Source organism: Narcine bancroftii, chromosome 5 (genome assembly GCF_036971445.1).
Source record: "Narcine bancroftii isolate sNarBan1 chromosome 5, sNarBan1.hap1, whole genome shotgun sequence".
NCBI lineage: Eukaryota > Metazoa > Chordata > Chondrichthyes > Torpediniformes > Narcinidae > Narcine > Narcine bancroftii.
The window spans coordinates 222,903,933-223,451,535 of NC_091473.1; the positions used below are offsets into that span (position 1 = coordinate 222,903,933).

The 547,603-nt window shown below is 40.8% G+C and overlaps 4 protein-coding genes, 3 long non-coding RNA genes and 1 other non-coding gene across 27 annotated transcripts; 4 read left to right on the forward strand and 4 right to left on the reverse strand.

Moving 5' to 3' along the window:
* The first annotated feature begins 2,155 nt into the window (after positions 1-2,155).
* On the forward strand, positions 2,156-53,673 carry slc5a8l (solute carrier family 5 member 8, like). 2 transcript variants are annotated; one of them, XM_069941425.1, is made up of 15 exons: positions 2,156-2,735; positions 20,085-20,150; positions 21,793-21,844; positions 23,621-23,688; positions 30,226-30,380; positions 31,652-31,792; positions 34,766-34,895; positions 35,956-36,044; positions 36,180-36,289; positions 39,728-39,795; positions 41,561-41,647; positions 42,555-42,757; positions 44,996-45,099; positions 46,596-46,690; positions 49,661-53,670. In XM_069941425.1, the coding sequence occupies exons 1-15, from the start codon at positions 2,382-2,384 to the stop codon at positions 49,775-49,777; spliced, it is 1,839 nt and encodes a 612-aa protein (XP_069797526.1). In that variant the 5' UTR covers positions 2,156-2,381; the 3' UTR covers positions 49,778-53,670. The 2 variants fall into 2 exon arrangements, with proteins under 2 accessions (XP_069797526.1, XP_069797527.1); XM_069941426.1 differs by lacking the exon at positions 46,596-46,690 and having other exon boundaries at positions 49,661-53,673.
* LOC138764950 (uncharacterized) lies at positions 26,355-67,743 on the reverse strand. Of its 3 annotated transcripts, XR_011358380.1 has the most exons (5): positions 67,172-67,743; positions 64,547-64,640; positions 63,592-63,726; positions 34,776-34,901; positions 26,355-26,965 (listed from the first exon to the last, which is right to left on the reverse strand). It is a non-coding gene; the product is annotated as an uncharacterized lncRNA (long non-coding RNA). The 3 variants fall into 3 exon arrangements; XR_011358378.1 differs by lacking the exon at positions 26,355-26,965 and having other exon boundaries at positions 31,883-34,901; positions 67,172-67,722; XR_011358381.1 differs by lacking the exons at positions 26,355-26,965; positions 34,776-34,901 and adding an exon at positions 53,869-54,486 and having other exon boundaries at positions 67,172-67,728.
* Positions 67,744-74,348: 6,605 nt separating this feature from the next.
* Positions 74,349-104,829, forward strand: LOC138764948 (uncharacterized). 9 transcript variants are annotated; one of them, XR_011358376.1, is made up of 5 exons: positions 85,375-86,329; positions 91,609-92,188; positions 92,659-92,823; positions 97,540-97,707; positions 103,759-104,829. XR_011358376.1 is itself a non-coding variant. In XM_069941439.1 (5 exons), exons 2-4 carry the CDS (start codon positions 91,660-91,662, stop codon positions 103,602-103,604), a joined length of 768 nt encoding a protein of 255 aa, XP_069797540.1. In that variant the 5' UTR covers positions 85,377-86,329; positions 91,609-91,659; the 3' UTR covers positions 103,605-103,635; positions 103,759-104,829. The 9 variants fall into 9 exon arrangements, 7 of the variants coding, with proteins under 7 accessions (XP_069797536.1, XP_069797539.1, XP_069797537.1 ...); XM_069941439.1 differs by lacking the exon at positions 92,659-92,823 and adding an exon at positions 103,534-103,635 and having other exon boundaries at positions 85,377-86,329; XM_069941435.1 differs by lacking the exons at positions 85,375-86,329; positions 92,659-92,823 and adding an exon at positions 74,349-74,547.
* A 15,297-nt stretch (positions 104,830-120,126) lies between these two features.
* On the reverse strand, positions 120,127-328,006 carry sycp1 (synaptonemal complex protein 1). 4 transcript variants are annotated; one of them, XM_069941421.1, is made up of 32 exons: positions 327,854-328,005; positions 323,132-323,273; positions 320,168-320,252; positions 311,964-312,019; positions 302,020-302,184; positions 299,516-299,583; positions 293,615-293,688; positions 288,082-288,140; positions 278,558-278,627; positions 261,209-261,282; positions 258,841-258,949; positions 247,807-247,901; positions 246,238-246,422; positions 245,901-245,968; positions 244,054-244,115; positions 243,812-243,928; positions 236,631-236,735; positions 228,429-228,532; positions 221,190-221,307; positions 212,931-213,001; positions 210,921-211,002; positions 203,921-203,983; positions 193,345-193,407; positions 185,075-185,137; positions 178,809-178,925; positions 168,296-168,406; positions 165,816-165,908; positions 164,300-164,374; positions 154,857-155,051; positions 151,607-151,756; positions 145,204-145,290; positions 120,127-120,997 (listed from the first exon to the last, which is right to left on the reverse strand). In XM_069941421.1, exons 2-32 carry the CDS (start codon positions 323,261-323,263, stop codon positions 120,857-120,859), a joined length of 3,057 nt encoding a protein of 1,018 aa, XP_069797522.1. In that variant the 5' UTR covers positions 323,264-323,273; positions 327,854-328,005; the 3' UTR covers positions 120,127-120,856. The 4 variants fall into 4 exon arrangements, with proteins under 4 accessions (XP_069797522.1, XP_069797524.1, XP_069797525.1 ...); XM_069941422.1 differs by lacking the exon at positions 120,127-120,997 and adding an exon at positions 132,678-132,976 and having other exon boundaries at positions 327,854-328,006; XM_069941423.1 differs by lacking the exon at positions 145,204-145,290 and having other exon boundaries at positions 327,854-328,006.
* On the reverse strand, positions 194,650-194,753 carry LOC138765608 (U6 spliceosomal RNA). Its single transcript, XR_011358598.1, has one exon. It is a non-coding gene; the product is annotated as a U6 spliceosomal RNA (small nuclear RNA).
* Positions 303,363-319,648, forward strand: LOC138764952 (uncharacterized). Of its 2 annotated transcripts, XR_011358384.1 has the most exons (5): positions 303,363-303,588; positions 310,808-311,094; positions 316,770-316,856; positions 317,738-317,939; positions 318,082-319,648. It is a non-coding gene; the product is annotated as an uncharacterized lncRNA (long non-coding RNA). The 2 variants fall into 2 exon arrangements; XR_011358383.1 differs by lacking the exon at positions 310,808-311,094.
* Positions 327,987-471,411, forward strand: LOC138764951 (uncharacterized). The gene is made up of 6 exons (XR_011358382.1): positions 327,987-328,159; positions 332,357-332,499; positions 350,234-350,386; positions 378,871-378,989; positions 379,987-380,196; positions 471,324-471,411. It is a non-coding gene; the product is annotated as an uncharacterized lncRNA (long non-coding RNA).
* Positions 330,725-470,253, reverse strand: LOC138764947 (bile acid receptor-like). 5 transcript variants are annotated; one of them, XM_069941431.1, is made up of 13 exons: positions 469,910-470,253; positions 469,520-469,602; positions 468,535-468,575; positions 383,128-383,256; positions 372,691-373,053; positions 367,006-367,146; positions 358,742-358,881; positions 347,543-347,647; positions 345,807-345,906; positions 343,764-343,892; positions 333,898-334,026; positions 332,704-332,817; positions 330,725-331,471 (listed from the first exon to the last, which is right to left on the reverse strand). In XM_069941431.1, the coding sequence occupies exons 4-13, from the start codon at positions 383,222-383,224 to the stop codon at positions 331,233-331,235; spliced, it is 1,557 nt and encodes a 518-aa protein (XP_069797532.1). In that variant the 5' UTR covers positions 383,225-383,256; positions 468,535-468,575; positions 469,520-469,602; positions 469,910-470,253; the 3' UTR covers positions 330,725-331,232. The 5 variants fall into 5 exon arrangements, with proteins under 5 accessions (XP_069797532.1, XP_069797529.1, XP_069797533.1 ...); XM_069941428.1 differs by lacking the exon at positions 469,520-469,602; XM_069941432.1 differs by lacking the exon at positions 468,535-468,575.
* Positions 471,412-547,603: the final 76,192 nt, after the last annotated feature.

Consider the following 547,603-nt stretch of genomic DNA (forward strand, 5'->3'; position numbering starts at 1 on the left):
AAAGGAACGGTGAATGCATAAACCAAAGAGAAAAATTAAGGTTAAGGGTGGGGAAATGACAGGTGCTTCAAGTACAGTTCATTCTGAAGTTGGAGCGCACACCATGAATTCATGTGGGAGAAAGGGATAGGAAGATATCGCTTTAGCAAAGAGTGGTGGAAGGAGCTTGAAACCAGCAAGGACCTCCTAATCGATACCCTGTTTCTGTGGTCTTGCATTTTGCAATATGAATCAGAAAAGACAGTCAGTCTGCGCTCCAGGCAATGGTAGAGTGGGAATATTCAAAGTAATTAAGATAATTAGGTGGGTCGGTAAGTTACAGAATCATCCTTTTCAGTGGTTATGAAGGCAGCAGTTGGGAAATGGAATCAGATGATGCTGACTCGGGAAGGGCAATTCCAAAGACAAAAGCTTGAGCAGAAAAAGAATTGCTGGAGGAACGCAGCAGGTCAAACAGCTTAAGTGGGTGGAAATGGTCAGTAGACACTTTGATCAAGGAAGATATAGAATAGGTCAATTGTCATATATAAAGGAGGAAAGAAGCTGGAGAGCAGCCCAGAAGTGATATAGGGCAGAGGCATTGGAGGTGGAGAATCCATTGGGAAGGGAAGGCGTGGAAAAAGTTAGAGGGACAGAAAGAATACTGTAATAGTTGATCCTGTGTAAAAGATAACTCCCCCACGTTTTGGCCAAAAAATTGTGTATTTTCCATATCATTTATTCAGGTGCTTTGGTGTTCGGTGTGGACAATCCTGATCTCTAACCCTCCCAACAGTAGTTGCTGCCTCCCCTGTTCTCCTTCGGTAAAGGCTCCATCTTAGAGCTGAGACTACGGTCGATGTTAAGTTCATGATTATATATTGGGGGGGAGGGGGGAAATACTGAAGTGGTTTCTGTTGCCTTTTTCATTTGCAGTGTTCATACTGGGCGGGTAACCCTGGACATTGATCAGCAGATTCTTCTGTCCAGTGTTTTAGTTTTACAACCATAAATTCCAATTTATAGAATCTGCTTGTAAAAATCTATCCACCATCTGCAAAGCATGGCTTCATGCGACCCTGATTAAGAGGCTAAACTATAGGCTATCTGACGGAAGGAGCATCTTATACCTCCTTTTACTGAACAATTTCACACCACCAACACTGACACTTTCTGTATATCACATGTAAAAGTTGACCCACCCCCTTCCTGCCATCAGAGCTCCTGATGCCCCGACCACCGACCCTTGCCCTGGCCGTCTGCCCATCTGAGTTCCCGATGCCCTGAATGCGGACTTACCATCTGGTCCCAATGCCTTGAACGATGCAGGTAATTACCGAGGTCCAAAGTAGTATCCATGTAAAAGTCGACACTCCAAATTTGACCCAAAAAATTGCTCCCAAAACTCAACTATTACACAAGTATACACAGTAAAGTACAGGAGTAGGTCAAAAAGATAAAATCAGATGAGGTGGGGGGGGGGGGGTTACCAAAAATTACAAAAATTGATATTCATGTTGTTAGGTTTAAGACTGTCCAGGAGGATAATGTTGCATTGTTCCTCAAGTTTAAATTGAGTTTCATCCTGACAATAGATATGGCAAAGGACAGATACTTCACCACAGGAATGGTTGGAAAGTTGGAATGGTTGGTAACAAGAAGGTCACGTTTAGATCCACAATGTGTGGGCATTTGAAGAAGCAGTCACCCAACCTGTATTTGGTCTTGCCAACATAGAGGAGGCCACACTGAGTACACCGAGTGCAGTTGATTAGGTTGGACGATGTGCTCTTCAAGCTTTGGTTCACCTGGGAGGCCTGTTTGTGGCCCTGGATGGAGGGAAGAAGGGAAGATGTGGGGACAGTGTGTTTACATGGGTGAGGTAATAAGGATGTGCCCCGCACTTCCAGATCCATTGTTGTGATTTCTGAACAATATTCCCAAATATTTGTACGGAATAAGCAACAGTGAGCCAGATAACACCATCTTAATGACAATGTAATGATTATAATTAGAGAGGAGGTTAATTATTCACTCCAGTCAACAGTTTGGAAGATTAAACCAGCTATGAATCAATGCCAGGACAATGGTTTTATTGTAAACAGTTTCAGAAGGAAGTGCGATGACCAATCATTCCACAGTATAAAGGTTCACTTTGTACAGTTTCAACTCTGTCAGTAATGAGTTACCTCTGTCTCTGTCTGTCTCTTTAGGTTTGGCTGCAGTTCTTTTTCCATTTTACCTGTCATGAGGTCCTTTCACTTTCAACAAATCAAACTTCATAAAATTTCCTTTTGAGATTGCTTTGTTTCTTGTTTCTCTCTTTTTCAATAATTACTGAAGAGAAGAGAGCTTCATTTTAGTTGATTTTTGTTGATCTCTGACTTTGCTCCTGCTTGTAAATGTCCATTTACTTCCAGCCCGTGGCGCGGTTCTCCGCTTGGGATTACGTGGTGTTTATTCTCATGCTGCTCGTGTCTGTGTCCATTGGGGTCTATCATGCGTTTAAAGCCAGAGCCCAGCAGTCCAACAACGAGTTCTTGCTGGGAGGTAGGCAAATGAGAGCAGTGCCTGTAGCAATGTCACTTACTGCCAGCTTCATGTCAGCGGTTACAGTGATTGGGACTCCAGCAGAGGTTTACCGCTACGGGGCCATGTTCTTGATCTTCTGCATCAGCTATTCATTAGTTGCCATTGTGAGTGCTGAAATCTTCCTCCCCATATTCTACAGACTCAACATCACCAGCACATATGAGGTAGGTCAAAGTCTCGAGCTATTGAAATTCTCCTCTGCGTTTGATTACCTGTACCACTTAGAGTTATTATACCATTTAATACTGCTTTGAACTGGAACTCATCCAAGACTTTGCTCCATGTATTTAATTCATACAAAGTCCTCCTCTGTTTATGGCTTCATTGTATTTCTTGCCAAGTTAATTCACTGATGTCTCAACTTCAAAATTCAACCACTTGTTTTTAAATTCCTCTGCATTCTTACCACGCCTTGTAAAAAAATCTTCCCCTCCATTTCAACTTCAAGTTCGTTTATTATCACCCGATTGGACAAGTACAGCCTGATGAAACGGCATTCTCTCGTCCTCAGTGCAAAAACATGCAAACACATGTTTGCTTGAATTTAATTCATCACATTTTTAGTTGTTTTTCGTGGTTTGTCTGTGTTTTAAGTATCAATATATAGTATCAATGTTTATTGACAAAACAGATATGGTTATCAGGTTTCTATTATTTGGCTCAGAAATGAGTCCATTTTCAAATGTCTAAAAAAGAGTTATAGCTAAAACACAAGTAATTTCCAGAGGAAATGAATTTGGCACTTAACACTCAGAAAACTAAGGAGATGATTGTGGACTTCAGACACGCTGGAAGCCACAATGATGTCCCTATTTACATCAATGGAATTGTGGGGGAACATGTATCAAGCTTTAAATTTCTTACCTGGTCCCTGAACTCCTCCTTCCTGATCAAAAAAGCAGAACAGCGCCTTCATTTCCCTGCAGAGCATGAAGAAAGTTCACCTTTGTCCCAGGATACTGATGGATTTTTACCGCTGTACCAATGAGAGCAGACTTACCTACAGCAGCTTGGTGTGGTGAGGCAATCCTCTCATATCGGACTATAAAGCACTTCAGTGGGTGGTGAAAACTACCCAACAGATTATTGGCATTCAATTGTCCACCATTGAGAACATCTATCTAGAACATTGTCTGGGTAGGTGAAGAACATCATCAAAGATGCATCGCACCCAAACTATGGACTTTTTACTCTTCTCCCATCCGGTAGGCGCTACAGGAGCCTTCACTCTTGAACCAGCAGGCCCTGCTGAACCTTAAATCACAGCACTGAGTGGTCCTGCACTCACATTGTACTGTCAATACTTTTATAATTGTTTGCTTGCTGAATGCGGTAGTTTTTATTTGCACATAGTTATTTGTGTATAGTGTTACAAACTTTCATTAGTACTAACACAGGAACAGCAATGGTAAATTCAAAATAATAATTTTTATTAAACTATTAATCACATAACAGTTCTCACTTAACTCTAAACTTTCTTAACTCTAAGCTTAAACCTCACTCTGTGCAAATGTCATTGTATAAATGTGTGAGATCAAATTTTAAACCGTTGCAGTTTAAAACTCAATTCTGAAAAGTCAGTTTTAAGGTCCATTATTTTAAAGTCATGTTGAACTTGAAGGTCTGTTAAATTGTACTTCAGAAGTGATTACGAAGCATCAAGCTTTTTTTAAATTGTTGCTTAAAGCAGAAATGAAGTGCATATTAAGATTGATTCAGTCCTTAGACTGTTCAAACTCACAAATCTTGCTGCCCAAATAAAGCCACTTTACCTCAAAGTCTTCTCATTAGTTTTCTCTCTCTCTCACACACACACGCGCACACACACACACACACACGCACACACACACACATGCACACACACACACATGCGCGCACACACACACACACGCACACGCATGCGCACGCACACACACGCGCACGCACGCACACACGCGCATGCACACACACGTTGGCCAATGATTCCACAAAGAACCATTGAACCTGCTGCATCTCTTCTTCACTTTGCCAGAATCTCAACCTGAGGTTCTGGGACATGCCCCTGTAGTACTTGTGATGGTACAGCACCGGCCTACTGCAGGGGGCAACCTCTGTACCTGCAGGAGTGTAAGGGGACAGGTCAACACCTGGCCGGCTGTCAATCAGTTGGCCTGAATGGATCAAGCCCCACCCGGTCGGGTGTCAATCACCCTCTGGGATATAAGCCTAGCCGGCCTCCCGAGGTCTCACACAGAGTTGCTGCACCCACAGCCAGCCTGGCTCTGTGGAAGTCTCTGTTGTAAGTCTTGACCTTGAGTGTGTTTGATTCTGTCGAACAGCACACCACAATTTAGTCCACAAAATTTTCCCACGGCTGCCATGGAAAAACTCCTGAGCGCAGGGAGCCTCGAGGTTGACCCACGCCACTTGGAAGCCCAGATGCGCTTCGAAATCTGCCAGCACGTGGTTGAGGCAATCATTGAAGCACACGAGGACGACATCCTGGACTCTGATCGGAAGAAGTATGTCCTACTCTGGTCAAAGCTGGGTCCCTGCGCCTTCCAGGTAACCAAAGGCTGCTCCACGTACTCCACGGACACGCTCGCGAACTTGAACAAGCCCCCCATGAATGTGGTCTGTGCAAGGTAACTCCTCAACACCCGAGTCCAGCAATCCGGGGAGACGGCTGAAACTTACCTGGGACACTTGCGAGAGTTGGCCCGACTGTGTCTGGCTGAACCGGGGGTAGGTGTACAGGAGGTCGAGATGCTGATCCAGGATGCCTTCGTCCGAGGGCTATGCTCGAGGGCCATCAGGCAGAAGCTGCTGGAAGACAACATCTATGCACTAACCAGGACTGTGAAAGTGGTCCAAACCCTGGAAGCAGCAGCCCTGCACGTCGAAGCCTTCGATTCCAGGTTCCCCAAGGCTCCCTCCTGGCCCTCTCACACTGCAGCTGCAGCCCCAGGCTGAGCTGGGGAGGAGAATGTTGCTGCGGGAGGCGCCTGGCGCCCCTGTAAGTTCTGTGGGTCAGATCGACGATTGCGCCAAAACTGCCCAACTAGGAACCAGTATTGTTCCCGATGCGGCAAGAAAGGCCACTTTGCAGAAGTATGCCTCTCTAAACCTGCCGGCAGCTCAGCAGCCCTCTATGACCTCCCTACCTCCCCCGCGTACTGGGCGGGGCCATTGTCCCCTTCCCCGACTTCGACCACACAACATCCAACCCTGCCAGTGACCATTACAGCGTGTGCCACGAGCATCTGCATCAGCCCCCGCCCTCGCTGGTGCTGCTCACTGAGACCTCCAGTATCGTAACTTCCGGCTCACGGTGTGATGTCACTTCCAGCTGACGTAACGACGTCACTGCCACCGGCCGTGATGACATCACTTCCCCCAGCGCAGTGGATACGGCTGGGAAAGGAGGCCAGCCACGCAGCAACTCCCCACGTGCCGCCGCCATCTTGGACCAGGCAGCACCCGACACAGAGCGCTCCTGACGATGTTGAGAACAATGTGGTCAACATGGGCAATGGCCAGGCTGCCCTCCCCAAGCCTCCAGGTGCCATCAGCTGCTGCAAACAACACCCAGCGACCGACAGCAATGTGGTCAACACAGTCGATGACCAGGCCACCCTCCCGACATTCCCCACGTCTCCGGAGGCCATCGGCTACCGCATGCTGCATCTCACGACTGATGTCAACGTGGTCAACACAGGCGATGACCAGGTCGCCCTATCGACGGTTACCATCCCTCCGGATAGCGGCGACTCCGACTCCGAGATGGTCCTGGACACCACCATGCTGAACCAGGGACATCCCCATGATCTCGGGTGCTCGATGATGGACATGTGAGTCAATGGGCAGGTAACAAAATGCCTGTTGGACAGTGGCAGGACCGAGAGCTTCATTCACCTGAGCGTGGCCCACTCCCTAAGGTTAAAGGTCCACCCCACCACCAGCTCGATCGCCCTCACCACCAAGGATAAGACTATTGGTACCCTCGGGTGCTGCTCGGTCGATATAACGGTGGAAGGGGAGACTTACACAGGATTCAGGCTCCTGGTCATGCCCAAACTCTGCGCACCACTCCACCTGGGCCTGAATTTCCAGTGCCACCAGCAGAGTGTCACACTTGCCTTCGGGGGGCCCCAACTCCACTCACATTACACAGCAAGCCAACCTACCATCCCCGGCCAACCTGAGGCCTCTCCATACTGCGCATCACCCCACCGGCACTCCTTCCACATCTTGCGCTAGGCTGCAAGCTGATCGCTGCCAGAAGTAAGCGGTATTGCGATGCAGACAGGGACTTCATCAAGGCGGAGATGCAGCGACTCCTGGCGGAAGGCGTTATAGAGCCCAGTAACAGCCCTTGGAGAGCCCAAGTCCTGGTGGTCAAAGGGGGAAGTAAGCCGAGGATGGTCGTGGATTACAGCCAAACCATTAATTGGTACACCCAGCTGGATGCCTACCCCCTGCCGAGGATTGCTGACATGGTCAATGAGATAGCCTGCTACCAGGTTTTCTCTACGATTGACCTGAAGTTGGTTTATCATCAAATTCCTATCCACCCGAAAGGCAAGCCCTACTCCACCTTTGAGGCAGACAGGCACCTGAACCAGTTCCGCTGGGTTCCTTTTGGGGTCACGAACGTGATCTCTGTCTTCCAGCAGGAGATGGATCACATAGTAGACTGGCACAAGCTGAAGGCGGCGGTCCTATATCTGGATAACGTCACTATCTGCAGCCGTGACCAGCAGGATCACGATGCTAAACTGGAAAATTTCCTCCAGACGGCCGCAGAGGTGAACCTCACTTACAACAAGGAGAAGTGTGTGTTCAGCACCACCCGCCTCGCCATCCTGGGGTACATCGTGGCCCATCGAGTCGTCACCCCAGATCCTGAAAGGATGCGCCCATTAATGGAGTTGCCCCCGCCCCCCCCCCCCCCACCCCGCAGGTGCCTGGGCCTGTTCTCTTATTACTTGCAGCGGGTCCTTCGCTTCTCAGACAAGGTCCACCCACTGGCCCAAGCCACAACTTTTCCCCTCCCACCTGAGGAGCAGGCAGCCTTCACCCACATCAGGCAAGATCGCGGACGCCACGATGCAGGCTGTGGATGAGGACTCCCCCTTCCAGGTGGAGAGTGATGCCTACGAGGTGGCCCTTGCTGCTACCCTCAACCAAGGTGGTTTCCCCGTCGCCTTCTTCTCCAGGACCCTCCATGGCTCCGAGCTACGGCACTCCACCATTGAAAAGGAGGCCCAGGTGATTGTGAAAGCGGTCTGCCACTGGTGCCACTACCTGGCTGGCAGGAAATTCATTCTCCTCACGGACCAGCGGGCCGTGGCGTTTATTTTTAACACTACCCACAAGAGCAAGATCAAGAATGATAAGATCCTGCGCTAGAGAGTCGAGCTGGCAACCTACAGCTATGACATCCAGTACCGCCCTGGGAAGTTTAACGACTCCCCTGATGCCCTCTCTCTCACCTGCGCGTCTATGCTTGTCGACAGGTTGCAGGCATTGCATGAGTCCCTCTGCCATCCGGGCGTCACCCAGTTGTACCATTTTATTAAGTCCCAAAACCTTCCGTCCACCATCAGGGACGTCAGGGACAGGACCGAGGCCTGTCGGGTCTGTGCGGAGTGTAAACCAGTTTCATGAGCAAGGAGCTGTGCCAGTACCTGATGTTGAGGGGCATCGCGACCAGTTGCATGACAAGCTATAACTCGAGAGGCAACGGGCAAGTGGAATGCAAGAATGGGGTGGTCTGGAAGGCAGTCCTCCTGGCTCTCAGGTCAAAAGGGTGGACCGTTGAGTAATGGCAGGATGCCCTGCCCGAGGCGCTCCATGCCATTCGGTCACTGTTGGGCACGGCTACCAACGAGTCCCCTCACAAATGTCTGTTCTCATTCCCCTAGAGGTCGGCGACTGGAATGTCACTCCCAGCTTGGCTCACATCCCCGGGACCGGTGCTTCTGGGTAAGCATGTACGGACACACAAGGCCGAAGCCCTGGTAGAGCAGGTTTTCCTCCTTCTTGCAAACCACAACTACACTTACGTTAGGTTTGGCAGTGGCAGGGAGGACACCGTCTCAACCAGGGACCTGGCACCAGCAGGAGCACCCACCACACCACGCCACCCTCCAACCCAGGACAACGCTGACCGGGCATACATCCCCATCCCCAGGCAGCTATGGGGCACGCAGGGCCTCCTTGACCTCCAGGGGCCTGCTTCAGCCTTAGGAGACTAACCCACCCCCCCCACCCATCCAATACGACCCACATACGTCGACCCCGGCCCCCCTGGCCACCCCTCCGCGCAGCACCACACCAGCCACACACACCCCGGCTGCCAGCCGCCCCCCCCCACATTCCCTCTGACCAGTGACCAGGAGCCAGTCCTACGACGGTCACAGAGACCCCGGCAGCCGCTGAGGCATCTCAACCTGTAAATATTTTATGTGTATAGTGGGAGTGATTCCTTGTAACTGCCCCTCCCCCCCAACCCTGGGACAATTTTAAAGAAGATCGTGAATGTGGTGGTACACCACCGGCCTACTGCAGGGGGCAACCTCTGTACCTGCAGGTGTGTAAGGGGACAGGACAACCCCTGGCCGGCTGTCAATCAGTCGGCCTGAATGGATCAAGCCCCACCTGGTCAGGTGTCAATCACCCTCCAGGATATAAGCCTGCGCCGGCCTCCCGAGGCCTCACACAGAGTTGCTGCAGCTAGAGCCAGCCTGGTTTCGTGGAAGTCTTTGTGGATTAAAACTTGTTGTACAGTCTTTATCTTGTGTGTGTCTGATTCTGTCTAACAGCGCACCATAGTACTTCTCATCCTTTCACCACTGATGCTCTTTGACCCATTCCTGCCTGTTATTCTTGAAGCATCCCCAGCCCTCGCATGTCCAGCAAAGCACCCTGGATTGATGAGGGCAGGTAAACCACATTTTTCAGGTCAATGACCTTTTCCATAATAGATCTGGTTCTATGCTGGTCTTGCTCCAGCAGATGTGTTGGGGCTGTGAAGTGGAGTGAGAAGCCATAGAAGTAGACCTTTACTTCCTGGGACAAGGTCAGGCAGAGAGCATGCCCTGAGGATGAAGGTGTCACATTGACCTTCATGAACTTCAGGTTGCTGGAAGGGTCTGGTTACTCATGAGAGCCCTGATGAGCATGAATGCAGGCCGTATTTGTCTCCACACATGGGATGCCAGTAATGCTGATGTATCCAACCTTGGGGAAGATGCCATTCATATGTTCGGAGAACTCCTTGATCCACTATGGGTGATGATGAACCTCCTGCAAAGATTGTGTGTAATAAAGGATGATATGCTGAAACCCAAGCTTGTTCTGTGGGAAGGGTTATGGTGTTACTCCCTTTATGAGGGGACATCAAGGGGGAGAAGCCACGGGTACAGTCAGCAAGGGGTGGGCCAGCCATACACATACGAACAGTATTAACAGTGGTTTCACCACAAAGGCGTACTGGGAAACAAAATGCGAGTCCTCCCTTCCTTATGGTATGTTTTCTAAGTCAAAAAAAAAACCACCCTGGATCTGGACAAAGGGAGTTGGAATTAAAAGTAAAAGCATAATGCTGGAGAAACTCAGTAGGGCCAGGCTACTTTATTTAGATCAGGATTAGTTTGTTACTTTACATTATATATATTTTCTACTGTTTTTATTATTTGAACAATAGAGCTGTGGGGAATCAATGACTGTTTATGATGTATATCCATTTGATTCATAATCTGTAACCGCACATTCTATATATAATAAAAACTCAGCAGGTCAAACAGTGTTACTGAATATCACCAAGATAAAGGTACATAACCAATGTTCTGGGCTTGAGCTGCCTACATTTTTTCATACCTTGATGAAGTGCTGAAGTCTGTTACGATGGTTATGTATCTTTATCTTTGATATAAAGGACACTGTTTGACCTTCTGAGTTTCTCCAGCATTGTTTTTACTTCAATCACAGTGGCTGCAGACTTTCAGGTTTTACTTCTTCTTGGAATTACCTGTCATTCAACTCTGAGTGCATTTAACATCAATCCAAAAATAGAATCTGCTGGGGTCAGGAAATTAGACTATTCAGTTTCAGAACTATGCACAGGCTACTTTCCAGAGAACACGAGATGTGCTTAAGCTCCAGGGGACCTGTTTTCCAAAACTCACCTGCTGAGATATTCATTCAATGAGTGGCTCAGTGCTATTGCCACTGGCAGTGCTCCATACTGAAGGCTAGCTCAAGAGGCAAAAACTTTTCATCTGCCTATTCCCACAAGGTCCTCAGTAACATACTACTCTTCAACCCCCTGCTAAACCTGTTCTCCCCAAGATTGGTGCCACAGAGAAGCTCTCAATCCTGGGGGTGGCCCCTCGGTGGGGGTTACTGCAGTCAATTTGACTCTCAACGTCCTCACCTCAGGAGTCTTCCACGCTCCAGCAGCTGGCATTTGCCACGGTTCTCAATTTGCTGCTCACCCCACCATCAAGGACATTGCCCAGGCTCTGGATTCACAGAGAGTGAATGTATAGATTTCATCCTCTGATTATCATCTCACACAGTATCTGCAATGTGCACTGCCATTTCTTACAATCCCATTAACAAGCAGATAATGCAGCAAAAACTTTCCATCGGCAAAGGACCAATCTCCACAAGTTTATGAGTGACATACTACTCTTCAAACCCTTGCAAAATCCATTTGGGCACCTGCCTACATTTTGTCCATACCTTGTTGAAGGACTCAAGCCTAAAACGTTGATTATGTATCTTTATCTTTGCTCTATAAAGTATCGCCTTCCCAAGATCGTGTTATATGGCGAGCTCTCCACTGGCCACCGTGACAGAGGTGCACCAAAGAAAAGGTACAAGGACTGCCTAAAGAAATCTCTTGGTGCCTGCCACATTGACCACCGCCAGTGGGCTGATAACGCCTCAAACCGTGCATCTTGGCGCCTCACAGTTTGGCGGGCAGCAACCTCCTTTGAAGAAGACCACAGAGCCCACCTCACTGACAAAAGGCAAAGGAGGAAAAACCCAACACCCAACCCCAACCAACCAATTTTCCCTTGCAACCGCTGCAATCGTGTCTGCCTGTCCCGCATCGGACTTGTCAGCCACAAACGAGCCTGCAGCTGACGTGGACTTTTTACCCCCTCCATAAATCTTCGTCCGCGAAGCCAAGCCAAAGAAAGATAAAGTATACTTTTTGACCTGCGAGTTTTCCAGTATTGTGTTTTTACTTCAACCAGACCTGCAGATTCATTAGAACAGTTGAAAGGAGAGCAGGAGTAGACTGTTTTTCTCCCTGATTGAACTCCAGTTTTTAATACAAACTCAGATCTTTGCCTCAACTGGGAGGGGTGTTGGGGACACTGGACAATGGGGAGGGAAGAGGTGTGAGAGCAAGTGTTGCATGTCCTGCGGTTGTAGGCGAAAGTACCAGTGGTCTTGGAGAGGTGGAAAAGGGAAGTACAGAAATAGTGAAACCTTGCAGAAGGTGGAAAGGGGTGGAGAGGGGTAGATGTGTCTGATGGTGGGGTCTAGTTGCAGCTGGAGGAAATGGATTTCCAGCATTAACCACAGATTTTTCAATTTCTTTAATATCCAAATATGTATTCATCAATATCTTGAATACATTCAACAACTAAGCCTTCACAGTCCTAATAAATCCGAAAGATTCAATATTTGCCAGTTGAAAGAGTTTCCTCTTTGCAGTCCTGAATGATTGACCTCTTGAGACTGTGATTAGACACAACCAGCAGGGGGAGTTGCATCAGTGGGAGAAAAGAATGGTCAATGTTTTGAGCTGAAACTCTTCAATGGCACTGAGGGAAGTTAAAACAGGAACAGTGTAAACAGAACATGGTGAGGATGGAGTGGGGCAGTGAAGCAGGGGCCCCCATCACAGGCTGGAAAAAGGTGTATTGTTTAGAGAACATCTACACTCTGTCTGCAATGGTCCCTGAGTTCCCGGGTGCATGCCTGTCTGTACAAAGTGAAGATAGGAAAGTTTAGGGGAGACATCAGGTGTAAGTTTATTGCACAGAGAATTGTGGGGGTCTGGAATGGATTGTCAGAGGTGGTGGTGGTAGGTATGGAGGCTGGAACAAGAGGGGCATTCAAGCACATGGATGAAAGAAAAATAGAGGGTTATAAGGAAGGGAGGGTTTCATTTTTTGGGGGGCAGCTATATATAAAGATCGGCAAAACACCTGAACTGTGCTGTACTGTTCTATGTCCTATGCGACATCCCCTTCCCATTTCCACACTATCCTTTCTGTCCTGGGTCTTCTCTACTTCCAGGTAAGTGGAGGAACACCATCTCATATTCCACCTGGGAAGTTTGGTATGGACATAGAATTTTTCAGTTTCGAGTAATGAGTTCCCTCTCTTCTTCTGTACCTCTTCAGCTCTTCCCACCTCCCCCTCCCCCTTTTGTTCCCCTTCCTAACCACTGCTACCCCTTCAACCCTCCTCTTTGGTTCTATCACCCACATTCTCATCTCCTCTCTGGCTTAATCCACTCTCTCCACTCCTCCCCCTTTCCTTCTGGTTCCAATTGATCTCTCTTTACGCCATCATTGTCTCCTTCTTTACCAGCTCTGGCAGCCTTTGTCTTCTCATCACCCATCCCACCCTGTATGACACATCTTCCTCCAGCTGAACTATTTGCTTTTCTTGCCTTTCCCTTTGTCTGGCCTCTTCATCTGTCAATCATGTTGAACCACTGCCTGGTTCACCCATCCCATGTAGAACCTCTGCCTCACCCCTCCCACCTTGACCTCTTTATACTGTTCCTGAACACTTTCCTAAGTGCTGATTAAACATTTCAGCTTGTGGTGCGCTGTGAGACAGAATCTAGACACACATAAGGTAAAGACTGTACAACAGGCTTTAATCCACAAACTTCCACAGATCTAGGCTGGCTCTGGCTGCAGCAACTCTGTGTGAGGCCTCAGGTGGCCAGCACATGCTTATATCCCGGAGGGTGATTGACACCCTACCGCATGGGGCTTGATCCATTCAGGCCGACTGATTGACAGCCGGCCAGGTACAGAGGTTGCCCCCTGCAGTAGGCTGGTAGTGTACCATCACATTCACCCCCTTCTTTAAAATTGTCCCGGGGGGGGACAGTAACAAGGAATCGCACCCACTATACACATAAAATATTTACAGGTTGAGACGACTTGGCGACCGCCGGGGTCTCTATGACTGTCGTAGGACTGGCTCCTGGTCTCTGGTCAGAGGGGATGTGGGGGGGCTGGCGGCAGGGGTGTGTGTGGCTGGTGTGGTGCCGCATGGAGGGGTGGCCAGGGGGGCCGGGGACGACGTATGCGGGGGGGGGTGGGTTTGTTTCCTAAGGCTGAAGTAGGACCCTGGAGGTCAAGGAGGCCCTGCGTGCCCCATAGCTGACTGGGGAGGGAATGTATGCCCGGTCAGCGTTGACCTGGGTTGGAGGGTGACGTAGTGTGGTGGGTGCTTCTGCTGATCCCAGGTCCCTGGTTGAAACAGTGTCCTCCCTGCCACTGCCAAACCTAACGTAAGTGTAGTTGTTTGCATGAATGAGGAAAACCTGCTTTACCAGGGCTTCGGCCTTGTGTGTCCACACATGCTTACTCAGAAGCACTGGTCCCACGGACGTGAGCCATGCTGGGAGTGACATTCCAGTCGCCGACCTCCTGGGGAATGAGAACAGACGTTCGTGAGGGGTCTCGTTGGTAGCCATGCACGGCAGTGACCGAATGGCATGGAGCGCCTCAGGCAGGGCATCCTGCCAGTACTCAATGGCCCACCCTTTTGACCTGAGAGCCAGGAGGTCTGCCTTCCAGACCATCCCATTCTTGCGTTCCACTTGCCCATTGCATGTGGGGTTATAGATTGTCGTGCGACTGGTCGCGATGCCCCTCGCCGTCAGGTACTGGCGTAGCTCCTTGCTCATGAAACTAGACCCCCGGTTGCTGTGGATTAAGGTGGGGTAGCTAAACATGGGGAAAATCTGCCCCAAGGCCCTGATGACGATGGTAGTGGAGGTGTCCGGACAAGGGATGGCGAAAGGGAAGCGTGAGTACTTGTCCATTACCGTGAGGAAGGATCCCTTTGAAGTCCATGTCGAGACGCTCGAAAGGCCGAGTAGCCTTTACAATGTGGGCCTGGGGGGGCGGCGGAAGAAGCAGGGTTTAAATTCCGCACAGACCCGACAGGCCTCGCTCCTGTCCCTGACGTCCCTGATGGTGTATGGCAGATTTCGGGACTTAATGAAATGGTACAACTGGGTGATGCCCGGATGGCAGAGGAACTCATGAAATGCCTGCAACCTGTTGTCAAGCATAGACACGCAGGTGAGAGAGAGGGCATCAGGGGAGTCGTTAAACTTCCCGGGGCGGTACTGGATGTCGTAGCTGAAGGTTGCGAGCTCAACTCTCCAGCGCAGGATTTGTTGTTCTTGATCTTGCTCTTGTGGGTAGTGTTAAACATAAACGCCACGGCCCGCTGGTCCGTGAGGAGCGTGAATCTCCTGCCAGCCAGGTAGTGGGGCCAGTGGGGGACCGCTTCCACAATCGCCTGGGCCTCCTTTCCAATGGTGGAGTGCCCTAGCTCGGAGCCGTGGAAGGTTCTGGAGAAGAAGACGACGGGGTGACCCCCCTTGGTTGAGGGTAGCAGCGAGGGCCACCTCGTAGGCATCGCTCTCCACCTGGAAGGGGGAGTCCTCATCCACAGCCTGCATCGTGGCATCCACGATGTCTTGGCTGATGTGGGTGAAGACTCCCTGCGCCTCAGGCGGGAGGGAAAAAGTTGTGGCTTGGGCCAGTGAGCGGATCTTGTCCGAGAAGCAAGGGACCCACTGAGAGTAATAAGAGAACAGGCCCAGGCACCTGCGGAGGGCCTATAGCGTTGCGGGGGGGGGGTCGGGGGCAACTCCATTAATGGGCGCATCCTTTCAGGATCTGGGGCGACGACTCCATGGGCCACAATGTACCCCAGGATGGCGAGGCGAGTGGTGCTGAACACACACTTCTCCTTGTTGTAAGTGAGGTTCACCTCTGCGGCCGTCTGGAGGAAATTTTCCAGGTTAGTGTCATGGTCCTGCTGGTCACGGCCGCAGATAGTGACGTTATCCAGATATGAGAACGTCGCTTTCAGTTTGTGCATGTCTACCATGCGATCCATTTCCCACTGGAAGACGGAGACCCCGTTTGAGACCCCAAAAGGAACCGGGCGGAACTGTTACAGGCGCCTGTCCGCCTCAAAGGCGGAGTAGGGCTTGCCCTTCGGGTGGATGGGGATTTGTTGATACGCTGACTTCAGGTCAATCGTGGAGAAAACCCGGTACCGGGCTATCTCATTGACCATGTCGGCGATCCTCAGCAGGGGGTAGGCATCCAGCTGGGTGTACCAATTAATGGTCTGGCTGTAATCCACAACCATCCTCGGCTTACTTCCCCCTTTGACCACCAGGACTTGGGCTCTCCAAGGGCTGTGACTGGGCTCTATAATGCCTTCCGCCAGGAGTCACCGCACCTCCTCCTCGATGAAGTCCCTGTCTGCAACGCAATAACTCCTACTTCTGGTGGCAATCGACTTGCTTCCTAGCGCAAGATGTGGAAGGAGTGCCGATGGGGTGATGCGCAGTGTGGAGAGGTCTCAGGTTGGCCAGGGTTGGTAGGTTGGCTTCCTGTGCAATGTGAGTGGAGGTTGGGGCGCCCCCGAAGGCAAGTGTGACACTCTGCAGGTGGTGCTGGAAATCCAGGCCCAGGAGGAGTGGTGCGCAGAGTTTGGGCATGACCAGGAGCCTGATTCCTGTGTAAGTCTCCCCTCCCACCGTTATATCGACCGAGCAGCACCCGAGGGTACCAATAGTCTTATCCTTGGTGGTGAGGGCGATCGAGCTGGTGGTGGGGTGGACCTTTAACCTTAGGGAGTGGGCCACACTCAGGTGAATGAAGCTCTTGGTCCTGCCACTGTCCAACAGGCACTTTGTTACCTGCCCGTTGACTCGCACGTCCATCATCGAGCACCCGAGATCGTGGGGGATGTCCCTGGTTCAGCCTGGTGGCGGCCAGGACCATCTCGGAGTCGGAGTCGCCGCTAACCGGAGGGATGGGGAGCGTCAATAGTGCGATCTGGTCATCGCCCATGTTGACCATGTTGACATCGGTCATGAGGTGTAGCATGCGGTAGCCGATGGCCTCCGGAGGCATGGGGAGCATCAGTAGGGCGGCCTGGTCATCGCCTGTGTTGACCAAATTGACGTCGATCGTTGGGTGTAGCGTGCAGCAGCTGCTGGCACCCGGAGGCATGGGGAGTGTCGGTATGGCGGCCTGGTCATCGCCCGTGTTGACCACGCCGTTCTCAACATCGTTGGGCCCTCTTTGTTGGGTGCTGCCTGGCCTAGGATGGCAGTGGCATGTGGGGAGCCGCTGCGTACCTGGCCTCATTCCCTAGCCATGTCCGCTGTACCAGTGGAAGTGACATCATCACGGCCGGCAGCAGTGACGTCGTTACGTCAGCAGGAAGTGACATCACGCCGTTAGCTGGAAGTAATGTCACCGTAGTTCTAAGTGAGCAGCGCCGGCGAGGGCTGGTGCTAGAGCAGACGCTCGTGGCACACGCTGTGACAGTCACTGGCGGTGCTGGATGTTGCGCAGTCGAAGTCGGGGAAGGGGGAAGTCGTCACGGGGACAATGGTGCTGCCTGGCATGTGCATGTGGTGGGGTCCGTGGGGGAGGTAGGGAGGTCATAGAGGGCTGCTGAGCTGCCGGCAGGTTTAGAGAGGCACACTTTTGCAAAGTGGCCTTTCTTGCCGCATCGGGAACAATACTGGTTCCTAGCTGGGCAGTTTTGGTGCGATTGTCGATCTGACCCACACCAGGACCCACAGTACTTGTAGGGGCACTGGGTGCCTGCCGCAGCGACATTCTCCTCCCCAGCTCGGCCTGGGGTTGCAGCTGCAGTGTGAGAGGGCCATGAGGGAGCCTGGGGGAACCTGGAATCGAAGGCTTCGACGTGCAGGGCTGCTGCTTCCAGGGTTTGGACCACTTTCACAGTCCTGGTTAGGGCATAGATGTTGTCTTCCAGCAGCTTCTGCTGGATGACCCTCGAGCGTAGCGCTCGGATGAAGGCATCCCGGATCAGCCTCTTGACCTCCTGTACATCTACCCCGGGTTCAGCCAGACATGGTTGGTCCAACTCGCAAGTGTCCCAGGTAAGACTCAGCCGTCTCCCCGGTTTGCTGGACTCTGGTCTTGAGGAGGTACCTTGCACAGACCACATTCATGGGGGGCTTGTACAAGTTCTCGAGTGTGTCCATTGCGCTCTTGTATGTGGAGCTGCCTTTGGTTACCTGGAAGGCACGGAGACCCAGCTTTGACCGGAGTAGGACCAACCTCTTCCGATCGGAGTCCAGGATGTCGCCTTCGTGTGCTTTGATGATTGCCTCGACCGCGTGCTGCCAGATCTCAAAGCGCGTCTGGGCTTCCAAGTGGCGTGGGTCGACCTCGAGGCTCCCTACGCTCAGGAGTTTTCCATGGCAGCTGTGGGAAAATTTTGTGGATTAAATTGTGGTGCGCTGTTAGACAGAATCAGACACACACAAGGTAAATACTGTACAACAGGCTTTAATTCACAAAGACTTCCACAGAGCCAGGCTGGCTGTGGGTGCAGCAACTCTGAGTGAGGCCTCGGGAGGCGGCGCAGGCTTATATCCCGGAGGGTGATTGACACCCGACCGGGTGGGGCTTGAACCATTCAGGCCGACTGAATGGCAGCCGGCCAGGTGTTGACCTGTCTCCTTACACTCCTGCAGGTACAGAGGTTGCCCCCTGCAGTAGGCCGGTGGTGTACCATCACACAGCTTGAAATGTCAACCATTCTTTTTCTCCACTGATGCTGCTCAACCTGCTGAATTTCTCCAGTATATGAGGTAAAGATACACTACCGATATTTCTGGCCTGAGCCTTTCTTTAAGCAAAAAGCAGGCAGGTGTCTCAATAAAGACTGAGAGAGAAAGGTGGAGTGGAAAGTGTCCAATCCAACAAACAAAAGGTGTTAACTGGATATGATAAGAGGAAAGGTGAGAATTAATTTTGGTGCTGTGAAAGGAGACAGAGGGGAAAGGGAAGAAAGAAAGAGATAGAACTAGAGGAAAGGAGACAGGAGGACAAAGATGGGGAGGTGTGGATTAAACAGAAACTAGAGAAGTCGATGTCAATGCCATCCGGTTGAAGCGTGCCCAGATGGAAGATGAGGTGTTGTTCTTCCAATTTGCAGGTGGTCTCAGTCTGGCAGTGCATGGACAGACATGTCAGCAAGTGAATAGAACAGGGAATTGAAATGGGTGGCCACTGGAAGATCCATTTACTGCAATCACTGTGTCTTCAGACTTCAGTGTTTCCCTCTAACGGATAGTGTTTGGTTTCAATAAAAATGTATCTGCTTCCATGGGATCACTGGTCTTCATTAGCAGAACACTGAATGCAAGAGCAAGGAGTTTATGCTCCTACAGACCCCCGCTGGAGTACTATTTCAGTTCTGGTCACCACATTATATGTGTGAAGGGTATGACAGTGTTGAACTGGATGAGGAAGAGATTCACAAGATGTGCACTTGGAATGAACGTTTCAGTTATAAGGAGAGACTGGAATGGCTAGGCCTGTTCTCCCTGGATCAGGGAAGTCTAACATGAGCCTGTGCAATAATTAGCTTTTTGAATGAATAACACAATTGGTTGGTATGGACAAGATGACTGAAGGGACTGATTCTGTTTTGCATGATTCCATTGGACTCAAGAATGGAGAACAAATAGCCATATCCCTTCAATGAATACATAAATATGAGGTTCAAACCCTCCCTTAATGGCAGGCTAGTCATTCCAAAGTTGGCACCAAGTTATGGAAAAGAAAATTAGGATAGATGGTCAAAAATTTAGTCAAGAGATAAAGCAGAAGAGGTCTCGAGACAGAGTTGTCAGTGGTGAAGCAATTAAGACCAAGGGCAGAACTGCGCCAGCATTCTCCTCTCTGGGTTCTAGCAGGCTGGAGCCGATTGTAGAGATGGGGAAGGGTAAAGTCATGGCCTCACTGCAGAATGCCTGAGTACCCACAGCCACATGGCTCCTGCCCTTTCACTGATGCTAGCCTCATTCAACTTGGAAGGCCCTTTGGCCCTCCATGTCTTTTCTGTCAAGTATCCATCAATATGTATGTGTGTTAAGTCAGATTGTGTGTTTGCATGTTTTTGCTCTGTAGACTGGAGAATGCTGTTTTGTTGGGTTGTACTTGACAGGTGGTCAATGGATGATAATAAATTTGAACTTGAATTTAACAGCACTTGATGCATAGCCAACTGGACATGATGAGCTGCAAATCTCACATATGAGCTGACCATGCCAACACACCAGCTGCATGATGGTGGCAAGGCAGACAATGGATGCCAGTTAATCACATGTTGCAGCACACACACTCATTGTTTGTGTCAATCAAATGCAGTCACTAAATGTTCATTATTGCTTTCAGTATTTAGGGATGAGATACAACAAAGCAGCTCGGTACATTGGGACCTCTTTCTACATTATTCTAACAGTGAGTACCATGCCTGATCTCCTGTCCATTTACTTCTGACTGACCATGGGTGCAAATTGTTCGGCCCTCTCACAAGATCAAGGGTTGGAGTCTGCTCCTCCTGGCCTTTAGCTGTTTCATTGCCCATCACCATCCATGACCAGATGTAGTTGGACTGAAATGCTTTGATTTGATCTGTTGGTTGTGAGATTGCTTTAATTATGTATTGCATGCCATTTTTGACTTTCACCATGTGTATAGCCCTGATCTGCAATTTCATTAAAAGTTGACACCTCATTTTTAGGCCTGCCCATTGCCTCCAAATGTGTTCTTCTACACTCCTCACTGAGACAGGGTAGACATCCAGACTTATTGTTTATGGTGGAGTAAGAGATACGTCAGGTTGTGGTGAAATGCATCTCTGCTATGTGAGATGCCCAATTGTGAGCTGCCAGGTCTGTTCTGATCTATCCCACTTCACATCTGACATAACAGAAGGTGTCCTCAGTCTGAAGATTAGACTTTCTCTCCACTAGGGGTGTAGGGTGGTCACCGTACTAATGCCAATTATGGGCAGGTAGATTGTGAAGACAAGGTCAGGTATGTTCACCTGCCACAGATCTGGTCTGGAGTCTATGCCCTTCTGATCTCAGCCAGCAATGGTGCCACCCAACTAGTCTTGGTGATGGGCTTTGCAGCTTACCACCTGGTACTGTCTGACCTGCTGAGTTTCCCCAGCATTCTGCAGAATTTTGTGTTTTACTTATGCTTTAAACTTTATTCTGCATTGTTTCATCCCCTTCTGTCCAGTCTCTCTTTGCCTATAAGTCCGTGCGTTTCTCAATCTTTCAATCTGCTCTTAATGTCAGGATGTCTTCCCAATTTTCTTTCTCTTTTAATTCATGTTTTCACATTATCTCACATTTCCTTCTTTGTTTTCCACACCCCTGTGAGCTGCTGGCACCTGCTTTATTTCTCTCATTGTTTTCAAGAACTCTATGTTCTTGCTACCATCAGTATTCCTTCCAAGTGTTGTTGAACATATCAATTTAGAGAGGATGTTTGGTGGTACTTCGGAGGAATTTTCCTTGCCAGTGTTTGACCTGGTGGCCTAAGATAACTGAAGATCATGTTTGTGAACTCCCAGGACTAATCTTCTCTATGTGTACACCATTGTGTCACTACCTTAGGTGGTTCTGTGCTGCCACTGGGTCAGGATGTGACCAGGGAAGGTATTATCTGTGATTTGATTCATCTGTGGGAGTCAGCTCTTCAACCAGTGCCCAGATCTTTGTGGAGGTAACTCTGTGCTAGAATTGCATGCCAGGTTGTGCCCTCTATTTTATCCTTCCTCTGTTTTGGATGGTGGAGAGTATGTCAGTCGGCGGTCCAAAGACGTCTCTCACACTCAATAGCCCATAGGATAAAAACTAAGATAAAGAGAAAGAGGCAAGCTGAGATTCATTGCCTTCCAAAGAGCAAATAAGGAGACACCTGCAGGTAGTAGCCAACTCCTTGTGTTTCATTCAGATCACCCACCTTGAGCCTGTGTCACAATCTAGCAAGGCCTCATTATCTGAGTAAAGTAGATGAAGCCACTGTTGTAGTATTAAATACAGCTATAGGCGAAAGTATTGATTAAAGATATCACGTTTTGTTGCAGGTTCTCTACACTGGCATCGTCATTTATGCTCCCGCATTAGCGTTAAATCAGAGTAAGTACTGATTTACCGTTAAATGTACTGGTCAGATTTACTGGGCGGCACAGTTTGTGATTAATACAACGCTATTACAGCGCCAGCGACCTGGGTTTGAATCCAATGCTGTAAGGATTTTGTACGCTCTCCCTGTGACCCGCATGGGTTTCCCCCGGGTGCCCCAGTTTCCACCCACCCTCCAAAATGTACAGTATTGGTAGATTAGGTGTAATTGGGCAGTGCATATTGTAGAGCTCGTCGAAAGAATCAAAGACTTGTTGATCCAAACCAAGGCTTTTATTAGCAAAAGACAGGAGCTCTTCACAGGTGGCCAACCAGTCCGGAATGATCTGACCTGGCAAGGGACACAACCCTTTAAGGCCCAGACAGTAGGCGTGGCTTAGCTCTCAGCCAATCGCTGTAAGCACAGTCTAGATACTGTAACTATATACACTATATACATTGGTGATAGATCTGTACTATCACACCTATCTCATGGTCGAGAAAGTTTTCTGCTGTTTTGCATTGTTGAAATAAAAATAAAATGAAAGCACCTCTAAACACATCTACTGGCCAATACTGTGCAATCGAGTCTGACAGCGGCTGCTCGGTCTCTCTGGTGCAATGAGCCTCAACAGCCTCCACATTGCTGCATCTTGCGCTCCAAGTGGGAATTGGAAAAGAGACTGAAGAATTTAGGGTAAGCTCGAATGTGAAAAGAAGATGTCCTCAGTGAGGGTTAGTGACTCCCATAATTCACAGAAGCACAATTACATTTCTTTTTTTAAGTACACTTTTAAATTTTAATATTACATCACAGTCGAAGCTGATTTCAGCCCAATTACACCCAATTACCATACTTTTTGGAGGATGGGTGGAAACCGGAGTGTGATTGTACAGATTCTATCACCAATTGAAATTGATGTTAATGCCATCTAGTTGGAGAATGCCCAGACATCTGGTTGGAGAGTGCCATGGCATTAACATCGACTTCTCCGGTTTCTGCTAACCTGCCTGGATACTCTCCACTGGATGTCATTAATATCTATTTCTTTGATTTTTGCTAGCCATTCTAGCAAAAATGAATGGCTAGAATGGCTAGCAAAAGCCATTCTCCCTCCTTCCCATTCCCTCTGTCTTCTTTCTTCCAGCTCTCCACCCCCTTCCCTTTCCATTCACAGAGCCATCCCCCTCCCCGTTTGTGCCCTATCTCCCTTATCCACCTATTACCTCCTGCCTGTGGGTCCATGCTCCTCTCCCTGCCGCCCCCACCACCATTTTGTTCAGGCACCTGCCAACATTTTGTTCATACCATGATGAAGGGCTCAGGCCCAAAATGTTGGCTATGTATCTTTATCTTTGCTACATAGAAGGACACTGTCTGACCTGCTGAGTTTCCCCAGCATTCTGCAGAATTTTGTGTTTTACTTATGCTTTAAACTTTATTCTGCATTGTTTCATCCCCTTCTGTCCAGTCTCTCTTTGCCTATAAGTCCGTGCATTTCTCAATCTTTCAATCTGCTCTTAATGTCAGGATGTCTTCCCAATTTTCTTTCTCTTTTAATTCATGTTTTCACATTATCTCACATTTCCTTCTTTGTTTTCCACACCCCTGTGAGCTGCTGGCACCTGCTTTATTTCTCTCATTGTTTTCAATTTACTGCTTGCCTCTGGGATGATCACCATTAAACCTATTCATTTATGAGCATATTTAGTTTTACTAAGTGAAGGGATTACAGTAGTAAAGTAGATTCATTCCTTGCATTAAATTAGAATACCTTTTATTTTTACCAGTAACTGGATTTGATCTCTGGGGAGTTCTTGTTGCAACAGGTCTTGTCTGCACTTTTTACTGTACTCTGGTAAGTTTACTCCTTTTAGATGTAAGCGTGTATGTGAATGTGCCCTTTGTCTGGTGGTGCAGGTGGGCAATTGTGTTGTTGGAATGTAACACCATGTGTGGATGCTCTGCTATTTTTCTGCACGTAGCATTGGTCACAGACTTTGGGACAAGTGTTTTAATACAAGTGTGCTAATAATGTCCCAGGTTTTCGTTGTTTCAGATATGATAGAGCGGGAGGGATGAATGGGGGAGAAATGGCATTGCTTGTCAGGAAAATATCACAGATGTGCTCAGACAGGACTAGAGGACTCATCTACTGGGGCTATCTGGATGGAGCTGAGGAATGGGAAAGGTATGATCATATTAATGGGGTTGTATTATAGACTACCCAATAGTCGACAAGAATTGGAGGAGCAAACCTGTAGAGAGATGGCAGACAGCTGCAGGCAACATAAGGTTATGATAGTAGGAAGATCCTCTGCAGCTGCATCAGGCCTGGACAGAGTGGATAACTCCAGAGCTAATTATGATAAAGGCCCAACCTTCCAGCTTGCTTAGACTTTGGTACCGAAAGGTTCCCTACCTCTGCCAGGACAGTTGGTCTGGCTGACGCCATCGAAGATGACAAAGGGAAAATAAATATTTAAATGTTGAAACTACATGATTAACACAGTCAGTTGTTATTACTAATTTTGCAATATTCACGTTGAATTGCTTGCATTGGTAAGAAGTTGAAAAATATGAAGGATAATAATGATGAATTTACTGTCATCGACACACAATGTACACATGCACCAAAATTCTTACTTGCTGCAGCTGAATGGGCACATTATAATTTAAAAATGCATACTAATGACTTAATTGAATGAGAAAGAAAATAAATGCACTAAATTGGAATATGCACAGTTATCCAAGAGCAAAAAAAAAGACTTAGTCATAGTATAGGTAATTTTAGGTTAGTTTTTACCATTTTCTTTTTCTAAACTGACACATAATCCGATAATGAGAAATAGGTTGAGAATATGGGCTCAATTTAGAAAATGTTTTGGATAGAACAGTTTTTCTCTTGCTCGTCCTATTTCAGCCATCTGTGTTAGATGCAGGCTTTAAAGAATGGTATAGATTAGGAATCAAAAGTTATAAAGATCTTTTAATTTGAGATTTCTTTGTCTCTTTTGAACAATTCTCATCTAAATTTAATCTTTCTAATAGATTTTGTTTTAGACATTTTGTTCAGTCCAAGCTTTCTGATTTTCCTCAAAACTCATATTCTAATATTCTTGATTTATTCTTTAATTTACAGTTCATTCATGGTAGATTAAGATCATCTATTTATAACAACTTATTAGATTTAAAATCAGCCTCAATGGCTGGCATTAGAAATGATTGGGAACGTGATTTGAACATTACATTTTTAGATGAAGATTGATACACGAATCTCAGCTTGATTAATGATTCTTCATTTTGTGCAAGGCACTGCTTGTTACAATTTAATGTTGGACACAGAACACATATGTCAAAACTTACATTATCTAATTTTTATGCAGATGTTGATCCACTATGTGAGAAGTGTAAAATTTTTGAAGCTTCATTGATCCATGTGTTTTGGGAGTGCCCCAATTTAGGAAGAGTTTGGGAAAACATTTTTCAAACTTTATCAATGATTTTATGCCCTTTAATTGTCTGGTCTGGTTTCTCTTGTGAACCGGATATACCTCTGTCTGCTTCCAAGGAGAAAGTTTTAGCTTTTAGCTTTAGCTTTTATCATATTGATAGCCAGATGAGCAATTTTAATGAAATGAAAAGATGACTCTTCACCTACACAGTGGTCACATAATGCAATATCCTATTTAAGCATGGAGAAAATTAGATACAACATTATAGGTAGAAAGTTTCAATTTGAAAAGATGTGGGGAACATTCAAAGAATACGTCCATCATGACTGGAAGATTTAAGAAGTTTGGATGTTCTGGTGATTCACTGTCTAGTGTCTGAAGGTCACTATTTGATCCATATCTTAACATCCTTTTCTACAAGGTCACCTTGATGAAGGGGAGGGAGAGATTAGATTTAGTTGTAGGGTTTTTGTTTCTTTTTATTCTTTTTTTAGATTAACTTGTTGAATATGGGTTTAATTATGGCTGTCTTAGATCATATCATTAAATTATACAAAATTTACCCTTTGTTTAGATCAAAAGATTATCTAATGTAGTTTTATTTATTTTCTATCCAGAATTATTTTTTAAGAAATATTGTTAAATAAACAAATATGGATAGGTTTTCGATTTATATTTACATTAATTTGTGGTTATGCATATGATATGACTTGTTATTGGTTTAATTAGAAGACATTATATGTAGGATTTATATGTTAAACAAAAAAATTTTAAAAAAATAATAGTATAGACAGTCCTTTAGTGGTGTTGGCGCAGTCTCTGAATAGTGTAACAAGGGGACGTTCAAGATTCTGATGGCTGTTGGAAAGAAACTGTTTTGGTTTTCAGGCTTCTGTTCCTTTGTTTGAAGGCAGCAGGGAGAACAGGTTGTGACCAGGGTAAGGGGGTCCTTTATTGATGTTGGCTGCTTTCTTAAGGTTGCACCTCACATAGGTGCATGCAATGGATGGGACGAAAGAGCCTGCGATGGACCTGGACTGTTTGTTACCTTCTGAAGCCTCCTGCTTTCCTGAACAGTTGAATACCCAAACCAGGCTGTGATGCAATCAGTCAGTTCAAGATTCAAGATTCCTTTATTGTCATGTAATAAAACAAGTGTAATATTAGATGAAATTGGATTTCGTCTGCCATAAAGCAGAAAAAGATTCGCCATCAGCAGAAATTGCCTGGCACCCCTTTCAATCAGAGAAAGAGACGCAAAAGACCCTTCAGGGTCACTGAGTGTCCGTGGATTCATCTCCAGTGCTCCTGTAGGCTCTGCAGCCACATGGACTTCAGTGCAAACGATCAGCAAACCGGGCTCCAGGTCCAAACCTCTGACATGATCAGGAAGCCTACAGCGCCCAAGGCCCCTCAGGAGCCCTTCCTGCCCTCACTTCTAATAAGCAGTCTCAAGCTAGTCTCCAGCAGTCTGCTGTCTGGTGTGAGTCATTTGACTGCAAGTTGCCAGCAGCCTGCTGCCTGCGTGCTCTTCAGCCGCAGGGCCCCCTCATTGGTCTGTCACTGTGGTCACCTTCCCATAAAGTTGTCTTTTCTGCTTCTCCTTCACAAAAAGTGGGTTGGTTTCCCTGTTTTCTGGTGCCCTGCCCGGTCCTCTGCTTTCCACTCTCCACAGTACACCTGTAAATGTTTGAAAGAGTGTTTAATCACATGCCAAATCTCCTCAGACCTCCTAGAAAATGGAGAGATTGATTTACCTAATTCACAAATGCCCCAATGTGCTGGCTTCAAAAAAGGTCTTCTGAATTAGAAATTCCCAAGAACTCTGAGTCAGCCAGGAATGTGGTGTCAATGCAGAGGTACATGTACTTGACTTTCGAGGTGTGTTTGCTGTATGGTATGTGCGCATTGTGTAATGGTCTGTAAATTAAGCTCTCAATTGTTGTTGGTGAAATACCACATTTGTGAATTATGGTTACAAAGGTTATTGTGCTTACAAAGTGATTGAGGTCATGAATTTCTTCCAGTTTGAAGGATGGATGGTAGGTACTTTTAAGGATGATTTCTTTTGCCACCTCTTCTCTTCAGATTTTGGAACCCTGCTAAAATTAATGTATGAATTTGCTGTGCTCTGATTCATAGACCATTAAACTCAAACTCATACTCATCTAAAGGATGTGAAGGTCCGTATCAGTAAAGCAGAGAAATGCTTTGTCTCCTAAAGCTCACACAGGAGTGGTCTGATATCCTAATTTAACAACTGGTCCATTCTGTCAATTGGCACTTGAGTGAAGTAAAAGGCCTCAGTAGCTGTGCACCAAGGAGAAATGCATCAACATTTCACTTGGAACTTTGTTCAGTTCCAACTTTGACTCAAGTTTAGCTCCAACTCCACCTACGAACTTGTTGATGCACCACCATTCTTGGGCAAATAATTGGACATGATGAGTCAGAATACAGGATGGCAGAATAAACATCGTCACCAGGAACAAGGGGTTTATGTTGATTTCAGGAAGGAGAGGCTGAGGGATCACACACCTGTCCACACTGATGGGAAGGAGGTGGAGCCAGAACCTTCAAGTTCCTGGGAGTCCATAACTCAGAAGACTTGGAGCCAGAACACCAAAACAACCAATGACTCTATTTCTAAGGCGCAGGAGTAGATTTGGCATGTCTTCAGATACTTCATCAATCTTCTCCATGTGCACCAGGTGAATTATAGTGATTGCTTGCATCACAGCCTGGTTTGGGAATTCAAGTGCCCAGGAATGAAGGAGGCTCCAGCAGATAGTAAGATCCATCGCAGGGCCTGACCTGCTATCCATTGCAGACATCTACGTGAGGCGCTGCCTCAAGAAGGCAGCCAGCATCATAAAGGACTGGAAAATCATAAGGCACAAACTGGTTGTGGTCGCAGGATGTTCCGATCAATTACCTTGACAATGGGTGGGAGAAATGCATGCTGAAGTCAGTAGAGAAAAGCAGGAACAGAATGGTAGAACTGGGTATAAGAAGATATCCAGTAAAACAAAGTGAAACACAAGGAGTGAGAAAGCTTCTGAACCTTTTCTATCCATGTACTTAGCTAAATGTCTTTTGAATGTTGAAATTATATTCACCCTCTCACTTTCTCTGGCAGTTCATTCCTCACAGCCACCACTCTTTGTGAGAAAGAAATACTTCTCAGATCCCCTTCAAATCTTTCCCCTCTCACTTTAAATGTATGCCCTCTAGTTTTGAACACACCTATCCTGGGAAAAAAGACCATGACTATTTTATGTATCCATGCCCATCTACAAGGTCATCCTTCAGCCTCCTATGCTCCAGGGAGAAAAGTCTCAGCCTATCCAACTCAAGCCTGAGAACTGGTAATATCCTCATGAAACTTTTCTACATTATTTCCAGCTTCATGACATTTTACAGCCGGGTGACAGTCTGTGCACCATATTCTTAAGCATCGTCTAACCAATGTCTTGTAACTTGACATCCCAACTTAATCCCCTGACCAATGAAGGCAAGTGTGCCAAATGACTTCTTCACCACCCTGTCTATCTGCATTACCACTTGCACATGAACTCCAAGGTTTCTCTAGACTACAGCACTCTTCAGGGGTCTCACTATTCACTGTGAAAGTCCTACCCTGGTTTAATTTACCAAAGTGCATCTCCTCGTACTTGGCTGAGTTGACCAAAATTGTGCTCTCTGAAACTCTCAAATGGTCGATAAAAGATTGATCAGAATGTTCACATGTTCATCCAATTGGAAGGTTGTGAATCGACCAATTAGAAAAGCCTAATGTATCAAGAAGTCCCTGAAGTGTGCTTTCCTGATTCTCTCCTGTGCCATTGAGTGAATGCAGTCACAGGTGATGAAAATAAATAGATTAAAATTAATTTAATATTGTCATGTACATTGAGATACAGTAAAAAGCGTGCCATTCAAAAACTGGCAGAGTAGCCACACTCTGGTGCCAATTTACAAAAAAAAAGAAAGAGAAAAAGGAAAAACAAAAGAAAAAGGAGAAACAAAGGGGGAAAAGAAAGTCACTTCGGAGATGGTGAGTAGTTGTGGATCATACCACCTCCTCCGATGGCTACTCTTGTCACCCAACTCCAGCATCCAGCGGCCTGGCCTCCATGCAACCTCCTCATCCTTCATTGCACCACCACGGTCCTGGTCCTGATTCCCTGAAGCTGTTTTTGGCCTGGCCAACAGCCACTGAGTTCCAGATGGATCCTTCCTTATCCAGCTATGGTGGCTCAGCCCCCTGCGCTCCGTACCATCCACAGGCAGCAGGCTTCTTCGCCTCAATCCTGGTTGATGTGGCCCCAATGGAAGCATTTACCGGACTCTTCCAGTCACCTCTCATTTCCCAAATAACTTCACCTCTCACACAGAACCTACCTGCAAGCGGTGGAATGCCACAAGTTTGATAATATGTTTGTAACCATGCATTTGCGTTAGCCTCTGCAGCTAAATTACGTCATCTATAATTTGGGTTGGTTACAGAAAGGGGAAGGTTTTGCTAGAGAGATAACCTCAGAATATCAAAGGAATACATATAGAATATCATGTCAATAATATAAATAATAAACACTAACCATTGTTACATGTGTCGTTCTCTATCAGATGAAAAATAGTTGGCTACTAGGCACAAGTGCTGGAGAAACTCAGCAGGTCCCACAATGTCCATCGGAGGTAAATCAGAATCAGAATTTATTGTCATGAACAAGTCACATGTCAAGAAAAAGAACAAATATATAACCAACATTTTGGACCCAGCTCTTCATCAAGTTATTGGCGCTAATGGACCTGCTGAGTTTCTCCAGCACTTCTGTGTATTTACTGCAATCACACCACCTACAGACTTTTTTGTTTCACTGAATTGTTGGGTCCCAGATTTGGTAAACATCTTTCTGACTCTGTCTTGTGTTTTGTAGGGTGGTCTGAAGGCAGTGGTGTGGACTGATGTGTTCCAGATGGTGATAATGATCTCGGGCTTTTTGGCTGTGATAATCCGAGGTTCGGTTGTCCAAGGCGGATTTGCACAGATCTGGAATATCTCATACCATGGAGGGAGACTCAACTTCTGGGAGTAAGACTCTGATAATGATCGCTGGTTGGGGAATAAAAGGATGGGAGCTCAAGACAAGCCTGTATCCACCAGGAGTGAAATAGAGAGAGAAACGATTTTGGTAATCTTGACGCATCTGGATGTAAAAGAGTTAAGCGGTGTTCCACGTATGTATGTGGAAATAAAATAGGGATGCACAAATCTCAAAGGGACGGGAATACAATTCACTGAATCAGAAAACATTGGGGTGGATGCATCAAAACAAAGTAGATTAGCTCAGTGGGACAATTAGGTTGGCATGGATAAGTTGGATCAAAGGGTTCATTTTGTGCTGTACAACTCTATGATTCTGTGACTGTAGGAGGTTCATCGAGATTAACACAACACCAGAAGACAGTTAATTCAATGAATGAGAGACAGAGTATTGACTGTGCCACTGGTTACACCCATAAGTCACATAGAACATGCATAGGCCCTTCAGCCCATGATATGGCTGACCAATGTAAACCTACTCAACAACAATGTCATTTGTCTCTACTCACACCCATAACCCTCTATTTTTCTCACATCCTATCTTAGAGTCTTTTGAGGGAGGTGGATTGAAGAGATGATCAAGATTCAGATAGGAGATTTTTGAGACTGGTCCAAGTCATTGGGGTGGGGGCTGAGGAGCATGGAGAATATGGGTTCATTGGAGAGAGGATCAAACCCTGCAGGTCAGACAGTCTAAAATAGTTTTGCTATGTGTGGATAGGGGTTGATTGAGGCTCTGCAGGAGAGGTTGATGGAAATGGCGATGGATCAGAGAGAGGATCAAGGCCCTAGATTGATGAAGAGCTGAGGAGAGGGAATGGTCAAAAAGGGGATTTAGAAGGGTGGGAATGCTGGTCAAGGACTTTAAGCTTTAGGAAATAGCAATTCGATATCCATTCCCTTAAAACAACAAAGTGGTGGCAATGATTTCAGTCTGGGGATGGCCCAGTGATGCTCGTTCAATCCTGATCTCCAGTGCTGTCTGTGTGGCATTTACACATTCAACTTGTGAACACATTGGTTTCCTCCTGGTGCTCCACTTTCCATTCACACCACAAATACACATGGGTTGGAAAGTTCCTCAACTGTTGTAAATTGCCCCTTGTGTAGGAGAGTGGTTAGAATTTGGGGGTAGTTAATGAAAATAATAAATGGGAGAAGGGTCGGATTAGTGTTAATGGTCAGTTCTGGACCAGTTTCAAGCATCCTTGGTCTAAAATTACTCCAAATAATGGCTCTTCACTATTGTCTCTTCGTAGCTTCGACCCTGATCCATTAAGGCGCCACACATTCTGGACCATTGTGGTTGGTGGGAGCTTTATGTGGACAGCAATCTATGGAATCAATCAATCTCAGGTGCAGCGGTATATCTCATGCAGAAGCATGGGTGAGGCCAAACTGTGAGTAGCAGCTGGATCAGTTGAACTTAAGGTTCCTTTTATTGTCATGTAATAATACATAAAATGCAATATACATGATATACCTCAGCTTTTACCTGCTATAAAGCAAAGAAAGAGTCACCATGAGGATTTCCCAGCACCCCAATCAATAGCAGAAAGTGAAGCAAAAGACACCTGTTCAATCCGGCAGCAACCCAAGCTCCAGGTCTACACTTCCGATATGACCAGGAAGCGTTCAGCACTCAAGGCCCTTCTTACTCTCCAATTCCTGCACCTGGTTTCCACTAGCCGGTCTCCAGCAACCTGCAGCTTGTGTAGGTCCTTCAATCGGAAGTCGTCAGCAGTCCGCAGCCTGTGTGAGAACTTTCACTGGAAGTCGCCAATAGCCTGTGTGAGTCATTCATCCATTGAGTTCCTTGATGCTCCACTGCCAATAGTAACCTTCCTTGTAGGGTCATCTTCTATGCTTCTTCTTCTCAAAGGTATATCCTCCCTGTTTCTGGTGCCCTGCACTGGTCCAGTTCTTACCCGAAATCAACATCTCATGGTATACTGACCAGCACAGGTGCTGCCATCTTATTGTAGGCACAGACCTCAGTGGTTGCAAGATTTTTAAAAAAAGCATTGTCAGTTCCTTTTACAGGCCAGTTAAAGCCAGAATTCTCCGGAAATATTGGACATATTATAGATTATTAGGAAATGTATGATATAAAAACAATGGAAAAAGCAATGGACTAACCACATGTAATATTAGATATGAATGTAATGAACTCACATAATATGTAAAATCGGATATTTTAGGAAAGAGTAAACAAACACACAATGTGCTGTTGACAATCACCATGTATCCCACAGGAGAACAATTCAAAAGCACCATTTCCCAACCACCCCTGCTCCACATCCACTTCCCTAAAAATATTCCTATCCACAATACTGGAGGTGCGCAAAACGTTACCCCATCGACTGAATACATCTGTTATGATTTCCATAGAAGTTGAGGGACAGGCCAAAGTTTACTCTCATGGATTTTCCAGAACCCATTTCTAAATCTTGATTTACTTTTGTGATAAATTGCAGAACACACACGGAGATTATTTTGGGGTTTATACTGTGCAAGTGATTCAGCAACAGTGCCTTTCATCAGTTCTTCATCCACATTTTATTGGTGACCGTTTCTCTCGTTATACAACTTGCTTAGAAATGTTCCTTTGTGTTTAGCCGAATGCAGAGTATAGCATGGAACAGGGCTAACTCATCCATGCTGAATAACTTGAGATTTGCCTGCATTTTATCCCTACCTTTCTAAACCCTTCCTATCCACATGGTAATTTTACTGCTTCTGTGACTTTCTCTGGCAGCTTGTTGCAGATACGGACCAACCTTGAGTTTAAAAAGTTGCCCCTAAGGTTCCTCTTCAATCTCTCTCCTCTCACTTTGAATCTATGCCCTTTACTTCAAGAATCGTTGCAAAAAGACCATGACTGTTCACTTTATCCATGCACCTCATGTTGTTATAAACCTCTGTGTCACCTCTCTGCCTCCTTCCCCAAAGGGAATAATGATCCTTCCTATCCAACCTCTCCCAATTGCTTAAGCCTCCATTCTTGAAAACGTCTTCTTCACCCTTTCCAAATTAATGACATCCTTCCTGTTGCTGGGCAGCCAGAACTGCACACAATACTCTAATGTCTGATTTACGAATAACTCGCACATACAAACTGACAAGCCAACTGGAAGTAGAATGCCATCAATTTCCGGTTCGAGGGTTGGTTGAGTCAGCATCATGAGAGAGTATGGTGCATGATTCTCTCGCACGATGCTGCCATTGTCCGGCATCGCGAGAGAGCAGCATACCGCATATCACAAGCACGGGAACAGATTTGAAATTGAAAAGTACGGATTCGAACAATGCACCTGTACTGTACTGTATACTCTTATTTTGTCTGGTTGCAAGTGATTTGTGAACCAAGAGTTTCTCCTTGGGTTAAAGGCAGCTAGAAGTGAACAGATGCTTCTTCGCAGCTGATTCCACCTCCATGTTTCACGTGGCAAAAATCCTAATGCACCTGTACTCCAGTAGTAAACCCCCTCTCCAGCACCAGAATCAAACCCTGACTCTCCAGCACCAGGCCCATCCTCTCCAGCAGTAGCCATCTTCCCATCATCTTCTCCTATATCATCCAATTATGCACTGTGTTATTATGTTTAAGATGCAGTATATTTGGAAGTTTTTATTAAGAATTTTACATGCATAGAAAAGTAAAATATATACTATACATGCTGTATACTAAGATAAACATTTGACTAACTGACACTAAATGAGGACTATATATAATTGTTCTGACTTAAATACAAATTCGAGTTAAAAACATATCTAGGTAATGGAACTCATTTTTAACCCGGAGACTGTCTATATTTAAATTTAAATTTCAAGTTGTTATCTCTGGGATCCTGCAATAAGTCCCATTGTGATAAACAAGTATTGTGTTTGAATGAGTGACACCTAGCCAGCATAAAACAATACACAGGATGAACTCAGTGGATCGAGCAGCATCCGTGGCAGCAAAATAATGGACAATGCTTCAGACCAGAACAAGGGTTCCGGCTTGCAACGCTGAGCATTCTCATTCGAATATTGTGCTGTCTGTAAGGAGTTTGTACGTTCTCCCCATGTCTGTGTGGGTTTTCCCTGGAGAACTTTGGATTCCTCCCACTGTTCGAAACGTGCCAGGGGTATAGGTTAATTGGGTGTAAATTGGGCGGCATGGACTTGTGGGCCAAAATGGCCCATTACTGTGCTGTATGTCTAAATTTTTTTTTAAATTCTCCCACTGATGCTACTTGATCCACTGACTGTTCCTCCAACAGATTATTTTTGTGCCACATCTGTAGTCTCTCCCTACATTTGCGGTTTGTTCATCTTCCACTTACTGAAGGTGCCATTTCTCAGCCAGATTGTTTGAATTTTAACAGATCTCTCTACCTCAACATGGTTGGCCTTTGGATGACGGCTCTGTGTGCTGTGCTGAGTGGTCTGACCATGTACTCCATTTACCACAAGTGCGACCCATTGACAGCAAAGGCGGTCAGAGCACCAGATCAGGTAAATCTGCAGGAATGAAGCATGGACCAGTGAATGTCGGGAAGAGCAAGGAAAGAAACAAACATGTTTTGCAACCACTTGTACCTGATCACCCTGTACAGAAATACACATGCCCAATTGGAACAAGCTCATTTCTAATGTCCAGGACACCCTTCTTGCTTGTACAAATCAAGGGGATAAATGCATGTTCCAGGACCTGGGACAAATTCATCTTGCACTGGGCAGAACTTGTCCCTGGCATTCTCCTTTAGTTGACACAAGTCATCGAATTATACCGCACACCCTTTTGCTTAATTTGTCCATGTTGACTAAAATGCCAACCTCAGCTAGTCTCATTGCCTGCACTTGGTCAATATCTTTCCAAATCTTTCCTATCCATGCACTTGTCCAAACACCTTTTAAACATTGCAATTTTACCTGTCTCTACCACTTCCTCTTGCAGCTTCAAATTCCCATCATCTGTGAGGAAAAACCTGCCCTGCAGATCCCCAACTCAACCCTCAGATCCCATCTGCAAAGCCTAGTTTTGTTTCGGTGGAGCGAAGAGGAATGGGTCAACAAAACTCCATTCATAATGTCAGCAGAAGTTTTTCTCCACCTCCCCTCCCAATGTATCTTGCTTCCCCTCTTAATTTTTCCCAATCCAGGATGTGTATGTGGGCTAGAAATGTTTGGGAGGAAGCAGAATTCCTGGTATAGCCAGACCATAGACAATATTCCTGCATAATTTTCTGTACCACCAAGGAGGGATAGAGCCCAGTGAGTGACATGATTAGCGAAGCAGTTAGTGCAACGCTATTACAGTGCCAGTGACCCAGGTTGGAATCTGGCACCATCTGTAAGGAGTTTGTATGTTCTCTCCACATCTGTGTAGGTTTCCTTTGGGTGCACCAGTTTCCTCCCTCCCTTCAAAACATATAGGGGTTGTAGGTTAATTGGGGTATTTGGGCAGCACTGGCACATGGGCCAGAGGCCTATTACTACGATGTATGTCTAAATTTAAATTTAAAAGCTGTGAGTCACTGTAAAGTCTCTGATTATGATATGTTCTTGTGCTTAGTTGCTTCCATATCTGGTGATGGATTTTCTAGGGGATTATCCCGGTGTCCCAGGACTCTTTGTTGCAGCTGTATACAGTGGAACTTTGAGGTATATCTTTCTCCATCAATTTCAATGGCCTGATTCTGACCCAGTGTCAACACGCTGACTCCTATCTAGTGATCTCTTTCTGCTACCATGTCCTGCTGTATCCTGGCACTGATTCTTCCCCTTTGATCACTCCAGTACAGTCTCCTCCAGTATCAATGCATTGACTGCTGTCACAGTGGAGGATTTCCTCAAGCCTAACCTCGTCTTGTCAGATCAGAAGCTGACCTGGATCACAAAAGGACTCAGTAAGTGAGATATTATGGTTGCTGATAACCTAAACCATGTCGAATTGACCATGTATGAACTGTAGGTCAGTACTTTGTCAAACTTCTTAACCAGGAATATCTTATCTCCCCCCCTCTCTCAAGCTATGAACTCTTAAACTCACCTGTTCGTTATTTACTTGTATTTTCTGCAAGATATGGGTTAAAGTTCTTAAAACGCCCATTTCTTTTGGACAGCCATATAAATATGGTCACAACTAGTTTGTACAACCTTTCTTTTGGGACATAATCAGTAAGTGGGATTTATTGTTAATTATACTTGATCACTGGTGAATCAGTTCAAAATGCAATCTGAGGCTGTTATTGCCATGCTCTGATTGATGCAGAAGGTTGCATCATGTACCAGAAGAGGTCAGTATGCCTCAAAGGAGTAACAGGAATTCAATGTTCAACAGGAGGATTTACATTTGTTAGTCCCTTGAACAACCATCCTAAATAGGTTTACTGCCAATGAATTAAGGAAGCCTATGAAGGGGAGCACAGTGGCACATTTAATACAGTCACAGACTCATTGCTCCAGAAATCCAGGCTCATTTCTGACTGAGGGTCCTGTCTGTGTGGAGTTTGCATGTCCTCCCTATAATGCCTGGGTTCCCTATGGGTGCTTCAGTTTCCTCCCAAGACATGTAGGTTGGTAGGTTAATTGGGCCGTCATAAATATCCTCTGGTCTGTGGATGAGTGGCGGAATCTAGGACAAGGGTTGATGGGAATGTGAGGAAAGTCAAAGTGGGTAGTTTGGTGGAAACGAGTGTTTGATGGCCTAGTGCAGACTCAGTGGGCTGATGGGCTGTATCTCTCTGACTCCAGAATGTTGTGCTTCATTCTCCCAAGTTTGAAGTCATAAGCAATGGAGTCACAGTTAAAACGTACAAGTCCCACTCTTGAGGATTCCTCTTCTGCATGAACAAGCAGAGTCTCCTTGCTGTGTGATTGGCATATTTCATAATTAGTGGAGTAAGATAGCTGTTGGAATAAAATGTAAAGTAAACTGGAAAGGGTGCAGGAAAGATTCACAAGAATGTTACTGGGACTGGTGGACTTAAATTCTAAAGAGAGGCTGGACAGATTGGGACTTTTCTTCTTGGAGTGAGATTTATAAAATCATGAATGGCTTAGAAATGCCATGGCATCCAAACTTCAAAAATTATTATAGAGCTGCACAATTAAGATACCTATCAGATTTTTATCAAACAAGGGAAAAACCAGACTGGACGAGATTAGAATTAGATAAAATAGGGGAAAAGATACCTGAACACATATTATATAAATGGGACGAAAAATTGGTACAACATTGAACTTCTCCAGTATTACATCATCTCCTCAATATTTGGAAGAAGATTCATGTAGAAAGAAATAAAACAAATTATCAATTACCAAAACTAATATTGACGCAAAATAAGCTACTCCCTTTTACAATAGACAACCTTTCCTTTAGAAAATGGGAAAAAAAAGGGATTAAAAGAATAGAAAATTGTTTTTCAGGAAGTAGATTCTTATCCTTTGAACAAATGAGAGATAAGTACAATATAACTGGAGATACAGCGCTGGCATATTACCAACTGAGATCCTACTTGAAAGATAAATTAGGAAGCAATTTGAGTTTACCAGAGGGAAGTAACCTTGAATATGTGATTACAGATACAATGTTAATCAAAAGATTTATAACAAATATGTATATTAAACTGCAAGAAAAGGAGAATGAGGAAACAAATGGTAAAACTAAACAAAAATGGGAACAAGATTTAAATATAAAGATAAAAAAGGAAACATGGGAGAAATTATGTTCTGGAACGATGAGAAATACAATAAATACGAGGCTACGTATGATACAATATAATTGGTTACACAGACTATACATTACACCGCAAAAGTTAAATAAATGGGACCCAACAGTATCTGATAGATGTTTTCGATGTAAAAAAGAAATGGGAACAACAATTCATGCAATCTGGACATGTGAGAGAGTAGAAAAATTTTGGGATGATCTCAATCAGATATTAAATAAAATAACAGAAAACAATATACCAAAGAATCCAGAGATCTTTCTCCTAAGCAACATAAAAAACAAAGAATTTGGAATTGATTTGGAGGATGCACAAAAAAGATTTGTTAAGATAGCCCTAGCCGTAGCAAAAAAATGTATTATGTCAACCTGGAAATTGGAAGATAATTTGAAAATACAACAATGGTATATAGAAATGAATAAATGTATTCCATTAGAAAAAATAACATATAGTTTAAGAAATAATATTGAAATATTCGAACAAGTATGGGAGCCTTACATTAAATACAATAGCGAAAACCTACCGGGGACAAACATTACCTAAGTTGATGGAAGGAGAAGGAAAGAAAAGAATGGACTCAGTAGAATTTCTGGTGTATTTTTGTTGAATGACAACATTGACTGACTGGCTTAATGCAACCTAGATTGTATACCTAAAATGGATGAGAGGGGGGGGGGGGTGGGGGGGTGGCTTGGGAGGAGGGAAGGGGGGGGAGAAAAAGTCACTGTATATGTGTGAAAAAGAAAAAGTGTATATCATGGCTAATGTGATTTATGGTGTGAAAAATAAAAAATTTTAAAAAAAAAGAAATGCCATGGCATCTAAAACTAAGGTAAAGGGAAAAGATTTAAAAGGGCCGAGGATGGTGGATATATGGAATGAGCAGCCAGAGGAAATGGTAGAGGTGGGGACAATTGTAATTTTAAAAAAGACATTTGGACAGGTAGATGGATAGGAAAGGTTCAGAGAGATATTGGCCAAACACAAACAAGTTGGACTAGCTTGGGTAGACAAGATGGTTGTCATGGTCAAGTTAGGCCAAAGGGGCTGTCTCTATGCTGTAAAACTCCACAATTCTATGACTGTGATTGAATAACTGCGGTTTTCAGGGGCTGTGTAATTACAATAAATGCAGGGGCAAGTCAGCATACACAATTGTACTCTTTTTAGCGATGTACAAACCAGTCTTGTATAATTGACATCCCTGAAGGCAACTTATCTCGCCTGAGAGAGTCAGTGATGCAGCAGGGCCTTCAATCACCAGTGTCCTTCAGTCCGTGCCCATGTCTAGATTTGCATTACCCTTTCCTTGATGTGCTACACTATGTGTTGTGCTGACTCTCTCCTGGTCTTCTCGGGAGGCGACAAAGGCACATCCCTTATTTCAGCAATCACGAGCTTGCCCCACAAAGTAAGGGTAGGGACTGGGAAGACAAGAAGTGCAAGCATCCAATTCAAAATCCCTTTCTTTTACTCTTGATTCATGGACCTTAACAGTGGATTGAGTGCCATCTGCTTTTCTAAGAACGTTTCATATCAGTGGTCTTGAGTCTGGACAGGCTGGCTTTACCAGAGTGATGCACTTCTACATCAGTCACTTGTATACTTCCGTAGGTCTCATGTTTGGACTCATCTGCATAGGAATGGCTGCATTATCATCCTTGATGGGAAGTGTGCTTCAGGTAAGGCTCGCCTGCATTACAAAGGTCTTTAAACATTTCTGCTGATGAATTTTAGTGTTTGCAACCAAGGAGATTGTTGAATGCCACTGGTGAATGGACCATCCTTTCATTTCAGGGAAGCAGTTATCAGTATCAGGCTAAGAATGTTATCTTAAGGTTAGCAAGGCTAAGGCTTTTCTCTTTGGAGCTACAAAGGATGAGAGGTGACTTAATAGACGTCTACAAGATTCTGAAAGGCATATATAAGGTAGACAGCCAGAACCATTTTCCCAGGGATGGAGTATCAAACACTAGAGGACATAGAATATGACACCACAGTACAGACCTTTTGGCCCTCGATGCTGCGCTGATCTATATATTCCTATATATATTCCCTTCCTACTTCATAACCCTCGAGTCCCGTAAACGTCCCATCTCTATAAAGTGAAGGGAGGAATGTTTATGGGAGACATAAGGGGTAAATATTTTACACAGTGTTGTGGGTGACTGGAATGCATTACCAATGGTGGTGGTGGAGGCTGGAACAATAGGGGCATTTAAAAGGCTCTTAGACAGGCACATGGAAAGAAGAAAAATAAAAGGTTATGATGTAGAGAGAGTTTAGCTTTTTTTAGTAGGTATATATGGGTCAGCGCAACATCATGGGCTGAAGGGCCTGTACTGTGCTGTAATGTTCTATGTAATGTACAATTATTTCACTCTCCAATGATATATCTTTGCTATTCCCTCCCCCATAAGACACGTTGTCCAATCCAGGAAACATCCGTTAATCTCCTTTACACCCTCTCTAAAGGTTCCACAACCTTCCTGTAATGAGGCAACCAAAACTGAACACAATATTCCAAATGTAGTTTAACCAATAGAGTTTTATAGAGCTGCAACATCTCATGTCGCTTGAACTCATTCCCCCAACTAATGAAGCCCAGCAGACCATAAGCCTTCTTAACATTCCTATCAAGCTGCATAGCAATCTTGAGAAATCTCTGGATTTGGTCCCAGCACCCCCTGCCATTAACCAGGTTTGACCTTCCAAACTACATCACCTCACATTTATCCAGATTGAACTCCATCTGCCAATCTGCCCAACTCTGCATCCTGTGGTCATATCCTGTTGCAGCTTATAACACCATCTACACTATCCACAACATCTCCAAACCGTGTCACAATTCCCAGAGCATCACAACCATTTTATTGCTGCACGCTCAATCCCCCAAATAGCACAACCAGCACTGTTTTTTAATTGCTGTTACACATTCCCCAGAGCATCACAACTCTCTCTCCAAACCACAACTATTTTCAATCCGATAAACTTTCCCTGGGGCAAGACAACCATTCTGATTCTATACACCCACCACAAAACTAAAATCAGTTCTTTTAATTAGAAACACATTTTAGATTTTTTTAAAATGAAGGATTCTGGTCATTCTCTCCCACTGATATTGCTTGACCCACTGAGTTCCTCCAGTAGATTGCTTACATGCTCGAGATCTGTAGTCTCACATCTGTCCTCAAATATCCCCAGCGATTTCAATACAATTCAGAAGAGTGCAATTTGATTAATAGTTATTTGGATTTTTTTTAAAGTCCTCCGACTCTTGACTTCCCTGCCATTTGTCATTTGCATGAGTAATTGTGAGATTTGACATTGCTGCCTCTCGGCAGGTGGATCTCAATGTTAAGAAAGAAGCAGAAAAATCTGACACATTCGCCAATTGGTAGCCTCTGTCCCACATGAAATGTAACAACATCTTTCCTTGTTTTCCAGGCTGCCCTCACTATTTTTGGGATTGTTGGCGGACCACTGCTTGGCTTCTTCCTGCTAGGAATGCTATTCCCTTGCGCTAATTCAGTTGTAAGTATTTTGGAGAAACCTGGTGCCTGTTGTTTTAGATATCAAATTGCTTTAAATTTTCCACCTGGATCGTGCAATTTTAGAAAGATTTGTGACATTCTGGCTGAACGATTACACCAGTGGTGAAGCTAATGGAGCCTTAAGGACTCCAACAAATGCTGCGGTTACTTCTGATCACCCCTTCCCATCCAGGTACAGTGGTTTTATGGGTCATTACTGTTTAAGAAAGAAATTGGGCAGATACATGAATAGGATGGGCTTAGAGGGATATCGGCCCATCGCAGGCAGGTGGGAATGGTGTGGGTAGGATATTCTGGGTAAGTTGGGCCTAAGGACCTGTTTCCATGCTGTGGGTGACTGTGGCCTGCAGGCCTTCGGTGTTGGAGAGAGGAGGATGACAGTAAAATCATGGAAGAGAGTGACCTCCTCCCATCCAAGAACACTGTTACAATTTCTACACCTCTAACTCTGAGCTCTTAACTATTCTGAGTTGGAAACACATTACTGGTTCTTCACTGTCACTGGATCTAAACTCTGGAAAGATCTTCTTAACAGCAACAGTACTATGGGAAGGTCAGCAGATGGTCAGCAATAGGTCATGAAGGTTGTTAACAATAAAAAGGGCAATTATGAATTGGGCAGGGACTCCAAGCTCCTGAGAATGAATTTTTAAAAAGAGTTAATTCTTTCAGATGCCAAGAATTTAAGTTTCAGATTTCCCTTCTTCTAGTTCAATTTTCTCTTTTAAGATGTCACTTCTCGAAACCAAGCTGATCAACCCTAAAATCTCCTCATGTGGTTCAGCTCCAAATATTGACAATGCTTCTGGGTAAGGCCCCTGTATGCTTAGCAATGCTGAAGGAGCTATATAAATGAAAGTTAACTCTGTGTTTGCACTTTCTCCCAGGGTGCAATATCTGGCCTCTTTGTCAGCTTGGTGCTGACACTATGGGTTGGAATTGGTGGGCAGGTCTACCCACCGCTGGCTGAGAAAACACGGCCATTACCACTCAGTATAGATGGGTGTGTGTTCAATGCCACTGAGCCCACAGAGTCTGTGACTGAAAGCACCTGGATGACAACGAGTCAAGTGATGGAGCCAGATTTGAGGTAATGCCACATGTTGTTAGGGCAAGCTGACATATTTTGACCTTACTTCTAAAATCACATTCTATTTTCAATCTTCATTCCCATTCTAATTTCTCTTTTCTATGATTAAGTTTCACCTCGTGCTCAGAAACTGGGTTTACAGGAAGAAGGGTTTGGATGTTTCCTGTTTCCCCATGCATTTTAAGCTCGGTGCTGGGGACATTTATGCTCGTGCTTTTCCTCTCACCAAACAGATGCTGCTGGAATAAGTGATCATACTGATATCAAAATATCTTCTTCCAGTGTGAGTGCCAACTCCATCTGCCCTTCCCCTTTGACAGTAGGCCTCCCAAACTATGCAAGATTTATCTGAGTTCTGCTGGTTTTAGATCCCAAACTTTGGATCTGGTCCGGTGTTGATTGGTTCCCATTCCAGCATACAGGTCAATTCCAGAACCCACTGGTTTCAGATGCTTGTCTGTGGACATATACCACTACCTGCTGGTTTAACATCCTACACAGAGTTGGTTTCAAATGACAGACCATGGATGAGTACCAATCATGCTTGGTTTTGCATCCTATGCATGGACCAACTCAAAGTTTCAGGTCTGAGACTAGCATTGATCAAGCTGGTATACCATCATACTAATGGCTCAGTCCAGAACTTGCTGGTTTCTGACCCTCATCCTTCTGGTTTAGGAATTAAATGTTCTAGGTTGCAGAAGGTAGCCAGATGCTTCCCAGGCTCCGACTTCCTCTCTTTAAGGGTTAAAATGAATTGCACGTTGCAAGCAGCTAGAAATGTTTTTGAATTCCATGAGTATGTCTCCATAGTAACAGTTTTTAGCCAAGGTCTTTTTATGTGTGTTTAATATAAACAAGTTGGTTTTGAATTTGCCTTTGTACTGGATAGAACTAAGGCAAAAATGTAGATGTTCCAGATAAATACTTTGAACATTCTTTTGAACGTTCTTTTGAAAGTATCAAAGTATTAATATTTTATTGTCCATTTTATTAACTGTTTTAAATAAAGTTTAATTGTTTTAATAATTGAAATAAACAATGGAAAAACTCAATGGTACTTCAGAACGGACTATTCATTTTAACGAGTCAAACAAAAATGTCTGCTTGCTGCCCAAGCGATTATAAAGGGAAATGGTCAAGATAACACCATCCATTACAGACATTTATGCAAGTTGCTGCCTCAAGAAGGCAGCCAACCTCATAAATGACCCCAATCACCCTGGTCACAACCTCTTCTCACTGTTACCTTCAGGTAGAAGGTACTGAAGCCAGAAAACCAGTAACTCTAGGTTCAAGAACAGTTTCTTTCCAACAGCTCTTGAACCTCCCCTTGTAACACTAATGGCTGAGATATCACAAAAGGCCTGTCTGCACTGTTGCAAATCACTTTTTTCCACAAGGATAACTGTGAATATTTATATTTTAAATATTAAATAAATTATAAATAAACATTTTTATTGTCTCTTTTAATTTATTTCAATTAGTATAGCTTTTCTTTGCAAGTACCTGTTTGGCTGCAGCGGTAAGAATTTTGGTGCATTGGTACATAGAACAATCTCATTATTATCATCAAGATTCAAGACTGAAGATTTCTTTATTGTTTTGTACCTAATGGACAGAATTTATCAACTCTAGTTGACAACTTTAGTTTCCACTCACCTGGTACCCCCAATAATATAAGAAAGAAAGAAAGAGAAGCAAAAGGAAGTCCCTTCAGAGACACCGAGGGATGCCGGATTCACCTCCCAGGCTCCCGCAACCTCTGCAGCTGCAAGACCTTCTGTCCCTCCCACAGTGAACCCGGTTCTTCACTCAAAATCACTGCCAGAACCATTACCCCTCTAAATATTCCTGCTGGAGCTGTTTGTTCTGTCTCAGCAGTGCTCTGGTGAGAAATTGGCCTATACAAGCAAAGTTGTATATTGAATAGCAAGCAGCAGGAACCAATGACCATTAGCAAAAAAAAAAGGCCAAAGAATTCAGCAGCTCAAGCAGTATTTGTGAGACAAAGAGTTTGTTGACATCTCATGCCACAGTCCTGAGTTAGGACTGCAATCTCCCTTGACTCCTGAGACCCATTTGCTTGATTTGGATTTGATCCAAGCTTCTTTATTTCGGAGAATATTTTGGACAAATTACTCTTCATAGTCTCCTTTATTTTTGTTCACATTTCCAACACAGTCTTTGCTAATGAAGAACACCATTCTAAAAATCAACTCCCTTTTTAAATTTCAGACCAGGAATTGCCAACACCTGGTATTCGCTCTCCTATCTCTACTTGAGCCCATTTGCAACTATGATTGTCTTGATCCTTGGGACCATCATCAGCTTGTTGACAGGTTGGTACATTGTATGCAAACAACTTTTGATTTTAAAAGGGCATAACTAAACTTTAATCTCTGTTTGAATGTGTTCATAAAATGACCAACAAAAATTCAGAGATAGGGAGGAATAAGAAGGATGGGAAGGAACACAGGCTGGCAGGCCAGCTGAATATACATGGGAGAAGGAAGAAAAGAAAGGATCTGATGGGGGAAGGGGCAGAGGGCTAAGAAAGGTGCTCTCTAATCAGAGGAAGGAAGGGGTGGGGAAGATTCTCAGTATCTCTGATGAAGGGTCTATTTCTTTCCATGGATGCTGCCTGACCTTTGGAGTCACCTCAGCACTCTGTATATTCAGCATCTGCAGAGTTCTTGTTTACCTTTGGAAAATGGGGGGAAACTTTTTATGATACAGGAAGTGACTATGGTCTGCCACTCACTGTCTGTAAGAGAAACAGGGTTAATCAAAGCTTTCTAGCGGGAATAGGAATGGAACTTACAATCTGGTACATTGGAAAATTAGTGAATGGGATCAACAATTGGTCAGCAAAAAGCTAGCATAGAGGGATGGGCCAACTGGTCTTCTGAACTGCAGAGATTTAATTACTCTGATTCCACATGAGCCATTCTTTGATCCAAAACAACCAACCATAAGTAACTGTTATCACTCAGTCCAGAAGAATGCATGTTTAATTTATACACACTGAAACTGATTTTGTTTTGTGAGATAATTTTAGTAAAGGTAGTTTCCTTTCAATATTAGTTCAATAAGACACCAATTTCATTAAAAATCAGTATTTTCACTGATGTCACAATGTCATTGTAAAAGTGAAGGGCAATTATATATAGGAATGTCTTCCCTAAAAGATCATACTCCTATAAAGGTTAAAAAAGTTCCTATTTTAGAAATCTGTGGGGGAAACATAGCAGGTCTCGCAGCATCCCTTGGGTAACTAACGTTTCGGTCCTGGGCCCTTCATCAGGTATGTCAGATATCTGATGAAGAATCCAAACCCCAAACGTTAATTACCCTTTTCTTCCTATGGATGCTACGTGACCTGCTGAGATTCTCCAGCACTCATCCCCAGTGTCTGCATACTGTCTTGCTTAACCCCTGTGATAGTACAGGATACCATCACCAATGTATATATTTGTATATATTTACATATAGAAGTAGTGATTGGCTGAGAGTGTTGCCACGCCTACTGGCAGGTCATAAAGGGCTGCTCCTAACCAGACCCGGGTCAGTCTGGACTGGTCGACCTCAATGGAATACCCAGTCTTTTGCTAATAAAAGCCTTGGTTTGAGTCAACAAGTCTTTGAGCCATTTGACGCACTCCAACCCCTACTTCAGATATCTTCACAAAGTAATACTCCAACCAACTGCTTTTCTGTGATAAAGTACCTCATCAATTTTCCTGTGGAAAATAGTTCATTGCCCTGAGCAGTATGGCTGAGTTCTCCACTCTTTGCAAGCTTCACGCAAAAGACTGATGTGCTCTGATTTTTGCAGGAAGAGGCAAGAACAAGGTAGACAAGGAGGTCCTGATCACGAAAAGGGATCTGATGTGCTGTTTTTGCTTTAACCACACGGGTGATCACTCGGAGGTATGGATTGAAGCTGTGGGGATGAATTATGCTATTTTCAGGGAGTTATAATCTATACTAGATATTCGATTGGCATCACTGAACAACACTTTTTTTCAGAAGTTTGCTTCCAGAAAAATAAATTAGGGATTATGATAGACAACTTCAAACTTCAACTGACCTAAAAATGTTTTTCCGCTGATTTTCATTGGCACTCAGCATCTGATGCCTGTCGTGTTAATGTCCAACAATAGTTGGCCAGCATTGATATATTCCAGTTGCCCTGATACTGCTTTTCCATGGTCGCAATGTCCTGGTGAAACCTTTCACCATGTTCATCAATGACTGCACCAAGATCAGCCGGGAAGACGTCCAAGAGTGAATGCAGAAAATGAATTTTCAATTATATGTTGCACTTTATGGTTTTGCATGCTTGAAGGAGACTTAAAATATGACAGTAAATCTCAAAAATAGGTTATATCTAAAAAACAGTATGCGATAGGAAAATATTAAGGCAATTTTCATGACAAGCAACCCAAAATCCATAAAATATACGCAAACGTGTTCAGGAAGCAAAATCTTCATTGTCCAGTAATATTCGACCCTGAATTGCCTGACTTTGCTGCTGCCTGGAGTTCTCATTGACCTCGGTCTACAGTATTTAACTCAGGGAAGAGGGGAGGTGCAGGCTGCAACACTGCTACTCCTCATTAAGTAAACTAGATTCTGTAAGATAACCAATGTTGCCAGAAAATGATGTTGGTGATAGCCAAGTAGGAGGAAGTTAATGCAGACCATAAATGCCTGGATTGGCCAAATGTGGTGCATTCATGCTCCTGCAATCGACATTCAGTCAGCTGCTTATCCGCACTTAGATCTTAACATAATAGGAACTAGAAGAGACTATTCAGCCCCTCAAGCCTCCTGTATAACTCAATCTCCTGCCTCAAAACCATTTTCCTGCTCTCACTCCACTTCCCTTAATTCCTCTAATATTCTGACATCTATTGAATTCTTTTTTTAATGCAACTAATGACAGCCTTCCAGGGTAGAGAATCCCACAGATGCCCTCCCAATTAAGATATTTCTATCATTGCACAGCTAATGATCTATCCTTATCTGGAGACTATGAACTTTAATTCTTGGTTCCTCAGACAAAAGAACCATCCTTTTGAACCTAAAAGAATTTCACAAGTTTGATACAGATACCTCTATGAACAGAACAAGAAAAGCTAAAACCATTAAAAAAGTTTAAATCTAAATCAAAACAGAATGAGGAAATATCTTTAAATTAGTAAAAGGTAAATGTTTTCTGATAAAATACCAGGAATGTTGATGTTTCATGAAAGATGTTGAAGATGAATTTTTGGGTGGGATTGTGATAGTGAAGCCCTGGGATCTCAATTAGAGCTGAAAATGGGCAAAGAGAAGGCATCAGTGCTGTAGCCTGGGTGGCAGAGTGGCACATCATGGCCTCATAGTGCTGGAGATCCAGGTTCAATCCTGGCATCTGGTGTTGTTTGTGTGAAGTTTGCACATACTCCCTATGGCTGCTTGACTTTCCCATGGAATGAGAAAGTGGGTTGGGAGGAGTAAGCAAAGTTGCTATGAACAGATTTAGATGGGTTAAATAACTGGGCAAGGAAGAGACAAGATTATAACAAAGGGAATTCCAAATTTATCCACGTTGTTGAGGTGAATTAGAATATTTTTAGCAATAGAAAATTAGAATATTCTTTAAACTGAGGGGAAAATAGTTCAGGAGTTACCTCAGTGTGTTGTTTCATGAAATGTTGAAAGCTAAAATGGAGATGGAGGCAACAGCAATGAAGGTGGAATTATTTGTTGGCCTTCAGTGCAGAGCTTGAGGAATTCAGGAAGTTGGATGGTTGCTGCAGTAATACTGGGCTGAATGTGATCAGACCGAGGGCACTTTCTGCAGATTAGACCTTGTACATAACAGAGTATAGTTGGTGTACTGCATTTATTCCTGAGATTATCCACTGAGGAGAGACTGAGTTGAATAAAACGATAATCGTATTTTAGAAGACTGATACGTGATCTTATATCAATCATATAAGACCCTGATGATTAATTCTTGACCTAAAATGTTAATTCTCTCCACCTGAAATGTTAATTCCTATCTGACATTCAATAAATTTGTCTTGCTTGAGATTCTGAAGAGGGACTGGTGGGATAGATGGTCAATGAAAAGCTACTTTCTACAACCTCCGTACATTTTGAAGGGAAGGAGGAAACCGGAGCACCCAGGGGAAACCCACACAGACATGGGGAGAACGTATAAACTCCTTAGGGACGGCACCGGATGGTTGCCACATTATTCATCCCCAAGGGCTGTGAATCGTCAGATATTGAAAATGTTTTAAGGCCAAGCTCAATAGACTTTTGGACATTAAATTCTAAAGTAGGGGGATTGACCATGTAAATAGACCTAAAGGAGAAAGCCTGCCATGATCTTCTTGAATGGTGAGTGTACTCTTGTTGTGACTCTGCCACCCGCAGGCAGCATGAGGTACTGCAGAGCTTCCTGCATTTTGACGTTTTGCCCTGCAATTCCCAATCAGCAGCCTTAACCTCAGAAGTTGGTCACCAGAAAACCCTCAGACAGCACATGAATTGGATTTTTGCTGAAGCAATTGCTAGGGGAAGAACCTCAGAAAATTCTCAGTCATCCATATTCAACAGGGCATATTGCAAATGGATGGAAACAATTTCTAGCCATCCAGCCTTCCTGAGTTGGCTCTGGAGCAGGAACTCAGTGGGTCCAGCAGCACCAGTGGGAGAAAAAGAATGTGCTGTTCAAGAATCCTTTTGGTTCCTCTCCCACCAACGCTGCTTGACCTGCCGAGTTCGTCCAGCAGATTGCTGTTTTTAGCTCCAGATTCCACCATATGCAGTCCCTCGTATGCATGGGCTCTGTACAGGTCTGTGACCTTGATCCTTCAGTCTATTCCCTTTCCATCCTCATAGGTCAAGGAGAAGACAGACAAGACAGAAGAAAAGGGCCAGGAAAATCTCGGCTTTACTCATCAGGAGCTCAACTGTTCAAAAAAAGAGGATCATGTTGTATCCACAACATATTTCTAAATATATGCACCACCTCCAACACAATTATGTGGCATTAAATGTTGTCCATGCTTTGGGAATTTTATTTCCTCTCATATGAGTCTGATGAGTGACATGTCTTCAAGATATTTCCTTAAATGGCCTTCCATTGGAAGTTCTGCACTGCAATTCACATTATGTCCCTTCACAGCCCCTCCACTTCCTTTAACTTTGACTATCCTGATGCCTGCGAGTAAAAAGTTGGCAAAGATATTTTGCACACAAATATTAAACCATGAGACCACCAGACTTAGGAGGCGAAGATATTTTGGACACAAATATTAGACCATGAGACCACCAGACATAGAAGCAGAAATAGGCTATTCAGTCCATCAAGTCTGCCCCACCATTTAATCATGAACTGATGCATTTTCCCACTCAGCCCCACTGCCGATCTTCTCCTCATGAACTTTAATGCCCTGGTTAATCAAGAACCGGTCAATCTCTGCCTTAAATACACACAATGACCTGCCCTCCACATCCACCTCGGGCAAGAAATTCCACAGATTTACCACCCTCTGGCTAAAGAAATTTCTCGACATCTCTGCATTATGTGGATGCCCTTCAAACGTGAAGTTGTGCCCTCTTGTCCTAGACTCTACCACCTCGGGAAACAACCTGTCTACATCGCCTACGGCCATGCCTTTCAACATTTAAAATATTTCAATGAGATCCAGCCTCAATCTCCTAAATTCCAACTACTAAAGGCCAAGACTTGTCAAATGCTCTTCATATGATAATCCTTTCAATCCTGATACCATCCTTGTGAATCTCCTTTGAATCTTCTCCAATGTTAACAAATCCTTTCTTAAATGAGGAGTGCAAAACTGCTCACAATACTCCAAGTGAGGTCTCACCAGTGCCTTAAAAAGCCTCAACATTACATCCCTGCTCTTATATTCTATTCCTCTTGAAATGAATGCCAGCGTTGTATTTGCTTTCTTCACAACCAAATCAACCTGCAAGTTTATCTTTAGGTTATCCTGCACGAGGACTCCCTTGTCCCTTTGCATCTGGATATTTTCCAATTTTCTCCCTATTGAAGGAGAATTAACTTTGGTTGTCAACTTTAAGCACATGAGCACAATTTGCACTCAACTCATCTTCATGCACTTTCATGTGTTGTGTGAGGATGAATTCATCCAAAGGCTGTACGCATGTGCACGTTTATTGCAAGACTAACAATTTCCTCAGCATTGTCCAATGTACACCAAATCTTTACTTCAGAGGCACATGTGTGTTCATTTTTAAGTTTTTATTTCATAAACTGATATGCTAAATTTAAACTATTTATTAAAATCATAAATAGTGACCAGATGTTACATTAGATTCTATTATATTGGAGCTCTTTGCAAAATATCAGTTCATGGGCACTGAAGCTTTGACACATTCAATACAAACCAGACATAGAACTGTTCAAACTTGAATGAGTTTCTGCTCGATTTAATTTGCTTATCTCACCACAACATAAAATAACCCAAAGAGCACAATCAGACAACATTTTGAAGTGTGATTTTGTTTTAAATAAAGAGATTCTTTGATAAATTTGAATGGAGATGTTTCAGTTTAATTTAATATGATAATATTAAATATCTGATTTCAGATTACTGAAACTAATTTCTAAAATATAATTATTAATTACCTTTGGCTAGTTAATTTCATGGTAAATTAACAACATACATTGAAAGACATAAAAACTGGTCTTAATGTATTTTAAATTATTTTAAGAGCCTCCTACAACCTGAAGTGGACAAAGTTAGTGGAATCTGATTGTGATTTAATATCCTGGTGCTCCGTATTTTAACAGGCGTAAAGGTTTACAGAAATTCAGATGACATGAGGTGGAACTATGTGTTCAACTAATTCGGCAGATATGTAGACAAAACCCCAAGCACAAACTGTTGGAATTTCCAGAACTTTATTCCTGTATTAGGCTCAGTACCAGCAACAAATCTGAGAGACAGCCCATCTCTTTGGTTTTAGCTAGCTCAGCACAGCAGGATTCCAGGAAAAGCAGGGGTTTCAAGGGATTGCATTCCCAATGACTGGAACGTGTTATCTACATTCCTGCTTTCAGTTGATGTGGGGGAAACACCATCAGCTCCTCCCTCTGTGATATACAGTGGAGGTCTGTATATATTAGGTGAGACAGAGCTCTTTGCAGCTTCCAGGACAGGGACCAGTTTGTCAAATTCATCAGTCACTGCTGAGTATGTGATTCATGATCCATCAGTTCGCCACTGTATTCCACACACAAACCTCCCACACCCAGACCCCCCACACCCAGAACCCACCCCCCCCCCCCACACCTGGACCACTCACACACCCAAACCAACACACACTTGATCCAACCCACACCCAGACCTCACCCACACACAGATCCTTGTGGTCTCCACCTAAATCAAACCCAGAACAAAAACCTCTGCTCAGAATCCACCCCAGACCCAATAACTCTTCCCATCAAACCAGAACCCCCTTCCTTCCCAGAGCTAAGCTTACCGTCTGCTCACTCATGACCATGTGCGCCTTGTCCTCACCCTGCTGATGATGCTCATGGACACCAGATCCTGTTCCTGGTTTTGGGGTATACCATGGGTTACAGCCAGATGACATTAATATCGATTTCTCTGGCTTTTGTTAACCTCCCCGCCCCTTCTTCCTCTCTCCCCTTTCCCTATCTCTCCACTTTGTCTCCTTTCGCACAAACATGATAAACTCTTATCATATCCAATTAACACCTTTTGTGGGTCTGGATTCCTCCCCCACTGTTTGAATTCTGAGACTTTCTGAAATTTCCTGCTTCTGGCTTATTCCTTGAGGATGGGCTTAGGCCCGAAACGCCGGCAATATATTTTTGACTCCTGTAGCCAGTGAAAAGGCCGGCTGACTTCCTCCAGCATTTCAGTGTGTTTTTACTGCAATCACAGCATTTGCAGACTTTCGAGTTTTACTAACACCAAGGAAAAAAAAAATCAAGACGACCATAGCTGCCCAAGACCAACACGGATATGGCTTGTTGTTCATCCTTTGGCTATTGTTGGAATCTAGGGGTTAAAACATTATGAAATAAATGATTAATTAATAAGTTTATATCTACTGCATGGTTCAGGGGAAAAGAGGAATGTGATTAAGTGGCAATCACAGCATGGAGCAAAGTTGGCTGTGCAAAATTGTCTGCTCCCAAATACAGGGAGAGGAAATGCATAAAACGATTTAGGAGGAATGCTCAAACTGAAGGAGGTGGTGAGTAGCACAGGAGACACAGGCCAGACCAGAACAAAGAATGTCCTGCAAGAAACAAAGGGAATGGAAAACCAGTCTAGGAAGAAGATTAAGGCATGAGGAGGTGTTAAAGAGAACAGCAGAAATTGGCCAGACAGGGACAGAATGGTGATTAGAAATATCTGGGGATGAATTAATTTCTGATCCAATCAACAGGATAGTCTGGCCTGGAGGATTAAGATGGGAGTGCTACACCCCAGATATCTCAAAACAGGAGATGACTTATGATAACCCTTATGCAAAAAGATCTAGCAAAGGAAGACAACTTTTGTTCTGTATGATAATGAAATCTAGCAAAGGAAGCCAACTTTTGTTCTGTATGATAAGGTTTATCTATATAAACTGAGCCAACTGGACAATAGGGGTCAGTCTTGGGGAGTAGCTCACTGTGCAGGTGACCTATGAACTAACGATTGACCCAGAGCTCTGTTAAGTTTTATTCTTGTGCTGTGTAATAAACTGACTGTTGAACCGAATACCTTCTCCTATCACTTCATTCAAAGAACACGCTGGACTCAGACCACACATAGACTAAATTAAGAGTAAGGTAAAGCCAGAGTCCGACACTATCCATTCAACATGAGAAAGTATTCCATCTGTTACAGGTCATCTGTCTAGTCGTAGGATTATAAGTAATGAGGGTTTATGGTCACATGCACAAGTACAAATTACAGATGTACCAACGTTCTATTTCCTGCAGCCACACAGCTGTGTAAGATGCAATAATTAAGGGACAGTGATGCGCCATGAGACAGAGAATAGATAATAAATATATCGAAATCAGGGTAAGGTTATTGTTATGAATGTGTCATGAAATGCGTTGTTTTTCGACAGCAGTAACTACAGGTGGAAAACTGTCTATAAATTACAGTTACAGAAATACAGTGTTTAAAAAAGAGAAAAAAATGTGAGGTGGTGTCTATACGTTCATTGTCTGTTCAGAAATCTGATGGCAGAGGGGAAGAAGTTGTCACTTCTTCAGGCTCCTGTACCTCCTTCCTGATGGTGGTAGTGAGAAAAGGACATGATAAGAGGCTGTTTTCTTGAGTCACCACCTCCTAAAGATGCCCTTAATGGAGTGAAGACTAATGGTGCTGGCTGAGTTTACAACCCTCTGTAGACTTTTCCTGTCCTGAGCGTTGGCTCCTCCATACCAGACGGTGATGCAACCAGTCAAAATTCACTCCATGGTCCACCTGTAGAAACTTGCAAGGGATTTTGGTGACCTACCAACTCTCCTCAAATAATGAAATAAAGCTGCTGGCGAGCCACCTTCATGATTACGTCAACATGTTGGATAGGTCTTCAGAGATGTTGACACCCCAGGGATTTGAAATTCTTTATCTTCTCCACTGCTGATCCCTTGATGATGGCTAGTTTGTGTTCTCCTGGTATCCCCCTCCTGAAGTCTTTAGTTTTGCGAACGTTGAGTGCAAGGTTGTATAAAAAGATAAATAAATGTTAACAGTTACAGTTAGTGAAAAAAAGTAATGTTTTAATTGTGCAGACAGATCTTTTTGTGGTCCCAGAGTAGTTTATGATTAGGGTTGGGGTAATCCAGAGAAGTTAAAAAGCCTGACAGCTGTTGGATAAACATGGTTCTTGATCCTGGAGTTGCTGGTTTTTGAGCTTCTGTACCTTCATCCTGAGGAAAGCAGTGAGAAGAGGTTTGTGGCCAGAGTGGTAGGGGTTCTTTATGATGATGGCTGCCTTCTTGAGGCAGAGCCCCACATAGGTGTGTTTAATGGATGGGAGATCAGGGCCTGAGCTGGATTTAACTTGGGTTTACCACTTTCTGCAACCTTCTGTGTTCATGCGCACTCGAGCTTCCAAACCAGTCCACGATGCAACCAATCTATATAACTTCCATTGTATTCAAGGACAGGCTAAATCTCCTCAGAGTTCTGAGTAAATAGAGGTATTGGTATGCCTTCTTAATGATTACCTCAATGTGTTGGCTCCAGAAGAGGTCCTACCATATCAGGACTCCCAGCAACTTGAAGGTACAGATTTAACCCTTTCCAATGCTGCATGCTAATGAAGACAGGGGCATGGTCTCTCAGTTTCCCCTTCCTGAAATCAACAATTGGTGATGTTTGAGAGCAAGATTGTTCTTCTGGCACCACCCAAACAGGTTCTCAATCTCCCTCCTGTACCCTGACTCATCATTTCCTGCTATTCAACCAACAATAGTGGTGCCGTCAGTAATTTTGTAGATTGAATTGGAGCTGAACTTGCCTATGCAGTCATGGGTGTACGAGGTATAGGGTAGGTGAATGATGGTCAATGAGGAGGAGAAGAGGTTGTCAACCCACACTCCCAATGAGATTATATTGTGATAATTACAGTAATTCATTTTGGAACCAATCAACAGTTCTATTGCTTCACCCTCCAGTGACCTCAGAACCTAACCTAAAGTTAGAATCTTACAGGAGTGGCAGCCATGAAATTCACAGGAAAAAACAGCTCTAACAGTCTCAGAAAATAATTAAAATGTTGGAAATCTGAAACAAATGCTGGAAATACTCAACAGGTTAAGCAGCATCCATGGAGAGAGAAACACTTTCAGGGTCTGGGTATTGCATGAAGTATTTGTTTCCCCTTCCATGGATGCTGCCTGACCTGAGTGTTTTCAGCATTTTCTGGTTTTGTTTCATGTAGCCTTGTTAGTTATAAAGTTGACAGGAACTGAATGGTGAAAAGAGAGAGTGTTTTAGATCTCACTGGTGTAACTATTATTTTAAGTCATGTACTGGACTGGGAGATGGAGGGGGGAGGTAGTTTGGTGAAATCCTTGTTAGATTAGCTGAACTCCTCAGAGAGGTGTGTTCAGTTCAATACTTCCCTTGAGATAAGAAAAAGCAGGAACCAAGTGACGTATCATAAGGGAAAATGAGTAACCAGATCTGTCGGCACTCCTGACACAACACATTGTTTACAATACCAGCCAACTGTGAATATTTGTTATTTACTTTTCTTTCTCTTCCTTTTATATGTATTATCATTTTGTGGCAGCACATGAGTCAATTATACTTGTTGTTAGGGTGTTTTATGTAAATGGGAAGTTACACCAAGTAAGACTTTCATTTTATATATGACAATCACTCTCATTCATTCAAAATAGATCATAGAACATGCAACAGTGCATCACAGGAATAGGTCCTTTGGCTCAAGATGTCTGTGCGGACAGTGATGCCAATTTCATCTGCTCGCACATGGGCTATACCCCTTCATTCCCTGCCTGTCTAAATGCCTCTTAAATGGAGCTATTGTACCTGATTCCACCACTTCACCTGATTGTCCATTCCAGGCAACCGGCTCTCTCTGTGTAAGAACCTACTCCACACACCTCCTTTACCTCTTCCCCCTCTTTAGTCTTTAGTTTTTGACATTTCCACATCTTTCTCACCTGTCTACCCTATCAAAGTTGAGAGGTGACCTGCACTTACGCCAGGTCATCTCTCAGTCTCTGCGCTCCAGAAAAGACAGCCCAAGTTCATCCAACCCTCTCCTTAAAACCAACACTTTTTTCTTTTGTAACTTTTTTAATACTCCCCCCAAATAATCAAAGCCTTCCTCTAAACGAGGAAAACTTGCATATCTAATATACATAGGAAACGTTAGATGGCACTCAGAGACCAGACAACGCTACTTAGGAGCTCCAAACACCCTAATTCGTTAATTATGGGAATACTCCGTGAATGGGGCCCATGTCTTGTAAAAGTTCACCTTTACCTCTTTCACATTATGTCTGATTTTTTTTCTAAACTTAGAAGAACATGATCTCCTGTAACTATTGAGTATGAGTAGGTGGGGTACTGTCTTTCATCAGAACTGTCCGTCCAGCTATCAATGAGGTAAAAGCTCAAATTCGCTTCTGAGATGAAGTCAACGATATTTCCTCCTTTTGAGAAAAACCAAGCAGAGCGATTAAAGGGCATGGTTCTGATTTGACCTTAAAAAAGAACTGACTGTTAACCAGGAAGAGATAAATCAATCTTTCCAAAATTTTTATACATCCTTATATAGTACAGAATCCCCTCAAGACCTTAGTAATATGTTTAATTTTTTAGAACATTTGAAATTCCCAAAAGTATTACCTCAAGATAACTTAGAATTAAGTAAACCCATTACAGATTCGGAGATCAATAATACTATTTTCTCACTGAACTCGGGGAAAGCACCAGGTCCCGATGGATATTCTGTGGAATTTTATAAAGCTTTTTCTTCTACTCTCTCTCCCTGGCTGATTAAGATGTTTGATGAATCTATCACATTGGGTAAACTACCACAATCATTTTACAGAGCTACGATTTCTCTAATCTTGAAAAAAAATAAAGACCCGACCGAATGTTCTTCTTATAGACCTATTTCTTTGTTGAATGTTGATTCTAAGATCTTCTCTAAAATTCTAGCGACAAGGCTAGAGAAGATATTACCATATATTATCTCTGAAGACCAGACTGGATTCATTAAAAATCGTTATTCCTCCTTTAATATTAGAAGATTGATGAATATTATTTACACTCCTTCACATAAGTCTTCAGAATGTGTTATTTCACTAGATGCTGAGAAGGCCTTCGATAGAGTAGAATGGCCTTATTTATTTACAGTTCTTGAAAAATTTAATTTTAGTCCGATATTTATATCTTGGATTAAACTTCTTTATAATTCCCCAGTTGCCTCGGTTTTTACTAATACCCAAAGATCACCATATTTTCGATTATTTCGGGGCACCAGGCAAGGGTGCCCCCTTAGCCCTTTATTATTTAACTTAGCTTTAGAACCTTTGGCAATTGCTATCAGAGAAGCACCCAATATTACTGGTATTATTCATTGCAGGGATATTCATAAAGTATCACTATATGCAGATGATTTATTGTTATATATTTCCAATCCTGAAAATTCTATTCCTGCAGTTTTATCTTTATTAGCCCAATTTAGTAATTTTTCGGGATATAAACTGAATTTAAATAAAAGTGAATTATTCCCTTTTAATGGATGGGTCCCTATTTATGATAGTTTACCTTTTAAAATAGCTAGAGACCATTTTATATATTTAGGGATTAAGATTACTAAAAAACATAAAGATTTGTTTAGGACTATTTTTTTCCCTCTATTGGACCTGATCGGCAGTTTACTTACCAATTGGTCACCATTATCCCTATCCATGATAGGCCGAATTAATGCTATTAAGATGATGATCTTACCTAAATTTTTATATATATTCCAAGCTATACCTATTTTTGTTCCTAAATCTTTTTTTGATAAGGTCGATTCTAAATTGTCCTCGTATATCTGGCAAAACAAGAATCCTAGATTGGGGAAAAAATATTTACAGAAATCTAAACTAGAGGGAGGGTTGGCATTACCCAACTTTAGAATTTATTACTGGGCAATTAATATTAGTTACTTAAGGTATTGGTTGAATTATTCAGAATTATCTCTAAATCCCCATTGGGTAAATTTAGAAATTAAACCGATACAAAATTTTTCAATTAGCTCTATTTTGGGAGCTGCTCTCCCTTTTACTCTTACTAAATTATATAAACAAATTGATAATCCAATGGCTAAACATACACTACGTATATGGTTTCAATTCCGGAGATTTTTTGGCCTAAGTCATTTTATCTTGGAAACTCCTATTGTACTAAATTTCCTTTTTCATCCCTCTCTAATTGATCAAGCTTATTTACTCTGGAAAGTTAAAGGTATAACATGCTTTTCGGATTTATTCTTGGATAACTCTTTCATGTCATTTGAACAATTATCCATGAAATATGATTTACCTCGATCTCATTTCTTTCGATATTTGCAGATTAGGAGTTTCTTAGTTTCGACTTTACCCTCTTTTCCCAATCGGGAGACTACGACTGTTTTAGAGGATATACTATATTCAAAATTCCCTCCAAAAGGTGTGATATCTAAATTATATAATATAATTACAAAAATAAATTCTGGGACTTTTGAAAAGTTTAAAAATGATTGGGAAAGAGAACTCAACCTTCATATTTCTAATGAAAATTGGAATAAAATTCTGCAACTAGTAAACTCTTCTTCTCTATGTGCAAAACATTCACTAATACAGTTTAAAGTTGTTCATAGAGCTCATATGTCTAAAGATAAACTCCATCGCTTTTATTCTCTTATCGATCCTATATGTGATAAATGTCAATTGGAAATAGCTTCCCTTACACATATGTTTTGGTCCTGTCCCTCTTTACAGAATTATTGGAAGGAAATTTTTTCCATTATATCTACTGTTTTGAATATTGATTTACAACCACATCCCATTACTGCAATTTTTGGATTACCTATGATAGATTTGACTTATTTATCTCTTCCTGCGGATCGTATGATTGCTTTTCTTACACTAATGGCTAGAAGATCTATACTATTAAATTGGAAAGAGGTAAATCCTCCCACTGTTTTCCAAAGGTTTACCCAAACTGTACTATGTTTAAATTTAGAGAAAATTAGAAACTCTGTCTATGAATCCCCTTCTAAGTTTGAGTTAACCTGGCGACCATTTATTCAATATTTTCATTTGTGGTGAGTTGATCTGGCTCTGTTTTCTTTCTATGATTATGTATGATAATTGGGCTGTAAGGTGAGATCGGAGTGATCGGCGTGGTTTAGCTATATCTGTAGGTTTTTTTTAAAGATTTTTTAAAGTTTTTTTTAATTCAGATTTGTTTTTTATTCTTTTTTGGGGTTTTTTTTCTCTTTTTTCATATATTGTTATTAATTATATCTTTTTTTAGAGATAGTTCACACCCTAAACTGATCAAAATTTTTTTTTATGATATATTTTTATTCTGTAATATTATTGTTTAATATCTCTGTATTAATTCATTACTTACTATGTATTTTTTTATATCTCTTTGAACTGTATGTGTTTATAAATTATAATAATAATAAAAAGATTGAAAAAGAAAAGAAAAAAGATTGATAAAATTTGAAAGCAATTTTTCCAAAAATTTTCTAAACGAGGGCAAGTCCAAAACATGTGTATCAATGAAGCCTCGAAAATTTTACATTTATCACATAGTGGATCAATATCAGAATAAAAGCAAGATCACAACTTTTGAAAAAGTTGCTCCATCTACAACCTTAAAGTGCACAAAATGAGGATTCATTAATCAAATTTTGAACAAACTCCCAGTCCTCATCTGGAAGTGACAGATCCAAATCACTCTTAATCTTAACTCGAGAAGCTGTTAAGTGACAGGGTCTTTCTTACCTTTTTCTTTTTCTAAAGTAACAAGTAATCTGATATTGAGACATAGGCTGAGAATATGGGCATAATTTAACATTGTTTTTTGGAATCAATCTTTTATCTCGAGCCAGTCCTATTATAATTAATCAGCAATTTTTTTTAACCTTTTTTTATCAGATGCAGGTTTCAGAGAGTGGTATAGACTGAGGATTAATAATTTTGAAGATCTTTTTATTCAATATAATTTTGCTTCTTTTGAACAATTGAGGCTAAAAATTTAAATTTAACTAATAGTCATTTTTTTTTCAGATATCTATAAGTTCGCAAAGCAGGACGTCAAGCGCTGAAGAGCCATATAACACGATCTTGGGAAGGCGATGGTCCTCCATTCTGGAGACGTGACCCATCCAGCGCAGCTGGATCTTCAGCAGCGTGGACTCGATGCTGTCGACCTCTGCCATCTCGAGTACTTCGACGTTAGGGGTGTAAGCGCTCCAATGGATGTTGAGGATGGAGCGGAGACAACGCTGGTGGAAGCGTTCTAGGAGCCGTAGGTGGTGCCGGTAGAGGACCCATGATTCGGAGCCGAACAGGAGTGTGGGTATGACAACGGCTCTGTATACGCTTATGTTTGTGAGGTTTTTCAGTTGGTTGTTTTTCCAGACTCTTTTGTGTAGTCTTCCAAAGGCGCTATTTGCCTTGGCGAGTCTGTTGTCTATCTCATTGTCGATCCTTGCATCTGATGAAATGGTGCAGCCGAGATAGGTAAACTGGTTGACCGTTTTGAGTTTTGTGTGCCCGATGGAGATGTGGGGGGGCTGGTAGTCATGGTGGGGAGCTGGCTGATGGAGGACCTCAGTTTTCTTCAGGCTGACTTCCAGGCCAAACCGTGCATCTTGGCGCCTCACAGTTTGGCGGGCAGCAACCTCCTTTGAAGAAGACCGCAGAGCCCACCTCACTGACAAAAGGCAAAGGAGGAAAAACCCAACACCCAACCCCAACCAACCAATTTTCCCCTGCAACCGCTGCAACCGTGTCTGCCTGTCCCGCATCGGACTTGTCAGCCACAAACGAGCCTGCAGCTGACGTGGACTTTTTACCCCCTCCATAAATCTTTGTCCGCAAAGCCAAGCCAAAGAAGATCTATAAGTCAGACATTTTGTTCAGTCCAAACTCTCTGAATTTCTATGGATTTCTGAAACAAATATTCTTGATTCAATTTTCCCATAGCGGCTCAATATCAATTATTTATTGTAATTTGATGGATTAGAGAAAAATAACGCCGTCTAATCCAGCAAACGTGGATTTGTTTTTCCGCCTCTCTCCTAAAAACCTCTGCATCATTTCTGTAAAGTGGCAACCAGAACTGGCAATAGTCCAAATGTGACCAAAGTTCCATGCAGCTGCAACATGGCTTCCTGACTTGTATACTCACTCCCCCCAGTGTTGGAGCTAAGTCCACCGTACAACACTACTTGTGTTGTCGCTTTCAGCAGTCATGTACCCCAAGATTCCTCTGCACATCAGTGCTCTGAAGCAGCCATTCTTAATCTGTTTCAGCTATGCCCACCCTTGGACTCTGCTCAAAGTTTATGGGTCTCCTTCCCTGTAAAGTAGTCAAGTTTTAGTTTCTTTCATACTTCTCACCTACCGACTACATTAAAAAAAAATATATATATTTTGTGTGAGGTGAAATTAAAACAAGACTTTTACTTGAATGTGTTGTGGCCCCAGTTGGGGGGGGGGGGGGGGGGTTGTATGGTCCCTGCTGAGAATGGCTGCTCTAAATAGTCCTGCCATTTACTGTCTACTTTACTCTACTTCCCCATGGATTGTTACCTTGTTGTGGTGAAGAGCTTGTGTGGACCTGTGATCCCAAGAGCGATGCCATCTGGAGCTATGCTCCCGATAGGGTCACCCATGGCGGTAATGTTGAGAATGATGTCCCTGACAAAGAGTACTCCAACTAAGTCCTCAACAGTTGAACAGGCAGACAAAGTTACTCTGAACTCAACAGCTGTGAAATTGGATGAAGGCTGGAACAAATCTATCAGCTCCAATCATTGTGGTTTTTCATGTCATTGGAACTAGTTGGTTGATTTGTGAAGTATCGTGTGCTTCTTGGAGTGCAATATCAAGTACACGTTAAACAAATACACGCACAAGCATCTTTACTCTGCGGATCAACGGAACAAAGGCCAGCATTTTCAACTATGAGGGATCGCCATGATAACTTTCCTCTTACATTTGACCTCCATGGTTGACATAACGCCTTTACAGTGCCAGCAATCGGGACCGGGATTCAAATTCTGCATTGACTGTAAGGAGTTTGTGTGTTCTCCCCATGTCTGCATGGGTTCCCTCGGGGGCTCTGGTTTCTTCCTACCGTTTGAAGTGTATTGGGGGGTGTCGGTTAATTGGGTGTAAATTGAGCGGCACAGACCTGTGGGCCGAAATGGCCTGTTACCGTGCTGCATGTCTATATTTAAAATTTAAATCTGCAACACCTCGCTTAAATGATCTTTTTCCTAATGTATTCTTAGACAATCATTCTCACTGAGCCATCTGTAAACTCATCAGCCCATCTACATTTTTGTCCAAATCATTTAGATATCTATCATAACACAGAGGTGCCAGCACTGATTCCTGTGGAACATGAATAGTCACATGCCTCCTGTCAGAATACCACCCTTCACCACTACCCTCTGTCTTCCAAGGCCAAGCCAGTTTTGAATTCAATCCACCAAGTATTCAAGGATCCCATGTACTTCAATCTTCTGGACCATGAAGGACCCTGTCAAATGTAGAGCACTGATTTACATTAAGTGAAAATCATTTTAAAAAATGCAGATGCTGGAAACCGTAGATAAAAACAGAAAAGAATGAAAACACCCAGCAGATAAGGCAGTATCCATGCCAACAGGAGAGTCACATCAGATTTGGGCCACACCAACCTTCTTAGAATGGCACCAGGTCTGAAGCAATTGATGTCATGAAAGGAACCTAGCTCCAATTTGCATTAAAGATTGACTGATTGTTGACCTTGGAATACTTTGTTTGAAACTGTCTTTATAAAATGTCCATTGTCAGTATCACTCACTGTTCTGATTGAAACTGAATCCTTTGCAGCCTGGTTGGAAATGATCCACCAAGATGACAAATGTTCCGATGTTGTATGAAAGGACTTGCTTCTTTTCTACTAATTTAAGTGTTTAAGTTTCTATGCCAACCTCGACAAAATTTTGAACGTATGATTCAAGCTTTAATTGGAGCCATTAAACAAAGTACTTCTTACCAGTTATGAAGATGTGGCCATAACCTCAGTTACAATCTGGTTTTAAAACCATTGAGCTGCAGCTAGAAGTTGTTCTTCATGTGAAGGTAATTAATTCTCTTCAGTTATATTCAGTCCGATGGAAATCCAAGGCACCTGAAGAAGGAACAGCAGCATATTAAAACTTGCTGGGTTTACTACTGCACATGTGCTAGCTGTGTCTGACTTGCTTTTACCCGTTTGTTATTTTATCATTTAACAACTATTGATCTGAGTTAACATTGGAAGAAATAAGGACCTAAACCATTGCATCCTAGAGAACAGCACAGTGATGCAGTAATTAGTGTTGCCTCACTGTTCCAGACATTTGAGTTCAGTTCTGACCACTGTTGTGGCGATGTGGAGTAAAACACGAATGTCCGCAATTGAAGTAAAAACACAAAGCTGGAGAAAGGCAGCTGGTCGAAGAGTGTACTTAATATAGCAATGATAAAGATACATAACCAATATTTCAGGCTAGAGCATGTTGTCTGAATAAAATGCTGGTGGTGGGGGAGGAGCAGAGGGATGAGCACAGGCCCACTGGCAGGAGGTAATAGGTAAGGGAGAGTAGGCAAAAGAGAAAACAAGGGGAGGAGGGGTGGCTCTGTGAATGGAGAGGGAAGGGGGTGGAGAGCTGGAGGAAAGAAGACAGGAATACAAAAGGTAGGTAGAATGTGGAGTGGGCTACCGAAATTGGAGAGGTCAAGGTTAATGCCGTGGGGGTGTGTGTGTGTGTGTGTGTGTGTGTGTGTGTGTGTGTGTGTGTGTGTGTGTGTGTGTGTGTGTGTGTGTGTGTGTGTGTGTGTGTGTGTGTGTGTGTGTGTGAACCTGCACACTCTGTCTGCGACCATGTGGGTTTTGCTTGGGCAATCCCAAGGATGTGTCGGTGGATAAATAAGTTGCAATGGTACAGGAAAATAAGAAGGGGACTGACCTGGTGGACAACAGTGCATTACCCCCAGGTGAGCAGCGCATTCTAAGCTAGCCTTGAGTGGGAACATCATTAGAAAAATGTGAATGCAGGAGATCTGAAATAAAAACAGAAAAGTTTGAAAACACCCAGCAGACAAGGCAGTATCCATGCCAACAGGAGAGCCACATCAGACGTGGGCTGCACCAACCCACTTACAATGGCACCAGCTAAAGCTATTGATGTTGTGAACGTAACCTAGCTCCAATTTGTGTGAACATCTGACTGATTGTTGCCGGTGGCACACACCTCCATGACCTCCGGAGAGTGATCCTATGGAAAGTGACTGGCCCAGATGGAGTCCCTGCACGTGTCCTCTGTGCCTGTGCAGACCAACAGCTGGGTGTATTCACAGCCTCTCTCTCTGTTAGGCTAAAGTGTACACCAGCATTAAGAAGGCCATTCTCAACCTGTTGTCAAAATATTTAAAATTTAGTCATACATTACAGTAACAAGCCTTTTTGGCCCACAAGCCTATGCTTCCATCAGTCTGTCTGGTGTAAAAAGTTCGAGTCGACCACCAATGTCCAATAGCACCATAGATCCATTGTGCTGCAGCACTTTATAAAGGCCCCTCGGAAGGTTGCTGCAGGCGTGTAGCGTGGGATGAACAGAGATGTAAGAAGTAGAGTCGAGAGCAGCAGGAACATGTGTAGTTGGTGATCCATGATGAGTTGCTGGAACTGGAGCCAGGGAACCCATCTTGTTTCTTAGTTCTTGTAATTCCACTGTAACCGAGGATCTATCTTTGGCTGGAGAAGGAGAGATGTCTGCGGGTACTAGGAGTGGAGTGCCATAAATTAATTCTGCTGAAGACGTCTCCAGTTCATCCTTGGATGAAGCCTGCACACGTGAACATTACTAAACCTGTGCATGTGTCACCTCCCAAACACCGGGGACGCCCTCCTAAAATACCCAAAGTTGTGACATTGCAGCCGTGCAACAATTCTGGGGGCGGTGGTGATGTGGCGGACTGAGCGGCCGCACAGCTGGACAGTCAGAATCGCTGCACCGAGCAGCCGGCACAGAATGGAGCGGGCTCCCCTTCTTTGCCCAGGAGAAGCCCACACTTGCAGTCCTGCTTGGGTTGATGGAGCGCATTTCTTCCCTGCTGGCATGTTGCCAGAGAGACCTTGACTCTGCAGCGCACTAACTTCATTCCCCTTTTTGAGGCGCACTGATATCACTCCCCTTTTTGAGGTGCGCTGACATCACTCCATTAGCCTGTGGGTGGTACACTGTAGTATGGTGTAATTGCGTACTGTAAAGTCTCGCCAGGTTTGACCACAAGGTTGAAGTAAACTGAGCTCCCCTGTCAGAGGTTAAATGGACTGGTACTCTGAATCGAGCAACCCAGGTTGTGAGAAAAGTCTGAGCACACGTTTCAGCCGTAATGTCCGTCATTGGTGTAGTTTCCAGCCAGCAGGTTAAACAGTCTACCATTGTTAGTATATACTGATGATCTCTGGACACGGCAGCAGGCCAACAATGTCTATGTGTATATGCTGAAGCTTTTGAGTTGTAGGTGGAAATTGTTGAAGCAGTGCTCGAGTGTGCTGGCAGGAGAGGCATGTTCATGCCCAGTGAGTGACCTGTTTCCTTAAGCCATGCCAGATATATTTTGAGGACATAAGCTTGACGGTTGTGCAGACAGATGGATGGGACAGGCTGTGAATGTGGTAGAAAAGTTTCCTCTGCCAAGACAGTGGGATGATTGGTCGTGGTGGCCGGTTGAAGTATCACAAAGTACGTTCATCTGGTTGGGGCCCAATGTAATGTCGGCTAGAGCTAAATTGGGGAAGGGTTTGTTAGTGTAGGTCACATAAAAACACTTTAAAACAAATCTTATTAAAATACTGGAGCTCTGCTAATGCTAGACATGTTGGGCCCTCAGAACCTTTGCAAAAGCTTTGGAGAGTGCAATAGATGAAAGAGCTTGTTGGAGCTGTAGAGTCTGGAGGGGAACCACTCACTGTTCTCCAATGGCTTTTTCTTCCTCAGTAGCTTGTAGAGTACCATAGAACTGGCAGCTGCATTGACTTGACTGTCCAAGGAGACCTGTTGAAACTTTGCCACAGGAGGTGGTGCTACCCTGTGAAGTCTGTCTGTCTCCTTTGCCATTTCCCTCGGTTTGGAGAAGTCAGCAGAAGAGAGCAACAGGAAGATGTCATGAGGGAGCCGTTCCAAGAAGGCTGCCTTGAACATTAAGCAGCTGAAATGGCCGTCTGCTAACGCAAGCATTTCATTCAACAGTTCTTTTTATTTTGAAAATTTTATATGAATTTTACAAAACCAAAAAATATACGAAGTATAATCTAGAACTATCCCCGACTACCCCACCTCCTCCCCCCTCCCATCTATCCCACCCCCTACAACCCTCCCCCCCTTTAGAGCTTATTTTTTTAAAAAACACAGTAATATCAGGTTATAACAGTTATATGGTGTTCTGACATCCTTCTGTCCCCCAAATCATTGAGTGGAGTAAGCGTGTGCCTCTTTCCAGGTCAAACATGCCGAAAGTCGTGAGGAGTTTTGCCTTAAAGCAATGATTTGATCCTCCTTGGGCGGGATGTTGATAAAATCATCTACCTTGGCAGCAGAATCTTCATCTAATGAGGCAACTACATGCCTGAATTTGGTGGCTTCATTTGTTCTGTTCCTAATGTGGGACTGGGCCTCAGCCTGCTGGAACCATGGATATGGTCAGTTTCACAGCCACCGTGTGCAGCGCAGTAGTGGCATCCATTCTGCAGGCTTTCTCACGATGTTTCACTGTTGGGGCTTAAAAGACGTTGAGGACATGTCGGAGTCACCAATTTAGTGGAACTAACTGCAGAGCTCAAGAAACAACAGCTACCAGAGAAGAGTCGACTACCAACTGGTTTTTATTTTAAACAATCGCACACCTCACAAAAGGGAGTGATGTCAGCGCCTCATAAAGGGGAGTGATGTCAGCGCCTCACAAAGGGGAGTGAAATTAGTGCACTACACAGTCATTGTCTCTCTGGCAACATGCCAGCAGGGAAGCAATGCACTCCGTCAACCCATGCAGATCTGCAAACATGGGCTTCACCTGGGCAAAAAAGGGGAGCCCACACCGTTCTGTGCCGGCAGCTTGGTGCGGTGATTCTGCCTGTCCAGCTGTCCGGCTGCTCGGTCCGCCACACCCTTCATTAGTACCCGTAGATTCGCCTCCAGTGCTCCTGCAGCCTTTGCGCCCTCATAGACTCCAATCCATTGGCAACCTGAGCTCCAGGTCCAAACCTCCAATACGATCAGGAAGCTATCCGCGCCCGAGGCCCTTCAGAAGCCCCTTGCTCTCAGCACCCTCTTGAATCCCAGTTCCGATACCTGTTTCTTACGAACCAATCTCCAGCAATTTGCAATCTGTATGGGTCCTTTGACCGCAAGTCACCAACAGCCTGCAGCCTGTGTGGACCCTTCTGCCACTGAGTCCCTTACTGTTCTGATGCCGTGATCTCTGTCCTGTAGGGTTGTCTCCTCTGCTTCTACTTCTCAACAGTGGGGAGGGAGAAATGTTCACCCATTTCTGGTGCTCTGTGCTGGTCCACTGCTCTCCTGGAGTCTGCAACTCCTCATAGTACACTGCTCAGAACAGGCACCACCATCTTGGGCACAGACCCCAAGGCTGTAGGATGTTGAAAAAAACATGTCATCTCCTCTAATATAGTGTTTAAATGTCACTGCGGTGGGGACAGTGACACCTTTAAGCTCCTAGGGGTAAACATCTCCAGTGACTTACACTGGTCCACCACCTCCTCTACTTCCTCAGGAGTGAGAAAATTTGGCTTGTCACCTGCATTGCTTAACAACCTCAACGAATGCAACATTGACAGTAGTGTGTGATGATGCGTCGCTGCGAGGTACGGAAACTGCTCCATCCAAGACCACAGGAAACCACACAGGGTTGTGAAGGTGGATCAGGGCATCACACAAACCCCTCCATCCTCTTAGACTTTGGGCCTTGTCCGACACTAGTGGCTGGTCTCCCTGATTTGACAAGCTCACTCACTCAGGAATCATTTGGATAAACCTGCGCATTTAAGGACTCATGGTCATTTAAACAGAAAAATGGCAGAAATTCTGTCCGGAGTCATAGCATTTATCCACCAAGGTGAAGGGAGGAAAGCTGAGGGAAGATGTCAGGGGAACGTTTTTACACCGAGTGTAGTGGGCACTTGGAAAGCATTGCCAGAGGTGATGGTGGAGGCTGGTGCAAAAGGAATTTTAAAATACTTAGTCAGGCACGTGGATACAAGAAAAATAGAGGGTTATGGGTGAAAGCTATAGAAGGTTTAGTGTGTTGAGTAAGTTTCTATTAGTCAGCACAACTGAAAGGCCTGTACTGTGCTGTAATGTTTTGCTCTTAAAATTCAGGCTTTGCCCACACAAACTTACCCACTTCAAGCCACAATACCATATATCTTGGGCCAACACTAACCCTTAGCCAACATCCATTCAGTCCTAGGAATACAAGCCAAATCAAAATGCCAGGAAAAATAACCTCTGGCTTGTCACAGTGGAACTAACAATAATACTCCTTGCAGAGTGAGATGAGACCAATCTTGTCCTACCAGTTCAAGCTGGTGTGGGCAACCAGTGATCATTACAAGTCAATCAGTACATTCAGCTTTTTTTTAAAACAAACATCAACGACAGGGATCTCCCAGTGGCCAATCATTTCAATTCTGTGCTCCCACCCCTGCGCTGACATGTCTGTCCATGGCCTCATGCACTACCAAACCAAGGCCACCTGTAAATTGGAGGAGCAACATCAAATATTCCGTCCGGGTACTCTCCAACTGGTTTCTGCTAGAATACTCCCCATCCTCCTTCTCTTCCCCATCCCTCTGACTTTTTCTCCAGCTCTCCATCCCCTTCCCTCTCTATTCACAGAGTCATACCCCCTCCCACTGTTTGCTATTGTGTTCTCCCTCCCTTACCCACCTATTAACTCCAGCCTGTGCTCCAACTCCTGCCCCTTCCCCCACCTACCATTTTATTCAGGTGCCTGCCTACATTTTGCCCATATCCTGATGAAGGGCTCAAGCCCGAAACATTGGTCATGTATCTTTATCTTTGCTGTATAAAGTACACTGTTTGATCTATTGAGCTTCTCCAGCATTGTGTTTTTACTTCAATCACGGCATTTACACACTTTCGTGTTTTACTCCTTTATTCAAATAGAACAAGTTGTTGCAATTAAACATATAGTAGATCTCATTGGTTTAAAGTGTGTATACTTCCTCACTGGGTGATCGCTAGCTGATATTGAGAAGTTTATTATTGTGTGTAACAGTTCTGTTAATTTGGATCGTGACTCTCCCTTGAGTAATAAAAATGGGTTCACCTTTGAACTGATTTTCTAATATTAGGCAAGAATGTATCCAAAGTTTTTCTGCTTTGGGAACCTGTTTCAACTTATCCAAGGAATGCCCCCATTCTGGAACCATTGCTAAACTGGTAGCTACACATTCCATAATTGTAACACACGCTCAAGGGTAATTTGTGAAGTGCTTGTGAAACACAGGGAGAAGAAGACCCATTCGCCTCACCCTTGTAGAGGGGATGCACTTTTGCCATGAGTCAGTCAGTGGAAGAAGCAGGCAGGGCAGGGATCAGGTGGACAGACAAGGATCAGGTGGTTTGAGATAGGGAAATGAGGACACCACTTGGAGGTGTGCATCTGGGAATTGAGAGCCCCTTAGGCTTTCGCATCAGAGAACAGAGAAGGTAGAATCCCCATTCATGGGAGTCCTCCAGATCAGGCCTGCCTCCACAAAAGGTGAAGGCACAGCTGAATCTTGCCCAGGTCTTGTCAAAATCCACAATGCATGGCCTTTCCCATCTCTGCAGTTCCTCAGCTGCCTCAGAATGTATGAGAATAGGAGCAGGAGAAGGCCATTCAGCCCCTGAAGTCTGTCCAGTCATTCAATATGATCATGGCTGGTCTCAAAGTGAAAGTTCAAATTCAAACCAGAATTTCTAATTATCGATAATGTAAATTGTACTCAAGAAAAAGATACCTTTACAAAAAGGAGAAATGTAAACAAACTGACTGGGAAAATATGAAAAAATAAATATTCGGTTGTGGCAGATGATATTTGTGCTCATACGCCATCATGTTGAAATAATGAGAAGAATTTTTGATGCACTTCTGTTGTCTGGCCCCTCAACTTGAAACTGTATTCATATCCATCCTGATCACTGCAGTCATGGGTGGGCCCCTGTTCCTCCCACCCCTGACCACAACTAATCCCCAACCCCCCCCCCCCCCCCCAATCTGCGAATTGGCACCAACCCCATTCCCCAACCCAGCCACTCACCTCTCTCACCCTCCCTGAGCACAGGCAACAGGTGACAAATTTCCTCAGGGGTGTCATCAGTGCAGCAAGTAGCCAATCACAACTCTTGTTCCATTCAGTTGCATGTCAAGCAAATCTCTTGTGCTGCCTGAATGAATTTCCAGGGACGACATCTTTCTCTAATTGTTTTAGACATGAGGCAGTGAACACAACTCCATTACACAGTTCCCAACAAAGAGCTGAGATTGGTCAAGTGCCAGGTTCATGTGACAGTCATGGTTGCCCCTGGTGAGAGCGAAGGTTGCCAGAAGCATGTGTGTACTGAGGCAGGGTAAGAGCATAAGTCTGCTTATATAAAAAGCAAGGGAACACAGGAGGTTCCCATCCTGAAGAGATGAGAGGTGTTGCCTGTTCAAAACAACAGAATGACAAATGAAGATGTTGTTGAGGCAGGGTCTTTTTCAAGGAGGGTTTTTTGGTACTGGGCTGACAGAGTACCAGTGTCCGACAAAATCACCACAGGACCTTAGCAACCGAGCTTTGCTAAATGTCATAGAAAGTCAGAAAACCGCAGATGCTGAACAGTGAACACTCAGCAGTTTTTGCTTATTCCTGACGGAGGGTGCAGGCCCAAAATGTTGGTTACCCTGCACTTTCCATGAACGCTGCATGACCTGCTGAATTTCTCCAGCACTTTTGTGCATTGCACTCGACACCAACATTTGCACATATTCTTGTTTAAGAACACTCGGCAGGTCAGGCAGGCAGTACAATGTGTTACCATGGTGCCCAGAGATTTGCTAGAGTTAACCCGTGCTTGGAAGCAAGAATTCATTCAGCTACACCCATGAAAAATCTGAGAAAAATGAATGCTCCATTTACTTCAAAAATCCTTAATTAGTTTTTATTAATTAGACTGAAATAGTTATTAAATACAATAAACATCAATTAATCTACGTCCATTGCTCTGAACATCGAAAATAAGTGAGAAAACTTTTGTGTCCACAATGATAGCAGGATTCATGAGGTTGATAGGATAGTTAAGAAGTCCTATGGAATGCTGGGCTTCATTAGTAAGGGGATTGAGTTCAAGAGTCAAGAGGACATGTTGCAACTCTCCAAATCTCGGGTGAGACCACACTTAGAATATTGTGTTCAGTTCTGATCATGTCATTACAGGAAGGATGTGGAAGCTATGGAGAGGGTGCAGAGGAGATTTACCAGGATGGTACTAGGATCGGAAATTAAGTCTTATGAGGCAAGGTTAGCAGAGCTGGGACTTTTCTCTGGAGTGTAGAAGGATGAGAGGAGATTTAATAAAGGTCTACAAGTTTATGAGAGGCATAGATAGGATGGACAGCCAGCGCCTTTTTCTCAGGGCAGGACCTGTACAAAGTGAAGGGAGGAAAGTTTAGGGGAGACATCAGGGGTAAGTTTTTTTTTTAAACGCAGAGTTGGAATGCCTCGCTCGGGATAGTGGTGGAGGCTGAAACATTAGGGGCATTTAAAAAACTTTTAAACAGGCACAAGGATGGAAGAAAAATAGAGGGTTAAGGGGTAGAGAGGGTTTAGTACTTTTTTTTAAAAGAAATCTATGGGCTGATACAACGTCAAGAGCCAAGAGGCCTGTACTGTGCTGTAGTGTTCTATGTTCTGAAAACTGCAGGCGCTAGTCTTGAGTGAACAGAGAGGTTGGAGGGACACAGTAAGTAGGCAGCATCTGTGGAAACAAATAGTCCATCAATTAAGCAAATAAAGAGGCACTGGGGGAACTCAACATCTCGATAAGGGGACCTGACCCGAAATGTTGACCAACCATTTCTCTCCATAGATGCTGCCTGACATGCTGAGTCCAACCAGTATGTTCATTTATTCTAGTGTAGGCATTGGTTTTAAAGAAATAAAGCAGAAGGTGTTGGGAATGCTGAGCAGGTGAGGCCCACCCCTGACATGAAAGGCCCCAAGCCTGTCAATGTTTAAAATGCTTGTTCACAATGATTGTTTGACAGCAGGCACAATCAAATAAACGCTGCAGTACTGAGACAAAACATAATTCCTTGCTTCCTGTCTTGTTGTCATTAGGAGTGCATCAATGACACAGCAGCGGGTCCTTCATTCACCCCAATCAGTGCTGCAGCAGACAACTTTGTTCCTTTCACATGTCAAATATCATAAACCATCAGCTGTTGTCTTTCTATATCCCCCTGGATCTTTCTCCCCCTGCACTTTCCTCATCCATCCCCTATCCCACTCCTTGCCATTATCATCCTTTCTGATTTTTCCCTGCCTGATCCTGAATGATCAATCCTCAGTGGAGGCCTCAGCTTCATTCCCACTATGTCCCCAGTACTCATATACATTCTTCATCCTGGAACCTTAATTCTGTTTCTCTCCCCTCAGATGCAGTCCTACCTGCTGATTATTTCCTGCAACTACAGTTTTCACTGAGACAAGGGATGCAAATAACAAGACAGAAGATGAGGGTCTGAGACATTAAGCTTCACTGGGAAAGTGCAATAGGTCAAAGCAATGTGATCAAAGTGGGAGAATTAAACAGACATGTTACCATAAACTCAGGGACAACAAGAAGCTGTAGAAGCTGAGTCTTGAGCAAACAATGAGAAGCTTGCAGTGACTCAACAGATCAGGCAGGATTCACAGCGAGAAATGGCCCATCAGCATTTTGGGGTTTTGAGACGGAGATGGGAAGGGGAGATGGCAGGAATTTTTAAAAAAAGAGGAGGGGAAGGGCTAGGATAAGCCCAAGAGGTGGGGGGCATACTGGAAGAGGTGGAGTGTGAAGACAGATTGGGGAGTGGGAAGACAGGTTGGGGAGTGGGGATGGTGACTGGGGATGAGGAGTGGAAAACCAAGACTGGAACAGGGAGAATGGGAACAAATAAAGGACAGATGGAAACAGTGGAACTGGATCTGGGTGTGGATTAGCCCAAGATGGAAAATTCAGTGGAACCCTAACCCTAAACTCAGGGTTTGATCTTTATGGGCATGGCAATGCCAGAGAGGCAACACTGAATTGTTTTTCCAGTGTACTATGAGGTGAGCATTTTGGCTGTTTCACTGCCTTTAGTTTCTAAAGGTATCGGGAATACTTTCTTCAGATTATATCTTTCCTCTTGCCGTATCAGATCAGTGCCCTGAAGTAGTATTGGAAAACCAGTGTTAAATATGTCTTATTCTTTCCCAGCTAAATATGTGCTTTCTTTATTACATTTCTTTCACCCCTAGTCATCTTGTTTTCTTAGAAAACACAAATGAACTGATACTTGGCGTTTCCATTGTGAAGGTGACTTAACCAACACCCTAAAGTTTCACCCCAGGTAGGTCACTGCCTTTCCAGTGCTGTTGGTGAAACTTTAATTCCAGGGCCCACCCTTTTGATGACGTAGAAACCTTTTGGGGCTGGCTGCTCCCGCTCCCTCTCCATAAGCCTCAAGGGAATGAGAACAATGAAAAGCCCTGGAAATTACAGCAAAGCAGGACTGGTTATTTTCCAGTAGTGAGACTGGGTGCCAGTCAATCTATAGGTGATTCAACAATCAGCAACTTTGACACTTAACAAATTCACCAAAAACTAGGCAGCAAAAGATTGTTCAAAACTTTACCCACTCTGCAAGTAAGGTAGGAGCTGTGTGGAATCTCTTTTAACTTCCAGTATTTTGTCCGATGCAATTACAATTGGCAGTGCCCGCTTGTCCGCCCTTCACTAGAGTGGCCACAAAGGCCATGCTATTTTAGAGTTAGATAAGGATAAGAGGCTTTCAGATTTAGGTGCTCAATGACTTGGGAAGTTCAATAATATAGCTTTTGAATTTTTTTTCTGGCTCATTCAATACAGTTGCTAGATTTGGAAGGTGCTGGGGGAGGGGATGGGGAAAAATTTCAAAGAGGTTGCAAATCAGACTTATTGAAAGCTTTAAAGATGAGTGTATAAAGTGGAAATGCTAGTAGTCGTTTAACACAATCTGGTGGAGGAGCTCAGATTGTGTTAAAGAATGGTCAATGTTTTGAGCAGAAACCCTTTATAAAGACTGGTTTTGATTCTGTCCTCTGCAGTTTCCTGTGTGTCTCTTGTGTCTGTAGCTGGAAAGGTTTCTTATCCAACACTGGGCGTTACACTCTCACTCTGAAGGTTTACAGTGGTTCTTTTCAGTATTAATATTGCTACTCAGTTAATAATTTACATGGAAAACAGATCAGAGGAAAGTGACTTTACACGGCAGATACATCTGTCATGAAATGGAAAGGTGATACTTAGTGAGAAATAATTGGTGTATGAATTTGTCCCAGAATTTTATTCCCCTGCAACTTTAGTGGAAATTCTCTCTTTGCACCTTCGGATTGTGTGAATAGTACAGCTGGTAGAGTCACTGCCACATGGCACCAGAGAGCCAGGTTCATTCCCCACTCTGGTGCTAGTTGTGTGGAGTTTGCATGTTCTCCCTGTGATCATGTAGATTTCCCTCAGGTGCTCTAGTTTTCTCCTACATCCAAAAATGGTTAGATAATTGTCTTCTGTAAATAGCCTTGAGAGAGAGAGAGAGAGAGAGAGAGAGAGTGTGAGAGAGAGTGTGAGTGATAGAATCTGGGAGAAGTTGATGTAAATGTGGGGAGAATAAAAAAGGGATTCATGTAAACACATAAAATTTCAACCTGTGATCTACAAGTCAATTTACAACCCTCTCAGGAGTGTACTTAAACATTGACTGTTTGAAATATTTTTGTTTTGAGAATTTAAGCACATTACTCGGTATAATTTGTGACAGAGAGCTCACACCAAATTAGACCGATAATAGTGACAAAGCCATTTGTGCTGGCCCTGGGTGCATGTTCTTGTACATGTTTTGCCATGTAATTAGAAGCAGGTTGGATTAGTTAAAATGCACACACCCAGAGCAAGTAACAACGTGATCAGTTAGAAAAATGTGAGTTACTGCGATTGCAATAACTGGCAATAGAAGTTATAAAATATTTAAAGTTAATTATTCTTCCATTCATACAGTTAAAATAGTGGAGTAACTTGAATATGTAGAAAGGTTACTGTATATTTTCTGCATATTGCACTGCAGATTTGGCTGGCTTGTGGATCTGTTCATGGTTTCAATGTTAAAATCTTTGGTAACTTTTGGCTTTTCTGCTTCTTTTGGACAAGGTGTTACTTGCAATCATCGAATGCAGAAAAGGAAATCATACTTCAGCATGCAGAGAACAAAAACATTGATAAGAGTTGTCGCTGTAACTCATTGCTCTATGAAAGAGGGGCAGTGACACATTGGTTTGTTTTTAAATTTAGAGATACAGGCCCTTCTAGCCCACAAGCCCACACTCCCCAAATACACCCTTGTGACCAATTAACCCAGTGGTTCTCAACCTGTTTCTTTCCACTCACATACCACTTTAAGTAATCCCTATGCCAAAGGTGCTCTGTGATTAGTAAGGGATTGCTTAAGGTGGTGTGTGGGTGGAAAGAAAAAGTTTGTTTTAATCGTACCCAATTGACTCATTGTGTGCACGGTTTCATAACTCCAAAGGAAATGGGCCAATGACAATTTTTCTCAATGACAATTTCAATAACAATTGGGTCTAGAGCAGTAATTCTCAACTTTCCTTTCCCAATGACATCCCACCTTAAGCAATCCCTTACTAATCTCAGAGCACCGATGGCAGAGGGATTACTTAAAGTGGTATGTGAGTGGAAAGAAAAAGGTTGAGAACCACTGAATGAACCCATTAACCCTGTACATCTTTGGAACATGGGAAGAAACTGGAGCACCTGGAAGAAACCCATGTGGACGTGGGGAGAACATATAAACATCATATAAGTAGCTGCAAATTCGAATCCAAGTCGCTGGTGCTGCAATAGCTTTGCACTAACCATTATGCTAACCCTGCCACTCCAGACATTCTTGAATATTTAATTCCCAACCTGATGCCTATAACTGTCTCGGCAATAGCTACTAGATAATGTAATTTTCATCTATTTGTGCTATTAAACATCCACCTTGCAATGAATGCTGCATGCATTCAGATGAAGAGCCTACAGCTTAGGCTTCATATCACTTATCCCTACTCAGATCTAATGGGAGCCTCACTTATACCAGACCAACGATGGTCACACAGCAACTCATGCCAGCCCTCATTTGTATTCTGTCCCTTACTGATAGGCTCCAATTATCATTGCAGAATTTCCCATCCTTCTCCATCACTCCTTTATCGTCAATGGCAGAAAGTGCCACATTCAGTTGCCAGCTCAATGCTGTTGTCATAAATTTAAATAAATTTTACCCAAATAGAGATGGGTTGGGGTGGTATATGGGGCAGCCGGCAACAATGCCCAGAGCCCTTCTCCTGGCTCCACTTTAGAACTGTGAAACTTTTGGGTTGCTACAACCTCTCCCTCTCCTTCCTGCACCTCTGAAGATACAGCACATCTGGTGCAATTGGATGTTTTAACAGGTGAACAAGAGACTTGTGGCAAAGGAGTGGCGCAGTCCACTAATCCTAGCTCCAACCTGCTGATACAAGTGATCAATTTTGCATGGTCCTCTTGCTGCTTGTAACTACAACTATAAAGGTACAATTCACTGGAATTATAACCCCAATTATAACTGCAACCCAAATATTCCTATGTCTTTCCCTCTGCCATCAGATTCCTGAATGAACAGTGAATCATAGACATCACTTTTCTTTCTCTTGCACTATTTTAATTTATTTTATAAGGTGGTTTTTATAAATGATTGCACTGTGATACTGCAACAAAACAATGAATTTCGTGACATGTTCATAACAATAAATTCTAATTCTGATGTCTCAGGATTTTCAAGAAGACTTTTACAATTATATGTGCAGGGTAAACCAGCCACTCTCTATGGGGGTCCTGGGGATCACAGCACATTTAAGTAAAAGCCTTGTTTTCTTTTCACCTCATAAAACATTATTTTTAAAAATGTTTTTAAGTAGTCGATAGGAGAGAAGTATGGAAAAAACCAAAATTTGACTGCTTCACAGGGAAGGGGACCCAGACACTTTGACCAGTGTCCTGGGTGGGGGAGATAGCTGAAAAAAATTTGAGAATGGCTGTTAAATGGACAAACCTTCTATTAGTGTCAATTATTACGGTCTTAAAGAGTTCCCACAGTAAGACACCAGTCATAGAATGGCACGGTTAGAGCAATGCCTCTACAGCGCCAGCGATTGGGGTTCCAATCCCGCACAGTCTGTCAGGAGTTTTTATGTTTTCTCCACGTCTGCGTGGGTTTTCCTCGGGGCTCCGGTTTCCTCCCACTGTTTAAAATGTACCCGGGGTGTAGGTCAATTGGGTAAAATTGGGCGGCACAGACTCGTGGGCCAAAATGGCTGTATATTTTAAATTTAAATAGAGAAAAACACACATGCACAGGACAAATGGTTGCAATAATGTATCAGACAGGAATGACAACTGTCACATGAGCTACATGAGAAAACTGAAAATGAACAGACTTACATCTTTAAAAAAAATAAGTGAATCATTTATTCCAACTTCAGTTGCATGATAACAGTTGTTTAGCAACTGGGATTTATGCCAAAAATGTGTTAATTATTAATTTGGGGATATGCAAAGTTAAATATCACATGTTGCTTCTGAGTAAACACAATGTTTTGTCACTTCTAACGATGGACAATAACATATTGGTACATCAATGTGATTCAATACCATCTGTGTTAAAACAATTCTTGCAATGTTCAGTTCAGTCATAAGACAATCCCCATAATCTGATATTTCAAGCAACTGGCAGCCTCAAGCAATAGGCAAAAAAAATCTCTTCTTGGCCTTTTGGCTAAGATCAATTGAAGCAATGGGCTTAAAAAAAGCGGAAAATACTGGTAGATAAAAAATACAAAAAATCGGCACCCCCTAATGGTCAGTTCACCAATCCACGCAATATGCAATCTCAAGCAACTGGGAAATTCACTAACCCAGCATCTACCAATCCCCATTGGTGCCGGATACCCAGGGTTCTACTGTAATATGAAAAATAAGCAAAACAGACAGGATTTGGCCTGAGTCTGTGGCACCTTGGGTCAGAAAGACATGCTTAAGCTGCACTCCAGAGGCTTCCACGCATAACCTGGGTTGGTGGGGTTTTACTGTCAGCACGGATTCAGATTGCAGGTAGCTGCTGAAGGGTTGGGCAAAAGAGATGGTTAGAAGAGGAAGAGGTCAGGCAGCAGGCAAGTTGGATCAGTGTAAAGCTGCAGAGGGAGCCCGTGTGACTGCTAGGTTCATTACTAGAAGAGGTCCTTCCAGAGGGGGTTGCCAGCACAGGACTCCACAGACCAATGGAAATGATGACCGGCTGACAAGCATTGGAAGGCCTCCTTCTGCATTTGTGTTACTCATGGATCCAGAAGGAACGATGTGGGTTTTGTGGGAGGATGGTGTGAGTGCACAGTTTTCTTTTGTGAAAGACATCACCAGGAATCGAGTTGCTCATGCTCGTAAATGGAGTTAAATAAGAAAGTCTGCAGATGCTGAGGTCGAGTGCAATACACAAATGTGTGGGAGAAGCACAGCATCTTTATCTCCTTTCCTCCAGCTCTCCACCCCCTTCCCTTCCATCAGAGAGCTACCCTCTCACCTCTCACATTTGTTCTCTTCTTGTCTCCCACCAGTCTCCACCCATGATCTCTCACCTGTGCTTCCACTGCTGCCCCCCGCCCCCCCGCCCCTTTATTCAGGCATCTGCCTGTTTTTGCTCTGATAATGCCTTTGTTTATACAACGCCAAGCCTGAAACATAGGTTATCCTTCCTTGCTAGCCGAATACCCATCTTCCTCTCTCTCCTCCATCCCTCTGTCTTCTTTCCTCCAGCTCTCCACCCCCTTCCCTCTTCATTCACAGTCATCTCCCCCTTATTTGCTGGTGTGTCCTTCCTCCCTTATCCATCAATTACCTCTGGCCTGTGCTCCCCCACCCTGCTCCTCCCCCACTATTTTGCTTGGACGCCTGCTTATATTTTGTTCATACCTTGATGAAGGGTTCAAGCCCGAAACATTGGTTATGTATCTTTATCTTTGCTCAATAAAGTGCACTGTTTGACCTGCTGAGTTTCTCCAGCACATTTGAGTATTGCACATAAATGGAGCATTGTGTAACCGGGTCTCAGGTAACCACCTTTCTCCCTGATTTACAACTGAAGAAAAGGTGGGGGGGTGGCACCCACCCTTCCAAGGCGAGCAATAAAACAAGGAGAATGGCTCCGGATGAAAGTAACAACAGAAACGTAATGAGCTGGGATTTCATTTCATGGCAATAGGCCAACTTTTCTGGAACAAAATCACCTGCGGGATTAAAGATGAATATCCTTTGAAACAGATGCCAGTGTTGAAAGTTAATATGCAGTAATCGTAAAAGTGAATGCAACTCTGGAATTCTCTCAGTAGCTTGGGCTTCTCCAGTCTTGTCTCAAGCAAATGGTATGGGAGTTCACTGGTATATTAGCAGAGTGCTTTGTTTGTCTGTTTTGAAGGCAACAATAACCCTCAGTTAATCCCATCCACAGAATTTGATAGATTTTTCCACCTTCATATAGTTTTGTATTCATGCTTCAGTTTTAAATATTTGGCAGAGGAGAGACAATATTTTTATTTGGGGAAAACACAAAAATGCTGGGGGATCTCAGCAGGTCTCATAGCGTCAGTAGGATGTACAGATATATAACCAATGTTTCGGACCTGAGCCCTTCATCAAGGTACGAGGGAAAAGCCAGCAGGTGCCTGAATAAAAAAGGCTGGGGGAGAAGGGAAGGAAGGGCAGGAAACAAAAGGTGATAATTGGACATGGATAGGACAGGAGAGGAAAAGTGAAAATTGATTGGAGGAAGGGGTGGCTCTAAGAATGCAAATCTTGAGGAAAGGAGACAGAGGGAAAGGGAGAGTTACAGACCGAGAGGAATGCAGAAATAGCATTAGCAGAAGGAGAGAGACGGAGGTGGGGTGGGGGGGGGGGTGGGTGCGAATGGAAACTGGAGAAGTTGACATTAATGCCATCTGGTTGGAGGGTGCCCGGGCAGAATATGAGGTGTTGTTCCTCCAATTTATGGATGGTCCCAGTCTGGCAGTGCATGAGACCATAGACAGACATGGGAATGGAGAATCTAGGACGTAGGAATCCTTTATCTCAGATTTCCCTTAATCTTCTAAAAATAATCCCCACAGCTGGACCTGCTGTCTCAGAACTCCAGAGTCCCACGTTCAATCCTGACCTCGGGTGCTATCGGTGCAGAGGTGACTCCAGGTGCTCTGATCTCCTCCCACATCCCAAAGATGGGCTGGTTGGTTAATTGGCTACCATAAAATACCTCTTGGAGTAGGTTAATGGAAAAAAAGAAGCATATGTGTAAGAGTGAGAATAGGTTGAGGGGTATAGAGGAGCAAGGAGAATGGGAATGAAATGATGGGATTGATCCCCTGGATGTTACAAAGGATCCATTAAGAGGAGCAGCCTCCTTCTGTGTGTTCTCAGTGTAAGGCCTGATGGCCAAAGTAATTAGGCTATTTTCCACCAAGTAGCGGGATCGTTCAAGTTTATTGTCACATGTACTGAGATGCAGTGAGAAAGTTTGTTTTGCGAGCAGTCCAGCTGGTCAATTTATACATATTATGGCAATAAAAACACAGTACAGCGTGCAGAATTACAGATAAAGAGCAGTTCAAATGGTCCAAAGATCATCTTGAAGATCTCCCCATTTTCAAATCGCTGTGCCAGCTCTCTGAAATATACTGGGTCGAGGGAACTGATGGCATTTGCTGTACTGAGTAGCACACATGTTCCATCCAATGTGGCTTGCCCAGTTAGTCCTAGATCCATATTCAGATTTGAGCTAATAATAAGAGGCTGCAGAATCTCAGCCAACCTGGCAGCATCTTTGGAGGGAAATAGTCAGTCAACGCTGACTGACCATATCTCTCTGGGGACCCTGCCTGACCTGCTGAGTTCCATCAATCTCTCATTGTTTACTCATTGATTCTTGTATTTGCATAGAACATGATACATTACAGCACAGGTCCTTCAGCCCACAATATAAAGCTATCCCAAAACAATCTAACCCTTCCTTACCCCACACCCATAACCCTCTATTTTCCTTACATCTATGTGCCCATCTAAGACTCTTCTTAGTGTCCCTATTGTACCAGCCTCCATAACCACCCCGGTAATGCATTCCAGGTACCCACCACTCTCTGTATTAAAAAAACTTACCTATGACGTCTCCCCTAAACTTTCTTTCACTCACCTTAATCAGATCTCCTCTGGTACTTGCTATCATCACCCCAGTTCTCGTGTTTCTTGGCATTCAGGTTTGTCTGGCTTTAGTGGGGGTTATTTTAGAGAAGGAGCTGATACACAAGAAGGCACAGAATCACTGAAAGGCAAAACCCTTAATCGAGTCTGATAAGGGGTTTGGGCTCAAAATCTTTTTATCCCACTTTGCTACTCGACCCAGAGTTCCTCCAGCAGAGCGTGTTCTGCCAAAGCACCTTGCCAGCTATTGCCTACCCAACAGCTCCTCCTTACACTTGGCTATCTCCCTCTAATCTTTCAGTCCAGACCTTCTGGCTCTCTTCAGCAGTTTGTTTTTGCTTGCTCACAAAATCATAGAATGGTTACAGAGCACAGAAACAGACCATCTTGTCCACCATACTGACACTAGTTCTCTAGGTTGAGCAAACTCTTAATTCCCTTATCCAAATCACCCCCCACCCAAACGAACACACACACACACACACACACACACACACACACACACACACACACACACACACACACACACACACACACACACACACACACACACACACACACACACACACTCCATTTTCATAATCCCAAAACTTTTTCTGCACCACATCTTTATTCAATTCCCTCTTGAAGGCCTAAGTGGAATCTGCCTCTACCTAGAATCTAATAAACACTGCAGAAACAGAGCTTTTCCTCACATTATTCTTAATTGATCTTATGGCCTGGTTTGTAAATTCAAGTGCCTAGGAAAGCAGAAGGTGGCCAACCCAGTAAAATCCATCATGGGCACCGAATTCCCATCCATTGTCTCAAGAAGGGAGCCAACAACAAAAGGATCTCTGCCACTGTGGTCACAACCTTTTCTCGCTACTCCCACCCCCCCCCCCCCTCCGCCAAACTCTAGGTTTAAGAAGTTTTTATCCAACAGCTATCAAGCCCTTGATCCTCGCAATACTACCACCAAAACATCTGTTCTAATTATTGGAATGTCACTTTTTCTTGAACTACCTGCAACTGGGAATACTTATCTATCCTTTTAGATTTACTTTCTATTTTTCTGTCTTGTCATATTGTGGTAATCTTGACTATTGTAGTTGGTGTATCATATGTATCTGTGTGGCTGCAGCAAGAGAGTATCTCAGTGTATGACAATAAATTCTCATTACTCATTAATTCCTGTGACCTTTCCTCCTTGATCTCTCCATCAGAACGAACATCCTGGCACTCTCCACACTATTGAGTTTAAATATTTGTAACAGATCTCCCTCCACACGTCTGACATATTAAGCAGCCCCACTAATCTGACCTTGTAACTGTCGTCTTCATCCAAGGAACCATTCTTGTAAATCTTTTCTGGATCCTTGACAATACTTTTACATCCAATCCAATTTAAAAATTCGCGGGCGAGAATTCAGGATGCAGATCGAGAATCTGGTTGGGTGGTGTCAGAGTGAGGAACTTATTGTGGATTTTAGGAAGGATTCACCGAGTGACCATTCTTCATTGACGGGCCAGCTTTGGAGAGAGTTCGCAGCTTCGAGTTCCTGGTATTCCATATAGTGGAGGACCTCTCCTGAAGTCAGCACATTGATCAACAGTGAAGAAGACATACCAAATCCTCTACTCTCTGAGGAGTCTGAAGAGATTTGGCATGTCATTGTAACCCTGCACACTGTACTGTGTTAACTGCTGTGCTGTGTATGTGCTGACGAGACGGACTGCTTGCAATACCATCGTTCTCACTGTATCTCTGAACACGTGGCAATAAGTGAGGTCGAACCAGTGTTCCACCAAGGTTAAGTGAAACATTCATATTCTGCTTCTTTCGGTCAGGCTCAGAACTGTCTACCGTTAATGAATTCTTTTCTCTTCGTGACATTAACAAGCTTATTCTTAATTGATCTTATGGCCTGGTTTGTAAATTCAAGTGCCTAGAAAAGCAGAAGGTGGCCAACCCAGTAAAATCCATCATGGGCACCGAATTCCCATCCATTGTCTCATTTTATTTTAATGCTTACAAGCAGGGAGCCAAAAAGTATCGGGTTTGCCTGGTTAGTGCCCCACTCACGCTGCAGGTTGAAAGGGTCTGATCCACTCAGGGTTGTCCCAATCCAACCGGTTCCCTGCCCTACCTCAGAGGTCGTCAGGGAACTCAGTAATACTCACCTAGGTCGCGTCCTCCTGTGGCTTGAAACCGAAAATGGCCGACCCGGTTGTTCCAGTGACATCAGCGCTTACTGGTGTCACAGGGAACCCCCTGGTAAAGTGCCTGCCATGATTGGGAGGGGGAGAGAGAGGTTGCTGCAGCGGGGCCAGGGGGTGTGCCACGATCAGCGGGAGAGGGGTTGCTGCCACAGGGAAGGGCAGAGCAGTCGCTGCCGAGGGGGCAGAGGGGTCAGCTGCTGTGGGGTGGGGGGGGGCAGCGCGATTGAAGGTGAGAGGGAGAATGACAGCTGGTGGGTGGGGGAGAGACCAACAGCTGGTGGGGAAGAGAGACCAACAGCTGGTGAGGGGGGTGGGCGACTGACAGGTGGTGGGGGGGCAACTGACAGGTGATGGGGGGCGACTGACAGGTGGTGGGGGGCGACTGACAGGTGGTGGGGGGCGACTGACAGGTGGTGGGGGGCGACTGACAGGTGGTGGGGGGGTGACTGACAGGTGGTGGGGGGGGCGACTGACAGGTGGTGGGGGGGCGACTGACAGCTGGTGGGGGGGATGGGGGAGAGAAGTCAGTGTGACACATCACTTACCGCATCATAGTGGGATCGGAATCCTGCTTAAATCTCCGGGTTGGCGATTTACTGGGGCTATTCCCCCCTCAGCTTTAAAGGTCCTGGCAGCACCTTTGCCCCACTAAGCGCACCTGGGTGCCAGGAGGGCTACCCAGGTGCTGCAGTTTAAAAACGCCCAATGAAACATGTTGCTTTCAGAGACGTCTGTTTTGACCCTACGGGAAAGTTAGGAGAACCCAACCCCCACCCCCTCTCCATCAACTCAATAGCTAGACTGCCCCAACCTGGGAAAGCCAAGGGAGGAAGTGGGGTAGGGATCCCTGCCAGCCAAGTCTTCCTGGAGGTAAAACCGTCCGTTCCCGAGGGGCGGCGCCTAAAGGTTTGTATCTGGCCGAAAAGAAATATTTTGGAAAGTAAAATGGAGGATTCCAAATGAAGTGTAATTAAAAATAGTTACCAAGAAAAATGGGAAGTCCTATTCTTCTCGGACTTGGAGAACCGGTGTTTAGTCCCTGGTCCCAGAGACGGGGCAGCAGGAGAGGTTTCCAAGGGACAGGGATTCTGCTCGGAGGGTAGTTAAAGATAAAGGAGGCAAGTGCTGCTTTGATGTGTCTCACCGAGCAGCGGAAGGTGGCAAACCCCCTCGCCCGTGAGCTGCGTCTGGGAAGGCGGAGGGAGTGCAGTCACTCCGGGGCGGCTGCTGGTAGACAGGGAGTCCGAGCGCTGCGGCTCATACAAGAGTGGACGGCACAACCCGTCCTTTTCGGCAAACACCAGGCGCCATCTGAGAGTTCAGGGAAGATTATCCGGCGCGCCCCAGAATCGCAGCAAGACTTCAAAGTTTAGGCGGACACTTTTGGAGACGAGGTTGCAATGGCAACAATGTAAGACCGGAGTGGATTGGAAGTGAGTGGCGCTGCAGTTTGGACGGAGTGACCACTGAGGTCAACAATCAGTGGCCAAAAATAATGGACCGGCAGAAAAGTTGCCCTCTGCTCTCTGAGTGAAGGGGTGGAGACTTGGCGCAAGCTGGCTGCCCGGGGAGGGGGTTATCATCCTGTGCAACACGGAGAGCGAGTTTCCGAGTAATTGCGATGATCACTCCAGCAGCGCTGGCCAGTTTGGCTGAATTTTGTTCGCTAAAACTCACCGTCTCTTGGCTGAGAGCAAGAACGGCCCCGCTTTGATTGCGAAAAGGGCCCGTTCGGAGCTTGACTCGGAAACGGTGGAAGCCGATGAAACTGCCCCCGGGCTGCGGCGGTCCGGAGGGCGACACAGTGGGTCCAGTCAACGAGGCGAAAAACTCCACGGTAGGTCAGGCAGCATCTGTGGAGGAAGAAAACCAGCTCACCTCGCACCTTTCTCACAAGTGGGACAGAGAGAGTTTTAAAAGGTGATTTTTTAAGATTGAGGAAAAGATGATGAATAATGAAAGTAAAAACTCAACGATGGTGAGAAACACAGCAGGTCTGTACTTTATTAGCAAAGATGAAGACCGACGTTTGGAGCTCAAGCTCAACCCGGAACCGTCGGTGATGTATCTTTATCATTTGCTCATATCAAGTTTGATCTGCTGAGTGGTGTTTTTCCAAAGGACACTGAACTATCTGATGGGGCGAGATCAGGTCAAAGGGTCTTTGTGTTTGGTTGATAAGAGCAGTTTTTTTTGGGGGGGGGGGAGTTTTTAAAGATTTTTTTATTGTGACAAATAGAAACAGATTTTAGACTAAGGATTTAAAATTTCTAAGTTTATGCGGTCCTTTTATCAATTATTTTTGTAATTTATAAGATTACTTGGATCTTGTACTTACCAAATCACTTCAGAAGGGAAGGAGTTAGAATTTGTAGTTTAGTATAATAGTTACTTTAAAAAAAACTTTTTCAATTAGCCATATGTTGTAATTGTTTAAGTGTTTACTTTTTTCTTGACTTATGATATTGAGTTTCTATATAGGAATAGTTTTATTTTCTTATATAACTTTTATTCTGTCTATTCCTTTATATATTACCTTTGATTAATGGTGTCTACTTATGAACTATTTCTGTAAAATCCAATAAAAATATTGAAAAAGGAATGAACAATTTTGGGCAGATTTGGTAGCAGTTTACCAATATGTTGAGCAGCATTGATGCCCAATAGATCTGTGCTATGAATGGAGAGAGAGAGCAAATGAGCCAAAATCACAGATGGATGACAAACAGAATCACGAGTCCTGCTGCCTCTCCTACGATGGAGTTGCGCGTTCAGATATTTTAGCAGTAAAAGTCTATGAGCCCAAAAGAGGATTTGACCGATGCTACTGCTGACATGGGTTTGTCTTTGTAAAATGCTGAAGCTGGAGAAACTCCAGCAAAGGTAAAAATACATAACCGACATTTTGGTCGAGCCCTTTGTCAAGGTATGGAAAATTGTTGACAGGCGTCTGAACAAAAGAGTGGGAGGAGGGGTGGTCATAAAGGGAGGTGATGATAGGTGGAGAAGGGAGCCGCAGAGCCCCCTCACTGGTCCGCCACCGTGGTCACTGTCCCCACGGGTTATCTCCTCCGCTTCTCTCTCAAATGAGGGGGTGATCTTCCTGTCTTCTGGTGCCCAACTCCAGCCCTCTGCTTCCCCAGAGTCTGCAGCCCCTCATGGCTGCTGCAGATTAATAGGTGCCGCCATCTTGGGTGCAGACCCGTGGTCACGGGATTACAAATAAAATCACCGAGATAGGGAAAAGATGGTTGACAGAACAGGTGGGGCATCTAGTTAAGAGGAAGAAGGAAGCATGCATTAGATGTAGGATGCTAATGAGAATTATACAGTAGCCAGAAAGGAACTTAAGAAAGGATTTGGGAGAGCTTAAAGGGGGCACGAGAAGGCCTTGATATGTAGGATTAAGGAGAACCTTAAGGCATTCAATGTGCACGCGAAGAACAGAAGAATAACGAGAGTGGAGGTAGGGATACTTAAGGGTAATGGAGGCAACAGGTGCCTGGAGGCGGAAGAGATTGAGAGGTCTGAAATGACCAGAGAAAAGGACCTTGGTCAAGGTGAAGTCAGAATAGAAGAAACTTGTGTGCTGGACCATGTTGAGATTAGGAAAGAAGTGCTGGACCCCAGGTTTTTGTGGGAATTGAGTGAAGATAGCTGGGGTGTTCACTGGACAGCAAATTTTTTCAAAAGGTTTGCTCCCTGGAAAAAAAAATTGGGAATTATTATAGACAACTTCAAGCTGAACACAAAGATAATTTCAGATTTTCTATGTCACGTAAAATGTTGGAGAAACATTAAATTAACTTTGAACTGAATTTAGCATGTTTAAGCACATAATGTAGCCAAGCTATCAGGATGACTGCACATGTTGCTCAACAAATGTGAGGAGCCCAGCATTTGTCTTGGACGCTAAGCTTACAACTGAAGTAGAGCTCAAAGGCTTTCTTAATAAGTGCAGTCATGCTGCGACTTTGAGTCTTAAGCATATACTCACCACAAATGTAATAGAATGTTGCGACATTGATGAGACATTTCTGCTGTATTGAAGCTTCCTGAAGAAAATGAATGCTATTGTTAAGTACAGTCATTATAATTTGTTAAGTATACTTGCCTGAAGAACACGTGTTCAATCTATATCAATGTAATGCACAGCCTCTGTATATTTGAGCTGCTTTTATTAGCCAGTCTGCAACTATCCTGAATAAGCATGCCCAGGCCTAAGACAAAATTTGCATAGCGCATGCACTGAGTGTATGACCAGGCATGTTTGGACTGACCAAAACATCTTGCTTTGTGAGCAATATACTAGTAGACTTAAAATACATCAGAAAATCACAAAAAATAGGTTATATCTAAAAGATGGTACTTGATAGGAAAACTTTAAGGTGATTCTTTTAATCAGCAATCCAAAATCCATAAAATTCAGGAAGCAAAATCTTTGTTGTCCAGTGTGATCTTTGTGTCCTACTTGGCAGGATCTATGAGCATTTGGAGAAGTACATTGTTCTCAGGATAGTCAGCATGGCTTTGTGATAGGAAGGTCATTCTTCATGAGCCTAATTGAGTTTTTTGATGAGCTAACAAAAGAAATTGATGAAGGGAAGGCTGTGGATGAGGTGAATGTGGATTTTAGTGAGGCATTTGACAAAGGGCCCCATGAGAGACCCGTTTAGAAAGTCATGAGGCATGGGATCCATGAAACCTTGGCTGCGTGGGTCCAGAATTGGCTTGTCCGTAGATAGTAGAGTAGTAGAGATGGAAAGTATTCTGCCTGGAGAACAGTGAGTAGTGGAGTTCTTCAGGGATTTGTTCTGGGACCATGTTTTGTGAGATTTTTTAATGACCTAGATGAAGAAGTGGAAGGATGGGTCAGTAAGTTTGCAGATGATATGAAGGTTGGAGGAGTTGTGAATAATGTTGAAGGTTGTCATTAGGTTACAAAAGACAGGATGCAGATTTCAGCGGAAAAGTAACGGATGGAATTCAATCTGGATAAATGTGGGGTGATGCATTTTGGAAGGTCAAACCTGAAGGCTGAGTTAATGATCAGATAATTAACAGTGTGGAAAAACAGAGGAACCTTGGGTCCAAATCCTTGCATTTCTCAAGGAAAGAAGGCCTATGGGATGCTGGCTACATGATTAAGGGGATTGAGTTCTAGAGTTGAGAGGTCATGTTGCAGTTCTACAAATCTCTGGTGAGGTGAAATATTGTGTTCAGTTCTGGTCCCCTCATTACAATAAGAATGTGGAACCTATGGAGAGGGTTCAGAGGAGATTTACCAGGATGTTGCCTGGATTGGAATAGGTCTTCTGAGGCAAGTTTAGCAGAGCTGGGAGCGAAGAAGGGTGACTTAATAGAGGTTGACAAGATTCTGAGAGGCATTGATAAGGTAGACAGCCAGTACCTGTTTCCTAGTGCAGGACCTGTAAACACGAGAGGACCTGAGTATAAAATGAAGGGAGGAAAGTTTATGGGAGATGTCAGGGATAAGGTTTTTTTTTTAAACACAGAGTTGTGGGTGCCTGGAATGTCTTGCCAGGGTAATAGTGGAGGCTGAAACATTATGGGTGTTTAAGAGACACTTGGGCAGACTCGTGGATGAAAGAAACATATAGGGTTACGTGGGAAAGGCTTAGTTCTTTTGGTAGGTATAAATTCTGTATGCCAAAGGGCCTGTACTGTGCAATAGTGTTCTATGTTTTAGAATGGTAGTTAATGCCAACAGAGCCCAAACACTTCACAGGGCATGTAAAAAGAAAGTGGATAGGAACCTGTAAGACAAGGCTATTTGGAGCCAAGAAAGTTAATGTGGAAATAAAGAAGCAGAACAAGGCTAGTAAATATAAGGAGTCAATTCTACCAGTCTTTGGCAGTAGGAGTGCAATACCAGCAAGGTGGTGAAAGTAATGGTTGGGGAGAAAATTGATAAGGAACTGGAACAGATGAGTCTGCTAATTGTGAATGTCATTTGGTCAAGCTGTTGTGACGTGACGCAGGAAGTGGAGATGAAGAATAGAGAACTTTGTCCATTTCAGTTCCAGCCACTTGATACTAACCCTCAATGAAGAACAAAGTGAAGTTCACCAAAAGTGGAGACACAGAGGAGACTGCAGAGGCTGGAATCTGGAGCAAAAATAAATCTGCTGGAGAAACTCAGTGGGTCAAGTAGCTTGAGTGAGAGGAATAGAACTGTTAAAATTTGGAGTCAGAACCCTTCATCTTGAGGCATTGAGATTCTAACCTGTAAACGTCAATAATTCCTGAATCTCCCAACACTGCTCAAATGGTTAAGTCCCTCCAGCAAATTGTTTTTCACCAGAAGTGATTTGCTTTCAACAAATCTGCACTGACTTCCAATTATTCCCATATATTTTCTCAGCAACTCTTTCCTGGATTGATTTTTTTTAAAGTTTACTCACTGCTAATGTTGGGCAATGGGTGAACTGCAGTTGATACATTTTCAGAATATCACTGATGTTTGCAATCCTTCAAATATTGGTCAACACTTCCACATCAAATCAGGTTGGGTAGGTTGTGGCTGGGCTTCTGCAATTTCCATCCTGTTTGCTCAGAAAACAGTCTGCATCCTGAGTCTCTTTGACTTTCAATCAATGTGTTAACTACTTCTCTTTGTCAATCTTTACCCAATTTCCAGTGTCCTCCATTTGATGAGAGGCAAAAAATTGCTGGAGGAACCCAACAGGGCAGACAGCAACGATGGATAGAAATGGTTCATCACTGGTTTGGGTCTGGATACTTTATCAAGACTCAGAGAAAATGGAGTGAAATACGAACATCTGCAGATAATGTGATTCTAAAAACTCAGAAATGCTAAAGGAACTCAGCAGGTCTCGTAGCATCAAGGGATGCCTTGACAAAGGGCTCAGTCCCGAAACGTTGGTTACATATTATTTACCTCTTGACCTCCTATGGGTGCTGCAAGACCCGCTGAGTTCCTCCAGCAGTACATTGTCTGCTCAAGATTCCATCATCTGCAGCTTTTGTATTCTCCATTTTATTGAAGACAGTTTTAAAGCAATCACCAGAACTTCATCCTTCTCTTTCCACAGGAGAATTTTCATTTTGGTCACTCATGGCCTGTGCCTTTTACTTGATTATCTCTTTGATATAAATTTATCCAAAAAATGGATGACTTTCCTTTTATGTTATTATCAATTCTTTGCATTTTACAGGAATAAACTGCAAATCACCAGCGACTGTGCACAAAAAGCAGCAGGAAGAACATGCAGCCCAGAAACGGGCCTATTGAATTGTACATTCTATTTATTCTCTGCATTGTCCTCTTAATCAGTGATGTCAATGCAGCCGGAGATATTGTGACTTCCAAATCAACTGCAACTGTTAACACAACTGCTACTTATCTTGGTCACTTTGGAAAAGAAATCAACCAGTCAGAGACAACATTTGCCTCTGCATCTGTGCAGAACACAATAGGTAACAGCACAACGACCACTGTCTCCTCTGGGGGTACAGTTGCCATGCCAACCACTGTGCTTAATAGTTCTCAGATTTCTGTGACTCCAAAGGGCTCAGTTCAAACAACAACTCCCAGCAACGTTTCAAGTTACAGCACACCTGAGTCACCAACAACTCCAACAAGAGCGACAGTCAGCCAAGTTACGACAAAAGTAACATCTGCACCAAAGCCCACGCAGGCGGAATCCCCTGTAACGAGCAGAGAGTCAAGCAGCACTGATGTCACAAAGCCTACCACTGCTTCACTGTATACAATAATAACCACTACAACTTCAGGTAAGGCCTCATTAATGACAGAAGTTCAAGGAAATCAAATATTCAAAAGGACAAATATTTCAGGACCGAGGATAATTTCTGTAAAAGCATGAATAATTTTCCAAGATAAATATACTTGGAGCATTCCTAATGTAACATATAGAGGAAGATAATTTTAGCATTTTAAATATTATTTCTGATCTCTTTTGTGCTTTCTGCATTAGAAATTGGTGCCATTTTTGCAAGCAAAGATGTTGCTATTAAGATTAATGATTGAGTAAGTTACTTAATCATGTCTTTCATTCTTTTGTCCTGTCTGACTGCAGTAATCTGGGCTTTAGAATTACCATTTCAGAAAAAAGAGAGGTATTTCCCCCCTTGGTCCCATTGCTCATAGAGAAAAGCGTCAAATTAATGTGTTTCGCCAATTCCATTCTGATGCTCATGTCTAATTTCCTTTGTCTCCTGCCTCACCTGCTGGTGAATGAGAGGCCTATGATCAAACATCAAAAAAATAATTTTCTGGAGGAGAAACACAAAAGTGGGAGATGATGGAATCTTCAGCAGACAATGAATCTCTGGGAGAACTTAGCAAGACAGACAGCATCCATGGATGGAAATGAAAAAAACACACAAATGCTGGAGAAACTCAGCAGGTCAAAAAGTGCCTTTAAATAGCAAAAGTGAAAATACATCACCATCCTCCGCCCCCCTCCTCCTCCGCCCCCCTCCTCCTCCGCCCCCCCATCCTCCTCCGCCCCCCCATCCTCCTCCGCCCCCCCATCCTCCTCCGCCCCCCCATCCTCCTCCGCCCCCCCATCCTCCTCCGCCCCCCCATCCTCCTCCGCCCCCCCATCCTCCTCCGCCCCCCCATCCTCCTCCGCCCCCCCATCCTCCTCCGCCCCCCCATCCTCCTCCGCCCCCCCATCCTCCTCCGCCCCCCCATCCTCCTCCGCCCCCCCATCCTCCTCCGCCCCCCCATCCTCCTCCGCCCCCCCATCCTCCTCCGCCCCCCCATCCTCCTCCGCCCCCCCATCCTCCTCCGCCCCCCCATCCTCCTCCGCCCCCCCATCCTCCTCCGCCCCCCCATCCTCCTCCGCCCCCCCATCCTCCTCCGCCCCCCCATCCTCCTCCGCCCCCCCATCCTCCTCCGCCCCCCCATCCTCCTCCGCCCCCCCATCCTCCTCCGCCCCCCCATCCTCCTCCGCCCCCCCATCCTCCTCCGCCCCCCCATCCTCCTCCGACCCCCATCCTCCTCCGCCCCCCCATCCTCCTCCGCCCCCCCATCCTCCTCCGCCCCCCCATCCTCCTCCGCCCCCCCATCCTCCTCCGCCCCCCCATCCTCCTCCGCCCCCCCATCCTCCTCCGCCCCCCCATCCTCCTCCGCCCCCCCATCCTCCTCCGCCCCCCCATCCTCCTCCGCCCCCCCATCCTCCTCCGCCCCCCCATCCTCCTCCGCCCCCCCATCCTCCTCCGCCCCCCCATCCTCCTCCGCCCCCCCATCCTCCTCCGCCCCCCCATCCTCCTCCGCCCCCCCATCCTCCTCCGCCCCCCCATCCTCCTCCGCCCCCCCATCCTCCTCCGCCCCCCCATCCTCCTCCGCCCCCCCATCCTCCTCCGCCCCCCCATCCTCCTCCGCCCCCCCATCCTCCTCCGCCCCCCCATCCTCCTCCGCCCCCCCATCCTCCTCCGCCCCCCCATCCTCCTCCGCCCCCCCATCCTCCTCCGCCCCCCCATCCTCCTCCGCCCCCCCATCCTCCTCCGCCCCCCCATCCTCCTCCGCCCCCCCCATCCTCCTCCGCCCCCCCCATCCTCCTCCGCCCCCCCATCCTCCTCCGCCCCCCCATCCTCCTCCGCCCCCCCATCCTCCTCCGCCCCCCCATCCTCCTCCGCCCCCCCATCCTCCTCCGCCCCCCCATCCTCCTCCGCCCCCCCATCCTCCTCCGCCCCCCCTCCTCCTCTGCCCCCCCCCCATCTCTGACTCTCTCTTTCCCTCTTGCTTCTCTGTCTCTTATTTTCTCAGTTACAGTACTGTAGAACGCTGACCTGTGAGTTGGTTGTAATGTAAAGCTAAATTTCTCAGCAATATCTCTTTTCAACTTTATTAAATTGAAAGTTGTTTTTTTTTCTGTGATTGAATTACGATAATGACTGTATCTGGAAAATTTAACTAAAAAAAAAACAAACACTTCCTGTCATATGCCAGCAACATGATCACACCAGGAACATGAGGAAAGATATTATTCACATATACTTCCCAAGCAGTGTAAATTGTGGAGCTCTGCAGGAAATGCATTACTTTGGGGGGCATCTGGATTTTAGCATGGTGAAACAGCAACTCATACAGTCATCAGTCACCCCTGGGTTCGCAGTGGCTGATTCCTGCAGCATTTACAAAATTACTAAAATACTAAACAATATTCAAGATTCCTTTTTTTAAAAAATTTAGACATCTAGCATGGTAACATGCCCTTCTGATCCATAAGCCTGTGCCGCCCAAATACCCCAATGATCCAACAACCCCTGAACATTTATTATCACAAAATATGTAATATTATATAAAATTTCCTTTTTTCCTGCCATGAGGGAAGCAAAGAGTCACCATAAGCATTTCTTGGAACCCATTACAGTAAAGAGACAATTGGGTGTCTGTGTATTTGCTTCTCCCCTACATTGTGAATACTCACCCAACAAGATCTCAATTACCAACATGGGCTCTGGCATTCTCTTCCTCCGCCCCCACCCAACCTCAATCAGCATACCTATTGACTCTCAATTTTCCCTTCAGCCAGTCTTCCAGCCATTCAACAATTTTGCTGAAGGAATGCACACACACTCTCGGTGGGGGGCACACTTGTGGGCAGTATCATTGATCCCTCACCACATCATACCACCCCTCCAACACCAGCATTGTTTTGGTGTCACTAAATCTTGCACCCACCCTATTTTCTCCTGGCCAGCATAGTGGTTAGCAAAACACCATTACAGTACCAACAACCCAGGCATGAATCTGGCACTGACTGCAAGGAGGTTGTATGTTCTCCCTGTGACCTGCATGGGTTTTCTCCCACCCTGCAAAACATGTGGAGTTGATCGATTAAATGGATGGCACAGGTTTCAATGGCTGTAATTGGCTTCCACCGTGTTACGAATAAATTTTAAAAAATAGGAATGGTGCTAATACAATTCTTTGATCCACTTGGCATCCCACCCCTACACCAGTGATGTTGTGTCCTCCCAGGGTCATAAGCAAGTCCTCACTGAGCCACTTGTGACCAGGACTCTTGTCCTCAGTTGCAAATTAACATTGATTTGGCTGAACAACAAATAAAATAATTGATGCCCCTTCATGTCAACATTGGTGCTAGGGATTTCTTAGCCTTTTGGTCTAGTTTTGGTGTTAGCTCTGCCCCCAGAAAGGGATCACTTAACAGCAGAACAGTAGCTTTATTTTCATTAGAGCATGTCAAACAAATCAAGTGTCATGATGGTGGAAACTTGTTCGCTCCACCTCACCTCGTACAGACTGCCTGGTTCAAATTCAGCCTGCCACAGAAGGTATCCCAAGAGTCCTGTGTGGTCCAAAGATTCACCATGATAATGTTGTTAAAGTCATTGGAAACAGTTAATTATCTTTTTAATGTGTTAGCCTTCTTGCCTGTTAACTGGGAAGCTAAACTATTATGTAGTGTGGATGTTTCTTTGTCCTGGTCCTCTGGAGATTGAATGTCAGAGTCTTTCCTGTCTGTCAATCTCATGGAACGCAGAAAGTGGCCCTTCAGTCCAACTTGTCCATGCTGACCAAGGTGCTTTCCTGAGCTAAACTCTTCTTCATGCTGCTTCTTTTATTTTATTTCCCTAGGAACCTTTCTTATCCATGAACGTGTGTATCCCCTTCTCCCACTTTCTCTGACAGCTTGCTCTGTGTGGGAAAAACCCCCTCCTCAGGTTGCCTTTAAACCTTTCCCCTTGCACCTTCAATCCATGCCCTCCAGCTTTAGATTCTCCTCCCCAGCCACTCAACTTGTATGAGCCCCTCATGATTTTATAAATATCTGTAAGTTTACTCTTCGGTTTCTCTCACTCCTGGTCCCAGGCTATCCATTTCCTCCTTATAACTCCAGCCCTCAGGCCAGGTAGCATTCTTGTGAATCTTTTCAACACCTTAATGTCAAACTTCCTTCCTGAAGTAAGGTAGCCAGAAATGTACCCAATACTCCAGGTGAGGTGCAATCAATCTCTTAAACAACTGTAACATGGTGTCCCAATTCTTGTGTTCAATGCCATCTGATGAAGATGAGTGTCCTGTATTCCTTCCTTACTACCTTGAATACGTGCCATGACATCCTGCACCCTTCGCTATGCTGTCTTACAATTCCTCAAGCTGACCACCATTTGCAAGACGGGCTGTGAAGAGGGTGTGATAGGGCTGATTCAGTAGAACCCCATCTACTATGTGTGAATAGAGTACACAAAGACTGCAAATACTGGTATCTTGATCTGAAAAAGGAATCACTGGAGGGACTCAGTGGGTCAGGGAGCATCCATGGGTCGAAATGGTCAGTCAGTGTTTCAGGTTGGGATCCTTTATCGAGATTCTGCATGAACACTTTGCCAAAGCAAAGCCTGATTTGATACATGTTGTGGAGTACCTTGGTAATGGAAAGAATTGATTAATTTGCACAAAGTGAAAAAAATAACAAAGAGTGTTACACAGTACACAAAAGTGCTGGAGAAATTCAGCAGGTCATGCATTCATAGAACAACAGCTTATATTCTGTATGGGCACTTTCCAACCGATGGTATCAGTATCGACCTCCAAGTTCTGTTAACCTCATCCCTCAGTGTCCCTCTTTCCCTCCTGTGTCTCCCTTCCTCCAGCTTCCCACCCCTTTCCCTTCCTTATCCTCTCGAAGTGATATCCTTCTTAGCCCTCTGCCTTCTCCCCTATCACTTCTCAGCTACTTTCTCTTCCACCCATATCCACCTCTTACCCATAAGCCTGTGCTCCTCCCCCCCCTTCTCTCCCCAATCCTGGCCACCTTCTTGCTCAACCATCTGCCTGAATTTTGGCCCTCCTCACAAAGGGCTCAGCCCAATACATCAACTGCCTTTTAATTTCTATGGATGGTGTGTGACATGGAACATAGAACATTATATCACAGTGCAGGCCTTTCACCCCATGATGTTGTGTGGACCTATGTAAATCTACCCCATGACAATCTAATCCTCTCCCATAATGCACTACTTTTCTGACATCTATGTGCCTATCCAAGACCTGCTAACTTTCTCTAGCACTTTGTGTACTGCACTAGATTCCAGCTTCTACAGATTTTCTTGTTTACCAACAAAGAGTGTCATTGTTTTTCCAGGCTTGGTTTCACCTCTAAAAAAGGAAGAAGTAATTCTGACCATCTGCTTGAGCACCATTCTTGGTGTGATAATTCTAACTGTTGTGATGTATAATGTCAACAAATGCAAGCGTCGAAGGGCACAGTATTCACACCATCCTCTCTATTCCAACTCGCAAGAGGACCCAGGTGTGTACATTAACTGCTCAATCTAATTGATGTAAATTGGAGGTTTTGCTTATGTTAGCAAACAATCCAAACTAAGAATTTAATCCAGAAAATGCTGGAAGCACTCTGCAGGTTGAGTAGCATCTGTGGAAAGAGGAACAGTTTACATTTCAGGTCCAGAACCCTTTCTCAGAACTCACCTTACTCGAGTGTGTCAGGCATTTTCTGTTTTAATGTCTGATTTTTCAGCATTTGATTTTTTTTTGTTGTCAGTCTTTGGTTTAGGCTTTGTGCAAAATCTGTCATTATTTGTTACAACTCTGGCCTTTAACCAAAACCAAAGTTTCTGTAAATTAATTGACACATGTTCTTTGCACCTTTTCTTTTAGGACTATACACAGAAGTACTGGAGGAACTTAGCAGGTCACAGCATACATGGAAAGCAATAGGCCATTGACCTGCGTGATCTGCTGAGCTTGTCCAGCACTTCTGTGTATTGTTCAAGTTTTCTAGCATCTTCAGACTCCTAGTTTACATCCATCTTCATTCTACACTCGGTGACCGATCTTCCTGGATTCTTTATCAGGAGCTTGTAGCGGCTCACCGGAACCTTAATCGAACTGGCTTGGGAGGTTTTGAGTGATGTCATGATGTAACAATGTGATGATGCCATTTGGAATGTGCGGGGTTTTAAAAAGCTGCGTGTGATTGAGTAAACTACTTTTACTAAACTTCAACTACATCTGATTATTTTCTCATTCTTCATTTTGCACTGCAACGGAGCTACTACATTGGTGACGACGTTGGGCCCAAACAGATTTTGGACCCAACATTGTCAACGCAGTGGGTTTGCTCAAACTATCTGTCTTTTGGACCACTCAACCTCAAGTTTGGTTTGGGCAGGCTGAGGAGCAGTTCCACATTCGCAAGATAGAAGTGGATGCCACTAAGTACTATCATGTGGTAAGCACCCTTGACCGGGACATGGCCAGTCGAGCAGTGGATTTCCTTTGGGATCCACCAGCTCTCGGCAAGTAGGAGGCTCTAAAAGCCCTCTTTCTCTGGATTTGCGGTCTCTCGACACGAACGAGCTGCACAGCTCCTCCATATCAATGGCCTGGGGACCATGCCCCTTCGGAATTGATGAACAACATGTTGGCACTGGCAGACGACTGTAGACTTTGGTTGCCCTTAAGCAGTTGTTTTTAGAGCATATGCCAGAAGACATCCGCCTTGTGTTGGTTGACGAGGACTTTGATAACCCTTGACAGTGGCTACCCATGCAGACATTCTGTGGTGCGCAAAAGGCCCACAGATATAAGTGTTGCGTCACACCCAGAGGCCCAGGCTCCCCGAGTACTGGCGACGAGGGCACATGTTCCCCTGGACAAGCATGACTCTGTGACAATTACTCTGGCGACTGGCCACCGTAACAGCCAACTCTACGTCTGGGACAAACTCTCCAAGTGCAAATTTCTAGTCGACGTGGGTGCTGAGGTTAGTGTTCTTCCTCCTTTGGGCTTTGACACCCATATCAGGAGCATGGGTCTGGCGCTCACTGCAGTAAATAACAGTTCAAATCGTACACAGATTTATACCTCTGAAATTTGGCAACAGTAGTTTCACATGGAAGTTTATTCTTGCTCCTGTGTCCCAGCCATTGCTGAGTGCCGAATGCCTCAGAGCCCACTCATTGATGGTGGATTTAAAAGGCCGCCAGTTGATGAACACCACAATGTTCCAGACTTTTCACCTTGGAAAAGCCAAACTACCTGCCCTGCTCCTAGATGCCATGGAGTACTCGAACAATGAATTTGCCAAACTTCTTGTGGAATTTCTGGACATTGCCACTCCCCAGTTCTCCACGGCCGCACCCAAACATGGTGTCGCACATCACATCCTCATCCAAGGACCTTTTCTACGTGCCCGAGCCTGCCGCCTGACAAGTTGCAGCTTGCAAAACTAGAATTCCACAAAATGGAGGAATTTGGACTTATACGCAGGTCTGATAGCCCATGGGCTTTCCCGCTACATATGGTGCCCAAAGCCACGGGAGGCTGGAGACATTGTGGGGATTACAGACGTCTCAATGATGCTACCACTGCAGACCACTACCTGTGCCCCATATATGGGACTTTACAGCTAATCTTCATGGGGCCAGGATATTTTTAAAAAATTGATTTGGTGCATGGGTACCACCAAATACCTGCAAACCCAGAGGATGTGCCCAAAACTGCCATCATAACACCATTCGGCATCTTCGAACTGATGGACACAATGGGGTGTGGCATTATCTTTTCATATACTTGGACAACATACCCATTGCCAGCCAGTCACACAAAGAGCACCTGCAGCATCTGCGTTTACTCTGCCGCCGCCTACAGGAGTTCAGGCTAACTGTGAATGCTGCCAAATCCAAATTCAGGCAGTTCTCTATCGCGTTCTTGGGACTTCAGATCTGGCAAGGTGGAAGCCATCCTCAAATTCTCCAGAAATTTGTGGGGAAGGTCAATTTCTATTTTTGCTTTCTACCCTCTGCAGGTGATATTATGAAACCCCTCTTCAGCCTCATGTCCAATGATGCCAAAGAACTCGAGTGAGCAAAGGAGATGATGGTAGCATTCCAGCAGACCAAAGACATCTTAGTGAAGGCAACATTGCTGGTCCATCCACAAATGGATGCACCAACCGCCTGATGCACCAGTAGGTGGGGTCTTGGAACAGTACACCAATGGACAATGGAAGCCTCTAGCGTTTTTTAGTAGGCACCTTTGCCCTCCATAAAGAAAATACAGCACATTTGATAGGCAACTGCTGGCGCTGTACCTAGCAGTCAGACACTTCTAATTTTTGGAAGGCAGGGACTTCGGGGTTTTTACTGACCACAAACTGCTAACATTTGCCTTCGCAAAGGCATAAGATCCCTGGTCAGCCCGCCAGCAACACCACCTATCTTAAGTATCCAAGTTTTCAACCAGGATTAAACATATCTCTAGTAAGAGTAATGTGGTGGCTGATGGCCTGTCCCGCTCCTCTGTTCAAGCAGTATGTGCCCTCTCTCTGGGTGTAGACAATATGGCACTTGCCAAAGCACAGCACCAGGGTGATGAACACATGGCTTATCGAACTGCTATCACAAGCCTGCAACTTGAGGATGTAGCCTTTGGTCAGCCTCACCTTATCGTCCCTGCTGCATGGAGATGCTGCATTTTCGATGCTATTCATGGTCTATCCCACCCTGTCATTCGAGCAATGGTCTGCCTGATAGCCGACAAGTTTGTATGGCATGGACTCAAAAAGCAGGACATGTACTGGTCACAGACATGCACGAACTGCCAATCTGCAAAAGTGCTAAAGCACTTGAAGGCACCGCTTCAGCCTTTCCAGCCACCGCAGCGCAGATTCAACCACATGCATGTCGACATTGTCAGCCTGCTTCTGGTGTCGCGAGGGTCTAGGTCAGTGGTTCGCAACCTTTTTCTTTCCACTCATGTACCACTTTAAGTATTTCCTATGCCATAGATGCTCTGTGATTAGTAAGGGATTGCTTAAAGTAGTATATGGGTGGAAAGAAAAATGTTGAAAACCACTGTTTTAATCGTACCTAATTGACTCGTTATGTGCACGGTTTCATAATGCCAAAGGAAATGGGGCAATAACAATTTTTCTCAAGCAAAATATTTCAGTAACAATTGGGTCTGGTGCAGTGATTCTCAACCTTCTCACATCCCACCTTAAGCAATCCCTTACTAATCACAGAGCACCGAAGGAGTCTGGAAAAACAACCACCTGAAGAAACACACAAAGATCAGCGTGTACAGAGCCGTTGTCATACCCATGCTCCTGTTCGGCTCCGAATCATGGGTCCTCTACCGACATCACCTATGGCTCCTAGAACGCTTCCATCAGCGCTGTCTCCATTCCATCCTCAACATTCATTGGAATGACTTCATCACCAACATTGAAGTACTCGAGCTGGCAGAGTCCGCAAGCATCGAATCCATGCTGCTGAAGACCCAACTGCGCTGGGTGGGTCAGGTCTCCAGAATGGAGGACCATCGCCTTCCCAAGGTCGTGTTCTATGGCGAGTTCTCCACTGGCCACCGAGAGAGGTGCACCAAAGAAGAGGTACAAGGACTGCTTAAAGAAATCTCTTGGTGCCTGCCACATTGACCACTGCCAGTGGGCTGATATCGCCTCCAACCGTGCATCTTGGCGCCTCACAGTTCAGCGGGCAGCAACCTCCTTTGAAGAAGACCGCAGAGCCCACCTCACTGACAAAAGACAAAGGAGGAAAAACCCAACACCCAACCCCAACCAACCAATTTTCCCTTGCAACTGCTGCAACCGTGTCTGCCTGTCCCGCATCGGACTTGTCAGTCACCAACGAGCCTGCAGCAGACGTGGACATACCCCTCCATAAATCTTTGTCCGCGAAGCCAAGCCAAAGAAGAAGAAAAAGAATGTGAGTGGAAAGAAAAAGGTTGAGAACCACTGACTTACTGTTTCCAACCTTTTTAAATCCTCATTCTTAAACTTTACATTTAATTGGATTAATGACTGTAACTGTCTTTTACATGGCTACAAGGAGTAAAGCTACCTGAAAAAAAGAGACCCTCCTGCGTCTTTGGAGTCTATCATCGATTTGCTTGAACAACATAGAAAAGAATGCTGAAGAATTACAACAATTCAGAAATGAATTTAGAATTGAATTTTACCTTTTGGGTGCACTAATCTACATCCCTTGCGTTTCAGGAAATGACGTACCCTTGCAGTAATTTATAATAGCATATACCATGCTAACATTTCAAAATATAATAAAACCTCCAATTATCTGGCAAGTCCAGGATATTATTGTTGGGGTGGCAGATTTTCTGGACAATTGGATGCTTCCAGGTATTACATAGAATTATAATATTCTGGTGAACCAGATAAATTCAAAGGGAGTTTGGGAATCTGAACCGTAATGAGTGGGAAAGGAGCATGGAGCCATGACTGGAGGGGAGTGGTTTCTAGACACTGAACCATTGGTTTTTTAAGATTTGTTGGCAATGATGAGGGTTTAACTATTATTTATCGTCAGAGTTAATAAATATTTCATGGAATTTTATAGCTACAGACTCAAGTAATAATCTTTATGTCAATACCTGTTGAATAAAATAGAAGAGATATTGCATACTGGAAAATTGCAAATCTGTTTTGAAGTTGTTCTGTAAAACTGTATTGATTCTTCCAAAAATCCTCTCAGTCAAGGTGATCCTTCACAGTGAGATTTATTCTGTTGCAATTCTTCAAAGCCATAATTATCAGTGGGATCTGTGGGCTCATTCACTGGTGAACTGCTAGCATCCCAACCATTTTGGAGATGAGAAGCACAGTAGTTTTGAATTGACCTAGGGAACCAAGCGCAATTACTAACAACCTTGAGGTAGCTGATTGGATGTAGGCTGATATTGAGAGCCTAGGAATGGAAGAAGTAAAGAAGAAATAGGGATAGGAGGATGGGGAAAATGGATTTGAAAATGGGGAGTGTAGAGTTCCAGATTCCTGCTCATTTTTGATCTTTAAAATGAGTGGTTTTCCAGGACTTATTTGCAATGTAAAACTGGAACTTGTCAATGACTGGTCAGTGCAGGCTCAAAAAAAAAAAATCCTTCGTACAAGTAAGGATCCAGATTACACATTTGGGGTGGTCAATGCCTGAAGAAGCAACCTGTTGTCTAGGTATAGGTTACCCAGTCCTCAAACCTCCAGGATTTAAAACTTAATCTCCAGGCATGGCTGCAATCTGATCTGGAGAAAATCTGCAGTTTTAAAAATGAAATAGTTTTCATTTTCTTTTAATAGTTTCAATTTGTAAACGTGAAGAAGAAACTCATGAGCAAAATCTTTGGGCTGTGCGGTTGGAGACCATGTGATGAATTTGTGGTACCAGAGTGAAAGTGGCAGGTAGCCAATCGGTGGACACTCTCTTGTCATCATTAATGTTGCTTTTAGAAAGTTAAAGTTGATAGGTACTTCATGCATGTAACACAGCTTCTGATGTATCAATGCCTATTTTCTCTTATATAGGTTTTCCAAATGACACCTTGGTGATTTCAGGAGGTCTTTATGATGAAACCCGTGTTTATAATCCAAACATGACCATCCTTGAAGAAGATGATGAGCTTCATGTTGACTATCCTGCATTTACCTCGAAGTATAGCCAATTTAAACTGGAATTTTTACCAGAAGAGAGGGAGACAACAGGTCAAGCTTCTTCGTTTACCACATTCCAACCGGAAACATAATCTCATGACGATTTTGTGTGCTAACTCTACTGTTTATCCAATTTTTCACCAATTTCAATAACAATAAAACAAATGAACAAAAGGCAGCCTTTTATAGGTTATGCCTGTGGTGTCATAATAGAATTTCCAAACTATTTATCGAGCTGTGTGCATCTGAGTTCCAGAATGTCTAAAGATGTGTCCGGTGACACAGAGAACAAATGTGAAATTCCTTTTTAAAGAGTATATGTGAAGAAAATGAACATGACTGCACGACACAGACTCAGTTGGCAAAATGGATATTCTCCAGATTTTTTTTAAAAATGGCTATAGTTGAGAAAGTTATTTTTAAATTCATCCTCTGTGCTGTTAATTTTGTTAAATAAATCTTCCAATGGAAATCATTTTCCTTGTTTGCTGGTGTTTTTTTTTGGTCCTCTCACTAGCAAATGTATACATGATATTATAAAAGTACTCACTGAGGAATATCTCATTCCTTGTTTTATAAACCTGTATTGTAAATAATACAAAGTCTTAAATTCAGAAATATAACTTTTCTGGATATGTTGATTTGCCTTAGAACAAATCTAGTCAATGATGTTCTTTCAGCTGTGATCTTGTGTGCTTGTCTTGGTGTTTTCTAATTACCATTCAGAATGAGAGGTTGTCACTTTGTGATAGTACAGATTCTATCACCAATGTGTATGTACAGATTGTAGTGTAGGATGACTGTGATTGGCTGAGAGCGTAGCCACACCTTCTGGCAGGTCTTAAAGGGTTGCTCCTAGCCAGACCAGGTCATTCTGGACTGGTCGACCTACATGTGATATGCTTCAGTCTTCCAGTTAATAAAAGCCTTGGTTTGGATCAACAAGCCTTTGATTCTTTTGACACGCTCTACAATTTTATTAACTAGAAAGTTTTAAAGGGATGGAGCATATACTACACCTGAAACGCCTTGACATCGACCCACAGTCGGCTACAGTCTTGAATGACTTTAAGCACTGGGTGAGGTGCTTCAAAACATACTTACAACTCTCTGACCCTGCCGTGAGAGAGGACAGCCATCGACTACTAATATTGATAACTATGGTGTCCTCGAGAGTCTACCAGAGCATCCAGGACGCGACCACTTATGCCGCAGCCATGAAGGTGCTGAAAGGGCTCTATGAGCGACCGGTGAACAGGGTCTACGCCTGGTACAAACTAGCGACAAGGAGGCAACAGCCCGGTGAGTCCTGTAGAACTTATATTCAGCATTAAGGGCAATGGGCAGGGTCTTTGCCTGCACATACAGAACTGCTGTGGAGACCACAGACTCTCTCATTCGCAATGCCTATGTGGCCAGGGTCTGATCGAATGAGGTGAGGCAGTGCCTGCTAGAGCACGGGGGAGAAAACCTAGAGGACGTGATCTGGATCGCAGAAACAATGGAGGATGCGGTCTTAGGTATGGACATGTACTCTCAGGGGTGGACTCCACGCTCTGATGTGAGTAGGATGCCCTCCCTCAACCCTACTACTCCCCGGCAGACGGCCTGTCAGCTGCCACTATGCTGACCGATGAGACCCCAAAGTGCTATTTCTGCAGGAGGGACAAGCACTGCAGGTCCCAGTGTCCAGTGAGAAAAGCCAGGTGCCAGTAGTGCCTTAAAAACGGCTACTTGGCAGTAGTCTGTCACTCCAAAATGGCCACCATCAAACACAGTGCCTCGTGTGAAGCCCAACAGCCACCCTCCCATTCAAACATTTCTTCCTCTGAGCTCTCGTCCAATGAGAGCAAGGGCTCCACTGTGCGGCAGCGCCTGACGTCACAGGACAGACGCCGATTGTGGAAGGTACAATCCACCCTCGCTGCAGTGACGTTGGCCTGCTTCACCCTCCCTCATGAAGCAACATCCAACCAGACCCCAGCCCCGACTTCAACAGCCGCCGCCGCTACCGACCAGGGACCAATCGCCACCATCACCGCTGAGGCTGCCACTACCGACTAGGGATCTGCCACCGCTGCTGACCAAGGACACGCCACACCCACTGCTGCTACCGACCGGAGACCCGCCACCACTGAGGCAGCCGACCAGGTACCCGCTGATGCGACCAATGCTACTGACCAGGTACACTCCATCTGCTCCCTCCTATGCACAGCGACCAATGCCACCCCCCATGAAAGGATGTTCTCTTTCCTGAGGAAATCCAAATTAGGAACAACCATACTAGCATGGCTCATGGTTCCCGGGCCGGTCCTCCAGAAACGCCACATCCGGTATTCAAAGAATGACCCCTTGGTTGACCGAGTGACTGCTCCATGCGAGCCTGCATTATGTCTACATTTAGTACCCGGACAGGTAGGAGGACACAGTCTCGGTAAGGGACCTAGCCCAAGCCAGATCAGGCCAGACTGTCGACAATGTCGTTGGGGAATTGAGTGAAGTAGTGGCTGGACCCAACAAGCCTGCCAGTGACACGACTCCAGCGACCCCAATCCTGGCACCACAGCGGTCACGCCGGATGGTCAGGCCCCCTGACCGGTACAGCCCCTAACCTCCACCGGGCCCTTTGTTCTTTTTTTTTTTACAGCCCTCCATCCACCCCGAGGTCAGTTCTCAAAGAAGGGGTGAATGTGATGGTACAGATTCTATCACCAATATGTATATGTGCAGATTATAGTGGAAGATGACTGTGATTGGCTGAGAGCGTAGCCACACCTTCTGGCAGGTCTTAAAGGGTTGCTCCTAGCCAGACTAGGTCATTCTGGACTGGTCGACCTACATGTGATACGCTCCAGTCTTCTAGTTAATAAAAGCCTTGGATTGGATCAACAAGCTTTTGATTCTTTCGACGTGCTCTACAGATCTGCCTTTGGCAATATGTCAACTGTACTAGTTCCGTAGCTCTGGTGGCTTTATGCATCATGGAAGGATTTAACTTGGGAACAGATATTATTTGCATGGAGGAAATAATGAATATGTCTTTTGTTAGGTCTGCTTTGTTCATGAATGAGTGAGACAAACACCAGGCTGAGTCGAAATCAGGGTTCTTTGTTCTTTATTACCGGATTGTAACACTTGCGACCAACCAGGTTAGTCGGAGAATGCATTCTGCCGTTATCAGCAAAATGGTGATTTTTTATACCCTTGGATACATGCTTAGAACATCATCATATCATTACTTGTCCAATGACTAAAACTGTTGCTATCCTTTCCCTGCTAGCTTCCTGCCTCTCAATCCATCAATGTCTCTCTTATCTTGTAAGTACAAGGATGCATTTACATCTTGTTACAGCCCTGTACAGGGCAGGGTAACTCCTTACACATTCCCATCTCATGATGTTTTACCTTACACTTTGAAAAGTAACTTGTCTGAAATAAGGATTAATTTATTCTGAAACTAAGTCGAATTCGCGGTCTCTTGAGTCTTCATAATGGAGAGCCAAATTGAACCACATTTGGCAGAAGATTGAAACTGGATAATAAGGGGTGAGTGAGTTTGGAAAGAAGGGTTTGGAAATAAATGCACTGGGTAGATCAGGAGAGTGAAAGGAATGGAGGGGGCAGGGGTGGTGGGGAAGGTGCTGTGGGTTACTTGAACTTAAAAAATTCAACATTCATGCTGTGATGTACTGTTCAGTTGTATTACGAGTTCCTCTATTCTGAATCATTCAGGCCCACTTCCTTTTCAACCCTAACTTCAGCCTCCAGTTACCCATTCTTTTCTCGACCTGACTTAATATGCTCATCATCCACACACTCATTCCACTGGTCCCCTCCCCCTCCCATCTCTAAATGTTTCTGTATGACATACCATCCTGCCTCTGTCCATTTCTATTCATCACCTTACCAAATTCCATCATCTGTGGCCTTTTATTGTCTCCATTTATCACCTTCCAGCTTCATTTGCCATCTCTATCCTCTTTCCCACCTGGCTCCATCTGCCTATTATCCACCTATCACTTGTCAGCTTCTGCTAACCTCCCTCCCCTCCCACCACCTCTTCCTCACCTCTTTATACTTGCTATCTTCCCTTTACACCCCATTCTGCTGGATTGCAAATAAAATGACGACTATCTGTGGCAGCTTGCTTTTTCGTTTTTCTTATTTATGAATCCAAGTTAATTATATTTGAGATGTATTCAAGAAAAGACATCAATGATGGCAATTAAGAAAGGTTCAGCAGATACCAGGAAATGAAGTTATTAAAAAGGAAATAAAATCTATAATAGGAATGTTTTAATTTATATTTGTATTTCAATCCAATGTTAAACTGAAATTCTATTGCAATCGATTTTAAAGTTAAAGTTTTATTTTTATAAATACCTGACATGTTAGGTTTTGCTGAATAATTGTTAAAGATAACAATTTTGTCCAATCTAGCACCTACTATTAGTCAATTCCTGCAATTTATCTTTATTTCAATGTATCAAAATATTATCTAAAATTGCTCTTCCATAAACTGTTGCAAGCCTCTCTGGGCGCTGCCTGTCCTTGTATTATTATCATATTTAATGAAAGGCATCTCATTGTTTAAGTTAAACTACATTGGCTGTAGATTTTGATTGCTTTGTTTGAATGTCAAATTGCTTCCTAACTTGGTGTACAATGCAAATTTTTTTAAAATGCAAATCAGATCTGTTACCATCAGGGTAAGTATGATCTGAGTGTAAGGCTAGGAGCAAAATAAAACACATTATAGTATGTGAATGCCAAGTAAAGTTTTGATAGAGACTGAGTGACTTAGAGGTATACAGGTGTACCCTAGTTTACGAAACAAGAGTGTTCCGACAGAACCTTTCACAAGCCGAAATGGTGTAAAGCAAAGAAGTGATTACCCTTGATTCTGTGGGAAATTTTTCTGAGCATTCCCAGAGCCAGAAAATAACCTACCAAATAACAAAACTTGTTCTCACCCTCCATAACTTCTCCTTTGACTCATTCCACTTTCTCCAAGTCAAATCTAAAATAACACTAAATAACATTAAAAGCAGAAATGATATAAGTAACACAGCCTATAAAGTATAAATAATGTATGTACAGTGTAGTTAGGTTAAATCTTCGGATGCAGGAGAAAGGAAGAGCTGCTCAGGGTGCATGTGCAGCCTCTATAATGGCTCTAAAGAGCAGCATCAGTGATCTAAGAACAGAGACTGTTTTTCCCCAGATCATCAACCAGCCTCCTAATATTGGATTGCACTGTGATGTTAATATCTATCTGAATGTCATCACCTCCAGATCAATTCAAGTGTTGGTTGTGGCTGATCTATTTCTGCTCAGCATAGCATTAAAAGGCAATTGTTTGTAGTCTAACTAAGTAAAAGGGATTTCCTGCACTTTTTCTTTTGCAGAGAATGTGGATGTGAATGGATGCACATCCATGCATTGTGGAATTTAACAATGTTTGTGCAGTAATAAACTGCAATTGTGTAACACTAAACTTCCTTTTGGAACTCAAAGCTTTTCAAGTATTTCAAAGCTAAATTCATGAATTCTAAAGTCACACAGAATCTCCTTTTGGCAATACCAGATAGCCAGGAAAATCTTGTATTAATTCTTAATCTTCGTTTCCCACATTTCAGGATGATATATCTTTGAAGGACTATCCTATCCTTCGTATGGCTTTTGATAACACTGCCTGCTGCAGCTGAATGCCACTACCAAAAACAAAGCCCCACCAGCAGTGGGTTTGCCTCATCAAAATGCCACTTTTTTCCCCAAAGCTGCTTATAAGATAATTTTTAAAAAAATCTAAAACCTGCAGTTCAAAGAGAGGTAATTTGGATCACTATGTCTGTGCCCTTTGAAAAAGAGGTACACATTCTGGTTCTATCTTCCAACATTAGTCCCGTAGTTCTACAGATCATGGCTTTTCAAGTGCACATTCAAATGCTACTTAAATATGAGGAGGGCTTCTGTCTCTAAAAATCAAGGCAGTGAGGCTCTATTACCTTCTGGATTAAAATATTTTCCTTATTTCTCATCTTATCCCTTTACCAATTACTTTAAATTTATGTCCCTTGGTTGTTGCTTAATCTCTATCAGAACTTTACTTGACATCCAGATGCTCTAACACAGAGCTGACACACGTATCATTGCACCAAGCCTCATACCAACAACACGCAGTTTGCACATACTTCCCCTTTCCAGCAAGGAAAATATGCTTGTCCTTCTATTGTTTTCTCCCTTCAGCCTTCTTTTTCACTGCTAAAACCTTGTAAATTCCCTCTCTGGATGAATTACAATATTCATGCAATATGGTGAACTGAATAATATGCTGGATTCAAGCTCTGGCCTAATATTGCAAACATTGCCAGGATTATTACACTTCCATTCCCCATAGCAGTCTCAAAGCCCTTCTTTCTCAACAATGATCAAACTAGTTTTCCTTCACACTACCCTCCTCCACCTGGCAAAACTTGTTCTCACCCTCCATAACTTCTCCTTTGACTCATTCCACTTTCTCCAAGTCAAAGGCGTTGTTACAAGCCCAGAGGACCCCAAAACCCAGCAGCAATAGATATTCACTAAGACAAATGATGCTTTTAATTATCTTTAAACATGAAAACAGAATCACACTTTAACTTAACACTATTAACTAATATCCTGCCTTTTCCAAAGCAGGAAAGGGCTTTGGCAAATACTAGAGCGCATCGGATGTCCCCCAAAGTTCCTCAACATGATTATCCAACTGCACGAAAACCAACAAGGTCGGGTCAGATACAGCAATGAGCTCTCTGAACCCTTCTCCATTAACAATGGCGTGAAGCAAGGCTGTGTTCTCGCACCAACCCTCTTTTCAATCTTCTTCAGCATGATGCTGAACCAAGCCATGAAAGACCCCAACAATGAAGACGCTGTTTACATCCGGTACCGCACGGATGGCAGTCTCTTCAATCTGAGGCGCCTGCAAGCTCACACCAAGACACAAGAGAAACTTGTCCGTGAACTACTCTTTGCAGATGATGCCGCTTTAGTTGCCCATTCAGAGCCAGCTCTTCAGCGCTTGACGTCCTGCTTTGCGGAAACTGCCAAAATGTTTGGCCTGGAAGTCAGCCTGAAGAAAACTGAGGTCCTCCATCAGCCAGCTCCCCACCATGACTACCAGCCCCCCCACATCTCCATCGGGCACACAAAACTCAAAACGGTCAACCAGTTTACCTATCTCGGCTGCACCATTTCATCAGATGCAAGGATCGACAATGAGATAGACAACAGACTCGCCAAGGCAAATAGCGCCTTTGGAAGACTACACAAAAGAGTCTGGAAAAACAACCAACTGAAAAACCTCACAAAGATAAGCGTATACAGAGCCGTTGTCATACCCACACTCCTGTTCGGCTCCGAATCATGGGTCCTCTACCGGCACCACCTACGGCTCCTAGAACGCTTCCACCAGCGTTGTCTCCGCTCCATCCTCAACATCCATTGGAGCGCTCACACCCCTAACGTCGAGGTACTCGAGATGGCAGAGGTTGACAGCATCGAGTCCACGCTGCTGAAGATCCAGCTGCGCTGGATGGGTCACGTCTCCAGAATGGAGGACCATCGCCTTCCCAAGATCATATTATATGGCGAGCTCTCCACTGGCCACCGTGACAGAGGTGCACCAAAGAAAAGGTACAAGGACTGCCTAAAGAAATCTCTTGGTGCCTGCCACATTGACCACCGCCAGTGGGCTGATAACGCCTCAAACCGTGCATCTTGGCGCCTCACAGTTTGGCGGGCAGCAACCTCCTTTGAAGAAGACCGCAGAGCCCACCTCACTGACAAAAGGCAAAGGAGGAAAAACCCAACACCCAACCCCAACCAACCAATTTTCCCTTGCAACCGCTGCAATCGTGTCTGCCTGTCCCGCATCGGACTGGTCAGCCACAAACGAGCCTGCAGCTGACGTGGACTTTTTACCCCCTCCATAAATCTTCGTCCGCGAAGCCAAGCCAAAGAAAGATTAACTAATATAACTTAACTCCTTTCTAATTCTAAGCACACGTAAGTTCAGAAAAGTTCTTTGATTCACAGTCCAATCTCCCTTCTCATTCCTCCAAGTTTACTGGTTGCAGGCAATTCTTATACTGTGCACAGAATTTTACATTTATAAAGTTCACCAGGCTTTGGTGCTTGAAAGGTAAATGGTTATGGCTCAGGAATGTTCTTGTCGGTTTTCAGAGAGAGATTTGTTGTTTGCTGGACACCGACAACTGGTTCCTTTTAATTAGCCACTTCAGTGTCTTGCTGAAGAAACTTGCCCCATCAGGGTTTTCCAGATGATAACCTTTTTCTTTCAGGAAACCACAGAGTTCCTTTTTGTTTCACTTATTCCAAGTGAAACATTAGATAGCCAGTCGTCTCCTCTTGCATGAACCACAACGGCTTTGGCCAGGTCGAACTACGAAGGCCATCTTCCAAATGGGGATTTCCACAAGCTTGCCAGCTTGTCCTGTTCCAGTCCCAGGTGCTGCTGCTGACTGTAAAAGTGCAGAACTGATCTCTCTCTCTCTCTCTCTCTCTCTCTCTCTCTCTCTCTCTCTCTCTCTCTCTCTCTCTCTCTCTCTCTCTCTCCTCCAAGTTTTTTCATCTGTTGCCAAAAAACCTATCTATAATCTGTCACAGTGTAGCCATGGGTACATGCATGAGTTGCAGCTATTCCTGTCATTTTGTTGACTATGTGGAACAATTCATGCTACAAGCCTACACAGGCAAGGCTCCTCAACTCTTCCTCCGCTCCAGTGACAACTATATTGCTGCTGCATCATGCACCCACAATGAGCTCGTCAACTTTATCCATGTTTCTGCTTTCATCCCAATCTTAAATTTAATTAGTCCATATATGGTCACTCTCCGTTTTCTCTATCTCTCTGTCTCCATCTCAGGAGACAAACCTTTTTACAAACATTTCTACAAACTCACCAACTTCCACAATTACCTTGAGTACACCTCTTCATACCGTATCCCCTATAAGAATTCTATTCTTTTCTCTAAATTCCTCTTCCATGCCAGATCATCTCAGATGTCTTCCTTCTTCAAAAAATATGGCTTCCCTTCAATCTCTATCAACTCAGCCCTCACTCACATATGCTCCATTTCCTGCGCATCTTCTCTGGCCCCTTCCGCCCCAAGGTTCAACAAGGACAGGAATTCCCCTTGTCCTCACCTACCACCCCACAGCCCCTGTGGCCAACATTTCCTCCACATCATATGCCTTCAGAAGGGACCACTTCCTCTGAGACTTCCTTGTCCACTCCTCCCTCCCTATTAATCGTCTTCCTGGCACCAACCTCTAGTGCTGCACCTACACACATACCTCCTCCATCAACTTCTCTGGTTTCTGTTAGGCCACTTCCCTGTCTCCCTCTTTCCCCATCACTATGTCTCCTTCCCTCTCACTCTCCATCCATTCCCTCTCCATTCAGAGATCTATTCCCTTCCTCTATCATTTAGTTCTTTTTCAATATTTTTATTAAAATTGAAATTCCACATTGAAAAATAGAGTACATAAAGATACATATTAAAAGTAAAAAAATAATACATTATTCTTCATTCATACCATTTTTATCCAAGGTACTCTGCATTCTCAATTAAACAAATTATATTATAGTCATATTTTATTATAAAAATAACACCTAAGCCCAAAAACTACCAAAAATGAAGCTGTTTGGCAAAAAGAGGGAAAAAACTTATCAGAATAATAAATTGCCTTATTAGTCAACACCTCTGATTAATATCAAAGATTTTGAACGTAATTCAAAAAGTGTCCCCACATTGTTTGAAAATTTAAATTCACATAAGAAATTGAACATCTAATTTTCTCTAAATTTAAACATGACATAATGTCACCTTGCCATTGAGCATTAGTAGGCGGAGTAACGTCCTTCCATTTGATCAACACTGCCTGCCTAGCCATAAGAGAAATAAAGGCTAATACATGCAAGTCAGATGCCGTTAAAGTTATGCCACTCTCTCCAATAGTATCAAGCAAGGGAGTTAAAGGATTAGGCTTAAAATTAACTTTAAAAAGTACAAAAAAAGTTTGAAATATTTCATTCCAGTATTTCTCAAGACTCTGGCATGTCCAAAACATATGAATTAGTGAACCATCTCCATTATTGCATCTATCAAAACAAAGAGATACATCCGCACAAAAGTAAGCTAGTTTGACTTTGGACACGTAAGCCCTATGGACTACTTTAAATTGTAAGAGGGAGGGGTGAGTATGTAAAAATGAAGTATTAACCAATTTAAAATTACATTCCAAGTTTCCTCAGAAATTAAAAGCTGTAGGTTTTGTTCCCAGGCTTTTAAAATTTTATCTCAGGGAGCCTCTCTTATTCCCATCTAAATGTTAGATATTGAACCATTATAAAAAGGTTGTAAATTAAAAATTACATGTATTAAATTCTTATCAGTGCTCATAGGGAATGTATGTAATTGAGGTCGCAAAAAATCTCTAATCTGTAAATAACAAAAAAAAAGTATTTGGTAAGCTATAATTAAACTGACAGTTGTTCAAAAGAAACAAGACCCGTCGATAAATAAACCTTTAAAATGCCTAACCTATACCATTCTTTAAAAGCTATGTCAATCATGGAAGGTTTAAAGAAAAAATTAGGACTAGAAAGAGAAAATCTCAGTAAACCAAAATGTTTTCTAAATTGTATCCAGGTCCTCAAAGTATGTTTAACCACCGGGTTGTCAGTTACTTTATTTAAAGGCGTGGGAAGTGAGGATCCAAGAAGAGAAATAACAGAAAATTTTGTAACTGAATTAGATTCCAAAGTGACCCATATTGGACAGTCTTCACGGTTAAAATATGACCAAAACGTAAAATTTCGTATATTGACTGCCCCATAATAGAACCTAAAGTTTGGTAAGGCTAAACCTCCATTCTTTTTAAATTTTTGTAGATGGATTTTATTTAGGTGAGGGTGTTTGTTCTTCCATATATAAGAAGATAAGACTGAATCAAGGGAATAAGAAAAAGACAGGAATAAAAACAGCAAAGCCTGAAAAAGTTATATAAATTTAGGTAATATTTTAATGGAGTTGATTCGACCAACCAACGATAAAGAAAGAGGTGATGATCCCCTAGCATTTTTCAGCTTTTTTTCTCGTGATGCAGACTCACAGAGAGCGTAGGGTTCAACCATCAGTCCGAATGCTGTCAGTTTAGAACAGGCTATAAAAGCCTGTTAAAGAAGCTGACAATGGTTTATTTTAAAATCCCATGACTGTGGGGTCTGGCCCAAGATGGCAATGTCTATGATTAGCAGCAGCCATGAGGGCTGGCATACTCCAGAAAAGCAGAGGACTGGCACAGGGTACTAGAAAAAGGGAAGAACATTTTTGTTAGTGAAGGAGAAGTAAAGGAGATGACCCATAGGACAGTGACCTTGGTGGTAATCAGTAAGGGACTTGGAGGCTGAAGATCACACAGGAGGGGTGTGGTGACTTGAGGTGAGGTACCCATGTGGGATGCTGGCTGATGGTGACTGTGGTTAAGGGACTCACATCAGATTGCTGGAGACTGGCTGAAAGGGTACTAGAACTGGGGTGTGGAGGGTGCTGGAGGCTTCCTGATCGTGTCAGGTGTGCATTTGGAGTTTGGGTTGCTAATGGTTTGGACTTAAGGCTTTGTAGCTGCAGAGGCTGTGGGAGCTAGAGGCGAAGCCATGGACATTCAGTGGTTTGGGATGGGGGGCTCTCTTTTGCTTCTCTTTGTTCGACTGTAAGGGGCTCTGGGTAATTTTTGCTGATAGTTGAATCTTTGTCTGCCCTACAGTAGACTAAAGGAAATTCCGTGTAATATCACATTTTCTATTTTATTACATGACAATAAAAAAATACAGGCACCTGCAGTGCTCTTCCTGCAGGTACACAGGTTTCCCCCTACAGTAGGCTAGTGGTGTAGTCACACAACTTTCTTTATGTAGCAAAGAAAAATGTACATAACCAATGTTTTGCCCCTGAGCCCTTCATAAAGGTACGAGCAAAATACGGCAACACCTGACCGGTTGTCAATCAGCTAACCTGAATGGACCAAACCCCACCTGGTTGGCTGCCAATCATCCTCCGGGATATAAGCTATATCCAGCCCCTTGAGGTCAGTCTCAGAGCCAGCACAGCTACTCTCACAGCCAGATCTGTGGAAGTTAGTGTGGAATAAAGCCTGTTGAACAGTCTTTATGTTTTGTGTCTGCTTTTCTGCTCTATAGCGCATCACAATTTATTCCACACAAAATTTGAAGCTGTAATGGAGAAGCTCCTGAGTGCCAGGAACCTCGAAGTCAGCCAACGTCATCCAGAAGTACAGGCATGCTTAGAAATCTGGAAGCACACAGTCGAAGCGATCACTGAGGCACATGCCGAAGATATCCTTGACTCCGAGGGGTCTGCTGTCATCAGAGACTGTGCTATATATGAGTCGGCCGTAGAAGGCTTGGAGGCCCACTACGAGGCCCCAAAATGACGTGCTGGTGAGGCACCGACTCTATCAACATCGACAGCATCCAGATGAGTCACTGGACAATTATGTTCTTGAACTGTGGGTCCTGACCAGAAAATGCCACTACGAAGCGGCAACGACTTGGGGGAGAGAGGAAGAACAAATCGGGGATACCCTCGTGGCAGGAGTGAGGTCAAGGTATGTGAGGCAGCGACTGCTAGTGTTTGGGAAGAAAGACTTGGCCAGGACCCTGGAACCAGCAAAAGCACTCGAGCAGGCCCAATTGGGAGCTGACGACCTCACAGGAGAAAGCAGCACCTTTTCAGAGGACTAGATCATTGGGAAACTGGTGACCCCTGTGGCTATGCACAACCAGGGATGCTACTTCTATGAACAGGCACAGCACCCCCATGCCCGATGCCCTGCGAAGAACTCCATGTGCTCAGGATGCAGTAAGCGAGGGCGCTGGGTGAAGGTTTGCCGGGCTAAAGGGAACCCAAAGAGAGTGACTGCATGAGCAACCCCCGAATCATTGCTCGACCTGTGCCCAAGTCCCGAACTGCCAGCCTCAGTTTTTCCGTTCTGCTCATTGCCAGCCTCTTGCTGCACCTTGTGGCGGGACCCGTTATCAGAAGTGAAGCATCGCGGGAAGCCACAGTGGTTATCTTGCTGCACCTCAAGGTCGACGCCACCTAGTCTTTCGTCGGATCAAGATGGAGAGCAGCCAAATTTCCACACCTCATGGTCAATGTCATCTTGTCTGCCCGTGGGCCAAGAGAAGAGAGTCAATATCAGTATTGGGATCAATGGGGTTTCCAAAGCGCTGGCATCAGTTGTCCAGGATAAGGCAATACCTCAGCAATTGAATAACTCGACGATGGAGGTGAGGGTAAATGGACATTTGACTGACTGCTTAGTAGACACTGGCTCCACTGAGAGCTTTATAAACTCTGCGACGGCTCTGCGACACAACTTAAGAGTGTACCAAATGGACTATTGTATATTCCTAGCTTCACACTCTGTGACAACCCAGGGATATTGTATAGTATATCTAACTGTAAAAGGGGGGGTGGGGGCGAGGGGATTTTGAAAGTTCTGATTGTATGTACTGAAGGATTTATTTGCTCCTGTGTTGGTGGGCCTGGACTGGACTTCCTGTGTCACCTTAAAAGAGTGATCATGGAGTACTCTGTCCACTTCCTCCAATCACAGTGCAGAATGGAAGGTCCCAAAAGCTGTATGCCACATGCAGTCGCTCCACCCTAAATATCAATTTCACCCTGCCCCTGCGTTACTGAACCGGACTCCCGATTGCAACCCAATAGCTACAAAGAGCAGGCAATACAGTGCGGGGGATCAGGAATTCATTAGAGCCGAGACACAGTGGCTGCTCAAAGAGAACATCATTGAGCCTAGCAACAGCCCATGAAAAGCTCAGGTGGTAGTCATGAAAGGCAAAGAAATGTCCAGGCTAGTAAATGACTATAGCCAAACAATTAATCATTTCACACTCCTGGACGCATACTTCCTCCCTCAAATTTCGGACATGGTAAACAAAATTGCGCAGTATCGGGTCTATTTGCTACATTCGGAGTTACATCACAAAGGCCACCTTGCATGTAGTGAATGAGAATGCATCCTTCCAGGTGGAAAGCAATGCCTCTGGCATAGCACTGGCCACTACCCTTAACCAGGTGGGCAGGCTGGTTGCCTTTTTCTCCCACACCCTACAAGGCCATGAGTTTCAGAAGCCATTAGTGGAAAAAGAGGCTCAAGTCATTGAAGAGACCATCAGGCACTGCAGGCATTACCTGGCCGGCAGAAAACTTACACTGCTCACCAACCAGCAATCAGTGGCATTTATGTTTAATAATGCAAAAAGGGGAAAATAAAGAATGATAAAATCACTGGGGGAGGATCAAACTCTCCACCTATAATTATGACATAGCATACAGACCAGGTACTCTCAGTGAACCTCCAGATGCCCTATCAAGAGGAAGCTGTGCCTCTGCACACACTGGCCTGTTGTGGTCACTGCACGAATAGCTTTGCCACCCAGGCATCACTCGCATGGCTCATTTTATCAAAGTATGCAATCTGCCCTACTCGATTGAGGATATCAGGGAAATGACTAGGTCCTGCCATGTCTGCACAGAGTGCAAGTCGCAATTCTACTGCCCTGGAAAAGCACACCTGATAAAGGTATTCCGCCCCTTTGAACGACTCAGTGTCGATTTCAAGGGTCCCCTTCCTTCCACCACAGAAACATGTACTTTCTCAATGTTATTGAAGAGTATTCAAGTTTTCTGTTTACTATCCCCTGCCTAGACATGACCACCACCATGGTCATCAGGGCCTTGCATTCTATTTTCACCCTGTTCGGGTATCCCAGCTATATCATAGCAACCAGAGCTCATAATTTATGAGCGAAGAGCTACGCCAGTACCTGCTCGTAAGGGGCATTGCCTCATGCAGGACGACTAGCTACAATCCACGGGGGAACAGACAAGTTGAAAAAGAGAACACGACTGTATGGAAGGCTGTGAAATTGGCTCTCCGGTCCAAAGGCCTTCCAGACTCATGCTAGCAAGTCCTGCCCACGGTGCTTCACTCCTTAAGGTTGCTCATCTGCACGGCAGCCAACACAACTCCTCACGAACTTATGTTTACGTTCCAGAGGAAATCTACATCTGGGACTACTCTCCTGGTTTGGCTAATGGCGCCATCGCCAGTCCTGCTGAGAAAGCACATGAGGAGGAGCAAGACAGACCCCCTGATCAAGAGGATGCACCTGCTGCATGCCAAACCAATGTACACCTTCGTGGAATACCCTGATGGCAAAGAGGACACCGTCTTGATCAGAAACCTGGCACCTGCTGGAACTGAGGATCTGATGCCTCAAGCGAGCCAGGAACTACCAAGTACCTGACTCAGGGTCCCAGAGGACACTGCTCAGGAAGTGGTTCAATCCACCCCACGACCTGAGTCAGAGCCCTCGAGACCCACTGGCCCTGTACTACAGAGGGTCTAGGAAGTCTGAAGTCTTCCAGTACTGCAGCGCTCGAACAGAATTACCAGACCCCCTGACAGACTTAACGTAAATATTTGTAGACTATTAGTTTTATTTTAACGAATGGTCTCTGTTTTTCCACCCACAGTCTCAGTTCTGAAGGAAGGGGTGAATGCAGTGAACTGGAATTCACTGTCTATGTATTATTCTAATGGCTGGCTCCTCCCTTGACTCCACCCTCACCTACCCCAATATAAACCCTGGTTTTCCCACCTTACCTCAGATTCACCTGAGGACTATTGTGTCTATCGGCCATTGATTGTAATTATGTTAGGGTTAAAAATGAGGCCAGAAGTGCTGGGAGTAGCCACAATCGAGATCAGCGACCCAGTGTGTAGAAACAGATCTGATGATCTCGCTCATTGTGGTAGATTTGCTATTGCTATGGTACTATAATTTAAGTACAACATTCTACTTGGTGTTATTTTGCAAACTTGTTTTGTTTCATCCAGTGCATGGCTTCACACTTCACTGTATTTAAATACACCTACCATGATTAACCTTTGTTTCTTTTTAAAAAAATATTTTTATGATTGAATGAAGTGACTGAACTCTTGTTTGAACAGACAGTGGAATAACATAATTGGTGTTAGTATATTTTACAATGTAAAAAATGGAAACATTTGAAATAAATTTTGTTTATTAATATCAACAATATCTTGCTACAGTAAAAACATATTTTAAGAACAGGAATAAAGGTTTCTTTAACATATTTTGTGTTGTTACCTTTGCTCTATAGGTTAACAATTTTTTCAAACTGAATATAATTTCAATAAGTAAAACATAAAATAAATTAATTTTGAATTGAAATTTAACTTAACTATGCTCTATAGCAGAAACCCTCTATTAATAGAAAAGTGAGGTGCACAACCAACATGTCCAATTACAAAGAGTAACAATTAGTCAACTGGCAAATTATATTTATGTTCTAGACTTAACACTAAGTTGTGACATATCTTTACAAGACAGAAGACTACTGCCCTTGCTACAAGGATGCATCCTTTATTCAAGCTATATTCCTGATTTACCCAATTTTGCTTACCTCTTCAACTAGTAATGTGGAGTCTAGTTGCAAAAGGAATGAAAATTAGCTGCCATCTAAATGTTGTCATCATTTGAAAAAAATTAAGTAAATCAATGAAGACAAAGCATATGTTAAATGGTTTATGTCATGTTGTGCTATAATGAGACAAAATACTACAATTTCTCCTTCCAGCATATGGTGCTAGAAAACTCAGTAGATAGAAGATTACTTTTATGCAGATTTGAACAATTGCCTGTGAAGTAATTGTTCCCCTTTAAACATTACAAAGGATTTGAAATACTTAAAATAAAAACAAGATATTTTTGGGAAGCCTGAAGAAATCATAAATAAAATAAAGCAAATTATTATCGAAATAAACTCAATGCATTTTCTCTGCTGCTTTCATTCTTTTTTTCCTACTTTCTTTGGTGACACTTTCCCACCCTGCTTCTCGCATCTTCTTAACAGCAGCCATTTTGAGAACATTGCCGTAAGTTTTAAGCTTTGCTGGGCTGCACAACTGAAAATAAAAATGTAATTAGGGAAAAAAAATAATTGAAATATCTCTATCAGCACACGGTTAGTAATAAATTCAATTTATAGAAATAATATGTGATGTCATTTATTATGCCAGTGCGTCAAGTTGATCTTTTGATAAAAACTGATATGAAGCACAAATTGCTGAAATTTCTAATGAGAAATGATCATTAAAGAAAACCATGGGCTTAACAGACCACGAATTTCCTTCTATTATCTCTTCTGCATCTGATGTGTTAATCAACAATGGAACACAGACATATCCAGTGGTGTCAAATAGCGTGGAAATTTTGCCAATGTGGGTACAGGCACGTGTGATGCCTGCTTACCCTTCATTAAAATGTATCTGCCTGATCAGTTCCAAATCTGAATGGTCTAGTACAGGAACCCACGTCTAATGTGATCTCAGTTAGATGCTCAAAAGATTTTGGATATTATGAATAATGTTTATTTTTGAAATAAATAAAAGAAGCCCTTTGGTCTGCCAAAAGTTTGTTGATCTTCCAGTGTAATAATGGAAAGGTGCAATTGATATATTCCAGGCTGCAGGAGTATGAGCTAATGGTGCACTAAAGCTCAGTGCAGCCAAGGCAAAGGTTTTGTAGGGAAGCACTGCAGTTCAAGGTCCCTCTATCACTGGATTTTAAGGGCCTGGGTCCCAATTGATAGCTTCACAAACATCTGAAGTTTGTTATATCCTGGGGCCATGTGAGTGGTGCTATGTACGTAAAATGTGCTAACACATCCAATATCAAAACCAATTATACTATGGATTTATTGGACTTGTATACATTTAAAAATCATTTATTTTTGAAATAACAGAAAGCCTCATGCCTACATAGTTTCTGTAAAATCCCTCTTCCACACCCAACACCTCATTCTTCCACAATGAGATCACAAACTTGAACCTTGTATCTACACTCTCAACAACTGATTGCAATGCCAACTGCCCTCACCAATCTGAGTGGTCCCATATCCTTTTCCAACTGAATCAAAACCCTTCCTCCTCCAGACTTTTCTGCTCTGTGATCCCTCCCCCATGACCCAAAACTACAACAAGACTTCTTCTGTATTAGTCATTTTTCACCACATGAATTGTTTAAAGCATGTTTTACAGTCCATACATTTTGGAGTTCATGCACTATGGAATTTAGCAACGTCGGATATTTAAAAATGTATCCACTGACACCAATAATTTAGCATCTATTATGTATGCTTTGTTTGCCTTATCCAGATTTTTTTTCATCTGGAACTCTATTTGTCCCTTTTCTGCCATCTGACCAGTCCATTGAAATCTTTCTGCGTTCAATAGCTTTCTTCCACATTATCAGTCACACAGTGAGTTTTTGTATAATTTTAAATATGGTATGTATTACCAATAGCAGAAAACAAAGCACCAAGATGTTGGGGGCACTGAAGTCTTCTGGTTACTAAAGCATCAGATGACCATTATCCTTTCCTTCCTGCCACTCTAATCAACTAATTTTGGATTGTTTTCCATTTTCTTGGATCCAATGGGCCTTTATTTTTGGTGCCAATCTGCTGCCTTGGACCATGTCAAAAGCCTGATAAAATTTCTGAACCTTTATAACCATTCCCATATAATTGGTGCATCAAAATGCTAGAATTGTCTACATTATATGACATCACCATAAAGACTGCTGTACTTAAAGAAAACACTGACACTCTCTTGTGACTCTTGTAGAATCAGCAGTATGTGGTGGGCTATTGACTGTTTTGTTTAAAGATTCATAACTGCAAAATTCTAATAACCGGGGCATTCTGCTTCAAAGAAGACTCTTCCACTTATATTATAGTGAAAGGAGCACACAAAGGAAAACAGTTGGTTCCTGGATTTAATTTGGTGGTCACATATGGAGCAGGTGGAGGGTATGGTCATCAAAAGGGAGAGAACTTTATTCAGATGGAGGGTTGTGGGAGGCAGCATTTGGATTTTTGGAGTTGTGCCAAGGTTGATAGGTAAGAAGCAAGAGGTGGGATTATAAATGGATTGCAGGGCATTGGTTTTTTCAACTGGGATTGTAGGAAGGTGTGGCGGGTGGTGGGGGTGGGGGGGGGGGTTGGTGGGGATTGATTCAACGTATGTGCTTAATTTAAAGCAGAGCTAGTTGAATCTTGATATTGGACTTCTTGGCCTGGAACTTTCCTGGCAATTCCCTTTTATGGTTGCAGTGAACTGGAATTCACTGTCTATGTATTGTTCAGATGGCTGGCTCCTCCCTTGGCTCCACCCTCACCTACCTGATTTTCCCGCCTTACCTCAGATTCACCTGAGGACTATTGTGTCTATCACCATTGATTGTAAGCTATTAAAAGTCTGTTTATACTCCTCACTTGTCTCTGAGTGGAATCAGTCACATTATAATTTTAATAGCTTAACTTTGAAGCAGGATGGAAGTCCTGTTGAAGCCAGGCATGCTCCAGGTCGACCCTCTGTCCCCTGAAACCCTAGAGGAATTCACCTACTGGCTGGAATGTTTCCAGTCCTGACAACCACACAAGACGTCTTCAACTCTGATAGTCTCTGGAGATCTGTACTTCTCTCTCAAGTCAGCCCCAAGGGGTTTGCTATCATTAGAGTCTGTGCTACATACGAGTCGGCCATACAAGGTCCCAGAATGATGTGCTGGCAAGGCACCGACGCTCTCAATGTCGCCAGCTTCCGGGTGTGTCGCTTGTCCATTACGTCCTTGAACTGTGGGAGTGTCTAGAAAATGCCACTACGAAGTGGCCACGGCCCAGGTGAGAGGAGTGAGGTTGAGGAATGTGAGGCAGTAACTACTAGAGTTTGGGAAGAAAGACAGCCAACACCTTGGAGCTGGTGAAAGCAATTGAACAGGCCAATTGGGAGTGACAATGTCATGGGCGAAAGTGGCGCCTTTTCAAAGGACCAGGCCATTGGAGCGCTGGTGACCCCTGCAACCCCAGCGCTGACTACTGTGGCCACACACGACTGGGAATGTTACTTCTGTGGACAGGCACAGCACCCGCGCCTGATGCCCCCGAAGGACTCTGTGTACTCAGGATGTGGTAAGCGAGGGTAGTGGGTGAAGGTCTGCTGGGCTAAAGGGACCCCAAAGAGGGCGACAGCGTGCAACTCCCGAATCATTGTTCGACCCATGCCAAAGCCCTGAAGTACCTGCCTCAGCCTCTCCATGCTGTTGGCCACCAGCATTTTGGTGCACCTCGTGGCGAGACCTGCCAACACAAGTAAAGCATAGCGGGAAGTTACGGTAGCCATCTTGCTACCCTTGTGGTCGACTTCATCTTGTCTTCCCGTGGGCCAAGAGGAGGGAGTCGACATCTGCTTGGGGAGTGACAGGGTTTCCAGAGCACTAGCATTGGTCCTGCCGGATCAGGAAATACCTCACCAATTGAATAACTCGATGATGGAGGTGAGGGTAAACGGTCAGTTGACTGATTGATTAGTAGACACTGGCTCCACTGAGAGCTTTATAAATTCTGCGACGGCTCTGCAATATAACTTAAGAGTGTACCCAATGAACTATTGTATTTTCCTAGCTTCGCACTCTGTGATGACCCAGGGATATTGTACAGTATATCTAACTGTAAAAGGGGGGGGAGGGAATTTTGAAAGTTCTGATTGTATGTACTGAAGGATTTGTGTGCTCCTGTGTTGGTGGGCCTGGACTTCCTGTGTCACCTTAAAAGCATGATCATGGAGTACTCTGCCCACTTCCTCCAATCACAGTGCAGAATGGAAGGTCCCAAAAGCTGTATGCCACATGCAGTCTCTCCACTCTAAATATCAATTTCACCCTGCCCCAACGTTTCTGAACCGGACTCCTGATTGCCACCTAATAGCTACAAAGAGCAGGCAATACAATGCGGGGGATCAGGAATTTATTAGAGCCAAGACACAGTGGCTGCTCAAAGAGAACATCATTGAGCCTAGCAACAGCCCATGAAGAGCTCAGGTAGTCGAGAAAGGCGAAGAAAAGTCCAGGCTAAGTAATTGACTATAGCCAAACAATTAATCATTTCACACTCCTGGACACATACTTCCTCCCTCAAATTTCAGACATGGTAAACAAAATTGCGCAGTATCGGGTCTATTCAACCATCAACCTGAAAGCTGCATACCAGTTACCGATCCATTCCGAGGACCACCCCTACACAGCATTTGAGGCAAACTGATGGCTCTATCAGTCTGTAGGGTCTCTTTTGGCAGAGACAGATAGACAAAATTTTCGATGAGTGCGAGTTGAAGGCCACCTTTCCTTATCTCAACAACATCACCATTTGTGGACACTCTTTGGAAGGCCATGATGCCAATCCCCAGAGGTTTTTCCACACAACCAAGCCCTGAGCCTCATGTACAACTCCAGTAAGTGCGTGTTCCAGACTAAACGTCAAGCAATCCCGGGCTATCAGGCATTATTGACTCTGACCCAGATTGAATGCCCCATGCTAGCCCTCCCAATCCCGAAGACCATAAAGGCCTTAAGGAAGTGCCTGGGCTTCTTCTCCTACTACGCCCAGTGGGTCTCTCACTACGCAGATAAGGTCCACCCCCTCTTAAAGTCCACCTCTTTCCCATTATCGACTGAAGTCCAGGAGGCTTTCGACTACGTTTGGAACTACAACTGTGCATGTGGTGGATGATAATGCATCCTTCCTGGTGGAAAGTGATAGCTCTGACCACCTATCCTTAACCAGGCTGGCACACCGGTTCCCTTTTTCTCCCGAACCTTATAAGGCCACGAGCTTCAGAAACAATCAGTGGAGAAAGAGGCTCAATCCATTGTAGAGGCCATCAGGCACAGGAGGCATTACCTGGCCGGCAGAAAATTTACACTGCTCACTGACCAGCGATCAGTGGCATTTATGTTTAATAATGCAAAAAGGGAAAAAATAAATAACGGTAAGATTGTTAGGTGGAGGATCGAACTCTCCACCTATAATTATGACATAGCATACAGGCCAGGTACACTCAATGAACCTCCAGATGCCCTGTCAAGAGGAAGCTATGCCTCTGCATACACCAGCCAGTTGTGGTTACTGCACAATGAGGTTTACCACCCAGGGGATTTCACACATGGCTTATATCTTCAAGGCACGCAACCTGCTCTACTCCATTGAGGACATCAAGGAAGTGACTAGGTCCTGCCAGGTCTGTGCAGAGTGCAAGCTGCATTTCTATCGTCCCGACAAAGCACACCTGATAAAGGCATCCCAGCCCTTCGAACGACTCAGTTCTCCATCCCCTGCCCAGACATGACACCACCACAGTCATCAAGGCCTTGCACTGTATTTTCACTCAGTTCGGGTATCCTAGCTATTTCCATAATGACCAGGGCTCATAATTTATGAGCAAAGAGCTACGCCAGTACCTGCTCGTAAGAGGTATTGCCTCAAGCAGGATATCTAACTACAATTCCTGGGGGAATGATCAAGTTGAAAAAGAGAACGCGACTGATGGAAGGTCATGAAATTTGCCGTGGAACTCACTCTGGCGCTCCACTCCATAAGGTTGCTTCTCTGCACAGCGAACGAAGCAACTCCTCATGAGCTTATGTTTACATTCCAGAGGAAATCCACATTTGGGACTACTCTCCTGGTTTGGCTAACAACAGCAGGGCTAGACCTGCTGAGAAAGCACGTGAGGAGAAGGAAGACAGACCCCCCCCACACCTGCTGCACGCCAACTCAACATATGTTTACATGGCATACCCTGACGGTAGAGAGGACACCGTCTCGATTATAGACCTTGCACCTGACGAAACCGAGGATCTGATGTCTCAAGTGAGCCAGGAACTACCGAGTACCCCACTCAGGGCCCCGGAGGGCACTGCTCAGGAAGTGGTCCTATCCACTCCATGACCAGAGCTGGGGCTCTCGAGACCCACTGACCCTGTACCACAGGGGGTCCAGGAAGTCCGAAGTCCTCCAGTACTGCAGTGCTCGACCAGAATTACCAGACCCCCTGACAGACTTAACTTGTAAATATTTGTAGACTATTAGTTTTTTTTTAATTAATGGTCTCTGTTTTTCACCCACAGACTCAATTCTGAAGGAATGGGTGAATGCAGATGGCTGACTCCTCCCTTGGCTCCACCCTCACCTACCTGGTTTTCTTGCCTTACCTCAGATTCACCTGAAGACTATTGTGTCTACCTGCATTTGACTGTGAGCTATTAAAAGCATATTTGTACTCCTCACTTGTCTCTGAGTGCAACCAGTCGCGTTACAGAGGTAAATCACTGTAATGTATAATTATCTGGACAAGCATATCTATTGGCCGGTTGTACCTGTGGCCCCTCCCCACAGTCTCCTGCAACTCAGTGCAGGACAACTGAACAGTAGCTATGTTCTCGAGTGTATTAAAGCCTATTGGTTTCTCCACAATAGTCTCCTGAGTGATTGATGGTACATCAATTTAATTCACTTCAAGTTTTCTACAATGGAGCAGATCCTCACATCATAAAAGCTGGAAATTGACCCTCAATTTCCTGAGGTATCCACCAACTTTGACGCTGGCTGCGCTATTTTGAAGCATTCCTGCAGGCCTCCTCTACCATTGTGTGATCAGAGATTGACAAACTGCAAGTACTGCACTCCCGGGTCGGCAACACAGTATACTCCACGATCAGGGACACCACAACCTACCAGGAGGCCATGGACATCCTTAAAGGGCAATACCTGCATAAAATCAACATTGTCTATGCTAGACACTTTCTAGTGATTCGAAAACAACAACCCAGTAAGTCAAATGCCGAATATCTTCGGGTCCTGCAAGCACTCAACAAAGCCTGCGAATGCAAAGCCATGACCACCACAGAGAATACAGAGGACCTGATCCTGGATGCCTACATTGTGGGGATCAGGTCGAATTACATACAACAGAGACCTTTGGAGCAAGGGGAACTCAGTCTGCGGAGAGCAATCGAGCTAGCAGGTAGGCTGGGGGTGGCTCTTGTAAGGTAAAAACATCATGAGATGGGACCGGAGAAGGAGTCACCCAGTACTAAGGAGTAACAGAATGCAGATGTGACCTTGTACACTCAAGATAAGCTTTGCACTAACAAGAATTATGTACAGCAGACTAACAGAGAAGGATAGCAACAGTTTATTCATTGGACAATGTAATGGTATGATAATTTACTAAGTACGTATCCTGAGGTATAAAAAAACACCACTTGCTGATAACGGCAGAATGCGCCTTCTCCAACTAACATTGTTAGTTGCAAGTGTTACAATCTGGTAATAAAGAACAAAGAACCTTGATTTCAACTCAGTCTGGTGTCTGACTCACTCATTCATGAACAAAGCAGACCTAAGCATGACCTAATCAAAGACCTAATCAAAGCATGAACAAAGTCACCCAGTACAAGGTCACATCTGCATTCTGTTACTCCTAAGTACTGGGTGACTCCTTCTCCGGTCCCATCTCATGATGTTTTTACCTTACACTCTCCAGAACATGGAGGCCTACTTGACTGACAACGCAGCCACTTCGTGGTCACCCCAGTCGCAGCCATCCTGGGATGCACCACCACCTTCCCATTCCAATAATGAGCAGTGCTCCGCAAAAGCCTCCCAACGCTCGCATCTGGCTCTGTTAATGACCCAACCACTGTTCTGGGAACCCCCAAAAGTGCTGCTTCTGCAGCCTGGGCAAGCATCAAAGGAAACGCTGCCCAGCAAAGGATTCAATCTGCTCCACCTGTGGAAGAAGGTACACTATGCCAAAGTGTACAAGTCGAAATCTCTTCCTAGCAGCGCCACATGCAGATCGTGGGGGCCATCTTTTGCAACACCACCATCTCCCGGGGCTAGCAGCGCCATTGGCGATCCATGGGGGTCACCATCTTGGACACCATCTTCAGGACCCAGCTGCGCCATGTGCGGACAGAGGAGGCCATCATCTTGGGCACCATCTTCCAGATCCAGCAACACTGCATGCGAGTTCTGGGGGCCACCATTTTAGACCCTACCATTTTCTATGCAGCGAGGTGCAACAACTTGACTCTAGCTTCCATCATCCTCAACCAGGACAGGTTGATGATGAACTTCAAGATAAACAGCCACGTGATGAGTTGCTTGTTCGATAGAGAGAGCATGTGAGTTTTATACATCTGGACACAGTGCATCATTTCTCCCTCACAGTACTGCTGGTAAATCCTTGGCATCCAAGTCGTGTGCAGCGGACATTTGGGGTTTCTGTATTGTGACTTTAGTGGGGAACTGTATATGACAACTTTAGACTGATGGTAATGTTGCAACTCTGCACTGCTGTGCTCTTGGGGCTTCATTTTCAACATCACCTTAAAAGAGAGTTGATCGTGTTTGATGGGCCCCATCCACCCCTCACCATTCGTAACCAACAATTCACTTACCAAACCTTCGCCATACATGTCAACCGACCATTCATCATGTACAACTTGTGGGCTCTCCATACTTAAAGTCACTCCTCCGTTGCTATTCGCTAACCTCATCAAACCCGTCGCCACTAAAAGCAGATGGTACAGCACCAGGACAGGGCCTTCATCTGGGCAGAGGTATAGTGTTTACTTAAGGAAGGGATTACTGAATACCCAGGATAGGTCTTCAGAGATTTTTACACCCAGGAATCTAAAATTTCTTACCCTCTCCATTGCTGGCTCCTCAATGAGGTCTGGTTTGTGTTCTCCTGGCTTCCTCTTCTTGGTCCACAATCAATTCCTTAACTTTACTGACATTGACTGCAAGGTTATTGTTGTGACACCACTCAACTAGTTCATCTATCTCACTCCTGTACGCTTCCTCATTACCATCTGTGATTCTGCTGACAATCGTGGTGTCATCAGCAAATTTATAGATGGCATTTGAATTGTGTCTTGCCACACATCATGGGAGTAGAGCAGTGGGCTAAGCACACATTGTTGAGGTGTGCCTGTGTTGATTGGCAGTGAGGAGGAGATGTTGTTGAATGATAATGGGAAACAACATTTTGTTACCACCATAGCTCAAATTCAACAAAATGAGGACTGTTATCTGACACAATCACTCGTCATAATCTAAAAGACACAGTGGAGTTCAATTTTACCTGACACCTACTTGTAGGAATGATGTGGAAGAGTAGCCATAATAATAAAACAAACCCAAGAATGACTTGAGCTCTGCCACCTTGGTTGGTTCAGCACCAACTTGAATTGTATGTTGTGTTAATCAAGGTGAACCTCTCTTTGAGACACATTTTTCTAGTGAATTTTGATAAATCAGCAATACAATGGTCTAAATGCAGACAAACACGCAAGGCAAGTAACATTTGCACCACAAAAGTCAGACAATGGAAGATCCAATAAGAGAAAATCTAATTATTACCCCTGACATTCAATTATATTATCATAATTGAATCCCTCAATATCAATATCCTGGGGAGGTTATTGAGCTGTAAATGAATTGCCAAAAGTATATCAGAAGCTAGGAGTCCTACAGTGAGTAATTCATCTAAGTCTGCAAAGCCTGCCTACCATCTACTAGGCTCAAATGAGAAGTTCGATGGAAAACTCTTGACTTGATGAGTGCAACTTCAATACACTCAAGAAGCTTGACATCATATGGGATATATCATCCTATACGCAACAATTCACACACTCCATAATTGACACGCATTAGCAACTGTTTGTAGACAGCAGTAATTTGTCAAGACTCCTCATGCAGCACCTGCCAAACCCACAGCCTCCAACAGCTAGGTGGACATGTGAATGTTCTCGATGGTGAGGAGAGTTTTGCTGGTGATGTGTCCTCTACCTTTTTCAGGGGTTTTCACTCAAAGGCTCCCAGCATCCTCTTGAATCCCAGTTGCGACACCTGATTCCCATGAGCCATGTGTCTTTCAAAGGCCCCCATACCAGGCTGTGATCCAGCTGACCAACACACTTCACTACACATTTGTAGAAGTTTGCCAAGTTTTCGATGTCATACCAAAACTCTGCAGGCATCTGAGAAAGTAGAGGTGATGATGTGCTTTTATCACAATGGCATTTGTGTGTTGAGTCCAGGAAAGTTCCTCTGAAATAGTGAGTCCTAGGAATTTAAATTTGCTCACCCTCTTCACCTGAGATCCCTCAATGATCACTGGATCGTACACCTCTGAATTTCCCCTCCTAAAGTCCACAATTAGCTCCTTGGTTTTGGGTCATTGAGTGCAAGGTTGTTATTAGTTCACAATTCAGCCAAGTTTTCACCTCCATCCTGTATGCTGACTCTGTCCCCAGTTATATAACCCACTACCTTGATATTTCTAGATGGTGTTATTGTTGTACCGAATCACACAGTTATAGGTGTAAAGGGAGTACAGCAGGGGGCTAAGAATACAGCCCCGTGGTGCTCTGGTACTGATGGAAATTGTGATGTTCTTACCAATTCTCACGGATTGTGGTCTTCAGAATAATAGAGGATAATGCTTTGAACATGCCAAAGAACCAGATCAAAAATAGCTTATACAAAAAAAAAAGAAAACTGCATAAAGAGTGCAAAATTCTTAAAGGTTTTCCATCAAGGGCTTAAATTAAGTAGGTTACAATATTCAAGAACATTTCCTTTAACAATGGCGGTGCTATCGGAGCTGCTATAATGGCAGCACTGCTGTTGGTGCAAACCTGGAAGAGCAGGGAGCAGAGATATAGCACTCCTCCACAGGGTCCAACTACCCAGCTCTTAGGCTGATAGCTCAGTACAGGCTTTAAATGCCCTATTTTAGGAGCCAATAGCATTTTTATTTAAAATCCTGCAACTGTGGCGTCTAATGCCCAAGATGGCCTTGAGGGCCTTCAGACTCCATGGGAGCTCCATGGGAGCAATGACCAATGCAGAACACCAGAAATAAAGGTAAAGGTTCCACTATTGTCATATAATACTACATTTAGAATGTAACATACATGAAATTCTTGAAACTTTGTCTTCTGTAAGGAAGACAGAGAGAGGCCACTTTGTCCAGCGCTCCTCACAGAAATGAGGCCTCAGCAAGGATCGAACTTGCGACCCCTGGTTTACAAGATGACTGCACTAAATGGAGAGAAACACCCTAATTGAGGAGCAGCATGGGAGATGAACTTACAAGACGGTGACCAAGACAGTGGACAAGTGGAGGGCTCAGAGGCTGAAGGACCTACATACATTGTGGATGATTGGAGACTGGCTCATGGGAATCAGGTGTCGCAACTGGGATTCAAGAGGATGCTGGGAGCAAGAAGGGCTCGCCGAAGAATCTTGGGCACTGTAGGCTTATTAATTGTATCAGAGGTTTGGACCTGGAGCTCAAGTTGTCAATGAACTGGGGTCTATGAAACTGCAGTTGTGGGAGCACTGAAGGCGAATCCATGGATAATTAGTGACTCTGAAGGGACTCACTTTTGCTTCTTTCTCTTATTGTAAGGGGCGCTGGGCAATACTAATAGGGACAATTTGTCTGTCATATGGCAGACTAAAGGAAATTTTATGTAATATTACATTTTTCTGTTTTATTACAAAAACATAAAAAGGATCTTGAATATATTCTGCTATTGCCATTCCGCACACATAACCAAACATCTATTGTTGGGTAAAAGAAGTATGTAATTACCAACATATTAACACTTTCCAACTTTTATGGTTAATTAGATACAGCCAGAATGAATTGTTAAAGAAACTGCAGGTTATGACAGACAAATTTATTTTATTTTTAAAAGATAATTCAAATAATCCACAAGGAAATGCACTTGGTTATTATTTTATACGAACATTCAGAAACTATTTCATAAAGTCTTCCATATCAAACTATCAACTGAAGTTATCTCAAAACTCTGGCATCAATTTTTATCAACCTTATTAGCAAATTGATTATTTTACACATACTTGTGGTAACCCACAGGGATTTCTGAATTACTTAGATGATGGGAGAGAAAAGTACAACCTTGTGTGCAGATGATAGAGAAATAGGTATCAATAGAGATGTCTATATTGGAGAGAGAAAAACACAATATTACAGAGATAAATAAAGAAAAAGGACAAAACTACAGCAAATTGTTTTCTTTATAAGCCACATTTCAATATGTCGCATTTAAAAAAAATATCTAAAAACAGAAGGACAAAACACTTTCTCAATCTGGAACACCTGGACAGTAAAGATGCATTCATCAGGATGCTATTTATTGCCTACAGTTCAGCATTTAACACCATCATTGAATGATCCCCTCAAAATTGATTAGCAAACTCCAAGACCTGGGACTCAACACCCCACTATGAAATTGGACCATGGATTTCCTCACCTCCAGACCACAATCAGTGAGGATTGGTAAGAACACCTCCTTCACAATCTCCATTAGGACCACAGGGCTGCATTCTTAGTCCCCTGCTCTACTCACTTTATACCTGTGACTGTGTGGCTCGGTACGACAGTAACACCATTTACAAATATGCCAATGATACCACAGTTGAGAGCTTTATAAAGAAATATGATGAGTCAGCATACAGGACGGAGATTGAAAACTTGACTGAATGGTGCACCAATATCAACCTTGCATTCAATGTCACCAAAACTAAGGAGCTGATTATAAGGAGCTGAGGTGGAGATGGTGAGCAAATTTAAGTTCTTGGGAGTCACCATCTTGGAGGATCTTTTCTGGACTCAACCACTAATGGAATTGTGAAGAAAGCATGTCAGCGCATCGACTTTCTCAGGATTTTTTTGGAGGTTTGGTATGACTCCAGGAATGCTGGCAAATTTCTACAGTTGTGTGGTAGAAAGTGTGCTGATTGGCTGCATTATGGTTGGGTATGGGGACACCAATATCCCTAAGCGTAAAGCCCTCCAAAAGATGGTGAACACAGCCCAGGACATCATAGGCAAAACACTCCCCACTATTGAGAACATCTATAGGAAATGCTTCTGTCAGAGAGCAGCAGCTATCATTCTTGTTGTTGCCAATAGGAAAGAGGTTCAGGTGGTACAAGATTCACACCACCAGATTCAGGTACAGCTGCCAGCTTTCCATCATCAAACTTCTCAACAACAAACTCAATCAGGGACTCATTTATTGATTTTTTTGTTCTCTGTATTGCACAGTTACAGTTCTTTATTTGGTTACATATATACTCTGTGTAGTTTTGTTTTTTGCACTACTAACAAGTGGTAATCCTGCCTCGCCCATAGAACAAAAGAATCTCAGGGTTGTATGAGGGGTCATATTATCTATTCTGACAATAAATATGAAATCTAAACTTCTTTATCTCTTTTTCTCCTTAAAAGCATTCCTAACACTCAACCCACAGATAGTCAGGAATTTGGTACTCTTCACTAATATCTCATGTAACTCAGCTTCAACCTTTGTTTTCTATTGTGTTTTAAGGCATTATGGCATTCTTTCACAATATTAAATAAATATATAAATGAATGAAGGGTTTTTGAGCTGAAACATTAGTTATTTGGATAACACGTTTGTTGCCTAACTTGCTGAAGATTGCAGACATTATTAAACCTCATTTAGTTTATTTTCAATTACCTGTTGTTAGCCCTTACCAATATTTAATTGTATCAAGACTAGATACATGGAGTGGGCAGTTAATACTAAGCCATCCAAATGACAGTTGCAACAAAAGACAAAAATTGAGAACAGTTTTTACTTAAATAAAAAGCAGGATATGGAAAAAGATGGTGGGATAAAGTCCAAAGTAGAATGTGTAAGTGTTCAATAATGTTCCAAGCTAAGTAGACAGTAAAAGTGTTAAATAGTAATTAAATAGTAAATGTGACAGTATGTGTCTAATTTCAGTGTTGTTATGCTAGATTTCATTGTGCAGAATATCTCCTTGTGGAGAAGTGGAACATTTCCTTACAATATTTTAATTAGATTTCTGCAGTGGAACTTAATTAGATTTAAATTTAGCGAGCTTTTCAGAGGGCAAGAGAACCACTTTAAATGGGAAGTAAGAACACAAAATGCTGGAGAAGCTTAACAGTGTCCAGTGCAAAGGCAAAGGTACATAACCGATGTTTCGGATTTGAGCCTTTCATCAAAATATGAGAAAATACTGGCATGTCCAAGCAAAAGAGTGCCGGGGTGGGGGGATGGGGGGGGGATGGGTGGGTGGTGGCAAAGGCAGGAGATGATAGGTGGAGAGAGGGAGGGGACAGCAGCAATGAGGGGGAGGGGGATGGCAGGACTGTGTGGGTGAAAGAACTGGAAAGACAGGGAAAGGGGGGAAGGGAATGAAAAGGCTAGCAGGTTTAATGGAAAACAGTAAATTCATGGTTCATGCCGTCTGGCTGGAGAGTGCCCAGGCGGAAAATAAGGAGTTGTTCCTCCAATCTGCGGGTGGTCAGGGTGGGTCAGTACACAAGGCCATAGAATGACATGTGAGTGCAGGAGTGTTACCTTGAATTGAAATGGGAAGTCACTGTGGTTGCGAACTGAGCAGAGGTGCTGAGTGAAGCGATCTCCCAGTCTGCGACCGGTCTCTCCAATGTAGAGAATGCCATGAAGGGTGTACTGGATGCAGTAAATAAGTCCTTTGGATGTACAAGTGATGTGTGGCTTCATGTGTGGAAAGGGAGTGGTCCCTGAAGAAGGCCGAGAGGGGAGGAGAAGGAAAAATGTATTTAGTGGTGGGTTCCTGTAGTAAGTGCCGGAAATTCTGGTGGATGATGTGTTGAATGCAGAAGCTGGTGGGGTGGTAGGTGAGGACGAGGGAGATTCTAGGTTTGTTGTGTCTGGGGGCAGAGGGGGCCAGACCAGATAAGTGGGAAATGGAGGAGATGCGGGTGAGGGCTAATTTGATAGTGCTGGAGGGCAAGCCACGTTTGTGGAAGAAGGCATGCATTTCGCAAGATCTGGACTGGGAGACCTCATCTTGGGAACAGATGCGGTGGAGACAAAGAAATTGAGAGAAGGGGATGGAATACTTGCAGGGGGCAGGGGTTATGGGAGCTGGTGGATTTGTACTATATGTCCTGAGATGGAGACAGAGATCCAGGAAGGGGAAAGCGTCATCAGAGATCAGGGTGGAAGTTGGTCGCTAAGTGGATGAAGTTGACAAGCTCATTGCGGGTGCATGAGGCAGCCTGATATAGTCATCTATATACCGGAGGAAGAGTTAGGGGGGGTCTTTCTGGTATGTATACTGTGATGGATTATATCATATTTATATGGTATATAGATATGTTTTTAAAGGAGATAGACTGTGGGGTAGTGTAAGTCACAAGCAAACACAAACACTTGACAAAACAGATCTCATTTAAAATGCAAGAGCTTTGCTGAAAGTGACACCGAGAGCCTTTGCAAAGACAATAAAACAAGAAGACTGCTTTGCTAAAGAATTTCAAAAGCAGGTGTAAATTGATTATTGATCTGAAAGCAACAGATGAATAGACTCAGAAGTTGGGACCGATGCTGCAATCTGTCTGGATGCAGTTTGCTGTTCTAAGAAGGTCATGTGGGTTTGCAAGCAGAAAGAGAGAGAAGAGACCAAATGGGCTTTCTCTAAGGGAGAGAGAGAGAGAAAGAGAGAGAACAGGTTTCTGCAGTCATGACAAGCTAGCAGTTTGTTGAAACCCCATTTTGAAGATGGGTTGTGAGTTCTGAGTTCAGCCTGTTGAAAACCCTTGTGGTCCATACAAGAGAAAATGCTGGCTAGAGTGTTTCACCTGAAATAAGGGAAACAAAAAGGAACTCTGTGGTCACCTGCAGAAGAAGAGGTTATCATTTGGAAAACTCTGATGGGGCAAGTTTCTTTGGCAAGATACTGAAGTGGCTGATTGGAGGGAATCAGTTTGTGTGTGTCCAATGAGCAGCAAATCTCTCTCTGAAACCAACAAGAACCTACCTGAGTGGTAACCATTTAAGCACAAGAGCTTGGTGAAAATTCATAAATATAAAATTCTGTGCACAGTCTAAGAAATGCCTGATACTGGTGAACTTGGAGGAGTGAGAAGTGAGATTGGACTGTGAATCAAAGAACTTTTCTGAAGAGGAGCCAAGAGACAGCATCAGAGGGTAAGTAGAATAAAAGCTGCACTTACCGGGACTTGGGCTCAGTCAGGTTAGACTCGGGGTCGGAGGAGACAGTGAGTCAGTGCCTGGTGTCGGGTGAGAGGAGGAGGAGCCAAAAGGCAGCATCAGAGGGTAAGTAGAATAAAAGCTGCACTTATTGGGATTTGGGCTCTGTCAGGTCAGACTCGGGGTCGGAGGAGACAGTGAGTCAGTGCCTGGTGTCGGGTGAGAGGAGGAAGAGCCGGGAGTTAATTGGGGTTAATTGGTAAGGGGCTAATAAAAGGAGTAGAAAAGGAGGGAGCGGCCAGCGAGGAGCAGGGGCTAAGAAGGAGCTTATTAGTAAAGGGTATTATAGTAAGAAAGGAGGAAATGGAGTCAGTTGGGGTAGTTAAGTGCTCCAATTGTGGGATGTGGGAAATCAGAGACTGCACAGCTGTTTCTGATGACTACACCTACAAAAGGTGCATCCAATTGCATATAATGAGTGACCGTGTTAGGGAGCTTGAGCTGCATTTGGATGAACTGAGGATCATAAGGGAAGCAGAGGCAGTGATAGAGAGGAGTTACAGGGAGACAGTCACCCCTAGAAGGCAGGAGTCAGGGAATTGGGTGACTGTGAGGAAAAGAGGGAGAGCGCCAGTGCAGAGTACCCCTGTGGAAGTACCCCTCAGCAACACGTATTTGGCTTTGGATACTGCTGGGGGGAACAGACTAATGAGTCGTGGGGGTCAGGTATCTGGCACAGGGGCTGCCCCTGAGGTTCAGAAGGGAAAGAAGGATAAGAATAGGATTCTTGTACTTGGGGACTCATTAGTCAGAGGGACAGATAGAAGGTTTGTGGGATGAGATCGGGGATGCAGGTTGGTATGTTGTCTCCCTGGTGCCAGGGTCAGGGATATCTCTGATCGAGTACATAGCATTCTGCAAGGAGAAAGAGAACAGCCAGAAGTTGTGGTCCATGTGGGGACCAATGACTTAGTTAGAAGTGGGGATGAGGTCCTGAAACAGGATTATGTAGAATTAGGTAGGAAGTTAAAAAACGACCTCCAAAGTAGTAATCTCTGGATTGCTGCCCGTGCCACGAGCTAGTGAGGGTAGAAATAGGAGGATGTGGAGGATGAATGCGTGGCTAAAGAGATGGTTCAGGGGGAAAGGGATAAGATTTCTGGATCATTGGGATCTCTTCTGGGGAAGGTCGGACCTGTACAAGAGGGACGGACTCCACTTGAACTGGAGGGGGACCAATGTGCTGGCAAGCAGATTTGCTAGAGCTGTGGGGGAAGGTTTAAACTAGTTTGGCAGGGGGGTGGGGAACAGAGTGTGAGAGCAGTGTCCAGGGAGTATGGCCACCTAGATAGGAATAAAAAAGATAACAAAGGTAGGATGGAGATTAGGGTAGAAGGTAAAAAAGAGAATATATGTGAGGGTCATTCTCTGAGATGCATATATTTTAATGCAAGAAGCATAGTGAACAAGGTAGATGAGCTGAGAGCATGGATAGATACTTGGGGTCACGATATTGTGGCAATTAGTGAGACCTGGCTACAGGAAGGGCAGGACTAGCAACTTAATATTCCAGGATACATTTGTTTTAGATGTGATAGATCAGGGGGTAAAAAAGGAGGAGTTGCTCTGCTTGTTAAGGAGGACATTACTGCCGTGAGGTGGCAGGATGGTATGGAGGGATCGACCAGTGAGGCTGTTTGGGTGGAATTGAGGGGTGGAGGAGGCAAGAGGGTGCTAATTGGGGTGTATTACAGACCACCAAATGGGCCAAGAAAATTAGAGGAACAAATTTGTATGGAGATAATGTATATGTGTGAAAATCATAAGGTAGTGATCATGGGAGATTTTAACTTCCCACACATTGATTGGGATACCCATACAGTTAGAGGGCTGGATGGGCTGGAGTTTGTTAAATGTGCTCAGGATTGTTTTCTAAATCAGTTAGTAGAAGAACTGACTCGGGACGGTGTAATACTGGATCTCCTGTTAGGGAATGAGCTAGGTCAGGTAGTGGACATTAATGTTGGAGAACCAATTGGGTCTAATGATCATAATTCTGTTAGTTTTCGGGTAGTTTTAGGGAAGAGCAAGGAGAGGCCTAAAGTTGAGGTTCTGGATTGGAAAAGAGCAAATTTCGAAGGAATAAGAAGGGATTTGGGGAGTATTGAGTGGGACAGGATATTTTCAGGTAAGGATGTTAATAAAAAATGGAGGATATTCAAAAAAGAAATTTTGAGGGTACAGAGTAGTGATGTCCCAGTGTGGATCAAAGGAAAGGCTGGAAGTCATAGGGAGGCTTGGTTTTCGAGGAATATTGGAAATTTGTTTAGGAGAAAAAGGGAGGTGTACAAGAGGTATAAAGAGCAGGGAGCTGAGAAGTTGAAGGAGGACTACAAGGAGAGTAGAAGGAATCTTAAGAAAGAAATTAGAAAGGCCAAAAAAAGGCATGAAGATGCTTTGGCTGACAGAGTAAAAATAAATCCAAAGGGTTTCTATAAGTACATTAAAAGTAAAAGATAAGTGAGAGATAAAATTGGACCCCTTGTAGATAGCGAGGGTAGGCTGAATGAGAAGTCTGAGGAAATGGGGGAAATTTTGAATGGTTTCTTTGCCTCGGTATTCACTAGGGAAAAAAATGTTGAACCAGTTGAAGTAAAGAAAAATAGTGGGGAGGTCATGAAGCATATAAGGATAACCGAGGAGGTAGTGATGGTTGTGTTTTAAAAAAAGATAAAGGTGGATAAATCGACCGGACAAAATATTCCCTAGGACACTCAGGGAGGCTAGTGGACAGTTAGTGGGGCCATTAACAGAGATATTTAGGATGTCACTGACTACGGGGGTGGTGCCAAAGGATTGGAGGGCGGCGCATGTGGTTCCTCTGTTTAAGAAAGGGTCCAAATGTAAACCTGGGAATTATAGGCCTGTAAGTCTGACGTCTGTGGTGGGCAAGTTGATGGAAAGTGTTCTGAGGGATGCTATTTACAAATTTTTGGAGGTACAGGGATTGATAGGGAGTAATCAGCATGGTTTTGTCAGGGGTAGATCATGCTTGACAAACCTGATTGATTTCTTCGAGGGGGTTACAAAAAAGGTTGATGAAGGGAAAGCTATGGATGTTGTCTATTTGGACTTTAGTAAAGCTTTTGACAAAGTTCCCCACAGGAGGTTAGGAAAAAAGGTGGAGGCATTAGGTATAAATAAAGAGGTAGTGAAATGGATTCAGCAGTGGTTGGATGGGAGGTATCAGAGAGTAGTGGTAGAAAATTGTTTGTCCAATTGGAGGCCGGTGACTAGTGGAGTTCCTCAGGGTTCGGTCCTGGGTCCACTATTATTTGTTATATATATTAACGATCTAGATGTAGGGGTGGAGAATTGGATAAGCAAGTTTGCGGATGACACAAAGATTGGTGGTGTTGTGGACAGTGAGGTAGATTACCGTAGATTAAAAGGTGATTAGGAAGGCTGGAGGTGTGGGCTGAGAAATGGCTGATGGAATTTAATACAGATAAATGTGAGGTGCTACATTTTGGAAAGGCAAATTTAAATAGGTCATATACATTGAATGGTAGACAATTGAGGAGTGCAGAGCAACAAAGGGATTTAGGAGTTATGGTAAATAGTACCCTCAAGGCTGATACTCAGGTAGATGGTGTGGTGAAGAAGGCATTTGGAATGTCGGCCTTCATAAATCGGAGTATTGAATTCAAGAGTAGGGAGGTTATGATGAAATTGTACAAGGCATTGGTGAGGCCAAATTTGGAGTACTGTGTACAGTTTTGGTCACCAAATTATAGGAAAGATATAAACAAAATAGAGAGAGTGCAGAGAAGGTTCACGAGAATGTTGGCAGGATTTCAGGGTCTGAGTTACAGGGAAAGGTTGTGCAGACTGGGGCTTTTTTCTCTGGAGCGTAGAAGATTGAGAGGTGACTTGATAGAGGTGTTTAAGATTTTAAAAGGGACAGACAGTAAATGTGGATAGGCTTTTTCAATTAAGAAAGGGGGAGATTCAAACTAGAGGACATGGTTTAAGATTAAAGGGGGAAAATTATAAGGGGAACATGAGGGGAAATTTCTTTACGCAGAGGGTCGTGGGGATGTGGAATGAGCTTCCGGCAGACGTGGTCAAGGTGGGATCATGGGTTACATTTAAGGAAAGACTGGATCGTTACATGGATAGGAGGGGACTAGAGGGGTATGGACCGGGTGCTGGTCAGTGGAACTAGGAGGGTGGGGATTTGCTACGGCATGGACTAGTAGGGGCGAACTGGCCTGTTCTGTGCTGTAAGTGGTTATATGGTTATACGGCTAAACACATTAAATACACATGCACTTAGAATTAGAAGGGGTTAAGTAAAGTTAATAGTAACATCAAAGTGTGAACCTATTTTTATGTATAAATAAAATTAAAAGAGACTTTTGTGTAAGTAACCATTGCTCTTGGTGAATTGCTGATGGGTGTTGAAAGACACACACACACACACACACACACTTTCCTGTAGTGAGGTGACAAAAACTGCATACAATACTCCAAATTGTACCTCACCAATGTCTTGTACAGCACACAAACAGGCACCTTTGGTCCTTCTAGTCTACATCAAACCATTTTTTTTTGCCTAGTTCCACTGACCTGCACCCCAAATTGTCCAATTCCTATACTCTGTGACGCCACTTACAAGGAATTCTGTTCTACCACTCCTCAATGCCCTACCATTTACCGCAGTGGTTTTCAACTTTTTTCTTTCCACTCACATGCCATTTTAAGTATTCCCTATGCCCAAGGTGCTCTGTGATTACTAAGGGATTGCTTCAAGTAGTATGTGTGATAGTACAGACCTATCACCAATGTATATAGTTACAGTATCTAGAGTATGTAATGACTGTGCTTACAGCGACTGGCTGAAAGCTTAGCCACACCTACTGTCTGGGCCTTAAAGGGTTGTGTCCCTAGCCAGGTCGGATCATTCCGGACTGGTCGGCCACCTGTGAAGAGCTCCTGTCTTTTGCTAATAAAAGCCTTGGTTTGGATCAACAAGTCTTTGGTTCTTTCGACGAGCTCTACAGTATGTGGGTGGAAATAAAAAGTTTGAAATCCTTTTGAAATCGTACCTAATTGACTCATTCTTAATTGATTCGTTAGGTGCATGGTTTCAGAACTCCAAAGGAAATGAGCCAATTACAACTTTTCTCAAGCAAAATATTTCTTGAGCAGTGATTTTCAATCTTCCCTTCCCACTCACATACCACCTGAAGCAATCCCTTACTAATCACAGAGCACCAATGGCATAGGAATTATGTGATATGTGAGTGGGAAAAAAAAGGTTGCGAACCATTGATTTACCATGTATGTCCTTACTTGGTTTGTCCTTCCAAAATGCAACACCTCACATTAAATTCCATCTGTTATATTTCAGCCCATTTTTCCTGCTGGTCCTGATCCCTCTGCAAGCATTGAAGATTTTCTTCAATGTCCACAACACCTCCAATCTTAGTGTCATCTGCAAACTTGCTGATCCAATTTACCACATTATCAACCAGATCATTGAGATGGATGACAAACAACAGTGGTTCCAGCATTGATCCCTGAGGCACACACTAGTCGCAGGCCTTCTGGCTGAGAAGCAATCATCCAATGGCTTCTTCTGTCCAGCCATTGTCGAATCTAGTTCACTCTACACCATGAATACTTAGCGTCTGAATCTTCCTGACTAATCCTCAATATGGAACCTTACAAAAGGCCTTATTAAAGTCCATGTAAACAACATCCACAGCCCTTCCTTTGTCATCTTTCCTGGTAACCTCCATGACCTCACTGCTTGTTTTTCTTACTTCCCATGACTCTGCCCATTTCATGAGTGAATACTGATGAAAACAAAACATTTAAGATTCACCGCCACCCCACCCCCCCCCCCCCCCCCCCGCCATCTCATTTGGTCCCATACAAAGCCGACCACTCTGATCTTCAAGGGGATCAATTTTGTCCCTTACTATCCTTTTGCTTTTAATATACCTGTAGAATCCTAAGGTATTTTCCTTCACATTGTCTACCAAAGCAACCTCATGTCTTCTTTTAGCCTTCCTGATTTCTTTTGAGGTTTTTCTTGCATTTTTATACTCCTCAAGTACCTTATTTGCTCCATGTTGTCTATACCTGCTATACACCTTTCTCTTCTTCTGAACCAGATGCCCAATATCTCTTAAAAACCAAAGTTCCCTAAGCCAGCTAACCTTGCCTTTAATCTTGACAGGAACATACAAACTATGTACTCTCAAAATTTCACCTTTAAAGGTTCTCCACTTTCCTTGCACATCCTTGCCTAAAAATAACATCCCAATCCATACATTCTAGATCCTTTCTCATTTCCACAAAATTGTCCTTACTCCAATTTAGAATCTCATCCAGAGACTCAGACCTATCCTTCTCCATAATGACTTGAAACTAATGGCATTATGATCACTAGACCCAAAATATTCCCCCACACATACTTTTGTTACCTGTCCTGTCTTGTTCCCCAATAGGAGATCCAATATTTAGTTGGTACCTCTATATATTGATTTAGAAAACCTTCCTGAACACATTTGACAAACTCCAAGCCATCTAGACCCAGTCAATAGGTGGAAAATTAAAATCTCCTTCTCTCACAACCTTATGTTTCCTGCTGCTGTCTGGAATCTCTCTACAGATTTGCTCCTCAAATTCTCATTAAATATTGTATTATATTACATATAATACAACTCCATGAATGTGGTCATACCTTTCCTATTCCTCAGCTCCACCCATATAGCCTTCTGGTTTGTCCTGCCTGAGCAGAGTTATGATATTTTCCCTTACAAGAAATGCCACTCCTCCCCCTTTGATCTCCACCCATTATATTGTGTCTAAAGCAACGGAAACCCAAAACATTAAGCTGCCAGTCCTGCCCCTCCTGCAACCAAGTTTCACTAATGGCCACAATGTCATAATTCTTTGTGCCAATCCACACTCTAAGCTTATTTGCCTTTCCTACAATACTCCTTGCATTGAAAAGAATGTACTTTAGAACCCGTTGACTTCTAACAGTGCATACAATTTTCATATAATCTTTACCCTCCTCCACTCCTCTATCTGATCTCGTACTCTGGTTCCCATCCCCCTGAAGATCTAGTTTAAACCCACTGGAACAGCACTGGCAAACTTGCCCACAAGGATATTAGTCCCCCTCCAGTTCACATGCAAACAGGTCCCTGGAAGAGAGCCAAATGATCCAGAAACCCAAAGCCCTCCCTCCTACACCATGTCTTTAGCCATGTGTTAAGCTGCATTATCCTCTGATATCTAACCTCACTAGCATGTGGCATGGTTAGCAATCCTGAGGTCCTTTCTTTCATCCTAGTGCCCAACTCCCTGAAATCTCCTTGCAGGACTGCCTCACCTTTCCGACCCATGTCATTGGTCCCTATATGGACCATGACATCTGGTTGCTCTCCCTCCCTCCTGAGAACTCAATCTGAGATATCTTGGAGCCTGGCACTAGGGAGGCAACATACCATCCAGGAAACTCGATCTCTTCCACAGAACCTCTATCTGTCCCCCTAACTATCGAATCCCCTATCACTACAGCTTGCCTCTTCTTTTCCCTTCCCTTCTTAGTTACTGGACCAGACTCCATGCCAGAGACCTGATCACCCTAACTTGTGCCTGGTAGATCATCCCCCCAGTGGTATCCAAAATGGTACACTTGTTATTGAGGGGAACAGCCACAGAGGTGCCCTGTACTACCTACCTATTTTCTTTTCCTCTACCAGCTGTCACCCATCTACCCTCCTCCTGCCTCTTAGATATGATAGTGTTCCTGAAAAATATATGTGAGTTGAAGTTGTGGTTATTGTTGAAAGTTAAAGCTGTGATAGAATGTTAGCATGTAGAGTTCATAAGAGTGTAAGGTAATTTGTAGTAGTTACATCCTCTATTTTGTACCTCTGCCTTAATCATAATATTTTTCACTGATCTTCATTAAGCATTAATGTCTTCTTCATGTCACAAATGCAACTAACTTCCAATGTACTAATCCTGCAATGACCTCTCACCTTCCAGATTGTGGAAGACCAATTCTAAAAGATCATTTTGTAGGAGTAATTTTTCTTAAAATCAGTTATGTGTGGTATGTCCTCAAGTGTTCATATTTATAACTTTAATTATGGCATACCTGTTGTTGAGGCTTTGTAAAGAGACAAGCAGCTTCTGAGTTTCCTTTGTACAATTCTTTGAACATTTCAGATTCTGGAATCATACTCTTTTTTTTAAAAAAAGGAAGAAAATATGGGTTAAAAATTTCAGCTAACACAGAAAAATGATCTAAGGTTCTTCATTGGCACAACTGAGTTTCAATCAAAATTCTGAAACAATATTAAAAAGATAATATTGTCTCTTTCATAGGTAGCCAAGTATTTAGTCAATGAAATATTATGAAGCAGTCTACATTTTAGACATTCAATTGTCCTATATTAGAACTAAGTGTCACACTATTATAATTTTAAAGGTTGTCAAAGCTGTAGTTGTTATGAACAGTGAAGGAACTTTAAATTAAAATGATAGGAAATAACTCTCCAAACTCCTTAGGCAATTAATTTCTTTTAACCACCCACAATCTATGATCTGTAACTTGAAATGGTCCTGAGGCATTCAAATCTGTTCACCTCTCTTTAATGTCTGCAAACACTGATGTTTGGCAGTCTTATTTCTCTCTAAGCTTGAATTCATTCTTAGCTCTTCACCATAAAAGCAATTCTTCAACTATCCATTGGGTTTTGTCATTTATCATGAGGGAAACTGGCACTGAACTTTAGAACCATAGAATATTATAACACAGATACAGACCCATCGGCCCTTCTAGTCATTGTCAAACTATTTTTCCATCTAGTTCCACTGACCTGCCCCCAGTCCTAGCCTTCCAAACCCCTCCCATCCATGTGCACTCCCACTGCATGTAGGGCATTATAACAATTACATCTGGAAAGTGTGTCAATTAATACACTGTATCTCATTTTAAAAAGAAAATATAACAATTTATTAATATCATATACCTATTCGCCCGGACCGGGCGAAGGGTAGACGGCGGCGGCCTCGATCCGGGCAGGAGCAAGGGGGAGACGGCGGCCCCGGCCTCGGTCGAGTGGGGCAGAGGGAGGCCCCGATCCGGGCAGAGAGTGGGAGGCGGCGGCCCCAGTCCAGGCACAGGGAGAGCAGCGGCGGCCTCGGCCCCGGTCCGGGCAGTATGAACCGACCTAGGAGGGGAGGCAGACCCCTCCAGCCCGGGTAAGAAACCTGCATAGGAGAAGGCCACTCCGATATAAAACCTACGACCCAAGGACCTCGCTGCCACGTCCCAGCTTGCTTGGCCACGGCACACGAACCATGGGTGTAAAGGGTGGGGCCAGTACTGCGCGCACTGCACTCCACCTAAAAGCTCCCTTGCGCAGGCCCGAGGACAGGTCCACGTCCTCCCCCTCCACGTCCTCCCCCTCCACGTCCTCCCCCTCCACGTCCTCCCCCTCCACGTCCTCCCCCTCCACGTCCTCCCCCTCCACGTCCTCCCCCTCCACGTCCTCCCCCTCCACGTCCTCCCCCTCCACGTCCTTCCCCTCCACGTCCTTCCCCTCCACGTCCTCTCCCTCCACGCCTTCCCCCTCAAAAGATGCTCACAAACTCAAGCTAGCATGCTGGAACATCAGAACCATGCTAGACAAGGCTGACAGCCACCGACCTGAACGTCGGTCTGCCCTCATTGCACATGAACTCCTCAGACTTGACATCGAAATAGCCGCTCTCAGTGAAGTCCGCCTGGCAGATGTAGGCAGCCTCCAAGAACGCGGCGCGGGCTACACACTCTACTGGTCTGGCAAGCCTTCGGATGAACGACGCCTATCTGGTGTAGGCTTCATGGTCAAGAGCTTCATTGCCTCCAAACTCGAAAACCTTCCGACAGGCCTCTCGGACCGAATCATGTCCATGCGACTCCCCCTTCAGAACAAGCGTCACATCACCCTCATCAGTGTCTATGCTCCAACCCTCCAGGCGGAACCAGCAGAAAAGGACAAGTTCTACACTGACCTGCGCAACCTTATCCAACGCACCCCTACAGCCGACAAGGTTGTCATCCTGGGCGACTTCAACGCTCGTGTCGGCAAAGACTCAGAAACCTGGCCAGGAATCCTGGGCAAGCATGGCGTCGGCAAGTGCAACGACAATGGGCGCCTCCTGTTGGAGCTCTGCGCAGAACAGCGGCTTGTCATTACAAACACCCTTTTTCAGCAGAGGGACAGCCTTAAGACCACCTGGATGCATCCCCGATCCAAACACTGGCACCTCCTGGACTACATCCTGGTGCGAGAAAGTGACAAACGAGATGTGCTACACACCAGGGTCATGCCTAGCGCGGAATGCCACACTGACCACCGGCTGGTTCGCTGCAAGCTCAACCTTCACTTCAAACCAAAGCCCAGGAACAATAAAGCCCCCAGAAAGAGGTTCAATGTTGGAAACCTGCAGTCAGACGAAGCGAGAGGAAACTTCCAGGCAAACCTCAAAGCAAAGCTCGACGATGCAACCCGCCTCACGGACCCGTCCCCTGAAACCCTCTGGGATCAGTTGAAGACTACCATACTGCAATCCACTGAAGAGGTACTGGGCTTCTCCTCCAGGAAAAACAAGGACTGGTTTGACGAAAACAGCCAGGAAATCCAGGAGCTGCTGGCAAAGAAGCGAGCTGCCCACCAGGCTCACCTTACAAAGCCGTCCTGTCCAGAGAAGAAACAAGCCTTCCGTCGCGCATGCAGCCATCTTCAGCGCAAACTCCGGGAGATCCAAAATGAGTGGTGGACTAGCCTCGCCAAACGAACCCAGCTCAGTGCGGACATTGGCGACTTCAGGGGTTTCTACGAGGCTCTAAAGGCTGTGTACGGCCCCTCACCCCAAGTCCAAAGCCCGCTGCGCAGCTCAGACGGCAAAGTCCTCCTCAGCGACAAGATCTCCATCCTCAACCGATGGTCAGAACACTTCCAATCTCTTTTCAGTGCCAACCGCTCAGTCCAAGATTCCGCCCTGCTCCAGCTCCCTCAACAGCCCCTAAGGCTAGAGCTGGATGAGGTTCCCACCCTGGATGAGAAATATAAGGCAATCGAACAACTGAAAAGTGGCAAAGCAGCAGGTATGGATGGAATCCCCCCAGAAGTCTGGAAGGCTGGCGGCAAAACTCTGCATGCCAAACTGCATGAGTTTTTCAAGCTTTGTTGGGACCAAGGTAAACTGCCTCAGGATCTTCGTGATGCCACCATCATCACCCTGTACAAAAACAAAGGCGAGAAATCAGACTGCTCAAACTACAGGGGAATCACGTTGCTCTCCATTGCAGGCAAAATCTTCGCTAGGATTCTACTAAATAGAATAATACCTAGTGTCGCCGAGAATATTCTCCCAGAATCACAGTGCGGCTTTCGCGCAAACAGAGGAACTACTGACATGGTCTTTGCCCTCAGACAGCTCCAAGAAAAATGCAGAGAACAAAACAAAGGACTCTACATCACCTTTGTTGACCTCACCAAAGCCTTCAACACCGTGAGAAGGAAAGGGCTTTGGCAAATACTAGAGCGCATCGGATGTCCCCCAAAGTTCCTCAACATGATTATCCAACTGCACGAAAACCAACAAGGTCGGGTCAGATACAGCAATGAGCTCTCTGAACCCTTCTCCATTAACAATGGCGTGAAGCAAGGCTGTGTTCTGGCACCAACCCTCTTTTCAATCTTCTTCAGCATGATGCTGAACCAAGCCATGAAAGACCCCAACAATGAAGACGCTGTTTACATCCGGTACCGCACGGATGGCAGTCTCTTCAATCTGAGGCGCCTGCAAGCTCACACCAAGACACAAGAGAAACTTGTCCGTGAACTACTCTTTGCAGACGATGCCGCTTTAGTTGCCCATTCAGAGCCAGCTCTTCAGCGCTTGACGTCCTGCTTTGTGGAAACTGCCAAAATGTTTGGCCTGGAAGTCAGCCTGAAGAAAACTGAGGTCCTCCATCAGCCAGCTCCCCACCATGATTACCAGCCCCCCAACATCTCCATCGGGCACACAAAACTCAAAACGGTCAACCAGTTTACCTATCTCGGCTGCACCATTTCATCAGATGCAAAGATCGACAATGAGATAGACAACAGACTCGGCAAGGCAAATAGCGCCTTTGGAAGACTACACAAAAGAGTCTGGAAAAACAACCAACTGAAAAACCTCACAAAGATAAGCGTATACAGAGCCGTTGTCATACCCACACTCCTGTTCGGCTCCGAATCATGGGTCCTCTACCGGCACCACCTACGGCTCCTAGAACGCTTCCACCAGCGTTGTCTCCGCTCCATCCTCAACATCCATTGGAGCGCTTACATCCCTAACGTCGAAGTACTCGAGATGGCAGAGGTCGACAGCATCGAGTCCACTCTGCTGAAGATCCAGCTGCGCTGGATGGGTCACGTCTCCAGAATGGAGGACCATCGCCTTCCCAAGATCGTGTTATATGGCGAGCTCTCCACTGGCCACCGTGACAGAGGTGCACCAAAGAAAAGGTACAAGGACTGCCTAAAGAAATCTCTTGGTGCCTGCCACATTGACCACCGCCAGTGGGCTGATATCGCCTCAAACCGTGCATCTTGGCGCCTCACAGTTTGGCGGGCAGCAACCTCCTTTGAAGAAGACCGCAGAGCCTACCTCACTGACAAAAGGCAAAGGAGGAAAAACCCAACACCCAACCCCAACCAACCAATTTTCCCCTGCAACCGCTGCAATCGTGTCTGCCTGTCCCGCATCGGATTTCTCAGCCACAAACGAGCCTGCAGGTGACGTGGACTTTTTACCCCCTCCATAAATCTTCGTCCGCGAAGCCAAGCCAAAGATACCTATTCTAAAAAATGTAATTTCTTGAACTTCTTGTATTGCAAGATTTTGGAAATCCTGTTGGATATGTCAAAGGATGTTCTATCTGCATCCTGGGTGTTCAGAGGCAAGATACTATGTCAATTTCTGGTTAAGGATGGAAATACATCATGAAAAAGTTAAAGCAGAATGAGTTGAGCTTCCAAATCCATGGTTATTTATGGTTTCTGTTTTTCCTGGTTAGTGCTACATCACTGCTCCCATTTCACTCGAAACCAGATTGATGATTAATTGGTACATCATAAGGACAATGTGATTTTGTTAAGTTAGCAGAGGCACTTCCATCCAAAATCTTCATGACTCCCGTCATTCCCATTCAGAATTATTTAAAAGGTGTGATTGCATCTCAATAGAGATAACCATCTCTGAAGGAACAATCCTATAATTCATGAATTACAGCTCATGTTGTATGGGTGTAAACAAGGGGGGTATGTTTTAGCTATGGAAAAGTCACAATTTGAACACTTACCACTCTATTTCTGCTGAAGAAAACTATGCCTCTCTATATTTCCATACATGACTGAAAGAGACATAGGTGATCCATTTATCACCAGGCCTTTCTTTGTATCATGTGAGCTTCTGCTGTGTATACATTGTCATGTTTTCTTGCATTGTAATAGAGGCTACACTTTTAAAGTACTTCTTATGCAGGACTCTAATGACTCTTAGGATGTTGAAGAATGCATAAGGATGAAATTCATACCTTTGTCAGATGTGGCATTGAAAATAAGGGAAGATAATGCATTACAACTTTGTAAAACATTGTGTGCAATTGGTCATCTCACTATAGGAAGGATGTGATTGTACTAGAAAGGGTACAGAAGAGATTCACCAGAATATTATTTAGATTATAGCATTTTAGTTATTTAGAATGATTGGATAGATGGTGTTTATTTTTCTTATAATGGAGGAGGCTGAGGAGTAATCTGATAGAAGAGGTATAAAATGATGAGGGAAATAGGGTAGTAAGAATGATTGAGGTATCTAAAATGAGGGGGTATAGGATTTGGTTCAGGAGATCCTGGGGGCTATATTTTCATGCAAGTGGTTGGAATCTGCCAAATTGCTGCTGGAGGAGGTGGTGGAGGCAGATACTCACACAAAACCTGACGCATCTATAAAAGCACTTGAATTGTCAAGGCACAGAAGGCTGTTGATTTAATCCAAATACATGGGATTAGTGTAGATAAGTACAATGGGAACATAGATATGATTGTCAATTTTTCATTTCAGCCAGTATGTGAGCATTCCATCTCCAGAAGTTAAGCAGTGACATGATGACCAGTGACAACTAGTGAACAAAATATTTAATATACCTGATTGGAGGCATAAATTCCTGCATTATATTCTAAAGGTACGGCACCCACCATGCCCATCATTGGCTGCACAGATTGCAGACAATCTTGTTTCATAGTATTCAGCATTTATCCTGCATACTAAATATTTTGGTAGGTCGCATGTAATAATACAACTGCTCAAAGGATATTGTTTGATCTTTCAATATGTCCTAATAATGTAAGCTAAGTTGAAGATGTGATTGAATTTTATGAATATTTCTAAGTGAGAAATAATTACTGTTACAAACCAATCAACTTAATTATTTGAATAACAAAAAGATTTTTTACCAATAAATCACTCTGTTCAGAACTATCAGAATGTGTATCTAAGTCCAAAATCACTTTTCTCTTTTTCTGTGGTTCTGCTTTAGAAGGCGGCTTCATGTTGCCCTTCAGTATCTGATTTTGAATGAAGGGAGGAGTTTTTATTGTGTACGTCTGAAAAGATTCAAAGTACAGCAAGTTAAATTTTACCACAATATATTAAAATGTTTTGCATATAATTTTATTTGTTATTCTGAATGTTTAATTATCATTCACAACATATGGAAAGCTGAGTTTTTAAAAAATACCCAGTTTTAAAAACTAATCAGATATTAATGTAAACAATTTACTATACCAGATTCTCTTATAACTGTATATGTGGAATTTAGGTTACATCTACAAACAGTTAACTGTAATAGAGAAGTTAAGGGAATCAATTTCAAATCAACTTTTAATTGAAAGACCTTGGTAGCCCTGTTTCAATGTTTTAACACCCATTCTTCTAACATTAATGGCATAATTTTCAAATTGGACATTGAGCTAGAAAATACTCCAACACATTTGAATGGATGAAAGGTGCACAACTTTTAATTCCTTAAAATTAACAAATGGAAATCTTTGAAAATCTTATTCATATCTTTTCAGTTTGTATAGACAATGTGTGAAACCTCTGATTGCTGCACATACACTGAAAGGTTTCAACAAAATTATTGGCTTTTACTGACTGTCACCCATCAGTATCCTCAATTGCACACCATGGTACATTGACAATAAACACTAAGTGAGAATTTTCTTTGTGAGCAGTCCGGCAGATGTCCCTATCATTGTACAAGTAAAACAGTACAGAAGTGGCATTAGAGAAAAAGATCAGATAGTAAAGTATATAGGTAATATCACATGGGCAGTATAGTTAGCACAATGCTATTAAAGTGCTAACAATTGGTGGGGGGGGGGTTGGGGTTTGAATCCATGTCTGTAAGGAGTTTGTATATCTCTCCGTGACCTGCACAAGTTTTCTCTAGGTGCTCTAGGGTTATGTACTTTTATGTAATTATGTAATTTTATACTTGTGAATCTTCCTAATTGGGGTGGATAGATGAAGAGAGTGTGGGTAGGATGGGATGAATCTTTAAATATGTTGGCTGTTTTTCCAAGGAAGTGGGAAGTATTGCTTGAGTCAATGAAGGGGAGGGATTTTGTATGATGGTCTGACCTGCATTCACAGTTCTGCAGTTTCTTACAGTCTTGGGCGGAACAGTGATGCATTCTGACCGGATATTTTCTGTGACACTCCTGTAGTAGTTGTTGAAGAATGCAAGCGGCATACTAAACTTACTCAGGATTCTGAGAAAGTTGAAGCACCGGTGCTCTTACTTAATGCTAACATGGGTGGACCAGGACTGGTCACTGAAGATGTTTATTTATAGGAGCTTAAAGCTCTCTGCTATCACCATCTCAGCACCATTGATGCAGACAGGGGAGTGAGCTCTTCCCTCTTCCAAATTAGGCTTCAATCTTGGTAATTTTGGGTAGATTTCATTTCATCAACTTTGCTGTGAATTACTGTTCAACACTGTTCCAAAGAATAATCTTTCTACACTGATGTTAATGAAGTACTCTGTCCAGTTCTTTATTAAAAATCAATTAATAAAACAAATCCTCAATTTGTTCTGCAATTGAAGAACCAGTATGTTGAGGTGAGTGGAGCAATTTTTTGTGGGGGAGACAGATAATAATTAAATTAACATAATATGCTTGAAATTCATTTTTATAGTCCTTACAATTTAAAAAAAATACTAGAAGCATAGAGTCATTCTGCTATACAGCATGGAAAAAGGTCCTTTGCTTAATTTGTCCATACCGACCAGGTTTCCACCTGAACTATTCCCATTTGCCTGTGGTTGTCTCATATCTCTGATACACTATCAATAACTTCAAAAGACTGGAAGTTACCAGACAACAGGCTTTTATTCCCATAAGACTGAACATGCACTCATGTTGTTGGCCCAATTCCAGGGTTTGTACTGGAGGACAGACTTTATTAGGGAATTCCAAATAGTCATAAATAGCATTATCATGGTATTATCACAATCTCTCTAACCCTATCCTATCCATATATTTCCCTAAAGTTAAGGTGATATTTGGGTAGAAAGAAAAAGTTTGAAAACCACTGTTTTAATTGTACCTAATTGATTTGTTATGTGCATGGTTTCATAACTCCAAAGAAAATGGGCCAATGACAATTTTTCTCAATCAAAATATTTTGTTAACAATTGGGTCTCGAGCCAGTGATTCTCAGCTTTCCCTTCCCACTCACATGCCACCTTAAGCAATCCCTTACTAATCACAGAGCACCGATGGCATAGGGATTGCTTAAAGTGGCATGTGAGTGGAAAGAAAAAGGTTGAGAACCACTGCTCTATCACTTCCTCTAGCAGCTTGTTTCATATACCCACCATCCTCCACAAGTAATGTTTCTCCTCAGGTCCCCTTTAATTCTTTCCTCTCACCTTAGATCAATGGCCTCTAGTTTTAGATTTTCCTATCCTAGTTAGATGACTGTGACTATTCACTTATCTATGCTCATGATCTTGTATACCTTTATAAGGGATACTTTAGGGATTAGCCTTTCCTTATAACTCAAGCTCCCTCCCACCCTCCCCACCACCCCCATCCACCCCAAATCCTTGTAATATCTTCATGAATCATTTTTGCACTCTTTCCAGTCTAATGACATAACTAGGTGAAGCGAACAGCTCATAGTTTTCCAAATGTGACCTTGGACAGGTGTAACAATATGTCCCAGTCATATACTTAATGTTCTGACCAATGATGGCAAGCATGCCAAATACCTGTCATCTGTTGCCACTTTCAGGGAACTATGTACCTGTACTTCTTGGTCTCTCTGTTCTACCACAGTTCCCAGTGCATTTATTGTGCATGTCCTTCCCTGGTTTGACTTGCCCAAATGCAATACCTAACTCTTTCCCTGAGGGACTACCATATTGGGATTAAAAACTCATATTTTCCAATTAATCAGACAAGTCTCTGAATAGTACTTCAGTAATAACTACTAAAAAATTATCCCATACACATTATTGTGTTTTAATATAGTACTTGTTCAACCTGGATGAATGTGAATAGTAAAATACATTCTAAGACAATAACTAGTTTCAATATTTCAAAATGTCTATAATGAAATTTTATTTACAACTAAAGTAATCGTCTTAGGTCAGTCATAAACATAGATTAGCTACTTGTAAATAAGGCACACCTGATGATTTGGGAAAATTCTAGCTTTTTCTGAAGGAGTCCAGGTATGACTATGTCGAGTAATTCCCGACTTTTTAGACAATTCTGCCGATTTTGAGGCAGCAGATAAGCTGATTTTTCTGACAGGAGTTTGAGATATTTCACAATTTGATACACTGTCATTAGGATTTGTCAAAATATAATTTGATTCGACTTTCTAAAATAGAACACATATACAAAAAGTTGACATTGATTTTGCCTCATGATTATTGAAGAAATAATGTATATCATAGGAATCACAAAATGATGCAGCAGATAAATAGATAATTTGACTCACATTCTCAAATCAGCTACTTGAAAGTCATATTTAGTATTTCCCCCAGTCTACGCAGGGTTTACTTTTTAAATATTTACCTATTTTTGAAATATATTATTGAATATATTCCATTTCATTGAAACATGTATTCATCCTTTCTCATCTCCACTTGAAAATTATCTTAAACTTGCATCTTTTGACAACTATCTTTTTGTGCAGGACTGGGTGTATACAAGACGAAATTGACAATGAAACAGCTCTTTAACAATATCAATCCAAATTCAGGGGTATTCATGCCCATGAATCTGTGCCACCCAAATACCTCAATAAATCTCAAACCCCATACATTTTTGAAGGGTGAGAAGAAACTGGAGCACCTAGGTGAAACCCACATAGTCACAAGAAGAACGTACTAACTTCTTACAGACAGCTGGTGCTGTTATGGCATTGCACTAACTACTATATTAACCGTGCAACCCTATCCTAACAGATATTTCCATTTTCATTATTAGCATTGGCCTCAGTTCGTGGTGGCACCTTACGTCCAGGCCCTGCCCGCAGTTGTGTCCCATGTTGTTCTGGTGGACTCTTTATGGAGACCCATGGGGAAGAGTAATGTCTAGACACCCTAGTTCTTGGGGCTGGGAAATATGCTTCCTGAGCCTGCAGAGGGTGAAACTTGGTTCAAGCACTGTGGTCTCCGTTGAGATGAATGGGAGACTACCTGTTCCCAGGGTAAACTCATTTGTTAAAAATTATTTGATTTAGTCTCAATGATTTTAATTTATTTCAAGTTTGTGTATTTTTAAAACTCATTACAAATGTAAAAAAACTTATTATTTAAATTTTTTTCAACAATTTTTATTTGCTCAAAATATCTCCAGATATTAATGAAAGTCAGTGTCTCTCATTACAATGCAATTTTTGACAGTTATGGAGTCTCAGGTGTGCCTGCTCCTTGTACTGATCCAGATCTTGAACTGCACTAGATCTGACCACAGTACTAGAAGCCAAATTCCCAATGTACTACCATGATGAACCAAACACCACTGCACAATTGAGTATTGAGTAATCTTGGGGCAATGGAAGACTGCATGTTTAATGCCCATGGGAAACTGTCCCTGGAATATTACTGGTAACATACTCACTATATTTGTAAATTCAAATGGAGAATTAACCTCAGAGGACAGTATGAAATTCATAATTGTTATCCAGCTTTCCAGTTTCTTTCTGCCTAGTGTTTTATGAATTTAATCTTACTACATTAGCTTCAATTGTGTGTTTGGTTGTTCATAAACTCTGATCAAAATTAGTTTTAATTTTGTAACAATGAAAACACTGGTATGCTTTTTAAAAATAGAACAAACACCCATTTTTCTGAAAAAAAAATCAATTGGTTACTTCGTTATTCTAACTTTTAAAACTTAATTGATTACTGTATGTGACAAACAGAAACTAAACCTATGAATGATATTACAAAATTTTCATTTATTAATGAAGTTACATTTTTTAATTCATCCTTTAAAGATTTGACTGTGTCTTTCAAGATCTTAATTTGATTTTCATAAGTTTCCTGGAAAATGTAAAATAATTGGGATCACACAAAAATATAATATGTATTTTGTTGTGAGTATAAATGTTTCCCTTTGATTTAGAAAAGTAATTTAACAGAAATATTAAAAGAAGTTATTGTCAGAACAACAAACATATGTAGTTTTGGTTATATTATGAGAACACATCAAAAGCAAAACTTTAATTAAATGCAAATAATAAAATTATTATATAGTCATTTTGATCCAACAAATCTAAAGTTTTTGTGTTGGCTGAAATTTCCATATTAGAGGTTAAACATCAATATTTCAAACTCATTCTCTAGTTATTGAAGAATGTGGAAATGAATTAGGTCGACACAATCTTAGGACAAGGAAAAGAAAGGGCACCAAAAGCTGTAGCTAGTGTCATAAGTGAAGCCATAGAAGATGGAATGAATGAGAAAAGACAACTGAAGGCAATTCCATGAGCTGAAACCATAAAATATAGAAGCAATCCACAAAAAAAAACTATCAGAAAAGATTACTAGCTAACATAAAATGGAATTGAACTCAATTTTAAAAATATAAATATGAAAAATGGCAGTGCTGCTGCTGTTAGTCTCGGGAGAGTGCAGACAAAGTGCTGCTATGAAGAGATCAACCATTCATACCTATTGCTGGCAGCTCCATACAGGCTTTAAATTAATTGTTAAAGGAGCTGATAGTGTTTGTAAGTTAAATTCTGCAATCGTGATGTTCTATGCCTAAGATGGTGGTGCCTATGCTCATCTCTAGCCATGAGGGGTTAGATCCACAGAATGCTACAGCACAGAAAACAGGCCATTTGGGCCTTCTAGTCTGTGCCAGCCATTATTCCTCTAGTCCTATTGACCTCCTCCCATTTCATAACCCTCCCGACCTCTCCCATCCATGTATCTATCCAATTTATTCTTAAAACTTAAGATTGAGCCCACCTTCACCACATCAGATGACAGCTTATTTTACACTCCCACCACCCTCTGAGAACTTTCCTCTAATGTTCCCTTAAACCTTTCCCCTTTCAGCTTAAAACTATGAGCTCTCCTATTTATCTCCCCCAATCTAAGTAGAAAAAGCCTACTCACATCCACTCTGTCTAAGCCTCTCATAATCTTGTAAACCTCTATCAAATCTCCCCTCATTCTTCTTTGCTCCAAGGAATAAAGTCCTAACCTGTTTAATCTTTCTCTGTAACTCAACTCCTGAAGACCTGGCAACATTCTAGTAAATTTGCTCTGCATTCTTTCAATCTTATTGATATCCTTCTTGTAGTTAGGTGACCAGAATTGTAAACAATATTCCAAATTTGGCTTCAACAATGTCTGAAACAACTTCAACATAACATCCCAACTTCTATACTCAAATAATTTGATTTATAAAGGCTAAGATGCCAAAACCTTTCTTTACAACCCTGTGCACATACGACACCACCTTCAAGGAACAATTTATCTTTATTCCCAGATCCCTTTGCTCCTCCACACTCCTCAGTGCCCCACCATTTACTGTGTATGTCTTACTCTTGGTATGCCCTTCCAAAATGCAACACCTCACACTTTTCTTCATTAAACTCCATCTGCCATTTTTTGGCCCATTCTCCCAGTTGGTCCAAATCCCTCTGCAAGCTTTGAAAATTTTCCTTGGTGTCCAATAGTACCTCTTATCTTTGTGTCATCAGCAAACTTATTGATCCAATTTACCACATTATCATCAAGATCATTGATATAGACAACAAACAAAAATGGCCCAACTTAGGCACACCACTAGTCACAGGCTTCCAGTCTGAGAAGCAACCATTTTCTGTTTTCTCTCACACAACCAATTTAGAATCCAGTTTATAACCTCTCCATGAATACCTAATGTCTTAACCTTCTTAACTAACCTTCCATGTGAGACCTTGTCAAAGGCTTTATTAAAATCAATGTGGACAACATTCACAGCCTTTCCTTTATCTACTTTCTTGATAACTTCCTCAAAAAACTCTACAAGATTTGTTAAACATGACCTACCACGCACAAAGCCATACTGACTGTCCTTAATCACCCCATGGCTGTCCAAAGACCTATATATCCTATCTCTCAGTACTCCTTCCAATAATTTACCTACTACTGACATCAGGCTCACTGGCCTATCATTACCTGGTTTATTTTTGGAGCCTTTTTTAAACAATGAGCTACCCTCCAATCCTCTGGCACCTCACCCGTGGCTTAGGACATTTTGAATATATCTGCCAGAGCTCCTGAAAATTCTACACTAGTCCCCCTCAAGGTCTGAGGGAATAACATATCTGGCCTAGGGGATTTATCTACCTTGAGCAAGCAACTCCTTGTCCTTAATTTCCATATGTTCCATGACACTTCTGCTTGTTTCCCTTCCTTCTTTATACACTATGTCAATTTCTTGAATAAATACTGATGCAAAAAACTGTTTAAGATCTGCCCCATTGTGTGAGGCTCCACACATAGTCTGATCCTCTAGAGGACCAATTTTGTCCTTTACTATCCTTTTACTCAAAATATACTTATAAAAACCCTTCAGGTTTACTTTCACATTATCTGCCAAACTAATCAGTACAGAAAATGCAAGAAAATACTCAAGAAGGAAATCAGGAAGGCAAAAAGAAGACATGACATCTGCAGAGTCTGGGGCAGCAGTGGAATGGCTAAGGGGACCAGAAGCCTGTTGAGAAGAGAAGCAGAGGAGACAACCCTAGAGGAAAGTGACCATGGCACCCAGCAAGGGGATCAGCAGCTGAGGGACTCACACTGGCTTTGGGCGAGGTGGTCGGGGGACCAGCACAGGTTGTGGGCTGCTGGAGATGGACTCTGGGAACTAGGATTTCGAACCAGGATTTGAGAGGGTGTTGAGGGCAAGAAAGACACTGAAGGGCCTTGGGTGCTGAAGGCTTCCTGATCGTATCTGAGGTTTGGATCTGTACTGATTAGTTCATTGTTGCCTAATCTTGCTATACACTTCCCCCTTCTTCTTAACCAGATTTCCAATATCCCTTGAAAACCAGGGATCTTTATGCCTGGTAGCTTTGCCTTTAATCCTAACAGGAACATGCAAACTCTGCATTCTCAAAATTTTGCCTTTAATACACCCTTGCCAGAGAACAACATATCCCAATCCACCCTTCCTAGATCCTTTCTCATTTCTACAAAATTTGCCTTCCTCCAATTTAGAATCTCAACAAGAGGACCAGACTTATCCTTTTCCATAATTAATTTAAAGCTAATGGCATTATGGTCACTTGTCCTAAAGGTTCACCTACACATATATCTGTCATCTGACCTGTCTTGTTCCCTAATAGGAGATCAAGTATTGCACCCTCTCTCTTATTGGTACCTCTATATATTGAATTAGAAAACTTTCCTGAACACATTTCATAAACTCCAAACCATCCAGCCCTCTCACTGCATGGGAGTCCTAATCAATATTTGGAAAGTTAAAATCTCCTACTATCACAACTTTCTGCTTCTTACATTGGTCTGGTACCTCTCTACAGCCTATAATACAACCACTGTCTGGACATGCCCATTGGCTGACTTGTCCATCATTTGGAAGGCACTAGTGTATATATTGACCCACTTGATTAGCATTGTTTTTTTAAACATGTATTTTTGTTTTTACTTATTACATAATACAATCTACCCCTTGGAGGTCCCACCACTCACGATCATGAAGCAATCAATAACTCAATGTACATGATCATGAGTGGTGGGACCTCCAAGGGGTAGATTGTATTGAGAAGAGTTGTGGCTGTCATGTCACAGCACTGCCCCCTATCTAGTTGGAGGACACACCAGCTGCTAATCAAGGTTTGGTTCTACCCTACCCATTAATGCACACCTCTTTTTTTACCCATGTAAATAACCTGGATTGGATTCTCCAGCATGCCTGTACTTGGCCTTGGACCATTGGCTGTTGTAATTCCATTAACTCTCTTGACACTGAGGCATTAATCACTGCTAACAACCTGGGCTGGAACCTCCAGCACTATAAAGGTACCATGTGTTCTTTGCTCTCTTTGCCAGCTTGGGACTACCCTGCTTCACTCCAGGCCTAGAAATGTGGAATCTTAGTAAGATGTGCACTGATAAAAGGGTTGGAAGTATTTAATTAGTGTCCCTTGTAGCATAGAGCCATGCCTGGACTGAGTCAAGGGATGGTGGGGCATCAGAGTGATTTTTTATTTTCTTGATCATTATATGTACCAGTTCATTGTGTGTGTATTTTGTTCCCATGCTATTTTCCCCATGTTCATTATTAATTTACCGCTATTACTTTCCCACGGCTGCTGTAAACTGTGTGTGCATGCGTGCATGCTCCATCTGTTACCATTCCCCACATTTGCCTTCTGTAAATAAAATTCTTCCCCATCAAAACTCTGTTCAGAGTCCTTCCTTTGAGACCTACCAAACCTGCTTCCTCACTCACAACACTGTACCTAGATCCTCCCTCAGACTCTTGACTAAAGGATCCCTCCTCTCATCAGGACAGTCAACTAGCATGGACATGGCTCTAGTCTATTGCAAATAAAAGTCTATCAGTTTTATATATCTTCCAGTCTTTTGGAGTTATCGATTGTGCATCAGTCACACCTTTCCCGTTCCTAAACTTCACCCATATGGCCTCTGTAGATAAACCCTCCTGGTTGTCCTGACAACACAGCTGAGATATTTTCCCTTCCCACAAAACCCCGAAACGTTGGTACCAGTCCTGCCCCTCCTGCAACCAAATTTCACTAATAGCAATAATGTCGTAATACCACGTCAATCCATGCCCTAATCTCGTCAGTCTTTCCAACAATACTCTTTGTATTAAAATAAATACACCTGAGAAAATTTCTATCAAGTACAAACCTCTGATTTTTGTCTATACATGCAGTCCTCGCATAACCTTTATCTTCCTCCTTCTCACAAATTGCTCTAACATTTTGGTTCCCCTCCCCTGCAAATCTAGTTTAAACCCATCAGGGCACAACTAGCAAACATACTCACAAGGATATTAATCCCCTTCCAGTTCAGATGCAATCCATCCCGTTAGTACAGATTCATCCTTTCCTGGAACAGAGCCCAGTGATTTAGAAACCTGAACCCCTCCCTACTACACCATGAACCCAGCCACATGTTAAGCTGCCTTATCCTCCTATATCTAACCTCTCCAGTAGATATGGAAAGTAATCCAGAGATCACAACCCTGAAGGTTCTCTTCTTCAACCTAGTGCCTAACTCCCTGAAATCTTCTTGCAGGACCTCCTCAAGCTTCATTCCTATGTCATTGGTCCCTACATGGACCACGACATCTGCAGAGTCTGGGGCAGCAGTGGAATGGCTAAGGGAACCAGAAGCCTGTTGAGAAGAGAAGCAGAGGAGATGACCCTAGAGGAAAGTGACCATGGCACCCAGCAAGGGGATCAGCAGCTGAGGGACCCACACTAGCTGTGGGCAAGGTGGTCGGGGGACCAGCACAGGTTGTGGGCTGCTGGAGATGGACTCTGGGAACTAGGATTTCGAACCAGGATTTGAGAGGGTGTTGAGGGCAAGAAAGGCACCGAAGGGCCTTGGGTGCTGAAGGGTTCCTGATCATATCTGAAGGATCTGGAGCTCTGGTTGCCGATGGATTTATCAGTAGTCTGTGTAGAGGCAGAGGCTGCAAGAGCATTGGAGGCAAATCCACAGACACTCAGTAACTCTGAATGGACACTCTTTTGATTCTCTTTCTCTTTCTCCATTAGTGGCGCTGGGTGACACTAATGACAACTTTTGTCTGCCTTATCATATGCAGAAGACTATTTTGTGTACTATTACATGTTCTGTACTAATACATGATAATAAAGAAATCTTGAATCTTAACTGTAATTTCTAATACTTTAAAATTATTTAGTTTTTTAATTGTTGGAGGAATTCACAAGTGTGACAGATTATAGATATGTTTTTGGAAGATAAATTGGGCCAGGTTTTTTAGTATAGGACACATACAAACACTTCAAAACAGTTCTCATTTAAAATACTGGTGCTCTGCTCAAGCTAGACTGGCTGGCTCTGAAGGCCTTTGCAAAAGCTTTGGGGAGTGCCCAAGAGTTTGAGAGTTCACTAATGGATTGTTGGTTTGAAAAGCAACAGATGAAAGAACTCAGAGGATTAGGACCAGAGCCACAGGCTGTCTGGAGTGCAGCTTGCTGTTCTAAGAAGATCATGTGGTTTTGCAAGTAGAAAGGGAGTCAAACAGGCTTTTCTCTGAGAGAGAGAGAGAGAGAGAGAGAGAGAGAGAGAGAGAGAGAGAGAGAGAGAGAGAGAGAGAGAGAGAGAGAGAGAGAGGTTCTGCAGTTTTACAGTGAGCAACAACAGTTGGGACTGGAGCCGGACAAGCTGGCAAGCTTGTGGAAAAACCCATTTTGAACACGGGTTGTGAGTGCTTAGTTCAGCCTGGTCAAAGCCATTGTGGTTCATACAAGAGAAGAGGACTGGCTGCCTAATGTTTCACTTGAAATAAGAGAAACAAAAAGGAACTCTGTGATGACCTGAAAGAAAGAAGTTATCATCTGGAAAACCCTGATGGGGCAAGTTTCTTTGGCAAGACACTGAATTGGCTGATTAAAAGGAATCAGTTGTGGGTGTCCAGCGAATAAATCTCTCTCTAAAAACCAACAAGAACCTTCCTGAGTGGAAACCATGTACCTTTCAAGCACCAAAGCCTGGTGAACTTAATAAATGTTAAATTCTGCACACAGTATAAGAATTGCCTGCAATCAGTAAAACCTGGAGGAATGAGAATTGAGAGTGGACTGTGAATCAAATAACTTTTCTGAACTTACACACACATTACATACATGTGCACTTAGAATTAGAAGGGGGTTAAGTTAGGTTAGTTAATAGTAATAAGTTAAAGTTTGATCCTGTTTTCATGTTTAAAGATAATTAAAAGTAACTGGTTTAAGTAACCATTTGTCTTGAATATCTATTGCTGCTGGATTTTTGGGTCCTCTGGGCTCATAACACAAGCATTGCTTAATATTGACAGCTTTGACAGCCAATGAGTATCGTGGGGCCTCACAATGTGTTAAAGCAGTTGTGATCGCTGCAGGCTGTTTGAGACACTCTGAGCAATGTATTCAGCCTTACTAATGGTTGGGATCCAATTTCCAGTGGAAAACTCCAAGGGCTGGAGGGAGATTTGCTTCTATTTTCCTGGATATAGGCAATATTTAATTTTGGATGATGATGATTCCATATCATGTTCCTTTTATATTTTAAGTCAAAATTAGCTAAACTCATGATAATACATTTTCAACCCATCTACCGGCAGCAGATTTGTTGCCCAACTTGTTCCTACCAGACGTGGTATGGTTGGGGTTTGGACAAAGGTTGTTACATTTTATTAAGTAATCCACCCCACCTTTTAGTGGAAGTTACATTTTTTAACAGAAGTTGGCGATTGCAAAAAAAAACTATTTAGAAACAGAAAAATGATTGATAATCGCAGATGCTATTGCTCAGAGAAAGCATACAGGTGTTTCAATTTATTCAAGTCCACTTTTCTATTGGAGTGAAGATTAAGATTATAATATAGACAAACCTTTGCACCAGTCACTAGTTTAAGTTGTTGTTTTACACTCAGGAGTTCACCTTTGAGAGATGTTAGCTCCTCTTCCTGGAAAAAAAAGGTAAACCAATCTTATTAATAATTTCAAACTATGAGTAATTTCAAGTCCAATTCATACATTTAGACAAGCATTTCTTGGAGTATGAATTGATAATGAAGGAATTCAGTTTGACATCTTAGATGGGATTTTTAAAAAAACAAAACTCGCTGTCCAGTAAATGGAGACTAGTCTGTGAACCACTTCATGGGCATAATTACAAAGCATTAAAGATTGTTTATCCCTCAATTAAGATTATTTAAAAATGCAGATTGTTAATCTTATTTTGCTCTATGCATATTGGCTAATGCATTTGTTATAAAAGTCATATATTTAAGTTATTAATTAACGCTAAAGTGCATTGGGTCAGCCTGACATCAAAAGTATGATAAGATTTTTGGCATAAAACTACCCAATTATTTCCAACTATAAAGAAGAATATCTAATTAGTATATATTAAATGTTTTGTCTTAATTAATTTACTTTTTAATGAATATAAATTTCTTCTGCTGACTTTCTTTCTACAGCTGTCTGGATGGATGAAAATGTTGCAATTGGAAATTTAAGGTGCTGAATCTACATCTGGTTTTTCCCTGACCCTTCAAAATCTAACGTTATATTCCAGTCTATAATGAGTTTCAGGCTTCAAAATATTTTCTGCAAGGGGCCAAGCCATCAAATTTGAGGTCATTTGGTTGTGCTCTGAAAATGACAATTGAATGATCTTCTGATTCCAACATTTTTTCTAAATTTGAACAAGAAAGTCAGGAAATATTAGTGAACCTAACTTTAAAAGGGAATGGACACATTAGGGGAGTGATATTGTGGGAGGAGACAATGGAATTGTGGTGAACTGCTGAATTCCTGATTACTTGGCTCCGCCACATTCTGTGACTGTACCTGTGGCTCCTCCCTCTTTCATCTTGTATAAAGCTTCTAACACCTTTAACCTTCCCCAGAAAGCCTGGGTCAAGGCACAGGACTAGGTCCCTGTCCATTGTGAATAAAAGCCTATAGATCAGTGACTCAGTCTCAGCCTCTCGAGTTATTAACTGCACATCAGAAATTTTAAGCACTAATGGAAGAAGGTTGATTGAAGGAATCAGGTGGATCAGATATGTGACCAGATGATTCAAGGGAGTTAAGATGCAATAGTCATTTTCTGCTTTCCTTAGACACTTAACGTGATGTTTTTAGAAAATGAGGTGAAAAGACTAAGATCAAAAATTCTGCATCTGATTTGTGTAAAGGAACTCAGTAATTCTGAGAGGAAACTGAAAAAATGCAACACAAAAACAGATAGCTCATATCTAGTGTTTTTGCCATTTCGTTTACTTTACCCTCAAATATTAAGTGTGTCACCAGTGCAGCTCTCCAGAAACAATAACTCCTGGTATTGAGCTGATGATGTACATTAATTAACAATCACTGAATAAACCTTCGGAGTCTTACCAAAGTTTTTTTACACAAGTTGATATTTAGTTGTTTTTCCTTCCAGCAATTCAATTCTGCATCTTTTTCATCAACCATTTTATCATATTGGTGCTGTATAAATTGGGGAAATAAAGTTAAATTAGCTTTTCTTACAAAATGTCTTTTGCAATATCAATTTACATAATTGGTATTTAAAATTACTCTTACATTGTTCTGCTCATAACCTGTAGATTATTTGGCATGGCATATTTTTCACCATGTTACTTGATACTTATTATAATGCACACAGAATAGACTTAGCCCATTAAATCCATGCTGGTTCATAGAAGAACTATCTTATAGTCCTCTATTTTCCTGTACCCATATTCAGTCTTACATAACACCATAAGACGTAGGAACAGAATTAGGCGATTTGACCCCTCAAGTCTCCTCCACAATTTGAATTATAGCCAATATATTTTTTTCTCTGAACCCCATTCTCTTGCCTTCTCCCCATAACCTTTTTACACCCTTACTAATCAAAGAACCTGTATACCACCACTTTAAATATACCCAATGATTTGCCATCCACAGCTATCTGTGGCAATGAATTCCACAGATTCCTCCTCACTGTTATGAAGTGTGGTACTTTTAATCTCAGGCTCTGCCCTTCGGTTCGAGACTCTCTTCCTACTGGAAACATCCTCTCCATGTCCACTCTATCCAGGGCTTTCAATATTCAGCAGGTTTCAGTTAGATACCCCCTCACATAAATTCCAGCATGCATAGGTCCAGGGCAATCAAATGCTCCTCATATATTAGTCTCCTCATTCTCGTAAGCTTTCTCTCAATCATGTCCAAATCCTTAGATATGGAGCCCTAAACTGGATCACAATACTCTGCCCAATGCCTTATAAAGCCTCAGCATTACATCTTTGTTTTTCTATTCTAGTCCTCTCAAAATTATTACTAACATTGCATTTGCCTTTCTTATAACTGACTCAGTCTGCAAATAAACCTTTAAGAATCCTGCATCAGGACTTCCAAATTACTTTAGACCTTTGGTTTCTGAATTCTCTCCCTATGTAGAAAATAGTCTACACTTTTATTCCTGCTATCAAAGTGCATGACCATACACTTCCAGTGGTGTGCTACATCTGCCACTTCTTTGCCCATGCTTCCAACCCAGAATGTCCCTCTGCAAACTTTCTGCTTTCTCAACACTACCTGCCCCTTTACCCATCATTTGCAAATCTGTCCATAAAGCCATTGTTTTTATCATCTAAATTATTAAAATATAACATGAAAAATAGCAGACCCAACATGACTCCTGTGGACCACCACTAATCACCAGCAGCAGGCCAGAAAAGTCCTCCTTTATTCCCACCCTTTGCCTTTTGCCAGTCAGCTGATGCTTTATCCAGCTTATACCTTTCCTTGGACTTCAATTTTGATTTGCTGCCTCATGTGCAGCATGTTCTCAAAATGCATCCTGCTGTTTGAGAAGGAGAAGCTAATATTGGATGTAAACTGAGTAAAGATAACTACAGAGGCATGAGAGGGGAGCTGGTCAAAGATGAGTAGAAGGGGACCCAACCAGGGATGATGGTAGTAATGGCAGGCATTTCTGTGAGTATTTCGGAAGGTGAAGGATAATTTCATCCTAAAGAAGAAGCATTCTGAAAGAATGAAAAGACAACCGTGGCTTACAAGAGAAGTCAAAGACAGCATAAAATCAAAAGAGATGGTATACAACACTGTAAAAATGAGTGGGAAGCTAAAGGATTGGGAAGCTTTTAAAAACCAACAACATGCAACTAAAAGAAAAATAAGATGAGAAGAAATTAAATATTAAGGTAAGCTAGCCAACAATGTAAAAGAAGATAGCAAAGGTTATTTTAGATATATAGAGTAAATGAGAGACAACAGCAGACATTGGAGCACTGAAAAATGATGCTGCATATATGGTAAAGGGGAACAAAGAATTGGCAGATGAATTGAATGGGTATTTTGCATTAGACTTCACTGTGGAAGCTACCAGAGGCATGCCAGGGATTTGAGAGTCAGGGATGGAAGTGAGTGCAGTCGCAATTACTAAGAAGATATCTGGGAAGCTTAAGATTTCTCATAGTTTTTTTGTTGGAAATATAGCAGGGGCCTACCTAGACAGTTATGAAAATTAAGCTTTTTGAATGTGCAAAGTACATTTATGGTGGAAGTATCAGGCCTGCAATTACTTTAACATAGATTGCAATTATCAATTATAAAATGGTTGAAATACATTTAAGTGGGTATCTGCCTTTTATAGCACTTGTTTGTTGACCTGGCAGGCATTAATGTTTCTCTTATTTCTTTCTCATATACCTAATTTTATTTCCATTCCATAATTTGCTTTTTAAGGCATGTGGTAGTAATTGATATGAAGCTGATTGCCAATTTACTATCCTTACATAATCTATAGTAGACAAAGTTAGCAAAATCCTATAAATGTAAAATGAAGATCTGAAAATGCTTCTTACTTTGTGCTTTTCCATCAGTGTAACCATTTCAGTAATCTTGTTCTGGCACATAATCTCAGTTTCTTTCTGTGTTTTAAGCGTTGTTTCTGCTGTGATTTTCAATGTTTTTGCCTAAAATATAAATAGAAAATCATTACTTCAGAAATACTTACAATGTATTTTTAGCATGGTTGCCTGTGGTCAGAAGGTTGTGAATTTGAGACAGGTCTTGAACTCCTGATGAAGACTATACTTTACATTGCATGTAACAGGCAAATTTGTTTATTTGAGAACACTGAAACAAAGTGACATATATTTGAAAGATAAAAAGATGTTTCATAGTTAGCAACATTATACCAACATTTCTCTCTCACCCAAACTCCACAAAAATATCAATGTTCAGTGAATGTATTAATGCTTCTAGGTGACTGCTGCCTTGAAATGGCTGAAACATTATTACACCAATAAAAAATTGTATGAACTGCTCAGCATTTAATAGGCAGCATAAAAACGAGCACATTATTTATATTTTGTATTTGTTAATCTTGCAGTTTTGATTGGGGAAAGACCAGAGTAACAAGTGAAAATTTTATTTTTGGGATGAACCTTGGGTTTGACCATAACTATGACTGGCTTCAGTTCTAGTTCTGAAGTGACTGATTGGATCAATGTAGGACCTGTAGACTGATGGTGGGCAGGAGGATAGTTAAGTCGTTTGAGAGCTATGAGTCATTTCCATCACTTAGACTGGGTTTCTGCATGTTCAAACAATAAACTGCAGGTTCCAAATTCCACCCTGAATGACCTTCTTCCATGGGCCACTGAATCTAAAAATTTCAAGTTCAGAGAGGTGGAAGGATGTTATTAACGTAACATCAAAGATCGTCTCCAGATTAAGAAAAAGATTACTTGGTGTTGAATAAAATCAGACTATTGGCTATGTACTTCTATTCAATAATATTATGGCTGATTCAAACTTGGCCACAAACCACTTTCCTCCACTCTCCCTATTCTTCTTAGCACCTTTGTAATTTAACTGTCATTACTAAGTTTGAATGCATTTAATGACTGTCTCCACAGCTTTCAGGCATATGGAATTTCTATAATTCACAATCTTCTGAAGGAAGAAATTCTCCTCATATCCATTTTAAAAGGGTGATCCTTATTCTGAAACTATGCCCTCGTCTACCAGATAATCCAACAAATTGACACATCCTCTTCAGAATCATATATTTTGATAAGATAAATTCTCATTCTCCTAAAATGGAATGGGTAATAATTCAACTTCTCTTCATATGGTAATCATTTCATTCCAGGATCAACCAAGATAACCTTATCAATGCCATCTCCAGTGCAAGTATACCATACTATAAATATAAAGATCAAACTGCATGTCCAATTCCAGATATAATCTCTACAACCCACTGAAAAAAATTGTATAAAAAATTCCCCACCTTTATAATCTATATCATTGGCAATAAAGGTCAATCAACATTCCAGTAACGTTCCCAAATACTTGCTGTAAATGAATGTCAACCACTTATCTTTCATGTACTATGGACTCTGTACCATAACATTTTGTGATCTCACTCCATTTAAATAATAATTTGTTTTATCATTCTTCCTTCCAAGTCGATAACCTCATACTTTGCCTACTTCTTAAGTCAAGTTCTTTGCAGACTGTCAATTGTCTTCACAAATTGCTAACACACATATCTTTGTATTGTCAACAAATTTGGCTAGAATGTATTTGGTCTATTCTTCTATTATTTTAACATAGATTGAAAGTTAAGGCCCCAGCATTGATCCCTCTGGCACCCTGATTAACAATCCAAAAACAACTTATTTGTTCTTACTCTTTTTCTGTTAGCAACTTTCTATCCATGATGATATATATCCCAAAACCCTAACCCAAACTCTTACCTTGAACAATAAGCTTTTATGAGGCACCTTATCAAATGCTGTCTGAAAATCAAACTGCACTAATTTTTCAGTATCCCTTAATCCACCCTGTTCATTACATTCTTAAAGTATCTAGCAAATTTGTCAAATGTAATCTCTGTTTCATAAAAACATGTTTACTGTTTTATGATTAGTGATTTTCTAAATTTATGCAGCTACTTCCCTAAAAATATATTCCATGATCTTTTCAATGGCAGATGCTGGTCTAGATCAGGGGTGACCAAATGTTTATGGTTATGGGCCACATACAGAAAAATATAAGGAGTCATAGGGCCAAGCAATATTAAGCCAGTTTTAAGCAGTTTTTAGCCAGTTACACTGCAAGAAAAATTGTGTTTTAGACCAGAAAACACCTGTGCAGTCAAAAATTAATTTTCTATCAAAATAACTATTCAAAATTACTGAACATTTCAACTGTTGACATTCCAGTTTATTGATGTGCTCAAATATTACAGTGAGCATTTCTGTGTCTGCTGCTCTTAAATTTAATTTAAATGAATACAATAAAACTCTTTAAAACATTCATTCAAAAAGTAATGCAAAATAAAAAGTTGGGTGCAAAATAAGAACAGGAGAAACGATCAAGGCTGTCTCCAACATTCCTCCACAATTCTCAGTAAATACATTTCATGGCCCAAGTGTTCACCTTATGATGCAATGCGTAAATCTGTAGATTTGCTCTTCAAGATAGGCTATGTAACAGATTCCTTGTAAGTCAAGCAAACACACTTCCCTTTGACTATTTTCTATCTTTTTGGTTCTGCCATGTTTAATCAACTGAGGTATTTTTTTAAACTGACGTCATTTTTTTTAACTGAGGTAACCGCTTTAATTAATGATTAACATTTCAACAGTTGATTTGGTAGTTGTTCAAAATGCAGTGACATCTAGTGCTAAATCTAAGGAGTGCAGTGTACATACAGTGCAATTTACTGTCAGAGACTATGTTCTAATGGGACTTATTCCATTTTATTTTTAAAATTCACTCTGGGTCACTTAAGAATGGGTAGCTGGCCTGGAGTTGTAGTTTGGCCACCCCTCGTCTAGAGGCTGGAGAGTTTCTTGTCTCATCCTTTCCTTGAATAGTGGATTTGTGATTTTCTAATCCTAAGACTTTTCCAAAATGCAAAGTATTTTTAGGATAATGGATGTATTAATTATAACCTTAATTAGTAAAGGATGGTGCATCCCTCTTGCAGAGCATTTCTCTCTGCCATTTTATGAAATGTCTCTTTAACATCAACCATTGCTGGTTTCATTATGAAGTTTTACCATTCAATCTTTTTCCCACTCCATTTTGGCCAACCATCTACATGGCTTTATAACAACCTTTATTTTAGTTCAGGATAACAGCTTCAAATCCAAATTTATCAATTCAAACTGAATTTTAAACTCTACCATGTTTTGATCACTCTTTCTGGGGCCCTTTACTATGAATTCTTTCATGAATCCTCATTACACAACATCAGATCTAAAATAGTCAGCTTGCTAGTTGGTTGCTCAACATGTTCTCCAAAAAATTCTGAAAACACACAACCTCCCAGCCACCCTGCTTGATTGATTTGTCCAATATTTTTACAGATTAAAATTGTCTGTAGGTATTATAATTCCTATTTTACAAACTCCCATCATTTTATCATTAACATTACATGGGCCAGGGATATGTAGAAAACTGGTTTTAAATTGTTGAGAATAATTCTTCAGTTTTCAGTATTTGTTATCATTACCCCAGGTAATTGAGAGCAACTGTGGAATTTACTGTTAGAAGAACTATAAACTACAACCACCAGTCCTTTCTTACTCTTACTAGTACTTACATTATCCAAAATTATATATCTTGAGCTTCTTAGCTAATGCAATTAGTCTGCTGCAATGATTTATTAAGAGTTACACCACCTCTTTTACCTTTTTTTGCCTAATCTTCCAAAACACAAAAATTCCTCACATTGTGCCTTTTAGCAACATTGGGATTTATTTAAATATTGCTAATTTAATAATTTGTTATTTAAAAATCTCATTATTAAGCAAAAATAGTATCCAGAACATGTTTACAAATTCTGTCTAAAAGTTGCAAAAATGAAAATATGGACTAAATAGGGCTGGGACATCCAATTCTCAGCTGGCTTGCTTGGTACCTTAAAATAACAGCTGAAATGTTTGCCACCCACAAACCTTCCAGGTGAATCCTACAGTGTGCTACTTTCATCTGGTGTTGAAAGGTCATATAAAAGTGGGTCTAGCACTAATAGTGACATTAACTTTAAAAGCAACATTCCTCCAAAACAATTAATTTGTGAACTTGATGGGCAAATAAATATTTTTATGTACATCATGAAAAGATCTGCAAATTTAAAATCCCTACATTAGATTGCCTCACAATGAAACTTATTAATAGAAAGAAGGCTAGCTTGACGGGGTGACTCAGAATATCCAGTTAGTATAAGACTGCAAGACCATAAGACTTGGGGCAGAGAAAGGCGATTCAGCCCATTGAGTCTTCCCCGCCATTCCATCATGAGCTGATCCATTCTCACATTTGGCTCCACTCGCTTGCCTTTTCCCTAGAACCTTTGATGTTCTGACTAATCAAGAACCTATTAATTTATGCCTTAACTACACCAAATGAAGCATCCACACTGCTTTTGGCAATAAATTCCACAGATTCACCACTCTCTGGTAAAATAAATTTCTCCATATCTCTGTTCTAAGTGGGCGATCTTCAAGCCATAAATTGTGCCCTCTTGCCCTATATGCCATTACCAGGCAAAAAAAAACTTTCTACATCTTCTCTGCCTTGGGTTTTAATAATTGAAATGCTTCTATAGGTGGCTTCATGTCAAGTCTCCACCAAGGCCGGCTAAATCTGCGGAGAAAAATTCAAATGTACCCTTTCATGAAGCAGCCCTAAAAGGCTGCTCTTGCACTGCTTTCATGAAGAGCAGCGCCTCATAGAGTCCTCCAGAGCCTGCGCAACTGGTGCCGCAATGCCGCCCGTTGAGTCGATATCATTCACAGGCGCCGAGCACAGAAAGAGCCCTATAGTGGAAAATGGTGAACCCCAGATCAGGTAGAAAAGTTGATTGGGATGCTTGCAGCCAGTCTTAGTACCCAGGCAGAAATGCTTCCCTGCTGTGCACGCTGTTGGCGTTTTAAAATTCCCACTCCTGCATCTCAGGCTGACGATATCACTGCAACATCATCATCCCATCCCTAGCCCACCCCTTGCAGCGGAAGTACATTCATGATGTGTGGCAGAGTTCGGAGAGGGATTAGAATCAGCACTTGGAGTCGATCGGGAAGCATTCATGAAGGTAGGTTTTCTGACGTGAGGGTGGAGAATCTCCTCTTACATTAGGATTTTTTTTTATGAAAGGACCTAATGAGATTCTTCCTCATTCTCCTAAATTCCAACAAGAACCATCAAATGCTTCTCAGATGATAACCCTTTTATTCCCAAAATAATCCTTGTGAACCTCCTCTGAACCCTAATGTCAACACATCCTTTCTTGAACAAGAAGCCACAAACTGCTCACAATTCTCCAAGTGAGATCTCACCAATGCCTTATAATGTCTCAACATCATGTCCCTGCTCTTATAATCTATTCCTCTTGAAATTAATGCTATCAATGCATTTACCTTCTTCACCACCAATTCAACCTGCAAATTTATCTTTGGGGTATCCTGCACGAGGACTCCCAGGTTCCTTTGCATTTGGGAATTTTCAATTTTTTCTCCTTTAAGAAAATTGTCTGGCTGCTTATTTCTTCCATCAAAGTGCATGACCATACACTTTACAAGATTATATTTCATTTGCCAGTTCTCTGCCCATTCTGCTAATCCAACTAAGTCCTTCTGCAGCCTCCCTGTTTTATCAACACTACCTGCACCTCTACCTACCTTTATATCATCTGCAAACTTGGCCACAAAGCTATTCATTTCCTAATCTAAATCATAGATACATTCAATAAAAAAAAGCAGCCCAACATTGACCTCACTAGCAAATACATCGAACCAGAATATGATCCCTGTATTCAGACTTTCTACTTTCTGCCAATCAGTAATGCTCTATTCACGTTAGTATGTTTCCTGTTATGCCATGAGCTCTTATCTTGTTAAGTAGCCTCATGAACAGCACCTTATCAAAGGCCTTCCTAAAATCAAAATACACAGCATCCACTGCAATTTACTTACTCCTGCTTGTCACTTCTTCAAAGAATTCCAATAGGTTTGTTAAGCAAGATTTTCTTTAAGAAAACCATGCTGGCTTTGACCTCCCTTCTTGAATAGTGGAGTGACATTGTGATTTTCCAGTCCTATGGTACTACGCTAGAATAAATTGATTCTTGAAAGATCATTACCAATGGTTCCACCAACTCTACAGCTACTTCATTCAGAAACTGAAGATACAATTCATCTGGTGCAGGAAACTTAACTACCTTTACACAATTCAGCTTTCTGAGTGCCTTCTCCCTTGTAATAGTAACTGCGCTCACTTCCCTTCCTGATACCCTTGGACATCCAGCACACTGCTAGTGTTTCTACAGTGAAGCCTGATGCAAAATACTAATTTAGCTCCTTGTCTCCCATTATTGTTTCTCCAATGTCATTTTCACCTCTCTTTTACTCTTTATATACTGGAAGACACTGTTTGTGTCCTCTTTGATATTATTTAGTCACCTATTTTCACATTTCATATTTTTCCCTCCTTATGAGCTTTTTACTTGCCTTTGATTCTCTAATCTCTGCCACTATCTGTTTAAATGAAATCCAATATAAGATTGAGGAGTAGAATCTCATTGCAAATGGAGTCAGAGTTATGAAGCATTAAAACTGGCCCTTCAGCCCGACTTGTCCATGCCAACTAAAGTTGCCTACCTGAGCTAGTCCCATTTGTCTATGTTTGGCCCATATCCCTCTTACCCTTTCTGTCCATGTTCCTGTCTAAATTCCTTTTGAACATTGTAATTGTACATGCTTCTGCAGCTTCCTCTTGCAGTTCCTTCAATATATCCCCTCTGTATGAAAAGGTTGCTCCTCAAGTCTCTTTTAAATCTTTCTTATCTCATCTTAAACATATGTCCTCTGAAACTAGAGTCTCCTAGTCTGGGGGAAAAAACTATGGCTACTTAATTTAGCTCTGCCTTTATGATTTTACATACCTCTTTAAGGTTATCCCTCAGCTTTCAACAGTCTAGGCTAAGGGAACAGGTCCCAGCCTTTCCTTATAAGTTATTCCCTGTTACATCCTCATTTTTTCTTTTCAGGACCTCTTCCATCTTAATAACAACCTTCCCAGACCCTGGTGGCTATATACTTGCAAAATCTCTTTGAATTCTCTTTTATCTTATCTGACAGAGCTATCTCATGTCCTCTTTTTTTCTATCCCAATATCCCTCTTAAATGTTCTCGCACATGTCTTACACTCCAGCTACTTAATCTTGACATACACCTCCTGTTATTGCTGAAACGAAACTCCATAATCTCTTGTCAACCAGGGTTCCCTAATTTTGCCAGCTTTCCCCTTTACTCTACAGGAATATGCTGTAATTAATCATCTGCATCTCAGTTTTAAAAGACTCCCACTTCCCACCTGCACCTGCAAGCTCTGCATGTTACAGACCACAAGGAAAAATGGTAAATTCAACAATTTCATACATTAAGTTTATATCAGAACTGGCTGACCCATGATTATTTCCAACATTTCTTTTTTTTTAATTTTAAAACAACATTTGTTATTTGAGGCATTAGTATTGGATAGTGAGGGTTCCCACCAATCACTGAAGAACTACTTTGCAAATCACAGTGTGGATTCTGTTTTACTAGAGCAGGGGTGCCAAACCTGGGCCAGCTGTGGTCTGCTGCCCATTTTTAAGGGTGAATTTTAAAAATAAAGTAGAATATGGCCTGTTATAACATAGTCTCCAACAATAAATTGCACTGTTTGTATGTTGCACTTCTTAGTTTCAACACTAGATGCTGTTGCCATTTTGAACTAGTAGACCATTGCAGTGTTACTCATCGATCAAAACGTTTACCTCAGTTTAAAAAAAAACATTTACCTCAGTCAATTAAACATGGCGGAACCAAAAAGACGTAAAATTAATAGCAATACTGTGTTGAAAATTTTAGATGGTGGGAAAATCAAAACTGTTTCACGGAGTCAAGGGGAAATGTGCTTGTTTGATTTGCAAGAAATCTGTTCACTTTAATAGCCTAAGAACAGATTTACACATTACATCACAATCATTAAGGTGGCCACTTGGGCCATGAACTGTATTCACTGAGAGTTGTGAAGGAATGTTGGAAAATACCTTGTCCCTTTCTTGATCCTTTCTGCTGTTCTCATTTAGCACCCAGCTTTTTATTTTTACACTGGTTTTTGAATGAGTTTTAAAGAGTTTTATTGCATTCATTTAAATTAAATTTATGAGCAGCAGATTCAGAAATGTCTATTGTAAGATGTAAGCACATCAATAAACTACTGTAATGTCAACAGCTAAACTGTTCAATAGTTCCATAGTTATTTTGATAGAACATGAATTTTTTAATGGTACATGGGTTTTCTGATCTAAAAACACTCTTTTTCTTGCAGTGTAACTGGTTGAACACTGCCGGGCTTAATATCGTTTTGTCCTTGACTCCTTATATTTCTCTGTATGTGGCTCACAACCAAAAACATTTGGCCACCCCTGTGATAGAGGCACAGTGAATGCAATCTTTATTTGACAACTCCAAGAAAAGCGCGATGCATGGTCGTTTTATATCTCATAAAGGCTGCTGACTCCATCAATAAGGAGACCATAAAAGAATAGCACAGCATAGGAAGAGGCCCTTTGGTCCACAATATCTGTGCTGACCATAATATCAAACTTATCCCATATGTTATCCATATTCCACCATTCCCTGCATATTCCCATGCTAACCTAAATGCCTCTTAATTATTACTATCATACTTGCTTTCATCACTCCCCCCACTTCACTCATCCAACACCCTCCATGTAAAAGAAATTTGCCTTCCACATATCCTTTGTTTCCCTTCTCACCTTAAAGCTATGCTCTAATATTTGACATTTGTATTCTGTGAAAAAGACTAACAAACCTTTTGATGCTTCTCATAATTTTATAAACCTATCAGGCCTTCCTTAGCTCCTGACACCCCAGAGAAAACAATCCAGGTCTATCTAACCTTTCTTGTATAACAAATACTCTCCAAAGCAAGAAATATAATGGTGAACTTCTTTCGTGCCTACTCCAGAGCTTCCACATCCTTCCTGTAATGTGGTGACAAAAACCACATGTAATACTCTAAATATGACCCAACCAAAGTTCTATTCAGCTGCAATATGATTTCCCAACTTTTACACTCACTACTAATGAAGAAAATAATATTATACCACTCTATTCCCTTGTGATGCGACTTTCAGAGAGCTATGGACTTACATCCCAAAATCCTTTTGTACATCAAAGCTTCTCAGAATCTTGTCATTTACTGTATGCTTTCCTCTTATATTTGACCTCCCAAATGCAGCATCTCACACTTGTCTGGATTAAACTCCATCTACTGTTTCTCCACCCATATCCTGTGGTGCCCTTTGACAACCTTGCTTGCTGTCCATAATGCCAACAATTTTTGTCATCTGCAAATGTACTAATCAGCTCAACTATATTTTCATTCAAATCATTAGCTGCATCACAAACAACAGAGGTGCCAGTACTGTTCCCTGTGGAACACTACTGGTCACAGACCTCCAGTAAGAATTACATCCCTTCACCAGAAACCCTCTGTCTTCTATGGCCAAGCCAATTTTGATACAATGAGAATCCAATTAATGAAAATCCAGGCGTCTTAATCTTCTGTTTTAGCCGAGCATGAGGGTTCTTGTCAAATGCCTTAGAAAATTCAATAAAAAACATCTTCCTCAAATCCATCTACAGAAATTTATCACCACCTTATGTTGGTTTCATATCAGCATACAGGTCATGATACTAACCAATGAAGAGGCAACAGAACTGGTGAAGGCAGTAATATACCACAAAATGTTTGTAATTTTTCCTGCTGTGATGTTGCACCTAACCTCCAACAAAGTTCTCACTACAGTGGAGTTAATATTCAGAACTAATGTAAAACTGTTCAACTAAATTTCAGAATCAAATTTGCCAGAACCTCAAATTGCAGATGATACTTGCATTTGGGCACACTCAGTGGCTGAGGCTCCAAGATATCAACTCATTCACAGAACTCAACAGTAAGACCAAGGTCTTCGACCAACATGCCCTGGCTACATCACATTACCCTCTCAAATTTATGTTTCACAATGAAAGTCATGGATAACCTCTCCTATCTGAATCAAAGGCAGAAATACAAAAAAAATCACCATTTTCTTTGATGCCCCAGCATAGCCTTTGGTCAAGTGAAGATCAAGACCTCATGCCTGACACAAACTCAAGGTCCACCACTTAGCAGTGACCCTGCAGTACCAAATATTTTTGAGATCTACGCAATGAAAATAGGAATAAGAGTAAGTTACTGGCTCTTGAAACATGTATGGTTATGTTAATATAATAGGAATACCTCTTCAGTTAACTTTTCTTTCTCAAGGTTCAGTTCTTCAATTTCCTTTTGAAGGCCCTGAATGGTTTCTTCATTTTTCTTACTGAGGTGTGTCAGTTCCAAATTCAATTGATTTCGCTTTAAAAAATAAGTCAACATCAAGTTCTATTTAACTAGTTATTTAAAATTACATCAAAACTACTATAGTCTAAAAATATATATTACATAATTAATTTATGAAACATTTTTATTTTTCTACTAATTATGTCTTTTAAGGTCTTTCTCTGCAAGTTATTCTTTTGACTTTGATCCATTGTGCATCAATCTTTAATTTCACTGTAGATGTCAGGACTTTTGCATGTTCTGATCATATTTTCTGAGTTCCTAAACTTTCCACCATTCATTTTCTCAATAAATAATCTTCTGTTCATGCCTTTCATTTTTATCATTTGTTTTCAAAGACTTATTCTGTGATATTTTTTTAAAAAATATTTCATTTATATTTGCACACAAGCTTGTACAGCCATATATATTGTTAGTGCCATCCTGGAGGCTCATATTCAAATTTACATACACTCCATTCTCATTATTGACAGCATACATCAGCTCGGGTCTTTTCCAGTCCCTCCCACATATAACACAAGACAGCTCATTCAGAGTTCGACCAACAATAGAAAACTTTATGCCAGGTTAATAAATAATAATTAGGGAACAGGGATTATCGCTGCTCAGTGGGTGATCGAAGGCCAATATATATTCCTGACTTACCTTGATTTGGATTAGTGCGAGGGAGAGGACACCATAGCACAGAATGGGGGAAATCAATCACCGCCATACACCAATGTGGTGTATGTATGGCTGCCAAATCCTTCGAAAAGTGTCATATTTGTTTCTCAAATTATGTTACTTTCTCCAGGGGAACAGAGCTCTACATTTCCATATTCCATCATTTGATACTAAGACTAGAGTCAGACTTCCAGAAGTTCTGGCAATGCACTTCCTGGCCACTGCCAATGTGATTAACACATATTGGATTATGTTTCCCAACAGGAACAACTATGGGTCTTGTAGGAATCTTTACCTGTGATTTTCTCTAGGACTTGGCCTAGTTCTTCCCAAAAGGGCCTCACTTTGGCACGTGACCAGGTTGCGTGCACGAATGTCCCAGTCGCATCTAAAGCATTGGTCCGAGAGTTCTGGTTTTGACCTGTTTATTTTCTGCAGCATTAGATACAGCTGGTCCAAGAAATTATATTGCATCACCCTGTATTCTGTGATATTCTTAAAGAGAGTGTGACATGAGGTAATAGGTATGGAGGATGTTCAAGGAGTTTTCAACAGATGGTAGCAAATACAGAAGATGATCATTTATCATTTAAGATTTATCATTTATCAGAGTCAAATCATTTATCTTTGACAATCAACAGCACATCCATCACTGAGTTCCCCACCATCAATATGCTGGGCATCACTACTGATCAGAAACTGAATTGGATCAGCTGTATAAATCATGTGGCTACAAAAGCAAGTCAGAGGTTGGGTACTTTTCAGCAAGTGATACTGATGCATCATGAACACATGCAAATCAAGAATCTGAAGGTATCATCACTTGTGCAGATCCAGCTTCCCTCACATACTGAACACCATCCAATTCAAGGCAGCCTTCTAAATTGGTACACTATAATTGCAATAAACAATTGTTCCCTTTCCTAGGGGATACATTGGCTAAAGTATGTGCCATCTACAAGATGCACTTTGTAGATAATACTGTAAAGACACTGATTTACCCCAGTTTACAAACAAATAAACAATACACTCACTTATTTCTTTCAGCACACCATGAAGTTGACTTTATTTTCCTGCAGACACAACATTTCATTCTTCAACTCCCCAAACACTACCCAGCCAAACCCCTCTGACCTTCTAATTGGCTCATCGGCACATGGACGATCCTGATGCTCTCACTCTCCTCCTCCTGTATCTGAGATCCATCACCCATACAATGACGCTTAACACACCTGCACATGTTCGCTATTACTTCTGTGCATCACTTCACTTACGTCATCAGCAGCAACCAGCACCACTCCCAATGGAGGTCATTACTTAACCGCGACAGGCCTCCCTCAGCCTCTGAACCATGCAAGAGGGCAACTGATTGAAACTGTCTCGTGTCATAATGGACAGGAGGGCTGACAGTTCGGCCTGGCCTCGTACAATGATGCAAGACTGGCGATGTACAGTCTGATTGGTAAGGGTGCGACTGGTTCTCTGACTCTGGTCCTGACGCAGAACATGGATTGTGGATATACACCAGCTTCAACCCATGTTAGCTTTTCCATTCCTGTCAATCACAAAAGTCTTCGGGTAGTGTCATAAGAATTGAAAAGGACCATCGTAAATGGGCTGAAGTGATTTGCAAGCAGCATCGTGCTGAAGGAACACAAGATATTGGGGAGCCTGCATTCTTCCGTGATTAGAGGGACCACAGAAATCTCAGTAGTGGAATTGATAAAAAATTGAAGACCCAAGAGATGTTGAAGAAAAGATGGCAATCAACATGCCCATGGGCAGCAGTTGCCACTAGTGCCAGCTCTAGTCATTTCTCAGCTGCCATTTGTACAAGAAGCAAAGTGACTGACAGGGCCAGGCAGCAACACCAAATCTCCAGTGCTTCCAATAAATATGTCATCCATTGCCTCTACCATGTCTTCCATCACCATGATTCCAACCAGGTCGACGGAAGGAATTCCGTTGTGTGCCCAAAGTCTGGGCCTGTGTAGTCGGTGTGCCATTTGCTGCTCCAACTCAATTATCTTCGATTGATAAGGTGCTGGTACTATCTTTGATTGAGAATGTGCTGGTAATACCTTTGATCGATAAAGTGCTGGTATTTCACAATATGCAGTAAGCAATTGTTCCAGCTCCATTTGCTCTTGCTGACTCGGCAAAGTAGCCAATCCTTCTACCTTCAATGCAGAAATTGTGGACATAATGAGGTCAGCATGATCCATCAACTGATCGAGGGCGGACACTCGAATGACACTCACCAAATGCTCTTAAACATAATGAGGTAAACATATGTTTACAAAAATCACCTTCAACAGGGTCTGCTCTATCTAGCCTCCACCATCTCCTCAACATCTGTGACGGTTGCCTATTGCCGAGGCTGCCATTAGCTAGTAATTGGACCATATGAGTCTCCCTAGATGGCTGATTCTGCTGCAAAATAGTCACCTTAACCATGTCGTATGGGAGATTACCATTCAGATCCCCTAAGACATCCTCCACTTCACAGACAATCTGCTCTGGAAGACGCAAACTATACTTTTTCTTCTGACTTATCACACTAAAGGCAGAAAAGCATGCTTTGATGATCGTGAACCATACTGATACATTATTAATAAATAGGGGAGGAACCTCCAGTTTGACCTCCTCATATAGCTCCTGTAAGGGGTTTATCCTCATCAGGTACTGTGTACTTATGGGGTCATCAATTGTAATGGCACTGATTTACCCCAGCTTACAACAAATAAAGGTTGTAGCACACCAGCACACCATGAAGTCAACTTTCTTTAATTTTTATGCAGACACAACATTGCAATCTTCAACTCCCCAAACACCACTCAGCCAAACCCCTCTGACCTTCTCAGTGGTTCACTGCCAAATGGGTGATCCTAATGCTCTCACTCTCCTCCTCTTGCGTCTGAGATCCATCACTTGCATACTGATGCTTAACACACTTGCACATGTGCTCTATTACTCTCGCGCGCTGCTTCGCTTACGCCATCAGCAGCGATTGTCACCACTCCCAATGCAGGTAAGTATGCGACAATATACACTGCAGTTGGACTGTAACACACTTCCAAAACTGGTTACCTCTATCACCAAGAAGAATGCAGTGTACCCATGCACCTGTTACCCAATTTGCATTTAATCCTGATTTAGAAATATCCCTGATCCTTCATCATCACTAGGTCTCAATCCTGGGATTTCCCATTTAACTGCGAGAGCATCTTAACCAAAAGAATTCAAAAGGTAGTTCACCACTATCTTCTCAAGGACAATTTGGGATGGGTAATAAATGCTGCCCTTGCTAATGATGTATAGACCCATTAAAAAAAAAACAAAAATCATAACTTCCTGCAGGGTACCCACAAATAGCAATAGAAAGTGTTTGATATTCTTTGGCGGCAAATCTGAGGAAGCCACTCAAGACCCAGCTACAATAATATTTTATTCTTTTGAAAATGTTTGGACTTCTACCAAGCAGTCCTTAAACTCCAATGTTAACTCTAAATAGCTAGGCATCCTTTTTCCAGCAGGGTTTGAATAAAGAGAAAGAATATGAATGTATTGCTAGGGTTTGCCTTATAACCTTAACTTCAGCCAAGTTCCCTATTTCATCATTTTCAGGGACCCAACAAGGAGGCAATACATCCCTCATATAGCAAGGTCTTAGTAAGCCTTGTTCTCTGGTTTATAAACAGGAAGTTCCCATTATGCTACACAAGAGCCTGCCAATGACCATCTCCAATTGCATGGAGACCAGCTCCATGATAAGCAGTTTCAGTATTTTTGCCTTTGGCTGGAGGGAGAATGTGAACTATGAGGAGGAATCTTATCTTGGCAACTGTGATCAAGTTCATTTCATTACATAAATGTGCTGGGGAAACGAAGTTCACTTCCTATGGTTCCTGTGTGGCTGCTAAGTTTCTCCAGCACATTTGTGTATTGCATTTGACCCCAGCATCTGCAGACTTTCTTGTTTAGCTCACATTCACTTAAATTTTTTCTACACTTGAAAATGGATCCCAGGTACCAGGCAATTCTTCGTGACCAGTTTTGCAAACAGCGGCTTTATAAATAGATTTTATTTCATTTGCGGTACACTGGAGAAAAGTAGACTGCAACTGAGGTCGGGTAGAGAGACAGAGACTTATTAACATGGTAAGAAGATTAAGGAATTTAAATTTGAGACTTAATAAATGATTGTTCTCTCCCCCACTTTTCTATCTCTCTCTCCTCCCTGTTTTCTCTTTTTTTAAATTTTTTTTTATTTTTCACACCATAAATCACATTAGCCATGATATACACTTTTTCTTTTTCCCACATATACAGTGACTTTTTCTCTCCCCCCCCCCTCCCTCCTCCCAAGCCACCCCCCCACCCCCCCTCTCATCCATTTTAGGTATACAATCTAGGTTGCATTAAACCAGTCAGACAATGTTGTCATTCAACAAAAATACACCAGAAATTCTACTGAGTCCATTCTTTTCTTTTCTTCTCCTTCCATCAACTTAGGTAAAGTTTGTCCCCGGTAGGTTTTCGCTATTGTATTTAATGTAAGGCTCCCGTACTTGTTCGAATATTTCAATATTATTTCTTAAACTATATGTTATTTTTTCTAATGGAATACATTTATTCATTTCTATATACCATTGTTGTATTTTCAAATTATCTTCCAATTTCCAGGTTGACATAATACATTTTTTTGCTACGGCTAGGGCTATCTTAACAAATCTTTTTTGTGCATCCTCCAAATCAATTCCAAATTCTTTGTTTTTTATGTTACTTAGGAGAAAGATCTCTGGATTCTTTGGTATATTGTTTTCTGTTATTTTATTTAATATCTTCTCTTAAGGATAAAGGAAGATTTCTTCAAAGTATTCAATATAATGGGGTGTTTTGATTGTGATAAAGTGTTTCCATTGGCAACACAGACCAGAAAGCATAGATTTAAGATGATAATAGAAGAACCAATGGGGAGACAAGGAGAATTTTCTGTACATTGAATCATCATGTTTTGGAATTTTCAACTGCACAGGTAGTGGTAAAAAGAAAATTAAAAGCAACATTTAAAAGAAATGAAGAAAAACTTGAAGGTTGGGAATGGATGAGATAGTGAAAAGGAAAAATGTACTGGTATGTGAATGGAGCAGGTTTAAGGAACCATTTGGATAGTACTTTCCAAGATTCAGCACAGTCATGAGCTATGATGCCAGAAATCATTTTCATTTTCAATCTGCTTGACTCCAAACTACATTGATCCTACAGCTGTCATAATGATTAGATCAAATTTGGTGGTACACGTGATAGCTGTTGAATCATGGTGGTTTGTTCTGAATAAAAAACCCTTTAGACTGGGATTCAAACCCCAGTTGTAAAAGATAATTAACATCTGATTATCTGCTTTGTACAGCATTGTTTAAAAACTGTTTTCCTCTCTTGCAAATAAAATTAATTGAATAGTTACAGATATTTGTTACAGATTTTTGATTTACACATACCTCAGTTTTATAAACGCTGGACTGCTTAGTTTCTTCTATAAACTTTATTTTCAAGCTCTTATTCTATTAAAAGGAATGAGTAAAATTATATATGTTAATGAGCAGTACGATAAAATGTCTTATGCTGAAACAGAAGTTCAGGACAGTTTCATGCATTTATAGCAAAGTAAAGGCTTGCAGAAAACATCTTCCATTTGCCCATGAATTACATCAGCTAGTTATTTAACCAATATTCAGAAAAATGAAAAAATAATTTTGTGGGACTGATAAATGATCTCTTAATATGGCAAACAAATGACACACTCTTTCATCATTTACATGATATTGCCCATTGCAAAGACTAGGATTTCTTGAATAGGTCAAATTTCCCTAGTGATGGTGGTATTTAATTGCAGTGTTAATTGAAGAATGTTGCAATATTTCCATAGCTGGATAAAAGGCCCTAACACTTTATCTGCTACACCAATTATATTCATTCATAAAGTCAGAGGTACGGTAGATATGTTCACTGACAATTATATTAGGTTTAATTCCATTTGCAACCATATGAAGCCACATGCAGCAAAACCTCAATAAAATTCAAAAACAAATTTAGAGCTTGGGTGAAAGTAATATAGTACAAATTGCAAATATAACTTCAGCATTTCCTTTCTGGGATAACATAATTTCATCTAGTCTGCTAACTGATTAAGTAATACTTGCAGCATGTAAATACAGGCAATAATCATCAACATGATTGAGTTTATGACTTGAGGTTGGAGAGAAAACCAAGATGCAGATTCAGCTTTTGCAATTGTTCAATGGGTTTGAAATTATTTTTAGTTTGTTTAAATAACAATGGAGGTTGCATTTGAAGGAGTGTTTGATGCAATATGGACGTTTTTCTGGATATAAAGTTAATTGGGAAAAAAGCGAAATATTACCAGTGAGTGAAGGAGATTATTCAACTTATAAAAACATTCTTAATTTGAAATGGACGGATCGAATTAAGTATTTGGGTATAATCATGGATGTTAATTATCAATCTTTATATAAATTAAATTATGTTCTGTTAATAAAAAAAATTAAAACTGATTTGAATAAATGGAAAGATCTGCCTATTAATTTATTGGGTAGAATAAATACAATTAAGATGAATATTTTTCCACATATACAATATTTATTTCAATCTCTTCCGTATTTACTTGATAATATTTTTTTTCGAGATTTTAATAAAATGGTTAGGGAGTTTTTATGGAACGGTAAATTTTCAAGAGTAGCCTTGAATAAATTAACTTGGAAATATGACCTAGGGGGACTACATTTACCACATTTTCAAAATTATTATGAAGCAGCCCTTAAATTTATTAGTTAATTGATGGATTGGAACGACCCCCTAGTTGGGCCAAAATTGAGATGGCAAATATTTTTGAATTTGAAATACATCAATTTTTGTTTAGATGGAATGTAAATTTGTTACAGCAACATAATGTGCCTATATTAAAACATTTAATGAAGCTATGAACAAAGAAAAAGAAAATGATAGGTTCTAGTGGTGAATTGTCAGTCTTGACTCCGTTGTATAATAATCAACTTATTTCTTTCTCAATACATAATCGAAGTTTATTATATTGGAGATTTAAAGGTGTGGAAAATTTGCGAGATTGTTTTCAAGGAGGTAAATTTTTATCTTTTGATCAGATGAGGGACAGTTATGGTATTGATAAGAATTCTTTGTTTCTTTATTATCAAATTCGATCCTTGGTAAAGCATGTGTTTGGTAGAGATATGATTTTACCTGAAATGACTAAATTTGAGACTTTTCTTATGAAGGTACCAGAGAAGGGTTATATTTCAGTTATGTATCAAATATTACAAGATGGTATGGATAAAAAGGGTTGGGATAAATCTAAAGGTAAATGGGAAGCGGAAATTGGTTTTATTTTTTCCGAGGATGATTGGTCAGATATTTGTTATGATAGTGTAACTAGACTGATAAATGTACGTTAGGCAATGATTAATTATAATTTTTTACATCAATTATACTTAACACCTGAAAAGCTAAAAAATTATTGTTTTCACGAATCAGATTTGTGTTTTAGATGTGGTAATGCTGTTGGAACTTTTTTTCACGCGGTTTGGTCATGTATATATATATATATATATATATATATATATATATATATACACACAATCTTTTTGGAAGAAAGTACAATTGTTTCTGGAATACCTGTATAAGATTAAAATATCTTTAGATCCGACAGCATTTTTATTGGGTAGTTTGCAACCTCTGAAAGGTCTGGGATTAGATAAATTTCAACTTGCTTTTGTATATTTAGCATTATCTGTAGCGAAAAAATGTATTGCTAGTATGTGGAAAGATACAAATATGATTGATATTAATAGATGGCATAATGAGATGAAATATTGCTTAATAATGGAAAAATATCACATGTTTCACTTGATAATTATAGTTTTTTTATTAATAAGTGGTTGTTATATACAGAATATTTACATTTTGATTTACATTGATTAGATCTTAATATGTATGCTTAATTTTTCTTTATTTTTTTTCTCTCTTTATGGCTCTCAGGAGAGTTGGCTGAAGGGGGGTTCTCTTTTTCTTTTTTTTTCTTTTATATATATAAAATATATCATTCATGTTTAGTTTATTGTTATATATGTTACTTATTATCTGTATTTTGAATGAATAAATAAAGTTTAAAAAAAGATAACAATGGAGGCTGCAAGATGGATAAGATAACTGACAATGATATCATGCACTTTACACTTTTGAGGGCTGGAGAAGCATTCAGTGAGTGTAAAGGGTCCTGTCATTGTGATACATACAGAATTACACAGGGAGGACAAACAAATCGGCATTAGTCAGTAAGAGAAGCTAGGCATCAAATTAAGAAGCAGAGCAAATTATCATAGGTGAAGTAGGATTAGAGAAATAAATGCATGAAGTGGAATACTGGAACTGTAGCGGCAGCTACACTGCTACTGAAAGAACACACAACCAGATGGGTTGAGCTCAGTGAGCAGAACAGATTTATTGCAGGCTGCTGGGCTGGACTTATACTCCCAGCCCGGACCTGGCTGAGAACTGTGCTGGGGGGCGCTGACGTCACCCGAGCATCACGAGGCCCTCCAGCGTGGGCTTCTGAGCATTGTGCTGAGAAGAAGGGGAAACCCCCGATGGTACCATTTTGGCCGGCTGCCCCGCCGCATGGACTACAAGCGGGGCCGGTTCACCTGCCTAGTGGTGTGCCACCACAGAACCAATATTTTGAGGAAGAGCTGTACTGTTGCAACAGTACAGGGGGTTGTAAGCTAATTGGATATAAATGTGCAGCACAGGCTCATGGGCTGAAATGGCCTGTAATCGTGCTGTATGCCTAAAATTAAAAATTTACACCTGAACTGATGATGGGACCACATAACAGAGAATTTGGGGAGGATTTGAAACAAAATAATGAAGGCAAGGGATCAAAGTTAGGAAGATGTGGTAGATCAAAGATCAAATAAGTGTGGAGAGAAAGGTATTGAGACAAATAATAAATAATATGATGGGAATCTAAATTGTGTATAATTTGCTATCTTAGGCTCGAGATTACAAAAATAATTAGGATAGAATCATTTCAATGCATCTTGTGGAATAATGTAGTTTTGAACCTAAACGTTGAAGTGTTCATGACATTTAGAAACAAGTAAAAGTGGAGAAGTGATTGTTAATTAACAATGTTCTTTGTAGTTTGGAGTGAGATGATTTCATTTGAAGAAACCAGGATGGAGAAGCAGCATAAAGGAAGAAATAGTGGGAAAGAAAGGTATGGCAATATTCATGGAAATTTTAATCTACATGTAAGCTGGAAAAATGAGACAATTCTTAGGTTATGAAAATCAGGAGCTCAGAATATTTTTCTTCAAAATGTATATTCCAGAGTCAACCAGAGAGCAGCTACTGTGCATCAAGACCTAATATTGTGCATCAAGACCTGATACTGTGCATCAAGACCTGATATTGTACATCAAGACCTGATACTGTGCATCAAGACCTGATATTGTGCATCAAGACCTGATATTGTGCATTAAGACCTGATACTGTGCATCAAGACCTGACATTGTGGATCAAGACCTGATATTGTGCATCAAGACCTGACATTGTGCATCAAGACCTGACATTGTGCATTAAGACCTGACATTGTGCATCAAGACCTGACATTGTGCATCAAGACCTGACATTGTGCATCAAAACCTGATATTGTGCATCAAGACCTGATATTGTGCATCAAGACCTGACATTGTGCATCAAGACCTGATATTGTGCATCAAGACCTGACATTGTGCATCAAGACCTAATATTGTGCATCAAGACCTGACATTGTGCATCAAGACCTGACATTGTGCATCAAGACCTGACATTGTGCATCAAGACCTGACATTGTGCATCAAGACCTGACATTGTGCATCAAGACCTGATATTGTGCATCAAGACCTGATACTGTGCATCAAGACCTAATATTGTGCATCAAGACCTGATACTGTGCATCAAGACCTGATACTGTGCATCAAGACCTGATACTGTGCATCAAGACCTGATATTGTGCATCAAGACCTGATATTGTGCATCAAGACCTGATATTGTGCATCAAGACCTGATATTGTGCATCAAGACCTGATATGGTGCATCATAGTAAGATTACTGATCTGAATGTGGGTTTTGAATTCATTTTGGTAATTTAAACAAATAGAAGTAATTAAAAGAACACTAGATAGAATATAAATTTGTTACAACAATACAATGTGCCTATACTAAAACATTTAATGAAGTTATGGATAAAGAAAAATAAAATGACAGGCTCTAGGGGTAAATTATCGGCTTTGACTCCATTGTATAATAATCAACTTATTTCTTTTTCAATACATAATCGAAGTTATTGCATTGGAGATTTAAAGGAGTGAAAAATTTGGGAGATTGTTTTAAAGAGGGTACTTTTAATCAGATGAGGGAAGGTTTTGGTACTGATAAGAATTCTTTGTTTCTTTATTATCAAATTCGATCTTTGGTAAAATGTATGTTTGGTAGAGATATGATTTTACCTGAAATGACTAAATTTGAGACTTTTCTTATGAAGGTACCACAGAAGGGTTATATTTCATCTATATATCAAATATTACAGGATGGTATGGATAAAAAGGGTTGGGATAGATCTAAAAGTAAATGGGAAGCGGATACTGGTTTTATTTTTTCCGAGGATGATTGGCTAGATACCTGTTATGATAGTGTAAGTAGATTGATAAATGCACGTTATGCAATGATTAACTACAATTTTTTATATCAATTATACTTAACACCTGAAAAATTAAAGAAGTATGGTTTTGATGAATCAGATTTGTGTTTTAGTATGTGGTGATATGGTTGGAACTTTTTTTCATGTCATTTGGTCATGTGTATATATATATATATATATATACACAATCTTTTTGGAAGAAAGTACAATTGTTTCTGGAATACCTGTATAAGATTAAAATAGTTTTAGATCCAACAGTATTTTTTATTGGGTAGTTTGCAACCTCTGAAAGGCTTGGGATTAGATAAGTTTCAGCTTGCTTTTGTATATTTAGCTTTATACGTAGCAAAAAAAATGTATTGCTAGTATGTGGAAAGATACAAATATGATTGATATTAATAGATGGCATGAGATGAAATATTGTTTAATAATGGAAAAAATTATGTATGTTTCACGTGATAATTATAATTTTTTTATTAATAAGTGGTTGTTATATTCAGAATATTTACATTTCAATTTACATTGATTAGATCTTAATATGTATATTTAATTTTTCTTTAATATTTTTTCTTTCTTTATGGCTCTCCTTAGGAGAGTTGGCTGAAGGGGGGGTTCTTTTCTTTTCTTTTTTTTTCTACATATTAAAAATAACATTTATGTTTATGGTTAATTGTTGTATATGTCATATATTATTTGTGTTTTGAACGAATAAATAAAGTTTAAAATAAAAGAACATGAAAGTAGACCTAGCTAAAAAGATCTCTCAAATTAGATTACCATCGTTTCACACATATAATGTACACACAAGTAATGCGCGCACACATATAATGTGTGGAAAATCTGAAATTATATTAAAAAATTCATATACCGCACAGGTGTATTATCAGTCGGTCCTGTCCAGCACCTTCATAATATGTCCTATAAAAGTCACAAAAACAAGGTGATACATGTGCAGATAATATTATCAGCCTGTATAGCTATCACCTGTATTCAATCTAGTCTAATCAGCTATAATCCAAAAATTTGTATAAAAGGCCCTTGCATTTTGTGCTCCACACATATTACCTTTGAGATCAAGAGTAGTTTTGACAATGTGAGGAGTCAAACACAAATCTTACATCAATAACTTCAAACTGTAAGTAGTTATAAGAGCAGAAGAAAATGGCAACAGAGCAGCACCAAGAGTTCGAGGTTGGCGAATCATCCATTCGCGAATGGAGGAAAGAGAAAGATGAGCCTGAGAAGATGGATTCACGAAAATGCGCATGTCATGGCCTCAAAGATAAACGGCACCAGTTAGAGTCTGATTGAAGAAATGGGCTCATAGTCGAAGAGAACAAAATCAGGCTGCATCTGCATTGCAAGTGGTGTTAAATTAAAAGAGTAACATTGCCAAGAGAAAAACTGCCAAATACTGTGATTGTTCACTGTAACACTCACGCTTATGAGTGGGTGGAAAGATGTTACAGAGCAAGGCAAGGCTGTTTTATTCTCAAAGAAATCGCTACTCATATTTGATTCCATGGCAGCCCATAAAGAGAATTCACCACCAAACACAATAAATTCTGTTGTCGCCCACATGTAAACTGCAGCCACTCGATATTCAAGACATTCATCAGATTAGAATGAGAGGAATGGATGCAGAATGGCACTCATCGAGATGCTTGAAAAGAGCAACCTATACTGAAGTTTGCAAATAGGTTGCCAGAGCATGAGATAAGATAAAACCAGAAACTATATGCAGTGGATTCAGAAAAGCTGGCATTGAATACACTGATGATGAAGATTCCATCACTGACAACGAAAGCAGTAACAGCGATGACATGTCAGTACCAACTACAGTAATGGAGGAACAGTGGCAGGCTATCCTAACGTATTTTAATGAAGACAGTGAACAAGAATCTGACTTAGAAGGACTCAAAGGGTTTGTGGATGATAATGATAATGAAGAAGACGAATAAACAATGTCATTATTTTACTTGTTATTTCAGATGTTATATAGTTTTTTGACTTTGACATGCTGTCCAGCATTTAGTTGTTTTTTTCAGATGTTATATGGTTTTTTACTTCAGCATTTTTTTGATAATTCCATCAATCAATTAAAAATAAATTCAACGTGTTAAAAACAAGTTCTGGTATAGCGTGCTTACTGAGATAATGCGCGGTGGGTTACCTGGTTTGTAAAAAAACATATAACGGGCATGTTATATACACAAAAATACAGTAAAGATTAGTTAATCAATATGTAATGGCAGACAGTTAAAAGAATCTTCCAGAATCTATTGAATACATATTGCAATAAGATAGAAAAAAATCCATGGAAAGGATGTGCCATCTATGAATTAAAGGAATTAAAAGTAGTACTGTATTGAAAAGGCTTATAGTGCACAGGACAGTTGTTCAGACAAAAAATGAGTATAAATTGGATTTTCTGTAAATAAATAATAATAAAAATTCAGAGTAGAAAAGTGAGATAGCTTTGAGCATTTAGTAAAAACACAATGCTGGAGTAACACAGCAGATCAAACAGTGTTTTGTATATAGCAAAGATAAAAATGCATAAATAACATTTTGGGTTTGAGCCCTTCCTACCTCGATGAAGAGGTCAAGCTCGAAACATCGTTTATATATTTTTATCTTTGTTATATACAAGACACTGTTTGGCCTGCTGAGCTAAGTTGCTCTAGCATTGTGTTTTTACTTCAACCATATTGTCTGCAGACTTTAGTGTTTTACTTCTAGCTTTGAGGATTTCTCTGTTGTTGGCTTTATATGGGGAAGCTTTATGCTGCAAAATATTCCTGACCCTAATTAAAATTCCACTAGAAAAGTAGCTATTCAATTTCTTCACATGGTAGTAAGAGGTGCAGAAATGGGGTCAAAATTGCTCTGTATACAAAGTGCTGTGCATTCTCAACATATTTTGAGTTGTGTACGGAATGAACTAAGCCTATATTTCTAGCATAACTATTTTATACATTTGGAGTTCTATACCTCTTGGTTCAATTCTTCAGCAGAGATGTTCTTATTTTCTAGCTGTTTTTTCAAAGAGTTCAGCTGAATAAAATATAAGAATTTATTGTCATACACATAAGTACAATGTACAAATATGCTAAAATTCTTGCTTGCTGCAGCTTCATAGGAATGTAAAATACACTTACAATAAATACAAATTAAATTGCCATATAAGAAAATAAGTACAAAAAGATAAATATTTACAGTTGTAGTTAGTGCAAAATAAATATTACAACAGTACAGACAAATCTTTGGTCCTGTAGTCCTGTTATGATAAGGCATTGCAGGAAGGATCAAGAACCTGATATCTGTTGGGAAAAATAACTTTCCTTGAACTTGGAAGTGACAGTCCTCAGCCTTCTGTACCTTCTGTCTGAAGACAGCAGCAAGAAGAGAGCATGACCAGGGGATGGGGATCCTTTATGCTGTTGGCTGCTTTCTTTTTTTTTCTTTTTTTTTAAATTTTTTATTGTTCACACTATAAACCATATTGACCAAGATACATACAGACATTTTTCTTCTTAAATATATACAGTGTCGTTTTCTCCCCCTTTTTCCCCCCCTCCCTTCCCTCCCTCCCTCACTCCCTTCCCCATTTATTTAAAGTTCAATCTATAAGATACATTAAACCCATTAAACAATTTTGTCACTTAATAAAAATAAACAAGAAATTTTACTGAGTCAGTTCTTTTCGTTATCTTCTCCTTCTGTCATTTTAGGTGGTGGAAGTCCACGGTAGGATTTCTCTATTGTGTTTCATGTATGGCTCCATATTTGTTCGAATATTGTAATGTTATTTCTTAAATTATATGTTATTTCCCTAGATGACTTGATGAAGGTAGCAGTGAGAGAGAGCTTGGCCTGGTTGATGGGATACTTTATGAGCCATAAATTAAACTATTAAACATAGAACGTTAAATGTAAGATGCAATACATTTATTTTTAGATATTAAAAGTTTACAAATATTTTACTCTAGTACCTTCATGAAAATTATGCCAGTGAAATAAGGGGTGAGAAAATTATTGCTTGCTTACTTTCAGTATGTTTCTATCAATTCTGCATAGATTCCCTCTTATCCGTTTTCAATATTGCTCCCTCTCAGGTTCTGTCTTTTTTATTTACTTGCACTTCTCTTAACTCTTTTAATTCTCTAATTTTTCTTCTTAATTGTATTCAGACAGCAGATAGAAGTTGTAACATATTTATGATGAAATTAATTGATTTTTAAAAAATATTTTATTTAAGATTAAACATCACAAACATAATAATTACTACAATTAAATACATACATAGTGTGATTAATCATTTTTATATATCTCTTTGGGGCCCATGCTAATCTTCTCTGTATCGTTCCAATTTTAGTATTATGTGCTGCTGCAACGAGCACAAAATTAATTGATTTTAACTCATAATGCAAAAAGGCACTGCAAACTGAATGTATATTTAATATCTCCACTCACTTAACTTTTTCTTTGAACTCAAGACCATTTTTAAGTCTGGGGTTATAAATGGTCTTGAGTCCAAAAAAAAGGCAAGTGAGCAGGGATGTAAAATGACCAGAGTTCATTTTTGCTCTTTTGCACAGAGGCTAAAGGTCAACTTTAAACATAAAGGGCTAAATTGCATTTTATTTATGTAAAAAATTAGCAATAGTTTAAAAAATATGACATTATCTGGGATGCCATCCTCATTTGCTATTGATGTATAGTTCTGAGATCTTTAGTGTTCTAGCACATATCAGTAGAAACTACAGCACAGATATTCATAAACCTATCATGCTTACAATAGATACTATTCCTTAAATGGGGCTGCCAAAATAATCTGAATAAGAATTCTCTACAAGATCATAAAATTAGATCTGGATGCAAAGCCTACCCATTTCAAACTCTGCTATTTGCACATAAATTTCTTTAGTAAAAGCAGAGATGCTGGAGGAACTCAGCCGGTCTCGTAGCATCCATAGAATGTTTTGGGCCTGAGCCCTTCTTTAAAGAATGAGTAAGAAAAAGAGAGGTGTCTGTTAAAAGCTGGGGGGGGGGGGGGTGAAGAGGAAGAATGGGAGGAGGAGGAGTACTGACCAACAGACAAAAGGTGTTAATTGGATATGATAATAGGACTGGAGCAAAGAAAGGTGATCATTAATTTTGGCTCTGTGAAATGAGATAGAGGAAAAAGGGAAACAAGAGAGAGAGCTGGAAGAAAGGGGGAAGGTTGGGGGGAGGGTGTCTAATGGAAACTGGACTTTGGAGTTAATGGCTGCCTGCTCTGTAATAAGGAAGTACACAAAATAAGCTCTAGGATTAGGGATATACAAGACAAAGATGAACTCAATGACTTCTACGTCCGATTCAACCACAAAAACAAGGAACAACCACCACTGTGGACCCCCATTTCCCCTGATGATCCTCTTCTATCCATATCCGAGGATGATGTGCAGGTTGCCTTCAGGAGAGGGACTCTGAGGAAAGCATCTCCAGACGGAGTACCCGGCTGAGTATTAAAAACTCGTGCTGTCAAACTTACCAATGTATTCATGGATATTTTCAACATCTCACTCCAGCAGGGCATGGTACCCTCCTGTCAATCATATTGAAGAATGTAGTAACCTGCCTAAATGTCTATCAACCAGTGACACTCACATCAACTGTGATGAAGTGTTTTGAAAGGCTAGTGCTGAAGCATATCAGCTCCTGTCTGAGTGGTGACATGGATCCCTTTCAATTCGCCTACTGTAGCAACAGGTCGACGGTGAATACCATCTCACTAGCTCTATACAAATCCCTGGAACACCTAGACAGCAAAGATGCATACATCAGGATGTTCTTTATCAACTACAGTTCGGCATTCAACACCATCATCCCCTCAAAATTGATCAGCAAACTCCAAGACTTGGGACTCAACACCCCACTGTGTAATTGGATCTTGGATTTCTCATCTCCAGGCCACAATCAAGGATGATTGGCAAGAACATCAAGTAGTTAACTCAGCTTGTAACAGCATGTGCACCAGTCTTCACTCCATTGAGGATATCTACAAGAGGCAGTATCTTAAGAGAGCAGCATCTACCCTCAAGGATCCCCATCAACCAGGCTTTTCACTCTGCTACCATTGATAAAAAGGTGCAGGAGACTGAAGGCAAGAACTCAATGGCACAGCTTCTTTCCCTCTGCCATCAGATTCCTGAATGAACAATAAACTACAGATAATGCCTTACTTGGATTTTTACTGCACTATTTTTAAAATTTATTTTGTAAGGTGGTTTATGCAATGTGTGTGGTAAACCACTGTATGTATGTTTGGATGTGTTAGGACACACCCCTTCTCCCACTGATTCCTAAATAAAGGTGACTGTGCCACAGCCCCCTCTTCAGTCCAGGACAGTCAACCAGTATGGATGTACCTCCATTCTGTTGTGAATAAAAGTCTATCAGTTTCTCTACAACTTCCAGTCTTTGAAGTTATTGATGGTGCATCAATTTTATTCACAACCATTTTTTTGATAATGGAGCAGATTCTGAAGCCAGAAAAGCTGGACCTTGACCAACAATCGTCTGATGCATCCAACAGCTTCAAGCTCTCTGGTTGTGTTGCTTTGAAGCGTTTCTGCAGGCCTCCTCTATTATCATGCGATCAGAGGATCAAGCATTGTATTCCCAGGTCAGGCCCCTGGTATACTTGATGATCAGGGACACTGAGACATACACAGTGGCGATGGACATACTGAAAAGTCAGTAATGGAGGAAGGTAAACGAGTCTATGCTAGAAAACCCAGAGAAATCAAGCACCGAGTACTTTCAGGCCCTGCGACCTCTCAAAGATGGGCCATAACAGCCATGGTGAACACAGAGGACTTGATCAGAGACACCTACGTTGCAGGCATAAGATCTAGCTACATCCAGCAGAGACTGCTGGAGCAGGGTGAGCTCAACTTACATAAGGCAGTTGGCTCTCCAAAACATGGATGCATACTCAGGTAACAATGCGGTTGCCTTGTGGTTACCACGAGCACTGCCATTTTGGGAAGTGGGTGGGCCAAAAGCCTGTGGAACACTGCCATGTCCCGCCAACGACCCGACCATGGCCGTGGTATTCTGTGACCATGCAGGCTGATATCTTGGATGCCGCCATCTTCTCAACCTAGCAGAGCCGCGTGCGGACCATGGGGGCTGCCATCTTGGATACTGCCATATTCCCAACCCAGCAGCGATGCGTGTTGGCCATGGGGGCCGCCATCTTGAAATTGAATGTCCGAATAGATAGAGTGCATCTGATAAAGCCCAACAGTGACTCAATGCTGGCCTCCATCACACTAGATCAAGAGCACCTTCATCAATTTGCCAGATCAATGATGGACATCAGGGTAAATAGTCACATGATGATCTGCCTGTTCAACAGTGGGAGCACGGAGAGCTTTATTCAACCCGGTGCGGTGCAGCGCTACTCTCTTTCGGTAAGACCAGTAAACCACAAAGTCTCTTTGACCTTGAAGTCCCAAATGGCAGATGACAGTGGCTACTGTGTAGTGACTCTGACTGTTCGGGCCACAGACTATAAAGACTTCAAACTCCTCGTGATGCTGCAGCTTTGCGCTGCCGCACTGCTGGGGCTGGACTTTCAATACCACCTTAAGAGTGTCTTGATGGAGTATAATAGGTCCCATTCCCCACTCACTGTATGTAACCAGCAGTTTTTAAACCACCCAGAGCTTCACTCGCGGAAACTCTCTGGCCTCTCCTCCCATTGTTTCCAGCCAGCAACCTGCAGATTGTCCACTGCGTGACCTGTGGCCTTTCAACCCTCAATATCACCACTCCGCCAATGTTCATTAACCTCACCCTTGACTGTAAACCTGTTACTACCAAAAGTAGGCAATACAGCGCCGGGGACAGGGCCTTTATTAGGTCAGAGGTACAGCGGCTACTGAATGAAGGATCAATGAAGCCAGCACCAGTCCCTGGAGAGCCCAAGTAGTAGTAGTAAAGAAAAGGGAAAAACACAGAATGGTCATTGACCACAGTTGGACATTAATAGATATACATAGTTGGACGGGTACCCTCTTCCCCACATATCCAACATGGTAAATCAAATCACTCAATATCGGGTATTTTCTTCTATTGACTTAAAGTCGGCATACCACCAGCTCTGTATCCACCTGGAGGAGTGCCAATACATTGCTTTTGAGGCAGATGTTCACCTTTACCATTTCCTGAGGGTTCCCTTCAGCGTCACCAACAAGGTCTCAGTCTTCCAGCGGGAGATGGACTGCATGGTATGAGCTGCAAGCCACATTCCTGTGTCTGGACAACATCACCATTTGCAGCCATGACATGCAGGACCATAATGCCAATCTCCCAAAATTTCTCCAGACCGCTAAACTCCTTAACCTTACATACAATAAGGATAAATGTGTGTTTTGCACAACTCGCTGTGCTATCTATCCTTGGCTGCATCATACAGAATGGAGTTATCAGCCCCAATCCTGACCACATACACCCTCTTTTGGAACTCCCCTTCCCTCATAGCTTTAAGGCTCTGAAAAGGTAACTGGGCTTCTTCTCCTACTATGTGCAGTGGGTCCCCAATTATGCGGACAAGGTCCACCCCCTCATCAAACCTACCTCCCTTCCCCTGACATCAAAGGCCCGTGTGACCTTCAGCTACATCAAGGTGGACATTGCCAAGGCCACGATGCATGTGGTGGTCGAATCTACCCCGTAGAGCGATGCGTTCAAATTCACCCTGCCTGCCACCCTTAACCAGGCGGGAAGACCAGTAGCCCTTATTTTTAAATGCACTTGCCATGGGCCCAAAATTTGACACTCCTCTGTTGAGAAGGAGGCCCAGGACATTGTCGAGGTGGTACGGCACTAGAGACACTACCTTGCCGGCCAATGATTTACCTTGCTAACTGACCAACATGCAGTTGCTTTCTTGTTCAACAATCAACAGTGAGGTAAAATCAAAAACGACAAGATATTGAGGTGGAGGATTGAACTTTCCACCTACAATTATGATATCTTATACCAGCCCAGGAAACTCAATGATCCTCCAGATGCCCTATCCCGCGGAACATGTGCCAGTGCTCAAATAGACCGGTTACAAGCCCTCCACAATGCCACTCCAGGGTCACCAGATTCTTCCACTTTATCAAAGCTCACTACCTACATTCTGGAGATCAGAGGAGCATGACCAGAAATCGGCAAGTCTGTGCGGAGTGCAAACGCACTTCAATCGACCAAACAGAGTGCATCTAATAAAGACTACCTGCCCCTTTGAATGCCTGAGCATTGATTTCAAGGGGCATCTCCTCCCCTCCAACTGCAACGTGTACTTCCTCAACATCATTGAGGAGTACTCTCATTTCCTGTTCGCCATACTCTGCCCGGTCATAATCACTGTCACAGTCATCAAGGCCCTGCGCAATCTCTTCACCCTGTTCAGGTACCCCTACTATATTCACAGTGACCGGGAATACTCTTTTATGAGTGATGAGCTGCGAAAGTACTGCGTCATTACCAAGAGCAGGATCACAAGTTACAATCCCCGAGGGAACGGGCAGATGGAAATGGAGAATGCTACCGTCTGGAAGGCCATCCTCTAACCCTGAGATCTAGAGGCTTTCCAATCTCCCATTGGTCAGATGTCTTCCCTGATGCACTCCACTTATCGCTCCTATGTATTGCCACCAATGCTACTCCGCACAAAAGTATGTTTTCCTTCCCCAGGAAGTCCGCCTCAGGGACTACACTGCCATTCTGGCTGACATTTCCAGGACCAGTCCTACTCCGGAAGCACATGAAGAGCCATAAGTCTGACTCACTGGTTGAAAGGGAACATCTCCTCCATATCAACCCCCAATACACCTACGTGGTGTACCCCAATGGGCATGAGGACACAGACACCATTCAGGACCTGGCACCTTCAGGAGTTCCTGAGACCATTGCCGATAACCCTGCACCCCCTTCATCTACCACTATCTATGAAGCACCAGTGTCATGGCATATTACCTCTGCCCCAGTGGATGACATGGTATTTCCAGCATCACGCATCCACCAAGCCAACATCAACAGCAACATATAGGCGTCCCAAACCAACCAAGATTCAACACCTGCACTGCAGCTGGTACTATGATGATCAGACCAGACCACCTAAAAGACTCAATTTGTAAGAACATTTAATTCACCACTCCACCAGGATTTTTCGAAAACAAGAGGTGAATGTTGTAAACCACTGTATGTACGTTTGGATGTGTTAGGACATGCCCCTTGCTGATTGTGCCTGAGGCTTCTCCCACTGACTCCTAAATAAAAGTGCATGTGCCACAGCCCTCTCTTCAGTCCAGGACAGTCAACCAGCATGGATGTACCTCCATTCCATTGTGAATAAAAGCCTATCAGCTTCTCTACAACTTCTAGCCTTTGAAATTATTGATGCTGCTGCAAAACAACAAATTTCATGATTTTCCATGACAATCATTTCTGATTCTGATTCCACCTTCTCCACAGGGCAGTTTTCTTAGCCCCCTGCTCTACTTGGTATATGCCTATGACCATGATACACTATGAATGTGTGGCTTGGTATGACAACATGATCTTCAAATTCACTGACGATACCATGATAGTGGGTTGTATAAAAAGGGGCGATGAGTCAGCACACAGGAGGGAGTTTGAAAACTTGGTTTAATATGCACAGACACCAAATTCGCACTCAATGTCACCATAACCAAGGAGCTGATTGTTGATTTCAGGAAGGGAAAATCAGAGGTGTACGATCCAGTGGTCACTGGGGGAATCAGAGGTGAAGAAAGCACATCAGCACCTCTACTTCCTCAGGAGTTTGTGGAGGTTTGGTATGACATCAAAATCCCTGGCAATTTCTACAGATATGTGGTAGAAAGTGTGTTGACTAGCTGCATCATGGTTTGGCATGGGGACACCAATATCCCTGAGCCTAAAGCTCTGAAAAAGATAGTAGGCACAGCCCAGGACATCACAGGCAAAACCCTTCCCGCCATCAAGAACAACTACAGGGAACGCTGCAGTCAGAGAGCAACAGCAATAATCAAGGATCTAAATCACCCAACACATGCTCTCTTCAGAAAAGAGGTCTAGGTGCCACAAGACTCACAGCACCAGGTTCAGGAACAGCTGCTACCACTCCACCATCAGACTCTTCAACAAGAAACTCAATCATGGACTCATTTATGGCCTTTTACTTTTTCACTTTATTGATATTTTTTCTCTCTGCATTGCACTGTATGTTTACATTCTTTATTTGTTTACATGTGTACATTGAGTAGATTTTTTCCACTGCCATTAAGTGGCAATTCTGGGTCACCTGCAGGAAAATGAATCTGAGTTATTCAGCACATTTAGAGCATTTCAGCACATAAACAGGCCCTTCGACTGTTGTATGCGATGTCATGTATATACTCGGACAATAAATCTGAAAGGACAGATCAGAATGGCATGCTGTGGTTCTGTCATTACTGCAGGCATCATAAAACTGGTTGGAGACCCACGTAATTGTATTTTTTAGACGTCAGCTCAAAAGTACAATTTCAGTTTCCAAATCCAAGATTACAACACCCATCATTACTTAACTACCAATTCCTTTGATTTTCCGTGATTTCTAAGTTGTCAGATTGCTTGTCTGACATACATTATCTCATGAACAGAAATAATCTCCTATGAAATGTAGATAAGTTATCTTTATACCCAACATCGTTCATTCTCTGCCTACTGATCTCTTCTGTTTCCTTGGTATTGTTTTGAAACTGGATCAGGTATGACCAATCTTGAAACACATCAGTGCAGTTACTATTTTGTATTCTAACTTTTGTAAATAAATATATACTGTAACTCCACCTTGCCTCACCTTGCCTCAACTTATTATTGTTTGCATTTCTTCCTTTATACCTCTAGATCCCACTGTTACAATGCATTCTTGGCCATCGAGCACATGATAACATTTAGCTGGTTCCACCTATGTTCTAATTCGCAGGTACAGGTATCCCTGTTATCCGAAAGTAGAGCGCACATATGAAACCTTTCGTAAGCTGAAATGACGTAAAGCAAAGAAGCAATCACACTAGGTGGGTGCAAGGGGTGTGGACTGCACCAGGTGACACCATCGGGAGGGGTGACACAAAAATGACTGTCTATAAAATTTTGTGGTGTTTCAGCAGAAATTTATTATTTTTTAAATAAAAATATCCCTGTAGTTAGTTATAACAATGAAAACATTTTTTCGTAAACCTAGCTTACATGTATCAACATACCAATAAGATTAAAACTCTATGCTAATTTACTTTTTGAACCTTCTAATACACTCCGGTCAGAGCTGTCATTATTACCCAATTACAATGATGCTTCAAATCACGTGGTTTTGTCAGCATGCGCTACAAGCACGCGCTGTTGTTTTCATTGCTGCTGTGTGTATGATATTGTAATTTAAAGGTGTACTTTTAATTTTGTGAGTTGCTTATCTCATTGCTATTGCCATTACATTTAGTGATTTACAGGATTTATGATTGATGAATAACATTAGTACAAAAAAACATTACTAAGGATTCATATGGTCTGGTATGGGAAGAGGTCCATGGGGGTGGGGGTGGGGAGACACCATGAGTTACTGCACTGGGTGACACCAACGCTAGTGACGCCACTGGATAAAGCACAGATGCTCACACAGTTCAAAGCTATGGTGGCTTGATGCTGAGTGCAGTTCCTGGTGAAGGAGCTTGGCGGTGCCACTCTCTCTGTTTGAGGTGCTCACTGCGTCTATAACAGCTCCCTGCAAAAGAAATGCTGAATGCTATCCTCTTCAGACTTCTTTCAGTTAGTGAAAACAGGTCTTTCATAAAAGTGAAGTGGTGTAAAGCAAACTTTGAAAGGCGGGGGATACATATTATGTTCACTAATTACCCTGACCTCGCTAACCAACATACATTCTGATTAAGCAAAGGTTAAATTTAAATTCTCAGATTTATTTTCAAATTCTTGCCCTTCACTAATTGATTATTCCACTGCCCTGAGACCTTTGCTCATATTGTTATTAGTTTTGCCAAATTGAATTTAATTGCCTCCTTAGTAAAACCCATCTTGTTGATCAAGCTTTTGGTCACCGTCCTTGCATCTAAAATCTCAAATGATCTTGCAACCTGCCACATTGCAGGTATAGAATCTGGAAAATCAGGGTTTTAATGCCACCAATCTCATTTTAGAAATAATTATATAAACTACAGTGAAACTCAGTGAGAAAATCAAGGCATTGGCCAAATTATGATTATGAATTTCAGCCAATTCAGGTATGACAAGGGGCTGGCTTCCAAGACTTGGACAGTATTTTCCTTGATCTTAGGCCCTAAAAATAACATTAAAGCTTTGAAACTTTTCAGGTGCAGTTGCTTCTAGTTTGGACATTTTCTATGTTTTTAACTGCGCTTAGAACATATTGGCCTGTCACAATTATATTTTAAATATATTTGATTATTTAATGGTTTTCCTTAACTACAAAACTTGTAAGATTCACAAAGACCATATTTTGCTTTACCTTACTCTCCATAGTCTTCAGTAATTTTTCCTTTTTCTTTACTTCATTTTGTAAATTTTTCAACTGTGGAAGAATATTTCGATAATTATTAATTTTCAAATTGAAGATTTTTTCTCGCAGCTTAATCATAATTTTTTCACCTGTCTAAGAGATAAGTTACTAATCTCCGCTCTCTTTAACAATGCTTATTGCTCTTTGCAAACTCATTGTTACTCTTGGAAAATAAGAAAACTTAGAATATGGCATCAGCAAGCAGAGAAGCTGTGAGGTCAAATCAAATCCATCGTGAGAAATGGATCGTCAATGATTCAAGTCAGTATCCTTTTTTGAGATTAAATACTGGAGAAATTAAAGTGGGAGGGGCCTTGAGAGAAAAATCATTGGTGTTGAGAAGTATTTTTGGCTGAATGTCTTGGATTTCTAATGGATACAGCAACGAAAGTCACATATTTGAGTATCTTATGGATACTAACTGTCATATTGTGACATTAGTCACAACATTAAACAATGGAACGAGGGAAAAATTCTGAGCTGTACCCGAAGTATATTTCATAGGTAAAATGTTGCTTTTGCAATGAGCTAAGGAATGATAGATCCTTATCATTTTCACTTGATATTCTCTTTGGCTTGGCTTCGCGGACGAAGATTTATGGAGGGGGTAAAAAGTCCACGTCAGCTGCAGGCTCGTTTGTGGCTGACAAGTCCGATGCGGGATAGGCAGACACGATTGCAGCGGTTGCAAGGGAAAATTGGTTGGTTGGGGTTGGGTGTTGGGTTTTTCCTCCTTTGCCTTTTGTCAGTGAGGTGGGCTCTGCGGTCTTCTTCAAAGGAGGTTGCTGCCCGCCAAACTGTGAGGCGCCAAGATGCACGGTTTGAGGCGTTATCAGCCCACTGGCGGTGGTCAATGTGGCAGGCACCAAGAGATTTCTTTAGGCAGTCCTTGTACCTTTTCTTTGGTACACCTCTGTCATGGTGGCCAGTGGAGAGCTCGCCATATAACACGATCTTGGGAAGGCGATGGTCCTCCATTCTGGAGACGTGACCCATCCAGCGCAGCTGGATCTTCAGCAGCGTGGACTCGATGCTGTCGACCTCTGCCATCTCGAGTACTTCGACGTTAGGGGTGTAAGCGCTCCAATGGATGTTGAGGATGGAGTGGAGACAACGCTGGTGGAAGCGTTCTAGGAGCCGTAGGTGGTGCCGGTAGAGGACCCATGATTCGGAGCCGAACAGGAGTGTGGGTATGACAACGGCTCTGTATACGCTTATCTTTGTGAGGTTTTTCAGTTGGTTGTTTTTCCAGACTCTTTTGTGTAGTCTTCCAAAGGCGCTATTTGCCTTGGCGGGTCTGTTGTCTATCTCATTGTCGATCCTTGCATCTGATGAAATGGTGCAGCCGAGATAGGTAAACTCTCTCTCACTTGATATTAGTGGCTTGCATTCTGATGATCTTATAATTGTTTGTATATTGTAAGTAATATCCTGCGTGTTCAGGGAGTCAGACTCTTTTGTAAAACAATGAACTCTGTCTACATGTTTGCTGAAGTTTTTGTAAAGTTGATAGCTATTGGAAATTGCTTTTGGCTGTATGATACATGTCCTGTGTTTGACTATTTCTGCATACATCTTTATCTTGAGAGATAATTGACGCACAATAAATAACTCGAGAGACTGAGGCTACAGGCTTTTATTTATAATGGACCTTATCCTGCATAGTGAATCGGGCTTCCTGGGGAAGAGTCAGGGTGATGGAGGCTTTATACAAGGTCAAAAGAAGGGGGGGGGGCACAGGACAGGGTGGGGGTGGGTGGGGAACCAGGTAATCATGAATACAATACAGTTCAGCAGTTCACCACATACACCTCTTTTTTTTTTAATTGTCCGGTGGGGTGATGTGGGTCACAAAGTCTTACAGGTTAAGTCGGTCCATCGGCTTGATATTCCGTACTGACTGGCGGAGTGCTGGTTGTGAGGTTGCAGCCAGGGCCGCTATCTTGTCCTGGACCTCCAGAGCTGTGTCGACCTGCTGGAGGCATGATGGCTTAACTGGAGTGACTGGGCTGGGGGGAGGGTGCAGCGGTATGTATTGCATGACTGCAGAAGGAGAGGAGGTGCTACCTGGTGGGTGTGCTCCTCGAGGCCCCCTGCATGCGCAAGGTCCTGGATGGAGACTGTTTCCTCGTGTCCATCCAGGTAGGCTGTATATGCATATTGGGGATTCACGTGGAGGAGCTGAACCCTTTTGACCAGGGGGTAGGTTTTATGGCCCATGTGTTTTCGTAGTAGGACCAACTCAAGAGACATCAGTCAGGAGAGTAGGATGGTCCCCGACGTGGACTTACTGGGGAAGGAGAAAATTCTTTCGTGAAGAGTAGCATTAGTGGCAGTACATAGCAAAGATCGAGTGGCATGGAGTATCACTGGAAGGATGTTCTACCAGTGAGAGATAGGCAGTCCCCTGGACTTTAGGGCAAGGAGGATGGCCTTCCACATGGAGCCATTCTTTCTTTCTACCTGACAATTCCCCTGGTGATTATAATTCGTGAGATCCTGCTGGTGGCGATACCCCTGGCCAGCAAGAATTGGCGCAGCTCATCGCTCATGAACAAGGAGCCCTGGTTGCTGTGGATCTATGATGGATACCTGAACAGGGTGAACAGGTTGTGTAGGGCCTCAATGACTGTGATGGTGGTCATGTCAGGGTAGGGGATGGGAAAGGGGAACTGCGAATACTCGTCAATACCCATGAGGAAGTACGTATTGCAGTTGGTGGAGGGAAGGGGGCTCTTGAAGTCCATGCTCAGGCACTCAAAGGGGCATGTGGCTTTTATCAGGTCCACCCTGTCCCATTGGTAAAAATGAGGCTTGCACTCTGCACAGACCCTGCAGTCCCTGGCCATGTCTCTGCCATCCCCAATGGAGTATGGCAGATTCTGAGATTTGATAAAGTGAAAAAATCTCATGAAACTGGGGTGGCAGAGGTCATTGTGAAGGGCTTTATGGTGATCCACCCATGCACTGGCTCATGTTCCTCGTGATAAGGCATCTGAGGGCTCGTTGAGCTTCTCCGGCCAGTACAGGATGTTGTAAGGGTAGGTGGAGAGCTCAATCCTCCACCTCATAATTTTATCTTTCTTTATCTTACCCTGCTGTTTATTGTTGAATATGAATGCCACGACCTGTTGGTCCATAACAGGGTAAAACGTCTGCCGGCCAGGTAGTGCTTCCAGTGCCATACTGCCTCAATTATCGTTTGAACCTCCTTCTCTATCAAGGAGTGCTGGACTTCAGGGCCCTGGAGGGTGTGGGAGAAAAAGGCAATGGGACGGACTGCCTGATTAAGGGTGGCAGCCAGTGCAAAATCGGATGCATTGCTCTCTACCCGGAAGGGGGAAGATTCATCCACCACATATGATACGGCTTTTGCGATGTCATCCTTTATGCGGGAGAAGGTTGCCCGTGCTTCAGTTGTAAGGGGAAGGAAGTGGACTTGATAAGGGGCTGGGCTTTATCCACATAATTTGGAACCCACTAGGCATGATAAGAAAAGAAGCCCAGGCACCTTTTCAGGCCCTTGAGGCTGTGGGGAAGGGGGAAGTTTAGCAGAGGCTGCTTGCGGTTGGGTTCGGGGTCAATGACCCCATTCTCCATGATGCAACCAAGGATCGCCAGTCAGATAGTGCAGAAAACATACTTATCCTTATTGTAGGTCAGATTCAGGTGTTTGGTGGTGGTGAGGAATTTCTGGATGTTTGTGTCATGGTCTTGCAGGTTGTGGTCACAGATCATGATGTTATCCAGATATGGGAAAGTGGCATGCAGGTTGTTTTGGTCTACCATTGGGTCCATCTCCCGTTGGAAGGCAGAAATGCCATTGGTGACACCAAAGGAAGTCTTGAAGAAGTGGTAGAGATGACCATCCGCCTCAAAAGCTGTGTACTGACGATCCTCAGGGCGGATAGGGAATTGGTGGTAGGTGGATTTCAAGTCTATCGTGGAGAACACACAATACTGGACTATTTGGTTAACCATATCCGCAATGTGAGGGAGGGGGTAGGCATCCACCTGCGTGTAGTGATTAATAGTTTAACTATAGTCTATCACCATTCTGTGTTTACCCATGCCCTTGACAACTACTACCTGAGCTCTCCAGGGGCTGGTGCTGGCTTTGATAATCCCCTCATCCAGGAGTCATCGTACCTCCGCCTTTATAAACACCTAGTCCTCCTCACTGTATTACTTGCTTTTTATAGTGACTGGCTTACAGTTGGGGGTAAGATTGGCAAATACCGGTGGGCGGTTCATGCGGAGGATAGAGAGACTGTGTGCCATTTGGGCCAGCGGGGGGGTGGGGGGCGGGGGAAACAGAGCAGCTAGTTAAAGAACTGTGGGTTGCCGACTGAGAGGTGGGAGAGAGCCATCATATTGCATAGTGACACTCTTTAAGCTGCACTGGAAGTCTAGCACCAACAGTACTGGTGCGCAGTGCTGCGGCATAATGAGGAGCTTCTAATCTCTATATGTTATGCCCCACAATTAGCGTCACCGTAGTGTAGCTATGGATTTCTGCAGAGTGAGACTTTAAAACCAGGGCAACTTTGTAGGTGACTGGTTTAGCCTCAAGGGAGTAACGTTGGACCATGTCTGGATGAATAAAACTCTCGGTGTTCCCACTATCAAAAGGCATTTAGTCACCTAGTTGTTGATGGAGATGTCCATCATGGAGCGGGCGTGTAGGTGAGGTTTGTTCTGGTCCACCACCGAAGCCAGGGTCAGTCCATGGTCCGACAGATGTTGACTTTCCTTCAAGGGGCATGATAGGAGGGTCCTCATGGCAGCATCCAAGATGGTGACTACCATGCTGTGCACACAGTGGTGCTGGGGATGGAGGGCTGCGATCAGCATACTCTTGTATAGTAGCCCTTTATCTTGCATTTGAACACGTCACATCTCTCACCTGGCAGTGTTTTCGGGGGTGTTTTGCCTGGCTGCAGAAGTAGCACTTCAGCTGCTCCTGGGAGATAGCGGCTGTGGTGGGCTGGTTAATCGGGCGTGGTTGTGGACCTGTGGTCTGTAGACTCGCGTCTCAGGATGGTGACCGCGGGTGGCCAGCATATGTCTGGCGTATACTTCGTTGAGAATATCCATTGCTTCCATATGTGGTGGCATTCCTGATCATTGGGAATAGTCGGTGCTGGTCTGTTTGTGTTGGTGGCCACGACGCTGGCTGAGTTTTGAAGAAAGACCTCAAAATCACGTAGCCAGTGTTCGAAGCCGTCTGAGCCATCCGGTGACTGTGGATCAATCTCTATCTTGTCAGGTTTCGGGAGTTGGTCCATTATTAGTGATAAAAACAAAAAATTGTGAATAAAATTGATGCACAGGAAGTAACTCGAGAGGCTGAGACTGAATCACTGATCTACAGGCTTTTTTCACAATGGACAAGGACCTCATCCTGTGTCATGACCTGGGTTTTCTGGGTAAGGGTCAGGGTGATGGAGGCTTTATACAAGGTTAAAAGAGGGAGGGACAGCAAGACAGGGTGGAGCCACATCATCAGGAATACAATACAGTTTGGCAGTTCACCACAATAGTAAACTGTTGATGATGGTGTTGGTGTTAAATAAGCTGTATCTCTTTCAAGTTTTGCTCCAAAAATAAACATGCAAATGTTTAAATGTGCTTTAATGTATCCCTTTAAATATTAGGCAAAAATGAACCTTAAAAGATACTGAAAAGTCTGACCTGAAATATTAACTCTTCCACTTTCCATAGATTTTTATCCAAAATATTCCTTTGATTTACAGAATCTTGGGCTCTTTTTTTTAGAGCCTGCAGAATGCTAATATCAATGTCCGTGACACATGTCATTGCAATCATTCACAACTGGAGTTTTGATATTTAGGTTTCACTAAAATTTACTGAAAATCCATTTATAAAGGGCATGTTTAAAACTTTTAGTCCAAATAATACAAAAAGGAACACTTTCAGGATGCAAATTATTAAAATAGACAATGGCCTAAGTTGTGTCTTTTTCTTCCCCTAGAGCTGGGTAAATGAGAATGAATACAAAATTAAATAGAATTCAATTGCAACCTTTCCAGGTGAAATCATACCACTTCAGAAATGTGGCTGTGATGTTCTTGTTGTGCTCACCAGATAGCAACATCTGGTAAACTGGGCCAGGTTATATTTAAATTGGATGTTGCTGGGACAACCAGATGTTAACCATACTTCTGCCTTTGCTACAGTATAATTTAAAAGAAGCCTTTCCGAGCATGTTGCTTGGAATCAGTTTCTGGTAATTATTATTTCTCCTTACCCGCCCCCCCCCTCCCAGCCCGCACGGAATAAAACCCATATCGCCAAGATAAAATCCCTTACTCCCACAGATCTCTTTCACCAATCACCTGTAAATCCGATTTCACCAATTATCCCTCTCTGACTGGGCACTGTTTTGGAACCCTTTTGCCCACAAATCCAAACCATATTTTCGACATTCATCTCTTAGATTTTGATCAAACTTCCAATATCCCTCAGAACACAAAATGAGCGCTGTTCATCTCACCAATAGGCCATTGAGTTACAATACTTGAATTTTCATGGTCTGGCTACATTCTTCGACATCTGATTATTAGCTTTCTCACTTCTCCACACCAGCTCTGCATTCACTTACTATTTTGAATAAACATGTTTTGCAATAGCACAGCTTGGAAGAAAAAAGTGCAAAAGACTCAATGCCTCAATCTCGGGTGATAATGATTTTTGCAGTAACTAAGTCTATGATTAAAATGGTGGGTGGGGTAATATTTACCAAGGCTGAATATGAATCTCAAGTTCAATATCCTAATGCTCTTTTGGTGTCTTTTGAACAACAATACACAAATACCAGCAATGATTTTGATTTTTGACCTCACCCAAATGTTATTTGCGAGCCTTGAAAAAGATAGCAGCAGTTAAAACCACATAACAAAAGGAAAATAAGTACATAGAAACTTACATTTTCTTCTTTTTCTCCAAGTTTTCTAACAGTTAATTGATCTTGTTGTTTCAATGTGTTTTCTAGTGCTTTCCATTTTTCCCTAAGATTAAAAAAGTTTTCAAATGTAAATTTTATTAACTCTTCACATCCTTGGGCACTATCCGCTGTTACTGCAGAACACTTGACCCTACTTCTCCTCTCTCACCTATGTCCAGGGCAGTAAACAGATCCCCCAGGTATGGTAGAGCTTTACATGCAGATCATCCAACTTAAAACACTACATTTGGTGCACTTGGTCTCCTCTACATCAATGAAATCAAACACAAATTGGGTGACCTCCTTGCCAAAAATCTTTGCTGCATTTGGTGGGTTTAAACCAGTGGTGTCGTCTTTTATCTTTCCATTCACATACCACCTTAAACAATCCCTTTCTAACCACAGAATACCTATGGCAATCTATGCCATAGGTGCTCTGTGGTAAGGAAGTGATTATTTAAGGTGGAATGTGAGTGGACAAAAATGGTTGCGAGCCACTGTGCTAAACAGATGATCCCCCTCCAGAGCTCTCAGCATGATACATGTCAGTCTTCAGCCAACTCCATTCACTCCTCGTGACATTAAGCAAGGCTTTAAGGAAGTGGCATTCCATAGGTGCTTTATGATTTGTAAGGGATTACTTGTGAGTGGGAAAAAAAGGTTGAGAACCACTGGTCTAAACTTAAACTTCCTGTAGTCAACAATTTTAACTCACCCAAGCATTCCTACAGTGATATATCCGTCCTTGGTCTTAACCTTTGTCAGGGCGAGGCTAAATATGAGCATGATGAAGAACATATTTCTCCTGAACAGTCTTAAACCTAACAGCATGAACAATGATTTTTTAAATTTTAGGTAACCTCGACCCCTATCTGATTCCACACTTCTTTATCTACTCCTACTGTAACCACAACCCCCCTCCCATCTGATTCCCACAAATTGGGTGACCTCTGCCGAAAATCTTTTTCTTTACCCACTCTTTTCTTTACATACTCTCTTCTTTACCTATTCCTGTACTTATTCTCTCTTTATCTCACTTTTCTTTCCTCACTTCCCTTCCAAATGTTTTTTCCCTCTACCTATCTCTACACTTCCCAGCCCTTCTGCCCTATACTCTCATCGCTGGGCCCCTCCCCCAGCTTTTTAAAAACTTTCTTCATATATGTAAATTCACCTACTCTCTCTTGTTAAAGGTCAAAAAGCAGAAATGCTAGTGGAACTCAGCCAGTCACACAGCATCCATAGGAGGTAAAGATATATTATTGACATTTCGGGCCCAAGGCACCCTCAAGGTATGAATGAGAAAAAGACAGGAGGCTGAATTAAAGGCTGGGGAAATAAATAGGGGAGGGAGAAGAGTATAGACCAACAGACAAAGATGTTAATTAGATATGATAAGAGAACTGATTTTGGCTCTGTGAAAGAATACAGAAATTCTTATCATATCCAATTTACATCTTTTTTCTGGCTTATTCTCCTCCCCCTCCCATTCTTCCCCCTTTCTTTTTCCAAGCTTTCAGTCTGACACCTGCTTTTTTTCACTCATACCTTGAGGAAGGGATCAGGCCTGAAATATCAGTCATACATTTTTACCTTTTATGGGTGCTGGAAGACCAGCTGAGTTCCTCCAGCATTTCTGTGTTTTGACTATAATCACATTGTCTGCAGACTTTTATATTTCCCACCATCTTGCTAAGTGTTCAGACCAAAATGTTGACTAACCATGTCTACCCATGATTTCTGCCTGACTAGCTGAGTTCCTCCAACAATTTTTTGTCTGCTACAAATGCAAATTTGCTGGTTCAGAATCAGATGCAAGAAAAATCTTACGATCCTCTTACTTTGGATGTTTGGGTGAACATTTTTCACCAGAAAAGCACGTAAACATTTTGAATTTCAAGGATGTGATATAAACCGCTTGAGCTCTTAATAATATTTAATTATATGTAATTTTTTAACAATACACTTTTAATTAATTCAACTTGATCTCACTCTTTTTGATTATTTTGTTCCTGAAGTGCTTCCATCTCTTTCTTTGCCATTTCTTCTTTATATTCAAAGTTCTAATGCCAAAAAAGAATAAAATATGCAAAACACAAAGTAACATGATAGCAATTTTCAGCAACAATGCACATAACAAAAAACATAACAGCAAGCATTCACATAAATATAACATTACGCACTGCCTGATCTTTGGCTCAGGCCCGAAACGTTGACTGCCTTTTAATTTCTAAGGCTGCTACATGACCTGCTGAGTTTCTCCAGCACCTTTGTATACTGCATGAGACCCCAGCATCTGTACATTTTCTTGTTTACCAAATAAATTGAAATAGGTATAGAGATAAATTACAACAGGAAACTGAGATGTGGCAGAAGGGCACCAGGGTGGCCCATGAGTGGAAAAGACCAAAGAGATGATAGAGAAAGTGAATATAACCTGAGACCCCTGGACATTTTAATTGAATCATGAGGCTTCAGATAAGCTCTCCTGCATATTGCGAGAGAATTTTGAAAATGCTACACATCCTGGAAAGATGTATCCTGGGGATCTGACCTGCTGAATCCAGCAATTTTTGGTTTTATGTGAAATTATATTATGGACCTGGACTGCATTACATATTTTGAAAGAGTCCAATATACAGTTAGCAGAGCATAATTAAACATATTGAATAACTCATGAGAAAAATTTGAATTATCAGAAAACTTGAAAATAGTTGGTATTGTGACAGAGAATGTAGAAATATTTTTGGAAGATAAATTGGGAAAGGTTAGAGTAGGTGACATACAAACACTTTAAAACAGATCTTATTTGAAATACTGGAGACTTCATGTCCACAGTGACTTTACAGAAATTTGAAGAATGCCTATGGAGACTTCTCAAGTAGGTGTTAATTGGATTGATGTTGTGGAATAAATGGACTATTGTCTTTAAAACAACAGAGGAGACAGTGGCTTCACACACCTTTTTGCAGGAGGTTTGAAGAGTGCTCAGAGAAGACACTGATGGGTTCTTGTTTATCCAAAAGCAACAAATGAAAGAGCAGACTAATGCCCCATTGTTTACAGAAGACTTGCTGGGTCATGTGGTTTTGCAAGCAGAGAGGGTCAAACAGGTTAGTCAGTGTGTGTGTGTGTGTGTGTGTGTGTGTGTGTGTGTGAGAAAGAGAGAGAGAGAGAGAGAGCAGTATCAGCAAACTGAAATAGGAAAAACTGGGAAGAAACCCCAAAGTGGAAGATGGCCTAGTCACAGCCTTGTGGTTGATGCAAGAGGAGAGGACTGGTTGTCTAATGTTTCACTTGGAATAAGTGAAACAGAAAGGAACTCTGTGATGACCTGAAAGAAAGAGGTTATCATCTGGAGAACCCTGAAAGGGACACATTTTGTCAGCAGGACACTGAGATGACTGATGAAAGTACTTCAGTTGTGGATGTCCTGGAACAACACATATCTCTCTCTGAAAACCGACAAGAACCTTCCTGAGCGGTAACCTTTCGAGCACCAAAGCCTGGTGAACTTTATACATGTTAAATTCTGTGCACAGTATAAGAATTGCCTGCAACCAGTGAACTTGGAGAAATGAGAAGTGAGATTGGACTGTGAACCAAAGAGCTTTTCTGAACTTACACACACGTGTGCTTAGAATTAGAAGGGGGTTAAGTTAGGTAATAGTGAGAAGTTAAAGTGTAATTCTGTTTTCATGTTTAAAGATAATTAAAAGCAACTTTTGTTTAAGTAACCATTTGTCTTGGTGAATATCTATTGCTGCTGGGTTTGGGGGTCCTTTGGGCTCGTAACAGTATTATTTTTCCAGAGGGAAGATACATCTTATACAGAACATCAGATTAACCAGCATTAATACAATTAACAGAATATCTATGAAATGTGAAAAAAGTCTGAAATATACCTTCCTCTTTCAGACTCTCCTTTGATTGTGATATAAATCATCTTGCATAGACCTGAGTGCTCTCCCACCTGGATTTGACTTGTCTCATGTCAATTATTCAAGGAGGAGAGATTACATTTTAGAAGAACAAGAAGTGATCTCATTCCATTATTTATTTCATTTCATAATGTATTCTAAGCTGAGCCAATGCATTCTCAGTGACTGGCTACAGAACATAGATTCTGCTGTTGAATTTGCTATTGAAGGTCGGCACGGTTAGTGCAGAGTTATTACAGCGTTAAGGATCCAGCTTTTATCTGTAAGGAGTTTGAACATTCTTCCCATGTCTGCTTGGGTTTCATCTGGAAGCTCTGGATTCCTCCCACCCTTTCACATGTACAGGGAGTGCAGGTTAATTGGGTGTTTGGGCACCATGGGCTTGTGGGTGGAAAGGGCCTGTTACTCTGCTAAATGTCAAAATTCAATTACATTAAAGTAAAATAAATGCCGAGAGAGCAATGCTTTCTACTCTTTTTCTCAGTTTGAATAGGGCCTCCTCGTTGTCACTGAAGGGTTATTAGAGAACACATCTTGCACTGTGGTGGAAAATAAACAATGCCGTACATCGTTGATGAACACTTTTTGATTAAATTCAAAGCAGATTGCTATTGCTTTGCTTAAAATAGATAACAACAATAAATACAGTAAAATCCCCGTTATGCAACACCTATGAGGATTGGTTGATGTTGATAGTGTATTTTTTGGTTTCTTGAGACTTATTCTTACAATGCCTAATACTGACAATGCATAACTAATGCATTTGCATGAATATAGACACTTTAAAGCATTTTACTTCATATTCAGTCATATTCTTTGAAAACATTTAACAGACGCTGAGTTGCACGTTCCTTCCCCTCCATGGTGCTGCCTGAAAGATGATCAATAAGATTATCGATAATTCCCCCCCCACCCCAGCCTTTGACTGGAGTGACTCTTACTCAGCAGGGATAAGGATATAAGGAGACAGCTTAAGAGAGACATCCAATGGCGAGCAACATCAACCAGCTCTTCATCCTTAGTGATGCCATCTTATTCAAACAGCTGCTACAAGCAAAGAATGACCAACGAATTCCACTGGTTGAATATTTACTCCCATCTGCACCAAGGGTTTATGTGTTACTTCAGAGTACATTTACTTTTACAATTTTAAATGTACACATGTTTACCTATTATTCAATTCTAATTTATTTTACTTTTTTAAAATGTATTTTCCTTGACTTTTTTGCTGGTTACTTGAGGCTGCCGGTTGCTTGAATTCCAGATACTAGTGGTTTCACTGTAATTGATTATAAGATATAATTCCTCAAATTCTAGAAATCTCTTGTCACAGTATAATGTACATACCTCAAGACACAAGTTAGTTAATCAACCTTGCACCATTTCAGAATCAGAATTGTCATGAACATGTGGCCGATGTGAAGATCTACCGGGAGCAATGCCTGATGAGGGTGCACAAAATCAGTGAACCGGTGCGGACTCGAAAGGCCAACATGGCCTGTTTTCGCTCCGTAAATGGTTATATGGTTATATGTCATGTTTACAGTGCAAATATGCTATAAATTACATTTCTAATAAATAAATTAGAGTATAAGAAGAGAAAGGTAGTGTCCGTGGTTCAATGACATTCAGAAATTTGATGGCAGAGAGGAAGAAGCTGTCCTTGTGCTGCTGGGTGTTCATCTTCAGGCTCCTTTACCTCCTTCCCGATGGTAGCTGTGTGAAGAGGGCATGGCTTGAGTGGTGAGGGTCATGAGGATAGAGTTTGCTTTCTTAAGACACCGCCTCTTGTATATTATCTCGATGGAGTGAAGACATCCTCATGATGGTGCTGCCAAGTTCACAGCTCTCTGCAGATTTTTTTCACATCATGTACATTGGCACTTCCATACCAGACAATGAGCCAGAATGATCTCTATAGCACACCTGTAGAAATTTGCAAGAGTCTTTGGTGACATACCAAATCTCCTCAAACACCTCTCGAAGTATAGCCACTGGCTTCTTCGTGATTGCATCAATATTAGGCCCCAGGACAGATCCAGTTGAAGTTCTTAACTCTTTCCACTGCTGCCTCTCGATGAGGACTGGCTCATGTTCTTCCAATTTACACAATCAGCCCCCTTAGTTTTGCTAACATTGAGTGACACCATTCAATTAGTTGATCTATCCCCCTTCTGTACGCTTCCTCATTGATGTCTGTAATTCTGCTGACAACTGTCGTGTCATTAGCAAATTTGTAGATGCCTAGCCATACAGTCATGAGTGTAGAACCAGTAGAGGAGTGGGCTAAGTGTGCATCCTTGAGGTATGCCTGTGTTATCAGTGAGGAGGACATTGTTTACGATCTGTGCTGACTGTGGTCTTCTGATGAGGAAGTCAAGGATCCAGTTGCAGAGGGCGATGCAGAGATCAAGGTTTGGAGCTTGCTCACCAGCACTGAGGGTAGGATGGTGATGAAAGCTGAGCTATAATTGATTAAGAGTAATTGATGTACATGTTGCTATTGTTTAGGTGATCCCATGCTGATTGGAGACCCAGTGATATTGCACCTACAGTGGAGCGACTGAGAAGGTAAGGAAATTGCAGTGGGTCCAGATCTTTACTTGGGTACAAAGTTAATTCTGGTCATGACCAACCTCTTAAATAATTTAATCGCAGTAGATGTGAATGCTACTGGGTGATAGTCATTGAGGATTCTCTGACTGCAGAAGTGAGAGATTGAAAATGTCTGTTAACACTCCAGCTAGTTGGTTAGCATAGATTTTCAGTACTCTTCCAGGTACACCATCAGGGTCTGACACCTTGTGAGGGTTCACCCTCTTAAAGGATGTTCTGATGTTGTCCTCAGAAACACATTTCACAAGTACCACTGAGTTTTCATTTTCAAAGTGAGCATAAAAGATGTTGAGCTCATCGGGCAGTAAACCATCACAGCCATTTATGGAGTTTGGCCTCATAAAATGTAATGGCCTGCCATAACTGGTGAGTATCTGACTCTGTCTCCAACTTCCCTTGAAATTTCCTCTTTGCTGCTTGTAGAGTTCTGGATCAATGGCCTTCAACGCCATTGATCTAGCCTTCAGCAGGTTGTGAATCCTTTGATTCATCCAAAGTTATTGGTTGGGGTACTCATGGTATGTATGTGTGGGCACACACTCATCCATGCAGGTCTTGATAAAGTCAGTGATGGCTGTGTCATATTCATTCAAGTTTGTAGATAAATCTTTGAATGTGGTCCAGTCCATCAATTCAAAACAATCCTTCAGGTGCTCCTCCGCCTCCTTCGACCATACTTCCACTGTCTTCACCACTGGCATTGTGATTCTCAGTCTCTCCTTGTACGTCGGGAATAGAAGTACAGCTAGGTGATCAGACTTGCTGAAGTGCAGTCGTGGGGTGGCTCGGTGGGTGTTCTTCCTAGTGGTGTAGCAGTGGTCAAATGTATTGGCTCCTCTGGTTTTGCAGGTAACATGTTAAAGATAGTTCATTAGAGACTTCTTTAGGTTGTCCGTGATTTCTAGAGCCAAATCCGTAAGTACCCTGGGATGCAGATCATGCACTGCCGATTTATCAGCCTACCCAACACCATTATCTGCCTAATGTTAATTTCCTTCAATTCCTCTGTTACCCTAGGTTCTCTGTCTGTGAAGACAGATTAAAGTACCTGTTCAACTCATCTGCCATTTCCTTGTACCCCATAATAATTTCATCTGTTTCTGTCTTCAAGGGACCATCTTTGATCTTAACTAATTTTTTTCCCTCTTATTACAAGCTCCTATTTTAGTAAAATAGGATTATCACTGTAAGGGATAATATAGATAGGAGGGACTGAATGGTCACAGTTAACATTTCACACAAGCACAAGTCACAGCCTGTTCCAGAATTCGACGCATTTGTAAAAACATTGTAATTTTGCAAGAACCATTCTGGCTGCTGAAGAGAAAGCAGGTTTTGAAAGCAGCTCTTGTGACCAGCTATTTTTGTGGAATTCAGAGCAAAGCAAGCTCTGAGAACGACTGGGCCTTTTCAGTGGATTGACCTGTGCCAGGAGAGTCTTTTGGGAAGCAAAGTGCTTCATTTTGATTGAGACTAACAGTGAAGGCCACTTGGAAAGACTTGTTTCATTTTTAAGTGTGGCTAGCAGTGAAGGTACTTGGGGAGACCGGTGCCAGGATGTTGGAAGCTTTGTGGAGGCTGCCCAGTTCAAGTCTTGCCTACAAAAGGACCAGGAGTGTTGTAATCATGTGGATGGACATTTCTTCAAAGGAAACGCAAGAAGAATTCGTGAGTCTGTAGAAACCACAACTTCACTCTTCCTATCAGTTCAACATTAATTCTGGGCATCAAATTTCAAAGGCATACACTTCAACACTGAATTTAAAAGAATGAACTTTGAAGTAACTTTCTGGATTTTGGCCTGGACTGAAATGGTTTGGGTATATCACACACACAGACACATACACTAGACACCAGCACATAGATGGAGATAGATTTAGTGTTAAGGATAGTTTAAAACTTAAGACTAAAGTTTAAGAGTTAGAAATAAAATTAGTGTTTTAAAATTAAACACTGCTTCATTGTCTATTACTGCTTGTTACGCTTGGTTCGTAACACTCTTTATATTCTTGGCTAGTTTATCTTCGTACCTCATATTTTCTCCCCATATTTCCTTTTTAGTTATCTTCTGTGACCCCTTAAAAGTTTCCCAATTCTCTGGCTTCCAATTCATCCTTGCTATGTTATACTTCTCTTATTTTTATTATGTCTTTGACTTCCCTGTTGTGTCTGTTCTTTGGTGTGATATGGTCTTAGAGTTGCACCGTAGACATAAGCCAAGTGCAAACCTTTACTGGGGACTGGTAGCAACTGCCTATAAAGGTGGTGAAAGCAATCTGTATAGCTTTCTTTATTGGTGACACAGCTACCTCTATCCCACACATTTCTCTGTGGTATTAAACTCATTACTGTAATGACAGCTTCCATCATTGAGGTAATGAGGGTTTATGACCTGTCAACAGTCATACAGTACAGAACAGGCCCTTCTTCCAATTTGGCCCTGCTGACCAAATTGGCATTCTAGGCTGGTCACATTTGCCTACATTTTTTTTGTATCCTTCTACATGCTTCCGATCCATACTGTATATCCATACAAATATGTTCTGAATGTTGTAATACCAGGTAGGGATACAATACTCCAAGTGTCATCTCACTAATGCCTTGTACAGCTGCAATGTGAGGACCCAACATTTGTACTGTGACGATATATATTATATTTTATTTTATATATTAATGTGCCTTTTAAAGAGATAGATTGTGGGGGGGGGTTTAGTCTAGGTCACTATAAACAAAGTCAGTAACACTTCACAAAAGACATTTCATTTAAAATGCAAGAGCTATGCATAAGGAAAGACATCATGTCTGTGGTATCTTGATCGAGGGCATCGACCACATAGTAGTAGCGCATGTCATCTGTGGAGATCCGGCGAATGGTGAACTGAGCCTCGGCCTGCTGGAACCACACCTGAAGCCAGGCAGCTTCAATGCTTCAGCGTTGATTGTAGGGTGTTCCTCCATCATTAGGTCCAAATTGCCATTTGGACCAGTCGGGGTCACCACTGTAGCGAGTTCGCTACGATTATAGCTTGGGTTAGAAAGAAGACTCGCACACCAAGGGAGTGTAATTGACACTGACTTTATTGGGCTGCAGCTCTGCCTTTTATAGGCAGCTGGCAGTGTCACCACTGGGGCGTGGCTTGAGCGAGGCCAGCTGCTGATGTGCAGGCCCAGATTGGACCCCTGCGATCCACTGGCTGTGATTGGCTGATTTGACCACTATTCCTATGGCTTATGGGAGCGGGCTTCTCATCCCATGTGCTGTCTGTCTGATCGTCGTGTTCGACGACTGTTTGCTATATCAGCCTGTGGAGTGGGCCACGGGCCGCTATAGTCTAATCTATGTTGGTTTTAACTTCTGTACCAGATCCCCATAAATCTCAATTCATCAATCTTTTGAATAGTAGTCTATCTCCACTTTAAAATATATCTAATGATCTTGCTTTCAACACTCTCAAAATTCCAAATTCACTACCCTCTGAGAGAAAGATATATTTTATGCAATTCAGTCTTAAATGAGCAGTCACTTATTTTTCAGCTTAATTGCCTTGTCTGTGGCTCTCCCACTAGTGAAACATCTCAACAAACCTTATCAAGACTCCTTAGGATCTTACATATTTAAATGAGGTCTCTCTTCATTTTTCCGAACTCTGGATCTTTAAGCCACTACTAATTAGTTACGTATAATGTTACCTACTTCAAGTTTATTTTGGAGGCCTTTAATTTCTGCATTTCCACTGTTTATTTTGAGTGAAAGAGTTTCCTTCTCTGCTAATACAATGTCAAAATCTGAATAGAGTTTATCATGACGTAGTCTGCAAAAAAGAAATATATGTTCAAAGAGTTTTCCATAGCAAATCAGGTATCTATTACAACATTTATCTTGAAGCATCTGGAGAATGCAACCAATAACAGTAATAGTGAGCTGTAGCCACAATATTATGAACTGCAAATTTATCTAGATGGTGACTTCTGCTGAGGATTTCAAGTGAATCATCTTGAGTGGCTTAAAAATGAACAAACAAAAAAATTCTGGGAATCGATAGAACTAAGGTTGCATATGTGTCCACCAAAACGTTAGTTTTCACCATCTTAAAAGGAGAGAATCTAGCTATCTACTCCTGACATTCAATGGCTTTAACATTGCTGAATTTCCAACCATTGACCAGAAATCCAACTGAACGAGCCACATAAATATTGTGGCTCCAAGAGTGGTTCACAAGTGAGATATCCTGTGGTGATTCACCTTTCGGCAGCACAAAACTATTTTTTTACCATCTTATGATAAAATGCTTTTCAGTTGCTTAAACGCAGCTTCAACAAGATTCAAGAGGCTTGACATCATTGACTTTACAACCCACTTAGAATCATCACAAAGACCTTAGCAGGTCATCACCAACAATCAAGTAAGGATTTATACCAATAATTTTCAAACTTTTTCTTTTCACTCACATACCATTTTAAGAAATCCCCATGGCATAGGTGCTCTATGATTAGTAAGGGATTACTTAAGGTGGTATGTGAGTGGAAAGAAAAAGTTTGAAAACCACTGTTTTAATCCAACCTGATTGACTTGTTATGTGCATGGTTTTATAATTCAAAAGGAAATGGGCCAATGACAATTCTTCTCAAGCAAAATATTTCAGTAACAATTGGCTCTGGAGCAGTGGTTCTCATCCTTTTTTTCCCCACTCACGTACCACCTTAAATAATCCCTTACCAATCACAGAGCACATGGCATAGGGATTACTAAAAGTGGTTTGTGAGTGGAAAGAAAAAGTTTGAAAACTACTGATATAAACCAATGAACTAAACTGTCTGGGAATAATCCCATTGTTACCATTGTGCTGTTCTGCAATTGTGAGAATACTTCTAAATTATTACATGGCTGAGAAATTTTAATTTTAATTTAATTTAGATATACAGCCATGAACCTGCACTGCCCAAATACACTCATGTGACCAATTAACCTACTAACTCTATACATTTTTGGAATATTCATAAACAATTTGGAAGTGGGGACGGAGTGCAGTTTATCTAAGTTTGCTGATGAGACTAAATTGAGTGGAAAAGCAAATTGTGCAGAGGACACAGAGAGTCTGCAGAAAGAAATAGATAAGTTAAGTGAATGGACAAAGGTCTGGCAGATGGAATACAATGTTTGCAAATGTGAGGTTATCCACTTTGGAAGGAAGGAAAAATGAAAGATCAGAATATTATTTAAATGACTTAAGGTGGTATGTGGGAAAGAAAGTTTGAAAACCACTGATATATACTAATCCTATTCACCAGCACTTAGTTTGTAGCTTTCTATGCCTTAGTAATTCTAGTGCTCATCTAGATAATTCCCAAATGAGTATATACCTACCTCTTCCACCAGCTCAGGCAATGCATTCCACCTAGGTAAAAACATTCTGCTTCAGATTCCTTCCTTCAAACACATACCCTCTAGTTTTATATGTCTCTGCTATGAGTAATTGAATTGTACAGTATAGAAACAGACCTTTCACCACTGCTCTAAACTTTTCATATCCATAAATATGTCCAAAGGTCCTTTAAATGCTATAATTGTATTTGTCTCAACCACTTCCTCAGGAAACTTGTTCTATATACCCACAACCCTGTGTGAAAAAGTTTCCCCTTGGGTCTCTTTTAAATCTTTCTCCTCTCATCTTAAACCTTGTTCTTGTTTCACAGCCAGACTCTGGGGAAATGACTGTGACTATTCCCCTTGTCTATGCCCCTATAAAATCACCCCTCAGCCTCCTGAACTTCTGGGAAAAAAGTCCTAGTCAGCCTCTCCTTATAACTCAACACCTGCATACTGGTGAGGTTTTTTGCACCCTTTCAGTCTAGTGACATCGACCAAAACTGCATGCAGTATTTTAAATGTGACTTTATCAAAATTTTGTAGTTATGACTTCCAATGCCTGTACTCAATGCCCGAACCAATGAAAGCAAATGTACCCACATTACCACTTTCAGGGAACCATGCACTTGTACCCCAGGTCTCTGTTCCACAGCATACCACAGGGCTCTTCCTTTACTGTTCAAGTCCTGACCTGTTTTCAACTTACCAAAATGCAACACCTTGCACTTAGCAAATTAAGTTCCATATGCTATTGTAGAGCTCGTCGAAAGAATCCGACTTGTTGATCCAAACCAAGGCTTTTATTAGCAAAAGACAGGAGCTCTTCACAGGTGGCGGACCAGTCCGGAATGATCCGACCTGGCTAGGGACACAACCCTTTAAGGCCCAGACATTAGGAGTGGCTAAGCTCTCAGCCAATTGCTGTAAGCACAGTCTAGATACTGTAACTATATACACTATATACATTGGTGATAGATCTGTACTATCACATTCACCCCTTCTTGGAGAACTGACCCTGGAAAAAAGAACAAAAAAACGAGGGAGAGAATGAAAGGAAGGGGTAGGTTAAGGACTGTAGCGGTCAGGGGGTCTGACCATCCAGTGTGACCGCCATGGTGCCGGGATTGGGGTCGCTGGAGTGGTGTCGCCAGCGGGCTCATTGGGTGCGACCGCTCCTTCGCTCAATTCCCCAGTCGTGTTGTCGGCAGGGTGGCCCGGGTCGTTGAGGTGCTGTTGGTCCTTCTGTTGTGGCACGGGGCCTGGGGAATAAAGAGTTGGGGAAGGTTGGGTTGGGGGGTTTGCTGGGTCTACCGCGTCCTGAGCTAGGTCCCGCACCGAAACAGTGTCCTCCCACCCGTCTGGGAACTCAACGTAGGCGTAATGTGGGTTCGTGTGGAGTAGAGTCACTCAGTCAACCAAAGGGTCATTCTTTGAGTGCCGGACGTGGCGTCGCAAAAGGACGGGGCCAGGGACGGTGAGCCATGCCGGTACAGTGGTTCCTGATTCGTATTTCCTTGGGAAAAAGAACATCCTTTCATGGGGGATGGCATTTGTTGCGGTACATAGGAGGGAGCGGATGGAGTGTAAGGCACTAGTGAGAACCTCCTGCCAGTGAGTGGTGGGGAGACCTTTAGACCGGAGTAACCGCTCTCCATATGGTGGCATTCTCCCTCTCGACCTGGCCGTTACCATGTGGGTTATAGCTGGTGGTGCTGCTTGAAGTGATACCACACTCCAGAAGGTACTGTTGCAGCTCGGCGGTCATGAATGAGGACCCTCTATCACTGTGGGTGGAATTGGGGTACCCGAAAATGGCGAAAATACTGTGAAGGGCCTGTATCACTGAGGTGGCAGTGGTGTCTGGGCAGGCCACAGCGAACGGGAAGCGGGAGTACTCGTTGATGGCCGTAAGGATGTAGTTATTATGGTTGGTCGACGGTAGGGGCCCCTTAAAGTCTACGCTAAGACGCTCGTAGGGGCGGGTGGCTTTGATAACGTGGGATTTATCCAGACGGAAGAAGTGGGGCTTGCATTCAGTGCACACCGAACAGGCTCGGGTCATGGAGTAGATCTCCTCGACTGTGTAGGGTAAGTTGCGCGCCTTCACAAAGTGGGCAAACCTAGTGACCCCTGGATGACAGAGAGCCTCATGGAGTTTCTGTAGTCTGTCCATCTGTATGCTGGCGCACGTCCCCCTGGAGAGTGCATCAGGCGGGTCGTTGAGCTTACCAGGCCGGTACAGGATGTCATAGTTAAAGGTGGAGAGTTCGATTCTCCATCTGGCGATTTTGTCGTTTTTTATCTTACCACGCTGGGTGTTGCTGAACATGAAGGAGACTGCGCATTGATCAGTCAACAGTATAAAGCGCCTCCCAGCGAGGTAATGTCTCCAACGACGCACCACTTCAACTATGGCCTGGGCCTCCTTCTCGATTGAGGAGTGTCTACTCTCTGGACCCTGGAGGGTTCTGGAGAAGAAGGCTACAGGCCGACCAGCCTGGTTCAAGGTGGCTGCCAGGGCGAAGTCGGATGCATCGCTCTCGACTTGAAACGGGACAGACTCATCGATCGCGTGCAGCGTCGCAGCGGGGATGTCGGATTTGATTCAATCAAAAGCCGCTCTGGCTTCGGTCGAGAGGGGAAAGGAGGTGGTCTTGATAAGAGGACGTGCCTTGTCGGCGAAGTGTGGAACCCACTGGACGTAATATGAGAAAAGGCCCAGGCAGCGTTTGAGCGCTTTCTGGGTATGGGGGGGGGGGGGGGGGGGGTAAGTCCATTAGAGGACGCATGCGGTCAGGATCTGGCATGACTATCCCGTTCTCCACCACACAACCTAGAATCGCGAGTCGTGTGGTCCGGAAGACACACTTGTCCAAATTGTAAGTCAGGTTCAGCCAACGAGCAGTTTGAATAAATTTGTCTAGGTTGGCGCCGTGGTCCTGTGTGTCGTGGCCGCAGATGGTGATATTGTCCAGATACGGGAAGGTAGCGGTTAGCCCATTTTGGTCCACCATCCGGTCCATTTTCCGCTGGAAGACCGCGACACCATTCGTGACCCTGAATGGTACCCTGAGAAATTGATACAGCTGCCCATTCGCTTCGAAGGCCGTGAATGGTCGGTCCTCACGGCGGATCGGGAGCTGGTGGTAGGCCGAACGTAGGTCAATGGTGGAGAATATGCGGTATTGGGTGATCTGGTTCACCACATCCGTGATGCGTGGCAGGGGGTACGCATCCAGGAGCGTGAAGCGGTTAATGGTCTGTCTATAGTTGACCACCATCCGTAGCTTTTCCCCGTTCTTGACAATGCCACCTGTTTGCTTCACATGGATGGTTTAGAGGACAGGGCCTCATCCGACCTCATGAGTGAGATGGTCGCACTCACTGAGGAGCACAGGCCTTGCTTGCTCTTTGAGCATTTTCTTGGAACAGCTGTTCAAGGATATCCAACTCTTATTCGCCAATGAAGACTTTAGTTACCCCAGGAAAGTCGCAGCCTGGGTGGACGTGCTCTGGAGAGCGAAGCATAATGGGTCAACGTGTGTATTGGACATTGCTGGCAAAGAGGAAACCTTCACCTACCTGAAACTGGAGCCAGTTGAGACTCAGCCCCTGTAGGCCGCCCAAAGTGGCAGCGTAAACTCTGATCACCAGTTCTTTGGGGGGGGGCGGGGTCATGTTGTGGTCCTCAAACTCAGTCATGACCCAGCTCACAAAATGTGGTAACGGCGAGGGCCCCGCAGGGACTAACAGCTGTCATCCCGCGGGAAACAGCGGGCAATGGTGGGAATGCCAGCCAGTCAGAGGTCGGTGCTAAGAGGATGTCACTCCTGTCGTCAGAGGCAAGAAGTGAATATAAGCAGAGCTGATAGTGCAATAAATCAGTCCTCGAAGTGTGTGTGTGTGTGTGTTTTACATTTTCTTTAATTAATCTCTTCCTTTCCAAAAGCAGATTCATTCTATCCTTCAGAATTTCTTTCAATAACTTCCCTGCCACTGATGTAAGGCTCACAAATCTGTAATTGCCTGGTTTATCCCTTCTCCTTTTACCAAATAAGGGTATGACATTTTTTAATCTTCTAATCATCATGTCTCCTTGGACCCTTACAGCTTCTATGCTAACCATTAAGATGGTTAATGTTTATTGTCTTCCAATATCAATAATTTAATATTCATCCATAGTCAAATACAATACATATCATCCATCCAATCTATTAATATCTTTTAATTTCCAATTTCCATCAATATAGCTTAAATTGTTACTTTATTTGCATGGCAATAGGAAATAGATATATGTGGCTTTTCATCCCATGATCTTAGTAAATTATTAAAAATAGATATACCTATAATTAAATAATTTGTGGGACACTACCTCAGATGCATACCTAACCATTTTGGTTTTCTGTCACCCGTGATTCAGTGAATTTCACAATTTACAATGCTTTCAATTCCAAGAGATTCAACTTTGGTTTCTCTTGGAGAAATCAAAATATCCAAATGTCCATCTGTAGCACCATTTCAGTTCCTTCATCAAAAATTTCAATCAGGTTCTTTGGACTGAACTTATCTTTTGAAAATCCATGCTTGTATTCTGTTCAAGAGGAATTTCTCTTGATTACTCTTTGTTTAATTGTGGGCTTCGATTAATTTCTCAAAAACTAGTATCTTCAATTCTGTAGTTTCCTTCAACTTTTTAAAAAATGGAGTATCAGGCACAATTTTCCAATCCAATGAAACAGATCCTAAATTGGAAAAGCTTAGAATTGTATTTAGGTTACCTGCAATGTTCTAATCAAATTCTTTAAAACCTTAGAATGAAAACCATCTGGTCTTAAAAATTAACCACACTTTAGTGTGAATATTTTCTTAATTTTTTTAACATAGATTCTAGAGCATATTTGTTTGTGATTCAACATTAGTGTTCCTCAAACATGGTGTGATGATTCAACATGTCTGTTTTTTTTCATTTTGTTTTACATTACTATTATTACTATTCATTTTTAAGAGCATATGTTAGTTCTGTAAAAAAACATGATTCTATAATTTTAATATTTTCCAAGTTTAGATGTTTACTTCAAGATTTTCAGCCTTACCCTGATGCATATTTCCTAATACAGAATTTTCTTTTTTTTCTTGTCCCTTTAACACCTGTTTAGCCTTGCACTCTTTTTTCTCATTTAATCACCTCTGTATTTACTCAGCAAATACTAAGCAAACATGTCATATTTAGTTTGTTATTCTTCGTTGTACCTAATTAATGCACTAATAATAATATATTTTACCTTCGGTGACATTTTTGATGTCATTTCCAAAAACATTACCTGCACTTCTTTCTCCAATCAAGCAATCTGATCTGCTGAGTACCACCAAAATTTTGGAAACATGAGAACTGCAGATGCTGGAAGGAACTCACCAGGTTAGGCAGTAACCGTGGAAGAGAAATTAGCTATTGACATTTCACATCGAGACTCTTAACTGAGACTCAATTTTTTTCTATGGATGCTGTATAAACCCTTGAGTCCCTGCAGCTTTTCTTTGTTACCTCTAAAATTTAGTTTTATTTACCTTTCCTCTTCAAGCTCTGTCTTCAAGATGTTTATTTTTTCTAACCATTCCTTTTCTTTTGCAAGTGCATTAGCTATCTGCCTTTGAAGTTCAGAAAGTATATTCTATAAAGAAAACAAACAGAATACTGTAATATTTTATTACAAACTTTAGTAATTATGATTAAGTGAAAATAATCATTCCACAAAATTCAGATCTAGTGGCCCATTGAAATATTTCTTTCATCTATATCAAGGATCAACCTGTCAAATTGCATATTTTTCTGATAAATATATTTAAAATGTTTATTAAATAGATGCTGAATATGAAAAATATTCAGAGAAATTAGCAAGCCACTGTGCAAGCATTAGGAATGACTAAACATTTTGCTATAAGGTGGTTGTTGAGAATATTTGAAAATGATTCAGGTGTTTTAAGGATGGAATTCCAGAAAGCAAGGTTGAGACACTAAGATCCACCCACTGCTGTTAATCTGAAGAGTGGTGGAGAAGGAAGTGGTAGTCTATGGCAAGGGTTAGAGATGAAGAAGCAAAAAATGTAACTGCAGGAGTGGAATGATAAAATTTAAAGACAAGTTCAATAATTTTTAATTTGGTGTGATGAGGAAATGTAGGCCCAGTGTCAATTACCCAGAACAAAAATGACAATTAAACAAGATAAAATATAGGAGTGTAAATGGCACTTTGGTTTCAAACAAGTTAAGAACTTATTAAAGATAGAAGATAGGAAGAAGGATTGCAAAAGATTGTTTATTTGTGAATAATCTCTGGGATGAGATTGTTAACATACAAGGAGTGCTTGATGACTCTTGATGACTGGAGTGTAAAAGGATGAAGAGAGATCTCATCAAAATGTGATGAATATTAAAAGGGTGAGATGGAGTAGATGTTTCCAATGGTCGGAGAGTCTTGGACCAGAGAGCACAACCTCAGAATAAAAGAAGAGATGAGGAGAATTCTTTTTCAGTTAGAGGGTTGTGAATCTGGAATTAGTTTTCACATACAACTGTAGGGGCTAAATCATTGGGTATATTTAAAGCAGCGGAAGATAAGTTTTTGATTAGTGAGGGGGTTAAAGGTTTTGGGGAGACAGCAGGAGAATGGGGTTGAAAGAAAAAATTCATACATTGTGATTTGAATTGGTGTAGAAGAAATGCTGGGATGAATGGCCCAATTCGGCTCTTGTTTTATGGTCTTATCGTCTTATAAAAGTGCTAAAGTTCTCAGGGTTAGGACTGAAACTGGAGAGGTAACAGTGATGCAAGCAAGTGCATTTGATGATGACTAAAATGTGTTTAACACTCAGATTTGTGTAGGAATATACTGATTCATTTCGAGAAGTGGCTGGGATGTTAAATCTGTAATGAATAAATACAGATAAATAGCTTCAGTTTCCTGTAATTCAGGCTGAAGAAAGTCTTGACTGATCTTTGACTTAGTTAGTCCAAATCTGCCACTTCTAGCCAGTCCCAATCTTCTGTCGCCTGCTTCTTGCTCTTCCTGCCCATCTTGTTAAGTTTAATGGAAGCTCGAGGTGGAAGAGGCTACACAAGGCTGCAGCGCAGACCAAACGAGAGAGATGGTACATGAGGAGACTCGAAATAGAAGAGGAGAGGTGCCAAAACAGAAGGGAATATTTTGAATGTTTTGTTTGTTGACTTTGATATACTGGGGTTTTTTAAGGTTTATTTTATTTTACCTAGGCTTATCTATGAGGAGGGAGGGGGGGGATTTCATTTTTCTCATGTTTATTTTTCTTCTTCTTTTTCTCTTGGTGGCTGGTGTGGACATCGGCATGGAGAATCTATGAATGACAGAAGGGTGTGAGGAGGGTGCCATTGAAGTCAAACAAATGTGGGTGCAGTGAAGGTGAAAAGATATAGAAACACAAATGAATAAGACTATCAAATTTATTAGTATCAATGTGAATGGCTTAAACAGCCCCATAAAAAGGAAGAGGGTCCTGGCTCACCTTAAAGAATTGAAAGCAAATATTCCTACAGGAAACACACTTGATGTAAAGGAACACGATAAACAAAAAGAACTGGGTGGGGCAGGTATTCTCTTCCTTCTCCAGTTCTAAGGCTAGGAGGATAGCCATTTTAATACACAAAAAGGTCCTGGTGGTGGTGAGTGGTGGAGCTATAGACCTGGCAGGGAGATTTGTAATGATGAACTGCCAATTTTATTCAGAACCATGGACACTGTTAAACCTCTATGCGTCAAACTTTGATGATGAGCAGTTCATACAAAATGCTTTCCTAAGGGCTGCAGAGGGTAAACAGAACATATTCATTGGAAAAGATCTAAATTTTTGCCTGGACCCTATTCTAGATAAGACATCAAAGACATTGATGAGGTCCAGAATGGCAAAAACCTTTATGAAACAATTAAATTTGATAGATAAATGAAGACAGAGGAACCTGCAGGCTTGGGACTACTCTTTTTATTCAAAGCCACATGACTCTCACCAGAATTGATTATTTTCTGATTTCTGCTCCGTTGGAAAGCAGAGTGATTGAGTCAGAATATTTAGCAAGGCTAGTATCAGATCACTTACCGTTGACCTTGCAGATAACAATGCCTGAAAAACAGGTAAATACATATAGGTGGTGCCTTGATGCTAGGCTGCTGAAAAATCCAGACTGCTGTACTTTTATAAGGGGTTAAATTGCTGTTTTGTGAAACAAATTGCCCCTCAACTTTTTTAATATGGGACTAACTAAAGGTCTATCTAAGGGGGCAAACAATTTTGTATATCTACTGAGGAGGAGACATTGGAACAGGAGATCACAAAATTGGAAAAATAATATAAAAACCTGGGATCGAATGAGAAATATCAGGAAGTGGAAAACAGGAAACTTAAATACAAAACTGCAAATGTACAGAGTGGAAAAAATGCTCTTGTCATCCATGCAAAGAAATTACGAACTAGGTGGAAAAAAACACTATTTGCATGGTAACTGAGAGGAGAGGAAACTTTAAGGATGATTAATGTGGTTCAGAATGGGCTGGACCCAGTAACATATAATCCAAGAGAAATAAATGACACCTTCAAAATTTATTACGAGAAATTGTATAAATCCAAGGTGCTAAGAGACATAAATACAATTGAGGAGATCTTGGCAGGGATTGGGCTGCCGAGATTGGCCCAGAAGGACTGGATGGAATTAGATGCCCCACTTTCCAGTGAGGAAATCAAACAGGCCTTGGGAACATTACAAAGAAACAAGTCTCTGGGAGAGGACAGCTTCCACCCCCTGAGTTTTATAAGGAATTCAAAGATCTATTGATATCGTTGTTAATGGGGATAGTGAACCAAGCAGCAGAGAGGCGGACTCTCACAGCCATCATTGTGGTGATACCTAAAAAGAATAAGGACCCACTGAAGCCATCCTTGTACAGACTTGTCTCACTATCAAATACAGATTACAAAATAATAGCCAAGACATTGGCCAATAAGCTAGGTCGATACCTTGCCAAATTGATAGATCAGGACCAAGTGGGCTTTATCAGGAAGAGGCACTCCACCAACAACTTAAGCAGACTATTTAATATTATACATTTGGCACAGGCAAAGCATGATCCAAGTATAATAGTCTCACTAGATGCAGAAAAGGCCTTTGATCGGCTAGAATGGGCTTTCCTGTTTAAAGTTCTGGAAAAATTTAGAATGGGACAAATGTTTGTTAACTGGATAAAAACATTGTATGACAAACCACAAGCAAAAATCAGTACAAATGGACAGACATCACCAACATTCCCTCTCTGTCTCCAGGCCTATTCGTCCTAGCAATTGAACCATTGGCAGAGGCTATCAGGAAAGATCCATGGATAATGGGATTCATAGAGGGTCAGTGCGAGCACAAGATAAATCTAATGACAGATGATGTTGCTGTACCTGAAGGACCCGGCCGGGTCTCTGCCAAAGTTGCTTACCACATTGGAGGACTGTAGTACAATATTGGGCTATAAAGCCAACATAAAAAAAGCAATATCAAGCCACTGAATAAATTTAACAAAGAAACAGCAATTTCAGTTGACAGCAGGAGCTAGAAAATATCTTTAGCTCATGCTCCATACCTTGACAAAATTACCTTGTTAAACTTCAGTGCTTACAAAGTGTCACAGAATGACCAATATTTAGCAGGCACATTCAGTAACTGAAATGACAACCATATTAGGTGAGAAACATAAAACACTCAACTACATGTAAACAATATGAATATAAATTACTATAGCCAAACAAATATATATGCTATAAAACACAATTCAGTCTCTGTATTTGGGATTTGGCTTACTAACACAACCTGAGCATGTTCTATACAGATTTTCAGTTGTATTTGAGGGTGGCTCAACTGGAGGCACCTCAACCTGAAACTGCTCAGTTATCCATCCTTTCCGGTCCTACTCTTGTGGGAGTGTTTTAGTCTTTTGTCCCAGCTCCAGAATCCTGAATCCTGATAGTCAGTATCACTTAAACTGGGCTGGGCTAGCACAGGTTCAGCTACAGGTAAAGCGTGTCGCCAATTCCTCCTGTATAACTTTCCTTCTAAGTGAACAAGACAAGGTCTGGGCTCTTTGGAACTCTCCTTTATCATGCCTGTCTGGTTGTAACCTTACGGGGTCTGCAACCTGACAACCTGTCCTTCCATTAAAGGCTGAATAGTTTGGCTTGATATGTCATAGCACAACTTTTGTGACAGTTCCTTATTGAGGAGCTGGGATTCTACTCTTGTGGCTTACTCATATGAGGTTCAAGTAATTTCCTTGATACAGGGAGAGTAGTGCGTGTTTGTCTTGATATTAGTCTTTGTGCAGGAGACTCTAGCATTGTATCTCGTGACATGTTTCTGAGATTAGGAGGTTGAGGAAAACATCAATTCTATCTCTGTGAGATTTCTCCATGAGTTGCCCAGCACTGCAGACAGCTCTTTCAGCTAACCCATTGGATTGAGGATACTCCGGACTGATAGTGACATGAATAAAGTCCCAATGAATGCCAAAGTCCTTGAATCACTGGCTTGTAAACTGTCAGACAGTGTCTGACATGAGGACATGTGGCACTCCATGAAATGAAAACTGTCTCTTGAGTTACCTCATTGCTGAGGTAACAAGGTCAATCTCATGCCAGCCTGAATACAAATCCACTAGCACCAAATACTGCTGACAGTGCCATCCAAAGCTATCTGTTGCCACGGACAACCAAGGCAGGTCTGGAACTGGATGAAGGAGGAGTGGTTCATTTTGCTGATGTGCTTTTGTGCAATTACAGACAGAGCATGTCATTTAGTAGCTTCTGCACCACGATACCCTATGTGTATAATGCTGATGTACTCCTTTCGTAGTGACCCAGGAATGATGGCTTTCTGGCCTTTCATGATGACCCTGTCTTCAAAAGTTAGTTCATCTCTGAAAGGAAAATAAGGATGAACAGCATGTGGAAGACTACACTTTTGCTGGACCACTCATGTTTAATGATAGTACTGAGTGTCTGCAGGGTTGTGTCATCTGCTGTATGTCTCTTTAACTCCTCTAAGTGAGAAGAGGATATATTGTTGACTGTCATCACATCAAAGTTGTCTTCCTCATCAGCTTGCTGAACTCTGGAAGTCCTGGGTGCTCAAGACAGACTGTCAGCCAGGTACATTTGTTTTTTGCTTGTATACATGTATGGATTTCTTCAGTATAGTGACCAGGGGCTGGTGGTCAGTTTCTATGGTCACTGGCTTGCCATAAATACAATCATGGAGTTTTGAACATGCAAAAACCACTGCCAACAGCTCCTTTTCAATCTGAGCATATCTGGTTTCTGTGTCAGTTAGTGTTTGTGAAGCATTGGCAATGAGTTTTCCTTCCTGCAAACAGGCAGCAACTAGTCCATATTGTTAAGTATCACTGGTAAGTGTCACCGGCTTACTGGCGTCGTAATAAAACAGAACCAGTGGGCAGGATATGTGCTTCTTTGGTGCTTCAAAAGCATTTTGCTGCTGCTCATGCCAAGTCCATTCATTGTCCTTGTGTAGTAGTTGTCGCAGTAGAGCCGTCAGCTGACTGGAATTTGGCATAAATTTTCCAAGATAGTTGACCATCCTCAGGAATCTTTGCAGAACTGGGATATCTCCTAGTACTGGCATTTCACTGATTGCTTGTGTTTTGGAGGGGTCAGCATTGAGGCCTTCACATGTGAAAACGTGACCAACATAGCTGACCTGGCACGTAGCAATAGCAATGAACAATGAGCAACAACAATATGTATAAGCATCCCTCTAGGTAGCACTGCAACTTAACCATACCAACCACTTGGATTTTGCTACCCCAATATGCAATAAGGTTTGTGGATTTAATGCATGCTCTTATTTGTTCTTTACTTGCTCAAATGTCTTTTTTGACATGACATTACACTTGGTGTCTGTGTCAACTTTCATTTTTACTGAAGTGCATTAACTTGCACAGAGACAAAAGCTTCATCATTTTCTTTTATCTGTGCATCAGTTGAATCAACAGCCATTTGCAAAGTTATACCATCACCGTAACATGCCTCATCTGTATCGCTATCAGGTTGGTCTGGTTCTATCTAATGAACAGTTCTCCTAGGTCTTTTCCTATTTACATCTGTTGTTTGGACTTGCAGGATTTTTAAAAATGATTCTATTTGCTACCATTGACCAAAAGTTGGACATTTGTCTCTTTGAGCTGTATGATCACCTCTACTGTTACTGCAGTTAACAATAAACTTGTCACAATTTTTTTTTAGGCTGGTTCTTCATTTTTGTCTCATACTTTTGTTTTCTCATGAACCTATGCTAGGCCACATCAACATTTGTGACTGAGTGCTGTGGAGAAGCCAGTGTTTTGTTGTTCTTCTCGGTCATCTCATGAATTTGACAGATGGAGATAGCCTTAGCTAATGTCGAATCACTATCAGGCAGTAGCTCCTTTCTCATATTGTCATTATTAATAGCACAGACTAGTCTATCACTAATAAACTCCACACAGAGAACTCCAGCTTTTCTCTTTGATTCTTAAATCACTGACATATGAGTCAATTGTCTCACCAGCTTTCTGATTTCATATGGTGAACTTGTGTCTTTCCATAGTAATGCTGGTTTTCTCTTTAGGCATTCAGGATTCTCTTTGGATTTTGCAGGAACAAGGATTAGATCTCTCTCACTGAAGTCTTTCACTTCTCCTGCATACACAGAAGATCAATGGCCTCTGGTCCTGCTAGATTAAGGAGAATGTATGCTCGAGTACGGGCTGGCTTGTTAGAGTTCACCACTGCAACAAAAATATCATATTCTTGTTCAAAGATCCGCTAGTTTTCAGTGATGTTATCTTCAAAGACAAGTGGGTAGGGCTTCTGGAATCCATCCATTATATTCACTGTTTAGCTGTGTTGTTGTGGCTGGCTTAGTTGTTCTCACTCAAAAAACCCCGGATGAAAAACATTCACCCTTGAAAAATCAGGGACATCTCACTTCTGACACCACGTTGCGAGTTTAGATAAATGAAAGCAAATGGACTAACTTCAAAGCTAGTTTATTAACTATATATATTGAGGATGCAAAATAACCAGAACATGGCCACTGGAGTCCGCCAGTGTAAAGAATCCTCCAGAACCCCAGTAAACCAAGATATACAAGATATGAACACAGTGACTGATCTACAATGCTGACACATTAGGTTAAATTAGGTTCAACTGACCTAAAAATGTTTTGCCACTGATTTTTGAAGGTACTCAATATCTGATGCCTCTTGTGTCAGTGTCCAACAATAGTTGGCCAGCAATGATGGATTCCAGTTGCCTGGATAGCTCTTTTCCATGGTTGCAATGTCCTGGTGGAACCTTTTGCCATGTCTGTCACCGACTGCACCAAGATCAGCAGGGAAGAAGTCCAAGGGCAAATGCAGAAAATCAATTTTCAATGATATATTGCTCTTCATGGCTTTGAATGCTGAAGTATACTTAAGGATGACAGGAAATGACAAAAAAATATCGGTTATATCTAAAAAACAGTATGTGATAGTAAAATTTTAAGGTGAATTTTGGAATCACCAGCACAAAAAAAAACAAAATAAACACAAAAGTGTTCAGGAAGCAAAACTTCTGTTGTCCACTCCAATCAATAACTAGACATTACTCAGGAAAATAAAAATAAAGTGGTTTTAATTTTAGTTTTTATCTCAGAATTATGCACACCTCTTTGCTTTCAACTGTTTCCTTTAGGTCTGCATTTTCTTTCATAAATTCATTTATACCTCTCTGTAGATCTTCTATTTTGTGTACCAGTTTCTCCACTCTGTCCTGTAGAAACAATAGAAGGTGTTCTTAAAATAGGTTTCATTCAGAAAAATAATAGACACCATCTAATCCTGCTGAATGTTTGGGATATTAATATTTGAACATGATACTCATAGATTTGATTGTATTCTAAAACAAGATGTCAGAATTATGCTGTTTTATGTGGCACATTCATTGTTTATATAGTAGATTGCTGATTTCCAGTCTGCTCTCACCTTTGCATAGTCTGTCTTTGATCCTTCCCTTCATTTTTTATTTCTCTCCATTTCTTTCTCAACAGATAGGCTAGTAACAAACAACTATTGCAAACCTATATACACTATGGAGGAACATGGTAGTGCAGGAGGTGACCTCACAGGCTGGTTCGCCTCTGACCCTATAACGCCTCCTAACTCCTCCCCATAAGATTCCCAATAAAGTCTAATAATCCTAGTCTCCTCCCTTCATACCAGCCTTGGATCCAGGCCAGCAGCATGTAAATGTATGCCTGACACTTCAGGCTATTAAAAACTTTAATCACTCACTTCGAGCCTGCTTGTGGTTATTGATCACACTACAATATGATTACTTGCCATGGACAAGGCAATCCCAGTGAAGAAGCTGGAGGCTGACCCCAGGGATCCGAGGCTTCCATCAAGCTTGAAATATGGCTGCACTGTTTAAAGGCCTACATGAGACGCCATGAGATCTCTACCAACGTTAATTATATAACCATATAACCACTTACAGCACAAACAGGCCAGTTCGGCCCTACTAGTCCATGATGTAACAAATTCCCACCCTCCTAGTCCCACTGACCAGCACCCGGTCAGTTGACCGGTACGATCTGCTCTTTACATTATTGGGCCACTGAACTTACCAAATAACACGGGACTGTGAAACGTACAATGACACAATGGCCCTGCTGTAACAGCAATACGACGCTCCTTTATGTGCACATTATCTGCTGGACACCCAACACCAGGCCTCCAGTGAGTCCGTTGATGACTTTGTTAAGACCATGAGGAAGTTTGGACGAGCCTATGGGTATATAGATGTGACCACGGCAGTCTATCAAGAGGACCTCATTTGTGGTGCATCTGTGGCCGGCTTCCGTTCGAACCACATCTCCAAGCAACTCCTGGAGAAGGGCTATCAGACCCTACAGGAAGTTGTGCAGATGGCTCGATCACTTGAGACAGCCCAGAAGAACATTGAGGCTTATTCTGCGAGACATGCAGCCATCAGGTGGGGAGCACAGATGCTGCCGTCTTGGGGCTTGGGGACTGCCGCTGCTGAGCACATGAGGAGTAACTACTGTGGCTGACCAAGTATCCGAGGAAATACTGTCCAGCCCTTGGCGTGACCTGTTCGAACTGCAGGAGGAAGAGGTATTAAGCCAAGGTATGCCATTCTAAACCTTACTCCAGCAGTGCTGCATGCTGTCTGCAACCCGCGCCACCTTCTTGGATCAGTCCACTTCCAGTGTCACTTCTGGCGGTCAAGAACCGAACGGCAGGAACAGGAGGAAGGCGAAACAGGATGACATCACATCTGGCATCTCTTCTGGACTCCACCGCATGCGATCTATGGGGGCAGCCATCTTTAGGATCTCCAGAGCGGTTATCTTGGCGACAGCCATCTCAATGCCTCAGCAGCAGTGGCTCTGACCACAAGCTAACTCTAGCCTCAATTGCGCTTGATCAGGCCACATCAACTTGCATGCTCTATGATTGAGGTAAATGGTCATTCCACGAGCTGCCTATTTAACGTGGGAAGCACTGAAAGTTTTATACACCTGGGCACAATCTAACACTATTCCCTTGCGGTGTCCCCTGCAAAGTGTAAGGTAGCTCTAGCGTCCAAATCACACTCCATGGAAATCCATGGGTGCTGCACCATGACCTAAACTGTGAGGGGTACAAAGTATAAAAATTTCATCAAACTGCTCGTGATGCTCCACCTCTGAGTGCCAATCATACTGGGGCTGGACTTCCAATGCCAGCTAAAGAGTGTACTCATGTAGTTTGTCAGGCCCCAACCTCCCCTCACAATCAGAAATAATCAATTCCTGATGGTCTGCCCAGCTCTCCGAATGCAGCCAATCAAACACTGGAATGCAGACCAGGGCACCTGACCAAAGGGAGATAAACCACATGGTGGATGACAATAAATTAAACGCCACATATCTGAATTTGGATAATGTCACCATATGCAGCCATAACCAGAAGGAACACGACGTGAACCTGCAGAAGTTCCTTGCCACTGCTAAAGCCCTGAACTTAACATACAACCAGAAAAAGTGTGTTCTGCACATCTGGCAATACTGGGGTACGTGATGGAACATGGCGTCATTGACCCCAACCCTGAGCGCATGCACCCATTTCTGGAACTTCCATTGCCCCAAAATCTCAAGGCCTTGAAAAGGTGCCTGGGGTTCTTCTTGTACTATGCCCAATGTGTCCTCAATTATGCAGACAAGGCCAACCCCCTGGTGAAAACCATCATGTCCCTGTCGGCGGAGGTCTTTGAGGGCATTAAGGATGACATTGCTAAGACCATGATGCATGCCATTGATGAATCCATCCCTTTTCAGGTGGAGAGCAATGCCTTTGATTTTGGCCTAGCCACCATGTTGAACCAAGCAGGCAGGACTATGACATTCTTTTCAGAGTCCTGAACTGAGGCAATCAGACATCAAGAAGGAGGCCCAGGCTATAGTAGAGGCTGTGTGCCACTGGAAGCACTATTTGGCCAGCAGACCAGAGAGCCGTCACATTTCTGTTTAACAATAAACAGCAGGGGAAGATTTTTTTAAAAATGACAAGATCATGAGATGGAGAATTGAACAGTCCACCTACAATTGAGATCTTGTACTGGCCTGGGAAGCTCAATGAGCCACCCGATGCCTGTCCTGGGGAACCTGAACCAGGGTGCAGGTAGATCGCCTCCAAGCCCTCTACGATTGCCTCTGCCACCCCAGCATCACCAGGCTCTACCACTTTGTGAGGGCCCACAACCTCCTCTATTCGGTGGAAAACATCAGGGAGCTGACTTGTAACTGATTGGTCTGTGAAGAGTGCATGCCGCACTTCTACCGGCCAGAGAAGGCCAGCTGATCAAGGCCATGGACCCCTTTGAATGTCTCAGTATAGACTTCAAGGGCCCTCTTCTCTCCACAAATTGGAACATGTACTTATTGAATAGTGTGGTTGAGTATTCACGCTTCCCATTCTGCATTCCCTGCATGGATAGGACCATGCCCATGGACATTAAAGCCCTCCACAACCTCTTCACCTTGTTTGGATACCCCAGTTACATTCACAGTGATCAGGGGTCCTCATTCATGTGTGTGGAGTTGCGCCAATATTTCCCGTCCAAAGGCATAGCCATAAGCAGGACCACCAGCTACAACCCCTGCAGGAATGGGCAGGTAGAAAGGAAGAATAGCACGATCTGAAGGGCAATCCTCTTGGCCCTCAAGTCAAAAGGGATGTCTGTCTCCCAGTGGAAAGACATCCTTCTGGAGGTGATATACACCACCAAGTCCCTACTCTGTGCTGCTACAAACATCACCCCACATAAGAAACTGTTCTCCTTCCCTAGGTCGGCATCAAGAACCACGCTGCTGGTCTGGCTGATGACCCCAAGGCCAGTACTACTCCACAGACACGTTAAGACCCACAAGGCAGAACCGCTGATCAAGGAAATGCAAGCAATCCCCCAATACACCCACATATAGAACCTGGATGGGCGAGAAGATACGGTGTCCGTCCAGGGCCTGGTTCGAGCAGGGTCCCCAGCAGAGGAGGTGCACCCAGAAGCCCTCGTTAGTGACCAGTCAGTCCCTTGTATCATCCATACAAATGACCACTGGAACCCACCACCACTACCTCTCAGGCCTCTGCCCCCACCACCCCTACATCCACGAACTGAACCCCCAATACCCCCACACTCCCGGAACCCCTTCAGAATAACACAGTTCAGCCCCCAGACATTCCACCTGCCATACGTCACCATCTCACAGGAGTCAACAACAACACAACCAGTGCTGCGCAATCACAGCGGTGGATAAAGCCACTGGACTGGCTGAACCTGTGAACTATGAAAGACTGCAGAACCAGTAACGACGGACACTGTACCATTTCACCCCACTGGAATTTCACCCCTTTTTAGATAAAATGGTGGAGCATAGTAGTGCAGGAGGTGACCTCACTACACTGTATAGACTGGCTCACCTCCAACCCTGTAACTCCTCCCTATAAGATTCCAAATAAAGGCTAATAGCCCTAGTCTCCTCACTCCATACCTGCCATGGATCCAGGCCAGCAGCATGTAAAGACGTGCCTGACATTTCAGGTTATTAAAGCCTTTAATCACTTATTCAAGCCTGCAGTTATTGATCGCACTATATACTCCCACAACGATTTGACACTTCATCTTTTTCCATTTTATTAGGTCTTTCATCTGTCATAGTTGTTCTGCTGATGAGACTTTCTATGTTGGTGCCTTTGAATTGCCTTTTCTTCCCAAATGGAGACTCCCTGTCTAGCATCACAATCACATTTTATCTATTTCACAATCTTCTCCTCTTATCATCTTGTATCTTAGACATAAAGAACAAAGTTCCCTTAGTCCTCACCTTCCACCCCACCAGTCTTCACATTCAAAGGATTACTGTTTACAAATTCTGCCAGCTCTAACAGGATTCTACCACCAGACATACCTTCCCTCCTCTTTCAGCATTTCAAATGGACTGTTTCACTTTGCAACCTCCTCGCTTGCTCTTCCATCCCCACCAGTCACTCCTGTTCTTAGGGCAAAATCTCATGTAATCACAGAGAATGAAATAGCTGTCCTTTTACCTCTTCCCATTCCAACATTTTGGGACAGAAAATTCTTTCCAATTGGAGAAGTGATGCATTTCCAATCACATCTAATGCATTCAATATTCTCAATATGGTATATTAAAGGATCCAAATCTAGACTGGTCACCACTTTGCAGAGTATCTGTATTCAGTCTGCAAGGACAACACTGAGTTTTCTGTGCCTGCCACTTTAAGTTACAAACCTTCTTCCATTCTGATCTTTCTGTAGAAGCCTCCTGCAGTGTTTTCACATGAATCAATATAAGATTGTGTAAAAGCTTTTGTCTGTGCATGATGCAGCCTTCTGGACATGATATTGAATTCTATAACTTCAGATGATTCATTTCCTTTGTTTGTATTAAAACTGACCAATTTTTTTATAAATCATCTACTGGTGATAGTAGTTCATTTTTTTTTTCTACATTTGTATGGCATGCAATTCTGGATGTCACAACATTTTAGGTTTTTTTGGGATGAGATGGCAGTCCTATCACAACCAGCTAAAGAAATCAGATCTATATTTTTTGAAATTCCAAAGAATGAGGGGCGATCTCATTGAAACATACAAGATCCTAAGATGTTTCCATCAGTGGGAGATCTTAAGTAAGTGGTTATAGTTTCAAGATTACAGACCATTCACTTAAACCTGAAGGGTTTGGCAACTTTTTGTCATGAAAACTTGAGGGGACAAGCCCCTGAAACAAGCAAGAGCTGAAGATGGTTGCAGTAGAGGGCTGGCAGAGCATCACTAGATATTTCTTTGGCTTGGCTTCGCGGACGAAGATTTATGGAGGGGGTAAAAAGTCCACGTCAGCTGCAGGCTCGTTTGTGGCTGACCAGTCCGATGCGGGACAGGCAGACACGATTGCAGCGGTTGCAAGGGAAAATTGGTTGGTTGGGGTTGGGTGTTGGGTTTTTCCTCCTTTGCCTAGATATTTAGTGCCTGGTGATATCTATGAATCATAGACTTCAAGTAGTAATTGCATGCAAGGGACATGTAACAAAGTACTAAACAAAATAAAAATAAAATACATTATTTGACCTGCTGAGCTTTCCAGCATTTTGTGTTTTTACAAAGTACTAAACATGACTACTTTAATATACATACCATTGCTATGTCCCAAATATTATGGTGCCTTGAAATACAGGGACTATGTATAAAAAGTGTCATTTCTACATGGTCAAACCAAAATGTATACAAATAACCTTGAATAAAATCTGGAATGTGCACTTTAATCACATTTGTTAGTTCTTTCTTTCTTTTTTCTTTAATAACTGTTTCTTTTTCCTGTCATGGCCTCACAATTGCAAGCACCACACTTTCCCTCAATGTAGCAAAGGTACAGCTCCAATCAAAACCAACTAGTTTTAACTGATGCAAAACATAGAAAATATGAGTTCCATGATTACCTTCTCAGATAATAACCATGTAATTAATATGTGCTGTATGCTTTACATCATAATAATGAGTTTGAGTGACAATTTTTGAGTGTGTCCTACAGTCAAAAAGGAATTAATATATCTTTGAAAACTCAATAGAACATTTTCAAGCATTACTGAAATTTTGCCTATTTCTTTGATAGATTGACATATCATACACTGGTATTTGACTATAGTCCAATTCCATTTTCATGCATTTCCAGAAGAGGAGATTTAGAAAACACATGCTGGAAAAACATGGAAACATGGTTGACTATTTTCAGTATCTTAAAATTAACATCCAAACATACCTGCGATTTATTATCATCGATTCATTGGGAGCAGCACTTTAACTTAAAGCATTTTTTTTTTGTCTTCTTCAGTGGTAAACTGATATGGCTTGTCTTGTGCTTGTATGCCAACAACTATATTTTACCCTGATACTCTTCTGGATGTTTTAATTGCTAAAGTCTTGCATTAAAGCAATGTGAGCAATAAAATTTAGAAATGAATAGTTTTGTCATTCTGTGCTAACTTGTGCTATTTAAAAATAGATAATGACATTAGAATCTTTTGCAATAAGTAACTAACTTTTCAAATTTATTTTCGCTTGAGGAATGTTATATGTATTTCCACAGGATGCACAATCATTATCAAGTAATTTGCAAGTTCTTAAGAACACTTTTGTTTATCTTAATTTCATTTCTCAGTATTTTGATCTGATCAATTCCTCCTTGGATTTTAGTTGATGAACAAAAACATGCAAAATATTTGACATTCTTGGTGTGTAAATATATGGAAGTAGAAACTAACATGTAAATCATTCTGTATTTTCTTTTCTGTTTCTAATTCTTCAGAATATTTTCCTCTCTTTAACTTTTCATTTGCTAATTCTTCCTTTAATTTTTCTTTAATTTCTGTTTCCTTTTCCTATAAAAATAATCAAAATAATTTAAGATTACTAGATATAGATTTAACTTGGAAATCAAGTACTTCATTTGAAATCATAATATGTGCAGACATAAAAATGTAATAAAATTATTTTTTTTAATTACCAAAGTTTCTGTGAGCTTGTTAATCTTCAATTCATTATCAATTTTAAGATTTTCCAATTCCCCTGGAAAAGTTCAGAATTTTAAATGCAATTCACTATTAAAAACTTCAAAAGCTTTGCTTACTAAAAAATCATTTTAACAATCTGTATTTTTTTTAGTGTTTGCCTCAAGTTTTTCTACTCCAATATGGTGAAAATAAGTCATTAGCACCCACAGGCATTCCAAATGCTGCATTAAAAATGACAAATACCCTTCCATCCGTGAAACGCAAATCACCAGTATAACCCAGCTGAGTACCTAATGTCGCAAAACAACAGGGAAATGCAACAGAATTTATTGACAACATCCTATCTTTAAATTGCAGCCTCCTTGAGATAAGGGCTAACATTGTTATTGTTCTTTTGATTAGAATTTGTTCAAGCATTAGGTTCAATGTTTTGTGTAAATGGGCACACAAATCCATTTCCCCTTTATAGCAGTTAGTTTCCAAAATGAAAATATTTTAGTTTTCTTTCTTGGATGCAAGGTGTATGCTCCAACACTTCCTCAATTTGTCTCCAGCCAATTTTTTTTCCATTCAATTAATGTTATTTTATGAAATCCTGCTTCCATCTGCATAATTTGTTGTGCTCACCTTTTAATGCCTTCAATAAATAATTCTCCATACCCTCTTCCAATTTATTGCAGATCAACCAAACAACCCAGACCTCCATATAGATATGTGAAGAAAATTGCAATCATTATATCCACAAATCATAGTTATAATTAGTTTCTTCTCCCTCTATGACCCACTTTAAATATCCTCTTCGATTGATTGTTGCTTAAGTTCTGAAAATACTCGAGCAAGATTACATAAAATATATTGCTGTTATACCAATAAGCAACTCATAGATGCCCAGCTTGTTTCCTCCTGGAACACACAGCATTTTACCAAAGCCTTAGTTCAAGCACAGACATAGAGATAAGGTGAGAGTCATTGACCTTGGTATCAAGGCTGCATTGGACTAAAAATGACATGAAGAAGCCCAGGTAAAGTAAAGTCAATTGGCACAAGGGGAAAATATTCCAATGGTTGGAGTTATACCTTGGGTAAATGAAGAAAATTAGGTTATTGGAGGTAAATTATTCCATCCTTAGAATTGTAGTTTTCTGCTGGAGTTCCTCAGGGCAATGTCCCATACCCACCCTCTTTAGCTGCTTCCACGACAAGGACTCAAGCAATGTTGTTGGATAAGGCTCAATTTATGGTAGACAAAGTTAAAAGAATTTTATGTATGTAACATTCTAAATTTAGTATTATGTGATAAAATGGAACCTTTACCTTTAAAATAAAAGATCATTTCTACTGTTAAAAATCATTTGAAAGAGGAAACTTTAGTAATAGAAAGATATAATTTTAGTAATTAAACACTTCAACACAAGAAACTGCAGATCTCCTTTTATCTATTTCCCCACAGATGATTATTGAATCTCAATGTTTCAATAAATATGTGCAGAAAATCTAAAGTGGTATTAATTTTCATGAATTAATATAATGGTCAGAATGTACAATGATGGCAGGGAAAGGATAACTTCCTTTATCAAGTTTTGTCTGAGGCTTACACTTCCACCAGTATAAATCATATGTGCTACTGTCAGTTATGTCCTTAATTTTCACCCCAAGTCTCTTGCAGTCAGCACAGGTACTGGTTGACCACAATTAGTATATGAAGTAAATTTCCATCAGAGAAAAGCTGAAATTCCAACTGGTTGCCAGGACATTGTAGCAGATGTAAGAAACGTTGTATTGGAAGTGCAATAAGTGTTTCCATCCACCCAAATAAATATTTTAAATGGTTTATAATTACCTAATATTGCCGTCTTTTTTTCCAACTCTAAAGAAGTCATCTGTAAAGTTTCTTGAGCCTGCTTTGATCTGTCATTAAAAAAATACTGAGATTGTGAGATTACAGCAAGATTTATTTTTAAGCCTATTCATGACATCATACTTCAGAGACTTATTTTGATAGAGACAATATTAAACAAAGTATTTATTAAATAGTAAACAATCGCATTTAGTTGAAAACACATTTACACAGTGCTTGGTTTACTAGTGTATCTAAGCAGCAAAATATTATGCTGTATATTTTGCATTTTAGGCAAATAATGAAAAAAAACAAACCAATTTTGAATAATTTTTGTTACCTTTGTTGTTCTGTTCTAAATGATTCTTCCAAATCTTTTACCATATATCTAAGTTCATCAATTGTTGATGCACTGTTTGATGCAAGCTGATCAAATTCTTCAAATTTGCTTTCTTTTTCTTTAGTAACTTGAATGATAACCTTCATTGCACTTTCTAATTCTTCTTCAAGAGACTTTTGAGCATTCTAATCAGATCAAAGAGAATTAATAGGTCAAATAATTAATGTGATTTTAATCATATTGTGATTAAATATAATTCAGAATTATGTTAAATGTAATAAAAGAAAACTCTGAGCTCTTCATGAAACCTATTGAGCAGTAGGTATCTTCACCTTGAGGTAATGTGGCTAAGAATGTATCAGAGATGGGGGTGTATAAGCTGGAATTTGATCCAGATCACAATAGCACACCTTATGTTCAATGATGGTTTAGATTTAATAAGTAGATTTTAAAAAGTATGATGTAATGCAGAAGACACAGTCGTTGATCTTGTTTAACTGGTGTCCTTATGGATGAGAACAAACATCAGAGGTATGATGGGCAATCTATACCTGGCACCATACTACAGGAGGCATGTAGAAGAACCCTAGAAACTGATTTGCATTAAAGAAGATGTATAATTGGGCTACAATGCATTATACTAACAACATAATGCAATATAGGCCTACTTTTGCAAACTTTTGCAGCAGCTGAAGCTCAAAGCCTGATCTGCCATTGTGCATTTTCTTTCAAACACCAGAAATTAGTGTTTTTTGTTGAAGATGTGGAGGAAGTCAGGGTCTTAATGAAGGATTCAAGGTAATATGGAGATTCTGAAGTCGGGCCAGCCGCTTAAAAAAAATGTTAGAAATAATAACTCCAGGGACTTCTGCAGTGCAGCTCCTTACCATACTTGCTCTTTTGATAGTACTAATTGAGGATTTGGTCAGCAATCTTATCCACACAAAGGCTAAGGTCACTGATGAATTGCATCAAGTGAGATAAAGTGATGTGTAATGACAACCATGGTGTCACTGTTATTTTGAGATCTGCTGATCCAGTATAGCTGAACCAGAGAAGGCTGGTACTTTCCAAGAGAGAGAAAACAGGAAGAGTCAGACAGGTAAATATTCACACCAAATTTAAAGCCTATTCCAATATCACCGCAAAAGACTGGCAATAAAGTTGCAATGTCCATTGACTTTATATTGAATTAGGAAGCTAACATTGTGAGATAACATCCACCATGTCAAAGTGTTAACATGAAATAAATATAATCCACAAATACCTCCTTGACTAAGAAAACTGTATGTTCTTAAAATCCACTAGCCTCACTATGTTCCTCTGAGTAAGGCTATAATCCCCAAAATAACCCAAACTAAACATTACACCAAAAGCACATTATAAATTTGACTTTTATTATCAAAGCAACAATTAGAAATAGGCAGAAAACTTGGCTTTGAAGAAGAACATCTGGAGTCTCCTCAATTTTAGGAGCACGATGCTGACACACAGTTGACAACCATTTCCTCAGTCACATAAGGGAAGTTTACAAGTAATCTTTATATTTTCTTAGTAATAATTTATTACCTCTGTTTTGCTAAGTAAGTCTTTTGTTTTCTCTAATTCTGTTGTCAAATTTTGTTCCTTGGCATGCAACTCCTGAAGATTTTCACTGAGATGTCCTTTTTAAATAAATCAATAAATGAAAAATGAAAAGTATGACAATATAAAATTACATTTTGTACAAGCACTGAATAGTTATTGAAGCATTTTACATTGTCCATTTCACCATAATCATTCTTACTATTCAGTAAGTAGAAAATCGTTGCAAATACAATAAAACTGCTCTGGTGTAATAGTATATATTTGTAACTTTTTTGACTCCTTTGGATTTCTGTGAAAGTCAAACCATGTAGCATTAATGTTATATTTTCCACTCTGATTATATGCTTAAGATAAAAAGAACTGTTTATCTCTACAAGGTCTAAGTCCATTGCTTCCTGAAAGTGGCCACACACACACACACACACACACATATATATATGTATATGTATATATGTGTGTGTGTATATATCTATATATATATATAGATATATACACACACAGACAGTGGTAAACCATGCATATTTCCCTTCAGTGCTCTGGAGCATTGAGTAAGAAAGGTTCTTCTATGAACAAACTAACAGGTTATTTGCAACATTATTATAGCCATTTAAGGAGCACAATTTACAGAGTTTTGATGAAAAGAAAGATGAATTAGCACTGTTAAAGAGTTCATTCAGGAGCATAATGACTGCAGGGAAGAAGCCTTTTGATGAGCATTTGCACACACTTCAGCTTTCTCCTCAATAAAAGGAAGAAAAAGAGAGTGGTTCTGGGATGTGATGGGTCTTTCAGTATGTTGAGAGCCTTTTCTCGGCAGCAAGAGATGTAAATGGAGTCCATGGAAGAGACAGAAATTTGCATTATGTTCTGAGTTGCATTAACTTCTTTCTCTACATGCCTCCAGGATCTTGTTGCTAATGAGGCTACAAATCTTTGTCTTTTTTTTAATTTTTTTTAAAAATTTTTTATTTTTCACACCATAAATCACATTAGCCATGATATACACTTTTTCTTTTTCACACATTTACAGTGACTTTTTCTCCCCCCCCTCCCTCCTCCCAAGCCACCCCCCCCCCCTCATCCATTTTAGGTATACAATCTAGGTTGCATTAATTCAGTCAGACAATGTTGTCATTCAACAAAAATACACCAGTAATTCTACAGAGTCCATTCTTTTCTTTCCTTCTCCTTCCATCAACTTAGGTAATGTTTGTCCCCAGTAGGTTTTCGCTATTGTATTTAATGTAAGGCTCCCATACTTGTTCGAATATTTCAATATTATTTCTTAAACTATATGTTATTTTTTCTAATGGAATACATTTATTCATTTCTATATACCATTGTTGTATTTTCAAATTATCTTCCAATTTCCAGGTTGACATAATACATTTTTTTGCTATGGCTAGGGCTATCTTAACAAATCTTTTTTGTGCATCCTCCAAATCAATTCCAAATTCTTTGTTTTTTATGTTACTTAGGAGAAAGATCTCTGGATTCTTTGGTATATTGTTTCCTGTTATTTTATTTAATATCTGATTGAGATCATCCCAAAATTTTTCTACTCTCTCACATGTCCAGATTGCATGAATTGTTGTTCCCATTTCTTTTTTACATCGAAAACATCTATCAGATACTGTTGGGTCCCATTTATTTAACTTTTGCGGTGTAACGTATAGTCTGTGTAACCAATTATATTGTATCATACGTAGCCTCGTATTTATTGTATTTCTCATCGTTCCAGAACATAATTTCTCCCATGTTTCCTTTTTTATCTTTATATTTAAATCTTGTTCCCATTTTTGTTTAGTTTTACCATTTGTTTCCTCATTCTCCTTTTCTTGCAGTTTAATATACATATTTGTTATAAATCTTTTGATTAACATTGTATCTGTAATCACATATTCAAGGTTACTTCCCTCTGGTAAACTCAAATTGCTTCCTAATTTATCCTTCAAGTAGGATCTCAGTTGGTAATATGCCAGCGCTGTATCTCCAGTTATATTGTACTTATCTCTCATTTGTTCAAAGGATAAGAATCTACTTCCTGAAAAACAATTTTCTATTCTTTTAATCCCTTTTTTTCCCATTCTCTGAAGGAAAGGTTGTCTATTGTAAAAGGGAGTAGCTTATTTTGCGTCAATATTAGTTTTGGTAATTGATAATTTGTTTTATTTCTTTCTACATGGATCTTCTTCCAAATATTGAGGAGATGATGTAATACTGGAGAAGTTCTATGTTGTACCAATTTTTCGTCCCATTTATATAATATGTGTTCAGGTATCTTTTCCCCTATTTTATCTAATTCTAATCTCATCCAGTCTGGTTTTTCCCTTGTTTGATAAAAATCTGATAGGTATCTTAATTGTGCGGCTCTATAATAATTTTTAAAGTTTGGCAATTGTAAGCCTCCTTATTTATACCATTCTGTTAATTTATCTAGTGCTATCCTCGGTTTCCCCCCTCTCCATAAAAATTTCCTTATTATTTTCTTTAACTCTTTGAAGAATTTTTCTGTCAGTTGTATTGGCAATGCCTGAAATAAGTATAATATCCTTGGAAAAATGTTCATTTTAATACAGTTTATCCTTCCTATCAGTGTTAGTGGTAGATCTTTCCAATGCTCTAAATCGTCCTGTAATTTTTTCATTAGTGGATTATAATTGAGTTTATATAATTGGCCTAGATTTTTGTTTATTTGTACACCTAGGTATCTTATTGCCTGCATTTGCCATCTGAATGGAGATTCCTTCTTAAATTTTGAGAAATCCGCATTATTCATAGGCATTGTTTCACTTTTATTTACGTTTATCTTGTAACCCGACACTTCTCCATATTCCTTCAATTTCTTATATAATTCTTTTATTGATAGTTCTGGTTCTGTTAAGTACACTATAACATCATCCGCAAATAGACTGATTTTATATTCCCTGTCTTTTATTTTTATTCCTTTTATATTATTATCTATTCTTATCAATTCTGCTAGTGGTTCTATAGCTAGCGCAAACAATAAAGGTGATAGTGGGCATCCCTGCCGCGTTGACCTGCTTAAGTTAAATTGCTTTGATACATGTCCATTTACTGTCACTTTCGCTAATGGTCCCTTATATAATGCTTTAATCCAATTAATATACTTCTCCGGTAAACTGAATTTTTGCAATACTTTGAACAAATAATTCCATTCTACTCTGTCGAAGGCCTTCTCTGCATCTAAAGCAACTGCTACTGCAGGTGCTTTATTTCCTTCTACTGCATGAATTAAGTTAATAAATTTACAAATATTGTCTGTTGTGCGTCTTTTTTTGATAAATCCAGTTTGGTCTAAATTTACCATTTTCGGTACCTGTTCTGCTAATCTGTTTGCTAATAGTTTAGCTATTATCTTATAGTCTGTGTTTAGCAAAGATATTGGTCTATATGACGCTGGTAAGAGTGGATCTTTCCCTTGTTTTAGTATTACTGTAATTATTGCTGTTTTACATGAATCTGGTAAGCTTTGTGTTTCATCAATCTGGTTGATTACATCCAGGAGGGGCGGTATTAATAAGTCTTTAAATGTTTTGTAGAATTCTATTGGAAATCCATCCTCTCCTGGTGTCTTATTATTTGGTAATTTTTTTATTATCTCTTGTATTTCTACTATTCCAAATGGTTCTGTTAATTTATTTTGTTCCTCTATTTGTAGTTTTGGTAGTTCAATTTTAGTCAAAAATTCCTCTATTTTCCCTTCTTTCCCTTAGTTTTCATTTCGGTATAATTGTTCATAGAATTCTCTAAAGTTTTCCTTAATTTCTTTTGGATTATATGTAATTTGTTTGTCTTTTTTCCTTGATGCCAATACCATTTTCTTAGCTTGTTCTGTCTTAAGCTGCCATGCTAGGATTTTGTGCGTTTTTTCCCCTAGTTCATAATATTTCTGTTTTGTCTTCATTATATTCTTCTCTACCTTATATGTTTGTAATGTTTCATATTTTATTTTTTTATCCGCCAATTCTCTTCTTTTAGTTGTATCTTCCTTCATTGCTAATTTTTTTTCTATGTTTACTATTTCCCTTTCCAACTGCTCTGTTTCCTGATTATAGTCCTTTTTCATCTTGGTTACATAGCTTATTATTTGCCCTCTAATGAATGCTTTCATTGCGTCCCATAGTATAAACTTATCTTCCACTGATTCCGTATTTACTTCAAAATACATTTTTAATTGTTTTTCAATAAATTCTCTAAAATCCTGTCTTTTAAGTAGCATGGGGTTTAATCTCCATCTATACATTCTTGGAGGGATGTCCTCTAGCTTTACTGTCAATATTAAGGGTGAATGGTCCGATAGTATTCTCGCTTTATATTCTGTTTTTCTTACTCTATCCTGCATACTAGCTGATAACAAAAATAGGTCTATTCTTGAGTATGTTTTATGTCTAGCCGAGTAGTATGAGTATTCCTTTTCTTTTGGGTTTTATTTCCTCCATATATCCAAAAGTTTCATTTCTTGCATTGATTTAATTATAAATTTGGTTACTTTGTTCTTCCTGTTGATTTTTTTCCCCTTTTTATCCATATTTGGATCCAAATTCAGGTTGAAATCCCCTCCTATTAGTATGTTCCCTTGCGTATTAGCTACCTTCAAAAAGATATCTTGCATAAACTTTTGATCTTCTTCGTTAGGTGAATATACATTAAGTAGATTCCAAAACTCCGAATATATCTGACATTTTATCATAACATATCTCCCTGCTGGATCTATTATTTCCTCTTCTATTTTAAATGGCACATTTTTACTAATTAATATAGCCACTCCTCTTGCTTTTGAATTATACGATGCTGCTGTTACATGTCCTACCCAATCTCTCTTTAATTTCTTGTGCTCCAATTCAGTTAAGTGTGTTTCTTGGACAAATGCTATATCAATTTTTTCCTTTTTCAGTAAATTTAGTAGTTTCTTCCTTTTAATTTGGTTATGTATTCCATTAATATTTAAAGTCATATAGTTCAGCGTAGCCATTTTATACTTTGTTTATCTTCTCCTTCCGTTTTTCCATCATTACCTTTCCTCCTTTTCCATTTCTGTTTTCTTATTTTCAACTCTTTATAAGACAACATTCCTACAACATCCAACATTTTCCTTATTCTCCTATTTATATCTTCTTTATCCCCAATCTCCCCTTCCCCTCCTGAGTTGTCATTTATCCCTTGTCGGACAACCACATCTCCCCTCTCCATTTGGGTTTGCGAATTCACTCGCAAGCGTCAACTGATTTTGCAGTGACCGCTATTTCTCCCCACCCAGCCCTCCCCAGAAAAGATTTCACTTTTCATATGTAACAAAGGTCACTCTTTTCATTCCCTCCTTATTCTCTCTATTCCATTACCTTCCCTTATTAATTCTTGTCTATACTATCTATATTTTCCTCTAAGTACAGATACCTTCACGTATGCACATTTTATCTATTCACTCTTATACCTCTTTACCCACATACATATCAATCATGATCATTTTTACTCTCATTACCCGTCTTCATCCCTCAGTCTATTTTTGTAATTGTTCTGCAAATTTTCGTGCTTCTTCTGGGTCCGAGAATAGTCTGTTTTGTTGTCCTGGAATAAATATTTTCAATACCGCTGGATGCTTTAGTATAAATTTATACCCTTTCTTCCATAAAATCGCCTTTGCTGTATTGAACTCTTTTCTCTTCTTTAGGAGTTCAAAACTTATATCTGGATAAATGAAGATTTTTTGCCCTTTATACTCCAGTGGTTTGTTGCCCTCTCTTACTTTTTCCATTGTCTTCTCCAGTACCTTTTCTCTTGTAGTATATCTTAGGAATTTTACTACAATAGATCTTGGTTTTTGTTGTGGTTGTGGTTTAGAGGCCAATGCTCTATGTGCCCTTTCTATTTCCATTTCTTGCTGTAGTTCTGGACATCCTAGGGTCTTAGGGATCCAATCTTTTATAAACTCCCTCATATTCTTGCCTTCTTCATCTTCCTTAAGGCCCACTATCTTTATGTTATTTCTTCTGTTATAATTTTCCATTATATCTATTTTTTGAGCTAATAGTTCTTGTGTCTCTATCGCTTTTTTATTAGATTCCTCCAATTTCTTTTTTAAGTCTTCTACCTCCATTTCTGCTGCTACTGCCCGGCTTCCATCTTGTCCATTTTCTTTCCCATTTCTGTTAAGGTCATATCTATTTTATTCATTTTCTCTTCTGTGTTGTTTATTCTTTTTCTTAAATCATTAAATTCCTGTGTTTGCCATTCTTTAAATGACTCCATGTATCCTTTAATAAGAGAAAGTACCTCCTTTATCTTGCCTTTCTCTTCTTCTTCTATTTCTCTGTACTCTTCCTCTTCCTCTTCTTCTTCCTCTGGGTTGGCCATCTGTTGTTTCTTTGTTGCCCTTTTCTTCTCTTCTTTCTTGTTTCCATTGTCTTCTGTGGTCTCTTCTTGCTGCAGGTGTTCTGCAGCTGTCGTTGCCGGCTGTGGAGATCGACTCCCCAGCTGGTCCCCCCTCCCGTCGGTGTGTTTTTTTTCATGCGCATCGCATGTAGTCCATTATCTACCGACCTGAGGGAGCGGGTTTCTCTCTCCTCCGTGGGCCTCTTCGAACAGGTAAGGCCTTCACCTTCCTCCGTTGTCTTCTCTTCCTCTCTTCTTACCGTTGCTTTCGATTTTTCTTTTTTTGTCGCCATCTTCTTTCCACCTTTATACTCACTTTTTTTTCACTTTTATTTCTGTGCCTTTGTGTTTTCCTTTGTTTTTCCCGACTTTTCTGGAGAGGGCTGGAGTTCACTGTCCGGCCACTACTCCATCACGTGACTCCTTCTGGCTACAAATCTTTGTCAAGGCGCAAGCAATCTCCTCTCTTGTCAGATATATCCCATCAGGCCTTCCTGACCTATTCAAATTAATACTCTTCAAATTATCTAGCTTGACCTCTTGATTTTGAAAAGCTCCAAAGCTTTAGCAATGCAAAGTATTTGTTTAGCATTAGTCCTTTGATTCCAAGCATTAATTCCCTCCTTTATCCTTGTGTGGCCAACTCTCTCTTGGATACCCTCTTATTTTTAATGAAAATATAAAATGCCATTTTGTTACCTTTTTTGACCTTCTTAACTGTTTGCTTGAACTCTTTCCTGTATTTTTATATTCTTCAAAGGCTCTCTCTGAATTTAGTTTCTTACAACTAATATTCACTTCCTTTCACTTTTTGACTAAGTTCAAACCTCTCTTGTTATCAACGTTGCCTTAGATTGTCATCTTTCTCCTTGTTGGAACTTGATGTTCATGAAATGTGATCAGCTTGTTCTAAAATAGCTCCAATATCCCGTATGGTCCCACTCCTCAAGTTGAACTAACCACACATTGTTTCAAAAAATCCTCTTGTAAGCAGTGAATAAATTCTGTTTCATCTAAGTGTGACAGAGTAAATGGATATATTTTTGGGAAATAAATTGGGAAGGTTTATTAGAGAAGGTTACATACAAACATTTTCAAACAGATCTTATTTGAAATACCGGAGCTCTGCTAATGCTAGACATATCGGCTCCACAGCTTTTGCAAGAGCTTTGGATAGTGCTCAAGAGACTTCACTAATGGATTGTTTACAAAAGGTAACAGATGAAAGATCTTGTTGGAGCAGCAGATTGTCTGGAGATGTTCTTAGAGGGTCATGTGCAAGCAGAGTCAAATAGGCTTTGTGTGTGTGTGTGTGTGTGTGTGTGTGTGTGTGTGTGTGTGTGTGAGTGAGTGAGTGAGAGAGAGAGAGAGAGAGAGAGACACACACACACACACACAGACCAATTCTACAGTGTTACAGCCAGCAGAAACTGGAACAGGAGCAGCTGGCAAGCTTGTGGAAAGCCCCATTTGGAAAACGGCCTGGTCAAAGCCTTTGTGGTTCATGCAAGAGGAGAGGACTGGCTGTCTAATGTTTTACTTGGAATAAGAAAAACAAAAAGGAACTCTGTGATGACCTGAAAGAAAGAGGTTATCATCTGGCAAGTTTCATCAGCAAGACACTGAAGTGGCTGATGGAAGTACATCAGTTGTGGATGTCCTGGAACAACAAATCTCTCTCTGAAAACTGACAAGAACCTTCCTGAGTGGTAACCATTTACCTTTCAAGCACTAAAGCCTGGTGAACTTTATAAATGTTAAATTCTGTGCACAGTATAAGAATTACCTGCAACCAGTGAACTTGGAGGAATGAGAAGTGAGATAGGACTGTGAACCAAAGAACTTTTCTGAACTTACACACACATATTACATACACGTGCACTTAGAATTAGAAGCGGGTTAAGTTAGGTTAGTTAAGTTAAAGTGTGATTCTGTTTTCATGTCTAAAGATAATTAAAAGCAATTGGGGTCCTCTGAGCTCATAACATAAACCTTTTGCATCAGGAAACTCTAGATGAAACTCACTCACAGTGACAATCCTGTGGCTTTTTAATCTTTCCATAATGCGCCTTCTCTGAGTGAAGCTGTAACATTCTTCCTGATTAGTAATGCAACCTTACATCTCTTTTACCTCCCTTTCTATCATTACAGAAACATCAGGGCCCAGGATGTAAAGTTGCCAGTCTTGTCCTTCTCACAACCAAATCTCTGTAATGGCTATAACTGCATGTAAATTGATCTGCTTTATTCATAATACTCCTTGCATTGAAAGGAACACTCAAGTCAGGACAAGTTTATTGTCATCTGATTGTAAAAGTACAACCCGACAAAACAGCATTCTCTGGTCCTTGGTGAAAAACACACAACCAAACATGACACACATGGAGACAAACAATACATATGCAGGACAAGTATTTTAAATATACAATCTTGTATATAATCTTGTAACTCTTCCCCAACAGAAGCAGCTGAAAGATGCTGTGTGCAGGATGGAAGGGGTTCTCAACGATTTTGTACTCCCTCTTCAAACAACAATCCTGCTAGATCACATCGATGGGAGGGAGGGAGACTCCATTAATCCTCTCTGCCACTCTTATGGTCTTGTGGGTTGACCTCCAATCCATTTCTCTGTAGCAATCGTACCAGGATACTCTTGGCATAATGGTAGTTGATAGCTTTGCCTGCTTCAGTCTTCGAAGGAAGTGCAGTCGCTGTTGTGCATTCCTGACAGGTAAGGAGATGTCGAGATTCCACAATAGGTGACTAGTTAAGTGAACTCCAAGAAACTTAATGCTCTTCACTCTCTCTACTGCAGAGTAGTGGAGAGTGGTAATTCCTGGTCCTTCAGAAGTCTACGATTATCTCTTTCATCTTGTCCACATAGAGACTTAGGTTGTAACTCTTGCACCACTTCATGACATTTTTCACCTCTTCTCTGTAGTGCAACTCATCAATACTGCTGATGAGGCCATCTACTATTGTGAATTCTGCAAACTTGATGACACTGCTGGAACTGGATCTGGTGATGCAGTTGTAGGTCAGCAATGTGAACAGGAGCAAGTTGAGCACACAGCCCTGAGGTGCAACAATGCTAAGTGTGACAGTGCTCAATATTCTGCTACAGTGACTGTGGTCCTTCCTTTAGGAAGTCCAGGATCCAATCACAGAGAAGGGTGTTGAGTCCCAGCGAGGACAGCTTTTCCACCAGCCTCTGGAGAATAATTGTATTAAACGGCAAGCTGAAATCAATGAACAAAAGCCTGGTGCATGAGTCGTCGTTCTCCAGGTGGGCCAGGACAGAGTGAAGTGACAAGGCTATAGCATCGTCTGTAGAACAATTTTTTTCTATAGGCAAATTGAAATGGGTCCAGATGATCGAAGCATTTCATGATGGCATAAGTCAATGCCAGAGGGCGGTAAATCATTGAGGCCTGTTTTAGTCATAACATTTACCACCCCTGCCATTCTAGTTTAAACTCTCCAAAGTAGTGCTTGGTCACTATCTTCTGATGAAAGGTCCTTGATCCAAAATGTCGACTCTCTTCCCACTGATGCTGCATAACTGCTGAGTGCTGCCAGCATTTTGAACTACCTATCCCAACTTGCCATGTCTCACTCAGAGAGACATGTTCAGGTCTATCACTGTTTAAAATATGGTTGTGCTTTTCATGCAAATTTCTCAGACAGAGCAGCTCATGTATTCACAGGGAGTCTCCAAATTTTAGATGAGCACATGGGATAAGTGAGTGACAAGTGACTGTAGCAATTCTAAAAAGATCAAAACATGTGGACACTGGAAAGTTAAATAAAAACAGAAAATGTAAATCAAACAGAAACTGTGGTCAGAGAAACAGTTCTAATGTTTTAGATCGAAGCCATTTGTTAGATCTGGGAAATAAAGAAACTAGTTTGCTTCAGTAGCATAGAAGGAGTGGGAAGTTTGGAAGGAAGAAAGGAATATCTTTGATAAGACAAATAGTTTTAATATGACAGAAGTGCATTATATTTCTTTGACTGTGTAATATATTGCAAAAGACAGGATTTTGTGACAACCCCATCAGGCCAAGTAATACTACCTGTAATAAACTAACATAGCTGAACAGTTTCAATACTGTCAAACAATCAGAATTACCTAAAGTTGGAGCATTCAATATTGATTTCACAAAGTTGCAATGTTTCCAGACGGAAGATGAGATGTTCCTCATGTTTCCTCTGGGTATTGTTATAATAGTGGATGAGGCCAAAGACAGATAGGTCAGCCAGGAATTGTATGCAGAATTAAATTGCACTCATCCAGAATTTGAATTTATATTTGAATTTATATTTGCTACCATGAGTCCACTTCTGTGGACTGAACACAGATGTTCTGGTGGAAAAATCATCCTCTCTGCATTTGGTTTCTCCAATGTAAAGAGACCACATTAATTTATCAGTTTATGGCTCCTCTATATGCTAGCAAAATGATATGCATCTCTTAACTCTGAATAATAGGCATGTTCTAGATTTCACAGATACACAAAATTCCAATTTGGTCCCTTGATATTCCTTTACCTTATCCACTCCATATCCAGAATGCATTGAGAATTTAATTTAGATGGAATCATAGTAAGTAAAATTGCTTACTGGTTGCTTCCTCTAGCTGATCACATTTGATTTTGGACTCCTTCAGATTAATCCATGTTTCATGAAGCTCAGTGTCTTTTTGTTTATACTGCCTTTGGAACCGTTGTACCTTGAAATTGATAGTTTTAAGTACAATTATTAAACCATTTCATTGTAAAAAATGTGGATACACTAATATTGTTTCAAAATTTATTTGAACAAATGTTCTCACTTTGCATTTTGTATAAAGCATAATGTAAGTAGTGTTTTTATGGGTTTTTACTTGCAGGGATATTTGAAGTATATTTGTATGACACATATCTTACAGCCCAATCATCGAAAAAAAATTTTCTTGTCAGAGATTTCGCTGCCGAGGCAGCAATAAGGAATGGGAGAACAATTATGTTTGAAAGTTTTTTAATCCTGATGAATGAGTCAGTGTTGACTGTTATGGAAATGGATGTCAATTAGGCCAAGGCAATTGGCGGAGTTGAAGGGAAGACAAATTGGGCTACCTACCTAATTCACTTTTTCTCAGACCAGTTTTGCATTATCCCACAATTTACTACCTTCTCTTTCCCTAGCAAAATCCATTCTACCCCCTTTTACACTTCAAATGCATAAGAACTCAACATTCCACTCATGGAGAAATGGGACAAGATGTCAAGGAAACAAAACCATCATTTGAATTTATATTTGCTACCATGAGGGCAGACACTGAGATTGTACATTCTTTAGTGGTTGAAAAAGAGCAGGGATCTGTAAGTAGTGAGATAGCAGGTATAAATGAGCTGATGAAAAGGGCCTGGGAGTGAGCCCAAGTAAAATCTCGCTAAATGGCAGAATGTAGTCAATATTACCAGTCCAGAAAGTGCAAATCCAAAACAGGTAAAATCTGTTAATGCCTTGACAAACAATGCTGAACTTGGCCTTCTTTAAGGCTGACAGAATCATCTAGCAGTACAATGCACTCGCGTAAAAAGTACCTCAGTGACTTTGACATAAAAGTAGGCTGTGGAGTGATTGTGATGGGAATCACAGTGGATCCAGATCTTTACTTGGGTGCAAGTTCATTCTGGCCATGACCAACCTCTGAGAGGGGATCATAGAAACATATTAAATTATGAAAGGGATAGATAAAATAGAGGTAGGAAAGGTGTTTCCACAGGCTGATGAGACTAGAACTTGGAGGCATAGCCTCAAGATTCAGAATTGATTTAGCATGGAGATGAGGAGGAACTACTTTTCCCAGAGAGTAGTGAATCTGCGGAATTCTCTGCCCAAGGAAGCAGTAGAGGCTACCTCATTAAATATATTTAAGACATAGTTAGCTAGATTTTTTTTCATAGTAGCATTAAGGTTTGTGGGGAAAAGGCAGGTGGAGGAACTGAGTGCAAAGCTAGATCAGCCTTGATTTTATTGAATGGTGGAGCAAGTTTAATGGTCAGATGGCTTATACATGCTATTATTTTTTATGTTCTTGTGCAATATGATAGGACAAAATGAAGCCTCTTGACAAGTGACAAAGTAAAGCATGACCTGTCCCATCTATATTACCACTGAAACAATATGTGCTGAAGGTGAAATGCTTTACACAGGCCCATTTTTGTCATGCATCACGACCAGATCTCATGACATAGTACTAAAGTACCACTAAAAGCTGTTAACTGTCATTATAACAAACTAGTTATATGATGAGCTGTCATTTATTTTTACTCTCCAAAGAGTGGACATAAACAACCTTTGTTATTACATTCATGTAATTTAAAGGTTTTGTTGGGTGTCAGTGAGTATTGTATACAGTTGTGTAATAATGTATCCATGTAGACTATCTGACATGGAAGTACATTTTATATTTGTTCTTTTGAAAATTCACTTTTAAACCTTTTGAAGGAAGGAGGATTTTGCAAATAAAAATAATTGTTCACTTTTTTTTAAAAAGTGCTTCCATATGATAAATAGAAAATATAAAATTGCAAGAAGTAAATTTAAAAAATAAAGTACAAAAACACTAAACCATACAATATGAAAAAGTGAGAAACAATACTGAACTCATATAAACTGCCAAAACAAAAAGATTAAGGACCAGAAAGAGTATCCATTTTGGAGAACCAAATATGATAGACCAGTGTAACTTAATAATTTATGCCACTTTAAAGTCATACTACATATTCTCAGAAGAGTTAATCAGATATTGTCAGGATGGTCGCAGAGTGGATTCTGGACAGACTCCTAGGGTTTTCCAATATTTACTTGATTATAACTATTTATTTATTACAGAGACTTCTAATCATAGAGCTTACTTGATGCAAATCAAATCAAGCCTTCTTTTCAAGTTGTGAACATAAGAAAATTCTTTTTAAGGTATATAGTGCATGTACTAAAATACCTCATTCTCTTTATCATTCAGTTGATGTTGATATTTATTCTTAAGCTGTTCTCTTTGTTCAGTTTCTTCTTTTACTGCAACAAAATAGATTTCAGATTTATTGTCAGAGTACATACATGACATCACATACAACCCTGAGATTTTTTTTCCTGTGGGTAAGGCAGAATTACCACTTATTGGTAGTGCAAAAAAAACTGTACATGATAAACACAAGTAAAGAAATGTAAACAAACTGGCTGTGCAATACAGAGAGTAAAAAACCCAATAAAATGCAAAAGTATGAGTCCTTAAATGAGTCCCTGAGGAGTCTGATGATAGAAGGGTAGGTAGCAGCTGTTCCTGAATCTGGTGGTACGAGTTTTGTGGCACCTGCACCTCTTTTCTGATTGGAGCAGCAAGAACAGAGTGTGAGCTGGGTGATGCAGATCCTTGATGATTGCTGTTGTTCTCTGGCGTCAGCATTCCTTGTCAATGTTCTCGATGGTGGAGAGGGTTTTGCCTGTGACGTCCTGGGCTGTGTCCACTACCTTTTGCAGAGATTTATCGTACCAAACCATGATGCAGCCAGTTAGCAAACTTTCCACCATACACTAGTCAATAAAGAACATCCTGATGTATGCATCATTGTTGTCCAGATATTCCAGGGTTTTGTGTCAAGACAGTGAGATGGCATCCTCTGTAAACTTGTTACTAGGATAGGCGAATTGGAACGAATCCATGTCAGTGCTCAAACAAAAGCTGATATGCTTCAACACGAGCCTTTCAAAACACTTCATCATCTGTTGTGAGTGCCACTGGTCAATAGTCATTTAGGTAGGTTAGAGTAAACTAAAGGTTCTTCGGCACTGATACAATCGACACCTGTTTGAAACAGGTGGGTATCAAGTCCTGCTGGAGCGAGATGTTGAAGTTATCTGTGAATATGTTGGTAAGCTGGTCAGAACAGATTTTTAATATTTGGCCAGGTACTCTGCCACAACTGTAACTAGATTTAGCTTGATAATACAAAAAATATTGGCCAAGATATTTAATGATTGCATCATCTAAGCTTGAAATGGATGACAATATTAAAGTGAATTTGTAAAGATTGCACCTTTTGATTTTTATGCCAATAGAATTTGGTTCACTGTTACCTTACTTAGAACTCAGAATTTTCTGATAGGCTCTAAAAGGGGTCATCATATCATTATAAAAATGCAAATATTTTATGGCAGTGTATACCCATGAGCAACAAATGAATAATCCATTGGTGATATCTTACTCTACTATTTATTAAATGGTGAACATTCAATGAGATTTAATACAAAATACAAATAAATTGCAATCTGACCTCCTTTACATTGGAGAAACCAAATGTAGATTTGGCAATTGCTTTGCAGTGCTCCTGTGCACTGAATGAACCCAAGCTTCTGATTGTCTGCATCTTTAGTTTACTCTAACTTTTCTCTCTGTGGCCTCCTGCTCTGTTACAAGGAGATCTAAGACAAGATTGAGGAACATCACATTGGGCAATTTGCAGTCTGTGGAACTTAATAACAAACTTTCCAATTTTTGACAACTTGTTCTTTCTTTCATTTTGCATCAGGATTGGCCATTTTTTTACTTGTTTTTTTCTTTGCTTTCATTCATATATTCTGGCCTGCTGGTCATGTCTCAGTGGACCAGACTATATTGCAATACATATTCTACAGATAAAAGAGATTAACTTCTTTAGAGTTACATTATTTCACCCTATCATTGAAATTTACTTTGTTCCGACCATTGCCCTCGCCCATCTTCTCTCCTATCTAAACCAAATTGTTTTCTATCTTTATCAGTTCTGATGAAGTATCTTCAACTTGAAATGTTAATTGTTTCTTCTTCCATAGAAGCAACTTGACCTGCTGAGATCTTCAAACATTTTCTATTTTTATAATATTTTGGTATTTTGATTTTTTTCACTTTTATCTTCACCCAATATTCCTCAGTGAATTATACTTTAGCTTAAATGACTTATCTGTAGAATTCACCGTCTTTCAATCTGTCAACCTTTCTCTTAGCTCTTCTTCATGTAGGTCAAAACAAACAATTCTGCAAATTATCTTCTACTTTAATTTGTAATGTGCTTGTAATGGATAAGTGCCTTTCATCTTACCGTAAAGTATTATGTTTATCTGTCTGTCAAAACATGACGTTAGTTATTACAAGATCATTTTGCAAGCATTTGTTAGGACGACGCTGCTCAAGTTAGCTTGTCTTCGTCCTTCCTTCCTGACTATACTTTTCCAAGATTTACATTCTTTCCAGATCTGATATTAGGTCTCCTGGGAAAATCAGTAGTGTCCCTGTGGAATGTGGTCAGACTTTTCTCAAGGTCTGAATTGAAATCTTCCGTGGCCTCATCTGTAACTTCAAGAGGTGGGTTTTATTCACCAACTTGTAATGATCTAATTAAAGTAACTCAGAGGATTATGAGATGCTTGCTAACATACAAGTGAAAAATTCCTAAGATTTTACTGTTGAATCAAACTCAACATCCAATAAAGAAAGTACTCCTCTTTTGTTTTTTCTTCCAGAAGAATATGCCTTGTGTTTTCAGCTGGCTATCTTCTGCTTATCATATCTCATTAGGAGTGGTAATATTAATGTCAGAGAATTTGAATGTCCAGGTTACAGTAACTATGCAGCAATAAGGTCTGTCACCACTGGAGGTTGCCTTGAAAATCTTAAGATCCCCAGATCTTGGATTTCACTTTGGGGATTGGAAAATCCTTGTGTATGATTTATTTTAATGTTGGATAGCTGTTGCTCATCAATATCAAATGGATTGGTAGGATTAGGTCTGGATGCAGGCTTTTGGATAGGAGACAAGATCAGCCAGGGCTAAACTCTCCCATGCAATTTGGAAGGCAAATCATGGGGACACACAGAAGATCCATAGTCACCTGTGCCACACCAGCAACATGAGGCGCATATGGAAAGATATCAAATCAATAACAGATTACAAGAAAACCTTGCAAGTCAACGATAACGACGCCTCTCTTCTAGACAAGTGGAACATCTACACATGGTTCAACAATAAGAATAGGATGAGGCTAAAAAAAGCTCTATCTCCCCCTGAAGACCAGGACCCTTGCATAGTTGTGGCTGAGGTGAGGAGAATCCTATCCAAGGTGAATCCACACAAGGCAGCAAGACCAGACAACATACCTGGTTAAATACTGAAGGACTGAGCAGAATAACAGACAGAGGTCCTTAGGGACATCTTCAACACATCATTGGAGCAGTCCATCATCTGTGAAGGTTTCAAGGCAGCCACCATCATCCTGGTACCAAAGAGGGCAATGGTACGAGGCCTCAATGACTACGGCCCAGTGGTACTAACCTCTGCCATTATGAAATGCTTCAAGCATTGGCTAATTGAAAATATCAAAGGCATCTCCCAGAGACACCAATTTTAATTCATCTGCAGACAGAACATTTAGTGCTTTAATTACTGTAATTCCGAAAAAAGATAAGAGACCTGTTGAAAGTGTCTTCATATAGACCTATTTCTTTACTGAAAGTAGATTATAAAATCATAGCGAAAGTGTTAGCAAATCGACTTGCCAAGTATTTACCTAAATTAATACATATTGATCAAACAGGTTTTATTAAGAATAGAAATGCTTCAGATAATATTTTTCAATTAATTACTTTGGTCAATGCATATCGACAGCAGCCCAACCATCCAATGGTAGTTGCGCTTAACGCCGAAAAAGCTTCTGACAGGGTTGAATGGGATTCTTTATTTAAGGTGTTGGAAAAGTTTAAATTTGGCCCTTTTTTATTGGTTGGGTTAAAGCTTTATATACAAATCCAATTGCCAGGGTGGTGACAAATGGTCAAGTTTCATTACCGTTTAAATTGACACGTTCAACACAACAAGGGTGTCCATTGTCACCAGCCCTGTTTGCATTGGCTATTGAACCATTAGCTCAAACAATAAGACAGAATGAACAGATAAGAGGGATGAGAGTTAGTGATGAAGAGTATAAGATTAATCTATTTGCAGATGATGTTTTGATATATTTGACAAATCCAGAAGAATCATTGCCGCATTTGTGAGAATGTTTATTACAATAAAGAACATTATCTGGATACAAGGTCAATTGGGATAAGAGTGAAATTTTGCCAGTTGGAGAAGGAGATTATTCAGAATATAAAAATATTATTACATTGAAATGATCTGATAAAATTAAATATTTAGGAATAATTGTCAATGTTGATTATCAATCTTTATATAAGTTAAATTATGTTCCTTTATTAAAAAAGATTAAAGCAAATTTAATTAAGTGGAAAGATCTCCCATTAACTTTAATTGGGTGAGTTAATGGTATTAAGATGAATATTTTACCTCGAATTCAATATTTATTTCAATCAATACCATGTTCTCTTTCAAAGGGATTTTTCAGGATTTAAATAAAGTTATGAAAGAATTTTTATGGAAAGGTAAATGCTACCACGGGTAGCATTATATAAACTTACTTGGAAGTATGCGTTAGGTGGGCTTCAATTATCACATTTTCAAAATGATTATGAAGCAGCCCTGATGAAATTTATTAGTAGACTGATGGATTTGGACCAACCCCTGAGTTGGGCTAAAGTTGAGATGTCTTGTATTTCTGAAGTTGAGATGCATCAATTTATATTTTGATGGAAATAAATTTGTTGCGGGAATATAATGTGCCAATATTAAAACATCTATTAAAGGTATGGACTAAAATAAAATAAGATTTTAGGATCAAAAGGTAAATTGACAATTTTAACCCCATTATATAACAATCAGCTTATTCCTTTTTCAATGTTTAATAATCATTTAAAGAGTTGGGATTCTAAAGGTATAAAGATGTTACAGGATTGTTTTGTAGAAAGACAGTTTCTTTCTTTCAATCATTTGAAAGAGCGTTTTGATATTGCTGAAAATTCTTTGTTTGTTTATTATCAACTTCAAGCTTTGGTGAAAGATATGTATGGTAGAGAGATGATTTTACCTGTATTGACAGAATTTGAGTCTTTGATTTCTTCTATACCAAAAAAGGGTTATATTTCTGTTACAAGATAATATGGATAAACAGGAATGGGAGAAGTCTAAGCTTAAATGGGAAAATGATTTAGCCTTTCTTTTTCCTGAAGACTATTGGGCAGATGAGTCATGATAGTGTTACTAAATTGTCGAATGTGCAGTATGGAATGGTTAATTATAACTTTTTACATCAGTTGTATTTAACCCCAGAGAAATTGAAAAAATATGGTTTTAGTAATTCGGACTTCTGTTGTGGTGCATGTACTGGTACTTTTTTTTTTAAACATGCTGTTTGGTCTTGTGTTCATGTCCAACCATTTTGGCAAGAAATTAGGTTAACTTTGGAAAAATTATATGACCTTAAGTTACTACTAGATCCATCTATTTTTTAATGGGTTATATGATTCCTTTAAAGGGATAAGGGTTGGATAAATTTCAAATTGCATTTGTACGCTTTTAGCATTGTCTGTAGCTCGAAAATGTGTAGCAAGTACATGGAAAGATAACATAGTGATTAATATAACATGGTGGCATAATGAATTGAAACCTTGTATTGTTATGGAAAAAATTACATATAATCTGCATGATAATTATTCTTTTTTTGTTAATAAGTGGTTACCATATTTGGAATATATGCATTTAGATGTATTTTGATTTATTATATATTCTTAGTTTCTGTTTATATATTTTTGGCTCTCCTTAAGAGAGCTGGCTGATAGGGTTGGAGGGTGGGTGGGGACTTATATTTTTTATATATATATATATATACACATACATACACACACACACACACACACACACACACACACACATATATATATATATATATATTTTTTTTTTGTGGCTGACAAGTCCGATGCGGGACAGGCAGACATGGTTGCAGCAGTTGCAAGGGAAAATTGGTTGGTTGGGGTTGGGTGTTGGGTTTTTCCTCCTTTGTCTTTTGTCAGTGAGGTGGGCTCTGCAGTCTTCTTCAAAGGAGGTTGCTGCCCGCCGAACTGTGAGACGCCAAGATGCACGGTTTGAGGCGATATCAGCCCAATGGCGGTGGTCAATGTGGCAGGCACCAAGAGATTTCTTTAGGCAGTCCTTGTACCTCTTCTTTGGTATATATACACACACACACACACACACACACACACACACACACACACACACATATATATATATATATATATATATAGTCTTTATGGAATGTATGCTGTATTATTACTAATGATCTTTCAAATAAAGTTTTTTAAAAAAGACAAAATATTTCCATTGATGATGTTATAGCTTTGTCCCTCCACTCTGACCTGACTCACCTGGAGAATGATATGCCAGGCTGCTGTTCATTTACTTTAGCTTGGCATTTAATACAATCATATATCAGAGGCTGGTGGAGAAGCTGTCCTCATTGGTACTCAACATACCTCTCTGTAACTGGATTCTGGACTTCCGAATAGAAAGTCTGCAGTCTGTCTGGGTTGGCAGCAGAGCACCATCACGCTGAGTACAGGCACATCTCAGGGCTGTGTGCTCAGCCCAGTCTGTTCACACTATTGACTCACAACTGCAACACCAGTTCCAGCTCTAACAGTTATCGTTTGCAGATGACATGACAGTAGTTGACCTCATCAGCAACAAATTGCACTTCATAGAAGAGGTGGAAATTCTCATGAAATGATGAGAGAATAACAACCTAAGTCTCAACGTGGGCAAGATGAAGGAGATGATTGTGGACTTCAGGAAGATCAGGGTCGACCACCCTTCACTGAACATTAATAGCTCAGTAGTGGAGAGCGTAGGAAGTACCAATTTCCTCAGCATCTACTTGAGAAGTGACCTATCCTGGACACAAAGCATCTCACTCATCAGGAAGGTGCAACAATGACTACATTTTCTGAGAAGACTGAGGTGGGCAAGGCAACCAGAAACCGTCCTGTCAACTTTCTACAGGTACTCGATTGAGAGCGTCCTGGCCAGCTGCATTACAGTATGATATGGTTGAGGTAGAGCATTGGATTGACAAAATCCACAGAATCACAAGAGCGGCAGAGAGGATCACGAGGATTTTGCCCCCCCCCCCACCCCATCCCAACCCCCACAGTTGTGATTTACTGGGATCGTTGTTTAAAGAGAGCTTGTAAAATTAATGAGGACCCTTACAACCTCACATGCAGCATCTTCCAGCTACTTCCATTGAGAAAGACATACAGAAGTATTAGAGACAGAACCACTGGACTGAGGAACAGCTTCTTCCCATGGGCAGTGAGTCATCATCTAAATGAGTGCTGAGTTGCTAAAACAACTCACCAAGACTCCAGTATTTATTGATCATATTTATTTGTAATATACTGAGCTTATCTCTAAGTGTGATATGTCAGTACCAGCTTGCACAGTTTTGCAGTGTGGACTAAAGAACGCTCTTTTGTCAGGTTATACTGGTACATTTGGATGATAAATAAACTTGAACTTGACTAATGACAAGATGGTCCAAGATGATTGGAGACAAATATTTGAAAATGGGCAATGTGTAAGTTGCAGAAGCAAGGAATGTTAGATTGGAGAGGTGACTCATAGCAATTGTTTTTAATTGAATGATGTAGGTTTTCCACATAAATCAACATCTGGAGAATGATGCAGTCATTTATGAATCAAATTTTAAAAAAAATCTTTCAGCACTGCATCTCCTTCCATGGGTCTCATTCCAAGGATTGACTTCTCTGGTCAAAATAATATATCTGGACTGTATATTTCTTATAAAAAATTATAATTACACAAAATTATTTTTTTTAAGTTAAAAAGGTAGCCTTGAAATTGTAAAGTGTCTGAAAAGATGCACTCAAAGTTGAGTGTAATTTCCCAGTCAAGAAACAGGGGTGACATTTTACATTAGCACAACAAAATTTAAATGTGAGAGCTAAAACTAAGAATAAAAACTTAAAGTAAACTACGGCATTGCTTGTGTAGGAGGCTCTAGGCAAACTCTGTGTATGTCATGTCAAAACAAGTATTGCACATAGTTTGACATCATTGTGCAAGCCTATCAGTGTCTGTCATATATTTGTCATTCACATGAAGAATATCACATCTAACTTATTCCTTTCACATTAATTATACAAATTAATTTTCAATTGTGCTGAAAATGCAGAACAACACAATTATAGTAACTGGCTGAGGCACAATTAATGATTCATAAAGATTAGGATTTACTCGTACTTTTGTACTTTATGTTTCCACAAGAAGCCTTGGATACGGCAAAAATTCCCAGATGTATTTTCATGGGACTAAATCTGATAAACTCTGTAAAAAAAGTCAGGGACTATGATGTATTATTAATTTATGTTTATTGAAGTGACTACAGACAGTAGGCCATCTTGCTACTGAATTTCGTAACTGTATTAATTTGCAAAACAACAGCAGAATAATATCCATAGGGCCTAAAAATTACACCTTGGCTATACTACATGAAAGTAGTAAACTCTTAAAAGAACTCCGTGTACACAGTGGTTGATTGTGGACTTCAGGAAGGGAAAATCAAGAGAACAAAAAAAAACCCAGTTCTCATCGGAAGTAGTTAAGAACTGGAAATATGGGCTGCAAAATTACAGATGGAATTTAATGCAGACAAATATGAGGTGCTGCACTTTGGAAGGACAAACCAAGGTAAGACTCTAAATAGTAGGGTGCAGGAGTAGGCGTGTGGTAAAACAGGGATCTGGGATCACAGATAGATAATTCCCTGAAAGTGGGATTATAGATAGATAAGTTGGTAAAGAGAGCTTTTGACACACTGGCTTTCATAAATTAAAGCATTGAGTATTGCAGTTGGGATGTTATGCTGAAGTTGTACAAGACATTGGTGAGGCCAAATTTGGAGTATTATGTGCAGTTTTGGTCACAGGAAAGATATCAATAAGATTGAAAGAGTGCAGAGAAGATTTACAAAGATGTTGCTAGGACATGAAGGACTGAGTTATAGGGAAAGGTTAAACAGGCTAGGACATTATTCCCTGGAGCACAGAAGAATGAGGGGAGATGTAATAGAGGTACACAACAAAACCACGAAAACCGATAGCGCCTTTGGAAGACTACACAAAAGAGTCTGGAAAAACAACCAACTGAAAAACCTCACAAAGATAAGCGTATACAGAGCCGTTGTCATACCCACACTCCTGTTCGGCTCCGAATCATGGGTCCTCTACCGGCACCACCTACGGCTCCTAGAACGCTTCCACCAGCGTTGTCTCCGCTCCATCCTCAACATCCATTGGAGCGCTCACACCCCTAACGTCGAGGTACTCGAGATGGCAGAGGTCGACAGCATCGAGTCCACGCTGCTGAAGATCCAGCTGCGCTGGATGGGTCACGTCTCCAGAATGGAGGACCATCGCCTTCCCAAGATCGTATTATATGGCGAGCTCTCCACTGGCCACCGTGACAGAGGTGCACCAAAGAAAAGGTACAAGGACTGCCTAAAGAAATCTCTTGGTGCCTGCCACATTGACCACCGCCAGTGGGCTGATAACGCCTCAAACCGTGCATCTTGGCGCCTCACAGTTTGGCGGGCAGCAGCCTCCTTTGAAGAAGACCGCAGAGCCCACCTCACTGACAAAAGGCAAAGGAGGAAAAACCCAACACCCAACCCCAACCAACCAATTTTCCCTTGCAACCGCTGCAATCGTGTCTGCCTGTCCCGCATCGGACTGGTCAGCCACAAACGAGCCTGCAGCTGACGTGGACTTTTTACCCCCTCCATAAATCTTCGTCCGCGAAGCCAAGCCAAAGAAGACACAAAATTATGATGGGTATAGATAAAAGTAAATGCAAGCAAGTTTTTTTCACTGAAGTTAGATGAGATAAAAGCTGGAGAACATGGCTTAAGAGTGAAAGGCAATAAGTTTAAAGGGAACATTAAGGGAAACTTCTTCAAACAGAGAGTGGTGGAACTGAATAGTCAACTGAATTGATAATGTAGAATTAATTTTGACATTTAAGAAAAATGTGGACAGGTACATGCATGGAAGGAGTTTAGAGGGATATGGTCTTGATGCAGGTCAGTACGACTAGGCAAAGAAGTTTGACACAGATGAGAAGGGCCAAAGGGCCATTTCTGTACTGTAGTGTTCTATGGCTAAATGAAGAAACTAACCCCATGTAAAATGAATTTAAAATCTGCATATAGTTTCAGAATGTAACATTAACAAAAAGTGCAGTGGCAGTAATATTGTGATTAATTGTTAGGATTGCTTTCAAAGAAAGTTCATGGACCATGAACTTGCTGATTTCTTTCAGAAAGATATAATTTATTTTTCCTCTCATAATTTGTTTTGTTACTCTACTGCTGTCTGTCAACCAGTGCCTCGGCAACCTCTAATTCTACAACGATAAGGGAATTTCAGGCCATCAAGATTCAGCTGTTCAAGGGCATTCTAAAAGCACTCTACTGGTCTCTTCCAATAAAAGTCAGCAGATATTGACAATCAGATTAATGAATGGAGGGCAGCTCTGTGTAGTGAGGGCAGTTCAGGCAAATGTACATGAAAAATCCACACAAAGGGAATATATAAGTGTGATGGGTTGCCTATTATACGCAATATGATGGTTTGTTTTGTAATGATTTTTCTCTTATAATTTTGACAAAGTGTCAGCACAGAGAGAAATATAAATAAAGGAAGAATTGTATACGGAGTTCCTAATTTCGTTCTTGGATAAGTTCATTACAACAAATTGATGCAAAAAGGGTTTTAATCAGCCTTTGCTTCATGCTTTTGTTCTTCTGATGCTCAATTTTTCACTGACAATAGAGTAGAACCAATTTGATGGTGAAATTGTGCAGCATTCAGGAGGATATCACAAACTTTATTTTAAATATTTTGTTTTTGATTTTCAAAGACTCATACAAATCCAAATGAACAATACAATCTCTTTCAACAATAGTATATAACATACAAAGTCTATTTTTCCCTACCCCCTTGTACCCTAATACGACAAAGAAAAGACTATATAAACTAAACAAATACAAAGAACCAAATATCAGTAAAGTCACAAACTCTTAATGGAATTTAGAAAAATCTAAAGAAACATAAAATAAAAGAGATAAGGAAAAAAATACAAGAGCAGGTTATCTACGCCACATCTCACTTCATTGATCTCAATCATTTCATTATTGGAACGGATTGTTGCATTTCTTTTATTCAGAAGGGGTATAATTTTATCTGCATACCAATGTGTTGCAGATAGGATTGCCACACCCTAACAAATGTGCCATATTTCCTCTTTAAATTGTACATGATTTTCTCCAGGGGAATACAACTCTGCATTTCCGTATTCCATCATGCAATATAATTAGCTAGGAGTCAGACTTACACATGACTGCTATACACTTCTGGCTACCGACAAGGTGACCTTCACACACTGAATTTGGTATCTGGACAGTTTAAGACTCATGTCCATAATGTTTTCCAGAAGATATAATTCCAGATCCTGTGGATAATCCATCTTTATAATTATTTTCAGGATGTCCCCTAGGTCCTCCCAGAGGGATTTCACCTTTGTACACAGCCAGATTGAATGGATAAAGGTTCCAATCTCCACAACACCTAAAGCACATTTCTGAAATTTCTGATTTAGATTGATGTAATTTTTGTGGTGTGAGGTAGAGTTGATGCAGGAAATTGTATTGCATCAATCTGTACCTGGCATTATTAACTGCTGTCATGCTGTCCAGGCACAAGTCTGACCAATACCGCTCATGGATTGTAGTGGCCAAGTCCGTCTCCCACCTATCCCTTGACTTGTGTAAACCGAGCTTCGGGCTCTCACTTTGGAATAGGAGATACATCACAGAGATGAACTTGTACATATTCCCCTTTCAAATTAGAATCTCCATGTCACTACACACAGACAGGGCAATAGAGGGTCCCAAATTATCCTTCAAGTAAGATCTTAGCTAAAGATAGTAGAAGAAAGTTTTATGAGACAAATCATATTTATTGGCCATCACAAACCTTGACGTTCTGCAGATATAGTATGCCTACTCCAAAGAAATCCAGAAAAACAAAATTATTGACTTCAGCATCCCAATATTTCTGCTCTTCAAAATTTTATGATATCATATTACGCAGGTATGCATGTCATAAGTCAACAGCTAAATTAACAACAGGCAACCTTTGTCAAGCACCCTTTAGTTTTCCAAAATGGTTCAAACACAGTTAGCACAATAGTCTGAAGCAGAGTGAAATCATCACAATTACTGCCAGTGTCTCAAGATCTACATGATTCATTGGTTCTGGTCATGCACCAAAAAGGACCGACTCTTTTTTTTACACTAGGATTACTGTGAATATTTATTTTCTATCTTATGTATTTATTGCCTTTTTTAATTCAATTAAGTTTACTTTTATTGTTTTACTTAACAGTTTTATTGTTTGGCTGCAGCAAGGAGAAATTTTGGTGCATATCTACATTGTACAGTATATTAGCTAGGGCAGTGAATGTTCCAAATGCAGGATGTGGGAAATCTCGGAGAGTACAATTGGCCCTGATGACTACCCCTGCATCCAGATGCAGCTCCTTAAAGACCTAGTTAGGAAAATGGAGCTGGATGAATTTCAGATCATTCTGGAGGCAGAGGGGGGTGATAGGCAGGAACTACAGGAAAGGTAAGAGGCAGATAGCTGGGTGACTGTTAGGAGAGGGTAGGGGAAGAGAGAGTCAATGCGGAACACCTCTATAACTGTTCCTCTCAACTATAAGTATACTGTTTTGGATATTGTTGGGGGGGGAGGGGAAACAATCTACCAGGGACATATCATGGTGGTCAGTTCTCTGGCTCTTCAGCTCTACCACTTCCTCAGGGTACCCTTTGGTGTTACTGATGGTGTGTCCGTATTCCAGCAGGAGATGGACCAGATAGTGGACCAAAATGACCAGTACACCACTTTCCTCTACCTGAATAATGTCACAATCTGCAGCCACGACCTGGAAGATCATGACGCCAACCTCCAGAAATTCTACACACTGCCAACAACTCAATCTAACCTACAACAGAGATAAATATGTTTTCTGCACTACCCGCCTGGCAATCTTTGGCTGTGTTGTGGAGAATGGAGTCATTGGACCCAACTTCATGTGCCCTTTGCTAGAGCTCTACCTCCCTCCACAGCCTAAAGGCCCTCAAAAGGTGCCTGGGGTTATTTTCCTATATGCCCAGTGGGTCCCTGTGATAGTACAGATTCAAACAACAATGTGTATATGTACAGGTTGTAGTGTAGGATGACTGTGATTGACTGGAGCATATCACAAGTAGGTCGACCAGTCCAGAATGACCTGGTCTGGCTAGAAGCAATCCTTTAAGTCCTGCCAGTAGGTGTGGCTATGCTCTCAGCCAATCACAGTCATCCTACACTACCATCTGTACATATACACATTGGTGATAGAATCTGTACTATCACATTCACCTTCTTTGAGAACTGACCCCGGGGTAGATGGAGGTTAGGGGCTGTACCAGTCAGGGAGCCTGACCATCCAGCGTGACCACCGTGGTGCTGGGATTGGGGTCGCCAGTCATGTTGCTGGCAGGCTTGTAGGGTGCGGCCACTGCTTTGGTCAATTCCCCAATGGTGTTGTTGACAGTCTGGCCTGAGCTGGTGGGGTGGTGCTGGTCCCTCTGTTCAAGCACATGACCTGGGGGAGAAGGAATAGGGGGAGGCTGGGTTAAAGGCACTGCTGCGCCTGATCTGGCTTGGGCTAAGTCCCTTACCGAGACTGTGTCCTCAACGTAGGCATAATGCGGGTTCGCATGAAGCAGAGTCACTCAGTCAACCAAGGGGTTGTTCTTTGAGGACCGGACCTGGAACCGTGAGCCACACCGGTATGGTCGTTCCCGATTCGGATTTCCTCTGGAAAGAGAACATCCTTTCTTGGGGGATGGCATTAGTCGCAGTGCATAGGAGGGAGCAGATGGAGTTTAGGGCATTAGTGAGCACGTCCTGCCAGCAAGAGGTGGGGAGACCTTTGGACCGGAGGGCAAGCATAACCGCTTTCCAGACGGTGGCATTCTCTCTTTCGACTTGCCCATTACCACGTGGGTTATAGCTGGTGGTCCTGCTTGAAGCAATACCACGCTCCAGAAGGTACTGCCGCAGCTCTGCGCTCATAAACGAGGACCCCCTGTCACTGGGGATGTAACTGGGGTACCTGAAGATGGCGAAGATGCTGTGCAGGGCCTCTATGACTGAGGAGCCAGTCATGTCCGAGCAGGGCACAGTGAACGGGAAGCGGGAGTACTCGTCGATGGCCGTAAGGATGTAGGTGTTATGGTTGGTTGACAGTAGGGGCCCCTTGAAGTCCACACTGAGACGCTCAAAGGGGCGGGTGGCTTTGATGACATGGGTGTTCTCCGGATGGAAGAAGTGGGGCTTGCACTCAGCGCACACCGGGCTGGCTCGGGTCATGGAGCGAATCTCCTTGACTGGCTGAGAGCATAGCCACACCTACTGGCAGGTCTTAATGGATTGCTCCTAGCCAGACCAGGTCATTCTGGACTGGTTGACCTACTTGTGATATGCTCCAGTCTTTTAGTTAATAAAAGCCTTGGTTTGGATCAACAAGTCTTTGGTTCTTTCGACGCGCTCTACAGTCCCTAATTATGCGGACAAAGCCCGCCCTCTTATCAAGTCCACATCCTTCCCCCTGACAAGAGAAGCCCAAGCAACCTTCTGTCACATAAAAGAAGACACCGCTAAGGCCGTAACATATGCAGTGGATGAGTCTGCCCCATTTGAGGTGGAGAGTGATGCGTCTGATTTTGCCCTAGTGTTGTGAGTGAGTAAATAGTTTTGGTAGGTCTCAAAGGCAAGGACTCTGAACACAGTCTTGATGTAGGGAAGGATTTTATTTACAGAAGGAAACTGATGCAGAGCACACACACACACACACACACACACACAATGAACTGGTACATACAATGATCAGGGAAAAATCACTACGATGCCCCACCATCCCTCGACTCAGTGCAGGCCCGGCTCTATGCTACAATGGACACTAATTAAACGCTCCCCTCCCGTCTAACAGTGCACATCTTACCAACAGTTTCTCCAGCACCCTTCCACATTTCTAGGCCTGGAGTGAATCAGGGTGGTCCCAAGCTGGCAAAAAAGGGAGAACAAAGAGCACATGGCACTTTCTAGTGTTGGAGGGACAAGTCCACATCGTTTACTGGGGGCCAATAGCTCAGAGGCAGGAGAATTAATCTAATTACAACAGCCAATGGCCCAAGGCCAAGTCCAGGCAGGCTGGAGAGTGGAGTACAAGTAATTTACATGTGGCCAACAGCAAGGTGTGCACTAATGGGTGGGGCGGAACCAAACCTTGATTGGCAGCTGGTGTGTCCTCCGACTAGGTAGGGGGCAGTGCTGTCATGACAGCCACAGCCCTTCCCAATACACCTGGCCACCAGTCTTAATCAAGCAGGTTGGCCCATGGCCTTCTCCTGTACCCTCCAAGGGCCCAAAGTCTGACATTCCTCCATCGAGGAGGTTCAGGCAATAGTTGAGGCAGTGTGGCACTGAGGGTATTACTTAGCAGGCAGATGTTTTACCTTGCTCACGGACCAATGGGCCATGGCATTCACGTTTAACAACAAACAGCAGGGGGAAGATAAAGAATGATAAACTGTTGAGGTGGAGGATCAAACTCTCCACCTATAACTGTTACTGGGGAAGCTCAACGAGCCCTCAGATGCCCTGTCCCGAGGGACATGTGTCAGTGCTCAAAACTCTCTACAATGACCTCTGCCACCTCAGTGTCACAAGAATTTTCCACTTCATCATATCTCGTAATCTGCCATACTCCATCGGGAATGTCTGAGTTGTGACTAGGAACTGCTGGGCCTGCGTGGAGTGCAATCTGCACTTCTACTAACCAGGCGCACCTGGTAAAAGCTACACAGTCTTTTCAACACCTGAGTATGGGCTTCAAGGGCCCCCTTCCCTCCACGAACCGCAACGTGCATTTCTTCATGGTCATGGATGAGTATTCATGTTTCCCCTTTGCCATCCCCTGCTCAGAAGTGACCACGACCATGGTCAACAGGGCACTGCGCAACTTGTTCATCTTGTTCGGATACCCGTCATATGTCCACAGCAACTGGGGGTCCTCGTTCATGAGCGACGAGCTGCACTAATACCTGCTGGCCAGAGGTATCGCCACCAGCAGGACTACTAATTATAACCACTGAGGAAACGGCCAGGTGGAGAGGGAGAAATTCACTATGTGAAAGGCCATCCTCCTTGCCCTTAAGTTCAGAGAGTTCTCACTTACAGGAGGTCCTTCCCGAGGCGCACCACACTATCAGGTTGCTACCCTTTCTGAATTTTCTCCTTCCCCAGGAAGTCCACGTCAGGGACCACCCTGCCATCCTGGTTGATGTCCCCAGGGTCAGTCCTGCTACGGAAACATATGAGGGGCCTCAAAACCAACCCACTGGTCGAAAGGGTCCATCTCCTCCATGTGAACCCCCAAAATGGTACATCGCCTACCCAGATGGCACAAGGAAAATGTCTCCATCTGGGACCTCGTGCACATGGGGGCACTCGAGGAGCATACCCACCAAACAGCATCCCCCCCTTCCATGGACACACACTACATACCATTGCTTCCTAATCCCAACCCAGTCATCTGGTCAAGTCACCACACCCCCAGCAGGTCAATATAGCACTGGAGGTTCAGAACTCAACAATGCCCCAGCTACAATGGACAACCAGGTTGCCAGAGATACTTAACCTGTAAGACTTTGTGCCCCACCTCATCCCGCTGGACAAAATTTAAAAAAACAAGGGGTGAATGTGGTGAACTGCTGTGCACTCATTTATCTGGCTCTGCCCCGTTCTGTAACTGTACCCATGGATCCTCCTTCTTGACTCTGTATAAAGGCTCCAACACCATAACCCCTCCCCAGAAAGCCTGGGTCACAGCACAGAATATTGTAAATAAAAACTATTTTTCTGTAACTCCAGTCTTTTGAGTTATTGATAGCACATCAGTATACATATTTAAGGAGCTGAGTTTTAGGATTGAACAACTGAAAGTACAAACTTTAATTTAAGAGTAATTAAAACCAGGGATATGAATCTGTGAAGATTACAGAGAGATGCAGGAGAAACCCGAGCACGAAAACAAATAAAACATTATGCTAAACCAGGTATGATATTTGATCTAACATTCCATTGTCTGGCATGACCTGTCTGTATTACTTGAATAATAATATTTATATGGATGAAATTAATTATTATTTATTGATAATGAGACCAAGTACTTACATTTCAAAATAATTTCTAATCTTGTGTTTTCAGCCTGAATGCGAAGTTCTTCAAAGGCCATTATTATTCGCTAGTTAGAATTACAAGAAAATCAAAATCACATAAATGAACTCGAAAAATAAACAGAATTATTTGTTATAGATTTATCCAAATTTTTTTGCTATGGTGTGCAAACATCAAAAAAAACTCTCGTAATTCAGATTCAAATTGATAGCCCCAAATCTCATATTTAAAATAAATGATACATAATTTTACCAACCAATCATAAGTTCCAACATGGAGGCAAATGTGAGAAGAACTGTGATGAATATAAGACTGAATGTATTTAAAAGCATAGTGTACAAAACAAAGTAGATGATTTAAAAGTGCAGTTAGAAATTGTCAGGTATGAGGATATGAGCATAATGCTGTCTTGGCTGAAGGAGGATCACAGCTGGAAGCTAAAGATCCAAGGATACACATTCTATTGAAAAGACAGGCATGCAGACAGAAAGGATGGGGTTGCTCTCTTGGTTTAAGAAAAAATCAAATCAAATCCTTAGCAAGAAAGGACATTGGATCAGAGGATGTAGAATTCTTATGGGTGGAGGTTAGAAACTGCAAGGGTGAATAGACCATGATGGGAGTAACAATCAGGCCACTAAAGCAACCAGGCATGGGGTACAAATTACAATAGGAGTTTGAGAAGGCATGTAAGAAAGGCAATGTTGCAGTGGGCATGAGAGACTTCAATATGCAGGTAGACTGGGAAAATCAGATTGACACTTAATCTTAAGGGATAGCACTTGTAGAATACCTGCAAGGTGGCTTTTCATAGCAGTTTGTGGTCAAGCTCATTAGAGAAAAGGCAAATCTGAAATTGGTACTGAACAATGAACCAGATTTAATTAGGAGTTAAATGTAAAGGAGCATTTCAGAGGCAGTGATCATACAATGAGAGAATTCACTCTGCAACTTCTGGGATTAATTCAAAACATGCAGGAACATTTCATCATGAGGAAGTAGAAACATTCTAATGAGAAGATGGGGCAGCCATTGCTGATGAGGGAGGTAAAATTTAGCATAAAAACAAAAGAGAGGACAGAGGGCAATGCAAAAATTAGCAGGAAATCAGACAATTGGGTTGCTTTAAAAAACTAACAGAAGGCAATTAAAAAAGCAATGGGGGAGAAATGATAATATATTAAGGTAAGCTAGCCAATAATAAAAAAGATACTAAAAGCTTTTTCAGATATATAGAGTCGAGGATTAGTGTGTAAAAGTAGTAACACTTGAGGCATATGCATTCAGATCTGCCAATAACTCACGTTTGGAGTATTATGAGCAGTTTTGTGCTCCATTTCAAAGCAAGGATTTGCTGGCATTGAAGAATGTCCAGAGGAGGTTTACAAAAATGATCCCAGGAATGGGAGCATTAATACATGAGGAGCATTTGATGGTTCTGGGCCTGAAGTTGCAGGAATTTAGAAAGAGATCTCATTCAAACAAACCAAATGTTAAAAGAGCTGGATATAGTGGATGTGAAAATGTTTCCAGTAGTGGAAGTAGGACCAGAGGGCACAGCCTCAGAATGAAAGGATGTCCCTTTATAAAAAAGTAGAAATTTATTCAGCCAGTGAATGGTGAATCTGTGGAATTTGTTGCCATAATCAGCTTTGGAGGCCAACATGGAGGATGATAGGTTCCTGCTTAGGAAGGGTGTCAAAGTTTATGGGGAGAAAACAGAAGAATAGGGTTCAGAGGAAAATTACATCACCCATAAATCAAATGGTGAAGGAGGCTTGATGGGCTGAATGGCCTAATTCTGCTTCTACATCTTATGGTCTAATGGTTACAAAAGTCATAGTCTATTGAAGATGTAAAGAAGACAGACACTCCAAACCACTGCTGCTAACACTGTTAAACAGAGTCTCAGATAGGTAAAAGATAAAGAAGAATTGGTTTTAGGATGGCATTACTAAAGGAGAGAAACCTGCTAACCAGTTCATATATATGTATCTCAAATAAATTAATCATATGTTAAGCTTTCTAACATGGATACACATTGAAATCCTTGGCAGTGTACCCAGTTTGCAAGGCTGAATGCCCAAGATATCTTGGAACATACAGGAATTTGTTTCCAAACCTGTACTGATTATTTGTGAAGGAAAATCACTCTGTGACTGAAATGCAGACTTAAACCAGTTGAAATCTATACTACTGCAGTTGGTGAATTCGTTTTCATCTTCTATGGAGGAAGAGGAATGGCCAACTCTGAGTTTCTGTGACCTCTTTCCATTATGAAATTGAAATGAATGCCTCCATTTGTATCAGCAACCACTTTGTTCCATGCTTAAAGGCATATTTAAATAGCATGGAAGTGCTGTGTTGAACAGAATCTGCTATTTGACACCTATGACTGCACGTCAAGACAGATATTCTTCTTCTCCACCACTTGCCAGTCCTCAACCACAGACACATGTTATGCCTGTTAGTTGGTCATTACCATCACTTTCCTGTTCTTGCTGCTCTTCATTCTAGAGACTTTCAGGCAAGAGCTTTGGTAACCTTTGTATGCTGTATACATATGAGATGAGTGCTGAAAGAGGCCCCAGATTGATTCATACAAATCTTGTCAATTCCTACTGTGCTTCCAGTGGCCATTCCTTTCACTCAAATAGAATTCAGATGCAGCAGTCAAAACCAAAAAATTGCCAATTTCTTCCAATCAACTGCCTAAGCCAATATGGAATTGAATTGATCTGGCCACTCTATCCCTGTAAGAATATTTCAGATTAAGTTTTCCATTCTATTTACAATTGTGGTCAGTCTGCTTGGAAAGTTAGTCAGTGCTTTGCACATTTTCTACTGCTGCTCAATGGTTTTCAATGTTCAGGGTACAGAATTTGCATAAAACTGAGTGGCACTGACTTGGCTGCAGAGACAAAATAAATAGACGTGATCAAGTGAAGTGGCATCTGTTCACAGTACTCACAATTGTGTGCATTTGGAAGAGGCATAAAATTGCATGAATATTGATTGTACTTTGTACATGACTATGATTATATTTGTAAATATTTGAATATGGAATCAGTTTTGAATTTGAAAAATTATAAATAAAATATTCAAAAAATTGATGAAAGAAATTACAAAGGAAGAGAAGGATCAATGCTTTGTAAATTATGCTTGGGAGTATAGAGTGAGGCTGTTGGATTTTGAACACCAGCAAGATTCAAATACCCATTGATATTTCATTGGTATTTCATCTTTAAATTGCGGAAAGTTTCCTATCCATGTTTGTTTTAATGTTAAGTAACTTTTGCATTGAGCAAGATCTCGATCCAGTGGCAAAGGGAACCATGACATTTGCTCTCCATGCTCTGCTACATGTGTATTAATGCTCACACATAATAGTAAGCACACATGCAAATACTGGTACTGTCTTGCATGTACATAGCTGCTTCCGTGCACACACACTCTTGGGTGCAAAGAAGCACTTGCCTACCACCTCCTTTCTCAGTTCTCATTTAGCCACCCACTCTTGAGCTCCACCATTCAGTACTTATTGCACATTTGGTTGGCATTTCACTCCCCACTTCCCAGCACACACATGGATTATCTCAACAGTGGCAGCAGAGACAGATCAAAATACTTGTCTGGTATGATAGGTCAGGAACTTGGATGCTTTGACATCATCATCACCAAAGAAAGAGTGAGTGAGAGAGTGAGTGATTATACTGGAGATAGTCAGTTTAATGAACAAGAGTGAGAGTACACTTTTTGCTGGAGGAGCAAACTGGAAAAAGAACACCATCTTACTTGGACTAAGTTTCATTGTTAAAAATGAGCTCATCCAGCTTCTCAACAACTTTTACACAGAATTAGTGAGTAGCCTATGACCCTTGGGCTCACATAAACATGGAATTAACCCACCAGCTTATCTGTGCATCCACCATCTTTGGAAGTTTCAATTGAGGCTAAGGAAGATTTTTGAGCTCTTCATGATGTTCCTGGTAATGTCAATGCCACGATAGGATCAAAGGAGTTGGGAAGACCAACTCTAATGGAATTCTCTTGACAAAATGTTTGGAGCATAGCTAGGATAACAAGCTGCATGCCTCATTAGAGGATAAACACAAAATGTCATGGTCATGCAATTGTTGGTACCTGTTAAATTATATCATTTGATCAAATGATTATTGCATTGACCACTTTTTAATGAGCTTCATTATTTCCATTTGAGTGATCTCAGAACTTCAAACTGAACAGAAACATAGCTATTAGAAAATGAATGTCGAAGCTCTCAAAAACTACAAAGGCACCCCTTATCAAACAATTTGTTGCAGATAACCTGCTGAGGATCAATACCTGCCTTGAAATCTGCCACATTTTGCACCTGTGAAGATATTTGTAGCTTCTCTGCAAAAACTGGTTTGATGGGAATGACAGGGAGCTTGAGGAATAAATAAACTGCATAGATTGAAAGTTACATCTTTATTCAATGAAAATAAAACAAGTGTATGGGAACAGAAGACCATCATCCAACAACTTGTAACATTGAACAGATGGTGAATAGAGAAGCTGCAAGAGGCTCAGCAACTCATTGACAGTGATGACGTGTAAGTTCTTCAGTTTTGTAAAGACCATCTATAGATCAAACACTGCAGGGCCCATTTGTTAAGAGCCAAGAAAGGGGGTGAATCAAAACCTCTACATCCATAGGTCTATCCTTTGCATGAATGCTCTGAATTTCATTTCACAGCAACCTATTCAGGTAAATTTTCCTACTACCTAGTCGAAGAGATCACATTCAAATTCAAAAATAACATGCCCTTAGGAACAAATGTCCACAATGAAATCTTAAAACTTAATAGTGAAGAGCTTCCATAATAAATCCACAATCTCTCCTTCCTCATCAGGAAAGAGTAAAATTACCAAAGAACATTGAAGATGTTGTAATCATGACTATCTTTGAGAAAAGTGATATCTTTCTCTGGTAACTACAGAAGATTGCCACATCAGTGGTTGTCCCCTCAACTGCCTCATCTTGTTGGCAAACAGATCTAGGAACCAGGAACATAGCTCCTTGAAAACAATTATGCAAGTAGACAGGGTGATAAAGAGGGCATATGGCTTTCTTTCATTGGTCAGGATATTGAGTAAGGAAGCGATGTTGCAGTAATGTAAAACTTTAATTAAGCTGCACTTGGACTACTGAGTGCAATTCTGGTCACCCCATTACACAAAGGAAGTGAAAGCTTTGGAAAAGATACAGATAAATCAAAAAAATTGTAACTTGAAAAAGAATACCGCACCTACCATTTTTATAATTAAATGCTGAAGATAGAGACTGCAAGCATGGTTGAATCAGCATGGCAAAAAGAGTATGCTGTATGATACTCCTGTGCAATGCTGCCATCATCCAGAACTGCATAAGAATAGTATGCTGCATATCGCAAGCGTGGGGACACCGGAACTCGAAATTGAAATTATGGATTCGAACCATCGTAACTTTGAAAATTCATAAGTTGGACCATCATAAAGAGATTTTCCAGGAAGCTGCCTGGATTAGAGGGTATATGAGAAGTGGTTGTACAAACTATGGTTCTTTTCTCTGGAACATTTAAATATGAGGGGAGACCTGTCAGGTTTATTTGAAAGGCATAGATATTCAGAATTTTTTTTTTTACCCAGGCTAAAAATGTCTTATACTTGAGGACATGCTTAAAATGACATTGGTGGTGGTGGTGGGGTGGGGGGGGGGGGCAGGGGGAAATAAATTTAAAGGAGATGTGCACATCAAGTTTCTTTCTAAACACACAGTGTGGTAAATGTCATGGTAGAAGCAGAAACAATAGAAGTGTTTAAGAGAGTTACAGAGAGAAGCAAATATAGAGAATAGAGGAACGTATATCATATACAGAAAGCAATTTAATTTGGATATCATGTTCACTGCAGACATCATGGGCAGAGGACCTGTTTCTCTATTGTTACTGTTCTATGCTCTGTGTTCCAGATCCAATGTTATACAAACTTTAGTGGTCAAGCTGCAATAGCGAACAATGCTTGTGTTTGCAAGTGTCAGCACCGATTTGCTTCATTCTGGCGCTGGTGACCCCCGTGACTTTCTGCGGGCTGCAGAACCCCTGTTACATAAACCTTTAAAATACTTACCTTCTCAGCTGCTTTCCTTATAATCAGCTGCATGTGGTTTTTTTTTGTGTGTGAGCAAACAACTGCTGAACACAGTTAACGATCTTCCAATCTCCCAGGTAATGGCTGGTTCAGAAACAGAACAGCTGCAAGGCAGAGGTCTTAAAGGAACAAGCCATCATCAAGATTGAGGTCAGAAATGTGGAGTAACGACTGAGATTCAAACAAGGCTGAAGTGCAGGAGTCTGAGACCTCCCCTACTGTCCATATTACTGGAAAATGTCCAGTCATTGGAGAATAAAATTGACAAGTGAGACAGATCTCAGTTGTTGGCTGCACCAAAATCTGGCTAACAGAGAACACACCTGATCCCATTATCCAACCAGACGATGTCAACATCCATTGACTAGGTTCGAACTTGAATTTTGGAAAAGGGAGAGAAGGTGGTGTGTGCTTTATCGTTAATACTGGGTGGTGCATGGACACTGGAGTTATGCCGACCTCCTATTCTACTGCCTTAGATTAAGTGAGTACCCTGAGAGTTCTCATCAGTGATTCTCACCGGTGTCCAAGAAGTGAAGTAACCTGCCTTAATGACTATCGATCTGTAACACTTACATCAACAGTGATGAAGTGTTTTGAAAAGCTGGTGATGAAGCATATCAACTCCTGCCTGAGTGGTGACATGGATACATTCCAGGTCGCCTATCATAGTAACAGGTCTATCTATGGTGGATGCCATCTCATTGGCTCTGCATAAAGCCCTGGAACACCTGGACAGCAAAGATACATTCATCAGGATGCTCTGTATCAACTACAGTTCAGCATTTACCACCATCATCCCCTCAAAACTGATCAGCAAACTTCATGACCTGGGAGTTAATGCCCCACTGTGTAACTGGATCATGGATTTCATCACCTCCGGACCACAATCAGTGAAGATTGGTAAGAACATCTCTCCATAATCTCCATCAATACCGGAGCACCATAGGGCTGTGATCTTAGCCCCCTGCTCTAGTCACTTTACAGCTACAACTGTATGGCTCAGTACAACAATAACACCATCTACAAATTTGCCAATGATGCCATGATAGTGACCTGAGTCAGCAAACAGGATGGAGATTACTAACAACAACCTTGTACTCAATGTCACCAAAACTAAGAAGCTGATTGTTGACTTCAGGAAAGGAAAGCCAGAGGTATTTAATCCAATGATCATTGGGGGTCAGAGTTGGAGAGGGTGAGCAAATTTAAGTTCTTGGGAGTCACTATCTCAGAAGATCTTTCCTGGACCCAACGCACCAATGTCATCAAGATGAAAGCACGTCAGCATTTCGACTTCCTCAGGAGTTTGCAGAGGTTTGCTATGACATCAGAAACCCTGGCAAATTTCTACAGAGGTGTGGTAGAAAGTATGCTGACCATTTGCATCACGGTCTGGTATGGAAATACCAATACCCCTGAATGTAAAGCCCTCCAAAAGGTAGTGGACACAGCCCATGACATCACAGGCATAACCCTCCCCACTATTGATTACATCTACAGAAAATGCTGCCATCAGAGAGCAGCAGAAATTATTAAAGACCTTCACTACCCAGCACATGCTCTGTTCTCTCTGCTGCCATCAGGAAAGGGCATTGGTGCCACAAAATTCACACTACCAGGTTCAGGAACAGCTGCTACCCTTGCAACATCAGACTCCTCAATGACAAACTGAATCAGAGACTCATTTAAGAACTCTCTTATTTGTGCCCTTTATTTTTTTAAATTTTTATATATAGTGACATTTTCCATTTTCTCTCCATCCCATCTCCCTCTCCTCCCCCCAAAAAGCCCTTATTGATTTTCTTTTTGCTCTCTCTGTATTGCAGTTTGTTTACATTTGTAATGTGTTTACAGTTCTTTGTTTACATGTTTTACGCTGTGTTCAATTTATTTTTTGCACAACCAACCTGTGATTATCTGCTGAGCCTGCAGGAAAAAGGAATCTCAGGTTTGTATGTATTATCATATATGTACTCTGACAATACATCTGAAATCTCCCATACTGCCTTTTGAAAATAATTTCAGATGGGATCCTGGAAAGCATAACCATTTCTCATATTGTAGTGAGCCATCTCTTGGCCAACAATGATCAATGATTACCCATAGCCTTCAATATGCCATTTAACCTTTGGTCAATTGAGTGCTTGAAGGTCAATAAATCGGAGCTGGCACAAAACATGTTCTATCAGGCAACAATAATCTCTGCCCACTGGGACCTATCTGTAGCATACAGCTCAAAGTCCTGGAAAAATACCTCCAACACAGTGTCCACAATTCTTTTCAAATTTAATAGATTGATAAAGAAACTACCATCAGCCTAGTTCATCTCAGTTGGCCTTGTTGGGTTGGCTACATCACTTACATGCTCAATATTAAGATTTCCAAAACAGACACTCTATTCAGAGTTCTGTTTTGAGATCAGATTACCAGGTGGACAGAGGAAAAGATTTAAGCATGCTAAGCTTCCTATAAGAAATTCAAAATCCCCACTGACTCATTTGAACCCCTTGTCCACAATTTCTTGAAGGGGAGAAAGAGCATTCCAATAGTATTAAAGACTTCAACACTGAGGACATACAGAACCTTTCCTAAGCACCAGAAAGAGCACACCACCTTACAAACTACTTGTCAGCCACTTCCTGTTCTGGCATGTTTGGCGAGGTGGTTTGTGCAATGCGATCGGGAATGGACCTGGGTTCTAATCCCGCGCTGTCTGTAAGGAATCTGCACATTCTCCCTGTGTCTGCGTGGGTTTTCTCCGTGGACTCTGGTTTCCTCCCACCCTTCAAAAAAAATACTGGGGTGTAGGTTAATGGGGTGTTAATTTGGAGGCATGACTCATAGGGCTGAAATGGCCTGTTACAGTGTTGTATGTCTAAATTTTAAAAAAATTAATTAAAAAATCTACTAAAGAATTTGCATTGTCAACCCTGGGCTTCATAACTCACAAAACCTGAGTGGAAGCAAGTCAATCTTAATCCAAGGAGCACCTTAGAAAGAAAGAGGATCATCAATATGTTCCAGCAATGATTGCAAGAGTTTGGCAAAACATTCTTGCTTCTAATTTGTAAAGTGACTTCCAATCAAATCAGGCAAATTTTTCAATGCACACTAAAAATAAATCTCATTCATCATTCTTCAAGAGAGTGAAAGACTGTTGTGCTGCAGGAGATAGAGAATGCTGAACTAACTAAGAGAACAGGAAAATGTTCCATTGTTTAAGAATAATACTGTGCTGCAAAACCAGTAAATGGGGCAGTCAGTTTATTGAATAGAGAGGGAGTTAGAAAGCATATGCTAAAAAGTGCAAGATCCACACCAACTCATTTTTATGAAGTAATACTGACCTCAATATTTTCAGCATTTTCAGTATAAAGCCGTTTTGCTTCATCTCTTTCTGATTCATCTAAAATTTTAAAAAATATACAACTTTAACATGAAATAAAACCTATGTATCATGATATACAGGTATATGATATATCCATGCATTGAATCTCAAGTTATAGTTCTAAGGTAATGATAATATTCCATATTATCAGGTCACTGAGAAAGTTTTAATATCAACAAATTTAATTCACTTCAGTTATTTCCAGAGTTCTGATAAGGAAGTTGAGCCTGCTGGATCTAAACTCCTCCCTCTGGAGGAACTCCACTTCCTGCTGGGGAGACCTCAGGCAGTCCAGATCAGAAACAGCACTTCCAAGACCATCACACCAAGTATGGGGCCCCCAGGGCTGCATGCTTAGTCCACTGTTGTTCACTCTGCTGACCCATGACTGTGCAGCTATACACAGCTCAAACTACATCATCAAGTTGGCTGAAATCAGGATTGTGATGGGCCTAATTAGTAAGAATGACGTGTCAGCATATAGAGATGAGGTGCAGTTGCTAACGGACTGGTGTGGAGCCAACAACCTGTACCTGAATGTTACAAAAACAAAAGAGATGGTTGTCGACTTCAGGAGGGCCCGGGGGACCACGCTCTGCTGGCCATTGATGGATCCAATGTTGAGGACATCATGAGAATCAAGTTCTTTGGATTGCATTTGGTGGAGAATCTCACCTGGTCCCTTTATACCAGCTCCAGATAAAATTAAATTAAATTAAAGAAATGGAGTTGCAGCTTGATGATCTGAGGCTTATCAGGGAGAGTGAAGAATTTATAGATACAATGCTCAGGGAAGTGCTTACCCCTGGATTGGGAGGGTCAGGTAACTGGACTACTGTCAGGGGAGGGGGGAAAGTTGCTAGCTCTGTGGTGAGCACCCCGGTGGCTACTGCTCTTAGCAACAAATATAGTTGGGGAAGATAACCTGCCAGAGGTTGCACCAAGGGTGCGGAAAGGAAGGAAGGGGAACAAGGTGGTCATTGGGGACTCCATCGTCAGGGGAACAGACAAAAGATTCTGCAAACCTGACAAGTGTTCCCGTATGGTGTGTTGCCTCCCAGGAGCCAGGGTGCGAGACGTCTCGGATAGGGTTCAGAGTATCCTGGGGGGGGGGAAGGTGAACGGCCAGAAGTCCTGATACACGTGGGTACAAATGATGTGCATAAGATGAAGGAGGAGAACCTGAAGAGGGACTACCGTGAGCTCGGAAGGAGGTTAAGAAGCAGAACCTCCAGGATTGTAATCTCGGGACTGCTACCTGTGCTGTACATGGGTGGGGGCAAAAATAATAAAATCAGGAGGTTAAATGTGTGGCTGGAGGAATGGTGCAGAGTGCAGGGATTCAGGTTCATTGACCATTGGGATCTCTTCTGGGGAAGACAAGACCTCTACAGGAGGGATGGTTTACACCTGAATGCAATGGGGGCCAATATACTGGCAGTTAGGTTTAAAAATGCTGTCAGATTTGATTTAAACTAATTTGGCAGGGGGAAGGGAACAGGACTGATAGGGAAGCAGATAGGAGAGTGAATATAGGGGTGTTTCCGTTAGACGGTGAAACAATAAGGAAAAAGGGAACTAAAAAGAATAGGAGAGTAGGAGCAAGTGCATCGAGAACAAAGGTGGAGGGAGAAAGGAGATATGGTATCAAGGTATTGTGCATGAATGCACGGAGTGTAAGGAATAAAATGGATGAGCTTGAGGCACAAATGGCAATGGGAGGTAATGATATTGTCAGAGTAACGGAGACATGGCTGCGGGAAGGGCAGAATTGGGAAATAAATGTTCCCGGGTACACGTCCTATAGAAAAGACAGAAAGTTAGGAAAAGGAGGTGGGGTAGCTCTGTTGGTAAAAAATGAAATTCAGGTGTTTGAAAGGAAAGACATTGAAACAGGTGGGGTAGAGTCTGTTTGGATAGAATTAAGAAATTGTAAAGGCATGAGGACCATAATGGGGGTCATTTACAGGCCTCCGAAAAGTAGCTTAGATATCAGTAGAAGTATAAATCAGGAATTAAGAGTGGCATGTCAAAGTGGTAGCAATACAGTAGTTATGGGGGACTTTAACATGAAGGTGGACTGGGATAATCAGACAGGGGCAGGAGCACAAGAGACTGAGTTTATTGAATGTCTACGAGATACTTTCTTGGAGCAGCTAGTGGAGGAACCTACCAGGGGGAAGTCGATTCTGGACTTGGTGCTGTGCAGTGACGCAGAGTTAATAAGTGACCTCGATGTAGGGGAGCCATTAGGGAATAGTGACCATGGTATGGTTACTTTTGAGCTGCAATTAGAAAGGGAAAAATAAAGGAAGTCGGAAGCATCTGTACTGCAGTTAAATAAAGGGGATTATGCAGCTATGAGGGAGGAGCTAGCCAAAATAAAATGGAAAGATACACTAGCTGGGAGGACAACTGGGGAAAAATGGCAGGTATTTTTGGACATTTTTCACAGGTTTCAGGACAAATTTATTCCAAAGTGGAGGAAAGGCTCTAGGAGATGCAAATGGCAGCTGTGGCTAACTAATGAAATCAAGTGTAATATCAAATCCAAAGGAAGTAAGTATAGGATAGCAAAGCGGAGTGGGAAGTTAGAGGATTGGGAAACCATCAAAGAGCATCAGAGGGTAACTAAGAAAGTCATAAGAGAGGGGAAAATGAAGTACAAGAGGAAATGAGCAAATAGTATAATGGAGGATAGCAAAAGCTTTTTTAAATATGTGAAGAGGAAGAAATTGGTTCGGTCTAAAATTGGTCCATTAAGAATGGAAAAGGGTGAAATTATTACCGGAAACAAGGAGATGGCTGAGGAATTTAACAAATACTTTGCAACTGTCTTCACCAAGGAGGATATAGGTTATGGTCAGTTAGGGGGTAGTGGTCATGCGGTATCAAGAGACTTGGGGAACTTTCCTGGGGAAGTAGGGGATTTAATGGATATCCGGATCCAGAAACAGGGGGTTGTGAGTAAATTGTTGGGACTGAGGGCTGATAAATCCCCAGGGCCTGATGGGCTGCATCCCAGGGTGCTTAAAGAAGTTGCTATGGAAATTGTGGAAACACTGGTCGACATTTTCCAAAGTTCCATAGATTTGGGGGAGGTCCCTGAGGATTGGAGAGTGGCTGATGTGGTGCCGATTTTTAAGAAGGGAGGGAGGGAGAAAACGGGAAATTATAGACCGGTCAGCCTGACGTCGGTGGTGGGGAAGATATTGGAGTCTATCATAAAAGGAGTAATAGCAGAACACTTAGGCAGAAATAATAGTATAAGGGCTAGTCAGCATGGATTCCTTAAGGGTAAGTCATGCTTGACTAACCTTCTGGAATTTTTCGAGGATATGACAAAGAGGGTGGACTTGGGAGAGCCAGTGGATGTGGTGTATTTGGACTTCCAGAAGGCCTTTGATAAGGTACTGCACGGGAGACTAGTGGGCAAGATCAGGGAGCATGGTATTGGAGGTAAGGTGCTGACATGGATAGGAAATTGGTTAAGAAATAGGAAACAAAGGGTTGGGGTAAGCGGGTCTTTTTCAGGATGGCAGGATGTGACAAGTGGAGTGCCGCAGGGATCGGTATTGGGTCCTCAGTTGTTTGTAATTTATGTAAATGATTTCGATGAGGGGATTATTAATAACTTGAGCAAATTTGCAGATGACACAAAACTGGGTGGGGGTGTGGGGTGTGAGGAGGATGTCAGGAAAATGCAAAGGGACTTGGACAGGTTGGGGGAGTGGGCTGCTGAATGGAAGATGTCGTTCAATGTAAGCAAATGTGAGGTTATCCATTTTGGGGGCAATAATAGGAAAGCTGAGTATTATTTAAATGGAGACAAGCTAGGGAGTGGGGAGGAGCAAATGGATCTGGGAGAACTTGTTCACCGGTCACTGAAGACTAGCATGCAGGTTCAGAAAACTGTGAAGAAGGCTAATGGCATGTTGGCTTTCATAAAGAGGGGATTGGAGTATAGGAACAGAGACACCCTTCTGCAGTTGTACAGGGCCCTGGTGAGACCCCACCTGGAGTATTGCGTCCAGTTCTGGTCTCCAATTTTGAGGAAGGACATACTAGCGATAGAGAGTGTGCAGCGCAGATTTACAAGGTTAGTTCCAGGGATGGCGGGGTTGACATATGCTGAAAGGCTAGAAAAACTGGACTTGTATCCGACGGAGTTTAGAAGGATGAGGGGGGACATGATTGAGGTATACAAAATTATTAGGGGGATAGACAGGGTGAAGTCGGATTACTTGTTCCCAATGATGGAGGAGACGAGGACTAGAGGGCATAGTTTAAGAATACAGGGTGGGCCCTTTAGGACGGAGATGAGAAAACATTTTTTTTACCCAGAGAAGTGTGAATCTGTGGAATGCTCTGCCACAGAGGGTGGTAGAGGCAGATTCGCTGATTATGTTCAAAAGAGAGTTAGATAAGACTGTAGTGGGCAAAGGAGTTAAGGGTTATGGGGATAAGGCTGGAAAGGGGTACTGATGGTAGTGATCAGCCATGATCTGTAAAATGGCGGTGATGGCTCGACGAGCCGAAGGGCCTATTCCTGCTTCTATTGTCTATTGTCCTGGCTCTGTATGCCTTTTCTTCATTTCTCTATTCATGGAGCGCGATACCGAGGTCACTATCACTAAATCTGGAAGTAACTCCATAAACAATTGCCTCCCTCACAGCTTTTCCAGATGTAATGTGCTTAGTTAGACAGGTGTCTTTAAGACCTGGAGTCCAATTAGCACAGAATCTGATCCACAGATGCAGAACACTCAAAAAGCTCAATACCATCCATGTGATTCACCACATTCAGAACTGTAAACATTCATTCCTTTCACCATCAGTACACAATGTCTGCAGTGCCCCATCCATAAAATGCACAGCAGTTAGTCACCTAGACTGCACCAACAACACCTACCAAGCCTGCAATGGACTCAGGTACCAGGTACATGGGAACTTCTCTTTCTGCAGGTTTAACTCTAAACCAAATGTAACCTGGGAAACCTTTCATTGTTACTTCATCTCTGCTTAGTCTACATCCTGCAATTCCCTCTCCAAACAACATTGAGAAAATAATACCTTTACCAGAGAACTGTAGTGTTTAAAGGTAGTGATTCACCACAAATTACACAAATATGATTAGGAACTTGCAACAGCTACTAACTTTGCCAGGCAATAGCCAGGTCCAAAAAATGAATTAAAAATGCACTGTAAGTAAAAACCTGCTAGATGCATACCCTACAATCATGAGTTATCAATGTAATAATAAATGCTTAACATGTTCACACAGTTGCAATTGAAAACCAGGCCACAGTAGTAGCTCTGATGCAGCTATCAAATGTTAGAAAATATTCTGAATCAGTCATTTTTAAAATATGTAATAACACATCATTTTCTACAATTTTAAGTATTTATGATTCCCTTGGCTGCATTGCTATTAAAATTGTTCTTCAAAGTCCATCTCCACATTTACAATGGTAACAACAATAAATACTTACAGGATTTAATTTTTTCAGCCAACCGGGAAGAAGATTCATTTACAAGTGAACACATCTCTCTTGTGGCATTATGTCTAGTGATGGATAAATACAAATTTCATTTTACATTTATATAATTTTATACTAAACAATCTATGTAGCTTACAAAGAGTGCATAGTATGACTGTAAATTACATAATTTGGTTGAAGATACAGTACATAATTTTATATTAATTTTAATCCATGTATTGCAAATAGATGAAGGAAAACTTCGAAGCAAGCTAAATTTGATAATCTCCATCTAATGGATTATGTAGATTTAAAATTGATCAATTGTAAAATTAATAAATATTAAAGGTAAAACTCCTGCTTGATCCAATTTTATTTTTGTTGGGCAATGTTAAAATCATTAGTTTTAAATTAAGATTAACTATGTATCAAATTGAATTTTTAATACTAAACCTACCCCCATGTCTTCAGACGGCAGCTCCTAATATTAAGATAAGATCCACCACCTAAACTTATAAAAAGGATAACTCAAGCTAAAATCAAATGCTAAATATTGAAAGAAAAATATTTAAAAAGAAATAAAAGAAAAATCGTAATTGTGTAGTACCTGATGATAAAACAAAGTCATAAAGAGTTAAATCATTTTAAAATTACTTTATGAAGAAAGACAAAGAGAAAATGGCGAATGTAAAAAAAACCATGAAAAGTTTTAATAAACAAAAAATAAAAAATCGCCATTTTCAGTAATTCAGAAATAAAATAGTAAAGAATATAATCATATTATTAGTATAGATTAATATAAAATTAAACATACACTTATATATTTTAAAAAAAATTTCTCACAGAGGAGAAAGAAAATATATAAAAATGTGTTAAAGATGAACAGGATAATTAGAGCTATAATGATCTATTACTTTTCGAATGGTCAGAAATCAGAATCTGACTATTAACCTGAAAAAGACCGATATTTTTTATCGTTCACTCAGGCTGAGAGGTCGCGCTAGATGGGAAATTAGCCGACAGGTAGTTCCGTGCTGCAGACACGGAGTCGAATATTTGACGAGCTTGGTTCTCCGGAGAAATCCTGAGCCTCGCAGGATACAGGAGCGCAGGTTTCAGTTTCTTGTCAAAACATTCGGACATCAGATCTTTACACAGTCTTCGAGCGCGTACTACCTCCGGACTAAAATCTTCATAGGCTCTTAGACTAAAGCCACGAACAGTCACATTTCCAAGTCTTCTGGCTGTACGAATCAATCTATCCTTTGTACTCACGTAATGCATACGGACCATCACCACTCTGGGTTTGGAAACTTCAGCATTTCGGTTCCAGATACGATGTACTCTATCAAGTAGCGGTGGATCAGCAGGGAATTCGGATGGGTATGCTTCTTTTAAAAGCTCGGCAAAAAACGTCAGGAGATCTCCTTTCTCAATGCCTTCAGGAATTCCAACCAAACGAATATTTTGTCTTCTGGAACAGTTCTCTGAATCAATGCTTTTCAGCTGGAGCGCTTCTAGTTGTTTAATTGCTTTGGAAAGTTTCTGTTCGACCTCAGTCAGTCTAATCTCTTTTTGTTGAACTTCAGTTTGAAGAGCTGCAATTAAGGTATGTTGTTTTTTGGTTTCAGCTTCTGAGGCAATTAAAGCTGTACGAAGTTCAGCTAGGTCTTTTTTGCGACAAACATCTTTGAATTCATCACGAAAGAATTTTAAAAAGTCAGTGAAGGTCATCTCACTTAGTTTAATGTCTGGTTGTTTCTTCTCTCGGCCGTTACCTTCTTCTGCCTGGGTTTTAGCTCGTGTAGCTTTTCCTTCAGTCATTTCTTCAAAATTTTCAGACTCAAGTATAATTAGAGAAATAATAAAGATCTTTCTGACTTCTGTGAAGTTAGTTCAAAGGTGGATACAGGTTAAAAATAGTATATTTTATGGAGCAAAAACCAAAACGTGTTTACTCCATGAGCGCCACCTGGAGACTCCTCAAATTGAATTTTTATGATTAGGTTTAGCTATTTCTAGAAAATGCATAGCCAATGTAGAGCGCATCGAAAGAACCAAAGACTTGTTGGTCCAAACCAAGGCTTTTATTAACTAAAAGACTGGAGCATATCACAAGTAGGTCGACCAGTCCAGAATGACCTGGTCTGGCTAGGAGCAATCCTTTAAGACCTGCCAGTAGATGTGGCTACACTCTCAGACAATCACAGTCATCCTACACTACCATCTGTACATATACACATTGGTGATAGAATCTGTACTATCACAGCCATTATTTGGAAATCAGATGTAGATTTATGAATGCAAAGAGGGCATACTGAATTACGATTTTGTATTCCACTTGAAAAAATAACATACTTTACGCAATAAATATGATTCTTTTTGAAAATATGGAACCTATATTGGTTTGAAAGTTTGAGGGATCTCAATAACTCATTCCAGTGGTAATTCTCAGCTTCACAGTTATTGAATTGAGGTTATATTTGTATTTTTGACATTCTTCTTTTCCTTCTTTCATTATTTAGGGTCTTAGGTGTGGTTGGGGGAAGGGTGGGGAAGGAGGTAGGAAAGAAGGGAGGGATAAGAGAGAGATGGCCCCTCACCCCGTCCAAAGCCCGCTGCGCAGCTCAGAAGGCAAAGTCCTCCTCAGCGACAAGATCTCCATCCTCAACCAATGGTCAGAACACTTCCAATCTCTTTTCAGTGCCAAATGCTCAGTCCAAAAATCTGCCCTGCTCCAGCTCCCTCAACAGCCCTTAAGGCTAGAGCTGGATGAGGTCCTCACCCGGGAAGAGACATATAAGGCAATTGAACAACTGAAAAGTGACAAAGCAGCAGGTACGGATGGAATCCCCCCCAGAGTTCTGGAAGGCTGGCGGCAAAACTCTGCATGCCAAACTGCATGAGTTTTTCAATAAAGGCGAGAAATCAGACTGCTCAAACTACAGGGGAATCACGCTGCTCTCCATTTCAAACAAAGGCAAGAAATCAGACTGCTCAAACTACAGGGGAATCACGCTGCTCTCCATTGCAAGCAAAATCTTCGCTAGAATTCTCCTAAATAGAATAATACCTAGTGTCGCCAAAAATGTTCTCCCAGAATCACAGTGCGGCTTTCGCGCAAACAGAGAAACTACTGACATGGTCTTTGCCCTCAGACAGCTCCAAGAAAAGTGCAGAGAACAAAACAAAGGACTCTACATCACCTTTGTTGACCACACCAAAGCCTCCGACACCGTGAGCAGGAAAGGGCTTTGGCAAATACTAGAGCGCCTCGGATGTCCCCCAAAGTTCCTCAACATGGTTATCCAACTGCACGAACACCAACAAGGTCGGGTCAGATACAGCAATGAGCTCTCTGAACCCTTCTCCATTAATAATGGTGTGAAGCAAAGCTGCATTCTCGCACCAACCCTCTTTTCAATCTTCTTCAGCATGATGCTGAAACAAGCCACGAAAGACCTCAACAATGAAGACGCTGTTTACATCCGGTACCGCACAGATGGCAGTCTCTTCAATCTGAGGCACCTGCAAGCTCACACCAAGACACAAGAGCAACTTGTCCGTGAACTACTCTTTGCAGACGATGCCGCTTTAGTTGCCCATTCAGAGCCAGCTCTTCAGCGCTTGACGTCCTGTTTTGCGGAAACTGCCAAAATGTTTGGCCTGGAGGTCAGCCTGAAGAAAACTGAGGTCCTCCATCAGCCAGCTCCCCACCATGATTACCAGCCCCCCCACATCTCCATCGGGCACACAAAACTCAAAACGGTCAACCAGTTTACCTATCTCGGCTGCACCATTTCATCGGATGCAAGGATCGACAACAAGATAGACAACAGACTTGCCAAGGCAAATAGCGCCTTTGGAAGACTACACAAAAGAGTCTGGAAAAACAACCAGCTGAAAAACCTCACAAAGATTAGCGTACACAGAGCCGTTGTCATACCCACACTCCTGTTCGGCTGCGAATCATGGGTCCTCTACTGGCATCACCTACGGCTCCTAGAACGCTTCCACCAGCGTTGTCTCCGCTCCATCCTCAACATTCATTGGAGCGACTTCATCTCCAACATCGAAGTACTCGAGATGGAAGAGGCCGACAGCATCGAATCCACGCTGCTGAAGATCCAACTGCACTGGGTAGGTCACGTCTCCAGAATGGAGGACCATCGCCTTCCCAAGATCGTGTTATATGACGAGCTCTCCACTGGCCACCGAGACAGAGGTGCACAAAAGAAGAGGTACAAGGACTGCCTAAAGAAATCTCTTGGTGCCTGCCACATTGACCACCGCCAGTGGGCTGATATCGCCTCAAACCCTGCATCTTGGCGCCTCACAGTTCGGCGGACAGCAACCTCCTTTGAAGAAGACTGCAGAGCCCACCTCACTGACAAAAGACAAAGGAGGAAAAACCCAACACCGAACCCCAACCCACCAATTTTCCCTTGCAACCGCTGCAACCGTGTCTGCCTGTCCCGCATCGGACTTGTCAGCTACAAACGAGCCTGCAGCTGACGTGGACATTACCCCTCCATAAATCTTCGTCCGCGAAGCCAAGCCAAAGAAAAGAAAGTAAAGAACCTTTTCTTTCATCCATGTGTTGTCTAAGAACTCACACATAAGAATACAAGATGAAACAATAGCTAAATCTCTCTCCACCATTGAGAAAATCTACATGGACTACTGCCTTCAGAGGGCAGCAGCAATCATCAAGGATCCACACCACCCAGAACATGCTCTGTTCTCACAACTGCTATCAGGAAAGAGGTATAGGTGCCACAAGACTCATACCACTAAGTTCAGAAACAGTGGATACCCCATCCACCATCAGACTCCTAAACAACAAACTCAATCAGAGATTCATTTAAAGATTCTTCCTTTGGACATTATTTATTATTGAATTCTAGCACTGATAAAGGCAAAGTTGCTGAAATAAATGCTGTCTACACCAAGCAAGTAAACCAGTAACTGCTGCTATTCAAACCACACGTGTTCCTTTTTAGGGGAGGCAACAGGCTCACAGGAGTGATGTCATAAGCCTGGAACTTCTGCACAGTGGGGGTAAAGCCCCTGTGCCCTGCCGCGCTGGCTGTTCGCTACGGCGATTCGGCCTGTCGTGTGCGGTGTTGACCCAGCCTGCTACAGAATATTTATTTTCTGCATTGCTCAATTTGTTTGCTCTTCCTTTTTGTTTACATTTCTCTTATATGTATATTTTCTTGACTACAGTTTTTTTTTTGCACTACCAATATGTAAAAATTCTGCCTGGCCTGCAGGAAAAAGAATCTTAGGATTGTACAGTATGTGAAGTCATGTGTTAACTGCATAACTGATATATATTTACAAAAACACAAAATAAGAGGTGTAGGCCACCCTGGGCTTTTAAGCCTGCCCCATCATTCAGTGTGTCCAGCTCCTAAGCTTTGCCAGTTTCCCATAGCTCTCAATTGCCCAATCTTTCAAAATTTATCTACCTCTATCTTAAATACTTCCAATGATCTAGTCTCCACAACTTTCGAGGAAGCAGAATTCTAGAGATTCACTATCCTCCACAAAAATAAATTTGTATTTAGCTCTCCAATTTAAATGAGCAGCCCCTTACCTTGTTACATCAAAAATAAAATACTAGGGAAGGTTTCAAAATGACAACACTGACACTGTATCTCTTCCCACAGATGGAGGTTATTTCCAGCATTTTCTGCTTTTGTTTTAGATTTCCAACTTCTACATTTTTATTGAATTTCCCTGATCTTGTTCCCTTGTTTTACACTATTCCACTAATGATAACATAGTATTGCTAAATAACATAGATCCTCAGTATGCCAACATCAGGAATTTACAAATCTTACTTTGTCTGAAATTACTTTTTAATATTGTGCTGCCTGAAGAAAATAAATTATAAATATTACTTACATTTTTGTTGCTTCTTCGTTTTTACTGATTTCTTCTTCTAGTTTCATACTGAGATTTTCATTTTCAAACTATTTAATATATAATAATCAGGTTATTGTTTGTACAACATTATTTTGAAAATAACTAAACCACAGATCATATTTGGAATTGTGTAAGTAGAAATTTTAACAATTAAAATCTGCAGATCTACACTCAACCACAACATAAATTAATGTTATCTTATACTTTTTGTGAAAGTTTCATAATGAACAAGAATTTAATTCACAACCAGTGGGTTTTTCTGTGTAATATTACATGTTAATGCATGCTCGTGACACAACTTGAGAAGATTTACATCAGAATAAAGTTGGTGTAAAACACCTCAAATATAAGGTGGATAATTTATGTTGAAATGCATATTCTCTGGTGAGACTTCATTTAGAGTGCAAAAAGCAATTTTCAACATGAGATGTATTCTTGCTTTGAAATTATTACAGCATAAGAACAACTAGATTAATTCCTTAATCTACTTTATGAGTGAGTTCCAATATTCCTTGGAGTTTAGAAGAATGAATGGTGATTTGATTGTAACAATATAACATTCTGAGAGAGATTAACAGGGCAATGACCCAAATTGCTGGATTTTTGGATGCTGAAAAATAGTTCAGTTGGGGATCTAATAGCAAAATGGACAAAAGCAAAAGATCTACCAAACCTTATTAAATAGTTGTCCATGGTTAAGAAACCAAAGAGATAGTCCTGTTTCTATTTTTATGTTCTTTTCCTCTGTGCAATGTGTCTTTTTATGGTCATGTTCTTCATGATCTGTTCCAGCTAAGAACAGAACTTATCCATTTGCTGTTTTGAGTGGCCGAGTGTTGGCCAATGGATGAACAAGAGACTGAGAGTATCCATCAACAAGGAAGGGCTTCTTGACATAAAATCTTATACCACATCTCATTAGCAGAAATAATAGTTCACTTCATCCAGTTTCTTGTATTAATTAATTAAGTCTTGTTTTAATTGTTGTAACTGCATGTTCATAGGCTATGTTTCTTGTACAAAGACACCCAGGTCTCTGTGAATATTTAATATAAAAATTAAAATTGCCGATATCATAAATCTGAAATACTTGGAGGATCAGATAGCATCTGTAGAAAAAGAAACAGAATTAAGATTTGGGCAATGGCCTTTCAGCAGAACTGGGAAAAGTTATCAGTTGCAGAGATAGAGAGGAAAGACAAAGAAAAGAAAATGAGAGTTTGTGTTGTTAGTGATTAAATGACAAAAGCGAACCAAATGAAGGAGAATATGTAAATTTCTTCAGTGAATAATAAAAGGCAATCTGGGAGAACATAAATAAATGACAATTGATATCTGAAATTAGCATGAGAAATATAAAATGTAATATACAAAGGAAGCAATTGATCATTACCTTAAGTTGTTAAACTCCATCATTGATTCCAGAAGACTATAATGTGCCTAATCAGATGGCTAAAAATGGTCCTTGAGTCTGTACAATTCTAATTATGGAGATCACAACATTCCAAATTTAGCCATGAGTTTAAAAAATTCAGATGACAACCACTTGATTCTTGCAATTTTATTCTAGATATCCAGCATCCCTTTCAAATTATTTCACTAATTTCAAATCATTTTACATTTTCAACTATTTTAGGCACTTTTAAAGTATCACCTTGTGCTATTCAATTCCAACTCTCACAGACATTGTATTCTATCTCCCTTCTCACTTTTCAAATTTAAAACCTATTTACCTAACCATTCCCAGTTCTGATGAAACAAATAAAATTAAAGCATTCAGTGCTTCGAGGCTGCGCCAACAATTCAATACAATCATGACTAATGTTTTATCTCAAAATATTACATTCCTGCTCTCTCCCCATAGCCCTTGATATCTTTTGTGCAGAGAAATGCATCCAACTGTCTTTGGTGGCAGAAAATTCCACAAGTTCACCACCTCAGAGCAAAATTCCTCATCCTTACATCTAATCTGTTTTGGCCTGTCGGAATTTGTAAGTTTCAAAGAAAACTCCTTCATTCTTCTGAGCTTGAGTGAAAATTGCTCAAATCTCTCCTCTTAGGACAATTCTGTCATTCCAGGAATCAAAATGGTGAATCTTCGCTGCACTGCCTCAATGAAAAATACATCCTTTCTTCTGTAATGAGACCAAAATTGTATATATTTCAGACATAATTTCAGGATTGTCCTGCATAACTGTGGCAAGATGTCCTTGCTCGAGTATTGAAAACCTCTTACTACAAAGGCCAACATTTGCCTTGCGAACTGCTTGCAATATTTGCACGTTTGCTTTCAGTGGCTGTCGTAAAAGGACAAATACCTGAAGCCTTAAAAGTTCCTCACTCCACAGATGTTGCCCAACTTTTCTAGCATGTTCTGTTGTTATTTAATATTTCCAGCATCCATAATACCTTTACAACAATGAATTCAGTTTTCAGGAAATGTTAGCATTATGAAGGATAACTATATAACGTTTCACACGTACTTGTTGCTCTTGTATTGCTTTACGCTGAACTTCAATAGTTTGCTTATTTTCTTGCAATTTCTTATCCTTCTGCCAAAGTTCATTTTCAATAGATAATATCCACCTCTTGATTTTCTCAGCCTCCTGGAAAAGTTTGGTGTACAACTGGTTTATATGTTCAGTATTCTGTTGAGAATAATGTGAACACATTAATTAGTAATCCATCCTCTGAGAGGCAAAGGAGCTCACTATACAACAAATTAAGGAAAATAAATCAAAAACATAATTCTGTTATCTTTTATTGTTGCTCATTTCATATTCAAACCTAAGTTTAAATAATTAAAGACTGTTTTTCAGAAATTTTAATATCAAATTCAAATTTATTATCATCTAACTATATACATACAACAAGATGAAACAGCATTTCTCAGGACCACAGTGCACACTCGTATACACCAAATACACACACATAATAATTTAATGTATTCAGATATAATTTTAAATAAAAATATATAATATTTTGGAATGATTTACTCAGTTACAGGATACAATATCATCAATCTCTCAGCCTGTGAAAAAGAAGCATTTCCTAGCCTGGCAGACCTGATTTTTATGCTACTGTACTGGATGGAAAGGGTCCTCAATAATTCCTTGAGACCTCTTTTAGCAACGTTCCCAATTAATGTTGTCAATAGAGGAAAACAGCTTCTCAGCTGTTTTGATGATCCCTTGTATTGTCTGTATTTGCTGGTATACCAGACAATGTTGCAGCCAGTCAGGATTGTTCTCCTGTAAAATGTTGTCAGGATGGTAGCTAGAAGCCTTGCTCTTCTCAATCTCTTAAGAAGTGTAGGTGCTGCAGCCCTACCTGTCTAATAAGGAAGTGATGTGGGTCCATGATTGGGCATCTATTACATGCACACCAAGGAATTTTGTGCTCTCCATGACAGGGCCATTTATATGTAATGGGGAGTGATCAATCTTCATCTTTCTGAAGTCCACAATTATCTCATTTGTCTTTCCCACATTGAAAACGCAGGTTATTGTTTTTGCACCAGTTGACAAGCCACCCAATCTCCTCTCTCCAAGCCAACTCACCATTGTTGCTAATAGGCCAACTACTGCAAACTCAATGATTCCGTTTTAACTGAATCTGGCAGTGTAGTTGTCACAAGTGTCTCACAGTACGAAGTGAAGAATGAGAAAATAATCAGAAGTAGAGTCAAGTCAAAGTTCAGTAAAAGTTGTTTACTTCAAATAGTCACACGCAGCTTTTTAAAACCCTGTGCATTCCAAATGATGACATTGCATTGTGACGTCATGACGTCACTTTGAACCTCCTGTAAGCCACTAAACAGTCATGAGTCAGCAACATGAACAATAGCAGGCTGAGCAGATATCCCTGAGGTTCATCAGTGCTCAATGTGAAATTTTGCTGCCAAACCAAATTGAAGTCCAGAATCCAGAGTTACAGAGAGGGCTGTTGAGTCCCAGCGAGGGTAATTTATCCACCAGTTTCTGGGAGATGATTATGTTGAATCCCAAGCTGAAGTCAATGAACAACAACCAGGTGTAGGAGGCATTCTCTAGGTGAGTCAGAACAAAATGTAGGATCAGGGCTACAGCATCATCTGTAGACCGGTTTGGACAGTAGGCAAACTGGAATGAGTCCAATGTTGATGGAAGGTTCATTCCATTACCAGTCACTCAAATCACTTCATGAGTCAGTCTGCAACTAGATCCTTGACTTTCTCATTGGAAGCCCAGTCAGTATGAACTGGAAACAACGTCTCCTCCTCACTGATTATCAACACAGACGCATCCCAAGGATGTGTGCCTAGCCCACTGCTCTTCTCATTATACACCCATGACTGTGTGGCCGGGCACAATTCCAATGCTATCTAAAAGTTTGCCAATGACACCACAGTTGTCAGCAGAATTAAAACAGCAATGAGAAAGTGTACAGGAGGGAGATGGATCAGCTCTTTCAATGGTGTCACACTAACAACCGTGCTCAATGTTAGCAAAATCAAGGAGATGATTGTGGACTTCAAGAGGAAGACAGGGGAACACAAGTGCTCAGTAGTGGAGAGGGTAAAGAACTTCAAATTTCTAGGTGTCAACATCTCCAAGGAGCCTCCATGTTGATGCAATCATGAAGAAGGCTCAGCAGCGGTTTTACTTTGTGAGGTGTTTGAGGAAATTTGGTAGGTCACCAAAGACTCTTGAAAACTTCCACAGGTGTACTGTGGAGAGCATTCTGGCTGGTTGCATCACTGTTTGGTATGGAAGCACCAAATCTCAGACAAGAATAAACACCAGAGCGTTGTTAACTCGGCCTGCAACATCACAGGCACCAGACTTCATTCCATTGTCTTAAAAGAGCAGCCTCTATCCTCAAAGACCCTCAACACCCAGCCATGCCCTCTTCACTCTTCTACCATCAGGAAAAAGGTACAGGAGCTGAAGGACAAGCACTCAATGGCACAAGAACAACTTCTTCCCCTCTGTCATCAGATTCTTGAATAATCAATGAACCAAAACCAATGCCTTACTTTTCATGCACTATTTTTTCATATTTATTATTATAAGATGGTTTATAACATGAATGTTTGCCCTATGATGCTGCCACAAAACAGTCAATTTCATGACTTGTTCATGACAATAGATTCTGATTCTGATTGGTGAGGTCAGTGCCACTGGGCAGTAGTTATTTAGCCCAGATAGCATTGCTCTCTTTGGCACAGGGGGCGATGGTGGCTGCCTTGAATCCTGTGGGGACAGTGAACTACTGCAGTGAGAGGTTGAAGATGTCCATTAGGACCTCCATCAGCTGGGTTGCACATACCTTCAGCATTTGACCAGGAATGTTGTCTGGTCCTGCTAATTTCACCTCACCACTTATAAAGTTTATTCTTGCATAATTTGTAAGCTGTTGTATAATACATAGTTGCATTATTTTATGATGAATAGATTTTTACAGTATTCACCGAAATTAGAGACAAAATATAATTTGTTTATCCCTCAATTAATCTAATAAATTAGAAGAAAAAGTCAGCAGAAAATATCTAAATCAACTATAAGTGAAGCATAACAAGTGCAGGAACAAGGATAGATAATAATATAAAAAGAAGAATGCATCTTGTTCAGTTTAGATCAATCAGATATAAATCAAAGCTGACAATCTGATTAAGTACTCAGGAAGTACTGCCCCGTTGAAGGTGACATTTTCTCCAAATGATGTTAAAGCAAAGCCCTGCTTGCTCTCTCAAGTGGATGCAAAGCTTCCCAATGCACTACCCCAGGCAAAATCAGCAAATTCTGAAATTACAATTTCACATAAGCCATCCTTAGTTATAACAAGATATGGAAGATTTTATGGCTATATAGCTATAGCTTCAGCAACAATGATATGAAGAGAGAGTCTAGAGAATGTTAGTACAAAGACAAATTGCAAAAATAAATACAGATCAATTTTACAGGAGAATGTAAAAAATTACTACAGAACATGCACAAAACCTTTGCATTTATCTTATTAGAGATAAGATATAGCTTAACTATATCTTATAGATTATAGGTCAAAAAAAAGTACATCAGAGATCATAGTATTGGTTGATTTTGGAAAAATTGAGCTGGAACAAAAGAGTTTGTGTCAAGAATAGGCCATATTTTAGACATGAGGATATTGTAAAGTCTTCTAATAATTCAAAACTAGATAGTACCTGTAAAGGGAGTAAAGGAACTAGATAACAAAACAATAAACTATTTTAATTGATTGGGAATGTGAGTGGTGGCTGTACAATAACATGAGGAAATATAAAGCTGTACATAATGTACAAAGCAAAATAAAAGACCAGTAAAGATTGGTATGCAATTATGAAGGTCCTTGTAGAGAAATAATGGGAATTTAACACAGATAGTGAGGAATCAAGGAGACAAATGGTAAAGTGAGCATTATTGCAAAAAAAATACACAAATAAGAAATTCTTGTACTGGAATTATGTAAATCTGTGGTACAAGCTATTATTGAGATTAATAGATGGTTTTATGAGGAGAGATTATATAGAATGTGCTGAATAGAATTAATCTAATTGTTAGTGATACTACTCAGAGAGTTTGATATCAATTGAGGTACTATTTTCCCCTTACTGAAAATTCAGTCTCAAGATAAGTAGTCAGCCACATTAAGCTGAGGTGACAGTTTGTGACTCTTGGAAGTTTATATTTTACAAAGCTCCAAATGCTCAGCAGCTGTTACATATTACAGTCTTTGTTTGGAACATTTTTAATCAGAATTAAGATATGTGATAAAGTAGGAATGTGAAGCTGATATAAAAAAAAACCTTGCTACTGAATCATAAAGCAGGTGCAAAGGTTAAGCATAAATATTCAGTGTGAAGATATTCCTTTTTAGTAACACAACTACAGAAATTGCTAGATACTTAAAGGATATCCATACCTGCAAGCAAAAATACAACATTATTAGCTCCTTCTAAAACATGGGGCTGAGAAATATTGCATTGTTTTAAAAGGCTCACAGGAAGTTTCTAAGTTTCTCTTAGCTTTTTAATTCAAAAATACTCCAATGTAGAAACAATGAGTTTCTAAGGGATGTAAGAAACAGAAAAATGTCCCTTCTGAATGTTGACTGTGGACAAAACCTGAACATTCAACAGATTATCCTGTATAATTAATTACATTTTCAACCTGATATATCCACCAAATGCTTCACTTTTTCAGCATTTCAGAATGCCATGGTTCACTCTTCCGACTTCTGCAATGTATGCAATGCAACTTCCCTTCTTGTGACACCTTCCCATGCAACTACAGCAGGCATAACTGACCTTTTATCTCATCCCTTTTCATTGTCCAAGGACTCAAACATTCTTTCCAAAAGAAACAATGATTTACTAGAGCAGAATCTACTCTAATATGCCATATTCAGTTCACAATATGTTCTCATTTACATTACAGATTTGGTGACACTATTTTGTCCTCACTGCCCCCCCCCCTTCAATTTAAACATATTTTCTAGCTAACATTTTCCAGTCTGACAAGAAATATTAACTTTGCTTGTCTTCCTGCCTGTGTTGTCTGACCTACGGAGTACCTCCATTAATTTTTCTGGTTTTATTTCATACTTTCATTATCTGCAATATTTTGATTTTGAATACAGTATTACTGAAATTAACCATTGGGGTGCAGATTTTTCATAGTTTCTCTGTAAGGATTTTTAATTAAACTATTTGAATAAACTTAATTATTCTTGTGGAGATCCTGCAAATTCTTTGTGAGCTCTACTACTGATAATGAAACTTTTCCTTTTGTGCCCGCATTGTAAGAACCATCTACAAAAATTGTCATCTTCAGCTAGGGTATCCTTTTCAAGACAAGAATGTTGTCATTCTTTCCATTTGTCTTTGCATATGTCCCTTTTAATGTCTGCTGCATAATCTGTATCTTTGTGTTGCAACGGATCTGTGCTAATATTAATCCTTAGTTTAATGTTAAAACTATATTTTATCTAAATAAGGTTTAATAAATTAGTTTTAGGTGGTCAGGGAAACAAAGACATTTGTTTCAACAGGCACATGGTTCATTACAGCTGGTAGTTGGCTTCAGTATCTTCAAACGCATTTGCATTTTTAACACGATTGACCACAGAAGCCAGTTTAAAAGACGGATTATTGCTGATTACAGTTGAAGCCAAGAGATGAAAGAATTTATAATGGTTTTTGAGATACTGAAAACAATAGTACTATTTCAAAAGCACCTGTATAAACACACAGACATTTTGCTCTCATGTGAGCAGACATCACGGAACCATAAGTGGACTTATATGTTTTTGAGCACATCAGTGTGAAAAGACATTATGAACTTCAAAGACAGAAATTATGTTACATACCATGAGACATGAGAGATTTGCCAGAAATATATTATTGAAATGGGAGACAAAGATGCAGAACGCAGCAGCAGCAATATTTCCTGCAGAGGAGGAGAAAGGAGAAAAGGAGAACACAGAATAAGTAGCTTTGAAATAAGTACGCCCATTTCTGACTATCTCTTTAAGATAGTGAGGGCAGTTTCATTGTTTGAAACATAGATTCCAAAGTCTTCATTCAAGAGAAGTAAACTGACTCCAGAACTCTTAGAACTTCTTAACTGAGGTTAAGAGGGAATTTGTGAAATCACTCATATGAAGAAAAAAATCTCTGAAGGACAACTCATTGAAAGAATTGTGAATTTAAAGAGGCCTGAAGATTATGTTTAAAAGTGCTTTATAATTATTTCTAAACTGCAAATTTAAGTCCTTCAAGCAAGACCAAAATGATGCTGAAGTTTTAAAATGGACTTTTGTCTGGTGAATTTTTGCTATTGCTATTCCTTTGTTAGTGCTAACAACGCGTCTTTAGTCCATAACAATATTGAGAGGGTTGTTAGTTTGTAACAGTGTAATTAGTTCAGCTTCTTGCCAAAATTCTAAACAAAGCTTGAGACTTTCAAAAGAGATAGTAGGTGAAGGCTGCTGCAGCTGAAGTATGGAGTGACAGTAAACTCACAATATGGGGCCTTGGCATTGACAATTAAATACAAAAGAAAGCAGTGATGTGATGGTAGCCACTATTTCCACAGTTATTGTCTTGTAGCCTTTGGTATGTAGTCCAAAATGTGGGTTGCTCAAGAGATGCTCTAGCAATCAAATTGACTATAGAATGACTCTAGAAATGGCATCTAACAAATTCCTGCTTCTCTGCCAATTTTATGCCATTTAATCATCCTATTCAATCACTTCCACCTTCATCGCCCTATGGAAATGTCAGATTCTGCCTTATACCTTGGTTGTCTAGAATGAAACAGGTGGCAACAATGGACCCACATATCTTGTCAGAGTAATGCAGAGTGATTCCATTGTGATACAGATAGAGGTATACTTTATAAATAATCTCTTTACGCAAATTCGCTTTTTAGAATAAACCTGTGTTTGCTTTGTAATGAATTTGTGTTGATCTTTAAAGTTAAAATTTTTAGTTATAAAATATATATTTCTTAGTAAAGTAAGTTATAGAGTTATATTTCTAGTGATGGAATTGTGGGCTGGATACAAGGTCTCACACATTCACAGAAACATGATTGCAAAAAGGAGTTCATTCTCAGAGTTGATGCATCTGGAAAGACAGAGCTAATGGAACTGAAGTGGGTCTTAATTGATTCATGTGGAATGAAATGGAATTCACTGTCTGTGTATTGTTCTGATGGCTAGCTCCTGCCTTGGCTCCACCCTCACCTACCTCAATATAAACCCTGTTTTTCCCACCTTACCTCAGATTCACCTGAGGACTATTGTGCCTACCGACTATTGATTGTAAGCTATTAAAAGCACGTTTGTACTCCTCATTTGTCTCTGAATGCAATCAGTCATGCTACATCAAGAACAATGGATTGTGTTTGCTTTATTAAAAACTGAAGTATTCAAGTATTCAAGAAGAACTGCTGAAGGAGGCCAACTGTTTAAACAAAAACAAGTTTTTGCTTGTAGTCATCAGACTTCCCAGAATCGTAAACCACTTAAGCCACTTAAACAGAGGTGAGGTCAGATGTTTTATGGATATAGAGTGGCTTTGCAGAAATGAAACTAAAACTGTAGTGATGTCATGTCACATGATGTCAGAGAACTATATATTGAAGGCAGAGAGACACTTTGAATCAGAAGACTGAAGAAACTTGACATCCTGTAAAGATAGGATTGGGCAGTAATCTCCTGAAAGAGAGGGAGATGCTGTCTGTATTGTATTATCCTTATCACAGAAGATACACAACATAAGTGGCCTTTAAATCAGTAAGAACACTTCCAATTGCTCTTTTAAGAAGAAAACCAGCATCATTTATGTTCAGAAGCTGGTCACTCCTGTATGAAGAATATCTCTCTGAAAGGCAGCTCATCAAAATACTTGTGAGTTGAAAGAGATCTGAAGATACAATGTTTTAAATTGCTTTGTAAATTACTTCTGAACTATAATTTAAAACGGATCTTCAAGTTCAACAAGATGTTTGAAACTGGGCTTTAAAATCGACTTTTTCAGAACCAAGCTTAAATTGTAATGGTTTGAATTTGATCACCAACACACACACACACACACACACACACACACACACACACACACACACACACACACATACATTTGTGCATATTGATATTTTAAGATATAGCTAAGTTTAGAGATCAGTAAGAATGTTATGTTATTAATAGTTTAATAAAAACTATTATTTTGAATTTACCATTGTCTGGTGAAATTTCCATTTCTGTTCTTTCATTAATACTAATAAGATTTTATTAGGTTGTAACTGCTTTTATGAAAAAGCAACTGGTGGAGCTGTCACAGAGCTGCTGGTGAGGCTGTCACAGAGTGACCAGTGGGGCTGCCACAGAACAGCCAGTGGGGCTGACAGCATGCAGCCAGCAGGGCAGTTACAGGGCGGATGGCAGGGCTGTCAGCGTGCTGCTGACAGGGTTGTCACAGGGTGGCTGGCGGGGCTGTCAGCGTGCAGCCAGTGGGATGGTCACAGGATGGCTGACGGAGCGGTCACAGGGCAACTGGCGAGGCTGTCAAAACTCATTGCTTTCCTGATGCTGGTATATAGGCTGTGTATTTATTATATCATTTCTGCTTTTACTGTATGAAAGTGTTATTTTCTGTTTTATGTGTTATTTGGTATGATTTGGTGGGTTATTTTCTGGCTCTGGGAATGCTATAAAAATATTTCCCATAGAAATCAATGGTAATTGCTTCTTCTCTTTATGCTATTTCAGCTTATGAAAAGTTCCATAGGAATGTTCTAGCTTTGAAACCTGTACCATAAACACATCTTTTGTGCACTGGCTTCTAATGGAAGCATGGCAATTATTAGAGGCCCTCTCTTCCACAAGTTGGTCAGGAGACAAGACACTTAGGAAGCCAAGAAGAGATCATCAGTTGCAATTCATATGACAGTGATCTTCATCTCAATGGACAGCATGGATATGTGGCTGAAGCTGTACCAAAAGAAAATCACAAAATATCACCACTGACTTGGAAAATCATAGCTTCCAAATTGGAGGTAGGAGTTTGACTTTCTAAGTCAATGGTCCTCAACTGTTTCTTTCCCATTCACATATCACCTTAAGTCATCTCTTACTAGCATAAGGAATCTATGGCATCCTATCTGGTGAGTGGATAAAAAGAGTTGAGACCCACTGCTCTAAGTGTCTGCCTACATAAGCCTTTCATTATCTCCTCCTATAGCTTCTCCAGGGTATTTAGGTCTTCCCTCTGGCATCTGCTCTGCAGCTCTGCTTCATTCAGAAAACCCAGCAGGAGGACCACTTTAACAGCACCTATAAAAGAGGTAACACATAGGAAAATGGTATTCTATCTCAACTAAACTCCCAATGAAAACTTTGAGCAGTTTCCCAAATCCCCAATTGTCTCCACATGTGCTACTGCAGAATCCATTAGTGTCAAATAAGTGAACAGTCCTTTACATGGTGTAGGTGCAATTTGAAAACATGATTCTATGTGAGATACCAATGATTAATCCAATTTAATAAGCCAACCAAATAAACAAGCATTGTGTGATATCTGGTGTTAAGATCTTCATCCTATGTGACAACTATCTGCCATGCAATGCATCAAAATAAAAGTACCAGGTCAAATTTCCTAAATTGAGATATTCATGTAGAATGGTCATTTTTTTTTACGATTTACACAAAAAATCAATGATATTCATCCAATAGGTATGTAGATTAACAATTAAATTATTGGACTCGTTTTGACAATTGATCAAGATTTACTTGTTTGAATTGCACTATGGCACATGGGAAACTCAAATTCAAGTGTTTAAATAAAGTAACATTTGGAATGTAACAAAATTAAGAATAATCAATTATTACATGTTTACCTGCAAATGTTTATTGTCAAATTACTAACCTCTTTTTCCATAATGTGCATCTTCTGTGGTTTTAGTAAAATTGGATCTACAAACTCTAAATATAAAACACATGATTTAGAAAGGTAAAAAGACAAACTGAATCACATAAATTAGTCAACCAATTCATCAATGTGATTGGATTGTAGAATAATGCAGCATAATGGGAAGTTTTTTGGTCATTTGAGTGTGCATCAGCTCTTTCAAGGAACAATTAATTCGTACCAATACCCCATTTTTCCATATATCCCTGCAATCTTTTCTCCTCAATAATAATTATTGAATTCTCTGGTGATTATCATAAATTTATTTTATGAGTTTATCAGAGATCTTCAATAAACCATCAAAATTTTAACACAATTTTAAATATTGTAAGATAAGTAAAGACAATTTTCTGTCTTTTAAAGAAAGACTCAATTAGTTCAATTTCACTGTTTTTTTTCTATCCAATTAAACTCTAAACATGATATTTCTCCTACTTCTTTTAAATCTTAAGAATGTACTATTAAGTTCAATTCAGCAGAATTGAACATAACCAAGTTTAAGCTAACATTGAATGCAATAATGAGTGAAAACTGCAGTCAGAGTGTCATTTTTGGCTTGGTTTAATTCACAGGTGGACTTAAAATCTTGCCAATGTATTAACCAACATCTATTCCTTCATCAGTTCCTCAACTGATAGCGCTATTCCTCCATTGATAGTGCTCTTTACATTATGTTATAACAGCAGCATGGAATGCTGAGCCTTCAAAATTCCATTGTCTTCAATAGGGTGCAATCTCACAGTGTGTGACATCCTTAATTTCAGAAAGGGACTACATACATTCAAGTTGTATATTTTTGCAAAACTTTTACAAAGCTTCAAGTTTTTAAAATATTTTATTCAAAGACTAACAACTGCTGAACATTTTTCTTTCCTATATATGTTATTATATAGCATTTTATGTGTCCTTTGCAATATAATTCCTTTAAATAAACAATCATGTAAAAACTGCAGATGGAAAGCATACCTGAATGTAATTTCTGAAATTTAAGTACAAGAAATGAATAGCATTTAGATGGAACAGATTATACTTGCAAAAGCCAATCATCATACATATTGTCATTACTTTGTCATTAAAGAAAACCTGCTCTGCAATGGAGTTCTACGTTTGGTACCCTGCAAAGGTGAATTCCCTCAAGTCCCTTAAATTTCTTAATCATCATGCTGGCTCTGCTTCAGTCACCCATTTCCTCAAATCAAAAATAAATATATTCACAACCTGAAAGAGGAAAGCCTGCTCATGACACAAGGAGATACCATGCAGAAGTGCCTTATCAACGCCACTTTAAACATCTGTATCCAGGGTTGAGGCCAGCATGGCAGGTACATGACATTCCACTGCAGCTGGCAAATGTTAAATTGATCATGCTGCCACAGAAGCTGAGGAAACTGTGATGAGACATAGTTTTGTAGAAAGCATATGCAGTGACATTCCATAATCTCTTTTAATTTATAATTTCATTTTATTTTTACAAGAAGGCGACCACTGGGTCCATCAAGTCAATGATCAACTCCCAAAATAATCCAAAAAAAATCATATTTCACATTTGTTTTCTGATCATTTATTCTCTCACATATAACCATTGAAATTCCCTTAATACAGTATTCCTATATTATGGGTAACTTGTAGTCACCATCTAACCTATAAACTAGAACATCTTTGGGGTGAGGAAAAAATATGTATGAACCTGAAAATTCCACACAGACACCACTACAGGTTCAAAGTAAACCCAGGATGAGAGAGTAATGTATAATAGGAAGGAGCATAATGTATGCTGATACCTTCATCTGCAATAATTTCACCCAAGTCAATGAAATGGCTTTGTTACTGCACATATGGCATGATATACAGCAGTGTCTCTTTCATGGCCCTCAAGACAAACTGTGTTTATCCTCCTCTCATACACTGCTACTTTATGATGTTATGTTTGAACTACTTCTGTAAAAAAAAGATAAGTTTGTGGGTGTTACAGAATCCAGAAGACCCCAAAAACCAGCAGCAATAGATATGCACCACAACACAGGGTTACTTAAACAAAAGTAGTTTTTAATTATAATTGAACAAGAAAACAGAATTAAACTTTAACTTATTACTTAACCTACTTAACTACTTAATTCCCCCCCCCCCTCTAATACTAAGTGCAGGTATGTGTAATGTATATTTAAGATTAGAAAAGTTCTTTAGATCACAGTCCAATCTCACTGGTTGCAGGCAATTCTTGTACTGTGCACAGAAGTTAGCATTAACATAGTTCACCAGTCTTTGGTGCTTAACAGGCAAATGGGTACTCAGGAGGGTTCTTGTTGGTTTTCAGAGAGAGATTCCTTTTCCAGGACATCCGCAACTGATTCCTTTTCAATCAGTCTTGTTGACGAAATTTTCCCCCTTCAGGGTTCTCCGGATGATCCTCTTTCTTTCAGGTCACCTTTCACAATGCCAGTCTTCTCCTTCGACCAGGCAGCCTTCCAAAGTTTGCCAGTTTGTCCTTCTTGAACTGATTTCTGTCTTCTCTCTCTGTTTCACACCCTCCCTCTTTGAGAGCAAAACTCTTCTCTGCCTGCAAAGATCACATGCTCTCCCAGGCAAGCGACTGTCGATAATTTATTGCCTCCTGCAAAAGGCATTCTGCAAAAGTCCTGCAAATATTCTGTGTTTTAAAATGAGTGTGTGGAAGCTGCTCTAACAATTCCTCCCAAACCACCTCTAAATACTCTGTCACAGTTGGTGTCTGATACGCACTATCAATGACTCTAAGACTGAGTAAGGAATGATAGGCTTTAATACACATTAGATTTTGACTGGCCCAACTCCATGTGCTCGAATGAATGGAAAGGGGGAGGGGGGTCGACCTTTATGGCCAGGTCACAGGGGAAGGGGTTACATGGGTTCGAGCCATCAGTGGGCAGGCCATCCACTTATGTACAAAGCAACAATATATACATATGACTACATTGACCCCCCTCTTTAAAATAACAAGGCCCAGTCCTTGAGGTTCAGCCCATCAGGTGGCTTCCTCTGCCTCTGTGACCTGGTGTACTGGTTAGCTCCATTGCTGGTCGGGTGTCTTGAGGTGGGGGGGTATGGTCTAGTTGTCTGTGGGGGCAGTCGTGGTGGTCAGCTCGGCAGAGCAAGGGCTCAGGCAAGTGGTGTAGGGGCCAATGTGTGTGTTTGTGGTGATCGGGGCTGAGGGTAGGTGGGTCTCCGGCACACACCAGGTCCCAGACAGGGACTGTGTTCTCATGGCTGTCAGGGTACTGGATGTTTGTGTATTGTGGATTTGCATGCAGGACCTGCACCTCTTCCATTAATGGGTTGATCTTATGGCCCCTCACGTGCTTCCTCAGCAGGACGGTTCCCAGAGATGACAGCCAGGGTGGCAGAGTGGTTCCAGTCACCGACCTCCTGAGGAAGGAAAATATGCGTTCACGAGAGGTCATATTTGTAGCAGTGCATAGGAGGAATTAGATGGCATGGAGTCCCTCTGGCAAGACTTCTTGCCAGTGAGACATTGCCAGGGCTTTTGACTTAAGGGCCAGGAGGATTGCCTTCCAAATGGTAGTATTTTCTCGCTCCACATGGCTGTTTACCCTGGGGTTATAGCTCTTAGTCCTACTAGTGACTATGCCTTTAGCCAACAGGAACTGCCGCAGTTCATCACTCATGAACGAGGACCCCCAATCACTATGAATATAGTTGGGGTATCCGAAGAGGGTGAATATGCTGTGGAGTGCCCTGATAACTGTGGCAGAGGTCATGTCGGGACAGAGGATGGCAAACAGGAATCTGGAGAACTCATCTATGATGTTGACAAAATAGACGTTCCTATTGGTCGAGGGCAGGGATCCCTTGAAATTGACGCTCAACCATTTGAAAGGGTGTGTGGCCTTGATGAGGTGTGCCTTGTCAGGTCTGAAGAACTGCGGTTTATATTCCATGCAGACCTGACAGTGTCTGGTCAGGGACCTGACGTCCTCAATGGAGTTTGGGATGTTTCAGGCTTTTACGAAGTGGAACAAACTCATGACTCTGGGGTGGCAGAGGTCATTGTGGAGGGGCTGGAGGTGGTCAAGATGTGCGCTGCCGCACGTCCTCCGGGATAGGGCATCTGGGGAATCATTGAGTTTGCTTGCATATCATTGTTATAGGTGGAGAGTTCGATTCTCCACCTCAGTATTTTATCATTTTTGATTTTATCCTGGAGTTTTGTGTTAAACATGAAGACGACAGCCCATTGGTCCATCAGCAGGGTAAATCTTTTCACGGCCAGGTAGTGACGCCAGTGGCGCATGGCCTCAATGATCGCCTGTGCCTCCTCGTCTGAGGAGTGCTGTGTTTTGGGGCCGTGGAGGGTGCAGGAAAAAAATGCTACTGGACTGCCCGCCTGGTTGAGAGTGGTGGCCAGTGCAAAGTCGGAAGCATTGCTCTCCACCTGGAATGGGATGGATTCATCCACGGCATGCATCATGGCTTTAGTGATGTCTCCTTTGATTTGGTTGAATGCCACCTGGGCTTCTGCAGATAAGGGGAAGCTTGTGGACCTTACTATGGGGTAAGCTTCAATCGACATAATTGGGCACCCATTGGGCATAGTAAGAAAAGAACCCCAGGTACCATTTCAGCACCTTTAGGTTGCGTAGTATTGGGAGCTCCATAAGGGGATGTATGCATTCAGGGTCAGAGGCAATGACATCATGTTTCACGATGCATCCAAGGGGGGCCAGGCGAGTGATTACTAAACACACACTTCTCCTTGTTATAAATCAGATTCAGGGACTTGGCTGTGCGGAGAAATTTTGCCAAGTTTGCGTCGTGCTCCTGCTGGTCGTGGCCGCAGATGGTGACATTGTCAAGGTAGGGGAACGTCGCTGTCAGTTTAAGCCTGTCTACCATCCAATCCATCTCCCTTTGGAACACTGAGACTCCATTGGTGATTCCAAAGAGGACCTTGAGGATGTGATAAAGCCTACCATCTGCTTCGAAGGCAGTGTATTTGCAGTCCCCCGGGTGAAGGGGGAGTTGGTCGTATGCCGATTTCAGGTCAATTGTGGAGTACACTTTGTACTGGGGTATTTTACTGACCATATTGGCTATCCGGGGAGGGGGTAAGCATCTAACTGTGCGAAGTGGTTGACCGTCTGGCTGTAATCCATCACCATGTGGGGCTTGCTTACGCCCCTGACCACTACGACCTGGGCCTACCACAGGCTCAAACGGAGCTATGATCCCCTCTGCCATGAGACGCTGCACCTCGGACTTTATAAATGCCAGATCCTCGGCGCTATAGCGCCTGTTTTTCATCATGATGGGCCGGCTGTCTGGTGTCAGGTTCTCAAATAGTGTCGGGGCGATATGCGGAGGATTTAAAAGCCACAGGCGGGGGCCGGCTGTCGGGGGGAGGGGTTTACGAGTTGGGGGTTGTGTACCGTTATGGTGGTTGTGGTCTTCCGAACACCATTGTTACACTCTTAAACTGGCTCTGGAAGTCGAGACCCAGGAGTATTGGTGCACAAAGCTGTGGCATCACAAGTAAATGAAAGTTATCATAGCATTCATCCCCCCCCCCCACCCCCACCACATTGTTAATGACCTGCGGCCATAGAGATGGTGCAACTCATCGCTCTGATAGAGAGAGAGAGTTTCTGGGCAGTGGATAAAGGTCTCTGTGCCTCCACTGTCAAAAACAAGCAATTCGTTCTTTTTTCCATTTACTTTGATCTCCATCATCGAGTCAGTGATCGGATGAGGTCTGCACTGGTTCAAGGTCACAGAAATCAGGTTGAGGTCATTGTCGCCACTGTTGGAGGGGAAGCCCGACTAGTAAGATGGCGGCCTCCATGTTGACTATGTTGTCGCATCAGAAGAAGGAGGAAGTGATGTCAACCGGGCAGCAGAAGGTGGAGATTACGTCTCCCAGGAAGGCGGAGGAAATGCTGGGTAAGATGGCGACTCCCGGGTCACACATGCGGTCGAGCTGTATGGGGCTGGATATGACGTCAGCAACGCGCTGCTTGTTCAGGAATGTTTGGACAACTTGCAGACATGCTGGTAATGCCCTTTCTTTCCACACCCCGAGCAGGTCACCTCCTTAGAGGGACAGAGTCGTCTTGGATGCTTCAGCTGGCTGCAGTAGTGGTACCTCAGGTGTCCAATCATGGCGGCGGCAGTGGTGGGGTCATGGCTCGCTATCGTGGAGGCCATCTGTGATGCTGGCTCCCAACATGGCAGTGCCCGCGGACCACACGTGGAGGCCCTATTCTTACCAGTGATCTCGTCGGTATTGTGTTGGGCCAAGTCAAGGGTCCTGGCAAAATAACTGCCAATATGTGTAAATTGTGAGTTGTGGCAGCTAGGAAAAATTAAATTTCTTTCTATTATGTGTCAATATTCTAGAAATAATGGACTTGGCAATGACTTATGCCACAATGTCTTTTTACTACCTCTTAACTATCGATCTAGAGAAGCTTCTAAACCAACTCAACATATTACTCCTTTACAATTTTTTAATTAAGATTTTCAGAGCAGTATCCAATGACCTTGATGTATGAATTGCTGTAATGCTCGTCAGTAACTATGTAAATAAGCAGGCAGCAAGGCAGTGCAATTTCATAAATTTGCAGCACAATGTACATACATGGGTTAATTGCACAATACAACCTCTCTACTAGATCTGTGGAAGGGTCTGCTTCAGAAGGCAGTGGAGGCCAATTCTCTGGATGCTTTCAACGAAGAGCTCTTAAAGATAACGGAGTCAAGGGATATGGAGAGAAGGCAGGAACTGGGTATTGTGAATGATCAGCATTGATCAAGTGAATGGCAGTGCTGGCTCAAAGGGCTGAATGGCCTACTCCTGCACCTATCGCCTATTGCTCATTTTCATGATTAATTCAATTTAAATCTTAGGTCTCGCCTTCCAAATAGTCAAATTTATTTCTGAGCCAATGGACGGCATGGTTAGTGTAGCAGTTAGCGCAACGCTATATCTGTAAGGAATTGGTACATTCACCCTATGTCTGCGTGGATTTCCTCTGAGTGCTCTGGTTTCCTCCCACCCTTCAAAACATATAGGGGTTGTAATTTAATTTGGGGTAATTGGGTGACATTGGTTTGTGGGACGGACTGAAGGGCCTGTATTTCTAAATTTAAATTTATAAAAATAAATGTAGAAAAAAGGTTGTACACATAGGCAACTAAAATAAATGTGGAGATGAAAAGATGACTATTAATGCAAAATGTAGTCCCCAAATTTTGATGCCCAACAAAGTAGACATTGTACAGAATAAGTCTGTTAAGAGGTTACCCCATTTGCACACAAGAACAGAAGAAAGGTACTTTTGAAAGGGCATGGTGGTGGAAGATGAGTCGATGGACTAACCATAAATGATATCAAATTTTGCTTGCTTGCCTGCTACACATTCATTGCTAGCCACAACACAGTTTGAACAACTTTATTTTGTGTTGCTGAGAACACATTTACTCAAGCTGGAACCATAGATTGCCACAAATCAGCATGAGACTATCCTGGAGTTCAATGGCAAGGTCCTGCAATGTATCAGGGCCTTGCATAATATTCAGCACATTCAACTTCAAAGGGATTTGCACAAAATTATTGCAATTCAACCTAGGAGCAAGATATGAAGTCACTTTTGACACATTGGATAAACTACAAGTTTTGCATATCTGTCCCTGTATATATGATCATTCTTCTAACAAATACTAATTATTAATTTGCTTCAGTCTACAAAATTCTACAGAATAAAAGAAAAAGGATCTAAGTACATGGAAAGTCAAAAGTCTAGATACCATTAAAGTAATAAATATGGGAGAAATCAACACACACACCACACACCAGTTACTGGATTAACATCAAGTAAGTTTCATCTAGTTCTCATTCTAATCTATACCCACACACATATTTATATGCATGAAAACTTCAAGCACATTTAGTGACCAATACTGAAACCTCTTGGGCTCAAAATTCCAAAATCAGTTACTTGATTCACTGCTAGCGAAAAAAAAGCTGACTACAGTGATCTTAACTGTAATTCCATGAAAAATCAATGTTTTGAAAGAAGCAAATGTTATTAGATTGCAAAGAAGGAGAATGCTGTTAAATTCAAAGACAAAGTCCAAATGTAAACTGCAGTTGCGACTAACAATTTTACCTTGGTTTCCAGTCTTAGATAATTTCGGTGTGTTTGTCATCAAGAAGCTAACATCAATTTCATCTTCATGGCAGGCATTAGAATTCTAAAGTAGTAAAATGATTTTGCTATTATTATGTTATTATCATAACAAGATTTGTTTGAATATTGAACTAATTTACAGGCCTAATCCAAAGTATGTTCAGTCATATTTCAAATCCAAAACAATGTTTATCAGATTTTCGCATTCTTGCCAAAACAATTCCACTGAAAATAAAGTAGAATTATTTTGTAAAAATATTCCATTTTATCAACACAAGGTTGCATAAACTTGATTCTAAAATGAAGCAGATCTTAATTTCTCTTCATTGCATTCATGATGTATCTATTTCTGAAGTATAATGCATAAAACAGACAAAGACCGAATGTAGCAGAGCAATCTCATTTATAATGCCCATGCACTTTTCTTAACAAGCAGTGTGATTGGAGTTCACAGAAGTTCAGTAGAAAAACTGCAGTGCTTAACAATGGAGAAATGATGCCTGAAACAAACACCCATCTTCCTTCAGTCTCTTTTGAGATCAAGAGCTGATTCTTTATTTTATTAGGGGATTGATTACTAGACAGCATCACATTAGGTGCTTTCATATTGCCCCTAAAATCCAGTAATTAACATTGGCTCCAGTGTAAAAGTCTTACCTGCCTTTTCAGAACACCAATGCTGTAATGCCACAGGTTCCGATCCCTTTTGCACCGAGATGCCGGGTCCCTACACAACCCAGCTTTAAACATGGGTTGATGACTCACCAATTTACTGGGATCTCATTGTGAAAGCACCTATTGATGACCTAATTTGGTTAAACCAATTTCTATACATAGGATAAGGGAGTAATTAATATCCATAGAAAGCCCTAAGATTCCAACCATCTGTCTTGACAATGCCTTTTCCGACCCAGCTTTCTGTTAGAAGTCTATTATGCTAGCTTCTTCAGTTTTGACATATCTATTCTGAGTGCTTTAGTGCATATTCCTATTTCCTTAACTATGGTGTCTACTCATAGTAGTTGAAAGGCTCTCAATTACATTTGTCCTATTTCCCCAGGATGCCAACATTCATCCCATCCAGGTCACACTCTCTTTTCAAAAGATACTGGGTTTGAAGACATGCACCATCAGATTTAATGACAGTTTCTTCCCCACTATTATCATTCTATGACTAGACCACTGATTAGTAAAATTATATTACCCTTGGACTGTTTTAACTGTGTTTTTTCTCTGTAACACTTTGGGTATTTTGCACTAGCTATTCTGGTCAATGTTAGGGTAATCCTGTCTGGACAGAATGCAAAACAGTTTTTCACTGTTTCTTGGTACATATGTCAATAAAGCTTTTCAATTCAATTCACCCTCGTAATTTCTGAAAACTTCAAATCATTTTCAACACAAAATGCATCTTCCTTCCTCCTTCTCCTCTTTCAATAATCCAGAATTCTTGACTCTCTCATTTATGCTTCAATTTCCACCAACACTTTATCCCCTTCTCAAACCACCTTCCCATGCAATCACAAGATGCATATCCAATTTATTCCTTTGCTTCCTGTCATCCAGGAACCCAACAATTCTCCCAGATGAAGCAGCAATTTACTTGTACCTCTTGCAATTTTGTGGACAATTTAGGGTTGAGGAAATCACAGATAGAATAGGTAACCACTTTTGAATAGGCCTCCTTTCAGTCCACAAAAGATGACTTTGGACTTCTAGTTGCCATTATTTCAATTCTGCAAACCTCCAACGAAATCTATTTAAAGTTGAGGAACAGCATCTCATGTTTTGATTTGCCATGTTACAATTCCAATCCTCAACATTAAATTGGAAATTTTCATATAACCAATCTTTCTAATTTATGTAAAAACTGGCTGGTTCAATAAGAGGTCATCAATCCTTAACATTAACTGTTTTTCATTCAGTACAAATGCTGTCTGACATACTGAGTATTTCAGGTTTCCAGCAACTGCAGTATTTTGTATCCTACTGTGCCAACAGTATTTTTCTCACTCTCTGTTCCCATTCATTTCCATTAAGACTTCCTCCAGACATTTTAGCTATGATACATGTCTTTGCTGTTGTCAGCCAATACCGGGTTCATGTCATTTCCCAAGACTAACACACATTCCTATTGATTTGCCATGGCAACACTGTTACAGCGCCAGCAACGGAGTTCAAATCCGGCACTGTCTGTAAAGAGCTTGTATGTTCTCCCCGTGTCTGCATGGGTTTCCTCCGGATGCCCCAGTTTCCTCCAAAAACTTACCAGGGTGTAAAAAAGCAGCACAGGCTCATGGGCCAAAAGGGCTGGTTGCTGTACTGTATGTCTAGATTTAAATTTAAAATCTCTCCAACCTCCCTCTCATAACATAAAACTATTTTTGATTTCCAAATGATCCAAGCTCTGTTGAATGTTCAGCAACTTAAAATGTTAACTGTTTCTCTCCTGATAGATGTATCCCATCCTGCTGAATATTTCAGAATTTTCTGCTTTATTTTCAGATTTCTTATATTTTAAAGTTTTTTTTACTGTTATGTGCTCTTTTGGGTTTTGTACCCAGATTCTTCTGATGCAAATACAAAAGCGCTATAATTGAATGATGGCTGACATCTCAACGATCAAATAGTATTATTTTAATTATAATTGATGAGAGATAAATACTGTCAAATACTATCCAAAATATAAAAAAATAAATAATGCATTAAAATCTTTTGTCCATTTGGGAGGACAAATGTCTAATTTGAAGTAAGAGAAGGGCATTTACCCAGTCCTAATAATAACATGTCAATGTGGAATATTGTTTCCTACTACATTACACAAGAGCCACATTAGCTAACTGTGTGTCAGGTTAGCAACAGTTAAATTTTTGATTAATAAATAGAAAAGTGAATAATCTCCCACTGTTGGATGTATGATCTTGATTCTTTCATTTCTCATACCTGCATGAAAACATTTTGATTTACTACTTCTTGTGGTCTCACTGCAGATACAGGACCATAGTTTACTCTTGGAGGAATAAACAATTTGAAAGGATTTTCTTTAAAACCATCTCCAACCACTTTGGATTCCATTTTTCAGTGCCTGTCAAACAAAGGTCAAGAGTTTTAAATTTATAATCTTTAACAATTAAATTAAAACCCATTTTGCAATGTGCGCTACTTGCCAACCATAATGAATGGCTTTGATATTGTTGGATTTTTCAGCAGTTCTGCATGGAATTGCCAGCATTTGGATTTGTACATAATATCAAAAGGGGCATTCCATCAAACATTTCAATATCAGAATCAGAATTTATTGTCAAGAGCATGTCATGAACTTCAATTTTTTTGCGGCTCCATTATAGATGCAAAAATTGCTTAAATTACATTTTTATAAATAAAGTGAAGTAGTCCAACCAGAAATATGATGGCGGAGAGTAAGAAGCTGTTTTTATATCACTGTTCATCATCAGGCTCCTGTACCACCTTCCTAATAGTAGCAGTGAGAAGAGGGGATAACTTGGGTGGTGAGGGTCCTTGATAATAGAGATTGCTTTCTTGATTTCAGATCTATTGCTAGAGCACATACATGACATCATATACAACCCTGAGATTCTTTTTCCTGCAGGCGATTGGTTGTGTAAATAAAAACTGTGGTGTGGCAGCGCACATCAAACCGGCCCCGCTTGTATCGCCACGTGGCGGGGCAGCCATGGGGAAATTACATTGTCAGACGTTTCTCTCTGACTCCAGCATTCCTTCCAGCACGCACCCTGGGCAGCGATTATGACGTCAAAATGCACCAGATGACTGAGCTCATGCTGCCCTTATAGGGACCCACTGAATTTGAATAAAAGCAGTCGTTAACGACCCTCAATGTGGTGGCTGTGTTTCTTTCACTGCTCACACCGCCACAGTGGTGACCCCGACGAGCCCAGACATTTTTCTGGACCCAAAACACCATGGGTTCAGCAGAGATTAACGCTGTATCCATCAAGCTTCCCCACTTTTGGACTCACTGACCGAGAATGTGTTTCGGGCAGGCAGAAGCACAATTTCAACTCTGCAATATCTCCTCAGATGGCACGATGTTCTATCATGTCGTGAGCGCTCTGGACCAAGATACGGCATCAAGGGTGGACGACATCATCCACCAACCCCCAGCTATGGGCATGTACACCACCCTCAGAGACCCGCTGCTTGGAACTTTCGGGCTAACTCCTCAGCAACGGGCTTCCAGGCTCCTTCAGCTAGATGGGCTTGGGGATCATAGTCTGTCGGCGCTGATGGATGAAATGTTGGCCCTGGCGGAAGACCACAAGCATTGTTTTCTCTTCTGTCAGATATTCCTGGAACAGATGCCGGAGGACATCCAGCTGCTCCTCACAGATGAAGATTTCTCGAACCCAAGGAGAGCAGCAGACCGTGCAGATGACCTCTGGCACATGAAGAAGAACGAGGCAGGCCTCAACCAGGTGGCACGACCAGGATCCAGCCGACCACAAGCCGCTCCCAAGACCAAGCCGGAGGAGGGCCAGTCGACCTGGTGTTTCTACCACCAGCACTGAGTAGTGCAAGCCCAAAAGTGCCGCCAGCCCTGCGGGTTTCAGGGAAAAGACCAGACCTGCCACCGTTGATAGCTGCGACGGCTGGCCACACAACCAGCCTCCTTCATGTGACGGACAGATCCACCGGCCACCGATACCTGGTGGACACAGGGGCTGAGCTCAGCATCCTTCCCCCCACAGCATTAGAGACTTACACCCGATCTCAAGGTTCAACCCTGCGGGTGGCCAGCGGCTCCACCATCAGGAGCTATGGCACCCGCAAGGCACAGATCCAGATCAGGAAGGAGAAGTTCCACTGGAGGTCCATCCTAGCCTCTGTGGCCCCCACGTTATTAGGTGCCGACTTCTTCAGAGCTCATGGCCTACTGGTTGACATGAAGGACAAAAGGTTGGTCAACACCCGAACTTTCCACTCCACCTGACTGGATGCAGCAGAAGCCCGCAGGCCCGAAATCACTACCGTAGCTGCCGCCAAGGACGATTTCAATGAGATCCTCCACGAATTTCCCACCATCTTAGAGCCATGGTTCAATGCCGCCCTGTCCCAGCATGAGGTCTTCCACCACATCATCACACATGCTAGACCCAGACAGCTGCCACCCGAGAAGTTCCAGCAGGCAAAGGAGGAGTTCTCAAGGCTCCAGGAACTGGGAATCATCCGGTGCTCGGACAGCACCTGGGCATCGCCGCTCCACATGGTCCCGAAATCGTCCAAGGGCTGGAGACCATGCGGGGACTACCATTGGTTGAATGACACAATCACCCTCACATACAGGACTTCTCCGCCAACATCCATGGCACATGAGTCTTCTTGTGTACATGCAGACGACGTGGGTAAGATGGCCATTATCACCCCTTTCAGCCTCTTTGAGTTCCTGCATATGCCCTTCGGTCTAAAGAATGTGGTCCAAACGTTCCCACGCCTCATGGACGTGGTTGGAAAAGACCTGGACTTTGTGTTCATTTACCTGGATGATATTCTCATTGCCAGTTGCAACCACGATGAACACAGGGCCCCCTGCTGCATGATAGACCCAGATGGCTGCCACCCGAGAAACTCCAGCAGGCAAAGGAGGAGTTCTCAAGGTTTCAGGAACTGGGAATCATCCAGCGCTTGGACAGCACCTGGGCATCGCCGCTCCACATGGTCCCGAAATCGTCCAAGGGCTGGAGACCATGCGGGGACTACCATTGGTTGAATGACACAACCACCCCCGACAGGTACCCAGTGTCTCACATACAGGACTTCTCCGCCAACATCCAGACGATGTGGATAAGATGGCCATTATCACCCCTTTCAGCCTCTTTGAGTTCCTGCATATGCCCTTTGGTCTAAAGAACGTGGCCCAAATGTTCCCACGCCTCATGGACATGGTTGGAAAAGACCTGGACTTTGTGTTCATTTACCTGGATGATATTCTCATTGCCAGTTGCAGCCACGATGAACACAAACTCTTTGCCCAGCTGGCGGACTTCAGCCTCATGGTCAACACAGCCAAATGCCAGTTCAGCAAGGAGTCCCTCCAGTTCCTGGGGCATACCATTTTGGCGGCTGGGGCCATGCTGGTGCCAGAGAAGGTAGCGGCTGTTCAATGATTCCCCAAATTTCCAAGAGTTCACGGGGATAGTGAACTTTTACCATTGTTTCATTCCCGGAGCCACACACATCATTTGCCCATTGTTCGTGCTCATGGCCACCTAAGAAAAGACTTTATCGTCGTCAGAGGAGACGGACAGGGCTTTCCTCGTGACAAAGGAGGCTCCAGAGAGGCAGTGTGGGGGGATGGTTCTGGAACAGTGGCTCGATGGATAATGGCACCCGCTGGCCTTTTTCTGGACAAAAATGGAAACAACAAAGGATACCTGACAGCTGTGGCAGGGTTTAAATGACTTGCTACAAACACAAATTTGGTGTAGTAGGAGATGGCAATGTTTTTCTCCCAGATGAACTTGATGCCTTCTATGCCCGATTCGTCCATAAGAATAAGGAAGAACCACCTCTGTGCGCTCCCATGTCCCCTGATGATCCCATCTTCTCCATAACCCAGGATGACATGTGGGCATTCTTCAGGAGAATTAATCCAAGGAAAGCATCCGATCCAGATGGAGTACCTGGCTGAGTATTAAAAATTTGTGCAGACCAACTTGTCAATGTATTCACAGATATCTTCATCTCATCTCACAGGGTGTAGTACCAACTCTTTCAAACAGGTGCCTATTGTACCAGTGCCCAAAAGGAGTATGGTAACCCACCTAAATGACTATCAACCGAAGCACTGACTTCAACAGTGATGAGGTGTTAAAGCTTATCAGCTCCTGTCTGAGCAGTGACATGGATTTGTTCCAATTCTCATATCATACCAACAGGTCTATGGAAGCTGTCTTCTACATAAATCTTTGCAAAACACTTGGACAGCAAAGATGCATACATCAGGGTGCTCTTTACCAACTACCATTCAACACCATTATCCCCTCAAAATTGATCAGCCAACCCAAGACCTGGGACTGAACGCCCCACTGTATAATTGGATCCTGGAATTCCTCACTTCCAGACCACAATCAAGGAAGATTGTTAAGAACATCTCTGGCACAAACTCTGGAGCACCACAAGGTTGTGTTTGTAGCCCCTCGCTCTATTCTGTGTGGCTCGGTAATAACAGCAACACCATCGACAAGTTTGGTGACCATACCATGGTAGTGGGTTGGTGAGTCAGCATAACAGGAGGGAAATTGAACCCACACCATCAATGTCACCAAAACCAAGGGGCTGATTGTTGACTTCAGGAATGGAAAATCAGATCATTGGGTTGTATGTGATGTCTTGTATGTACAAATAAATTAGAATCTAAATATTTGGGTTTTCTTTGGTGTAGTTCGAAGTACACCTGACTGTTTCAGAGGGCAGGGAGCCCACAAAGTGAGCAGTCCTCATGGGGCCACAGCTCGTGTAGATGAATATTTCATTGTTAACAGAGAAAGTGTCCTCCAAGTCCTTTGTAAAAGCAACAGCTTTCACTCGCATCCAACGAACTGTGCGAAATATAATGCTAATTTTTCCCCACCAGCATTTCCAGTGCTCAACATCCTGGGAGGTTGCACGAGAAACGGTCCTTACTTCAAACTTTGAAATGGCGACCAAAATAATCTTCAGAATCGCTGTCTTAATATCGCTAAGGTGAAGGACAAGCGCCACATCGGCCTGCCCGCAGTCTCCCGATCCGGGACTGGACGTGGCCCCGCGCGCCCGGAGCCGGTTAACGGACCCCGAGGACGACCCAAGGAACATCGCTCGAGCGCCTCAACCCACTGCGCATGCCCGCGCCAACCGACCGACTCTCTCTCTCCCCCTCGGTGCAAGCGAGGTTCGTGCTGCGACTTTGGTTGAAGCGGAGCAAATCCTCCTGAATCTTTCCCACTCTCAGTAAGAAATGGACTCTATTCTGGAGTTTCTTTAGTTGTCGAAATACTCGCAGCAATTTCAAACATTCTCACCTTTGGAAAGCCAAGACAAATTAAATGGACCATTATTTGTGGCCAAGCAGAATCAGAATTTATTGTCAGGAACATGTCACGAAATTCGTTGTTTTGCGGCAGCGTCACATTTCTATAAACCACCTCACACTTTTTTTTTTAAAAAACGTGCAAGCAAAAGTCAAAGTCAGGCAGTGTCTGTGGTTCAATGTTCATTCAGGCAGCTCATGTCAGAAGGGGAAGAAGCTGTCCTGGTGCCACAGGGTGCTGGAAGAGGGCATGGCCTGCGTGGTTCGGGTCCTTGAGGATAGGGGCTGCTTTCTTAAGACATGGACCTTTTGTAGATGGACTGGTGTCCATGATGTCGCATGCCAAGTTAACAACTCTTGAGTTTTTTTTTTTCTTCTCCTAAGCTTAGCTCCTTTGTACCAGACAATGATACAACCAGCCAGAAAGCTCTCCACAGTACACCTGTGTGACATACCGAATCTGCACAAACTCCTCATAAAATATAGTCACTGGTGAGCCGCCTTGGTGATTGCATCAACGTGGAGGCTCCAGAACAGATCGTCGAAGATGTTGAAACCTGGGAATTTGATGCTTGACCCTTTCCACTGCCGAGCCCTCGATGACGACTGGTTCATATTCTCCTGACTTCCTCCTAAAGTCCACAATCATCTTGTGGGTTTTGCTAACTTTGAGTGCTGTTGAAACTGTACAAATAAATACCTAGTTACCAAGACCTACCAAAACTCTGAGAGGCTAAATAAAATGCACAAAACAAAGTATATTGGGAAAAAAATCAGATTTTTTTTTGCTGAAATGACCACAGCCTTGGGAACGTTAGCCTCAAATGATAAAAACAATCTGTCCTATTTCAAAATTGCAGGTACAAGTTTGTCATTCATAGCAATGCTTAACAAGAGCTGTTAGCATTGTATTCGAACAGCAAAGAATTTGGGGATGTTTATAATAGATCTTGGGAACAGAATTGTCATAAAGGGTTAAACTGTCTCTTGTAACTAGATTTTATATGAAATGATTTTCAAAATGTAAAAGAATAGAAATATATATGCAACAAAAGGTAACTTGTTGGATCATTCAAAGAGAATAAAAATCGTAACTTTACTTTCTTGCTGATGGCTTCTGGACAAAATGTCAACCATTCTCTTTCCAATGATGCTGCTCAACCCACTGAGTTCCTTCACCAATTTTTTTTAAAACTTTCAAAAAACTGGCTATTTACACTTGGGGATCATGCAGATTGTGGAAAGAGCTGAGTTCTTACTTTGCGTTTTCATCCAGAAGCTCCATAGTGCCTCCCCTATCACCATCCCCCAATCACCACTCAGCTACTATTCAGTGGAGGGCTCTTTACTAAACTGGAAGACAAAACTGGCTGCTTATAAGGAGGAGTGGTGTTCTGGAATTCCAATTCCTGCCTCCAGGAATTCTGGCTATCTGGAAAAATAGATATCCCTGTCAAATTCTTAAAAGACAGATAACTTTCAGATATAGGAAGTCCTGCGCACTACAGAATTTTCAGCAACCTTGTGTTTAACAACCATGACATGAATAGTGACTGGTTTTCTTCTCTGAGGACTCACCATTGTAGTGGGATCTGACTTTGAGAAAGCTCACTGAATTACATTGAGATGAAAATGAAAGTACCATATGAAAGTAACCTATGGATGAGATAATAATGACAAATAAATTCCTCTGAAACTCGTGTGATCTTCTGCCCTGTCATTCAATCTGATCGTGTCTGATCTAACTAAGGATTCAGCTCCATTCTGTCAGTTCCCTATGATCCTCTATCCTCCAAAATGTATCTACTATTTTTAATGTGTTAACCTCAATGACACCTTCTTCAGATAATTCTAAAAATTCACAACTCCCCACAAGAAGAAATTTCTATGATGTCAGTTTTAAATGACCAACTCTTTATCTTGTAACTATCTCTCCTTGTTCAAGATTCTTCTAGAAGTGAAAACCTCTTGATAACTACCATGTAATATCCTCTAAGAATTATGTATGCTTCATTCTCCTCAACTTCAAAGAATACAGAACTAAACTGTTTAGCCTTTCTCTATAGGACAGTCCACTCATCTCAGGAATAGCCCAACAAATCTCCTTTGAATTACCTTCTTTGCAATACTGTTCTCTCTGGAATAATACTCCATGTGTAGCCTCAACAATATCCTCTAAATGTAATAATCAATTTGTGCAAAAGAAATTAGGAAATTACTCTAAACAAGGTTAGAAGACCATACAAGCAATGGATTTCCTGTTGTCTAGTTTTGTAGTGACAGTACAAATTTCCTTTTGTTACATTTGGATCCATTTTATTGAGGAGTTAATTTTTATTCTTTTAATCACTCTGCATGAAACTCTCTGAGGATTGCATTGATTACTATTGTTTTCAATTAAAATTCAGAAGTGTATAATACAATAGTTTATTGAATATTCTTAAATCTAGCATTTCAAGATGTTACATATTCTTCAATAAACTTGACACAATATATGATTAAACAAACTGAAATGCATTTTGGTGATTTTTGTAATTTCATACTTTGCCCCAGTGTGTAATATATAATCATGTTAAAATTAAAAGGATTATAAGGATTTAAATATATTTAGGAAATACAACTCTCAAGGCTGATTTTTATATCAATTATTCTGATTATAATTTCTTATCAAACTCCCTAGACAGTTCTTTGCTTAAATGTGAATTACAACTTGTCTTAATTATTGATGGGGGCCATCTTTGTATTGAGTAAGAACAGATGCTTTACATAGTAAAAATATAATGACCAAGTGGCAAGCTGTTGGTCAGTATAATTAACAAAAGTTAGAATAAAGAAAACTTCAGTGACTTCCATTGATTTGACATAGCTGCTGACAGATGGAAATTTAAAATATTCCATCTTTAATTTTGTCATGAATTTGTACTACAAAATAGAAGCTTGGTTTCCATTTCATTGACCAGTCCAAAAATATGTAACAATGTTCTATTTTAATTTTCATTGTACATCCCAAATTTCACAGAGCAATGGTGCCAGTTTCTGATCCTTCATTTTCCAAGACATTAATACTTCTGAATGATTGTGGTTAAGAGTTCTTAGTTGAGTAAGTCGTCCCAAAAGTCGAGCAAAGCGCTGTGGACACTCGGGATGATGGATTTTGGAATACTTGTATAAAATCTCCAGAAGGGGCTCCTGTAATTTTTCTACACGTGTTTTATTCTTTAAATAGGGTCGATCTGCAGAAAAAAAGTCAAATGATTAACTATATCAGTAGAATTATTTTACAGCAACCATACAAGCACTGGATAGATATTAATCTTTCAGTGATTGCCTTGGAGAAGTGTCAATGAAAAATCTGACAGCAACTTTGGAAACGTGCCCAACATTACCCAATAATTATGGAAATAAGGGAAACCCCTTAAATGGGAGCAACTGATCTTTTTTCTGGAAAATACATACATAATAACCAGATTGAAATGTAAAAAAAAATTGTAAACACATGTTTCCTGTGTTATAATAAAATTGTTCATGTGAATAAAACAAACGATTCAGTGCTAAGCTACTACAAAAATTGTGGTTGCAAATAGACTACTTCGAAACAGCAAATTTTGTTCCTAGTTGTAACATGAATGTTGAAAATTGCAAAAAGTAGACTTGGAAAATTCTGTTTGTTGGGATTTAGAAGTAAATAGTACCCAATGCTATGTATCTCTTGAGTTTCCCACCAACAAATAAATTAATCATTCAAAAATTCCAGTGATTCTCATCTTAAATATGTACGTTTTGTTGCTCATGCTATTCAGTCAGTGAAGATTTTTTAAAAGGTGAATTGATGAATATGTGCAGTGATAAGCCAGAGTGGGCTCTAGAGTGCAAATTGATGAGATTAAAATAATAATTGCATCAGAATGTGGGTGAATGTACCACTGATCTGACATTTACTGAAGAGGTCTTCTGTTGTTGCATCTTTTTGTTCTGCAGACATACCTCTCCGTCAAAGAGGAAAGTAATTGATATTTGACTCCTTACAATACTAGTATGATAACAAGAAATGCTTCACTGAATTTTGCAGTTATTTTGCCACATCTATTATCCATGTTTCTTCTCTGTTCTTCATCCAGGTCCAGAATCCATGATCATAGATCTAAAATTGAGTCAATGGCATCTTCATGATACTCAGAGCCCATCCAGTGAAGAAACCAGTGACTGTTTCTAAGAAACTTTTACATCTTCCACATGCTGGTGGCCTCTTCCAGAGTGGCAGGTGGTTAAAATTTAGTCCTATGTCTTTCCTTTAAATTCCAATAGTATAAGGACAAATTAATTAATGGAAATTCTTTTCACTAATTATACCCATATGTTTAATCCTTTTATTCGTCTCAAAATAACTTCCAATTCCTCTAACTGCATTAGAATCAGTGCTGAATTATATTCCTCAGCCAACTTAATTGGTAAATACTTTTTTTACCTGAGAAAAGAATTGTGGTTGCAGAAAGTAAGGCATATTCAGTGTCTGTCACATTCAGTTCCCCCATACTTCTGTAGAAATCGAACATTGGTGTGATAAATTCTTCAGCAATACCTGATTACATGGAGGAGGATCATTAATATTTCTGAATTCACTTCAACAAAAATGCATATGATTCATGATAAATTTGGAATTCTTGCAAATGTTATAAATGAATAAAAGTGAATTTAAAGGGACTAAACATAGTTAATCAAAGATTGAAATTTGCAGCATCTTAAGACTATAAATATGTATTTAACGAAGTGGAAATGTAATCAAAACTTATAAGTACTGCAGTTTATCCCACTTTTATTCAGGTGTTCATTCAGAATTAATGAAATTATTTTCTATATTTATGTCACAAATTGAGTTATAGCAAAGATAAAGGGGAGCTATTTTCCTTTTGTTTGATCTGAAAAATTATACATCAGTAATATCATCATGAAATAGTACAGCACATTAAGGCCCTTTTGTCCATAATGTTGTGCTGGCCTGTATAGACCTGCTCTGCAATCAATCTAACCCTTCCTTCCCTCACAATCCATAACCACCTCCACCCGCCATTTTTCTTACATCCACATCCCTTAAGAATCTCTTAAATGTTCCTGCTGTATTATCCTCAACCATTACTGCTGGCAGTGTATCACGATTGTGGTCATTCATTATTTTGTGTATATTTTCATTGATTGGACAAATAAGGATGTGATAGGATTAAATTTAGGAATTTTTTTTCTTGTTGCTTCTCTAAACATGATGCCAGGAAACTCATTGTGGAATGAGTGGCTGAGAATTCCCAAGGAAAGCATCAAGACCCTGCTGTGATGGGAAATGTATTGATTTTTTTAAAAAGTTTTATTTTCACCTATCTATGTCAAATATTTAGTGAGAGGAGAATGATGTACCTGTAAGTAAAGACTAGGTATATAGATAAAAGAGTTAAGAATTGTCTTGATATTAGACTCGCTGTTCTTAATACATGTCATATGGACTAATTCTAATGAACTGAGGAAATTAAAATTCAGATTAAATAAAAATTAATCTCCATGCTTTCCCTACATTCATCAAGGAAATCAAAATGAAATGTGTATTTGGTGTGTAATAATTGCCTTCGCCTCAATTATTGCATCCCTGTAATAGTATACAAGCAGATGGTACCTAATGACCGATTTGGAACTAAAATCGAGATCTCATCCACATTGGACTGCTCCATCATAACAGATGGAATATGCTCCTCAAAGCATGGGTTGGGACAACACCCAGGAAGTGTGGAATAGTTATCAGTATCTGTTGAACAAACAAAAGAATAATTTACCATAGAGAGTTATTGACAGCTATGGCTCAGTCATACAGCAAAGGCAAGATAATCCATGACATATTCAGAAGTACAATATCATTTTATTTTATACATTAGCAAATATTTAAATGTCACTGCAAGCAAAGCAATTCAGAATTGAGGGAAATTAAATAATTTTTTCTAATTTATTTAACTTAACTCATTTCACAAGACAGAATAGATTCCTAATTAATAGATACAATAAATTATTCCACTATTTTGTTTAGTAACCAAGGTTTGAAATTGAGTGATTCAAGTCAGATAGATTGAACTAAAATGAGATGGGCACAAGAGAATGGTCCATTGGTATGGTAATATATAAATTAAAGGATTTTTATTTTTTTTTTAAAAATCAGCTTAATTGCAGACAAGACTGACTAAATTTCAGAAAATATTAACTTTTACTTTACAGTGGTCAATTGCTAAAATCTGTATTTTGAATATAGTTTATTCCAGTTTTGGACCTGAAATGTCAACTGTTTGCACTTTTCATGGGTGCTGCTTGACGTACTGAATATTTCAGCATTTTCAGTTTTTATTCCCTTTCACTTACTGCAAATGATTGTGATGTTTTAGCTCTACCTGTTGTCCTTCATCAGTCTTCCGTGAAGACTGGGAATGAGAGGTATGACAATCAAATGCTAATGGTCCAAATATTTGGGTTCTGGTTTTCTTCTTCTCATGCTTGTTCGAGGGGCAGCATTTTTTAAGACTTGGCCTAATCCACCCCAGGATCTCTTAAACCCAGTGACTGCCCCTGTTAGTGGTGGAAGAGGGAAGAAAAAGTTAACTCTGAATCCCTCCATTTTAATTATTTTCTGATAGCTTCTGATCTGAGCTTCTATCCAAAATAGAAAGGGAAAGAGATTTTTGTATGAATTTTTGAGTCCTTAGAACATCATGTGTCAGACCATGAGTGTGAGACCTGAAATTGCAGCCTGCTGCAGTAATGATCTACTCATGGACCTGGGGGTTCAAGATCATACCTCATTAAAAGTGGCCATAGAACTATAGGACACTACAGAACAGAAACAAGCGCTTTGGCCATCTCATCCATGCCAAACTGTTTATTCTGCCTCATCCCATCAACCTGCACCTGGATCTTAGCTTTCCACACCCCTCCCATCCATGTACCAATCTGATTTTCAATGTCAAAATCTAACCTGCATTCACCACTTCCGATGGCAACTCGGTCCACACTATCACCGCCCTCTGAATGAAGTTCCCTTAAATATTTCAGCTTTCACCCATGTCATCGAGTTCTTGTTTCACCCAACCTCAATAGATAGCATTTACGCTATCTATACTCAACATAATATTGTATACCTCTATTAATTCTCCCCTCCTTCTCCAGAGAATAACATATTCAACCTTTTATAACAACCCAGCTCTTCAAGTCCCAGAACATCCGTGTAAATTTTCTCTGCATTCTTTCAATCTTTCCTGTAGGTAGGTAGGTGTTTATGAAGACCAATGTGCCAAAAGCTTTCTTTACGATGCAATCTACCAGTGATGTCAGTTTCAAGGAATTATGTATCTGTATTCCCAGATCTCTCTGTTCTGCCACAGTCTGTAGTGCCCTAACATTTACTGTGCAAGTCCTACCCTGGTTTATTCTCCCAAATGGCAACACCTCACACTTGTCCACAATAAATTCCACCTGCCATTTTATAGCCCATTTTTTCAGTTGGTCCAGGTCCTGCTGCAAGTTTTGAAAGCTTTCCTCATTGTCTGCTACATCCCAATCTTCATGTCATCTAACATTTGCTGATCCAATTTAACACGTTATAATTTCAGATCAATGATATAGATGACAAACAAATATGGACACAGCACGAATCCCAAAGGTACACAACAATTCATAGGCCTCTATTCCGAGAAACAATCCTCTACCACCACTCTGGCTTCTCTCACAAAGCCAATATCTAATCCAATTTTCTCCCTATCCTGGATGCCTTCTTGACCTACCTTTCATGCAGGACTTGGTCAAAGACCTGACTAAAATTTATGTAGACAGCATTCACTTCCTTCCTTTAATCAACTTTCCTGGTAACCTCCTCTAAAAACTCAAGATTGGTTAGACATGGCCAACCATGCACAAAGCAGTGTTGTCTATCCCTAATCAATCCCTGTCTATTCAAGTACGTATATCTGGTCTCTTAGAATACCTTCCAACAATTTACCCATGACTGATGTCAGGCTCACTGGCCTATAATTTCCAGGATTATTGCTGGAACCTTTCTTAAACAACAGAATAACATTAGTTGTCCTGCAATCCTCTGGTATCTCACTCATAGCTAAGGACATTTTAAATACCTCTGCTCAGGCCCTACAATTTCTTCCCTAGTCTCCCTCAAGATTTGAGCAAATATCTTGTCAGACTCTGGGGTCCTATCCACCTTTATTTGTCTCAAGACAGCAAACACTTCTTCCTCTGTAACCTGTATAGGTTCTGTGACCTCACAACTGTTTTGCCTCATTTCTGAGAACTCGGTGCCCATCTGCTGATTTCCTTCTTTGATGTTTTCTTGCATTTCTTATACTGCTCAAGAACTGCATTTGTTCAGTGCTGCCTATACCTGCCTCACCTTTCCTTCTTAACCAAGGCTTCAATATCTTTCAAAATCTAAGGTTCCTTATTCCTGTTAGTCTTGTTTTTAATTCTGAAAGTTTCACTTTTGAAGGCCACCCACTTACCAAGCACACCTTTTTACAGAAAACAACCCATCCCAATTCATATTTACCAGTTCCTTTCTCTTTTCATCAAAATAGACCTTCCTCCAATTTGAAATTTCAACCTGAGGACCAGATGTATCCCCTTCCATAATTATCTTGAAATTAATGGCATTACGATCACTAGATCCAAGGTATTCCCTTACAAACACTTCGGTCAGCTGCCCTAATTGGAGATATAGTATTTCATTTTTTTCTAGTTGGGGCCTCTATAAATTGATTAAGGAAACTTTCCTAAACACATTTGACAAACTCTAACTCATCCAGCCATTTTGTAGTATGAGAGTCCCAGCAATGTGTGGAAAGTTAAAATCACCTTTTATCATAACCTTATGTTCCCTGCTATCTCTCTACAAATTTGCTTTTCCAATACCTGCTGACTATTGAGTGGTCTATAATATAATCCCATCAACACTATCATCCCTTTCTCATTCCTTAGTTTCACCCATATAGCCTCAGAGGACGAGCTTTCCAGTTGGTCCTGTCTGAGCATTGCTTTGACATTTTCCTTGACTAATGATGTCACCCCTCTCCCTTTCATCTCTCTCTATCATGTCTAAAACAATGGTACCCAAGAATATTGAGCAGTCAACTAAGTTTCCTCCTTTGTTTGACTTGTGCAGTGATTTAATATTGCACATTCTGTGAGGAAAAACAATATCCTGAGAAAGATCAATAGCTAAATTAGTGAAGTAAATGAGTGCAGGAAATTATGGATTATTCGACAATGTTCTAAATTAGTTGCATATGAACTGATTTGATTATGGGTTCATCCAGAACAAGAAATGACTGAATTGACAGGAGCAATTCCTGCCATAAAGTGCTCAGATGATCTGAAGTAGTGTGATTTGATAATAAAGTGGTTAGGCAAATGGCAATTCAGTGAAAAGGTGCTATGTGATGACATTTTTAAGTAGTGGCTGTCGTTAGAAAAGTCATTTGTATGTCGAACTATTAAATAATGGCTAAATGTTTTCAGAGATAGCTTTAGCTTTTGGATAGTTGGATCTCACATTGGAGTTAGAAAGTTTAGGTTCAAATCCCAGTCCATTGTGTAATGGATCTATGTTTATAGTTAGGTTAATGTTAAGCTATATTTCTTATAAATAGTTCTTAGATTAGTTGTGGGTTGGTTACAGGGTTACACACACATTTACAGAGAACTATTGTCCTCAGAAAAGAGAGTTCATTCTCGGAGTTATAGTGTCTAGGAAGACAGAGCTAATGGAAGTGAAGTGGACTTTAATTGATTCAAGAACAAAGAAGTGTTTGCTTTATTAAAAACTGAAGTATTCAAGTAAAATGAGAATGGCTGAAGGAAGCCATCTGTTTTGAACTAACCAAACCACTTAAGCCACAGAGATGAGGTCAGAGGTTGTTATGGATATGGGGTTGTTTTGTAAAAGACAAAAACTCTTGCAGAAATGAAATTAAAACTGTTGAGGATTCCAGTATGTGGTCTTGTGGTTTCCAGGAATTAGGACCGGCCTCATTGATGATGTAACTGTCACATGATTTGGATAAATATATTATCAAATTCAGACATTTTTGGATAAGAGTACAGAAGTCAAGACCCTATGACACACAGGGGTTGGAACCCTGTGAAAGACAGGGTTGAATCACAGTAACAAGAATAGGTGATCTATTGTGTTACTTCTTTATAAAAAAAAGGGACACAGAATAAGTAGATTTCAAAAGAGAAGCCTACTTCTAACTGTCTCTTTAAAAGAAAAAGAGCAGTTGTGTTTGGAAAACAGATTCCAAAGTCTTCATTCAGAAGAAGATTTGATCCTGGAAGATAGGATTTGTATTCTCCTTCTCACAGGAGAATACAAGATGGTGGTTCAGAAGATGGTCACTTCTGTTTAAGGAACCTTGATGATGTTTAAAAGGGCTTTATAATTATTTCTGAACTGAAAATGTAAGACCTTCAAGCAAGACTAAAATTATGGTGAAGTTTTAAAAATGGACTTTTAATAGTGGGTCTTTAATTACACACACACATTTACATTTGTGCATAGTAGGGTTAAATTTAGAGTTAAGTTTAGAGAGAAATAAGAAATGTTAATAGTTTAATAAAACTATTATTTTGAATTTACCATTGTCTGGTGAATTTTCCATTGCTGCTCCTTTGTTAGTGTTAACAAAGTCCTTTTAGTCCCAAACAAAATTAAAAGGGTGTAACGGGCTAAGCAATCGTGCGGGTAAATAGGCCAAATCACCGTAACACATGGCCAGTCCAAGATGATGTGGACTCCCCTTCACCGCTGAGCAAGACCTTGTGCCTCGTGCCACATGCGGGTTAAGGAGCCTTCCACTTCCATGTAGCAGCCAGCCGGCTGGAGAGTGACATTGCGACATGATGACGTTAGTCCCAGAAGCTGGCGGGTATGTCACTGGAAGTGGGTGGACCAACACAGAGATGCGGCAAATTCAAACCAATAAAGTCATTCTTTTGGTTCACCCTCACACAGCGTGGATGTCTCTTTACATGGTAACACTGCTGCAGCAGTTGCTACAGTGGTGACACCAACAGTTCCAGTAATTTGGAACTAGCATCGGTCACACAAGATAGCAGCAACCAGCTGCAACTAACGCGATGGGTGCACATCTCTCACTGTTCTTGGCAAGGCAGCCCAGAAACTGGCTACAGCTGGCTGAGTCACAGTTCCACATCAGGGGAATTGTTTCAGAGGACACCAAGTTCTGGCACGTCGTCAGCGCCATGGAAACTGCCATAGCTGCCAAAGTAAGCTCCTTCATAGAAAATCCACCAATGGAGCATAAGTACAAGCAGTTCTGATGTTTCCTCCTCCACATCTTAGAGCTCAGCCGGCACAAGTGCGCCAGCAGAATCCTCAACATGCAGGGCCTGGGCGACAGAAATCCCTCTGAGCTAATGCATGAGATGGTGGCCTTGGCGGATGGGTACACACATTGTTTCCTGTTCGAGGCCCTATTCCTCTCAAATTTACCAGTACACACAACCACATCAGTATCGGACATGGATTTCGGAGCTATACACTTCATAGTCAAGGAGGCAGACAGGCTGTTCCACATGCCACAGCTCCTTCCACATGCAACCAGTCTATGCAATCAGCGCTGCCACCCTGTCCAGTCCATCAGAAATACCAGCGGTAGCTGCGGCACAGCGGCAAAGTGAAGAGCGTGCAGAGCAGAACAGCGAGTACTGTTTCTACCACCACAAATAGGGCAGGAGTGTCCAGCAGTGCACCTCCCCCATGCTCATACCCCACTGCCAAAACCAACACGGCGATGGGAAATGAGCAGGCCGGCCGCTGATAGTGGCTTCAGCAGTTGGCACAGAAAGGCCTATTCTACCTCAGAGCCCAGAGGACCAACAGAGACTTCCTTATCGACATGGGCACGGAGATTAGCCTCACCCCACCCACATACTTTGAGGCAAGACACAACACCAAAGGCTTTCCCTTGCAAACGATCAACAGGTCCTCCATTCCCAGCTACAGGATATGCCTGGTCACCATCCATGTTGCATATGCTGCTTTCCAATGGGACTGCACCATCACGGCCCGTGGGTCAGGCACTACTCGGAGCGGATTTCCGCTGGGCTTACGAACTGATTCTGGTTAGTAAATGCCACAACTTTCCAGTTTTTCCTCCTCACCCTGCAGAGGCACTCTTTCCTGCCATTGGGAATCCACACCCTGGACCAAGATGAGTACACCTCCCTACTGTCCAAATACCCGGCTTTATTGGCACCAAACTTCCATGACTCCAACTCGCCACAGGCGTGGAGTACTACAAAGAGACCATCGACTCTCCAGTGCATGAATGAGCCCGGCACCTCCTGCCAGACAAGCTCCAATAAGCTAAGACCGAGTTCATCACCATGGAGAAGTTGGGGATCATCCACTCTTCCAACAGCCAGTGGGCTTCCCTGTTCCACATGATGCAGAAGATTTCCAGTGGTTGGTGTCCATGTGGCGACTACTGGCGTCTAAATCAGGCAACAGTCTCGGACAGGTACCTTTTCCCACACATCCAGGATTTCGCCATGAGGCTACAGGGCTGCAGGGTATACTCCAAGGTGGACCTCGTAAAAGGGTACCACCAAATCCAGGTACACACCAGTGTCCAGAAGATGGCCATCATCACACCTTCAGCCTCTGAATTTCTTAGAATGTCTTTCAGACTCAAAAACGCGGCCCAGACATTCCAGCAGCTAATGAAAGTGCTCGGCAGGGACCTCTACTTCATCTTCGTTTATCTAGATGACATCCTCATCGCTAGCCCTGATCCCAGTACCCACAAGACACACCTCACCTGCCTGTTCGACATACTGGAGCAGTTCAACCTCACAGTGAACCCAAATGCAAGTTCAGCCTGCTGGGGCATCGCATCACCCAAGAGGGCACCACACCACTACCCAATAAGGGGGAGGCCATCCAGAACTTCCATAAGATGAGTCCGACCAAAGGACTACAGGAGTTCCTGGGAATGGTCAACTTCTACCATCACTTCCTCCCAGGAGCAGCCACCCTCATGCAGCCCCTGTTTGGCCTCGTCAAACTCAGTGTCAATGGACGCCGGAGGCAATGGAGGCTTTCCATGCCACCAAGTCAGCACTGGCGAAGGCCACGGTACTGGCACACCCAGATTCCTCCTCCCCCCAGCCCTCACAATGGATGCATCAGACAGAGCGGTGGGTGCAGCACCTCCAAACACCAGAGCTCAAATACAGCGTATTTGATCACGAACTGCTGGCCCCTCTACACTTCCGCTATATGCTAGAGGGGAGAGTGCTCACCACCTAAAGAGACCATAAGCCATTGACCTACGTGCTGAGCAATGTGTTGGACCCGTAGCCAGCAAGACAACAACAGCACCTCTCGTATGTATCGGAATTCACCACGGATATCTACCACGTTGCTGGCAAGGCCAACATAGTAGCTGACGCACTGTCCCGGCCTGCTATCGCCACAACCTGTGGAGGGCTCAACATTGCCCAGCTCTGGCATATCGGATGGTCATCACCAGCCTGAAGGTCAGAGGGAAACTGACCCTGCTGTGTGACATCTCCACTGGGTCCCCAAGGCTGATCCTACCCATGACCTTGTGATCGCAGGCTTTCAACCAGATCCATGGCTTATCACACCCCACCATAAGGTCCACGGTCCACCTGTTCTTGGACAAGTTCATTTGGCATGGACTCCGCCGAGACATTATCCTTTAGGCTCGAACCTGCTTATAGTGCCAAAGGCGATACCCATGGCTGTGTGCAACACAGATGTGCTTCCAGGTTTTCCTCACCACCTGGGTCATGCATTTTGCAGTCCTGACCCACATCACATTGAACCGAGGAGTGCAGTTCACCTCCTCCTTTTGGTCCAACCTGGCAAAATTCTGCAGCAGCCAGGTCCACCATACAACAGCCTACCATCCCCAAGCACGGACTGAAGGCCGTGTTGAAAGCCCGACTGACCAGGCCGAACTGGATGGACAATTTCCCGTGGGTACTGCTCTGGATCCTCATGACACCAAAGGAGGACCTGCCAGCATCATCCGCAGAGATAGTGTATGGCTCACTACTCTCCATAACAGGGGATCTACATTTCAACACCCCCCCCCCCCCACCACCCAACGTGTTAGATGTCCTGCACAGGCTGAGCGAGCAAGCAGGTGGACAACCTCCCATCCCACCACTGTCCTGACACTGCTCACCACCCAGCCACGTTCCAGCAGATCTGCAGTCCACCCACTACGTTTTCGTATGCAGAGGACAGCAAGGGACCCTCCAACAGTGCCCATATGAAGGGCCCTTTAGGGTACTGTGGAGAGACAGCATGGTGTTCACATTGGACATTGGCATCGACAGGACAGATTCACAGTCGCCTGCCTCAAAGTCACACACCTGGACTCTAAACTGGACCACCAGGTCAAACACAGAGGTAGACTGCCCAAAGACTGTAAGTCAGACGGCTTAGAGAGCGGCGGTGATGCTGGTGGGGGGGTGTAGTGGGCTGAGTGACTATGTGAGTAAATGGGCTGAATTGCCGCAACATGTGGGTGGTCCAAGATGGTGCTGGTTCCTCTTCACTGCTGAGAAGGAGCCTTCCCCAGCACCTTGTGGGCGAAGGAGCCCTCCACTTCCACGTAGCGGCCCACTGGCAAGAGAATGACACCATGATGTGATGACATCACTTCCGGAAGCCGACAGGTACATCACCGGAAGTGGTTGTGCCAGCGCGGAGACACAGTAAATTCAAACCAATAAAGTCATTCTTTGGTTCACTCACATGCAGTGTGGATGTCTCTTTTCTCGGTAGCACTGCCGCAGCAGTCGCTACAGTTGTTAGTTCGTAACATATGACTGAAACACAAAATCTTGGTTGATACTCCAGTGAATTATGTGGGAAGCATTGAATGATCAAATGTGCCATCTTTCATAATAAAATGTTGAACCATTATTCAATTTTTTCTGAGATATATAGCACTGTCCAAAGATTACCAAGTTCTCCCTTTGTCCCATATCTCATCAATAAAGCATAATTTCTCATTTTAATTACACTCTTCAATATGGGAACTTGCTGTTATGCTTCATAAATATCCTAAAATCTCTGAGGCAAGCAAATACACCAAAAGTTGAGAGTGAAACAAGTAAAAGAGGCATACATTCTTTATTTGAATCTCATGGGTCATCGCGGTTGGCATCGTGGTTAGCACAATGCCTTTACAGCATCAGCGACCAGGACTGGGAATTCAAATCCTGTACCATCTGTAAGGAGTTTCTATGTTCTCCCCGTGTCTGCATGGGTGTTCCCCTGGGGCTCCAGTTTCCTCTCACCATTCGAAACGTACTGAAGGTTATTTGAGTGTAAATTGGGCTGAATGGACATGGGCCCAAATGGCCTGTTACCGTGGTGTATGTCTAAATTTAATTTTTTTTTAATTTAAAAAATTTTAAATTACTCACCCTGAATATATTGGTGACTGCTCTGTGTGAAGTGCTGGTTGTAAAGCTGTGCAGAGTGAAGGAACATCACTTCCACGGTGGAACCATTTAGCAAAGCTATCTGGTCTTCATTGTCTAATGTTTGGAATCCTTAAACAATATACACATGACTGAATTTCCAGATATAACATTCAACCTCATTTTACCCATATGAAATATATAAAAGCAAGGCAACAATCTATTTAAAAATTTTTACTTATCTAATGTTTGATATTTTCCGATACTATTGCTGCATGAATCATGATCATTTTTACATTTAAAACTGAATTACAAATTAGCAGATGATTTTCTTATCTTAAACACCTACAGTATAGGTATATTTGCCTCTCATCTGGAGTGGAGTTGAAAGTTCTAAAGCATTTGTGGCTGAAGAATTTATTGAGGAATTCCTGGGAGGGGCAATCAAAGGGCATACAAGTAAATGAAGCAGGAGTTTGACACCTACAAGAATATCACTATGCTGGAAAGGGTGCAAAAAAAATCACAAGGATGAAAGACTGAAAGACTTGTGTTATACGAGGCTAGATAGACTTCCCCAGAGCACACGAGACTGAGGAATAACATGTATACAAAATCATGAGGGACATCAATAAGATGAATAATCAGTGTCTTTTTTTCTCAGGATAGGGGAGTCCAAAACTAAAGGGCATCAGTTTGTGAGGGGGAAAGATTTCAAGGGGCATGAGCAGCAACTTTTTCACTCAGAAGGTAGTGAGTATATAGAAGTGGTAGAGTTGGGTACAATTACAAAATACATTTGAACAGGTACATGAATAGGAAAAGGATATTGGTCAGTAGGCCAGCAGAATTAGCTCAGGTAGGCAACCAGGTCAACAAGGACTAAAGATCCTGAATCTGTGCTATGCAGCTCTATAACTTTACACATTCATCAGGCATGTGACAAAATGAAAAGGGTGATAGTCTTTAATCTAGCCTATCACATTTAAGAGGATCAGGTAGCATGCCTTTTAAGAAATAGTATCCAAAATGGTTTTAATTAGTATTTTTTTAAATGCTAATTGTTTTGATTTGGAAATGTTAAAAATAATTCATTGCCTCAAAAACAAAAAGACACCTGCAGATGATGAAAGTCTGAAAAAAACTCAGAAAATGCTAGAAATACTCAGCTGTTCAGGAAGAAACAAATGCATACAATTAAACACATGTAAATTTTATTTCCCAAAATAAAAATTAATTCAGTAAAATAAGGTAACTAAGCATTTCTGATTCATTGGAATGGTACAAACAACAAAAAGGAAGTATTCTTGGAGTTGCAGTTGCACATTTGTTGTGTGTGAAGGAAATGTGACCTCCCTGCCTGTTTGGAATGTGTGTATTGGGGTGGTCACGTGTCCTCCCCGTCTGAAACTAATTTGGAAGTCACATCACCTGTCAATCAAGGTTGGAATCCAGCCACCCATTAGTGCACACCTTGCCGCTGACTAATTTAAATTATTGGCTAGAAGCACCGTTTAGCACTGAATATAACACCAACACACAGCACATTGTTTCTTTCTGCCTTGTGAACCAAGCCCCAGATATCGCTCCATGCCAGCTCGCTATGGTGGACCTTGCTAGAAGTGTCATAGGTAAAGTGTACAATACACTGAAGCTGAGCCGTAGTATTGCGATAGATCAATACTTGCAAAGAGCCATATCCCCATTGGTACAGGGAACCGGGTGTGTCTAAGATTCCCTGTTTGTAATGTGTGTAGTCATTTGTGTGAGCGTGTGAGTATAGGTTCACTATTGTCGGAGTCCAACCTAGGTCCAAAATAAATGTCTAAGTTAAATAGTAATCAAGTACCAATTAACATTCTCCCACTGGTCTCCTGTGTGTTAATTAAGTTACATGCAATTGTAACACTTGTGTCCAGACTTGTCTCTCTGTGACCCCACCGAACCTGATACTCTTCCCAACATGACAACATTACACTATTGAGGCTTTATTTATAGGCTTATTCCATTATATAATATGTGAAATTCTGCTTCATATCTACTCACCTGGCAATCTTTTAGTAAATTCTACCAATACTTCCACTTGTAAGGTAGCATTCTCTGAAAGACGAAGAAAATCCTCTACAGGATTTGTAGGTTCCAAAAGCTGTAATATAGATGGTGATATCAGAAATATCTGAGAAGTAACAATGTGATTAATAATTTAAGCCTATAAATACTTCTCTCCATTAGTGTCACAATAACGAAGGGGAACTATATTAAATAAATGGTGGAAATAGCATTTATATTGTGGAGAGTGAAATAGAGAAACTCTTTCACCTGGAGTATCAACTGCTTCTCCATAGATAATGCTGAATATTTCCATTATTCTGTACTTATTGCAGATTTACAAAATGTCATTTTGTTTTTGCTCTTTTGGAACTATTTATTTGAGCTACTATAAAGTACCTGCATTCTTCAGATTCAATATATTTAATTCAAACCAGACCATCTGCAGACACTCCACAATCTCCATAGGGCTGTGTTCTGAGACCCCTGCTTTACTCATTTTACACCTACAACTGCGTAACTCTATGACAATAACACCATTTACAAATCTGCCAATGATACCATGGTAGTGGGTTGTATAAAGGAAGGGGACGAGTCAGCATACAGGAGGGAAATTGAAAACTTGGCTGAATGATGCACCAATAACAACTTTTCCCTCAAATGTCACCAAAACTGAGGAGCTGATTGTTGACTTCAGGAAAGGAAAGCCAAAGATATACAATCCTCTGGGATTGGGGGATCATTGGGGGATCAGAGGTGGAGAGGGTGAGTACATTTAGGTTCTTGGGAGTCACTATCTCAGCAGATCTTTCCTGGGCCTAACACACCAATGGCATTGAAGAAAATATGACAGTGCCTCTACTTCCTTAGGAGTTTGTAAAGGTTTGGTATGACATCAGAAACCCTGGCAAACTTCTGCATGTTTGTGGTGGAAAGCTGACCGGCTGCATCTTGGTCTGGTATGGGAACACTGATACCCTTGAGCATAAAGCCCTCCAAAAGGTAGTGGACATAGCCCAGAACATGACAGGCAAAACTCTCTCCACTATTGAGTAGATCTACAGCGAATGCTGCCATTGGAGGGCAGCAACAAATCCTCAAAGACCCACACCACCCAGCACATACTCTGTTCTTGCTGCTGCCATCAGGAAAGATGTATAGGTGCTACAAGACTCGGATCACCAGGTTCAGGAACAGCTGCTACCCCTCCACCATCAGAGAAATAGGTACCTCATGACTGGCAATATTAAAAGCTATATATTCTGTAACATATCAATAATGATCATGAAAAGTACTAATTATTTACCAATTCATACCCACCGTTTATGCAAAGTGCAATAATGATATTATAACCCTTCTGGATAGACACAAATATGCAAGGAATAGAGAAATACACATCATGTATTAGTTTAATTTGGATGTCATATTTAGCACAAATACATGGGCCAAAGGGTTTATTCCTGTGCAGTACTATTTCATGTTATTTGTTCTAAAATGTAAACCAACTTTTTTTTAAATTTCAAACAAAATAGAAACAAAACAAACATGGTTAGCAAGCTGTTCTAAACACATCAACATGACTGATGATGCAATTGCCATGTAAAACTGTACCATAACTGGAATGAGTTAGAATCATAAACCAAATAATCGTTAATTCTTTTGAGGAATGGGTATTTACATATCTGCAATATTTAAATACAAAAAAAAGATTTAAATGTACTTATCTTACATACATATTTTCTTGCTGTTTCTTGGGGTATTCGGTATTTGTGATGAGCTTCTACAATGTAATCAAGGAGTTGTTGTTGCTCAGCTGTAAACTCCACTCTCTCCTGAATCTGTGCAAACAATAAGAAGGTGTTTATACTATTCAGTGCAATCTTCACAGTCTTCATTCAACTTGGATGCTCTGAGAAGTACAGAACCTACATCTGTAATTCGATAACCAAGCAGGAAATAAACACCTATCACATGAGATACATTTGCACATCCCTATTATGGAGTGTTTTAAACATTGCCACCTTTCATTAGAATCATCATTATTTAGAAGGCAAATGAGTTCACTAATCATTAATGTAACAATTTACCTTTTTAATATGGAACAGAATTTCCATGCAGAGTTCATCATAGCAAAGTGTGGATTTCAAACTACAGGTTTTTTATTATCAACTGTCAGAAGGAAGAATGCTCCTTTTTCTTGAATAAAAGTGACCACTACTCCATTAATTCTGCTGTATAATCATAAAAACCAAATCGTGTATGTGAACATTATCCATTTTTCTGAAGTAATAAATTTCATGGTAAGCTCCATCAAATGATAAATAGAAAGGGTATAATATTGCTTACACTCTCACTAGAGTGACTCTTGGTATCTTTACTGTCATTTGGAAATTAAATTAGTCATGCTTGGATCATAGGATCCAAATAATTTTCTGGAAGTTCATGCAATATGCTCTGATGTAATAGACACCATGATTGGAATCATCAAATGTTAAGTAGGCTGCTTGGAGCAGTGAGATTTTCAACCAGTGTCAATTTAACATGAACTCTTTGCAGCTGGTTTGATTGTTGCTGGTTTGTGTATATTTACATTTAACAACTCTTTAATAGTATACCATCATTGATATGTTTTCTAATTTTGAGATACATGTAAATTGATAAATAATTGAGAAATAGAAATTTTATTTTTCTGACAAAATAATTTGAAAATGAACACAGAATTCTACTTAACCTGCCCATAGATTTACAAATTCAAGTAAGGAATGGGCTTCTCATTTCATCAAGCATGCTCCACCCTTCAGTATAATCATGATTGATCTAACTGCAGCTTCAATCTGCACCCATTCTTTAAATGACCTACTACATTTAAAAATTGTTGAAAGAGTGCCTCTTCTGTCATTTGAGGAACAGAGCTCCAAAGAGTCCCTACCTACTTGGAGAAAAATTTATGCTTCATGTTTGTCTTAAATAAATGATGTCTTATTTTTAAAGTGACCTCCTAGTTCTAGATTCTCTCTAAAAAGAGAAAGCATCCTTTCCTCATATATATCCTATCAACACCCCACAGTATATTATTTGCTTTCAGTCAAGTTGGCTCCTCCTGGATTCTAAACTTTAGTGGATACAAGGCCAGCCTGTCCAACTATTTCTCATAAGGTAACTTCACATATTAGTCTAGTAAACCTTTTCTTCAGCTTTTCCAATATATTTGCAACACTCTAGATAATGGATTAAAAATCAGAGTTCATGGAACAGTCTGGAGGGGTGATAATGAGATAGGCTTGGTGTCAACAGAGGACGTGGAACAAATGTTACTATGCATACTATTGATTAGATCCTTATGGAAATTAAATTAAATGGGAACAGGAAGGGAAGCGATTCTCAGGGATATTTTGGAACAGCAGGATGGGAACCAATGAGTACTAGAACCTTATTGAAGTATTGCAGTGGCTCTGATGAAACACATTTCATTATAATGCCTAGGGTAAAGAATTGATTTAAAAGGTTCATGCAAGGAGTTTTCGGGAAAAAGCACAAATTAAAGCAACTTTGATCATTTTAATGACTCGAGGCAAAAGGGGGTTTTGTTTGCTCTTAGTGTGAGGTGAGTTGCAGAATCCAGGAGCAATTGATGGGAATGTGGGGGAATGATATGAAAGTTGGAGGTGCTGTGGATCGGGCAGAAGGTTGTTGTAGATTACAGCAGGAAATAGACAGGATGCAGACTCGGGCAGAAAAGTGGCAGATGGAGTTCAATCCAGATAACTGTGAAATGCTGCAACTTGAAGGCAGTGTACATGGTTATTGATAGAATTCTTACGTGTGGATGAGAAGAAGAGCCTTGGGGTCCAAATCCATAGTCTTCTCAAGGTTGCTGTGTGGTTGAAAGGATAGTTAAGAAGACTTATGGTATGGTCTTCATTAGTCAGGGATTGAGTTCATGAGATGGGAGGTAATGTTGCAGCTCTCTCAAACTCTGGCTGGACCACTCTGCACTCTCCCCATCATTTCTCAGCTTCTTTCTCTTCTACCTTCCCACCTATATCCACCTATTATCTTTTACATGTTAGCCTCTTCCTCCTTACTCTTTCCCTTCCTCCCTCCTTTCCTCTCCTCCTGCCCCCACACACCCCCCCAAAATTTTATATTCAGGTGGCTGCCAGTTTTTCCGTTTTCCTGAAGAAGGCCTCAGGCCTGTAATGTTGATTGCATTTTAGTTCCTATGGATGTTGTGTGATATGTTGAGTTCCTCCAGGACTTTTGTGACTTCTACTCAACCCCAGCATATACAGATTGTCTTGTTTAATTCTATTTCATTAGCTTCCTTTTACAATGATGCATGTTGGAAAAGTGATCATACAAATGTTGGAATAACAAAGACTGCAAATGACTAAGCTAGACATGCACCTTTGTTTTAATTGCAGATGAGTAAATATGGAGGTCAATGAAATTATAATTAGGGAAGAGGATGAACATCATCATGGAGATATTTGAATTTGGAAGCCCATTTCTCCTAGGACATCACGACAGGGACAGAGAAAAAAAAATATCAGATATGACATCAGACTCATCAACTGGTAAAAGTTTAATTTGTATAATGTTTTAAGCAAGTGAAGGGAAAGGAAAGAAAGGTCAAAAGTAGATTGCAATGGAGTATTCCACACAAAACTCAAAACGGTCAACCAGTTTACCTATCTCGGCTGCACCATTTCATCAGATGCAAGGATCGACAATGAGATAGACAACAGACTCGCCAAGGCAAATAGCGCCTTTGGAAGACTACACAAAAGAGTCTGGAAAAACAACCAACTGAAAAACCTCACAAAGATAAGCGTATACAGAGCCGTTGTCATACCCACACTCCTGTTCGGCTCCGAATCATGGGTCCTCTACCGGCACCACCTACGGCTCCTAGAACGCTTCCACCAGCGTTGTCTCCGCTCCATCCTCAACATCCATTGGAGCGCTCACACCCCTAACGTCGAGGTACTCGAGATGGCAGAGGTCGACAGCATCGAGTCCACGCTGCTGAAGATCCAGCTGCGCTGGATGGGTCACGTCTCCAGAATGGAGGACCATCGCCTTCCCAAGATCGTATTATATGGCGAGCTCTCCACTGGCCACCGTGACAGAGGTGCACCAAAGAAAAGGTACAAGGACTGCCTAAAGAAATCTCTTGGTGCCTGCCACATTGACCACCGCCAGTGGGCTGATAACGCCTCAAACCGTGCATCTTGGCGCCTCACAGTTTGGCGGGCAGCAGCCTCCTTTGAAGAAGACCGCAGAGCCCACCTCACTGACAAAAGGCAAAGGAGGAAAAACCCAACACCCAACCCCAACCAACCAATTTTCCCTTGCAACCGCTGCAATCGTGTCTGCCTGTCCCGCATCGGACTGGTCAGCCACAAACGAGCCTGCAGCTGACGTGGACTTTTTACCCCCTCCATAAATCTTCGTCCGCGAAGCCAAGCCAAAGAAAAGAAAAATTCCAATCAAGGTATGATTGGGTAATGAAGAGCTTCAAGAGGTTGGTCAAGGCTCCTGTTAATTCCAACCTACCAGTTACCCTTGACCCATTCCAATTTACCTACTGTTGCATCAGGTATCAAGAGGGGTGATATGATACATAAGGTTTCATTATATGCATACAATTTATTAGTTTATATTTCTGAACTTAAGAAATCTATTCCTTTTATGCTGTCCCTACTCTCTGAATTTTTCAGAATACAATTAAATCTTTATAAGAGCGAATTTTTTCCTATTAATAATCAGGAGTATTTATATGATCATATACCCTTTAAACTTGTTAAGAACCAATTTACTTATTTGGGTATTAAAATTATGAGAAATTTTAAGGATCTGAATTAATTTAATTATCTCCCCCTGATAGAATATACGAAACAAATGCTTTCCAGATGGTCTCCAATGGCGTATTAACACAATTAAAATGATAATTTTACCAACATTTTTATATTCTTTTCAAGCACTACCTTCCTTTGTCCCTAAAATATTGTTTGACAAGGTGGACTCAAAGATATCTTCTTACATTTAGAATAATTAAAATCCTAGATTGAGCAAACCTTTATTGCAGAAACAAAAGAAAGATGGAGGAATAGTTCTCCCTAACTTTAGATTTTATTATTGGGCTATTAATATCTGATATATTATCTTTTGGATTTATTATTCAGATGTATATGAATGACCTTTATGGGTAGATTTGGAGAGGAATTATTTTGGCCTTATTTCTAGGAGCTCCTCTACCCTTTGTGTAATCTAAAAATAATAGACGAGATCTTAACCCAGTTCTTAAGCATACAAAAAGGTTCCAGTTTCATAATTTTTTTGGGTTTAATCTTTTTGTTTTATCTAGTAAAATACATCTTAATTTATTTTTTTTAAAGCATCATTGATTGATTGATCAGGCGTTTTCAATATGGAAAACTAAAGGAGTAATAAATAACTTTTTCAGAACTATTTGCAGGAGATTGCTTAATATCTTTCAAACAATTAGCAGACAAATATGATTTGAGCAAGGCACAATTTTTTAGGTATTTGCAAATTAGGGACTTACTGCATACTTTACTTCCAAACTCTCATTCTACTTACCCATCTAACATGATGGACACCTTTTTTTCAGGTGTATCCACTTCAAAAAGGGTTAATAGCTACAATATATAAGTGGTTACTTAAACTTGCGACCAATATCCAATGATAAAATTAAAGGTGCTTGGGAAATGGAATTCCAAAAATTGCTTCTGGACAATCAATGGGATCATATTTTTCTACTAGTAAATACTTCATCAATTTGTGCCTGTCATTTCTTAATTCATTTCAAGGTGACACTTTAGGCACATATGTCTAAAGGTAAGTTGGCCCATATTTTTCCCGATGTAAACCCTACTTGTGATAGGTGCAAAATTGAGATAGCCACTTTAAATCTTATGTTCTGCTCATGTTTAAAACGAGACAATTTCTGGAAAGGTGTCTTTGAAACCCTAACAAAAGTTCAAGAATTAGAAATGCTACCAAATATATTAACAGCAATTTTTGGAATCATACCATCAGAGACTGGACATATGTCTGTTTCCACACAACGAATAATTGCCTTTTCAACATTTTTGGCTAGAAAAGCCCTGTTACTTAAATGGAAGGATCCTAACCCATTGCTGTCATGTCATGTTTAAGTTTGGAGAAAATTAGGAATCAGGCTTTTTAATCATCTTTTAAATTTGAAAAAGTTTGGCAACTGTTTATTCAATATTTCATATAGTTTAAGATCATAATTTTATACTGGATTGTCTCCTAGTTCCTTATGGTAAATTTGGTTTTAACCAGGAAACCCTTTGTTTTCCTACTTTACTCTCATAATAGACTGCCCAGTCCCTTTTTATTTTGTTTTTTTTTATTAGTTAGAGGGAATTTTGTAATAAAAATTAAAATTTTTCTTTCTCTTTTTTCTTTTGGTTTTACAAGAGGAGAAAAATTTTATGGTTAATATATATTTGTTAAATACTAATATGTTCTTTTTCTTATACATTTGTAAATACATGTAAAAACTTAATGTAATTTTCCACTTGTATATATGTTCACTATAACTCAAGCAGATTGAAAAAAATAAATTATGTGAAATAAAAACAGAAAATGCTGGAACACTCAATAGTTCAGGCACCATCTACGGAAAGAAAAGCAAAGCTAACGTTTGGTGTCCAACACCCTTTGTAGAACTGAAATGATGTGTACTACTCAGATCAGAGTGATTCTTGCTATGCATTAACTGAATACTGTTTAGAGTTACCCTGTCATTGTAATCCATCATTTACTCCATAGTTGATTTGAGTGTGAATATCCTTTAGAATGCTTTTTGATTTGAACACCACTTAAAGAGATGAGAGCAATGACAGTGAATTTAGACTTTGTATCGCAATATTAGTTGCATTGATGGAGAGTTTGTAATTCTGCCATTACTACATTAGTAATTTTCCCACTATCATTACAGAAATTGTGTCATCATAAGGAATAGTCTTAATTTCAGCCTTTACCAATGTTAAGTTGATAAATAGGATGCAGTAAAATTGACTTAAAATCACAAAAGAAAGTACTGAGCAACATCCAAGTACAGTATATTATGATGTGACTCCACATGAACCGATGGGAATTCTCCTTCCATACAAGAACTGCAGTAGATGTGGAAGGTATGTAATCACGAAACTTGTTGGAAAATAATCATATTCATTATAAACTTCCTCCCCCACTACAGCCAAAATTCAATACTGCCACTGAATAAAATGAAATGTTATCCCCCACGTGGTGCTTTTCTCTTTCAATGACTATCTCTGAAAATCTTAGAGAAAAAAACATGAAAACATTGATTTAATCTCCCAAACCATATTTATAGAGAAAACAGAGCACAATGCCCAGATTGATGTGGCTTGGGGGTACTGTGACAGAGTATATAGATATGTTTTTGGGAGATAAATTGGGAAAGGTTTGTTAAAGTAGGTTACATACAACACTTTAAAACAGATCTAATTTAAAATACTGGAGCTCTGCCCCATGCTGGACATGTCGGGGCCAACAGCGTTTGCAAAGGTTTTGGAGAGTGCCCAAGAGACTTGACTAATGGATTGTTGTTTACAAAAAGGCAACAGATGAAAGAGCTTGACAGAGCTGCAGATTGTCTGGAACTATTCTAAGAGGGTCATGTAGTTTTACAAGCAGAGAGAGTCAAATAGGCTTTCTCTCTGAAAAAGAGAGAGAGAGAGAGAGAGAGAGAGAGAGAGAGAGACAGATCACTTCTACAGTGTTATAGCCAGTAAGAGCAGCTGGGACTGGAACAGGACAAGCTGGCAAACTTGTGGAAAGCCCCATTTGGAAGATGGGTTGTGAGTTCTAGGTTCAGCCTGGTCAAAGTCCTTGTAGTTCATGCAAGAGGAGAGGACTGGCTGTCTAATGTTTCACTTGGAATAAGTGAAACAAAAAGGCACTCTGTGGTGATCTGAAAGAAAGAGGTTATCATCTGGAGAACATTGAAGGGGGACAAGTTTTGTCAGCAAGACACTGAAGTGGCTGATGGAAGTAAATCAGTTGTGGATGTCCTGGAACAACAAATCTCTCTCTAAAAACCGACAAGAACCTTTCTGAGCGGGAACCATTTACCTTTCAAGCGCCAAAGCCTGGTGAACTTTATAAATGTTAAATTCTGTGCACAGTATAAGAATTGCCTGCAACCAGTGAACTTGAAGGAATTAGAAGTGTGATTGGACTGTGAACCAAAGAACTTTTCTGAACTTACACACACACATAACATACATGTACGCTTAGAATTTGAAGGAGGTTGAGTTGGGTTAGTTAAGTCAATAGTGATAAGTTAAAGTGTGATTCTGTTTTCATGTTTAAAGATAATTAAAGTAACTTTTGTTTAAATAACCATTTGTCTTGGTGAATATCTATTGTGCTGAGTTTTGGGGTCCTCTGGGCTCGTAACATTTTATGGGGCTTGTCCTTTTGGATTGAAAATTTGAGTTTTTGTGATTTATGAGTTAATTGGTTTTTGTTCAAACTAATTTAAAGCTTGTGTGGAAAAACAGCAGAAGTGGATGTTGATACATTTTTGTCACAACCACCACCTGCAGTGCTGCAGAACAAGAGAAAAGAGGAACTGATGGTTATTTCTAAGGCATTAAAGCTGACTGAAGTCAAGCATTGGATGAGGAAAATACAAATACAGTGGATTATAGTGAAATATAATATAGGTGAGGGAAAATTTGTTGAGAAAGACTTAGAAAATTTTCCAGAGGATAGATCTGTTCAGTTGCAATTGGAATTGGAGAAATTGAGGGTGGAAGAGGAAAGAGAGAAATGGAGGGTGTTGGAGGCTGAAAAAGAGAATATATGAGGCAGAGGAATCCGAAAAATGGAGGGAGGATGATGAAAGACAGAAAATGTGAATTAAAAAAGATTGAAAGGGACTGACAGTTTCAATTAGAGAAGTTAAAAATTGAGATGGAGGGATGACATCATAGTATGGGGAACCATGAGAATGGAGCATGGTGGGAGACTAAGGAAAGTGCTGGAAGCAACAAGGAAAGCAAACCTGAGGATGAATAGAGAGAAATGCCAGCTCAGAGTGACAGAACTAACATTTGTAGGAGATATTATTGGCAGTGAGGGCATCAGACCAGATCTCAGAAAGATGTCCACCATTGGGAACATGCCAAGGCCACAATGCAAAAAGGATGTACAGAGGTTTAATGGAATGGTCAACTATATCGGTAAATTCATATCCAATCTCTCAGAAAAGATGGCTACATTGAGAAGACTAACAGAAAAGAACATTGTATGGGAGTGGAACCATGAGCATGAAAAGTCATGGAGTGAACTAAAGAATCTACTCACAGAGGAATCAGTTCTGAGGTTTTACGACCCAGTAAGACCCATCAAGATATCTTGGATGGATGGCCCAACATGAAGCACCTGACATATCAGAGTACTGGAACTGCAGGGCAGAACTATCAGAGGTTGAAGAAATCATCTACAAAGGAAGTAAAATCCTTATCTCAAAGAGTCTGAGAAAAGTGATGCTAAAAAGGATACATGGAGGTCATCTTGGAATTGAAAGTGTAAGAAAAGAGCATGAGGGGTGATTTACTGGCTATAAATCAACAATGATATAGCAAATGAAGTGTCAAACTGTACAATATCCCGGAAATATCAAGCAAGCAATCCTGCAGAACCACTAAAGCCACACCCAGCACCAAACCAACCTTACGAGAAAGTAGGCACTGTCCTATTCGAATATCAAGGGAAGGACTATCTTGTAGTCACAGACTATTACTCCCTGTATCCAGAGGTGTGTAGACTGAACACCACCATTGCAGATGCTATAATAACAGGTATGAAAGCCATATTCTCCAGACATGGCTTGGCAAGCAAGGTCTTCACAGACAATGGACCCCATTTTTGCAATTCAAAGTTCCAACATTTTGCCAAAGCGTGGGACTTTGTACACACCACATCAAGTTCTCATTTTCCACAGTCCAATGGTCTAATGGAAAAACCAGTACAGAGAGTGAAAAGACTGATGAACAAGGCAAAAGACAGTGGAACAGACTGACCAGAGCATGCTGGTATACTGCACAACGCCGCTCGAGTGTGGTATGTCACCAGCACAACTCCTTATAAGATGTAGGCTAAGATCAAACCTATCCACACAGGAGAATCTCCTAAAAACAAAAGAGGGGAGAAAGTGAGGAAATTCAAAGAACAACAGAAAAAAAAGCAAAAGTATTACTTTGACAGAGGTACAAAAACCTACCAGAACTCTACACTGGTGATCAAGTCAGGCTAAACAAACTTATGGACTCAGAATGGAACTGTCCTTAGTTAAGTCCAACCAAGATCATACACCATTCAGACAGATGAAGGTGCTGTTTTGCAAAGAACTCGTCAAGATCTTCAAATGGGACCAGCCACAGTAGATGAAAAGATGGATACTATTGAACAACCTGAATACACAGCTGAGAAGACATCATCTGAGGCAAGAACTCAGATTCAAGGACAATCAATCAGGATTGTCAAACATGTGAATCCTCCTAAGAAACTCAGAGAGCAAATTTAATGACTCCTGTTATAAATAAAGTAGTGCTATCTTATTCACTCTTCAAGTTTTAGTGTATATAAATGTAATCATGCAAAACAAGTTTAAAAAATGTTAACAATGTTGATAATAATGAAAATGTAAGTTCCAGGTGTTAAAGTTAAAATTGCAGAGTTATACAAAGAAAATATATTAGTTAAAAGTAAACTACTTTTGTTTTAAGAAAAGGAGATGTAATTATAGGATCATGTTTGCAAGGTCTTAAGGATCATAGTTCCTGTTCGATTATACTTGGCTGTCAGGAAGGAGGCTCACACAGACAGAGAGGCTGCTGTATGAGAAATCTGTAATGGAGGCTTGAAAACCTCATGGCATGTCTCATGGTGGACTGTATCCAACAACTTTAAAGTAAAGAACCTTTTTCTTCATCCATGTGTAGTCTAAGAACTCACACATAAATACAAGATGAAACATTTGCACATTTAAGGAACTATGCAGCTCTAGGGCTCTCTTTTCTTCAACATTTTTCAGGGCCCTATGATTTACTACTCAAATCCTGCCCTGGTTCGACTTACCAAAGTGCAACTTACACTTGTCAAAAATAAATTGAATTTTCCATGCCTTGGGTCACCTTCGCAACTGATCTAGATCCTTTTGTAAATTTAGACATCCTTCACTGTGCATTACACTCCAAATGTTGGTGTCATCTACAAATTTACTAATCAATCTGAGGACATTGCCATACAAATTGTTAATGTAAATGACAAACAGTAGTGGACCCTTTACCAACCTTTGCAGCACACATCTGGACACAGATCTCCAATCAGAAAAATATTCTTCCACTACTATCCTCTGCCTTCTACCACTAACCCAGCTTTGAATCCAGTGCGTCAGATAATTGTGGATCTCATGTAATTTAAACTTCCAGACTAACCTGCGATGCAGGACCTTGTCAAAGTCCCTGCTAAAGTCCATATATACAACATCCACTGCCCTGCTATTATCAACTCTCTTGGTCACCTCTTCAAAAAAACTCCATTAAATTCATGAGTCACAATCTGCCACACATGAGTACCACAAATCAATCTCTGACTATGCAAATGCCAGTAGATTCTGATCACAAAATCCCCTCCACAGATTTTGCAGCCACTGATGTAAAGCTCACTGGTCTATGGTTGCCTGGCATGTCCTTGCTTCCCATTTTAAATAACAGCACAACTGTAGCCACCCTCTAGTCTTCTGGTACTTCATGCAAGGCTGTGGTATCTCAGCAAGGCCCTCTACAATCTCTTCCCCTTAAAAGTGAGCTCTTAGTGATATGTTCAAATTGTCTTACCTTTCCAGCCTTGGTTGTAGATGAAACCTGTTTGTTGTCAACACCATCTTCCTCTGTCTTTATGCTGCAAAAGAGATCCATGACTTGTTTGGTGTTTTTCCGCAGGCGTTTAGATTTACACTGGATTTCTGTTAACAAACCTAGGAGAATTTAATAGATACTATTTAATGCTCAATGCTATTATTCCTGTATAAAGAGACCTTATTTTAACTTACACTGTTTCATTTCCTAATTTCCTCGATACTTGATCTATATTGATTCATCTTAAAGTAATATTTTTATTTTAATACCCTCATTCGTGTTTTCTGATCCTTCAGTGTCTCAGAGAACTCATCTTATAACTTATACCGTTATAAGGAGCTTAGGAGTTAGCTGTGAAATTTTTACATCTTGAGCATCCTGCTTTTAATTTCTCCATTGCATAATTTTCTTGTCTGCAAAGATTCTAAGATCAAATCTCTCTAAATCTGCCTGCTTGTGTCTCCACTCTCTAAACCCATTTCCTTTTACCTCTCTTTCCTGAAGAAAATCCAAAAGTCTAATACTTTGATTCAAACTGTTCCAAAACCTTGCATCCTTTTCAACACAGTAGAATTTCTGTCATGATGTTTCCTTCCGAAAGATTGTCCATTTCAAGTTCTGCAGCATTGTATTTGAACAAATTTAATTTTCGAAGTTCAGATTCATTGTCAGAATACCACAGTCCAGGCAGACTTTCTACTTATTGTTTTATTGTTTCATCCTTTTTCTTGTTCTTCACCTTAAAATTAAAAGCTTTGGGAAAGAATTGCAATATGAGTTATAAAAGAGGTTTGAAAAATCAGCTTATCTAAAACTAGGGTATGGGAAAAATGGAATGGTGCCAAGGAAATGTAAAACAGATTATTCAAGTCTGGGGAGGAAGAAGAGAAATATAATTGAGGAAAATGTAAAAGAAGTAAAACAGAGGGATCATGAAACCTTTACTTGTTCAGTGCCAAATTTTGTTTTTTGATAGCCTCCTTCTGAAGTGCTAATGATATTTTGCCAAATTACAGGTTGATATTTATCAATCATCGTTATTTTGCAAAACCTCTGAATTCTTCCATTGATTCCCATTATCCATCCTGCCAAGTTACAATAATTGTGATTACCTTACTTTGTTCTAATCTTCTCTGAGAATCTCTATAGTGAATCCACTGGTTAAAATTATGGTTTATACGTCATTGTGTAACACATGGATTGGTAGTGTTTAAAAGTGGATTTGAGGCGGATTCTCCATTAGATTTGATTGATGGAATCAAAGGAATTTTTGAGGTCTGGCAAGGCCAAATTCAGTGGTTGGTGGAAGACAGAATGAAGGACATCAATGGTCATAGAGAAAATATGCCCTATGTTAACTTTCCTTCCAAAAGTAGAGATATCGAGAGAAAGGACAGATCTAGTAGAATTTAATATAATCCAGTCAGATTTTATAATGGTTAGTTTAGTCAGCTATTTACCAGATATTCTCTTTTTGGTGTTTTGGACCAGAGACAACAATACTTGAGCTGACCCACATAGGGGACTTCAATATAGGCCCACATACGTGACTTCAATATACAGGTAGACTGAAAAAAAAAGGTTGGTGTTGGATCCCAAGAGAAGGAATTTGTGGAATGCCAACAAGATGGCTTTTTAGAGCAACCTGTGATTGAGCCCAATAAGGAAAAGGCAATTCTAGATAAGAGCTGTGAAATGAACCAGGTTTGATAAGAGAGCTTAAGGAAAAATAAACATTTGGAGGTAGTGATCATGTTATGATCAAATTCATTCTGCAGTTTGAGGAGAAACTAAAATCAAATGTGTCAATATTACTGTTGCCTCAAGGTAACTACAGAGGCATGAGAGAGGAGTTGGCTAATGCTGTTTTGAAGGGGATCCAAGCAGGGAAGCTGGTAAAGCAGAATAGCAGGAGTTTCTGGGAATAATTCAAAAGATGCAGGACCGTTCCATCCCAAAGCCCAGCTTCCACCCTCCACCCTCACTACATTCTACAGGGGATGCATTGAGAGCATCCTATGTAATTGCATCACTACCTGGTTCGGGAACTGCACCATCCAAGAACACAAGTCTCTGCCACGGATAGCTGAGGAGATTATTGAGTTCCAATGATGGACATTTATAATGTCTGTTGTTTGCAGAAAGTCATAAACATTGTGAAGGACTCCACACACCCTTTCTGCAATCCATTCTCCCTCCTGCCATTTGGGAAGAGGTACCGAACCATTCGGGCCCTTATGACCAGATTGTGTAACATTTTTTTTCCCTCAAGCTGTGCGGCTTCTGAACTCCAGGGACACAGGGCTAGCATATGTAATATGATATTCATAAGTGATATGTTATTTATAAAAGTTTCTGACATAATTTAATTTATCCATGTAAATAACCAGCTCCACGTTCCAAAAAAACTCCATCTTGTTTTCACTGTACACTGCAATGGTTATGGTACTAACGACAAATAAACATGACTTGACTTGACAAAGAAGAAGCAGCAGTCTAAAGGGAGGGTGAGCCAAGCGTGGTTGACAAGGTAAATCAGTCAGTATAAAAACAAAAGAGAAGGCAAATGATATTGCTAAAAAATAGTGGGAAGCCAAAGGATTAGGTAGCTTTTTTTTAAACCAACAGAAGTCAACAAAAAAAGCAATAAGGGGAGAAAACATGAAATCTGAAAGTAAGTCTGACAATAGCATAAAGAGGACACCAAAAATTTATTCAGATATATAAAGAGTTAAAAGAGAGATAACAGTGAGCATCAGACTTGTGAAAAATGATGCTGGAGAAGTAATGGTAAACAAAGAAATGGCAAATGAATTTAACAGGTATTTTGCATCACTCTTCACTATGGAAGACACCAGTATGTGCCAAAAATTTAAGAGAGGGAGCAGAAATGAGTGTAGTCATTATTACCAAAAAGATGCTTTGGAAGCTAAAGGGGCTAAAGGTGGATAAGTCACCTGAACTGGACAGGCTACAACCCAGGGTTCTGAAAGAGGCAGCTGGTAGTAAAAACACAGAAATGCTGGAAGAACTCAGCTGATCTTGCAATGTCCATAGGAGGTAAAGATATACTTCTGACGTTTCAGGTCTGATTCAAAGAATAAGCAGAGAACAGGAAGGCTCAGAATAATGTCAAAGCTGGTTGGAAGAGATTGCGAACACATTAATAGTAATCTTTTGGGAATCTCTTGAGTTGGGAATGGTTCCTGAGGACTGGAAAATTGCAAATGAGACAGGAAAATACAATCCGATTAGCCTTACTTTAGTAATTGGCATGATTCAAGAGCCAATTATTAAGGATGAAGTTTCAGAGTACAGTGAAACCTCGTTAAAACATGATTCATTAATCCGTGGAATTGCTTATAGTGCGGGTATCTGTGGACCCCAAACATTGATTTTAGGTTACCAACCACAAACTCAAAAATGGACTCTATTGACTCACTTACAAGATGTGTATGTTATTATGTGGAGTTTAAAGGTCTTAAAGGTCTTATTATAGGGTTTGAGTCTCAGTATTCTGTTTTCCTGCTTTCTGAATCGTGATATATATGCATCTGTTCCACGACTCAGCTGCAATGCGGTATGAAATCTAGGACCCCAACTATTGCATTCTAACAAGGCTTTACTGTATTTGAAAACACAAGATAAAATAGGCTGAACTGACAAATTTGTTCAACTTATTTCAGGAAGTGAAGAGCAGGCAGACAAAGGAGAGTCTATGGATGTTGTTTACTTGTATTTTCTGAAGCATTTCACAAGGTTCCACACATGAGGCTGCTGAACAAGATAGGAACCTATGGTTTTTAGGTACAAGCATGGATAGAAGATTGGCTGACTGGTAGAAGTCAAAGAGTGGGAATAAAGGGAGCCTTTCCTGGCTGACTGCTGGTGACCAAAAGTGTTCTGCGGGGGTTGGTGTTGGGTCTGCCTCTTTTCACACTGCAAGTAAATAATTTAGATGATGGAATCAATGGCTTTGTGTCCAAGTTTGCAGATAATATGAAGATAGGTGAGTGGTGGGTAGTATTGAGGAAGTAGGGAATCTTCAAAGAGATTTGGATAGGTTGGGAAAATGGGCAAAGTGGTAGATGGAACAGTGCCGGGAACTGTATGGTCACGCACCTTGGTATAGTATAGTATTTTGTTAATGGGAAGAGAATTAAGAAAGTGGAGGTCAAAATGGTCTTCAGAGTCCTAATGCAAGATTCCCGAAAGGATAACTTGCAGGTTGAGCCAGTAGCAAAGAAGGCAAATTCAATGTTAACATTCATTTTGGGAGAAATAGAATTATAAAGGAAAATATGTAATTCTGAGATTTTACAAGGCATTGAACAGATCACATTTGGAGCATTGTGAGCAGTTTTGGGTACCATGTATCAGGAACAATCTTCTGAGATGTGGAGATGGTCCAGAGAAGGTTTATGAGAATGATCCCTGGGTGTTGAACACCAAGCTGTAGACAATGAACAACAACCTGACATAGGTTTTTTCTTGGTCCATGTGATCTAATGTAGAATGGAGGACCAGAGAGATGGTATCCACCATTGACCCTGTTATGCTGATAGATGAAATGAAGTGGATTCAGGCCCTCCCTGAGAGAGGAGTTGATTTGCTCCTTAACCAATCTCTCAAAACACTTCATAGCAATAGTCGCAAGTGCCAGATTTCAGATTTGAGCCACTGGCTGATAGTTATTAAAGCAGGTCACATTGCCCTTCTTGGATATTATAGATGTCCTATTGAAGTAGGTGGGGAATTTAGACTGCAAAACAAAATGTTGAAAATGTCTACAAAAACTCCAGCCACTTTGTTTGCGCAGGTTTTAATGGCACAGACGTCATCTGCTTTCTGAGGATTCACCTTCCTGAAGGTTCTTTTCATAGGAGACAGTGGAGGTCTCCTATCATAGTCACATAGAACATAAAACACTATAGAACAGTACAGGGTCATTCAGGCCTCGATGTTAAAAACCAACCCATATATTCCTTTAAAAAAAGTACTAAACCCTCCCTACCCCATAACCCTCTATTTTTCTTACATCCATGTACCTGTCTAGGAATCTCTTAAATGCCCCTAATGTTTCAGCCTCCACCACTGTCCCTGGCGAGGCATTCCATGTACCCACAATGCTCTGTGTGAAAAACCTACCCCTGATGTCTCCCCTAAACTCCCATCACTTTGTACTCATGTCCTCTGGTGTTCGCTATTCCTGCCCTGGGAAACAGGTGTTGGCTATCCACCCTATTAATGCCTCTCCTAATCTTGTAGACCTCTTTTAAGTCCCCCTCATCCTTCTGTGCTCCAAAGAAAAAATTCCAGCTCTACCAACCTTGCCTCATAAGATGTATTTTCCAATCCAGGAAATATCCTGGTAAATCTCCTCTGCACCCTCTCCATTGCTTCCTATAATGAGGTGACCAGAACTGAACACAATACTCCAAGTATGGTCTCACCAGAGATTTGTAGAGTTGAATCATGACATCTCTATGCTTGAACTCAGTCCCCTATTAATGAAACCCAGCATCTCATAGGCCTTCTTAACTATCCTATCCACCTGTGAGGTGACCTTGAGGGATGTATTAATTTGTACCTCAAGGTTCCTCTGTTCATGTACACTCTTAAATAACCGACCATTAACCCTGTACTCACCCTTTTGATTTGTTCTTACAAAATGCATCACCTCACACTTATCCAGATTGAACTCCATCTGTCACTTTTCCACCCAACTCTGCATCCTGTCTATATCCTTTTGTAACCTTTGACAACCTTCAGCTCCTTCCATAATCCATCCTTCCACCTCTTCATCCAGGTCATTTATAAAAATCAGAAAGAGCAGAGGTCCCAGAACAGATCCTGTGGTACTCCACTAGTCACTGATCTCCAGACAGAATACTTTCCTTCAACTATTACTCTCTGCTTTTTTTCTGCAAGCCAATGTTTTAGTCACACAGCCAAGGTTCCATGAATCCCATGCCTCAAGACTTTCTGAATGAGTCTCTCATTGGAGACCTTGTCAAATGCCTTACTAAAATCCATGTAGACAACATCTACCAGCTTACCCTCATCAATTTCTTTTGTTACCTTCTCAAAAAAACTCAATTAGGGTCGTGATGCACAACCTTCCCTTCACAAAGCCATGCTGACTATCCTTGAGTAGACTATTTCTCCAAATGCTCATAGATCCCATCTTTAAGAATCCTCTACAATAATTTGCAATCACTGACATAAGTCTCAGGGTCAATAATTCTCAGAATTCTTCCTATTACCTTTTTTAACAAGGAGACTACATTTGCCATTCTCCAATCCTCTAGCACCTCCCCTGCAGCTAAAGAATGCTCAAAGATCCTAGCTACTGCTTCAGCTATCTCTTCCCTCACTTCCCACAGCAACCTGGGGTATATCACATCTGGCCCCGGGGTCTTACAAACTTAATGTTTTTAAGAAGATCCAACACTTCCTCTCCCTTAATCTCAACATTGTCCAGCTCACAAGCCTGTTCTATTTTGACCTCATCCCTGATCAGGGTTATTTTCTCTTCTGAATACTGAAGCAAAGTATTTATTTAGGACCTCTCCAAACTTCTCCACCTCCAGGCACATGTTGCCTCCTTTATCCTTTTGCAGCCTCATCTTCATTCTCATCATCCTTCTGTTCTCCACATATACATAGAATGCCTTGGGATTTTCCCAAGGCCTTCTCATGCTCTCTTCGAGCTCTCCTGCCTTTTTTTAAGCTCCTTCCTGGCTACCATATACTTCTACTTGACCAGCTGCCTCACCTGTTTTGTCAACCATGGTTCCCTTTCCGTACCATCCTTTCCTTGGCCCAGTGGGACAAAACCTATCCTGAACCCAGCACAAGTGGTCCCTAAACTTCCTCCACATTAGTTCTGTGCTTTCTCCCTTGAATATCTGTTTCCAATTTACTCTTGCTAGTTCCTGCCTCATCCCATCATAATTAGCTCTTCCCAATTAAGCATTTTCCTATTTTGTCTGCTTGATGCTTTTCCATAACTATGCTAAAGCTCAAGGAGTTATGGTCACTCTTACCAAAATGCTCCCCCACGAAGAGGTCTGCCACCTGACCAGGTTCATTATCCAGATTAGATCCAGTATGGCTTCTCCTCTCATTGGCTGCTCCACATCCTGTACCATGAATCCTTTTTGGACACACCTAACAAATTCAGCTCCATCTATTCCTCTTGCAGTAAGGAGGTGCCAGTCAATATTTGGGAAGTTGATATCACCCAAACTATATTTCCTGCACCATTCCAAAATCTGCCTGCTTATCTGTGTCGTGAGGGCAATTTGGGGCCCTGTAGACTACTTGCAGCACAGTGATTGCTCTTCCATCTACACCAACTCAGTAGACACTCCTCCACAGCCTCCTCCCTTTCTATAACCATGATACTATCCCTGACCAATAATGCTACTCCCCCCACTCTCTTACCTCCCTCTTATTCCTTTTAAAGCACCTAAACCCCAATACCTGCATGAGCCAATCCTACCCTTCCTCTTGCCAAGTCTCTGTAATGGCCATAACATCATATTTCCATGTACTAATCCATTCTCTAAATTCATCCCCTTTATTCCTAATACTCCTAGTATTGAAATAGACACATTTCAAACCCTTTAACTGGCTACATTTAAGTTTTGTCCCCTGCCTGTCCTTCCTCACAAATTCAGAACACATAATATCAAGGATTTGGCCTTCTGCCCTTTTCTCTTCACTCACATTCTGGTTCCCTCCCTTTAACATAGTTCCTGCATGAGCCAGAAGAGTGTTAGTTCAAGAGCCATCCCAAAGTCAAGGTCCAAAACATAATTTCACACTCCATTGGAATATTATCAGAGATATTGCCTTTTGGCACTGGTTGATAATTTATATCAGCAAGAAAATACGAAAAATAGCTGATTTAAATCAGTAGAGACTTGGATGATGATTGAAACTAGAAAAACATTGAATGAGCTGGTAAATTATTGAAGCCTGTGAAGATCAATCGTGGTGGTCAATATCACCTGACTAATATTTATTATCATATTCCAATTTATTGGCACTTGTCTATAAACTGCCTGCTATGTTTCTTAAATACATAGTTCTTCATTAGCTGTTGAGTGCTTGGGTATTTCCAGAGATCCTAAAATGAGTTAAATTAATACAAGTCTTTCTAAAAGTAAGTTGCCAAAGAATCAACAAAAGTACATTTTCAAATCTAAACTTTTTTGTGTTTATTAATGACTTACATTCAGCAAGCATTCCCACTGCCTTGCATTTCTTCAACCGACATTCCTGACATTTCCTCCGCATATACATATCCATTTCACAGTTCCCACCAGTTTTACATTTATACACAGCATTCTTTGTGATACTCCTACGGAAAAATCCTGGTTGGGAAAAAAGGACAATTGCAACAATAAAAGAATCTCATAGAAAAGATAATTAGTCATTTAAAATGGACAAATCTTTCCATATAATTTTTTTTAACGATGTTGTGGAATTAAACATTTCTATTTCTACTCTTCTATTTTCTCAAAGAAAGTCTGAGAACAAGTGGTAAATTTCTTTGGGGTCTTGTTTTACTTTGATTTCAATGGACGTTTCATATATTGCCTATCTGAATATAATTTCTGAAAAATAGATCAATTGTAATGTTGGATGGACTTCACAATGATCCCTTCACAGAATAGTACTCTGTCAGAGAAGACATACTGCTCATACTAACCCTCCAAGACTATTTATTAAACAATATTTATATGTTCTGTATATGTATCATTTGTATTATGTGTATCGTGTCTGGTTGTGTGTTTTCATATTTTTGTACCAAGGACTGGAGAATGCTGTTTCATTGGGTGATAATAAATTTAAACTTGAACTTGAACATTGCAGGGTAATTAAGAATCTGCATAGCTTGAAAGGTTACAAGGTGCTGTCAACAATATTTGCAGGTACACTGATATTAAATGGCCAATACAAATCAATGATAATGATAATATGTTTGTGGTCATACACATAAATAGTGTACATACAGTAGTGCATACATGGAAGTTTTACTTGCTGCAGCCAAATAGATACTTTGTAGCGGGCTGACACAGGAAACGGCTATTGAACATGGCGATCGACAAACAGCATGTGGGATGAGATGCCCACTCCCATAGGCTGCAGGAATAGCAGTCGAATCGACTTCACTGCTCACAGATCTCAGGGGGTCCAATCTGGGTCCACACATCTGGGACAGCCAATTGGTAGCCACCCCCACTCAAACCATGCCCCAGTGGTGATGGCCGACTGCCTATAAAAGGCAGAGCTTCAGCCCAATAACGTCAGTGTCAATTACACTCCCTTTGTATGTCTTCTTTCTTCAACCTCGTGCTATAAGCGTAGCGACCCTGCTACAACTTTATAAATGAAAACAACTCTAATCATATGCATTACATTACCATACAGAAATAAATAACTTAAAAGATAGATAGATAATAAATATTCACAGCTACAGTAATAACTCTACAAATTTGCAGATTATACCAATCTATGTTGGCCAGATTTCAAACCACAAAATGGAGAGTATGGTGTCAGGATAATGTCAGCAAATCAAAGGAGTCAGTCATTGATTAAAAGAACATGGAGGAACACACATCCCAGTAGTTATCAATGATGCTGAAGTGGAGAAGGTGTAGAGCTTCAAATGTTTTGGTGTACATAACAACAACCTGTTGTGGTCTAACCAAATTGATGTTATGGCCAAGAAAACACAACAGAGATTCTATTTTCTTAGAAGCCTGAGGTCATTGCGGTAGATATTATCAACTTTCACAGAAGTAGCAGAGAAAATGTCCTGTCCAAATGCTTAGTATGGAAACTGCTCCATCCAAGATGGCAAGAAGTTTTTGCAGCTCAGGCCATCATGAAAACCAGCTTCCTCTCCATTTGCCTCTATCTATACCTCCTATTTTATGGGAGATCTGCTAAAATATTAAAGGCATCTTAGCATTATGGTCATACTCTCTTCTCCCCCTTCTGCTGGGCGGCAGATATTTACGTTGGAGAACACAAATCTCCAGATTCAAGGATACTGCTATTCAACTCCTGACTGAATATCATTCTGCAAAGATGATGTCCATGTACCTTTTTTTACTACTGTACTTTTTTTATTTTCTACACTATTGTACTTTTCTCTTTGCCTTTATACCTTTCACTATTTGACTACTGCAACAATATATCTAACACTGTTGCCTCGTCTATCCATATTTTTGTTATTAAAGTAAGACCCCTAGTATCGGGCACCTACAGGGATTGATAGATGCTGGATAAATGAGTTTTCTGGTTGCTTGAAACTCACTGTGACAATGCCCAAATAATACACCTGCATTAAGAATAAACAGTTTAAAATACTAAAGTACTATATTTTACTTACACTGAACTAACTTCACTGGCATGAATATATAAACCTTAAGGCATTTTACTTTATTTTCAGTCACATTATTTGAAAACATTTAACTGTCACTGCATCTGCAGGTTCCTCCCCTTCTACATAGCTGCCCAGATGAGCAATAACATCATAATTAACACCCTCCCCCAAATTTACAGAGACGGACTTACTAATATATTTAATAATATACTAATAAAGATAAAGACTCCTACTAACCAGGTATAAGTTGGCACCTTAAGAAAATTACCTCATTGGCAAGCAGCATCAACCAGCTCTTCATCCTGGGTGATGCCATTTTATTCAAACAGCTGCTACGGGCAAAGCACAACCAAGGCACTCCACTGGCTGAATATTTGCTCCCATCTTCATCAAAGGATTATATGTTACTTCAGAGAACATTTACTTTTGCAATGTTAAACTTTTATTAACATTTTTATTCATTCTATTTATTTATCTGTCTGTCTGTTTGTTTGTTTATTTATTTATTTTCCTCGGGGTTTTTTTGCCGGTTGCTTGAGGTTGCAGTTGCTTGAATTCTTGATAACAGGGGATTTTATTATATTACACTACTTGCTGTACAAGTAAATAATGAAGTTTTTTTTACTGAATTTTGGTACATGTGACAATAAAACAATTCAAGATTCAAGCCAATAGTTACAAAGACATAAGTGGATGTGATAGTACAGATTCTATCACCGGTGTGTATAGGTACAGATTGTAGTGTAGGATGACTATGATTAGCTGAGAGCGTAGCCACGCCTACTGGCAAGTCTTAAAGGGTTGCTCCTAGCCAGACCAAGTCATTCTGGACTGATCAACTTACATGTGATACACTCCAGTCTTCTAGTTAATAAAAGCCTTGGTTTGGATCAACAAGCCTTTGATTCTTTCGACGCGCTCTACAGTGTGTTGATTAAATATAGATAAATAAAGGTTGAAAAGACACATGAAATAAATCAAAAATAAAATACTATGAATGATGAAAATCTGATAGAAAACAAATTAGAAATAACCATGCATTCACAGCGGGAAAGAGAAATAATATATTTGAGGCCAGTTACCTGAAATGTTAACACTGTTTTCTCTCTCTCACCTTCCCAGTATTTCCAACATTTTATTGCTTTATTCCTTAAGATAAGAGTTGACTAAGTCATCCAAAATAATCTGAAACAAATACTTTTCAATGCAAGTCAGTATAAGGCCTTGGCCTGTTTTCCTCTAATCCTTTCCTAACCACGTGTCTGCCCAAATATCTTGAACGTTGCAATTTTACCTGCTGTGTCACTTCTTCTGGAGAATTGTTGCATGTATGCACTACTTCTGTGTGAAAATGTTTCCCCTCAAGTCTCTTTTGAAACTTTCCCACCTAATTTTAAGCCTATCCCCCTCCAACTCTGGGAAAAAAAGACCGTGACTATTCTCCTCATGATTTTGTATACTTTTAAAATATCACCCCTCAGGCTCCTATACTTCAAGGAAGAAAATCCTTGCCTAGCCCACCAGCCCTGGAATATAATTTGCACCCTTTCCAGTTTTAAGACATCCTTCCTATAGCTAGGTGACCAGAACTGCACACAGTATTTCAAATGTGGCCTTACCAATATCTTGCACAGCTGTATCATAATGACCCAACTCCAGTCCATAGCTTAACTCCTGTACTCAGCTTAAGTCCTTGATATTTCCTGTTAGTTGATGTTTTATTTTCTGAAATAACTTTTATCTAACGCCTTCCAAAAATCAATGAACGTTACATCCACTGGTTCTTTTTTATTCACGCTGTTTCTTTCCACTTCAAGGAAGTACAATAAATCAATCCTACATGATTTTTCTTTCACAAAACCAGATTTCATTCAATTCTGCTCTATCACTTTTATTAATGGCTTTTCACATTTTCCCTGTGACAGGCACGAAGCTACAGCCTGTAACTTCCTGTTCTTTGCCTCCATCAATTTCTGAATAAAAGGTATTTTCCAACTCAAAGGAATGTTCCCCAAATTTGGAAAATCTGGAGAAACTAAAACCAACAAAACAAATATTTCACTAGTTATCTTTTTTTAACACTTTAGACTGTAGGGACCAGATAGCTCCAAATATTGTTCAGTACCATTGTCCTGGTAATTAATTTTCCAAATCCCGATTAACAATATATTTCTGGAATGTTACTTACTTCTTCTTCTAGAGTAATGATTGTTATAAAATATCTGTTTAATTATGTCATCTTCTAGGTTTACATAATTAATTCACCAGACTCACTTTCATTAGGATTAATATTTACTGAATTTTTTTTAAAATATCCATAGAAATCCTTACTATCTATTTATGTCCATTTTATCTATCATACTCCAGTATTTCATTCCTTGTTAATTGTTTAGTCACCCTTTGCTGTTTATTTGTACTCTGACCTCAATTTCCATTCAGAGTGCAAGGTCCTCTTCCCCAACATCCAGTGTGGATTCCTGATTAATTCTTGTGTATGTGGTGAAGGAATTTCCAAAATGTTGAAAGATGTGCAGTTCCAGCATTGTTGATGAAAAAATACATGTGAATAGGAGGACATATTTCCAAATGAGTACAATGCATGATACCTTACAGTCCCTAAGTAACATGTCCATCTAAGTTGTAATAGTTGAGGATCCTGCGTTTTGCCAAAGAAGCCTTCGTGGGATTTTCCTATCCATTTTGTATACGGTGAAGAACAGAAAAGATTAAGGATGGTTGATGAAGGTGGCAAATGCAGTTAGCTTCTTTGTGCTGAATGAAGTAAAACTTAAGTTTCATGAAGTTAGGTCAATGACATTACAAAATCATACATTAAATAATATAGTTCTTTGCTCCATCATACAATAACATTTGGAATAATATGATGATTCTCTCTGTTAGCCAATCTCAACGTGGGTCAAAGCACATTTAAGGAGGGCCACGGATTGAAATCAAAAAATCTTTTAGAAGTTTTTTAGATAGTTGGTAGGAGAGAAGTATGGTTGATATCAACTAAACAGCTGAAAGGGGGCTGAGAATGGCTGCTCTATGGAAACAAGCTGCGTGCGTGGGCCTTTTTCCATGCTATGGGGCTCTAGAACATCTCAATGTGGAGAAATAATCAGTAAAATATTCAATATGGTGCTACAAGGAGTATGGTAAGCTCTCATATAATGCAAGTTATTAAGACCCAGAGTTAGCAGGCCATTTTTCAAACAAGCATTGTGCAAGGAAGGAAATCACCATCATGTATTCTGCTAGCTTTGTACACATATATGACAATAAGTTGAACTACAAGATTCAATGTTACATTTACTAGAAAATGTATTGAATATGCCACAAATTTTGCAGCAGTACACAAATGGAAACCTGTGGTGCATGTTTTATGTCTAAGACTTACCTATCACTAAGGAAACCCATATAGCAGATCAATTATAGCAATAAGTATAAACTTATATATCATGAATAAAAAGAATTAGGAAGTGAATGCATTATAATATTTAAAAATACTGTGCCTTCTTACCTTTGCATCCTTCACAGGTTAGTGCATTATAGTGATAGCCTGAAGCTTTGTCCCCACACACCACACACAACTCCTCCTCACCCTTTAGTCGCAAAGATGAATTATTGAGTCTTGGTCTTTTCATCACAGGTATTCCTCCATCTGCAACATTGGATCCAAAGTACTGTGGTTTGTTCAGCTCATATGAGCTTGGAGAATAATGTCCTTCCGGTGAATACTGAGGATAGTAATTATGAGCGGAATAATGTGTCTGCTGCTGGGGTGTTGCCATTGTCGAGAACTGCATGTTGGGATACTGACTGTATGGAGGCATCTGCAGATCTGGGTCTTGAAGTGGGTAGCTCATCTGATCAGTCAGAACCTCTGAATTTAGAACAAAGTAGAAATGACTGTACAGCAAATTTAATCTAAATCAAGAACATTTGAAATAAAGAGCTGCTTTCTTGAAAAACTTGTTCCGAAGTGGAAGCTCGCCACCATCAACTCAAGCACATTTTGGGATGGGTCAATAAATGCTGTTTTTGGCAGTGATGTCCATATCCCAAAATTTATTAAGAAAATGCTGGCCTTTCCATCTTCACTTAAATGTGAGTGATGTGCATCATTTGTAGACCACGGCAGTACTAGGTGTAATGAACAAGAGTTGATAAGGGAGCTTAAGATAAAGGAACCTTTAAAAGGCAGAGATCATAATATGATAGAATTTGCCCTTCAGTTTGATAGGTGTTAGTATACCAGTGGAATAAAGGGGACTACAGAGGTATGAAAGAGGTACTGGCAAAAGTTGATTGGAAAGGCACACTAGCAGGGAGGTCGGCAAAGCAGCAATGGCTGAAGTTTCTGTGAAAAATAATTAAGGTGCAGGACAGGTGCAAGATTCTTTTATTTTTATATAATAAAACATATAATATTACATGAAATTGCATTTTGACTGCTCGAAGGCAGACAAATATTTGCTATCAAAGAAATTGACTGGCACAGTCAGAGAAAGAGAAGCAAAAGAGAGTCCCTTCAGAGTCATTGAGTGTCCATGGATTCACCTCCAATGTTCCTGTAGCCTCTGAAGCCATCGAGATTTCAGACCCAACCATCAGCAACCCGATCTAAACCTCTGACACAATCAGAAAGCCTTCAGTGCCCGAGGCCCCTTGGGATTCCCTTCCACCTTTGATACCCTCTTCATGTGGGTTTCAATACCTGGTGTCGTTTAGCCAGTCTCCAGCAGTCTGCAGTCTAGTGTGATTCTTTTGACCACAAGTCACCAGCAGCCCTGTATAAGTTCCTCACTTCGAGTCACCGATGGCCTGCCGCCTGTGTGTTCTTCAGCCGCAGAGCCTCTCACTGGTCCACTGCTGTGGTCACTGTCCAGTAGGGTCATCTCTTCTGCTTCCCCTTCTCAAACAGGAGTATTCTTCATGTTTTCTGGTGCCCTGCTCCAGTCCTCTGCTTCGCCAGAGTCTGTAACCCCTCGAGTCCACTGCCAGCACCAGGCACTACCATCTTGGACCCAGATCCCATGGGAGCAAGATTTTGACTTAAAGCACCATTGCTCCTTGAGACCAGATCATATTAGATACTCTTTATTGTCATGTAATGAAACAGAAATGTAATAATACACGTTACTGCCTTTCGTCTGCCATAAGGCAGACAGAGATTCAACATTATCATTAACATTCCCTGGCGCCGCATATAGTCAGAGAAAGAGATGCAAAAGAGAGACTCTCCAGAGTCATTGAGTGTCCGTATATTCACTTCCAGTGCTCCTGCATACTCTGCAGCCACACAAGTCACCATTTAAGTTCAGACTATCGGCAACCCAAGCCCAGATCTGACACAATGGGTAAGCCTTTAGTGGCCAGGGATCTGTGGTAGCCCTCCTTGCACTCAGCATACTCTCGAATCCTGCTTCTGATACTCGGTTCTCCAAGCCAGTCCCCAACAGCTCAAAGTCAGTATGAGTTCCTCACCCACAACTCACCAACAGCTTGCTGTTTGCGTGTGTCGTTCAGCCACAGAGCTCCTCGCTGCATTCCTTCCATGGTCACTGTTCTTGGGGTCATCTTCTCTGCTTCTCCTTCTCAATAGGGGGAGTTCTTCCCATTCCTGGTGCAATACACCAGCCTGCTGCTCCTGTAGTATCTGTAATCTTTCGAGGCCACTGTCGAATACAGGTGCCACCATCTTGGGCTGAGATACCACAGATACAGGCTTTTTAATAAAACACCGTTGGCTCCTTTAATAGGTTGTTTAAAACCTACATGGAGCTATCGGCAGAAAAACTGGGCAGTAGGGCTCCATGAGGGACCACTGTGTCTCTGCTTCCTGCTCTCCCTGGGTCCAAAAAGGAAGGAATATTTGAATGGAAAAATAACACATGTGGCTATCAGGAGAAGTCAATGCCAAAGTAAAAGCAAAAGAAAGGGGGTATAAGAAAGCAAAAATTAGTGGGAAGAGAGAGGACTGAGAAGCATCTAAAAGCATACAGATGGCAACTTAGAAGGTCATTTGGAAGAGAAAAATTTGTGGTGCACTGCATTGCGAACAAACAAGCACAAACTACAAAGGCTTTAATTAGCTTAAAACTTGCTCACAAAGTTCAGTATCCCTTCTGACTCCATGTGCTCTACTCCCGCCTAAGGGCCGGCGTGAACCTTTATATGGGACCAGTGATTGGCAGTGAGTAGGTGGAGCCAGCCTCCCAGATTACCTCCCTGCAGGTACAGTGGGTGGCCCCTTGCAGTAGGCAGTGCAGGAGTGTAGACAGGAGCAGGCAGTCACAGACAGCCCAGTGGTTGTATCACCATATGATTATTAAGAGAAAAAAGGAAGTGAGAGTAAATATAGGACCTGTAGCGACATTGATGAATAAAATAGTTGCTTGGTGCTAAGTGAGGCATTTGTCTGAGATCGTTTATATTTATTTCCAATATAAGTTCAGTTGTATTTAAATCCTTTGTTTTAACACATAAAACTTGTAACTGCCTTCTTTAATGTTCTCTGAAATGTCTATTAATAATGTTCTAAGATATCGATCCTTAATAACAAAACATTATTGTAAACATTCATTTAACATAACAGTCAACAGAAATTATTAATGCCTAACTCACCTTTCTTGGATTACCCAACTGATGACGCATGCTAGAGAACCTCCTTTTCAAGGCATGCAAAACCCCCCACACATGCTATTTGAAGGATGCACTGGCTCTGGCTCCATCCACTCACTGCCAGTGCAGAGCAATTGTGAATGCATCACCACGCTCCAAGGTAAATGCATACTGGCAGACACACCGGCTCCAGCTGAAGCTGCTGCCACCAGGGCCGAGCCAACTGCGCATATGCCACCATGTTCCTGCTCCGTAAACAGTACTGGCCCTCATGTGTGCAGCCAATAGAAGAGGTTTAAGGTCCCCAGGTCACTGCTGATGTCCGTAGCCAAACAACAGGAAAGAAGAGAACCATTGGCTCTTATACCGACTCCCAATTATAATGAGATGTAATGTCTCTAATAATAGTAACATAATTATACAATAAATTATAAATAACAGCTAACTGCATAACAGTCGAACATTATGCAGGTCTTCTTTCTTCATTTGTTATAAGGCCTTTTTCCTTTTTAAACATTTTAATTGAGTTTTATAAATAAATCGTACATTGGTAATAATAGTATTAATAATAATGTATCCCACAAAGTAGCTATATTGTTACTTATGGTTACAAATAACCTATAAATCATTGAAAAAGAAAAAAAAACATAAAATTTATGCTAATAATCTAAACCTTCCTTGTGAAGTTATTGGTTGAACATATGTGAACATGGTTGAACTAAAGACAAGGTATGGGAAGGTTTCGACATGCATAGCCAGGATATACCTCTGACAATTGGGGATTACAATCAGTATAAATGTGGCAGTGAGTTCAAGTGGCCAAGAGAAGGTATAAAGTTCTTGGGAGTCAAAGAAGATAAGGATTTACATAATTTGTATCAGCTTAATTATATCCCTTTGCTCCAGAGGTTTGAGGAGGGCCTGGCCAGGTAGAGGACTCTGCCCATTACATTGATGGGAAGAGTCAACTGTGTCAAAATTAAAGTGATGCCAAGGTTCCAATACCTTTTCCTGTCATTACCCATTGCATTGCTTCGGGGGATTTTTAAGGTGCTTAATGAGTGGATCAATAAGTTTCTGTGGAATGGGAAAGTGGCTAGAATCTCCATGGAAAAGTTAAATTGGGGGGTTTAAAATTTCCTGACATTAAAAAGTATTATTGGGCATCCCAAGCGAGATTTATTGCCTCACTCTTTGAGGGAGAGAGGGCCTCAGTGTTGGACTGCATTCATTAGGTGAAGAAATAGCCAAAGAACTTATTTATAAATGGAATGTAAAACAACTCTCAGAGAAAGGCAGAGATTGATAGGTTCTTGATTAGCCAGGGCATCAAAGATTATGGGGGGAAGGCTGGATCATGGGACTGAATGGAAAAATTGATCAGATTAAATGGAGGGGAAGACTCTATGGGCTAAATGGCCTATTTCTGCTCTCATAAAGTAGTATGGAACTACTTTAAAAATTCAATCTTGGTTATGGGTATCATAGACTTGGTCAGTATTTATTGAAAGAACATCCTGTTGGCTTGCTAGCCAGGTTAAGGATTAACCACATTGATTTGCAGCTATTTATATGAATAGTTTATTTCCCTATTTGAAATTTCCATCCCTGCAAACCATTCTTATGATTCTATTGTGGAATATATATCTCGTGTAAATAAATTATTCAGCTTGTTTCAAAGAAAGGCATAAAAATTACTGCACTTAATTATTTTAAACTAGTGGTTTTCAAATGTTTTCTTTCCACTCACATATGACCTTAAATAATCCCTATGCCATAGGTGCTCTGTGGTAAGGGATTACTTAAGGTGGAATGTGCATGGAAAGAAAATGTTTGAAAACCACTGTTTTAATCATACCTAATTGACTCATTATGTGCACCATTTCATAACTCCAAAGGAAATGGGCCAATGACAATTTTTCTCAAGCAAAATATTTCAGTAACAATTGGGACTAGAGGAGTGGTTCTCAACCATTTTTTTCTCACCAGCAGCAATAGAAATTCACCAAGACAGTGTTTTTTTTTAATTTTAAAAGAATAACTGCTAATAACACCTTAATTAAATTAACCCCAACCATGCACGGATATATTTGTGTGTGTGATACCCAAACCATTAAAGCTTAGGCACAATTCTGGAAAGTCATTCCAAAGTTCAGTCTTAGAAATTCTGTGTCAAAACACAGACTTTTAAATTGATGCCCAGAAGTAATCACAAAGAAGGTGGGAGAGACTGCTGAAAACTCACAAATCCTTGTTGAGTTTCTTGCTGAGAAACATCCTTTCAGATGAACAATTGTCACAACTCCCTTTTCCTTGTGTCAGGGAAACAAAATGTGTGACTTCCATGATGCTTCCAAAACCCAGGCATGGAACAGTTGAAATGAACATTACCTTGGGCATGATCCAATGCAGCAATTCTCCAGCTTCCAAAACCCAGGTACGGGTCAATCAATCTTTCCTTTAGTCATGGTGTGGTTCAATAATTCTGCTGACAGGGAGAATCAGCTGAATTGTCCATTTTACCCAGAGTCTCTCTACCTCAGTGTTCCATGAAATGGCTGGTGGTCAATAGTGAATAATGTTTTCTTAAGTGTTTCACTCACTTGACACTATCACCACCTGCATCCCTGGATAAAGCAACAAATGTTCTTTCTCTTTCTCTGGAGTATTCTCTGTATACTCTGTACTATTGCTTACACCCAGTCTCTCCACAGCTGTGAATGGTTGTAACTTGTACTAGCCCTTAAAATGATACTCATGCTAAATAAAGATGGACCTCATAATACCTTCCCCAACAAAGAAAATTTTGCTCTGTAAGAGCAAAATTTTAAATGAAACCTTCAATGTCTGAAATAATACATACACTATTGTTTCATGATATGGCACAGACAAGTATAACATTTTTCAATAACAAATACAAATAATAAGTTTCAATTTGCTGTGAAACATTTCAAACTTAACATCTTGAAAGACAATCAGCAATTACATTATCTTTGCCTCTAATATGAGTTATCATTAAATCGTATTCCTATAGAATTAGGTTCCAGTTTAACAATTATCTATTTTTGTTTTTCAGTTTACTCGAACACTGAGGGATTATGGTCAATATACACCACAAGTGGTCTCTAAGCTGTGCAGATGTAAACTTCAAAATACTGCAAAGCCAGAACAAGTGACAATAATTCTTTCTCTCTGGTAGAGTAATTCTTTTGATGTTTATTGAATTTTTTGGATAAATAAGCCACTGGATGGTCAATATCATCACAACCCTTCTTTTGTAATAGCACTGCTCCTGCAGCTTCATCACTAGCATCTACTCCTAAAGAAAATGGCTTCTCAAAGTCAGGTGATTAAGCACAGACTGATGACATGAAATGGCTTTCATTTTATCAAAATCTTCCTGACAAAGATCTGTCCAAACAAACTTTTCACCCTTCTTCAGTAGGTTAGTCAAAGAAAGGGTGATATCAGCAAAAATTTTGCAGAACTTTCAATATTACCCAACCATTCCCAAAAATCTCCTAATAACTTTCCTACCCATGGATATGGTAAACTTAAAAATCAGCTGAACTTTTGCCAACTTGTCTTGATACAACAACATAAGTCACAGTAGTATGGCCAAATTCACTTATAGCTAAATTAACAGTAAGATTTGCTTTTGAAAGTTTGTCATAAAATTTATCTAACTCAGTTCCCATAACCAAATTATCAATATAAACATCTGTATACTCTAAACTTTGAATCACAGAATTAATCATTCTTTGGTATGTCCCTGGAACATTTATCATTCCAAATGGTAAAACATTGTATTCATATAACACTGACAAATGCATAAATCCTCCCACCTGAATCCACCTTTGATTTCTGTTAGTCTGTGCTCCTCCCCTGTCCCTTCCTCCTCCTCTCCTCTTATTTCTACCTTCCCCTGGCTTTTTATTGAGGTGCCTGCCTGTTTTTGGCTCATACTCAATGAAGGGCTTTGGTGCCCTTTGCTTCCTATAGATGATGTGTGATGTACTTAGTTTCTTCAAATATTTGTGTATTTCACCCTTCATTTCATATTTTTCATACATTAGCATAACAAAATTCCCAGTGAACTGTGCAAGTATAAAAGAAGTGTATAATATGCAAACAATATGAACTCCATCTACTGCCACAAACTTATTTCTATTTCTAACCTTTGGTTTTCCAGACCCTACTCCCAGCTCACACCATGTACCCCAGAGGGAAGATACCCTGTTCATATTCTGAACTAATGATGAGCCTGATGCTGGACTATCAGAAGATTAATGGAGCTTTATAGTAGAATGATCCTTTGAAGATGTTGGGAGCTGGATGTTCTGATTGACAGAATTCCAAGATAAATGATTGATTGCGAAGAATGTCAGAGATTACCCATATGGTAAGTAAAGTCTACAATATTCCTTCCACGCTTTCATGTATCTAATAAATAGCCAAAGGATCCTGGCTGTACACAGTACTGCAATGGACACCAAGACATCTTTTCTATAATTTTCCATTACATATGTGGTCCATAGATGGCACAAGGCACTCAAAAATCAAGGTTTATAGTGCACAATGTTCATTAACGTGGACTTGCGGGAAAATAATCAGGTATTGTACACTGAACACTAATGAATTTTAAAGCATTTACAACTTATAATTTATCACAGCAGACTAAAATATTAAAGTTTTTTTAAGTCAGACAAAAGCAATGTGGCACTGTTTTATTACATGACAATAAATTGCATCTTGAATCTTGAAAGGATGAAAATGAAGACAATATGCAAGAACTTTTCTGGTGCATGATAAACTGTTTCATATTATATTGTTAAAAATGGAATTGACATGTTGAAATATTTATAAGCAATGAGTATTGATAATGTAACTAGATCACTGGTTGAGTTACATAGTCTAACAATATGAGAAACTGAATAAGTGTCTTTTAGACACTCAGTCATCTTGCCACTTAGTTTAGAGAGTTGATGTGTAATTTATTGCGGAAGAAAGAGGAAAAAATAATTAACACAGAGCTGAGGAAAGATGCAGCTGGTCCATTAATAACACAATGATGCTGGAAAAACTCCACAGTTCTCACAGCATTCATAGAAGGTAAAGATACTCTATACTGTATAACTGGCATTTTGGGCCTGAGCCTTACGTCAAAATATGACCAAAATGCAGGCAGTTGTCTGAATAAAAAGGCTGGGGGGAGAAGCAACAAGGAAAAGGTGATCTGAATTTCCCCTTTATCAGTAAAGTCCTTCTTTTATCTCTACTGTCCAATCTCTTTAGGATTTTATGTTTTAATGAGAATTCCAGTCATATCTTCAAATCCTAGCAAATGCAAGTCCAAAATCATTCCAATCTCCCTTTTTACATCCACCCAAGGAAAAAGGAGCCTATTATTCCAAGCTATCTGACCTTTTCACAGGTCTAATGTAATCCACTTCTAATATTCCTGCAAGTGGCCTAGTGTTGCACTACTTTGGAAATAGTTATTATCCTTCTCTCAAGGTAGTTAACTGAACTAGTTCATTGAAATCAAGACTTTTTTTAAAAACTGAGAACTAAAATAAGCAGATTTTTTAAATAATTGTAGATTTTTCAAATATACTAATTTATTAGGAAGAGAATAGAGCTCTTGCTTCAAATGTGTTACTTACCTCCTTAGATTTCCTTGAATACCTGTGAGATGACAATATCTGCCTGTGGGGAGGAATAAACAGTCTTGCGAAGGGCTATGGACTGGGTCCAGGTCAATGGGATCAGGCAAAAAAATGGTACAGCACAGACTCGAAGGACCGAAGTGGCCTGTTTCTGTGCTGTAATGTTCTATAGCTGTATGGGAGACCACTTGAGCTGGAGGCCACTTTAAGTCAGACAAAAGCAATTTGGCACTGTTTTATTACATGACAATAAATTGCATCTTGAATCTTGAAAGGATGAAAATGAAGACAATATGCAAGAACTTTTTTGGTGCATGATAAACTGTTTCATATTATATTGTTAAAAATGGAATTGACATGTTGAAATATTTATAAGCAATGAGTATTGATAATGTAACTAGACACTAACTGTTTCTGCCCTTATGCCTATTTCATTTGTTCTTGCTTAAAATGGAAGATATTATATTTCTTGGCTTTCATTTCTGATGCAAGTGCTTGAAGAATTCTCTTCTTATACTATTGCTTAAATTGTTCAAAAAGACTGCAATGTAACAATTCACAGTATTGTAACAATATTAATATTTGGGAGAATTTATAAGATTTAGAGTAGGTCACATACATATACACATTTTAAAACAGATCTTATTTGAAAGACAGAAGAATTCACATTGCAAGATCTCTGGAGAATGTAAGCACCTCACAAGTAGGTATTAATTGAATTGATGTCATAAAATGCTTGACCATTGTCTTGCTGGAGTCATGCTGTCTATCAGTACCCTTTCTGCAAAGTGCTCACAGAAAGGTCAATTCTGGATTGTTTACCTAAGATAACAACTTGAGAAGAAGAAAGAACTCCTGTTGTTTGCTGGAGAAGGTGGGGGTTTTGCAAGACATGAGTCACATGCTCTTTTTGGAGTTTCAGTTGGAAAAGAGAGAGTTGAGTTAACAGCTCAGTCAGTCAGTCAATGCGTGGGACACTGACAAGTAACTGAAAAATGTAATCCAGGGAAAACTGTTTGAAACTGATGAAAGCAAGTTCCAGAGCAGTAGAAGGCTGGAAGTGCTATCTGTCTGATGTTTCTCTTGAAATAGAGGAAGGAATGGAACTTTGTGGTAACTTGAGGAAAGAGGTTACCATCTAGAAGACCCTGATGGGGCAAGTGTCATCAACGAGACCCTGAGGTGACTAGTGGTCAGTTGTGGAAATCCTGGAGCAACAAATATCTCTCTCTGCAAACCCTACAAGAACCTTCCTGAGCAGTAAAACATTTACCTTTCAAGCACCAAGCCTGGTGAACTTTATACATGTTAAATTCTGTGCACAGTATGGTGATTGCCTGCAACCAGAGAACTTGGAAGAAGGAAAAGTGAGATTGAACTGTGAACCAAAGAACTTTTCTTGAATTTACACACACATTACATACACGTGCGCTTAGAATTTGAAGGGGGTTAATTTGGGTTATTTAAGTATAGAGTTAAGTTAATGTTTTATTCTATTTTCATGTTTAAAGTTGATTAAAAATAACTTTTGTTTTAAAAACCACTTGTCTTGGTAAATGTCTGTTGCTGTTGGGTTTTGGGGTCCTTTGGGCTCGTAACATTTTATATCCCTCAAGGAATCTATGTGAGCTTTTCAAAATTTAAAGCCAGGAGTTTATACATACCATAGAGTTGGGGTGATTCTGCAAGACAGTATCCATCAGAAAGAGCTAAGTGGCTGTGTCCAGCCATGTTGGTCTCTGACCCTGTCCAGTGTTTCATTCATGTACTTTTTTTTAACAACTGCATGGACACTGGAAAAAAGGAAAAAACACAATTATAACAAATTTAATTATTCAAAATAGCAATGCCATTAATGTAAAAATGTGAACATTATTGTCTAAACCCAATGAAGTTAAATGTCTTGCATGGTATCAGTTATTCTGGAATCTATTTTCAAATAAGTCAATAATTAAGGTTTCATTCAACTTTCTGCAATCTACAAATAAAATGATAACATAATGAGCCATATATTCAATAAGAACAGTTTCTAGAAAAAAAATTGTATAAGCTTCAGAATTTACTACAAATTCAAAATGGCTTCTCAAAATCAGGTGATTAAGCACAGGCTGATGACATAAAATGGCTTTCATTTTTATCAAAATCTTCCTGACAAAGATCTGTCCAAACAAACTTTTCACCCTTCTTCAGTAGGTTTGTCAAAGGAAGGGTGATATCAGCAAAAATTTTGCAGAACTTTCAATATTACCCAACCATTCCTAAAAATCTCCTAATAACTTTCCTACCCATGGATATGGTAAACTCAAAAATCAGTTGAACTTTTGCCAACTAGTCTTGATACAACAACATAAGTCACAGTAGCATGGCCAAATTTACTTACAGCTAAATTAACAATAAGATTTGCTTTTGAAAGTTTGTCATAAAATTTCTCTAACTCAGTTCCTGTAACCAAATTATCAATATAAACATCTGTATTCTCACAAGCTTTGTCTTGCATTTCCATTGCATTTCAATAGGTGTATATTTTAATTACATACTAATCTAAAACATATTATTATTGTTGTTTTCTATAATTCTATAACTCTATGCTTTCATTGTTACTTTTCTTACAGATCACAGATCACATTCAGTGGGATTTTGATTCAATTAAAATTTGATTTTGTCAGATTAAAATAGTTTTGTAGTTTCTGATTGCGACCTATGTTTTCTTCCTTACCAGTTTTATTTCTGTTATTTTGCTTCTGAGAGACTGATACCAGACTCAATACTGCCATGTGTTGAGAACACAGAAGAACTTGACAGACCTCACAACAACTAAAGGAGGTAAAACTGACGTTTTGGGCCTGAGCCCTTCCTCAAGGAATGAGGTTCTGGCCCAAAACATCAATTATGTATCTTTACCTCCTATGGATGCGGCAAAACTTGCTAATTTCTTCCACCACATTGATGTTTTCACTGTAATCACAGCTTCTACAGAGATTCACGTTTTACTACTTGCCATGTGTGAAACTTTAATGATAATAGCACGAGGTTATGAAACAAGTCATTCAAATTTTGATAAAAGAAGGATACTGAATTAGTGAAAGTACATCCAATGTTAACTTGCTTTGGATCAGTTACATTAGCACAGAAAAGCATGGAATATTCCATATAACCATATAACCATTTACGGAGCGGAAACAGGCCATGTTGGCCTTTCGAGTCCGCACCGGTTCACTGATTTTGTGTGCCCTCTTCAGGCATTGGTGATTTTAAGTGGAGTGTATCTTTGAGAATTTTAACATCTATCCATAGGTACTCTGTACTTTGGATGTGAAATCTCATATTAAAATATTCAAAAACATTGGCTGTGTGGGAGAAGCCAGTGAGTGGCCGTGGACAATTACTTCTCAGACTGGAGGCCTGTGACTAGTGGTGTGCTGCAGGGATCGGTGCTGGGACCAGCGTAGCTTGTCATCTAGATCCACAATCTGGACAACAATGTGGTGATTGGATCAGCAAGTTTGCAGACAATACTCAGATCAGATTCATTTAAGATTTACTTTTTTTTTACAGGAATAAATATGCACTTGGGTTTCCAATTTCATGGTTTGCATGCATACATACATTCTGCATCTATCTTTTGGAGATGTTCATTGCCTGGTGTTTATCTGATGCAAATGTTTCTTATCAACCTACTGTATGGCTGAATGTAGTCAAGGTCTTGGATTATTTTATTTATCAATGTGGTGTAAATGGAATTGAACATTGTGTAATGTAAGTGAACACCTTAATTTCTAATCTTATGATGAAAATATAGTAATTTGTGAAACAGCTTGAAGGATTCGAATCTTGGATACTGCCTGAGTAATACCTGCAGTGATGTCCTAAGGTTGAGATCTTGCGTCTTCAATAATAACAATTTTAACTTCACTTTTACAAGGGCTGGTCAATATGAAGGGCACTCACTCCTGTCACACTTTGAAATTCAGATCCATAATCCACAATGAGATAACAGCTATGATAAGGTCCAGAATGGAATAGTCCAGGGGAAACCCAAACAGCACAATAGTGAGCAGGTTAGTGGGTAAATTGTGTAATAATGCTTAATAGCACTGTAGCTAGTCACATTGATCCCATTCAACTACTGATTCAGCCATAATAAGAGCTTGTGATATCTTAACATAGAACAATACAGCCCAGTATAGGCCCTTCAGCCCTCAATGTTTTGCTGACATATATATTCATTCCTAAAAAATGTTCTAAAAAACAAGTTCTAAACCCTCTCCACCCCATAACCCTCTATTTTTCTTTCATCCATGTGTCTGTCCAAGAGTCCCTTAAAAGCCACAAATATTTCAGCCTCCACCACCATCCCCACCAAAACATTCCAGCCACCCACAACTCTCTGTGTAAAAATCTTAACTGTGATGTCTCCCCCTAAATTTCCTTCCCTTTACTTTGTTCTTATGTCCTCTGGTGTTTGCTGATCATAACCTGGGAAACAGGTGTTGGCTGTCACCCTATCTATGCCTCTCATAATCTTGTAGACTTCTGTCAAGTCTCCTCTCATCCTTCTGCGCTCCAAAGAGAAAAGTCCCAACTCTGCTAACCTTGCCTCATAAGACTTGTTTTCCAATCCAGGCAGCATCATGGTAAATCTCCTCTGCATAGCTTCCACATCCTTCCTGTAATGAGGTGACCAGAACTGAACACAGTATTCTTTTAAGGGTGGTCTTACCTGAGATTTTTAGAGAAGCCCAACAACCCTTCTTAACTATCCTATCAACCTGTGTAGCAGCCTTGAGGGATGTACGGATTTTGACCCAAAGGTCTTAACTATCTGCCATTAACCCTGTACTCAGCCTTCTCGCTTATCCTTCCAAAATGCATTACCTCACATTTATCTGGATTGAAATCCATCTGCCATTTTTCAGTCCAACTCTGCATTCTGTCTATATCCTCTTTTAACCTTTGATAGCCTTCACTCCATCCAAAACTCCTCCAACTTTTTTGTTATCTACAAACTTACTGACTCATCCTTCCTCCTCTTCCTCCAGGTCATTTATAAAAACCATAAAGAGCAGGGGTCCCAGAACAGATCTTTGCAGCACTCCACTCATAACTGACCTACAGGCATAATACATTCCATCCACTACTGCTCTCTGCTTTCTTCCTACAAGCCAATTTTTTTTATCTACACAGCCAAGGTTCCACTGATCCCATGCCTCATGATTTTCTGGATGAGTCTCTCATGGGCGACCTTGTTAAATGTCTTGCTAAAATCCATGTGGACCTGTGGTGCGCTGTTAGACAGAAGCAAACACATAAACCGAAGAGACTGTACAACAGGCTTTAATCGGCAAAGACATCCACAGAGCAGGACTGGCTGTGGCTGCTGTAAACTCTAAGTGAGTCTTCAGAGGGCCGGCTCAGGCTTATATCCTGGAGGGTGATTGACACCTGACTGGGTGAGGCTTGAATCATTCAGGTTGGCTGATTGATAGCCGGCCAGCTGTTGTCCTGTCCCCCATACTCTCCTGCAGGTACAGAGGTTCCCCCCTGCAGTAGGCCAGTGATGTACCACCACAGGATCACATCTACCATACTACCCTCACCAATTTCTTTTGTTACCTCCTTAAAAATAACTCAATTAGACTTGTCAGGTACAACCTTCCCTTTGCAAAGCCATGAGCATTTAGAGATGTCCATTGCCTGCCATTTATGTGATGTAAATGTTTCTTATCAGCCTACTGTATTTCTTAAGAATCACCACTGATGTAAGGCTCAGTGGTCTATAATTCCCAGGATTTTTCCTATTACCTTTTTTAAACAAGGGGATCACATTTGCCATTCTCCAATCCATCATCACCTCCCCTGCAGCCAAAGAGGGTTCACAGATCACAGCTACTGCCCCAGCTATCTCTTCTCACTTCCCACTGCAGCCTAGGGTATATCGCATCTGGCCTCGGGGGCTTATCAATCTTGATGTTTTTAAGAAGATCCAACATTTCCGCTTCCTTAATCTTCACATTGTCCAGCACACAGGCCTGTTCAATTTTGACTCACCATGATTAAGGTCTTTAGGACCTCCCCCGCCTCCTCTGCTTCCAGGTGTATGTTGTTTCCTTTATCCTTTAATGGCCCCACTTTCTCATCACCCTTCTGTTCTTCACATACGCATAGAATGCCTTGGGGTTCTCCTTAATTCTATATCGCAAGGCCTTCTCATGCCCCCTTTGAGCTCTCCTAAGTCCTTTCTTAAGCTCCTTCCTGGCTACCATATACTTCTCTTGAGCCCTTCCTGATTCTTGCTTCCTATATCTAATTATGTTTCCTTCTTCCTCTTGACAAGTTGCCAGACCTGTTTTGTCAGCTATGGTTCCTTTTTTCTACCATCCTTTCCTTGTCCTAGTGCGACAAACCTATTTTGAACCCTGCACAAGTGGTCCCTAAATTTTCTTCACATTACTTCTGTGCTTTCACCCTTAAACATCTGTTTCCAATTTATTCTTGCTAGCTCGTGCCTCATCCTTTCATAATTATCCCCTCCCCAGTTAACCACTTGCCCAGTTTGTCTGTTTTTATCCTTTTCCATAGCTATGTTGAATCTAAAGGAGTCTTCACTCTCACCAGAATGCTCCCCCATCGAGAGGTCTGCCACCTGACCAGATTCATTTCCCATAACCAGATCCAGTATAGCCTCTCCTCTCGTCGGCCAGTCTACATACTGTGTCAAGAATCCTTCTTGTACACACCTGACAAATTCAGCTCCATCCATCCCTCTTGTAGTCAGTAGGTGCCAGTCAATATTAGGGAAGTTGAAATCACCCATATCCACAATATTTCCTGAACCATTCCAAAATCTGCCTGCTTATCTGCTCCTCGGTATTCCGAGGGCTATTTGAGGGCCAATAGACTATGCCCAGCACTGACTCAGTGGACACTCCCTTTGCAGAATGCTCACTTTCTACTATCCCTGACCAGTAATGCTACTAACCCTCCCCCCCACCCCCCCGCCACTTTTCTACCTCCCATCCTATTTTTTTAAAACAATTGTGCCCTTCCTCCAGCTAAATTTCAGTAACAGCCGCAACATCATAATTCCACGTACTGATGTATCTCTAAATGTTCCCCCTTTATTCCTGACAATCCTAGCATTGAAATAGACACATTTCATTTCCTCTAACTGGCTATCTCTATGTTTTGTCCCCTACCTGTCCTTCCTCACCAACTTTTTAGCTCTTCTACCCTAATCTCTGCACTCACATTCTGACTCCACACACCTCCCAAACTAGTTTAAACCGTCCCCATCAAATATAGCAAACCTACCCACCAAGATATTGGACTCCCTCCAGTCCAGGGCTATCCTGTCCTTTTTGTACATGTCAGACTTACCCCATAAGAGATCCCAATGATCCAAAAATCTGAACTCCTGCCCCTTACACCAACTCTTCAGCCACGCATTCACCTGCCACAACTTCCTGTTCCTACCCTCTCTGGAGCATGGCACAGACACCAATTCTGAGATTACCACCCGGTTCTGCTTTTTAACTTCTTTCCTAACTTCCTATAATTCCCTCATCTCTACTCCTATCTATGTCATTGGTCCCCACATGGACCATGGCATCTGGCTGCTCGACTTTCTCCTCCAGAAGGCTTTGAACTCAATCAGAGACATCCCTGACCCTGACATCTGGGAGGAAACATACCATCCAGGAGTCTCAATCCTGTTCACCAAACCTCGTATCTGTTCTCCTTATCAATGAGTCCCCAATTACCAGAGCTCTCTTCTTCTCCCCCCCCCCCCCTTCCTTCCTGAGCTGCGGGGGCAGCCGCTGCGCCAGATTCCTAACCACCTTGGCTCATCCCTGGTAGATTGTCCCTCCCAACAGTATCTAAAACGGTATACTTGTTGAGGGGAATGGCCACAGGGATGCTCTGCTCTGTCTGCCTCTCCCCCTTTCCTCTTCTAATAGTCACCCAGTTACCTGTCTCCTGCCTTTTAGGGGTGACTATCTCTGCCCCCCGAATGATCCAGAGTTTTCCCAGTTCCAGCTCATGCTTCCTAACATATTCTCCTGGAGCTGCAGCTGGATACATCTCTTGCAGGTCTGGTCATCAGGGACAATTGTGCTGTCCCAGATTTCCCAGATCCTCTACTCAGAATATTCCACTGCCCTAGCTCTCTCCATTAATCATTCATATCTTAAAGTTAAAGACCTTCCCTCTTTGGAATTAAGCTCTTCCTAAGCCTCTCGAACCAAAGCCTCACATCTCCACTCCTACTTATCCTAACATTCATACTTATAAATTTAGAACTCCAATCATAAAACACGTGTATGTTAAGTAAAAACAAAGCATTGTACAAATTAACCCCCAATTAACCCTTTGTTCTGCTTTCTTATTTCAATGACACCTTTTAGGAATACACTTCCTCAGTTCCATGCATTCAAAGTTTCCCTTGCTACTTCTTAATTTTCTAAATTTTCTTTTCCTTCTTGAGACAGTGTCATAAAGCAAAGTATTGAGTACAGGAGTTGGGATGTAATGTTGAAGTTTTATCAGTCATTGGTGAAGCCAAATTTGGATATTGTGCAGTTTTGGTCACCCACCCATAGGACAAATATCAATAAGATTGAAAGAGTGCAGAGAAAATTTACAAGGATGTTGCTGACCCCAGAGGAGCTGAGTTACAAGGAAAGGTTGAATAGGTTAGGACTTTATTCGCCTGAGCATCAGAGAATGAGGGAAGATTTGATCACAAAATTGAGGTATACACAATTATGAAGGGAATAGATAGGGTAAATGCAAGCAGGTTTTTTTCCCACTAAGGTTGGGTGAGGCAAGAACCAGAGGATGTGGGTAAAGGGTGAAAGGTGAATATTTAAGGGGAACCCTGGAGGGAAATTCTTCACTTGGAGGCCTGGTAGAAGTGTGGAATGATCTGCCAGAAGAAGTAGTAGGTGTGGGTTCAATTTCAAGTTTTAAGAGAAGATTGGGTGGGAGGGGTATGGAGGGCTATGGTCCAGGTGCAGGCCCATGGGCCATTGTGGAATAAAAGTTTGGCACATAATAGATGTTTCACATCAAATGTTATAGACTTCATGCCAAGTAGTACCCCATTCATTTAAGGACATAATTAGAATCATAGAGTTATACTACATGGAAAAATGCCATTCAGCCCTACTCCATGCGGAAGATTGCCTACCTAAGTTAGTCTCATTTGTTTATATAGAACATAAAACTTTTCAGCCCAGTACAGGCCCTTCAGACCACAATATTTTGCTGACATATAAACCTATTCAATAAACTAAACATTCCCTATCTCACATCCATAACTCTATATTTCTTTCATCCATATACCTGTATAAGAGTCACTTAAATGCCCCTATTGTACCAGCCTCCTCCACCACCCCAGCAATGCATTCCAGGCACCTTCTACTTTGTGTGTAAAAATATTACCTCTATCATCTCCCCTGAACATTCCTTCTCTCGCCTTGTGCAGATGTCCTCTGGCCCATGTTTGACCCACATCTAAACATTTTCTATCCATGTACTTGTCTAAATGTCTTTTAAATATTTCTGCTACACCTGGCTCAACCACTTCCTCAAGCACATATACCTGCATCTCTGTGTGATAAAGGTGCCCCTTTGGTTCCTTTAAAATCTTTCCTCTCACATCTCAAATATATATCCTCTAGTTTTAGACTTCCTAACCCTGGGCGGAAAGGCTATGAATATTTAACTCAAGCCTGCCAGACTTGTTAATATTCTCAGAAATATTTTCTGTAATTTTTTTCCAGCTTTGTGACGTCTTTCTGAGAGTTGGGTGATCAAAGCTGTACAAAATACCTCAAGTGCAATTTCACCCACATCTTGAACAGTTGAAACATGTTGTCCCACCTCCTGTACTCAAAGAACTGACCAATGAAGACATGTGCAAAATGGCTTCTTCACCATCCTGCTGAGTCATGGAACTACATATTGATATCCCTTGGTTTCTCTGTTCTTTAACACTGTCCCAGTGCCTACCATTGATTGTGCAAGTCTTACCTCATTTTAACACTGCATATGTCCAAGTTAAATTCTACCTGCCATTCTTTGGCCCACTTTCTGAGTTCATCTGGATTCTGTTGTAATTTCAGATAATCTTCATGATACACTATAACTCTGATTTTGGTGCCATCCGCAAACTTACTACGATGACTACATTGTCATCCAAATTGCTAATAAAGATGACAAAACATAGTGGAGCCAGGACCTATCCCTACAGCACACCATTGGTCACAGGCTCCAATCTGAATAGCAATCACCCAAGACATCTCTTATTATCGAGCCAATTCTGTATTCAATTGACCCCTTATGATCTGATCTTCTGAACTAGCCTACTATACAGGACCTTGCCAAAGGTCATGCTCAAGATCATATGGACAATTCCTCCTCAATGAGATAATGAACTTTCTTGTCACCCTTCAAAAAAAGCTCAATCAAATTCATGAATCATGATCTTTTGCACACAAAGTATATATTGCTTTTTTTTAAAAGATCAGATATAGTTTAGATGTTGAAAACTAAATAAAAATAGTCAAATATTAATTTATGAAGTAGATTAAAGGAAACTGTACATATCATATGAAGACAAATAAAATTTAAACGGCAAATGTCATATTTTTCAAGTGAGTTAAAATTATTGAAATCTTATTCTGCAGATTAAAAAAGTCAGAAATTGAGAAAAATTGTCAGACATTTGTGGAAAACCTCATGACAGATTTGCAAGCAGAGTTTAATAGAGCATGAGATATAGTGTGACAGGAAGCCCATCATAACATTAGAGAGTATCAACTCTTGGTGCTGCAATTTCAGGTCATAGAATCTCTAAGTTTTACAGCAAGAAATATAGCTCAACGCGACGCAGCATGCTTAGCATAATGCTTAGCACGACATTATTATAGCGCCAATGACATCAATTCGAATCCGGCGCTGCCTGAAAAGAGTTTGTACATTCTCCCCACATCTCTGTGGATTTCCTTTGGGTGCTCCAGTTTCCTCCCACCCTTCAAAATGTAGAGGGGTTGTAGGTTAATTGAGGTATTTGGATGGTATGGGCTCAAGGGCCAGAAGGGCCTGTTACCATACTGTAAGTCTAAATTTAAATTAAATTTAAAATTCTGAAAAAATTTTGGCTCTGTCAATTTAAAGAATACTTATACAACAGCCATAGCTAAAGTAGAGCTCATAGGCTGAACGTGAAGTGCATTTGGCATCTCCACTTAATGCATTCTGGAGTCATTGCCAAGCCTACTATGGTCAGTTGCAGAATGGAAGGTCAGATTTGCAGTATCTAGCCTGCAATGCATCTGTATTTCTAAGCTGCAATACACAAATAAGAAAGTTGAAAATGTGCCAAAAGCAGAGGTGGATGGGTTGTGGGCTTCTCAGGTTACCTACAGTAAGCATGAACTAGTTCAATATATCAGAACTAATTACATCTAAGTCAGTTCTTGTGGAAAATGATCCCAATTTTGAATCCGATCTGACCAGATCTGGAAATTATTTAAATCTTCACTGTAAATTTGGATTGAGGGTTTGGCTTAGCCACATCTTTTTAGTTCATTTGCAATAGTTTTCAGATTCTTGGTTTTGAAAATTAAGTGCTTACATTTGTTATTTTGATCTTGGATGAAGGGAAAGAATGAATCAAACTGTTTAAAAGCTGTTTCTTTTTTTTATCCCTTTTGATAAGTACATTTAATACATTTGCCAGATGGTAGAAATTTGAAAACTGTAATATAACAACAAGGAACATAAAGTCCTTCCAAATAATTTCCATCTTCATTGGGAAATCAAATAAAGGAAACATCTGATAAATTATTGATGGTGCTTTTTTTTTGTCCTCAGTGAAAGGGTTCCTCATGGTCAAATCCTCTCTGTAAAGGGAAGCATATACGGTATTTTTTTCTATTTCTGATCATTAATATAATTGACTATGGAAATATTTATTACCCTTATGGCAATAGTGGTCTTTCCCATTATATGGTATTGAGAATCTTTCTTCATAAAACTCTTAATCCCAAAGTTTTGATAGTGAATTTCTATTTTAAAGCCTTTATAATGTTGACCAATGTTATTAAAATTAATTCAATTTTCAAGATTATGCAATATCCTCCAGATATAATCCCAGTAGAAATTCCAAGAATGTATCATACATCATGGAGTGATTTATTACCAAGACAACTAATCATGTTTCATTACAAAGATAATGTTGTGCTTCTCTTCCTTTTTTGCATGTACAAATCAGCAATAAAAATGTTTCTTTGAAGATGAAATACTTGATAAATTATGTCAATTATTAGGCTTAGATGAGGACAATTCAAAATGTTATAAACAACATTATATGAAAAAGATAATATTTTGCAGGAAGAAGCTTAAGCTTAGTTGATAGTATTCTTTCCTCAGAATCACAAGATTGTATATTCAATACACAAAGGTGTCGGAGAAACTCAGCAGATCCCTCAGAGTCCATAGTAGGCCAAGATATTTAACCAGCATTTTGAGCCTGAGCCCTTTGTCAAAGTAGGAGAAAAAATCAGGCAATTGCCTAAATAAAAAAATGGGGATAGGAAGGAAGATGGGGCAGGGAAGGAGCAGAAGATAACAGCACAGAGGCCAAAGGTGACATGAATAGGAGGGCAGAGAAAAAAGATAGGGATAGGGAAAGAGAGAGACGGGGTTGGTGGTGCTGGGGAGTGTGGCTAACAAAAATTAGAAATGTCAATGTTAATGCCATCTGAGGGTTCCCAGATGGAATATGAGGTGTTGTTCCTCCAGTTTGTGGGTTTCAGTTTGGCAATGCATGAGACCATAGACAGATATGTCAAACATGCCGTTTAAACCCCCCCCCCCTATCAATTATCAGCTTTATCTCCTGTCCATGTCCACCTATGGCCTTTTGGCTGTTAATTTGTTCTCCCCCTGCCCCTTCTTACCTCCTCTCCTCATCTTATTCAGGCACCTGTTTGTATTTTGCTCATACCTTGACGAAGGGCTCAGACCCAAAATGTTGGTTGTACATCTTTGCTTCCTTTGGAGGCTACAGGGCCTGCTGAATTTCTCCAGTACTTTTATGCTTTAACTACATCACGGCTTTTGCAGAATTTCTTTTTTGTTGTCTATTGAAGATTTGCTGCATTACTAATTTTAAAAATAAAGGTGATAATGCAGTGCAGCTTTTTGAATCAACAGTGTAATATTTTGAATGGGACAAGTAAATCTGGATTTTAACTGTTTTCTAAGTTAGTAATAAAAGATCTCAAGGTACTGTTTTTAAAAGAAGTGACAATTCTGGTGTTTTAGTCAAATTTATTCATTAATATAACAGATCATCAGATCATTATTGTGTTGCTGTTTATGGGAAGTAATTGCCTGTACTATTTCATATATTGAAACAGTGAATATATTTCAAAAGTAATTCACTCGCTGAAGAGTTCTTCATGAAGTCCAGAAGTTGTAAAAAATTCAACAAGCTTGTAAATCTTCTTTTTAAAAAAGCACATCCTTAAATTTAATCCAGGAATTTTAAAAAATGCTTAAAATGAAAAATCTCTTTCAATTAATTTTGATGTTGGACATCAAGAATATTTCAGTGACTGCAAGTTCTTTGGTACATTCTTGACTTGTGCATTTTGGACAGTGGGAAGGAAGTCTTTGCAGTGTCAGGAGTTGAGTCACTTGCTAAAGGATACCCAACCTCTGAATTCCTCTCATGGTCAGTTATTTATATGACTAGTCCAGGATTTGATAGTGGAGTGATTTAATGTTGTTGAATGTCAGAGGTATATGAGCTGGCACTTTTATAGCAAGAATGTTACTTGTCATTTGTCAATCAGTGCCTGATTGTATTTTCTTAATTTAATTCAAGCGATGAGGGCTTAGCAGGCAGACCCAGCATTTTAATTGATCTTTCCTAAATGCCTTTAAAAAGATGGTGCTGAGCTGCCTAATTGAACCTTGCAGCCCTTGAGATGTGCTGTTGTCAAGGATTTGCTTCATGCAGGTATGGACTGCTTCATTTGTTAAAGATTGCAAATGGAATTTAATGTCTGATAGAAGGAAGGTCATTGATAAAGCAACTGAAGTTGTTTGGCCTCAAGACAGTGCCCAAGTGAACTGCTGCAGTATTTTTCTAAAGCTGAGATGATGAACCACCAACAAGCACAACCAAGGTCCTTTGAAAAATGTTATGACTTTGGAGTGTTTTCCCCATGATGCTCATTGATGTCCATCTTCCAATGTTCATTCAATGCTACACAGTCAAATAATGGCTTGATGTCACTCTCACCCCACCTCTGAGATTTTGATCCATGGGTATATAAAAGTCCAAAGTCAAGCTGCTTTGGTGATACCTAAACCAGGCAATGATGAGCAAGTTAATAGAGGATGCGTACTTCTTGATAGCACAGGCAATTATACCTTCCATCATTTTGATGATGATTGTGAATAGAATGATTGCATAATGTCTTCTTGGTTGGGATATTTCCAGCTGTTTCCACATTCCTGAGTCATTTTCCATGTAGAAGAATGATTTATATCTCACATATTTTAATGCTTTTGATTAATGCTAAAGCTTTTGCTTTTAACACAAGATGGCTGCCAAACCTTTAGTGTGACATAAGATGGCTGAAAACAGTTAGACCTTGCAGGCCTGCTTTGAGAATAGGCACCGATTGTACAGACTCTTCAAGGACAGATACAATGAAAAACAAAGATAAAGTTAGCATAACATCATTTTATTTTGTCTTATGAAAAGCCAGGTGCCAGGGCTGGAAAACCATTTTTTCATATATAGAATTATGTAACATTAAGAGTGAGGGTCATTCTGCCCCTTACTCATTTGAAATTGTATAAATATAGAAGAAACCATCTTTGAAGAGAGAGTTGAGACTTCAAGGAGCTATCTGATTGAGACATCACCTGACTAGTCATCTTTGCTACCCATATACAAATAGAACATTTATAATAAAACCTGCATGCTTTTAAGAGATATTTTTGCTGTGTATTCTTTTGCAATCTGATTTCATTTCAGAGGCGTGGGCTGACTTCCACATCCACATGGCAAATTGGTTGCCAGCAATGTAACTGTACAGGAACAACTTAGCTAATGATGCAACTACTTCTGGTGCACTGGGTCTTTAGCATTGCAACTCAAATGCTGTGGGTATCAGGGCTCACAGCAGTTTCACAATATCATGAATTGATTCAAATTGGCTAAAGACTGGGTTCTGTGATGGTAAGGATCATTATGCCAACCTTCAGTAGGAGCTCTATTGAGAGCATCTTGGCTGCATCACAGTGTGGCACAGTTTCTCCAGAGAAACGAGTCAGGACTATAAGATGGCAGAGAGGATCGATGGAGTCTCCCCACCACCCCCACCCCACCCCCATCCCCATTGATGTGATCTACTGGGAATGTTATGCGAAGAGGGTGTGCAAAATCATTGAGGGCCCCTTCCACCCACCATCTTCGGCTGCTGCAGTCAGGAAAAAGATATAGGAGTATCATAGCCGGCAGACTGAGAAGCAGCTTCTTCCCACTTGTAGTGAGCTTGCTGAACGACCAATGGAAATGCACCCACTAACCATCTGAGACACTCATATTCATGAAAAAAAAAATTTATTTATTTACTTGTGTAAATGAGTACTTGTCCTGCATATGTATTATTTGTCTGTATGTATATTATGTCTGGTGGTGCACCTGCATGTTTTGCACCAAGGACTAGAGAACACTGTTTTGTCAGGTCGTATGACTTCATCTAAGCAGAAAGCGGTATGGACCATCCATTTGGCACTTCTGGCTGAACAATGTTGTAAATGTTTTAGCCTTGTCTCAGCCCCTCTACTGTTGAGGAGGAGATGCTCCTGGACCCTACTCTTCCTATAATCTGTTTAATTTTCCACCAACATTCACTAATAGATGTAATAAGATTGCAGAGCCTCCCGCTGATCTATTGATTGTGAATTCTCTTCGCATTTGTTAACTAGCATGCATATTCCTTTTATTGGAGCTTCACCAGATTGGCAGCTCTCTTTAGAAACATCTCATTTTCCTGATCATTGAATCAGACCTGATCTCCTGACTCAGTAGTAGTGGGAGAGTGACAGATATGCCAGGAAGGAGGTTATAGACCATAGTATTGCACATTACTGCTGTTATTAATAGTTCACATTGCCTCATGGATGCAAGTTTTGAGTAGTGGATCTGTTCTGAAACTAGCTATATGGAGAGGATTCTTAGAAACAGATTTATGAGCATTTAAAGAAGTATAGTCTTCTCAGGGATGGTCAGCATGGCTTTGTGAGAGTCAGGTTATACCTCACTCATTCAATTAAGCTTTCTGAGGAGGTAACAAAAAGAAATTGATGAAGGTAAGGTAGTGGATGTAATTTTAGTAATGCGTTTGACAAGGTTATAATGATAGGCTCATTCAGAAAGTCATGGGGTGTAAAATCCAAGGATCAGATGTAAAACATGAAAGTCTACAGACACCATGGTTGAAGTAAAAACAATGCTGGAGAAACTCAGTGGTCAAACAGTGTTCTTTATATAGCAAAGATAAAGATACATAACCAACATTTTGGGCTTGAGCCCTTCATCAAGGTATGAACAAAATGTGAGTTTCTCCAGCATTGTGTTTCTACTTGGTTCAGAATTGGCTTTCCTGCAGAAATAAATGACTTAGATGAGAAGTGAAGGGGTGGGTCTGAAGATCTGCAGATGACATAAAGTTTGGAGGTGTTGTGGCTACTCTAGATGATTGTCATAGGTTACAATAGGATATAGACAGGATACCGAGTTAGACAGAGAAGTGGCATATGTTCAATCAGGATAAGTGTGATGGTTGAGTAAATGATTAATGGCAAGATTCTTGAAAGTATGAAGGAAAAGAGGGATGATGGGGTGCAGGTTCATAGATTTATGATCCCTCAAGGTTGCTGTGCATGTTGATTGGGTGCTTAAGATGTTGTATGGTATGTTGGCCTTCATTATTTGGGAATTGAGTTCAAATGCCATGGGATAATATTGCAGCTCTATAAAACTCTTGTTGGTCCATATTTGGAGTAATGTGTTCAGTTCTGATCACATTATTACAGGAAGTATGTAGATGCTTTGGGGAGGATGCAGAGGAGACTTACCAGGATGTTGCCTGGATTGGAGCAAATACCTGTTGAAGGATGGTTGACAAAGTTGAAGCAATGAGGATGAGAGGTGACTTAATAGGGGTATACAAGATTATAAAGGACATATATAGGATGGCAGCAAGCACAATTTTCCCAGAGTGACAGTAGAAAATACCAGATGACATATGTTTAAGGCGTTTGGAGGAACGTTTAGGGGAGATGACAGAAGTAAGTTTTTTTTAACTTAGAGAATAGTGGGTGCCTGAACTGCATTTCCAGGGGTGGTGGTGGAGACTGGTACAATAGGGACATTTAAAATATTCATAGATAGGTACATAGAAGAAAAATAAAGGGTTATGCATGTGAGGTCAGAAAGGATTAAAAAAGGATTAGATTGCAGTGCAGTAGATTTACATAGGTTGGAACAACATCATGGGTTGAAGGGACTGTACTGCACTTTAATGTTCTATGTTCTATATAATAGTCATGGCACAAATCATAAAGGGTATTTTGGGTGTGAAGATAGAACATAGTCTTCACAAGGATTGTACAGTGGTCATGTTATAATGGACAAATGCATCTGCCACAACTTAAACTACTTTTTGACTTGCACCTAAAGTACAATTCTGATACTAATTGTCCTCAGTGCTCAAGGCAGAAAAAAAGCAAAATGAGCAAGTATCTCATGTCCTTGATAAAACTGCATCCCAATACATGTTTCACCTTCAGAATAAAACTGAGAAATTTAGGGAGGAATTATCAGTACAAAACTGGAATAATATTTAATTTCTACTTTGAATAAATGAAAATCTGTAGAAGCTTGTACCACATTTGTCCATTCCAATGAAGTATTTGTCTTCAAGATGATTCTGATCTTCTCTGTAACACATTTTTGGTGTAATTTTTACAACTATTAACAAGATTGAAATTTCATCAGAGCCCTGGTCTAGATTTAGTGAAACTTAAAGACCTCCTTCTTCTTTGGCTTGGCTTCGCGGACGAAGATTTATGGAGGGGGTAAAAAGTCCACGTCAGCTGCAGGCTCGTTTGTGGCTGACCAGTCCGATGCGGGACAGGCAGACACGATTGCAGCGGTTGCAAGGGAAAATTGGTTGGTTGGGGTTGGGTGTTGGGTTTTTCCTCCTTTGCCTTTTGTCAGTGAGGTGGGCTCTGCGGTCTTCTTCAAAGGAGGCTGCTGCCCGCCAAAACTGTGAGGCGCCAAGATGCACGGTTTGAGGCGTTATCAGCCCACTGGCGGTGGTCAATGTGGCAGGCACCAAGAGATTTCTTTAGGCAGTCCTTGTACCTTTTCTTTGGTGCACCTCTGTCACGGTGGCCAGTGGAGAGCTCGCCATATAATACGATCTTGGGAAGGTGATGGTCCTCCATTCTGGAGACGTGACCCATCCAGCGCAGCTGGATCTTCAGCAGCGTGGACTCTCACTGGACTATGAAATATACATTTCACTCTAATTTAGGTCAAGAACATTGAATATTCATTTTTCATACCACAGGAGTTCAGCAGTCGTGGTCAGAAATTACAGCATCATGGGTCCCATATTTTGGATTTATTTCCAAGCAATGCCCTCAGGCATCTGCCAGTATCTCATGTCGTTTTATCAAGGACATGAGATACTGGCTCATTTTGCTTTTTTTCTGCCTTGAGCACTGAGGACAATTAGTATCTGAATTGTACTTTAGGTACAAGTCAAAAAGTAGTTTAAGTTGTGCAGATGCATTTGTCCATTATAACATGACCACTGTACAATCTTTGTGAAGACTATGTTCTATCTTCACACCCAAGATGCCCTTTATGATTTGTGCCACGACTATTATATAGAACATAGAACATTATAGTGCAGTACAGTCTCTTCAACCCATGATGTTGTTCCAACCTATATAAATCTACTGCACTGCAATCTAATCCACTATCTTCTAATTCTGTGAGAAAGCATGATAGGTTTTGGGTTGCAGTGACTTCTGTCCTGGAGCCATAGATCAAATAATAAATGTTCCATTTTTCACAATATAATTGATACCAGATTTTAGAACTTAGAAGAATTTCCAGACAATTGCATTGCTGTCAATACTACCACATCCCCTTATAGACTGGATTATTTTTAAGTTACTGTAATTTTACTGTTTCTTTTTGTCCTTTGTGATTTGCCAAATCAGTGGACTGCAAGCTGCCTGCAGTTAAGCTTCACTCTATGTATTCTGAGAAAAGTCACTAGAGACCTTATGAAGGTTGAGTTTGCCAGAGTGTCTTATCTATTTCTTCCGCTGTTTACATGTCTTTCACTGTTCAACAAATTTTCTCCACAATCTGGATAGGATTCAGCTTCTGGTATTTGATATAGAGCAGCCAAAATCTAATTTGCTTATTTATAATTTTATGTATATTCTCAAATCACAGAATTTAAGCAAATGTTTCAGCATTCATATTTTTTGAGCATTATTGAAGCTAGATCCTTTCACACAATAATAGGTTCTTCAAATCTGGATTTAATGTAGCAATACTGGCATTTGTAATAAACAAAGCTGTTCTAAAATTTGAAAAAAAAGTAACTTCTCATAAAATTCACTGTGACCTTTTCTACACCTAGGAAGAGTTGGATATGCTAGGAAATCTCAGAGATAATGGTATCAGTGCCACCTTCAAAAAAAGAGACATGTCTGATTAGAGCAACTACAGAGGGATCTCTCTGTGAATTGCTTATTGCAAGGGTTTGTTCTCAATTACCACTTCCCAGTAGTTGATGTTCAGCCTCCTAATGGATTCTGTCCATCAAGGGATAGCATGACATGATCTTCAGCATGACAACAAGAGAAATGCATGGAGAAGCAACAACCACTCTATATTTTCTTTTTTGATCAGAATCTGACTCTGTTAACTGAGTGGGATTGTACAGAATCTTCCTCAAACTTCCCTTGGAAACATCTACATTCTTGAACATCATGGAAACCCAGCGACTATGGCAGGGAATGCATGCTAATACAGAGAAAAGTGCTGGTTGATATATTGAACACAAACCCAATCCAAATGCAGACAGGAATTAGGTAAGGCTGTGCCAATGATCCAACACCCTTCTCAATCTGTCTCATCACAACATTGCACTTCAAATCCACCAATCTTAAAACTGGAGTGCAGGTAAACGACAGCATGAATGACAAACATTTCAACTTCCATCACTTGAAATGACTTGAAATAGTCATCAAGGCTATTTTTTTTTAAACTTGCATACTCAAAGATTGAGCTCCAAATATTTGCAAGGTTGTTCACTGAAGTTTTCCAGAAACTGGGAATAAAATTAATTATCTATAAAACAAAGCTTTTCCAGTAATCTAATCAAGATGTCACTATTGCTAAACCTCCAGATCTGCCTTTGATGCCAGTAAAGGTCAAAGTTACTGCTTTCTCTATCTCATGGAATATATAGTGTGCCAGTGCAAACTTTGACTCAGGTAAAATATATCCTCAAGTCTAGCATAAAACCTAAGAACTACCTGAGAGTATGAACTATCTGCATGTTTGAAAGACATGGTCTACCCACAGAAAACATCTCAAAACACTGAAGAGATACCACTAAAGTTGTAGCACAAAATCCTCTGATCCATTGTCAGAATCAGCAAACCAGTCCATCCCCTCTCCCAGACCAACATTTCCAATGACAAGTTTCTAATCATATTCAGTCATCTCTACTGCGAAGGCCACATCCTTCATATATCCAACATCAGACTTCCAAAACAGGGACTCAACTCTGACCTTCATCATGGCAAAAGCTTATGCTTCAAGATGTTCATCTTCAAAGATAATTGAGTTTCAAATGAGAGGAAGAATATGTAAAATAGATCTGAGGTTATAAACTTTTCATACAGGGTTATTGGTATCTGGAATGAGCTGTTGAGATGGTCGAGGTAGGAACAGTAAATGAGTTCGTTTTCACAGGATACCTGGTACAGTGAGAAGGTTCTTTCACCAGCAGTGTAGCAAGTAATTTCTAATATGCATACAGCTTTACAAAGTAGAAGAGCAAGAGTACAATTACGAAGTATAGTGTTAAGGGAACAAAATCAATTTCTACAAAGCTTGTGCTGTCTGACAGCAATAATCGGGGAAACATTCTGTTTCCATGGACTCAATCATACAGTACTGCTTCTTGGCTTCCCTGATGACCTTTCAAAAATTATACTTGGGTTTCTTTTAAAAGGCCAAGTATCCTGACTTGAATGTCTTAATGCCTTTAACCTGGTATACCACAGCAAGTCATCTTCATGGTTCCTCCTAGATTTTCAATTAGGGAATACTCGTACTGTCATCTTAGTCATGCAATCTTCTACACACTTACTGATGAAGTTGAAATGGCTTTGGTAGTATTTATCAAGGTTGGTTGCCAAATCCTTGACATAGACATAGAATTTTACAGCATAGTTACAGGCCCTTTAGCCCACAGTGTTGTGCCAATCTATATATACCTAAAGAAACTAAGCCCTCCCTACTTCATAACTCTCTATTTTTCATTCATTCACATGCCTGTCTAATAATCTCCTAAATGCTCCTATTGTCCCTGGCAATGCATTCCAGGCACCCACAACCTTCTGTGTAAAAAAAAACTTACCTCGATGTCTCCCCTACACCTTCCTCCTTTCCCTTGACTCTTAATAGTCTCATAGGTTACCCTCAGACTACTGTTGAATGATGCTCATTATTGGTCCCTCTCTATTCAGCCTCAGCTGCAGCTAGGTATCTACAGGTAGCAGCAGATTTGCCTGTCCTCATCAATGATGCTGAATTGGAGACAATAGATCTGGGGTGGCCAAACTTTAATTTTCAATTTAGACATACAGCACAGTAACGGGCCATTTTGGCCCACAAGTCTGTGCCGCCCCACCTGGTATGCACTGGTGGGGACCAAAATGGCCTGTTACCATGCTGTATGTCTAAATTAAAAATTAAAGTGTTGGCCATCCCTGCAGTGGATAGTTTCTTGGGATGGAACATCTCCAATAACTTGATCCCGATCAACCATGTTGATGCAATGCTGAAGAAAGCATACCAATGCCTCTACTTCTTTAAAAGGCTGAGGATATTTGGTATGTTTTATGAAGTAGATGGTTTGTGTAATAAACTGCCAAAGGATGTAGTTGAGGCAAGAACAGTGACAACAATTTAGAAACATCTGCACAGGTGGTTGATGAGCTGGACATAGAATGATGAAATGAAAATTGCAAATATTGGATATGGTAATGTACTGAAGGTGGGTTGGATCTACTGAACACTCAAATCATTATTCTGTGGTTTTTAAAGATGGTAATTCACTCTTATATAATTTCCATACTCTGTTTTAAATTTCATATGTAGCAGAAAATGTGCTGAAAGCTGGCATATTCCCAATAAGCTCTTGGCCTCCTTCTATATCATAACAACATTGCAATTCTATGATCCAATAATTTAAGTTGAGGTTTTCTTGCAGGAATAATAGTCACCAAAGATGAGGTCTGCACAAATATTGGAATGGTTGGACCTCTGGCTGTAAGATCATTTCATTGTCATCCCAAAATCACCCTCTATTCAGAAGTTACAAAAATAGAGAAGCATAGCGATGGTCAGCATTTCATAGTTTAAATTTATTATCAGAATACATACATGACATCACATACAACCCTGAGATTCTTTTTCCTGTAGACCAGGCAGAATTTCTATTTATTGGTAATGGTAAACTGTACTCAAGAAGAGAGAACTGTAGAAAAGAGAGAAATGTAAATGTAAACAAAGAAAGAAATGTAAACAAACTGATTGTGCAGGAACAAAAAAAAAATCAAGTTATTAAAATAATGTAAAATAAGAGTGCCTAAATGAGTCTCTGATTGAGTTTGTTGTTTAGGAATATGATGGTGGAGGGGTAGCAACTGTTCCTGAACCTGGTGTACGAGTCCTGTGGCACATAGACATCTTTCCTGGGATGGATCCTTGATTATTGCAGCAGCTCTCCAATGGAAGTGTTCCATGTAGATGTTGTCGATGGTGGGGAGAGTTTTGCCTGTGATGCACTTGGCTGCATCCATTACCTTTTGCAGGGTTTTCCACTCAGAGCTGTTGGTGCCCTTATACCTTGATGCAGGTGGTCGGCAGACTTTTCACTACACATCTGTAGAGATTAGCCAAGGTTTCCAATGACATATCGAAGCTTCGCAAACTCCTAAGAAAGTAGAGGTGCTGATGTGCTTTCATCACAATGACATGAGTATGATGGGTCCAGGAGTGCTCCCCCAAGATAGTGACTCACAGAAATTTAAATTTGCTCACCCTCTCCAACTCTGATTGCCCAGTGATCACTGGATCATACACCTCTGGTTTTCTTTTCCTAAAGTCAACAATAATCAGCTCCTTGGTCTTAATGGCAATAAGTGTGAGGTTGTGTTAGTCCACAATTCAGCCAAGTTTTCGATCTCCCTCCTTTGTGCTGACTCGTTGCCCTTTCTTACCACTACTGTGGTATCATCATCAAATTTGTAAAGAGTGTTGAACTGAGCCACACTGTCCTAGGTGTAAAGTGAGCAGACCAGGGGGTTGTGTAACAACTTTACGATGCTCTGTTGCTGATGGAAGTTATGGAGGAGATGTTCATGCCAATCTACACTGATTGGGGTCTGGAAGTGGCGAGGAAATCCAGGGTCCAATTGCTCAGTGGGGTATTGAGGCCAAGATTTTAGTGATTTGATAAGAACCTTTTGAGACTTCTGCACCAGTTGAAATACCCATAGTTCTTGGTTGAGTTCCATTAGTATGTGCCTTATGACAGATCAAGGGGAATAATGTGTTTCTGGATGTCGGGAACATGATTAAAGTGGGGCAGGTCATTGTCACCTGTCATATTTTCCCACAGAAGTTTTGTTAACCCTTATCTGAATTATCCACAACCATGAATTATGTTATTTGAGTGTGTGATAGTTAGATTGTTTCTTCCTTCCTATTTTTCCTCTTCAACTAACATTGTTCCTACTCTGCCTGGCTCTACTATTTAGCCATTTGTATATGGGACAAGTTGTCTCCTAATAATGGTATGGTTTGAACACATGTATATTGACACTTCCTCTGCCAAGTCTTACAAGGCTCTGCTACACCACTTCATGCAGATTGCAAAGCAACTATTAACCACCACATTTGCAAACAGAATTACACATATTACTTTGAAAAGATAAATTATTGAATGTGAAACCCTTCAGGATGTTCTGAACTTACAAAAGACTATTATCCATTTTACTCACATAGGATGCAACTTGCCCATTGTTTGGTGTACTAAACAGCAACTTATATCTGTATTTAAATTACTTCACGTGATTCCCTCTGAGATAGGATACTCTGTCCTCAGTAGAGGCCTTATCTTTATTCTTCTTTGCCCACACCTCAATGCTTGCCATGATGCTGAACACTTCTGCCATCTCCATCACCGAGTCTACTTTTTTAACAAGGCTTTTCCACCCCTTACTGAGGGCCCCTTCTTCTTGTTTGACACATTATTCTGGCCTACTACCCACTCTGGATCTTTAGATTTCCAACTGCCACCAAGATAATAACTGTCTTGACTTTATCACTCTACTCACCTATTCCAATCACCCCTCGGAATCTACTGCCATCAATTCTCTCTGCATCAATCCCAACATCACTATCAAACCTGTGGACAAAAGTGGTGCTGTTGTAGATTTGCGCTCTAACCTCTCTCTCGCTGAGACCAGACTACAGCTCTTGAACACCTCCTCACCTTGAACAGGACCCCCCCAAGAAACATCAGGCCACCATCTCCCGCACCATCACTGACCTCATCACTTCCAGTAATCTCCCACCCAAAAGCATCTAACCTCATTTTTTTTCCCCAACCCCGCTCTGCTCAGTTCTATATCCCTGACAGGCAGAAGGTGTGATAGATAGAAGTTACAGGGACACTTTTACACCTAGGAGGCAGGAAGAGGGTACATGGATTACAGTTAGGAGAGGGAGAGGCAGGCAGAATAGAGCCATCCGGTGGGCATCCCCCTGAAAAACAAGTATACCGTTTTGGATAATGTTGAGGTGACCGACCAGGTACAAGCCATGGCAGGTCTCTGGTCCTGTGGCTAAGAACGGAAGGGGGAAAGAGAGGCAGGCTGTAATGATAGTGGATTCCATAGTTAGGAAGACAGATGAGAGGTTCTGTGGAGGAGATTGTGAATCTCAAATGGAATGTTGTCTCCCTTGTGCCAGGGGCCAAGAAATTTCAAATCGAGTTCACAACATTCTTAGGTGCAAGGGTGATCAGCCAGATATTGTTGTCCATGTAGGGACCAATGATATAGATAAGAAGAGTGAGGAGATCCTGTAAGGAGAGTTCAGGGAGTTAGGCACTAAGTTGAAGAAGAGGAGCTCCAGGGTAGTGATCTCAGGATTGCTTCCCATGCCACGTGGTGGTGAGTTTTGAACTAGGAGGATAAGGCAGCTTTGGCTGAAGTCATTGTGTGGTAGGGAGGGCTTCAGGTTTCTAGACTACTGACCTCCATTCCAGGGAAGGTGGGATCTATCGATGACTTTAATTGGACATGTTAATATTATCAAAATGAATATTTTGCCTAAATTATTATATAACTTTCAAGCTGCACCAGTTTTTGTTCCTAAATCCTTTTTTGATTCATTAGATTCTCTTATCTCTTCTTTTGTTGGAAAAACAAGCACCCCCGCCTCAAAAAAAATTTCTTTCAAAATACTAAAATAAACGGAGCTTTGGCATGACCTAACTTTAGATTTTATTACTGTGCAGCGAATATTAGTTATATTACTATTTGGATTCATCATAATGAATTCCAAGGTGCTTCAAGATGGATTAACCTAGAGATTAACTCTACTAAAAGGTGTTCTCTCCTTTCAATACTTGGAGCTGCTACGAGCCCAAAGGACCTCAAAACCCAGCAGCAATAGGCATTCTCCAAGACAAGTAGTTACTTAAACAAAAATTGTTTTTAATTATCTTTAAACATGAAAACAAAATCAAACTTTAACTTATCTCTATTAACTTAACTAAACCCAACTTAATCCCCTTCTAATTCTAAGCACACGTGTATGTGATGTGTGGGTAAATGTAAGAAAAGTTCTTGGTTCACAGTTCAATCTCACTTCTCATTCTTCCAAGTTCTCTATTTGCAGGCAATTCTTATACTGTGCACAGAATTTAATATGCTTTGGTGCTCGAAAGGTAAATGTTTACCACTCAGGAATGTTCTCGTAGGGTTTGCAGAGAGATATTTGTTGTTCCAGGATTTCCACAACTGAGGTACCACCATTAGTCACCTCAATGTCTTGCTGATGAAACTTGCCCCATCAGGGTTCTCCAGTTGATAACTTCTTTCTTTCAGGCTATCACAGTGTTCCTTTCTATTCCTCTTATTCCAAGAGAAACATCAGACAGATAGCACTTCCAGCCATCCACCACTCTGGAGTTTTCTGTTTCAGTTCCAACCAGCTTCTTGGCTTGCTTCAGCTGTCTGTGTGTGTGTGTGTGTGTGTGTGTGTGTGTGTGTGTGTGTGTCTCTCTCTCTCTCTCTCTCTCTCTCTCTCTCTCTCTCTCTCTCTCTCTCTCTCTCTCTCTCTATCTCTCTCTCTCTCTCCCTCTCTCTCTCTGTCCAACTGCCAGAAAGCCCATGTGAAACCCCTGACCTTCTCCAGCAAACAATTGGAGTTAGTCTTCTAGGTCAAGCTGTTGTCTTTAGGTAAACAAAAACCCAGGAGTGACCTTTCTGTGCACTTTGTCAAAACCCTTGCAAAGAGCTTTTTACAGCCAGAGCATCTCCTGCTTATTGCTTTAATAACATCATTTCAATTAACACCTACTTGTGAAATGTGCACAACTTTCTCCATAGTTTCTGTAAATTCACTGAATATGAATTCTTCAATATTTCAAATAAGAGCTGTTTTAAAGTGTGTGTATGTATGTATGTAACCTACTCTAATTTTACCAATTTCTTCCAAATACATCTACAAATATTCTATTACAGATCACACTTGCCTTTTTTGGCTTCTAAGTTAACTGATAATTTGGTAGTCAGATACACTTTGAGAATTTGGTTTCAATTTAGAAAACATTTTGGTGACCATAGGTTTTTATTGATTACCCCTATTCTACATAGTTCCTTTATTTTAGCCTTTGGTCCAAGATATCAGTTATACTCAATGGCTAAGTTTGGGTATCCAATCTTTTCTAGATCTATATATAGACCAAATCTGGATTCTTTTGAACAATTATCTATTAAATTTAAAATACATAAACATCACTTTTTTCATTATTTACAGATTAGAAACTTTTTAAAATTATTTAACTTTGAAGCTTCCCCAGGATTTAGATTTTAACCTTATTTGGGAAGTATATAATTTTAAATCTAATCATAAAGGATTGCTTTATGAACTACTTTTAAGATCTAGGGATAGTTCCCTGGGTGCAATTAAGAAATTATGGGAACAAAATGTTCAACAACCATTTGCCGACACTACATAGGATTCTATTCTGAAACGCGTTCACTCATCTTTTTGTGCTAGTGATACGAGGATATTAAAATGGTTATGGATAAATATGTCCTTAAAAGAGATAGATTGTGGCGGTTTAGTGTAGGTCACTTCACAAACAGTATCACTTCACAAAAGACATCTCATTTAAAATGCAAGAGCTTTGCTGAAGCTAGATGTTGAGGCTCTGGTTAATTTTGCAGAGACAGTGGAACTGCTTTGGAAAGAATTTCAAAAGGAGGTGCAAATGGAACAAAGTCCAGGCTCAAGTACTGATAAGATCTTTCAAAGATTGGATTTGTAGCCTTGGGAGAAGTTTCTTTTGGTTTCTACAAGCAGAGAGAGGAAAAAAAAACAAACAGGATTCTCCTCTCAGAGAGAGAGAGAGAGAGAGAGAGAGAGAGAGAGGTCAGTTCTACAGTAGCAGTTGAGGCTGCAAAATAGCAAGCTGGCAGGCTTGTTGAAAGACCCTATTTACCCTATTTTTAAGACGGGTTGTGAGTTCTAAGTTCAGCCTGGCTAGAGTGTTTCTCCTGAAATAGGAAACAAGAGGAACTCTGTGATGTCATTGAAGAAGAGGTTATCATTTGGAAAAACCATGATGGGGCAAGTTTCTTCGGCAAGACACTGGTGAATGATTGGTGGAAATCAGTTTGTGTTGTCCAACGAGCAACAAATATCTCTCTGAAACCAGCAAGGACCATTCTGAGCAGTAACCATTTAACTTTAATCACCAGATCCTCATGAAGATTCATAATTGTTAAATTCTGTGCACAGTATAAGAATTGCCTGATACCAGTGAACTTGGAGAAGTGAGAAGTGAATGATTGGACAGTGAAACAAAGAACTTTCCTGAACATATGTACATTACATACACGTGCGCATAGAATTAGAATGGGGTTAAGTTAATTTAATAGTAATAAATTAAAGTTTGATCCTGTTTATATGTTCAAAAAAAAACTAAAAGCAAACAGCAAATTGTCTTGGTGAATTTCTATTGCTGCTGGGTTTTGGAGTCCTCTGGACTTGTAACATTAGGTACACACTAATTCAATTTAAAGTGGTCCATCGAGCACATTTTGCTAAGGTTCAATTAGCTAAATTTTATCCTAATATTTCCTCTAAATGTGATAAATACATAATTGAGGAAGGTATGTTGTATGTTGTATGTTTTTGGCTATATCCTTCTCTCCTTAATTTTTGTCAAGGAGTATTTCATACCTTATCATAAGTTCTTAATATTAATTTGACTCCTAGCCCTTACATTGCTATTTTTGGAATGAGTGGGCCAATGGATTTAATACTGACTTTTTCACAATCCCATGTAGTGGCTTTTGGTTCCCTGAATGCTAGAAAGGTCATTTTGCTGAGTTAGAAAGATGCTGTCCCTCCCACTCATACTCAATGGTTGTCAGAAGTGAAAAAAATTATGTGTTCTACAATTGTAATGGATCTTAACTTTCTTTCTCTTTGGGGTCCTTTTAATTACTTTCAAAATTTGTAGATTAATTATCTCTGCTTTTTCTTACGACCCTATAGCTACTATTATTAGTAGTGGACTCCTTAACTTGACCAGCAATCCTCAAAGGTTGGTGCTTGATATTTTAGGAATATATGGTTGTTCTTTTTTTCTTTTGCTTTTTTTTCCATTTAATAATATGGGTTCAAATGTACCTTGTTCATCATTATTTGATAATTGTAACTTGAAATTAATTTACGTTATTATTACCATATGTACCTACATATTTTGCAAATGTTAAAACCATAAAAAGTTTGAAAAAGAAGGATTAAAGGCAAAGTTAATAGGCAAAGGGAACCTTGGTTTTCAAGAGTTATTGGTCATCTGCTTAAGAAGAGGGAGGTGTATAGCAAGTATAGGCAGCAAGGAGTTAATGAGGTGCTTGAAGAGTACAGAAAATGCAAGAAAATACTCAAGAAGGAAATCAGGAAGGCAAAAAGAAGACATGAGGTTGCTTTGGCAGATAATGTGAAGGTAAACCCAAAGGGGTTCTACAAGTATATTAAGAGTAAAAATATTGTCTTAATTTTATGATATTTTTACACTCTTCATCAAGCTGGCACTCTGGGCAATGAGCACAACTTAAGGCCAGCAGCCCATGCAGCGGCACTAGCCCCAGAAAGCAAACCAGTGGGCAGCTAGCAAGGGCAGCTTAAAGGCCAGCGACCCCAAAATAGCGCTGGCTTTGCTGCACAGCCAACAGTCAGGGACAGCACATGGGGATGAAGGGATTTTTATGCAAGTATGTATTAGCGTGCGGGAAACCTGCTTTTGTTATGCGGATCATGACGTAAGCAAAAGGGAGAAACGGTGGGAATGCGAGGAGTATAAAAGTCAAGCCTGAGCCTCTAATAAAACAAGAGAGCTTAATCTGACTACACTATGTGTGTGTGTGTTTGTGTGTCTTCTTCTGAGTTGCGTGCAGCTAGTGTTTGGAAGAGCAAACCAAGGTAGGGCATACACAGTAAATGGTAGGATATAGAGGAGTGCAGAAGAACAAAGACATCTGGGAAAATAGATATATAATTCCCTGGTGTCGCAGGTTGACAGGTTGTAAAGAGGCTTTTTGGCATTTTAGCTTTTATAAATCAAAGTATTGAGTATAAGAGTTGGGATGTTATGTTGAAGATGTTTAAGACATTGGTGAAGCCAAATTTGGAATATTGTGTGCATTTCTGGTCACCTAACTACAAGAAGGCTATCTATAAGATTGAAAGAGTGCAGGGAATATTTACTTGGATGTTTCCGGGTCTTCAGGAGTTGAGTTGCAGGGAAAGATTAAACAAGTTAGTACTTTATTCCTTAGAACAAAGAAGAATGAGGGGAGATATAATAGAGCTGTACAAGATTATGAGAGGAATAGACAGAATGGATGTGAGTAGGCTTTTTCCACTTAGATTGGGGAAGATAAATATGAGAGGTCATAGTTTTAAGCTGAAGGGGGAGAGGTTTAGGGGGAACATTAGAGGGTAGTGGGAGTGTGGAATGAGCTGCCATCTGATCGCAGGCTTGATCATAGGTTTTAAGAATAAATTGGGTAAAAACATGGATGGGAGAGGTCTGGGGCGTTATAGAAAGGGAGCAGGTCAATGAGACTAATAGAATGATGATTGGCACAAACTAGAAGGGCCAAATGGACTGTTTTCTGTGCTGAAGTGTTCTATTCTACCAAAAACCAAATAACCCAATTTCCACAATAGACCAATTGTTTTCATGTGCTCTTGCCCCACTGATCTCCTATCATCATACCTTGACTTCATTTTGTCCCTCTGAGTCCAATTCCTTACTCATCTACATCCAGGGCACCCTGCATTATTTCAACAACTTCCAGTTCTTTTGACTGGATTTCCTCATTTACATCATGGATGTCTAGTCCTGATACACCTTCATCTCCCCATAAAGAAGGTCTCAAAGCTTTCCATTTCTTCCTTTTTAGAAGACCTAACCAATCCCTCTCCAGCATCACCCTCAACCACTTGGCACACCTCCTTTGGGTGATCCCACTTTCCCAAAGTCAAAGGTGTAGCCATGGGTACCCACATGCATCCCAGCTATGCTTGCCTTTTTGTTGGATATGTGGAATAGGCCTACACAAGCAAGACTCCTCAATTCTTCCTCCACTACATTGATCACTGTATCAATGCTGTCTCCTACACCCATAATGATCTGATCAACATTATCCACTTTCTGTTAACTTTCACCTGACCTCAAATTGACTCCATCTCTGGCAACGCTATTCCCTTTTTTGATCTCTCTTTCACAAACTTAGGAGACATCTATCGACAGACATCTTATATAAACTCCCTAACTCCCACAGTTACCTTGACAACACCTTTTCCCACCCTGTCTCCTGTAAAGATTTTATTCCTCTCTCCCAATTCCTCCATCTCTGCTCCATCTACTTCATTCCAGGATCTCCTTCAAAAAATATGGCTTCTTTTCTACTGCCATTAATTCAACTCTTACACACATCCTCTCCATTTCCTGCACAACTGCCCAGCCTCTTTCCAACATTCCCCCCCACCCTCCAGACATAATGACAGGGTTCCCCCTTATCTTCACATACCACCCCACCAGCCTCCATATCAAACATATTATTCACTGCAATTTCCACCACCTACAACAGGATCTGACCACCAGATACATCTTCCCCTGCCCTCTCCCCTCTCCACTTTCTGTATGCATCACTGATGCTAGGACTCCCTCATTCATCCCTTCCCACCAATTGGGCCACATCACCCCCCCACCCCCCAACCACCCCCCCCCCCCCCCCGGTACCTACACTTACCCCTATGACCACAAGAAATTCTATACTTGCACTTTCACCTTCTCCCTCATCATTAATCAGGGCACTAAATAGTAATTTCAAATGAAGAAACACTTCACTTGTGAATCTGTAGGGGTTATTTACTGCATCTGGCGCTCCCAATGTGACCTTCTCTACAGTAGAGAGAGTGGATGGAGACTGGGAGATTGTTTCATTGAGTCCACTGCAAGAACAAGGACCTCCAGGTGGCTAACCAGTTTAATTCCACACACCATTGCCACACTGACACATCTGTCCATAGCCTCATGTACTGCCAAATTGTAGCCACTTGCAAACTAGAGAATCAACACCTTATATTCTATTTTGGCAGCCTCCAGCCAGATGGCATTAATATTGACAGTCAATTTGCAGTAACTTCTTTCCCCAGCTTCTCTTTTCCTACCCCACCATCTTCCCTTCCTATTTCTCTCAGAGAGCCACCATTCTTGCCATCTCCCATCACTTCTACCCACCCAGCTGAATCCACTTATTACCTCTTACCTGTTAGACTGTGCTCCTCTCCCTTTTCTTCCTCCTTCTCCTCTCTCCTCATCCCACCTTTTTTGTTCAGGCATCCACCTGTCTTTCCTGACAAAGGGCTCAAGCCTGAAGTATGGTCACCTTTCACTTCCTATGGGTGCTGGGTGACATGCTGAGTTTTTTCAGCAGTTTTGTATATCACACTTTCCCCCAGCATCAGTATTGTTTAACTCAGAGTGATTATTAAGTAAGATTGACACAACAATTAGGAAAGGTGACCAAAGAAAAAGATTTTAAGGAACTTTGCAAAGGAAATAAATGGAGGGAATTCTAATTCCAGAGCCTGATTTTTAAATGCATGGTTGGCAATCGTGAAGTTCAAGCAGATTAGACAAATGGCCTAAATGGATGAATGCAGAGGTCTTGGAGGGCCGTCAGACTGGAGCATTTATAAAGGTATAGGTATAGCAAAGCAGATAATAGAGAAATCCAAAGATTTTTTTTTTAATTGATACAATGCCAGATTAGAGGTCAATGTACATTCTAGGGCAAACCCAGAAATAATGAGAAAGGAGCATAATATAAGTGAGGGTGTGAGCCCTAGAGGAAGGTGGGGGACAGCCAGCAAAGCATTTTTGTAAAGATGCATTGTGACAACCAAAGTTTAACAGGATATGAAATGCAAAAGGGAGATATGAAGATGGAACTTGGTCATGCCAGTGATGAATTGGATAAAGGATCAGAAGCTCAAATCAGGCTCAGATAAGATGCAAAGTTTAAAAGCATTCTAATTCGGCCTCAGTCAGTGACAAAGAAAGGCTGGCAATCAGTGTTAAAATTATGAGAACTTTAATGCAGCAAAATTATGTAAACCAATGTTTTAAATCAGTATAAATAAGAACCTTACCACTATGTGTTTAGTAAAGATTTTAAAATATACCTCCAGTTTTAACTCTTTTCCAAAAAATTAAGACTATGGAGTTTGACTCAGAATCCATCTCTTAGATGTTACAGGATTTCCAAAGCCTTCAATGTGGCAAGAAGCAAATGCACATTCATTGAAGGGCAAAGGAAAAGTTTCTACTTCTAAAAAGGATGTTATGTTGATAGCAAAAGCAAAAAAATGGCCAAGCACTTTTGTCTTTGACCTTAATTAGGAGTCTCCATAGTGGTTGATATTGATCCCTGGGAGTCAATGGGACTATCCAAGGAGTAAAATAAAATGCCAATGGGTCTAAAGGGGGTCGATAAATGGAAGGGTAGGGGGGGTCAATTGAACTTTTTGGATGGGAAGAATTGTAGATCCCAAGGTCCCCACTCCTGCTGGCAGCTGAGGTCCCTGCTCCTGCCGGCAGCCCAAGGTCCCCACTCCAGCCTGGGAGGTCAAGGCGACTTTTTCGATGTGGATGGCACCATACCTGATATTGAGAATGGTGTCACTGTCGCTGATACAGAAGACTTTGACTCAGCTCTGTTTGGCATCTTCCCAGCCAGAAGCAAAGGGTTTTTTTTATTGATATTGTAATCACTTGCTTGGTTAATTTACAGATATGCTACTTGGCGATTGGGGTGTTGTAACAAAGTTTGGGTTGTTGCTGGGAGGCCTGGATACCATACATATGGTATGCAGTTTCCCTCATATGGAAACTGCATATCTACCTAATTATCCATCTAATTACTTATTTATTTTTGTGCATGCCTGGGGGTCTATGAGGGTTCAAGGATTCCATGAAGTGGTCAATGATCTAAAAAGTTTGGGAATCCCTGTCCTTAATTAAGAAAATAAGTCTATGTTTGGAACATGGAAACTGAAAAGTCACTACTAACGTATTAAGTTTATGAAATACCATATATACTCGAGTAAAAGTCAAATTTTCTAGACCATTTTTAGTGTTCATTTTATGGGATCAACTATTACTACTTTTGAGGGGTTGAAATGCACACGAGGATCTAAAATACCATATCAGTAGCAGAAGTCAAAATAATCATTAAACAAATAAAGAACTAAAACACAATGAATTTAATAATTCATTGCGCATCAAAACATTTGGCCTACCAAGTAACAAAAACCATAAGAGTAAAACACGTAAGTTGACAGATACCATGATTGAAATAAATATACAAGGGGTTTGGGGGTGGGGATGAGAAGAAAGAGGAACTCAAAGGAGGAGATAGGAGTTGAGTAGGGAGAGGTGTGAGGGGATAGGAAGAGTAAGGATTAGTGGTGGGGGATGAGCCTGTGGAATCCAGCAGCAGTGTCAACCTTGTAGAGGTTGAGGTTGGTGAGGGAACTGGCGAGGGAGTCGGCGTGGAGGAAGTCAGGACCGAGGTAAGAATCTGTGCCATCGGCAGCGTCGGGAGCTCTGGTCTGTGGGTGGTTGGGAAGGGATGGGAAATTCATGTCAAAGGCATTGAGAGTTCTGGCCTGTGGATTTGCAACCGAGGTATCAGGATTTCTGATGGTTGGGTGGCAGGAGCAGAGGCGTGAGTTCACGCCTGAAGTGTCAGGAGCTTCAGTCTATGGGTGGCCAGGGCCAAGGTGAGAAACTAGGCTCGACATTTCCACAAGATTTATAGAAAATTCTAGAATTTTTGGCTAAAAATAGGGGGTCAACTATTACATGAGATTGACTTTTACATGAGTATATACAATAATGATATCAAGAAATCCAATCCTATACAAAACATCCTGGGTAACCAGAGCTTCCTTCCTCCCCTCACTATCTCCAATCACTGTACCCATCATCCCATCAGCATCAGTCACTGTAACTTTACGTCATTACTGGAAATCACTCCATATCCCTTCAGGGTGACTGGGAACCAACAAATCACCCAGCATCTATCTCCTGAGAACCACCAGTCACCAGTCCATTATTCTTAAATTATTGTCATTCATTCTATCATTGCAGACCATCATGTCACCTCCTTACCACCATCACTTCCTGATATCTCTCAATGTCTTCCCTAAGCTAATGATACGTCTGCTCTGCCACCCCGGCATTACTGGAAACCGATCTGTTGCCCATCCAATTGATACCTACCCCTCAGATAACATTACTCATTCCTTTCAACTCAGTTCCCCCACTTGTAATCCAAACCCATTCTGATTCAGCTGAGGATTGCTGCAATGCAGACTATAGAATTTAGGTCTGAGAACTAATATTTGAAACTGCTTAAAACCTTTTTCTTGCAATCATAGTGTAATCTGAAACTATTCTTTCAGATAATATTACTGCAGTGCAACGTGTTGTTCAGAAGGTCGAGTATAGACATTTGGGAGATGTCCCTGCTAATAGAGTGGACGTAAGAAGCAGTGTTGTTGCAGTAACTAGATAGTAAAAGATTAAAGCAGGTGAATTATTCCATCTTCCAGAAAGAATTTCATGTAATATGAAACTGTTTTATTACACTATGATAATAAATTGAATCTTGAATCTTGAATATCTGAACAAGTATTAGGAGTGAAAATGCTTTGGAATTTTTTTCTTGTAAGTGAGTAAACTGTAGCACCAACACTGTCGAGACTAGATTTGATCTATATATCTGTTATAATTTTGGTGACTTTCTAGAGTACAACTCTTATTAAAGGGCTAGAATTATTGTAAATGACAGCTTTGAAAACCTTCCCAATGTCAAAGTACAACTGAAAACAGCCCCTACCCCCCCCCCAACAAAACTTGATCAGAGCAATAATGACATTTCCCACACTCAGAATCTCAATTTTTGGATGAGATAACTGGGAATTAGCAAATGATATGATTTTTTTTCAGGAAATCTTCCCTGGGGACTTTCTAGTTTAAAATTGAGAGATGTTTGTTTACAAATCATTCATGTTGGATATTCAAAAATGACAAGTAAATCTTATGTTTGGAGTTGAGACATTTCAGCAACATTTAAAAATATGGATTTTAACATGAAATAGTAATCATTATGAAAAAAATAAATTACGTAGAAAACATTTTTAATTGGTTTGAACTGCCTCTAACACCCTGTGCTAGAAATTGTTTCATACTTGAAACTTAAGCAGTGAAAAAAGGATTTGATCACATGATTCCAAGTCTGCTTTGTCATTCAATATGGCCATGGCTTATCATCTACCTAAATTCTTCCTTTTGATTCATCGTAACAAAAGAACTCTCAGTCTCTGCCTTGAATTTAGTCAATAATTCACAGTCCCCAAGGTAGAAATACCAAAATTCACAAGCTTTTATTTCAAAAAGTGAAATTGATAAATTTTGAATATTCGGAATCAGGAAATGCAAGAATGGGGCAGAAAAATGTTGAGGTAGAAAACAGAATTGGATTAATGAGTTGAATGGCTAATTTCTGATCCTCCATTTCACATTCTTGTGGTTGATCTTTTTATGTTCCTTTAGAGGATAGGTTTCTCAAACTCAATCCTAACATTAGAAAATGGTCTTTAGTTTTTAACTTCCAAGATAGATAAAAGATCCATTCAATTTTATCTTTGTCAATCCTTTAAGAATTAAAATTGCAATTTAATTTCTCCTTCTTCCAAACTCAGGAATATGGGCCAATTTAACTCATTTCTTCTTATTAGGAGAACCCCAACTAATACCATCACCCTGCCTTCTATCCATTAACCCTTTTTGCAGGAGCCAGTCATTAATTTTCATAAAATCCTTCTGAGGCAAATATATCTTTCTTTAATTAAGGAGACATAAAATGTGCTGTTTGGTACTTAAGAAAAGTTTTCTCCATGGCCCAATGTGTGTTGTAACAGGATGTGGTGGCACCCCATTAGGCAGGCGAACCGGCCCTGCATGTCACACACGCGGCGGGGCAGCCGGCCAAAATGGCGCCATTGGGGTTTCTCCCTGGCCTCGGCACCAGGCTCAGAAGCCCATGCTCTGTGGCCCACGTGATTCCCCGGCGACATCAGGGCCCCCAGCGTGGTTCTCAGGCAAGTCCGGGCTGGGAGCATAAGACCAGCCAGGCAGACCTCAATAAACGAGTTTTTGCTCACTGAACTCAACCCGTTTGGCTCTGAGATCACTCAGTAAGCAGAGTAGCCGCCACTACAAGGGTTTCTTTACCCTTATTCTGGTATCTCTTTTGGAACAATACAGTTAGTGTAGTGGTTAGCGCAACATTGTTACACCACCAGCAGCTGGGGCCAGGGTTCGAATCCCACGCTATTTGTAAGTAGTTTGTATGTTCTCCCACGTCTGTGTGGGTTTCCTCCAGGGATTCCAGCTTCCCCCTTCATTCAAAACGTATGGAGAGTTACAGGTTAATTGGGTGTAACTGGGTGGCATGGACTCATGGGTCGAAATGGCCTATTACCGTGCTAAATAAATACTAACATCCTGTTTGTATTCTATAATTGAATGCCAAATTTCTATGAGGATGAATAAATATGCTCAGGTCGGTGAAAGCCAACATTTCCCAATCTCTCACCATCACAAAAACAGTTTGTCAACTTTTCCTTCAAATTGGGTCATTTCATGATATATTCCATGTGACATATTCTTACTTATCCTTGTCTGCTTTCTCATCCTTGCTGTAAAAAAATCATCAATTATTAGTATATTAAATTTCTTTACATCAATTCCATGGCTTACTTTCTTGCCTGGCTTTATATGGTTAATAAACATAAATATTTTAATTTAATCTAAGTCATTGATACAGATTCCAGATAACTGAGGTCAAACTACTGGTTCTTGCTACTGTTACTGCTCCATTAATTTCCTACTATGATCCTGAGAATCATCCTTTTATTCCTACATGTTTTGCATTTATTAAGTAATTCTCCTTCCATGTTAAAAATATATCTTGATAAGTACAACCTCTAACAAGATTCATTAAATACAACTACTTGTTTCTAAATCCATGTTAACTCTATCCAATCATTTATGCTTTTCTAAGTAGTTCTTACCATACCCCTCAGATTCGGGTGTTTTCCTTCCTATTGCTCTCAAGCTTAACATTCCTCTATTTGTATTTTCTTTCTCGTTCTTTTCTGACTAACCAAGTTATGTTTACTACTTGTTAATCTGTGGCTATTGTTTTAAAGTCTAAATTTTACATTTAAATCTAGACATACAGCATGGTAAGAGGCCTTTTTGGCCCATGAGCCCATTCCAGTCAATTACACCCAATTAACCTACAACCCCCAGTACATTTCGAAGGGTGGGAGGAAACTGGAGTCCCCAGAGAAAACCCATGCAGACATAGGGAGAATGTACAATCACCTCACAGACAGTGGGGGATTGGAACCCTGGTCCTGATCGCTGGCGCTGTAACAGTGTTGTGCTAACCTCTATGCTCACCATGCCGCTGTCTGTCAAAGATCAAAACCAATTCACTCTATTGCCAGCTCTCTTTTTTAAGCCTTGAATTCCAGGGATTTGTTTGTCTTCAATCCTAATAATTTTGTCAGCAGTATTTCATTTCGATGTCTGATTTCCTTAAGTTTCTCATCTTCATTGGATCCCTCATGTCTTGCACCATAAAGACAGTTGCAAAATATTTGATTCCTTTGCCATCTTCTTATTCCTTGTAATAACTTCATCTTCCTCAGCCTACACCAAATGCTCCTAATCTTAAGTAATTTTGGATTATTTTACAATCTGTTTCATGTCTTATGCTGGCTTAGTCTAATATTCTATTATTTTATTGATGTATTGAATTCTAAAATCATCCCTGTCGCTGGACATGTGCTATTTTGGTAGCATTATAAGCTTTTTCCTTCAATCTTATTCTGTCTTTAATTTTCCTCATTTGCCAGTTGAACTATTTTTCCTGTGGGGCTGTTGCTTCTAAATGGAACCCTGCTTGTTTTAAGTTATTAATGATTTTACTAAATATTTTCCCAAAATTATTTACTATCATATCTTTAGTTCCAGTCTCCTGACTTTAGCCATCTTGCTTTTCTTACTTATGTTTATGGTTTATTCAGTTTTCACATCAATTTAAATGTCTTCCAAACCAATATCATATATGTGATTTTTTTTTTATTCAGTGAATCCAAACTTTAATCTCTCTACACAATTTTGGATCTAAAATATCTTGTTTGTTTGTTGTTAAATAGCTTCATTTGTTCCTGAACCTATTGATCTCAAAACATGTCTTCAGTTTCTTCCAAGACTTCCATTAACTTGTCTTGCACAGTATTACCACACATTTATTTGCCTGGTGTGCTTTTCAGCAATGATCTTGTGCGATATTATGTCTCATGAATTACCATGGAATAAAATGAGGTGGATGTGCCAATTATCATCTTTGACTTTGAAGGATAAACAATGACCTCCATGCATAATGTTTTCTGTAGACAATTTGTGCCATTGTATCTAATTTCATACATCTTGCCTTATCTTGTGTATCTTATATATCTTGTATATATTCCATGGGATCTTTGTCAGCAACACCCCAAAGCTTCATTGACAGAAGATCCCAAAACTATGATTTTTGCAACATTGTAAATAAAGGACAGTGGCCACTTGGACTATCGTCAGAATCACACAAAATCCTGGCCTTATGTCATTGTTCCTTCCTTGTGGTCAAATCAAAATTACTTGCATCACATCTTAATATCTTCACCACAAAGGGCATTCCACGTTCTTAAGAGCAACCCCAAAATAAATGAATACATACCAGTGAAGTTCACATTTTTAAAAAAAATCAATTATAGTTATATTAAAGTTAAAAGACTATTAGTGTTGTTTCAGAGTTTGTCCCTAACTGAAACACAACTATTAACAGGCCAGTCAAGTGTCTGTGGTCTGGTAAGATTATAGTTGTTTCTATTACAGTACTAGTATCCAATGACTTGGATTATTGTTCTCAGGACTTGAATTCAAACTACACCATGGCAGCAATTCAAAGAGATCTGGAATTTTCAAAAGCTGGTATCAGTAGTGATGACTTAATTTGCTCATGTCCTTCAGTAAGAAAATCTGCCAGCTCAACCTGATCTCAGCAGAACCAAAACAAATAACATTTCATTTTCCAATTCTGCATGTCTGACGTTCAACAATTTCAGTTAATAACCATTTCAACTATATTGTAATTCATATTCCAAGCGTTAATTTCAACTTCCTCCCAATAGTTTCTGATCATTTTTTGCTTTTCCTCGCTTGCTTGTCCTAATACCCCTTTCTTAAACCATGTACTGTTGCCTTTGTAACATTTAATCTCTTTTACCTAACTTTTCACAGACCTCATTTTTAATCCTCCCTTTCCCTCACCCACCGTTTATCATTCATGCTGACATTTTTTGTTCAAACCAATGCATCTTTTTCCACAGAGGCAACCTGATAATTGAGTATTTCTTTTGTCATCATTGCAGTATTTAAAACATGTGCTGGAAAATTTTTTTTTTCAGCCTTGTGTTTTTATTTAAACGCACTCCTGTATAAGTAAGCAAGTTGGATTCAATTCCATGACAAATTGGAAACTGAGGCTGCGGAGAGTTCATTGAACTAAAAGAGACAGAGGGGTTAATGATAATAATGAATCAAGGAAAAATGTTAAAATGTTCAAATAAAAGTCATTGTCTCTGAATGCTCAAAGTATTCAAAGCAAAATAAATGAACAACAGGACAAATAGATTTAGCCTATTAGCCATTGTAAACATGTGGTGCATGGAAACCAAAGTTGAGAATTAAATATTCCAGGGTACAAGATTTAGAGAGGGCAGAAAATTAGGGATTGATGCCAACCTAGTAATGAGGAGGTAGAAGATCATAACCTAAACGAAAAGGAATAAAAAAAATCTGAATGGGTAGAAATAAGATATAGCCCAGAAGAAAAAAAAACACAGAAACAAGTGATTTATAGGAAAAATCATCTGTTTTCCAGCATAATTGATAAAAGAATCAATCTAGTAATGAGAAAATGTGAATGGCAATACAATAATCATGAGAGAAGGTTAATTATGCTATGGACTAAACAAATCAAATTTGACACAAGTGGTTTGTTAGATGCAATGCATTCAGAACTGGAGAAATATAGTATTTTTCAGGTATTCCATTATTAAGCCATGCTTAATTCATAATGTTATAAATAAATAAGAACATAAGAAATGAAAGCATAGGATTCATCCCCTCTACCCTGCCAGGCCATTGGGTAAGATCATGGTTGATCTTTTATCCCGGCACTATTTTCCACCACTAACCCTCTTGATTCCTTCAATATCTAAGATCCTTTTTGGTTTTTTTCTTGAATATACTCACAATCTTTATCAGCAGAGAATTCTAAAGATTTGCTGCAGTCTCGATGAAGAAATATTTTCTCATCCCTGTCCTGCATTGCCAACCTATTGTGATCTCTAGTTCCAGGCCCACCAGCCAGAGGAAACATCATCTCCACATCCATCTTGTTGACTTCATTGTGTTGTGTACATTTTAATGAGATAACCCATATTAAATAGTTTCCATCTCTTGCTTTGGTAGAACTCTTTTTCTGCATCACCTCGGGCTAAGAGCCATGCATTGACCGGGATAGTCAACTGGTTTACTCATTCATCAGATCTAGCTGGTCCATACAAAACAATAATGAGCCCTGCTTGCAGATTTCCAAACTATTAAATATTTAAAAATCAAACTATAATGCAAGTTTATTATGGGGCATTTATTTTCTCCTTCAACCTCCTGTCTAATGGAAAGCACGAGGAACTCATGAACTGTTTTCCCAGTAAAGTCGAAACCATACACCTGGCTGCCTCTGCTGTTTAACTTCTTACCTCTAGAAACATAGCGCATCTCTTTCCATTTATTTAACTCAGCCCTGCCTTAAATTGATACCACTGAAGTCATCATCCTTTTTACTTCCCAGCAATGTCAATGTTCTCCCCAGCTAGTCTGATTTGCTGCCCTCTGTAAAATTTAGGTTGTCCAAAACATTGCTGCACTTGTTCTAACATCTCAAACTAGGTTCTGTTTATTCATTTTCCTTGAATCTGCTTTCTTACAATAATTTCCCAGTTCAAATATTACTTAAAATTTTGATCCCTCTTCAGATCATTGAGGTTTTGCCCTCCTATTTTTTTAATTCTCCTTCATCCCAATAATACTTTGAGATATATGTTGTCTTTATTGTGGATTCTTGATCATCCTTGAGTTTAATTAGTTTACCAATGGTGTTTGTGTATTTGAATGCATTCACTGAAAGCGCTGAAATTCCTAAATCAGACGCCTTTCCTCTGCTTCACATCTATCTTTTTTTTTCACACCATAAATCACATTAACCATGATACACACTTTTTCCTTTTCACACATATACAGTGCCATTTTCTCCCCCCCCCTCCTCCCATCCCACCCTCCCTACCTCCCCCCTCCCGTCCATTTAAAGTACAAAATCTAGGATACATTAAACCAATCAAACAATGTTGTCATTCAATAAAAATACACAAGAAATTCCACTGATTCCATTCTTTTCATTTCCTTCTCCTTCCGTTAATTTAGGTAGTGATTGTCCCTGGTAGGTTTTCGCTATTGTGTTTCATGTAAGGCTCCCATATTTGTTCAAATATTTCAATATTATTTCTTAAACTATATGTTATTTTTTCTAATGGAATAAATTTATTCATTTCTATATACCATTGTTGTATTTTCAAATTATCTTCCAATTTCCAGGTTGACATAATACATTTTTTTGCTACGGCTAGAGCTATCTTAACAATTCTTTTTTGTGCATCCTCCAAATCAATTCCAAATTCTTTGTTTTTTATGTTACTTAGGAGGAAGATCTCTGGATTCTTTGGTATATTGTTTTCTGTTATTTTATTTAATATCTGATTTAGATCTTCCCAAAATTTTTTTACTTTCTCACATGTCCAGATTGCATGAATTGTTGTTCCCATTTCTTTTTTACATCGAAAACATCTATCAGATACTGTTGGGTCCCATTTATTTAACTTTTGAGGTGTAATGTATAGCCTGTGTATCCAGTTATATTGTATCATACGTAACCTCGTATTTATTGTATTTCTCATCGTTCCGGACCATAACTTCTCCCATGTTTCCTTTTTTATCTTTATATTTAAATCTTGTTCCCATTTTTGTTTAGTTTTACCATTTATTTCCTCATTCTCCTTTTCTTGCAGTTTAATATACATATTTGTTATAAATCTTTTGATTATCATTGTATCTGTAATCACATATTCAAGGTTACTTGCCTCTGGCAAACTCAAACTGCTTCCTAATTTATCCTTCAAGTAGGATCTCAATTGGTAATATGCCAGCGCTGTATCTTGAGTTATATTGTACTTATCTTTCATTTCTTCAAAGGATAAGAATCTATTTCCTGAAAAACAATTTTCTATTCTTTTAATCCCTTTTTTTTCCCATTCTCTAAAGGAAAGGTTATCTATTGTAAAAGGGAGTAACTTGTTTTGCGTCAATATTAGTTTTGGTAATTGATCATTTGTTTTATTTCTTTCTACATGAATCTTCTTCCAAATATTGAGGAGTTGATGTAATACTGGAGAACTTCTATGTTGTACCAATTTTTCATCCCATTTATATAATATGTGTTCAGGTATCTTTATAAGCCTCCTTGTTTATACCATTCTGTTAATTTATCTAGTGCTATCCTCGGTTTCCCCCCTCTCCATAAAAATTTCCTTATTATTTTCTTTAACTCCTTGAAGAATTTCTCTGTCAGTTGTATTGGCAATGCCTGAAATAGGTATAATATCCTTGGAAAAATGTTCATTTTAATACAGTTTATCCTTCCTATTAGTGTTAGTGGTAAATCTTTCCAATGCTCTAAATCGTCCTGTAATTTTTTCATTAGTGGATAATAATTGAGTTTATATAGTTGGCCGAGACTTTTATTTATTTGAACACCTAGGTATCTTATTGCTTGCATTTGCCATCTAAATGGTGATTCCTTCTTAAATTTTGAGAAATCCGCATTATTCATAGGCATTGCTTCACTTTTATTTACGTTGATCTTGTAACCCGACCCTTCTCCATATTCCTTCAATTTCTTATATAATTCTTTTATTGATAGTTCTGGTTCTGTAAAGTATACTATAACATCATCCACAAATAAACTGATTTTATATTCCTTGTCTTTTATTTTTATCCCTTTTATATTATTTTTTGTTCTTATCAATTCTGCTAGTGGTTCTATAGCTAACGCGAACAATAAAGGTGATAGTGGGCATCCCTGCCGTGTTGACCTGCTTAAGTTAAATTGCTTTGATACATGTCCATTTACTGTCACTTTCGCCAATGGTCCCTTATATAATGCTTTAATCCAATTAATATACTTCTCTGGTAAACTGAATTTTTACAATACTTTGAACAAATAATTCCATTCTACTCTGTCAAAGGCCTTCTCTGCGTCTAAAGCAACTGCTACTGTTGGCGCTTTATTCCCTTCTACTGCATGAATTAAGTTAATAAATTTACAAATATTGTCTGTTGTGCGTCTTTTTTTGATAAATCCAGTTTGGTCTAGATTTACCATTTTCGGTACATACTCTACTAATCTGTTTGCTAATAGTTTAGCTATTATCTTATAATCTGTGTTAAGTAAAGATATTGGTCTATATGACGCTGGTGTGAGTGGATCTTTCCCTTGCTTTAGTATTACTGTAATTATTGCTGTTTTACATGAATCTGGTAAGCTTTGTGTTTTATCAATCTGGTTGATTACTTCCAGGAGGGGCGGAATTAATAAATCTTTAAATGTTTTATAGAATTCTATTGGGAATCCATCCTCTCCTGGTGTCTTATTATTTGGTAATTTTTTTTATTATCTCTTGTATTTCTACTATTCCAAATGGCTCTGTTAATTTATTTTGTTCCTCTATTTGTAGTTTTGGTAGTTCAACTTTAGTTAGAAATTCATCTATTTTCCCTTCTTTCCCTTCGTTTTCAGTTCGGTATAATTGTTCATAGAATTCTCTAAAGTTTTCCTTAATTTCTTTTGGATTATATGTAATTTGTTTGTCTTTTTTCCTTGATGCCAATACCATTTTCTTAGCTTGTTCTGTCTTAAGCTGCCATGCTAGAATTTTGTGCGTTTTTTCACCTAGTTCATAATATTTCTGTTTTGTCTTCATTATATTCTTCTCCACCTTATATGTTTGTAGTGTTTCATATTTTATTTTTTTATCTGCCACTTCTCTTCTTTTAGTTGTATCTTCCTTCATTGCTAATTCTTTTTCTATATTTACTATTTCCCTTTCCAACTGCTCTGTTTCCTGATTATAGTCCTTTTTCATCTTGGTTACATAACTTATTATTTGCCCTCTAATGAATGCTTTCATTGCGTCCCATAGTATAAACTTATCTTTCACTGATTTCGTATTTATTTCAAAATACATTTTAATTTGTCTTTCAATAAATTCTCTAAAATCCTGCCTTTTAAGTAACATGGGGTTTAATCTCCATCTATACATTCTTGGAGGGATGTCCTCTAACTTTATTGTCAATATTAAGGGTGAATGGTCCGATAGTATTCTAGCTTTATATTCTGTTTTTCTTACTCTATCTTGCATACGAGCTGATAACAAAAATAGGTCTATTCTTGAGTATGTTTTATGTCTAGCCGAGTAATATGAATATTCCTTTTCCTTTGGGTGTTGTTTCCTCTATATATCCAAAAGTTGCATTTCTTCCATCGATTTAATTATAAATTTGGTTACTTTGTTCTTTCTGTTAATTTTTTTCCCAGTTTTGTCCATATTTGAATCCAAATTCAGGTTGAAATCCCCTCCTATTAATATGTTCCTTTGCGTATCTGCTATCTTCAAAAAGATATCTTCTTCGTTAGGTGAATATACATTGAGTAGATTCCAAAATTCCGAATATATCTGACATTTTATCATTACATATCTCCCTGCTGGATCTATTATTTCCTCTTCTATTTTAAATGGCACATTGTTACTAATTAATATAGCTACTCCTCTTGTTTTTGAATTATACGATGCTGCTGTTATGTGTCCTACCCAATCTCTCTTTAATTTCTTGTGCTCCAATTCAGTTAAATGTGTTTCTTGCACAAATGCTATATCAATTTTTTCTTTTTTCAGTAAATTTAGCTGTTTCTTCCTTTTAATTTGGTAATGTATTCCATTAATATTTAAAGTCATATAGTTCATCGTAGCCATTTTATACTTTGTTTATCTTCCCTTTCCGTTTCTCCATCATTACCTTTCCTTCTTATCCATTTCTGTTTTCTTGTTTTGAACACTTTATAAGACAACATTCCTAAAACATCAAACATTTTCCTTATTCTCCTATTTAAAACTTCTTTAGCCCCTATCTCCCCTTCCCCTCCTGAGTTGTCATTTATCCCTTGTCGGACAACCACATCTCCCCTCTCCATTTGGATTTGCGAATTCACTCGCAAACGTCAGCTGATTTTGCAGTGACCGTAACTCCTCTCCACCCAGCCCCCCCCAGAAAAGATTTCACTTTTCATATGTAACAAAGGTCACTCTTTTAGTTCCCTCCTTATTCCCTCTATTCCATTTCCTTCCCTTATTAATTCTTGTCTATACTATCTATATTTTCCTCTAAATACGGATACATTCATGTATACACACTATATATATACACACATATACCTCTTTACCCACATACATATAGATCGTGGTCATTTTTACTCTTATTACATGTCTTCATCTCTCTGCTTGTTTTGTAGTTGTTCTGCAAATTTCCTTGTTTCCTCTGGATCCGAGAATAGTTTTTTTCCATAAGATCATTTTCGCTGTATTGAACTCCTTCCTCTTCTTCAGGAGTTCAAAACTTATGTGTCTTTTTAGTTCGCAGTTTTTTGTACTTTCGTTACACGTCTTCATCTCTCAGTCTATTTTGTAATTGTTCTGCAAATTTTCGTGCTTCCTCTGGATCCGAGAATAGTCTGTTTTGCTGTCCTGGAATAAATATTTTCAATACCGCTGGATGCTTTAGTATAAATTTATACCCTTTCTTCCATAAAATCGCCTTTGTTGTATTGAACTCCTTTCTCTTCTTCAGGAGTTCAAAACTTATATCTGGATAAATAAAGATTTTTCGCCCTTTGTACTCCAGTGGTTTGTTGTCCTCTCTTACTTTCTCCATTGTTTTCTCCAGTACCTTTTCTCTTGTAGTATATCTTAGGAATTTTACTAAAATAGATCTTGGCTTTTGTTGTGGTTGTGGTTTAAAGGCCAATGCTCTATGTGCCCTTTCTATTTCCATTTCTTGCTGTAGTTCTGGACATCCTAAGATCCTGGGGATCCAATCTTTTATAAACTCTCTCATATTCTTGCCTTCTTCATCTTCCTTAAGGCCCACTATCTTTATGTTATTTCTTCTGTTATAATTTTCCATTATATCTATTTTCTGAGCTAACAGTTCTTGTGTCTCTTTAACTTTTTTATTAGATTCCTCTAATTTCTTTTTTAAGTCCTCTACCTCCATTTCTACTGCTGCTTCTCGTTCTTCCACCTTGTCCATTCTTTTTCCCAATTCTGATAAGGTCATATCTATTTTATTCACTTTCTCTTCTGTACTGTTTATTCTTCTTCTTAAATCACTAAATTCTTGTGCTTGCCATTCTTTAAATGAATCCATGTATTCTTTAATAAGAGAAAGTATATCCTTTGTCTTGCCTTTCCCTTCTTCTTCTATTTCACTGTACTCTTCCTCTTCCTCTTCTTCTTCCTCTGGGTTGGCCATCTGTTGTTTCTTTGTTGTCCTTTTCTTCTCTTCTTTCTTGTTTTCGTTGTCTTCTATGTTCTCCTCTTGCTGCTGCTGTTCTACAGCTGTCATTGCCGGCTGTGGAGATCTACTCCCCAACTGGTCACCCCTCCTGTTGGTGTGTTTTTTTGCATGCGCGGTTGCGCACTTTTACTCGGCTCAGCGAGCCATTTTTGTAGTCCACTTTCTACCGACCTGAGGGAGCGGGTTTCTCTCTCCACCGCAGGCCTCTTCGAACAGGTAAGGCCTTCTCCTTCTTCCACTGTCTTCTCTTCCTCTCTTCTTACCGTTGGTTTCGATTTTTCTTTTTTCGTCGCCATCTTCTTTCCACCTTTATACTCACTTTACTTTAATTTTTATTTTTGTGCCTTTGTGTTTTCCTTTATTTTTTCTGACTTTTCTGGAGAGGGCTGGAGTTCACCGTCCGGCCACTACTTCATCACGTGACTCCTTGCTGGAAAATATTTTCATGCATTACTTAATCCTGAACATATAATTTATGACTATAATAAACGAATAAAGTATGAGAATAATGTAATGTCAGCAATCTGCAACAGTAGAAATTTGAGAACCACATATTCTTTTTCCACAGATGTTGCCTGATCCATTGAGTGTCCTAGTATTTTCTGTTTTAACTTCAGGGTTCTAGTATCTGCAGTTTTTTTTTTACTTTCATTCAGTTAACTATACAGCAACAGTAGGCAATGAATGCTACTGGCATGGTTAGAAGTACATACAACCACTAATGTGAGTTATATTGAAATAGAGTCACAGAACCATAGAGGTTGAAAACTCTTTGGCCCAATTTATCCATGCCAACTAGTTTACCTATCTGAGCTAATTTCATTTACTTCCATTGTTCCATATCCTTCTAACCTAACCCATTCCTATTCATATACCTGTCCAACAATCTTTTAAATGTCATAATTATACCCAACCCTACCACTTCTCTGGCAGCTCATTCCCTATATGCACCACTTACTATGTGAAAAAAGTTGCCCCTCAGTTTCTCTTTAAATCTCCCCCCCCCCATCACCACCCATGACTATAAACCTTATCTACACCACTCATGATTGTGTATACCTCCATTAGTGCATACGTCAGGAAAAAAAAAATTCCAAGCCCATCCAGTTTCTTATAACTTAACTCCTCCACATCCAGTAACATCCTCCTGAATCTTTTCTGCAGCCTTTCCAGTTTAATCGTACCCTTCCTGTGGCAAGGTGACCAGAACTGCATGCAGTATTCCAAATGTGGTCTTGTCCCAACTCCTGTACTTAATGCCCTGACCGATGAAAACAAGTGTAACTAACACATTCTTCACCACCCTGTGTACCTCCATCACTACTTTTATGGAATGATGTATCTGTACTCCTAGGTTTCTCTGTTCCACAATGCTCTCCAGGGTTTCATCATTTACTGTGCATGTCTTGCCTTGATTGGACTCATCAAAATGCAACAAGAACCAATCCTCTTTTGATGGGGGCGTGGCAAGATGGCGTAAGGATCAGACGTGCCTTCCAGTCCTCTATCTTATTGTTTTGTCTAGAAATAACCGTTAAAATTCTTTAAAAGTTTAGATAACTTCAGTGCTGTTAATTTAACTTATGATGGTACAATTGGTGGAAAAGAGCAAAAAAAAATGACAACAGATCATCAAAAAACTACATTTTCCAAAAGTTCAAGTTTTGGAGCCTACCTACAGGAAAGACACTGGGACTCAGCCTGAAATGGATCCCAGGAGAGAGGTACAGCTTTCGGATGTAGAGATCAATGTTACATCGGTAGAGCCTTCTAAAGAGGGCGCCAAACAGCCTTTAGAACAAAGAGTTACTCAGGTTCACACATGTGCAGTAGCATCTGACAGCAATGTTATGAATGAACCACTTGTAGTAACATCAGTTGAAGTACCGGCTGGGGAAAGGCATTTGTCAACTGTAGCGGTGGCACTGCAAACTGCACCTCTTGAGATAAAAGAACCTATACAACTTGATGTACTGGGAGAACTTAATACATTATGGACTGGGGAAAATCCCGGCCAGCGTCCTCCAGTCACTGCTGGAAAGGCTGTGGCTGGGGTTTCCACACGCAGCTATACTACAAGGAAGGCAACCAGAATGAAGGAAGCAACAGAAGACCCTTTGGTTATGCAGAAGAAGCAAGAATCTGTTGAGCCAGAATCTCTTCCAATTGAAAAGATTCTTGTGAATCTTGAATCTAAATTATTTCATACAATGCAGGGATTATCTAAGATTATGACTGAACTTGGTACTAGGTTCAATACTCTGATGGAAATAAATTCTCAACAGATGGCTGAGTTTGGAGCTTTTAAGCTTGAAGTGAGAGATAAATTTAATTAGTGTGAAGAAGATATAGATGAAATACGAGATCAAGTTTCAGATATGACCAAAATGGTCGAAGGTTTACAAACTCAAAATAAAAATTTGGTGAAAAAGATTGATTATTTGGAAAACCAATCCAGACGGAACAATATAAAGATTATTGGTTTGCCGGAAGGAATGGAGGGACCAGATCCAAGAAAATTTTTTACTGAATGGATTCCACAGGTGCTGGGTCAAGAACATTTCCCGGAAGGTATAATACTGGAATGTGCTCACAGAGCCTTGCGTAGAAGACCTATTTCAGGTCAAAGTCCAAGACCTGTTTTGGTTCGATGCTTGAATTATTATGACAGAGAAATAATTTTACGAGTGGCTATTAGAAATGCACAACAGAGAAAATCACCCTTGATGATTCAAAATAATCGAGTTTTCTTCTATGCGGATTTGAGTCAAGAAGTTATGTTCCAACGACGGGAATTCAACTCTGCTAAAGAGTTGTTGTGGAAGAAAGGTGATAAGGCAACCTTTAGATATCCAGCTGTTTTGAAGGTTTTTCAAGATGGTTACCAACCAAAGTTCTTTGATTCTCCAAAGGAAGCTATAGCATTTGCTCAAGAGCTGCCAATTACTCAGTTTCAACAGAGACGTAGTCCGCCGCGATCTCTAAGGAGACAAGAGATGGAAGAAAAGAGCCGTGCTCCAAGAAGGAATGGTTGTAATGGTGACTCGGCAGTTGGAGTTGATTAAAAGAAGAGTTGTTCTTTTTTTTTTCTAATGTTTTTGTTAAAAAAAAGGAATATTAAATAATGATGATGTTAGTTTAAGATGAAGTGAGAGTTGGGGGAGAGAACTGGATAGGCACTATTTCCTGAAAGTCATCTGCTACGTGTGAGTTATCTCACACCCATTTGTTTTTTGGGAGTTACCGCATTGCGCGGTTTAGACGGGAGGGGGTATTTTTAACCTCCTACCCGTTTTTTTTTCCTTTTTTTTTGTATTATTAGATTAAAGAGTGAAGGGTTTTTTTTGTGTTTATAAAAAAAAGCATAAGAAAGTATTTGATTGTTTAAAAAAATAAAATTGACGTGGTTTTTTTGTAAAGTTTATTCAGTAGATAAGGAATATTTGAAATTTAAATGTGAATGGGATGGATAAGTTTTTTTTAATATTTTTTCTTTAACTTTAAGGTGAAAGGAGTGGTAATTCTGGTGTATATTATTTTGCTATTTTAGTTATAGAACGAAGGGAATAATGGTGAAAGTAATAAATTGAATTGTACAATTCTTAATGAGGCTTGAATTTTGTTTGTGGTTTATGCTCCATTTGTTGAAGATATAGATTTCGTTGTAGATGTGTTTTATTATTTGGATATCTGAATTTTAACATAATGATTGGGGATATTTAAATGTGGTATTGGAGCTTTTACTGGATAATTATTCAAGAGTAAAAGGGAAAAATGGTGGAAGAGTACTAAAATTGAATTGTACAATGCTTAATGAGGTTTGAATTTTGTTTTAAGATGGTGGTTTATGTGACTAATATTTTTTTTTTTTTTTTTTCACACCATAAATCACATTAGCCATGATATACACTATTTCTTTTTCACACATATACAGTGACTTTTTCTCCCCCCCCCCCCTCCTCCCAAGCCACCCCCCCACCCCCCCCCTCATCCATTTTAGGTATACAATCTAGGTTGCATTAAGCCAGTCAGACAATGTTGTCATTCAACAAAAATACACCAGAAATTCTACTGAGTCCATTCTTTTCTTTCCTGCTCCTTCCATCAACTTAGGTAATGTTTGTCCCCGGTAGGTTTTCGCTATTGTATTTAATGTAAGGCTCCTATACTTGTTCGAATATTTCAATATTATTTCTTAACCTATATGTTATTTTTTCTAATGGAATACATTTATTCATTTAAATTTAGTAGGTTCTTCCTTTTAATTTGGTTATGTATTCCATTAATATTTAAAGTCATATAGTTCAGCGTAGCCCTTTGATATTTTGTTTATCTTCTCTTTCCGTTTTTCCATCATTACCTTTCCTCCTTTTCCATTTCTGTTTTCTTATTTTCAACTCTTTATAAGACAACATTCCTACAACATCCAACATTTTCCTTATTCTCCTATTTCTATCTTATTTATCCCCAATCTCCCCTTCCCCTCCTGAGTTGTCCTTTATCCCTTGTCGGACAACCACATCTCCCCTCTCCATTTGGATTTGCGAATCCACTCGCAAGTGTCAACTGATTTTGCAGTGACTGCTATTTCCCCCCACCCCGCACCCCCCAGAAAAAATTTCACTTTTCATATGTCACAAAGGTCACTCTTTTAATTCCCTCCTTATTCTCTCTATTCCATTACCTTCCCTTATTAATTCTTGTCTATACTATCTATATTTTCCTCTAAGTACAGATACATTCACGTATGCACATTGTCTCTATTCACTCTTATACCTCTTTACCCGCATACATATCAATCGTGATCATTTTTACTCTCATTACCCGTCTTCATGCCTCAGTCTATTTTTGTCTTTACCCACATACGTATCAATCGTGATCATTTTAACTCTCATTACCCGTCTTCCTCCCTCAGTCTATTTTTGTAATTGTTCTGCAAATTTTCGTGCTTCTTCTGGATCCGAGAATAGTCTGTTTTGTTGTCCTGGAATAAATATTTTCAATACCGCTGGATGCTTTAGTATAAATTTATACCCTTTCTTCCATAAAATCGCCTTTGCTGTATTGAACTCTTTACTCTTCTTTAGGAGTTCAAAACTTATATCTGGATAAATGAAGATTTTTTGCCCTTTATACTCCAGTGGTTTGTTGCCCTCTCTTACTTTTTCCATTGTCTTCTCCAGTACCTTTTCTCTTGTAGTATATCTTAGGAATTTTACTACAATAGATCTTGGTTTTTGTTGTGGTTGTGGTTTAGAGGCCAATACTCTATGTGCCCTTTCTATTTCCATTTCTTGCTGTAGTTCTGGACATCCTAGGGTCTTAGGGATCCACTCTTTTATAAACTCCCTCATATTCTTGCCTTCTTCATCTTCCTTAAGGCCCACTATCTTTATGTTATTTCTTCTGTTATAATTTTCCATTGTATCTATTTTTTGAGCTAGTAGTTCTTGTGTCTCTTTAGTTTTTTTATTAGATTCCTCCAATTTCTTTTTTAAGTCTTCTACCTCCATTTCTGCTGATACTGCCCACTCTTCCATCTTGTCCATTTTCTTTCCCATTTCTGTTAAGGTATTCTCTATTTTATTCATTTTCTCTTCTGTGTTGTTTATTCTTTTTCTTAAATCATTAAATTCCTGTGTTTGCCATTCTTTAAATGACTCCATGTATCCTTTAATAAGAGAAAGTATATCCTTTATCTTGCCTTTCTTTTCTTCTTCTATTTCACTGTACTCTTCCTCTTCCTCTTCTTCTTCCTCTGGGTTGGCCATCTGTTGTTTCTTTGGTGCCCTTTCCTTCTCTTCTTTCTTGTTTCTATTGTCTTCTGTGGTGTCTTCTTGCTGCAGGTGTTCTGCAGCTGTCGTTGCCGGCTGTGGAGATCGACTCCCCAGCTGGTCCCCCCTCCCGTCGGTGTGTTTTTTTTCATGCGCATCGCGCATGTGCGAGGAGTCGCGCATGCGCGGTTGCGCACTTTTACTCGGCTCAGCGAGCCATTTTTGAGGTCCATTATTTACCGACCTGAGGGAGCGGATTTCTCTCTCCGCAGCGGGCCTCTTCGGACAGGTAAGGCCTTCACCTTTTTCCTCCTTTGTCTTCTCTTCCTCTCTTCTTACCGTTGCTTTCGATTTTTCTTTTTTTGTCGCCATCTTCTTTCCACCTTTATACTCACTTTTCTGTAACTTTTATTTCTGTGCCTTTGTGTTTTCCTTTGTTTTTCCCGACTTTTCTGGAGAGGGCTGGAGTTCACCGTCCGGCCACTACTCCATCACGTGACTCCTCCTTTTATGTGACTAATATGATGATAGATGTGAAGTTAGTTGATATTTGGTGAAGATTTATCTCTATAGAGAAAGTTTTTTTTTCATCTTTTTTTTCTCATGCTACAATTTTTTTTAAAGAATTGATTATTGTTTAAGAATATTTGATAGACAATGTTACTAACTTTACTAATTTTTTATATTAAGTTTGAGTTAAATATATGTTTCATCTTAACTCTGTTTGTTAAATATATGCATTTTTCTTTTCTTTGGCTTGGCTTCGCGGACGAAGATTTATGGAGGTGGTAAAAGTCCACGTCAGCTGCAGGCTCGTTTGTGGCTGACAAGTCCGATGTGGGACAGGCAGACACGGTTGCAGCGGCTGCAGGGAAAAAATGGTTGGTTGGGGTTGGGTGTTGGGTTTTTCCTCCTTTGCCTTTTGTCAGTGAGGTGGGCTCTGCGGTCTTCTTCAAAGGAGGTTGCTGCCCGCCAAACTGTGAGGCGCCAAGATGCACGGTTTGAGGCGATATCAGCCCACTGGCGGTAGTCAATGTGGCAGGCACCAAGAGATTTCTTTAGGCAGTCCTTGTACCTTTTCTTTGGTGCACCTCTGTCACGGTGGCCAGTGGAGAGCTCGCCATATAACACGATCTTGGGAAGGCGATGGTCCTCCATTCTGGAGACGTGACCCACCCAGCGCAGCTGGATCTTCAGCAGCGTGGACTCGATGCTGTCGACCTCTGCCATCTCGAGTACTTCGACGTTAGGGATGAAAGCGCTCCAATAGATGTTGAGGATGGAGCGGAGACATCGCTGGTGGAAGCGTTCTAGGAGCCGTAGGTGATGCCGGTAGAGGACCCATGATTCGGAGCCGAACAGGAGTGTGGGTATGACAACGGCTCTGTATACGCTTATCTTTGTGAGGTTTTTCAGTTGGTTGTTTTTCCAGACTCTTTTGTGTAGTCTTCCAAAGGCTCAAACTACAGGGGAATCACGCTGCTCTCCATTGCAGGCAAAATCTTCGCTAGGATTCTACTAAATAGAATAATACCTAGTGTCGCCGAGAATATTCTCCCAGAATCACAGTGCGGCTTTCGCGCAAACAGAGGAACTATTGACATGGTCTTTGCCCTCAGACAGCTCCAAGAAAAGTGCAGAGAACAAAACAAAGGACTCTACATCACCTTTGTTGACCTCACCAAAGCCTTCGACACCGTGAGCAGGAAAGGGCTTTGGCAAATACTAGAGCGCATCGGATGTCCCCCAAAGTTCCTCAACATGATTATCCAACTGCACGAAAACCAACAAGGTCGGGTCAGATACAGCAAAGAGCTCTCTGAACCCTTCTCCATTAACAATGGCGTGAAGCAAGGCTGTGTTCTCGCACCAACCCTCTTTTCAATCTTCTTCAGCATGATGCTGAACCAAGCCATGAAAGACCCCAACAATGAAGACGCTGTTTACATCGGTACCGCACGGATGGCAGTCTCTTCAATCTGAGGCGCCTGCAAGCTCACACCAAGACACAAGAGAAACTTGTGCGTGAACTACTCTTTGCAGACGATGCCGCTTTAGTTGCCCATTCAGAGCCAGCTCTTCAGCGCTTGACGTCCTGCTTTGCGGAAACTGCCAAAGTGTTTGGCCTGGAAGTCAGCCTGAAGAAAACTGAGGTCCTCCATCAGCCAGCTCCCTACCATGACTACCAGCCCCCCCACATCTCCATCGGGCACACAAAACTCAAAACGGTCAACCAGTTTACCTATCTCGGCTGCACCATATCATCAGATGCAAGGATCGACAATGAGATAGACAGCAGACTCGCCAAGGCAAAATATATGCATTTAAGTTTGATTTAAATATGTTTTTTTAAGTCTGATATCTTAATATTAATTACTTCTCTTTTTGTTAGTATTTTAATCGGTTATGTTTTTGTTTTTTTTGTAAGTGGGTTTTTTTTCTCACATATATTATTAACTTTATTAATTCTTCACTCTTTATTTTGGGGGGAAAGGGGGGGTTGGACTAATTTGAGTTGGGTTATTAATGTGTAATAATTATTGGGGAGGGTATAGTTTATTTAGATTACTGATACTGTATTATTTATTATTTTATTCTTAATTTTTTTTAATGTAACCCTATATGTAATTCATGTTATAAAATCTTAAATAAAGTTTTAAAAAAAAAGAACCAATCCTCTTTCTACTCACTTTTTTGACCAACATTCCAATGAAATCTTAAATAACTTTCCTCATTGTCCACTATACCACCAATTTTAGTGCCATCTAAAACTTTTCCAATCATCCCACCTATATTCTTATCCAGATTGTGAAGAGAAATGAATAAGTGCTCCCAACATTGATCGCTGAGTCACACTACTTGTCACAGGCCTTCACCGCCATCTTTCTTCAATTTGTTAGCTCACCTTAGATCCCATGCAATTAAACCTTCCAGGACCATTCTTGCTTTCTATGCACTGTTACTTGTAGATAACCCAGACAATGTGGATACCATCAGTTTTTCTCCACTGGAGAAAATGTGTTTTTTTTTAACCCAGTAACTGTTATCTTAAATCAACAATTATGCAAAGGTCAGTCACTTCAACTCTGTGCTCTCTTTCCCATATATTAACCTTAATGGCTTGAAGTTTATACTCATTCTAATTCAAGTATGCTGAGGACCATGGCTGATTCCGTAACTAGTTCTGCCACTCATATTCATGTGTCACAAAGCAAGCTAAGATACTACGCAATATTGTATGGTGTGCAGAGGTAGTCATTGTGCAGGCATACACTGTTCAGGTGCAAAAATTGATATAGTAATAATTATATTATAGATGAACTATTCTCTTTCATGCTGTGCATACCATATTTTGTCAAATTAGCATTTTTTAGAACTTCTGACCTTTCATGTTTGAAATGTTTGCTTATGTTGTTACTCTTTAATTTTTTTTATCATGCTTTGGATCAAATTCCATTATTGCTTCAAGGGGAACAGTTTCCAATACAGTACACGTTGGACTTTTTAGTAACTTTCAAAAACATATCATCAGATTATTATTTTCCAGTTTTGCAGGATTGGATTGTTAAGTTCTTGATTATTAATTGCATTTTGTGTCCTTTTTATTTAGGGCAGTAAACAATAATTCGCAGTCCACTATTAAAAATGTTTCTTTTTGTCCTTATTCATATTTATATTGACAATTGTATTCTCTTGCTCAATCTTGGGATGCTTGAAAGTTTATATGGCACCACGTTTATAAAAAAAGAAGAGGTAGGCTGGAAATTTCATTGTTGTATGGTGAGGGTAAAAACCTGGAAGGTTGCTGTGTTCACTCGGCAGCATCTAGTCAAACCCACCAGCAGTTTGTTGGCCCACAGAAAGTCTACGCCTAGGAGGGCCTGAGACATGGAGGTGAATGAGCACTCCCATCGTAAAACTGTGCCCTTGGTGTGGATAGTCATGAGTTGAGTTCTGTAGCTGGGGATCATAGAACCATTGGCTGCCTGTAAGGGGAAACCTTGGGGGTTGTTTCTTCGCTCGAAGAATGTGGGTGGAATGAAGCTGATTTTGGCACCAGTGTCCACGAGGAACAGTCACCCAGTCTTCAGGTCTCTTAGTTACAGGAGGCCTTTACTGGTGCCAACTACTGAGGTCACTAACAATGGCTGGCTTGCTCGTTTTCCAGCATCTGGCCAGATGTGGATCCAGGGAAATTACGGGGGATGCTACATTGGGCATTGGGGCCCCATCAATGGTGGTAGTGGCAGTAACTAGTTGGGATGGTCGCCACACTGCATCTGTACGGCTGCCACGGCTGCTGGGGAGGGGGACTGAGTAGTTCCTGCCAGTGTGGTGGCACCCACTGCACAAATAGACTGAACATGGATTGAGTCTGGCTGAGGGGTTTGGAAAAGCCAGTCCACTTCCTTGGCAACAAGGTGCGGGTGAGCAAAGTCCATATTAGAGATGGCTGAGGCAATGTGTACTGGCAACTTTGACAAGAATTGGGCTTCAAACAGGAAACACTTGGCGTGTCCATCTGCTAACACCACTGGTTCCTGCATGAGGTCAGAGGGGTTGCAGTCCCCTAGGCCCTGTGAGTTAAGTACGTAAACAGCCCATTCGTTTCAGCTGAGTTCGAAAGAGTCGAGTAAAAACCGACAAAAGAGGGTATACTTGCGTTCCATGGGCGGGTGGTTCACAAAAGGACTGACTTGCTGCTGTGACTGGATCCAGAGTGCTGACAATGTACCAGAATTTGATGTCTTCAGCTGTTATGCCTCTTAACATGAACTGTGCATCAGCTAGCTGCAGCCAACTGCATGGCTGGTTGGCCCAAAATGGTGGAAAGTAGACGCCCATAGCGTTCACCATAGCCGGGGCAGGAACAGAAATGGCCACAACTGCAGCAGGTTCATCTCTGTTAGCTTCAGGAGCTGCTGAAAAGCCAGTAGGGTCCATGCTGCTGTGTGATAGGTAGGTTTCAAACCGTTGAAACCTATGCGAGGTCACCACAGTAGTGCCTACAATACGGTGGTGCTGTGAAAAGAATGGAACACGTATGCACCGAGCTGAGTGAACCAGTAACTGGCTCTTTATTCAAACAGACCACGCTACAAAAGCAATACTGCGAAACCCCCCCATCCGCCACGCTGGCTCACAGGAGTGACGTCCGCACACAGTCTCAGGCGTGGCGCTGTCTCCCCACTGTCCACTCTTTAACCCTGGTGCTTCTCCTCAATGAGGAGGTGGTCTCTGTGCCATTGTGTGTAGGCTATGTGCTGTGGCGATTTGGCCCCTTGTGTACGTGGTCGGACCGGACCGCTACAAATTCTCAATTTTAGTGTCAATTTTACTTTGAATTGTTTTTTTAAAGTGGTTAGCAACCAACTGTAAATCAATTGTACTTAGGGAAAAGAAAAGAGATAAATAAATCAGCATTCCAGATTTAATGGTTAAAATGTGACGGGACAACTATGGTCTTTCCAATCAATAGGTTATCCAATTATTATTCATTAAAGTCACAAAGAAGGGTTTGAATAAAATACTAAGTTATAGCAGACTCTATTGGAACCATATTTTAGCCATTTGGGAAATAAGTGAAGGAAATTTGGGAAAAAAAACAAATTGTAGATTTGTGAGCTGTAAATTTTGGGCTGAATACAATTTCAAGGCTTCCACTTGCATGAAAATTCTTCCAGAAATAAGACTCCAAAAGGACAAAAATGTCCTATACATAGTTTTAGCACCGAGGGCTTTTCCAACTTAAAAATTCTGAAAGGATATATGTATATTGAGATCAAACATATAACCTGCCCTAACTTAAGAATGGAACCTTCAAAGAAAAAATAAATGGTGAAACTATTAAAGACTTTCTCTTTTCCTGAATGAAACATGAATGTCTGCAGACACAGTGATTGTCGTAAAAACACAATGCTGGAGAAACTCAGCAGGTCAAACAGCTGTGGCCATTGAAAGTGCAATGGTGGCTGATGAATGCAAAATAACGACACACGACACACACAGTTGCAGGTAAATCAGAACTCCTTTACTTGAGTCACGCACGTATTCTTTTAAAACACTGAACCATGCGCTCCATGTCATGACATTATGTCACCCCATGCCGGTTCGCTAGACTTCTGGGAGTTGTCTATTTATAGCGCCGCTACATGCCAACAACCACCCCTACCCCCAAGAACCGGCACTATCACCTGGTAGTTTTTTGGGAGGTGGACCCCTGCGTCAGACTAATGGCTATTGAATAGGCACAATTTTGTCAACATGGGAAGGTTTGAGCCTGTCAATTGTGAATGACAGAGACGCCTGGCAATGTCTAAGATCCAGATTGACCTTGTTTGTCTTATCACCCTGTATAGTCCCTCGTATGTGCCTGCAAGGCCTGTCCATGTGTTTCTATACATTCAAACATTTATTCACAGTCCTTCAGTTCGTGTGGCACATGTTTGCCATGTGATGATGGTGGTACAGGGGATAATTTGCCTGTGGTTTCCCTTAGTCTGCTCAGAGCTCTTTGGGATCTTCATCTTTACTAGATCTGTGTGGAACGAATTCCCCTGGGACCACCAAAGGCATGCCATATACAAGCTCAGTAGATAAAGTGTGAAGATCCCTTCTTGGAGTTGTCCTAATTCTGAGCAACACCCATGTAATTTGTCTGCCAGTTTGGACTGTCCAAACAGGCCATTAAGGCTGATTTAAGGTGTTGATGGAATCATTCAACCATCCCATTAGACTGCAGGTGATAGGCATTTGTCAGGTGAAGCCTAGAGCTGAGCAGCGGAGATAAGGCCATCCATAACGAAGATGTGAATTGAGGTCCTCTGTCAGAAGTGATGTGGCCAATTCAAGCCACCAAGGAATTAAGGAATGCTCATGCACAAGAGTCCGTAAAAGCATCCGCCATGGGGACTGCCTCAAGCCATCTCGTAAACCTATCGATCACTGTGAAGAGAAACTGGAATTGGTCCCACAATGTCCACATGGACATGGTTGAAGCAGCGAGTTACCAGTAGGAAGGGTTGTAGCAGTGCTTTTGTATGCTGGATTTTGACTTTTTGACAAGGTACACAAAATCTGGTCATTTTGTGATGTCTTTCTTTAGACTGCGCTGAACAAATCTGTCTGAAATCAGATGAACAGTTGATCTGATGGATGGATGAGAAAGACCATTGGCAGAATCAAAAATGCGATGTTTCCAAGAAGCTAGAACCACAAGCCATGGATGTCCTGTTGATAAGTTGCAAAAGAGCAACTTGCTGTTGGCATCAATTTGCACATCCTTCCATTGTAGGTTGATTATTATCGAGGTGCAATATGACTCCATCTCACTGTCTTGTGCTTGGGCTGTGGCAAGAACCACAAATTGGCAACTGAGCAGAAAAGTGCATCAGCCACTACATTATCTTTTCCAGAAATGTGCATTATTCTGGTGGAGAATTCCAAAATGAAGGATAACTGCTGCTGTTGTCAAGCTGACCCCAGGACTCCGACACCTTCGAAAATGCGAAGGTCAAGGATTTATGGTCTACATCATACGCACCTGTTAAAAGGACAGTGGCTGCTTTTAGGACTGGATAACTGAACACAGTTGCTTGAGCTAATAGTTCCTTTGTCTTTATGGAAACATTTTGTCTTTCATCTGTCCACTGAATATATTTGGCCTGCCCAGACAGCATATTGAACAGAGGCTTCATAACGTGGGCTGCTGGTGGAAGGAATCGACGATAAAAATTAACCAAGCCCAAGAACTCTTGCAGACCTTTGACAGTGGTTGGTCTGGAATATTCTGTAATGGCGTCGATCTTGGAAGGCAGTGGAACCACGTCCTTGTCAGTCATTGCATGCCCCAGGAATTCTATGGACTGTTGTCTGAAATCACATATATCTGGATTGATGGTCAGCCCAAATTTACAGACATCTAAGGAGTGTACGCAGATGTTCCATGTGCTCATCTTTAGTTCTTCTGGTGACTAATATGTCGTCTTGGTAAATGAAGATGTTGGCCGTGCCACACCCTACTGCGCCAATAACTCGCTGAAAGGTCTGAGCATACGTAAGAATTAGAACAATCCAAAAGAGGTAATAATTGCTGTTTTCAGGATGTCGTCTGGTTCCATTGGCACCCGGTGATATCCGTGCACCAAATCCACTTTTGAAAAGATTTTCACCATGCAGATTCACTGAAAAATCTTGAATATGGGGAGCGATTTGGTATAGTGGCATTGTTGAGCCATCTATAATCTCCACAAGGTCTCCACCCTCTGGAGGGTTTTTGGGCTAAATGTAACAGCCCATGGGCTGTTGGACCTGCAAACTATCTCCAGCTCTTTCATTTAGTGGAATTCTTGTTTAGCTAATTGCAATTTCTCCAGAGGCAAGCAACATCCCTTAGCATGAAGAGCAGGACACTTGGTAGAAATATGGTGAGTCACTCCATATTTCACGGAGGGGGTTGAAAACTGCAGAGTTGTAATTTCTGGAAACTCTTCTACAAGTCTTGAAAACTTATCAACAGTCTTACGCAGGGCTTGAAGGCATAGCGCAGGAACATGCAATTCTGTTGGGTGAATAGTTTGAAAGGTGGTACTATCCACCAACCGATGCCCTTTTAAATCCACCATGAATGATTGAACTTGAAGGAAACCAGCCCCAAGTAGTAGTCATAACACTGCCACAATAATAAAAGGCCTTTTTAAATGTTCTCCTTGAACTGAGCATTCATTTTCTTGGAGCCATATGTGGGTAGGTTGGAATTATTGACTGCTGTGAATTGGAGGCTAGGGGTAGGATAACGTGTATTGAAATCGGTTGGTGGAAAAAGCACTAACCTCCAATCCTGTGTTCCAAACATATAGAAAGCTCGTAGATTTTCAGCCAACTGTCGCAGCCATTAACGACAGTCGGCCAGGGCATTTCCCAAGAATGCACAAGGTGGCAGGCACCTAAGTGCATTGACTCCCCAATGCCGGTGGTAAAAACACCAGGTAGAAGTGTCAACAGGCTGCCTCTCTGACTTGAGACGTTACCTCAATATAGGAGCATTGGTTTGGGAAGTAGTGTCAACAGTGGAGGTGCTGGGCGTGGCAGCTGTGACACAGTGACATTGTCCAAAGACCTTTTGGTGTGTTTTTTTGCCAGCCACAGATGTCTGTCTTTGCAGCTTCTGCTCTGGGGTCTTCAAAGGATCTCTGCGATAATAAGAGTCTAATGTCTTCTGGCATCCTCTCCAGGAAAAGCTGTTCAAATAACATAACTGGCCATTGGCCGGATGCCAGGCACAGCATGTCATCCATTAGTTCAGAAGGGGCGCGGCCACTCAACTCCTCCATGTATAACAGTCTGGCGGCCTCCTTTCTGCGGGACATGCCATAAATTTTCAACAGGAGCGCTTTTAGAGTATCATACTGCACTCTGCAGGCGCCAGTGGATCGCACAGGACATCACTGACTCACTTGGCAGTGGCTTGGTCCACGGCATGGACGAGGTGATAATAGCAAGTCGTGACCACCTTGATCTTCCTGAGGTGAAATTGTGCCTCAGCCTATCGAACCGTTCTGCCGTCCAGAAGCATGGTAGCTTAACAGCAGTAGCTGCAGTATCTGTATAGTCCAAAAGCTCATTTTTTTCCACATCATGACCTTATGATGACCCGTGCTGGTTCGCTAGACTTCTGGGGGTTGTAGTCTATCTATAGCGCTGCTACACAGTGTACTTTATATAGCAAAGGTGAAGATACATAACCAATTTTTTGGGCTTGAGCCCTTCATCAAAGTATGAGCAAAATGTAGGCAGGCACCTAAATAAAATAGTGAAGGGGCAGAGGGAGAAGTGCAGACCCACATACATGAGGTAAGGGTGGATAAGGGTGGGAGGGCATGAGAAAACAGGGGGAAGGGGGATAGCTCTGTGAATTCAGAGGGAAGGGGTGGAGAGCTGGAGGAAAGGAGACAGAAATAGGAAAGAGAGGTAGAACCAGGGGCAGTCCAGCACAAATTGAAGAAGTTCTTATTAATGCCATCTGGTTGGACAGTGCCCAGATGGAATATTAGGAGCTGCTCCTCCAATTTATGGGTAGCATTGGTTTGGCACTGCATGAGACCATGGACAGACATGTCAGCATGGGAGTAGGGTGCAGAATTGAAATGGTTGGTCATTGGGAAATCCCAGTCATTGATGTGGACAGAGCGAAGGTGCTCAGTGAAGCAATCACCCAGTCTCTCTGATATAGAGGAAGCCACAACAGGACAGCCGGATACGGTAGATGACTCCTGCAGATTCACAAATGAAGTGTTGCTTCACTTGGAAGGACTGTTTGGGGCCCCGAGTAGTGATGAGGGAAGAGGTGTGGATGCAAGTGTGGCACTTTTTGGGGTCACGTGGTAGGTGCCAATGCGGCAATTAGTGGGAATGGATGAATGGACAAAGGGGCCATGGAGGGAGCAGTCCCTACGGAAGGCAGATAGGGGAAGATGTGTCTCCTTCCCTGAGTGTTTCTTTTACTTTCTCTTCATTTGAATTAAACTATTTAACACTCACTCTGAGGGCCAGAGTTGAGAGTTTCTGTTGCATTACTATAATATTCAAATGTTCCCTTCTATTTGCTATTCTAACCTCTGTGTTTGTCAGAGAATTTGATAGTGACTTTATTCCTGTATACAATGCACAATGTACAGAAACACCAAAAGTTTTACTTGCTTCAACTGAGCAAGTACTTTGTGGAGAAAAAAAAATCAGCTATAAAATCTTTAAAAACTACTAATATAGTGTAATTAATTGATTAAAAAAGTGATAACAAATACCAAAAAAAAGGGTAGATAATAAATGTTCATTTATCCTGGTGAAAAAAAGTGACTTAGCAATAGTTCAAACAGTCCTTTTGTGGTGCCAGAGCAGTCCCTGATTAATGTACCAAGGGGAGGTTCAAGAGCCTGATAGCTGTTGGAAAGAAATTGTTCTTGAACCTAAAAGTGCTGGTCTTCAAGCTTCTGAACTTCACCCTGAAGTAGCAGTGAGAAGAGGTTGTGTCCTGAGTGATGCGGTCCCCATGCCTTCTTGAAGCAGAGCCTCACATAGATGCATTTAATGAATGGGAAATTGGTGGCTGTTATTTGGGCTCTTGAATTCCCAAACCAGACTGTGAAACAACCAAACAATTTATAGTATTTTCCACAGTTCACCTGCAGAGATTTGATAGAGTATTCGACAACATGCACCTGTAAAAGTTTGCACCTTAATGCCTATGAAAGAAGCCTATCCTTTTGATTACCATTGATCATTATGATTAGAATTAGTAGAAATTATGATGTCTGAACATAATTCTTATTCATTACAGATTTTTTTTGCCAATTCTGTAAACTTGTGGGTTTTAACAATTCTGTTTAAGAATAAAAGGAAGGGGTTGGTTAAAAGTCACAAGATTTCTAGTTCTACAAACAGAATATAGTGTGTCAAGGTGCAGCTTGTGGAGAGCTAGCTCTTATCTGTCATGGTAAATGTTTGTTTTAAACCAAAGTAACCTATCATAATCTCATTGCAAAGATCAGTCCTTGATGATAATTGGAGAAAATCGGAAGCAGTCAAAGTCCATTTAAAAAAAAAACAACTTTAGCTTCCCTTTCGGGGAACTTTTGAATTATTTATCTGTTTACCTATTGGAATGTGGCTACTCACCACAAAATGAACAATAATTTCCTTCTCCATTCCATGAAATGGAATGCATTTTCCCACTGTTCACATTGAGTATCTGAAATGTTGGCTCTTACATGAGAACTGAGAAGAATAATTGATATCTCCCTTCACTGTTCCTTCTCTCCCTCAAAACCAATGCCTCTGAATAGCTCTGTGCATGCACTAAATCTACCATGTAGAGCAGTAACACATAATACATTGTCAATGAATGTCACTTCTCCATTTTCTACACTCTCCATTCTCACTGCTGCTACGTGTAAAAATATTGCATTAGCAGGAACAGTGCCAAATCAAAGAGTAATCTTGTTCTCGGGGCTCATGTTCACCCACTGGGAATATTCCTAATACTATAAACTAGTTTAGGACAGGAAGCAGCTGTTGGAGAGAATAGCCATATTTTCGGTTTGTTTCCACGTTTGATATGTGAAGTACTATTCATTGTGATGAGAGACCATGGAAAAATTATGCAAAAAGACTACTGTTAATTTAACAGCACGAAACATAGATAACAATATTACTTGAAATAAACAAATATCACATAATATTTATTTTTTATTAAAGAATTGCTCTATTTCATATCTAAACAAAATCATGGTATTCAAGAAATGCTAAAGAATGACAACAACGTAACATATCCTCAACAAAGGGAACATTTGATTGAACCATTGGTCACTTTTGGCAAAGCTATATAAATTTAATTGTTAGACATTCAGTACTTATAAAAAATGGACTTTTATCCTGAGCCCAGTATCTAAAGCCAGGTAAATCGATTAAAAGTGTTTCAAATACTCTGTGCCTACTAGGGTTTGATGGAAGCTGAAAGAGGTGGGTAGAGCACTTGGATTAGTAGTAAATGTGTGATGCTTGGAAAGAGATTCGTCAGCATTGTTAGGAATTTAGTGATGCGTTGGGATTGAGTAAGGTAAGCTATGCATTTGGTGGAAAGGTTGGGCATCACTTGCAATATGAGAATAACAGTAAAAGCTTCTATCATTTCCAAACACCCCTTAACCATTTTCCTTCCCCCAATCTTGTATCTTTTAACAGATGAAGTTTAGTTTCAACATGGTAAGTACTCCGTTTTTCAGCACTCAGGCCAGCAATATCATTATTATCGTTGGTCTTTCGCTTTTGAACATATCTTTCATTGTCTCAATCTGATATGGACTATTCTGCTGCCCAAGAAATTCTAAATCTAAATGATGGAGTTTTCATCTCTCCTCATTTACCAAAACAATTAAAGTATTTATTCCTATACTCACTCTCTCTCCTTCATTATTTGCAGATAGCAAACAAGGAAATCTACTCCAGATAGTGAGGCAGAGAGGGTGCACTGCACTGTCAGGGTTGCAAGCTTTCAGGTTACAAAAAAAGGTCTTGCATTCAGTGGATCTAAAAATTACTGGAGAACTATTACAAATGAGTACTGTTGCATTCTTGATGAATTCCTGCCTAATAATATCCAAACAATGAAACGAAAAAACAAATTAAATCAGCACTTTGCAATTTAGGGCCTGAATATCCAAAAAAATAACTGCATACATATTTGCATGATACATATATAATGCTTTCTGGTACCTGATTGCTGTTAACATATTATATAATTCCATCAATGCCATGAAGGCTACATCCATCTTCCTTGTGCAAACTACAACACTAAATACCAACACATCCATATTCTTTATATTTCATGAATATTGTGCAAGTTATGCATTACAGTTCACTCTCTATGCTGCAGGCTCATTGGGTCTATCTCTATAATATGTTTATCAACAACAAAGGTGCATGAAATATGTAGTATTTTAGAAGGAGAAAATCGACAGAGTTATAATCAAGTGCCAAAATGTGGGGAATTAAGAGTGTCTGTGGTCGAGGCTAGAGCTGCAGTAAAGGGACATTTTTTTCCATAAATATTCTTTGTTCATAGAATTAGTGTGGGTTGGTAATTTGTCACCATTCACTGTCCCTAGTACATTAATACATTTTGCTCACAAGATGTCAGAAAGGTGCTTCCCATTGCTGAACCCAACAGGGACTACTGAGGCAAGTGCCCTTTAAGCTTTGCCAAAGCAAGCCCCTCATTCATTATGAAGGGCTACTTCTCCACAAGTAATCATACCAACTCCAAGCTACCCAAGTTGAAATGGTTTTCTTAGAATTGTTGGGGTGAAACATGAAAGTCTGCAAATGCTGTGATTGCAGGAAAACACAGGAATTCTGGAGGAGCTCAGCAGGTCTCGCAGTGCCCATATGCGATAATGAAGTATTACCAACATTTCAGGCCTGAGTCCTTCCTCATACCTTGAATGAAACAATTAAATCATAACTCGTACTATGTCCAAAAATAATATTCAATACAAAGATTATACAAATAATACAAGTAAAATTTCCTTATATAAAATATTTATACTTCTCTGATGTGATCATGTTGTTTTGTGATATGTCTGTAATCTGTAGTTAAACCCTTTACTTATGTGATTTATGCAATTTATGCTTCATATTGTAATTGCATCCACTGAATCATAACTATGTTGTAGATGGTGGGCATTTGCTTCTTCTGGAACAGCAAATAATTAGTTCCACTTACTCTCCCAGTTCAATATGCTTCTATAACTAATTCAGGCGGTGAATCCAGATCACTGAAACAGATAAAAATATTTTCCCATTTGCTAATTAGAAACCCATCTCTGGATGTTGACATTTCTACATTTAAAAGGTATTATCTTTCTGTATTCTATTAACCTTCTAAGCAGATCAAGGACAGTTTTTTTCCTGACAATCCAAGTAACTGTCCCTCAGCCTTCCTTCCATATTCTTCTACCTTCTTTTTACAACTGTTATGAGATAGACCAGTAACAATGTGTGTGTGTGTCTGTGTGTGTGTGTGTGTGTCTGTGTGTGTGTGTGTGTGTGTGTGTGTGTGTGTGTGTGTCTGTGTCTGTGTGTCTGTGTGTGTGTGTGGCAAATCCTAAACCATTACAGTTCAGGCACAATTCTGAAGAGATGATTTTAAAGTTAGAAAAGTTTTGTGTTGAAACTCAGTCTTTAAACTGCTGTTCAAAAGTTCTTGAACTCATTAATTCTTGAAGATTTGCTTTCAGAGAAATATTTCTTCATATGAATGACTTTTTCACAAGTTCCCCTCTCTTGTGTGGAGATTTCAGAACTTGTTTTCCACAATGCTTTCACAAACTCAGACATGAGTCAGACGAAGTAACCATCAAAATGGTTATGATCCACAGACAAGAACGAGCTTGCTTTCTTTTACCCAGAATTGGGTCAGTCACAATTAGCTATTACAATAGCAAGAGAAGCAACAACAGTGTACATCTCACAGAATGTCACTACATTTTTTTACTTCAGGTGAAACTGATGCAATATTAAAAATGCCTTCTTGGAATGTCAGAATCACATGACCACCACTGGTTTCATTTGAAGTTCATCTCTTCCATAAGTTTACGAGCAAATGCCTCAGAGTTTTCTGCACAGACCAACAAGAAGAAGGGCTGTGTGTGTACACAGTTGCTTCTGAGCAAACATCCATTGTCTCTGGACTTTCAATAGCACAATCCAAAATTCTTACTGCTTTAAGAGACACTTTGTCTCCAGAAGACCTTTCTTATCTGATAACACAAATGTGTGATGTGTCTTGGTGTGGGTGCTTGTCTTACCCTGTTTCCAAACCCACAGTCTTCACTAAAAATAACTTAAAGATGACTAATAACATAATTTTATGTTACACAACCTTCTGAGGGCAAGATGACCAGAATTAAACACCACTATATACTTGATCTGATTTACTCAGTGTTTTACAAGAACTCAGCAAATATTTTCTTTTGTCCGATCTTCCTCTATCAATAATGCTGCAGACTCCTACATACCTTTTTGATAGCTTCCTTAGCTAATCCTGCCATCTCCAAAGATTTTATGTATGGATCTCATTTCCTGTATTCACTACTGTACTTCTATTTTTCCTCTAACTGCTCACCAAAATATAGGTCTTGACAAAATATGACACCAAATATATTCTTGGTGGTGAAGTTCATCTACTGTTATTTCACTATTTTATTGGTCTGCTTCTGCCTTATCCAATTCAACATTTTGATTGATGAGCTTTATCATATACCACTTTGGAAATTCTGTCTATTCCAAATAAATAATATATATGAAGAGGAACAATGGCCCTACAGTCCTTCTTTGACAGTATAATATATATGAAGAGGAACAATGGCCCTACAGTCCTTCTTTGACAGTATAATATATATGAAGAGGAACAATGGCCCTACAGTCCTTCTTTGACAGTATAATATATATGAAGAGGAACAATGGCCCTACAGTCCTTCTTTGACAGTATAATATATATGAAGAGGAACAATGGCCCAACAGTCCTTCTTTGACAGTATAATATATATGAAGAGGAACAATGGCCCTACAGTCCTTCTTTGACAGTATAATATATATGGAGGAACAATGGCCCTACAGTCCTTCTTTGACAGTATAATATATATGAAGAGGAACAATGGCCCTACAGTCCTTCTTTGACAGTATAATATATATGAAGAGGAACAATGGCCCTACAGTCCTTCTTTGACAGTATAATATATATGAAGAGGAACAATGGCCCTACAGTCCTTCTTTGACAGTATAATATATATGAAGAGGAACAATGGCCCTACAGTCCTTCTTTGACAGTATAATATATATGAAGAGGAACAATGGCCCTACAGTCCTTCTTTGACAGTATAATATATATGAAGAGGAACAATGGCCCTACAGTCCTTCTTTGACAGTATAATATATATGAAGAGGAAAATGGCCCTACAGTCCTTCTTTGACAGTGTAATATATATGAAGAGGAACAATGGCCCTACAGTCCTTCTTTGACAGTATAATATATATGAAGAGGAACAATGGCCCTACAGTCCTTCTTTGACAGTATAATATATATGAAGAGGAACAATTGCCCTACAGTCCTTCTTTGACAGTATAATATATATGAAGAGGAACAATGGCCCTACAGTCCTTCTTTGACAGTATAATATATATGAAGAGGAACAATGGCCCTACAGTCCTTCTTTGACAGAATAATATATATGAAGAGGAACAATGGCCCTACAGTCCTTCTTTGACAGTATAATATATATGAAGAGGAACAATGGCCCTACAGTCCTTCTTTGACAGTATAATATATATGAAGAGGAACAATGGCCCTACAGTCCTTCTTTGACAGTATAATATATATGAAGAGGAACAATGGCCCTACAGTCCTTCTTTGACAGTATAATATATATGAAGAGGAACAATGGCCCTACTGTCCTTCTTTGACAGTATAATATATATGAAGAGGAACAATGGCCCTACAGTCCTTCTTTGACAGTATTATATATATGAAGAGGAACAATGGTCCTACAGTCCTTCTTTGACAGTATAATATATATGAAGAGGAACAATGGCCCTACAGTCCTCCTTTGACGGTATAATATATATGAAGAGGAACAATGGCCCTACAGTCCTTCTTTGACGGTATAATATATATGAAGAGGAACAATGCCCTATAGTCCTTCTTTGACAGTATAATATATATGAAGAGGAACAATGGCACTACAGTCCTTCTTTGACAGTATAATATATATGAAGAGGAACAATGGCCCTAGTGTCCTTCTTTGACAGTATAATATATATGAAGAGGAACAATGGCACTACAGTCCTTCTTTGACAGTATAATATATATGAAGAGGAACAATGGCCCTATAGTCCTTCTTTGACAGTATAATATATATGAAGAGGAACAATGGCCCTACAGTCCTTCTTTGACAGTATAATATATATGAAGAGGAACAATGGCCCTACAGTCCTTCTTTGACAGTATAATATATATGAAGAGGAACAATGGCCCTACCGTCCTTCTTTGACAGTATAATATATATGAAGAGGAACAATGGCCCTACAGTCCTTCTTTGACAGTATAATATATATGAAGAGGAACAATGGCACTACAGTCCTTCTTTGACAGTATAATATATATGAAGAGGAACAATGGCCCTACAGTCCTTCTTTGACAGTATAATATATATGAAGAGGAACAATGGCCCTACAGTCCTTCTTTGACAGTATAATATATATGAAGAAAAACAATGGCCCTACTGTCCTTCTTTGACAGTATAATATATATGAAGAGGAACAATGGCCCTACAGTCCTTCTTTGACAGTATAATATATATGAAGAGGAACAATGGCCCTATAGTCCTTCTTTGACGGTATAATATATATGAAGAGGAACAATGGCCCTACAGTCCTTCTTTGACGGTATAATATATATGAAGAGGAACAATGGCCCTACAGTCCTTCTTTGACGGTATAATATATATGAAGAGGAACAATGGCCCTACAGTCCTTCTTTAACGGTATAATATATATGAAGAGGAACAATGGCCCTACAGTCCTTCTTTGACAGTATAATATATATGAAGAGGAACAATGGCCCTACAGTCCTTCTTTGACAGTATAATATATATGAAGAGGAACAATGGCCCTACAGTCCTTCTTTGACAGTATAATATATATGAAGAGGAACAATGGCCCTACAGTCCTTCTTTGACAGTATAATATATATGAAGAGGAACAATGGCCCTACAATCCTTCTTTGACAGTATAATATATATGAAGAGGAACAATGGCCCTACAGTCCTTCTTTGACAGTGTAATATATATGAAGAGGAACAATGGCCCTACAGTCCTTCTTTGACAGTGTAATATATATGAAGAGGAACAATGGCCCTACAGTCCTTCTTTGACAGTATAATATATATGAAGAGGAACAATGGCCCTACAGTCCTTCTTTGACAGTATAATATATATGAAGAGGAACAATGGCACTACAGTCCTTCTTTGACAGTATAATATATATGAAGAGGAACAATGGCCCTACAGTCCTTCTTTGACAGTATAATATATATGAAGAGGAACAATGGCCCTACAGTCCTTCTTTGACGGTATAATATATATGAAGAGGAACAATGGCCCTACAGTCCTTCTTTGACGGTATAATATATATGAAGAGGAACAATGCCCTATAGTCCTTCTTTGACAGTATAATATATATGAAGAGGAACAATGGCACTACAGTCCTTCTTTGACAGTATAATATATATGAAGAGGAACAATGGCCCTATAGTCCTTCTTTGACAGTATAATATATATGAAGAGGAACAATGGCCCTACAGTCCTTCTTTGACAGTATAATATATATGAAGAGGAACAATGGCCCTACAGTCCTTCTTTGACAGTATAATATATATGAAGAGGAACAATGGCCCTATAGTCCTTCTTTGACAGTATAATATAATGAAGAGGAACAATGGCCCTACAGTCCTTCTTTGACAGTATAATATATATGAAGAGGAACAATGGCCCTACAGTCCTTCTTTGACAGTATAATATATATGAAGAGGAACAATGGCCCTACAGTCCTTCTTTGACAGTATAATATATATGAAGAGGAACAATGGCCCTACAGTCCTTCTTTGACAGTATAATATATATGAAGAGGAACAATGGCACTACAGTCCTTCTTTGACAGTATAATATATATGAAGAGGAACAATGGCCCTACAGTCCTTCTTTGACAGTATAATATATATGAAGAGGAACAATGGCCCTACAGTCCTTCTTTGACAGTATAATATATATGAAGAGGAACAATGGCCCTACTGTCCTTCTTTGACAGTATAATATATATGAAGAAGAACAATGGCCCTACAGTCCTTCTTTGACAGTATAATATATATGAAGAGGAACAATGGCCCTACAGTCCTTCTTTGACAGTATAATATATATGAAGAGGAACAATGGCCCTACAGTCCTTCTTTGACAGTATAATATATATGAAGAGGAACAATGGCCCTACAGTCCTTCTTTGACAGTATAATATATATGAAGAGGAACAATGGCCCTACAGTCCTTCTTTGACAGTATAATATATATGAAGAGGAACAATGGCCCTACTGTCCTTCTTTGACAGTATAATATATATGAAGAGGAACAATGGCCCTACAGTCCTTCTTTGACAGTATAATATATATGAAGAGGAACAATGGCCCTACTCTCCTTCTTTGACAGTATAATATATATGAAGAGGAACAATGGCCCTACAGTCCTTCTTTGACAGTATAATATATATGAAGAGGAACAATGGCCCTACAGTCCTTCTTTGACAGTATAATATATATGAAGAGGAACAATGGCCCTACAGTCCTTCTTTGACGGTATAATATATATGAAGAGGAACAATGGCCCTACAGTCCTTCTTTGACGGTATAATATATATGAAGAGGAACAATGGCCCTATAGTCCTTCTTTGACAGTATAATATATATGAAGAGGAACAATGGCACTACAGTCCTTCTTTGACAGTATAATATATATGAAGAGGAACAATGGCCCTATAGTCCTTCTTTGACAGTATAATATATATGAAGAGGAACAATGGCCCTACAGTCCTTCCTTGACAGTATAATATATATGAAGAGGAACAATGGCCCTACAGTCCTTCTTTGACAGTATAATATATATGAAGAGGAACAATGGCCCTACAGTCCCTCTTTGACAGTATAATATATATGAAGAGGAACAATGGCCCTACAGTCCTTCTTTGACAGTATAATATATATGAAGAGGAATAATGGCCCTACAGTCCTTCTTTGACAGTATAATATATATGAAGAGGAACAATGGCCCTACAGTCCTTCTATGACGGTATTATATATATGAAGAGGAACAATGGCCCTACAGTCCTTCTTTGACGGTATAATATATATGAAGAGGAACAATGGCCCTACAGTACTTCATTGACGGTATAATATATATGAAGAGGAACAATGGCCCTACAGTCCTTCTTTGACGGTATAATATATATGAAGAGGAACAATGGCCCTATAGTCCTTCTTTGACAGTATAATATATATGAAGAGGAACAATGGCCCTACAGTCCTTCTTTGACAGTATAATATATATGAAGAGGAACAATGGCCCTACAGTCCTTCTTTGACAGTATAATATATATGAAGAGGAACAATGGCCCTACAGTCCTTCTTTGACAGTATAATATATATGAAGAGGAACAATGGCCCTACAGTCCTTCTTTGACAGTATAATATATATGAAGAGGAACAATGGCCCTACAGTCCTTCTTTGACAGTATAATATATATGAAGAGGAAAATGGCCCTACAGTCCTTCTTTGACAGTGTAATATATATGAAGAGGAACAATGGCCCTACAGTCCTTCTTTGACAGTATAATATATATGAAGAGGAACAATGGCCCTACAGTCCTTCTTTGACAGTATAATATATATGAAGAGGAACAATTGCCCTACAGTCCTTCTTTGACAGTATAATATATATGAAGAGGAACAATGGCCCTACAGTCCTTCTTTGACAGTATAATATATATGAAGAGGAACAATGGCCCTACAGTCCTTCTTTGACAGAATAATATATATGAAGAGGAACAATGGCCCTACAGTCCTTCTTTGACAGTATAATATATATGAAGAGGAACAATGGCCCTACAGTCCTTCTTTGACAGTATAATATATATGAAGAGGAACAATGGCCCTACAGTCCTTCTTTGACAGTATAATATATATGAAGAGGAACAATGGCCCTACAGTCCTTCTTTGACAGTATAATATATATGAAGAGGAACAATGGCCCTACTGTCCTTCTTTGACAGTATAATATATATGAAGAGGAACAATGGCCCTACAGTCCTTCTTTGACAGTATTATATATATGAAGAGGAACAATGGTCCTACAGTCCTTCTTTGACAGTATAATATATATGAAGAGGAACAATGGCCCTACAGTCCTCCTTTGACGGTATAATATATATGAAGAGGAACAATGGCCCTACAGTCCTTCTTTGACGGTATAATATATATGAAGAGGAACAATGCCCTATAGTCCTTCTTTGACAGTATAATATATATGAAGAGGAACAATGGCACTACAGTCCTTCTTTGACAGTATAATATATATGAAGAGGAACAATGGCCCTAGTGTCCTTCTTTGACAGTATAATATATATGAAGAGGAACAATGGCACTACAGTCCTTCTTTGACAGTATAATATATATGAAGAGGAACAATGGCCCTATAGTCCTTCTTTGACAGTATAATATATATGAAGAGGAACAATGGCCCTACAGTCCTTCTTTGACAGTATAATATATATGAAGAGGAACAATGGCCCTACAGTCCTTCTTTGACAGTATAATATATATGAAGAGGAACAATGGCCCTACCGTCCTTCTTTGACAGTATAATATATATGAAGAGGAACAATGGCCCTACAGTCCTTCTTTGACAGTATAATATATATGAAGAGGAACAATGGCACTACAGTCCTTCTTTGACAGTATAATATATATGAAGAGGAACAATGGCCCTACAGTCCTTCTTTGACAGTATAATATATATGAAGAGGAACAATGGCCCTACAGTCCTTCTTTGACAGTATAATATATATGAAGAGGAACAATGGCCCTACTGTCCTTCTTTGACAGTATAATATATATGAAGAGGAACAATGGCCCTACAGTCCTTCTTTGACAGTATAATATATATGAAGAGGAACAATGGCCCTATAGTCCTTCTTTGACGGTATAATATATATGAAGAGGAACAATGGCCCTACAGTCCTTCTTTGACGGTATAATATATATGAAGAGGAACAATGGCCCTACAGTCCTTCTTTGACGGTATAATATATATGAAGAGGAACAATGGCCCTACAGTCCTTCTTTAACGGTATAATATATATGAAGAGGAACAATGGCCCTACAGTCCTTCTTTGACAGTATAATATATATGAAGAGGAACAATGGCCCTACAGTCCTTCTTTGACAGTATAATATATATGAAGAGGAACAATGGCCCTACAGTCCTTCTTTGACAGTATAATATATATGAAGAGGAACAATGGCCCTACAGTCCTTCTTTGACAGTATAATATATATGAAGAGGAACAATGGCCCTACAATCCTTCTTTGACAGTATAATATATATGAAGAGGAACAATGGCCCTACAGTCCTTCTTTGACAGTGTAATATATATGAAGAGGAACAATGGCCCTACAGTCCTTCTTTGACAGTGTAATATATATGAAGAGGAACAATGGCCCTACAGTCCTTCTTTGACAGTATAATATATATGAAGAGGAACAATGGCCCTACAGTCCTTCTTTGACAGTATAATATATATGAAGAGGAACAATGGCACTACAGTCCTTCTTTGACAGTATAATATATATGAAGAGGAACAATGGCCCTACAGTCCTTCTTTGACAGTATAATATATATGAAGAGGAACAATGGCCCTACAGTCCTTCTTTGACGGTATAATATATATGAAGAGGAACAATGGCCCTACAGTCCTTCTTTGACGGTATAATATATATGAAGAGGAACAATGCCCTATAGTCCTTCTTTGACAGTATAATATATATGAAGAGGAACAATGGCACTACAGTCCTTCTTTGACAGTATAATATATATGAAGAGGAACAATGGCCCTATAGTCCTTCTTTGACAGTATAATATATATGAAGAGGAACAATGGCCCTACAGTCCTTCTTTGACAGTATAATATATATGAAGAGGAACAATGGCCCTACAGTCCTTCTTTGACAGTATAATATATATGAAGAGGAACAATGGCCCTATAGTCCTTCTTTGACAGTATAATATAATGAAGAGGAACAATGGCCCTACAGTCCTTCTTTGACAGTATAATATATATGAAGAGGAACAATGGCCCTACAGTCCTTCTTTGACAGTATAATATATATGAAGAGGAACAATGGCCCTACAGTCCTTCTTTGACAGTATAATATATATGAAGAGGAACAATGGCCCTACAGTCCTTCTTTGACAGTATAATATATATGAAGAGGAACAATGGCACTACAGTCCTTCTTTGACAGTATAATATATATGAAGAGGAACAATGGCCCTACAGTCCTTCTTTGACAGTATAATATATATGAAGAGGAACAATGGCCCTACAGTCCTTCTTTGACAGTATAATATATATGAAGAGGAACAATGGCCCTACTGTCCTTCTTTGACAGTATAATATATATGAAGAAGAACAATGGCCCTACAGTCCTTCTTTGACAGTATAATATATATGAAGAGGAACAATGGCCCTACAGTCCTTCTTTGACAGTATAATATATATGAAGAGGAACAATGGCCCTACAGTCCTTCTTTGACAGTATAATATATATGAAGAGGAACAATGGCCCTACAGTCCTTCTTTGACAGTATAATATATATGAAGAGGAACAATGGCCCTACAGTCCTTCTTTGACAGTATAATATATATGAAGAGGAACAATGGCCCTACTGTCCTTCTTTGACAGTATAATATATATGAAGAGGAACAATGGCCCTACAGTCCTTCTTTGACAGTATAATATATATGAAGAGGAACAATGGCCCTACTCTCCTTCTTTGACAGTATAATATATATGAAGAGGAACAATGGCCCTACAGTCCTTCTTTGACAGTATAATATATATGAAGAGGAACAATGGCCCTACAGTCCTTCTTTGACAGTATAATATATATGAAGAGGAACAATGGCCCTACAGTCCTTCTTTGACGGTATAATATATATGAAGAGGAACAATGGCCCTACAGTCCTTCTTTGACGGTATAATATATATGAAGAGGAACAATGGCCCTATAGTCCTTCTTTGACAGTATAATATATATGAAGAGGAACAATGGCACTACAGTCCTTCTTTGACAGTATAATATATATGAAGAGGAACAATGGCCCTATAGTCCTTCTTTGACAGTATAATATATATGAAGAGGAACAATGGCCCTACAGTCCTTCCTTGACAGTATAATATATATGAAGAGGAACAATGGCCCTACAGTCCTTCTTTGACAGTATAATATATATGAAGAGGAACAATGGCCCTACAGTCCCTCTTTGACAGTATAATATATATGAAGAGGAACAATGGCCCTACAGTCCTTCTTTGACAGTATAATATATATGAAGAGGAATAATGGCCCTACAGTCCTTCTTTGACAGTATAATATATATGAAGAGGAACAATGGCCCTACAGTCCTTCTATGACGGTATTATATATATGAAGAGGAACAATGGCCCTACAGTCCTTCTTTGACGGTATAATATATATGAAGAGGAACAATGGCCCTACAGTACTTCATTGACGGTATAATATATATGAAGAGGAACAATGGCCCTACAGTCCTTCTTTGACGGTATAATATATATGAAGAGGAACAATGGCCCTATAGTCCTTCTTTGACAGTATAATATATATGAAGAGGAACAATGGCCCTACAGTCCTTCCTTGACAGTATAATATATATGAAGAGGAACAATGGCCCTACAGTCCTTCTTTGACAGTATAATATATATGAAGAGGAACAATGGCCCTACATTCCTTCTTTGACAGTATAATATATATGAAGAGGAATAATGGCCCTACAGTCCTTCTTTGACAGTATAATATATATGAAGAGGAACAATGGCCCTACAGTCCTTCTATGACGGTATTATATATATGAAGAGGAACAATGGCCCTACAGTCCTTCTTTGACGGTATAATATATATGAAGAGGAACAATGGCCCTACAGTACTTCATTGACGGTATAATATATATGAAGAGGAACAATGGCCCTACAGTCCTTCTTTGACGGTATAATATATATGAAGAGGAACAATGGCCCTACAGTCCTTCTTTGACAGTATAATATATATGAAGAGGAACAATGGCCCTACAGTCCTTCTTTGACAGTATAATATATATGAAGAGGAACAATGGCCCTACAGTCCTTCTTTGACAGTATAATATATATGAAGAGGAACAATGGCCCTATAGTCCTTCTTTGACAGTATAATATATATGAAGAGGAACAATGGCCCTACTGTCCTTCTTTGACAGTATAATATATATGAAGAGGAACAATGGCCCTACAGTCCTTCTTTGACGGTATAATATATATGAAGAGGAACAATGGCCCTACAGTCCTTCTTTGACGGTATAATATATATGAAGAGGAACAATGGCCCTACAGTCCTTCTTTGACGGTATAATACATATGAAGAGGAACAATGGCCCTACAGTCCTTCTTTGACAGTATAATATATATGAAGAGGAACAATGGCCCTACAGTCCTTCTTTGACAGTATAATATATATGAAGAGGAACAATGGCCCTACAGTCCTTCTTTGACAGTATAATATATATGAAGAGGAACAATGGCCCTACCGTCCTTCTTTGACAGTATAATATATATGAAGAGGAACAATGGCCCTATAGTCCTTCTTTGACAGTATAATATATATGAAGAGGAACAATGGCCCTACTGTCCTTCTTTGACAGTATAATATATATGAAGAGAACAATGGCCCTACAGTCCTTCTTTGACAGTATAATATATATGAAGAGAACAATGGCCCTACAGTCCTTCTTTGACAGTATAATATATATGAAGAGGAACAATGGCCCTATAGTCCTTCTTTGACAGTATAATATATATGAAGAGGAACAATGGCCCTACAGTCCTTCTTTGACAGTATAATATATATGAAGAGGAACAATGGCCCTACAGTCCTTCTTTGACAGTATAATATATATGAAGAGGAACAATGGCCCTACAGTCCTTCTTTGACAGTATAATATATATGAAGAGGAACAATGGTCCTACAGTCCTTCTTTGACAGTATAATATATATGAAGAGGAACAATGGCCCTACAGTCCTTCTTTGACAGTATAATATATATGAAGAGGAACAATGGCCCTACAGTCCTTCTTTGACAGTATAATATATATGAAGAGGAACAATGGCCCTACAGTCCTTCTTTGACAGTATAATATATATGAAGAGGAACAATGGCCCTACAGTCCTTCTTTGACAGTATAATATATATGAAGAGGAACAATGGCCCTACAGTCCTTCTTTGACAGTATAATATATATGAAGAGGAACAATGGCCCTACAGTCCTTCTTTGACAGTATAATATATATGAAGAGGAACAATGGCCCTACTGTCCTTCTTTGACAGTATAATATATATGAAGAGGAACAATGGCCCTACAGTCCTTCTTTGACAGTATAATATATATGAAGAGGAACAATGGCCCTACAGTCCTTCTTTGACAGTATAATATATATGAAGAGGAACAATGGCCCTACAGTCCTTCTTTGACAGTATAATATATATGAAGAGGAACAATGGCCCTACAGTCCTTCTTTGACAGTATAATATATATGAAGAGGAACAATGGCCCTACTGTCCTTCTTTGACAGTATAATATATATGAAGAGGAACAATGGCCCTACAGTCCTTCTTTGACAGTATAATATATATGAAGAGGAACAATGGCCCTACAGACCTTCTTTGACAGTATAATATATATGAAGAGGAACAATGGCCCTACAGTCCTTCTTTGACAGTATAATATATATGAAGAGGAACAATGGCCCTACAGTCCTTCTTTGACAGTATAATATATATGAAGAGGAACAATGGCCCTACAGTCCTTCTTTGACAGTATAATATATATGAAGAGGAACAATGGCCCTACTGTCCTTCTTTGACAGTATAATATATATGAAGAGGAACAATGGCCCTACAGTCCTTCTTTGACGGTATAATATATATGAAGAGGAACAATGGCCCCACTGTCCTTCTTTGACGGTATAATATATATGAAGAGGAACAATGGCCCTACAGTCCTTCTTTGACGGTATAATATATATGAAGAGGAACAATGGCCCTACTGTCCTTCTTTGACAGTATAATATATATGAAGAAGAACAATGGCCCTACAGTCCTTCTTTGACAGTATAATATATATGAAGAGGAACAATGGCCCTACAGTCCTTCTTTGACAGTATAATATATATGAAGAGGAACAATGGCCCTACAGTCCTTCTTTGACAGTATAATATATATGAAGAGGAACAATGGCCCTACAGTCCTTCTTTGACAGTATAATATATATGAAGAGGAACAATGGCCCTACAGTCCTTCTTTGACAGTATAATATATATGAAGAGGAACAATGGCCCTACTGTCCTTCTTTGACAGTATAATATATATGAAGAGGAACAATGGCCCTACAGTCCTTCTTTGACAGTATAATATATATGAAGAGGAACAATGGCCCTACTGTCCTTCTTTGACAGTATAATATATATGAAGAGGAACAATGGCCCTACAGTCCTTCTTTGACAGTATAATATATATGAAGAGGAACAATGGCCCTACAGTCCTTCTTTGACGGTATAATATATATGAAGAGGAACAATGGCCCTATAGTCCTTCTTTGACAGTATAATATATATGAAGAGGAACAATGGCACTACAGTCCTTCTTTGACAGTATAATATATATGAAGAGGAACAATGGCCCTATAGTCCTTCTTTGACAGTATAATATATATGAAGAGGAACAATGGCACTACAGTCCTTCTTTGACAGTATAATATATATGAAGAGGAACAATGGCCCTATAGTCCTTCTTTGACAGTATAATATATATGAAGAGGAACAATGGCCCTACAGTCCTTCCTTGACAGTATAATATATATGAAGAGGAACAATGGCCCTACAGTCCTTCTTTGACAGTATAATATATATGAAGAGGAACAATGGCCCTACAGTCCCTCATTGACAGTATAATATATATGAAGAGGAACAATGGCCCTACAGTCCTTCTTTGACAGTATAATATATATGAAGAGGAATAATGGCCCTACAGTCCTTCTTTGACAGTATAATATATATGAAGAGGAACAATGGCCCTACAGTCCTTCTTTGACGGTATAATATATATGAAGATGAACAATGGCCCTACAGTACTTCTTTGACGGTATAATATATATGAAGAGGAACAATGGCCCTACAGTCCTTCTTTGACGGTATAATATATATGAAGAGGAACAATGGCCCTACAGTCCTTCTTTGACAGTATAATATATATGAAGAGGAACAATGGCCCTACAGTCCTTCTTTGACAGTATAATATATATGAAGAGGAACAATGGCCCTACAGTCCTTCTATGATGGTATTATATATATGAAGAGGAACAATGGCCCTACAGTCCTTCTTTGACGGTATAATATATATGAAGAGGAACAATGGCCCTACAGTACTTCTTTGACGGTATAATATATATGAAGAGGAACAATGGCCCTACAGTCCTTCTTTGACGGTATAATATATATGAAGAGGAACAATGGCCCTACAGTCCTTCTTTGACAGTATAATATATATGAAGAGGAACAATGGCCCTACAGTCCTTCTTTGACAGTATAATATATATGAAGAGGAACAATGGCCCTACAGTCCTTCTTTGACAGTATAATATATATGAAGAGGAACAATGGCCCTATAGTCCTTCTTTGACAGTATAATATATATGAAGAGGAACAATGGCCCTATAGTCCTTCTTTGACGGTATAATATATATGAAGAGGAACAATGGCCCTACTGTCCTTCTTTGACGGTATAATATATATGAAGAGGAACAATGGCCCTACAGTCCTTCTTTGACGGTATAATATATATGAAGAGGAACAATGGCCCTACAGTCCTTCTTTGACGGTATAATATATATGAAGAGGAACAATGGCCCTACAGTCCTTCTTTGACGGTATAATATATATGAAGAGGAACAATGGCCCTACAGTCCTTCTTTGACAGTATAATATATATGAAGAGGAACAATGGCCCTACAGTCCTTCTTTGACAGTATAATATATATGAAGAGGAACAATGGCCCTACAGTCCTTCTTTGACAGTATAATATATATGAAGAGGAACAATGGCCCTATAGTCCTTCTTTGACAGTATAATATATATGAAGAGGAACAATGGCCCTACAGTCCTTCTTTGACAGTATAATATATATGAAGAGGAACAATGGCCCTACTGTCCTTCTTTGACAGTATAATATATATGAAGAGAACAATGGCCCTACAGTCCTTCTTTGACAGTATAATATATATGAAGAGGAACAATGGCCCTATAGTCCTTCTTTGACAGTATAATATATATGAAGAGGAACAATGGCCCTACAGTCCTTCTTTGACAGTATAATATATATGAAGAGGAACAATGGCCCTACAGTCCTTCTTTGACAGTATAATATATATGAAGAGGAACAATGGCCCTACAGTCCTTCTTTGACAGTATAATATATATGAAGAGGAACAATGGCCCTACAGTCCTTCTTTGACAGTATAATATATATGAAGAGGAACAATGGCCCTACAGTCCTTCTTTGACAGTATAATATATATGAAGAGGAACAATGGCCCTACAGTCCTTCTTTGACAGTATAATATATATGAAGAGGAACAATGGCCCTACAGTCCTTCTTTGACAGTATAATATATATGAAGAGGAACAATGGCCCTACAGTCCTTCTTTGACAGTATAATATATATGAAGAGGAACAATGGCCCTACTGTCCTTCTTTGACAGTATAATATATATGAAGAGGAACAATGGCCCTACAGTCCTTCTTTGACAGTATAATATATATGAAGAGGAACAATGGCCCTACAGTCCTTCTTTGACGGCATAATATATATGAAGAGGAACAATGGCCCTACAGTCCTTCTTTGACGGTATAATATATATGAAGAGGAACAATGGCCCTACAGTCCTTCTTTGACGGTATAATATATATGAAGAGGAACAATGGCCCTACAGTCCTTCTTTGACGGTATAATATATATGAAGAGGAACAATGGCCCTATAGTCCTTCTTTGACGGTATAATATATATGAAGAGGTACAATGGCCCTACAGTCCTTCTTTGACAGTATAATATATATGAAGAGGAACAATGGCCCTACAGTCCTTCTTTGACAGTATAATATATATGAAGAGGAACAATGGCCCTACAGTCCTTCTTTGACAGTATAATATATATGAAGAGGAACAATGGCCCTACTGTCCTTCTTTGACAGTATAATATATATGAAGAGGAACAATGGCCCTACAGTCCTTCTTTGACAGTATAATATATATGAAGAGGAACAATGGCCCTACAGTCCTTCTTTGACAGCATAATATATATGAAGAGGAACAATGGCCCTACAGTCCTTCTTTGACGGTATAATATATATGAAGAGGAACAATGGCCCTACAGTCCTTCTTTGACGGTATAATATATATGAAGAGGAACAATGGCCCTACAGTCCTTCTTTGACGGTATAATATATATGAAGAGGAACAATGGCCCTATAGTCCTTCTTTGACGGTATAATATATATGAAGAGGTACAATGGCCCTACAGTCCTTCTTTGACGGTATAATATATATGAAGAGGAACAATGGCCCTACAGTCCTTCTTTGACAGTATAATATATATGAAGAGGAACAATGGCCCTACTGTCAATCTTTGAAGAACAACAATGTATACTGCTTCTGCTTTCTATTATCAACTACTTTTGTCTCCATGTTGACATAATCTCTTCATGGCTTTTATTTTCACTCAGGTGCATGCGTGATACTCATCCATGCTTTGAGAAAGTCAATTTACAAAATTTCAAATCAATTGTTTTCAGCCATATGCTCCATTTTGGCTTCAAACAAGTTAGTTAAACATATTTTATCTTCAAAAAATCTGGATGAACTTTTATTTATTAATTCCACATCTAATTTACTTTTGTCAGACTATGTTCTCTGAAGATTTCTCCCGTAACTCATGTGAGTTAATTAATTTATAACTTTACCTATGTCTATCACACCAAAGGATCCGATGATTTCCAAACAATGTTGAGGTGAATATTGTTGATGCTTCAACAAAAATTTTCCATTGAGTGTTTCGCTTTTCAAGTTTATCTTTTTTCTATTTCAAATGTATGAAATCTTTCACTCCTTGGGATGAGTGGAATATTGTAGCCAGAGCATCCATAATTTCCATGTTTGCTTCCCTAGTAACCGAGGATGTATCACATTCAGACCTGAAGTATTTTCTAAATTGACAATTACTTTTGTGTCTATTTTCATCTGTTTATATCTAACAGTACTATGTTCTACTGCCACAATGGCAGAATCCTGTTTTCTAATGAAGAAAAATGTACACTTAATTTTTTTCTCATTCCATGCCCTCTGCCTCCACAAGAGGATATCTTATTTCAAACCTAATCAGTCATCTGATTGTTTTTATGGGTTGGTTCCTAAGATGTTCCCTGTCTCTCAGGGAGTTTCAATAAGTTATATTATTAAATATTTTAATTGTGATGAAAAATTCAAGACTTTGCATGAGCTAGTGGAGAAAGGGGGGAATAAACAAGAGATTATTGTACACAAAAAGAAGGAAAGATTTATTGGAGGAAAATAGTCTCTGGATGAAATATGCCTTACAGTAGCAATAACAATGACAACCATTTTAATAAGGATTATGTCCTGATAAAAGAAGGCAGTTAGAGCACTCCATAAATCCTTGGGCTTTCATCTATGAGTTGATACCCAAGCTTCTTGCAACAAAGCAGGTTGGGTAGATTTTGTATACTTATAGGTTTTGATCTTTTGATTTCTGTGGAATTTAATTTTTCTCATCATTAAAATGTGTGCTCAAGTGTAAATCAGTTGTATTAATCTCTAAATAATCATATCAATTAAAGTTAATGAAACACCATTACAGAGGTGTATGTAGCTCATGGCCAATATTCTTTGCATGCATTTAGTGGTAGAGAACAAAGATGAGTTTCACTTTTATTGCTTCCAAAGTTGGGAAGAGTCTATCACATGGCCATCCATTTTCAAGATATACAGAAATGTTTATACTCAACTTCAATTTTATTGTATATCATGTTAAAAAAAATTTAAGTGAGAAAAGCTTGTATGCATGCAGAAAATGCTCAATATATTTATACTAAATAGAAAAGCAAACTAATGTTACTGCTTTATGATGAAAGCCTCCATCCAAAGTGTTAACATCATTCTTTCAAGTATGCTGACCTATTTGGGTTTTTTTTAACTTAAGCTCCAGTCTCTCCACAGACACCCATGGTCTTCTAAAAGTTCATCACATTTTCCATTATTCCATCTTTTGTGATAATAATGATAATTTGCCACCACGCCCTTTTGTAAAAGTGTTCATTATAGAAAACTCTAATTTGAATGTTCAAAGCCAGCTACAGAAATGAGATACAAATACTAACAGATTTGGGTGGAGCTTTAGTTCCATTAAAATTTTTCACATTATAGAATCGATTTAGCCCAAATCTTGACTATTTCTCACATCATTGGACAGACTGTTTCAATCATTTTTCAAAAAAGCTAGAAAATTTAAAAAATACATGAATATCCTGTATGCTAAGATTCTTTTCATACAGAACTTTTCCTTACCTTCCATTGTCACTGTCTTCAAATCACAATATCTTCCAAGGCTGAAAATTCCAAAACACTTTCATCCCTCAGTCTTTACACTTTACTTGCTTATTAAAATTGCAATTTTTTTAATCATTATTTCATCACAAGATCATTTCTTTCAATTTCAATCTAAATAGAAGCCTGCTCTTATTCAAAGCATTTACAATAATCGATTACAATCTCACTTCATAAACAGAATGCCTTTAAGCTCCACTTAGCAATTAATCTTTTATTTGTTATTTTGTCTTATATAAATTGCCTTGTGCCTAAAAAAAACTCTTCTTTCTAGAGGTTATTTCAGTAATAATTTGATTTTCAGTTTTCTTTCACGTATTATCCAAAGCATAAATGTGTTTCACATGAATAACACATCAACTATGAGAGATTGTTCATTTATAGCAACAAATAAGTTCTTGAACATTATTATTTCTAAATTAATTGTGAGATGTTCTCTGTGGTTGGCAGGTACATACTCAACTGTCCTTTCCTTTTGCATATTTGGTCTATCACGTGTAACAGTTATTTCCTAATTTACCGGGGTGTCAAAAATCTTTACAACTCAACATTGGCACTTTAAGATTTATATTTAATTCTTTAGAATTTCAATTACTCCTGAAACAAAATGTGCCACTATTTTAAGATACAATGTACTATAATTCCTTTCATATTGTTTCAATCAGAAAAAATTAAATATGGATTAATTTACATAACTTGTGAACGTTAAAACATTTAGCAATGTTAATACATTAATATTTCTTTGTTCTAGGTTTATGTCAGAAGAATGCTTATCTACTATCAGAAATTTCGTACCAAATAACTGGCCTTCAATGGCTTATGCTTTATATTATGACATATCCAAGACTGCAGCAATATTTTTGTTTATTGTCAGTGATCATATTGTAAATACACATGCGAATTTCAAGGATTATATGAAAGAACTTGCTTTTATACAATAGCTTACAATTTCACGATATCCTAAGTTGCTTCGCGGCCATCTTATGTAATATTTTTGAATCATAGTATCAATGTTGAGAAGTTTGAAATCTGATGGATATACAGTATAACCAACCTTTAGAAGAGTCATCAAACTCAGCATTTGCAATGTACTTTAAAATTAATATAAAAGATGAAGTCATTGTTATCTCATGCCCTGAACAGAATAAAACATAACCAATATTAATTCTGCCAATGCTAATTATTTTCCACAATTTTTCCCAAGTAAAAGATAGTTTTGAGAACTGTCATGTATCTGTGAATTTTTGTCTTGATTGTAAACTGCATTTTAAAGTCACCAAAGTTTGGTAAAACTTTGAAATTAAGGTTAAAATTATATTCTTAAAAGTCTGCTTACCAGGATTTGGTACAGCATAGGATGTTCTTGCCTGTTTGAGTTGTTACGTGAGGATACAATGCTCTCCGAGCTTCACTGAAGTCCAGCTGGAACGAGCAGGGCCTTTTTTGCCTATTTATCAGTGGCTCTTTGCAAACACTCTGGCTCCAGACATTCTGCAGAGCAGCACTAGAGGCCTATCACACTAACTAGCTTCCCACACAGCTCCCTCTTGGGTCAGAGAAAGGGCAGCCCCTAGTGAGAATAAATCAAACAGAACTGGCTCATCGTTTCTGTCCACAGCCAGGTCATAGAGATCCCCCAAGCTATATTTATCTTCTGTTACCCCATTTTCAAATCTTTGATTTTTCTTTTTACCTTCAAGTTTAGGCAAAGCCTGGCAGATAAGAGAAGAAAACTTCTTTGTATTCATCACCCGGTGACAGACCTCAACAGCAAATCCAGACCAAATATTTGAACAAACCCCTGTATGGTTAGTTTGGTTTAGATTGCATGAAAGAAGAAATAATTCTCTGAACTCTTGAGGACATTGTGGGATCCACATCCATATTTCACTGTCAAAGCTGCTGATTATGTTGCCCAGACCTGCAGTATTTTTCAACAGTATACTTAGCTTGATTTGCACCTTGGTATTGTTATTGTAGCTTCACGTGATGAATAAAACTCTAGCAGCTAAAATAATGTGGAAAATATTAATGTTTAAAAAGATGATCAATTTAGAAGCATGATTTGTCACTGCTGGCATCTCTTTGAATCAGTGCTCCCAAATAATGGTTTTGAACTTGTAAAGAAAATTATTCCATTCTTTTACTTTCTTCGACCACAAAAGCTTTCTGAAGCCATGAATACACACTCAAAAATTAATACACATTTTAAACATCTTGGAGAAGCATAGCAGAAGAAAATCAAGTACACAGAACTTTGGTGCAACCACAGTATTGTTTGTATCGTGTGAGCTGGCCCACCCCCTGAACCTGTGATTCCTCCCTCTCGGAAATCCCTATAAAGGCTGTTACGCTCAAACTCCTCCCTCAGTACCTGCCTTGGAACCAGGTCAGCAACATGTGAGATGTGTTGATGTCTTAAGGTGATTAGAGCCTATTAATCACAACTCTCTGGCAGATGTAGATGATCGATAGAGCTAGTTCCAAATGACATTTTGGCAATCAAAGCCCTATTGCATGATTTACCTGTATTTTTGACATTTCCTTTTCTTATTTCCCACTTGCTTCACATGGATTTATGTAGAACAACAGTTATTTTGCATAACTAGTCTCTACCAGTGTTTATGTTTTCTCCCAACTAACTCCAGGTTCCAGTTTCACAGGTTGGATGATAGATTAAAAAAAAGGTGTAGAATAGATTCTTATGTTGACACTTTGTACTCTGTGAAACCAGCATTTCTCTCCTCTAGGAAGCAAATGCATTTTGCAATGGCCTATGAGAGTAGGACTGAAGGGCAAAGCGTCTGAGGCAGAAGGAAACCAAAGGGTGCTCTGCATTATGAGGTAAGGAAATCCTTGTCCACACCACCACCCTTGCTATCAGTCTCATGCAAGTAAACAAGAAATTGACAAGTGCTGGGGTCTAGTGAATGCTCAGGCCTGAAACATCAACTGTCTCTTGCTTTCTTTGGATCCTTCATGACCTGCTGAGTTTCTCCACCACTTCTGTATTGCATCAGTGTCCCGCCTGATTAATAAGCAAGGGGATTTGGCTAGACTTTGGGAGGCCATTGTTAATGGAAAAGTCCTTAGCACTATGTCAGAAAGTCATGGTAGGCAGGGTGGGAGCAAATAAGAGGCAAAACCTGAGGCAAAAGGAACTCAAGAATTCCTGTGGAGCCACATTATCCAGTTCTAATTCCTGCTCCTCATACTGATGGGTTTGATTTAACATGAGAGGCAGAAGATTTCCTTTAGCACACTTGGAGTCAGTTTTTCACAGTCTCACTGCTACTGGTAAGTATTCTGCTCAAGTACTTAAAGATTACAGGTTAATATAACATTCAACAGCAACCTACAGTGTAGGGTGGCCATTCCAAAGGAGAACATGGTCATAGGTTACATACACACACACACACACACACACACACACACACACACACACACACACGTGTGTGTGTGTGTGAGTGTGTGTGCATATATGTATATATATTTGATAAAATATGGTAACCTATGGCCATGTCCTCCTTTGGAATGGCCACCCTACTACAATGTCAGAGATAATCTGTTGGAAGGTGTTACAAACCCTAAGGACTCAAAAGCCAGCAGCAACGGAAATTCACCAAGACAATGGCTACTTAAACAAAATTGGTTTTATTTTTTTAACACAGAATAATATCAATATTTAACTTATCACTATTAAGTTACTTTACTTAACCCCCTCCTAATTCTAAGCATGTGTGTGTGTATGTGTGTGTTGTGTTTGTTTAAGATGGTTCTTTTTTCCACTGTCATGTCACTGTTCACTTTTTCAAGTTCACTGATATGAGGCAGTTTTCAGTACTGTGCACAGCATTAAACAGTCATTACATTCAAGAGGTGCCTTAACTTAAGGCAGCCAGGAAAGTCTTTGGTAGGTGCAGAGAGATGTTCTTTGTTCGTTGGACATGCAAACTGATTTCTTTCAATCAGCATCCGAAGTGTCTTTCTAAAGAAATGTTCCTTCTTCCAAGTTGCTGCAAAGAGTTCTTTCCCCCTATTTCAGGAAATAACAGCCACTACAGAGATTTCGAATAGGCTGAACTCGGAACTCAAAACCTGTCTTGAAATGGGGTCTTTAGCAGGCTTTTCACTTGGCAGCCTCTCTCTCTCTCTCTCTCTCTCAGTTTCTGTCTCTGTCTCTTTTTCTCTTTGTTTCTGTAATGTGAAGTTTGCTTGTGAAAAGTGACTTCAACTACCTCATTTTATTCCCCCCATTATAAACATATATTTTATTAACTTATTCCATTACAAAGGGCAGTTAAACAATTTAATATAAGCCAATTTGTGACGCTCTGTGTAAGAAATGGGAATCATTTTATCCACAGCAAAGTCTGCTGAGAATTTTCCTTAATTTTTCTCTTTTTCCCCTTTGCTGTGCTTGATAACTCCTGGTGGAGTAGAGTTCAAGGTTGCCATTAAACCTCCAGTGCTTCATTCAAATCCATAAGGCTTTATATTTATTTCAAGACTATTACCTGATTGGAGTGATATGGAAACCTATCCTGATTACTATTCCAAGCTACAACAGTGACACAAATAGATAAGATATGAAAGGAAATAATGAGCAACTTTTATCATTGACTTGCATCTCACGATGTTCCGCCAGTTTTATTGAATTTTTTTCTCATCTCTAGATTGTAAATATCAACCGTTCTTTAAAATTAGTGTAAGTCATTCTGAAGGGGGTCGGTGCATAAGAATTTATTAAGTTTCTCCCAAAATCTGGTTTTCGACGATCAGCAGATTTTTGTTTTTATTTTGTTTGCCTTTTGAACATTTTTCATGGAGTATTTACAGCATGCTAGAGGTTGATTTTTCTTGTATACCTTTGGGGTGTGGATTTTGACCCAGCAATAATGAAAAAGGGCTTTGAAGGGAACCTTCAGATTGCAGATTGTGGTGTTTCAATTATCTGCTGTCATTATCCTTGGTGGTACAAGGTGTACATTTGGAATGTGATGTTAATCTGGTCTAAATGATGGTGCTAGGGAGATAGGGCAGTCAGAGTGCCTCAAAGGCAGAAGGAATATATGTTTAGGATGGTACCTGAGGTAGCAGAAAAACAACAGCTTTGTACTGGATGTAAACATATAAAACTACAGATGCTGGAATCTGAAACAAACAGAAAATACTGGAAGAACTCAGCTAGTCCAGCAGCATCTATGGAATGTTAATGCTTCAGGTTATAGATTCTTCTTCAGAAATGGTTTCTCTCTCTGCAAATGCTGCATGACTGGCCAAGTTCTTCCAGCATTTCTGTATTTGTACTGAATGGGGTTGAACTTCCTAAGGGATGATGGAACTCATCCAGGCATTTGAAGTGTATTCCATCATGCTCCTGACTTAGACCATCTAGATAGTACAAGGTGAATTATTTTCACAGCCTCAGATCTACCCTTGTAATCAAAGTATTTGTGTGGCTTTCCCAAAGAATCCAAGATGACCCTTGGGATGCTGATGAGAACTCAATATTGTAATACTCTTGAATATAAAAGTTGTTTCTCTCTGTATTGCATAGTCAGTTTGCTTATATTCATTATCTGTTTACAGTTCTTTGTTTACATGTTTTACGCTGTGTACATTTTATTTTTTGCACTACCAATTAGTGGTAATTCTGCTACACCCACAGTGAAAAGAAATCTCAGGATTTTATGGTTAGAATGGTAGACCATCTGTTATTGGATATGTGTGTGGTGCAAATGTAACTTGTCATTTATCTGCCTTTATCTGAATGCTGTTAAGATATTTCTGTACAAAGAAATGGCTTATTCATTTTCTGAAGAGTTGCAAGTTCTGACTCAATAATGAAAGGATAGTTATTGATGAAATGACTCCAAAATAGTTGAGCCTAAGGCAATGCACTGAGGAGGTCCTACAGCATCCTTCTCAGGTTGGAAAAGTAGTTCTCCAACAATCACAAACATCTGCTTTTGTGAGGGGGGAGACTTATCGTGTTAAGCACAGGTTAAATGCAAATTAAACACAGGCTGGTGTTTAAGACGATAACCACTAATCTTGGCTACATTGGATATTTTTTTAACAACAAAATGCATTGCTGAAAATTGCTTCATCCTTCTAAAGTTACTTAATCCATGCTTAAGGATGCCAAGTTCAGAATGTAACAGCTAAATTTATATTTAAATTTCTGCACCGTATGAAGTGTCCACAAGTGGCCACATCTTGAAGAGTCCAGTGGTTTGAAAAAATGATGTGTGAACCTAGCCCATTCACAATCTATGTAAAATATTTACATTTATCCATATTTAGCAGTATTTATTGTGTATCTGACAAAATTTCAGACACTGGTAAAATGGGGTTTTCTCTTTGAGAACCTTCAAACTCTATCTTTGGTATGGTGAAAAGCAATGCAATAGTTTTCAACTAATGATAATGAGACATGAATGGCATCTTTACAACAACCTCTCACTCAATTTTACTAACTAATGAGCTGTTTGTGGGCTTTAGGAGGGGTAAAACCAGAGATGCACAATCCAACGATCATTGGGGGATTTGCGATGGAGAGGTTGAAATCAATTAAATTCCAGGGAGTCATTACCTCAGAGGACCTTTCCTGTGCCCAACACATGAATGTCATCATGAAGAGAACATGTCAGAGCCTCTACTTTCTCAGGAGTTTGCAGAGGCATCAAAAACCTTGGCAAACTTCAACAGATGTATAATGAAAAGTGTGCTGACCAGCTGGAATACCTCTGAGCAGAAAACCCTACAAAAAGTAGAGGACACAGCTCAGTACTTCACAGTTAAAACTCTCCCCACCATCGAGAAAATCTATATAGAACACTGCCGTCAGAGAGCAGCAGCAATCATTAAGGACCTACACCACCCAGGACACGCTCTGTTCTCACTACTACTATCAGGAAAGAGGTATAGGTGCCACAAGACTCACACCACCTGGCTCAGGAACAGTTGCCACCACTACACCATCAGAATCCTCAACAACCAACTCAATCAGACACTCCTTTGAGACACTTACTTGGGACATTAATTATTATTGAATATTTATTTTCCATGTTGCACAGTTGGTTTATATTTCTTTCTTTCTTTACATTTCTCTCTTTTATACATATTTCTTTTCTTGAATACAGTTTTATTGCAATACCGATATGTAGAATTTCTGCCTGATCACAGGAAAAAGATTCTTAGGGTTGTATGTAATGTCATGTATGTACTCTGACAATAAATCTTAACTTTGAACTTTAAACATGAGCTGATATGGCTATTTGAGATTTAGCCAACAACTCAAAGCAGAGGAAATGTACCAGCTTTGCTCCCTCCCCAAATTCTTCCAAATCATCTGACAGAATAAGTGAGGCATCATCTACATCCTCTCACAAGCTGACATCCCCAGCATTGAAGTTCAAATTATAGTCAGTCACCTTCAAAGGGCAGACCACACCATTCACATGGCAGGCACCAGGACTCTATTCCATGATGTTCTATGATGGTAAGAAAATTGTAGGTGGACAGAAAACCCATTTAAAGAGGTCCTCAAAACCTCCTTGATAATGAGAACTCCTGGCCCATGATCGCTTAAAATGGAAAGGGGCATTTAGAATGGCATGAGAGATTTCAAAATTCTTCTAACTTTAGTCTAACTTCAATAATGGAAGAAGTGCACCTCCAGCCCAATTGTTACATGTTCTGCAAGTCTCTCATGGCCCTCATTCACAACCCACAGAAGCAAGTTGTCCTCAACTGCAGTTTTCAGGGTATTGACTCCCACCCTGCATTTAATTATATAAATAATAGGAGGCGATGTTACAGTGATCTTTAGTAATGAAATCATGAGTTAAAATTTGTTCATCGAATTTAAATCAACTTTGGATTTAATTTTTTTTAGATTTAGACATGCAGCATGGTAACAGGCCCTTTCGGCCCATGAGCCTATGCCGTCCAATTACACTCAATTGACCTTCAACCCCTGGCATGTTTTGAAGGGTGAGAGAAAGCAAGAGCACAATGTGGAAATCCACGCAGACACGGGGAGAATGTACAAACTCCTTACGGACAGCGCAGGATTCAAACCCTGGTCCCGGTTGCTGGCGCTGTAACAGCGTTGCGCTAACCGCTACGCTAACTGTCCTGCCTTTATTGTACCTTTTAATAATTAATGATGAGCAGTAAATCAGTGAGTTGTCATAAAATCCTGTTTGGCTCAGTTATGTCCTTTTTCAATGAAATTTGTCAATTATGTGATATATTGGACTTAAAATAGTCCTTAACCTACTGCTGAGGTTACCATTTTCAGCAAACCCATGTTTCAGATTCAGATTTCAGATTTATTGACAGAGTACATACATGACATCACATAAAATCCTGAGATTCCTTTTTACTGCGGGTGTAGCAGAATTATCACTAATTGGTAGTGCAAAAAATAAAATGTACACAACGTAAAACATGTAAACAAAGAACTGTAAACAGATAATGAATATAAACAAACTGACTATGCAATACAGAGAGAACAAAAAAATCAATAAAGTACACAAGTAAGAGTCCTTAAAAGAGTGTCTGATTGAATTTGTCATTGAACAAATTTTGGAGGGGTAGCAGCTCTTCCTGAACCTGGTGGTGTGAATCTAGAGGCACCTATACTTCTTTCCTGATGACAACAGAATGTGTATTAGGTGATGTTAATTCTTGATGATTGCTGCTGGATGATTGCACCTGATTGACCTACATTGATAGTAGACACAACCAATTATGTTCATTCACTACTGCAGTACATGACAAATATAACTCACTCCTATCCAGATGTGTACACAAAGTATTGTATCACATGTACCAGCTCAGTTCGTGTTTATATATATTTATCAGATGTGACGCAGTACATCAACCCCTCCAGGCACCATACACTGGACCATATAAGGTGATATGCAGGTCTCCCAACTATCCGTTCTCTATATATAAGTTTTGTCATAAGCAGAAACACTACTACTCACCTCCACCTGTAAAAACAACAAGGTCTGGGAGAAAAGTACACTGGCCAGCTCATTAAGCACAATATTTCAACACATGAAGGGACTCTTGATATTATACATCTGTAATGCTACCTTTTTCTCATTATCAATCACTTGTGCCCACACTTAGTGCTCTTGTGATCTTGAAGAGGGCTATTGTAGCAGACTTCAACAGGGATTTTATCTGAATGCTGCACCTGGCAATTAGAGTCAGGTGACTCAGGCAGTTGGATTTGAAAAGCTCAGATCAGCAGAAAGCTGAATGGGCAATAGAGATCAAGTGATCCAGAACTTGTATTTTTCCCCCATGAACTTGTAACACAGGGTGGTCTTAATTGACTTAAATTCAGCAGTCTGGAGATGAAATATTAACGAGTTTCACACTATATATGCAGCAGTGAGTAGGAAATTCACAACTAACTAGTTTTTTTTTCTCTACAGCTGCAAAGTGGCCAGAATCGATATTTATTTCCACTACTGGGAAATAAAGACACCAAGCTATAATGTCTTTAGGAAAGGAATTTCTGGAGAGGGTGGAACATACTTTGTAACTGAGAATGAAAGCATGTCAATTGTGAGGGAGATTGTATAATAATCTTTATTATAATATGAGAGATATTATGGGGACAGGTGCTATTCATCTACAAGTTGTGTTAATTTTTCTTCACCTTACTCCCTCTGCTGACAAATTTACCACAAATTATAAACAGCAGGTAATGGAGGTTTCATATTCAGAATTAAGAAATAGAAAAATATTATAGAGTCCATTGGCAATTGTCTACAAGCCCTTTGGAATAACTGCATAGAGATAGACTGCATAACTGAAGGCAATAGACAAGCAAGAACCAAAGGTAGGGGTGGTGGTGGGATTTTCAAATTTATTATCATCCGATTGTTCAAGTACAAGCCAACAAAACAGTGTTCTCTGGTCCTTGGTGCAAACACGCATACAGACAAATAATATATATGCAGCACATATATACTTATATAAAAATAAATAAATATTGTTGAATAGTTGTCCTGGAGGGTTTATATGAGATGTTCTTCAGGCATTTAGCAGTCTTGTTGCCCACAGGAGGAAGCTGTTTCTCAGCCTGGTGGTTCTGGCTCTGTTACTCCTGTATCTCTTTCCCAGCGGGAGGAGGTGGAAGATGCTGTGTGCAAGGTGATAGGGGTCCTCACTGATTTTGTGAGCCCTCTTCAAATAATGATCCCAGTAGATCATGCCAGTGGGGTGGGAGGGTGGAGGGAGACTCCAGTGATCCTCTCTGCTGCTCTTATGGTCCTGTGGATTGATCGCCGATGGAATGCTTTTCAACAACCATACCTCACCAATGCAGCCAGCCAGGACGCTCTCGATAGAGCGCCCTGTAGAAATTTGACAGGATAGTGGCCGATAGCCTTGCCTGCCTCAGTCTTCTCGGAATAGGGTTGTCCTATATCTAATGATTCGTGTCATGTGTGACACAATTGACTAATTTTGATAGACGTTTGAACAATGTCTATTCAAAGTTGAACCAAAGCAACTTCTATGGAACTTGTTGGCTGTCCAGCTCATATGCTGCATAATGCTGCTCAAACCACATCTGATGTCCTTTCTATTATCATTGAAATAATTGTCTTGATATTGTTTTCTCACTTCAGCATTTACACTGTTCGAACAGAGCGATTAGAGGATTTTTGTGATTCAGTATTCTTCAGTTCTCTTACATTTTAAAACTCTAATAAATGCAGTTGAGAGAATCCTCAAATCATACTTTAACTCAGAAGAAAAGGTCACAGAATATTCTTGTTGACTTTTCAATAATCCATTGAGCGAAGCCGACTTATTTCTTGCTCATAGTTTCCAATGCCTCTTTAGCAATAGAATTAAGCAAATTGAAAAAAGGGCAAACAGTGTATTTGAGGTACTTCATTGCTTAAAGGAACTCTTGTCTGTGTGAAAGAAAGAATTGATGGAAAGTTTATCTCTTTAAGTGTCAAGGCTTGCCTTAAAAGTTATATTACTTTTGAACAGACCAACTTGAAGTGGATAACTATTACGGCCCTTGCAATGACTATCTTGAGAAATGGATTTCATTTCTTGAAGAATTCGATACTTTTACGTGGATGTTACTAAATACTCTTCCAGCATAGGTACAAATGGAATCATCATGTGTAGTGTTAAAAAAGAAAGGAATATAAATTGATGACAACGTTCTTTTTTTGGACAACATTTATAAAACTCATTGATCAAGAGATGCAACATAATCCCAAAGAATGGAAAAGCAAGTTACGCCATGAAGGATGGAATTCTGTGCTTTGACAAATTATATTTGAAGAAGCAATTCTCAGAGTTGGTCATTTTAGGCCAGTACACGTTCAGCATATCGGCTCATAATGCTAATGTTGAGTGTGTTTTCTTGTTAATGAACGTTCAATGGACAAAGGAACAAAATAGGTTGGATTTGACCACAGCAGAAGCTGTGTTTCAATGTAAATGGAAAATAGACAGTAACTGCAAGGAATTTTATAACCAAGTTCTGCAAAACAAGGACCTGTAAAGAAGAGCCAAGTCATCAGTGAAATATAATTCAAGAGATGTAATGTAAATACTTATATATTTAGATTGGATAAGAAATTAATATTTTCATAACAGCATCTCACCTGCATAAATTTAACCTGATTAAATTTTTTATTTAATCTAGATGACCATGCTACCAATATTTTTTAGTATATAAATTTTTCCCATGTAATAATATTATTTTATCTCAGTGTACGGATGTATACACCATTGAGGCTTCACAAGGCATCAAGCCCTGATGGCATACCTGGCAGGGTGCCGAAAATCTGTGCCTACAACTAGCCAGAGTGTTCACGGACATTTTCAACCTCACATTGTCAGAGGTTCCCATCAGCTTCAAAAGGGCATAAATCATCCTGGTATCCAAGGAGAGTACCGGTAGTGAGAACTGCCTCAAGTAGCACTAACGTCTACTGTGATGAAATGCTTTGAGAGGCTGTCATAGCCAGAATTAACACGTACCTAAGCTAAGATCTGGACTATAATTTGCCTATCATCATAATCACTCCACAGCAGATGCAATATCACTGGCTCTTCACCTAGCTCTGGATCTTCTCAAAAACAGCAATTCATACATACAGTTACTCTTCATCGACTGCAGCTTGGCCTTCAATACCATTATTCCCTCAGTGCTGATCAAGAAGCTATAGACTCTAGGCCTCTGTACCACACCCCCCCACCACTCCCCCCCCTGCAACTGGATCCTTGACTTTCTCATTAGAAGACCATAGTCATTATGAATTGGAAACTTTTCCTCCTCATTGATCATCAACACAGACACACTCCAAGAATGCATACTTAGCCCACTGCTCTACTCATATACACCCATGACTATGTGGTCAGGCACAATCTCAATGCCATCTACAAGTTTGCCAATGACACCACAGTTGTCAGCAGAATCACAAATGGCAATGAGGAATCATACAGGAGGGAGATAGATCAGCTCATTGAATGGTGTAACAACAACAACCTTGCACTCAATGTCAGCAAAATAAAGGAGATTATTGTGAACTTCAGAAGGAAGTCAGGGGAACATGACCCTGTTCTTATCGAGGTTCAGTAATGGAGAGGGTCAAGAACTTCAAATTACTGGGTGTCAACATTTCCGAGGATCGGTCTTGGAGCCTCCACATTGATGCAATCTCAAAGGAGGCTCACCAGCGACTATACTTTGTGAGGAGTCTGAGGAGGTTTGGTATGTCACTGAAGACTCTCATCAACTTCTACAGGTGTACTGTGGAAAGCATTCTGGCTGGTTGCACCACTGCTGGTGTGGAGGTGCCAACTCTCAAGACAAGAATAAACTCCAGAGGGTTGTTAATTTGGCCTGTGACATCAAATCAGTTTCTGAAATGATTTATCTAGGATACAACAAGGAGACAGGCTACATTAAACATTCCAGAGCAGCCAACCATACAGAACCTTAGCTATATATTTTAAATTTAGACATACAGCACGGTAACAGGCCATTTCGGCCCACAAGTTCATGCTGCCCAATTTACACCCCATTAACCTACACCCTCAGTATATTTTAAATTGTGGGAGGAAACTGGAGCTTCCGGAAAAAACTTACGAAGACACGGGGAGAATGTCCAAACTCCTTACCAACACTGCGGGACTTGAATCCCAGTCCGGTCCCAATCGCTGATGCTGTAAAAGCATTGCGCTAATCGTTATGCCAACCATGCCATACATACAACATTACACATCTCTGCCCTCATCAACCTTTTAGGTCACATCTTCAGAAATACTCAGACTGTGTGACATGACCTCCCACTTACAAAACTGTGCCAACTATCCGTAATCAGCTTTTGTCCATCCTCGTGCCTGTACATCTTCTCTCTCAGAATGCTCTCCAGTAACTTACCAACCACTGGCCTGTATGGTAATTCCCAGGCTTTTCCCTGCAGCCCTTCTTGAATAGAAGCACAACATTTGCCACCCTCCAGTCTTGCAGCAACTCACCTGTACTTAAATCTCAGCCAGGGCATCTGCAATTTCCTCTCACACTTCCCACAGTGTCTTTGGATATATCTGATCAGTCCCACATGCATCAGGACCTTCAGCATCTCAACTGTAATACAGACTGTTTCAAGATACTACCATTGACTGCCCCAAGCTTCTCAGTCTTTCTCCACACTAAAAACAGAGTTGACCACATTGATTCCTGAGGGGTCCCATTTTTTTCAGTTACCTTTTTTCCAGTATATTCTTAACATCTCTTGAGATTATCCTTAATGTTATTTGCCACAGCTCTCTCCTACCCACCCCCCCTCCCTTTTATCCTCCTGATTTCCTTTCTTAGCTTGCTTCCTCAGTTCCCAAAACTCCTCCAGGTATACACTTAATCCCAGCTGTTTATACCTGCCCATGCCTCCTTCTTGCTCTTGACCAGAGTCCAAATTTTATTTGTTATCCAAGCTTTCCTGTGTTTGACCAGTTATAGACCAGTTAGCCCAATGTCCAATCTACCAGATTCTTTGGAGATCAATTAGGAGAGAGTCATTTAACACTGAAATATTTCAACTGGTCAGAGAAATTCAGCATGGAGATAAATTTTTGAAGCAATGATTAAAATACTTCACAGGACTGCATATCATTATTATTATGTAAATATTTATTTGAAAAAGTTCCTGAGAAATTCCTATTAATTTATTGGATAGCAAGTTGGCTTCGCAGTAGGAGTTAAAGACATGGGGGTAAGGGCTGGAATTAAAATTGATTAGATGTAACTGGTCTCTCATGAGGCTTACGAATAGTGTTACAACGAGTCATTACATTAATAAATGACATAAATAGTGGGGTAGAGAGTCATTGACTGATGATGCAGCAACATGTGACAATGTAAGCAATGTATTGGAAGTATTCAATTATAAAGGGATTGTACTACCAATCAGCCACAATCAGACGGAGAATCGTGATTCCAAGGCAGATACTGAGGGAGGGGTTTGGGCATAACAGCCTTTATGGGGATATCTGGGAGAGGGGAGGGGTCACAGGTTCAGGGGGCGGGTCAGCACAGGGATATCAATCAATTCAGTGAATAGCAAAGTGAAAAAACAAAATTATCATGGGAAAAAGCAGGTCATCTACTTTGCACCTGAATAAAGGATAGTAGAAAGGATACCCTCCATCTTCTCCTTCTTACCTCCCAAACCTGCCACCTTCACCCTCTGACCTCCCCAACAATCTACCTCCCCTCTCTGACTTCCCCAACCCTCCATTCCCCCCTCCCCTTCCCTACCTTCTCCATTCAGAGTTATCCCCTTGCTTTTATCTCTTATGCCCTCCTGCCCCTATCCAGCTATGACCTTGTCTGTGGGCTTGTGCTCCTCCCCCCACCATTTTGTTCAGGCACCTGCCTGCTTTTAGCTCATAGCTTTGGGAAGTGTTCCGGCCAGAAACATTGGTTATGTTTCTTTATCTTTGCTACATAAGGAGTGATGCATGACTTGCTGAGTTTCTCTGGCATTTTTGAGTGGACTACAATCACAGCGTTTGTAGATTTTCCTGTTTAACTCCCGATTAGCAAGAAGCAATGGATATTTTCTCACTCTCCTGTTAGATGGACAGAGAAGTATGTGTTTAGGTCTGAGAAAAGAAAATACCAAAGATATCAAGGAAATTCAGAATTTAGGTAATGACAGACAGAGTTAACGATGGTTCATCAGTAAACAACATCAATTTAGGGAAAAAGGGATTAACTAAAGTAAAATTGTATCCAAATACATTTACAAGAAACCTAATGAACTAGTGGCACAAATAGATTTTGCTCTATGTCCTTCATAGAAATGTATAGTAACAAAGGGAATTAAATATGCAAGAAATGTGGAAATGATAGATAAAATGAAAAGGTCATGAAGAAAGGCACAGGGAAGGTAGTGTAGAATGGTCTTGATCATGATAAACAGGAAGTGAAGTGGTATAGCTGGAGATAATTATAAATACAGTACATTTATACAGACTGAATAGAGGTAGTTGAGAGAACACATACATAGATTGAATCTGGGGTGATTTTCTGAAGCAGTATGTCATGGAGCCATACTGAGCGATTCTCCATGGAAAAAGTGATCACAATGTGATTGATTTTATATTTGCCTTTGGGGAGAATTGCAGTCATGACTCAAAGAAAATTATATCTATGCTACTAGAACTTGAAAGGAAGTTGGTCATTAAGGTACAAGAGATGCATACACAAAAGTTTGATTAGGATTGGATTAAAAAGGTTTGCTTGCAGATGAAAAAATGATAAACATTCAAAAAATTTTTCAAAATTCCATTGAGGAATAAAGACTGCACAGGAAGAATTAATAATCTGTGGCTGAAGTTAAGGACATTATTACGCTAAAAGAGACTTCATGTTGAGACATTTAATGTCAAGTTGCGCTACAAGTCTAAGGGGTAGGACAATCTTTGGAAATGGCAAGAATGACCTAAAATAATAGAGGGAGAAGATAGACCACAAGAGTAAATGATGAAATATTGAAAGTTCAAAGATGAATGTTGGCATCATAAAATAATGAGAAAAAAATTCAAATGTCAAGAAAGAAATTAAAGGTATTTATATCACTAACAAGTCAATAGGTTCTATGAAGGGAGAAGTTTGAAAAATCTGTATTTACTATGGTTTTTAAGTATAAAAATGCAAAAAGGGATCCATATATATCTGAATTTTATTATGTTGTCACACAAACGGTTGCCATGTAAAAGAATGACTGGGGAGATTGCGGGGTGACTTAATAGTAAGGGTGGGCAATTGATTAAACAGAAAACAAAAATATCTGGAATAAATTAGTTTCTTTCAACTTGTCACCTCACAGAGATCCATCTCAGCCCCTCTATGGTGCTCACCATTTTCCTTTCTGTGGGACATCCTTCTCAAGGGGTAATCATGGGACACAAGGGCATTTCCCCTGCCTTCCCTCAGTGCATTGGTAAAATACACAAGCATTATAGTAGAGGGAATTAGATGACTTGTGGGGGACCATGTTGACGATATAGGTTTACAATGGTACCCTCTGCTTTTCTGACCCTTGGACAGAGCATGAGAAATTCCGTAAACAGCAACCCCATGGATATGCTGGTGCTTCTAATACTTTCTCTGGCAGAGTTGGTCTGCAGTTCTTTGTAAACAGATATTTAGAAACTCCGCCTATCCACAAGAGAATGCTGTCATCAAGATCCTTGACATTAGCACGGATCTGATCAATCCCCATGGTTAGCTTGACCATTTGAAGCAGCAATTCAGCCCTCGAAAAAAATCAAGGTAGATTTTCACCCAACACTAAAAGAGCAAACGCAAATTAAAGATGGTATTTTATTGACTTAAGTATATCCTGAAATCATTAAAAGGTGCCAAATGAGCATGTGATTTAATCAAATATTTTATTTGCAAAAAAACACCAAGAAGCAACCTCAAGTCAAAGCACTAGGTTTGACCAACATTTAATTCTTAGTAAATTCTAAGAGTAGCACCAGACACAACCACCTAGATATTTGTTGAACATCTCAATTCCACTTATATATCAGTTAGCATTTATCAGAGAAACACTTACATGATCAGTGTTTTGATAAAAGTTCTTTCCTACAAGCATCCAGCTATCTGGAAGTAACATGGTGTTTAAGTCCATTTCAAGTAGTGGCAAGCTTAGCATAGCAGTTAGTGCAAAGCTTTTACAGCACCAGTAACCTTGGTTCAAATCCGTCACTGTCTGTAAGGAGTTCGTACGTCCACCCTATGTCTGCATGGGTTTCCTTTGGGTGTTCCAATTTCCTCCTAGCAATCAAAACATGCAGGGGTTGTGTATTTGGGAGGGGGCACAGGTTTGTGGGCGGGAACGGCCTGTTACCGTGCTGTATGTCTCAACATTTTTTAAAGTCAAGGGATTTTCTAATGTCATGAGTTATTATATAAAATATTATTGGACTAAAACATTATTTTTCTTTCTTTATGATTGTAGCCTAATCAGATGAGCATTCCCAACATTCTTTACTTTCCTTCAGAATTCTAGAAGCTGCAGTATTTTATTTTTGGTTCATCATTCCATGTTCATTATTATTGGAAATGTGGAAGGTACATTTGAAACATATTTAAAGGCTATTTCAGAGGCAGTGTTACAATCATTCCAATACTGATATAATAATTATTCAGGGAATTCCCTAAAGATGTTACCTACCCTGTCTTGATCCTGACACCAGTCACTCAAGAGAAAGAAGGTGCCTCTTTATGGACATCTTGCAAGGGGTGCCTCAGTGTCTGGTAAAGGAATGGGAAGAGGACATGGGAATGGGCAGAATAAAATGGGAGTCGTGGAAATTTCCCCAATAATTCAGGTGTAGATAAACAGACATTATACAATTGGTTTTGTTCAAGAATTGTCAATGAGACAAACAGATCATTCAGAACCTGTACTTCCAGCATTTATCTGACCACATATTGAAGGAATTAATACTGAAACAGACATTGTGGCAGATAAATCTTTCTATGGGCATAAAAGGGTTAAATCAGAATGTTTACCTTTGGGAATTTGGCAGTGCACTTGCTGAAATCTTATTATTCATGTAAGATCATGAGTGGATTAAATCAGTAAATTTCTGTTTCAATAATGTCATTCTTTATCAGTAGCACTCTATCTGTAGCCAGTGCTTCAGCCATAACATGCCATTAATGTTAGGAATTCCAAATGCAATTAATCTATCGCTTCAAGTGCTAAATGATGGCAAGGATTAAAGGTGTTTGGTGTTTGAATTTTCCAGATGTGTAAATACATCAATAATTGATTAATGGTCAAGCAGCCTTGCATTATAATGACCATGTTCGATTTCTAATATTACTTCATAGAATTGCAGTACAATGAGTATAAACAATTGGATGGAAATATTTTTAAAGACCTTAAAAAGATGTTTCATTTTTTCAGAAATACTTGATGTGCTGAAGTATAATGAGCCACATTTATTAAAGGATTTTCTGAAAATACAGTGCAAACTAAATAGTTATTGTATTGTCCCAGGATGTTTATTCAAATGTTTATGCAATTTGCTCATGATGTTTGTTGTGACCATTAACTCTCCATCAAAAAAAGAGGCAAGAAACAAAACAAAAATATGGAATATAATTTTACTGACACAGCGTAAAGTTATGCAAGGTCAATGAAAAAAAAAGAAAAAACTCTTGGATTTTGATTTTGATATCTCAGGAGAAGTCAAAAAGGAAATAGCAAGTGTTCTGTCTAGTGTATTGTAAAACAGGATCCCATAATTGGCTCTGAAATGTGTGCCAGATGACTGGATAACTGCCAATGTAATACTTTATTCATAGATAGGGAAATAAATAAACTGGGTAACCAGATTACTCAGCCTTACATTAATAGTGAATCTCTGGTGGCCATGATATAAATCAATACTCACTTAAAATTAACTTTGTTAATTTAAAGACTACCAGCATAAAATCTTAAAAGGGATATTCTGTCAAATAAATCTTAAATAATTTCCTCAGACACAAATTATATCATGCTCAGAACAGAAAAACAGAAAGCATTTCATGATGTGCCAACTAAAGAACAACATTCAGAGACAGTAGTTAATAAAAGCAAGATGGTCTGGAAGTTATAAATGATAAAGTTCCAAGAGATCAATGTTAGAAACATTTCTCTAGAAGCTGACCTAATGCCAGATTGTTCAATAATTCAGTTAGTCTGTGGCGTGATAACAAATAGTTTATTTAAGACCCTTCTGTTGGATAGTTCAGTAAAGCAGGAGGCCCAATGAGTTTAGGTGTTGTCATACAAGCAGTCTGCCAATGTGCAGTGTTGGAAGGAAATCAGTTAGGTGTGAATTGGTCTTCCTGTTTCAAAGAGATGGGGGACCAGAGGTGAGACGACTCTGGGGTTCATCTTTATACTCTATAGGGATTGTGTAGCATTGGTCTTTTAGAAGCTCTCATTGGTTCTTGCTTGTCTATAAGTTAGGTGCTAGACTCCCCAAAACCAATTCAAGTCAAATCAAGTTTATTGTCATCTGATTGCACAAGAACAACCCAACGATACAGAGTTCTCCTGTCCTTGGTGCAAAACACGCAGACACACAACCAAACATAACACACATACAGACAAACAATACATATGCAGGATGAGTATTCATATGTACAAATAAATTAATAAATATTGTTTCGTAAATATGAGAGTCTCGGATGGTCAGTGTGAGCAGTTCCTTTGGTCGTTCGGAATTCTCACTGGCCATGGGAAGAAGCTGTTCCTCAGCCTGGTGGTGCCTGCTCTGATCCGCCCATATCACTTTCCTGATTGGAACAGCTGAAAGATGCCATGTGGAGGGTGGAAAGGGTCCTATTTTTCTACTGCTGGCAATTGATGATCATCTTGTCAGAGGCCCTAGCACTAGCAGATAAAGTAACACTCCTTCTGTCTTTGATTTAGAAAGTTTCTAAAAAAGTAAATGCACAACAAAATACAGGAATTTTACTCCCACTGGCAGGTGTGAGAACAGATGGAATACTTATTGCTGCATTTCTGCAAAATTTATTAAGTTTTCTCATTGCCAGCATTTTCTTATTTTGCTTCATTTAAATAATGATGGCAAAGCCATAAGAGACTAGAGAAGCTACAGAGCAATATGTTAATATAATACCTAATATTTAGAGGGTGTCTGACTATTATAAAGAGAAAATTCAGTATTCTTTGCTTTGTTATTAATGGAGATACATGAAAGGATGCATTTATTTTGAGCAGTTTGAATAACTGTTTCCATCTCTTTCCATATCTATCTCTCTTTATATCTATCTCTCTCTCTCCATATCTATCTCTCTTTCTACATCTCTCTCTCTCTCTCTCTCTCTCTCTCTCTCTCTCTCTCTCTCTCTCTCTCTCTCTCTCTAGTGCCCTCCATAATGTTTGGGAGAAAGACATTTCCATTTTTGCCTCTATGATCCGCAGTTTCAAATTTGTAATCAAACAATTCACATGTGATTAAAGTGCTCATTTCATTCAAGGTCATTTGTATACATTTTGGTTTGACTATATAGAAATTACAGCACTATTTATATATAGTCCCCAATTTTGAGACATCATGAAGTTTGAGACATTTGGCTTCACAAGTGTTTGTGATTACACAGAGATGTTTAATTGCTTCATTGGTGCAGGTTTAAGAGAGCTAGCTTTGCTTCTAAATTTTTGATCACCTTTGGAGTCTATAGTTATTTTTCAACACAAGGACCAGAATTGTGCCAATAAAAATCAAAGAAGCCGTTTTGAGGTTGAAAAACAAGAATTAAACAGTAAGAGACATCACCCAAACCTTAGGATTAGAAAAATCAACAGTTTGAAAATCATTCATTAAGAATGATAACTGAGCGTGCTCAGTTATCGCAAAGGGACTGATAGTCCAAGGAAGACCTCCACTGCTGATGACAGAAAAATTCTCATCATAATGAAGAAGAATTCCAAAATGCCTGTCTGACACAAGAGAAACACTCTTCAGGAGGCAGGTGAGGAGTGTCATTGACTACAGAAGACTTCATGAACAGAAATACAGAAGTGAGATGCAAGATGCAAACCACTAGTTAGCCACAGAAAGAGGATGGCCAGATTACAAATTTGCCAAGAAATATTTTAAAAAGCTTGCAGAATTCTGTAAAGTGGTCTTGTTGTCAGATGAGACTGCAGTGAACTGGGATTCACTGGCCGTGTGTTGTGCTGATGGCTGGCTCCACCCCCATCTGCTCACATATAAACCCTGGTTTCCCGCCTAAACCCAGAACCCTTCCAAAGACTACTGTGAGGCCCTACAGTCGTAAGAGCCTTTATTAATTCTACAGAGATCAAGATAAACCTGTATCAGAGAGATGGCAAGAGCAAAGTGTGAAGGCATAAAGGAACTGTCCAAGATCCAAAGCATACCACCTCATCAGTGGAACATGGTGGTGGGGGTGTTATAGCCTGGGCATGTATAGCTGTCACAGGTACTGCCACACTTACCTTCACTGATATAACTGCTGAATTCTGAGGTTTTTAGAAAAATTTTTTCAGCTCAGGTTCGAGCAAATGCCCAATCTCATGAGATGGAGCTTCGTCCTACAGTTGATCATAAACATACTGCAAAAGCAATAAAGGAGATTTTCAAAACTAAAAACTGGAAAATTCTTATATGTTCAAGCCAATCACCCAATTTAAATCCAATTGAGCATGCCTTCCATATGCTGTAAAGACAGCTTATTTCACCTCCATCTTATCAAAAGCAATTAGAATTGAAAGTTAAATGGTCATCATTCCACATCTTACAAAATTAATTTTAAAAAGTTCCCAACCTCTCCTTCTGTTGCATCTCATTATCATGAAGGATTCTTAACTATGACATGTATTTTACACCAACAGGTGACAAATCGTACCATTATTAAGCCTACCCTGCAATAAATGTGGATGGGAAATGATAATAAGACACCTAAACAAGGATTCTGGTAACATTTATCCTTCTTTGTTTGAGGTGTGCTTTGAATGATGATTCACTAACCTTGAACCTTTGCTTTACTTGAGGTCTGCAAAATCCATTTCCTTTATTGTTAAGTATTTTGGACCCCTGCATAGTTGCTTTTAATAAAAGTACAGTATTCACATAAATGAGGAAATTCTATTGTTTAAATAACTTTCCATGATGTCAATGTCCAAGCTTGCCCTTATTCACATTTTACAAAACATTTTTTGAATTCAGTAGATAAAAGATTAACAGCAAGCTTCCAGGTACAATGAACCTCTGCTTTATTAAAGGATAAAAGCCTTCACAATTTCAAATTTTATCTGTGATTTATAAACTTAGCCACAGGGCCATAAAAGGCACAAATGCTACTTCATTGTTCTAGGTTCAAGGTTCACTTTATTGTCACATTATAATAAACTTTTGTCTGCCATAAGGCAAACAAAGGGTCGCCATTAGGATTGCCTGGTGCCCCTAACAATAAGAGAAAGAGAAGCGAAAGAAAGTCACTCAGAGCCACTGAATGTCTGTGGATTTACTTCCAGCACTCTGGCAGCCTCTGCAGTCACACAGATTCCTGTTCAAACCATTGATAGACCGAGCTCAAGGTCCAAATCTCCGATTCGATGAGGAAGCTTTCCACACCCAAGGCCCTTCAGGAGTCCTTTCCAATCCTCAGCACCCTCTTGAATATTGGTTCCGACACATGGTTCCCATGAGCCAGTCTCCAACAATTTCCACAAACCTGAAACCTGTGTGAGTCCTTTGACCACAAGTCATCAGAAGCCCGTGTAGGTCCTTTGGCCGCTGAGCCCCTTGCTGGTCTGCTGCTGTGGTCACATTCCTGCTGGATCATCTCCTATGCTTCTCCTTCCCAACTAGGGGAGGGGTGGGTGGAGTTCTCCCCTTTCCTGGTGCCCTGCACAGTCTGTTGCTGCCCCGGAGTCTTCAATCCCTGCTCATGTACCACCATCTTAGGCACAGACATCTGTGGTTGCAGGATTTTAAAATAAAACTCTTTTAACAGGGTATTTAAAGCCTGTACAGATTTGTCAGTTACTCAACCAAGCAGTAGAACCCTGCAACACCACACTGTATCCTCTCCCTGCTCTTGGGTCTGCACCAGTCACAGTGTTGCCATTACAACAGTTCTGGCAGCATCACCATTTTTTTTTACTGTTTAGTTCAAGTTTATTTATCATGCAATTGTACTTGACAAAACAGTATTCTTTGGTCCAGAGGGAAAAATCCAAACACTGATACAGACAAGTACAGTACAAATATACATATACAGTATTTAAAATAAATATTAATAAATAGTGGAGTCTCAAAGAGTTATTTTAGCAGTTCATCACTCATTCAGCATTCTCACTACCCATGGGAAGAAGCTGTTCCTCAGCCTGGTGAGATTCTACCTCTGACATTTCTATATCTCTTTTCTGACAGGAGTAGCTTCAAGATTCTCTGTGTGGGGTGGTAGGAGTCCTCTTTTATCTTCAATTAGGACAGGGGAGAGTGACCCCAGTAATCCTCACTGATGCTTTTATAGTCCCACCAATCCAATGCTCTACAGCTACTGTTCAACACTGTGATGAAGCCGACCAGGATGCTCTTGATAGAGCTACTGTAGAAAGTTGATAGAATTTTGGCTGGTAGCCTTGCCTGCCTCATCCTTCTAAGGAATTGCAGTCGCTGTTGTGCCTTCCTGGCAAGTGAGGAGATGTGTGTCTAAGGTAGATCACTTCTTAAATGGACTCCAAGGAATTTGGTGCTCTTTACTCACTCCACTACTGAGCTATTAATATGTAGTATAGGGTGGTCATCCCTGGCCCACCTGAAGTCCATGATCACCTCCTCCATTGAGACTTAAATTGTTACTCCATCTCTTCTCGGTATAGCGACTCATTGTTGTTGCTGTTAAGACCAACTACTGCTGTGTCCTCTTCCAACTTGATGCTCTGTTGGAGCTGGAACTGGCCTGATGTATGAGGCATCATTCTCCAGGTGGGTCAGGATAGACTGGAGGAACAAGGCTATGGCATCACCTGCTTTACAACAGAAGGAGGAAAGTTAAGTGGAGGAGGACCCAGTTAGAAGCTAGTAGGGAAAGAAGCTATTTTCTGGATATATTGTTGCTAACATCTTGTTAATGAGTGCTCCTCCACCAGCTAAGGGCATAGACAGAAGTGCAAAAAGACTTTGCTGCCATTCGGATTTCAAATAATCTGCCAATTTACCATTGCCTAGCCTCTTGTAATATCTCGCTTTGTTCAATGGCAGTCTCTGCGTTCCCTCAACTCCACAGCCTGGAGATCACCACTGACCTGGAAAATGAAACAGGCATTTAACCACAATAGCTGGAAGATATTTCAGTCAGTGCGTAATACACTAGTGCAATAAAATCCCGAATTTCTTGAGCCATTCCACTATCTGCAAGGATGAATGGTTTCAGAAGGTCTCTGCAAGACAAAAGATACTTGAGTGTCTTAATCTCCTCTATATTACAACTCCCATGAATTTTTCTAACCTAACACTAAAGCAATACCTGCAGTATGTAATTTCCAACCCTATTGCAACAGACCCAAACTTTCTTTCGACCGCAACACACACCATCTAGAAAGTGATGTAACAATCCAGACATTGCTTTGATTACATTTGCTACAATGTTGCTCCACCTTCAACATTGTAGCATTACATCAGAACTGCATAGAGTACTAAAATAATTAATAGATGTTAATTTAAGTCAAATTTACAGGACATGGGCATGTAAAATAGTCAAACTTGTAAATGATAAATATTGAATTAATAAATAGTGTGCCAAGAAGAATACAGCAAAAATTATAAAAGCTCAAAGTTCAAGTTTATTGTCAGAGTACATACATGACATCACATATAACCCTGAGATTCCTTTTCCTATGGGCCAGGCAGAATTTCAACATATCAGCTGTACTCAAGCAAAAAGTATGAATACAGACATGTAAACAGATAAAATGTCAACAAACTGGCTGTGCAAATACAGAAAAAAAAATATTCAGTAACAAATAATGTGCAAAGTAGAGTCCTTAAATGAGTCTCTGATTGTTGTTGGGGAGTCTAATGGTGGAGGGGTAGAAACCGTATCTGAACCTGGTGGTATGAGTCATGTGGCACCTATATCTCTTTCCTGATGGCAGCAGCAAGAACAGAGAATGTTCTGGGAGGTGTGGATCCTTGATGATTGCTGCTGCTCCCTGACGACAGGATTCCATGCAGATGTTCTCGATTTTGGGGGAGTTTTGCCTATGGTGTATTGGGCTGCATCCACTACCTTTAGCAGGGCTTTCCACTCAGAGGTATTGGTGCCCCCATACCAGGCTGTCAGCACACTTTTCACATCTGTCTAAGTTTGCCAAGGGAAATTAGAGACAGCATTAGGTCCAAAGAGAGAGCATATCAATTGGCCAAAAAAAGTAACGCAACCGAAGACTGGGAGCAGTTCAAGATGCGCCAAAGGAGGACAAAGGGATTAATCAAGAGAGCAAAAATAAATTACGAAAGTAAGCTTGCGGCAAATATAAAAACCGACTGCGAAAGCTTTTATAAATATGTCAAGAGGAAAAGATTGGTGAAATCCAGAGTAGGTCCCTTGCAGTCGGAATCAGGGGAATATATAATGGGGAATAAGGAAATGGCAGACCAATTAAATTCTTACTTTAGTTCTGTTTTTACAAGAGAGGATACAAATAACCTCCCAAGGATGTTGGGAAACATAGAGACTAATGCAAGGGAGGAACTGAAAGAAATCAGTATCTCTAAGGACATGGTCTTGGGGAAATTGATGGGATTGAAGGCAGATAAATCCAAAGGGCCTGATAATCTACATCCTAGGGTACTTAAGGAAGTGGCCATTCAGATAGCAGATGCTTTAAGAATTATTTTCCAGAACTCGATAGACTCAGGATCAGTACCCATGGATTGGAGGGCAGCTAATGTTACCCCACTATTTAAAAAGGGGGGTAGAGAAAAAGCGGGGAATTATAGGCCGGTGAGCCTAACATCAGTAGTGGGCAAAATGATAGAATCCATTATTAAGGATGTAATAGCGGAGCATATGACTAGCAGAGAAGGGATCGGACGGAGTCAACATGGATTTACAAAAGGTAAATCGTGCTTGACAAATCTATTGGAATTCTTTGAGATGGTGACAGGTAAATAGATGGGGGAGAGCCAGTGGATGTGGTATACCTGGACTTCCAAAAGGCCTTCGATAAGGTCCCACATAAACAACTGGCTTTCAAAATCAAGGCTCATGGGATTGGGGGAAAAGTATTGATGTGGATTGAGAACTGGCTGGCAGGTAGAAGACAGAGAGTTGGGATAAATGGCTCATTTTCTGAGTGGCAGGCAGTGACCAGTGGGGTGCCACAGGGATCTGTACTGGGACCCCAGCTGTTCACAATTTACATTAATGATCTGGATGAGGGGATTGGATGTAATATCTCCAAATTTGCAGATGACACTAAGCGAGGAGGGGTTGTGTGCATGGAAGAGGGGTTCAGGAAGCTCCAGTGTGATTTGGATAAATTGAGGGACTGGGCAGATACATGGCAGATGCACTACAATGTGGATAAATGTGAGGTTATCCACTTTGGTAATACAAACCGGAGGGCAGATTACTATTTGAATGGCAATAGATTAAGAGATGGGGAAGTGCAGAGAGACCTAGGGGTACTTGTACACCAGTCTCTGAAGGCGAGCATGCAGGTACAGCAGACGGTTAAAAAGGCAAATGATATGTTGGCCTTCATATCAAGAGGGTTTGAGTATAGTAACAAGGATACCTTACTGCAGCTGTACAGGGCCTTGGTGAGACCCCACCTGAAGTATTGTGTGCAGTTTTGGTCACCTTATTTAAGGAAGGATGTTCTTGAAATGGAGGGAATGCAGAGGCGATTCACCAGGCTGATACCTGGAATGGCAGGAATGACTTATGAGGAAATATTGCGCAAATTGGGATTGTACTCGCTGGAGTTTAGAAGATTGAGAGGGGATCTCATAGAGACCTATAAAATTCTGGCAGGACTGGACAGAATGGATGCAGATGGGATGTTTCCAATGATGGGAAAATGCAGAACCCGGGGCCATGGTTTGAGGATAATAGGCAAACCATTTAGGACCGAGATGAGGAGGAATTTCTTTACCCAGAGGGTGGTGAATCTGTGGAATTCATTGCCACAGAGGGCAGTAGAGGCAGGTTCATTAAATATATTTAAGAGGGAATTAGATCTATTTCTTCAATATAAAGGTATTAAAGGTTACAGAGAGAAGGCGGGGACGGGGTACTGAACTTTAAGATCAGCCATGATCTCGTTGAATGGCGGAGCAGGCTCGAAGGGTCGAATGACCTACTCCTGCTCCTATCTTCTATGTTTCTATGTTTCTATGTTTCCAATGACATACTGAATCTCTGCAAACTCCTGAAAAAGTAGTGGCCCTGATGTGCTTTCTTCACAATAACATCAGTATGATGGATCCAGGAAAGGTCCTCCAAGATAGTGAATCCCAGGAATTTAAATTTGCTCACTCTCTCCACCTCTAATCTCCCAGTGTATATCTCTAGTTTTCCTTTCCTAAAGTCTACTATCAGCCCCTTGGTCTTTCTGACATTGTGTGAGAGGTTGTCGTTAGTACACCATTCAGCAAAGTTTTCAATACCCCTTCAATTCTATCATGAGGTTAGGCTTGTGGAATAATAGCTGAAGTAAACCCCAGTGTTGTTTCTTTATGGATGTCCTCCAGTATTTAGACACAAGGGCTTGCATGATCAGAGGAAAAGTATAGGTTTATTTCTGGCTTCTGCCAATCTTCCATTCCAGTTCCTAAAGTTCATTGAAGACAACCTCATCTTCATCCAATCCAGATGAAATAATAAGTAGCTATGTGATAAATTATCCTATGTTTGCATATTCTTGTATGCTCTTGCATATTCACAAATACTCTGCCCAGAAACATTGTATTTTGTGTTTTATATCTGGTTCTATTTTTAATGATTACTTTTATAATTACTTAACTATGTCAAAATTTCTTATTCTCTCATTGTGTATTATTATGGAGTGTGGTTTTTGGTTTGAATGCAGCTTTGGTGCCAATGCTCTATGTGCCCTTTCGATTTCTATTTTGTCTTGTAGATCTTCCACTTCTAAGACTTGTTGGGATGATCTTTTTATGAATCCTTTTATGTCTGACCCTTCTACGCCTTCTTGCACGTCTACTATTTTTATATTGTTTCATTTGCTACAATTCTCCAACACATCAATTTTTTGAATTAACAAATCTTGTATCTCTTTAATTTCTTTGTCTCTATCTTTCAGCCTTTCTTTTAGTTCATTCATCTCTAATTCCACAGCAGTCTGACTTTCTTCCACTTCATCTGTTCTTTTTCCTATATCTGCTATGGCCAGTTCTAGTCTTTCCATTCTATCTTCTGCTTTTTCCATTTTTATTTTTATTGTGTTAAATTCTGTTGTTAAAATGTCTTTTAATGTCTTAATTTGTTCATCAAAATATTCTCTATCTATTAACTGTTTATCTTTTTTGCCATCTTCTTTTCCATGCAAGTCTTTGTCTTCTTTTTCTTCTCTCTCTGGTTCCTTCTCTTGTCTTCTGTTCACCTTTTCTTGCCGCGATGTCGCCTGCCCATCTCTTACTGTCACTTCAGTTGTATCCCATTGTTGAGCCCCTCTCCCGTCACTGTCTTTTTGGTTATGCACAGTTGTGATTCTTTTTGTGGCTCAGTCCGTTTCGAGAAGGGTCATCGCCCAGCTGGGTGTCTAATAGGTTCGAGGATCGGATTTTCTTTTTTACGGTAAGGCCTACCTCTTTTCTTTCCGCTGTTTTCCTGTCTTCTTCTTTATCTGTCTCTGATCTTCTCCTTTTTTGATGCCTTCTCTTGGGTTTTCTTGGTTTCTTTATCTTTTATGTTTTTTTCTGTCCAGCTTTGTTTTTTCTTCTTTTTTTCTTTTCTCTGTGGAGGGCTGGTTTTCCCCAGCCACTACTCCATCAGCATAATGTCACTCTCCCAAATTTATAACCAACATGTACATCAAACTGCAATATAAGGAAGAGAATGAAACAAAGTATAAACCAAAACAAAATTGGGAAAAAGATTTAAACATCGAGATAAAGAATGAAACATGGGAGGACTTATGTAGAGGAACAATGAGGAACACGATAAATACTAGATTACGTATGATACAATATAACTGGCTACATAGATTATATATTACTCCTCAGAAATTAAAAGAGTGGTTCCCAACCACATCAGATTGATGCTTTCGCTGTAAACGAGAGACTGGAACAACATTACATGCAATTTGGACATGTGCAAAAGTGAAAACTTTCTGGGAAGATCTAAACCTAATATTAAACAAAATCACAAAAAAAATATACCAAAAGATCCAAAACAAATTCTGTTAAATAATATAAGAGACAAAAAATTAAGACTAAAATTAATCAGAGCCCAAAAAAGATTTATTATGATAGGGCTCAAAGTAGCAAAAAAGTGTAATATGACAACTTGGAAAATGGAAACAAGCCTTAAAATACAACAGTGGTAAACAGAAATGAACAAATGTATTCCATTAGAAAAAATTACATACAATCTGAAAGACAAGTGTACATTATTCAAACAGATGTGGGAACCCTACATAAAATATATTAGAGAATGCCGACCACAGATCTCCATCTCTTAAAATGACATGATTATGAACACGGTTAGATTTAAATATGTAAAAGTGGACGATACGACTTCTTTGCTTTTTGTTATTTCTTTGTTTTATGTGTTTTATTATTTATTAGTTTTTGAAGGGGAGTGGGGAGGGGGGAGGAATGAAGGGGGGAAGGGGGGAAAAGAAGAAATTTCACTGTGTATATATTAGTGATGATCATTTGTGAATGTTGTTATTGATACGATTCATGGTGCAAGAAATTAAAAAAATTAAAAACATTTCTTATTCAATTCCTATTTCAAAAATTACATTACAGCCACAGATCTAACTAATATGTATATAAAGCTTTGTCCCTAGCTGTCAGTACCAAGCCAAATTACCCATGACTGTTATTATAATATGTTACACTGACAAAAGACAAAGGAGGAAAAACCCAACACCCAACCCCAACCAACCAATTTTCCCCTGCAACCGCTGCAACCATGTCTGCCTGTCCCGCATCGGACTTGTCAGCCACAAACGAGCCTGCAGCTGACATGGACATTTACCCCTCCATAAATCTTCGTCCGCGAAGCCAAGCCAAAGAAGTATTTTCATAATATTTATAGCACTTTTTAAAAAGTGGCAAGTGAAAAGTTATCATTTTATACCATCTTTAGCACCCTCTGAATGACCCAAAGCATTTCATAGCCACATTTACTATAAAGCTGTCACTTAGGATTTGTGGCCAAAGGTGGTAGTCAGTATGTACAAAGCAAGATCTACTAATGATAATATAAATTAGCAGATCATTTGTTCTAATGATGTTGATTAAGGAGAAAACTCTGACTTGTGCATCAGAAAAGCTCCACTTTTACAAACTTTGCCATGAGACTTCTTACATGAGAGGAAAAATGGCACATTTATAAAATTGATTAACAATTCCAGCTGCCACACCACAAATCACCATTGCCAAGTTATTGAGATATTTAAACACTTCTTACAAAATTTCCTAATAAAACAGCAATAAATTCAGATTGAGCTGATGTTAATAACAAATGTATTTTCAGCTTAAATAAACAAATATGTGCCTCTTTAGAATAAGAAATGCATTATCTGTCAATGCAAAATTTGCATAGTTCAGAATGTATCAGATTTTAAAATGATCCTAACAGGAGTATGAGATTTTTCTAGGATGCTTTCTGGCATTACTGATGCTGATCTCACCATATGATATCCACCATCAGTAATTGAAAGTGTAAAATTTGCCAAACAGCTGTCTAATTTTTTTTTTGCATGGATGTTTCTTTCTCTTTGTCATCTGATGAAGAAATGGAAATTTACCTACCTGATATGTTAGGATTCAAATACAATGCAATGCATTTCCAATGGAAGAATGAGGAGAGAGAATATAAAGAAACGAAGATCTCCAGCATTGTATGTATACATATCGTTGATGGTGAACAGGACAAGATAAGAACATGTTATTTTTTAAATGCACATGGATTCCTGGGCTTCATAAATAGAAAAAGTGGGAATATTTTAACATCTCCCCATAATACGCTAGTGAGGGGTTAAGAATAGTAACATGGAAGACTTGACCCAACATTCAATGTATTCCATTCTTGTTTCAGAGGGTGCTGAGGGCAAGAAGGACTCCCAAAAGGCCTTGGGGACTGAAGGTTTTCTGATCATATTGGAGGTTTGGATCTGGAGCTTGGGTTGCCAATGGTTTGAACTGGAGTTTGCAGAGGTTGCAGATCTGCTGGAGGTGAATCTACAGACACTTAGGGTCTCTGAAAGGATTCTTTTTTGCTTCTTTTCCTCTTATTGTTAGGGGTGCCCACCATGCTCACGGCGACTCTTTGCCTTACAGCAAGCAAAATATGAAGCAGGTCATGCATATTACATTTTTTGTATTATTGAGTGTCAAGAAAAGGAACCTTGGAATAAACTATTCCTTCCATTTTAAGCACACTTGTGTTACAAATACTTATAATTTAATGACAGTTATCAATTTAAACCTTTCTGAAAACTTGAGAAACCCAACAGATAAAGATAACAAATGTTTCTTAGTTCAAGTTTATTGTGTATTATACTTGGTACAGTGAGAAGGGTGTAATGATTGATATCATGGTTGCTATGCAACTACCAATGCCTTACTGTTTGATTAGACTTGGCTGCCAGCAGGGGGCTGACACACAGTATGCAAGATATGAAATGGAGACTTGCAGCTTCATGGTATGCCTCATGTGCTGTTTACAACAACTTTAAAGTAAAGAACATTTTCCTGCATCCATGTGTTGTCTAAGAACTCACACATAGGAATACAAGATGAAAAAAAGGGTTCTTTTATCAATCAATCCTGCAAGTCCTACAACAGTGCAAAGTAGATGAGCAAGAACACGTTACAGTCTGTCATGTTATATTCAAAAGATAAATTAGTATATAGCACGGGCAGCATGAGATCATTATTGCAAGCTTAGTTCAGGAACCTGATGGCTGGGCAAAGAAACTTTGAATCTGTTGGTGTGCAATTTTACATCCTTGAACCTTCTCGCTGACAAGAGGAGGGAGACAAGAGTATGGCCAACATATTACGCAGGATAATGAAGATTTTGCTTCCTGAATACTTTTGGGTGTATTTTATGGGTTTGAAAATCACTTTAAAAATTTCATTTTTTAGCTATAACGTATGTTTGTGATTTCCTGTCATATTTTAAGTTGACTTCAAGCAGACAAATCATGAAGTGCAGCGTGTCATACAAAATTCATTTTTACATTCGCACTTGGACGTCTTCCCTGCTGATCTTGATGTAGTCAGTGACAAATATCGTGAGAGGTTTAATCAGAACATTGCAAGCATGGAAAAGCAGTATCAGGGCAACTGGAATCCATTAATGCTGGCCGACTATTGTTGGACACTGACATGAGAGACATCAGATGCTGAGTACAAATGAAAATAAGAGGAAAAAAATTGAGGTGCTTTCGTGGCACGTCTTTACTAGGTTCTGGCACTGCAAATTATTCTTATGGAGTGAATTGCGTGGGAAGTAATGCACATGCAGAAGCCGGCTGCCGTGGATAATCTGCACATGCAGGTCAGAGTGAGGAGTTGCGATGACATGCATGGGGGAGAACCAATAGGTCGGCAAGGGGGTGGCACGAGGGGTCTGCCTCGGAATAGAACAGGACACTGATGGGGACCATTGAGAAAGATGGAGATGAGAATAAAAGAAAGACAGATGGCAATTTTATAGCTGTTAAAACTCACGAGTGCTTTCTTTATTGTGTATATATTTAAATTACATTCACTACAAGTGGTGACCCCACTGGTTCACAACATCTTCTGATGGAAATGGAAGGCTATGAGGATAAAGTGGTTGTAGGAGCAATTGGAGAGGTCAAACTAGAAGTTCCCCATATTTTTCATGAACAATGCTCACTCTTGGTTCTCCATCCTTGAAGCATGTTTCTGCTCACTTAATATTGCACGCCAGAAGACTAAATTTGGATTATTTGTCACACACCTCCTAGAGAGCATTGCGAGGTGGAAGACGTTCTGATTCTTTCTTTTTCTTTGGCTTGGCTTCGCGGACGAAGATTTATGGAGGGGTAATGTCCACGTCAGCTGCAGGCTCGTTTGTGGCTGACAAGTCCGATGCGGGACAGGCAGACACGGTTGCAGCGGTTGCAGGGGAAAATTGGTTGGTTGGGGTTGGGTGTTGGGTTTTTCCTCCTTTGTCTTTTGTCAGTGAGGTGGGCTCTGCGGTCTTCTTCAAAGGAGGTTGCTGCCCCCCAAACTGTGAGGCGCCAAGATGCACGGTTTGAGGCGAGATCAGCCCACTGGCGGTGGTCAATGTGGCAGGCACCAAGAGATTTCTTTGAGCAATCCTTGTACCTCTTCTTTGGTGCACCTCTGTCACGGTGACCAGTGGAGAGCTCGCCATATAACACGATCTTGGGAAGGCGAGGTCCTCCATTCTGGAGACGTGACCTACCCAGCGCAGTTGGATCTTCAGCAGCGTGGATTCAATGCTGTCGAGTACTTCGATGTTGGAGATGAAGTCGCTCCAATGAATGTTGAGGATGGAGCGGAGACAACGCTGGTGGAAGCGTTCTAGGAGCCGTAGGTGATGCCGGTAGAGGACCCATGATTCGGAGCCGAACAGGAGTGTGGGTATGACAACAGCTCTGTATATGCTAATCTTTGTGAGGTTTTTCAGTTGGTTGTTTTTCCAGACTCTTTTGTGTAGTCTTCCAAAGGCGCTATTTGTCTTGGCAAGTCTGTTGTCTATCTCGTTGTCGATGCTTGCATCTGATGAAATGGTGCAGCCGAGATAGGTAAACTGGTTGACCGTTTTGAGTTTTGTGTGCCCGATGGAGATGTGGGGGGGCTGGTAGTCATGGTGGGGAGCTGGCTGATGGAGGACCTCAGTTTTCTTCAGGCTGACTTCCAGGCCAAACATTTTGGCAGTTTCCGCAAAACAGGACGTCAAGCGCTGAAGAGCTGGCTCTGAATGGGCAACTAAAGCGGCATCGTCTGCAAAGAGTAGTTCACGGACAAGTTGCTCTTTTGTCTTGGTGTGGGCTTGCAGGCACCTCAGATTGAAGAGACTGTCATCCGTGCGGTACCTGATGTAAACAGCGTCTTCATTGTTGAGGTCTTTCATGGCTTCTTCATGCTGAAGAAGATTGAAAAGAGGGTTGGTGCGAGAACGCAGCCTTGCTTCACGCCATTGTTAATGGAGAAGGGTTCAGAGAGCTCATTGCTGTATCTGACCCGACCTTGTTGGTTTTCGTGCAGTTGGATAACCATGTTGAGGAACTTTGGGGGGCATCCGAGGCGCTCTAGTATTTGCCAAAGCCCTTTCCTGCTCACGGTGTCGAAGGCTTTGGTGAGGTCAACAAAGGTGATGTAGAGTCCTTTGTTTTGTTCTCTGCACTTTTCTTGGAGCTGTCTGAGGGCAAAGACCATGTCAATAGTTCCTCTGTTTGTGCGAAAGCCGCACTGTGATTCTGGGAGAACATTTTCGGCGACACTAGGTATTATTCTATTTAGGAGAATCCTAGCGAAGATTTTGCCTGCAATGGAGAGCAACGTGATTCCCCTGTAGTTTGAGCAGTCTGATTTCTCGCTTTTGTTTTTATACAGGGTGATGATGATGGCATCACGAAGGTCCTGAGGCAGCTTTCCTTGGTCCCAGCAGAGCTTGAAAAACTCATGCAGTTTGGCATGCAGAGTTTTGCCGCCAGCCTTCCAAACCCCTGGGGGGATTCCATCCATACCTGCTGCTTTGCCACGTTTCAGTTGTCTTATATGTCTCTTCCCGGGTGAGGACCTCATCCAGCTCTAGCCTTAAGGGCTGTTGAGGGAGCTGGAGCAGGGCGGATTCTTGGACTGAGCGGTTGGCACTGAAAAGAGATTGGAAGTGTTCTGACCATCGGTTGAGGATGGAGATCTTGTCGCTGAGGAGGACTTTGCCGTCTGAGCTGCGCAGCGGGCTTTGGACTTGGGGTGAGTGGCCGTACACAGCCTTTAGAGCCTCGTAAAAACCCCTGAAGTCGTCAATGTCCGCGCTGAGCTGGGTTCATTTGGCGAGGCTAGTCCACCACTCATTTTGGATCTCCCGGAGTTTGCGCTGAAGATGGCTGCATGCGCGACGGAAGGCTAATTTCTTCTCAGGCCAGGACAGCTTTTCAAGGTGAGCCTGGTGGGCAGCTCGCTTCTTTGCCAGCAGCTCCTGGATTTCCTGGTTGTTTTCATCGAACCAGTCCTTGTTTTTCCTGGAGGAGAAGCCCAGTACCTCTTCAGTGGATTGTAGTATGGTAGTCTTCAGCTGATCCCAGAGGGTTTCACGGGACAAGTCCGTGAGGCGGATTGCATCCTCGAGCTTTGCTTTGAGGTTTGCCTGGAAGTTTCCTCTCACTTCTTCTGACTGCAAGTTTCCAACATTGAACCTCTTTCTGGGGGCTTTACTGTTCCTGGACTTTGGCTTGAAGTGAAGGTTGAGCTTGCAGCCAATCAGCCGGTGGTCAGTGTGGCATTCCGCGCTGGGCATGACCCTGGTGTGGAGCACATCTCGTTTGTCTCTTTCTCGCACCAGGACGTAGTCCAGGAGGTGCCAGTGTTTGGATCGGGGATGCATCCAGGTAGTGTTCAGGCTGTCCCTCTGCTGAAAAAGGGTGTTTGTAATGACAAGCCGCTGTTCTGCGCAGAGCTCCAACAGGAGGCGCCCGTTGTCGTTGCACTTGCCGACACCATGCTTGCCCAGGATTCCTGGCCAGGTGAAAATGACCTATATGATTCCTTGAAGGCTGCTATTTTAGAGCGAATGCAGCTGTCCCAAGAGTCCTGCATTGCAGAGCTTTAAGCTAACAACAATCTCGGAAACAGATCCAATCAGTTGCTTCTTCACATGACTTGGAGGCTGGGGGGTGGGGGGGGGTGGTGGGGGCTGTGGCAAGTCCGTACCTACCTGGCCCTGGCGCCGTAAATTATTTATTCTGACACAACCCGATGCCATTGGCAATGCGCAGCTGGCCACCATTGATAATACGCATGTGTGAGTCAGAGCGAGGATTTGTGATGATGTGCATGTAGGAGAGCCAATAGGGGGGAAGGAAGCCCTGCGAGTCGAAGGGGAGACCGTTGGGGATGGTTGAGAATGGTGGAGAGTAGAATAAAAGGAAGGCAGATGCCAATTTTATTGGTGTTAAAAGCTCTTGAGTGTTTTCTTTATTGAGAATATAATATTTAAATTAGTCTCCACAAACTAACAACCAGCATCATTATGCGATTAAATGTGCTAAAATCAATAAAAGTTTATTTAAAGTTTCTCCAACTTCCTAAGTGATACAGCAAATCTGAAATTATATTTGTGTTTAGCTGGAAGTTGTCTATCATATCCATAATTTTATTTCAGGAAGCAAACCTTTTGGAAAAAAACTGTTGCCCAGTGATATTTTCTTACGTGGCTCATCTCATCACTGCTGTTGAACACATTTGCTGATCTCCATTTGGTCTGCAGTATCCCTTCAGCCCATCGTAGTGTTCTTCCAACCCATGAGTTTACTGCCCTTTCCTCCTTCTCCATTCTTGGACTGCAGCCACAAGCCTTCCTCCCAGTAGGCAGCTAAATCTCTCATTCAGGTCACTCCGACTTGAGGAGACATACAGCAGAGAAACGAGCCCTTCAGCCATCTATTTTAAAGATATATAGAAAGAACAGAATCTGGAGACAAAACAACATTTTATGCAATTCTGGAAAATATGGTTTAGAAGAAATATTAATGTTTTGAGATAATGCAAGGAACAGAATGCATGCTTCAGTTTGAAGATGCTTCCTTTTGACTTGTTGACTGCATCTGGCATGTTCAGTTTTTGTTCCAGTCTATCAATCTTTCTTAATTCCTTTTTTTGCATATGTCACCCATGTGAATCACAAATCAATTGTCAGCCCTCTTACTCTCAGGCCATAATATTTTTGATAAAATTGGCAATTGAATGGTGAGGCATGTCAATTTTAAACATGTATTTTTTGCTTATTTATTTTCTCCTCTATATTTTTGCCAGTTGCTTGAGATTGCCAGTTTCTTGAATTCTGATAACAGGGGGTTTACTGTATTGCTAATAAATCTGCTTCCACCACTTTCTCAGGCAGTGACACCCGATTATAACCAAATACCCACATCATCCCCCTAATTATTTAGCTAATTATCTTTTTCATTGATGAAACTAAAGCTGAGCATATTTTTTTTCTTGCAATTTAGACTAGTGTTTGTTAGTTTTAGTATTTAATGTCTGACTGTAAAATTAAGAATCTGATCTATAACATGGGCTCTTTTAAAAAAATGATTGAGATGTTTCACACACAAAAAAATACTCCTCTGCGTGTACATCAAATTTCCTCTGTTGCTTTAATAAACATACATTCCGACTGAATGCTAATTTTACATTCTCAGGAATCGCAGGTTTCAATGTCTTCTCTCATATGTGTGAGCAAATTATAAATGAGTAATTATCTTAAGTTTCCAGGGAAAAGAAACATAGTCAATACTATTACTGTTTTCTTAAAGAATTGTACACCAAAGATTGAATTTTTGGCATTTGGAATTGGGGAAATATGGAAATTAAGATTTATGGAGATAATAATAGACACATTACTTATTTACTGATGTTGAAACAAGATAAGGATATCATGGAGGAACAATATTCCCAGTGGTGTAATATATGCATTATTCCTTTTATTTGGATGACCTCCAAAGCCACTAGAAATGAGTTTCAAATATTTGCACTATAAAATATTGAAAGGGAACAGGAATTTATCCCAGTGGAATGATGGAATTCATTATCACTTCCATAACCCTGGAAAGCTCATTGCTGAATGAATCCACAAATGGTTCAACTCTCAAGCACATTTTAGGTTGTTATTGTGCTACCATTATAATTCCATAGCCATGTGGGTGGCATTTGAGTGGCTTGGAAACCTATTAGTAATACAGGTCATATGACAAAAGACATGCTATGTATTCAGAATATACAGAGTGTGACATCAGTCAACGGGCAATACTGATTTGATGTCACTCTTGTCTACTTGTAGTTCAGTATTGAAGTATCAATAAGTATTAACCTCTCACAGCTAAACACACATGATTGATTTTTACTGTGTAGCTTTGATTCAACCAGTTTTTCATTCTTCCAAAATTCTAAAACTTTGTACTCAACAGGAATTACTGTGCTAGGGGTTGAGTTCACATTGACTTTCAAGCTTCTGCAATAACCATTTGCTCCCAGATGTGGGTGGTTTCCTCACCATTCCCCCAGGAATCAGCAGAATGAGCTGATGACATGGAGAGCTAATCAAGCTGTTTGAAGGGGAGAACGCCTGTCAGCAGAGGCCAAATACACCAAGAGTCTTCAAGGAGCAATTCTTCTGCAATTACCTCAATTAATTACAGAGCATGAGCTGCCTCCAATTCAACAAGGAAGGTCTTGCTGAAATGCACCATATGTTACAACCACAAGTCCAACTCCATGTGAATCGCTTGACCAGTAGTTAAAGGCTGCCATCAACTTCTCTCTACTAGGTTTCTCCCAGGGGAGGGGCCTGAGATATCTAACATATCCCTGTTAGTTGCCCATTACTTAGAATTGGGGTCAGGAGGGTAGTTGGAATGGGTTTGTGGAAGGTACATTGCAGGTGGTCTGTATTCTAAGATAGTAAAATACAGTTACATCCCTTCTCCAAAAAGAAGACACAGTTTTACAAGGATTCAAGTCAAATCAAGTTTATTATCTAATTCCACCAGTGCAACCCAGCAAAACAACATTCTTCAGTTCTTAGTCCAAAACTTGCAGACACACAACTGGATATAACACACATATAAACAAACAATACAATTGCAATGTTCATATGTACAGACAAATAAATAAATGTTGCTTTGTAAAAATGAGAGTCTCAGATGGTTAGTGTGAGCAGTTCCTTTGGTCGTTCAGCATTCTCACTGCTCGTGGGAAGAAGCTGCTCCTCAGCCTGGCGGTGCTGGCTCTGATACTCCTGCATCTCTTTCCTGATGGGTGCAGCTTAAAGGTGCTTTGTGCAGGGTGGAAGAAGTCCTCAATGATTTTACGTGCCTTCTTCAGACAACGATCCCAGTAGAACATGCCAATGGGGAGGGAGGGAAACTCCAGTAATCTGAACTCCAGTCTCATTTACAATACTCACATGACAGGGTGCCTCAACACAGAGAAGGATACCAACCAGGGGTGTTCCACTCAACCTGATGTGTAACACACATGGTACCTCATGATGGCCAACGTTTTAGATGATTCTTTTACTTTGCACCAGTCTATTGTGTTATTGATATTTGAAATCCTATAGCAAATCAAAGGGTCAGTATTGGATGACAGAAATTATCTTTTGAAAACATGGCTGAGGATTCTGGTGGGGAAGAAGGGCTCAGACCCGAAACGATGGTTATATATCTTTACCTTCCATGGATGCTGCATTTCTGCATTTTTACTACAATCACAGTGTCTGGAGACTTTTGTATTTCACTTTAACCTATGCAAAACCAAGTTTGTAATTTAAAGCTACACAGCCATGAACACATATCTGGACTGTACTGAAACCAGGAGGTCTCACCAGAGTCGGTGTCAAAATTTGACTGTCACAATCTCAGTCCTAACTGACAACTGAATGGTGAAATGCTGCACAGGAAAAGGAGGGGAAAAAAGAAGGTGGAACACAGAGAAAAGAAAATGAAAGAAGAATGGATGGATATTGAGCCATCTATTCTGTGCCTAGGTTGTGACTAGTTAAATGGAGGGCAAAGCCCCATTAATTAATCCACAACTCCATTCTAATTTCCATCTCCCACTGATCAACATAGATCCACCTGATCACTATACAAAGATAAACACCACAAAATGACATTGGCATCAGATTCACACAAGACAACCTTGTGATTATCTGGAGTCTTGTATTCTTCAGAACTCAGCCAGTGCATCAATAATCAGTATTGAGCCATTGCAGGTAAAAGGCTTTGAGTTTTGCTCTCAGTACAACTTCCAAGAAATTCTCAAATCAATAAATTATTGATTTATCAGACGAGGAAGGGTGGTGGATGATTCTTGTTTCATGAGATATTTTGTGGTAAATTTCCAATATCTCTCAACGTTCTCAACACCAATCACAGCAAAACAGCTAACTTTAGCTGGTGCTAATAATTCCTGAAACTGGGAGCCCAGGCTGAGGCATGATCAACTTAACAATAAAGTTAGTGCAGGTGAAACATTACAATTGCCCTAATGAGCAGTTTGCCTGCAAGCTGCATTGAGATGAATGGATGTTTGTTCATTACACATCATGTCTCACATACCTGTTTCCCAGTGTTCTCCAATTTATTCTCCAATGTAATTCAGAATCTAAGTTATCCATCATCATGGGTCTATTAGTGATTCTTCGAGACAACAAATGCCCAATTCAACCCCTTCTGAACTGAGGTAGCAATGAGAACACAACAAATGACTCCTTACCCTTAGTTAAAAATGTACGACTCACCCAGAGTTTTCTCTCAGGATTGATATGCATTGATTCCCACAAGTATGCATTTGTACCGATACAAAATGACAGTAGGGTCTAACTTAGAGGTAAGATCCTACAATCAAGTGTATATTCCATGTTCACAATTTGTTTGTGAAAAGTAGCTATATGAATAAATACCAAGTATGGATAACATATGGAAAATTACCAATATCCTCAAAAATAGTGGAAAATTGGTGGGGAAAGAAAAAAGGAGAACAAAGATCTGTCGCTTCTGTTCACATCTGCCATATCCTCAGTTCAGGTCCCAGCCTTCCTGAATAGTTTGCAATAAAGTTTGTATGGGTAGAGTTTCCACACAGTCTATATATTTTTTTTAGATGTACAGCATAATAACAACCCCTCCGACCAACGAGCCCGTGCCACCCAATTACACCCCGGTACATTTTTTGACTGGAGGGAGGAAACCAGTGCACCTGGAGGAAACCCATGCAAACTCCTTACAGACAGCACTGGATTCGAATCCCAGATGCTGATGCTGTCACAGCTTTGCGATGTCTACAATGCTAATTGTGCTGTCCAAGGTAGGCAAGGGACATAAGGGAAGGTATGTGGGGCTTGAGGTCTCATCAGTTCCAATTTACAGGACCTTGGCAAGCCAGAGTACTTTTGTCCTGCCACACATTGTAAGAATAAATCTACTGACGTGCGAACTACATTGCAGTGTTGGCTGCTTTTCACCTCTATGCTGTAAATTTGAACATTACAAAAACTATATATAGATTTCATTTTAATGCATCCTGATTACACCTGAAGCAGAAGAATAAAACCTTCCTTCCTATTTGTATGCTGTGGAAACTAAACTCTGACATCACTGCACTTACCTGCATTTTGTTTTCTAACAGTTACAATGTAAAGCACATTTGCTCTCAGCCTATAGTCAGCCAGATGGTCGCAGAGTGGTACAGCTGAGGGTGGCATAGGGAGAATGCATACAGCTCCTGGGATAAAGGTTGGATTCTCTCTGGGGTAGATTTTCTCTGACTTCATGGGTTTCCTTTGTCCTTTGTAAATTACCCCCTTGTGCACATTAATAGCACAAATATATCAAAAGGAAGTTGATAGGCATTTATGAGAGAAAATAATGAGGTTCCAAGGACAATAGACAAGGTGAGGGAAAATCCTAAGGGCTTCTACAGTTATAATAAGACCAAAAAGATAGCAAAGGACAAAATTAGTCTCAGTCTTGTGAGGTTGACGAGCCTGCCATCAGCCCTTGTTTGAAGGAAGACCCCTAACTTCAAGTTTGATGTGGCCTCCTGAATAAAAACAAAGAATAATCCAAACAGAGTAGGAGCCAAAACTCAACCCTGTTTTATACTGTTGCTGATGGGAAATGGGTCTGACAAGTCACCACACGTATTGATGCAGCCCTGCATACCTTTGTGGAACTGATGGATGATGTTGGTTAGGCATGGGGGGCAACTGAGTTTTGGTAAGAGTTTCCACAGGCCATCGCTGTCAACAGAGTCAAACGCTTTAGTTAGATCAACAAATGTGACATAGAGACTGCACGACTGCTCAACACATTTCTCTTGGTGCTGCTTCAGTGAAAAGATCATATCCATTGTACTACGGCCTGTTCAAAAACCACACTGACTTTCTGGAAGGATGTTGTCATTGAGGTTGGACACCAAACGTCTCAACTAACAGAAAAGAGATGCCACGATAATTGTTGCAATCTCTCTTATCACCCTTGTTCTTGGAGATGGTCACGACGGATGTGTCTTTGAAGTTTTGTAATAGCCTGCAGTTCCCCACAACTTTCTAAACAGCTGGTGCAGGTAAAATGTCAGTGTGCTATGATGGGTTTTTTTCCACTGAGAAACAAACCAGAAGACATGAGTTAAGGGTGAAAAGGGAGAAGTCTAGGGGAAACATTTGGGGGAAATTTCTTCATGCAGAGAGTGGTGGGAGCATGGAACGAGTTGCCATCTGAAGTGGTGAATGTGGTACCTGACCAGGTGGGGCATGAAGGGATATGGATGGGTACAGGTCACTGGGACTAGGTAGAATAATTCGGCACAGACTAGAAGGGTAAAAGGGTGTGTTTTTCCGTGATGTTCCATGGTTCTTATGGGACATTTCCCTGGGAGTTATAAAGATCCAGTGCATGGTATGACTTTCCTCTGGGTTGTTATCATAAACTTACAATCATAAAAATAGTTCAGGTGAACGCGAGAAAGACCGATCGTTAAATATCACGTTGCTCACAGATGTAGTATTGCCTTAATATAGCGCATAAATTGCAAAGCAGGGAACTCAAATGGTTAATTTAACTGCCAGTGATTACTCAATTTGTGAGAAGGATGTTACATTGGAACCAGATGGTTCTTCTCTTGATAATTGACTGTTGCTGGTCATGATCTGGTTTTCAAATGTTTACTGTACAGCTGTAATTAGCTGCTGTCTCCCTCATTAATGGAATGTAAACCACCTAGTTTGTTCTTTGGTAAGAATTCACATTAAAAAAAGGTTTATGGAAAGGACCAGTTTCTGAGCAAACCCGTGACCTTAGAATTCTTCAGGGCTTCTGTGTAGCCTGATGAAGTACACCAAAGACTTCCTCTGACTACAAAACGGATACTTTCTGAGCCAATTTTGAGGGATATTTCACTCAATGTATGGAAAAGTCATCAGTGCAAATCAATAACAAGAAATCTTCCTCTGATCAGGCGGATCCGCTCTAATCAGGGGATCCAAGTATGAAGCCTCATTGCCGAGAAAAGCATCCCTTCATGAGATTCCAGTGACAAGACAAACACATGGCTTTACATAAATCTGTATGTCCAGTCTAAATCCCACCCTTCCACAATTTATAGACTTCAATCTACCACTTAATCAGGTGATTCCATTTAAATGTAGAATTCCTTCATATTATTACTCTTTCTCAGGGAAAATCGAAGCTTGTTTCTGTCATACTGAGATTTTAGTTTGCTTTTGACACTACAAATTCCTGAAAGTGTATTCTGCAATTGGATCCTTCTAATGTTTGTGCAACATTTCAATCCAAACAGCAGGAAGCTTTTAATTAGCTTTATAACAAGGTGATTATATGCCTGTGGTAACCTAATGTCTCTTAAATCAGTCAGGGCTTTTGACTGATTGGGTTTGCTTGACATTAAGTACTAAGCAATCCAGTAACAAACATAATTCATGAATATTTCTTTTGCTAAGAACTGAAATCCTAAGGGAGAGCATAGTTCTTTTTAATAATGAAGAGCTTTTATTTCTCCCAGCTCAAGAGTGACTATCTCGGGGTGTGATGGCAATCTGGCTGTGACATCTGTCACTCTATTGATCGCTAGGGATGATTTAGATGATCTGGTTGGCTAGGGGGTGTCACTCTTCCCTCACAGCTCCATGTGTGTCCCTCATGAAGGTCAGCGCTCAGTCGCAGAGACTGGCCCCCTAGAAGAGAACCGCTCTGCCAGTCTAGGGTATATGATGTAGCTACTCCCTTGCTAGTCTAAACTTCAAAGAGTGACTATCTCAGAGGATCTTTCATGGACTAAGCACACATGTTATCATGAAGAAAGCACATCAGCACCCCTAGTTCCTCTGGAGTTTATGGAGGTTTGGTACGACATCAGCAAATTTCTACAGATGTGTGGTGGAAAGTGCATTGATCAGCTGTATCACAGTCTGGTATAGGGACACCAATACTTCTGAGCATAAAGCTCTGCAAAAGGTAGTGACACAGCCCAGGACATCACAGGCAAAACTCTCCCCCTCCATCAAGAATATCTACAGGGAACACTGCCACTGAAGAGCAGCAGCAATCATCAATGATCTACAGACACAGCACATGCTCTGTTCTTGCTGTTACCATCAGGAAAAAGGTATAGGTGCACAAGACTTGTACCCCCCAGGTTCAGGAACAGCTGCTCCCCCTCCACCATCAGACTCCTCAACAACAAACTCAATCAGGGACTCATTTAAGGACTCTTCCTTGTGCACTTTATTGATTTTTTTTTCTCTGTATTGCAGTCAGTTGTTTACATTTCTTTACTTGTTTTCAAGTGTACATTTTTTTGCATTACCAATAAGTGGTGAATCTGCCTCACCCACAGGAAAAAGAATCTCAGGGTGATGTCATGGAAGTTCTCTGACAATAAATCTGAAATCTGAAGAAACCAGACAGGTAGATAATTAAAATTGCTCATGAGATGTGTGAATCAAAATCTTGCTCAATTCCCATGGGGTCCAAGGCTCAGGACTTCCTTCCAGATTATTTTTGTATCTCCATTTCTTTCACCTTTAATACACTCCAGGTACTTGAACATTTTCAGTCAAGTGTGACTTTCTATTCTAATGTTTCATAAGGTAGTTCAATGTCAATTTTTCCTTGATAACCTTCTCATAGCATGTCTTGAGATGCTTTCGTATATTAAATGGTCAAATAAGTACATATTTTTGGAGCCACAGAGGCGTGTATGCAATCTTCCAGGTTCATTCTGACAATCAAACACACATTGACCTCAACTAACATTCACTTTTTTTTAACTCTCCCACTCACCAATATACTCAGGGCAATTTGCTGTGGCAAATTATCTTTGAAGGAAACCAATATGGTCATAGGGAATACATAAGAATTCCCCACTGACAACAACCTGATTTCAGGATACAAGAGGACATCTGTTTATGATGAGTGGAACAAAATTTAGAAGAGACATTGGAGGTAAGCTTTTTTACACAGAGTGGTGGGTACCTGGAATGCATTATCAGGAGTGGTGGTGAAGGCTGGTACAACAGGGACATTTTAATGACTCGTAGATACCTACATGGAAGAAAAATAGAGAGAGGGAAGGATTAGATTGATGTTGGAATAGGTTTATATTGGTCAGCACAACATCGTGGGCTGACGGGCCAAAACTGTGCCGTACTTTGTTCCATTGTAGGGGACATCCTGAAACCTCCCCTCTTCAGTTATTTACCCTAGTGCTTGGGAACATTTCTTGATGATGCCAGCTGATTTTATCAAGAGACTGATGGGGGCATTGTCAGGATTATTTTTTTAAATAAATAATAAAATGCAAGAATTTCTCAGCAGGTCAGGCAACATCTGTGCAAAGAGAATTTGAGTTAATGTTTCAGGTCAAAGACCTTGTCACAACTGGGAAAGAGACAAAAAGAAGTTTGTAAAGCTGCAGGGAGGTTGAGGAAAGAGGAAGTCTCCGATAGAGTAAAACTGTGGTAACCATGGGGATAAACAGTAAGCAAGGTTATCAGGTCAATAAGAGAATGTGAGTTGTTAGAGAATGGGAATGTAGACAAAAAAATGAAGGGGTTACAAAATGCAGAGCAGGAAGATGTGTCTGGCAGTCAGGCTGCCCACTCCCAGAGGATGCAGAATGATGCTTCCCTGTGCACAGATGCAGTTTAACTTGCTGAGTATTTCCAGCATTTCCAGTTTTTGGTTTAGATTCCCAGCATCTGAAGTTTTTTTTAATTTTCAAATGCCCCCTTCCCTGGTGTTAACAGGCAGTAATTGCCTGAAAACAAGAGCAAACATCTCACCACATATGAATATTAATATTGTGCCTATGTCATTTGCTTGTAGGACCACAGATAGGGGCTGAAGTAACCAAGTGCTGTTGGGATAGACTCTTTTCATTATATCACTGCAGGTCTTGTGATGTATAAATGACCCTGTTGACATTTTATTTTCTACCTTCTTTTATTTCGGTCTCTTGTGATTGAGGATGGTTTGCTTCCACTCTGATTTTGTACATTCTAAAATGGGTAACTGATCCACTTTGAGAAGTGCAACTCTTCCTCAAATGGAGCAGGCAGTGCTGAATAGTACAGATTGGTGGTAATTTGTGAGGTGGTCCACTTCATTTTTTACTTATGCAGGACCACTGAGCACTCTAGATGCATGGACTTGATCTCATCCTGAATGCGAGTTGAACAGTTGTGGATCAGAGATCTCAGGAATCAGTGGAAATGATGCACGTCTTCAACAAAGTTTTGTACACATACTTGGAGCCTGTTCTCCAGCTACCTGGCAATCTTCTCCCACAACAGATTTCAGCTTCAGTGGTCTGTTTCAGATATAAAATCAATTCTAAATGCACAGTGTGGTAACTATGACTTCAATGCTAGTGATATTGACCTGGGAGACAATAGAACTGTACTGCACAGTACAGGCCTTTCAGCCTTCAATGTTATGCTGACCCATTTATTACTCCCCAAAAAAGTACTAAAACCTCCTGCCTCATAATACTCTACTTTTCTTTCATCTGTGTGTTTAAGAGTCTCTTAAATGTCCCTATTGTTCCAGCCTCCACCACCATCCCTGGCAAGGCATTGCAGGTACCTACTACTCTCTGTGTGAAAAACTTACCACTGATGACTCCCCTAAACTTCTATTGCTTCACTGTGTACAGATGTCCCCTGGCATTTGCTATTCCTGCTCTGGGAAAATGGTGCTGGCTGCCAACCCTATCTATGCCTCTCATAATCTTGTAGATCTCTATTAAGTCTCCTCTCATCCTTCTATCCTCCAAAGAGAAAAGTCCCAGCTCTGCTAATCTTGCCCCATAAGACTTTTTTCCAATATAATCAATGTTCTGGCAAATCTCCTCTGCACCCTCTTCAATGCTTCCACATCCTCCTATAATGAGGTGACCAGAACTGAACACTGAATACTCTAAGTGTGGTCTCACCAGAGACTTGTAGAATTGCAATATGATCTCTTGATTCTTGAACTTAATCCCCCTATTAATGAAGCTCAACATCCCAGAGGCTTTCTTAACTATCCTATCAACCAGCATGGTGTCCTGGAGAGATGTATGGATTTGGACCCTGAGGTCCCTCTGTTCATCCACACTTAAGTAACTAACTATTAACTTATCACATTGAACTCTATCTTCCACTTTCTGCCCAACTCTGCACCCTATCTATAACCTTTTGTAACTTATGATAATCTACAGCATCATCCATAACTCCTCCAACCTTTGTATCATCTGCAAACTTACTGATCCATCCTTTTGCCTCTTTGCTTATGTTTCCAGTGATCTTAAAACTGGCAAGAAAAAAAAAGATAGTGATCCCAAACTCTGCTATGTGCTCCTGGTTAAGACTTTAAATATCCATATCAGATCCCTTTGGAATTTTCCCTGGACCACACTGAACAACCACAACTTCTCCAGACAATGCATAACGAAGACCCCTATCCCTCGAATCCTTTTAATAAATCCTTTGAATCCTGCACAAAGCCTTAAAATAAATTCTGAAATGTGGCTCCCAGAATGGGACACAATTCTCTGTTGTGCCCTAACTGGTGTTTTATAAAGTGCCTTCCATCTTCTATTTAAAAAGCTCAGTATATGCTTAAATAATAATCTTCACAACCTGCCTTGTCATTTTGGATGAACTATGCAGATATACCTCCAATTCTTTCCATTCTTATATCTCTTTTTGGAATTCTGACATCATACTTAGAATGTATTTTCTCATTCTTCCATCAAAACCCCGTCACCATATGGTATCAGTCATTTGTATCTTTTAATATTAAAATATGATCTACCACATATCAGTTCATTGCAATGGTAAGTATCCCCCTGCTTGACATCTGAAAACCTTCAAACTTTAAGTCATCAGCATATTTGTAAAATGTGCCATGTACACGTAAATCAAAGCTATTCATATACAGTACATTCAGAAAAACTGTGTTCCTGGTACTGAACTCTAGGGAACTACAATGTATACTTTTCTACAGACTGTACCAGAGAACCATAAGACCATGAGATATAAGAGCAGAAGTAGGCCATTTGGCCCATCAATTCTGGTTCCCAGTCCATCATGAGCTGATCCATTCTCCCACTGAGCTCCACTCCCCTGTCTTCTCACCATAACATTTGGTTTTGTAGAAATTTCATTCCTATAACCTGTTCTAAATAAATCGCCAAATTTGACCAAATGGATTTCATTTGGGGGCAAAACCAAGTAGAATGTGAAAAAGTGCTTATCTCCTGACCACATCTAAAGCATTGATCTGATAGATCTGACTTCAATTGATTTAACTTCTGTGGTGTAAGGTATAATTGATGTAAAAAAATTATACTGAACTAATCTATATCTAACATTTACAGTATTTGTCATACTATCTCCACACAAATCTGACCAATTTGATTCATCAATATTAGTATTTAGATCTGTCTCCCAATGTTGTCTAGACTTATGTATCCCCTGATGCATATCTTTCCTTAAATAAGGAACCTAAAACTGTACCCTGTAATCCATGAAGCCTCATCAGTGCCTTATAAAGCCTCAGCATCACCTCCCTGCTCTTGTATCCTATTTGTCCAGATATGAATGCCTACATTGCATTTGCCACCTTCTCCACCAACTCAACCTGGAGGTTAAATTTTTGGATATCCTGAACAAGGACTCCCAGTTCTCTTTGCACTTCTGAATTTTGAATTTTATCCCTATCCAAATAATAGTCTGACTTGTTATTCATAGGCACATAGGAACATAGGAAGTAGGAACAGGAGGAGGCCAAAAATGGCCCATCGAGCCTGCTCCACCATTCAATACGATCATGGCTGATCTAATTTATGACCTAACTCCACCTACCTGCCTTCTCCCCATATTCCTTCTACCTTAGTGTGTGTCCATACACTTTCTAACCTTATATTTCTTTGACACTTCTTTGCCCATTCTATTAATCTATTCAAGTCTCCCTTCAGCCTCTGTTTCCTCTTCACTACCTGCTCCTCCATCTATCTTTGTATCATTTGCAAACTAAACCCTCCCTTTTGGTAATTTTCCAGTCCTCAGGGTCCATGCCAGAATCTATTGATTGCCTCCACAATCTCTGTAGCTATGTATTATTACAAGCACTCATTTTAGTAAAATAGGATTATCACTGTAAGGGATAGTATAGACAGGAGGAACTGAAAGGTCACAGTTAATATTTAACATTTCACACAAGCACCATCAATATCACAGCCCAGCGACAATTTGATACATTGGAAGAACTGAGGGAAGGCTTGTCACAGTCTGTTCCAGATTCAATACATTTGCAAGAATATTGGGATTTTGCAAATGAAGAACCATTCTGACAGCTGAAGAGAAAGCAGCATTTTGAAGCAGCCCTCGTGGCCAGCCATTTTTGTGGAATTCAGAACAAAGCATGGTCTATGAATGACTGGGTCTTTTTGGTGAATTATCCTGTGCCAGGAGGGACGTTTAGGAAGCAAAGTGCTTCATTTTGAGTGTGACTAACAGTGGAGGTCACTTGGAGAGAGTGCTCATTTTAAGTGTGATTAGCAGTGAAGTTACTTGGAGAGACCTGTGCCAGGGTCTTGGAAGCTTTGTGGAGGCTGCCCATCTTAAGTCTTGCCTACAAAAGGAGCAGGAGTGTTATGCCAACAGCTCGTGTGGATGGACATTTCTTCAAAGAGAATGGAAGGAGAATTCATGAGTCTGTTGCAGCCACAACTCCAGTGTTCCCATCAGTTCATCATTAATTCTGGGCATCAAATTTCAAAGGCCTACACTTCAACACTGAATTTAAAAGACTGTAACTTTGAAATAACTCTCTAGATTTTGGCCTGGACTGTAATGGTTCAGATCTATTACATACACTTGTACAACTGCACAGAGATGGGGATAGCTTGAGTGTTAAGGAGAGTTTAAAAGTTAAGACTATAGTTTAAGAGTTAGAAATAAAATTAGTGTTTTAAAATTAAACACTGTCTGGTTCATTGTCTATTACTGCTCGTTACGCGCAGTTCATAACAGTATTTCTTTCAGAATGCAAGGGTGCATTCCATTTGGTACGGGAGGCTTATCAACCCTGAGTCCATTCAACTTCCCAAACACCTTCCTCTGGTAATCGTAACTCTCTTCCCTGACAGTCTTGAAAGTCAGCTATACTGCTAATGTTTTTCACACTGATGCAAAATACTTCCTCTGCCATCTCCTTGTCTCCCATGACAATTTCTCCATTGTCATATTCTCTCAATCCTACGTCTACTTTTGTCTCTTTTCTTACTCTTAATATACTTTGTGTTCTTTTTGATATTATTTGTTAGCTTCCTTTCAAAGTTCATCTTTTCCTTCCTAATGATTTTTTTTTAGTTGTCTACTGTAAGCTTTTGAAAGTTTTCCAGTCCTCTAGCTTCTCACTCATTTTTGCTTCCTTGTATGTCCTTTCTTTTGCTTTTACTTTGGCTTTAACTTCTGTCATTTTTCCATTCAAATAGTTTTTCTTTTTTGCAACATGCCTGTCCTGCACCTTCTTTATTTCTCGCAGAAACTCCAGCCATTGTTGCTCTGCTGTTCTCCCTGCGAGTGTGTTTTTCCAATTAACTTTGGCCAGTTCCTCTCTCATATCTCTGTGGTCCTCTTTATTCCACTGGTATACTGACACTTACGATTTTAATTTCTCCTTCTCAAACTGCAAGGTAAATTCTATCATATTATGATCACTGTCTCCTAAGGGTTCCCTTAACTTCAGCTCACTTATCAACTCTGGTTCATGACACAATGCCCAATCCAGAATTGCCATTTCCCTGGTTAGATTAGCCACATGCTCTTCTAAGAAGCCATCCTGAAGTTATTAGATAAATTCCTTCTTTTGGGATCCAGCATCAATTTGGTTTTACCAATATTGCTCTTTTTGCATGCTTTCTCTTTCTCCCACGGTAGTTGACATGCCACGTCCTGACAACTGTTTGGAAGCCTGCATGCAACTCCTATTAGGGAGCTTTTTTTAAATTCTACCCTAAGGGACTCTATATCTTCTGATTCAATTTCTCCTCTGCAAAGATTTAATTCCATTTTAAACCAACAGAACCACCCCATCCCCTCTGTCTTCCCCCCACACCCTACCAAGAGTTGGTGGCCAGAGTATAGTCCTGCTGTCAAATTACACCTTTAGGTTTTTTTCCTCTAAATAAATAGATTTGACCCTTGATCCTTTCTTTTTAGCAATATGATATTCTCTTTATTCAACCCTGTCATTCTTCATCCTTTTGTTTTTTCCTGCAAACGTTATTTAGACCATTCCTGACCAACTTTTAACTTGGTGGCTGCTACTGACACATCATAATTCAACTGGTTAATTTCACCTACAACTTATTGACCTTGTTTATAAAATTATTTTATCTTTATAAATTCTAGAAATTCCTTTGAAAGGAAACAGCAAAGAGAGGAGAAGAGTATTCCGCTAGGTAGAAGAGTACAAGAGCAGACTTAATGGCCTAGGCAATTTTTTCAGCTATGGTCCACCCCAGGACTCTGTTCAAAGTTTATGAGCCCCCTTCCCTGTGAAGCAGTCAAGTTTTGGATGCTTCCATATTTCTCTCATATCAATTGCATTATAAATATATAAGGTGAAAAGAAAACAATGCTTTTATTTGAATATGCTGTGGCCCCCAGGAGAGCAGTAGGGCCCACGCTGAGAATGGTTGACCTAGACAATCTACCTCTATAATAAAAATGAAAGATTTTTTTTAAATGGGATGTAAACAGCAGTCTAATATATAGTATGTTGATCAATTAATTAAACTGGTTTGAAAATACCCAAACATGGTTAATGTAGGTAGAGCAATCCATGTACAACAAAATAGGGAAAGGATGTGAACAAATTTATCACTTGCTCACAGAGTGTTTCCAGTTGATGTGAAGTTGTCATCAACAGGAAATTGGCTGGGAGTAGCTTATGAATAGTGGACAATGAAGGGAAGAAAATTGTTATGTGATGAGGCAGCTTCAAGTAGACCATAAACATCATGAGGCATTCTAGCCCATAAACAGAATTGATAGATTTGAGAGCTCAGAGAAAAGAGACAAAGAACTTCAGTTATGTTATAAGGAAAATCGCCTAGCTGCACATATGTATGACATCATCCCAATCTTTAAACTGTTGAGGGGCACTGCTGATCTAAATTTAAGAAGGGCAATTAACAAATCTGAAGTGTAGCTCTATCTCTGAGTAGGTTACTGCATCTGTCGAGTAACAACAATAATTGAACTTTTGCAAATTTTTTTCCTCAAATTTTTAGATCAATGTCTTGTTGGGAATGGAATTTAGGTTATTAGAATTAGTTTAACTTTTTAATTGAAGTTTATTTGTCAAATAGTGAGAAGGGTTATCGCTAACATTATATATAGCTACGTAAAGAGCATCATTTACAGAGTATAGGGTTGTAATGTGGAGGGAGATCAAAAAATCAGCACCAAGGAAGGGTAGCACAGAGACCATTGTTATGTGGTTCATTCAGTTGCCTTATGGCTATGGGAACAAACTGACTTTAAGACAAGAGAGCTTTCACACTCTTAAGCCTTCCTCCGATGAGAGGAGGAAGAAGAGTGTGTCAGGGGTTGGCTATCCTAGGCAGTTGGAGGTGTGATTGATGGAGAGGAGGGAATTTTGTGTTGTTCTGAGCTGCATTCGCTACCTTCTGTACCTTCTTCCAATCTTGAGCAGACCAGCTCCTGTACCATGCGGGCGGTGATGCATCCAGCAAATATGCTTTCAATGGTGCATGTGTAGAAGTGTTGAGGGAAGTTAGTGTTCAAAAAAATATATAAACATTGGTGCTCTTTCTTGATGTTGTGTCAATGTCCCAGATCAGGTGTTTGGAGATATTTATTCCCAAGAACCTGAAGCTTTCTCCTCTTTCAACTTCAGCACCATTAATGGGATAGGAGTGTGGACTCTGACCCCTCTCCTGAACTTAGGGGGCATCACCTCATTTGTGAAATACTGAGAGAGAGGTTGTTGTCTTGGCACCATGCCATGAGAGTTTCTGAATTCTGTCTCATTGTTATTTGATACCCAGTCCACTACTCTGGAGTCATCAGCAATTTTGACAATGGAATTGGAATGATACAGTCATGGGTGTAGAAGGAGATGAATTTTCTTGACGTTTTGGAGCTGGACAACAAATAATTAGTTTCACTGGAATTTAAAACACCCAAGAATGAATAACACGCAGATGAAGAAATCAGAATTTTGCATTGAACCTTCATTGTTGATCTTATTTAACTGAATGAGTTTGCTTTATAAAACAAATGGCCTTTTCTCAATCTATGCTTTATATTGGAAAAAAATTAGTCTATCAATATATTGCTGAAAATATAAAAAGCAGATTCATCCAAGTGTTCACAAATGATAATAAATTAGTTAATCTGAAAAGTTAATCACATTTTCCAGTTTTCACTCTGTAGCTTTACAAGTGATAGGCGCTCTTCAGTGCTCATACAAACACTTTTTTAAATTTCTGTCTTCGTCACACTTATAGATAATCATTTCCAGAACTTTCCCATTCATGAACAGAAATCATTTTTTCTCAACTCCTTTCCAAATGTTAAATCTATGCTCTTCACTGCTGATTTCTCAGTTAAGTGAAATGTCCTTTCTCAGTTTCTCATAATTTTAGCCATCTCATTTAAATCTTTATTCACTTTCCTTCATTTCAAAGTGAAGCAGCTTAACCCTCACAATATTTCCTCATAGCTATAATTTTCTACCCCTTGCAAAAATCCTTGTAAGTCTTGGTTACAACTTTCTCTGATGCTATCACATTCTTCCTGTAGTATGGTGACCAGTATTTATTATTTTATATTTATTTATTTAGACATATCAGGCCATTTTGGCCCAAGAGTCCGTGCTGCCAAATTTGCTAACCTACACACCCGGTGCATTTTTGAATGGTGGGAGGAAGACGGAGCCCCCAAAGAAAACCCATGCAGACACGAGGAGAATATACAAACTCCTTACAGACAGCGCAGGATTCGAACACTGGTCCGGTCCTGATCGCTAGCACTGTAAAGGTGTGGCACCAACCAATATTGTGCACAATTATCTGTGCCTTTACTTGTGTTGCATACAATTCTCCCAGGACTTCCCATTTCTGATATTCCATAACTCAAACAAAAAGGGCAAGCAGCCTGTCTGTCTTCTAACCTGTTTATCTATTTGTACTCCTCCCTATTGGAGTGAGTTAGAGGTATATGGACTAGCTCAGATTGGCAACAACTTCGCCACGGACAGGTTAACCCAAAGAGTCAATATCTATGCTTATGCTCTATGTGTACAGTTTCTGGGAAACACACTATAGGAAGGACATGCTAAGAACACAACAAATAGGAGAAGCAGTATACTAGTCAACCCATCGAGCCTGCTCTTCCATTCTGATCCAATGATAGGCTCATTTCCAGCTATCTGGTTTTTCCCCTATCCCTTAATTCCCCTCCTGTGCAAAAATCTATCCAATCTTGTCTTAAAAATATTTACTGAGTTAGCCTCCTCTGCTTTCATGGGGAGAGAATTCCATAGATTCACCACCCTCTGGCAAAAGCAGTTCCTCCTTATCTCCATCCTAAATCTAATACCATGAATCTTGAAGCCATGCCCCTTCATTCTCGTCTCGCCTAACAGTGGAGGTGTACTAAATACCATGAGGGGCGGAAATAAAGCAAATAGTCATAGATTTTTTTTCCCCAGAACAGGGGAATAAAGGGTATAGATTTGTGAGGGAGGAAAGATTTGAAAGGGACCTGCCACAAGAAGTGGGAGAGGCGGGAAGAATCGTAATATTCAAAAGATAATTAGACATGTGGAGTAAAATCCAGCACCTGTGGGATTGGTAGATGCGAGATAAATGTATTTGCCGGTTGATTGAGATTGAGTGTTGCATGATTGGCGAACTAACTGTGAGGTGCACCAATTTTAAACTTCTGGCCTTTTTAGCTATTTATTTTCTGCAATATCTTTGCTGGGGGCTTGAAGCTGCTGGTTGCTTGAATTCTAGGTAACAGGGAATTTACTGTGCAGGTACATGGATAAGAAAGGTTTAGAAGGGAATGGCCCAAACATAAGCAAATGGGACCAGTTAACACAAAATGGTTAAATGGTTTCTCTTTCTAGAGATGTTCTTCAGTATTTCTTTTTTTTTAATCTTCAACTATTAACGTCATTCATCTCATTGTAACTGTGATACATTTCTTTTTTAATAGATGGATGTTATTGTTACACACACTTAAAAAATACTCACTTGTAATTTATAATAATACTGTGTTTAGCATGAGTGTGCAGAAGTATGATCAAGTGTGAAATTTAACCAGGCATATGTTTCACCTGCCCCATACTCCCATCAACCTCAATGTGATGGATTCAGAGCATTAAATCACTGATGAGCCAAGTCACAAAAATGCCTGATTCAGCTCCAGTGCAGAATGACCCCTGAAAGGTCTTGCTTTGGGAATTCAAAGCAGAAAACAGACCTCTTCATATAAAATGGGCTGTTACAAAGGGATTTTGCATTGATAATGCATGAAGCATGAAGGATCGGCATACGGGGACAGCAAGTATTTAGGAAGGCAAATTGAATGTTGGCCTTTATTTGTTTAGACATACAGTGCAGTAACAGGTCCTTTCAGCCCACAAGCACATGCCACCTAATTACACCCAATTAACCGCAGTACATTTTGAAGGGTGGGAGAAAACTGGAACACCCAGAGGAAACTCATGCAGACATGGGAAAAACGTACAAACTCCTTACAGACAAGTGCAGGATTCGAATCTGGTCCCAATCGCTGGTGCTGTAACAGGGTTGTGCCAACCACTATTTTAACCATGCTGCCCCACATAGAGGAATATAGACCAAGGAGTATGGAGTATAAAATCTGTTGTAACTTCAAAGAGCGCTGGTGAGCCTGAACCTGCAGGACTATGTGCAGTTTTAGCCTTCATATATTGAAACGGAATGGAAGCAGTGCAGAGAAGATTAATCAGATTAATTAGTGAGTTAAAGATATTGAAGAGATGTTGAGCAGAATGGGCCCACACTAAAGGTTTAGAAATATGAGACATGAACTACCTGTAATTGAAACTCCAATGATCACTGGATTGTATGCCTTACTGGGGCTATGTAGAATTTATGGACAGGTATCAGAATAAGGGGTTTGAAGGAGAGTTGAGAAGGATTTCCTTCTCTCAGAGGGTTGTAACTCTGTAATTCTGTCCCCAGGAGTTGGAAGAGGTGTCATGAATACTTTCAAGGCTGAGACTGGCATATGTTTGAATTATAAGAGAGTCCATGGGCGTGGGGAAGGAGTGAGAGCATGTTCAGACACCATGCTGAGATCAACTACAGTATTATTGAAAGGCTTATTTTTTGACTTTCAATTTTATCAAAGAGGCACAATGTCAATTCTTTATAACAACTCGATGGACTTGAGAATAGCTTCACTAGTTAAGATCAAGAGTGATTGAGAGCATGACTTGGATCTGTCACTTACAAATGAGGACTGGGACATTGTTTTAAATTTGATTAATGAATGCTCCTTCTGTCCGTGACATTGTTGTAATTCAAAGCGGTGCATAGAGTACATACTTCAAAAGTTGCTTTTATTCTGATACTGATTTATTATGTGATAAATGAAAAATTTTCAAGGCTTCATTGTTTTGATCTTGCCCTAGATGAGAAAGTATTTGGAAAAATTATTTTCAAACTTTATCAGTCATTTTTAGGGTCAAATTAGAACCCTGCCCCTTAATTGTTTTATTGGGTTTTTCTCGAGAGGAGGAAATATTGTTGACTTCATCTCAGAAGCGAATTTGAGCTTTTACCTCATTGCTATCTCGACGGGCAGTTCTGAGGTAATGGAAAGACAATACCCCACCTACTCAAACTCAATGATCATAGGAGGTCATGTCCTTCTTAAGTTTAGAAAAAATAAGATGTAAAGGTGAACTTTTACAAGACATGGGCCCCATTTGTGGAGTATTCCCATAATTAACGAATTAGGGTGTTTGGAGGCTCCTGAGCAGCGCTGTCTGGTCTCTGAGTGTCACCTATCATTTCCTATGTGTATTAGATATACAAGTTTGCCTTTTTTAGAGGGGGGAGGGTTCTTTTCTCCTTTTTTCTTTTGAAATATTTTGATAAAATGGATTTGATTGAGAAGGGTACATACAATTAATACTATGTATGGTTAAGGTTTTATTTGAAAAATACAAATGATCTATCTTCTTTTTTCACCCCGTGTATTGGATTAACATGTGTGGATGTCATTCTTTTTATTAAGCTCAATAAAGATATTTTAGGAAGATTAAAAAAAGAAAGGCTTTACAAATAAAAGGGATCAATTGGCATATGTCTACTTGTGTATAATGCATCATTAGTTACTGCCAAGATATTGGTGATGGATGACCATTGAGTAATAACTGAGTGCTCTTGCTAGTTATTTGGAGATTTTCATTGCCTAGTATGGACTTTAGAGCACACAACATAGGACAGTACAGCATATCATATCCATTCAGCCCATCAGTGTCAACCATGTGCCAATTTAAATGTGGTCTACATCCCTCCATTCCCTTCCTGTTCATATGGTGAATGAATACCTCTTAAATTTTGCTCTTGTATCAGCTTCCATCGTGCTGTGCCTTCCAACAACTCACTCTCTGTGTAAAAGAAAATCTTGCCTTCTAAATATCCTTTAAACATCTCCCTCTTGCCTTAAAGCTATGATCTTTAGTATATAACAATTCCATCCTGGACAAAAAACTCTGACTCTACCCATAATTTTATCAGATTCCTATCTACAGATAGCTCTTCAGCCTCTGCCGCACTCTAGGGAAGACAATCCAAGTTTGTCCAACTCCTCTTTATTGCTAATATGGTCTAATCCAGGCAACATCCTGCTGAACCTTTTTTTGCACTCTCAAAAGCTTTTACATCTTTCTTGTAATGCAGCAACCAGGCCTGCAAAAAATCTTCCCAATGTGATTTAACCAAAGTTTATTCAGATACTTGGGAAGGCGATGGTCCTCCATTCTGGAGACGTGACCCACCCAGCGCAGTTGGATCTTCAGCAGCGTGGACTCGATGCTGTCAACCTCTGCCATCTCGAGTTCCCAAGATCGTGTTATATGTTATATGGCGAGCTCTCCACTGGCCACCGTGACAGAGGTGCACCAAAGAAAAGGTACAAGGACTGCCTAAAGAAATCTCTTGGTGCCTGCCACATTGACCACCGCCAGTGGGCTGATATCGCCTCAAACCGTGCATCTTGGCGCCTCACAGTTTGGCGGGCAGCAACCTCCTTTGAAGAAGACCGCAGAGCCCACCTCACTGACAAAAGGCAAAGGAGGAAAAACCCATCACCCAACCCCAACCCACCAATTTTCCCCTGCAACCGCTGCAACCGTGTCTGCCTGTCCCGCATCGGACTTGTCAGCCACCAACGAGCCTGCAGCTGACGTGGACATTTACCCCCTCCTTAAATCTTCGTCCGCGAAGCCAAGCCAAAGAATTCAGATACCACTCTCCTGACTTTTATACCAAATACCTTGACCAATAAAGGCAAGTATGTCTTAGGACTTCTTACAACTCAATCCACTTGCATCCCCATTTTCTGGGAACTATAGATTTGCAGCTGAAGATGTCTCCATACATCAGTGCTTGAGGATCCTGCCATTTATTTTTCACTTTGCTCTTATAAGGCTCAATAACTCACATTTGCTCCAATTAAACTCCACCTCGCATTTCTCTGTCCCATATTGGTATCCTGTGAAATACTTCGACAACCTTCCTCACTATCCACCTCTCCACCACTTTTTTTTGTCATCTGCAAACTTATTGATCAACCCAGATTGCATTACTTCAATTCTTAAAGAATGTCCACTGCTACCTTGTCCTTTTGACCAAAGTAGGGCAATAAATGCCAATCTTGCCAGTGACAACCGTATCCCAATAACAATGGAAAAACTTATAATGGTAATGTAATGCAAAAAGGTATAAAGGTCAATAAAGCAGGAAAGAAAATTCCACACGTAAGGATTCTGTTCACTTAGTTCACTAGACAGATGGTGTTTCCGTCTTGCTCATGATGATGTTTTATTGCAGATTGTTTACGAGCCCTGCCACAGGAAAACTTGTCTCCCACTGTAAATCTAACACAGTTTATTTCTCACTTCCTCATTTACGTACACAGACTGTCTCTTCTTTTTCACAGCTGTTAACATTTGTAAAGTGTTTTATATTAATTCTATGGCTAAGTGCCAGCTCAATGAAGGTCCTTTGCTTTCTCACAAAGCATTTATGGCATCAAGGTATTAGTTCAACCAATATTTTTTATTCTTATCACATTAATGGCTTTTTAAAATATACACAAGGGATATCTGCCAATAAGAATATCGCTCCTGAAATCAACATAAATGGGCTGCCACTGTTAGCATAACGGTCATTGCAACATTATTACAGTACCAACGACCCGGTTTGAATCTGACGCTATCTGTAAGGCAGACAGTATGTTCTCCCCAGGTCTGCATGGGTTTCCTCTGGGCACTCCAGTTTCATCCCACCCTTCAAAACCTGCGGGGATTATAGGTTAATAGGGGTATTTTGGCAGCACGGGCTTGTGGGACAGAAGGGCCTGTTACTGTGCTGTAGGTTTTAATTTTTTTAAATGTAAATCTTAATCATTTGTGATAATCTAATCCTCACCCCCTTTATCCATGTGTCAAAATGAGCACAGAATTTCGATGTTACACAAAGCAGCAGCATGCTGTATCAGTTCAAGGATATGCTCATGTTGCTGAGGTTTTCCTGCTGCATTCACATGCAGAAAGATCCATTCAAAAAAGGGGCCAGTTTTCATGTAACCTTCAGGAACACAACTAACCCAGTCATCCTGTGACAAGATCCCATAGCAATTGCAATAGAGATGTCAAGCTGTTTGTAATTAACAGGAAGAGAGCATACATATCAGATCCTTGAAATCTAAAGCATAAAAAATACAATAATTGGATTTATGCTAATATTCTTTTTTACTCTGTGACTATGGCTACATCAGCAAGTACAGTGAGGATGTCATGGAGATCAAATGCTATACAACCAGAGCTAACCAGTAAGTATGGTTGGACGCAGAGATCTGTGTACTTCTCAGAGCTCATGCTGCTGCCTTCAGGACAGGAGACAAGATGGCACTAAGATCAGCTAGGATTGAATTCTCCCATGCAGTCCAGAAGGCAAAATGGAGGTACACACAGAATATCCATAGATAGCTGTGCCACACCAGCGACACAAGGCGCATGTAGCAAAGGATCAAAACTATAACAGGCCACAAGACAACCTTGCGTGTCAAAGAAAACAACACTTCCCTTCTGGATAAACTGAACAACTTCTATGCACGTTTCAACAAGATGCCAAAGAAAGCTCCATCTCCCATTAATATGCCCCTTGCATATCCGCAGTCAGAGTGAGGTGAACCCTAACCATGGTGGTCCCCAACAAGGCAGTGGGACCAGACAAAATACCGGTCAGGTACTGAAGAACTGTACAGCCCAACTGACGGAGGTCATTACGGACATCTTCAACATATTATTGCAGCAATCCATCATCCCCACGGGTTTCAAGACAGCCAGCATTATCCCGGCACCAAAGGCCTCAATGATAATCACCCAGTGACACTGACCTCCACCATTATGAAATACTTTGAGAGTCTGGTGATGGAACACATAAAAACACACCTCCCAGACATACTGGACCCATTTCAATTTGCCTACGGACAGAACTACTCCACTGATGATACTATACCCTTGTCCCTCCACTCTGTCCTTTCCCACCTGAAGAACAACCAACACCTCATACACCAGGCTGCTGTTCATTGACTTCACCTCAGTATTTAATATGATCATAACCCCCAGAGACTCATGGAGAAATTGTTATCACTGAGACTCAACACCCCTCTCAACTACTAGATTCAGGACTTCCTAACGGAAAGACCACAGTGTGTTCGGATTGGCAGTAGAACATCGAGCGTCAACATGCAGAGCATAGGCACACCTCAGGGCTGTGTGCTTAACCCCCTCTACTTCACTCGACCGACCCACGAATACAATGCCAGATCCATTCCAACGGAATCATCAAGTTGGCACGAAAAAAGTTGGCTTCGTCAGCAGCACGATGAGTCGCACTACAGAGAAGAGGTGGAAATAGTGCAAGAGTAACAACCTGAGCCTCAACATGGACAAGATGAAGGAGATGATTGTGGACTTCAGGAGGACCAGGGACAACCAGCCTCCACTACACAATAATACCTCAATAGTGGAGAGAGTAGAGAGCACCAAATTCCTTGGATTTCACTTAACAAGTAACCTATCCTGAACACACAACATCTCCTCACTTGTCAGGAAGGCGTAAGAGTGATTGCACTTCCTGAGAAGACTGAGGCAGGCAAGGCTACCAGCCACCATTTATCAGCTTTCTACATGAGCTCTATCGAGAGCCTCCTGGCCCGTGGCATCACTATGTGGAACAGTTGGCAGAGAGGATCACTAGAGTCTCCCTCACCCCATTGACATGATTTACCGTAATCATTGCCTAAAAGGGCTCACAAAATAATTGCAGACCCCTTCCACCCTGCACATAGCATCTTTCAGCTACTCCCATTGGGAAGGAGATACAGGAGCATCAGAGTCTGAGCCACCAGGCTAAGAAACAGCTTTTTCCCCATGGGCAGTGAGAATGCTGAATAACCAATAGACTGCTCATACAAACCTTCCTTGATTTTACTATTTATTTAACATTAATATTTATTATTTTAATATCGATATATATACATACTCTGCATGTATATTGTTTGTCTATGTGTATGTTATGTCTGTATGTGCTTTTGCATTGTTTTGCATTGAGTAGTGGAGAATGCTGTTTCATCAGGTTGTACAATCAAATGATAAATAAACTTGAACAACTATTGTACTAAAGCTGCATGAAAGTAGTAACACAAGTCATTAATAAAAGAAGGTAGGTGTCTTTATAAAATGAAATGAACAAACCTGTGACCTCTGACTTAACTTGCACATTTCACACAGACCAACGTGGAAAATTATCGAAGCCTGATTAATCAAAGATAAACAAAGTAAGATGCTCTTTGAAGCCAAAGTGCATCAGTGAAAGAGTGAGATAAACCTGCTTACGTCTCACTTTACATAGGTTACTTGTTTTGTTCATGACTTATGTTAGTGGCTTCCATTCTGCAGTGTTTTGCATAGACTAGAGTCACTAAACACACCATCTCACCTATCAAATACAAGTAAACTTTTTTTGTAATGCTACCATTTTGGAATATAAAGTACTTTATTCACATGACTGAGTTATGCAAAAGAAGATAAATGATCCAGATGTGGGTCTGTTTCTTTTAACAGGTTTAATTCCTGACAGTATTTATCTGAGCACACGAGAGAGCATAATTGTGAGATGATAAACTATAAAATTACTGAGGTACCTCAAGAAAATGCAGAGTCCACTTTGATCCCAATTTGCTTCCCTACATGATGCACCACTTATCAAAAATACTATTGATGAAGACAGAGCAAAGACTTGAAACGTATCTGTCACAAATATTTTGATCTCGAGTACAGCACTAAATACCTTCCCTGTAGGTATTTGCCACAAGTCATAGATTTGAATAATTATTTGTGGAGAACTTGTATGGACTTCAAGCTCTGAACACTGAATTTTCCAATTTCCAGCAACCTGCTCCCCTTCTGTCACTTTTTCTCTCCTTCTTCTCAACACCGTTCTCCCACACACACACACACACGCGCACACACTTCTTTCTAATCACCCCCCCCCCCCTCCCCCAGCCTCCTATTATCCCCCCCCCCTCCCATCTACCCCATCTGCTTATCTCTTGCAAATTCCTCCCTCTGGGCCCCATTCCGACTGTTTCCACCCATCCCTTGGTTCCACTCTTCATCTTCTGTAACCTACAGCCCTTTGTTGTCTTCACATCATCTCTCAGCTTTTGTTGCGACCTCTAACTTTCCCTACTCCTCCTGACTTTGCCTACCAATCAGCCCCCTTCTCTCCAGCAACCCCCAATGGCTTGCTAGCTCCTGCTTCACCTCACTCCCTCATCTCTTTTTATTGACTATATCTCCTCTATTCTTTCAGCCTGGATGAAGGGACTTGACCTGAAATAAGGACAGACCAATTCCCTCCAAAGATGCCACCTGATTCTGAATTCCTCAAACAGCTCCGGATTTCTGTTCCCTCTATCAGTATCTCTCTTTTGTCACCACAGTCAACCTCAAACTATCAGCGGATCTTTTGACCAATGAAGCATCTGGATGAAAATGTAATAACATATCACATATTGTTTTGTGCTGGATTATGCTCAATATTTTGTCTAAGCAATGGAGCAGAATTTTGCTGAGTTCTTATACTCTAACATTACTCCACACTGAAAACACTCGTCAAGAACAATACAGCGCTATACTTTGTGATGTGCATCACCAGCTGCTTTACTTTGTGAGGTGTCTGAGGAGATTTGATATGTCACTGAAGACTCTTGTAAACTTCTACAGATGGACTGTGGAGAGCATTCTGGTCACTGCCTGGTATGGAGACACAAACTCTCAGGACAAGAATAAACTTGAAAAGGCTGTTAGCTCGACCTGCGACATCACAGGCACCAGACCACTCTGTCGAGGATATCTACATGACATAGTGCCTTAAAACAGCAGTCTCTATCCTCACCACCACACAGGCCATGCCCTCTTCACACTGCTACCATTAGATAAAGGTACAGGAGACTAAAGACAAACACAAGGACAGTTTCTTCCCTGCTGCCACCAGATTTCTGAATAATCAATGAACTAAAAGACCCTGTCTTACTTTTCATCCACTATTATTTTTAATTTTTATATTAATATCATAAGATGGTTAAAATATAATGATGCTGCAAAACACCAAATTTCATGACTTGTTCATGACAATAAATTCTGATTCTGATTCTGAGGCACTTCATTCTTTGCAATATCTGCCACCTGCTGTATCTTTAACTTTTCCCTGAACTGACTGATTTCAATTATTTCTGGAACCTCGAGGCTGAATCCCTTCAATTAAGTGTCAGTTCCAGTCACCATTTTAATTGTCACTTACAAAAACTGTACCTAAAAAGATAATATACATGATACATTTCAACTTTTGTCTGCAGTAAAGCACCATGTGTGGTGTGGTGTTAGACAGAAGCAAACACACAAATCCGAAGAGACTGTACAACAGGCTTTAATCGGCAAAGACATCCACAGAGCAGGGCTGGCTGCGGCTGCTGTAAACTCTGAGTGAATCTTCGGAGGGCCAGCTCAGGTTTATATCCTGGAGGGTGATTGACACCCGACCGGGTGGGCCTTGATCCATTCAAGTTGGCTGATTGACAGCTGGCCATCTGTCCCCCATACTCTCCTGCAGGTACAGAGGTTGCTTCCTGCAGTAGGCTGGTGGTGTACCACCACATTCACCCCCGGTGAGGGGGGGGTGGTCCAGTAACAAAAGAAAAATCACACACAATATACAATATTTGCAGGTTGAGACAATCCAACGGCCGTCAGAGTCTCTGTGACCGTTGCAGGACTGACTCCTAGTCACTGGTCAGAGGGGGTGTGGGGGGCTGGCAGCAGGGGTCGGAGTGACTGGCATGGTGGCCGGAGGGGATGGGGTCGAGGTGTGTGTGTCATATCGGATGAGTGGGGGGGGCAGTTTCGTCCCCCACGGCTGAAGTTGGCCTCTGGTGCTCAAGGAGGTCCTGGGTGTCCCAAAGCTGCCCAAGGTCAGGGATGTGTGCCAGCTCGGCATTGTCCTGGGCTGGAGGATGCTGTGCTATGGTGGGTGCTCCTGCTGGTGCCAGGTCCCTGGTTGAGACAGTGTCCTCCCTGCCACTGCCGATACAATATTTGCAGGTTGAGACAATCCAACGGCCATTAGAGTCTCTGTGACTGTCGCAGGACTGACTCCTAGTCAGTAGGTATAGTTGTGGTTCGCGTATAGGAGGAAAACTTGCTCAACTAGGGATTTGGCCTTGTGTTTCCATATATGTTTATGCAGGAGCACAGGAGCACCGGTCCCGGGGTCGTGATCCATGCTGGGAGGGACATTCCGTTCGCCGAATTTCTGGGGAATGAAAACAGGCGTTCATGAGGGGTCTTGTTGGTCGCCGTGCACAGGAGTGACCTAATGGCATGGAGCGCCTCGGGCATGGTGTCCTGCCAGTATTCTACAGACCACCCTTTTGACTTGAGGACCAGGAAGATAGCCTTCCATATCACCCCATTTTCGTGTTCCACTTGCCCATTGCCTCTCAGGTTGTAACTAGTTGTGATGCCCCTCGCAGTTCCTCACTCATAAAACTAGACCCCCATTCGCTGTGGAAGAATGCGGGGTAGCCAAAATGGTAAAGATCTGCACCAGGACCCTGATGATGGTGACCGTGGAGGTCTCCGGGCAAGGGATAATGAAGGGGAAGCGGGAGTCCTCATCCACTACCATGAGGAAGTAGATGCTTCGGTTCGTGAAATCATGCCGAGGCACTCGAGTGGCCTTTATGACATGAGTCTGGGGCGGGCGGAAGAAACAAGGTTTACACTCCGTGCAGACCTAGCATGCCTCGGTCATGGCCCTGATGTCCCAGATAGTGTACGGAAGGTTCCGGGACTTAATAAAATGGTACAACCGGGTGGCAGAGGGACTCGTGCAGTGCCTGCAGTTTGTCATTGTGGAGAGACGCGCAGGTCTGGGAGAGGGCATCAGGGGACTCTTTAAACTACCCCGGACGGTACTGGATGTCGTAGCTGTAGGTTGCCAGCTCGACTCTCCAGTGCAAGATCTTGTCATTCTTGATCTTGCTTTTGTGAACGGTGTTGAACATGAACACCACGGCCCACTGATTGGTGAGGAGGGTGAATCTCCTCCCATCCAGGTAGTGGCACCAGTGGTGGACCACTTCCACAATCACCTGGGCCTCCTTTTCAATAGCGGAATTCCCTAGCTCAAAGCCGTGGAGGGTTCTGGCGAAGAAGGTGATAGAGTGCCCCCCTTGGTTGAGAGTAGCGGTGAGGGCTACATCGGAGGCATCACTCTCCACCTGGAAAAGGGGGTCTTCATCCACGGCCTGCATCGTAGCATCTGCAATGTCCTGCCTGATGCACATGAAAGCTGCCTGCGCCTCAGGTGGGAAGGGAAAAGTTGTAGCCTGGACCAGTGGGCGGACCTTGTCTGAGAAGCGGGAAACCCTGCTGATCGTGGCTGCAGATGGTGACATTATCCAGGTATGTGATAGTCGCCTTCAGCTTGTGCCGGTCTACCATACGGTCCATCTCCCATTGGAAGATGGAGACCCCGTTCGTGACCCCAAAGGGAACTCAGCGGAACTAGTACAGGCGCCCGTCCGCCTCAAAGGCAGTGTAGGGCTTGTCCCGTGGGTGGATGGGGATTTGGTGATAGGCAGACTTCAGATCAATCGTGGGGAAAACTCAGTAGCGGGCTATCTCATTGACCATGTCAGCTATCCTCGGCAGGGGGTAGGCATCTAGTTGGATGTACCGGTTTATGGTCTGGCTGTAACCTCGACCATCTTCAGTTTACTTCCCCCTTTGACCACCAGGACTTGGGCTCTCTAAGGGCTGTTCCTGGGCTCTATGCCAGAAGCCACCACACCTCCGCCTTGATAAAATCTCTGTCTGCAGTGCAATAGCACCTACTTCTGGCGGCGATTAGCTTGCAGTCTGGCGTGAGGTGTGAGAAGAGTGCAGGGAGGTGATGCGTAGTGTGGAGAGGCCGCAGGTTGACCGGGGCTGGTAGGTCGGCGCGCTGTGTAGTGTGAGTGGAGGTTGGCGAGCCCCGAAGGCAAGGGTGATGCTCACAGATGGCACTGGAAATCTAGGCCCAGGAGGACTGGGGCGCAGAGTTTGGGCATGACCAAGAGCCTGAACCCCGTGTATGTCTCCCCACCACCCCACAGTTTTACTGGCCAAGCAGCGCCCAAGGGTACCAACAGTCTGGTTCTTGGCAGCGAGGGTGATAGAGAAGGTGGTGGGGTGGATTTTCAGCTCTTGGTCATGCCCAAGAGTGGGCCACACTCGGGTGAATGAAACTCGCAGTGCTGCCACTGTCGAACAAGCACTTTGTTACCTGCCTGTTGATTTGCACGTCCATCATGGAACACCCGAGGTCGAGGGGAATGTTCCTGGTCAGAGTGGTGGCTGCTAGGACCATCTCAGGGTCCGAGTCATCGTTCTCTGGCTGTGGAGGGGAGTCGTGGTTTTGGGTGTCCTCTTCAGGCAGCGTGTGAGGTGAGTATCGACCGGTGGTGCCCTCCGAGGTTGTGGGGTGCGGTGGGCGGTGATTAATAGCATCCGGAGGCATCAGTAGGGCGGCCTGGTCATCGCCCGTGTTGACCACGTCGTCGTCGGTCATGGGGTGCGGTGTGTGGCAATTAATGGCATCCGGAGGTGTGGGGAGCATCAGTAGGGCAGCCTGGTCATCGCCCGTGTTGACCACATTGTCATCAGAGGGTCCTGGTGTCAGCCTCTGCCTGGCCCAAGATGGTGGTGCAGCATGGGAGGCCAAGGCATGGCTGGCCTCCTTCCACAGCTGTGTTCGTCGTGCTGGGGGAAGTGACGTTATTGCAGTCGGCGGGAGTGACGTCACTCCATAGACCGGAAGTGATGTCATACTGTAAGCTGGACATGGCGTCACTGTAGTCTTTGGCGGGCGGCGCTGCCGAGGGCTGGGGCTGGTCCGGGTGTGTGAGGCACACGTGCCGATCGTTGCCAGCAGGGCTGGAAGTTGTGCCACTGGGGTCAGGGATGCCAGCAGTGGTAACAGGTGCAATGGTGTCACCCGGCACGCATACGTGGTGGGGTCCGCGGGGGAGGTGGGGAGGTTGTAGAGGGCAGCTGAGCTGGCAGCTGGCTTTGAGAGGCACACTTTAGCCAAATGGCCTTTCTTGCTGCATCGGGAGGAGTATTGGTTCCTAGCTGGGCAATTTTGTCGCGATCTACGATCTGACCCATACCGGGACCCACAGTACTTACTGGGGCACCGGGCACCCGCCACAGTGATGTTTCCTTCCTCAATTTGGTCTGGGGCCACAGCCACAGTGTGAGGAGACCATGAGGAGGCCTGAGGGAGCCTGGAGTCAAAGACTTCTGTGTGCAGGGCTGCAGCTGCTAGGGATCGGTCTACTTCCTCTGTCTTGGCCAGGGGGTAGATATTTTCTTCCAGCAGTTTCTGTCAGATGGCCCTCGAGCGTAGCCTTCAGATGGAGGTGTCCCGGATCAGTCTCTCGACCTCCTCTTCATTTACCCCGGGTTCAGCCAGACACGGTTGGGCCAACTCACGCAGGTGTCCCAGGTAAGACTCAGCCGTCTCCCTGGGTTGCTGGGCTCGGGTATTCAGGAGGTACCTTGTGAAGACCGCATTTGTGGGGGGTTTGTACAAGATCCTGAGAGTGTTCATTGCCTCTTTGTACTTGAATCAGCCTTTGGTTGCCTGGAAGGCACGAGGACCCAGCTTGGATCGGAGTAAGAAGAGCTTCTTTCGATCGGAGTCACGAATGTCGTCTGCATGCGCCTCGATGATTGCTTCGACCATGTGTCTCCAGATCTTGAAGCGAGTTTGGACTTCCAGGTGGCGTGGGTCGATTTCAAGGCTCCCAGCAGTCAGGAGTTTTTCCATAGCAGCCTTGGAAAAATGTCTTTGCCGATTAAATTGTGATGCGCTGTTAGACAGAAGCAAACACACAAAACTGAAGAGACTACAACAGGCTTTAATTGGCAAAGACATCCACAGAGCAGGGCTGGCTGCGGCTGCTGTAAACTCTGAGTGAGTCTTCGGAGGGTCAGCTCAGGCTTATATCCCGGAGGGTGATTGACACTCGACTGGGTGGAGCTTGATCCATTCAGGTCGACTGATTGACAGCCGGCCAGCTGTTGTCCTGTCCCCCATACTCTCCTCCGGGTACAGAGGTTTCCCCCTGCAGTAGGACGGTACCGTACCACCACATCATGAGCATTGACCAACGCCCCTAACAAAAGAATCCCTTCAGAGACACTAAGTGTCCGTGGGTTCACCTCCACCGCTCCCGCAGCCTCTGCAGCCACGCAGACTCCTTCAAACCATTGGCAGCCTGAGCTCCAGGTCCAAACCTCCAATACGATCAAAAGCCTTCTGTATCCTTCTCTTGAAAAAAATCACCTCCTTGCAGTGCATGTGCTGAAGTGCACCCCACCCCCCCCCCCCACCCCCACCCGCCTCCCCACCACATTGCAGTGAGCTGCAGAGTTCCAGGACTTTACCTAGTGATGATAAAGATGACAAAACAATTTGTTATGTGACTGAATGCTTGAAAATGTTGGTAAAGTTATTTATATGTACCCACTGTTCTTATTCTCTGGGTAGTAGAGGTCATGGGTTTATGAGGTGCTGCCAAAGAAGCCTTGATGATTGTTTGAGAAGGCATTGTGCAAATGATACAAACTAATGGGTGCACAGAATGTGGCTGAGGAGCTGCCAGACAAGTCAATTATTTTGTCCTGTAAAGGATACCATAACCTTTGAGAGTTGTTAGAGATCCCCTCAGCTAGGCAAACAGATTGCTTAATATTTTTTTCAATAGTGGAAAAGTTTGAGTGAATTACGGAAAGGGGAGCCTTTGACCTTACCTTTTAATCAGGGTTTTATGTAGTCAGTACAGTTTGTGGTCAATTGTGACTCCCTAAGAAATTAAATGATGCCCTCCTTGTTGTAGAAACTGAACTCAGCCATTCCTTGTGGAAGGAAATAAACTAGCTCTTGTATTTGAACCATGTTATCATTGCAGGTGTGCATCTTTTTTGAATTTTCTTATGTTCAGTAATGCAGTATCATTTACAACTGGATTTTGCAGGACACTGAAGCTGTGATCTGATCCATTGTCCTTGAGAAGCACTGAGTCACATTCATTGAAATGCCACTTCCACTTCTCAACATTAATTTAAACCTGTACTTTAGCTTCACCATGTCATCGCACATTCTTCTACACCAATCATCGAAGCAGAATTTATTGCCTGATTTAATGATAATGGTAGAGTGAGAAATAATCTAGTTACAGTGCAGTGGAATACAATTGTTGATGATGATGGCCAAGGTTCCCACTGAATGCTCAATTTTCAGCTTTAAATCTATCCCACTTTGAACTTAAGTAATACTGCACCATCTGATGGAGGAGATCGTCAGAGCAAAGAAGAGTTTCTACAAGGAGTCCTATTATTGCTGGCATGGCATTGCAAATATGACAGTCGTGCTTTAGAGGTTTTTAGATACATGAATAGACTGAGAATCAGTCTATTCAGTGCAGACATTGTGGACGGAAGGACTAGTTCCTGAATTGTACTGTTCTATGGACAGGTACCTCTGGGATTTAATAAGATTAAGTGATTTTTTTTGTGTGTTGGTCCCCTCTGCTCCTTCCTTCAGGGCCAGCCAGCTCATTTGGTGGAAGTGCATGATCAGGGATTAACATTGTAATACTTTAATCCAAAAGATCAATTCTCTACCTCTTCTAATATATCACCATCTTACTGTCATTTCATCCATAGAGCATTGGCTGATGGGCAGGAGTTGCAATAAAGGGATCTTATTCTGGTGGCTATCAGTTACCAGTGGTGTTCCATTGGGGTTGGTGTTGGGGCCACATCTTTTTACATTGTATGTGAATGATTTGGATTACAGAATAAATGGCTTTGTGGCTAGGTGTGCAGATGATACAAAGAGAGAAGAAAGTGAGGCCAAAATGGAGAGGCTTCAGAGAAACCTATATAGATTAGGAGAATGGGCAAAAAAGTGGCAAATGAAATACATTAGTGGAAAGTATATGGTCATGCATTTGGTAGGAGAAATAAAAGGGCCGACTATTATTTAGATGGGGAGAAAATTCAAAATTCGAAGGTGCATGGGGATTTGGGAGTCCTCATGTAAGATACCCTAAAGGTTCATCTCCATTTTGAGTTGGTGGTGAAGAAGCAAATGCAATGTTGGTATTTATATCTAGAGAAAGAGGATACAAGAGCAGGGATGTGATATTGAGCCTTTCTAAAGCACTGAAGAAGCCTTTTTTGGAGTAAGGGGTACAGTCTTTGGCTCCTTTAGAAAGGATGGGTTCAGAGAAGATTCACAAGAATGATTCCTAGAATGAAGGGATTAGCATATGGGGAACATTTGATAGCTGTTGGATTCTATTCCTTGGGGTTCAGAAGAATGAGGCTAGATGTCATAGAAGCATTTTGAAAGTTGAAAGGCCTGGACAGAGTGGATGTGACAAAGTTGTTTCCCGTGGTAGGGGTATCTAGGACAAGAGGGCACAACTTCAGGTCTGAAGCACGCCCATTTAAAACAGAGTGGGGAGGGATTTATTTAACCAAAGTGCAGTGAACCTCTGGAATATGCTACCACGCGCAGCTGTGGAAGCCATCATTGGGTGTATTTAAGGCAGAGATTGATAGATATCTGAATAGTCAGGATATCAAAGGTTATGTGAGAAGATAGGGGAGTGGGGCTGAGTGGGAGAATGCATCAGCTCATGATGGAATGCCGAGCGGACTCAATCTGCCAAATTCCTGCTTATGTTCCTATATCTTATGGTGTTATGTTTCCACATGCACATTGTCAATTCCCAATTCTCCTCCATTCCCCCATTTCTCTAAGCTGTCAAACTGTTTGTCCAAAACGCAGGTCCAGATGAACAGAAATTTCCTCCAACCCTATGTTTGGAAGTCCAAACTCATTTGCCTTTTTTCCCTATCACAAAATCATTCCTTAACCACCAAGTATATCCAACTTACTCACAATTGTCAGTGGCTGAAACAGTTGGAATGTAGCTTCCCATCATCTCTCTGCACAAACAGGATTATTCATTTGCATGTATACCAAGTGTTGGGTTTTCTCTTAAAAACAAACACACACACACACACACACACACACACACACACACACACACACACACACACACACACACACACACACACACACACACACACACACACACACACACACACACACACACAAAGCAGATGAAGTGGAATGTTTTCAATTTTACATCCTTTTCATTGCACATATTTTAAATCAGAACTTATTGGAAGTTCTAACATGATCAGGGAGCATAAATAAAACAGTAACCATTGAATTTTGCAAGATATTCATTTCAAACAGAGTCCAAAACATAAATGTGTTGATATGTTCAATTCACTAAAAATAGAATTAGATAAATTTTAACTACTGTGTAGCTGTGTACCCTCCCTATTCAGTCCTTACTGAGATGGTTACTCATCTGCTCCCCACACATTGAATCACCCACACACAGTTCTTGCAAACACTTTATCCTACCCAACATTTTACTGTAATGCTGTTCAACAGCTTTGTTACTTATGCAAACTAAAGTTTACTTTTTTTTAAATCGGAAAAGTAAATAAATATTGTTCATTAGACATTAAAAAAATTGGAAGTGCTGCAAACACAAAAATCCCCAAATTTATTCCCAAAGAAATTTGTTTACATTTATTCCCAAATACATTTTTTGACAAATTTTCAACTTCAATTGAACTTTGTAAATAGTTCAAATTATTGGATCATATATTGTAGTCAGTCAGGATCTTTGAGAGTCATAAGAGCGCGAGAGAGTCTCTGGACCCCATTGTGTGCTGTTAATTTAGTGTTTATTTATAGACACATAAACACTTACAGTTCCCAGGGCGCCAATTTGTGAGAGGACCAAAGCTGGATTCATTCCTTGCTGGTAGCATTTCAGTATTACATTGTTTGTCATCTTGAATATTTTCTCTTAAAATTGGCAGTATTAAGCTTACTGTCAAACTGAGTTTTGCACAGTCTGCTAAATACAAGGGCTGTTCAAACTGAACCTCTTGAGATTTTATGGTTTTGTGTATGCCACCCATGCTATTATTCTTGACAACTTAAAATGCTTACTGTGATGTATTTTGCACAAATCAAATGATGTTCACCACTCATTATATCTAGATTAAAAGTTATGTTTTAGAAGTATAACCTGGTAATCAGGGAGACTTGCATCACTTGCAATGATTTGATTTATTGTGGATAAGCAGTGACTTCAGCATTGAATCAGATTGCATCTTCCTCAAACCCAATTGTACAACTTAAACAAAATGAGGGATAATGAATTTGTGAGGAGGCTTAAGTAAAGGACAAACATTAGAATAAGCCAAATGGTCTACTTCTGTACATTAAATGAAATCGTATATATGTTTTAAAAACATGATCCTGTTTGTTAACACATTAACAATCCAGCCCATTAGAGACATCCTACACCAGGTGGTCAGTTCAATATCTGGTAATGCTTAGTTCTCAACATCAACTCAACTACATTGCAAGAAAACAAAACCACAAATGTGGCAGATATTCCAGGTTTACAGCTCGTTGAGATGAGGTAACCACAACATTTTCTCCATCAGTATTCCTAGAGAGATTCTTTTAATATTAGAAGATCCAGTCTTTCACATGATGAAAATTCTGGCCTAAAAGATAAATCTATAACTATTGAGGAGTGTCTTGTGGACTATTATAATTTTAATGAATAACAGACGTCTAGCAAAAAAGTTTGAATCCAGGTGTGATTATAAGCTAAATTTCAAAATAAGAAAGAATTGCATCTGAAATTAAATCAAACATAATGTCATCTTTAAATTGCATAAAATGCTAACTCGCATTTTACAAGATTTTACATTTTAAATTTAGTCATACACCATTGTAACAGGCCCTTCTAGCCCAAAATCATGCTACCAAAATGCCCCCATTAACTTACAAACTCCCATACGTTTTCAAGGGAGGGAGAAAACCGGAGCATCCCAAGGAAATACATACAGATATGGGGAGAATGTAAAACAGACAGCGGCAGATTCGAGCCCAGGTCGCTAGCGCTGTAATAGCATTGCGCTCATCGCTACACTAACTGTGCCATGCAAGGTGCTATCAAATGCTGTTGCTGGAGTTCTATTGTGACCTAGAAATTCATTTAAGTACATTTTCAAATCTCTAATAGGAACAGGCAATGAACCTTGTGTCCAAAACTGGAGGTCTGAAGATCACAAGAAATTGGCTCTCATGCCTCATCTAAATAATAAATAATCCTGATGTTCTTGCCTCCAAATGTGACTCACCCAAATAAAGGGTTGAAGTTTTTGCCATTGTCTGGCAGGGTGGAGTCTCAATAAGGGTCCCAACCTGAAGGAATGACTGGCCAGTTCTACCCAGGGACCTGCTGAGACCATCCATCTTATCATTGTTTGCCCCAAATCCCAGCATCTGCAGTTTTTTTGTTTCTCAAAAGCAAAAGGTGTCCCCAGATGGTGAAAATATCTATATCCAATTTCATCAGATATTTTTGGGTATTCTTGGCCAATTGATGATGATGTACATTAGTTTCTTTGAATGCTTTTTACCCCTTTTTGTTGTGTTTCATGTGGCCTCATTCCACATTGAAATGAGAAATTAAATAGGTTGGATGGGTCCAGGGACTACAGCATTCAAGACAAGAGTGCTGGACAGAGAGTGGCTGCAGCATTTTAAAACAAAACCATTTTGACTCAAAATGTGTAGACTTGTACCAGCTTGCCTTTTACATTAATTTTCCACTTAAGGGATTTGGAAAAAAAAAATTCTATTCTGAGATTTTTACTGCGACTTGCATCCCATGCTTTAAATATAAAGGGTACTCAGAGTATGGTTAACATATTAAATAGACAAGGTTTTATTACCATGATTACATTTTGGGGTGTTTTTGCTTCTAGGAATGGCAGACATCTCACACCCACTCTGTTTGGAAGGCTTTGATCTCCAGACAATTGTGACACAAACAATAATTTGTGCTTCGAATATTAACTGTGGAACATTGTTTAATATTCTTTCCTCTGAGGGTGAAGGTGATAGCTATCACACCAGAGTTTCAGTGCCAAGTTCTAGTGTGACTCCCTAGTGCAGTGTTATGGGCTGTATGTTAAACTGTTAGAGGAGCATTACATGAGTTGCTGTCTGATCTCTCAGGTAGATGCAAAAGATCCCAGAGCACTATGTTGTAAAAGACCAAAGAAATTTTCCCTGATGTTTTGAACAATATTTATCCTCAATTGATGTCAATAATGAAACAGATGAACTGGTCATTGTCACAATGCTATTTGTAGAAGTTTGATGAGCAGAAATTAGATATTACATTACAAGTGTCTACACCAGAGCAATAGGCTCTTTCTACCATTATAAAAAAAAGCCAGAACCATCAAAATCTTTGGAAATTTGCAACCTAACGTAATTTGCCACAAAAAAATTTGAACCAATGGACGGATACAGATCAGAGATATGGCATCAAATTGGCTGTCTTATCATTTGTCAGCAGACCTCCAACTGACTTTCTCTTTGTGTTTGGGGGTTTCATTATTTACTCTCTTCCTTCCCACTACACATGCCACATAGCACTCATTAAAATTAATTAATAAAATTAGTGTGGGTTATCTCCATATTGGGAAAGGGTAGAACGAGCCATTACTCCATCAAGGATGTGCACGGAATTGACCGGGAGAAGCAGGAATTACCACGTGTTCGCACCTTAGTCCTCAGGGCACCCTTCCTTCTGATCACCACCCTTACAGCATTGAACATTAACTAAACTCCAACCTCAAGACTCCCCCATGTAATCATCCACCTGAGAACCAAGCTTTCCTGTTGAACTCTGACCACACATCTGGGATGGTTGCCAGCTACGGCCTTCCGCTGCTGATTTTTCTGCCTGCTATGACTAGTATGGTTCTGAGTCTATAAGTTCCCCAGGTTGTAACATCCTCCCCTGTCTTCACACCCATTATCCGGTAGGTATTGTAGTTAAGCCCTGCTTTCATTTCTTAAAAAAACTTCAAAAGATTCCAGATACTGTACATTTTCAACGCTTACAAATGTGATCCTAAATACATTGATTTTGGAAATCTTCAGAAAAGGCCCCTCGTATTTAATAAACAACAAAGTATTAATTTCCCTCTACTCCAATGTTACTCAAGAAATAAATTTCACAACAAAGATGTAACGTGAAACTCCAGTGCAGCATCTGTTGAAATAACGGATGAAAAATTAAATGAGATGCTGGCTGGTCTCTCGGGTCGATTCAAGAGCTCATAATGCTATTTCGTAAAAGAGCAAAGAAGTTTTCCCTGATGTTTGTCAGGGAGAGAATGATGAGCCATAACATCATACTGGCTCATGACTCCTGCTCCAGAAGGCTGATGTTCATTGATTTCAAAAATTGCTGAATAAGTTTGCTTCCTTACTTCAACTATGTTAAATGATGCACTTTTTTCTGTTTTAAAAATTTATTCTAAATTCTGTTTGAAAATAAAATCTGTAGTAATAGAAGACTCTCGGAAATGGATGTAGAAATTTTGCATAAAATTAATTGTAACTGTCTCATCTTTATCATCAATGTACTCAAGTCCACAGCATGAAAGTGCTCAAAGAATTTAATCTTAACTTCTCCTAAATCCGTGTGGTGTATGTGAAGCTCTCACTAAACTCATCTACAGCTTAAAGCTGTAATCAGCCCACTTAAACTCAATAAAAAAAGGACCAAAACCATTTTCAAACAATTCTTTCAGCTCAAAATTTTCCCCCAAAGAATTTCACCCTAAAATCTTGCATCCATAAAAGGAATATCTTCAATCATGCCTTTGAAATTTGACCATGACATCATGATGCAAAAATACGCAAGGCAAAAATATATTATACCCATTAAAGCAAAATTCTAACCGTTTCCCTGAAGGCCAAATGTTACAGAATTCTGGGCTTTTGTTGCAAAGCTCCAATCTTTTTGACAAGACACAGCAACACACTGACATGGATTAAAAGCATTAGCACATTAACCTCGGTAACCCTATTCCGCTGGCTGCTCATGCTCTGAAGTGTTTGAATCCACTTCTAATAGAAGGTCAGCGAAGACTTGCTCTTTGAGAAGTGCAAAAGTGCCTCCACATCCTGTTGCTAATTGATCCTCTTTTGGCTGATCTCTCAAACATCCAGATTTGTTCAAAACAGGCACCAGGGCCAAACTGCTTGTTTTTGAGTAAATTGGAGGAGGGAAATTAATCTCAACAAATTACTTCGTTGTTTTTTTAAATATGAGGAGCCTATTTGATTTTTTTCCAAAAGACACATATTTAGGATCACATGTGTAAGCATTGAAAGCATGCAGGATCTGAGATCTTCCAAAACGTTGTGAGAAATCAATGTAGGACAATGGTCCCTTGAGTTCATCCATCATTCATTAAGATCATGGACCTTAAATCCGCTTTTTTGTCCAATGTCTATGTCTGTTGACTTGGTCAGTTCAAAAAATGTTCAATTCCAGTCTTGAATGAGCATCCGCAACACAATGATGTCAATAATTTCTGCAGATTCCCACTTCTATAAAACACGCATATTGTAGTGCAAGTAAAAACACAAAATTGCTGAGGAACTCACCAGGTCTCACAGATTGCATTGGAAGTAGAGATATATAACCAATGATTTTGGCCCTGAGCCCTTCCGTGAGCAAAATGCAGACAGGCGCCTGAATAAAAGACAGAGAGAAGGGAAGAAAGAGCAGAGGGAGGACCATAGGTCAACAGACAAAAGAAGATAATTTGTCATGAGAAGGAGGAGAGGAGAGGAAAGGAGAGAATTGATCAGTGTATGCAAGAGCTGGAGGAAAAGTGAAAGACAGAACTAGAGGAAAGGAGAAATAAGGATAGGCAAAAGGTAGAGTAGATGGTTGGGGAGCTATCGTAGACCAGGAAAGGCAATGTTAATGCCATCTGATTAGAGGATGCCCACATGAAATATGAGGTGTTGTTCCTCCAATTTAAGGGTGGTCTCAATCTGGCAGAACATGAGACCATGGGCAGACATGTCAGCATGGGAATGGGACAGGATGGAATGAGTTGCCACTGGGAGATCCCTGCTATTGTGGTGGACAGAGTGAAGCTGCTACATGAAGCAATCTCCCAGTCGGTGTTCAGTCCCTCTGGTGTAAAGGAGGCCACAGCGGGAGCACCAGATGCAGTAGATGGCCCCTGCAGATTCATAAGTGAAGTGTGGCTTCACTTTGAAGGATGGTTTTGGGGGCGTGAATGGTGGTGAGGGAGGACGCATGTGTGCAAGTGGAGTATCTCCTGTGGTCACAGGGGTAGGTGTCAAGGCAGCGATTGGTGGGAAGGGAGGAGTTGATGAGGAATTCACAGAGGGAGCAATCATTGCAGAAGGCAGATAGGGTAGGAAAGGGGAAGATGTGTCTGGTGGTGGGATCACATAGTAGTTGGCGGAAATGTTGACTGTG

What these genes read in the sequence shown, in the direction of transcription:
- LOC138764947 (XM_069941429.1), bottom strand. Translation starts at nt 383,224, where the DNA reads ATGAAACACTGGACAGGGTCAGAGACCAACATGGCTGGACACAGCCAC. An exon ending in AAGAAACAGCAAGAAAATAT is followed by an intron (nt 345,907 to 347,542) that starts GTATGTAAGATA and finishes TCTATATTACAG; the next exon opens with CTTTTGGAACCTACAAATCC. An exon ending in AACCACAATTCTTTTCTCAG is followed by an intron (nt 331,472 to 332,703) that starts GTAAAAAAAGTA and finishes TTTTTTCTGCAG; the next exon opens with ATCGACCCTATTTAAAGAAT.
- sycp1 (XM_069941421.1), bottom strand. Translation starts at nt 323,263, where the DNA reads ATGGAATCCAAAGTGGTTGGAGATGGTTTTAAAGAAAATCCTTTCAAA. An exon ending in TGAATGATAAAGAGAATGAG is followed by an intron (nt 258,950 to 261,208) that starts GTATTTTAGTAC and finishes ATCAATTTCAAG; the next exon opens with GTACAACGGTTCCAAAGGCA. An exon ending in ACAGAGCTTGAAGAGGAAAG is followed by an intron (nt 221,308 to 228,428) that starts GTAAATAAAACT and finishes TCTTTTTTGCAG; the next exon opens with ACTACGTCATGATAAACTCT.
- slc5a8l (XM_069941425.1), top strand. Translation starts at nt 2,382, where the DNA reads ATGTCCATTTACTTCCAGCCCGTGGCGCGGTTCTCCGCTTGGGATTAC. An exon ending in AGCATGGGTGAGGCCAAACT is followed by an intron (nt 31,793 to 34,765) that starts GTGAGTAGCAGC and finishes GAATTTTAACAG; the next exon opens with ATCTCTCTACCTCAACATGG. An exon ending in CATCATCAGCTTGTTGACAG is followed by an intron (nt 45,100 to 46,595) that starts GTTGGTACATTG and finishes TGATTTTTGCAG; the next exon opens with GAAGAGGCAAGAACAAGGTA.
- LOC138764948 (XM_069941435.1), top strand. Translation starts at nt 91,660, where the DNA reads ATGCAGCCCAGAAACGGGCCTATTGAATTGTACATTCTATTTATTCTC. An exon ending in AATAACCACTACAACTTCAG is followed by an intron (nt 92,189 to 97,539) that starts GTAAGGCCTCAT and finishes TTGTTTTTCCAG; the next exon opens with GCTTGGTTTCACCTCTAAAA. An exon ending in CAACTCGCAAGAGGACCCAG is followed by an intron (nt 97,708 to 103,758) that starts GTGTGTACATTA and finishes TCTCTTATATAG; the next exon opens with GTTTTCCAAATGACACCTTG.